General features: G+C 51.7%; 147 protein-coding genes and 5 non-coding genes across 152 annotated transcripts; 77 read left to right on the forward strand and 75 right to left on the reverse strand.

The window, feature by feature from the left end:
* Window positions 1–3,163: 3,163 nt before the first annotated feature.
* On the reverse strand, window positions 3,164–4,096 carry LY79DRAFT_164253 (uncharacterized protein). Its single transcript, XM_060551167.1, has one exon. It carries the CDS (start codon window positions 3,852–3,854, stop codon window positions 3,324–3,326), a length of 531 nt encoding a protein of 176 aa, XP_060415172.1. The 5' UTR covers window positions 3,855–4,096; the 3' UTR covers window positions 3,164–3,323.
* A 2,481-nt stretch (window positions 4,097–6,577) lies between these two features.
* LY79DRAFT_668871 (uncharacterized protein) lies at window positions 6,578–7,227 on the reverse strand (the record flags this gene model as incomplete). Its single annotated transcript, XM_060563573.1, has 2 exons — window positions 6,578–6,626; window positions 7,067–7,227. 2 exons carry the CDS (start codon window positions 7,225–7,227, stop codon window positions 6,578–6,580), a joined length of 210 nt encoding a protein of 69 aa, XP_060415173.1.
* On the forward strand, window positions 7,076–7,659 carry LY79DRAFT_550313 (uncharacterized protein). The gene has a single exon (XM_060557555.1). It carries the CDS (start codon window positions 7,242–7,244, stop codon window positions 7,548–7,550), a length of 309 nt encoding a protein of 102 aa, XP_060415174.1. The 5' UTR covers window positions 7,076–7,241; the 3' UTR covers window positions 7,551–7,659.
* A 2,634-nt stretch (window positions 7,660–10,293) lies between these two features.
* On the forward strand, window positions 10,294–10,690 carry LY79DRAFT_550317 (uncharacterized protein). The gene is made up of 2 exons (XM_060557556.1): window positions 10,294–10,548; window positions 10,616–10,690. Exons 1-2 carry the CDS (start codon window positions 10,378–10,380, stop codon window positions 10,643–10,645), a joined length of 201 nt encoding a protein of 66 aa, XP_060415175.1. The 5' UTR covers window positions 10,294–10,377; the 3' UTR covers window positions 10,646–10,690.
* A 1,994-nt stretch (window positions 10,691–12,684) lies between these two features.
* Window positions 12,685–13,613, reverse strand: LY79DRAFT_550323 (uncharacterized protein). Its single transcript, XM_060557557.1, has 2 exons — window positions 12,873–13,613; window positions 12,685–12,706 (listed from the first exon to the last, which is right to left on the reverse strand). Exon 1 carries the CDS (start codon window positions 13,472–13,474, stop codon window positions 12,926–12,928), a length of 549 nt encoding a protein of 182 aa, XP_060415176.1. The 5' UTR covers window positions 13,475–13,613; the 3' UTR covers window positions 12,685–12,706; window positions 12,873–12,925.
* Window positions 13,614–15,890: 2,277 nt separating this feature from the next.
* On the forward strand, window positions 15,891–16,560 carry LY79DRAFT_550328 (uncharacterized protein). The gene has a single exon (XM_060557558.1). It carries the CDS (start codon window positions 16,190–16,192, stop codon window positions 16,532–16,534), a length of 345 nt encoding a protein of 114 aa, XP_060415177.1. The 5' UTR covers window positions 15,891–16,189; the 3' UTR covers window positions 16,535–16,560.
* On the forward strand, window positions 16,553–17,390 carry LY79DRAFT_550329 (uncharacterized protein). Its single transcript, XM_060557559.1, has one exon. It carries the CDS (start codon window positions 17,026–17,028, stop codon window positions 17,188–17,190), a length of 165 nt encoding a protein of 54 aa, XP_060415178.1. The 5' UTR covers window positions 16,553–17,025; the 3' UTR covers window positions 17,191–17,390.
* A 992-nt stretch (window positions 17,391–18,382) lies between these two features.
* LY79DRAFT_164520 (uncharacterized protein) lies at window positions 18,383–19,156 on the forward strand. Its single transcript, XM_060551169.1, has one exon. The coding sequence runs from the start codon at window positions 18,516–18,518 to the stop codon at window positions 19,023–19,025; it is 510 nt and encodes a 169-aa protein (XP_060415179.1). The 5' UTR covers window positions 18,383–18,515; the 3' UTR covers window positions 19,026–19,156.
* An 803-nt stretch (window positions 19,157–19,959) lies between these two features.
* Window positions 19,960–20,634, reverse strand: LY79DRAFT_550334 (uncharacterized protein). Its single transcript, XM_060557560.1, has one exon. It carries the CDS (start codon window positions 20,592–20,594, stop codon window positions 20,052–20,054), a length of 543 nt encoding a protein of 180 aa, XP_060415180.1. The 5' UTR covers window positions 20,595–20,634; the 3' UTR covers window positions 19,960–20,051.
* Window positions 20,635–23,279: 2,645 nt separating this feature from the next.
* Window positions 23,280–23,837, forward strand: LY79DRAFT_164556 (uncharacterized protein). Its single transcript, XM_060551170.1, has one exon. The coding sequence runs from the start codon at window positions 23,461–23,463 to the stop codon at window positions 23,746–23,748; it is 288 nt and encodes a 95-aa protein (XP_060415181.1). The 5' UTR covers window positions 23,280–23,460; the 3' UTR covers window positions 23,749–23,837.
* A 382-nt stretch (window positions 23,838–24,219) lies between these two features.
* Window positions 24,220–24,881, forward strand: LY79DRAFT_164560 (uncharacterized protein). The gene has a single exon (XM_060551171.1). It carries the CDS (start codon window positions 24,300–24,302, stop codon window positions 24,774–24,776), a length of 477 nt encoding a protein of 158 aa, XP_060415182.1. The 5' UTR covers window positions 24,220–24,299; the 3' UTR covers window positions 24,777–24,881.
* Window positions 24,882–25,289: 408 nt separating this feature from the next.
* Window positions 25,290–25,785, reverse strand: LY79DRAFT_550339 (uncharacterized protein). The gene has a single exon (XM_060557561.1). The coding sequence runs from the start codon at window positions 25,645–25,647 to the stop codon at window positions 25,420–25,422; it is 228 nt and encodes a 75-aa protein (XP_060415183.1). The 5' UTR covers window positions 25,648–25,785; the 3' UTR covers window positions 25,290–25,419.
* Window positions 25,786–30,530: 4,745 nt separating this feature from the next.
* Window positions 30,531–32,304, reverse strand: LY79DRAFT_513423 (eukaryotic and archaeal DNA primase; the record flags this gene model as incomplete). Its single annotated transcript, XM_060554490.1, has 4 exons — window positions 30,531–30,693; window positions 30,804–31,411; window positions 31,492–32,039; window positions 32,115–32,304. 4 exons carry the CDS (start codon window positions 32,302–32,304, stop codon window positions 30,531–30,533), a joined length of 1,509 nt encoding a protein of 502 aa, XP_060415184.1.
* Window positions 32,305–33,136: 832 nt separating this feature from the next.
* LY79DRAFT_164608 (uncharacterized protein) lies at window positions 33,137–36,786 on the forward strand. The gene is made up of 5 exons (XM_060551172.1): window positions 33,137–33,567; window positions 33,796–35,322; window positions 35,415–35,932; window positions 35,987–36,254; window positions 36,348–36,786. The coding sequence occupies exons 1-5, from the start codon at window positions 33,389–33,391 to the stop codon at window positions 36,625–36,627; spliced, it is 2,772 nt and encodes a 923-aa protein (XP_060415185.1). The 5' UTR covers window positions 33,137–33,388; the 3' UTR covers window positions 36,628–36,786.
* A 1,388-nt stretch (window positions 36,787–38,174) lies between these two features.
* LY79DRAFT_668875 (uncharacterized protein) lies at window positions 38,175–38,571 on the forward strand (the record flags this gene model as incomplete). Its single annotated transcript, XM_060563574.1, has 2 exons — window positions 38,175–38,430; window positions 38,516–38,571. The coding sequence occupies 2 exons, from the start codon at window positions 38,175–38,177 to the stop codon at window positions 38,569–38,571; spliced, it is 312 nt and encodes a 103-aa protein (XP_060415186.1).
* Window positions 38,572–40,780: 2,209 nt separating this feature from the next.
* On the forward strand, window positions 40,781–43,452 carry LY79DRAFT_550360 (methyltransferase domain-containing protein). The gene is made up of 10 exons (XM_060557562.1): window positions 40,781–41,431; window positions 41,515–41,614; window positions 41,703–41,728; window positions 41,840–41,858; window positions 41,940–42,062; window positions 42,123–42,145; window positions 42,228–42,265; window positions 42,329–42,466; window positions 42,548–42,967; window positions 43,041–43,452. Exons 1-10 carry the CDS (start codon window positions 40,964–40,966, stop codon window positions 43,075–43,077), a joined length of 1,392 nt encoding a protein of 463 aa, XP_060415187.1. The 5' UTR covers window positions 40,781–40,963; the 3' UTR covers window positions 43,078–43,452.
* A 2,179-nt stretch (window positions 43,453–45,631) lies between these two features.
* Window positions 45,632–46,018, reverse strand: LY79DRAFT_668878 (uncharacterized protein; the record flags this gene model as incomplete). The annotated part of the gene is made up of 1 exon (XM_060563575.1): window positions 45,632–46,018. The coding sequence occupies one exon, from the start codon at window positions 46,016–46,018 to the stop codon at window positions 45,632–45,634; it is 387 nt and encodes a 128-aa protein (XP_060415188.1).
* A 2,478-nt stretch (window positions 46,019–48,496) lies between these two features.
* On the forward strand, window positions 48,497–50,025 carry LY79DRAFT_550373 (S-adenosyl-L-methionine-dependent methyltransferase). The gene is made up of 6 exons (XM_060557563.1): window positions 48,497–48,621; window positions 48,686–48,708; window positions 48,769–48,806; window positions 48,858–48,995; window positions 49,069–49,488; window positions 49,551–50,025. The coding sequence occupies exons 1-6, from the start codon at window positions 48,546–48,548 to the stop codon at window positions 49,594–49,596; spliced, it is 741 nt and encodes a 246-aa protein (XP_060415189.1). The 5' UTR covers window positions 48,497–48,545; the 3' UTR covers window positions 49,597–50,025.
* Window positions 50,026–50,621: 596 nt separating this feature from the next.
* On the forward strand, window positions 50,622–51,704 carry LY79DRAFT_513299 (dienelactone hydrolase; the record flags this gene model as incomplete). Its single annotated transcript, XM_060554478.1, has 3 exons — window positions 50,622–51,231; window positions 51,395–51,562; window positions 51,634–51,704. 3 exons carry the CDS (start codon window positions 50,622–50,624, stop codon window positions 51,702–51,704), a joined length of 849 nt encoding a protein of 282 aa, XP_060415190.1.
* Window positions 51,705–52,787: 1,083 nt separating this feature from the next.
* On the forward strand, window positions 52,788–54,683 carry LY79DRAFT_589411 (uncharacterized protein; the record flags this gene model as incomplete). The annotated part of the gene is made up of 5 exons (XM_060561027.1): window positions 52,788–52,919; window positions 53,000–53,510; window positions 53,599–54,107; window positions 54,248–54,357; window positions 54,428–54,683. 5 exons carry the CDS (start codon window positions 52,788–52,790, stop codon window positions 54,681–54,683), a joined length of 1,518 nt encoding a protein of 505 aa, XP_060415191.1.
* Window positions 54,684–55,690: 1,007 nt separating this feature from the next.
* Window positions 55,691–58,865, reverse strand: LY79DRAFT_668882 (uncharacterized protein; the record flags this gene model as incomplete). The annotated part of the gene is made up of 6 exons (XM_060563576.1): window positions 55,691–57,310; window positions 57,368–57,433; window positions 57,494–57,648; window positions 57,707–58,100; window positions 58,157–58,367; window positions 58,423–58,865. 6 exons carry the CDS (start codon window positions 58,863–58,865, stop codon window positions 55,691–55,693), a joined length of 2,889 nt encoding a protein of 962 aa, XP_060415192.1.
* A 400-nt stretch (window positions 58,866–59,265) lies between these two features.
* Window positions 59,266–61,818, forward strand: LY79DRAFT_550386 (major facilitator superfamily transporter). Its single transcript, XM_060557564.1, has 8 exons — window positions 59,266–59,443; window positions 59,498–59,998; window positions 60,046–60,099; window positions 60,181–60,404; window positions 60,462–60,760; window positions 60,823–60,902; window positions 60,963–61,520; window positions 61,581–61,818. Exons 2-8 carry the CDS (start codon window positions 59,714–59,716, stop codon window positions 61,608–61,610), a joined length of 1,530 nt encoding a protein of 509 aa, XP_060415193.1. The 5' UTR covers window positions 59,266–59,443; window positions 59,498–59,713; the 3' UTR covers window positions 61,611–61,818.
* Window positions 61,819–62,391: 573 nt separating this feature from the next.
* Window positions 62,392–66,423, forward strand: LY79DRAFT_605011 (glycosyl hydrolase family 38 domain-containing protein). The gene is made up of 7 exons (XM_060561874.1): window positions 62,392–62,797; window positions 62,855–63,740; window positions 63,803–64,131; window positions 64,189–64,327; window positions 64,391–64,813; window positions 64,873–65,612; window positions 65,680–66,423. Exons 1-7 carry the CDS (start codon window positions 62,634–62,636, stop codon window positions 66,287–66,289), a joined length of 3,291 nt encoding a protein of 1,096 aa, XP_060415194.1. The 5' UTR covers window positions 62,392–62,633; the 3' UTR covers window positions 66,290–66,423.
* Window positions 66,424–67,003: 580 nt separating this feature from the next.
* On the reverse strand, window positions 67,004–68,058 carry LY79DRAFT_658575 (haloacid dehalogenase-like hydrolase). Its single transcript, XM_060562725.1, has 2 exons — window positions 67,991–68,058; window positions 67,004–67,897 (listed from the first exon to the last, which is right to left on the reverse strand). Exons 1-2 carry the CDS (start codon window positions 67,997–67,999, stop codon window positions 67,157–67,159), a joined length of 750 nt encoding a protein of 249 aa, XP_060415195.1. The 5' UTR covers window positions 68,000–68,058; the 3' UTR covers window positions 67,004–67,156.
* A 2,430-nt stretch (window positions 68,059–70,488) lies between these two features.
* LY79DRAFT_550390 (epoxide hydrolase) lies at window positions 70,489–72,179 on the reverse strand. Its single transcript, XM_060557565.1, has 3 exons — window positions 71,037–72,179; window positions 70,871–70,972; window positions 70,489–70,799 (listed from the first exon to the last, which is right to left on the reverse strand). Exons 1-3 carry the CDS (start codon window positions 72,036–72,038, stop codon window positions 70,662–70,664), a joined length of 1,242 nt encoding a protein of 413 aa, XP_060415196.1. The 5' UTR covers window positions 72,039–72,179; the 3' UTR covers window positions 70,489–70,661.
* Window positions 72,180–73,265: 1,086 nt separating this feature from the next.
* Window positions 73,266–73,655, forward strand: LY79DRAFT_164906 (uncharacterized protein). The gene has a single exon (XM_060551173.1). It carries the CDS (start codon window positions 73,368–73,370, stop codon window positions 73,569–73,571), a length of 204 nt encoding a protein of 67 aa, XP_060415197.1. The 5' UTR covers window positions 73,266–73,367; the 3' UTR covers window positions 73,572–73,655.
* Window positions 73,656–75,087: 1,432 nt separating this feature from the next.
* On the forward strand, window positions 75,088–76,669 carry LY79DRAFT_550393 (lipase 2). Its single transcript, XM_060557566.1, has 4 exons — window positions 75,088–75,407; window positions 75,458–75,822; window positions 75,871–75,931; window positions 76,001–76,669. Exons 1-4 carry the CDS (start codon window positions 75,345–75,347, stop codon window positions 76,589–76,591), a joined length of 1,080 nt encoding a protein of 359 aa, XP_060415198.1. The 5' UTR covers window positions 75,088–75,344; the 3' UTR covers window positions 76,592–76,669.
* A 207-nt stretch (window positions 76,670–76,876) lies between these two features.
* Window positions 76,877–77,999, reverse strand: LY79DRAFT_513318 (uncharacterized protein; the record flags this gene model as incomplete). Its single annotated transcript, XM_060554481.1, has 2 exons — window positions 76,877–77,183; window positions 77,308–77,999. The coding sequence occupies 2 exons, from the start codon at window positions 77,997–77,999 to the stop codon at window positions 76,877–76,879; spliced, it is 999 nt and encodes a 332-aa protein (XP_060415199.1).
* A 691-nt stretch (window positions 78,000–78,690) lies between these two features.
* LY79DRAFT_630073 (general substrate transporter) lies at window positions 78,691–80,786 on the reverse strand (the record flags this gene model as incomplete). Its single annotated transcript, XM_060562158.1, has 8 exons — window positions 78,691–79,028; window positions 79,084–79,159; window positions 79,221–79,396; window positions 79,474–79,616; window positions 79,697–80,122; window positions 80,231–80,467; window positions 80,542–80,619; window positions 80,684–80,786. The coding sequence occupies 8 exons, from the start codon at window positions 80,784–80,786 to the stop codon at window positions 78,777–78,779; spliced, it is 1,491 nt and encodes a 496-aa protein (XP_060415200.1). The 3' UTR covers window positions 78,691–78,776.
* A 1,045-nt stretch (window positions 80,787–81,831) lies between these two features.
* LY79DRAFT_513198 (short chain dehydrogenase) lies at window positions 81,832–83,256 on the forward strand (the record flags this gene model as incomplete). The annotated part of the gene is made up of 7 exons (XM_060554458.1): window positions 81,832–81,902; window positions 82,012–82,090; window positions 82,189–82,583; window positions 82,700–82,757; window positions 82,864–82,916; window positions 82,986–83,108; window positions 83,196–83,256. The coding sequence occupies 7 exons, from the start codon at window positions 81,832–81,834 to the stop codon at window positions 83,254–83,256; spliced, it is 840 nt and encodes a 279-aa protein (XP_060415201.1).
* Window positions 83,257–83,950: 694 nt separating this feature from the next.
* LY79DRAFT_630078 (fungal-specific transcription factor domain-containing protein) lies at window positions 83,951–87,641 on the forward strand. The gene is made up of 7 exons (XM_060562159.1): window positions 83,951–84,264; window positions 84,439–85,113; window positions 85,179–85,624; window positions 85,755–86,014; window positions 86,105–86,159; window positions 86,236–86,666; window positions 86,853–87,641. Exons 1-7 carry the CDS (start codon window positions 84,113–84,115, stop codon window positions 87,549–87,551), a joined length of 2,718 nt encoding a protein of 905 aa, XP_060415202.1. The 5' UTR covers window positions 83,951–84,112; the 3' UTR covers window positions 87,552–87,641.
* LY79DRAFT_550408 (uncharacterized protein) lies at window positions 87,639–88,447 on the reverse strand. The gene has a single exon (XM_060557567.1). It carries the CDS (start codon window positions 88,399–88,401, stop codon window positions 88,105–88,107), a length of 297 nt encoding a protein of 98 aa, XP_060415203.1. The 5' UTR covers window positions 88,402–88,447; the 3' UTR covers window positions 87,639–88,104.
* Window positions 88,448–89,686: 1,239 nt separating this feature from the next.
* LY79DRAFT_513478 (kinase-like domain-containing protein) lies at window positions 89,687–91,867 on the reverse strand (the record flags this gene model as incomplete). Its single annotated transcript, XM_060554498.1, has 2 exons — window positions 89,687–90,246; window positions 90,334–91,867. 2 exons carry the CDS (start codon window positions 91,865–91,867, stop codon window positions 89,687–89,689), a joined length of 2,094 nt encoding a protein of 697 aa, XP_060415204.1.
* Window positions 91,868–92,001: 134 nt separating this feature from the next.
* LY79DRAFT_165009 (uncharacterized protein) lies at window positions 92,002–92,843 on the reverse strand. The gene has a single exon (XM_060551174.1). The coding sequence runs from the start codon at window positions 92,802–92,804 to the stop codon at window positions 92,136–92,138; it is 669 nt and encodes a 222-aa protein (XP_060415205.1). The 5' UTR covers window positions 92,805–92,843; the 3' UTR covers window positions 92,002–92,135.
* A 410-nt stretch (window positions 92,844–93,253) lies between these two features.
* Window positions 93,254–93,845, forward strand: LY79DRAFT_550412 (uncharacterized protein). Its single transcript, XM_060557568.1, has one exon. It carries the CDS (start codon window positions 93,533–93,535, stop codon window positions 93,776–93,778), a length of 246 nt encoding a protein of 81 aa, XP_060415206.1. The 5' UTR covers window positions 93,254–93,532; the 3' UTR covers window positions 93,779–93,845.
* Window positions 93,846–98,027: 4,182 nt separating this feature from the next.
* Window positions 98,028–99,954, reverse strand: LY79DRAFT_589423 (uncharacterized protein; the record flags this gene model as incomplete). The annotated part of the gene is made up of 2 exons (XM_060561028.1): window positions 98,028–99,705; window positions 99,761–99,954. 2 exons carry the CDS (start codon window positions 99,952–99,954, stop codon window positions 98,028–98,030), a joined length of 1,872 nt encoding a protein of 623 aa, XP_060415207.1.
* Window positions 99,955–102,273: 2,319 nt separating this feature from the next.
* LY79DRAFT_165103 (uncharacterized protein) lies at window positions 102,274–103,288 on the forward strand. The gene is made up of 2 exons (XM_060551176.1): window positions 102,274–102,814; window positions 102,876–103,288. The coding sequence occupies exons 1-2, from the start codon at window positions 102,683–102,685 to the stop codon at window positions 103,155–103,157; spliced, it is 414 nt and encodes a 137-aa protein (XP_060415208.1). The 5' UTR covers window positions 102,274–102,682; the 3' UTR covers window positions 103,158–103,288.
* On the forward strand, window positions 103,260–103,933 carry LY79DRAFT_165078 (uncharacterized protein). The gene has a single exon (XM_060551175.1). It carries the CDS (start codon window positions 103,419–103,421, stop codon window positions 103,776–103,778), a length of 360 nt encoding a protein of 119 aa, XP_060415209.1. The 5' UTR covers window positions 103,260–103,418; the 3' UTR covers window positions 103,779–103,933.
* Window positions 103,934–107,172: 3,239 nt separating this feature from the next.
* LY79DRAFT_165216 (uncharacterized protein) lies at window positions 107,173–107,984 on the reverse strand. Its single transcript, XM_060551177.1, has one exon. It carries the CDS (start codon window positions 107,836–107,838, stop codon window positions 107,293–107,295), a length of 546 nt encoding a protein of 181 aa, XP_060415210.1. The 5' UTR covers window positions 107,839–107,984; the 3' UTR covers window positions 107,173–107,292.
* Window positions 107,985–108,129: 145 nt separating this feature from the next.
* Window positions 108,130–108,956, reverse strand: LY79DRAFT_668894 (uncharacterized protein; the record flags this gene model as incomplete). Its single annotated transcript, XM_060563577.1, has 2 exons — window positions 108,130–108,752; window positions 108,824–108,956. The coding sequence occupies 2 exons, from the start codon at window positions 108,954–108,956 to the stop codon at window positions 108,130–108,132; spliced, it is 756 nt and encodes a 251-aa protein (XP_060415211.1).
* A 2,313-nt stretch (window positions 108,957–111,269) lies between these two features.
* Window positions 111,270–113,098, forward strand: LY79DRAFT_668895 (calcineurin-like phosphoesterase; the record flags this gene model as incomplete). The annotated part of the gene is made up of 4 exons (XM_060563578.1): window positions 111,270–111,284; window positions 111,348–112,190; window positions 112,246–112,772; window positions 112,840–113,098. 4 exons carry the CDS (start codon window positions 111,270–111,272, stop codon window positions 113,096–113,098), a joined length of 1,644 nt encoding a protein of 547 aa, XP_060415212.1.
* A 1,891-nt stretch (window positions 113,099–114,989) lies between these two features.
* On the forward strand, window positions 114,990–116,607 carry LY79DRAFT_550440 (glutathione S-transferase domain-containing protein). The gene is made up of 5 exons (XM_060557569.1): window positions 114,990–115,465; window positions 115,525–115,713; window positions 115,771–115,808; window positions 115,861–115,880; window positions 115,937–116,607. The coding sequence occupies exons 1-5, from the start codon at window positions 115,286–115,288 to the stop codon at window positions 116,317–116,319; spliced, it is 810 nt and encodes a 269-aa protein (XP_060415213.1). The 5' UTR covers window positions 114,990–115,285; the 3' UTR covers window positions 116,320–116,607.
* On the forward strand, window positions 116,571–116,665 carry LY79DRAFT_t97. The gene has a single exon. It is a non-coding gene; the product is annotated as a tRNA-Ile (tRNA).
* A 1,031-nt stretch (window positions 116,666–117,696) lies between these two features.
* On the forward strand, window positions 117,697–119,633 carry LY79DRAFT_165370 (uncharacterized protein). Its single transcript, XM_060551178.1, has 2 exons — window positions 117,697–118,543; window positions 118,598–119,633. Exons 1-2 carry the CDS (start codon window positions 117,830–117,832, stop codon window positions 119,264–119,266), a joined length of 1,383 nt encoding a protein of 460 aa, XP_060415214.1. The 5' UTR covers window positions 117,697–117,829; the 3' UTR covers window positions 119,267–119,633.
* A 906-nt stretch (window positions 119,634–120,539) lies between these two features.
* On the forward strand, window positions 120,540–123,818 carry LY79DRAFT_589426 (putative zinc metalloprotease; the record flags this gene model as incomplete). The annotated part of the gene is made up of 4 exons (XM_060561029.1): window positions 120,540–120,874; window positions 120,942–121,214; window positions 121,263–122,171; window positions 122,231–123,818. 4 exons carry the CDS (start codon window positions 120,540–120,542, stop codon window positions 123,816–123,818), a joined length of 3,105 nt encoding a protein of 1,034 aa, XP_060415215.1.
* A 195-nt stretch (window positions 123,819–124,013) lies between these two features.
* LY79DRAFT_550452 (mediator complex protein) lies at window positions 124,014–125,286 on the reverse strand. The gene has a single exon (XM_060557570.1). The coding sequence runs from the start codon at window positions 125,099–125,101 to the stop codon at window positions 124,508–124,510; it is 594 nt and encodes a 197-aa protein (XP_060415216.1). The 5' UTR covers window positions 125,102–125,286; the 3' UTR covers window positions 124,014–124,507.
* A 609-nt stretch (window positions 125,287–125,895) lies between these two features.
* LY79DRAFT_550453 (WD domain-containing protein) lies at window positions 125,896–129,025 on the forward strand. Its single transcript, XM_060557571.1, has 4 exons — window positions 125,896–126,119; window positions 126,556–126,741; window positions 126,797–127,602; window positions 127,654–129,025. Exons 1-4 carry the CDS (start codon window positions 126,093–126,095, stop codon window positions 128,777–128,779), a joined length of 2,145 nt encoding a protein of 714 aa, XP_060415217.1. The 5' UTR covers window positions 125,896–126,092; the 3' UTR covers window positions 128,780–129,025.
* Window positions 129,026–129,470: 445 nt separating this feature from the next.
* Window positions 129,471–131,390, forward strand: LY79DRAFT_668901 (Vps5 C terminal like-domain-containing protein; the record flags this gene model as incomplete). The annotated part of the gene is made up of 4 exons (XM_060563579.1): window positions 129,471–130,070; window positions 130,145–130,525; window positions 130,576–131,178; window positions 131,238–131,390. 4 exons carry the CDS (start codon window positions 129,471–129,473, stop codon window positions 131,388–131,390), a joined length of 1,737 nt encoding a protein of 578 aa, XP_060415218.1.
* Window positions 131,391–131,791: 401 nt separating this feature from the next.
* Window positions 131,792–132,367, reverse strand: LY79DRAFT_513248 (uncharacterized protein; the record flags this gene model as incomplete). Its single annotated transcript, XM_060554468.1, has 1 exon — window positions 131,792–132,367. One exon carries the CDS (start codon window positions 132,365–132,367, stop codon window positions 131,792–131,794), a length of 576 nt encoding a protein of 191 aa, XP_060415219.1.
* A 525-nt stretch (window positions 132,368–132,892) lies between these two features.
* On the forward strand, window positions 132,893–134,041 carry LY79DRAFT_165459 (flavin reductase like domain-containing protein). The gene is made up of 2 exons (XM_060551179.1): window positions 132,893–133,081; window positions 133,156–134,041. Exons 1-2 carry the CDS (start codon window positions 132,988–132,990, stop codon window positions 133,884–133,886), a joined length of 825 nt encoding a protein of 274 aa, XP_060415220.1. The 5' UTR covers window positions 132,893–132,987; the 3' UTR covers window positions 133,887–134,041.
* Window positions 134,042–137,191: 3,150 nt separating this feature from the next.
* Window positions 137,192–139,382, forward strand: LY79DRAFT_668904 (hsp90-like protein; the record flags this gene model as incomplete). Its single annotated transcript, XM_060563580.1, has 2 exons — window positions 137,192–137,455; window positions 137,532–139,382. 2 exons carry the CDS (start codon window positions 137,192–137,194, stop codon window positions 139,380–139,382), a joined length of 2,115 nt encoding a protein of 704 aa, XP_060415221.1.
* Window positions 139,383–140,548: 1,166 nt separating this feature from the next.
* On the forward strand, window positions 140,549–140,631 carry LY79DRAFT_t98. The gene has a single exon. It is a non-coding gene; the product is annotated as a tRNA-Thr (tRNA).
* Window positions 140,632–148,496: 7,865 nt separating this feature from the next.
* Window positions 148,497–149,775, forward strand: LY79DRAFT_550471 (uncharacterized protein). The gene is made up of 3 exons (XM_060557572.1): window positions 148,497–148,757; window positions 148,808–148,879; window positions 148,925–149,775. Exons 1-3 carry the CDS (start codon window positions 148,641–148,643, stop codon window positions 149,096–149,098), a joined length of 363 nt encoding a protein of 120 aa, XP_060415222.1. The 5' UTR covers window positions 148,497–148,640; the 3' UTR covers window positions 149,099–149,775.
* A 696-nt stretch (window positions 149,776–150,471) lies between these two features.
* Window positions 150,472–155,511, forward strand: LY79DRAFT_165626 (uncharacterized protein). The gene is made up of 2 exons (XM_060551181.1): window positions 150,472–150,690; window positions 150,748–155,511. Exon 2 carries the CDS (start codon window positions 150,840–150,842, stop codon window positions 155,355–155,357), a length of 4,518 nt encoding a protein of 1,505 aa, XP_060415223.1. The 5' UTR covers window positions 150,472–150,690; window positions 150,748–150,839; the 3' UTR covers window positions 155,358–155,511.
* A 1,659-nt stretch (window positions 155,512–157,170) lies between these two features.
* On the forward strand, window positions 157,171–158,930 carry LY79DRAFT_589434 (uncharacterized protein; the record flags this gene model as incomplete). Its single annotated transcript, XM_060561030.1, has 2 exons — window positions 157,171–158,128; window positions 158,689–158,930. The coding sequence occupies 2 exons, from the start codon at window positions 157,171–157,173 to the stop codon at window positions 158,928–158,930; spliced, it is 1,200 nt and encodes a 399-aa protein (XP_060415224.1).
* A 42-nt stretch (window positions 158,931–158,972) lies between these two features.
* On the forward strand, window positions 158,973–160,010 carry LY79DRAFT_513240 (S-adenosyl-L-methionine-dependent methyltransferase; the record flags this gene model as incomplete). The annotated part of the gene is made up of 1 exon (XM_060554466.1): window positions 158,973–160,010. The coding sequence occupies one exon, from the start codon at window positions 158,973–158,975 to the stop codon at window positions 160,008–160,010; it is 1,038 nt and encodes a 345-aa protein (XP_060415225.1).
* Window positions 160,011–160,908: 898 nt separating this feature from the next.
* Window positions 160,909–161,412, forward strand: LY79DRAFT_589436 (uncharacterized protein; the record flags this gene model as incomplete). Its single annotated transcript, XM_060561031.1, has 2 exons — window positions 160,909–161,088; window positions 161,161–161,412. The coding sequence occupies 2 exons, from the start codon at window positions 160,909–160,911 to the stop codon at window positions 161,410–161,412; spliced, it is 432 nt and encodes a 143-aa protein (XP_060415226.1).
* On the reverse strand, window positions 161,320–162,261 carry LY79DRAFT_165649 (uncharacterized protein). The gene has a single exon (XM_060551182.1). It carries the CDS (start codon window positions 162,037–162,039, stop codon window positions 161,491–161,493), a length of 549 nt encoding a protein of 182 aa, XP_060415227.1. The 5' UTR covers window positions 162,040–162,261; the 3' UTR covers window positions 161,320–161,490.
* Window positions 162,262–164,644: 2,383 nt separating this feature from the next.
* On the forward strand, window positions 164,645–167,587 carry LY79DRAFT_589437 (armadillo-type protein; the record flags this gene model as incomplete). Its single annotated transcript, XM_060561032.1, has 3 exons — window positions 164,645–164,746; window positions 164,813–167,431; window positions 167,486–167,587. The coding sequence occupies 3 exons, from the start codon at window positions 164,645–164,647 to the stop codon at window positions 167,585–167,587; spliced, it is 2,823 nt and encodes a 940-aa protein (XP_060415228.1).
* A 2,024-nt stretch (window positions 167,588–169,611) lies between these two features.
* On the reverse strand, window positions 169,612–169,902 carry LY79DRAFT_513247 (uncharacterized protein; the record flags this gene model as incomplete). Its single annotated transcript, XM_060554467.1, has 1 exon — window positions 169,612–169,902. One exon carries the CDS (start codon window positions 169,900–169,902, stop codon window positions 169,612–169,614), a length of 291 nt encoding a protein of 96 aa, XP_060415229.1.
* A 101-nt stretch (window positions 169,903–170,003) lies between these two features.
* LY79DRAFT_513196 (uncharacterized protein) lies at window positions 170,004–171,937 on the reverse strand (the record flags this gene model as incomplete). Its single annotated transcript, XM_060554457.1, has 5 exons — window positions 170,004–171,023; window positions 171,089–171,125; window positions 171,194–171,421; window positions 171,481–171,780; window positions 171,828–171,937. The coding sequence occupies 5 exons, from the start codon at window positions 171,935–171,937 to the stop codon at window positions 170,004–170,006; spliced, it is 1,695 nt and encodes a 564-aa protein (XP_060415230.1).
* A 3,901-nt stretch (window positions 171,938–175,838) lies between these two features.
* LY79DRAFT_658594 (uncharacterized protein) lies at window positions 175,839–176,730 on the forward strand (the record flags this gene model as incomplete). Its single annotated transcript, XM_060562726.1, has 2 exons — window positions 175,839–176,355; window positions 176,413–176,730. Exons 1-2 carry the CDS (start codon window positions 176,233–176,235, stop codon window positions 176,728–176,730), a joined length of 441 nt encoding a protein of 146 aa, XP_060415231.1. The 5' UTR covers window positions 175,839–176,232.
* A 611-nt stretch (window positions 176,731–177,341) lies between these two features.
* LY79DRAFT_165847 (uncharacterized protein) lies at window positions 177,342–178,382 on the reverse strand. Its single transcript, XM_060551183.1, has 2 exons — window positions 178,343–178,382; window positions 177,342–178,269 (listed from the first exon to the last, which is right to left on the reverse strand). The coding sequence occupies exon 2, from the start codon at window positions 177,920–177,922 to the stop codon at window positions 177,422–177,424; it is 501 nt and encodes a 166-aa protein (XP_060415232.1). The 5' UTR covers window positions 177,923–178,269; window positions 178,343–178,382; the 3' UTR covers window positions 177,342–177,421.
* A 2,811-nt stretch (window positions 178,383–181,193) lies between these two features.
* On the reverse strand, window positions 181,194–181,983 carry LY79DRAFT_165920 (uncharacterized protein). Its single transcript, XM_060551184.1, has one exon. It carries the CDS (start codon window positions 181,747–181,749, stop codon window positions 181,246–181,248), a length of 504 nt encoding a protein of 167 aa, XP_060415233.1. The 5' UTR covers window positions 181,750–181,983; the 3' UTR covers window positions 181,194–181,245.
* A 5,315-nt stretch (window positions 181,984–187,298) lies between these two features.
* LY79DRAFT_t99 lies at window positions 187,299–187,372 on the forward strand. The gene has a single exon. It is a non-coding gene; the product is annotated as a tRNA-Asn (tRNA).
* A 4,600-nt stretch (window positions 187,373–191,972) lies between these two features.
* On the reverse strand, window positions 191,973–193,546 carry LY79DRAFT_513384 (ssh-4; the record flags this gene model as incomplete). Its single annotated transcript, XM_060554483.1, has 3 exons — window positions 191,973–192,877; window positions 192,926–193,231; window positions 193,291–193,546. 3 exons carry the CDS (start codon window positions 193,544–193,546, stop codon window positions 191,973–191,975), a joined length of 1,467 nt encoding a protein of 488 aa, XP_060415234.1.
* Window positions 193,547–195,631: 2,085 nt separating this feature from the next.
* On the forward strand, window positions 195,632–196,869 carry LY79DRAFT_550503 (uncharacterized protein). The gene has a single exon (XM_060557573.1). It carries the CDS (start codon window positions 195,685–195,687, stop codon window positions 196,177–196,179), a length of 495 nt encoding a protein of 164 aa, XP_060415235.1. The 5' UTR covers window positions 195,632–195,684; the 3' UTR covers window positions 196,180–196,869.
* Window positions 196,870–197,528: 659 nt separating this feature from the next.
* On the forward strand, window positions 197,529–198,464 carry LY79DRAFT_578914 (uncharacterized protein; the record flags this gene model as incomplete). Its single annotated transcript, XM_060559983.1, has 1 exon — window positions 197,529–198,464. The coding sequence occupies one exon, from the start codon at window positions 197,529–197,531 to the stop codon at window positions 198,462–198,464; it is 936 nt and encodes a 311-aa protein (XP_060415236.1).
* Window positions 198,465–199,450: 986 nt separating this feature from the next.
* Window positions 199,451–202,130, reverse strand: LY79DRAFT_550505 (ubiquitin family protein). The gene is made up of 2 exons (XM_060557574.1): window positions 201,592–202,130; window positions 199,451–201,534 (listed from the first exon to the last, which is right to left on the reverse strand). Exons 1-2 carry the CDS (start codon window positions 201,874–201,876, stop codon window positions 199,633–199,635), a joined length of 2,187 nt encoding a protein of 728 aa, XP_060415237.1. The 5' UTR covers window positions 201,877–202,130; the 3' UTR covers window positions 199,451–199,632.
* Window positions 202,131–202,396: 266 nt separating this feature from the next.
* LY79DRAFT_578916 (phosphatidylserine decarboxylase) lies at window positions 202,397–204,971 on the forward strand (the record flags this gene model as incomplete). Its single annotated transcript, XM_060559984.1, has 4 exons — window positions 202,397–202,459; window positions 202,931–203,064; window positions 203,378–203,827; window positions 203,882–204,971. The coding sequence occupies 4 exons, from the start codon at window positions 202,397–202,399 to the stop codon at window positions 204,969–204,971; spliced, it is 1,737 nt and encodes a 578-aa protein (XP_060415238.1).
* Window positions 204,972–205,446: 475 nt separating this feature from the next.
* Window positions 205,447–206,061, reverse strand: LY79DRAFT_668917 (nitroreductase; the record flags this gene model as incomplete). The annotated part of the gene is made up of 1 exon (XM_060563581.1): window positions 205,447–206,061. The coding sequence occupies one exon, from the start codon at window positions 206,059–206,061 to the stop codon at window positions 205,447–205,449; it is 615 nt and encodes a 204-aa protein (XP_060415239.1).
* Window positions 206,062–208,848: 2,787 nt separating this feature from the next.
* On the reverse strand, window positions 208,849–210,702 carry LY79DRAFT_589444 (FAD binding domain-containing protein; the record flags this gene model as incomplete). Its single annotated transcript, XM_060561033.1, has 1 exon — window positions 208,849–210,702. The coding sequence occupies one exon, from the start codon at window positions 210,700–210,702 to the stop codon at window positions 208,849–208,851; it is 1,854 nt and encodes a 617-aa protein (XP_060415240.1).
* Window positions 210,703–215,806: 5,104 nt separating this feature from the next.
* Window positions 215,807–216,274, reverse strand: LY79DRAFT_166223 (uncharacterized protein). Its single transcript, XM_060551185.1, has one exon. It carries the CDS (start codon window positions 216,219–216,221, stop codon window positions 215,949–215,951), a length of 273 nt encoding a protein of 90 aa, XP_060415241.1. The 5' UTR covers window positions 216,222–216,274; the 3' UTR covers window positions 215,807–215,948.
* A 994-nt stretch (window positions 216,275–217,268) lies between these two features.
* LY79DRAFT_t100 lies at window positions 217,269–217,373 on the forward strand. The gene has a single exon. It is a non-coding gene; the product is annotated as a tRNA-Phe (tRNA).
* Window positions 217,374–220,792: 3,419 nt separating this feature from the next.
* LY79DRAFT_589445 (cytochrome P450) lies at window positions 220,793–222,514 on the forward strand (the record flags this gene model as incomplete). The annotated part of the gene is made up of 5 exons (XM_060561034.1): window positions 220,793–221,002; window positions 221,058–221,183; window positions 221,231–221,390; window positions 221,437–222,042; window positions 222,090–222,514. 5 exons carry the CDS (start codon window positions 220,793–220,795, stop codon window positions 222,512–222,514), a joined length of 1,527 nt encoding a protein of 508 aa, XP_060415242.1.
* Window positions 222,515–223,047: 533 nt separating this feature from the next.
* LY79DRAFT_t101 lies at window positions 223,048–223,129 on the forward strand. Its single transcript has one exon. It is a non-coding gene; the product is annotated as a tRNA-Thr (tRNA).
* A 1,995-nt stretch (window positions 223,130–225,124) lies between these two features.
* LY79DRAFT_513453 (uncharacterized protein) lies at window positions 225,125–226,723 on the reverse strand (the record flags this gene model as incomplete). The annotated part of the gene is made up of 1 exon (XM_060554492.1): window positions 225,125–226,723. One exon carries the CDS (start codon window positions 226,721–226,723, stop codon window positions 225,125–225,127), a length of 1,599 nt encoding a protein of 532 aa, XP_060415243.1.
* Window positions 226,724–228,684: 1,961 nt separating this feature from the next.
* Window positions 228,685–230,470, forward strand: LY79DRAFT_668922 (uncharacterized protein; the record flags this gene model as incomplete). The annotated part of the gene is made up of 9 exons (XM_060563582.1): window positions 228,685–228,823; window positions 228,871–229,047; window positions 229,096–229,308; window positions 229,356–229,448; window positions 229,494–229,610; window positions 229,662–229,796; window positions 229,846–229,886; window positions 229,934–230,094; window positions 230,143–230,470. The coding sequence occupies 9 exons, from the start codon at window positions 228,685–228,687 to the stop codon at window positions 230,468–230,470; spliced, it is 1,404 nt and encodes a 467-aa protein (XP_060415244.1).
* Window positions 230,471–231,601: 1,131 nt separating this feature from the next.
* Window positions 231,602–232,517, forward strand: LY79DRAFT_513411 (short chain dehydrogenase; the record flags this gene model as incomplete). The annotated part of the gene is made up of 2 exons (XM_060554488.1): window positions 231,602–231,708; window positions 231,767–232,517. The coding sequence occupies 2 exons, from the start codon at window positions 231,602–231,604 to the stop codon at window positions 232,515–232,517; spliced, it is 858 nt and encodes a 285-aa protein (XP_060415245.1).
* A 210-nt stretch (window positions 232,518–232,727) lies between these two features.
* On the reverse strand, window positions 232,728–234,155 carry LY79DRAFT_513250 (N2227-like protein-domain-containing protein; the record flags this gene model as incomplete). Its single annotated transcript, XM_060554469.1, has 2 exons — window positions 232,728–233,871; window positions 234,064–234,155. 2 exons carry the CDS (start codon window positions 234,153–234,155, stop codon window positions 232,728–232,730), a joined length of 1,236 nt encoding a protein of 411 aa, XP_060415246.1.
* Window positions 234,156–235,167: 1,012 nt separating this feature from the next.
* LY79DRAFT_513467 (uncharacterized protein) lies at window positions 235,168–236,376 on the reverse strand (the record flags this gene model as incomplete). The annotated part of the gene is made up of 1 exon (XM_060554496.1): window positions 235,168–236,376. The coding sequence occupies one exon, from the start codon at window positions 236,374–236,376 to the stop codon at window positions 235,168–235,170; it is 1,209 nt and encodes a 402-aa protein (XP_060415247.1).
* Window positions 236,377–238,371: 1,995 nt separating this feature from the next.
* On the reverse strand, window positions 238,372–240,213 carry LY79DRAFT_513294 (uncharacterized protein; the record flags this gene model as incomplete). The annotated part of the gene is made up of 1 exon (XM_060554477.1): window positions 238,372–240,213. One exon carries the CDS (start codon window positions 240,211–240,213, stop codon window positions 238,372–238,374), a length of 1,842 nt encoding a protein of 613 aa, XP_060415248.1.
* A 4,608-nt stretch (window positions 240,214–244,821) lies between these two features.
* On the reverse strand, window positions 244,822–245,724 carry LY79DRAFT_668927 (endonuclease/Exonuclease/phosphatase; the record flags this gene model as incomplete). Its single annotated transcript, XM_060563583.1, has 1 exon — window positions 244,822–245,724. One exon carries the CDS (start codon window positions 245,722–245,724, stop codon window positions 244,822–244,824), a length of 903 nt encoding a protein of 300 aa, XP_060415249.1.
* A 2,522-nt stretch (window positions 245,725–248,246) lies between these two features.
* Window positions 248,247–248,987, forward strand: LY79DRAFT_578926 (uncharacterized protein; the record flags this gene model as incomplete). The annotated part of the gene is made up of 1 exon (XM_060559985.1): window positions 248,247–248,987. One exon carries the CDS (start codon window positions 248,247–248,249, stop codon window positions 248,985–248,987), a length of 741 nt encoding a protein of 246 aa, XP_060415250.1.
* Window positions 248,988–251,343: 2,356 nt separating this feature from the next.
* Window positions 251,344–257,009, forward strand: LY79DRAFT_513400 (uncharacterized protein; the record flags this gene model as incomplete). The annotated part of the gene is made up of 2 exons (XM_060554485.1): window positions 251,344–254,493; window positions 254,538–257,009. The coding sequence occupies 2 exons, from the start codon at window positions 251,344–251,346 to the stop codon at window positions 257,007–257,009; spliced, it is 5,622 nt and encodes a 1,873-aa protein (XP_060415251.1).
* Window positions 257,010–258,255: 1,246 nt separating this feature from the next.
* Window positions 258,256–259,309, reverse strand: LY79DRAFT_513475 (ubiquitin carboxyl-terminal hydrolase, family 1; the record flags this gene model as incomplete). Its single annotated transcript, XM_060554497.1, has 3 exons — window positions 258,256–259,176; window positions 259,226–259,239; window positions 259,288–259,309. 3 exons carry the CDS (start codon window positions 259,307–259,309, stop codon window positions 258,256–258,258), a joined length of 957 nt encoding a protein of 318 aa, XP_060415252.1.
* Window positions 259,310–259,778: 469 nt separating this feature from the next.
* On the reverse strand, window positions 259,779–261,964 carry LY79DRAFT_513235 (permease; the record flags this gene model as incomplete). The annotated part of the gene is made up of 8 exons (XM_060554463.1): window positions 259,779–260,103; window positions 260,151–260,275; window positions 260,322–260,802; window positions 260,847–261,314; window positions 261,369–261,462; window positions 261,507–261,603; window positions 261,651–261,740; window positions 261,788–261,964. 8 exons carry the CDS (start codon window positions 261,962–261,964, stop codon window positions 259,779–259,781), a joined length of 1,857 nt encoding a protein of 618 aa, XP_060415253.1.
* A 1,255-nt stretch (window positions 261,965–263,219) lies between these two features.
* On the forward strand, window positions 263,220–264,400 carry LY79DRAFT_550565 (uncharacterized protein). The gene is made up of 2 exons (XM_060557575.1): window positions 263,220–263,898; window positions 263,965–264,400. The coding sequence occupies exons 1-2, from the start codon at window positions 263,661–263,663 to the stop codon at window positions 264,195–264,197; spliced, it is 471 nt and encodes a 156-aa protein (XP_060415254.1). The 5' UTR covers window positions 263,220–263,660; the 3' UTR covers window positions 264,198–264,400.
* A 3,047-nt stretch (window positions 264,401–267,447) lies between these two features.
* LY79DRAFT_589458 (uncharacterized protein) lies at window positions 267,448–269,445 on the forward strand (the record flags this gene model as incomplete). Its single annotated transcript, XM_060561035.1, has 4 exons — window positions 267,448–267,847; window positions 267,905–268,169; window positions 268,218–268,711; window positions 268,760–269,445. The coding sequence occupies 4 exons, from the start codon at window positions 267,448–267,450 to the stop codon at window positions 269,443–269,445; spliced, it is 1,845 nt and encodes a 614-aa protein (XP_060415255.1).
* A 3,058-nt stretch (window positions 269,446–272,503) lies between these two features.
* On the reverse strand, window positions 272,504–273,935 carry LY79DRAFT_513239 (G-protein coupled receptor; the record flags this gene model as incomplete). The annotated part of the gene is made up of 3 exons (XM_060554465.1): window positions 272,504–273,302; window positions 273,348–273,614; window positions 273,661–273,935. The coding sequence occupies 3 exons, from the start codon at window positions 273,933–273,935 to the stop codon at window positions 272,504–272,506; spliced, it is 1,341 nt and encodes a 446-aa protein (XP_060415256.1).
* Window positions 273,936–278,148: 4,213 nt separating this feature from the next.
* LY79DRAFT_550576 (uncharacterized protein) lies at window positions 278,149–279,468 on the forward strand. Its single transcript, XM_060557576.1, has one exon. The coding sequence runs from the start codon at window positions 278,610–278,612 to the stop codon at window positions 279,441–279,443; it is 834 nt and encodes a 277-aa protein (XP_060415257.1). The 5' UTR covers window positions 278,149–278,609; the 3' UTR covers window positions 279,444–279,468.
* Window positions 279,469–279,641: 173 nt separating this feature from the next.
* On the reverse strand, window positions 279,642–281,391 carry LY79DRAFT_166862 (Fibrillarin-domain-containing protein). Its single transcript, XM_060551186.1, has 4 exons — window positions 280,846–281,391; window positions 280,674–280,786; window positions 279,956–280,616; window positions 279,642–279,899 (listed from the first exon to the last, which is right to left on the reverse strand). Exons 1-4 carry the CDS (start codon window positions 281,006–281,008, stop codon window positions 279,841–279,843), a joined length of 996 nt encoding a protein of 331 aa, XP_060415258.1. The 5' UTR covers window positions 281,009–281,391; the 3' UTR covers window positions 279,642–279,840.
* A 405-nt stretch (window positions 281,392–281,796) lies between these two features.
* LY79DRAFT_578933 (ribosomal protein L22) lies at window positions 281,797–282,637 on the forward strand (the record flags this gene model as incomplete). The annotated part of the gene is made up of 3 exons (XM_060559986.1): window positions 281,797–281,799; window positions 282,024–282,425; window positions 282,479–282,637. The coding sequence occupies 3 exons, from the start codon at window positions 281,797–281,799 to the stop codon at window positions 282,635–282,637; spliced, it is 564 nt and encodes a 187-aa protein (XP_060415259.1).
* A 594-nt stretch (window positions 282,638–283,231) lies between these two features.
* On the reverse strand, window positions 283,232–285,781 carry LY79DRAFT_513257 (F-box domain-containing protein; the record flags this gene model as incomplete). Its single annotated transcript, XM_060554472.1, has 1 exon — window positions 283,232–285,781. The coding sequence occupies one exon, from the start codon at window positions 285,779–285,781 to the stop codon at window positions 283,232–283,234; it is 2,550 nt and encodes an 849-aa protein (XP_060415260.1).
* Window positions 285,782–287,210: 1,429 nt separating this feature from the next.
* Window positions 287,211–288,132, reverse strand: LY79DRAFT_513413 (malate dehydrogenase; the record flags this gene model as incomplete). Its single annotated transcript, XM_060554489.1, has 3 exons — window positions 287,211–287,265; window positions 287,317–287,872; window positions 287,925–288,132. The coding sequence occupies 3 exons, from the start codon at window positions 288,130–288,132 to the stop codon at window positions 287,211–287,213; spliced, it is 819 nt and encodes a 272-aa protein (XP_060415261.1).
* LY79DRAFT_167039 (uncharacterized protein) lies at window positions 288,014–288,904 on the forward strand. The gene has a single exon (XM_060551187.1). The coding sequence runs from the start codon at window positions 288,191–288,193 to the stop codon at window positions 288,683–288,685; it is 495 nt and encodes a 164-aa protein (XP_060415262.1). The 5' UTR covers window positions 288,014–288,190; the 3' UTR covers window positions 288,686–288,904.
* Window positions 288,905–289,681: 777 nt separating this feature from the next.
* LY79DRAFT_589464 (CASP C terminal-domain-containing protein) lies at window positions 289,682–292,008 on the reverse strand (the record flags this gene model as incomplete). The annotated part of the gene is made up of 3 exons (XM_060561036.1): window positions 289,682–291,612; window positions 291,664–291,831; window positions 291,885–292,008. The coding sequence occupies 3 exons, from the start codon at window positions 292,006–292,008 to the stop codon at window positions 289,682–289,684; spliced, it is 2,223 nt and encodes a 740-aa protein (XP_060415263.1).
* Window positions 292,009–292,550: 542 nt separating this feature from the next.
* LY79DRAFT_578937 (uncharacterized protein) lies at window positions 292,551–296,234 on the forward strand (the record flags this gene model as incomplete). The annotated part of the gene is made up of 3 exons (XM_060559987.1): window positions 292,551–292,713; window positions 292,772–293,181; window positions 293,232–296,234. The coding sequence occupies 3 exons, from the start codon at window positions 292,551–292,553 to the stop codon at window positions 296,232–296,234; spliced, it is 3,576 nt and encodes a 1,191-aa protein (XP_060415264.1).
* A 150-nt stretch (window positions 296,235–296,384) lies between these two features.
* On the forward strand, window positions 296,385–297,767 carry LY79DRAFT_167087 (uncharacterized protein). The gene is made up of 2 exons (XM_060551188.1): window positions 296,385–296,869; window positions 297,082–297,767. The coding sequence occupies exons 1-2, from the start codon at window positions 296,534–296,536 to the stop codon at window positions 297,568–297,570; spliced, it is 825 nt and encodes a 274-aa protein (XP_060415265.1). The 5' UTR covers window positions 296,385–296,533; the 3' UTR covers window positions 297,571–297,767.
* LY79DRAFT_167118 (nicotinamide N-methyltransferase) lies at window positions 297,654–298,999 on the reverse strand. Its single transcript, XM_060551189.1, has 2 exons — window positions 297,869–298,999; window positions 297,654–297,751 (listed from the first exon to the last, which is right to left on the reverse strand). Exon 1 carries the CDS (start codon window positions 298,903–298,905, stop codon window positions 297,964–297,966), a length of 942 nt encoding a protein of 313 aa, XP_060415266.1. The 5' UTR covers window positions 298,906–298,999; the 3' UTR covers window positions 297,654–297,751; window positions 297,869–297,963.
* A 1,708-nt stretch (window positions 299,000–300,707) lies between these two features.
* On the reverse strand, window positions 300,708–302,917 carry LY79DRAFT_513273 (uncharacterized protein; the record flags this gene model as incomplete). Its single annotated transcript, XM_060554474.1, has 2 exons — window positions 300,708–302,062; window positions 302,443–302,917. The coding sequence occupies 2 exons, from the start codon at window positions 302,915–302,917 to the stop codon at window positions 300,708–300,710; spliced, it is 1,830 nt and encodes a 609-aa protein (XP_060415267.1).
* A 466-nt stretch (window positions 302,918–303,383) lies between these two features.
* On the reverse strand, window positions 303,384–303,961 carry LY79DRAFT_658618 (uncharacterized protein; the record flags this gene model as incomplete). The annotated part of the gene is made up of 1 exon (XM_060562727.1): window positions 303,384–303,961. Exon 1 carries the CDS (start codon window positions 303,765–303,767, stop codon window positions 303,384–303,386), a length of 384 nt encoding a protein of 127 aa, XP_060415268.1. The 5' UTR covers window positions 303,768–303,961.
* A 76-nt stretch (window positions 303,962–304,037) lies between these two features.
* On the reverse strand, window positions 304,038–304,694 carry LY79DRAFT_167209 (uncharacterized protein). The gene has a single exon (XM_060551193.1). It carries the CDS (start codon window positions 304,585–304,587, stop codon window positions 304,135–304,137), a length of 453 nt encoding a protein of 150 aa, XP_060415269.1. The 5' UTR covers window positions 304,588–304,694; the 3' UTR covers window positions 304,038–304,134.
* Window positions 304,695–308,531: 3,837 nt separating this feature from the next.
* Window positions 308,532–309,483, reverse strand: LY79DRAFT_167216 (uncharacterized protein). Its single transcript, XM_060551194.1, has one exon. The coding sequence runs from the start codon at window positions 309,243–309,245 to the stop codon at window positions 308,721–308,723; it is 525 nt and encodes a 174-aa protein (XP_060415270.1). The 5' UTR covers window positions 309,246–309,483; the 3' UTR covers window positions 308,532–308,720.
* Window positions 309,484–311,119: 1,636 nt separating this feature from the next.
* LY79DRAFT_167254 (uncharacterized protein) lies at window positions 311,120–311,938 on the forward strand. Its single transcript, XM_060551196.1, has one exon. It carries the CDS (start codon window positions 311,219–311,221, stop codon window positions 311,810–311,812), a length of 594 nt encoding a protein of 197 aa, XP_060415271.1. The 5' UTR covers window positions 311,120–311,218; the 3' UTR covers window positions 311,813–311,938.
* A 2,269-nt stretch (window positions 311,939–314,207) lies between these two features.
* Window positions 314,208–314,729, forward strand: LY79DRAFT_167229 (uncharacterized protein). The gene has a single exon (XM_060551195.1). It carries the CDS (start codon window positions 314,332–314,334, stop codon window positions 314,695–314,697), a length of 366 nt encoding a protein of 121 aa, XP_060415272.1. The 5' UTR covers window positions 314,208–314,331; the 3' UTR covers window positions 314,698–314,729.
* A 2,704-nt stretch (window positions 314,730–317,433) lies between these two features.
* LY79DRAFT_167284 (uncharacterized protein) lies at window positions 317,434–318,367 on the reverse strand. Its single transcript, XM_060551197.1, has one exon. The coding sequence runs from the start codon at window positions 318,199–318,201 to the stop codon at window positions 317,641–317,643; it is 561 nt and encodes a 186-aa protein (XP_060415273.1). The 5' UTR covers window positions 318,202–318,367; the 3' UTR covers window positions 317,434–317,640.
* Window positions 318,368–319,253: 886 nt separating this feature from the next.
* On the reverse strand, window positions 319,254–320,108 carry LY79DRAFT_513461 (carboxymuconolactone decarboxylase; the record flags this gene model as incomplete). The annotated part of the gene is made up of 2 exons (XM_060554495.1): window positions 319,254–319,766; window positions 319,836–320,108. 2 exons carry the CDS (start codon window positions 320,106–320,108, stop codon window positions 319,254–319,256), a joined length of 786 nt encoding a protein of 261 aa, XP_060415274.1.
* Window positions 320,109–320,392: 284 nt separating this feature from the next.
* On the forward strand, window positions 320,393–323,481 carry LY79DRAFT_550639 (uncharacterized protein). Its single transcript, XM_060557577.1, has 4 exons — window positions 320,393–320,689; window positions 320,788–320,892; window positions 320,952–321,642; window positions 321,690–323,481. Exons 1-4 carry the CDS (start codon window positions 320,666–320,668, stop codon window positions 323,342–323,344), a joined length of 2,475 nt encoding a protein of 824 aa, XP_060415275.1. The 5' UTR covers window positions 320,393–320,665; the 3' UTR covers window positions 323,345–323,481.
* On the reverse strand, window positions 323,449–326,554 carry LY79DRAFT_684583 (family 8 glycosyl transferase; the record flags this gene model as incomplete). The annotated part of the gene is made up of 7 exons (XM_060564629.1): window positions 323,449–324,168; window positions 324,244–324,946; window positions 324,998–325,524; window positions 325,575–326,159; window positions 326,235–326,341; window positions 326,399–326,426; window positions 326,516–326,554. 7 exons carry the CDS (start codon window positions 326,552–326,554, stop codon window positions 323,782–323,784), a joined length of 2,376 nt encoding a protein of 791 aa, XP_060415276.1. The 3' UTR covers window positions 323,449–323,781.
* Window positions 326,555–328,580: 2,026 nt separating this feature from the next.
* Window positions 328,581–329,242, reverse strand: LY79DRAFT_550665 (uncharacterized protein). The gene has a single exon (XM_060557579.1). It carries the CDS (start codon window positions 329,208–329,210, stop codon window positions 328,863–328,865), a length of 348 nt encoding a protein of 115 aa, XP_060415277.1. The 5' UTR covers window positions 329,211–329,242; the 3' UTR covers window positions 328,581–328,862.
* Window positions 329,243–330,368: 1,126 nt separating this feature from the next.
* Window positions 330,369–330,992, forward strand: LY79DRAFT_513207 (uncharacterized protein; the record flags this gene model as incomplete). Its single annotated transcript, XM_060554459.1, has 1 exon — window positions 330,369–330,992. A coding segment is annotated over one exon (624 nt), but the record flags the coding sequence as incomplete, so codon positions are not given.
* A 436-nt stretch (window positions 330,993–331,428) lies between these two features.
* On the reverse strand, window positions 331,429–332,820 carry LY79DRAFT_513410 (cation efflux family protein; the record flags this gene model as incomplete). Its single annotated transcript, XM_060554487.1, has 1 exon — window positions 331,429–332,820. The coding sequence occupies one exon, from the start codon at window positions 332,818–332,820 to the stop codon at window positions 331,429–331,431; it is 1,392 nt and encodes a 463-aa protein (XP_060415279.1).
* A 1,334-nt stretch (window positions 332,821–334,154) lies between these two features.
* Window positions 334,155–335,840, reverse strand: LY79DRAFT_550671 (hydrolase). Its single transcript, XM_060557580.1, has 2 exons — window positions 335,552–335,840; window positions 334,155–335,472 (listed from the first exon to the last, which is right to left on the reverse strand). Exons 1-2 carry the CDS (start codon window positions 335,615–335,617, stop codon window positions 334,618–334,620), a joined length of 921 nt encoding a protein of 306 aa, XP_060415280.1. The 5' UTR covers window positions 335,618–335,840; the 3' UTR covers window positions 334,155–334,617.
* A 590-nt stretch (window positions 335,841–336,430) lies between these two features.
* On the reverse strand, window positions 336,431–338,830 carry LY79DRAFT_578948 (ABC transporter; the record flags this gene model as incomplete). The annotated part of the gene is made up of 1 exon (XM_060559988.1): window positions 336,431–338,830. One exon carries the CDS (start codon window positions 338,828–338,830, stop codon window positions 336,431–336,433), a length of 2,400 nt encoding a protein of 799 aa, XP_060415281.1.
* A 912-nt stretch (window positions 338,831–339,742) lies between these two features.
* LY79DRAFT_513454 (RNA polymerase II-binding domain-containing protein) lies at window positions 339,743–341,174 on the reverse strand (the record flags this gene model as incomplete). The annotated part of the gene is made up of 4 exons (XM_060554493.1): window positions 339,743–340,587; window positions 340,640–340,840; window positions 340,910–341,001; window positions 341,077–341,174. The coding sequence occupies 4 exons, from the start codon at window positions 341,172–341,174 to the stop codon at window positions 339,743–339,745; spliced, it is 1,236 nt and encodes a 411-aa protein (XP_060415282.1).
* A 4,046-nt stretch (window positions 341,175–345,220) lies between these two features.
* LY79DRAFT_668949 (clathrin light chain) lies at window positions 345,221–346,059 on the forward strand (the record flags this gene model as incomplete). The annotated part of the gene is made up of 3 exons (XM_060563584.1): window positions 345,221–345,263; window positions 345,318–345,544; window positions 345,598–346,059. The coding sequence occupies 3 exons, from the start codon at window positions 345,221–345,223 to the stop codon at window positions 346,057–346,059; spliced, it is 732 nt and encodes a 243-aa protein (XP_060415283.1).
* Window positions 346,060–346,415: 356 nt separating this feature from the next.
* On the reverse strand, window positions 346,416–346,882 carry LY79DRAFT_668950 (uncharacterized protein; the record flags this gene model as incomplete). Its single annotated transcript, XM_060563585.1, has 4 exons — window positions 346,416–346,477; window positions 346,534–346,594; window positions 346,668–346,752; window positions 346,878–346,882. 4 exons carry the CDS (start codon window positions 346,880–346,882, stop codon window positions 346,416–346,418), a joined length of 213 nt encoding a protein of 70 aa, XP_060415284.1.
* Window positions 346,883–347,033: 151 nt separating this feature from the next.
* LY79DRAFT_550683 (pentatricopeptide repeat domain-containing protein) lies at window positions 347,034–349,823 on the forward strand. Its single transcript, XM_060557581.1, has one exon. The coding sequence runs from the start codon at window positions 347,237–347,239 to the stop codon at window positions 349,697–349,699; it is 2,463 nt and encodes an 820-aa protein (XP_060415285.1). The 5' UTR covers window positions 347,034–347,236; the 3' UTR covers window positions 349,700–349,823.
* Window positions 349,806–351,350, reverse strand: LY79DRAFT_167792 (SNARE domain-containing protein). The gene is made up of 2 exons (XM_060551198.1): window positions 350,443–351,350; window positions 349,806–350,390 (listed from the first exon to the last, which is right to left on the reverse strand). Exons 1-2 carry the CDS (start codon window positions 351,089–351,091, stop codon window positions 349,912–349,914), a joined length of 1,128 nt encoding a protein of 375 aa, XP_060415286.1. The 5' UTR covers window positions 351,092–351,350; the 3' UTR covers window positions 349,806–349,911.
* An 857-nt stretch (window positions 351,351–352,207) lies between these two features.
* Window positions 352,208–353,589, forward strand: LY79DRAFT_167815 (calmodulin). The gene is made up of 7 exons (XM_060551199.1): window positions 352,208–352,370; window positions 352,502–352,558; window positions 352,641–352,656; window positions 352,810–352,935; window positions 353,000–353,070; window positions 353,122–353,263; window positions 353,327–353,589. Exons 1-7 carry the CDS (start codon window positions 352,368–352,370, stop codon window positions 353,359–353,361), a joined length of 450 nt encoding a protein of 149 aa, XP_060415287.1. The 5' UTR covers window positions 352,208–352,367; the 3' UTR covers window positions 353,362–353,589.
* A 659-nt stretch (window positions 353,590–354,248) lies between these two features.
* Window positions 354,249–357,541, forward strand: LY79DRAFT_550691 (adaptin N terminal region-domain-containing protein). The gene is made up of 6 exons (XM_060557582.1): window positions 354,249–354,515; window positions 354,584–354,707; window positions 354,775–354,963; window positions 355,017–357,120; window positions 357,178–357,279; window positions 357,336–357,541. The coding sequence occupies exons 1-5, from the start codon at window positions 354,506–354,508 to the stop codon at window positions 357,262–357,264; spliced, it is 2,514 nt and encodes an 837-aa protein (XP_060415288.1). The 5' UTR covers window positions 354,249–354,505; the 3' UTR covers window positions 357,265–357,279; window positions 357,336–357,541.
* Window positions 357,542–357,717: 176 nt separating this feature from the next.
* On the forward strand, window positions 357,718–358,799 carry LY79DRAFT_589480 (NADH-cytochrome b-5 reductase; the record flags this gene model as incomplete). The annotated part of the gene is made up of 3 exons (XM_060561037.1): window positions 357,718–357,780; window positions 357,836–357,928; window positions 358,041–358,799. The coding sequence occupies 3 exons, from the start codon at window positions 357,718–357,720 to the stop codon at window positions 358,797–358,799; spliced, it is 915 nt and encodes a 304-aa protein (XP_060415289.1).
* A 410-nt stretch (window positions 358,800–359,209) lies between these two features.
* LY79DRAFT_589481 (uncharacterized protein) lies at window positions 359,210–360,817 on the reverse strand (the record flags this gene model as incomplete). Its single annotated transcript, XM_060561038.1, has 3 exons — window positions 359,210–360,164; window positions 360,223–360,552; window positions 360,750–360,817. The coding sequence occupies 3 exons, from the start codon at window positions 360,815–360,817 to the stop codon at window positions 359,210–359,212; spliced, it is 1,353 nt and encodes a 450-aa protein (XP_060415290.1).
* Window positions 360,818–361,507: 690 nt separating this feature from the next.
* LY79DRAFT_513256 (NADH:ubiquinone oxidoreductase 11.5kD subunit) lies at window positions 361,508–361,954 on the reverse strand (the record flags this gene model as incomplete). Its single annotated transcript, XM_060554471.1, has 3 exons — window positions 361,508–361,654; window positions 361,731–361,870; window positions 361,927–361,954. 3 exons carry the CDS (start codon window positions 361,952–361,954, stop codon window positions 361,508–361,510), a joined length of 315 nt encoding a protein of 104 aa, XP_060415291.1.
* Window positions 361,955–362,434: 480 nt separating this feature from the next.
* LY79DRAFT_668956 (secretory pathway protein Sec39) lies at window positions 362,435–365,316 on the forward strand (the record flags this gene model as incomplete). Its single annotated transcript, XM_060563586.1, has 3 exons — window positions 362,435–363,920; window positions 363,973–364,129; window positions 364,179–365,316. 3 exons carry the CDS (start codon window positions 362,435–362,437, stop codon window positions 365,314–365,316), a joined length of 2,781 nt encoding a protein of 926 aa, XP_060415292.1.
* Window positions 365,317–366,791: 1,475 nt separating this feature from the next.
* LY79DRAFT_167904 (uncharacterized protein) lies at window positions 366,792–368,432 on the reverse strand. Its single transcript, XM_060551200.1, has 5 exons — window positions 368,243–368,432; window positions 368,050–368,173; window positions 367,618–367,967; window positions 367,024–367,560; window positions 366,792–366,967 (listed from the first exon to the last, which is right to left on the reverse strand). The coding sequence occupies exons 1-5, from the start codon at window positions 368,292–368,294 to the stop codon at window positions 366,957–366,959; spliced, it is 1,074 nt and encodes a 357-aa protein (XP_060415293.1). The 5' UTR covers window positions 368,295–368,432; the 3' UTR covers window positions 366,792–366,956.
* Window positions 368,433–369,557: 1,125 nt separating this feature from the next.
* On the reverse strand, window positions 369,558–373,009 carry LY79DRAFT_550708 (uncharacterized protein). The gene is made up of 4 exons (XM_060557583.1): window positions 372,550–373,009; window positions 372,391–372,482; window positions 370,356–372,331; window positions 369,558–370,299 (listed from the first exon to the last, which is right to left on the reverse strand). Exons 1-4 carry the CDS (start codon window positions 372,712–372,714, stop codon window positions 370,040–370,042), a joined length of 2,493 nt encoding a protein of 830 aa, XP_060415294.1. The 5' UTR covers window positions 372,715–373,009; the 3' UTR covers window positions 369,558–370,039.
* Window positions 373,010–374,058: 1,049 nt separating this feature from the next.
* LY79DRAFT_589486 (short chain dehydrogenase) lies at window positions 374,059–374,885 on the forward strand (the record flags this gene model as incomplete). Its single annotated transcript, XM_060561039.1, is given in 4 exon segments — window positions 374,059–374,265; window positions 374,299–374,506; window positions 374,575–374,717; window positions 374,727–374,885. Coding segments are annotated over 4 exon segments (717 nt in total).
* A 70-nt stretch (window positions 374,886–374,955) lies between these two features.
* Window positions 374,956–375,589, reverse strand: LY79DRAFT_513209 (acetyltransferase; the record flags this gene model as incomplete). Its single annotated transcript, XM_060554460.1, has 2 exons — window positions 374,956–375,359; window positions 375,421–375,589. The coding sequence occupies 2 exons, from the start codon at window positions 375,587–375,589 to the stop codon at window positions 374,956–374,958; spliced, it is 573 nt and encodes a 190-aa protein (XP_060415296.1).
* Window positions 375,590–376,771: 1,182 nt separating this feature from the next.
* On the forward strand, window positions 376,772–378,026 carry LY79DRAFT_513314 (uncharacterized protein; the record flags this gene model as incomplete). Its single annotated transcript, XM_060554480.1, has 2 exons — window positions 376,772–377,469; window positions 377,519–378,026. 2 exons carry the CDS (start codon window positions 376,772–376,774, stop codon window positions 378,024–378,026), a joined length of 1,206 nt encoding a protein of 401 aa, XP_060415297.1.
* Window positions 378,027–378,747: 721 nt separating this feature from the next.
* LY79DRAFT_589489 (uncharacterized protein) lies at window positions 378,748–381,048 on the reverse strand (the record flags this gene model as incomplete). Its single annotated transcript, XM_060561040.1, has 3 exons — window positions 378,748–379,976; window positions 380,164–380,801; window positions 380,885–381,048. 3 exons carry the CDS (start codon window positions 381,046–381,048, stop codon window positions 378,748–378,750), a joined length of 2,031 nt encoding a protein of 676 aa, XP_060415298.1.
* Window positions 381,049–381,318: 270 nt separating this feature from the next.
* On the reverse strand, window positions 381,319–382,367 carry LY79DRAFT_168281 (uncharacterized protein). The gene is made up of 2 exons (XM_060551201.1): window positions 381,654–382,367; window positions 381,319–381,541 (listed from the first exon to the last, which is right to left on the reverse strand). The coding sequence occupies exon 1, from the start codon at window positions 382,245–382,247 to the stop codon at window positions 381,702–381,704; it is 546 nt and encodes a 181-aa protein (XP_060415299.1). The 5' UTR covers window positions 382,248–382,367; the 3' UTR covers window positions 381,319–381,541; window positions 381,654–381,701.
* Window positions 382,368–386,315: 3,948 nt separating this feature from the next.
* LY79DRAFT_168531 (WD domain-containing protein) lies at window positions 386,316–388,563 on the forward strand. The gene is made up of 3 exons (XM_060551202.1): window positions 386,316–386,840; window positions 386,900–387,027; window positions 387,083–388,563. Exons 1-3 carry the CDS (start codon window positions 386,500–386,502, stop codon window positions 388,447–388,449), a joined length of 1,836 nt encoding a protein of 611 aa, XP_060415300.1. The 5' UTR covers window positions 386,316–386,499; the 3' UTR covers window positions 388,450–388,563.
* A 435-nt stretch (window positions 388,564–388,998) lies between these two features.
* Window positions 388,999–391,467, reverse strand: LY79DRAFT_630245 (F-box protein). Its single transcript, XM_060562160.1, has 2 exons — window positions 391,188–391,467; window positions 388,999–391,067 (listed from the first exon to the last, which is right to left on the reverse strand). Exon 2 carries the CDS (start codon window positions 390,998–391,000, stop codon window positions 389,324–389,326), a length of 1,677 nt encoding a protein of 558 aa, XP_060415301.1. The 5' UTR covers window positions 391,001–391,067; window positions 391,188–391,467; the 3' UTR covers window positions 388,999–389,323.
* Window positions 391,468–397,671: 6,204 nt separating this feature from the next.
* LY79DRAFT_550731 (TFIIE alpha subunit) lies at window positions 397,672–399,706 on the forward strand. Its single transcript, XM_060557584.1, has 3 exons — window positions 397,672–398,099; window positions 398,150–398,245; window positions 398,306–399,706. Exons 1-3 carry the CDS (start codon window positions 397,993–397,995, stop codon window positions 399,324–399,326), a joined length of 1,224 nt encoding a protein of 407 aa, XP_060415302.1. The 5' UTR covers window positions 397,672–397,992; the 3' UTR covers window positions 399,327–399,706.
* Window positions 399,707–400,025: 319 nt separating this feature from the next.
* LY79DRAFT_513302 (uncharacterized protein) lies at window positions 400,026–401,943 on the forward strand (the record flags this gene model as incomplete). The annotated part of the gene is made up of 3 exons (XM_060554479.1): window positions 400,026–400,884; window positions 400,943–401,122; window positions 401,174–401,943. The coding sequence occupies 3 exons, from the start codon at window positions 400,026–400,028 to the stop codon at window positions 401,941–401,943; spliced, it is 1,809 nt and encodes a 602-aa protein (XP_060415303.1).
* Window positions 401,944–402,847: 904 nt separating this feature from the next.
* LY79DRAFT_513391 (MAPEG family protein) lies at window positions 402,848–403,574 on the forward strand (the record flags this gene model as incomplete). Its single annotated transcript, XM_060554484.1, has 4 exons — window positions 402,848–402,882; window positions 402,964–403,121; window positions 403,231–403,405; window positions 403,490–403,574. The coding sequence occupies 4 exons, from the start codon at window positions 402,848–402,850 to the stop codon at window positions 403,572–403,574; spliced, it is 453 nt and encodes a 150-aa protein (XP_060415304.1).
* A 270-nt stretch (window positions 403,575–403,844) lies between these two features.
* Window positions 403,845–405,518, reverse strand: LY79DRAFT_513459 (zinc carboxypeptidase; the record flags this gene model as incomplete). The annotated part of the gene is made up of 2 exons (XM_060554494.1): window positions 403,845–404,876; window positions 404,928–405,518. The coding sequence occupies 2 exons, from the start codon at window positions 405,516–405,518 to the stop codon at window positions 403,845–403,847; spliced, it is 1,623 nt and encodes a 540-aa protein (XP_060415305.1).
* Window positions 405,519–407,510: 1,992 nt separating this feature from the next.
* On the forward strand, window positions 407,511–412,169 carry LY79DRAFT_513409 (Sec7 domain-containing protein; the record flags this gene model as incomplete). The annotated part of the gene is made up of 2 exons (XM_060554486.1): window positions 407,511–408,081; window positions 408,157–412,169. 2 exons carry the CDS (start codon window positions 407,511–407,513, stop codon window positions 412,167–412,169), a joined length of 4,584 nt encoding a protein of 1,527 aa, XP_060415306.1.
* A 638-nt stretch (window positions 412,170–412,807) lies between these two features.
* Window positions 412,808–414,788, reverse strand: LY79DRAFT_513286 (SRP72 RNA-binding domain-containing protein; the record flags this gene model as incomplete). Its single annotated transcript, XM_060554476.1, has 2 exons — window positions 412,808–413,990; window positions 414,046–414,788. The coding sequence occupies 2 exons, from the start codon at window positions 414,786–414,788 to the stop codon at window positions 412,808–412,810; spliced, it is 1,926 nt and encodes a 641-aa protein (XP_060415307.1).
* Window positions 414,789–415,695: 907 nt separating this feature from the next.
* LY79DRAFT_513272 (uncharacterized protein) lies at window positions 415,696–416,479 on the reverse strand (the record flags this gene model as incomplete). The annotated part of the gene is made up of 3 exons (XM_060554473.1): window positions 415,696–415,766; window positions 415,828–416,223; window positions 416,278–416,479. The coding sequence occupies 3 exons, from the start codon at window positions 416,477–416,479 to the stop codon at window positions 415,696–415,698; spliced, it is 669 nt and encodes a 222-aa protein (XP_060415308.1).
* Window positions 416,405–417,626, reverse strand: LY79DRAFT_168701 (uncharacterized protein). Its single transcript, XM_060551203.1, has 2 exons — window positions 417,170–417,626; window positions 416,405–417,114 (listed from the first exon to the last, which is right to left on the reverse strand). Exons 1-2 carry the CDS (start codon window positions 417,525–417,527, stop codon window positions 416,633–416,635), a joined length of 840 nt encoding a protein of 279 aa, XP_060415309.1. The 5' UTR covers window positions 417,528–417,626; the 3' UTR covers window positions 416,405–416,632.
* A 2,691-nt stretch (window positions 417,627–420,317) lies between these two features.
* On the forward strand, window positions 420,318–421,808 carry LY79DRAFT_513252 (uncharacterized protein; the record flags this gene model as incomplete). The annotated part of the gene is made up of 1 exon (XM_060554470.1): window positions 420,318–421,808. The coding sequence occupies one exon, from the start codon at window positions 420,318–420,320 to the stop codon at window positions 421,806–421,808; it is 1,491 nt and encodes a 496-aa protein (XP_060415310.1).
* An 881-nt stretch (window positions 421,809–422,689) lies between these two features.
* Window positions 422,690–424,010, forward strand: LY79DRAFT_513427 (uncharacterized protein; the record flags this gene model as incomplete). The annotated part of the gene is made up of 2 exons (XM_060554491.1): window positions 422,690–422,764; window positions 422,829–424,010. 2 exons carry the CDS (start codon window positions 422,690–422,692, stop codon window positions 424,008–424,010), a joined length of 1,257 nt encoding a protein of 418 aa, XP_060415311.1.
* Window positions 424,011–424,890: 880 nt separating this feature from the next.
* LY79DRAFT_513237 (uncharacterized protein) lies at window positions 424,891–426,506 on the forward strand (the record flags this gene model as incomplete). Its single annotated transcript, XM_060554464.1, has 3 exons — window positions 424,891–425,593; window positions 425,658–425,747; window positions 425,803–426,506. The coding sequence occupies 3 exons, from the start codon at window positions 424,891–424,893 to the stop codon at window positions 426,504–426,506; spliced, it is 1,497 nt and encodes a 498-aa protein (XP_060415312.1).
* Window positions 426,507–436,045: 9,539 nt separating this feature from the next.
* Window positions 436,046–436,942, reverse strand: LY79DRAFT_513369 (myb-like DNA-binding domain-containing protein; the record flags this gene model as incomplete). Its single annotated transcript, XM_060554482.1, has 1 exon — window positions 436,046–436,942. One exon carries the CDS (start codon window positions 436,940–436,942, stop codon window positions 436,046–436,048), a length of 897 nt encoding a protein of 298 aa, XP_060415313.1.
* Window positions 436,943–443,175: 6,233 nt separating this feature from the next.
* Window positions 443,176–444,154, reverse strand: LY79DRAFT_550777 (uncharacterized protein). Its single transcript, XM_060557585.1, has one exon. It carries the CDS (start codon window positions 443,981–443,983, stop codon window positions 443,300–443,302), a length of 684 nt encoding a protein of 227 aa, XP_060415314.1. The 5' UTR covers window positions 443,984–444,154; the 3' UTR covers window positions 443,176–443,299.
* Window positions 444,155–450,050: 5,896 nt separating this feature from the next.
* Window positions 450,051–450,267, reverse strand: LY79DRAFT_513285 (uncharacterized protein; the record flags this gene model as incomplete). Its single annotated transcript, XM_060554475.1, has 2 exons — window positions 450,051–450,115; window positions 450,156–450,267. Coding segments are annotated over 2 exons (177 nt in total), but the record flags the coding sequence as incomplete, so codon positions are not given.
* A 1,627-nt stretch (window positions 450,268–451,894) lies between these two features.
* LY79DRAFT_513233 (tetratricopeptide) lies at window positions 451,895–456,925 on the reverse strand (the record flags this gene model as incomplete). Its single annotated transcript, XM_060554462.1, has 4 exons — window positions 451,895–452,530; window positions 452,583–453,192; window positions 453,267–455,171; window positions 455,256–456,925. The coding sequence occupies 4 exons, from the start codon at window positions 456,923–456,925 to the stop codon at window positions 451,895–451,897; spliced, it is 4,821 nt and encodes a 1,606-aa protein (XP_060415316.1).
* Window positions 456,926–459,388: 2,463 nt separating this feature from the next.
* LY79DRAFT_578975 (ribosomal protein L12 variant 1) lies at window positions 459,389–460,152 on the reverse strand (the record flags this gene model as incomplete). Its single annotated transcript, XM_060559989.1, is given in 5 exon segments — window positions 459,389–459,402; window positions 459,460–459,796; window positions 459,853–459,973; window positions 459,988–460,075; window positions 460,149–460,152. The coding sequence occupies 5 exon segments, from the start codon at window positions 460,150–460,152 to the stop codon at window positions 459,389–459,391; spliced, it is 564 nt and encodes a 187-aa protein (XP_060415317.1).
* Window positions 460,153–461,163: 1,011 nt separating this feature from the next.
* On the reverse strand, window positions 461,164–463,760 carry LY79DRAFT_513210 (Sec23/Sec24 trunk domain-containing protein; the record flags this gene model as incomplete). Its single annotated transcript, XM_060554461.1, has 6 exons — window positions 461,164–461,385; window positions 461,442–462,539; window positions 462,594–463,073; window positions 463,129–463,423; window positions 463,478–463,608; window positions 463,668–463,760. 6 exons carry the CDS (start codon window positions 463,758–463,760, stop codon window positions 461,164–461,166), a joined length of 2,319 nt encoding a protein of 772 aa, XP_060415318.1.
* Between the last annotated feature and the right edge of the window lie 40,775 nt (window positions 463,761–504,535).

Raw genomic sequence — 504,535 nt, forward strand, 5'->3', positions numbered from 1 at the left:
TTTATTCTTAATTTTACTTTTATTAGTTTACTAGTTTATCTTTAGTATAGGCTTTAGCTAGTATTTTAGCTTATTATATAGTATTATTAAGGGCTTATTATATCTCTAGTATTCTCTAGGCTAATATATAGCTCTTTAGATTAAGTAGTAACTAGTTAAGTATATAGACTACTTATTATTTTTTAGCTTATAGGTTAAAGTATTTTACTTTAATAATCTTATACTTATTAATAAATTATTAATATAACTAGTTAACTTTTTACTTTATATTATTAAGCTTTATTATTATACTAAAGGCCTATATATTAGTATTAATAATATTATTCTTTAACTAGGTCTTTATTATCTTCTAGGTTACTTTCTTTATTTAGCTATTATAGTAGGCTTTAATATACTTTTATTACTTATATACTAAGTTACCCTTTAGTATAAAGCTAGTATACTATATTTTACTTTAGTTATTCTTAAATTTTTTCTTTATAACTTTAAATTATTTTTTTAGCTTAAATAAAAAGTCTTAAAGGTTATTTTATATATTTTTTTTATATTAGATTAAAAGTAACTACTTTAATAGTATATTAATATAATAGTACTTATACTTTAGCTAAAAAGTAATAGCTTAGCCTAGTATATTATATACCTTTTTAATAAAGGCCTTATTTATTAAAGCTAAAATCTAGTTAACTATCTTTTTTTTTTAGCTTTTTTTATTTACTTCTCTAGGAGGTACTTAAGCTTCTTTTTTATTATCTCTTTAAGGTTTAATATAGCCTTTCTACTAGCTGTTATAGATCTAATAGGAGAAGCAAGGCTATAATAGGCAATATAAAGTAATATAGTATAAAGGTAAAATATAATAGTAGAGCAGTAAAATAAGGCAAGTAATAATAAGGAGCTAAATAAATAACATAGGATAAGAGCTAGGTATAAGTGTAGGTTATTTATTAAGGTTACCCTTCCTTATAGGAGGAAATAGGCAATAGGATATATACCCCTAGGCATATACCTAGACATATACTAACAAGGTAATCCTATGTTCTACCTGTCTATCTACTATATAAGGCACTTGTCCTATAACAAGGTTACTCTAAAGCTAATATTATACTAGTAGGCCTTTATTTTTTACCTACGCCTAGGTATTATTACTATCTAGGGTTAGTTACCTAGAAGTAACACTTATACCTTACTAGGTAGTAGCTTAAGTATTAAGAGGTAATATTATAGCTTTAATAGTTAATATACCTAAAGATAAATAAAGATTAAAATATATTAAAAAAATTATAGTACTAAGTAAAAGAGTTTATAAATAGTATAGTTAAGGGTTAATTATAACTATTTTTTAATTTACCTTCTCTTAATTTTCCTGTTCCTATAAACTCTGCTTTTATATAACCCTTAGATAATAGTTTTCCTAGTTGTAGCCCTACAGCTGGTGGTCCCCTGGTGCCCCCCACCTCTGGCTCCTGACAATCTGGGACCCCTTGTCGGCCATGCCACGTCGTAGGACACGTGACTACTTCGCCCTGCACGCGAGGCCTGGCCCTCCGGCCCTTACAATACGGTAGTCTATCTCAGACTAGTTGTGCCGAACCTTAGTATTTAGTGTAGCTAGCCTCACTATCACACTCAGGCGACAAAGAACAGGGCAGTTTTCCCTTACTGCCATCGCTGCGTCAATAAGCTATTTAGCATCTGACACAGTAAAAAGACCTATTTATGAGACATTTACAAGCACGAAATAGAGGGTTTCCGCCTGTTTCTTACCGTCCTATGGAGGCTCTTGAGTCGATGGTATTCGTAGTGCTCTAGTGATGATATGGCAGTCGGCCCTGTTGTACTGTCACCCGACTGCACGCTTACCATCCTTAACAGCTCTACTAACGACGTCAATCTTGTCAACCTTAGCAACCATGACGGCCTCATATTCCCTTGGAATGCACAAACGGAGAGCCCAGCGATGCGCTCGCACCGACAACGACGCGGGTTTCATGTGTTGGGACGGCTGCCACGGCACAATCCAGCCCGTCTCGTGGCTGCATGGCTGAAAGGGCCAGCCCGTTTTGGCGACCTGATGAGTGCCCGTTCTTTCCCAACGTACACACCCATTGTTGTCATTGGGCTTCGAGAACATACAGCCAAAATCCAGATCTGTAGGGGGCATTCCGTGGTCGAGGATCGAAGACATCCCCTTGAATCTGTCCTCCCGACGGGCAGGTGTGAGTGGGCTGTCATCATCGTACGTTGGCGCCGCATGCCATCTGGGCGACGCCGCGTCTAGGCCCGAAGATCCCACCAGTGTGCGCACCCCTCCCCGGTCAACGACTTATAAGTTCGGGTAAGACTAGCGTCCCTCCCGTTTGGGACTGAAGGCCCGTGGCGCCAGCGGGAGTATGTAATATGGGGGGGAACGAAGTCTCGTTGCAATTATCGTGAGATGGAACCTCAATGCGAATGACGGGCTTGAGTGGAGGGGGGGTTGCACGGAAGGAAAAGTCGGTATTGCTCTAACGAGGGGAGGCATATCGCGCCGAGCACGCAGTACGAGCTGGCAAAGGAGATTGCATCAAGTTACTGCCACACCACAGGCAACCCCAGGCGAAAGGGGGACGTTTTGTCGCATGTTTACTCCGTAGAGAGTTTGTCTTTTCGGAGACGGCCAAAACTCCGACTAGGCATTCGATCCACCGTGCCTCCGTTGGCGACTATGGACGTCATCTAAGGTTCATAGGGCTGTCTCGGACCTGGAAGGGCTAGCCGGGGCGAGGAGATCGGACATCATTATACTGGCCATGGCCTTGAGCTTGATGGTCGAGTTATCAAGTCTTGGCAATCAACGCCCACGATGTCGTGAACACTTGTTGGTCCAAAGTGCCGCAGACATATTGGTAGCCAAGATGGAAGATGGCATCCATAAAAAGAGGTAGCGGTTTCCCAGTCCCGACCAAACAACATCTGCATGAAATAAGAATAATAAAAAAGCCCCAACAAAGAGATTGCCGGACATCGCCGGTTGGACTGCCAACAACGACGCCGACAAGACAGCCCTGAGATACAGGGTTCCACCGACGGGAGAACAGCTCGCTTGAGAGGGACCTGGAAGAAGATAAAAAAATAAAATAAAAAAAGACGACCGAGCCGCACCGGGGCCTGTCCGCCAAGAAGCAAGAAATGCGGAGAATCTTGGGGGATTGAGTGTTGAAGACCAAAAAGCTGGGAAAGCTGGCAGCCCAGCACGCCCCACAGCGGCAGTCCAGATGCTACCGAGGGGGAGGTCGGTGATGGTCTAGAACCCGCGACGTGGTATTAGAGAGAGGCCCTTGGTCTTAGTCTGCCAGTATGGCTGTCCAAGGCATTGATCCCCGCCGGTGTTCCAGTGTTGTTGACGCCCCGGTTGACGAATGTCTCCCCGGGACACGCCCCCTCGCCCCTGTAAGAGCTTGAGGGGATACCCTCGCGGGGGCGGACTTACGGAGAGGCGAGTCGAGGCCGGATTGGCGATGCACAAGCATGGCACTCGGGCATTTCTGACTGGAGCAAAGGTCAGGCTGTGGACCAAACTGGAGCGTAAGTTGGAGAAGTATTGGAGAACGCCCCGGGTACAGGACGCGAGATGCCCACACCACCTTGCCTGCTATCTCCGGATCGGCGCCGAGGCAGTGGACGGGGATGGCGAAGACGCGCAGACAAACGGAGAAGTGACTTGCAGCCAGCCCAATGGGACTTGCCACAGACTTGATTGGCAATCGATCGATCCATGGGATGACGAGGGGGATTGGTAATGGTCTCGACAATCGAGATATCGAACCCGCATAAGCTGAGTCGTAGAGAGAGAGGAAAAACCAAGAAGGGGGCATTAGCCGCAGATGGCGTCCACGTGCCGAGCTTCAACGGCCCAATAATAGGAACAAAATCAGACGATGGCGCCTTCACTGCGATCACAGACAAGAGTTGTGTATAATGGGTTTGGTTCAACCCAGAAAGGAATGCAGCGCATGGACCGAAACAACATGGCGTTCCAACGCGAGGGTGACCGAGTCAGCGAGCAGCATAGATATTGGCAGGGAAGGGAGTGGGGGAAAAGGGGGGGGGCAAGGGGAATAAAACTCGCAGATGGGTAAGAAGAATGGCATCAGGGAAAAGCCATCGATCGATTCAATGCTGAAGTAGGGCCCAGGACGAAGGAGTATTGGCCTGTCATCGACATCCAAGGGTTCCGATGGCGCGAGTAAGGCGTCCGGGCCTCCGTAGCGTACACAGGAGGCGCGCGAAGGGGGGTGAGAAACAGAGCCAGAGGAACAAACAGCAGTAGTAGGCATCGATTCGATCTTGTTTCGATTCGATGATCGATGTGGAATCACAGTTCCCTGGCACAGTTCCCTGGCTCAGGCAACCGGAGCCTTCCCTTCCGCTCGAGAGACGACGGCGGAGTCGAGTGCAAAGAAGGAAAAGTTTCAGACGCTATCGAGGAAGAAAGAAAAAAACCGGGCTAAACTCACGCGTCGAAGTGCACTTTCGCGCCGGGGCGGTACACCAAAGCCGAAGAGGCCTGGTCCGCGACGAGATCTCATCTCAGGGAAACAATGTCGTGCGTGCGATTTCGCATGCGCATGCCACACCCGCGCTCCCGTCAAGCGGCGGGCGCCAGAGGCTTGTGCCGGCATCTCGAGATCCCGTGCAGTCCGGACCTTGGACAGCGGACCCTTGACGGTGTCTTTTCTCCATCACGGCGCCGTCGAACCGCCGGACAAAGTTCCCGGAGTAGATGAGAATACACGAACGATACCGTACACGCCGAGGGCATTTTTGATATCGAGGCATGCACGACGGCCTGCGAGATGTGAGCGGCGGGGTCTCTTGACCTCGTGCGAGGTGACTTGCGTCGACGATTGGCAACATGTTCTCGTGATGCCCCCGGGCGCCCCCCCCCCCCCCCCCCCCTTTCCCCCGTCGCAAACGATGCACGGCAGAAGACCGAGCAGGAAACACAGTCGAGACTGTTGCTTGGCCGTCCGTTCCATGCGCATCATCGAATGTTGCTGTGCACTGGGCCGATCGTCGGCTGCCGATGCGCTCGCTGCTCGATGCGATGCGTCTGCTGGCGCTATCCCCTCTGCCGCGCGCTCTGCCGCCGATACTCGCAAAACACATACCTTGGTGCCCTTGAACGATCGGCCGTGTCCGTAGATCGTCCGTTCCCGCAGGTTGCATATCCGCACAGCTGATCATCGACAGAAGGAGGATGGACAAGACCGAACAAGCTCAAGAGGATGGCGGACAACAGTCTCCACATGGCCATCCATTTGCTGTGAGCGGAGGAGAGAGGTGGAAGGATACCGGTAGAGTACTCCGTACGGGTAGGTTAATAAACAGAAGGGGGACCACCCCACCGAACGGGTAAGGCTTGGTTGACAATGCCGATCACCTGTGCGCCATTGGCCAGAAGTTCCTGACGGGCCTGAATGGGATTGTTCGATCGGTAACAGGTTGTCGATGGTCGTGAGTGATCTACTTGGTGCCAAGAACGCACGTATGTTTTTGTTGGAAAATCGAACGCAGCGTCCGACGCTGTTCTCTTGTTCATGTTACGTGTGCATCGACGATACGGCTCCCCTTCCATCGACAGTGTCTCGTTTCGTCCTTGACGCGCCCCCCCCCCCGTGACGTGTGGAAAGTAGGCGAGAAGACGCGACCCGGCCGTTGGGTAGCCGCGGGTCTCTTCCTTAGCTGACAGTAGTAGGGCACGCCCCAGATCGAACACGCCCCCCCAAGACTTTTCAAGGGAGTCTCTGGCGAGCGGGACTATGGCCGAGCGAATGGTGGGTTTCCAGAGAGGCTGCTGCCATGTTGGCGTGGTTGCTGTGATATGGACTCGGGAAGAGTCCTGGTGGAGTAGGAGAACCAGTTCTGCGGATGGGGTTCTTCATCTGATCACGATGCACCGAGGGGGAAGTGTCGATACCTGCTAAGAACCCCGATGGAGGAATCGAGTCTACCCCTCCCGTCCTCCTCCATTGTTCTCAAGCGTCTCCCTTTCTCGCTACTAGCTCCTCCACGACGACTATGCAGTGGCGTGAAAGGGCACTACGGCAAGGGGCATTGGCGTTGTCGCCGCGTGGGCCACTTTGCCGAATGAGATGTAGAAAGGGAATAGTAATGCAGATAGACGTGTCCAGTATCCGTGGCATGGGCTCGCTCGGTTGCGCGCGCGCGCGATCGATCGTCTAGTGTAAGGAATTGGCTGAATCCCCTCGGCAGGGGTCTCACTTTTGGGTGGGCACGAAGAGTTCGTTCAGCGTGCCGCGGGCAAGATTCTCGATCAGCGCCGATGATTGGGTGGCCGCGGTGAGTTAAGTTGGAGCGCAGATGGGCGAAATGGGTTTATCATGAGACGACACCAAGAGAAGGTCCAAGCCTCCATGCTCCTTGACAGGCCGCGAGCCACGACGCGGGGTTATGCATTAAAAGCCAGTCCGGTGGACCCGAACTCAACGATGGCCAAGATACCGAACACTTGATATCTGGTGCCTAGCACAGAGAAAGGCGGGCGACGCTCGGGAGGGCTCGGAGTTGATGGAGTTTAGACAACGGCATCTCGCAACTGGCCAGGCACCCGGACGGGATAGATGCTGAGAAGAACAGGGCGGGTCGGTGATCAGGAGTCAGCGCCAGAGTCTTCCGATGCATGCATGCATGCGTGCATCCATCCATCCATACTGGGCCAACGCCGTGGAGGAACGGCCGGGGGGGGGAGAACGACGACAGGGTTGCTTGCTGCTGTACGTAGTCATCCAGTCGCAGCGGCCGGGTTTTGCGTGTTGCATAGCCCGTTTTCCAGCATCCTTTTTGGCCTTGGTACAAGAAAGGTTCGCTGACAAGACATGCCGTGCCTGTGTTTCCGAGTGTGACTGTTTCGAAAGCCTCGGTTTGTGACTTGTGGCTAGCGGCAAACGTCTTCCACGGCTTCTTCCTTTTCTAGGGCGGCTTACGAATGCCCTACCGTACTACTCCGGCGCCGCCCAGCTAGCTGGATAAGCAGACTAGTGATGGCGCATGGAGTACGACTCACCTGGACGCGCAACGGGACAAGGGGGGCGATGCAGGAGTAGTAGCAGCAGCAGCAGCAGCAACAGCAACAGCAACAGCAGCAGCAGCAGCAGCAACAGCCACAAACCGCGGGCGTTCGATGTTGAGATGCGGGAAGGAGAGGTTGAGGCAGTTGCGTGACATTGGGTTTGGCATACATGGAGCTTGCGTGGTCTTGCATGGCATTCTTTGTTTTCCCGGTATTCCAGTCCAGCATCGCAGCGGGATGTGGGGGGGAGGAGGGGGGTTTCAACATGAACCACCCAACCTCATCTTTGCCGAACGGTGTGGAGGGGGTTGGATGGATGGGTGGATGGATGGGTAGAATACGGAGCATCCGTACCGGGGTGAGAAACAGATTCGAATCCGTGGACAAGGCAATAGTGGATGGGACGGCGCTCAAAGTGTGCAACGGGTTGTCGACCATGATTCGCCCAGCAGCGTGTTCTCGATGGTTTGCAAGATGACCGATGAGGACGGGATTTTGGAAGCGTGCTAAGGGCTGCCGAATCAATTCCTTAGCGACACTGCCAGGACGCGTTACTGATAGCTGTGCAAGATAACGGATATCCCCAGGAATGCTCGGCGCCGAGGAAAAGCTCGCTCGGGTAGTGTGGCTACCTAGCTGTACGGTGCCCCCTTGTGTTACCCAGCTCGCTTTTGTGCAAGAAACCCCAGCTCCCTACCCGCATATAACGCTGCCGGGACGTTTGGCGTTCTGCCCTACGGGTCAGGAGAACTGGACACTAAGATGACATGCCGTGTGCGAGCAGCAGCAGCAGCAGCAGCAGCAGCAGCAGCAGCAGCAAGAGGGGTGGGCGAAGAAAAGTTTGGACGGTGGGAAGATCAGGCTTTACGGTGACTGACGCCCCGCGCCCAGCCGTACAAAACAGAACAGGAGCTTCCCAGAACGTCCAAGCTGAAGAAAACGGGACCCCTGGGCTGAGAATCGAACAAAGCGAGAGGAATCGGCAGGGCAGGGCAGTCTTGGCGCGCAGCCCGGGAGATCGAGAGTTTGCGGTAGTCATCAGAGTCTAGCCCCATTAGGGACACCATTTCGTCCTTCGGTCGACATATGACCGTGTGGTTGGCCCTTTTTGTGACAGTCGGTGCTGCCATCTCACTGAACGCGGGGGACCGTGGAACCGACCGTCTTAGCTTGTCTGATAGTTGCATACTCCTCCCGAGTGATCGGAGATGAGAGAGGCATTGGTAAGTGAATACGGATACAGCAGCACACACCCCCTCCCCTCTCTCTCTCGGGTTAACGCAAGTTGAACGACAAGGGATTCAGCTGAATTGGCCAATCACTCGCCCTCTACACTGTGTGACTCAAAGCCTTGCGGAAACCACCGTCTCAGAGACGTGTATACGCAGTGCTGTGTACGGAGTACGTGTGTGTGTATGCGTGGCATACGAATGCTGCTAGCCGGGCATACGCACAGACGGGCCTTCTGTAAAGCCACGGATAAGTCTCTCAAATTGAGAAGCCGACTGCAAACAACAAAGAGGACGGCGCACAGATGGAAGAGAAGGCCAACTACCTAGAAAAGGGGTGTAGAACAGAAGCTTTCGCTGCGCCTTCCGAGGACTAGGGTACCACTTCCTACACGAGTACAGAGTTGCTTTAACGGGCAACAGGTTATGAAGAGGGAGGAGGGGATGGATGATATTGGAGATCCGAGAATGCCACGGCGGGAAGTCAAACAGGAGAGAGAGCAGCGACTGACGCCGAAGGACGACGGCCTGCAAACACCCCGAGGCCGCGATCATGTGTCAACCCCGACAGGGCACTCCCGAGGTCGTGTCCGTCCCGTATTCCACATGTAGCCACCGGCAGTTGAGGAGAAAGGTCTGGCTCCAGACGAGCCTGTTTAACTTTTTTGTCTCTTTTTGTCTTTTTGTTTCTTCGTGTGCAAAGGTTCGCGGCCTCGAATAGGGTTGACACCTCTCCCCCCCCCTTCTCTTATTTCCCCGAGGCCTTTACAGTTTCGACAGCGGTGTAGGTCATAGGCTCTATCTGACACCGTGGCAAAGCAGCCCGGCGGGAGACCCGTCCAGCACGCCGATGCTTTTTTTACGTAAACTCGCGATAGTTTGCGCCGTTTGGTTGTTGGCTACAGTGCTTGGCATTGAGTGTAATATACGGATATACGTACGATGTATACTTTATCCGTGTTTCTGCACGTCGCCACAATAGCGTTTTCCTCTTTTTGACTCACGCTTTAACGGGCTCGAGGCTATACACTCTCTGGCCAGCCTGGTAACACCATAGTTTCAATAGCACGAATAAATGCTGTTGTTATTATGATTATTATTATTATTATCATCATTATTAATCCTTGAGGGGGGGGGGCTCCAGTTCTGGACCGGAATAGCAACAACAAACATAAACAAACAATCTCGCTGGGTCGAAAATAGCTTCCCTGGAGCACAGAGAGAGAGAGAGAGAGAGAGAGAAAATAAAACCGAAATTGGCTGAATCGCCATCCTACAGAGTCCACCCGTTTCACCGTCCACGCGCTATAGTAGCATTGCACTCTGTTGGATATCGCTCAGAATCCCCTTCAGGGGGGGCGTTGTGCATTCACGGCCCTCCCGTTGGGCGGACCCAGTTCTCAGTTCTCGCATTTACAAGAAACGGCACCAATCTGTAGGCCAAAAACAAACTCTCCAAAGATTCAGCCTCCCCCCCCCCCTTCCCGTTCCTTTCTCCCCAGGGACCCCGAACAGACAAACGCCGTGATGGTACGATGCCAGCTGTTCCGTGGTTCCCCCGGTTCTACGAATACGACGGGAACCTTCGCGCCCATTCGGGACACAGGGGGCGAACGAACACCCCGAAATGGACCCCGAAAAAGGAAGCGCGAAACTGACAGCTTCGTTTTTGAGCCATACACAGCCTCGAAGCAGAAAGGCGAAAAGGGGAGGGGGGGGGGCTTGCGTTTGTGGACAAGGATGGCGGCGAAATAGCAACATGTCAGACAAAATAGACTGCGAAAGAAAGGCCGCTCTGGGACCCCCCTCTTCCGTACAGAGTAGCCGGTATGGGATAGAGGACGAGGCATATGCACGCGTCCGCAACCGCAACTCTGCTCGATCGGGGCCGCTGCGGAACCTTGGCGAGGAAGGGAGCACTTGGTGGTCGAAACCCGTGTTCCCTCGAGGGATGCTCCCGGCTCCTGTCCACCGCCCACAGCTGAATCCCGCGGGGGGGGGGGGGGGGCGCCCTCCGTCTTCTCCCTTGAACGACGGTCTCGGTTTCTGCGGTGGGAACATCGGCAGGCGGCCGCGATGGTTCGGGCGCGGCGTCCGTCCAAAGGACCTCCTCCTTCTGCGAACCGGCTGGAGGTTTCGTGGTATGCAGACGTCGCCGTGAAGCGGCCATCGCTTTCGCCCGCTCCTCTAATTAAGCAGTATCCGTACACGCAGCCGCACACGCGCGCAGAGGCATCGCACCAATCCGTGCGTCCCTCCTCCTCCTCCTCCCCTCCCCCTCTTATCTCTCTGACAGGCCGCTCGCGCTGATCAGGGTCCCTTTTTCCCATCGGCGGCCCACTAGGGTTCGAGTAAACGGACAGGGCTGGAGGGGAGGGGGGGTGGGATTTCTGTAAATTAATTACCACGAGGAAAAATAAAATAATAGTAATAATAATAATAATGGCGTCCCGCGATGAGGATGCGACGACGTGATCAATCCCAAACAGCTCGGGGGTAGAGGGCCACAAGGGGGGGAAACACACGAGAGAGGGAGAAGGTCTATTCTGGTCAAAGGACAGCGGGAGAGAGGCTCCAGTCACGGAAAGAAAGGGACCTCGGATTGTTGGTCCTCCCACAACAACTCGGGGCTCCGTGGTCGATCCGGGGTGACGCCTCCCCGGCCCCCCCCCCCCCCCCCTCCGCGGCACTTGGCTTTGATAGTAATCTGCACCGCAGCCTGCGGGATAAACCTCGAGCTGCAGAGCTGCTGCAGGGCAGAGGTGCGTTTCTACGGGGACGGGGTGAGCATCCATCTTACGCTGGTTGGTTCGTGGTGGGTGTCAGCTGTGCCGTGCTGCTGCTGCTGCTGCTGCCTGGCCGGATTCAATGATTTCAACGTTACACAGACACGACTGTTGTGAAATTCTCGGTACGGCGGACGAGTGGCATGATGGATGGATGGATGGAGTGAGGTTGGCTGGCTGGCTGGCTGGCTGGCGGCTCGGGATTAATTTCACCCCACGATATTGCGATTTATCCATGGCTGGCTTCGGGGAAACATGAAACCTTAGCCCGCCATCAATCGAATCTTGACCGACACCTATCCCCTCCGATCCTCACTTCCCGTGGCCCCCGCTCCCCTGGCCCGAAAGTCCACCGAACCCCGATTTGTGCGTGGGCTGCCTCTGAGACGCGGGTCGGGTTTCCCACGCAGGAACGACGTGGCCGGCGCCGAGGTTCGTGAGATGGAAAGCGGCCCCCCTTTCAGGAGTAGACAGTGGACATGTTCAAGAAGGAAAGGGGGGGGGAGGGAGGATGAAGATGAGGAGAGTGGAGGAGGATGGACGGCACCAATATCATGATGCGCGCCACGGCTTTCATGGCTTTTTTTCTCCCCCCCTCACCCTCGTGCCTGTCACACACTCCACGGCCCGTCCTTTAATTGAGAACCTCAATCAGAAGCTACTCCGTACCGGCGCCTCGGACTGATGATCTTGTCTGTTGTCGTCCCTGGGAGGTCCCAGTGTTGGGACTTGATGTCCATGGCCGAGCATATATGATACTCATCCGGGAGGGCGCCACGAGAACGATGGAGCAGCTCGTTCGGCGGTCCGGGAGTTGTCTGATTGCCCACTCCCACCCCCCTCCCCCCTCTCATCTGTTTGGACCCTGAATATCATAGCTTCTCTTCCCCCTCGTCGCCCACGCGTGCAGGATAGGATGTATTAAACGTGCCGACGTCCCCCTTTCCAAACCATACCGGCCCGCGTTGGGAAACGAGATTTGTGTTGGTATTCTCTTTCGGCGCTCATCAACGACACAGGCGGGTAGACTCCCCTGTACGTGTAAACGAAAAGACGGTCTTTGATCAGACTCTGTTCCCGCCCTGCTCAATACGACTGGCTCGTTCGGCATCCCGTCAAACCCTCTGTTTTACTCCCTCCCTCCCTCCCTCTCTCTCCACCGGTTTGGAGGGAAAGTCACCGCCGCCCCTTGTCGCCTCACCAACAAGACGACAAGTCATCCGGCCCTCGCCGAATCCACACACGTCCAAGGACGCCGAACCCAACGAGCAGGCCTCAAAAACTCGACAGGCAGCAGAAAGGCAGGCCTTTCGAGCCCGATTACGGATACACAACACGCTACTGCACCGCCGCCCAAGGGAGAAACGAACACAAGCAAGCTGTTACGACTCAGACAGAGGGAATACCGAGCCAACGCGTTGATATCTCTGCCCAATCAACCGGGCCCCCTCTCCCCCCCTTCCCCCGTCCGGTCTTTGCACGCGCACACACACCACTGTCATCTCGGGTTGCTGCCGCCAAGCTGCTGCACACGCCCTCTCTCCCTCTCTCTCTCTCTCTCTCTCTCTCTGTGTGTGGTGAGCCGCCTTGCCTTGAGCCCCGTTTGAGTGAACAGAACCGTAAGCTATACCCCCCCCTCAATCCCTTGTCTTCGTGTTTCTTGCATATTGCTGCTATGCAGACTTATGCACGCCCCGTTTATGAGGAAAAGGAGGCACAAGACCGCCAACACCAACACCCCCCTCCGAACCAAAGCTGACAGACTCCACCTCCACCCCCTCGCAGGACGGAAACTCTGACGCAGGACTGATTCTGCTTTTACGGACTCGACACCTCCGTTACGCAGCCCACACGCCGTTCTCTGCGAAGCGGTGGGCATCGAGAATCGGAAACCGTCTGCGGATCGACGTGGCTGCCCACACACCCTTTCCGTCTCTGTTCCCTCTCCGTCTCTCTCTCTCTCTCTCTCTCTCTCTCTCTCTCTCTCTCCGTTCTGCCTCGCTTTCACAAGTCTTCCAGTCCACACACACACACCCCCCCCCCCCCTTCTGAGCCTGGCCGGGGGTTTGGCTTGCTATCTCTTGTGCCTGCCTGACGTTGCACCCCCCTCCCCTGTTCACGTTTTCCGAAGAATCGTGTTCCCTGTCTTCTGACTTGGAGAAGAAGACGAAGAAGAAGAAGAAGAAGCACAACGCATCATCCTGGCTGGGCTGGAGCTGCCGCACCGCATCCGCATCGCACACTGCCACCCCAAGTACACACACACACAGCCTGCATAATTCCCATCCACCCGGGGGGAGGGGTGACTGAGCGACCGCAGCATCTTCCCTTTTTTCTTTCTGCCTTGCCGACACTTCCAGAGTCCTCTTTGCACATCTCGACTGCATTACTACACGGGCCAGCCATCGCCATCTGGTCTTCCCTCGTCACCCGCACACCCAGCTCACACACCCCTTCTGGCCAGAGTAGCAAGCTACACACCCCTCCCCCCTTGGTGTGTCTTTCTCTCTCTCTCTCTCTCTCTCTCTCCACCCTACTTATTTCTTTTTTAAACCCTCACCCCTGTCAAGAACATACAAAGTATACACACCCACACACACCCCTGGCCGTCAAGAACACCCATTGCACACCCCCCCCTCTGCTGGATATACGGCTCGCTCTTCCCTTCTTCAGTCCCTCCCACGGGTTTGCTCTCTCTACTATATATCACCAGGCGCTCCCACACACCCATATCCAGACCTCACTTTCAACTCAACTCTAGCCTCTTGACACCAAGCCGGAAAACTACTACCAACACTTGACTGCACACCAACAAGGAGGATACCACCACCCAACGGGTCTGTCTGCCGTCAACCTCGTCACCCAAAAGACACAGCTACAGCTACAGCTACAACTACAACTACAACTACAACAACCCACAACCACCAAACCCACGCCACTATGCCTTCGAGCTCGCGCCCCTCCCAGATTCACTACAGCTCCTCGTCCTCGTCCGACTCCGACCTGTCGTCCGCCTCCTCGTCCTACCGCCACAGCATGGACTCTGCCCCGAGACCGATCGCCTCCGTCGAGGTCCTCCGCTGCCTGCGCTGCGCGAGGTCCGTCGAGGCCACCTCGACCGACGACTCCAGCTCGACCGGCATGGTCCGCATCGCCCACAACCTCTACTACTGCGAGCGGTGCGCCAAGATGGTCGGCTACAAATGAACAAGGGCCGGCGGAACGGTCTTCTTTTCACTCTTGTCTCTTTCGACCTTTTCCCCTCCCTTCCGTTGTCCAGGAAATACCCCAACCCACACCCCCCTTAACGGGGAGATGCATTGAGATTTGATCTTTTTGGGAACCGGGCAGCACACGAGAACCGGGAATCGCATTCATCCCCCCCCCCCGTCGTCTATTCACCACCCGGGCTGAGTAGCAGGTGGTAAGAGAGCGCACGCATACGGCAGCGCTCTACCAACACCCGCGGTGCACACGCAACCAACAACACGCAAACCCTCTCACACCGTCGGGTAACCGTCATCGTCACATCGGATCGTGGGCGGTGAGACGAATAGGTGCCGTTTCGACATTGGCATTTCCCCTCGTCCTCCCTACACCCCGCCATGGGTGTAGTGAGAGACCAGGCCTCGTCGGCGTGACGGGGATGGGACCGGAACGCAGAGCGCGGGGTTGATCAATCGCACGACTCTGCGAGGTTCACCATCAAAGGGACCGACGATAAGGTCACATTCGGCCATCAAACAACCTGGTCTTGGGGGGGGCGGGGGGGATTGAGACGTCGATGAACCCTCATCACAAGACGAATCTCCCCTTCCCTTCCCTTCCCTTCTCCAAGGGGGCGTCCCCGGGATTCCCGGCCATCGCAACGCCGTCCAGTCTGGGTGGAGTCGCGGCCAAACTTCCAGAACACGCCAACCCCCGCCTGGGCTGGTTCGTGCCCGCGCTCGCATCTCTGGATCCTTCTCGACGCTCGTTCCGCAGGCAAGGTCAGCCCGCCCAGGGTGAAACCAGCCCGCGGCCACGGGTTCCTGTTATGGATTGGGGGGGGGGGGGGGGGGAAGGGTTCCATACCTCCCAGCGGCACCAACGCAACCGCAGCAATGTGCAATGCTACGGTCAAGCGCCCTCTCCTTCTTCTTCTTCTCTCTGTCCCTTGGCCCTCCCCTACCAACCTCTTAGAAACAGATCACATGCTGTCGTCTCTAACAGGGGGAGGAGGTCATCACTCCGGCAAAAGGGTAGCATATATCCCCTTTCCCCCTCGAGGGGAGTCGTGAGATGGGCCATCAAAACAGAGCTTTGTCGTCGACGCCGACGCCTCGCCCTGCCGAAGCCGGGGCCGAGTCGGCAGCCGACGGCGAGAGCGGGCTTGGGGTCCGCGACCCTTTTTTTCTTTTTTCTTCCTTTTTTTTTCTTTGTTTCCTCCTCTCGCGTCCACTCCAAGCAGACCACAAGCGGTCTGCTGATGGGCTTATGGAGCTGGCTCGACCCGAGAGGAACTTGGCTGCGCTGGCGCGTGGGTTTTCCCGCGCCTCCCTCCCCACACTATAGATGATTCTCGCGCCCAATCTCGCATTCAGATGAGATCTTAGGGGTTGGCGAGTGGGGGAAAAAATGGGAGGGGGGAGAGAGAGAGGGGGGGATCCCAGTCGCCCGGAGCGATACGAGCAAGCGAGGGAGAGAAAAAAAAAAAAAGCATTGGTGCCTGAGGCTCAACCAGTATACTTTCTTGTACCATTTTATATACCATGTCAATCTGTACGATGTTCACGTTCTTCAATCTCATGATGATGCACATTTCTTCTCGTCAACCGCGGCCTGCATCCATCTCACATAAACACGCCCATGCTGCTCATGTGAGCTTGTGTGTGTTTGTGTGTGTGTGTGTGAGTGTGTGATTGTGTTTTCTTTGTCATCATCTAGACCCACACAGCGACTTTCCATTGGCCGAACCCTCGGAGACCTGACTCGACCCCATCCGAAAGTGGGTCCCGGTCACGGGGACTGGTCGGCCACGGGGCCCTTGGGCCTTTCTTTCTTTCCTTTGCTTCCTCCCCCTTCCGCTCCCGGTCTTTCCTTTTTGGTGTGGAGCCGGTCGCATGGAAGGGGAAGAAGCAGCGGAAGGAAGGAAAGGCAAAAGGGGAAATGTGGAGACACTATGGGGGGTTTCACGTCTTCTCATTCGTCGGGTTTCGGGGCAAGGGCTCGAGGTCGAGCGAAGCACGTGCCGCGTATTCGCAGTATACATATCCGTACTTGTGTATGTATCCTTGGCAGTACTGTACACATCGTATCGTATTGTATCGTATTGTATTGTATCGTATCGTATCGTACGTACACTCACTCCACGCTGCAGCTCGTGTCACTCACTGCGCCCCCCTTTTTTTTTTTCCGTTCTCGGCTTTCTTCTCTTCTGGTCCTCCCCTTGGCTGCTGCTAGTCTGATCCCGAGGCGTCGTATGGTTTTTTTTTTTTCTTTTTTTTCTTGTATCTGTTCCCCCTGCAGGCAGCCAGTGCCGGGGTGGATCTTGCTGTTTCCTTTGGTCCTTCTGTATTATTCTTTTTTGTTTTATTTTAATTCTTTTGCTTTGTCTCGGATATTCGATGCGGCATGGCCACAGTGCTCCTCAGCATTATAGAGCGAGAAGATTAGGAAGCAAGTTTTGATAAGGATAAATCTCTCTCTCTTCGTGTTGCCCCCCGCCATTTGGTCATCTATTCAAGGGGACAACCGAACTATCATGTTATTCGGCTTGCTGCGGCATTCGGCAACGAATACAAAAAGACGTTGACGCTGCGACGCTAGCGCTCTCTCCGTCGCTATCGAGAGTATCGAGACCATACATCATCGTGCATATCACCATCTCTGGTTTCCCCTTCTCCCCGGCCACATTGTCCCTGTAGCGTAGTTCGTTCGTTCTCACACGCCAACCGAGATGGCGGAGGACGATGAGGTGGAAGGGAGGGGACGCAAGGGACCCCGTGGACGGAATCTATTCCTGACCAATCACCACCGGCCTCGGCCGCCCGCCCGGCCCTCTCTCATTTGCCAGCCCGGCCGGCAGTGGATACCCCGCCCCGCACCGTCCTTATTTCCTTAGCGTGTCCCTCTTCCGCAGTCGGCCCGGGGGGGTTGTCATTGTTGTTGCTGCTGCCGCCTCTGACGTCGACGCGCATGAGCGCTTTTCGAATTCGGGGCGGAGGACGCGGTTTGTTTTCTCATTCACATATTTTCATATGCCGCTCTCTTTACTCCACGTCCGCTCACTTTCATTTCTTGGCAGGACCAAATGCCCTGGGGGGGGGGGGGGGGGTGGGGTGCGTGCGTGTCTGTGTGTTGAGGGCATTATGTTCAAACTCTTCAGCGCTCTCTCGCTTGGGCACGGCCAAATAGGGGAATATGGCATCGGCGGGGTTTTCTCGGGGTTTTGCTATAATAATAAAAAAAAGGGAAGAAAGCTTCTTGTTTGGGCCTGCCAAAGCTACGCCAGCCAACTTAGGTTGGGTTATGACCTTCGGACCGCATTACTTTGCCGCATCGGTACTGTATGACAATATCGCTTGGGGCACAACTGAATGGCCCAATACCAGACAAACACGGCTACGTGCGGGTGTCAGGTGTCAAACACACACACACACACACAGTAGTACTCACTTCGTGGCCCTCGGAGTCATCCTCGTGAACCCGGTGCTGACCAGCCGCCAAGCCTCGTGCGTCGCAAAAAGGGCCTCTCGAAACCCAACTCGCCGTGGCGTCTGAGTCCCCGGCCCGTGAGCGGCTTCCAACGCACGACGACGTCCCGAGGTATGCCGCGGAAATTGGCGAACCATGTTCAAACACATTTTGGTAAAGAGGATGAGGGGCCAAAAAGTCTTATTTTGTTGTAGTTTATCTTACATAAAAAAACAAATAAACCAGTAGCACGTTATGGACCCCTTCCCCAACGATCACGCCTGGTTGGCTATCCGTTACGAAGGGGGGCCTACTATCTCTTCCTCTCTCTCTGGGTCTCTACTGTTTTTTTTTTTTTTCTTTTTTTTCTTTCTTTTTTTTTTTCTTCATATTTTAACCGTTACTCACCGAAGCCCGGAGGCCTCGACGGAGTCCAGTCCGGCACCATCGACAAGATGGAGACGAGTCGTTGTGATGTGCCCTTCATGAAACACTGATCGCCGACCCAGTGATCCAGTAGTCAGCACGCCACGCACCGTCGTTTCCCCCCCCCCCGCCTTCGCTTTTCCTTTTTTTTCTTTCCTGTATCTGCCGAGTTGCATTCTTCAGCCGTCGTCTCAGGGTCCGAGACGTTCACAAGCTACGCCTACGCACATTGGTTGGCGGCCCATCACGCTACCAACACGACGCAGATCCCCCGAATCCCTTGTTTTCTGCTGGCGTGTCTTAGTCGGGCCGGGGGGGTTCAGACAGATGCAACCCAAGGTTCTTGCGTCATCTTTTCGTCGGTGGTCGTCGTCGCCCCGCGTTGTCACGTTACAGCGGCGCCCGGCACCGCCAAGGGGAAAGCCAGGTCTCTCTCTCTCTCTCTCTCTCTCTCTCTCTCTATCTCTCTATCTCTCTATCTCTCTCTGCCACCACCCCGTAGTGCTTCTAATTATCCACCGCGTCTTTTGCATTCTTGCCCACTTCCCCTCTGCACGTGGCCAAGTGCGTGCATCGTGTTGCGTGGCACCGTACTGTGCTGCATTGCTTGCATATTCAACCGAGTTGTTGTGCACGGAAAAAACAAGAACTTTGGGACATCAGCCGTTGTCCTGCAGGTCCCCCACCCGTCTCTGGGCCTCGTTGGGATGGCGGCGAGTAGGAGAGGACATGTATGCATCCCGCCTACGCCTACGCAACCGCCTACGTATGGCCGTTCTCGACACGGACTCGGCACGGGAAGCCAGCCGCTGCCCCCTTTCTCCCCATAGACCTTGACCAATTTACAAAACACCGCGGACCAAAAATATCGACGTGTAGTGCTGGTGGCTGTGAACAAATGGCGCCTAGTCCGTCAGAGAGTACCGCCGCCTGGGGAGAGATCGACAGCAAGGTGGGAATGCTGTTCGTTAAAGACAGATAAATAAACAAAAACAAATAAAAGACGGCTGCTAACCACCACCTTCCTACGCCCCCCCCCCCCCCGGAAAGACGGGATATGAAGCATAAGAAAGAAAGAAAAAACCACTCTCTTGTCGAGCTACGGACGAAAGGGTTCCCCTTCCTCGCGCATCTCCGTAACCGTCTGGGGGGGTCCGTCGTCTATGGGGCGCGTGTATGAGTGCAGCGCAGTGCCGGGTGCGTGCGTGGTTCGGAAACGACGAGAGCCGCGCTGCCGCGAACCGATGGAGCTGAGAGAGCCAAGATTTAGGGCCGCAGCCTTCTTATGATCACCTTCGGCTCCGACGTTGAGACACACACACACACACACACACATACATACACCGGACATCTTCCGTCGTCGTCCCCGCTGTTGCTACTCCCGGCTGGCACGGTTGGACGCTGTCAAAAAGGGGACAGGATCGTCGAGTGATGAAAGCCCAGTTCTTCGTCCGCGGTCAATGTGGGCATTGGGATAGGAAAAGAACGTCCAGTGCCGATCACCTCTTCCCGCCTTATGGCGAGCTCCGACGTTAGAGAGAGGTGGGCTCGCGGGAAGACTTCATCAGGCACATGCGGGCGGTATTTCCCTCGCTGGCCGTTTCATGCGCAGCACACGGTTTTTTTTTTTTCTTTTTTTTTTTCTTTTTTTTTTCTTTTTTTTTTCTCCGACCTCTTTGGCCGACAGAGAGCCGCAGTGTTATGATACCAGACGTATGCTATGCGCTGTGGAGTGCAAACCACACGCACGCAGCATGCATGCATGCATGCATGCTCGTCTATAGTACCGAGAGAAGGGGTCTTGGTTGCAGCCGCCGTGGGGAGCCACGCTGTCTGGATCGGTGGCCCGCCGTCTCACAAAGGTTACTCTGTTGCTTCGCAGGCAACCCCGGCGGGTTTTGGGTGGAAGGCTTCAGCTCGGCATGGAGTAGGGGTCGTGGACAGACGCGATGGAGGGCATTGAGAGATACGGTGGCGAAGAAAGCTAAAAAAGAGGAGGCTGAGATGGAGAGACGGTCGGGCAACGGGCGAGTTGGAGAGGCTGGATGGGGAGAGGTTACATGGCCGGTCGTGTTTCATCGCCCGAACTTGGACATATCGCCCGAACATGGTCACATATATACCTATATCTCGTCGAGATAAGCCCGGGTCACCGTCGTCGCGCATCGCCGCCGCCGACGAGTCGATCGACGACGACGACGAAGCCTTCTTCCCTCTCGCATGGCGTGAGAAGGGCTGAGCGAGGCGTGTCAGAGCAAAAAAAAGGCCACAATGCCATGGAAACACCGACTCATAGGTCAACCCAAGTATAAGCAACCCAATGAAGCCCATGTTGACACCCGAAACGCAAAAGGCCATACGCCCACAAGACGCCTTTTTTTTCCTTCTTTTTTTTTTCAAGGGCATACATGGCCTGGTTTGTGTATATGTGTGTGTGTGTATGTATGTATGTGTGTACATAGTATGCATGTGTGCGTGGTGCAGAAGCAAGAGGCCAACGACCTCTGACAGGGTAGGGTTCCCTCCGCCATGGCAACGACACGAACAGCTGAAATGACGGAAAACAGCTGAAATGGCAAAAGAGACTGCTTACTCCAGCTACCCAGTGTAAACCGTGGTACTCTGTAGGAGATTGGGCAGAGATCAGCGCGGAGCACATGCCCGCCTCGTCGAGCCGTGCCTGGATGTGCAACCTTGAGATGGGGGGGGGGCACCGCCTTGGCTGAGCTGCTCCATCTCAGCAGGAATGCGTGGATGTAACCATCCCTACCCTCTCCCCCCTGTTCCGGTAGGGTGCCCTCGCGGCGCAATCCTTAGTAGTAGGGTATTAGGGTATATGGAGCTCCTTGACTCGCACTTCTTAAATTCTGGAGAAAGAAGATGAAGAAAAAAAACACGCTATCTCCGGGTACCTGTTTGGGATTGATTAGGCGACAGATCGACGTTCCTAACGACTGGCTTCTGTCCGTTATGGTCGGGGGTCTTGTTTGCCGGGGCTCTCCGGGGGGACGACGCGCGCGCGTGCGGCCCAATGGGAATTCGACGAGAAAAGAAGCAGAAGGGGGCAGGCAGAGCTCGGGAAGGATTGTTGGAGAAGAAGAAGAAGGGCTGCATAGCACCATGTAGATGGTGTTGCTAAAATTGGTTGACGTTTTTCCGTCTTCGACGAGCTGCAATCGCGCTTTTTGCGTCACACTCCAGAGGAACGAACCGGAGACTCAACTCTCCTCTCCGTTGTCCCCCTTTCCGACTTCTGATACCGACTCTGACTCTGACTCTGACTCTGACTCTGACTCTGGCTCTGGCTCTGGCTCTGTCCTCCAATCCCATCCCGTCTTTGGATGATCCATCCGCCAAGCGCTTTAGCGGATTCACGACCTGCGTCGCCCTTGGCGTCCTCATAAGACTCCCAAGAAACAACGTTTGCAACAACCTCTGCGATAAGAGGGGGGAAGGAGAGAACAATCTCCAATGTCGCCGATACAGGGTGCGCGCGGGGGGCTTTGCACGCGGGATTTTGTGTGCGCGCGCTAGTACCTGTTATGTAGCGCATTCGTATAGTATACTACGGCGTTTATGACTGGCATACCTCACAAGAGACAGGCTATGTCGAGTTTGGTGATGGGCTCTCTCGCGGCAAAGTCGGGCGAATAGCCTACCGTGTCCATGTACCATGGAAGATGTTCTACTATGTAGGGTGCGCGCTCTCTTTGCCGAGCGTGCGCGAGTGGGCCTCCCATGTCTACCTCGTCCTCACTCTTCCCAAAAGGGTCAACTTTGTGCAAGAAGTGGCCAAAGTGGTGGTGATGGACAGATGGACAGGGCAGTCCGGTTCATCTCGCCCTCTCCACCTCGGGAGCACCGGCGACTCGTGCGACCGCGCTAGCCTGTCAGGGAGGGAAGGGGGGGAGAGACGCGACGACCCTTGCGGCTGTTCTACGGTGTTGTGTTTGTAATATTGGCACCACGAGGAGCAAATGGTGAGGCCGTCGACGGGGGGCAGCCTCGCACATCCCCAAGACACGCAGATGGACGCAGGGCCGCCGCCGCCGCCGCCGAGGGACGACTGGCTGGAGGAACGCGTGAGGCGTCGCTGGGCTGGCGGTGGGCGTTTTTGGCTTTTCCGATACCTCCCTCCCCTACGTAACTTTGCGAGACTTTGCGAAACCGTACGAGAGTGGGACGAGGGGGCTGTCCGGTGTGTGCGCCTCTTTCTCTCTCTCTCGTCAACGTCGCCGATGTGTCTGGCTGTTCACCGATGAATGATGAATCGAACCCCAGACTTGCTGGTATATCCGGGTCTTGCGGATGTCGTACTGCGTGGTGGCTTCTTCTGGGAGGGGGCGGGGATGGTCAGCTAAGAGGCTATCGAGACATGCTATTCCGGGGACGCGATGAGAACTGTCTAGCTGCTTCGCCCCAACTAGTTATTTTCGTTCCTGTGTTCCGCATGCGGCAGCAGGAGGAGCAGCAGCAGCGATCAAGGCACCAAGGCAGACGCGAGCCCCCGGTTGTCTTCCATACATGGTGAGGGATGCAGATGGCAGTCAGTCAGATCATGTTTCTCAGCGCGTCTGCCTGCCCAGTCCGTCAGTGTCAGTCGGTGTTCGTAACTTGCTCACCCGTTCACTCCGTCGCCGTCCCGGGCTCAACCCATCTCGTTCCTGACTCCAACTCCAACTACCCAAGCCAAGCCTGGCGACATGGCCAGCATCCCCCCCGCACGCGTTCCCGTGCCGTACTCCCCTCGCTTCTCCGGCGCTGCTCCCACACCCCCTCTGTAGCCCTGGCGGCGCCGTCACGGTACGGAGGGGCAGCTGGTGACGGAGCTTGGGCCACCGTACCGTTTCCGGCCCGGACGGCCACGAGCAGCACCACCGTACAAGACGAGAGGATGGGGTCGATATGAAGAGATGCAATTACCGAGAACACGGCGTGACGGGGGCGTTGATGGACACTCACTCACTCCATGCACCGTCGTCGAAACGGCCCTGTGACCGATTCCGTTCTCCGCAAAAGGCCGACGTCGAAAACACGGTCGTGCTCGGTACAGATGCTCTCAATAACGTCCCGTTTCCTTCGCCTTCGCGGTTTTATCCCCAACACGGTATCTTTTTTGGTAAGGGGACCCCCCCCCCCCCTTCCCTGGACAAGAGCAGCAAAAACCGTCAGTGCCGCGCTCATCTGATGTAACAACCCATCATCGCGTTTCAACGCTGCCGATAGATAGACGCTTCCCCAATGGCCTAGACCGGTTCAACGGCCAAAAGAGATGGTAGGAGAGTTCGCGAGGGTTTCCAACACCCGGCCGGAGCTGGATCGGAGCGGCGCGGCATCCACGGGGGCTCGACACCTGGCGTCTTCGACGTTGAGGGGTGTGTGTGTGTGTATGTGTGTGTACGCGTATGTCTGCGTGCCATACCCAGCCATCGCACACCATGTACCCGGTTCTGCGAGACTTGAACATCGCCATGTCGTCATTTCAACTGTGGGTTTTCTCTACTTTTTTTTCTTTTTCTTTTCTTATCTCCCGCTGAGATTACAGGTGGGTGCATCATAGTGTTTGACGTTGAAACTTTCCAGGACCCAAGGCAAGGGGACAAACTCAAGGGGTTCGACCAAGGAAGCGGGACGGGGCCCCGGGACGAAAGAGGAAATAAAAAAATTGGTGTTGGTGGCGAATCTGGCAATTCGTGGGGAGGTGGACACCAACGCAGGTCCTCTGCCTTGGCCGGTGATGGTGATGCTATTCGGAACCACGCCGGATACCCACTTGCCGCCTCCAACCATGGATTGGCACACACACACACACACACACACACACACTCACTCACACACACACGCAGCCGCATACGCACTTGTATATACAGATATACACGTCTGTATCCATCGCGGAACGCAAGTCCCGTTCCCACATGCCGCGCGAGCAACTCCCCTCGCAGAGTGGTATATCGCTCATGCGGTGGGGACTTAGACCCCGTCGCACGAGTCACGGCCGCCGAGTCGCGGCGCCGTGATGCACATCGCTGGCGGCAGTCGTCCCCGGCCAAGAGAACGCGGTCCCTCCATCTCTCAGCCCCCGGCCGACGGCTCCCGTCTTCCGCGAGGCTGATGCGCCGTGATGGGCAAAGCCAAGCTGTCATATCCCACACACACACCTCGACTCATGGCATTGCGGGCCATGCCACCCGGGTTCGTGGTTTTACCAAGATCCGCTGTGCATCTCGGACTCTGTCCCCCCCCCTCTCGGTCATGATTTCCACGCTGGGACGAAGGTGCCCACGGCTCCATCAGTCGACCAGGCTGGCCGTGACAGTGACAGCGGATGCGACGAGGTGTTGTAACCAAAAAGGTTTACGCCCTCCCCCCCCCAAAGGAGTTCCAGGTGCGGTCGGCGGAGACTTCTTCACGCAAGATGATGTCAGATTCGCGGTGGGCCAGATCTGTCCCGGGGCATTAACCTCGCTTTTTTCCCCCCTTCTTCTTTTTCCCGCCCTTCCTGCGTTAATCTCTTCCGCCAGTTGCAATCGTTCCCAGCCTTGGTTTCGTCTGCCTGCCCCTCCCCTCCCCCGGGGGGCCTTGGTCTAATGCTTCTAATTTAGAGTGTGGTTCTGCTGCCCACCTGTCAATGTCCATGTCCCCGTTCTGCCCAGCGTTTCGAGGACGAAGCCGGGATGGGGAGAGGGGTTCAAAGTGCCGTCGGTATCTGCATCCGTAAAACGAAACGCTACCGAAAGAAGCTCGAGAGCCTGACGGTCTAGACCGGTCTGGTCTGATCTTGGTGTCCCCTCCCCCAGCCTATGCAAGCTCGTGGGTTCGACGGACGCTGACTGGGTTGCCGAGTACGGTAACGTAACCGATCCGTGTTGCAAGAGACGGTTTCTGTGGGCGATGACAAACCTTGCGTAAGAGGCGTTGCTCGTCTTCGGCACCACACTCACTGCTTTCCAAGTTGGGCCTCATGTTGATGTTTGGGATCACCTACTTACCGGCACGGCAACCCAGGGGCCTCTGTCAACCGCGTCGAGAGTCCAGGCAGTGCCCTTTCTTTCTTTTTTTTTTTTTTTTTTTTTTTTTTTACCTTTTTTCTTTTTGCCACAAGGGAGACCGGACGGCGACGTCGTCACCACTGCTGGCTCGTCGCGACGACGGACGAAGTGGCAGTGGAAGGGTGTGCGGCGACGACCAGGTGCGCTTAGGACTGACTGCGCGAGTCGCGTTGCGAATAGCTTCACGTCTTGCGGTGCGCGCCTGCGACGATCCCGTGTGTGCGAGGCCGCGCGCGCCGCGCCGCGCCGGTCGAGGCCTGGACCGTCTCCTGTCGCCCCGGCCGAGGGAGAGGCATCGTCGCGCAAACATCGAGCCGGAGGGACCAACCAAACCTAACCGGTCGGGATCGTGACAAGCCCTGTTGTTCTCCGAGGAATGTCTTCCCATTCCCCTGCCTGCGCACTCGCATAGGAGAGAGTTTTGCAAATCAATCTTGGCGCCGCACCCCAAGCCTAGCCAAACAAACCTTGCTTGCTTGCTGGGAAGCCGCCCAACTAGTTGGGACTCAAAGACAGCTCTACGGTTCTCTCCGCCTTGCCCACTCGTTTGTGTGTATGTGTGTGTGTGTGTGTGTGTGTGTATGTGGCCCGGCACGTCTTAGACATGGTTTCAGTAAAGTGACGTGCGCTCGCTGTCATGAGCACAGCAGGATATGCCGCCATCCCCGACTGTTTCTCCCCATCCATCCCTGTCTCGTTGCGTTGCGCCTCGGCCTGTCAACCATGCCGTTTCGACAGGCGATCCAGGACACGAACCACCTAATAGGCTCTCGGCCTGCAGTGGGAAGAGTGTGGTTCGCTCCAAGACACACACCTCGCACTAGAGCGCAGCATTTCGTCACCCAGGGTCCGATCTGGCGTCATAGGGGCTACGACAGACGCGCAGACGACATCAATGGCGCTGGGCTGCCGCAGCGCCGCGGCTCTTCGCCGCCCTACCGTTCCTAAAACATCTCGTGCCTTGGTCTCCGAGGGCGTCCGTCAGCGGGCTGTCGCCGTTGATTGCGGGCGCCCGCAGAAAACAAGCATGCCTTGGCTCTCTGGGCCGTCGCAAGGGGGGGGGGGGGGGGAGGGGGGAGGGGTCTTGAGCTCAAGATATAGCTTAGCTTCTGGGGTGGGAGTGTGCATCTTGTCGAGACAGGTGTTTACTCGGAAAGGAACCGTCTCTCGCTACGTATTCGCACACTAGACTGGGCAGCAAGAAAATTAACACCAGAACCCCTATTGTCGCTCGGTGGCAGGGTCTCACGGAGGGGACGAAGGGGGGAGACCCTGATGTTCTCGTTAGATCCTTGGTTTTTCAGACATGTTGAGGATTGTAGGGCCTTCGTCCAAAACCACAGCTTAGCCGACTTGGCGTAAGTCGTCCCCTAGCGCAGTGCAAATCCTTCGCAAACCGGACAAGCTTGACTCGAGAGGCCATACTCCGTACTCTGATAGTACCGGTAGATCAGGCCAGACCCGAGGGACGGTAGAGGAGGGTGTGGTTGTTGACGGGCCACTGGGTGAGGTGAGTCTGCACCAAACCAAGCAGATGCAGGCGCGGATACTGACCTCATTGTGCATCAGCCCGAACCAACCGTTTCGCTCGTCCGTTTCCTGCCTCCCCCTCTTCCACTGCTGGCCAGGTTTCTTGTCCTTGTGCAGCACAAATGCGCACACTCACACACACACACACACACACCCCTCCCCCAATCTTGTTTTCCGCCAGCTGAAAAAAACAGGAGCTTGGGGTAAAACGGAGGACCACAAAAACGCCAAAATCAGCCGGCGGGTGGGGAGACGGGGGGGGGGGGGGATGGAGGCGTGTCGTGGGTTATTGCATACACCGCCATGCAGTAGACGGGATACACGAGCGCGCCCCGGGTTTGCAAAGTTTCGCAAATGCCCTCTAGGGGTACACCACCAGGTTCTAGACCCAGGTCCACGACGGGGGGGGGAGGGGGAGGGGAGTGCGGTGACAGTTGCAAGGAGGACAGGATCACAAACGCATGCTTGACCTCGGCCAGAGCCCTTTCCAATCCGGTTCAACTCTTCCGCTCCCCCATCGGTGTAGGGGACTCTGGATGGATGACTGCGGTAGCGACGGGGGCTCTAAGGATCGCGAGCTACTGGGTTTCGCCCGTCGACGCGTCGACACCCTTCCCGGCCTCCGGTCGATCCTACGGGATGAGAAACACTTTTGAGAGACCTACCCCTCCGGGACGGTGAGCAATGGACCTATTGCGTGCGCACCCGCCGGCGTCGCCCTCTGCAGGGCTTCCTCGCTTGACGACAGGCGCAGCCGGTGGCATAACTCAAGCGTGAATAGGCAGAAGGCCGGGAGGCCGGGAGGCGCCGGGGCAACTCATCCTCCTCCTCCTCCTCCTCCTCCTCCTCCTCCTCCTCCCGTGGCTGTTTCCAAATTCCAACCCTCGACTCTTGGCACGACACCGGGGGAAGCAGATGAGCAAGGCAAGGGAGAAGGGTCTAGACCTGTCCATCGATCACCGGGGGCTCAAAACCAGGGCACAAGGTTCCAGACCGGTCGACGCCAGCCAGCTGCGTTCGCAATAAGGTTGGTTGTTCTACAGCGTCTGTTCCCGGGGGGGTGCGGGAAACCAAGGGAACTTTGCACCCATGATCGACTTTGATCAACTTACATGTCCGAATCGCAGACACGCGCACAAACATGCCATATGTACGCACGCACGTCACATGCATGCTGGTGGACGTCGTCCTAGTGGACACACATACGCATTTCGAGCAGATTCCATCGACTTTTTTCTCTTTTTTTTCTTCTTTTTTTTCCCCCCTTCCTTCTCGATAGCCATGGGGAGTCTTGGTTGGGTCCCTGCCGCCTCGCCGAGAATGCGTGCGGCGCTGCTGGCGCGTTGTTCCTGACACGGAGGAGGAGGAGGAGGGCCTGGACCTGGTGGAACGTGACGATGGGCCGGATCATGACACGGCCAACGAGACGATCGACCGACGCCGCGTGGGGATCTCTTCTCTGTCTTCCCACCCCTCTCTGGTCCGGAACCTACGGCCGCATCGGTGAGTCAACGGCACGCGCAAGCCGGGCGATTATGGTCCCGCCGCCCATCACCCCCCTCCACCCTTCACCGCCGCATCTCATCTTCAAACGCTCATCGAAAGGCGTGCTTCTCTCGTGAGTGAGGGCATCGACGGGAGATGGGACGAAAGTGCGAGAAAAAGGGGTTCCAGCGTGTGCAGGGGAGCGCGAGCGGGAGGGGGGGGGTGCGAAAAGTCATCACACGTCTCTTATTCCAGGCATAAAAAAGAAAAGAAAAGAAAAGAAAAGAAAAGAAAACCACATCGTGGTCGCAGACGCCTTTCCTTTGGGCATCAGAAACGGCTGTGCCCGCCGCCCGCCTTGATGACACACGGAGGAGATTTAGGCAGAAGATGAACCACCTCGTCTCGGGCTCACCTCCCGCCCTCTCTCGTGATCCCTCCCCTCCCCTTGCTGTTTCTCGCACATCAACAAACAGTCAATCACACAAGACTCACACGCCCCCACCTCCTGATATCCTCTGCCCTTACCCAGCGAGAAAGCACCACGAACGGGATAAAGCCTATATCCCCATCAAACTCAGCCCTGGGCCATCTCTCAGAAGAACCCAACACCACACGGGCTGCCGAGGGGTCTGGGCTCTCTCTCCTTGCCTTGTTCCCCCTCCCCCCCCCACAAAGAAACCCATCAAGTAACACACCCTCCTCTCCGAGGTCCAGACCGGTCTCGTCTTGTTTTCCCCGTCTGAGGATTGGAAACGAGGCGCAGAGGGCAGTAACAGGGGTACCAGAAAGTAGTAAGTAGTAAGTAGTAAGTAGTAAGCCATAGAAACGACAGGCAACCGTTGCCCAAGCTCCCCCCCCCCTCCAGGGCGAGATGGCCAGATCTTCGTGAATAAGCATCGCGGCTGAGCCCGCGCCAAGTCCCCGATCGTGAAACCCCGAGCCCGTCGTGACACATCACATGCCGGACTCTGAGTCTTTTTTTTTTTTTTTTTTCCATCCCGAGTTACCCATCCCGAGCTATCCATCCCGAAGGGGAAAGAAAGCGAAGGGGCGAAAGAAAGAGGTCGTGAAGGAGGGGCGGAGAGCCGGGAGGCCGAATCGCATCACGGGATGACGAAATGAAAATAACAGACGCCGGGAAACCCGAGGAAGAAGGGACAAAACAACTCTCGCGGATGCCTCGGAGACCGGAGACCGGGTAGTTCCATTTCCTCCTCCTCTCAAAAGTTCTGACGATTTGTTTTCTATTTTTTTGTAATTTTTGTCAGCTCACACCCCATCCTTTTCGCATGTCGTACCGACGGTGCCGACGGAGCCTCGGCGGCTATTCCACATTTTCCCGGGCTTCCGTGCGAAGAGAGAGAGAGAGAGAGAGAGAGAGACATAGGGAGAGGCAAGACAAGTCAGACGGACATGGCGGACGGGCGGGATGCTTCGGCCTCGGTCTCGGTCTCGGCATCTTGACGCAAAAAGTTCCCTCTTTCCGAAACAAAAGACACACATACACACTCTCACACGCACTCTCACACATGCACTCTCACACACACATACACACATACACACGAGGTAGAGACAGGGGGGGGGCACACGTGGGAGTGCCGGTGATACTTTGACAGAAGAAGTGACCAGACGAAAGGGGATATCCTGTATTGGGATGCCTTTCGATGAGAAACGAACACTAAGCACACGCGCACATATGCGCACACACACAGCCACGCATAACACTACTTCGGAATTCTCTCCGCCTAGAGAGGGAAAACAATTCAACTATGTCCGTCGCATCCCGTCCAACCCGAAAAGGGACAGTAGAATGGAAAAAAAAAGCAAACTCACAACGCCGATATATCTCCAATCGTCCGTGTCATTAAACAGTTTTCGCTCCCAGAGGGTGATTGATGCCCCTGTGAGAGACATATGCTTCCCGTTATCCAACGCCTCTTCCCATCCATCCCTCTTGTCCTCGTCCGTCCGCCCCCCCTCCCCTTGGCAGCGGGTCCAAACCGCGGTGGAACACAGTGCCTTTCGCCAAGCCAAGCATCATTAGTCAGGCGGCCCTCTCTCTTGTCCGCCTTTCCCTCGGTCCCTCACCGAGCTTACTGATACAGCCTCCGGGCTGAAAAGCTTGGCTTCCGTGGCCGGTTGCCCTACATCTTGTGCCAGAGCCAAGTCTAACTCTTCACGTTTCAACCACTCTCACAACTGTGGCTGCGGCTGCGGCTGTCGCTGCTTTTCCTTCAACCGCTACTCTTGGATGGCGGCTAGGGTCCTACCCGGCTCACTCTTCCATTTTGACATCCGTCCCCTTACCAAGGTTCTTGAGGAGATAACTGCGCTTGAAGTATTCGTTGGGATGGACAATGGTCTCGAGCTGTGCTGACGTGAACACGCCCTCGTCCTTTGCCTTTTTAAGTTCCTGCTTGTGGAGGTGCTCGAACACGCTGGAGAAATGTCAGTCAGTCTGAGTACAAGCCCCCAGAAACGGCCGGCCGCGGAATAGAGCTGGCCGGCTGGCTGGCCGTCCTAGACGCGACGGAGCCTGGGGACATACCGATTACAGGCCATGTGGAACTTTTGGTTATCCTTGTCCTCCTTGACCCCATGCAGCGTGGCTCGATCGCTGACCCCCATGCTCTGGACCAGGGTCGTCAGGTTCTCGAGGTTGAAGTGGCGGTAGGGGCAGCCGTGGGCCTCGCCGGGGCCGGGCGGGTGCTCCGTCAGGATCTTCTGGCAGCTGAAGGGGCTGTAGCCGCCGCCGCGACGGTTCGAGTCGCCTCCGACGTCGCCGTAGGTGTGGCGCACGTTGTAGCGGTACTCCTTGTTGAAGGTGTCGTCGGTGATGTTGCGGAACGCTTGCCTCCAGAAGACGAGGCACTCCTCGAGGTTCAAGCCGATGCCCTTGAGGAAGAGCGTGTACTGCAGGCGGCCAAAGTGCTTCAGGTGGGCGTCGCGGCGCAGCGAGCGGTGGAGGTGCGACATGCAGGCGGGGAAGTGCTGGGCGAGGTTGTCGATGTTGCGGGCCGTGATCTCGGCGCCGGGCGGCGCGGCCGTGTTGGAGCTGTAGGAGCTGTCGGGGGTGATGAAGTTCTTGGAGAGGTGGTCGAGGATCGGAGTGAGACGGTCGTCCTCGTCGAGCCGGGGCAGGGCGCGCGCCGTGAGCTGGAGGCCGGTCTGTCAGTGGCTGTGCATTGCCTCTCGTCAACGACGACGGACGGGGGGTCCGGTCCGTCCGGTCCTACCTCTAGTTGCCTCTCGAGCCGCGAGACGAATTCGCCAATGACCATGCTGGTCTGTTCTCTCCCCGGGACAAAAGCCTTGCCCGCCTTCAAAAACACCCTGCGCTGCTCGACCAGTTCGGGGACGCGGTCCCAGTCGACCTTGAACCATGTGTCGTCCTCGGTCGAGGCTGTCTTGCCCCAGCCGCGCGACATGGCGGCCAGCTCGGGCGCATATTCGCGCTTCTCGTCATCGGTCACGGCTTCCCACCAGTCAAGGTCGAGGCTGCCGATAAAGGCGGATCGTTCGTTGTGGTCGTCGCTGTTGAGGCGCACGCGGAAGAGCATGGTCTCGACGCGGGTGAAGCGGCGGCGGAGGTCCTCGGTCCGGGCAAAGGCCAGGCGCAAGATGAAGTGGCTGTAGTGGTCTTTCTGGCGCTGGGCAAAGAGCTTGGGCGAATGGGAGCTGTTGGACTCGAGGGGGAGGTACTTGTCGAGGAGGGGCTTCATGTGATTTGCGACCTCTTGCGGGGACTTGTTGCGGAACGCGCAGGCTTCCAGCTCGGCGAGGACTGGCAGAACGCGTTAGTGACGAGTGGGAGGGCAAGACGGCAGACGGCGGAGGAGGTGAGGCTTCGTGGACTTACTCCGCAGCCGGTCAATGGCCCACTGCTCAAACTGCTCGAGGGTGATGTCGGCGGTGGGCGCGTCGGTGTAGAAGTTGAGGCGGTGGGGGTATTCGGCCTCCTTGTAGAGCGGGGAGGCAAACTGCTTCTTGCGGTGGTCGACGACATTGCGCCGTTTGGGGTCGATGCGGTTGTAGTCGTGCCGCAACATGTTACCGTTCTGTATGTGTGTGCGTGTGTCGTTGGCGATGTATGTGTCGGTGGGCCAGGAGTGCGTGTTGGACGTAGATGCAAAATGTATGTCTCTACGGAGTATAGACGGGGGGGTTGGCGGCGGGGAGACGCGTCCAGTCGCGTCGTGGGGGACTTTTCAATTAACGGGCGTTGACCAATGGCAGCGACCGGGGATCTGTGAGGTGGAGTCACAGTACATAAGCGACGATCAATCCCCGTCAACACTGTGCTTACATCATCAGGTAATCCTGTGCTTACCTCATCCACTTTGGCGATGCTATTGCCTGTCACTCATCTCACTAAATAGGTAGGTACACGTACGGAGTACGTACCTCAGGTAATATCGCCTTTTCGCGAACTCGCCATCACTTACACCTCCCTCTCTCTCTCTCTCCATCTTTCTTACCTACTTTTCACTCTCGTATTCCGGCCCGTTCAATGCTCTTCTATTCCTAACAAGCCCCGGATCTCCGTCCGTTTTCAGCGCAAGTCCCGTGACCGAGTCCTACCGCATACCACAGAGCGGCCGTTCTTAAATATGCGCTGGGGTTCCTAAAATCGGTATGAACCATGTCGAGATGCCCGAGACCCCCAAGTCGACGTCGACATCGTCGTCACCACCACCCGAATGGAAAACATCGCCTCCAGCTCCGCAAGTTGTCGGCTGCCCTTCGTAGCTGCAGCATTCCTGCACGCCATCACGTTGCCCGTCGCGCATACCGTTGCATATCGACTACCCCAACACTGCCCAACCACATCGATACCGGCGTCCCCCGCCTGACCTGCTGCCGATTCCTAAATCTGGGACCCACACCACACGTCCAAACACACCTCGGCCGTTGCCTGTCAGCCTCACTCATGCCCGCATGGCAGCCTCCAGCTATCGATATCCCTTCATCAACCTCAGTCTTCCCGGCTTCACAGTTCTCGGGTTCTCTTACGTCTCTCGCTGGTCTCAAATGTTTCGCTTCTCCCCCTCTCTCACCCATCGATTTGGCGTGAGACCCATCCCGGCCGTCGAATACCCCTGCTTTCCCGGGCAATGACCGTGAACCGCCGAGATGGCCTCCTTGTCCTCCCTCGGCCTCAATCTACGCCTCGCAGATATCGACGAGGACCTCAAGTCCCACTCGGCCGCCCTATCGTGGCCCAACTCGAGTTTTTGCGCAAGTGCCGCGTCCGCCAGCTACGACTTCCTCGACGATGCACCCTGCTTTGCCTACACTGAAGTGTTTGAGAGGTACGCTGACCGTTCCTTCAGTCATTCTTACCCGAACGCTCTACATGCGATGGCACATTGTCAGCCCTGTCATCACATATACTCGTCTCATTTTTCTGGGCTAGCGCACCGAGTATATCCATCCACTTTACAATGATGAAAATCCACCGAGTTTGTCTTTTTGACAGCAGAAGGCTCGTGTTGGGGCGCGCGCCTCAGCAACTTGGCTAATAAACTCCTCAACCACAGCGGCGATGTTTTCCAAGCCATGTCGCCTGGCTCGGGCGTCTATCTACCCCTTCACTCATCGCCTGGTCCTCTGCCGGCATTCGCCGTTTCCAAATGTCGCTGTTCCAAGACGATCGGGATCGAGATTCGGAGCTTGACCCTGTTACAGACGCTTGCCATTGCCATGCCCTCGCCTTTTGACTTTCCCTCCATCCTCTCCAACTACACGAAACTCAAGTCCCACCTACAGCACCTTGAGACCATCTCGCCGTCGCACTCCGCCACGGTCGAGCTGCGGCTGCTCGTCGGTGATCTCCTCCTCGATAGGGCCCTGTATGCAGGCATCGGCACCGAGACGTACCGGTCCAACGGCCACCTGTCCCTCACCCAGTTGCACGACATGCACCAACGGAGTGTCGATGCTGGCCTCGACGACCTGGACGCCTGCTTCTCCCTCGGTCTTCTCCCCGACGTGATGGACGACGCGTATCTCGAAGCCCTGGCTTCCAAGTTTACAGAGCTCGCTCTCGCCGGAGACATGACTGCCCTGTACAACCTCTGCGAGCCCATCGTTCGCTCCGGCGAGGTTGAGTGGGAGATGAACACTGACCTGCTCCTCGAACTCCTCGACCGGGGTCAGCTAGATATCTACCGCTACGTTCTCGACCTTGCTTCCCGAACGAGGGACAGGTCTTCGGTCCAGCCTGCGTCGTTCCTCCGTGACATCACGCATGATCCGCTCCACGTCGCCATCCGTCTCGGCCACGTCCAGCAAGTGGACAGTCTTCTCCAACAGGGAACGTCCTTCATTGGCGTTCACCACAGTGACTTGACGGAAGGCAGCGCAGAGCACGTTGTCCTCACGCCTCTTTCTGCTGCCGTCTATTGGCGGCAACCCCGTATTGTCCGGGTGATTCTCTCCAAAAACATCTTTGCAGACGGGATGAAGGAAGCAGTCGCCATGGCGGTCTCGGACGGAGACAATGACATGATGCAAATTCTGTTTTCTTTCGGAGTCATGGGCGTGTCTGGAACTCCAGTGCCAGACAACCCATTCGAGTCCTTCTCGGAACTCAGCCCCCTGGTGGGAGCCGAAGAAGTGTCTTTGGCACCCCCGGGCGCGGAGAGTGACGTTCGCTTCGCGGGCCATCAGCACCCGCTCGACAACGGCAGGCCAGCCCCGTCGGCTGGCATTCAAGGAACTAACCGTCAGGAACGAGACCGAGCAGCCGAGATGCCCAAGGAGCCTGTTCGGCGCAAACCTTGGCGGCATCGGCGTCGGGTTTTGGGACAAGCACTAGTCTTGCACATGCGTGCGTTGTGTTCCCAGCTTCGCGACGTCTGCATCTGCTCAGACCACATCGAGGTGCGAGACGTCGCCAGCAAATACGCCTTTGCAGACAGTGTTTGGGGCCGTGGCATAAAGGCATTCCGTGGTTTGATGCAAGACAGCCCGCCTTCGACCCTGCCGGAGGTTGTCGACTGTCTCGTTGTGGCCAACGCCATCTGCCTAGCCCTTTTTACACACGACGAGACAATATCTTCGCAGTAAGTCTAGACTGGTCCCCGAGCAGATGGGGATACCACAAGGAGAACACGTTCTTGGCCTGGCCACGTTCACGAGTCTGACATTGGCACAGGTTCATCAACGACCTTGACCGCTGGCGCTCGGTCCTGCCAGCCTCATCCCAGTGCCTCTTTGATGATGTAGCGCTCCGAATGTGGGCCTATACTCCATCAAGCGCGGCGGCTTCGGAGCCGGATCCCGTCAACGTCTCTCACTTCCGAGACTTGGTTCAGAGCTTGACAAGCCTTGAAAAACGCAAGGAAACCGCGCCATCGAGGATGCCCAGCCCCGGGAGTAGTCTTGCAGCCTGCCAGAGAGCGTTCGAGGACCAGGACACTAGCCCGGGGATCAGCCAGGGGCAGGCGATCCCCGGCCGCTCACAGTCTTGTCAAAGCTCCTATGGGAGTTCGTCGGCCCAGCGGGGCGACCTTGTATGGGCCGACTTTCTGCACATGGAGCAATTTGAGGACACGGCTTCGGGACAGACGGGGCCATCGCTGGCAGATGTCGGAGGCTGGGATGACGTGATGCCCACGACGATGCTGCTGCTCGTTTCAGTAGCGTTTTCCGTCGTGCTGGCGCTGATTTTGCGTATGTGCAAGTCTGCTCAGATCTTGACACAGTCCATAGCTGACCCTTGGCCAGATCTACACTCTACGCCGGGGAGACCCGCGTTCGATGCCTTTGCGTTGACACCTGCGGGATATGCCCGGTGCTGCGCCCTCCTCGTAGCCTACCTCGCGATGCACGGCGTCTCGCTCCGTACTCCTCACGATGACGCCAACGTCGCGATGCCGTCGTTCACTCCACAATCGCCGGCGTACGGGTCAGACTCATGCATGACCCCGTCGAGCAGCTTCTCGTCCCTCAACACGTTGGGCGTGCGCCGCAACGAGTCCTTCTCCAGCATCAGGTAAGCCGATCGATGGCCCGAAACCTTGCACGCACGTACAACGTGCCCGTCCCGCCGCCTCCGGGAGAGCATTGGCTGAACTCTCGCCTGTAGCAGCACAGAGAATACCGGCGCAGCATCGGCGTCCTCGCGCGATCAGCACCACCGGAAGCAACAGAGCGGAGAGAGGCTGTCGTGCCTCACGCCGCGATGCGCCAAGACGTTCTCGAGCGTCAGCAACCGCAACAAGCACCTCCGCGAAGGGTGCGCATTCACGAGGGAGAGGAGGCAAGGGCACCAGTGCAGGAACGGGCCCTGCGCAAAGGTGCTGACGACCAAGTGGTACCGCGATACCCACGAGAGGGAGCGGTGCCGTTTCAGGCGGGGGGGATAGGGGCGATGGACGGATGGGTGGCGGAACAGTCGCGGGGGCCCGGGCAGTGCACGTGCACCGGGATGGCCTGGAGCCCCCCTGGCATGCCACCCACCCACCACTCGTGTGCCATATAGTAATGTGTATAGATTTTGTTCACGGATAGGTATCATTGTGTCCGGGTACGCCATGTTGCGCCCGTCAAGGCTGCTGAACCCAGGACGTCACATCTCTTTGTGCGCCTATGGTTGTCCGGCGTTATATCTACTAGTCATGAGCTCCAGCGCAACGACGACGACGGTACAACTGGGCACAAGGTCGGCCGGAGAGGGGGAAAGATGGGTATGACAAACAAGGCGAAGGAAATAGACGCAGTATCACAAAAAAGGGAAAATAACGAAATAGAAAAAACCCCAGTAAAAGAGATGAAAACAGTGGGGGATTGCAACACAGCGCCGGATGTTGTGCATTTCCCCCTTCCCCTGCCGGTCCCGAGCGCCCGCGTACCAGGTGGGCGGTACCGCGAAGCTTCGAGTGGCTACGTAGGTAGCTTGGGTACCTTAAAGCAAGGTATCTTTGGTAGGTGGGCAAGTACCAAGAGTACCTATCAGCACGTACCCCACCTGCAGATGCAAGTGGTCGTTCCTTGATAGTCTCGTGATGGGGATATCTGTTTGTCACCACCACAAAAGTAAATCAATCATATAGACCCTTCGTCAGACTGTTCTACGGGGGGTTAAATCGATTCGTTTCAATATCCAAGGCGTACTGTGATGGGCCTGGTTGTGGCCGCTACGGGGTGTCGGTGGCGCAGCCATGATACACAGGTGCAGCACCTCCTGGATGTCATTTTCGTTCCACCCCAAAGAACCCCCCGGAAAAGAAACGAAGGAGAAGGGAAGAAGAACAGTAAGGAGAGGCTCGGGAACCCCAACCGATCTCTCATCTGTTATCTTATCTTAGCCGCGCTGGCAAGGTGGTCGGGCGCTGCTCGGCGCATCGCTGTGCATGGCTCAGTGGCGCCAACAACAGAAATGGCTTAGTACGGCGTCGCAGGATGCGGTGGTTGGTGTGGCTTCGACCGTTCCGATCTTGTCTACTCGCAAGAGCCAAGGGGAGAAAGTGAGAGTGAGAGAGAGAGAGAGAGAGGAGAGAGAAGGAGAGAAGGAGAGAGGCAGCAAGGGCGATTCTGGCCTGGGGAACGCTTTTTCTTTTCTTTTCTTTTTTTCTCTCTAAAACTGAGAAAACTTCTCTTCCACCCCATGGACGACGCACGACACAGAGCCCACCACCTTCAGGTGACAAACGGAGTTGGTTTTGCGACGCGAGGACAAAGCCAGGTGAAGACGCACGCGCAAAGCACGCATGGCAGTTGACGGGCCCTTGGGATAAAGGTGGTTTAACATCATGCCGTCCCTCCTTCCCTCACCCTGCCAGCCGGACCCTCCCTTCACCATACCGCATCCCTATAATCGGGGGGTTTGACAGCCAGAGAGTCCAGGGTGGTGGTAGTAGTAGTAGCCCAGGGGTTCTCCCCCCCCCTCCCCTCTCCTTCACGAACGACGACGATGCACCTCCTCGCCGCCGTCCTCCTCCTGGGCGGCCTTCTCCCCTACCTCCCGGTGGGCGCCCGCGCCGAGGACAGCTTCCGCCGCCCGCCGGGCCCCGGCCTGACGGGGGACTACCGAGACAACCCGGTCTACGCCGTCGGCGACAGCATCGACCTGCAGTGGGAGACGACCCTCGAGTCGGCGGACCTGGCGCTGTGTCAGGAACAGCCGAGTGGGGGTGATGACGCGCGGCCGGCCTGCGCGACGCTTGTTGGTAAGTTTTTTTTTTTTTTCCTTTTCTGCCATGGTTTCGCGAGGGCTGACGAGGGGGGAGAAAAAGCAAACGCAAAGGCTAAGAGCCTGCTGTGGACCGTGGGCTACGCCGGACTACCCGCGCACCAATACCCGGGCCTGAGCCCGGTGTACTACCTCAAGCTGTCCAAGGCCGGGGAGACGGCGGCACAAGGGGGCATGAGGTCGCATTACTTCAACATCACGGGGACTAGGCCGGCGCCGGCGGCGCGGACGACGGAGACGATGAACACGAAGACGAAAACGAAAACGAAAACGGCCGGTCCGAGCGGGACAATGTCAGCGGCGACAGCGAGGACGCAGAGGACGACGGCGATGACGGCAGGCACGAACTCGTCGGCAACAGCGATGCCCACGTCCCCGACGCCGACGGTGACGCCGGCCGCAGACGACCCCGACGCCGACGCGCAGCCTCCGCCGCAGTCGCAGCCTCCGCCGCAGTCGCAGCCGCAGCCGCGGTCGGGCGGCGGTCTGTCGGGCGGGGCGGTGGCGGGGATCGCGGTCGGGGCGATCCTCGGCGGGCTCGCGCTGCTGGGCGGGGCGGCGTGGGCGGTGCGCAGGTGGAGGCGGCGGGCCGGGGGCGTGGCGCACACGCAGGGCGACATCGTCTTGTACGCGGAGCGGCAGCTGCGGGAGAAGGGGGCGGTGGCGTGGCGGACGCCGCCGTCGCCGCTGGGGCGCAAGGTGTGGCTGCCGGTGGAGGAGAGCCGGGAGGCGCTGCCGTTCGAGCTGGCGGGGACGGCGGCGGCGGCGGGGGCGCAGTGGGACTGGGCGGCGTGGGGGGCGGCGGCGGCGGTCGACAGGGCGATGATGGCGGGGTGCGGCAGCGGGAGCACGCGGTCGGGGTCGTCGGGCTGGACGGGGTGGCGGTCGGTGGAGGCGCGGACGTGGACTTGAAGGGGGATGTATTAGTTCTACTACGGATGTACGAAAACGATGCTGATGTACAAAGAGTGATGCTGATGTACGAAGATTACTACGGATGTACGAAGACGATTGTTGATGTACGAATACTGCTTGGGTAGGTGGGTATCACGGGGCAATGAGAGGCCCCGGGCAAATGAGAGGCAGCGCTGAGATAGAGAGATATTAGAATATACCCTTCCGTTCGCGAACAACCCTCCGTCAGGCAGTCGCGGGCATCAACGCCCCCCCCCTCCTCTCCTCATCCCGTGGCGGCACTTTTTCATCCCTTTCTGACGGCTTTACCCTTCTCCGCATGGGCAGATGTATGATTTTGAAGGCGGACAAGACAGACGACGAGCTAGTCGTGAACCGGGGAGGGGGCAATTGCCGAAGTGGCCGAAAGGCCGCTCAGGTAATCGCCGAACCACCGGGCCATGGGGCAGAAAGCAACAATACCAGCATCTCGATCCCGTTGCGGGAAATTGGTCTTGGCCGCCCCTCCATTGCTACCACCGCTACGGGCTTACCAGCAACACCAGCAGGGGGGGGGGAGACCCCCCTTGCCATTGGGAGGAGAAGACCGGGGGCCAGATTGCCTCGCTACCGGGGCAGAAGTCTAACGATGATCTCCACGATGATCGCACCGGCGCTTGAGAGCGCTTTGACACCGGCTCGGCAGCAACGGAGACAGAGACGGAAGGGGAAAGAGAAAGGGGAGAGATATGGGGGGAGAGAGGGCGCGGGAGTAGGAGAGGAAGGGAGAGAGAGAGAGAGAGACAGGGAGAGGGAGAAGGAAAAAAAAAGAAAAAAAAAGGGAAAAAAAGGAGAGATAAGAAAGAGAGGAGGCTTACCGGTAGTACCGTCTCCATGGATACGATTCCAGGCCCCCTCGCCCCCGAAGGGAAACGTGCATACGGCCGGCAGTGGAAGAACCCATGTAATGCATGCAAACGGCGCCCAATCAATCACGCACCCGGAACCACAGGGCCCTCTTCTTCTTTTTTTGTTTTCTTTCTTTTTTTCCCTTTTTTTTCTTTTTTCTTTCTTGAACTTTTGTTGCCTCGTTCTTTTCTTTTCTTCTATTTCTACACTTTCTCTTTCTAATAAAGAATTTGTTCCGGTACTGCAAATAGCTCCAACTAACGGATCCCGTCAGACTTCGGTTCCATAAGGGTTCCAGGCCGACCCACAGACGCTGGAAAGGAACCTTGCTTAGGATGCAAGTACTTTGCATACGCAATTTGGTGTGCGAGTACCTTGAACCCTGCCTAGATACCTTGCTCACTTAGCACATGGCACCTACAGTATTACCGTGTGTAGGGGACAAATGGGAACAACCCCCCCGGGAGCGTCCCATGTGCCCGGGACCGCTTAGAGCCCAAGCTCCCCCCCACCCCACATAGAGAGCCACACACACACACACACACACCCCCACCACCCCCCAAATCGACGAGACTCACTTTTCGTCGCCAGATCTTCATCTCACCTCGCCATTTCAACATCCTCCATATCCTCGCTTGTATTCGACTGACCAAACTCTTCCACCCTCCCCTCTTCGGTTGACGGCGCGGGGAGCGCTCTTCTTCACCATGTCTAACGACGGACCCGAAGACGGAGACGCCGTCACCTTGCGTGCGAACCAAACCCACCACCATCACCAATACCAGCATTACCAACATTACCAACACCCATCCGATCCTCCCATCTTGCCCCCGAACCCCCCTGCTGTGCAGCTGCCTGCCGCCTCGCATCCCACGGACGACGCCCTCTTCCCCTTCCGCCTTTCAGACCTCCGATTGTTGGCCGAGCCGCGCCCGGGTGACGTCGAGGACGACGTCGAGGACCCCGGCAGGGAATTGTTGCACCGCGACAACCACGCCGCCGAGACCGACGCCGAGCCCGACGACGCAGCCGATGATGCCAATGCCATTGCCGCCGCCGATGCCCGATCCGACGCCCAATCCGACCGCCCCTCGCTCGATGCCACCGAGGCCGGCGTGACCCTCGACCGCGTCGCCGGAAACGACGCCGCATCCCTTGTTTCAATCGACGACGCTGTACGCCTCACCCTCCCATCCCTCTTCCCTGCCATCTTCTGTGCTCTAGTCTAATAGCAGGATTTTTTCTTGTCTCCTTTTAGTCCATTGCAGGAGGTCAAGCGCCTTCGTTGTGGTCGCTCGAGACCAGCGACTATGAAAATGGCTTCCAGGAGAGACACGGGAGGACATATCACCCGATAGGTGCGTCGATGATAAAAAACCTTGCACGCTTGTGCACTTCGCCGCGCCCCCCGTGCTGACTTTGGCCTGCGTTTTTCTTTCGCATTAGAAGAGTACATTCTCCCCAACGACACTGTACGTTTCTCCTCGTCGACCACCCACCCTCGTGGGGGTTTTTTTCTTGTTTTTTTTTTCCTGCTTACAGCGCGCTGACGGGCTTTCCTTTTTATTCTCCCGCGCCAACAGACTGAGCAGTTCCGCCTTGGTAGGTTCATTCCCCAGTGCGACGCCCCCCCCCCCCCCCCCCCGCAGAGATGTTGATTTTCTGACCGCTGCCGTCTTGCAGATATCCAACATCTTCTTTGGCTGGCCACCTGGGACGGTCGCCTCTGCATGTGTCCCAAGAAGGACGGCGCGTCGCGCGTTCTCGACGTCGGCACGGGGACCGGCGTTTGGGCCATGGCGTACGGTGAGAGAGCCCCTGCTGTCCTCCTGTCTCTTGTTCCCGCTGACTAAGCCTCCGTCGCAGCCGACGAACACCCAGAAGCAGTTGTATGAGAACGAGCCCTTCCGCGCACGCGCGCGCGCGCGTGTGTGTGTTCCCCACAATGCGGAAACTAACTTTGCAACCCAGGTCACCGGCGTCGATATCAGCCCCATCCAACCCCAGGTGTAAGTTGCCGAGATGCGCAAGGCGGTGCTTGGTGGAGGAGCTAACAATGCATCGTCGTCTAGGGTTGCGCCCAACTGCTTCTTTGAGATATATAACGTCGAGAGCGAGTGGCCGTGGAGGATCCCCCATGATTTCGTTTTCATACGGCACATGAACACGGCGTTTGCGAGCTGGCGCGACACCATCGAAAAGGTCTTTAGGTGAGCGGTGCCCTCGGATCACGAGCCCTCCGGATAAGGGGAGGGGCAGGAACACAAGACGTACTGACACCCTCCGCCAAGGAATCTCGCCCCCGGCGGCTACATCGAGCTGCAGGACAACACCTTCCCCATCATGAGCTACGAGGGCACCATGCCCCCAAACAGCGCCATCGCGAGGTGGTCGTCGATGCTGATGGAGAGCACCCGCCTCCTCGGGCGGCCCTGCGACGCGCCCTCGCAGTTCAAGCGCCTGCTCGAGGACGCCGGCTTCGAGGGCGTCGTCGAGATCAAGCGCGTCTGGCCCATCGGCGAGTGGGCCGCCGGCCGCCGCCACTTCATCACGGGCTCGCTGTGCCACGACACCTCCATCGCCGGCCTCGAGCCCTCCACCCTGCGCCTCTTCACCTCCGTCTTTGGCTGGAGCGTCGAGGAGACCAAGGACTTTTGCCGCGAGGTCGAGGCCGAGATCAGGAGCCAGCGGTACCACGCCTACTTTAACGTGTAAGTGCTCTTTCGCCCCCCTCCTGCACGCGTTGGTGATCAAGTTCTGAAACCTGACACCCTTTCTCTTCAGATACTGTGTCTATGGGAAGAAACCATACTGGGCTTGAGCTCGGTCCGGAAACGCAGGAGAAGGGAGAGGCCGGCGTTTTGGAAAAGCTTTTTTTTTTTTTTTTGGCATCGAAAAAAAAGGACATCATGATACCCCTGCAACTTGTTTGTTTCTTTCGCGATAATGGGCTGGTGGGAGGCTGCGTCTCGGCGTGGTTTTTGTCTTTTTTCTCTTCTTTTACACTAAAACACCCCCCCATTTGGTGAAAAGGTAGACGGCAAAACGGTGGTAAACGAAGGTGGAAGAAAAGGAAAACTCGAAAATCACAGAACCAAAACAACAAGGAGAAGAGGAGATTTTTTATTTATTTATGTATCATCTCCATCTCGTCTATAACTCTGATGCCGTCAGGCAAACGCGCAACCCCTCCCTCAATGACCTTGCCGATTGTTTTGCGACCCAGGTGACTCATATTGATTAGCGCGGTGGCCGTGAGTCCTACTTGGGAACCTGGTTCAGAATGCCCTTGGACCCGGTAGTAAATGGGCCGGTCACCTAAGTATCTCGAACTGAAGGGGGGGAAAATGAGACGACGCTTTCAAGTAGCGTGCCCGGGGACGCCGTGATCGAGCAAGAGCCGCGGGCACACTGGTTTCCTCTTGACGGCTTTCTGCAGAGCACACATTGTCAATTAGTCCTGGCGCCGGCCGATGTTCAGGACTCTGCACTACCTCAGTGTTCCCCTTTTGATGTTACTGCGAGGGTGACGATTCCTGTCCTGTAACACATCTAGGAGTCTGACTGGAGCCCCCCCTCCCCTGCGGACACTTCGACGCTGGTATTTTTTGGCCGCCGCGGAAAACCAGCTGACGAGGTTGCGATGTTCCTCAAGGGTAAGGTGTTCTAAAACCAGACCGAGTGCTATGTCCGCGCCGATGGACAGTTCTCTTCTTCCGGGCTATAAGGTGTCGATTTTCCTGTTTCGGCTCGCAATGTAGCCCAGAAGCGCGTTGGCGAGACCGTCTTGGCCGCTCAGGCACTATTTGACGATGTCTTCGTGGCCCGACGTAGTAGCGGCCATCAAGGGGCCGTCTCTGTGAGAGATACTTAAAGCCGGAGATGAAGCTGCTGTGTAGACATTGCCATCCTTAACGCCAAGAATTGCCTACATGTCCGCCAAGGGCCTCGGTATTTCGAGAGGTGTTATCATCCACGATATGGAAGCGTATGCTATCCAGCTCAGGCCTATATTGGCGACGGCCGCGAGATGCAGCCCTGAAAGACGGCAAGCGACAAGCCGGGCTTGGCAAGAGTCGCTCATCTTCCGGGAACAATGAAAATTCCTTCTCATAATCAGCGTGATGACGTCTCGATGCTCACTCGCAGCAGCGGCTTGGAGTGTACTGTTCAAATAGCCTCTTGCGTTGATACTAGCTTTCGAATCTAAGAGGAGTTCGACCATGTCGAGGTGGCCGTGGTAAGTAGGGGCATGTAACACTGCTCCATAGAATCCGGCTCGTTGATTGATGTTGGCTCCCTCCCGTAGGAGTCTTGCGACGAAAATGTGCCCATTTGAGGCTGCGGCTTGGAGGGCGTCTCCGTAGGGTCCGCAAACGTTTACATCCGCCCCCCTATCTGGGAGCAGTCGAACAATGGAGTGGAAGTTGAGGAGCGAGGCCGTTCTTAGGAGAGTACTGAGATCCCCGTTCGATTCCAGGTTCATGCCCTGGTTGAGGAGGAAGCTTACTATATCTTTGTAGTTATGTAGAGTCGCTAGCGACACAGCATCTGAGGGGGGGGGTTCCAAATCATATGCATTGCGGCTAAGAAACTAGCGGAGGACCCTGACTTGGCTGCCTTGGATCGCTTTTACTATCTTTCTTCTAACAATACGGGACTCGTCTTTCTTAGGCAACGGAAGGGTAAGAGATGGAGGGTCTGGATCTCTTTAACAAAGCCTATAAGAGAAGCATCCCCTAGCGCTTTATGGTAGGCCTCTTCACTCTCGAATGTAGGTTGGAGTTCAACGAGGAGGAGTACTACATCTTGCTGGCCGCCCCTGAAAGCAGCCTTTAAGATATTCTTGAGGACTGAGCCGCAATTGGCGTTGGCCCTGAATTGGAGGAGTCTCTCAACTACTTACCTCTAAGTGGCCCGAGAAAAAAGCAACCTGGAGCGGGCTACTGACAAAAACCGCCTTCAGGGGTTATTAATGCACGATTTTGCGCCTATATATAACATACCTCTACTACTATACATCTAGCTGTCAACGAACCAATGATAAGCATGTACTAATGATAGTATTTCAATTGTATTATTCGTTAGCATGCTATTCGAAACTATGTTTATAACATTCGCTTTGGAGCGTGTCGACCTATGTTATACCCAGCTTTGGTTTATGGTATAAACATTTTGGACCCTGAAGCAAAACCAGATGTTTCGATCTACAAGCTACATATAGCTGCTCGGATAGCTCTTCGCGGCAAGATGAAGAACCCCATGGCTTGTGATTATCTTCACCAGGATAAACCATCTGACAACGAGGTTTGGCGTCACTACCAAAACGAAATATGGTTCAAGCTCTCACGGGCAGTGCGCCGAGATCTCGGACGCTAAGTAGCGTTGACGAACCCACCGCCAACCTCCTTCAAGAACGGTTGGCGGTAAAAGGTGCTATCGTCAGTGCCGGCGAGAACATCTCGAAACACGTACTTGCGGCCTTCGCCGCGCTCAAAGATGTCTCGGAAGGCTTCGAGCAGGCAGTAGTATCCTGAATTGCGGCCGTCGCTCTCGTCCCCTCGAAGCACGGCTGCCCATTGAACATCCGTCATGGTTGATGTTCTCGAGTCTGAGAGAAAGTCACAGGTAAGAAATGCGGCCGGAAATGCGAATACGTTGTACTCAACAGATCGCGGGACCTCTTGTCTCTCTTGACAGGTGACGGGGATGTGGGGACGCACCACGAGAACGTTATGAGATGGTGGGATAAGTTGAGCCATGATGGGCTCTAAGACAATGGATACAACGTCCAAAGATATAATCTGCGGTAGAAGAAAAGTGTGTTGCTGGATTCAATGAAGGCAGCTTGCCGTGAGTGAAGAGAACGGGTGACAGACCTCTCATCAATACTGGGATTTAACACTAGGAGCATCATCAATCTGCACTCCATTTCAATATTTCGATGTAATTACGTCTCGAAACTGAACGGATAGTGTAGTCGCCAGGTATCTGGTTGTAGGTCAGGTTGTTGCCAAGAGCTAGGAATGAGGCGGGGACTTCTGTACGATTCGTGGATGACTATTAGCCCTGGATCGATACCAAAGTTTTGGCTCTTACCAACTTCCTTTTTAGTGCAGCTGGTGTAAATTTCAACTAAAGGCTACAGCGATAGGTTGAGCGAAAGGTGATCATCGTCGGCCTGCATAAACGACAGTAGCGCCGCTGGGTCTAATATGATATAGATGATGATAATGATGATGATATTATTTAACACCGTGGGATTGATTCTAGTGGCAAAAGACACCCGCACGGTATGTCTCGATAGTCTACACGGAATCCCTAGATTTTATGTTCTGAGGCATCTCATGATGCTTCTGAGCCCTTATTCTTTAACCCTAGTTACAGTGAGAATACAGGGGTCCAATCAGTAGTTTCCAGCCAAGGTACTTCAACTGACATGCTGTGTATACAGCATAGATGTACATGATAGTTGACGAGAGGTTATCAAGGTAGTAATGTCAGCATTAGCACAGCATCAGTGCTAGCTAATTTGCAGGAGGTGGTGTGGTGATGTCTATGCGTGACTGCGGTGGTGTGTGTATGTATGTGAAAGTGTGTAAGTGGTTAAGTGGTTGAAGGGGTAAAAGGCACCCTGCCAACCCTTGCTGGCACATCCAATGACCAGCCGGGGGAAATCGAATTCCCGCAAAATACGATGTAGATGCAATGTCAGCGATCGACTTTTCAGTAGGACATGTTTTCTGATACCATAAGAAATAACCCACCATTTCTATGGCTCCTAGTTGATGTGAACATTTTGTCTTTAGTCTAGATAACCTTAATCAGATGTCACAGTCTACTACCTCTACCTAATCAATTCATCAGACACCCCCAAGATAGGAAGATTAGACTAGACACAGCGTCGGAAGATTTCTATATGGCCCTCGAGCGGAGCCCTCTAGCGGAATTCTCAGACCGAGCGACGGCTGGCATCTCAGCTGCCCGTTGCGAGGGGCTTGGCCAGCTTAGCATCTCGGGTGACTGTTTAACCTAATAGGCAACAGGAATGAACATAGTCAGTGAAGGACTATGCTCGCATACTGATGCAGGTTATCCAAGTTCTCATTCTGGCGTGAAGCCATCATCCCATGACGGGATGTCTCGGCCCGTCCCATGCATCGACAGCAACAGCAAAGGCAAACTCCCCAAACTGGGTAGCCGGAGTCCCAGTTGACGGGAGTGGATGTAGGCGATCACGATTGACCGGGAAATGGCCCAATGGAATGCCGCCACCATCGTTCGTTTTGAAGAATTCAACAGGGGCTAGGGCGCCTATCGAATTGATCCGTCGAATCGGGTAGGCCGGATCAATCACCCAGAAACCTCGCCTCCTCGGCGCAGTAGCACAGCTGCGCACACCGTCGTATGTCTGCAGCCCGCGCCGGGCCCAATCACAGAGGTTGGGTTGGAACACTTCCGGAAACCAGTCCGAAAGAGGCGGGTGAGCCAGCGAGCGGGGTGAGAGATACCACCGTAGCATGTAGGTAGGGTGAGCATATTTGCCAGGGGTCTTAAGGACGCCTCTCCATCGTCCTCCTTCCCCTCTCTCTCCGTCACATTGTCGCACTGTCAGACCATCTCCTCAACCACACTTTCGAGTCCTCTCGAGACGAGATGGCGGACGTGCTGCAAGCCCAGCACCAGCAACAGCAGCCGGAGCCTGTGGAGGCGCCCGTGGGTCGACCCAGCTTTCTAGCGCTGCTTAGATCCTTACTCACTATCATGCCAGGAGCCCCAGGATATCGAGGATGAGAGCGATGCGGTTTCACTGAGTGGTACTGTAAGTCTAGCTAGGGCAGGCCTTGGCCCATTTGGTCATCATCTTCGTCGTAGCGTGACTGACGTCGCCTTCTTTGTCTTAGTCTGTCCAGACGGATACAGACTCCCTGAGGTCGAGCATTCGCGACTACCGCAGAGAAAACGGCCGGACGTACCACAGTGTCAGCGATGGAAGTGAGTAGTTCGAGGCGGCGGTCGGCAGTCTATGGGCCCAATGAACTAACTGCGCGTCTCCTCCATGTAGCTTACATCTTGCCAAATGACGTAGTATGTTGCCAGGCATTCGCGTGACGAGAGTGTGAGCCGCTGGCTAACCTATTCGCCGAAAAAAAAAAAGAGGGAACAGGAACGTTTAGGTGAGTCTTCGACCTCGTTTCTGATACGATCTCATCGGGACAAGCAACGGGCTAACATGGTCCAGACTTTCAGCATCACTGTTGGCAGTTGACCTGGGACGGCAAGCTCTGCATGTGCCCAAAGAAAGACGGTGCCAACCGCGTTCTGGACATCGGAACGGGGACTGGAATCTGGGCAATGGACTACGGTGAGCCCTAAATCACCTGAAAGGACGAAATCTTTGACGCAGTCTCTTTGCTGACGCCGTACAGCGGACGCCCACCCCGAAGCAGTGGTATGGCTTCCCCGCCTATCCGGGCTTTCTTGTGCGAATGTTTAACTTACCCCAGATCAGGTGGTCGGAGTCGACCTAAGCCCTATCCAACCGGAGTAGTCAGTGCCCCCGATAACTGATGCGTGAAGACCTGCTCACCAGTCCGACAGCGTCCCGCCCAACTGCCGGTTCGAGATCGACGACGTTGAGAAAGAGTGGACCTGGCAGGAGCCTTTCGACTTCATTTTCGCGAGGCACATGAACGCATGCTTCGCCAGCTGGGAAAAGTTTCTCAAGCAGGCCTACGAGTACGTCTTGAGCCGCCGGACCTGTTTACACACATACACACACATGCACACGCAAGGCTAATAAGAGACACAGCAACCTGGAACCCGGCGGCTACATCGAGCTGCAGGACAACGCATTCCCCATCCTCTGCGGCGATGGGACTCTGAAGCCGGACGACCCGATGGCCCGCTGGTCGACGCTGATGATGGAGGGCACGGAGCTCATCGGGCGCCCGATCACGGTTCCCGGAGCCTTCCGGCGCCTGCTCCAGGAAGCCGGCTTCGAGGACGTCGTCGAGCACAAGCGCGTCTGGCCCACGAGCCCGTGGCCAAAGGACGAGGCCCTCCGCGAGCTCGGCCTCTGGACCCAGGCCTGCAGCCTCGAAGGCGTCGAGCCCGGCGCCCTCGCCCTCTTCACGCGCGTGCTCGGCTGGACGAGGGAAGAGGTGCTCGTTTTCATCGCCAGCGTCCGCAAGGATTTCAAGAACAAGAACATCCACGCCTACTGGAACGCGTGAGTGACACCCTCCGCACACGTGTTGACGGGGTGTTCTCGGAAAACTGACTTCTCACCAGATACTCCGTCTACGGAAGGAAGCCTTTGAAGGATGCCACCTCCTAAGAAATAGGCTGGAAAGGATGGATGGGTAGCGTTTGATAGGGTTTGGCGGGCAGAACAACGGGGTTGCTCCTTCAGAACTCTCGTTGCATGAAACGCCTCCCAGCCTTGATGTACCTTACATGGAGAAGACACAATAATACACCTATTCTTACTTCCACAAAAAGACATTCAATCCTGGGGCCGATTTTCAAACCAGGTGGTCGTGTACGCGGGCAGCCATGGCAAAGTGCCAATGTCCATGTTGTAATGATTCATTACCAGGACAGTTGGACATGTGATAAACCAAAGCGTCTAGTTATTTAAGAGAGAAGTTGTTGTTCCTCCTAAGTCTACATACAAGAAGATTTCCAAGTAGAAATACCATTAGTTACATAGGTCTATCTTGTAGTAATCTACATGTGTAGCGCTTACTACTATACTAGTACAAGCTACATAAAGTTGTACTAGCTTTACAACACTACTCTACTAGTTTTAAGCGTATTCTTCATCAGACAGATTTGTTCTTCCCTAAAAGTCTCCTATTAATAGCTATTAAAGACAAAGGGCTTGACTCTGTAGTTGGGGCATCCACTCCCGAAGTAATTTATAAAATGGCTTATCTGACCACCTGGAAAGAAGATTACTTGCGTTTACGTATCTTATGTTGATACTGAGCAAGAAGCGGAAGTTCCACGCTTCGCTGCGTGATGATTGTGGTAGTATCAATAAGTTTTATAGAGAGAAAAGCGAACTAGGAAACCACATTCTGGCACACTGTCAACATTACCATCTTAGACTACACACATTTGTCGACCTGTGTGCCAAAATCAAAGCTTGTCGATCGAACCTCGAGTCTGTGCTTCTGCGACGGCGTGTGTCGAACGAATGAGACCCCGCACCGCCGCCGGTGCCGAAGCGGCATTTCACACTGATCGATCGTCATCCACCGGAACCCGCCATCTCTGAACATCGCTCACGCAGCTACGTGGTGGTTAATCATAACCACTCAACACGGGACACACGAGGCGTACATCTCACCCGACAGAATGACCGAGACCGCATCCGCCAAGCCAGAGTTCCTCGCCCAGCCCCCGGGGCCGTGCTGCTGGGCCGGCACCCTGCACGAGGGTAGCCCCCGCGGCGGCGTCGAGGATATCCTCGGCGCACCGACTTACGTAGTCCGTCCCTCGGACGTGAAGAATGCGCCGGCGGCCAACGGCCATGTCGTGCTTTATTTCCCCGACGTCTGGGGCCTCTCGGTCAACGCGCAGTGCCTCCTCGACGGCTTCGCCGCCGCCGGCTACACGGCGCTCGGCATGGACTACTTCCGCGGCGACCCCATCTCCCTGTACCGCGCCACCAAGGACGACCCGCTGCCGCCGGGTTTCGACTTCGCCGCCTGGCGTGCCAAGCACTCCGCCTTCGCCGCCGAGACCGTGCCGCGCTGGACCGCGGCCGTCCGCGCGCGCTTCGGCGCCGAGTTGCACGCCGCGACGGGGACCGAGACCCGCTTCGCCTGCGTTGGGTACTGCTTTGGCGCGCCGTACGTGTGCGATCTACTTGCCGGGGTCGGCGGCGACGGCGAGCCGGCGGTGTCGGCCGGGGCGTTCGCGCACCCGACCGCGCTGAAGGAGGAGCATTTCGCGGGGGTGAAAAGTGAGTTATATCAGCGGCGGCGAGAGGGCTCGTCTGCATCTCATCTTCCCCCTCCTCCCCTTATAATGCGGCGAGTTTTGCTCTCCGGGCGTCGATGTGGAATGAGCCCGGAGGAGCGACAAGACGTCAACCGTGGCGGGCGCGAGCTTACAGCGCACTCCAGGACCCCTGCTGCTCTCCTGTGCCGAGAACGATCACGCGTTTCCCACTGAGTCGCGGAGGAAGGCGATCGATGTCCTCCAGAAGGAGGGCAAGGTTTACCACCTGCAGCTCTTCCAAGGCGTAGGCCACGGCTTCGCGGTGAAGGGCGACCCGTCGGATCCGTACCAACGTGAGTGTCTTATTGAACCAGTCCGAGCTCAGCGGTGAGCATGGGATTTACTAACAGGCTGGTCTGTCTAGGCTGGTGCAAGGAGCAAAGCCTCAAGGCCACAATCGACTGGTTCGACATGTGGCTAATTCGCAGCTCCTGACGTTAAGGTGAGGATGGCAAGGTTGTCGAATTGATTTGTACCACATGGCTGCGGATCAACTCAGTGAAAACTAGGCCAAAACTACTAGCACTCCAACCTTTCGGTGTCAAATATTTAGTAATTCTACGCCATCCCCCACTACCATGTGACTTGGCCTACGCATCTGTCTTGGCTGGTTATCCGGACATGGCGGGATCCTAGACGGCGGTCCGAGGCCGGGGCGTAGATTGGGAAAACTTCGAACATCGTTTACCTTTATTCAGGTATGTTTCTTGGCAGGGGGAAGGAGTTCCTGCACATGTCATATATGTTCGCGTTGTACATAAGTACGTTAGTGGTTTGCATAGTCTCTGGATGACACTTGGTAAGGTGAGATGTAATACATCGGCTATGAAACTCTGATGTATGTGCGTAAGTTTCACAGAGCACGTAGGTCAAATCCCGTTGACGGTGGCCGCACCAGCTGCTAGTGTCCAGTGTTAGTGTACAAAACAAAACAGCATTCCCTGCGCAATGTCCTCTCAGTCCAAGATACGTCCGTGGAATTCAACTTCGTGTTTCCCAGTTGATGGGAGGGGGGAAAGAAAAAAAGAAAGAATAAAAGCAATGTGTCTTACGCTATGCGTGCCTTCGAAGGGGGGGGGCAGATCACTCCCCTCACTCCTCGGCTGACCCCATTCGTACGAGTACAGGGCGAGTACATGGACCAGTAGTATTGCAATTATTTTAACTTGTTGCAAACGTTTTCGTCTCACTAGGAATGAAGGAGTGAGTTATCGCTCCGGCCTCATTGGACTAAGAGGACGGAGAGACAGGACCCTGACGCCTCGCCCCGCGCTTAATGAGCATCTAATGACTAATAAGTACGATTACCACTCATAATTAGTACGCACGCACGCTCGCACGGCAACGGAACGCTGTAGGACCCCTGTGTTTAACCCTGGGCCGGGTGGTGCCGCTCCCTTTCACCCTAAGCTTGATACGCTGGCCCCTCCTCAATGCACATCCAGGCTTCCACCTGCGTCTAGCTGATCTTTCCCATCTATCCTCAAAACTCAACTCGGGAGACACGGAAAGGTCACCATGTCGACGGCCTTACGCTCCATCCGCCCCCTAGGACAGGTGCCCGATGACAAGTCGGCGTCGGAATCCGGCGCGGCAAAGGGCCCCAAGGGACGAGTGGCATGCGGACAGTGCAGAAAACTGCGTCAAAAGGTACAAGATAACGGGCCTTTTGCGTCGGTTGTTGTAGATGCAGATGAGAGCTAACACTGTTTTCTTCCCCACCAACCCAGTGTGACACACAACGGCCCTCTTGCAGCCGGTGCCTGTTGACGAAACATGACTGCCTCTACGAGGCGGACCTGGGCGAGACGCGTATGCAGGGCATCCGGAAGGCCAACCGCCAATTGAAGGGGGAGGTCGACACACTCAAGTCCCTGCTCGAGCGCCTCAAATCGGCGAGCGATGAGGCCAGGGCGAGCATCATGGCGCAACTGACCGCCGGTGAGTCGCCCGAAGCCATCCTCCAACGGCTGAGAACCGACCAAGGGGCGGCGCGGGAACGCACAGTTGAGCCCTCTCGTGAGGCCGCCTCTGAGACGGAGCAATCCCGGCAGACCACCACCACAGCCGGCATCGCCGCCTTCGTCAAGCCGGAGGAGGACGACGAGCCTCCGCTCCCGTCCGGGATAGTCCCCTGGAAAATCGACAAGATGCACTACCTCCTTAGCGGTGTCGACAGCATCGACATCAATACTAAATCATCCGATGCTCAAGTTTGTGTCTCCCCCACCACCCTCCAAAGTGATTCTCATCGTCGTAATACTCACATCAGCCGCCAAGTCGTCCGCACGTCCGGCAGACGCGCAAGCCCCCGAGTCAGAAGAAGAAGAAGAAGAAGAAGAAGAAGATCGTGAGCGGGAGAGCACGGAGCTCGTCCATGCTCTCCGCCGAGCCGACCAGGCGGCACGCCGCCGGTCGCAATCTTCGTCTTCCGCCGAGCCCCTGCCCCCCGGCGCCGTCGGGGCCTTCGGCAATCTCCCGCTGTCGTGCGCCGTGCGGGCAAACTACTACCCGCCGGCGGTTCAGGCGCGGCAGCTGCTGAACCTGCAGACCGAGGAGTACCGCCTGCCGTCTTTCATAAACTCCGACGGGAGCCCGCTCTCGAGCCTGTTCTACACCTACCGAGACGCCGCCCTGGAAATGCTCTCCGACGGCGTCCCGGCGTTCCAGGTCCTCGGGCCCTCGGACCGCATCGACATCGAGCTCTTCTTCCGGGACCGCGAGCCCCACGACGCCTACGATGTTCACTCGTGGGCCTGCGAGCTGATGAAGAACATCGAGGGCTATGACGTGTTCGTGCAGCTCGCGAGCATCGCCCTTTCCGCGACTTACATGCGGGTGAGTATCTCGAGGTGGGGGACTGACGATGCGTTTCTCTCTCTCTCTCTCCCTCCCTCTCTCCCCCCCCCCCCTCTCTCTCTCTTTCTCTCTCCGAGTCATCACGACTCTGGATACACGTTCGCTGACACGCGGCATAGTGGAACATACTGCCCACCGCCACAAACTACGCCCTCATGCCCGAGATGATCCGTCCGACCCACCGGCAACGATTCATACCCCATCGCATGACCATCGACCTCGTACCACAGTGAGCAAACCAACCCCCACCACCCACCCACAAACGCTGTTCCGGATTCACCTAACTGCGTGACCGCCAGCCCTGCCATCCGCGACGCGCTGATCAACAGGTTCCGCGACTGGCTCTCGCCGGGCACGACGGACACGGGGGGCACCAGCGTCGGCTGGCCCTACAGCCTCGAAGCCGCCGTCGACGTGTGCCCCATAACGGGACGCAGGATGCTGAGCCGTGCCTTCTTCGAGCACGCTACCAACAGGTCCAACTGGAGTCTGGACAAGTCTATCCGTGCCGTATTCCCGGAGATCGAAGCCATGGGGTTCACGATCAGAGACTGAAGTTTTTTCAGAAAAAACGAAAAGGTATGCTTTAGTGTTGTCGCTGGACGATTTTCGAAAGAAGAAAAAAAGTGAACGGATTACGGCGTCAGGAAGGCGTTTGCAGACGGCGGGGCAACTTGTCATGCTCCTTGCTTCGTAGTATAGAAAGGGTGAATCCGACGACAATCGTCCACAGGAAGCCGGATGTCCATGTCAGCTAACCAGAGCATCAGATGGCACCAGGCTTGCTTACAGATTGGTCGTCCAATGTAATATCAGCTGAATCACGTATTATTGGGCCTTATTCATGTGATTTCGACACTATTACCGATTGTGACTATGCTCAACCATGACATACCCCCATGGTCTCTACTAATCGTACATTTCGATGCTGTTGCGTTAAAGAGTTGAAGGATGTAACGTAGCTGACAATGACCAGAGGACACAGGGTAGGGCTTTTCTTTGAAGAGGAATTGACCGCCCTTGGAAATCACTGGACTGTTGCCCACCTTACATGGTCAGTAAATGCTGCGTATTATCTCGAACTAGATCCGCGCCAGCGTTCACGAAGATGTAATGTTTTGGGGCGGAAATCACTCTCTACTACTTGATCTAATAGCCCGACAAGGAAATGCCTTTTTCCGAACCATCTTCCACTCAGTTCTACGACATATCCACACAACCTGCTGTTAGACTTGGCTCAGCGGAAACCTTATAGCGAAAAGGTAGAACGTCGACGTTACACTTCGTTTTAGACTCGTATCCCAACTACTACGACCTGAACCTAGGGACAATGAACCTTGACCATCATCCTGCGAGGTAACCCTGCTCATTTCCGCGCAAGAGCTTGCGGCACCGTGCTTCATCATCTCTCTCAACGACGGCCTCAAGGAAGGCTTCTCTAGCCCTTGTGTTTTGGGAGTCCTATTGGCTTGTATGTAGTTACACATTCCTACAATGCAATTGCTGCAAACCAAATCACATTGACTTGATAGGAGACAGACCACTGGGCACAATGCCAAGGATCAAGGGATGTACGCGCTCGGCGGCGGCCCCAGGTAGCTCTCCTTCACTCCACCAAGGTCAACCACCAACTTCTCCAAAATCAAATTCGAATGTCTCAGCCTGACCCTGACGCTGTGCTCACCGGGTTCGAGTCCGGATCCGCCAAGGTCGTGGTCCCGCAGCCAAGTGCAGTCTTGCACGGCGTGGAACCATCCGTCAGGTAGATCAAGTGTCGTTGGGAGCAACCGATGCGTCTGGCCAGGCCCGTCGTCCACTTGGATCTCGTAGGTCATCGGGTCAGCCGGGTCGAGATCGAGAGTCATGTTGAAGTACAGCAACAAGACTGGTCTCGCGACTTGCGAAAATGTGTAAAACTTGTAAGCCAGCTGCGGTGAGGTTTCAATCTCGCTTGGTACAACGGCGATTGCGCCCGCCGGCGTCCTACCGCACTCAGGAAAGACTCTGAACCCTGGCTGAGGTTGATGGGCCGCAGAAATCGAGACACATGCGTCCGTCTCAACGAAACCTCCTCGGAACGATTCGGGAACGCGTCTTGCCGTGATTGGAAGGTGGACCTGTTCAAAATCACCCTCTTCAGAGCGGATGTCGACCAAAACTTCCTCGTCAAAAGTATCAGGGACCTGATCCCAGTCGACCGTGACCTCGATTCGGACGTCATCTCCATCGGGATCGAGGGTGCCAGCCGCGGTTGATAACCGGAGCCAAGCATGCGGAACAGATGCCTGCCATTGGATGGCTTGGGGTCCCCTGGTGTAAATATCAAGCCATCTTTTCGAAGGTCCGTAACGGCTCATCTGTCCCAACGTGACTCCCGGAACCAAGTCACGCCGGCTAGGATGCGTCCGATCCGACTCCTCGTTCGTTCTCCCAGGCCGAACACCTTCGTGGCCCTCCACCGCTATCCCCATCTGCCCCATGATGGGGTTGGAATACTGTCTGCGCTGAACATAGGACAAGCCACTGATCATGTCCCGATACGGAGCATGCCAGGTGTCCTCGTAGCCGTAGTGCGTCTGTCGCATTATCTGGTCCCATTTCCCGCCCAGAAGCCCGTGAAACTCCTCAGATAGGTCGTAGTCGGCATCAAAGAGATCAAGGACTTTCTGGGCGAGCCTGTTGGCTGTGTTTCTTCGCTGTCGGGCGTAGAGCCGATTCCGGCCCAGGGTGATCTGGAGCTTCGTGAAGATGGTGGAGGCTGCGACCGGGTGCAGGACGGTTTCGAATATCGCGGCCTTTTGCTCTTCCGGCGCCTCCCGGTGGATATCCTCGGCGAGCGCGAGCAGAGCATCCCAACGGCTGAGGACGTCGTCTGCCTCGTTGTAGTTGACAAGGGAGAAAGTTGTCGACTCGATGTGCTCGTGTCTCCGCAGAGCGGCTAGGCGGTCGTACTTTTGCCAAATTGTTGCAATCTCCTCTGATTTCTGTTTTCCAAAGTTGACTTCTGCCATTGTCCGATAGAATTTGGCGAAATCAGTCGCCTCGATGGAATCGATGTCCCAGGCCATCGTCATTGCGAATGTGAGCGGAACTTCCATTGGCTTGATGTCGCCTACATTGAAGACCCAGATTTGCTTTGCATTGCGTCTGTGTGCTTCTTGCAGCTGATGCCAGACTTTCCCCTGTGGAATATGTTAGTATCATGAGACTAGAGGAGCCGGGTGTAAATCAGGCCATACCTGAGAGTTGCTGTTGATCCATTTGTAGCTGCGAGGTACTCCCACGTACTCGAAATGATAGTATACCTTCCAGTCGGTCAGCCTGGAACGTCTTTGGCGAATGGAAATTCAACAATGATCACTTACTCCTGCTCCTCCTTTTCTGTCACTTTCTGCCCCGGACGGGAGGCGTCTGATGCTACCAAAGTTGTCGTCGGAAAAGAGCAGAGTAACATCGTCTGGGACATCGAGGTTGCCCCCTTCGTATTGCTCCTGCACTTCCTTATACAGCGCCAAGAGCTCTTTGCACAACATTAGTTACAAACTAACCTCGCTTTCACGACAGTAGCGGACACATACGTGGCACGGCGTCCTCGCTTCCGTGAACCTGCTTGATAAGGGCCCGTTGGGTTCTGATCACGTCGCGCACTACTGCAGCCGGATCATCCGTCTTCATCTTCCGGTCGTATTCTCCGCGCATGCCCAGTGTGAAGTAGGACTCGCGGCCCTTGGCTCTCTTCACGCCTTCCTCGAAGAACTTGGCAATGTTCTCCTTGTTCGTGAGCCAGTTCCAGCTGCCGTCCGGGTTGTTCATGAACCACTCGTTTGACAACCGCTGCATGGGCTCGTGGTGCGATGTGGACACGGCGATGCCATAGTCCTCGGCGGCTTGGGCGGTCTCGGGGTCGTCGGTGAAGAAGGACGCGCCCGGGTTTGGGTAGCCAGGCCACATGGCTGGCCACAGGAAGTTTGCCTGGAGAAAGACTGAGCATTCACGAGATGTGTGTTTACGTTGCAGAGATAGCAAACCTTGAGACGCAGCAACAATTCGAATACTTTCTTGTAGAATTCCGAATTGTAGCACCCAAAGGTTGCCCTGGCCCAGCCGGTCAGAGCGGGGGCTTCATCATTGATGAAGAGACCGCGGAAGCGAACGCTTGGTTCGCCATGATAAGTCGGTTCTCTCAATGCAAATATGTCCTTGTGAAGCTTTGGCGGAACGTCCGCCCAGTAATACCAACTGGTCCCAGTTCAGCTCATGAGCGCTTTACAGACGATCGAGAGTGAGTCCCTACGGTGAAACCCCAATCTGCTCAGACAACGTGTAAGCGCCGAATATCGCGCCCCTCTTGTCACTTCCGGCGATCACAAGCGCTATCTCAACGCCTGGTAGAGGTTGTTCGACCAGGGCAGTGGTAAATGATTCCCATTTCCCGCGGACCTTTCCAGAGTCGAGCTTACCCTCTTTCTCCAATTGCTGGATGAGTTGACTTGATCGAACGCATCCAATAATGATGGCCGTACTCGTATCCAAGGATACATTGCACTGGTTGCTGTTGATGACGGTGACTTCGCTAGCATCAGACTGGGTCACGCGGCCGAAGTCCTCTGCAAGATTCCGTGCCGCAATATGAATACCTACCGGATCCGACTCGTCGACCAGGATGGCTGCCCTGACCAAGTTGAAGGTCGCTACCCCCTCCCCCGGCGAGAATGTCACTATGGCTTTCTCGAACATGGCGTCCAAGATTTCGAAGCCTAGTATTACCTGATTTGTGACAGCTTCAGCTGGAGTTATGATGGGAGACAGCTGACATCTTTTTGAACCCCCCGCTGCCGTTCCCCCTCTCCAAGCATCCGAGGCCCGGACCAAAACAAGCCGACGTCGGCTTCCTGAAGGGCGAATATGACGACTACCAATCGAACCGAATCAAAATCGGGTCTTTGGCTTAGAGGGTCTTAAGGTGGAGCTCGTACAACGCGTCCAGTCCAGAGAGAGTGACAACCTCTCCGCACGAAGTGACCATGTTCGCTGGTTGGCCAAGTCGTCGTGAATCCTAGACCCGGCGACCGGGCCGGACTCGTCTCCCCCGCACGCCACCCCGGTCCTCGTCCCCGCCTCCACATCTCCAGGTTATTGATGGGCAGGGCTTACCCTAGGAGAAGGAGGATGGGTTTTGACCTGACAATGTGACGCCAGCAGCGGGCATCGTTCCCATCCTGGCTAGGCGTGGAAATTTGTCTGTGATCACACGTATCAGTGATTGGAAGAGTACCGCGTGTGGTTGGGCCGTTGCCATGGCCTCGGTTCGTAAGGTGGATGGTATCCAAGCAGTCATTTGGTTAGCCGACTCATGCTGGTCTTCGTAGGGAATTATTACGGCTGGTTCAACTCCCTCAATAAGAAAAGCCCGCTCCCCTCTCTGGCACAAGATTTCTATGCCATCCCAGTAGCCCTTCGCAAACACTTGTTTCGTGGAGTGTTCGTCGCTTCAGTCGCCTGGTCCAACTCTTTGAATCCCTGAAGCTGGTATCGTCGACATTCCGAACCACGCACTCGATAACAGCCGCGACAAACTGATCAACATGGATAAGAGTCAGGCCATCGAAGCACCCGAGCTCGTCGAGTACCTCACCGATGCGAAGGAGCGGACCAACTATGATAAGGTTGACAATGAGGTTGCCAAGTATGCTGGCGAAACCATCGTCGAGATCGACGAAACGACGAATAAGAGGCTGAAGAGGGCGATTGACAAGCGGATATTGAGTGTCATGGTCTTCACATACTTCATGCAGTCTCTTGACAAGGGAACGATGTCTTTTGCCTCCATCATGGGCATCGTCAAAGACACAGGCCTCAAGGGCCAAGAGGTACCAACATCGTCATGGCATTTCTGCGTCTCATGCTGATCAAACAGTACTCTTGGTTGACGACCGTCATTTACCTTGTCATTCTTTGTGTTGAGTACCCGGTAAGCTCGTGCTCCTCATCACAGACCTGGGCGCGTGGCGCGTTGGTGATGAACACCGAGCTGACCACACCTTCTGCTCAGGAAAACTACATTATTCAGAAGATCCCGATCGCGAAATGGCTTTCATTCAACATCATAATGTGGGGCATCACGCTGAGTCTCCACGCCGCGTGCAACAACTTTACTGGGCTGGTCATCGTCCGCGGCTTCCTGGGCGCTTTCGAGGCCGTCTGCCAACCGACCTTCGTCCTCTTGACCTCCATGTGGTATAAGCGAGACGAGCAAGCGTCGACGGCCATTTACTGGTGAGATGCTCTTTGAAAGGTTCGAAAGGACAAAATGAAGCTGATGTTGGGAACCAGGTACATGATGAACGGGCTCCAGCAGGTCTTAGGCGGGCTTCTGGCCTTCGCGTTCTCCTTCATCCCTGACTCGTCTCACATCAAGTCTTGGCAAGCCCTGTTTATGAGTTACGGAATCATCACAGTCTTTTGGGGTTTCTTCGTGCTCTGGTGGATGCCCGACTCGCCGATGAAGGCGCACTGCTTCAGCGAAGAGGACAAGAAACTCCTGGTGGAGCGTGTCCGATCCAACCGCACTGGTCTGCAGAACCGCAAGTTCCGCAAGGAGCAGGTCTGGGCAGCCTTCAGAGACCCTCAAGGCATGTCATGTATCTTTTCCGTCCCTATACGACACTCACTGACTGATTGATGCTGGTTGAAGTCTACGGGTTCGCCTTGATTCAACTACTGACTACACTGCCTTCTGGAGGTCTTGGCGCATTCGCGAATATTATCATCAAGGTACTTTCCGGTTTCTTCCATCTGTCGCCTTAAGGGGAAGGTTTAAGCTGATCGAGTTAGTCGTTTGGGTTCACTACATGGCAAACTCAGCTGCTACAAAGCGTGACAGGTGTTTTGCAAATTATCACCATGCTCACGGCCTCCTGGATCGACAGACGCTACAAGCAGACAATCCTAGCCATGATAGGGGCTGTCATCCCGACCATCGCGGGCACCATCGTTCTTCTCACCGTCCCGTTCGAGCCTAGCAAGAAGGTCGGCCTGCTATTCGCGTACTACATCATGATCTCCTTCTGGGCCTGCAGCGGTCTCGCTCTGTCTCTCGTCACACGCAACGTGGCTGGCCAGACCAAGAAGGGCGTGGTGATCACCAGCAACTTCGTCTTCTGGGCTGTGGGGAATTCCATCGGGCCCCAGGTCTTCCGCTCAAAGGATGCGCCGCGCTACTTCCTTGCGCTGGCCATCATCATTGGATGCTTCTCGTTGCTGGCGATTGTCCTTTTACTCCTGCGGACATACTACGTATGGCAGAATAAACTGCGTGACGACAAGATCGCGCGTGGTGAGGGCGTCGCCGACACGACGCACACTCATGCTTTCGAGGACATGACCGACAAGGTGGGTTCAACATTTGTTGCTGATTTTTTCTAAAAACAAAGCTTGCTAACTATTGATTAGGAGGATGTGAACTTCAGGTACGTCTACTAGTCGGGTGTTTAGGGATATATGCCAAACAGGAGCGGATACCTGATAGGATACGGCGTTCTGCTTGTTCTCCTGAGCGCAGGCGTGTGGCCCAAATGCCCAAGTTATATAATTGCACGTAGAATTAAGCATTGCCTCGTAATTCCATCAACGTCCTGAGACATTGAAGTAAGCATCGCCAAGGAACCAGCAATAATTTCGGAGAACTGGGCACGGGATCAAGAGATGTCACGCGAGATGGGAGAAAGCTTGTTGCGTCTTGGAACTTCTCCGTCAGACCTCTCTATCACAAGTGTGTGTATGTGGACCCCGATATTAGCCATACACACCTTTGCAATCCCTTTGTGGTTTGGGAGTGTCGAGTCGAGTCAAGTCTGATTTCTTCCGCCCCCGGATTCGACTTGCTTCTCTAGCCGCCCTTCCCCCCCCGCGCCATCCACTTTATTGGACGTAGAACAAATATCAAGACGAGCCCATGTCGTATTCTAAGCGGGGCAAAGCAATAGCAACATAGTATCCGTATGTGCTAGTAAGTAATCAGAGCGATTGTCGGCCCATTTTCGCTTATGCGCAGCGGCCGTAGGACCAACTTGAGATGGATGGATGGCCTCTAAACCCCACCCTCGCAGGTTGAAAACACCGCGAAACTCCGGCGAAGATTGCCGGTAGGACCCTGCTCGGAGGCGATGCCAAGGGCTCCCCAACTTGACACTAAATACGTGAGGGGGTCACCTCGGCACCAGTTCCCCCTGCCAGTCGTGGTACATAGACAAACAAACCAACATGGGGATGATGTTCGGCCGACCAGTGACAGTTGGCCATCCATGCGGAGAGATAGCCAAAGTGCGAACCTCGATGGACCTGTGGGAAGCCCACGCATCGCAAAACAGAGCGTAACTCTTCCGGTACAACCATTCAGAGTCGGTAGGTCGCGGTTCGTCGAATTCTAGCTATCGACCAGGCCCGCTTCATCGCCTCAGCCAACAGTGCCATATTCGAAAGAAGCCCGTCGAAGACTCCGTGAGGATGTGCGGACATGACGCCTCTTGTGCCAACAGCTCGTCCTCGGTGACGACGCCGTACCCGTTACGCGCACCAGTCCCCGTGGGGAAGAGAGCAAACAAGCTCTACAGAGATCGTACGGCCAACTTCTACTCGCCAGGGCAATGGGAGAAAGTCAACCTGCTTTCGTACGATGCCAAGTCTCACGCTCGTACTATGTAAGCATACTGACACGTCATATGTAGAATGATGCACCTTGCAGTGCGCTCCCAGCCTCCGGATCTCAGGCTTTCAGTCTGGAGTAGCCCCGGACTGAGCCGTCCTGCCTTCTCCGAGGCCACGATCGAGGCGAATGGGTACCGCCCGGCCCAGGTCGGCGAGTCCTTCGGCCCTTCTTGGTCGACTCACTGGTTCAAGGTGCAGATCAGGATCGCCGAGGAGATGCGCCAGATGGAGCATCTCGAGCTACACTGGGACTGCAGCAATGAAGCAACGGTCTGGAACGCCCGAGGCGAGCCCCTCCAGGGTCTGACGGGTCGTGGTGAACGGGTCGAGTGGATCATTCCAGCGTCTTTCAAAGACGGGGCCGAACACGCCATCTTCATCGAGATGGCCTGTAACGGCATGTTTGGAAACGCTGCGGGGGACCCCATCTTCAAGAACAACGCCAACGGGGACGCCATCCAGCCGCCGGACCCTGACAAGCACTTTGTCCTCGCAAAGGCCGAGATCGTCGCGGTGGACCTGCAGGCCCGGATGCTGCACACGGACATCCACGTCATCCACCAGGCGGCGCAGGAGTTCCCCGAGGACTCGTGGGAGCAGCACGAGGCGCTGAACATTGCGACCCGGATCATCAACACCTTCAGGGTCGGGGATAGGGAGTCGATTGTCCGCAGCCGGAAGATTGCCGAGGAGTACCTGGGCCCAGACGTCAACTCGGAAGAGGTGTTCCGCGTCAACGGCGAGAAGAATGCCAGCGTGTTCGCCATCGGCCATTGCCACATTGATACTTGCTGGCTATGGCCCTGGGAGGAGACGAAACGCAAGGTGGTGCGCTCGTGGTCGAACCAGTGTGACTTGATGGACAGATACCCAGAGCTCAACTTTGCCTGCTCGCAGGCTCAGCAGGTGCATTTTTCTTTTCAGGTATTCACAGCGGCTTGGGATAATACTGACACAATCTCGTGCAGTTCAAATGGCTCAAGGAGGGCTACCCCTTCGCTTGGGAAAGGATCAAGGCCAAGGTCAAGGCTGGCCAGTTCCATCCCATTGGCGGCTGCTGGATAGAGCACGACACCAACATGCCCAGCGGCGAGTCCCTCGTTCGCCAATTCCTCTTCGGCCAGCGGTTCTTCGAGAGTAACTTTGGGCGTCGTTCTACCACGTGCTGGCTGCCGGATACCTTTGGCCAGTCAAGCCAGATCCCGCAGCTCTGCCGCCAAGCCGGAATGAACAGGTTTCTCACTCAAAAGATTTGCTTTAACAACATGAACGAGTTTCCTCACACCACGTTCAACTGGTAAGTGAAAATGACATGTTGCGTTTCCTCACCAGCCTGGGTGCTCATCCATGGCAGGGTTGCTCTCGACGGAAGCCAAGTGATCTGTCACATGCCACCCGCAAAGACATATTGCGCAGATGCTACTTTCGGAGACGTGAAGCGCAGTATGACGCAGCACAGATCACTCGACCAAGACCATACATCCCTCCTCGTTGTAAGTGCTCGCCTTGTCCGAGGCCGCCATCATCGCGCAGCTCTGCTTACTTACACACACTAGTTCGGTAAGGGAGACGGCGGCGGCGGCCCTACCTGGCAACAGATCGAGAGACTGCGCCGACTCAGAGGCCTCTCGGACACCACGGGTTTGCTTCCCCGCGTCCACTCTGGCGGAACTCCTGACGATTTCTTTGACAAGCTTGAAAAGAAGGCACATACCTTTCCCACGTGGCACGGCGAGCTTTACTTCGAGCTCCATCGCGGGGTCTACACCACTCAAGCCCAGACCAAACTCAACAACAGGAAAGCAGAGATCCTCCTCAGAGACATCGAGCTTCTGGCAACCATCGCATCCGTTTCAGACGTTTCGTATCGCTATCCAAAGAAAGACCTAGATGAAATGTGGGAGGGCGTGCTCCTCTGTCAGTTCCACGACTGTCTTCCAGGCACCGCTATCGGGATGTGCTACGATGACTCTGACAAGGTGCGTTAATGTTTGCCAAGTCCCCAAAGCATAATCATTTCACTTATGCGAATGACTAGGTTTATGCGAACGTGTACCGTATTGGCAGCGACCTGCTCGAGGGCATCTACAAAGCACTCAGCATCAGCAAGATTGACGGCGAGATTTCAAGCACCGATAATTTGGCGGCATTGAATACGCTAGGGTGGCCCCGAAAAGAGTTCATAACCACAGAAGACGGCAAACGCGTGATTGCATGTGGCACCGGGAATGCGATCTCCATTGTGGAACCTTCTCCTGCCTCCGAGAAAGCGGTGTCCGTCAACGAGGCTTCCGAGGGCGTGTTCGAGCTACAGAACAGCCGTTTCACGGTGACAGTCGAGAGGGGCTGCATCACCTCCCTCTACGACCGTCGAGCCAGGCGTCAAGTCCTGTCGGGCAAGGCTAACAATTTTGTCATCTTTGACGACAAGCCCATCTACTGGCAGGCCTGGGACGTCGAGGTCTTCCACCTGGAGACGCGCGAGGAACTCCAGGGCTCAGCGACGTCCGTCGCCGAGGACACACCACTTCGGGTCAGCGTCGTGACGGAGACCAGGATCAGTGACGTGAGCTCTATCAAGACAACGATAAGCCTCTCGGCCGCATTCGACGACGACGATGATGCAAGCCATTCGTACGTGGAATGCACGGCAGAGGTTGACTGGCACGAGACGATGAGGTTTCTCAAGGTCGAGTTTCCTGTCGACGTTCGTCACCATGAAGCTTCCTATGACACCCAGTTTGGCGTTATCCGTCGGCCAACACACTACAACACTTCGTAAGTCGTCATGGTTCCATGTCAATTATGACGAACTCTTTGTCGTTTGCTAACTCTGACTCGACAGCTGGGATATGGCCAAGTTCGAAGTATGCTGTCACAAATACGCCGACCTGTCCGAGTACGGATATGGCGTGTCCATCTTGAACGATAGCAAATATGGGTTTGCTACGGTAGGCAACACAATGCGCTTGTCGCTGCTTCGGTCCCCCAAAGCCCCCGATGATATGGCGGACATGGGCAAGCACACCATCAGATGGGCCATACTGCCTCATCAAGGCTCTCTCGGCCCCGAGACTGTGCGGGCAGCGTTCAACTTCAACAACCCCCTCAAGTTGGTCTCGGTTTCCCCCAAATCTCCGCTCAGTACCTTTCCCATCGCTCTCACGGGCGATCGAAACCTGGTTCTGGACGCGGTCAAGCGTGGCGAGGACGACGAGGACGTAAGTCTAGGTGAGTTGCCTACTCGCCCTGGCAAGAGCGTTATTGTCCGGATATATGAGAGCCTTGGTGGGCGCGGTAGGGGAAGGTTGGAGACCAAGTGGAAACTCAGGAGCGTCCACAAGAGTAATATTCTCGAGGATGACGAAGAGGCAATTCCTATTGTAGACCATGGCTTTGACGTCGACCTTGGTCCGTTTCAGCTACAGAGCTATCGGCTCGTTCTCGATATATGAGTTTGATAGCGGCATTGGCATAGAATCAAAGACTAGAGCTTGCGCGGATTTGATCATTTTACTATTTGAGTATAGCTCTCAGTTTCCTGTCGACAACTCCAAACTCACCACTATAAACACAATTCTGTATTCTGTCTTGATGAATTGTGTTTATGCAATGTAGTCAATGTTGCATGGTCCAAAGGTTCTTTCTGGTTCTTTGCGTAAAAGCAGCCTTATTTCTTATTATTCCCTGCCAGTGACCTCCCAGCAGGCCTCTATAAACCACGCTTTCTATGATTAGATGTTGTGTGGATCCAATCGGAATTTGAAGGGACTAGGTCGTTGTGTAGGTATGAGTACAAGTAGAATTCAAAAAGGACGCTCATCGATATGCCTACCACTCACGCAGTATCCGCACTCTCAAGACTCTGTCGTCTGGGTTGGATAAATGTTGCGCATACATGTCAAAAGGCAGATTACTTTCATACTCTCTGGTTTTCTTCCATGTATCAAGCACATTTCTCTGGCCAAAACGGTACTGGAACTGGTGGCCATCATTTTAACTACACAGCTCGTCGTCAAGTCGTTTGAGCCACGATAGTGGCCGACTAAGACACAGTGATGAATAGATATAGTCGATTTTGGTTACTCTTCGACAAAGTATTCCGGGGTGGGCAACCCGTTCTTCAAACGCAACGAGCAATGCAGGCTCCCATAAGGGTTGAGGTTTTGATGGGCGCTCTCAATGGTGTGTTCATTTCATTCGTGTCTATTTTCACTTTTTCCCAAGGCTCTAATCTAAGGGTCTATGTGTAAATGCCATTTCCGCCAAAAAAGAAAAGGGAACATAGCTCATGTCGTCCGACAGGAGTGGTGGGGGGGTATCTATGAGCTCTCGTACTTGGCCAAGATGCTCTCAAAGTCCTTCCAGTTGTGCATCACGTCGAAAGCGCCGAGCTCCTCGCTGAAGAGCTTGACCATGGAGTCGAGCTTCTCTTGGCCCTCCTCGTAGTAGGGGCCGACATAGCCGAGGAGGGGGATGCCGGCATTCTTGGCGGCGGTGGCGCCGCTCCTGCTGTCCTCGATGGCGATGCACTCGCTGGGCTTGAAGCCGAGCTTCTCGCAGGCGTGGAGGTAGATGGCGGGGTTGGGCTTGGAGACGGGGGGGTTGATGCTGCTGGCGGCGGAGAAGATGCCCTCGTCGGGCTTGCCGAAGAACTGGTCCATCTTGGTCTTCTCGATGGAGGCGACGACGCGGGGCATGGCCGACGAGGAGACGATGGCCATGTGGTACTTGCCGTCCTTTTTGAGCTTCTCGAGGACCTCGATGACGTTCTCGCAGGGCTCGGCCTTGGCGCGCAGGTTGGCGATGGTGGTGTCGAGCTCCTTGGCCACCCACTCGTCGAACTCGTCAGCGGGGATGGTGAAGCCGTGGCGGGAGCAGAGGCCGGTCATCATGCTGCGGAAGTTCTGGCCGACGAACTGGTGCATGAGCTCGGTGCCGCCATAGCGCTTCTCGAAGCCGAACTTCTCGAGGATCTGGTTGGCGAGCTGGGCGCAGGCCTCAAAGGCCGCGTTCTCGGAGAGAACGAGCGTGTTGTCGCAGTCGAACAGGATGCACTTGATCTGTTGTTTTGGGGGAACTGTTAGACGGCCGGTCATATGGCTGGCCGCTGGGAAGCTTTGCGTGCCGTTCTCGGCGCTCGAGAACCGACTTACCTGAGGCATGTTTGCGGATTTGGGGACGTGATGTAACGGTGTTTGAGGAGACGGATGTGAAAGGTAGCAAGGCAGAACAGGGGAAAGTGAAGTGAAGAGAATAAAAGAGGAAACTTGTCCATGTTGGTGACAGATTTTCTACTTGATCGGCAAGGCATGAAAGCCTGCCAAGGGTGGTGTGGAGTGGTGGATATCTTCAGGAACACGACGGTAGGTCCCCTGGGCGGATCATGGGTGGAGGGACAAGTGGGCGGCGAGAAAAAGAGCGCAGGCAGGTTTCAAGAAGACGGCATGCCATGTACTTGGAACTTGTTATTCGTCAATTGACACTTGTCATGTCGTCTTATCTCGGGATTCCCATCTCGGACGATGTACGGCACAGTAGTTTATGTATGTACACTAGCCAAATGCCTTGGTGGACAAGTACGCCTCCAACAGCCTCGAAGAGTTGCCCTCAAACTATGAAGAGCATGGCGTAGTAGACCTATGACAACCAAACTCTCATAAACCTTTTTCCTCTTTTCCTGTGTATAGACCACACAACTTTGAGGTTTCGAAATGGCGTTCCGGTATGCGTTTCTTTCTGTCTTTCCGATGCCCGCATGGAGGGGTTGGAGGGGCAGATTTCATCAAGACAAGGGGACCCCCCTTCTCCCGCAGCCAACTATAGATAAAGAGAGGCCCTGGAACGGACCGAAACCTTTGGCCAACACCTTTCTGCGACGACATGATGTCATTCGGTGACGTATAGTGCTGCGAGTCCCCATCAAAGTGTGGATTCGGTGCAGAATGGACCCCCGTTCTGACTCGCGAGAACCGCCGCAGCCGTCCAGGACGCTGAAACCCCGCCAACCGTTGGTTCGTCCGACGCTGGATGCTGGATCCCGGATGCTGAGAGATATTAAGTAACAAAGTGCTGAAAGACGAGGCTTTTATTTCCGTTCTCCATGATTGACTGCCTGTCTTTTCGGTTGCGATGTGCAGTCGGAAGCTGGGAATTGAGAGCCTGTCTCGATAACTTCAAAGAGGATCCGTTTGGCCTTGGCTTTCTCGTCGACTTGTTTGATTGACTCCTCGTCCTCGTTGTCTTCTCTCGCGGGGCTCGGGGCCGGCGAACTGCGTTCTGCCCTGTTGCTTGACGAATCGTCGAACGAGGATTGGCAAGGACTTCTATCGTTTCCGTTAGCCAGTGCGACTGTTTTCTTAAACAAAAAATATACATATTCAAGACTTACAATGCTTGTTTTTTGCCCTTATCGTCGCTAACTGATGTGGAACCCATGGTCGATTGACGGAAGTGCAGCTGTTGATGAACACAAACAACCACCAGAGATTTTTGTAGATGGAATTTACCAAGAGAATTGATCTATTCACTTTCTTTGCGAATTATAGCTATGGAATTCTTTTTCCAGCTGTATCTCCGATATCCGAATCCCAACACGACCCGGAAAGGTTCATCCTGTCAAGCCTGTTGCCGATTAGTCGACCCGCCATTTCTAGAAGTTTAATCTGGATTACGATCTGTAAGAACCGCCAGAAGCCGCGAAAGATATCTTATCGCAAGGGGTCATAATACATATTTCGTGGGTCATACACCCAATCCCGCGCTTCAGAAGTAGAGGTCGCCGCAGTCGATGATACCTATCGATGTCGCCTCAGTATGCTGCCATATGGCTAAGCAAGTCTTCTTGACAGATGGCCAGGTCAACCAGAAACGGCTGGCAAAGGATATTGAGTGCGTATCCAGCGAATTTCGGGAATTTTGGGGTAAGTTGAAATGATGTACGGAATGACACCATCGCGTCAAGGTTGATGTTCATATCCTCGGTGATGTTGATGGTATTGGTGTAATCATCAAAAGACTTCGTGTCGACAGGGCGTCTCCATGATCAGATCGAAGATCACATCATTTCTATTCTCACGAGATTCCTTGACAATGAAGATCTCGGGCAATATTCGTACGGCAAACTCCGTATAGAGCTATGTATGTCTGGCGACAGAACAGGGGCGGCTGATATGGCAGTCCAAGGAGGGATAACGCCGGACAAGCTCTCCGGGTTTATCCATCGTTCAAGGGAAGTTAGGGAAACTAGATGCAGTAGGACACATCTTCAGGCCGATCAAGATTCATATACGGCACCCCATTGCTCATTATGGCTCAGAAGCGCAGGGTACTGGTGAAGAGAAACAGCAATCCATGAAGGCCGGCGGCTGAGGCAAAGATAAGTTCCGCACGGAACCTTATGTATCAGACGATGCAGAGGGTTGCAAGCTCTCGACTGAGGTCGTAAGGGACTGGCAGATAAGCCATCGTGGTTTGCATCTAGGGAAGAAAGGGCAAGAAAAAAAACATACAACACCAGGCATTCGCCGCTCGTTACCAACCAAACTATTCATCCGGCGGCTCTCAATGGCAGTATCTATATGGAGCGAAGAGGACCTCTTTGCAACGACTTTAATGGTTGAAGTATCTATATAGGTTATGATAACCTTTGTTTGATCGCCTCCTTATAGGGTTTTGAAGTAACTGTTCATCATTACTTTAATACTCTCTAAATGATTATCTCATATCCCTTTACGCCCTGCTTATACTACAAGGTTTATAAATTATAGAACAGACAGTATATATCCATACTATCCAACTCTACAACACTCTTTGAATTAGAGTAAGTTATGCGTTCAACTGGCCAAAGAACTGTTGCACATCCTTTACATAGAGCTCCGGATAGTGCTCAGCAGGGAAGTGACCGCCAAAGTCGCGAGTAACAATGAAAGTCAAGTTGCTAAGTCTTTCGATCCAGCTTGTGGGCTGCCCCAGGGTTTTTTTGTCAGCAAAAGAAGTTCAGAGATGCTGCAAACGGGAGCAGAATACAAACTCACCGCCAAGGGAACTTTGGCGAGTTCCGCAAACGGACCATTCACGTTGCCCCATTGAGCCACGCCTGTCGGCACATCTGATTGGGGAAAGTTCATACTCCCAGGCTTGTGTTCGGGATCGGATCGTTAGTTAATTGTTTTAGTTTTTGGAATTTCATCTGTTACATACCTTGAGCCATTCCAAGTAAGTCCTGACATTTCCATAGGCACCAGGTATCCATTCCAACAGCGTTCTTGTCACAACTTGCTTCAGGGTGAAAGGGTATCCGTCGCTCAAGGCATGAATCAGATGCCAGATCCATCCCGCATATCCGACGGGGCTGTCATTGAGAGCTTGGCTAAGCTTCAGAGGGCCCTGGCTTTGGATCGTCATGTACGCGTTAAATCCACTACTGAATGCCAGAACCCCCGCAATGTACTCTGACTCGGTTTGATCAGTCAGGTTGTTACTGAAGCGCTCAGTGTCGGCCGTGGTGGGCTGAGCGAAATAGAAGTCGGTAAAGTGCCCGACGAGGTTTTCCTTCTCGTCGTCTGCCATAAACATGGCAACCCACCAACCGGCATCGGTGGAGATGACTCCGTACTTTTCATATCCCAGCGTCTTCATTAGGTTGGCAAAGGCGGCGCCGGCTTGACGGGGACCGAATCCTCCGTGTGTTGGCGCCGGACTAAAGCCAAAGCCAGGCATGTCGGGAGCCACAACATGAAAAGCGGGCGCGTCTGCGTCCTCAGGCGACGTGAGGGGCTTCAGGATCTCATTCCACTCGGTGTGCGTAGATGGCCACCCATGGAGCATCAAGAGGGGAATCGCATCAGGTCTCTCAGACTGTTCGTGAACGAAGTGTAGAGGCAACGATTGGTTGTACCCGTGTCCTGCCGAGACGTTCACGATGTAGTGGTGGCCGTTGTCGTTAAGTTCTTTCTGAACTTCGAGCCAGTCGTATTCATTCGCCCAATATTGTGCAAGGGCCGTCATGTTGTCGGCTGGCGGACCTTCTCTCCAGGTGTCGCTGGTGCCATCTTCCAAGCCTAGAGACGGCCTATAAAATTCAGCTTTTGTAGCGGTCTGCTCGATCAGCTTTGGGTCGACGGAGATTTGGTATGGAATGGGCGTGTTGTCGGCTTTCGCCATGCTAAGGAGCACTACCGCAAATAGTGTTGCATAAAGCATCGTGTATTTGAGAACCTTGTTGAGTATTCAGTAAAGTGAAGAAGCTCAGTGATGCCGTGTGAATGAAATGATTCTACTAGCTGGTATATGATGATGTTTTTATATGCCCTGGCTTTTCTTAAAACGATCTTTATTCTCGCTCGATTGCTAATCACTACTTCTAGGCTGGCATCGTTGATACATCCTCAATAGACACCTGTTCCACTGGGTTACGGAGTTGACTTTACAAATTAGGAAGGCCAAAAGAGCCAATAATCCATCGACCATGAGTTATGATTGCTAAGCCACTGCTTATAATTCTTATTGATAAATAGGTTCTAGCGCTTACAGGGAGATACTTACTCTAATTATCTAGAATAAACGGAATACCCACTCTGTATGAATGCGTTAGCTTGTCTACCAAAATCTCCATTTATAAGCAGGGCCAGGCGTCAGCACCGATAAGTTTAGTTGATAACCTCAACGGCCGCGTCCTCAAGGGCAGGGATGCAAGATGTGGGTTACTTGGCTTATGTCCTGCGTTAGCCGCTGAGGTCCTGGCGGGTCATGACCCCTCAATAACGAGCGCCAGTGCCCTTGGCGACATTATGGATGACATTCGCTTCGATATAGAGTGCCCTATAGATCTCGAGCCTCTCATCAAATCTCCCTTCATCGGCCCTTCGAATCACGAGTCCGTCGAACAGCCATCGTCTTCTTCATCACTTACTCTACAACCATATATGGAACGTATCAGACAAAGATTTCCCCGCGCCAGACAGGATCTGGTCAACCGACTTGCCCGAGCCTGCTGGGACCGGTTCCGGAGACTTATGTCGGCTAAGCGCCAAAATGCGACACTTGGCGTGCGGGATGATTAGACTAAAGATGACGCACCCCATTTTGTTATATCAGAGGGAGCACCAACCTTCTTTGGCTCTGGGCTTAGAGCATCATTTGATACGACGACATATCACGCTACAATTTCTTACCTACCTACAAGACCCGGATAACTCCTTAATAACTAGCGTAGCTCCTCTATCTCGAAGAGTCGGGACAGGTGAACTAATTGAGTGTGATGTTTGCGGCAGAAATATTCCGTTTGAGTTGGAATTCTCATGGAAGTCAGTCTCCCAACTCGCCTAACAATTTCGAGAGTTGTTTCTGATAGAACACAGGGAGCATCTCTTAAACGATCTGCTGCCCTGGGTATGTCACGACGCTTCATGCCCATACGGAACCGTACCATTCTTCTCAAGTGAAGACTAGAGGAAGCATCTTGCTCTGCAGCATGATTTGAAAAGCTTCCGGCTATCGTCGAACTGCCCACTCTGCCTCAAGGCCGAGCCGATGCTAAATCACCTGGAAACCCATTTAGAAAACATATCTCTCTTATCCTTGCCATCAGGCGTAGACTTAGACGGCAAGGTCGAATACGATGTATCGCACGCTAAGGCTACGGTATCAGAAGAGCCTCCTCGACTTAGCCCGACCAAACCATCCAACTCGGCTGCTGCTGACACAACGCTGCCCTCACTAGAGAGCTTGACGTGAGCATAGCCTGATGCCTCGATAATGGCAGGGAAATACGTATCTGAACATCACTTGGGAGATCACACGAAAAGCGCTACCGTAGTGGCAGGCTCTCGATATAGCACTACGTCGTTCCCCAGGATCGGAAGCCTGTGCTCCGGCAACAAGCAATACTAGAGCATTATGGTTTCAAACCCAAACTGCCGTAAGCCTTGCTTTTTTTTTCTTTTTTTCTCTGTGCTTACCGAAGCAATCCAAACCAAATCTTCGCATTTGCAGACCAAAGCCAGCCACTATCGACCCGCTGCTTGAGGGAAACACTGGGAGCGATGAAGAAGTGGTGGCACAACCTCTCGACGAGCGAGGCGAGCCAGACATCTCTGAGTGAGGAGTGGGTTGAGGCTGCGGCAGGAAACGTTGACGACGGCAGGGAAGTGTGTCATTGATCTCTAGCGTGTATCCTCGGCGAGAGCCGCTCCCACCCTGTCGCTACAGGAACAGAGACATTTGAGATTATTCCAATTGCATAATCATTGGATTCATGTTCTGTCTCGTCGTCTCACAGTTGATACTTCCGTGGTCGTGAAGCACAAGTACTCCATCAGCTATTCAAACCGGGCTATGCATCGATTGTATGATGGTGACCCGGTGAGTCCAGCGTCACCCAACTTACCAAAGTAAAAGAAAGAAAAATAGAAATTTTCCAACACTCTATACTGGAGCCTAGTAGCTCCATCTTCTCAAACGACCAGACTCCGTTCGATGGCTTTATTGCTGGAGATAATGGTGGCAGCCCTACCAAACCGAACTCCGCGATGTTGAACAAGGCCAGACGAAGCAGCAACATGCACTTTCGTGAAGCCCTGAAACTTAAGGCGGGCAAACGGGGCCTGCCATAGACTCATTCATTGGTGCAAGACTTGCCACAATATGTACACTACCTAGTTTGACACAGAGGTACCCGCGCCAGCTTCTGATATCGCAACGAACAGAGGTGTCTGATGTCCACCGGTGGACTCTCGGATGGATACCAATTAACCACGCAGATGAGGGATAAAACCTCTGGATCCACGATAGTTAGATCCGGCCTGATTCGAATGTTGTTACAACACCGTACCTATCTTCAGCTAAGTGGCCCTATCGTTGACTTCTTCACTCTGATGCCAGCCCAATTTTGACCGTTCACAATGACCTGTCGCGTAACGCAAGCTATGTCAAGACGTACATCTCGGTCCCCGAGAAGTGGATGAGGGTGCATTGGGGAGCTACAAGCCAGAACATGTAATCAACATGGTATTAGACTACAAGAGGTGGCCTCCAGGTTTCTCAAGAAGACCTTCGGCGGGAGGTCGGTGATCGGACATATTGCTTGACGAAGACATCACTGCACCATCTCTCACGGATTTCTTTCGCGGCTTTTTCGGCTTCAATGAGGTCTCTCTTCGGGAATCTGGTCGCTAACGCGTGAGCCTACCCCTGGATTTACATAAATGATAGTCATCAAAGCATACATATGCAACCAAGTGTCGAGTAAGATGTGATCTGCACACTTCATCAAAAGTACCCGGCAGGATGCTAAGCCGCCCAGCTTACGTGCTGGAACCGTCTATCTGCCTTGTGATGACGGCAAAGATAACGACCAGATTCGACCGGAGACCGTCAGCTGCCTAGTCAGTAATCGGCAAGACAAACCCCGCACTCTGTCTCATCTTTTAGCCATCTTGACGACTTAACATAAGACGTTGAAACCACCCACTCCGCGTCGGTTGAAACAAACTCGACCACTTACCCAGAATGGCGCCGCGAACTCGTGAAGAGCTTCTGGCTTACGGGGTGCCCGATCCCCTTTTTGAGGCCGTACGTCGGACGCCTAGCCGCGGGTTGATGATACTGACCGAGCCTGACAGGAGCTTGCGGCCAACCCGTTGCGAGACCCCCAACCAAGCGACCCGTACTACGGCCGGAACGACCTCGCCGCGAAGCGGGAGCACCGGGCCACGCGTCTACGCGAGTTTCGCCACCTGCGCTACCTCCCGGGACCCATCCCGGACCAGGTCCGCGAGGAGGACCGCAAGATCCCCGCCAGAGATGGCCACGAGCTAACCATCCGGGTCTACACCCCTGTGGGCGCCCCTCCGCCAGAGGGAGGGCGCCCGCTCGTTGTCATGTACCACGAGGGCGGCTGGTGGTCGGGCGATCTCTCGGACGAGGAGGTGAACTGCCGGCTCTTCAGTCGCGACCTGGGGGCGGTCTGCGTCAACATCGACTATCGGTCAATCCACCTTCCTGCCTGCCAAGGCAAAAGCTAACGAGGAGACAGCCTTGCGCCCGAGTTCGCCTTCCCGACATTCATCAACGATTGTTGGGACGCTCTGCAATGGGTATGTACAGAGAACCCTCGCGGGGAGTGACTGATCCCACGGCTGACCCGGAGCCACCCCTTTTCTCAGGTCGCTGGGAACGCCTCGAGCCTGGGCGCGAACCCTTCCCGTGGCTTCATCATCGGCGGCGGCTCGGCGGGCGGCAACATCGCCGCCGTTCTTGCTCACCTCGCCCGCGACAACGAGCTCTCCCCACCCCTGACCGGGCAGTACCTCTGCGTGCCAGCCATCATGTGTCTGCTGCCCCCGGAGGCCATCCCGGAACAGTACCGTTTCGAGTACCTCAGCCATCCCTCAGTCATCCCCTCCAAGGACCCCGTCTCGGGCGCCCTTGCGAGCGACGGAGGCGCCGCCTTGCAGAGCATCGTGCAGCCGGACATGCAGAGCCCGCTCTTCGTACCCTTCCGGTTCGGGATGTTCGGGCAGGGGCACAAGGGCCTACCGCCCGCCTACATCCAGGTGGCAGGGCTAGATCCTTTACGGGACGAGGGCCTCATCTACGAGCGCTTGTTGAGAGAAGAGGCGGGCGTCGCGACCAAGCTGGACATCTACCCCGGCCTCCCGCATTACTTTTGGACAAACTTCCCGCGGCTCGAGAAGAGCAGGCAGTTCGTGGAAAACTCTGTGCAAGGTGTCCGTTGGCTGTTGGAGCAGAAGTAGGGCCGATGAGAACATCACGTGTTGAGACACTACAGACGTCAATTTCAGATATGATATGCATACGCACATCCACGATTCGAGGTGATTTATCAGGGCAACAGCCTTGATTCGTATTCTGTGAATGGTCAAATCTACAGCCCCTGGCGCGAAGAGCAGTATATATGATTATGACTAGCCGGGCAGCTAGTGGGAAAACTATAAGAACGCCCGCCCCCCTGGCAGCAGGTCAGCCGGAAAAGAAAAAAGAGAAAAAATTGCCGCCGAGAAACACAAACGGACATCGCCTCAGATGCACAGCAACGCCCCCTTCGTCTCGTCCGCAAGCTTGGCCCTCCAGATGCGGTTCTCGTTCAGGATGAAGATCTCGCCGTTGCGGCCGAAGCAGAAGTTGGCGGCGCCGCCCTCGACGAGGATCTTGCCCAGGAGGACGCCGCCGGGCGACCAGATGTTGACGCCGTCGCCGCAGCCGCTGTACACGTTGCCGTGCACATCGCACTTGATACCGTCCGGGATGCCCGTGTCCGCCATGCTGAAGAGCCGCCTGTTGGTCAGGAAAGGCTCTCCCGAGTACGATACCACGTCAAAGGCGTAGCTTTTGTTGCCCCCCCCCGATAGTCAGTCTTTGGTTCCGTCCACGTGCGAAAGCTGAAATCATAAAAAGCAGAGATGGCAAGAGGGTCTGGGAGGGGATAAAATACAAAACCGGAACAACTCACATGGTCGACGCGCGCGTGAGGTCGGTGGACCCGTCGCCGTGGATCCAGTCGGTGTCGGTGATGTAGACGATCTTCTCGTCCGGGCTGAAGCAGATGCCGTTGGGCCTCCCGAAGCCGTCCGCCATGGCCCTGATGGAGCCGTGGATCGGGTCGTAGCGGTAGACCTGGTTGGGCAGCTGAGGCGGCGGGCGGATGCCCTGCTCGTAGCCGTAGATCGGGTCGGTGAACCAGAGCGAGCCGTCGGTGTGGGTGACGACGTCGTTGACCGAGTTGAAGGCGCGGCCGTGGAACGAGCTGACCATCATGCGCGTCTGGTACGGCGGCTCCGCCTCCATGAAGACAAGACCGCCGGGCGCGTCCACGGTGCCCTGGGAGCAGAAGACGACGCCGTCGAGGTAGTTGACGCCGCCGTTGGCCATGGCCACGGTGGCCGGGTGGATCTCCTCGCAGGCCACCGCGGGGCCGTCGTCGTCCGGCAGAACGATGCGGCAGATCTGGATCTTGCGGCCGCCATTGCTGTCGGTGAACTGGTTGCTCGTGACGAAGAGCGTGCTGTTGCTCTCGATGAAGACGCCGGCCTCGTGGGCGAACGGGTAGTCCTGGTTCTCGTGCAGCACCTCGAGCTTCGGCGCGGGGCCGTAGAGCTTCTTCACGCGGTCGTCGTAGACGACGAAGGCGGGGTGGTCGGTCATGGCGAGCACAGAAACGAAACAGAAAGAAGACAAGAGCAGAATAGCATAGGATAAGCTAGAGGCGAGGGCGCGTGATAGGTGGTGAGAGACTGATAACCCCCCAGACAGAAGACGTTCAGTCGTGTTCCAGCGCAAGACAAGCTTGTCCTCGAACCCTTGGCGTCGTCGTAGTAGCTATTTCTAATCGCGATGGCAGCAGCCAGCTAGCTAGACCAGAGAGGATGGAGGGGTCACGGCGAATGGGCGTTTTGAGTCTTGGTGGTCGCACGGATGCGGGGCACGAAGCAGCTGTTCCCTGTCACGGAATCAGAGTTCAAGGGTCTGTGGGAATGTCGGCAACTGACTCGGAGGGCGTCATGCCGTCTCTCACGTGACCGGCCGCAGGTTTACATCGAGACGTGCATGAATGGGGTACGGTAGTATCGGGATTTCAAGGCGGCAAGAATCCATCTGTGAAGTCATGTCGTGATTCGAGGTTTCACAAGTCTCGCTGGGTCTGTGGCTGATGACGGAAACTATCAACATCGTCTTCCTCATCGTCTCCCTCGTTATTGGCCAGTAGAGCCACGCTTGCTATAAACACACAAAGATGGACGGGTTGAGAAGAACGGCCATGTTTCTGTCATTCAGTCTTCAATCTAACCAAGTTCAGTTCCATTCGAGGCCGGCTTTTATAGTCTTCGCAGAAAAAGGACATTCTTTTTGTTTTGCCATCCAACACGCTTGCACATATCAACTATGCTCTCACAAGCCGCAAGTCATGACCCACGCCGCCTATCATCTTCTGAACTCTTCAATGTCCCACACCTCGGCCTTCTCTTTGCTCCCAAACGGCCGGTCGGGGGTATCTGGCCGGTCGAGGATATCTTCCCCAGAGAAGAGACGGTCTACATCCTCCAGCTCCAGGCCCTTGGTCTCGGGGAAGAACAGGTAGATGATGGGCACCCAGGTCGCGTTCAGAACCGCAAAGATGATGTATGTCTTCCACCCGATGCTCGAGATCGAGATGGGCGTGATTTGCACAATCATCTACCGTTGGGTTAGCCGATGGAAGGGACCTTTGTGAGAAACCTGGTCTGCTTACATAGTTAAAGATCCAGTTGGTGGCGCTGGAAATGGAAGAGCCCACTTGTCGGATTCGAAGAGGCAGGATTTCGGATCTTTGTCGAGGTGTAAGCAACGCGATATATATGCATCCCCAAGCGGTCGGCCGGAACTTACGGATAGACCCAGACGGTCGCCTGGAAGCCGATGGTGAAGGCGCCTTGGAAAACGAATAGCATTGCCGCAGCGCCGATTCCGGCGGCTTTGGCGACTGCGGTGGCATTCTGAACCTGGTAGATGAGGGCTGCTTGGACTGCCATGACGGCCGCCATAAGGCTGATCATAGACAAGAGCTATAAAAAGGGGGGCTTGTTAGCTGCTTCTGCGGGAAACACGGAGATGAAGGATGCGCTCAGGGCCGGCAACGTACCAGAGGCCTTCGTCCTACGCGGTCAATCAGGAACCATGGGATGAACGAAGCGAGGAAGAACCACGTCTGCAGGAAGCCAGACATGAGACTCGACATGTGGTTGTCGAATCCGATGCTCTTTTCGAAAAGCGTGCTGCTGTAGTCTGTTCGTCGCAACGTCAGCGTTGTTCTCGTGGTCCTCCGACAGGGAGAGGAGTTTTCCCGGAGGCCGCCGTGTGCTTACAGATGATGGCGTTTATTCCGCCCAGCTGCTGGAACCCCTGAATGGCGCAGGCGATGAGGAACCGCTTCTGGCTCTTGATCTCGTCCTGAACAAAGATATCCTTCCACGAGTGCGCGCTCACGGCCGACTCGTAGGAGACCGTCTGCATGATGCTGCTGTGGAGGGCCTGGATGGACTCGTCGTCCTCCTCGTCACCCTTCAGGCGCCGCAGCACGGCAAGGCACTCGTCCGACCTGTCATGAGCAGCCAGCCATCTGGGGGTCTCGGGGATCATCTGCAGGAGAATGAACATCGGGACGAGGCATATGCACTGCATGATCACAGGCACTCTCCACGCGTAGCTCCCGAGGTGTGACGAGAAGGCGTAGTCGATCCAGTAAATCAAAAAGATGCCAAAGTTCAAGGTGGAAAGTTGCGCGCAGACGTCTGGTGATGATTGTTAGTCATGCCCCGTCCGGAACAGCCAAAAGCATGTTTGTGAATCGATGGGATCGGGGTACTTTGCCGTCATGTCCCGAGGGTCCGGCAACTTACAGATTCCACGGCTGGCCTTGGGACTAAACTCGGCCTGTAGCACCGGGACGGTCGAGTTAACGATACCCATGCCGACGCCCGAGACGATGCGTCCAACGATAAGCTGCGCCCGTCCGAACGCGGCGGCTTGTATGATAGCCCCGACCACCATGACGACGCATCCAGACCCGATGGTCTTCCGGCGGCCCAGCTTCTCGCCAAAGCCCGCCGTTGCGATGCAGCCGAGGAAGCAGCCAACTGGTAACGTTCCAAGGTCAGCGTCACGGAGGACTATGGAGGTCGAATTAGGCTGGGTTTCTTTGCAAACTCACTTTCGTAAATGGCAACGATGAGGCCCGTCATCGTCGGATCCGGCGAATCAAACGTCGCGTTGAACGCCGGTGCGTTGACTTTGGCGGAGAAGTCAGCATCATGACGGCAAACCCGGGCCCGTCGACATCGGCCATCACGTACCTAGTCCTCCCATAAGGCCATTGTCGTAGCCGATAAGCATGAAGCCTAACGACGTCAAGACGCTGACGGCTATGACGAGCCGCTGTCCGCGAAGTTCGCCCATTGTATACGTGATGTCTGCTCTCTCTCTTCTCTCTCTCCCAACAGGTTCCGTAGTTGCGCAACTCGAGCCACAGAGGAACACACACACACACACGATAGAGTATGCTGGTTCACAGATTGGGTCAAGGTGACGGATTTCCACCAGGAAACTTCCATCCGAATGCGTAGGCGGGCTGTATATAACGGCTTTCCCACTAAGATCTTGTGGTTCGTGATATCCACCATGATCGACATTGACAGTATCACTTCCCCCAGACATCCCCACGCGGGGTCAGGCCACCCCTGCGGGGTCTGGGGGGATTTCACCGAGCATACTACTTAGTACTATCAAGGTGAAATCAGAGAGCACGCGCGGCAATTGAAAAAAATTCCAGTCTACGGATGGATTGCCGACTCATCAGACGGCGGTGCCCGCGCGGGGGTGTTGCATTGTTGACTCGCGGCAAATGTAGGATCAATAGCCGACACCACGCAAACCCTTCCCTACCCTGGCAAGGGCCCTCCGTGAACGAGATTGAGATGCCGACCCGGGCATCGATCTCATGACTAAACCGAAATTTCATGGTGTCATGCGCCTGTTCGCCTCGAAACGACATGCGCCGCCAGCTCTGCGCTCGTCGAGGGGACGAAATGCACGGTTATGGACTCCGGAGGGGGGGGGGAAAGGTGATCAATAGCCGGCCAGAGATGCCTGGAATACAAGAGAGGCGCATTGCCCTCGGCCCTTGTGTGAGATTTCGGTTGGAGATGCACACATGCGATCCATCTTGAACGATAACCGCGGCGGCAATCGAACTATCGGCTATTCAAACTGGGCTCTCGATCACGCCGCGTAACTCCAAGCCTTCCTGATTCCAGCCTTGCAACCGACTGTTCATCGAGAAAAGAGAGAGAGAGAAGGAGAAAACAGGAAAAAGCGGGAAAGCCGAGTTTGCGGGATTTGCCCAGATACCCCAGTCCAAATCCAACTCAACTTCCTTTTAACCGGGAAAGCCGTGCCCCCAACCCAGACTAGGAGCGAATAAGTGGCACGCATAGCTTTCAAGATGGTCCAGCACAGCATTAGAAGCACAGACAACAACCCCCGGGGCCGCCTGGCTCTGGTGACGGGAGCAAGGTAAGTTAGTTGCGTGTGCGCCGGAGAGAGAGAGAACCGCCTTCCTCCCCCCCCCCCCCTCGCCTCCCAGTTGAATAACGGCTGATCGAGAGACGCTCTCATCACCCAGTGGTGGCATCGGTTCGTCGGTTGCACACGCTCTCGCCGCAGAAGGCTGCGATGTCGCCTTGCACTATTCATCAAGTCAGGTACGACGTTCCCGCCTGGCCCTGCCCACAAACAGTCGGAGGGGCGGATTGATGTCCGAGTTCGCGGAAACTAACGCTCGATTGCCGGCGGACTTTAGGGCAAGGCCGAGGCCCTGGCCGAAAAGCTGCGGTCCCAGTACCCCTCGCAGCTCTTCCTCCCCTTCCAGGCCGATCTAGCATCGAGGGAGTCCACCCGCGCCCTGGTCCCCGGAATCTTGGCCAACGGCGAGATCTCGCGGAAGCACAAGGCCATCTCGATCCTCGTGGCCAACGCTGGCCTCGGTCGTCGCATCCGCGACCCGGCGGACATTGGCGAGGAGGACTGGGACGAGATGATGGAGGTCAACTCGCGCAGCCAGTTCGTCGTCACCAAGGGCTGCCTCCCTGGCATGCGAGCGCAGGGATGGGGGCGGGTGGTCTTGGTTGGGAGCATCGCCAGCCGCGGCGGCGGAATCAATGGCTGTCATTACGCTGCTACCAAGGGCGCACTCTGGTGAGTCCAGCCGACCCGTGGTCCTGACTTGTCTTTCCTCTCAGCTCGGCTTTCGATGAGAGAAAGAGAGACCGAACATCCTGGTCTTCAACTACTTTAACTAACGCTAAACATAGTTCAATGGGTCTCAACCTGGCCACGCTCTTGGCGCCGGAGGGTGTCACCGTCAACATTGTAAGTCCCGGCCCACGCCCAAACACACACACACACACATACACACGCAGCATATAGCCGGGGAGATCAAGGACCGGTCTGGACTAACCAGTATCCAACGTTGTAGGTTCTGCCTGCCATGATCGGGGCGACCGGCATGATTGCAACCCCAAAATCAACGTAGGTTCTCCTCTTCTCGGACAGCCCGAACTCCCCCTTTGACTAATTTCATACTCGCGAAATATACAGCACATGGGACAGCAGAGACGACCTCGAGGCCCTCCGGGCCACGGATCCCGGTCTGGCCATCGCCGCAAGCGTCCCGGTTCACCGACTAGGGGCCCCCGAAGAAGTGTCCAACGTTGTGACAATGTGAGTCCCCCCCCCCTTCCCCCCCGGGGCGCGACATGCGGACCGTGAGAGATCGCGAGGTGTTGACGATGACGGGGCGATATCCAGGTTCGTCAAAACGGGCTACCTCACTGGCCAGGAGCTTGTCCTCGCAGGCGGCTTGAAGTGAATCATGAGTCGTTTTGGAATTAGCCTTTTTGTGAATTGCTACAACTATATACTCTGTCTGCCTCCCCCCCCCCCGCCCCCGGCTCCATTGGCATGGCTACCCCATGAAAGAATAAAAACATATTTCCCTTCTGCTCCCATAACGAAAAACGAACATGCAGCATTTTGTTGGTGACTGGCCAATGAGGCTGACCGCACAAACCTTACAGAGTTCGGACAGCCTGAGCCATGTATTTTCTTTTTTCCCTTTTTTTGCCCCCCCGCGTAGATTAGTATACACCAAGACCCCGATTAGGGGATGCGGGCAACTCGATTTGTGATCGGTGACACCTCCTTTGACTCCGTAAGAGATGTCTCCTTGAGGGGGTCGCCGTACAGGGAGTGCTTGAACCTTCACCTCCCACCATCATTGCGTCATGTGAGGACTGATACCAGCCGAAAGACTGACGGGCAGCAGGTTGGGCATTGAACTCAATTTACCACGGACATGACAGCATTGCCGCACATCTTGGGTCCAGGTGGTGGATTGCCGATGGTATCTTTGCCCTCGCGGTACTACTCTCCATGGGGTTTTCCCATCCTTTTGTGAAGTCCACATAATTCTCCACACGACTGAACATCAACAAAGAGCCGCTGTATAGGCCTGGACTCTTCATCCGCTCCCCGCTACCCGCGCCCCCCCCGGCGCGCGCGCACACACACACACACACACACACACACACACGCACGCGCGTACAAGAAGAAGAAGAGGAAGAAGAAGAAGAAGAAGAAGAAGAAAACTGGAGGCTCTCGGGCCGACTCCCCGATAACTAGGACCGTCGGTTTCCCCCCCTAGGTCGCCGACGTAGACCCAAGAAATGTCGGTGGATACCGCCGCCCGCCAGGTGTCCTCGACGATGTCCAGCTCCCCGCACAACCGGCTCTCGCACTCGGCGACGGCAACTGGAAAGGAGAGGCGGGTATCGCGGGCTTGCGTCTCCTGCCGGCTCAGGAAGACGAGATGTGACCTGTGAGCTCCTTGTCTACTATAACCCTTGCTTGAATAACCCACCCGCACCCGGCTGTTGGGAGGTTTTTGGAGGCAATCCAGAGCCGACTACTGCCGCTGCGGGTCCTCGGAATCATACAACGCCAAGTCGGGCTACTTTGACTGCGCATATGCTGAGTCCCGGTGTTCGTATAGTGACTACGGAGGGAACCCGGGTATACCTCCCTGCCGCCGATGTGTCCGGGAGCAAAAGGAATGCGTCTTGGCGACCTCGAAACGAGGCGGGAGACGGCCCCGGAAGTTTGTCCGCCTCCCCCAGACGGACAGTGACGCATTGCTCCCGCACCGCAGCGCCCCCGCTGCGCCGCCGTATGATTCGTTGCCCGCCGGCGTCGACGGCGCCAGCTCCTCGGCCATCAGCCACGCGGAAGAGCGGAACCAACGCTCCGCGAGCCCCGAGTCCCCTCGCCGCGACGAGCAGCCGCGGTCGTGCTCGCCGGGGGGGGACGACGACGACGACGCGTCCGGCCGCCGCCCAGCGAGCTGGCCCGGATCCGCGTCTCAGCCTGACAGCCCCGGCGGCCGGTCGACGCCGTCCCTCAACAGCTCCGGCGACATCGAGGGCCACATCACCTCCAGCGACCTCCTGAACCCCTCCGATGCCCTCAACCTCCTCGCCCAGGTCGCCGACCTCGACGGCGAGGAGTCCCGCGAGGGGATCCAGGACCTGCCCAGCATCAAGTCCGGGGCCAGCGACAAGCGCAGCCCCAAGAGAGGGTCGCGGAAGCCTTCCACGCCCGCCGTCACCTACTATCCACCCATCTCGGACGGCATACTGAGCACCTCGGTAGCATCACGCCTGCTTTCAACGTGAGGCGCCCTCACCCCGTGCCGTGCCGTGTGCCCCCTCCCCTCGGCTAACCCTCGTTGACTAGCTACATCGAACACTTCCATCCCTTCTTCCCTGTGGCGGATAAGTGCATCCTGAGCCATTCGCCCGCCACCATCTCTCGCCAGATAGAGTCGGAACCGCACCTCCTCACCGCCATCTTCACCGTGACGTCCAAGGACGAGCCCTCCCTGTCCCGCGTCCACGAGGCGTGCTCGCGGTACATGGAGACGCTCATCTCGAAGCTGATCTACAAGGGCTCGACCACCGTCGGCGCCGTCGAGGCCCTGCTGATACTCGCGCAGTGGGCGCCGCAGAGGCTGCAGGAGAAGCCCACGGTGGGGAGGGGCGAGGAAGACGAGGGCGCGTGGATGCAGATCGGCGTCGCCATCCGCTTGGCGTACCTGCAGGGCCTGGAACAGACGGGCCTGTTGGCGGACAAGACGAGCCCGTCGTCCGAGACCTTCAGGAGGAAACGGATCGTCTGGGCCGGTAAGATGGCATTCCCCCTTTGTACTCGCCTCGAGTGTTTATTTTCTCTTTTTTTTCTTTTTCTTTCTTTTTTCTTTCTTTCCCTTGTGAACAAGCTTGTGCTAACAAGGCGGCTCTTTTTCGTCATCAGCCTGTTACATGAGCGACCGCGAGGTATCGATTCGCGTCGGCAAGGGCTTCTGGTCGCGCGGGCCGGGACCATCCACCATTCCCCGCTCCGCCGACTTCCCGTCGTTGAGAACCCAGGAGGCGGGGTCCGACAACCTCGGGCAGCTGTTCCAGGCACAGCTCGAGCTGATTCAGCTCTTCAGCAACGCCCATGACATCCTGTACTCGTCGTCGAGCCACAGGGCCCAGCTCTACCTGGGTGGAGAGTACGTGAGGTACATCGTAAGTCGGGCCGTCCCCTCGGACGCGAGGGGTTGTGGAAACCTCTTCTACGTTCGGTCATGCCGCTAACGGTGTGGGGGGGGGGAATAGGACGACTCGTTCGCTGTTCTACGGAAATGGAAGATCGTTTGGGGAAGCCTAAACTGTAAGCCTTATCCAGTCATCCCGTAGGATATATAGCCCTCGACGGCGACTGACTTCTCGTTCCACCGCTTCTCCAGTCACGCCGCTAATCAAAGCCGCCCTGAACCTCTCATACGAGTTCCTCCGCCTCTACATCAACGCCTTTGCCTTCCAGGCAACCATCAACCGAGCCATCACCAAGGCGCGTCAGCAGCAACAGCTGCAGCAACAGCAGCAAAATCCACAGCAGCAGCAACAGCAGCAAAATCCGCAGCAGCAGCATCATCAACAGAACGGGAATGAGGCGCCAGGCTCCCGGGCACGCGCGAGGCAGGCCCCGGGCATCAGTAACCCCCTCTTCGCAGATCTGGCCAGCACGCCCGACGCCCGCTTCATCTACGAGTCCATGGACGCCGCCAACTCCCTGCTGAACATTCTGAACACGTCCGTGGACCCCTCGACCGGGCTGAGGTACATGCCGCTCAAGTACTACCTCTACGTCATTTACGCAGCCGTATTCCTATTCAAGGTGAGTGCACCGGTTCCTGTCCCTCTCTTTGTCCCTCTCTGCCTGTATCTCTCTCTATATACGGTCTTTTTCTCTCTCTACCCCTCTCCCTCTCTGTCTTTCCGTCTGTCTGTGGCAAAAGAAAAAGAAAAAGAAAAAAAGTGAAAAAAAAAAAAAAAGGCTCAACTGCTAATCGGCGAGACTCAGGCCCGCCTCGCCGGCGCACTCGGCAACGAAGCATCCGAAAGCGTGCGCCGCTCCATAAACGTCACCATCGAGTGCCTGCAGAAGTCGTCCTCGAGCGCCCACAGCCTGGGCCAGCGCTACGCCAGCCTGCTCTCCCTCCTCTGGCGCAGCAAGCCGCCGCAGGAGCTTTCCCGGCACCAGCAGCACCAGCACCAGTACCACCAACAACAACAACATCATCCTTCCCAGCTCCTCGCCGCCGCTGCCGTTGCCTCCGGGGGCCCGTGCGGCCACGACGCCGCCATGGTCGACGGCCTCCCGGGGACGTCGGGAGGACCGGGGTTCGGCCCGTCTTCGTCAGCCAACAGCGTGTCCCCCGCCACAGTCACCGGGCCGGCCGGGCCGAACGCGACGGACCCCGCCTCGGCGGCGGGCTTCGGTGTCGGCGGCGGGCACGCGCAGCATCATCACCATCAACACGGGTTCGGAGGCGCGGGGGCCGGGCAGGGACACCCGGGAGCCGGCGGCTTCCCGGCGCAGCCCGACCTGCTCTTCCGGGGCTTCTCGTGGCGGGACCTGGACGACCTGGGGCAGTTCATCGGCCCGGAGGACATGGGCTTCTCGGACCCGGGGAACCTGGCGGCCATGGGCGGGCTGGGCAATCTGGACGACGGGGCGGCGTACGATGTTCTTTGGCCGGGGAACGATGCAGTATTCTAGCTTAGCAGCCGTGAGTGGGAGGGGGATGGGGCGTCTCGAGGTTAAGCCTGTCTGTCTCCCGTCTGCATTGAAAAAATAAAAATGGTCAGGATAGGTTGGGGGGGGGGGGCTCACGGTTGGATATGATTTTGATCCGGTGTCGTCGATACTGGCTCTATCGGTATTAAAGAGCCCATAATGAAGCAGGGCCGCAGCGGTAGACAGACAGTGGCGGACGGTTCACACGGGTTGCCTTGTTGCTCGGAGATGGCACGATGCTATCCACTTGGCATGATATCACAATAACTCTTCTTGTATATTTAACGTTGGACTTGCAAAGACGTCAAACTTTCGGGGGCTATTCTCGGCCAACACCCATTGGCAAGCCGGAGCTAAACTGTACATGCCTTCTCCTCCAGGCCGCCATCCCTGGCCCGCACATTTATCTAATGTACGACGCTTAGCGCAGGTCCAAGGCCACGATTGTTGCTTCGGGAACGTCAAATGGAATCGATCCTGGGCCAGACGTGAAGACGCCAGGGCAGCGATACCCGAGCCAAGTCGTCCGTCTCGCTCAGGACTGAAGAAAAACGCGAAGATGCTTGGGAACCATCCCCTCTAGAAATTCTAGAAAGTTTCCATCACCACCCGGAAAACAACGTACCACAGAATCGCTCGAGCAGCGCGCAGCCAAGTCTGCCCCAACGGATCTATGCCGTATCCCGTCGGCAGAAAGTCTCCACAACGGCCCCACCCCGTCCCGATCCCCCGTCCCGTCCCGAATCGAACGCCCAGGTTCTCCGCGCCGAACCCCCAGCCAGCACAGCGCAAAAACAATAAACATCCGACCTCCCTCGGCCCGAAGTTCCATAACCACACCACATTCAACAACGGCACACACCCACACACCCACACACCCACACACACACCCCTTCCCCCGAATCTCGACTCGTCCAGACGCCACGCCGGACATCCCCGAACCCCCCGATAACCCCCCCTGCCGTTCAAGCCACGCCACCAAACGCCGCGACTCGTCCAAACCTAAGCCGCACCTCACCTTCTAGCTCCCTCCTCTCTTATCAATGAAAGAACAAAGATAAAGGAAAACGGCGGCGGTAAGACAGGGGACAGGGACGGGGGGAACGAACGACGTTCTAAGTACACCGTTCGTTCCTCGTGCCTCCGCTGTAGCCGTCACTTTATCCTATCCTCCCACCCCCATCCCCCCTTTCGCCTCTTGGTTCCGGCAGTTGGAAACTGGCCGTTCCCCTACAAACAGAACAAACCTGTCTTATCACCCGTCAAACAATCAAACATACCAGCCATTGCCTGCCACGCACTCCCCATCCACCCCCAGTGCAGCCACACCCAAGAGAGGGAGTCCCTTACCAGAACATCTCACACTTACACACACAGAGAATAAATGCACACAAACATGTGGCCTAGGCGCCAGCACCGCCCAGCCCCCAGAGGGCTCCTCGGGAGGGCTTCGTGTATCATGCACATCTCGATTGTCCGGTCCATCACATCCATATCTTGTGAGAAAGAAAAACTTCTTTTTGATCTCTGGCCAACAAGGCGGCCCATACAGTAGTCTCTCTTCCCCCTGACTCTCTGGTCCAAAACGAAAAACCGTAGAGGTCAACCGCCACCAACTACGTGCCTTGGTAAAAATGTTATGCTTGAAACAAGAATGAAGAAATACACTCGCCACTTGATATAGTATGTGTGTTAACACCGTCGCTAGCCCTCCCCCCAAACATAATCTTCTCCAGATCTAATAGTAATTCTTTTTTCTTTCTGGGGGGGTCGTGAACTCGAATCTAGAAGGGTAGTATAAGAAAAAAATCCCGAGGCACTGTTTGGGCATTTCCTAGAAGCACTTTGAAACGAAGGCTCCAGACCCTACTCGCGAGCATAGAAAGCATCGCCTTGAACGTGATGTAAAGAGACAGAAAGAATGAAGAGAAAAAGAAGTGGGAAAAAGGAGAGCAAGGCCCACGGACGTAGGGGGGCCCTGTGCTCCGAATGACGGCTTGTCGCCGCGTATGCCCGCCTACCGCCTTACTCGTACAATCCATCCGTTGCCGTACCAAAACCCTATCCCGTTCCCGCCATTGCCCAGGGGTATCAGGGAGTGAATGCCTCCAACGCCATCATACCTCTGCGCCTTCCACCTCTTCGCGGAAACGCAGACCACCTTCGACTTGGATCGCCTCCTTGACCCATTGGTGCTCGGCCACCTTCTCCAGAGTCCATCGACTCCTGGCACGCTGCAGGAGGCCCTCGGTAATCTCCATGGCGCCAAGCAGACCAAGTGCTTTGAACTTGGCCTCGTCGCCTTCGTGGTCGCCGTCTTCTCCGGCGAATTCGATCCAGCGCCATTCCGCCCGCGCGATACGGTGGCTGGTGCGGCTGCGCATGCGGTGGCCGTCCATCGTGTTGGGGTAAGGGTCAAACGGGAGACGAGCCTCGAGGAGTGCGTAGAGCAAGACGCCCAGAGACCAGGCGTCGGTTGCGCGGCCGTCATAGGGCAGGCCCATGATGACCTCGGGGGCGGCGTAATCCTCGGAGCCGCATCTGGTCTCGAGCTTTTCGTCGTCCGCAATACGGCGAGAGAGACCGAGGTCGGTCAGCGTGATGACCGAGTGTGGGTACGTCGTCCAGTCAGTCGCGGGATCCGCTAGCTCGGGTGCCGTCAAGTTGACGAGTACATCTAGAAGAATTGTCAGTAAAAGTCTCTTTTTTTTTTCCCCCCCCTTCTTTGTTTTCCCCTCCCCTCTTCTCGGCCAAGTTTACTCACTCTCGAGTTTGATGTCCCTGTGGACGATTCTGCGTTCGTGGAGGTACCTCACGGCACCCACTAGCTCAGCAAACATCCGTCTCAGAAGGGCGGGTTTGAGGAGCTGTCGATGGCCGGTGGCCACGTCGAAAAGGTCGCCACCCGGGCAGTGGCTAAGGACAAGGATGGCACGGCTTGGCTCGATGTTCCAGGCCTTTAGATGAACGAGCGAGGGGTGGCTGATGCTCTGCATGATTTCGAGTTCGCGCTTGAGCGACATCTCGATTCTCTCTTCGCTGGCTCCTCCTCGTGGACCATGCTCGCAAACCTTTACCGCAACGAGGGTCTTCCTGAATGGCTGCGACATTTGTGATATCGGCGCCGGGCCGCCGGCTTGTACCAAGCCGTCATCGTCGTCGAGCTGGCTGGTTGCCAGCATCACACGGCTGAAGGTGCCCTGGCCTAGCGTCTTGACCGCCCTCCATCTTCTCCTCTTCCGATCGCGGCGGTCGTAAGCTTCAAAGTATTCCGGGTCCTCCGACTTGGTCGGTCTGCTAACGGCCGTGTCGGCCGGGTCTCTGGAGGACTCGCTCGGCGGGGGTGTCGGAGGCTGGGCAATCGCAGGTGTTAATCCTCTGGACTCGGCAAGATTCAGTTCTCGGCGCATGTGGGGTTCGTTGTCGGGATCGGGACCGTTGGCGGGCTTGGTATGGGAGCCCGACACGGTGACGTGCCGCTTGGGAACGTAATTCGAGTCCGGGGTGTATTCGCTGATGCTCCGGTTTCGCGCGTGTTCTGCCTTGCCGGTGACGGGTCCGTTTGCGCCAACGCCGTCGGCGCCTTCGGCGACCAGACCGGCGTAGACTTTGCGTTTCGATGCGTTGGCCAGGGCGGCTGCTATTGATTCGCCGGTCGTTGAGACCAGGACGGAGTCCGGGGTAGGGTCGGGCATCTGATGCCTGGCTGGCGAACGCAAGCCCAGGCGCTTCCACGGGCCGGGCGAGTCTCCTGACAGCAAAGGCGAAGGCAGCGGGGTGACGTCGCTCATAGCCGACAAGACGGGGCTGGTCATGCACGAGCTCGTGGCCGAGGCGGGCCCCAGGCTGTTGGCGATGGCGGCCTTGAAACTGGGGGTTCGTGATACGGGCTTCAAGCTCGAGGAGGATGTCTGATGCTGGAGGACGGCGGCACCGGGGCGGCGCGGGGTAGAGAGGGTGGCGTTGGAGCGTTTGTCGGGTCGTGTGGGCAGGTCGATGTGGAAGTCTGTGGTCTGGATTCGAAGAGAGCTGGTGGGAGCAGATTGAGTCGAGGCGGGCCTTTGAGCCGGGGGAGGATCGAGGTGTTGAAAGGAGGATTCGGACAATGGCGGCGAGGGCGCTATCGTGTGTGCTTGGAACTGGATCTGGGGGTTTGAAACGTAGGAAAAGGAGATGTCGTTGAAGGGCGCTGCGGCATTGTGGGAGTTTGTGTCTGAGGCGACGGGGTCGGAGATGCCATCAACCTTGTTCTGGGGTTGAGTATGTAAAGACATGGACTGGGGTGGACGGTTTGACATGATTATATGCAACGTGTGGACGAGGTGGGTACGGTACGGACGGCCGTGGTGCTTGTCGTCGAAAGCGTCGCGGGCGCGCGGGGAACGGATTGAGCGCGAGGTTATCAATGGGAGGGTGGCGGCCGTCTGCGATTCGTAGGCGCGCAGGATGGGGGGTGAAGGGAGAAGATGACTACACACAGGCCGGACCGACGTCAGTTTCAAGGTGCTTTCTTTCCCCCTCCTTCGATGTGCATCTCTTTTTTTGTTGGTTTATCCTGGTTCGCCCTTACAGGAAGGGGAAGAGAGAGTGAGAGAAAGAGAGAAAGAGATACGGGCGCGTAAGTGGTAGAGAAGAAGTACCTAAGAATACGGCGCCGTGGGGGTTCAAGAAGTAAAGGTAGAATTTGGGGGGGCGAGACGAACTTACCCTTGGTGCAAACCTCGCTGATGCAGTGTGAGGCTTGGCAGTCGAATAACCTTGTCTTAGTGAGAGATTGACCCGACTCCCTCGCTGCGCAAGCAAGCAAATGGGCGAGGGAGAGAAGCAAAAGAAGGAAAGAGAAATAAAGCTTTTGGGGGATCGGCGGCGGACCTGGGCGGGTTGGGGAAAGAAGGAAATAAAGGAGCGGAAGGGAAAGATAGGGAGAGTGAGAGTGAGAGAGGAGGGGCTATGACGAGAACATGGGGAGTGAGTGAGAGAGAGAGAGTGAGGGCTCGGTTGGGCTATGCTATGTATGCTACCTATGGTGGCCAAGCGTAGTAGCAGCCGTGAGTGACAGTCGAGTGTCAAGCAGGTCAGAGGATGCGTAAAGCAAAGCAAAGCAAAGCAAGGCCTACGCCGACACGATACGCCACGACACAGATACCCCGTTATCAATGCTGCTGCTGCTGCTGCTGCTGCTGCTGCTTTACTCTCCTTTGTGTCATATGTATCGGGCGGGAAATTGTTGTACATAGGGGATGAGGGTCAAAGGGATCGGCGGTGCAGTGTAGGTTCCGTAGTGTAGACACACTTTAGGTTTAGGCATTCGTAGGGAGAATGAAAAGAGTTGGAGAGCGAGGGGGGGTGGGTAGAGAGAGAGGCAGGCGTAGGAAACGGAACGGAACGGAACGGACGCCCATGACATGCGACGGCACAGCTGCAAAGCACCAGACGGACAGTGCCGGACGTTCGAAACGGATCCATAAGTGGATTAGCTCCATGAGGGGTGCTCGAGGAACATCACATGATTGGTCGGTCTATCGCTGGCTGGCATCGATACGTACTGTACGGTGTACCTGTCTACCTACACATACGGTGCACATAGGTGGGGCGTCTCGTCTTAGTCAGCCGGTCGTCTGCCGCCTAGATGAATTGACCACTCTACCTACCTAACGTAGGTACCTGTTAGAACTTAGGCCTGGCCTTACCTGGCCTACATACACTACCTTTGATAGTTGCGTCGTCACGGTATCTGCATCTGTATCTGTACGCCTGGCTTCCCGTCCGTTGCCTTGCCTATCTATCGAGGAGCAATACGGATACCTAGGGATACAAACCAAAAAGAAAAGGGGGGAAGAGAGGCTGCGAGCGTTCCGTCCTCGCCTCGACACCGGGTACCAGACTCCCCCCCTCCCTGGAATACCTGTCTATCGGGTTTGCAGCGTGCGGGATATCACTTTCCGCTGCTGTCACGGGTCGGAATGGAAGGAATGAATGGCACTGCGGATCCCACACCAGCCCACTCTCTCCTCATTACCCTCGTACTTTTATTGATTTATGTCCAGAGCGAGAGAGAGAGAGCCGCCCGCTTGTTCCAATGTTTCTGCTCATTTCGCCTTGTTTGCTTTTTTCTCTCCTGCCCCCCTCCCTCCTCTTTCCCTGCAAGATTAGGCACTGATACCTCCTCCTCCAACGTCGAATGGGGCTTCAATATAATTCCACTTTAGATAACCATACATATACCTACCTACATGCCCTTGTCACGCTGCCGCTGCTGCTGCCTGCGAAAAGCGTGGGAAGGAGGGTTTAAATGAACGAACATGGTTCCACATTTACCCGGCAAACGATGAATTGGTTTTTTTTTGCATGCAACCAAGGTACGGACGAGAAGGGGGTGGTGGATGAACTAGACTCGCCTTTCAACAAACGGCATGCCATCCAACCATCCATCCACCCATCCATCCATCCCTTCTTCCAGTTCGCAACCCTTTATCTGGTTCTTTTGCCCCACGAAATGAGACGATACAACCCAATCCGGGGTTTCACGCGCTCCGCCGCTGCTCGCTTACTCTCGCTCATTTCCCGCTCACCACATCTTTCGGCCACCTCACCTCGTCTTCCGTTGTCCTTGCCCCGACGCCAGCCCCAAACCCAAAGTACCGGCGTCAGATCGCCCGCTGACGGCTGACAATGCGCGACACAGTCGTGTCTGCATAAGGGATCGAGCGCTTGCTTGTTCCAAGAGCTTAGATTTTCTGTTCTGGCCCCCCCCCCCCCCCCCCTGTAGCCACACGTCCAGAAGGCCGTCCGACGGCTATACGGCATTCTGCACCCCTTTGTCTGCCATTTATAGCGCATGCTGTCAGCCGCCATGCCTATGCCAAACGGTGCCGTTGCAACTACTGAAATGCTAAAACCGGTAGGTGGGTAGAACCCTAGCCGAGTTCAGGCTAGATGCCATGCGCTCGCTTTTGCTAAGCCCCCACATCGCGGTCCTCAAAACCTGACAAACAAAAGATTGCTCTCTCCAAAGTACCTACCTACAACGACCGGGGAAAGCCGTCTGGATCAGGCCCTTTCTCCATCCCGGTAAACATACCATCTAGGGCCGGCCCCAGTTCAAATCTTTCCCCGTTGAGCAGTGCCCGGTGCCTTTGAACTCAATAGACGAAAATGAAGTGAAATTTCAGCAACTCCGCAAAGAACCTAGAACCCAATTTGGCTCGTGGCTCGTCAAGGTTCCTAAATCTTATGTGTTGGTGCGGTACCTACCCATCGAATAATACGTTACAGTGGATTTCCCTCTCGCCAGATGGAAACCCTGCTGGCTGCAACCGGTGCGTCAGGCAGCGTGGACATCCATACGGACGGACAACAGGGGGGTTGAAAAAAATACAAAGACGAGGAGAAAGACGAGGAAAAAGAAGAGGAAAAAGGAAGAGAAAGAAAAAAGAGAAAACAAGACATAGGGGGGGGCGGTTCTGTTCCCTCGTGTAGGTAGGTAGTCCAGGTCATCATGTGGCTTATGGCGTCGAAACCCCCCCAAAGGCGCAAATGTAAAGGCTCGTAGGGCAACCGTCGGGATGGACGGGTTGAAGTTGGTCTCGACCAGAGCTGCTCGCTCCCCTTGGGCTGCTTTGGATACGGCATTTTTCCGCCATTGAGCTGTGTCCACTACCATGGATCCAGTGTCCACGGTTACACCGGCCGACTGGTTGAGCCTGGGTCGTTGTTCCCTGTCTTCGTCCCGTCTACACTAGCCCTGTGCGTGAGGAACCCGGTTCGTGTTGGTCCTGTTGTGCGTCCCGGGTGCCACTCGTAACGAGACCGAGCACTCGGAGATTTGGAGCCTCGTTTGATGCACGCTTGGGTTGCTTGTTGTATGTCATGCATCCAGTCATTGGCCTGTTTTTCTGAGATGCCAACCACAGTTGCCAACATTCTCGGCTCTTGTCTGCGCGCCCTTCTCTGTTCCTAATAAAAACACTAATGACCGCGGTGAGTTTTCGCAAGCGTATCGGATCCAGTCCTGCCAGCGAGTCAAGCAGCTTACCGGGCCGATTCCTGCTAAAGCGGCACCGTCGTCATCGCCGCTGTTGCCAGTATCGCACCAAGCATGCGCCCTCCAGTAGCTCCGTATGTCGTCCCGTGCTGGTATCGTTGTCGTGTAGTCTAGAAAACGAATTGGTTGCCGAGGACTAAAAAACTGTTGGTAAACTCATGTATATGTTATCCAGCTCAGAGGCTAATATTGCACGCCATTAGTGTATTGGTGTCAGACAGTCGACAATACCTGCGTCGCGTGGCAGCCTCTGGTGCGTATGACCTACAGCGTCCGTCGTCCCCGAGTCATTCGCTCGGCAGCCGACGTGATGTGCTGTCAATGCTTCCCTGCTGGTCTTCGCTTCAAACGACGCAACTGAGGGCCGTCTAGTCCGTATTTATTGGGTAGTCCTAGTGTATGTCAGTCAGCACCGTGCCTGCGGCTACGTTCTCTGCTTCGATGCCCGAGCCAAATGGTCATAAAAGTTTTGTATCCGTGCCTCTGTCGCGACGTCGTCGCCGCGCGCCGCTCTGATCTCCCCCCCTGCCTATTCCCTTTCCGCTCCACGTTCGCCAGGGATGGTGTCGATTGGCTACATGCGTGCACGATGGCCAGTGGGCGCAAGCTATTGGTGGGTTCCGTCTGAGTGACACCAGGGCCGTCCACCAATGCCGCAATCTAGTGTAATGCCAACGCTCTGGAAAGTATTGGTGAAGAAGGCGAAAGCCGATGATGCGTCACTCAGCACCTCCCAGTATGACCCAGACGCATGATGACGTCTGCAGGTATGGAACTAGCGCCCTTGACAGGAAGATCGGCAGGTGCTGGGAGCAGGTAATTGGACTGGTCGGCAGTGTTCGAGTCAGGGCAGGACACGAACCCCTTCCCCGGGGCGTCTGTCACCGGGGCGGGCCATGGTGCTGTTAAGGCGAGCACGGATGCGAAGGCGGAGGCGGAGGCGGATCGGGATGGATCGGAGTTCGGACGGAGTGAGAAAGCAGAAGCAGGGGGGGTTGGCTTCTTCTCTGGAGGCCGACACGGATGTTCCGGCGACCGTCTGTCTGCCTTGGTTGTGCCCGGCCGTGGGCAGGATGGACAGCGTGGTGATTCGGCTCAGCTCGGCTATTTTGTGTAGATGGCCTCGCAAGTGTATGAGTGAAGGTTGTATGAGATGAGGTGGTAGGTAGGCAGCAACGAGATGAGGTGATGCCTGCCAACCTACCTAGGTAGGTACCTAAGATATAAACCTACCAGGCAGGTACCTACTTATCTACCTACCTGCCTGCCTGCCTGCCTGCCTTAATTGAGGCAGCAACAGAGCGGGAAGGCGTCCTCGTCGAAGTGGGGCTTGCCTGACTGTTTGCGCCGTTTTTTTCTTTTCTTCTTTTTCTCCTTATTCTCTTCTCCATGCTATTTGCCTTTCCCCGCCAGAGGAAGAGAGAGGGAAAGAGAGAGGGAAAGAGAGAGAGAGAGAGCGGCGGGTGACAGGTGCGATGCAGGCAACATGCATAGTATGAATGACGAAAACAGATATGCCGCTGTGGAGAGAACAAGCCAGCAACATGGCTGTTGTCTCTTGCGGGTTCTGTTGACTTTCTGTTCTAATTGGTATCTTTGAATGTATTACATCGCCTCCAGCTCGTCTTGCTATTTATGCCCATCTGCGCGTGTTCCCGTGATCGACCAGGCAAGTGTGCCGCCTCTCCCTTCTTCGTCGTCGTTTGTAGCTATGTGTCATCGTACCCCACTCGTTCCTGCCCTTTCATCCGAGCTATTTCGCCCTCCTGCCTGCACATGTAGTAATATCTATGGTAAGTGAAAGAGGTGGGGGGCTCTTGCTTTCTTTCTCTCCTCCTTTACTTCTCCTTCCCAGACATCAAGCGCCTCTCTTCCCGTTTCGGGGCACCACATTTTGCAGAGAAATGCCTTCTCGGCGAGCTACTTGCCTCTCCATCTTCGAAGTCATGTGTACCTGACTAAGTGACCCATAGGTACCTAGGTTCATCGCTTTCCGGAGAGACACATACTTTGATGTATCCTGACGATGATATTCCCAGCACGATGGTAACTTCAAGACGCCCAGCGCGAGTCCTCAACTCGGCTCTACCCATACATTTGGCCAACTTCATCCAACGGTCGGTTTGCCTTTCGACGCAGGTCGTCTTTTGACTGATGGTAGGCAACCGTTGAAAGATGCAGTGAACCTTTCCTTCGCCTTGGGCATCGTGGACAAGAATCCGAAAGACTCGTTGTCTCTTGAGCTCCAGAAGATCCATCCGATAGACGCAGAACGGAGCATTTCGACAAATCCCACATCTGGAAGACGAATCCTCATCTGAGTCTTGTATGTTCAAGGCGGTAGACGGTCCTGGGGACTCAGACTGGCGTCAATGGAGAGGTTTGGGCATTGCACCACCTTGAACCGCTGCCCATCACACCCTGTCCGGCACACCGACGACGTCTACCGAGACCCCTCCGTCGTCTCTGTACAGGTACTCAACTCTAGGATCGGCATTCATGTCCTTCAAAAGAGGCGAGTGTTCTGTTGAGAGCGTGATGGCAGGCGACACTGGCTGAGACGTATTCGTCCATTCCGTCTCAAGAACGCTACCAGGAGCCCAAGTGTACGAGGCAATGGATGCCTTCTCGGCCCAGTCGTAAGGTGGCATTTCGAACCAGCCCGGGCTACTTTCTTCACTGTAGTCGCAGTCCCATAGCCAATCTGGCAGATTTTCTGTATCGCCAGTTCCATCGCTGTTTTCGTCGCCGTCCATGTCACACAAGCCCTGCGAGATCGAGACTGACTGTTCCGCAAACGCCGAAAGCCGCTGCAGTCGGTATTGATGGACTCGGTCTGCTTCGTTCATCTTGTTCGTCTGCCGCAGGAGTTTCTCCAGGTTCGCCAATGCCGTCATTGAGATCCGTTCGTCTGCATCCGAAGTCAGGGCAATACGAGCCGCCGACTTGAAAGATGCTATTGCCGCCGGTATGTTGCTCATCCGGTAATACTTAACCCCGAGTTCCAGGTTAACTGCCGCTTCCTGCTCCTCCGTCATGTTGTACGCATTCATGTGCATCGTCAGCACCACCACTGCCTCGTCTAGCCTCCCTTGGTTCTCCTTGCAAGCTGCAAGCAAGCCTGCGTGTGATAGAGCCATATCATCCAACCAGGGTTGCGTTTGCCCCGAGGCCTCGGCACGCGCGCGGTGGCTTCTAAGCATCGCCTCGCAATCTTCGGCGTCTTTGCGGGCAAACATACAGTCCAGGTAGTCGCTGTAAAGTAGGTGCGTCAGGTAGCTGGCCGACCCTGCGCGTTCCTCGATATCTGGAATCAGCAGTTCGTATAGCCGCATGGAAAGCTCGTAATAGTCCGAAAAGTCTGTTGAGCCCAATCTATGCCAAATCTGAGCAAGGCTGTGATGGGGCCCCAAGACGATTGGAACGAGCCCGGCGAGATAGTCAAGGACCAGCCTCAGGAGGTCATGCTTGTGGTGTCGTTCCAGGTACCAGAGCAAGCAAACCGTCCGAGCCACGAAACTCGGGCTCTCGGCCGCGACTATCTCCTTGAGCGATTCAAAGGCCGGGCCAAGAATATCATTGATGTCGATTCGGTCACCTGCTATCATGCAGCGGTTCACCAGAGCAAAGCTCGCAATGACCCTCTCGAACAAATCGTTGCTGCGGTCTCCCTGGTCGAGCTGACCATTCGAACAGTCTACGTCGAACTCGCACCACCAAGCACCGGAGGAGAAGGACCCATCAATATAATCCCGGAACAAGCACAGCACTTGCTCGGTACTCTGCATCTCTGTCGTCGGTGCCAAGACTCTTGACGGGCTCGGGGGCGGCGAAGGAGTCCGACAAGTCACCTCGAGGGCAGTCTGCGCACTGGGCATCTGTCCTGCCTTGAACTTTGCCATCACCGACGGGTTGCGCTTCAGATAGCGGCCGATGTTCTCCAAGTCCACAAGCTGACCTCGTATCCTGAATTCCGTCGGTTTCTTCAGTACGTCTCGATCCTGCTTGAGGAGCATAATGGCCAGAACCTCGTCACCCTTGAGCTTCTTATCAAGACCCCATTTCCATATCCTCGACTTGTACATCTTGACTCTGCGACGGCTGGTGAGGAAAATACGGAAAACGTGACGGGCTGTACTGTACGTACGTGGCGACAAAATGATGCTTGCGTTGCATGATTTCCATGACCTCCTTCAACGACTTGTTTTCTTCCTGGTACAGGCGAGTAATGATTGGGCGCTTGGTTTCCCATAGCTCAGCGGGAAGCCTCTTGCTGGGTTTTGCTGGCTTCCCGGGACTCGATCCGAAATCGAGCGGCGCCTTCTTGGCGAAGCCAGCCATGATGAAGGCTTTCACGACGTTCGTCCCGTTTGTTTGCCGAGTTCAAAGGAGCAACAAAGCTCAATATGGGGGTCGGCGGCACCCAAGTCCGGTCAGTCTGAAGTGGTCCTTTGTCGTAATCCCATCGAACCACGACAGACACTTTATTCAGTGGACGCGGGGAAAGCGGTGGATATGCTATTTGAAATGGAGGGAAAGGGGATTTGGCGGGTAAGCAGACGCGTCGCTAAGCCCAGCAAGGCTCCATCTTCCCGCCCCCAATTCGAGCCTGATGGGGGTTGCATTCGGCCCTATATCACTCTTCTCCGTCTTCTCCGCGACAATGAATAACCCTTGCTGCATGACAGAAGTGGCTCAGCACGGATAACTTGCATTTGTTACCAGGTATTGATCTTCCATGGGTGGTGGTAGCGCAACGCATTCGACGGTCAGACACGCCCGCTGAATCGCTGGCGTCTCCCAGGAACCCTTTTCTGTACTCCTCTCTTACTCCCCAACACCCGCTCTCTCTCCTTCGTGGGAGGGAAAGAGTGCTGGGCAGTGAGTGCATGGCAGGGGTTGTATTGCAAGGAGCAGCAGTCAGCGATCAGCAACGAGCTGTGGCTGGTCGAGGGCAGGGTTGCGCCACCTGTCTCGCAGGCAAATGGAAGACGAATAGCGTTTGGGTGAGGATGAAGACCCCTGGGCATTTGGAATTTCTTGCCGATTCTGTCGACAATCCTCCCGCCTACTTACACGAGTGCGGGTATTTAGCCCGTACACTAACACTTCCCTCTTGATGGACGGAGCTGTCAGTGCACTTTTAAGAGGCAAAAGCTTCGACTTTGTTTGTATAAGTGCAATTGATTACCCGAAGCACTTGGATACGGGCCAGGTACCTGCACTCTACTCGGTATAGCCCGTCCAAAGTCCTTGGTTCGAATGCCAAGGCAGAAGAAGAAGCACAATCTCCCATCTGACATGATCAGTATCCGTACACAGAGCTACATCTCAGATCACACAATCGTCGACTTGGAGCTGTAGCACCCCTGTGCTCTACATGTGTCTAATAAGAGAGTGTCTCTAGGTACTGAGGCTGGAATACATCATGGACTTTTGATCTTGGCATTCTGGCCAAGGACTTTTTGACGGGCTCTCCCCACTCAGTGGCCTGACGACCGGTCGCTTGACGAGATGGCATGTCGACAAGGTCACCTAGTCATTTAGACGCTGTGCCAGCTTGCAGTAGTAGCTAGGGGCCAATGGCACAATAGCTCACGCTAATTGGCGACGTTGGCGACGTTGGTGACGTCGTGACTTGCCCTGCGAAGGATGAGCAAGATTGCAGTAGTAGCAGCCCTGAGTAGCCCTGCAAACCGATTCAAGCAAAGACACTAAGACTGAATCGGAAAATCCAATGCTTGGCGGCTTATCCACCCCCGTTACTGATACGACTTGGACATGGCCAACTGGACCCCCCGGCCGTTTCGGTGGGCCTCATTCCGCCGGAAAGGATGGCCAATTCCCATTACCCTGGTTCACGGGCAAAGGAGATCCGGCCAAGGGTGGCCGTGCCATGGGAGAGGGGGAAAACACACAACACCGCCAGACAATCAGATTCCCCCGCCATGGCTGCCACAGAAGGGCGCGCTTAGTTGTTGCCTAGCCGACTTTGATGAGTCTTTGTTCGAAGGCTTTCAAGGTCGGTTGGGTTTCGGCGAGGTATGTTTTCTCCCCCTCCAGGCTGCCGTATCCTTCACAAGCGCAAGGAACCCCTCAAAGAAGCCCGCCTGAGGCTGCTTAGAGTCCCAAACCCCCCCATCACATATGCTTTTGGGCCGATACGAAGAAGGCTATGTAACTGACAGTGACGCTCCCCTAGGTAGTTGGATACTCGTACTGGGTACGAGACCGTATAACGTATTGCTGAGGCCAAGAACAACTCATGCCGGCGGGTGGCAAAGCTTCGGCTTGCAGATGGTGTCATTCGATGAACTCGGACACTAGTTCGATAAAGATAAGCGCGTGGATGCGTCTATGTTGACGGCAGTGGTCGCATTCTGTGCGAATGACGGCGTGGCCAAGTCGACCCGAGCCAACCTGGGACGGTATCTAGACGGCTGCCACGAGCACACGGAGAGACACAGACGATTCTGTTCCAATCAGCTGGGCCCGGATACGGGTCTCGATATTGGCCCAAGCGTCAGCCCTACGTCGATGCAAGGTCAGGTCGCTGCATTGGAGCACTCCCGCGATGGATGTGAGGTCGACAGCTTGGGGGCGGCCCGGACGCAGCCTGCCAGCCTCAGGCTTCCTAGACGTTATTGTTCATAACTTGACCGTTCTACACCTATAGCTGCCAAAGTTCTTTCCCGTGGGTAACACATTGCAGCCACAGAACCGGGGATCATGGTTAGGCAGGTTCCTGATTGACTGTGCCCAGCAAAACCTAGGTTGCCTGCCTTATACCTTGCGGCGGGGGTGTGGACTGGATGCGAGCCAACGATACCAACTTATGACCCTGTCTAGAATACGACCAAAACGTCATTAGGGATACCGCGAGGGTCAGGCCTTCCGCTTCTGGGCACCCCTTCTTACGAGCTTCGCCCCAGCAGGGTGAATATTCAACTATCCAAAGTGCCTTCGTCATCAACCTAACCGCGCGCCCTTGAAGACCGGCGACGGATACAACCTCGCTTCTGCCTGTACGTGAACGGAAATATAAAGCCAGCGCAGAATCTTCTTCAGAATGAGCAAGAACGAGCAACAGCGTCTTCAACACTCTACGAGTTCCACCTCATCTCCCCAAGCATCACCCATCCAGACAAGATACACCCCGCAAGAAGCTGACGACCTCCTTCGCAAGCTCCAAGAGACTACAGTACGTGTCAAAACCATCCAAGTATTCACTGAAACAACTGGTAACAATGGTCTCCATATAGATTGAAGCTCTGAGAACATCGAGCAACGACATGGACTCCAGCAACTCCTACGGCGGCGGCGGCAGCAGCTCCAAGGGCACCTCTCCTGATGACGGGAGCAAATCTTACGACCAACCTGTCATATTCGACGGCCTCCTTCCTCGGATAGAGACAAGAGGACAAAGCAAACATGCCTCCAAGAAGAAAAGCGGCAAGAAGAAGGAAGACAAGAGCTCAAGTCAACAGTATGTGCCCTCGACAGACGACAAGACGACAGGCGCTAACGCTTCCCACGCAAGATGAAGAGGCTTCTAGCGGCCATGTATGATTGTCATGTGCTGAAGCGTAAGCTGAGGCCAGTTCCCTGGCGCGGTTTGGCCGTCACGATGCGGTACGAGCTATACATGGCACCATACTTGGCTTGGATTTTGGCGTGGAACGGATGTCCTTTGTGAATGGATTGCAGAGCACTGGTGGGAGCGAATGGAAATAATTGGATGACGCTGTATTTCTGTATTGTCACTGGGCGTTTTGCTTATCAGGTTCTACGGTTGGCAGGCAATAATGGGGGATGAATCATGTGTACACGAATGGGGCATCTGCTATGACTCAACTCCTCTTCTCTTTTGCCGACATGCTATCCTTGTGCATCTCCTCATTCAAATCAAACCATTGCAAGCTAGGAGTGCAAGAGGCCTTCGGAGCGTCAGACTGAGGCCAATTTCGACGTCGGCGGGGGTGGTACGCGGCGAGGCAGCAAAGGCATCCTGGAAGTCACCCCGGACGAGGCCCGCATTGTATCTGGCAAACAAAGCCCCCGCCCGCCGGACTCGAATCCCGTCGGTACTAGCGCCAGAGACTCGGCCGCCGAGTGTGGGGGTGGGGGCCATGGATACGAGAGAGCGAGCGGTTGTCTGCCAATGACGACGAGTCTGGCTCTATTGACCTGGACTGCCGCGTACGGGTCCGCCTCAGGGCTCGGGGCAAGTGAGGTTGTTACGAGGTGTCCGGGGGGGGAGGGGAGGGACAACCACCTCGATGAAGGATCGTATCACGGGTTCGATGAAGCACCGGGTGGCCGGGGTGGAGGAATTGGGTGAATCGGATGCCGTATCTTTCCGTACCTTGTTGGCCCTGGTAGCCAAAGCTGGTAAAGGATACGCGACAGGCCAGGTCAGGTCAGGCCAGGCCAGGCCCAGCCAAGCGCGGATATATAATCCCGACCCCTGGCATTATGCGGGCGCTTGGGGATGGATTTGGAGCGCGGCCAACAAGGAGTCCAGCACAACTATCCCCTCAATCTCTGTCCATTTCACTGTTTCAACAGCGCGCTAGAAATATATGGTGGGGGAAGGGGGGCGGGGAGGGGATATATGACTCCTTCGGGAGAGGTACCCAAGGGGTCGGACCCCTCGTTCCCGCAGCATGTGCGTAGGCACGCAACTGGGGTGCCGGTGTAGGTATAAGTGTTCTACGGGTATTAGTTCGTTGTCTACATGCAGCCTTGCTGACGCAGTAACAGCCAATGACTTTCTGCGCCCACCATCCTCGCTGACGCGGTGGCAGCCAATGGCTTTCTTGCGTTCGCCATCGGTACATGCAGCCTTGCTGACCCAATGACGGCCAATGACATTCTGCCTTCACCATCAGCACACGCAAGACGATGTACGGATATACGGACCTAGTGGAGTCTCGAGGGGGGGAACAGACTGGGCTGGGCCATCTCGGCGGTTCTCGATGCATCATGATTCATGGTATTCGTGAAGCACGATGTAGAAAACGTGTCGCATGACTCGGGTCGGATGCCACCTACCTACCTCGGGTCTCGTCCAGTCAGTTGGCTTGTATACATGCATACAATGCATACATACATGCATGCATGCCTCTTGAGTACGATGTGTTACGGAAGGGGGTGGGGGGTAACACGTGTAAGGCGGCGTACGGACGGCGAGGATACGTGCACCGGGCTCGCTAAGCCCTGCCGTCTCCACACAAACGGTCGGCGTGCGTCTGCAAAAGTGCGAGGCCCCACATGCACCAAACCCCCCGCCGCTTGTTATCGGGGAGGGCTCGGCCGAACGGCGCCGAATAGACATCTAACACCTGGTCTGGGATACCGAACAAAGCTCCATTGGTGACTTAGACGCGCCGACCAACTTCGCCCGCCTCTTCGCCCGAGGGAGAAGGGGCTCGGGTCGCTCGCTCGCTCGCTCGGGCCATGAGGCTGATTCGGATATCCAGGATGACGACGGAGACGCTCGAGTTCTCACGGCCTTGGTGGAAGCCGCGGGGCCTGCGACGACCTTGATGTGGCACCGCCAGCCTCGTCGGTCCGGCTTTGTCATCTGGAAAAGTCCCTCTTCATAGTTGGGGATTGGGGGCACGATTCCTAATCACAACGTCCTGGTTGCGAAACAAGATACAAAAAAAAAAAAAAAAACCGAAAACACCACCGCGTCTTGGTTTAGGAAACGAGTTGCGAGGCAGCGCGGCCGGACCAGACGCCTCGCGGCACGCTCAATGTCCGGGCGACTTTTAACCGCCGCCGGCTGCAGTAAGACCCGCGGGACCACGATATCTGAAGGGTGAAGGGGGGGCAGATCAATTTGGGGGCAAGCAGACTAGTCCGCTACCACCTGAAGGACTTCAGCTTTGCTTGCCAAGGCATGCAAAGACGGTCCCGGCCGTGCCCACACGCATTCCGCCGAGGCATTCTCTCTCTCTCTCTTTCTCTATCTTTGACCCCAAGTTGATGCAAAACCCCACCTGGCAGAACCCCCCGCCCCCCCCTAAATTCCAAGCACAGACAAGAGGTTGTCGTCGTGATGGTATCGTCGTTCCGCATAAACGACGACAATGTGTGTGACCCGAGGGGGCGGGCTCGGGGTTGTGATGCTTTGGATCCGGCTTCGTCTTCCGCCAAAGACTCTCAACTCACTATGAGACCGTCCTCGAAATGGCCACTCTATTCTGCTACAAAAACCACCTTCTCACTCACATCTAATAGGTTATACGACAACCGCCACCCTCATACCCTCACATGTCCTCCTCCTCCTTCTTCTCAGTGCCTTTCAGATCACCATCAACGTAATCCAAGCACCCCGGCTCGTTCACCATGAAGACTTCCTGTCATCGCTCAAACCGGCGCCCGCCGTGACCACCACAGCCGTCCTCACAGTCGGCCGCTCCCCGTGCCCGTCAGCCCCCCGACTTGTTCCCTCACGCGCCTCCGGGGGGCTCTGCGAGCGACTTCACATTTTAGAACACGACCAACGGCAACTTAGCCTACGTGAGCGACGTTCTTGCAATGCTCAGTCTTCTGCTCTTACGCGACGAGCAGCGGGCCAGCCCCCATCATCCAGCGGACCATCACCTGGGTCGCTTCCTGCGCCTTCGGCGCGCAGGTATACAACCTCTGACCGCTCCAGGCGTGGATCGGCGACCTCGGCTTTGGCGGCACCATCTCGACTCCCGTCCGGGGTTTCGGGGAGGAACGACCGCCTGGGCGCCAAGGACGACATGTCGTGCCAGGACCGCGAGCCTCAGGTAGGCGACAAGATCGACGCCACCTGGGTGCATTTACGTCCCCTGCCTTGGTACAGGTCTGCCGGGAGACTGGCCAATGGAGGGGGCCGCCGGTCTCAGAGGGCGGCGAGGTGATGAAGGGTTGCACTCGATAGCCCCGTTAGGTTTTCCAAGCATAAAAGTGCCGGAAAGCTGTCAAATGTGATATACCAAGGCCTTCTTTCTTCATGTATGTGCAATAAGGCTTCAGCCTTGAATTACACTTGGCTCGTCTAATCACCCCGTCTTACCCGTGGCGGCTTCACGCGCGCAACTGGCGCTTGGCGCTAACAAGTTCCGTCATTGGTCGCAGCGATTGATTGATCACTTTCCTCATCCTCTTGAGTGGGGGTTCAGGGTCTTGAGTCGACATGGAGGTTAGATGGTTTGGGACTTTTGTTTCTGCTGTGCCGTTCGTACCCTCAATACTGCTCTCTCTCGCCGCCTCTTCGCGGCGAATTGAACGATCAGACTCGTAGGTTTCCTCCTCCATAGCTTGTTGATCGTCCTTTTTGGGAGGCCTTTTGGGTGGCTCTATAGGAGTGTGATAATATTGGGGGGGGGGGGGGGGGCAAGCGGCTGACAGCCCTTTGAGATTCAGAGGGCCTAGGATTTGGTTCATGTACGAGACCATCCGGGAGGTTTGTAGGTCTCTCGGGCTGGGTTTCCGAGGGAGTGGGGTCTCTCTCCCTCTCCGTGTTTGTATTGCACCGGCAGGTTGCTCATATCCAAATGAGAGGCGCTGTTGGACCGTCGAAATTTGGTGGGATGAGAACTACAGTGTTTTTTACGGGAGATCGTATATACAGGGATAAACAAGATACGAGGTCGGCAATAAGCAGGGAGTGGATGGGGGCGGTTTGTGTGGTCTGCGTTAGCAGACATTTCCCACGTTCTCTAGGTCGCTTGTTGGGAACCTTGATAGTGGCTTTGACCTAGCCCTCTGAGTACGAGTATGACTCACGAGTAGAAGAGTCTCTTGGAAAGGCGAACGGAAAAGGGATGAGGGGGAGCGGGTGACTCTTCGTGTATTCGTGGCGAGAGAGAGGTGTCTGTAGATGGAGACTGGAGCACGGTTGCGCTGCCGAATGGATGGTTTATCTTTTCTTTTCCTTCTTGCCGAGTATGGGATGTCATAGATCCTCCATCGTAGAGAGTCTCGTATACGCTGGTTCGACGCATAAGCTCTTTCAGAAGATTGGCATCCTCGGTCCAAGACAGAAATCGATAACCATTTAGCTCGCAAGACATCCAGCCGTACATAGCAGAACATGCCTGCGAGATGATGATGTGAGAGTATACACAATCCCCGGTCACTGGTGGCGAAATGTGACCTTTGATGGCATATGTTTCTCGTGCATGGGCACTCGGAAGCGTGCAGGCGGCTTCCCGCACACACGTCTCCATACCAATGATCCATGAGGTATCCGGAACATTGGGAATAAAAAAAAAAAAACTTTTGGTTCTATGACATTATTGCAAAGAAGTATCTCGTTGAGAAGACGCGCGTTGTCGATGTCGCCCCGACTTGTTTGTGCCCTCGTTGTCCCTGGACCGAGGACGTGTGCTGTGTTTTCGAATCTTGCGTCGGCGTCTGTCCAGCCATTCGTCGTGGGCCGAAACGCCTTCCACCTCTTCCCCGGCATAGTTATACAGACCCATCGTCGGGGCCTTCTTTACCCCACACCAGATAGCGTTGCGCACCTCACATCTAGGCGGCGAATCGCTTCGCTCTGGCCTCCATTTTCGCCTTCTCGGCAGGATCAACGGCGGCGCTGCGTCTAGGTTCGCGATCGCCGCCGCCTTGACGACCACCAGGACGCCCGTTCCTGTTGCCCCTGCCGCGTTGTCCGCGACCATCGGTGCTCTGTCGCTTGGAGTTGCGTCCGGGCTGCTCGTCGGCGCGTTCGGGACGGCCGCGCTTGGGGCGCCTCTCGGGTAGGGCGGAATCGAGACCAGCGACACTGCCGACCTCGACACCGAACTTCTTCGCGCGTTCGGCCTTCTTTTTGGCCTCCTCGTCCTCGTCGATGCCGAAGCGCTTGGCGCGGTCGGCGCGCTTCTTGGCTTCTGCTGCGGCGTCGGTCGAATCGAGATTCAGGGCGAAGTTCTCCTTTGGCGCCTCGACGGCAGTCTCTGCAGCCTTGTCGGGCTCGTCTCCTTCGGCGGTTGTCGCAGCCTCGGGGGCGGCCTCTGGCGCAGCTTCAGCGGCGGGAGCCGCGGGCTCAGCTGTAGTAGGGGCAGACGCGTCGGCGGCAGGCTTGGAGGCTTCAGGGGCCTTGGCGGGCGCGGGCTCGTCGTCACTGTAATCAATTTCGTCCTCCTCTGCGGTGGCTGGGCGGGGGGGGATCATGTTAGCTTGCGATGAAGGTGAGGGCGCAATTGGAATCAATCGGGTGACGTACCAGGCGCGGCCTGCTTATCGTTCTCCTTGAGACGGTTGACAAGGTCCAGCTTGTTGCCCGTTGCGGGAAGACCTCGCTCCTGGAGCAACTTCTTGAGCTCGGGAACCTTCAATGAACTGTAGTCGGTAGCCATGTTTGCTGCGAAGATGCGATGGAGCGGCTGCGGGTGATTGATTGTTGGATTTGATGGATGGTTTCGGATGCGACAATGACGAGAAGGGATGCGCAGGCGGTTGCAGAGAAGAAATTGATGATGACAGGGAGGCGGAACGGGGCAGGCGGAGAGAAGGGGAAGGGGGGCTGTGGTGGTTGATGGATCACGGTCGGGGGGTTATGACGATCTTTCAAGCGCGTCGTTGCTGCTTTGGTTCACAGGGCGACAGATAAGCAAGCTTGGGGGAATGGAATTGGGGCGGTAAGCAGGCAGGCAGGCAGGGCAGGTACATGTACACTACCTTCATGCCTTCCCCGTCTCGCCTCGCTGGAACAGGAGTGGGTACGTACCTACCAAGCTCGTGCAGCTAAGCGAATATACAGGTACATAGTACATAGTAGGTATGGAAGCACGGACCAGGGCCTCCACAATGCGTCCGAAAGGGATGGATGAGCCGGTCGAGTGGCGTCGCTGTCGTGCATTTAGCTACCTTGACACTACTATGTACATAAGTAGGTACAGTGACAGTATTCCATCAAGTTCATCGGGTCTGGGTGCGCACTTGCGAAATATATAGTGCTGCTTGATAGGTATGATGGAATCGGTCTGGGGCTAAGCAACAAGGAAATCTCAACGACACTTCTTTTCGGATGCTGTGTCTCCATTCGTCAGAAGAGAGATAGATGGCGTTTCTTCTCATGTCAAGGGACGGGGTGTCGTCGAACTACGAATGCGAGTGTGTATGTATGTGTTCTTCTGGATGACGAAGAACAACCGTCTTTGTGTGTGTTGTACCCGTTTAGGGAACTGGCTCCGTCGAGGGTACAGTCAACTCGACTCGACTCGACTCCCAAGTAGCAGAGGTTCGAGGTAAGAATAGCCGGGTTGGTATATAATCATGATTCGCGGCAACAATCCTCTTGCCATCGAGTAAACTTTATGTGACAGCAACACTGTGCTGCTTGATATCCATATCCAAACATGGACCAAACTTTCAGGGAGTCGTGTTGCGCCGATGAGATAGTTAGAGTCTTGTGCGTGTGCAGTCGAGCCAAGCTCATCGTGGCAGCTGCTCATGATGGCTGGGTGTCACTGGATTGTTGAGGGACTAGGTAGCAAAACCTCAAATGGTGTTCAACTTGATCGGCACATGTATACTTCTGTCATCCCGAAGCGAGTTGGCTTGGTCGTACCTTCGTCTCGTCCCTCTCGATTGCTACGAGTGACTGGGAGTATGGCTGCGTGCCAAACTCAATTCGTAAATGACGCGCGTTCGTCGCGTGCTGAGTGACACTGACTGAGCGAGGAGAGGACACGAGGATGGTTCTGGACCCATATGTGCCGATGTTGCCTGTACATTGCAGCAGGTATGTATGTATTCACAGGCTTCAGACCGAGCCGTCCCGGGCACTTCCGCAGGCAGCATGCATCGTACATTCGGCGGCGGGCCGGCGGCACACACACACACACACACACACAATCGACATGGAACAAAGAAGCCGACCGATAATGGCATGCGCATGACATTGACGTTGAGGCTACCGCTCAGACCGCTTTGCCGTCGCAACTCGGCCCGTGTCAACTCGACATGATGCAGCCTGCTCGGCAAACGGCAAACGGCAAAAGCGGCAGACGGCAGACCATAATCACCGGGGCACACACACCACGGCCATATGGCATATGGCACGTGCCAAATGGCTCTCCGCTTCCGCCCCCCTCTCCGTCTCCAGCGATCATCCCCCCTATCCTACTGTAGCTTTGCGATGCAAATGAAACCTTGACAACCTAATCGTAACTACGTACTGCGTACATACCCTTGCGGCCCACTGAGTGCGCAAGACAAGCACAGGCGAACAAACGTACCTTGGTACCTCTGTGAAAAGCGAAGGTGTTGGTTGCTACCCCGGATTCCGAGGGCGGCTCCACCCAAACGGGTCTCTAACGTCGAGGTATCGGCCGACACGATCCTCTCGCGCCTGTTTTTTTTGCTCACTTTCCCCAAAACCCTCCTCCCCCTGTCGCCCCTGTTGAGCTGTCTTTCGAGCTGACAACAAGGCTCTCTCTCCCACGCCGCGCCACCCGCAAATCAACCAACTATTCGCTTTTGTATACCCCATCTGCGGGCCATGGTATGGCCTAGACAGTAGCTTGTATCAGGCTCGTCCGAGCCGATTATTCGTGTTCGTCTGTCTTCCCTTAAAACCCATCCTCCGTCATCTACTCTCCCCTCCCGAGTCGCCACGAACACCCTCTTTCCCCTCCGCCTTGCGACAACCTCAAAAGTCGCCCAGCATGACGCGACGCATAGTAAGTCATGTGCTCCGACTCTATCCAAGCCTGGGAAGACCCACTGACAATGCCTTTTCCTAGGTACGGACGATAATCCAGCTCACCGCGGTAACGCTGCTGACCTTCCTCGTCGTCTTCTTCCTCGACCGCAACTTCCGAGTCCTCCCCAAGTCGATGCACCACTACATGCCTCAGCACCACCACGGCCTGATCATTACCGACATCACAGTGACCAGATGCTCCACCCTCAACGTCTTCTCCTCGTGCAACCTCGATACCGACAAGTGGCACCGGATCGAGAAGGACCTTTACCTGGGCAAGTCATGGACGACGAGCGCATACGTACACGTCGCACGCAAGAAGGAAGATGAGCTGCTGCCAGAAGACAAGGTCGTCATGGACGTCTCCGTCGGACGGCTCGACCCGACCACGACAAAGAAGGGCGAGGAGGACGAGCGGTGGGAGAGCCGGCCGTACGGCCTGTGGGTGAAGCGATCGTCCAACCAGAAGAACAGCGACTCCAAAAAGGCCGTCACCGGCATCGACGTGCTCTTCGGCGACGATGCGGTCGAGGCCCGCGACGGCTGGGAGATCACCGGCACCGCCCTGCTCCTCCCTCCCAATCAGGACGTCCCCGTCACCCACATCACCCTGCGAAGAGGAAGCCAGAAGGAACCCCACAAGCCGCGACCGCGGATCCCCGAAAACGGCCGCTTCAAGATTGTCCAGCTCGCCGATCTCCATCTCAGCACTGGCGTCGGAAAGTGCCGCGACGCCATGCCCGAGGGCCACAACGGCGGCGTGTGCGAGGCCGACACCAGAACGCTCGACTTCGTCAGCAAGATCCTCAACGAGGAGAAGCCTAACTTGGTCGTGCTCAGTGGAGACCAGGTCAACGGAGAGACCGCGCCCGATGCACAGTCGGTGAGTTTGGAGATGCTGGGACGGACGGGGTGGGGCGCGAGCTAACAAATGACAGGCCATCTTCAAAATTGCCCAGATCCTGATCAAATTGAAGATTCCCTATGTTTCAATCTTCGGTAACCACGACGATGAGGGATCGCTTCCTCGGTCCGCCCAGATGCAGATCTTGGAGTCCCTCCCGTATTCCCTGGCCAAAGCCGGGCCCGAAGACATTGACGGCGTCGGCAACTACTACGTCGAGGTCTTTGCTAGGGGCAAATCGGACCACTCGGCACTGACACTGTACATGCTGGATTCTCACTCATATTCGCCAGACGAGCGCAGGTACCACGGCTATGACTGGATCAAACAGAACCAAATCGACTGGTTCAAGACGACGTCCACCAGTCTTAAGAAGACGCACAAGGAGTACAGCAAGGTTCACATGGACCTGGCCTTTATACACATTCCACTGCCTGAATACAAAGATGCCGAACTCGCCCTCAAGGGCTCGTGGAAGGAGGGTGTCACGGCACCCAACTACAACTCGGGCTTCCGGGATGCCCTGGTTGAGCAGGGCGTCGTCATGGTCAGCTGCGGCCAGTAAGTTTTCTTCTCTTTGCATTCCTCTCGGCCAATCTTGAAGCTCTTTACTGATGCAGGAAAACAGCGACCACGTAAACGACTACTGCTCCCTTTCTCTAGACAGCGAGAAGAAGCCCGCGCTCTGGATGTGCTACGCCGGTGGCGCGGGATTCGGCGGGTACGCAGGCTACGGCGGGTACCACCGCCGGATACGCGTTTTCGAGGTCGACACCAACGAGGCTCGCATCACTACCTGGAAGCGGGTGGAATGGGGCGAGACCGATAAGAGGATCGACGAGCAGATGATTGTCGACGCAGGCAGCCCTATCGGCATCAGAGAATAGAAGGCATGACAGGACTCTCTATTATATCTCATCTCATTTCAGAGAAGAAGAAAAAAAGAAAACACCAAAATACGGAAAATATGGAGTTTTGGGCAGGCGCCGACCGGTGTTTGGGTTTTGGTTCAGCAGCAACAAGAGTCCCGGTGTCAGACTCGAGGTATTTTATTGCATGTATTTCTTGGCTCTGTGGAAGTGGGTTGACACGGCAGCAAGATGATGGCCGGGGCGTGGGCTGGTGCGGTGCTGGATCGTGTCTGTGTACATGTATCAACTGTTAGAAAGATGTAAACGGCCTCTTTGACTCACCCATGTCCTTGTCCTTTCGACGGCGGGCAGGATTCTTGGCATTCGACCGAGAGATCCGTATGGCATCGCACTCGAGATCAACTCATGCAGGCACAGGGATGACGAAATCGCTAGGGAACTACGGTTAACAATGATTGAGCACAATGTGCTCAGGTCGCTGCTCCCTGCTCTAGCCTCGCCGTGTGGGTTAGACCAACTTTGCGAAGATGGTTCTCGTGCAAGCATCGTTTTCTATGTGAGCCTGCCGACAGATGCCTGCCTACCTACCTGCCTACCTGCATGAGGTGATATACGACCAGGGTCAGGCATTTTCTTCAAACTGAGCCAATGACGAGTACGCCCCTCCGATTCATCCGCCAGCTCTCCAATCCCGTCCCCCGTCTTCGTCGCCGCCGTCCCGCGTGTATTCAACGACCGCGGCAAAGATTGAATGGTAGCAGTAGCGGACCGTGCGATAAGAAGGAATAGAACAAATGGTTCGAGAGCGACATAAGGAGCGGCAGCAGCAGAACCAGCAGATGCAGCAGTAACAGGAGTAGTAACAAGAGGAGATGCTGCAGCATAAGCACCACCACCGGCAGGAGCACTAAGGCCAGCAAGGGCCGGTGGAAGCAGCTCCAGAATAATATCTACTTTGGGATTGATCAGAACTTGCCTCCTTATGCAGACACAGTCGCTGCTGCTCTGTAATGGCTTTTGGCTTAACACCCGTCGCTTGATCCGGAGTCGGACAGCTCACAGCTGTTCGAGCAGCAGTTTTGCAACCTCAGAATCTACGAACCACCCCGTTGCAAACAGAGCCACAAGGGACTGAGATCAATGGCCAGGGTAGTTTGTCTCGGGGCCAGCCGGAGGATGCGGGATATGCGAGAGGATTCCGGCATCCCTGTACTCAATGTCGTGGCTGTTTTGTGTACATCCCTTTCTATTCGGTTACGAAATGCAATGGTGTTATTCTGGATGATGTTAAGACAGTTGACATGAGTGACCATGGAGATAATGCTATGGATTACTCTAGACCATGTGTGTTACTTGAGCCTACTTTATACAATACTCAGCGGGCGCCTAAGTGGCCTAATGCTTTACAAGTAGGAATATGTTTAGTCACGTCAATGTTCAACAGCCGGACGTCACGTAAAGCAAGAAGAAATGATGAGAGAAGCACAAATAGAACGCCGTACACATCATATGAAGGCGGCTTTAACATGGGGCGGGCATGGTTGCCGACGGGACGGGGCGCCACAAAGCTTGGCCACATACGGCGCCGGGCCGGCGGCATAGATGGTGTTGGAGCAAACAGTGCCGATCCAGCAGAGCGCTGTCAGAGGATGATGTAAAATCCATGTCTTTACGACAATTAACCGTAAGGAGCATCATGGCCACATGTGTTCGGAAACGCCATTGAGGCCATTGGGAGTCTTCTCACTCATATTGAATAGGTACCTAGGTAGACCTACCAAGTACAGGTACAGGGCGGGGCTCCACAGTCCGCAACCTGACCGTGGGGGAGGTGACGACACTTTTATGCCTTTTCGGATTTCTAAGCAAAAGCCCCGCGCGTCCTGTTCGTCGCAACACGCAGAGCCACGGCCGTGCGATGGAGGGGTCACGAGGGGTCACACTGACGGAACGGAAGCAACAACAGTTAGATGCAGCTTCCACGGGCATCCAGGCGGGTCCCCCCCTCCCTTCCGGATTAATAAGATAATGTCCACCTATCCTACCTAGTCGATATAATGGGGCAAGAAGCTCCAAGCTCAAGCTGCCTGATGAGTATTTAGAGAGAGGCAGGCCTTAGTCTCCATTTCCATTGCCATTGCCACTTCTGTGAAGCTGTCCAGAGTCTGTGACGACAACCTTCAACATCCACCATCCCCATTGATGACCTCTCGTCTCGCACAATTAGGCAAACAGATAATCAACATGGCTGCCAAGACCAAGACCGACATCCACCTGTACACCACCGGTACCCCCAACGGTATCAAGGTGTCCATCCTCCTAGAGGAACTCGGCCTTGACTACCAGGTCACCGCCATTGACATTTCCAAAAACACCCAGAAGGTTTGTCGGAAACATCCAGACCCTGGCTTGAACCCGCACACTGATGCACCGACCCACAGGAGCCGTGGTTCCTTGAGATCAACCCCAATGGACGTATTCCGGCCTTGACGGATACCTTCGAGGATGGCCAGCCCATCCGTCTCTTCGAGTCCGGCAGCATTCTGCAGTACTTGGTCGACCGCTACGACAAGGACCACAAGGTTTCTTACCCCTACGGCTCTCGCGAGTACTGGGAGGTGAACAATTGGGTATGGCCGGCCAACTTAGACGCACCGAGAGATTCGTGCCGCTAACGAGAACTGCAGCTGCACTGGCAGATGGGTGGCCTGGGCCCCATGCAGGGGTGAGTATCCTACCAGCCGAGATGCTTACGCAGGATGCTAACAGATTTGTAGACAAGCCAACCACTTCAAGCGTGAGAACACTGCCTGCCATGCCCATGAATAACGACATACTGACTGACACCTACAGGCTACGCCCCGGAGAAGATCCAGTACGGCATCGACCGCTACGTCAACGAGACGCGCCGCCTATACCGCACGATGGACACCCAGATCAAGGCCAACCCCCACGGCTACCTCGTCGGCGACCGTGTGACCATCGCCGACATTGCCTGCTGGGGCTGGGTCGCGGCCAGCAAGTGGGCGGGCGTCGACCTGGAAGAGTTCCCCGCGCTCAAGGCCTGGCTGTGGAAGCTCGCCGAGCGACCTGGCTTCGAACAGGGTCGTCACATTCCCACTCGCCATACCGCGCTTGACCATTACAGCATGAGTGATGAAGAGCTGGATGCGAAGGCTAAGGCTGCATCCGCGTGGATCCTCAAGGGCATGCAGGAGGATGCGGCGAAGAAATGAGAGGCCACACTGGGTAGCTCAGTATCAGAGACAAAGGTCCATCGCGAGATTAATAAACAAAGTTAAAGCATTGAAATTCGGGCTTGATTGTAATCTAATGAGTTTATCTGGCATCTTGCCGCGCCCATTGTGTTGAGATAATGGCAAGGAACAGGTTGGCAGAAACATGTCAGATTTGAATCGCGCAGTTGGGGTAAGGGGTCATGAGTGCAGAGGGCAATTCCACTTACAACTTCAAATAAGAAGGTCCAGGTCGGTTAGCTCAGTTGGTTAGAGCGTGGTACTAATATTTCACCTGAAATGTTGTGTAATGCCAAGGCCGGGAGTTCAAGCCTCCCACTGATCACATATTTTGCTTGTGGGGTCGCATTTTCCTTCCACTTGTTGACCAATCAACTCGCTTTTTCTCCTTTGAGTGGCAATTCTTTTTTTGGCGTATAAAAAGCCTGAAAGCCTAAATTGGCGGTGCTGACTTTGCGGTTTTACATCACGTGGTAGGCACTGCCTCGGACCTCGCCAGCTGGTGGCAGCTGGTCTCGAAAAAGCTTGAGGCCAATGTTCTGTGTTCAGTAGGTACTCTTCTCGGTACCTCTGCAGCTCTACCTAAACTTGCCAGTCCCATATAAAAGTCCATTTCCTCCTTCATCGCGAACCCGAAATCGCCATCACACTCCATCCTCTCCATACCGACATCTTGATAGCCATCGCGCAACAGTCAACATGTCGTGGAGAAGCCAGGGAATCACGGGCTCCAACAACATCCCGCTGGGCAAGCGCCGTTTTGGTGGCGATGATGAGGAGTACCCCCAAGATGCCCCCCCCGACAGCAACGGCAATGGCGAGTTGAAGCGTGGTCGTAGCCCTGAGCCTCGTAAGTCCACTCTCGCTTGTGCCACTCATCAGCGCCCATCAGATCCTGACTTTGCGTGTGTCTAGGTACCGATGCCGATGGCCCTCGTCGCAGAAAGAAGCGAAACCGTTGGGGCGACGCGTCGGAGAACAAGGCTGCGGGATTGATGGGGTTGACCACTGCCATCACGGCCAACATGACCGGCGAGCAGTTGGAGGCCTACACCCTCCATCTTCGCATCACGGAAATCAGCCAGAAGCTTCGCATTGACGACGTCGTCCCCGCGGATGGAGACAGGTGTGCTTGCTCCCCTTTCCAGCTTCGCGCAATGCCTTTACTGACCGTCCCCTCTTCCTCCAGATCCCCCTCTCCTCCTCCGCAATACGACAACCATGGTCGCCGTATCAACACCCGCGAATACCGCTACCGCAAGCGCCTCGAAGACGAGCGTCACAAGCTCATCGAGAAGGCCATGAAGACCATCCCTAACTACCACCCGCCACAGGACTACCGCAGGCCCACCAAGACCCAAGAGAAAGTCTACGTGCCTGTTAACGATTATCCAGAGATTAACTTCAGTATGATTGCTAACCCTCTAACCCTCCTAACCAAAATTCTTGTTTCCCTTGTTCCCCTGCCTGGACTCTGGCCAAGCTTGTCATGCATCCTCCAGGTGTCTTGTCAGACCTGGCCTTGTTTGGAGATCGGGACCGTCATAATTGCTTCACCATCTTGATACATGTACTAACGCTTAGCTCTCCTCGTAAAGTTGGCTTACTTATCGGACCCCGTGGCAACACCCTGAAGAAGATGGAGTCAGAGTCTGGTGCCAAGATTGCCATTCGTGGCAAGGGCTCCGTCAAGGAAGGAAAGGGGCGGTCGGACGCAGCTCACGCTAGCAACCAGGAGGAAGACCTCCACTGCCTTATCATGGCGGAGACGGAAGAAAAGGTCAACAAGGCCAAGAAGCTCATCCACAATATCATTGAGACGGTACGTATCCCCTCCCCCACAACGCCTGCACCTACAACTGCTAACTGTGGTCTTTACCAGGCTGCTTCCATACCCGAAGGCCAGAACGAGCTTAAGCGTAACCAGCTCCGTGAGCTCGCTGCCCTCAACGGTACCCTCCGCGACGATGAAAACCAGGCCTGCCAGAACTGCGGTCAGATCGGCCATCGCAAGTACGACTGTCCCGAGCGGCAAAACTACACTGCCAGCATCATCTGCCGTGTCTGTGGCAACGCTGGACACATGGCCAGAGATTGCCCCGACCGACAGAAGGGTGCTAGCTGGCGCAACGACGGTCCCGGCAGTGGTAGAGGTCCTGTCGGCCGCATTGGGAGCGGAGACGCCGTCGACCGCGAGTACGAGGTATGTACCTTGAGCACATTTTGTCGCCATGACACAACGCTAACCCAGCTACAGCAACTTATGCAAGAACTCGGTGGTGGTTCCTCCAGCGGTGCTGCCCCCGCACGCATCGAAGCCGGTCCTGGTTCCTACAACAACGGCCCTGGTGCTGGCGGCGGTGGCGGCGGCGGTGGCGGCGAAGCGAGGCCCTGGCAGCGCGGCCCTACCGGCGGTCCTGCTCCCTGGCGTAGTCGTAACAACGACTCGCGCGATGACCGCGACCGCGACAGTGGTGGTGGTGGCGGCGGCGGCGGCGGCGGCGGCGGTGGTGCCGCTCCATGGGCTCGCGACCGCAACCGCCGCGATGAGCAGGCCGGTGGTGACAGCTACTATGGTGGCGGCCAAGGAGGCTATGGTGGCCAGGCAGCCGCGCCCGCTGCTCCGGGTGCTGCCCCTTGGCACCAGCCCCCCGGAACCCAGAACGGCTATGCCGCCTACGGTGGCTACCCCGGGTACGGCGCGCCGCCCGGCATGGCGGCACCTCCGAGCATCCCTCCTCCTCCACCAGGTGGTCCTGGTCTCGGAGCTCCTCCGGGCCTGGCTGGTGGTCTCAACGCACTCATCCAGCAATACGCCGGTGGTGCGCCGCCGCCGCCTCCCTCGGACAACGCACCTCCTCCTCCTCCCAGCGACCTGCCCCCCCACCTCCCCCCCCTGGTGCCTGATCTGGATTCTAGGACTTGAGCGGACGGTCCTAGGACTAACGTGGATTCTGAAGACATGCTTTCGCTCGAACAGGTTGAAGACTAACGATCAACTAACAACCAAGGATTCATTTCATGACTTCCAGGGTTGGACAAGTGTTCGTACCTACCTACCTACCTATCTACCTACCTACGTGCGATGTAGCGTTTGCATTCCAGAACTGTTTGCAGGGCTGATGAGGGCGGGTCCGGGTGTCGCTTCACTTGGAAACAGAGACCCAGAAACAGCACACAAACTCAAACAAATTGTATGATAGACGGGGAACTGAGTGGTCACTAATCCATAGGCTTTCTTTGTGCATTATACGTAGCAAGAAGTTTATCCTATTTCATGTTCATTTCAGCGTGTACCACGTGAAGCCGATCGTGACCCCCCTCTCCTAGGTATGGAGCTCGGGACGGTGCACCTCTCGAAGTTGGATCCGAGTCCATAGGGGGCGGATTTGTGCCATGGTCAGCTGCCTAGTTCTGGGTGACGGCGTGAGTAGCAGCAGCAGCTGGCGAGTCGAGTGGTGAAGGTGAAACCAGTCGCAAGTTCCCGCTGCATGAGTTAGTTCCGCTATCGATGACATTCTTCGTGCAGGCTGTGTAGGCTGTGCAGGTTGTGTTGTGGGGTAAGTACAGTGGGTAGACGCATTACGGATAGTGTATCCGTAGACAAGAAGCTTGGGCCACCTTGTCGCGCGCGCATCATCCTCGGCCAGGAAGGAGCATTGATTCTGTCCCAGATCTGGTATGACGCCTTACGCCTTCTTCATCCCATCTCCTCTTCTTTCTCTTTCCCTCTCTCTTTCTCCGTCACCCGTCAGCACAACCTTGTTGCCCTTCACCTCTTCCCGACTCCGCCGCCGAGCTCGCTCGTTTCTTCTGCGAAACGGCTACCTTCATCTCCTGCCGTGGGAGTTTTAAACAGTCCCCGGGCCAAAGCTTGTACAGAGCACCTATCTTCCTACCTATCTCTTATCAGTCAGTATCAAGCATTCACTATCCGACCTTATCTGGGCTTTTGAGGGACGCCCCCCAATACACCCTCTGCGCACCCCTCCGCTGAGCTGAACCCCGGCCATTTCCGCCACCACACTCGGCGACTAAGCACTTAGACTCGTAGCTGTCTGTTTCTGCAGTCTTCCTCAGCGTCCAATCGACCTCAACGTCGCGATCCCTGAACAATAAACCAGTAACGGCAACCCAGTGACGGACGACACTCTGGGCCGCTACACTCACCCGACCGCCTACCGTAGCACTCGGCCGCAATGGCTGTCAAGAACCCTTTTGGGTTTACGACGGGCCCCGTTACTTTCTGGCTGATCGTCGTCTACGCGGCTTTTCTGATCCCCCTCGTATGGATACACGAGTCTGTCCCGGCTGTCCCTAGCAGCAGCAAGAATCCTTATCCACAGCTCAACGTAACCGAGGCCTGGCAGGACTTGACGCACATCACCAGGAAGTACCACCCTTACAACAGCCGTGCCAACGATGAGGTGGGCGCGTACTTGATGAAGCGGATCGAGGAGATCCTGGTTCGCAACAAGGTTGAGTACACCAAAGAGAAGGATGCTGGCGGCGTCATCTGGCCCCAGGAAGCTTAGTAGGTGTTTGCCGTGCATGGCTACCTCGTGGCATGGAGCATGACTGCTAACCAAGCATTCTCGCAGTGATGCACCCGCCCCCGCGAAACGAGACTTGCAACGCCGCGCTTCAAAGGGACCTGCAGTTACCATCTTTGACGACACAATATCCAACACCACCTATCTTGGCACATCGGGCTCTTTCAACCAAGCTGGCGCTTATGGTACCTACTTTGAGGGCACGAACAAGTTGGTCTACATTCGCGGCACGTTCGATGAAGACGGCGAATGGTGGAATGGCAAGCGCGATCCCCGCAAAATTGGTCAGGGCGGTGTTCTCGTCAATGCCCACTACGACTCGTATGTTTTTTTCAGCCCATAAGCTTTTGGCTATTAACGAACCGACAGTGTATCCTCTGGCTACGGGGCGACTGATGATGGCATGGGTTGCGTAAGTATCCTGCAGATCCTCAACCATTATACCACCCCTGGCTATCAGCCCATGCGTGGAATCGTACTGCTGCTCAACAACGGCGAAGAAGACGGTCTGTATGGAGCCAAAGTCTACCACTACAGCCCTCTTTACTACTTCACCACCTCGTTTGTGAATCTTGAGGGCGCTGGCGCCGGCGGACGTGCCATTCTTTTCCGAACGACGGACCTGGAGGTCACCAAGGGTTATGAAGGCGCGCCTCACCCCTTTGGCTCTGTCGTCGCGGCAGACGGATTCAAGCTCGGTGTCATCAGAAGTGAGACGGACTATAAGGTATGGACTGAATCCTATGGCCAGCGCGGCCTAGACATTGCATTTTATCGCCCCCGAGCACGATACCATACGAACCAGGACGATACCCGCCATGCGTCGCAGGAAAGCTTGTGGCACATGTTGTCCAACAGTTTGGCGGCCGTCGACAACCTCCAGCATACCACGGGCCATTTCAGCGGTAACAGAAATGACGGAGACAAGAAGAAGGTTGCGAGCGGTTCCGGCACGGACGGCGTGTGGTTCGATATGTTCGGAACTGGCTTCGCCATCCTAGAGCTCCGAGGCCTGTTTGCCTGGACGCTGACTCTTCTCATCGTCTCTCCGCTGGTTCTGGCTCTGGTCACCTATATTCTCTCTAGGAAAGACAAGTACTATTTCTTCTCGCGCAAGGTCAAGGCCGATGAGGACGATGAACCGGTGTCTATCGGAGGCTGGAAGGGCTTCTTCCGGTTCCCCCTGGCTTTGGTCCTTTCGGGCTCAATCACGGTTCTCTCGGCCCTTTTGATTAGAAGGGTCAATCCTCACATCATCTACAGCAGCCCCTACGCGGTGTAAGTCATGACATTTTCCTCACTCTGTGTGCTGACAATATACTGATTCGTGACAACAGATGGGCAATGACCCTGTCTCTGTTTTTCCTTATTTTCTGGACGATCGCAAAGGGCGCCAGCGTTGTCAGGCCGAGCGCCCTCCAGCGCGGGTACGCCCACATCTGGTTGTTCGTCATCAGCTGGGCCATCCTCGTTGTGGTCACTGCCGCTGCCGACAGATTTAAGATAGCTTCGGGCTATCCCTTCGCATTCTTCCATTCCGCCGTCTTCGTTTCGGCATTCATCAGTCTCTGCGATCTTTTCGCGCTTCCTAGCAAAAAGGAGTTTGCGCGGAACGCCCACAACGATCAGCAAACTAGGGATAACATATCCGAGGTCCCCAACTCGGATGCGCTGATATCCTCCCGTCACTCTCATGTGGAAGACGATGTCGCAGAGGAGCCGACAGAGACTACACCTCTTAGGAGTGGCGAGAACGGGAATGGAAATAATGGTACCATCCGCACGACATTTGCTACGACCTACAGACGCTCGCTCTCAGCTATCATGAGAACCCCTGACGAAGAAGAGAACAAGGAAACGGAGCAGCAGCCTTATGACCACGAGCAGCAGTGGTCAGCCAAGCTTCCTTCCTGGACCTGGTTTTTCCAACTCCTTCTGCTTGCCCCAATCATTATCACTGTTTTCCTTCAAATTGCCCTCTTCATCGTCTCAGCGATCCACTCGGCCGCCGCCGATGGCAACGACCCAATCCTAGTATACGCGGCAATCGCTGCGTTTAGCATCATCATTCTTCTGCCTGCCACGCCCTTCATCCACAGGGCTAGCTTCTATCTCCCCCTGTTCCTGCTTTTGGTCTTCTTCGTTACTCTCATCTACAACCTGGTCGCGTTCCCCTTCTCCGCAGAAAACCGTCTGAAAGTTAGGTTCCAACAGACTGTTGACTTGGACGAGAAGACATCGGTGATTTCCATCACCGGCCTAGAGAAGTACACTCGGAAGATGATTGCAGAGCTCCCCTCTGGAGCAGGCCAGCCCGTCAACTGTACACCTGGGTATGGGTTGACATCTGATTGTCGATACAACGGTGCGGCTGTGATGCCAAATCTGCCCCAATTCACCCACGCCCTATCTGCCGATGCGTCAAAGGACAGGTACGCCAATCTCGTGACTGTCAACATTAGCCGTTCGAACTCGAGCAGCAAATTGGAGTTCGGGATTGATGCGGCAGAGTCAAAGGTTTGCAATTTGGCCTTTGACACACCGGTGTCGTTCAATGTCCGCGGCAGCGCTGGAATAGACCCCATCTTCAGCCGGCCCACCGAACAAGGCGTGCGAATGCTTACCCTTTGGCGCAGAGACGCGTCAATCCCCTGGGTAGTCGACGTCGAACCAATTCAAGCCAAGGCCGTGTCAGCTGGCGTTCCAGCCAAATCCAGCGGTTCTGACGCCTGGGCCGTTCCCGAAGATCTGCGCGTTCGAAAGTCGGCTGAACTGAGTGGGACCATCGCATGCCAATGGAGCGATGCCAACGTCCTGGGGACCATCCCGGCGTTCGATGAGGCCCTGCAGTTTTCCCCTGACTGGATCGCCGTCACTAAGGCATCTGTGGGTCTAGTTGAGGGGCAGAAGAAGTTCCGGGGTTGAGCGTCCTCGGCGTCGTTGAACCATCGCCACGGTTTCACCGGGCACCCGCGACCCACGAAGTAGGTGTACAAGAGTCGGACTTTCGCAAGTACACGGGAAGCGGAGGTCGAGATAATGTTTATTTGTTCGGTACGATGCTTTGATACTTTATTGCGACATTGTTTTTGTTCATCGGCCGGCGTTCTTGGTAGTACGGCGGCATGCTTTCTGCATCTCGGTTCAGCGGCATGCTTTCTGCATCTCGGTTCAGCATCAGAATGCGCATCATGGGGCACGACATAATAACTGGTGGCTAGGCTATGGACGAGGCTCGAGAGCATAAGTAAGCAGTATGAATTAAATGTCATTCGTTATGGGGAAATAATCCCCGCGCATACACAAGCAGGAACTGGCCTGTAGAGTCTTTGGTTCCATTGGTTCTTGGTCCTCGCGACTCGGTGTGAGAATGATGAAAGAGGGAAGGGTGGTGGGTATCTATCTATCTATCGGGTGAATTGTTCTGTGATTAGTCAGTTGGTTGAAAGAAGAAGAAAAAGAAAGAGCACCTGCTCAAAACACTTACTCGGGCTATTTCGCCCATCGTCGTTTTGTCTTGTCGTCGTAGGACGGCGTCCGCCAGTATATCCGGCTGCTAGATCTTTCTTGTTTTACGTCTCTCAATGTACGCCTAGGTGTCACGATGGCGAGCCTCACTGCTGCATCCTATCACCCTCTCCGTCGGCTCCCAGCTCCTGCGCGTGATACCTCTCGAGGAAGTCCCGCATCTTGGCCCACAGCTCGGCCTCCATGTCGCGCTCGACCTTGTTGTTGCGGCTGTTGAGCCAGCCGACGTCGAGGTTGCCGATGGTGCCGACGCCGTTGGGCTCGAGGGAGGCCCTGGCGACGATCTTTGCGTCCTCGTTCATGACGACCTGGCGGCCCCCCGCGGTCTTGTCGCCGCCGGCGCCGGGCCCGCCGTCTCCAGGACCGCCACCGCCGCCGCCGCTCCGGAGCTTGATGATGCCGGCCTCTTCGAGACCCATGATCTGGCGCTTCATGTGGACGTCGACGGCGTGCAGGGTGGAGAGGAGGGCGTCCATGGAGGACTGGAATGTTTGCTTCTGCTGCTCCGGGGTCACGTCCGGGCCCTGCTGGGCGCCGAGGGCGGACATGGCGGACGAGGTGTGGCGCATGAGCTGGACTGTGTTGGCGTCGATGTCGCAGAGCTGCTTGATGCGCTCCTCGAGGGTGAAGGGCTCGTCTGCGGCGGCGGCGGAGCCCGTCATTGTTGAGTCGGCCATCATGGCCGGGGTTTGTATTTTTCGTAAAACAAAACTTTGTGTCCCGATTGAGAGCGAGAAGAAGCGCACGCAGGCTGCTGAGGAGACGATTTTGTTCTCGCACGATGAAGGAAGCCCCCCCAGCCGGATGATGCTTTCGATGAGTGAGGTTCTGAGTGATGAGAGTGAGTGAGTGAGCTTGGGCCAGGTGAGCCCGAAAAGGTACACGATGTGAGGTACCGCGTCTTTTGGAGGGGGGGGGGGGATGTGGATCCCAAATTGTCGACGGGTTGAAGCTTTCTCCCAATCACCGAGGCGGAAAGCACAAGAGCTAGTCCGTTGTGGGATTAGTGTGTGTCTCCTCTGGATATTTTCCGCCCGCGCTTTTCGGCCGCCTTTGCAGCCTTGCAGGGGGACGGACCATCAAGCCTCATTTCATCGGGTTCCGGACGCGACACATCAACGACTTTCCATCGATTTTCATCTCCATTTCAAACTCGGCTCGCGTCTTTCACTCGAGGAGACTCATTTCTCGCCAGTTTCACTCAAGACGACGCGACTTGGCTGGGCCCTCGAAACTTTTTTTTTTGTTTAGACCTCGACGACTCGAGGACGGCGGCGGCTCTCACCTTGTCTCTCATCCGACGGCTTTCACGATTATGGACCGTCAGTCATAAAGGGGCGCAAACAGTATAGTCGAATTCAAAAATCCGGGAACGAATCCGGCCCCCTACTTGTATAACACAGCTCGAAAAAGGGACCGTGTAGGGAGGGAACAGCGATGTCGGGAAACCCAGGCCAGCCTGGTGCGAGCAGCACCACCCCAGGCGCCCCTGGCGCCAGCGCAGGCGCGGGCGCGTCGGGCTCCTTTTCACAGCAGCAGCAGCAGCAGCAGCAGCAGCCTGCGACGACGACGCCCGGCGCTGGTGGTGCCGCTCCTGCCCCTCCTCCTGTTACCCAGACGCCCATCCCGCCTCCCACGACGGCGACGGCGCCGGCGCCGGCTACCGCGCCCATGTCGAACCAGAATCTTAACCAAATTGTAGGTGCCTCTTTTGTGCTTTCTTCCTTTCTTTTTGCTGTATGTATATGACGGTCGTGTGGCAGTCGTTTCCGGTGATGGCTCGTGGTGGAGATGTTGGTGTATCTGGGTTGAGAGTATGCCTGTCGGATCTCTTGGTGATGGGTGGCGATGGGCTGCTGCTCCCGCAAAAGGAAGCTTCATATTGTGCAGGAAGGGAGAATCTCCGTTTAGCGCCTTCCGAAACGATTGAAGCAGCCGAGTTCCCATTATCTACTGCCGCTCCAACTTCACCCTTTACCCTTCGCCAACAGCTCTTTCCTTTTGCGAGACGCCCGCCATCAAGGACGATGACAACGTTGAATCCTCGACTCGCGCTGAGAGAGCACGGCAATGGTGGAAACAAATATGTTGATTTCCGATTGTTTTGCTGCGCAAAATGGCTGACTCTTCTAAGGTTACGGACTATTTGTTGAAGCGCGGCTACACGCGTACCGAGACCATCTTCCGGCAAGAGTCGTCACACTTGGGCCCGGATGGTCGGCCCATCCACAACAAGGTGGACGACCTTGGCCCGCGCAAGTATCTCAAGGCTTTCAACTTGCTGCGCGAGTGGGTTGAGAACAATCTCGACATCTACAAGGTAATCTCCACTTGTCGTCCCCTCTCTGCTACGGCTTCGCTAACCTCTCTCTCAGTTCGAGTTGAACAAGCTCCTCTGGCCCGTTTTTGTCTACTCTTGGCTGGAGCTGGTTACGCAGAACTATTCTGAAGAGGCCAAGAGCCTGCTCAACAAGCTCAAGCCGTACTTTGAGAATGTCCACTCGGATGATCTGAAGACATTCTCCACGATTACTCTTGCCTTGCACGCCAAGGAGAATCCCACAACCAAGCTCTACAGAGAGAACAAATATCGCATCCCTCTCAATCAGCACATCACTGGTAATCTCTTTCACTTCCTCGAGCGCGAGCGGGACAACGGTGGTTCCGTCATTCTCTACATCCTTTCGACCTTCTGCCACTTGGACTCTACCGCCCGCGGGCCAATTGAGCCTTTCAGCTTCGAGGCCATCTACCGCCGTAGCCAGAACCTCGACATCGACGAGGTCGACCTGCAAGAGGGCATCCCTGGAGTCTTTACCGGCATCTCCAACAGAGACCTGCTGGACAAGACGGTGCCTCTCAAGCTAGGCCCCCTGCCCATGGAAGAGGATCTCCGCGACGATGTCAGAGCCGAGCTCCAGGATGAAGACGCGCTGAACCCGCCGCCTGAAGGCCGACCCACCCTGGTCGACGAATTCGATCGCAAGATCAAGCGCGAGGAGAGCGCCGACGGCCCAAACAGATCCGACCTCCCTCTCCCGCCGTCCCGTGCCCGAGACGTAGTCATGGAGATGCAGAAGGTGAGAGAAAACCGCGACCGTTTCAAGATCGAGGGGCGCACCGGCGGCGTCGGCGTCGCCGTCAGCGCGTGCATGTTCACATTCCACAACACCCTTGGAAGGTGAGTACAGATTGACCGGCTCCCGTACTGACCCCGGCTAAACAAAAGCAGCGTGTCATGCATGGACTTCTCCAAAGACCACGAGATGGTGGCCATTGGCACCACGGACTCATACATCCGCGTCTGGCACCTCGAGGGCAAGCCCCTGAAGTCGAAGCGACCCGACGAGAAGGACTTCAAGTTCAACAACCGCAAGTTGATCGGCCACTCGGCCCAGGTCTTTTCGGTCTCCTTCTCCGACTCGATTGCTAAGCTCGATCGTGCGCCGTTTGGCGAGGAGGGCAAGGGCGAGAGCCCCATCGAAACCAGCTCCAAGCTCCTGTTGTCTTGCTCCGCCGACGGCACTGTTCGCATCTGGTCCTTGGACATTTGGGCGTGCGTTTGCGTCTACAAGGGCCACGACGGACCCGTCATGAGAGCCGAGTGGGGGCCTCACGGTCACTACTTTCTGACCGGCGGCTGGGACAAGACGGCTCGCGTCTGGATGCAAGACCACGCGTCTGCGCAGCGCATCCTAGTCGGACACGACTCGAGTATTTCGGCAGTCGCATGGCACCCGAACGGAACCTACGTCTTCTCGGCCTCGGACGAGACAGACAAGTCGATCCGCATGTGGTCTGTCATCACGGGCCAGTGCGTGCGAGTCTTCACAGGTCATACCGACTACATCTCAGCCATTGAGTGTGCGCCCAACGGCAAGATCCTGGCCACCGCCGATAACAGCGGCAACATCTTCTTCTGGGACATCCAGAAGGGCGCACGCATCAAGCGCTCACGCGGCCACGGCAAGGGCGGTATCTGGTCTCTGAGCTTCAGCGTCGAGTCCAACGTCCTGGTTTCTGGTGGTCAAGACGGCACCGTCCGTGTCTGGGACGTCGATCTTCCCGCCGAAGGCCACAAGGTCGTGCAGCAACAACAGGGCACGGCACCCACACAGGAAGGAGGCGACACCATCGTCGCGGCCACGGGGCAGACGGACCGACCGAGCGCGAGCGGCCAGGGAGCTACTGGCAGCGGCTCCAACGCACCCAGCGGTAGTAAGAAGAAGGGCAAGGAGGTGATGATTACGCCCGACCAGATCAGCGCGTTCCCGACCAAGAAGACCCCCGTCATGAAGGTGCAGTTCACGCGTATGAACCTGATTGTGGCTGGTGGCTGCTACGATCCCGACCGCTAGTCAAGGGCACCCTGGATATATCGGCAAGACAGAAACGACATTGGTGGAGGGAGAAGTAGATTGCTTTCATCCAAAGTTTGGCGTTGGGGGGGGGAGGTCGCGGCAATCGACGAAACATAACATTTTGTAGGGTAATCAGGCCAAGCAGCAACAACCGTTGTGTTGTCGGCCTATGTAAATCAATCAGTGTAGTAGATACCTCGGGCTATTCTTCCTTGAATACCAAAAGTGCAAATTGTCACAGCGTATTAAAATGGTGTGTCTGTCAGTTAGCTGGTGTGGAAAAAAAGCAAGAATGATGCAGGATCAAAGTGAAGCTCGGTCATTAATACAACACGACACTCGCTGAAGTCGGGAGGAAGCTGAAGAACAGTGACGTCGGGTACTTGGGCTACAGCCTACAGGGGTGAGGGGGCTTGAGGGGTACCCAACCATTTGGGGCCGGGGCTGAAGCTTCCACAAGGCAGTAATAGCGAATCACAAGGTACCTTCGTACCTTCTCATTGAGACCGTCAGACACCAGGACCAGAACCGGCCGTGCTGCTACTGCTGTTGCTGCATAACCTCCACCACGAAACCACATCTCAGCTGGCCATTTCGCTGCATTCGTGGTGTTCCGCAGCTCCGCCTCTAGCTCCTCCAAATCTGTTCCCACGAGTAGCTCGGTAATTGCGCATCAATTCGCCACAACATGGATCCCCTCGAGGAATCGCCATGGGGCGATTCGCAATCGCAACCTACGTCCAAGCCCTCATCGCAACCACTCTCCCAGAATGATGAGCAGCAGTCGACGTCGCAGACCTCGGCCAAGTCAGACACAACCAGCGGCACCACGCCCTCCGCTCCCCGCCCGTCACGCTCAGGGCCTGTCCGCAGAGTCGTTTCCGCTCAGCCCACCCGCCTCGAAGCCGTCGACGACCCCCTCGGCCCCCTGGGTCCTCTCGGCGCTCCCGCCGCTGCCGACAACGGCGCCGACGCTGGCCACGATGCTCCGCCCGTTCCGCCGCAGAAGGAGCAGATGGTGATCCGCACCACGATGCCGCCCCAGCAGGGACGCCGCTCCGGCCCGGCCGACCCGCACAACATCGACGACGACGAGAACGACCGTCCCTCGGGCCCGAGGCAACCGCCGCCCGTCCAGGCTGCGCATCCCAGCCCCGTGCGGACCCATACCCAGCCCAGCGTCAGCGTCGAGCAGGCCAGCAAGCCAAGCTTCCACATCTCCGTGGGAGACCCGCACAAGGTCGGCGACCTGACCAGCTCGCACATCGTCTACTCCGTGCGGACCAAGGTATGCTCTCCGTGTTGTGTTCAGACTGTTGAGGCGGGGTGAGTTCGGCGTTGCTAACGATGCCCCCGCGACAGACGTCCTCCAAGGCCTACAAGCAGCCCGAGTTCGAGGTGAAGCGCAGATACCGCGACTTCCTCTGGCTGTACAACACGCTGCACGGAAATAACCCGGGTGTCGTCGTCCCCCCTCCGCCGGAGAAGCAGGCCGTCGGCCGTTTCGAGAGTAACTTTGTCGAAGGGCGCCGGGCCGCGCTGGAGAAGATGTTGAACAAGACGGCCGCCCACCCCACCCTGCAGCACGACGCGGACTTGAAGCTCTTCCTCGAGAGCGAGTCCTTCAACGTCGACGTCAAGCATAAGGAGCGGAGGGAACCCATCCCGGGCGAGAGCAAGGGTGTTCTCGGCAGTCTGGGTATCAATGTTGGCAGCAGCAACAAGTTTGTCGAGCAGGATGATGTGAGTATTTGTGTCTAGCACAGGTGGTGGTTAGGTCTAACAGATCGCAGTGGTTCCATGACCGCAAGGTCTACCTCGATGCGCTCGAGAACCAGCTCAAGGCTCTGCTCAAGGCTATGGAGACCATGGTCGGCCAGCGTAAGATGATGGCCGAGGCTGCCGGCGACTTTTCGGCGTCCCTCCACGCCCTGTCTACGGTCGAGCTCTCGCCTTCTCTGTCAGGACCTCTCGATGCGCTCTCGGAGCTGCAGCTCACCATCCGCGATGTCTACGACCGCCAGGCCCAGCAGGACGTCCTGACCTTTGGCATCATTATCGAGGAGTACATCCGTCTTATTGGCTCGGTCAAGCAAGCCTTCAGTCAAAGACAAAAGGCGTTCCATTCTTGGCACTCTGCCGAGTCGGAGCTTCAGAAGAAGAAGAGCACTCAGGACAAGCTCCTGCGGCAAGGAAAGAGTCAGCAGGACAGGCTGAACCAGGTTAGTGCCGAGGTCGGTGACGCGGAGCGCAAGGTGCACCAGGCCAGGCTTCTGTTCGAGGACATGGGCCGCCTGATGAGGGCGGAGCTGGACCGCTTCGAGCGGGAAAAGGTTGAGGACTTCAAGAGTGGAGTCGAGACTTTCCTGGAGAGCGCGGTCGAGGCACAAAAAGAGGTACGTAAACTCCCATGCTGCGACAGTCAAGTCGAGTCAGGGAACTAACACGGTGACAGTTGATTGAGAAGTGGGAGACGTTCCTGATGCAGCTGGACGCCGAGGACGACGAGACCGTCTTTTACCGGCCACCCGTCATCCAATCCTCAAAGCCGCCCGGCGACACGGCCATTGACCGCGCTCGTGCCACAATCAACGACGACTCTGACTAGAAGCCCGAGATCCGGCGCCCAATGCTTCACTACATCATCCCCACGCGTCACAGCAGCGGCTTCTTCTTTGACCCGTCGGCCGGTAGCTGGGACCATTGAATGGAGTTGGAACAAGCGCATCTTTGACAAAGCCTTTTCTCTTTGGTTGTTATTGTTGTTGTACATATATGACAGTAGAGGAAAACCCCCCTTGGGGGATAATTCTCCCGTAATCCGCCTGCCTCCCAACCACACTTGCTTCTCTTCTCTCTCTGACAAGGAAGCCGGCGGGCGCTATGAAGAAAACAAGAGTCCGATTGCATCTATCCCATCGTACAAGCCTTCTGTCCTCCGCTTCTTGCTCTGTGTGTGTGTGTGTGTGTGTGTGTGTTTTGATGTTGTTGTCTGTCGCGGTTCCTTGTTTAATTCTTCTTCTTCCTGCTCCCCTTCTTGGAATCACTGAGCACCTTCTGGGGCTCCAACGCCGCGTACCCGCTGATCAAGTCGCCCATGTCGAAGACGTCGTCCTTGGCCTCGGCGGCGGTGGCAGGGACGGCGTCATCTGCAGCCGCGGCAGTCTCCTGCTCGGCGGCGGGCCCCGCGGCGAGGTCGAAGCCGCGGCCGAAGCGCTCACGGAAGGCGGCGAGCTTGCCGGCCTCGTCAAGCTCGACGTTCTGGAGCGACTTTTCGGAGGGCTGCCACAGCGCGTGGTTGCGCGTGTCCTTTGCGGAGCGGACGAGGGCAGCCGGGGAGGTGGAGCGGACGGTGTAGGTGCTCCCGTCGGAGAGCTGGATGAGCTGGGTGAAGGTGTAGGGGCGGCGCGGGCGCGGGACGAAGGTGGCGGCGCGGGTCTGGATGAGGGTCGTCCTCTGGACGGGCGTCGAGGCGTTGTAGGGTAGGGGAGACGAGGAGGAAGAGGAGGCGATCGAGATGGACGTTCTGGGCCGGTGGCAGAGGAGGCTCGTCGGCCGCGGGAGGTGGGTTGGGAGCTTGCCCATTTTTATTTTTTTTGTACGATGGCTCTTCCCAAGGGGGGGAGGGACCGCTGTTTGTGGTTTTTGGACGCGCGAATTGAGCGACGGAGGGCGCGCGGCGGAAAGTGAGTAGGGCGAGAAGTTTCGGCGTGGGAAGGGGAGAATTGAAGCTTTTCGCGATGAGCACACACGCTCTTACACACGTCTGGGTCGTTGTCTATCTCGAACTCCTTGCACGAGCGAGACCAAAATTTCGGCTCGTCGGGGCCGGGGAGTTCCGTGCACGGTCCGGGGGGTCTGGTCAGGCTCAGCGAGGCGGTTATTTCTTATCGATAAGGGATTTTCTTCCACTCTTCCACTGGGGGGGGGCTTTTCTTTTACATCACCGGAGCTCAAGCTATTGCAAGGGTGGGTTTGAGTGAGGTTTCCTGGATCATTGGTTTTCCTTCCCATTCACTACGCGGCTGAGAAAACAAATAGTCGCACACCCCGAGACTACCTACACAAAGAAAATAGCTTCGACTCTTCCCCGGCCGCGTTCACTAAGAAGCGCATTCCCTCCCCCCTTTGCTCTACCGGGGCATTTCCTTCAACTTCTTCTTTTTCCCTGGGCCGTAGAGGCAGGAAATGGTACGGCGCATGCAATGAGCGGAGCTCGTGTGCTTGCGACGGCGGTGCGCTGCCCCGGCCGGGCGAGCATCGGAGGAGAGGCCGCGCGGAGGATCCTGGCCGGAGGCGGTAAGCTACTCCTCCATCCCCTCCCCCTTACTCTCTCTGTCAGCTTCTGGCGACGGTGACTGACACATTCGCAGCACACATACAGGCCCTCAACAGTCCTCAATGGCCCGTCGTCGGCCATGCCCTCCCCTCGACCGCCGAGTCCCGCCGAGCGATACACGCGACCCTACCGACCCCACGGCCGTCGTCGCCAGCATGGCGCGCCGAGCCCCCGCGGCCGCCGGCGTCGACGCACGACGCAGGAGACGAGCTCCCGGAGCAGCTCCGCGGGGTGATGCGGCGGCTGGCGCACTCGGTGGTGGTCTGCACGGCGACGGACCGGAGGGGCCGGCCGCGGGGGATGACCATGTCGAGCTTCGTGTCGCTGAGCATGGAGCCTGTGCCGTTGGTGACGTTCAACGTGCGGACGCCCAGCCGGACGCTGCAGGCGATCCAGGACGACGACGGCGGCGGTGGCGGGCTGTTCAACATTCACGTGCTGGCCGAGGGCGCCGAGGGCGCGCGCGTCGCCGAGTGGTTCACGCGGGGCAACGGCGCCGCCGGCGAGGGGCTCTTCCGCGAGCTGCCGGACGGCGTCGGGGTCTGTGAGGAGGACGGGGCGGCGCCTGTGCTGGAGGGCAAGGGGGTCCTGTACGTGTTGCGGTGTAGGGCACTCGGGGAGGGGATGGTGAGGGTGAGGGACCACGTCGTCGTCGTGGGAGAGGTCGAAGGGGTGCTGAGGGGTGAGGGGGAGGGGTTCGGTCTCGTCTACGCGGACCGGCGGTATCGGGTCTTGGGAGACGTCTTGGTCAAGGGAGAGGAGTGAGAGTTGGAGGGAGGGAGGGAGGTGCTTTGTTGGAACTTATCAAGCGAGAAAGACGGCAAGTTGAGTGGCATCGTGTACCATACCGTGTATAAAAGATGATTGAGATGTATACTATATTGAGGGAATGCCACGCCCAATCCAAAAACCAGTCGGTGTCCTTTTGTGTCATTGGGGGTTCATGAGCTTTGCTGACGGTCTACGGACGAATCTCAAGGGTTGCAATGACGTCCGCCTTACCTTGTTTACGATCCAACACGAGACACCCGGTTGGGAACGCGAGGCTGCCGAGCTCGAACCGGCGAAGCAGATATGCCATCGATCCAGGCCGCGAGCCTGATATCGCGATACCCGCTCGCGATCACCAACAGCAACGTGGTTCGGGGCTCTGAGGGCGGCCTCGCGATATCAAAATACACTGCTCCCCCCAACGTCTGTTCCTTGATGCAGCTTACTCTCGGCCAGCGGGGAAAAAAATTGAGCCGCCAATCTCTAGGGGCCAATTACGAGGGGCAGGTGTGCGGAATTGGCGCGGAGCGTTGTGCGTGGTGTGGTGTGATGGCATGGGAGGGGTTTGGAGGTCCATAAGGCTAAGTTGAGCTTGTGACTAGCTCGGCTGGTCGCCGTAGACCGTGCTAACACGGCGGGCCAGTGAGGGTGTCCCGGTTGCCACTAATCAGAGCGCGGCCAGCACGCCGGATGGAGGGGTGTAGTTCATCATCAAAGGAAGCACTTTGGGGCGCCAAGAGAAGGGCAAGAGGGGAACGAACTTGGATCGTCGCATAAGGTGGCGGACCCGCCGTCGCGATGAATCTAGGGGCAGAGGCCTCTTGGTGTTGAAGGAGTTACACCAGACCGGGGATGAGCGCTTGAATGGGAGTGTCAATTGCCCACGAGGTTTTGTGTGGTTACTGCGAGGACGTTGACCAGACCAAGCCCATCAACGACGGATACCAAGACGGCAAGCAGAATAAAGAAGAAGAAAATAAAACCATCATCACACTACCAGTCACAAACACAGATACATAGTTTGTCACCACAGCCAGAGAAGAGCCCAGCGACCGCGAGAGACTTACATGTTGGCGGCGGCGAACTGGACTGTGCCGGCGGTGATGCAGGAGAGGTTCGCCGGGGTTGTGGGGGCGGAGGCGGGGCAGGCGGTGGACGGGGTGCGGTATCCGATCGGCCACTGCCCGGAGGTGACCGGGGTGGAGGCGGTTGTCGATTGCGTTCGGAAAGCTGTGATTGCCGAGGGGGGGTAGGTTGTGTGTTTGTGTAGGAGACATTACCAAGCCGTTTTCTGTAGGGAATTTGAGTAGCAAGAGTATTTTTGGTCATATTTGCTGGCCCGTCTAGTCGTTTGGGTGGTGTGTCGTTCAGTTCCCCAAGGCAAGGGATCCTCTAGGTTTTGATATAGTAGGTTCTAGAAGCATCGATGGTAGGTACCTATGCGGATCCCACGAACCCGCCGCAGGCAGGCTGGAGCCTGGAAGTGTCCGCCGAAGGATGATTGCGACATTATTCCCACTCATCAGACATGCGGGATACCCCTCAGCTCATTTGACTTGAACTACGCATACTACGTACATGCTTCTTCGTACGTGTTGTTCCCGAGAGACCAGCTTCACTTTAGGAGTTCGATTGAGATGGGAAGTTGCAAAAAGATATGGGCCGTGCAACAGCACCCCGGACGCTGCCAGATGGGCGGGCGGTTCACAACATGGGGAGATGCGATGCGTTGGCCAACGGGCAGAGCAACCATGTCCCGCATCGGGGCAGATTAGATTCATTCAGTCTTCCCCATGCCGACTCGTCGTCGGTGGGTGTGGAGGGAGAAACCAACCTCAGTCAGGGTCAGGGTCCTTCAGCTCTCTGAACAGGCGCCAAAACAAACCAGGCACCAGGATGCGGATTGGGTGAAGGAGTGCATAGCCTCGTCTACTACCTACCTCTGTATGCATGCCATGCAGCCACGGTGCCGCCTTATTCTGCCCCATCATCCCTAGGCAGATTCCGATAGTAGGTACCTCGTGTATATGTACACCACGTATTACATAGTATGTTCTACTTGATATGGTGCTCGTAAACAGCCCCCCCCCCACCGGGACAATGGAGGAGGGAGAGAAGAGTCTAGCAGATGGTAGAAGAAGTGGAAACGAGTGAAGGTATTTGCAGAAAGAAAGGAGGAAGGAGGGGTAGGCACCCAGTTGCGAATGTCGTCCAGGAAAATGGATTCTAAAAATGGAAGAATAACAAAAAAGGGAAATAGAACAATCGATTGATTGCATTGCCCATCTCCTCCACCGGGAGGGGAGGCAAGGAGGCAAAGCAAGGACACGAACAGGCAGGAGGCAGGAGAGGAGCTCCTAGGAAGTCAGGAAGGCAGATGGGGGGAGGCGCTGTGCTGTCTCTGGCTTGCTTACCGGTGGTATGGCAGATGTGCCTTCCCATTCTCTTCTTTTCCATATGTTGAAAGGTGGAAGGCACCATAGAAAAAAGACACCCCCGCTGCCCCGTCTGTTCCAGAGTCCCCACAAGGTACCTACTGTAGCTGCCCCGCCAAACGGCCAATCAGAGTACACCGCACGGTTGCTGCGGTGGCAGGGCAAGCGAATCAGAGAAGGGTCTGGAAGGCCTGGAGGTGATGGAATCGTATAGAATTTCTGAGCTGGGGTGAGCGTCGCTGCTTTGGTCCCTCTCTCTGCGAGACGCTTTTTCTTTTTTAGCCTCCTCCTCTTCCACCGTCGCCTCGACTCTCTGACCTTCTTTTCCTTCCTCACATCACAAACTCTCTCCTCCCCTTTTCTCTTCAATTCCGCTCTTCTCTCCTACTCATCCAACAATCATAGCAGCGAAAGAACTGCCACATTTTGTTGAGAAGGTAAGCAAATCTCGTCCCGCCGCCATCCATCACCCCCCCTGCCCCGCCTGCTGCTCCCCGCGGTGCTGTGCGTGCTGTGTTGCGTCTCCAACCAACACTACACCTCGTTCCCCTCTCAATTCGCTCTTGGCTTTCTGCTGCAAAAAATCAGCGTCAGCCTCATCCGCGGGGGAGGGGAGTCTTGGTATTTACTGCTTTTGCACCAAATTCCCGAGAAAAAGACGGATATTCCTACCGTTTGCACTTCTCGGATGGGTGACAAGGCTCGCTTCCCTCCCGCCCATGTCCCTGCATCCTGCCCCTCCTTCCCAAGAGAGTCACCTTCAGCGGCAACCACACACGTCTAAGCCCCAAAACCACAGCACAGCTAACAACTCTTGCCAGAATTACGACCGTTACGCCATAGATACCCATATCCACCGTCACAATGTCTAACCCCGAGACCTTCGAGTTTCAGGCTGAGATCTCTCAGCTCCTGTCTCTCATCATCAACACTGTCTACTCAAACAAGGAGATCTTCCTGCGTGAACTTGTCTCCAACGCCTCCGATGCCTTGGACAAGATCCGCTATGAGTCCCTCTCCGACCCCAGCAAGCTCGACTCGGGCAAGGACCTGAGAATCGACATCATCCCTGACAAGGAGAACAAGACCCTCACCATCCGTGATACCGGTATCGGTTTCACCAAGGCTGTAAGTCGCCCTTGCTGCTTGCGCTCTTAGTGGTCCAGACCCCGATCCGAACAAGTTGGCTAACCCACTTTCACAGGACCTTGTCAACAACCTCGGTACCATTGCCCGTTCCGGCACCAAGCAGTTCATGGAGGCCCTCACCGCCGGTGCCGACATCTCCATGATCGGCCAGTTCGGTGTTGGTTTCTACTCTGCCTACCTTGTTGCCGACAAGGTCACCGTCGTCTCCAAGCACAACGACGACGAGCAGTACATCTGGGAGTCCTCTGCCGGTGGCACCTTCTCCATCACCCCCGACACCGAGGGTGAGCCCCTTGGCCGCGGCACCAAGATCATCCTTCACCTGAAGGATGAGCAGACCGACTACCTCAACGAGTCCAAGATCAAGGAGGTCATCAAGAAGCACTCCGAGTTCATCTCCTACCCCATCTACCTCCACGTCACCAAGGAGACCGAGAAGGAGGTCCCCGATGAGGAGGCTGAGACCACCGAGGCCGCCGAGGATGATGACAAGAAGCCCAAGATCGAGGAGGTCGACGACGAGGAGGAGAACAAGGAGAAGAAGCCCAAGACCAAGAAGGTCAAGGAGACCTCCATCGAGGAGGAGGAGCTCAACAAGCAGAAGCCCATCTGGACTCGCAACCCCCAGGACATCAGCCAGGAGGAGTACGCCTCCTTTTACAAGTCCCTCTCCAACGACTGGGAGGACCACCTCGCCGTCAAGCACTTCTCCGTCGAGGGTCAGCTCGAGTTCCGCGCCATCCTCTTCGTCCCCAAGCGCGCTCCCTTCGACCTGTTCGAGACCAAGAAGACCAAGAACAACATCAAGCTCTACGTCCGCCGCGTCTTCATCACCGACGACGCCACCGACCTCATCCCCGAGTGGCTCGGCTTCGTCAAGGGTGTTGTCGACTCTGAGGACCTTCCCCTCAACCTGTCTCGTGAGACCCTCCAGCAGAACAAGATCATGAAGGTCATCAAGAAGAACATTGTCAAGAAGGCTCTCGAGCTCTTCCAGGAGATCGCCGAGGACAAGGAGCAGTTCGACAAGTTCTACTCTGCCTTCTCCAAGAACCTCAAGCTCGGAATCCACGAGGACTCCCAGAACCGCAACCTCCTCGCCAAGCTCCTCCGCTTCCAGTCCACCAAGTCTGGCGACGAGCTCACCTCCCTCACCGACTACGTCACTCGCATGCCCGAGGTCCAGAAGAACATCTACTACATCACCGGCGAGTCCATCAAGGCCGTCACCAAGTCCCCCTTCCTTGACTCCCTCAAGGAGAAGAACTTTGAGGTTCTCTTCCTCGTCGACCCCATTGACGAGTACGCCATGACTCAGCTCAAGGAGTTCGAGGGCAAGAAGCTTGTCGACATCACCAAGGACTTCGAGCTCGAGGAGACCGAGGAGGAGAAGGCCCAGCGCGAGAAGGAGGAGGCCGAGTACGAGGGTCTGGCCAAGAGCCTGAAGAACGTCCTCGGCGACAAGGTCGAGAAGGTCGTCGTCTCCCACAAGCTCACCGGCGCCCCCTGCGCCATCCGCACTGGTCAGTTCGGTTGGTCTGCCAACATGGAGCGTATCATGAAGGCCCAGGCCCTCCGTGACACCTCCATGTCCTCGTACATGTCTTCCAAGAAGACGTTTGAGATCTCCCCCAAGAGCACCATCATCAAGGAGCTCAAGAAGAAGGTCGAGACCGACGGCGAGAACGACCGCACCGTCAAGTCCATCGTCCAGCTGCTGTTCGAGACCTCCCTGCTCGTCTCGGGCTTCACTATTGATGAGCCCGCCAGCTTCGCCGAGCGCATCCACAAGCTTGTCCAGCTCGGCCTGAACATTGACGAGGAGGAGGAGAAGACTGAGAGCGCGCCCACCGCCGACACGTCTGCCGTCGAGACCGGCGATAGCGCCATGGAGGAGGTTGACTAAATGATCTTTGGGATGAAAAACGGGATACCAGAGAAAAAGTTCATCGGAGTTGGACGGTTTTCGGTTTTAATTGCTTGTTATTCATAATTCCCTTCCCATATCAGATGTATGGGTGTATTCTAGCTAGCCCGTCATGGATCATGAGACAGATGAGGTAGACGCACAGAATTGGAACGTTATAAGACAGGTGCTTGTGTTCTCTTGCATGAATGATGATGTATGGGTCGATCTGAAATGTGTCGTCAAAGCCTTAGCTATGTCCGTGGCACTGAGGAACGAATCCCTAGGAGATATGCGGTTCTGCAACCTTGGCATATTCAAGTGCATGTTAGTCCTCTTTCGTCAAGCTCGGCCTCTGTCATGGCTAACTTGGCGCAGCTACGCTTGCTAAGACCCTACCCTACAACTCGGACCACCCCTAATGTCGGACCACCCCTAAATAGCAGAGTGATAAGGGATAAGTGCATTAAGTTAACTATTTCTTAAAAATCAGAGATAGGCTTAAAGCACATGAAACTTTGTAGATAGCTTTTGATAAGCATAATATATTATAAAATATATCTAGTATAATTCTCTATAGGCTATGAAGTACTATATCTATATAGGCCCTTATCTATAAGAGTAGATAAGGTAAAATAGGTATATTTAAGTATATAATATATATAGATTTTTTATATTATATATTAAGTATAAGAGAAAGTACACTAAAAATCTTATGTTCTTTAGACTTTTCTCTAATTTTTAAAAAATAGCTAAATCTGTAGATTTAGTGTAGTAAATCTGTGAATTTGGTGTGTATTGGCATGGTCCGACATTAGGGGTGGTCCGAGTTGTAGGGTGGGGTCTTATGCCGAGTTTTCGGCAGTAACCCCACTCGGGCGAACCAGGGCAGCAAACCTCATCTCCTGGCAAATGAAGATTGAGCGCTTCGCTTGATACTGTATCTATTAGTGGTATATACACCTCCTTGAGTGGGACTTAAACACTAGGCCCTAAGAAATTAATAGCAAGTAGAACTTAAGCCTACTAGCGCACATTAAACTGTTAATTATTGAAGTCCTTAAAAATGGGGGCACCCCTGCTTTGAGGTGACTCCAAGCACTGTTGAGCACTATGGCTACTTGAGCAAACTTTGTCACGCTGAATACCAACAAGCCCATTTGGCAGCCCCTTTGGCTCAGTGGTAGAGCGTCGCACTCGTACTCGGTTCGTCATGCGAAGGTCCACGGTTCAATCCCGTGAGGGGGCATTCCCTTTTGCACTCCTCTCCAAGAGACAAGCCATCTTTCATCTTCTTTTCCTTTCTTCTTCTTTTTTTCTTCTCCCCTGCCCCTGTGTGCTGGTCAATTGACTTTACGTTTTGCCCTCCCCCCCATTTTACTGATACGGCGGTCTCCCACGCTTCCAGGGAATCAATCGATTGGAAGATGGGGTCTGGATTGGTTCCAGCTCTTCTGCGTAGTGATGACATTGCGACACGTAAGCTGAGAGCTTGGCTTTCGAGTCTGCCCCCCTGAAGATATAGACAGGATGGGAACCCGTTGCCGTGAATTGATTGACATTTGCCAATACACACATGACGTGAAATAATGATAACTAAAACTTGATTAGTCCAGAAGTGCCATAACAATTTCTACTCAGACGCCTTTTGGGGGGGGGGGGAGGCTCGGCATCCCCTGATGCGAAAAGAAGCTGTGTGTAATTCACAACAGAAGGAAAGGCTTTGTCGCTGTTTGCTGAGTTTCCCAAGTGTACGTTTCATTCAGCTTTCTGTCGAATACCAGGTTTGAAGACGGATGGTCCTTTGTTGTTAAACATCTTGATGCCATGGCTCGCTCAGTCAGCAGCAGCATGGCCGTCAATAGGGGGTCTTTTTCCTAGCGACGGCAGACGACAGACTAGAAAGCCCACGTGTGAGAGTGGTTAAAATGACGAACCGGCTGAAAGAATAAGAGAAACCCCCCCTCGCCCCAAACCCATAGACAAACAGAAAGAAGACGAAAGCGTCCGGTAGCGTTGGCATCCATCCAGAAGACCAATCCTCCTCTTGTCTCCGGCATCACTACCGAGACACCAAGGAGTAGTAAGGGGACGAAAAAGAACCAGTAGGAGTTCCTTCCGGCAGTCTCTTGAGTGCAGGCTTGATTAAGGACAAGTCCTGAAAGCCCTCTTTACCCGTGCATGCCGCACAATCTCTGGGACCCAACGGTTCTTCGACCGCCAACACCCATCTTTCCTCGTGTAATGAAGCCCCCCCCCCCTCGCATGCTTACCAGACAGCTAGTGAGCATCGTGGACTGGACGAAGGCCGCCTTGGTCGGAGACTGCAGCGCCAGCACCTCGAACCCGGCCCGGCCCGGCCCGGGTCGAGAGTCTTACCATGTGTGATGACGGGTCAGGATATCGGGGCCCGTCGCGGCATCAAAGTTCCACGCTGCGCCAAGCGTGAATCTCGACGACTTGTACATGACGTTTTGCCCACCTTGTACACAGAACGTCGCCGTGGCCCGAGGGAAAACCCGCGCGCAGTGCCCTCCTCCGATTCGATGCCCTTCTCTCTATGCCGTATCGCATCCCGTCAATGGCCCCAAACAAGCCAGTTCTCCCTTTTTGTAACAGCACCTCCTTCGGTGGGCTGCCCAGGGACGAACGGGGATCTCGGGCTTCCGACTCGACGTATCTATCGTATCTCGACGACACCTCGGCGTCATGCGCGCAAACAACACGCTCCCGTCAGCGAGCTACCCAGCTCAACGGCGGCGGGCATTCTATGAATGTGGCGGCGGCCTGCTGCAAGTAAAACGACTCCATCGGCCGAGAATTGCCCCCTTGGAGGTCTTATGCCAGGAATGCATCTGCTTGCGTCGACGCCGCTGGGTCTTAAAAGACTCGGGCTTTCGGTGATATCGGAGGGGGTGCTCCGTTGAAAGTTTGTCATAAGTCATTGAAATTCCGGTCTGTCTTAGGGTCTGCCATGGATCAATGTTTCTATTGACGGAATACCTAAGGCCTGGGTGCAGGTGGCGGCGGTCTCAAGCAACGGCTGGCTCGCAAGCGAGGCTTCTGGAACCGGTGGTCGGGTTTTCATATATAAAATGCGTATGGTGTATACTTATCAACGCCCACATAAGCTTACCAGAGCTCTTTTGCATACTTGTTGTGTTCCTGGACGTGCGAGACGGTGCTTTGAGCCTGGGAGAAGGGGCCGGTCAAGTGTGTTAACCAGCAATATGTCGGAAGCTACATCGAATCACTTTTCGGCGTCTTCTCCCGCCTAACCATACATGAATAGCTAAAGGACGCGAACAAGACCTGTGGCCGAGTTAGACTGCCTGACGGTGTTCGCCAGTACCGTCCCATCGGCCCCCAACATCGCGCTGAGGAGGAGCACCCAAGCTTCGGTTGTGAAGCAACGGTTACCACTGCATTCACTTGAGCGGGAAGCAGAGGATACTTCGTCCAATGTTGAAGATCCTATGAGAACGGGTATATCGTGTGTCTGCCATGATAAACGGAGGGACCGGAGCGCGGTTGTGGGCGAGTCACTATCGCAAGCAGCCTCACCTCGATCCAAAGACCCCTCCAGAAGAACAGCCGACGAGCTGCACGAAACCGTCAAAAGCAGGCGAGGAACGGGCTCTGGCAAATGCTTGGGCTGGCCATTGTTTTGACTTCCGCGTCGCTGGTTTGATGCCGCTGACAAGGGAAAGGCCATGACGTCGCCGCGGGGATGCCGTCTTGTGCTCAACCATCCCCGCTGTCTTGCTCGAACACACGAGACCGGGAAGGGAGTCGTCTTGCCATGCCAGCGAAGGACTGCAAAGGCCGGCAGGCCAACCAACTCCTGCTGTTCTTGGTCGGATGCAGGCGAGCAAAGCGCTCGTCGAGTAGACCACAGCAATACCGGCTTGCTAAACTCATGTGACAATTCAGGCGTACTGTACCCACAACCCGTTTACCCAAAGAAGTTTACATCAGAACCCCCTCATGAGTTACTGGTCTAATCTAAAGACAGGTCGTCTCAGACACTCCACAACACCCAAACCACTTCGCCCGCCAGCCCCAAACCGCACTGCGGCATGGAGAAGCAGCTCTCTACTGGATGGACGAACTAGCCAGCTAGATAGGAGACGGCGCTCACGGCCCGCCGCTAGATAACGACGGGCTCTCAACTATGGTCGGCCAACGCCAAGGGGGCTGCCACTGTCACTTCCCTCGAGACTGTAGGCTCTTTCGGAGAGCCAAACGGAAGGCAAGATGCGGGTCACTCCCAAGGCAGCCGGCCTCGAATTCAGGAAGGAATCGAGGTCGAAGTCCGGAACAGGAGACCAACATGGCCAGGTTCGTCAAGCCTTCCTTCGTAAGTCACGCCGTAGAGCTGCAGGGCAAACAAAGCATGCCTCTTTCAGCCCGGTTTGCCTTTATCAGCTGACTAGGTCGAATAGTCCTGGACCAACGAGCAAAGATCTGAAGGGTTATTCGCCCCGACCATGAAGGATCGAGGTTCCACTTGGAGCCGTCGTTTGCACTTCAGCCAAGCCCTCCGAGGCATGCCCCCCCGTAGACCAGTTGCCAACTGAGCGGTTCGTTGGCGTTGGTTTCTCGGTCAAGCTGTGGTAGTGGCGATCCGTCGTCCACCATTGTAGACGAGCCTACGTGCAACGGGACAATTCAGAAAGAGTGGGCATTCCATCGAGGTGTAAAACGTCAAAGAGACAGAGCTGATCAAGTAGTCATGTTGCCAACGCATGAAGCTCAGGGGCCAGCTGGTTGCTGGCTCCCATGTCTCAGCCTCCCGCGAGGAGCCTTGAAACGTTGTGGCAGGAAAAGAAGGATTCCTGCCCGAAGTGTACTCTTGGGTCATTAGTTGCGGTTATGGCTTCCATCCAGCGCGCCAATCCCGTGTCGCTAAATATACGCCCTTTGCGGATGAGGGTGTGGGCGGAGAGTGTGTCCTTGCGCCTTGTCTTTGCGGACGCGTAGGAAGGACGATATCAGATTCGTATGATAAAAAATAGAGTACCTAGAGGGAAACGCTGACCCTCACTCCTTCCAACAGCTGCTGTGATGGGTGTGGAAGAGTGTGAAGGTTTGTGGCAGCTCGCACCTCGGGCTCATCACGTTACTTCACTAGACCCAACTAGACAGATTGTGCATCCCTGCGGTCTCATCGACCGGGCCAATGGAAGTGCCACAACCCCAGTTCACCTGGACTGATACCCTGGTTGCGGGATCTCTGGCGGTTACGATTGGAGAAGGGACAGGGGGTTGCGGGCTGGGTCCAGTGTGTGTGTGTGTTGGAAAAGCGAAAAAGATTCTCGATGATGACATTGTTGCTCGGGCTCACTGCTGCTTCTGCAGACCTAGACGAGCGACTCGCTCCTAGACCAGGCAGTCCGATATGGTGAACTTGGTCGTACGTTGGGAATGCTCAGCGCCCGAGGCCCAGATGTTGATTTGTTCCTCGGAGTCAGCGAGACGATCCTAGCTCCATCGCCGCAAGTACCGAGTACATGGAAACAGATGGGGATTTGTGGTAGGTAGCACCTGTGCCACGGAAAACCCTGAGATCTGCGAGCCCCAAGACGGGGGGAAAGCCACAGAGAGCAACGGTGCTGTTGGCAATGAGCCACTCGTGGCCCACTTTTCGGCGGACCTGGATGCCACGTCACCAGCCTCACAATCCAGTGAGTGCATGGGCCGCGGGTGAGGCGTGTGGCGGAGTGCAGCTTTTTGCCTGTTTGTGCGGCCCTGTGGCTTCCCGGTTGCCTCTTTACCGTGCCTTCGAGCGCCACCCCAAGGACGCTGTAGCGAGTTGTCTCTGCATCTCTGGCAGGGGGCCGCTTGTCTCGCTTCGGCCGCCAGCTTGACCTCGACCTCCATCTTGGGGCATGCCGTGGCAAGCCGGTCGAGTCCAATTTAGACGCGGCCAGCGCATAATAGTCGCCACAGTCGAGCTGCAGGTTTCAGCTGCTCCCGCCGAGTCGCCATTTGCGCTTTTCATCGCAGTGACGTTGACCGACGTACGTTTGCCTGGAGATCAAGGACCTGTGAGTTGGATTACATCGCCCACTTTGCCGGAAGGAGACCCTGTCACGGCCGGTACGTCTGGCCGATTGCGTTGCCCAGATATCATACCAGTCTGGTATGGATTCGTGGGTCGATCTAGGCCACGAAAGAGCAGGCCATGTTGCTATTCTCGTCCTGCCCTGCATGCCACAACTCATGCTAGACATCGACGGCCAAGTACCCCGGCTGAGCTGACGGATGGACGGCCTTTGCGGAGGCTGTTAGGCTTGTCGAATATCACTTTGTGCCTTTCTTTTTGACCGACCGCCGTGCTCATCGACCCTATCAAAAGTATCCCACGGCTTGCTAAGTGCGCGGCGTGTGTTTTGTTTCTTTCTGTTTACGGAACAAGCGCTCCCCGAGACACCAGGCAACCGCTAGGGGGGGGGCGTCGGAACCAGACGAAATCACCAGACGAGAGGTCGGCTCTAACTAAGGGGCACAGCACTGATTCACTTTCTCTTCGATGCAACAGTCCTGAAAGAGAATTGTCATCGTTAAGCGAAGTGGACGATTGGAGACGAGGTGGTTCCAAGAGATGCGGGTAAGGAGAGACATGCATGAGGGGAAATGGGTGCTCGGAGACGAATGTCAGATGGCAGGAAAATGTCTCGGATGTGCCAATTGATTGGACATAATTCCAGGTAGGCCAACCAATCAAAATCGAAGAATGGAGCCGTGCCCCTTCCTGCCGAAAAGTCCATTTCTGGCCAGCACCAATGGGAGTGGTAATATAGTGTCGAACCCTGGCCGGATCGATGATTTTCGCTTACCTGTGGTGGTTGGATGTTTTACGGCGTCAGGGGGATAATAGCTCTGGGCGGAACTGTATTAACAAGAGACAGACAGCCTCAGACTTCAGTTCCGTTTACACAAACCAGGGGGTCGGTAGCGTTGCACGCCGTGCGAATAGAAGCTTTCCAGATGTCTTCCTTCTCCGGGTTGATGCCCCGAGTACAGACAGCCCATCCCGACGCATCCAGTGAGGAAGCAGGCTGTGAGGCGAGCTATTGACAATGGTCTCAACCAGATGGTATCAGCCATGGTGGTAAGCCTGCAGAGATAGATGGCCATTTGTGAGCGTATAGTTGTTTGCCCAGCCGGAAAATTCATGTTGGTATGGTGGGCTGAGCCTTCAGAAGTGTGCCAACCATTCCCCGAGTAGGTCGAGGGTCCGGCCTACTTTGGTCAATCCCATATCCGAATGCGAGTAGTCGAGACCCGCGCATAATACCTGTTGGTGGCGCTTGTTGGCTGTTGGTTTGACGACGCGTCAATGAGGCTTTTCGCTGCAGTCATCTATCATGGCCAAGTTTGGCAGCCAGTAGCCACCTGCTGCTGCTGCTGCTGCTGCTGCTGCCTCGTGGTGGGGTTCTATGCCGATCCTCCTACGAGTCTCTCGATCGGGTACCCTCGGGGCTTGAGCCCGCCAACTGACACTTTCTTATTGGCTTCTTACGAGACGAGAGCAAGCCCAGAGATTCGAGAGCAAATCAAGTGGCTCCCATAGAGGCCGTCCAGCAGCAAGCATCTTTCGTAGTCAATTGCATAGTAGGCTTGTCGATAACTGATATCATGCAATGCGATGTTCAGCGTCTGTGTCTCGAAGCTTGAGTCCGGCCGAGCCGTCCACACCACTTGAAGGATGGCTCTCCGCAGTCTAGTCAGCCAGGAAGGACGGCCGAGGTGATATGGGCATGTCGCCAAACAAGCGCCGGGCATTGGAGGAATGGTGGGGCGTGTGTGACAAGCCTATCGGTAGCGCGGGCGATCAGCAGGGAAGATGGCATGAGAGTGAGACATACAGAAACCTGTCCTCTCGGATAGGCTAAAGTGAGACATGCAGTGGATCATTGATGGATGACATGTTGACGACAGTCGTCTCGCCTCAGCTGGTGAATCAAGGTGTCTCTGGGTCTAGCCATCTCGCACGGAGGTCGGCGGCTCGACGTTTGGCGGCTGTTAGCGTTGCGGGGAGCGAGAGAGAGTGAGTGACGCAGGGGAAAGGGCGCGGATGGAGCAAGAGAATCTAGCGTGTCGTCGTATATGTGAGGGCTCCCACTCGGCACTTGTCATGTGTGTATTTGATGTGGATATCACATCAGTCGGTAAAGTTTGAAAAGGACAAGGACCTAGGACTTGGGGGGGAGAGAGATATCGGCTTCCGAGGGATGGAATTGGGTCAAGGTTTGGGAACAACCAACCACGAAGGAAGGAACAAGGAAAGAAACCCGTGTGTGGAAAATGGTAGAAACAAAACCGAAAATTACTAAAATAAAAAAAGATAGCAGCCAGCCAGCCGGGGATCGCTGGCCCCACAGTGAAAACGCACGTTCCAATTGAGCCGTGCTGACCCGCAGGTACGTACCCTGTGCCGCTGGCGCTAGAGCCATTCTCAGGCAGGTGCATCTAGCCCCCTCCACTTTCTGGGCCGCCGTCCGTCCGCTCCCTCGCCTTCCTTTTCCTTTCCTGCTCTCCTCCCTCCAAAGTAGATAGTGTACTGCGGGTACGCGTCCCAAGTACCAGCAGCCTGAGGATGATATTGCTGTTGTTATTTCTTTTTGTCGCTCTCGACGGCATCGTTTTTCCGTCGTAAGTTTACTGACTGAGCTCAATACATGCAAGTAAATGGCGGAAAATCCACCGGGTCTCGTTTCCCCATCGACAAACACGTCTAATGTAGTTCAACTCATCCCGTCCGCCGCCACTCATTCGACCGTGACACCCAGCTGTACCCCTGCTACTCTCCATCCATAGCACACCACACGTATTACTTTTTGCCTTCTGACTGCGTCCTTTTCCCACACGACAATACTACGGTACGTAGTTTGACTTCCTTCCCGAACACTCCCCCCTCTCCTTTTACCTAGTGTGTACGTAGCTACTACAGATATACTGCGAACACTACCTATGGTACGGAAACTACACTACCTACACAAGTATCATCTCCAAGGACCCTCCCAGCCGCCAGCAGAGCATTGTGCGTTTGCCTCCCGCCGCCGTCCAGTGTTGCCGACAATCTACACTGGGTACACTATCCTGAGTCCCGTGCTCAACCCAAAAGAGACTACCTACCCGGCCGCGCACGCCGTCGGTGAAGCGTAGTAGCGCAGACGGACTGGCGGTATAGGGCTCAGCCACGCCCGCTGCTTTCGCCTCACACGTGTTGGCTACCATCTCGGGAAAGCGATGATGGCATGCCGCATCGCATCCCCCGTCTCTCCTCTGTCCATCGTCTTTGCCTCTGTCCAAAGCACAACATGGAAATCAACCTGCCGGCAAAAAGTCTGTTCTCCCCCTGTCCACGTTCGTCCCCTCCGTCCCCCCCCCGGAATCTCAAAGTCCCAGACGCGCAGACGGGTCCAAATGCGGACAAGGGCCGGACAAGGGTTCGCAGTCCAATGGCATCGTTGAGCCGCCATCCCAAGGTTCCTTTCCGCTCCTATAGGACACGCCGTGTATGCAGAGTCCAGGGCGAGAAAAGCTGCACGCATGGCGGCGCAGTTGCTGTTGCACGTCTCACGGCCATTGAAGCCGTCTCGACAATTCCGCCCCGCCGCCTACTCTCCGTACCCTGCATATTGCCGACCTACCATCGACTGAGGTGCCTCTTCCAGCGTCTCTTCCTCCATCCATCTTACACTTGAACCCCCCTCCCATGTCCGTGGCCCCCTCTCTGCTGCACCTCTGTTTTGCTTTCTTCTCTCCCACAGCCATGTTCCCCCGTCCCCAATGATGCGTCCGAATCTGCACACTGCCCCTCGTCCGCCTGGGTCGGTTCCCACCACGGCAGCAGTTCGCATTTCGATGCTCGTCCAGCTTGCACCTAGCATTGCCCTTTCCAGACGCCCCTCGCTTCTCTTCTGAGATGAGTCAACATGTTGACTGGCCCAAGCCGCCCTCCGATCTGCTCCCTCCTGCGTGCATTCCTTGACGCCTTGTACCCAATCCCAACCCGCCCGTCCTCGGCGGTTGCAGCAGCTCACCTGACCAGGACTCGTGATCTCTAATTCCTGACCGCTGCATTAGCCATGGCCCCGAGGGAAGAGAGAACTGTTGTCGTAGCCTGCCCGCTTGGGTACGGTACTGTATACATGAGCACTGCGTAGTGAAGAAGCCCCAGAGGCAAGGAGGGGGTGGGGGTGAGGGGGTGAAGTGATGTCCAGACGCCACGCGCAAAGAAATAGCAATCGACATGCACCCTCGTCTGCCGATACAGACAGACAGACAGAGGATACGTAGTGTGTGGCCCTGCAGAAGTACCCTATCTACTAGGTAGCCATACCCCTGCCCGCTGAAGCCGGCCGACATTTGCCTATTCACGCCGTTCCAGTTAACTGGCTCAAGAGCCAGAAGGTGTAAGATACCCAGATGTCCTGTCCGGCCTATATACAATCCCAATGTTGCCTTCTTTAGCCCAACTACCTACCTACATGCCTTCCTTGCCCTTAGCTTCTCTCTTTTCTTCTTTGCCCTCCCTGCCTGCCCTCTCTTTGCCACTCACTATTACGTTAGATCTCGTCCGCATTCATCTCCTCTCCGCACACACTTATCTCACCTACACCTCCCACCTTGCGAGCTAAACCCAACGGCCTCTGCTCTTCCCCAGACTCCAATCTCGTCGTACTTACAACTCTCATCGTCAGCTCTCGACTCAGCCTACCTTGCCATATTCGACGGGCGCCAAGAATTGCTCTTCTTTGTCTAGACACGGATTCGCTCTCTCTCTCTCTCTCCCCTTTCCCCCCACCATCTCAGATCCCCCCCCCCTCTGAACCCCTCCACCACCACTACGACCATCCCAGTCGAATCGGCTCTCCCACGGCAGCCGCGCGACCTCCCACCACACCACCATCTCGCACTTCACCATCACAGCCCGGAAGTCATCCCCCTCTTCCGCGCCAGAATTTGGTGTTGATAAATTTTTTCACTCTAGTCGTTCTGATCCTTCCTGGAGAATCCTCATCTTTCCATCTGCTGTGTCTCACCCAACTGCTTTTCTCATATAACACTATTTACTCTCCTTGGCTGGACCTGTCAACTCATCTTAGCCCCCTCCGGAACCCTTCTTGGGACTGCCACTTTTGTTTCTTCCTCGCCAGTCAGCCTTGCTAGGACCGAGGATCCCGTCCTTTGATTCTGTGACTTGCATCTGACCCTGTTACATCAGCCCGTGTCTTGAGCATTACGGCCCTGGACGAACATCTACTTGCCCAACCCGAGCTGGCCAAGCTGCTAGGTTGTTTTCCGTCGCCACTCGTTTCTGCTTAGAGCATCGCCGCTAACACATGTCTAGACCTACACGCATGATACTCGCAGAGATATGAGACATTAAGGTTGTCGGATTATGGTGGACAGGCCCAGTGTACTTTTCGAACCCGGAACATCATGGCAACCCTACGCATGGGGTCAGGCCTGCCAAGCCGTCCGGATGAGCAGATACGAGCAAGAAGACATGCTGCCGCTTCCGCAGAGCCGAGAGAAGACGCACAAAACATGCCGCGACGGATCCGGAGAGAAGGGGAAAACATTCGCATCGCCATTCAACAGCCGACACAGACCAAGCCGTCGGTTCAGGCACCACGAGTTGCTTCCACCCGCCGCCCATCTATTCCGATGGCTTCTAATCGCCCTCCGTTAACCCACCAGACGCAGTCATGGAGCACCAACAGCACAGCTCCCGGGAGGCCCAGCCATGCCGCAACGGTGTCAGGCTCCTCCTCGTCATCCGGCCTCTCTCAGCCGAGCACCTCCAACCCAAAACGTAACGTGCTACGAAGGAAGCAGTCATCCGTCGCTCAAAAGACCCCAAGTCTGCGCCATGATTCGAACACCGACTCAACTCACACGAGTTCCTCTTCGTCCGCTCCGCGATCTCGGTCCTCGCTGGACCCAGCTGCCGGGTTTCACCTCGACCGAGGCATCACCGAGAGTCCCACCGAGATTCGAATCGCACATGTTGTTGATCTCCCCAAAACCCAGGCACAGACTATCACCATCTATCCCGAACTCGATCGGTACAGAGACTATGGTGGACGGCCCTCCATGTCTTCAGAAGGCTCGGGGGCCGACTTCCTCCACAGGCTGGCTACACACGACCTCCCCCCGCCGACTCCCGTCTTCTCCGGCACCAGCAGTCAACTCAGCGCATTCAGTGCTAGCCCGTCGACCAGGTTCTCCGAGTCAACGAGTCCAGGCCCGTACAGTCGCGACACGACTCCAACGTCCATGTCGTCCCAGTCGCCAGGTCTGGTGGCCCCGATGAGACTGCCTGTGCCGAGAGGGAGGCAGGTGAGTCCTGCTGTAACACGACCGCCGGTCTCCCGAAGAAGAGCTGGAAGCGTGCCGAATGAGACGGAGGCGTTCACCGCCGACCCTCACGGGCTCGCCGCAGTACGCGAATCCTTGACGTCATCCTCGTCCAATTCGACAGTCCGCGAATATGATCGTAAGGATACCAAGAAACCGAAGGGGCTTTCTCCCTTGCCGCCGAGTCCTCCTCCACGCAAGTCCTCTCAAAAGTTTTCCAATAGCAAAGACGATGACGAGTCTCCATCAAAGGCCTCCCGGGAGCCTGTTGCGCCTGTCACGACTTCGTTGATACCAGTTCAGTCGCCCCCACGATTGGCACCAGCCGCATCGCCGAGGCCAACACCACCGACACGACCCAGCAGAGACAATACCCCAGACTTACAGTCTCAGTTGCTTGGCCCATGGCCTGTTATCCACAGCAACCTGTCATCCACATCCTTGCTGGGTGACAGGCGCGGACCAGACCCGCAAATCCTATCGGGATCGACAACTCCCTTGGCCTACCAAGACATGCCTCAACAACCTTCTCGACTACCAGTTGGGAGGGAAGCCACACCAGCCGTACCACAGGCCAACACCTCCGAGACCAAGAAGAAGAAGAAGGACGAAGGACGTGCAACCCGCACCCCCAGCCCCAACACCTCAACGTTTTCTCGATTCCCCTTCTTCGGCCGTCGTTCGAAGACAGTACCGGAGGTTCCCCTGGTCGACAAGAAGGACAAGCCCTCTCGCAAAGGCCCCGCTGCTGGTACTGGACATGAGGGATACGGACGCCTCGGAGGAATCCGGCGGAAGAGTGGTAGTTCGACAACCAACTTGGCCCGGACGAACCTGGGACCTGGATCGTCGCAAGACAGCTTGAACAGTGCTCGGCCCACTGACACTTTCCTCCTAGAACGGATGAATCCGGTTGTGATTTCCGGTGGAGAGGTCGTCGAGAACAGAAACCAGAGCTTAGATCTGTGTCGGTCAGAGAGTAACCAGAGTTTCGGCTATGCCTCGGAAGTGTCGACGACCTCCAGCGCGGGTAGAGGCCTTGCTCCCGAGGCCATCCCTCGAGGCCATCCCCATCCGTCTTTGAGCAGTCGTCGTCCATCGGGCAGCAGCGACTCCGAGGCCGTCCCCATGAAGTCCACCTTGGCCTTTAGGCGATCTGTCCAGCGATTGCGCTCATCCCCCGACCAAAGTCCCCTTAAGCTACCTCAGCCCATCAACACGAGCAGGATCACAGCGCCGTCTATCAACAGCCAAGACACGACTATTCTTTCGGATGACTCGCAATTCGAGATGCACCGCGAAGCCATTCGCGGCAGAATCGCGGCAGCCACCGCCACGACCCCCAAAAAGCTTACCAAGAGAGCTCGCTCACCAAGGAAGTGGAACCTCTTCAGCCGGTCTCAGAGTCAGCCGAACACCAAGAAGAAAGAGAAGGAAGCTGTGCCGGTAACCGCGACTGTCAAGGTCATACAGCACAAGCCCGCGGCTTTCTACACGTTGATGGATGGCTCTGAGCAAGAAGACGCCGCCACGCAAGACGTCGAGGAGATCCTTCGAGAGGCCGAGGTCTTTGATCTTCCCTCCCCACAGCCCGTGTTCAAGGAAAGACGAACTTCCTCCGCCAGCCAGAATCAGAGGAGGGAATCTTTGAGTAGACTCCTCCAGCCGACCAAGTCATCACAAGCTCGCAGAAACTCGGCTACTGGAGCCCCTAAATCAACATCAATCCCGGCAATTCGCTCCATGAAACCGACGCACACGCCGCAGGGCAGCTTATCGAAGCCAGCAGAAGCACGCCCGAGTCGCCTGCCCCAAGTGGGTCGCATTCCCAAGGTCGTCACCTCCCGACCGGAGCATACGTCGTCCAGGAGTTTCTCCCGTCCCTTCAACAGAATCAGCTTGCAGATGCAGCCCCAGGCTGCGGGCTTTAATCCTGACTTTGTTGCCTTCGGCCCAACTCCGTCGGATGTATCCACTCCTGAGCTCTCCAGGGGAGAATCTGCAGCGACCAGCGAGAACACCAACTCAAACCCTCGCTCCTCTCTTGTACCGGAGAAGACTCCTGAGATGATCCAGATTGGCAAGGAATTCCTAACATTCTCTCCTCGGAAGAACTCGGAGTGCACCACGAGCACTGATTCGAGCAGCTGCGGGATGTATACTCTCGCAGATGCCATGGCCTTCGTGCCGGACCCCAATGCTCCGCTGGTCGAAGATGAGATCTGGGACGAGTACAACGATCTCATAGGCGAGGTGCCGCCATCTGCAACCTCATCAAAGGGCGCCCCTTTCCATCTTGAGACATACGGTTCGCGGATATCCAAGAGGTCCCTCAAGCCTCTCGAGTCTCCCACCATTGCGCCTCCATCAAGAGCTCTGGAGAAGGCCATCGAGGTCGACACGAGCGGTCCCACATCCAGCGTATACAGTGCCGACATGACCGAACGGCTCAAGCTTGCATTTGCGCTGAAACCCGAAGACGACTCGACAACCCTTGTGCCCGTCGTCGACATTCCTACAAGTGCCATCGACCGCGAGAGCACAGAATTGGCGCGCAGGGCAACTGCTGCATCGCAGAGGAGCAGCGGCTCATCTCGAAAGTCAAGACGGTCCGATTGCAGCTATCGGTCTTCCGAGGATGAGTCACCTCTCTCTCAGGTCAACCTTCGCGTCGGCTCGATGACCGTCAGCAAATGGTTATCCTTTGGACACGTCCTCTTTAGCCCGGCCCGGGACCAGCTTCTGGATGTCGTCGGCTCTTTAAAGCGTCACTCGATCCTTGTTGTCGACGGTCTTGGGAACGACGACTGGTCTTTCTACGCAGCAGAGACGTACCCGGCGGCCACATTCTTCAACCTGTCACCTCGCGCACCGCTACCGGACGAGCACAAGAACTCGTCGAGCTTCCCACTGAGCCCACCCAACCACCATCAAATCCAGTACCTCTCACACATGGATAAGTTCCCCTTCGGCGCCGAGAGCTTCACCTCCGTGGTGTACCGCTTCCCTGGCGCGGCGCCTGAGTCGCACTATCGCAATATAGTCTCAGAGGCCCGCCGCGTATTGAAGCCTGGCGGGTATCTGGAGCTGTCCATCCTGGATGTAGACCTCAACAGCATGGGAAACCGCGGTCGCCGAACCATCCGCCGCCTCAAGGAGCGAATCCACGAACGGAACCCAGATATCAGCATTGGTTCTACTTCTGACCTCATCCTTCGTCTCCTCGGACGCAAAGGCTTCTCCGACGTCAAAACTTGCCGTGTTGGCGTCCCGGTCGCAAGCATCATCACTCGATCGGACAGCAGCAGCAAGAAGCCGCCTCTGGCAGGCTCTCGGAAGTCCAAGGAAGTCCGCAGCCTCGCCGAGATGATGAACGATGACGGCGAGTCGGCGGACGAGAACATCACCAAGATGGTGGCCAAGGTCGGCCGCTGGTGGTACACCCGCTGCTACGAGAGCTCCGCCGGCACGGTCAATAACAAGAGCATATGGGCCGACGGCGCTTTGCTCTCCGAATGCGAGGCACTGCGGACCAGCTTTAAGCTCATGGTCTGCTATGCGCGTGTCCCTGAGCGGACTCGAACCGCAAGCATTTGATTCTTTGGGAGTTTTCCACCACCTTTGTCTCTTGTCTAATTTCAGCACTATTCCTCCAATGCCCTCGGTTCCTACACCAACGCACATAACCCACCTCAACGCATCTTTGTCATCCGGCATCATTATCAGGGTACCCAAACGAGAGGAGAGAACACCAGCATCAAAGATCTAAGAGGGCGCGAGCCCATCTCCGGCTCCCACCGCCATCAAGGCGAATGTGGTTGAGCTTTATTTATTTTTATTCTTATCCACTTTCTTACAACGAGCAGAGCAGCCGGTACGCACAAGACGGCGTTTGCGGGCCGACATGTACCGACCCCTTGACTGGGTGACTTGGGCACGTCTTGCATTGTTCCCTTTACTGATATATCTCTTTTCACATTTACATGTCGAGCCACCGCTGGCGTCTGATGTATTTCATAGTATTGGATTCAGGAAAGCTCGTGGTCTTGTATCTTGCCGGCTGGCCGTGCCGAGGCAGAGAATATCTCCCCTCTCCCTCCCTCAACCCCCCCCCCCCCCCTTTTTTTTTCTTTTTTTTTCTTTCTTTTCAAACATACTACTACAAAAGCACAACTTTAATATTTTGTTTTCCTTTACCTTATCAGCGATACGACCACGTCGGAATGGGACTTGATTGCATCGGAAAGAAAAGCTGGACTGAACTGAGACAGGAAGAAAGTATATGGTGCGATTTAATGTGATGGCTGGGCCGTTGCGCTTCTCCTTGGATTCGTCTCTCACTTTGTTTCTTTGCGCTCAATCGGAGCGCTAGGTCGGTTATCTGGTTCATGAGAGGAAATTGAGACGTCTGGAAGAAGTGCGGTGGCTTGGGGCCCGGAGACGCAGAGCGGAGGAAGAAGGACGGGGAAGCGAACAAGTACGACACGATGATTATGTGCTGGATGTCTGGACTGTCTGTCCTTTGAAAGCGTTTTGCATGACACGAGATACCCCCAATCTTTTAGTAGCGGAAATGAATAATTTGCTTCTCTGTTGGAATATCAATACTGATGATCGTACGTCACCTAGTCAGTCAACCATGAATGGTTCATGATTCAAGTTCAAAGGGCACAGACTGGATACTCAGCCCTCGGTCAATGTCAGGAGGGGATCACACTTTGTAGTTAGCCGAATGACTTAAGTCATACGAAGGCAGTATGTAACTGCTTGTACGACAACACTAGAGTAGACTTGTTTAGTCACCTAATGAAAGTTGATTCACCCCTAAGTTCGAGAAGTACATGCATGTACGAGAGTCCATTCGACACTTCTCATAAAATACCTGTGTCTTCTTATCGAACGTGAGAACCACCTAAAGTATCTACTCGCCCTAGGTATATATGTAGGTATCCCGACAAATGGAGCATCCGGCAACCACGGGTCAGCAAAAGAGTGACCGCCAGCTGAGATGGAAAGAAGTTGAGATGAATTGGAAGGTGCGCTTCACATTCTCGGTGCATCTATGGAAGGAGGATGCGGCCAGGTGGACTGCATTGCCGTTCGCTGCTTGGGCTATTCTTGTCCGTTTGAATTTCAGGCTGCCACTCAGCTCCCCTAACCTTCTTCGCCCAGTATCGTCACCATCTCCCGTTTTTCCCGGTAACAACACGCATCTCCATTCTTCTACCATCGGCTTCTTTTGATTATCCATCGCAAGCATCGTCTGCCTCGTTTGTATTTTCTGTATTTGCTCCCTCGGGAACAAGCCCCCGCCGCACCCTTCATCACTTAGTCATTCGCAATTAGAACGACAAGTAAGTACCGTTGACATCCGACACCAGCGACGTCGACTGAACAGAGTGTAGCAGACATGGCTACGATTGAACACCTCCCCAATGAGCTGCTCGTGGCCATCGCCAAATCCGTCCAAGATATCCGCGGCCTCGCTTCCATGGCCAAGATGAACCGGCGTTTCAACATCATCGCCACGTCGCCCCTGTATCACGAAGCCGTTCGCCGCGAAAGGAACGATGCCCTGTTTCATTGCGCCGGTGAAGGTCTCCTGGGGGCCTTGGACCTTCTTGAAGCTGCAGGCCAGGACCTCAACGTGAGGGAGATTACTCAACCCGACAGTGAAAGAATAAACGGAGTGATTCAAACCATGTGCGAACGCGGAGAGTTTAACATTGGAAGAGTGTTCCTGGAAGCTGGTAGGACTGACGAGGGCGTGATCCATCGCGCCGTTCTAAAGGGCCAGGCTGAAGTGGTCCGTTGGTTGATTAGCCATGGCGTGCCCGTTGACTCCAGGTTCATGAATCTGTGCGAATGCGACAACGTCAAGGAATCGGGTATTGGGAGCCCCCTGCACTTGGCTCTTTGTCAAGGGCAGGAAGAAGTGGCTCATATTCTTCTGGCCAACGGAGCCAAAATCGATGAACTTGAACCTTTTTCTGGCACGACGACTTGGCAGAGCGCTATACAAGGTCGACATCCAGTCGCAGCCATGGAGTTTGCTCTGTCCCTTGCTTCTACACACTCTGAAATCTTTGCTCGCCACGCAGATGGCCCCAAGGAAGAGAAAGAGCAGATCAATTGTGACGTTGTCCAAAAGAAAGTCCTGGAAAGCAGCAATGGCTTCGGTGTTGACTCCGAGCCCGATGGACACTCTGTTACAGAGGAAGATATACTCGGCTCTGTCACTGCGTTGCTCGACCCGATCGCTTGCATCGAAGCCTACGCTGACAGCAACAAGAGCGATGCCATCTTAGGGCAGAAGAGAAAATCGGAGCGCATGAAGGCCCATGGGAAGCTCGCATCGAAGAAAGCCGGTAGAGAAATTACCGACGAAGAATTCAACCTCATAACGGGGCAACTACTGGAATTTCTCGATGAAATGCAGCGGTCCAAGGCACCCAGAGAGTCACTGAGCTTGGCTATGCAGTCACTCTGTCGCTCGGCGATGAAACGAGATGGGAAGGGGCAGAAATGTCGCCAGGGCAAAGGCTGTTATGCTTGCCATGCATGGGCAAAGAAGGATGACATCAATCTGTGATCTGAACCGTCGCCATGTAATGCAATGCGGCGACTCGTGCTACACATCCTAGCAGCAGTGGATAGCGAGAAGTCATGTCTGTTAGCTATGCATTAAACAGAGTTATTCGATTACCAGTAACTTATTTTCTCTGAGCTTCACGATTCCTTGCAAGCTTGTTTTGACGACAACAGTCCGAAAATCACATAGTTACACAATGGCGCCGAGACTCGGTCCATTGGGCTTTCCGAATCATACACGAAGGTCTCTATGTCGCTTGTACAGCTCCAGCCGGTCCATCAGAGGTCCGTACTCCAGCCAGACACCCCCAAGATGCATCGCCTAACCTTTGCGCAGAACACGATGTGATCATCCTCCGCCAGCGAGGCGCCAAAGAACCCAAGATCCACCTATCGCCCCCTCTACGACGCGACACACCGATAAAGCTTGCCTACGGTGCAAGCGTCAATGCGTCCGATATCATTGGCAAGACCTTCTCCGATACGATCATTGACAGCGTCGGCCGGGATGTGCAATTCCTCCGGGCATCGCTGGCCCAGTATATCGCCAACTCCCCGCGCGTAGCGACACCGGTATGAGCGAAAAGCCTTTCCCCCAAGGGCCCAAGTGCCACATTTCACATGGCTGAACGCGCGGGAAATGGACAGATCTACCCCCAGGACGCCAATCTGATCGTCTCTTTCCTCGACCTGAACCTGCCGGTTCCCGGCGAGGACCTGGAATTCGACGCCGGCCCGCCGGTGGAGATCTTCGAGGCCGGCACGGGCATGGGCGCGCTGACACTCTGTCTCGCGCGAGCGATCCACGGCGCGAACCCACCCGTGCCGCTCCAGCTCCGAGATGCGCTGTGCACGGCACCGTACGAGCGGAACAACCTGCCTCGGAAGGTCGCGACCGATGACGACAACGAGGCACCGGGGTACGACACCTCGCCGCACGCGCTCGACTTCTCCGAGCAACCGGAGCTGGCGGCGCTGCACGCCGGGCACGCCGCCAGCCGCCGCGCGATCCTGCACACGCTGGACGTCAACCCGACCTCGAGCCGCATGGCGCACAGCCTCGTCAGGCACTTCCGGAGGGGCATGTATCTGCCCGACGTCGACTTCCACGTGCGCACGATCCGTTCGTACCTCTCGTCCCGGCTGTCGCAGAACGGGGGACGGCCCTTCCTCGCCCACGTGATCCTGGACCTGCCGGAGTCGCAGGCACACGCCGACGTCGCCGTCGAGGCCCTCCAGCCCGGCGGCAAGCTCGTCGTCTTCTACCCGTCCATCACGCAGATCCTCGAGTTTGTCGTCTGGGCCAAGGACGCGGACCAGCCGCTGGCGCTGGACCGCGTCGTGGAGCTGCAGACGTCGACGTCGGGCGGCGACGGCGGGTTCCGGGACGGCACCGGGGGCCGCAACTGGGAGGTCAAAGTCGTGAACCTCCGCAAGGCGATCAGGGAGGGGCAGACGGGTGCCGCGGCGAGGGGGCACGTCTGCCGGCCCAAGGTCGGGACGCTGGTCGTCGGGGGCGGCTTCGTCGCGGTGTTCAGCAGGCTGCGGCGACAAGCGGCGTCCGCTGCGGAGGACAGCAGCGGGGCTGCGGCGGCAGAGCCCGCGTCTGAGACGGCGGTGTCTTGTGACGAGGACGAGGACGTTTCGGTGCGTCTATGATGGCGCTCTCTTGATCGGTTCTAGCAACAACGAGACAGAGGCTCACGCCCATGCCGACAGAGGGTTCCTGACTAGTTATGGCTCTCGCGTAACCTGCGCCGCCGCCTAGACTTGTACTTGATACGTGTATAATATTGTACATTCTCATGACATAGAATAGACATAGAGAATCCCATGCTGGGACGAAGTCGACTTCCAAAAGAAAGCACAACTCAGATGTAAATATACAACTAGACAGCGGGATCAAGGGGAGGCGGATTCCGATGGTATTTGAGTCTATGGACGGATGGATCAAGAACAAAAAAAAAAGCCACAACATCGGGTATTCGCTGGTTGTCGCTCATCCAACTACTGACACGTCCCTCGCTGCTATCGTCTAGATGGGACGTAGATAATCTTTTGCGGCAATGACCTAGATATTGTACTGCTTTCATTCACGCCTGTCCCACAACGCATCTATAGCAACCTAGCGTGCATTACATATCTAGTTGGGCAATAAATATCAGGCAATATCAGTACATGCAGGATGGATTGACTTTCTAGTCACACGATGAAAAAAATAAAGATAAAATTTAAAACTGATTCAACCATCTACACTGATATCCTGACTAAAGCTGAGTCAAAACATGGGTGAATAAATCGAGTTCACATGAAGTCTGGTTTTACAGATTATCTTGTTGAAAACAATCGTCAAGTAAAGCTCGGCGGTGCGGACCTTTAGCACTGAATGCCAGTTGGAGGTTCACAGTGTATACACAGTAGACCTGGAACAGACAGCACCGTGCCCTCCACTCACCTCATCAACTCATCGAGGCGTTTACATTGTCAACCTCACTCGATCAACGTCCCAGACCATCTCGGGATCAGCCAATCTAATATTCTCACACAACATTCCAAGATGTCGTCAGAAAGCGCCGTAGCGCAGCTCTCCCTCCCGCTGCCCCGCTCCTTGGACACGCGCATCCACATCCATCTCACCACCAAGGCCAAGGCGGTCACCCTCTTCCTCACCTCAGTGACGCAAGACGAGCAGTCGGGGCCCGCGGCGCTGGGATCCTTCGTATACGCCCTGCCAAACGTACTTTTTCGCACCAAACCCGCCCCCCAACCATTCTCCGGAAGAGAACGTCTATGCTGACCAGACGATCAGAGACTGGAGCCCGCGCAGCCGATCTCGACGGCCATCTACTCGGTAGAGTCGACGCTCGAGTTCACGACGAGGATGGCCAAGCTGCTTGCCAAGCGTACGGGCATGCCCGTCTACGTAGGCTGCTCCATCAACCTGGGCGGCTCGGCCATGGGCCTCTCCGTCGAAGAGGAGATGGAGGCGTTCCGGGCCATCGTCGACGTCGTCACGGGGAAGCTCAAGAGCGGCCAGGCCGTCATCAACGGTGTCTCCTGAAGGATTCGTGGCTCGGCTGAGGGGCATGGAGGTGGGAGGGGAAGGGGAGCAGGGTGTCTATGGTGATGTGAAATACGTCTACATGAGACCTGCGCCCATCTTTCGCAGCCTCCCGTCGCACTCTGGAGGGTCTCGAGAGAGGACGGCCCAGGAAAAGATGAGGGTCGCTGCGTGCGGTTTCCGAAGCCGCCGGGCGACGGTTACACTTGGGAGGGTCTGCAGGGCGTGCACGGCGCGTCGGGCATGTGCGTGCGAGGACGCATCACGCGGCGAACCTACCGGGCAATTTGAAGTGGACAAATAGCGTCGGGGCGGGCGGGCGTGCGTGTGCTCACGACAACTGCCCAGGTCCGAGGAGGCGAGAGGCATGATGTACGAGGCGACGTGGGATATAGCACAGCGGGTATCAACGAAACAACCAACCAACCAACCAATCCATCCAACGTCATATGTGGGCGACGACATCGTCACCCCCCCCCAGGGGATGCAGGCTGCAGTTGAGGTCGCTATGAAATGACAGGATATGCACAAACATTGCAAGTGATCCAAACGGGACGGCCGGCAAGCGGCGCCAGCAGCATCGCGTCCGGCACCCAGGAAGGTTTTTCTCATCTGATGCCACCACATCTTGTGCCGGACGTTTTGACGGCCTTCTAGAACGCCTGGATTCGCTGGCCTTGTCGCGCTGTGGCGGGTAGAAGCTGGCTTGGGCTAGTCCAAGCATCTTTTCAAAAAGGTAGTCTTGGTTATCCGTGTCCCCTAGCCAAATGATGTCCTTTGATCTTGTTTCGTGACAAGGCGTTCGGCCCATAATTGCGGGAGAAGGCCTTTTTGGGGGGGTGGAACTGTCGGTAGGCAGACGCTCTGACGGACTCCCAAGCACGCATTTTAATTGACCTATGAGAGGTTCGTCGTGATAAAAAGCTTCTCAGTTGAAAAAATAATTGAAAGAAAGAGGGGGGCGGGCGGAAGTATGTATTCTCAACAGTCCGGAAGTCAGATCTTGCAACTTTGAACAAGCAAGGGTTGTTAAGTTGAATTTGGATAGGGAGGACAGCGGACGGGAAACCCTCACGGGTCCAGGTATATGCAAATTTCGAGTTTGATCCTTACTCGTCGGGGTTTGAGGATTTGAAGCCGAGGAACATGGCCTTTTTGGGAGATGGAATAGTAGTCATTGAGATGGTGATTCCTTGTGGTACCTGGGGAAAACGTAAAGATGCAGAATTGTACATGGAAGTTTTTTTTTTTTTTTTTTTTTTTTCCAACGTCAAAAAAAAGTAGTTTAAATTGTATCAAAGCGGGGGTGGATTACACGTGTCTCGGGGTTTTTTTTCTCTTGCTTTTTTTTTCTTCTCTTTTTAGATCTGCCTCTCAGGATGTGCGTCTCTTTCTTTTTCTTTTCTTCAAACGCCGTCTGGGTTTATACTTTTAGACAATGGCAGATAGCAACCGGCAAACTGTCTCAATGTCATTGTGAGCGAGGAGGTCCGGGGTCTGGGAAATTTCCGTCGGATTCCAGGGCAAGCGAGCAAGCAAGCGACCCACGTGCTGTCTGAGATACACATAGAAGTAAACCCCTGGCCGTCCCGGCAAAGACGACTGTTTATCGATATGGCAGGCGAGACAGGAGGAGAGTAAGGAGCACGGACAAGGGCTTGGATGGAAGGGAAGGAACTACACTAATCGGTGGGGTAAATCTTTTCCTTTCTTTCTTTTCCTGTCAATGTGGTTGGTACGCAGTCGAGGGACAAGGAAGGTGTGGCAAGGATGGGCAACAGCGCAGCGCCAGGTGCAGCAGGCAGGTACAAGCCAACCAATGTTATCAAGAGTGGAAGGACTGACTGACTGAGTAACTGACACAAGACAAGGCAGGCAGGTACACTACGTGACTACTTGCAGGCAGGCAGGCAGGTAGGTACCGGAAGAAAGACAAGACCACCGGCAGGTTTTTCCTACGCACCGTGGTCCCCCCCACTCCCCCCTCTCTTCTGTTGCTCTGTCTTTATTGAGCTCGCGCTCTCTTGCCCATCCTCTGTTAGGGGAATTAATATTTTTATTTTATTTTATTTCTTTCCCTCTCTTGCCCTTCCCAGTCTCTTCTCAACCCTCAACGACATCGTATTTCTGCCGTTTCCATAGCTCTTCTATTCAGTTCCTGTTGCTAGTGCCTCCCCGGTCCGACCCCGGCTGGACATCCACTCTGGCCGACCTGCACACCCAGAACTGTATTGGCCTGTGAACGCGCACACACAAGCAGGACAAGACAACAAAGTTCTGATTGGAGAGACAGGGGCAAATTGTCAGGTATACAGGTTTCCATTACACAGCACAGCGCATTAGACTTCGTGTATATCCCGCTACGACTGTTGAGAGAGAGAGAGGGAGAGTGAGGAGGAGAGACAGAGAGAGAGAGAGAGAGAAAGAGAGAGAAGGAGGAAGGGAGGACGGGAAGGACTGTAGGGACTGGAGGAGGACGGCACGGCAACGCCAAAATTAGCATTTGCTTTCCACAGACATGTACATTTGCATCTGCGTCTGATCCCGTCCCTTCAGCTCGACTACCTCGCCGCCGCCATAGATCAGACTGGTCAGACAGACGGACCAGACCTCAACACACCTCAGGGCTGGTTGTTGGTAGAGCCGAGGTACACGTCCAGATACATGGCGTTGCGTCAGGGTAAGTAACTGTGTAGCGGTTGCAGCACAGCGAGCACCGCACCGCATCGCACCGTACAGTCGCTGCTGTGACTTGGCCTTGCGGGATCCAGATGCGCTACCGAGACCTAAACTACGACGTGCAACCGACCACCTCGCTCCCCCGATACCCCATCAGAGGTACCTCCCTGTACGCTGACCTACCTACCTAGGTAGGTACTTGTGCTCCGCCGCACCATAGTTATCGCGAAAAAAAAGCTGACAGGGTGACCCCACCATTTCGCTAGTCGTCCCGCCCGTCGCCAATGTCAACGCCCACTGCCCTCGCTCGCTACCTGCCCGCCCGCCTACTGAGTCTTGGGCCAACATCCTCACAAAGACCGCCCCTCTCTACACTACCTATTCTTACCTTACCTCCTCCGCCGTATTCGACATCAACCCCCCCAAACCGACCGAACCTCACTCCTCCCCCCCCCTCCCCCCCCCCTCGTGTTGCCGGGCCTCCCTCCGAATCCTAACCTCTTGAATCAGTCTTTTGACTTCCTCTCCTTCAACCTCCGAATAGGCGCCAGTCATGGCCTGGCAGCCGGCCCAGGAGTCTCTGAGCCAGCTGGCTACCTGCCTCAAGGACTCGCTCAGCGGCTTCGACAAGAATGCGCAGAAGCAGGCAGAGCTTGTGAGCCGCCTCCGAACCTCCCGTCTTGCCTCCCACCATGTCTGCTAACCTGACATCGATGCGCAGATGCTCACCCAGGCCAAGTCCTCTCCCGACATCAACAACTACCTCGCCTACCTCTTCTCCAGCCCCGAGCCGCCCCAGGGTGTGCAATGCTCCCCTCAAGACTACCACCTCGTGCGCTCCGCCGCCGCCATCATGCTCAAAAATAACGTGCGCACCGGCTACAAGCAAATTCCCGAGTCTAGCTTGTCCCTCGTCAAGATGGCCGTCCCCATGGGCATCCAGGACAAGAACTCCCAGATCCGCAACTACGCCGGCAACATTGCGACCGAGATCATTAGGAGAGGCGGCATCCTGAGCTGGCCCGAACTGCTGCCCCAGCTGCTCAGCCTCATCTCCAACGAGAACGGCCAGGTCTCCAGCGAGGGCCAGGAGGGCGCCATGTCCGCCATGGCCAAGATCTGCGAGGACAACGTCAAGGTTCTGGAGCGCGAGCACAACGGCTCGCGCCCCCTCAACTTCCTGCTCCCCAAGTTCATCGAGGCCACCAAGAGCGACCTGCCCAAGGTCCGCGCAAAGGCCCTGGCCGCCATCAATGTCTTCACCCCGCGCAAGTCCCAGGCCATGCTCAACAACATCGACAGCCTGCTGAACCACCTCTTCATCCTCGCCGGTGATCAGAACCCTGACGTGCGCCGCCAGGTGTGTCACGCCTTTGTCCAGCTCGTCGAGACCCGCCCCGATAAGCTGCAGCCGCACATTGCTGGTCTGGTTGACTACATCATCACCCAGCAGAAGAGCGACGACGAGGACCTGGCCTGCGAGGCGGCCGAGTTCTGGCTGGCCGTTGGCGAGCACGATGACCTGTGGCGCGCTCTGACGCCGTACCTCGACAAGATTATCCCCGTTTTGCTCGAGTGCATGGTGTACAGCGGAGAGGATATCGCCCTGCTCGGCGGTGCATCAGACGACGAGGAGGAGGATGATCGCGAGGAGGACATCAAGCCGCAGTTTGCCAAGAAGTCGGCGGCCAGGGGCAAGGGCGGCGAGGCCTCGGCCGACCCTGCGCAGAACGGAAACGCCTATGAGAAGCTGGCGAGCATGGACGACGACCTGGAGGAGGGCGAGATCGACGACATTGACGACGGCGACGAGAACCCCGACGAGCGCTGGACCATTCGCAAGTGTTCCGCCGCCGCCCTCGACGTCTTTGCGAGAGACTTCTCCGACCCTGTTTTCACCGCCATTCTGCCGTACCTGACGAGCAACCTCAAGCACGAGGAGTGGCAGTACAGGGAGGCCGCCGTCCTTGCCCTGGGAGCCGTCGCTGAGGGTACCATCAATGCCGTCACCCCCCACCTCCCGGAGCTCGTCCCCTACCTCCTCTCCCTTCTTGAGGACAACGAGCCCATCGTCAGGCAAATCACCTGCTGGACGCTCGGCCGCTACTCGCAGTGGGCCGCCAGCCTCCAGGACCCCAACCAGAAGGCCACCTACTTTGAGCCGATGATGGACGGCATCCTGCGCAAGATGCTCGACAAAAACAAAAAGGTCCAGGAGGCTGCCGCGTCTGCCTTCGCCAACCTGGAAGAAAAGTCAGGCAAGGTCCTCGAGCCCTACTGCATACCGATCCTGCAGCAGTTTGTCCAGTGCTTCGCTCGGTACAAGGACAGGAACATGTACATTCTCTACGACTGTGTGCAGACCCTGGCCGAGAACATCGGACCTGTCATCGCGCAGCCCAACGCTATGAGCCTTCTGATGCCTGCGCTGATTGACCGCTACCAGAAGGTCAACGACGACTCGCGCGAGCTGTTTCCCCTGCTGGAGTGCCTGTCTTACGTGGCCATGGCACTTGGATCTTCCTTCACGCCGTACGCACAGCCTATCTTCACACGATGCGTCCACATCATCCACACCAACCTCGAGCAGAGCCTGCAGGCCACCAACAACCCTACGCTGGACTCCCCTGACAAGGACTTTCTCGTTACGAGTCTCGACCTGCTGAGTGCCATCATCCAGTCTCTGGAAGAGGACAAGAAGCAGGAGCTGGTCAAGGGCTCTGAGGGAACTTTCTTCGAGCTTCTTGGCTTCTGCCTGGAAGACCCCCAGGACGACGTGCGTCAATCGGCGTACGCTCTGTTGGGAGACTGCGCTAGATACGTCTTCCCCCAGCTTGAGAAACACCTGCCTTCGGTCTTCCCCATCTTGCTGAAGCAGCTGGACCTGGACAACATACTCGATGAGGAGATTGACAGCGGTTTCAGCGTCGTCAACAACGCATGCTGGTCTGCTGGTGAGATCGTCATGGTGAACAGCAAGACCATTACTCCTTTTGTGCCCGAGCTTCTCCAGCGATTCGTCGAGATCATCTCGAACCCGGGCGTTCAGGCGGCTGTTAGCGAGAACGCGGCCATTGCCCTCGGCCGTCTTGGTCTCCACCACTCCGAGGTCCTCGCCCCTCTTCTGCCGACCTTTGCCGAGGATTTCCTGTCGGCCATGGAGCACGTCGAGTTCTTGGAGGAGAAGGCTACTGCGTTCAAGGGCTTCACCCTGGTTGTGGGACAGAACCCGCAGGCGATGGAGAAGGCGCTTCCCCAGCTCTTTGTTGCGATTGCAAGGTACCGGGATATTAACCTGAAGAACCCGATCAAGAACGAACTGCACGAGCACTTCCAGAAGGTCAGTAGTATACACATCATTGCCATTTCAATGGTCCCTAGCTAACCTGGTCAGGTCATCAACATGTACCGGGAGATGATTCCCCAGTTCAATGACTTTGTGAACCAGATGCAACCGCAGGATCAGCAGGCACTCCGCACATACTACTCCACATAACCGAAATATGCGGACGCGGTTTGAACGTGAGCGTACGAAGATGACGTTGAACGAAGAAATTGGACCTGGCTGAGCGAGCTTGCTTGATATGAAATGGGGAGGAAAATACCACCGAAGCGTCCTTTACGAATGAGTGATGACGACGCTTTCTGCAGAAGAGAGGAAGAAACATACGTATCACGGAAGTGAAGCCAAGAGAAGGAGAGAGAAAAAAAGAAAAAAAAGAACTACAGAAAAAAAAAACTACACCCCCAAAGGCTTGTTGTAATTGGGCTTCAAGAAGAAGAATCAACATCGAAAGAAAGAATCTGCTGGAGTTGCAACGTGAAACGGTTGGCTCTTTTCTGCGACAAGTGATGAGAGGGCGAGAGTCGAAACGAGGCCGTTTTTTTTCTTCTTTTCTTCTCTTTTTGCTTGTTTTGTTTCCCCCACACCCCTTCTCATCTTTGAATGCATTGCCGACGGAGCCAGCATCGTATGACGAAGACGTATCTTCTTCAAGGAAAGGGCAGGGCAGAGCAGCGCCGGGGCGGCGTTGTTCTTTGGGGTAGGGTAAGCTGGCCATGTTTTTCTTTTCTTCTGTGGCTCCTCGTGGTGGGAGGATCCGCAACTGGGGTCGAACTACTTCCAACATCATCACACATGGCTGGAGTTCGGACGACAACATATCGGCTGGAAAGATACAAAAAAGGGGAGAAGGCGGGCAGGTCAAACATACACGGCCGACAGGGAAGGCGGATTGGAGGTCAGCGAAGGCGTCATGATGCATGCAGGGAAAGGCTTACCGTCGTAGATAGGTAGATAGGGTAGATAGCTTAGCATAGGGTTACGCCAACACGCCCGCCCCACGGGGGTGATGGGAACTGGAGTTTTTCTTCTTTCAGGCTCTATTGAGATTCTTCCAGAGGTGCACGTTGCATGTGAAGTCGTCTTATCTCGCAACTTTTGGCCTACTGGAACGAGATATAATAGTCCAGACAAATATATATATACATACATATATACATGTAGGGCAGAACCAAACGCCCCTCCCGCGTTCCCTTCCTCAGTCACCAATGCAATAAGTCGAGCTGCCTCAACCTAGCTGGCGACATGTTACGATCCAATACTCAGAAGTAGAAAAGGGTCAGAGTGCTGTATGTCAAGCTACTAGTGTATTCTTCTTCACTCCCATGAGGGAGAATTCAAAAAAAGATGAAGATAAAAAAGCCCAAGCCAAAAAGCCTAGATCATTACAAACAATCCCGACGCTTGAGATTCTCCTAATCGCAGCTGGAAAAGCCCTCATTAAATCCAAAGCTATGTTCCATACGTATCAGATTACAAAAACATGTTATCCGGCGAGGCATGCCTTCGTCCCGGTACAGATAAACAAAAAAACATGTAAAACGCCGCCCAATGCAGTTGTTTTTGGAGAGATCAAAGCTCATCCTTCACCCCCTTCTGTGGTGTGCTTCCTTTAAAACGCCGTGTTGGTTGTGGGTGTGTTTTGCATCAAACACGAAAAACAAATCGCTATGCAAGTTTGGATTGTTGTTGGCCAATGTAAATCCATAAGGAGTGTGAGTCTCTTCTTCCCTTCCCTTTTTTCCTTTCTAAATCCGGAAAATGCTTTTTGGTTTGGAGGATCATTACGTCGTAATAAGGAGTGTGATGCAGTGGGGTATCATCCAATGCTGATGCCATAAGGAATGTCTATGTTTTGGTCTGTGTGTGCATGTGTGGTATCGAAGGTATCACCTTCGATAATTAGGAAGGAGTGTCGTCGTATATTAATTAGTTTGTTGAAGTCGCCGTTGAGGTCGTATATAGTTGGTACAAAAATGAGGGTCGTGGGTGCGTCGAGGCTAGCTCGGAGGTCCCGGGCTGGGCCGGCGTCTCTTTCAAAGGAACGTGTTGTACATTGGCGTTTTTGTGTCGATGCAGCATAATTAAAGTGTGTTTCGGAAAATCAAAAAAGGGCTCCCAAGCGATAGTGATGAAATGGAACTGGGTTCGAGATGGAGAGCAGAGTGGAAGACGGCCTACGTCTCCCACTCATTGCCCTTCTCGCTGTTGAACTGGAACGTCGGCGTCGAAGGCACCCAGACATGGCGCTGCGGAAACGGTGCGCTGACGGACCGCGGTGACTCGCCCGTGGCGGAGGACGATGGAGTTTGCCGTTGAAGCGGCGAGCGGTGGGGAACAGGCGACTCTGGGAGGGGCAGCATGCCGAACTGTTCAGGGTGGAGGAACGGAGAGGGGGGCAGCGTGTGCAGCGAAGAAGCCAGGACGCTCGGGTCCTCCGGGGGCGGGTACGTGGGTGTCGTTGGCATCCTGATCGGCGGTCAATCCGGCATTCTTTCCAAGTGGTGCATTTTGTGTTGGTAGCCGTAGTGGTTATCGAGGGTGCCATGGAGTGAGGGGCAGGGCCTTTCTAGATCCACACGGGCTGGGTGGGAGAGACGAACCCGACGCCAAAAGTGTTGTTTGAACCGCCGATCATGGGGGTAGGCAGGCCGCTCATGTCGTAGCCGCCGTAAGAGCCATACTCCTCGTTATCGCTATACGCGACGGAGCCCTCAAATGTCGACGAGGCCGGGCTATATCCGCCGTAGTTGGGACTGGGGATGTTGAGGTACTGCGAGTTGACAAAGGGCGACGATAGCACCAGAGGCGAGACGTTGTTGGGAGGGCCCGACTCAGCGTTGAGCAAGTGCAGGGACTCGGTGCTGTAGCTGAAGGCAGGGCTCTGGCCATACAGGTACGAGTCGCTGGCCGGAGGGAGGGGCACGGGCTCGCTCATGTAGAAGTTGGGTGGGTTGAATTGCGGGAACGAGGGCGTCCGCGCAGGCTGAATCCAGCCCATCCGCGAGCGGAACTCGTTGACCGTGTCAATGGGGAACTCCATGAGCGTCAAGGGGGTCTGCAGGTCACCGTCAAGGCTGCCCGAGATGTTGATGGACAGCAGGCGGCGGGCAATCTCCTCGACGGGGCCGATGGAAAGACTGCCGAAGTAGGCGGCGCCAATCTCGGGGAAGAGACGCTCCATCATCAGAGCCACCGTGTAGTAGTGGGCAATGATGATGAGGGCGCTCGGCGACCCGGCCGTCTGCTTGAGGTACATGACGGGCAGCCAGAAGAGCCAGGTGCGCAGGGGGCGTAGACGCTCAAACTGCTGGGAAACGCTGAGCGTCGGGCTGACCTTGCGGGCACCCTTAAGAAAGCTGGCCAGCTGCTGGATCGACTTTGTGTCCTCCTTGTTGTGCTTGAGGTGGGCCTCGACCTTTTGGAGCTGCTGCAGGGTACGGTTGAAGGCGTCCAGATCCTCCTTGCGCGGTTGGCTCGGCTTGTGGTCCGGGCTCGGCGACGCGGGAGCGGTTGGGAACGTGCAGCTTTCGGCAATGAAGTCGCCAAACTGGGACTCGTGCTTCCAGGAGTCCATGGCTTCGATGACCTGGAAAGAGAGGGGGTTAGCCGTGTTGCTCAAGGCTCACGGCATGAGATGGGGTCTTGGCTTACCGACGAGGTGCCTTGCATGAGCTGGGTCCAGCTTCGCCTGTGAAAAAGAAGAGGTGTGTAAGCGCAGGCGCCGTGGAGAACGGGCGGTTGCAGTTTGTTGCCTACCAATCCGTGGCTTGCCACGACAAGACGAGTGAAGCGGCCAAGACGGCATCCGACGTCTCGCGGTTGAAAGTGCCAATAGCTTCCTGCAGGCCCTTGAGTGCGACACCGCGGTGCTCATATGCCATGTTGCCGACCAAGGGGCAGTCGGTGAGAAACGCAATGTGCGTGGCCGAGAAGGCCAAGAGGGCATGCATGACATAGGTGTTTGTGGCACCAATCTTGATGATGCTATTCCAGGTCAGCACAGTGCTTGATGCCGGATGAAGGGAAAAAAAAAACCAACTCACGTCGGGATCTGACGAGTCCAGAGGGTGAAACCGTTGGCGTCAAAGGCGGCCAACTCATCGCAGATGGAAGCCACATGATAGACGAGTCTGAGGTCCTCGACGTTGAGGTACTGCGGGTTCGGCGCTGGGTAGATGTTGAGGTTGGGGAAGGGGAACTGTCCAGTCTGTTGCCACATCGAGATGGCCGCCTCAACCTCGGGAGTCCACATGAGGTCGGGCTTGTCAGGGGTCGTGGAACTATCTTCGGGGACGGGCATGTCATTGTAGGGGCAGCGGATCTTGTGCTTGGTGCAGTTACGGCTGGTCATGTCAGCGAAAGTTACCAAGCCAGAGGCGGACGAACATACCATTGGGGGAAGCTCTCGTCACATCTGATGTGGCGACGCTTGCAAGTATCACAGCCCTTGCGGGACTTGGTGTGACTGCGGCGGGGGGGGCCACCACCAGGACCGGCCATTATGGACAAGATGGAGGTGGTTTGTTTTTTGAACGAAAGAGCTGCACACTGTCAGTCCGGCGATGATGACACAGGGACGGAGTCCACAAACATGAGGATATACACGGACGGGGGGACCGTGTATGAGAAGCGAGTGTAGTTCCGTTGCCGGTGAGGAACGTAAGGCGGCAAGGTCCCTGAGACAGGCTTTATACTACGACGGTGAGTCGGTGACTCGGAGGAGGCGATGCGAAGGATCGCAAAGCGTATTTGGATGTGTAAGCGACCGGCAGCGCAATGGTCGGATGCTTGGTGGGAGGCGATCGACAGAAATGGTTGCTAAGAATTCCGCAATGCTCGATAATCGGCTTGGCAGGATTCCTCTCACGTATCTTTCTGTGATGCGTTGGTCTCTTTTTCTTCTTCTTCACTTCTTCGAAACAGCCTTTTCTGTTTTGTTCCCAGTTCCTAACACTAGTAGCGATCGTCGATGGGCGCGAGATTGTGCGTTTTCCCCCCTTAATTCCTTCTTTCCTCTCTGGTACCGAAAAGCGAGTGTGATTGATCCTAAGACCGATGTTCAAAGGTGAAGCATTTGTTGGCTTACGCCGGGTTGTGGGAGAAACGGGATTGGGGGAGGGGCTTTGTCGAGCTGGCGTATCCCGAGGATTGGATGAGGTTGAAGACCAGGGGTGTTGGCGATGGCTGCTTCGAGAGTAAGGTGCCGGAGTAGTCTAGAGCTCCTTGTGCCTTTATGGTTCTTCTTTGGGGTGTCTTGTTAGAAAAGAAGTGGCAGAGGACGAGAGATGGAGAGGTTGCTTGGCTTCGATGAGGGTATGAGTTGGCTTTCGGGAGGTGAGGGAAACGAAAGGGGGAAAAAAAACACAAGAACGCAAAAGCGAATGACAGGAGTCAACGAGGACTTCCTAGGAGTAGAGAGTTAGGAAATAGCGAAAGTGGTTGAGGGCAGCACGAGCAGCTCAACGAGGCTGATTATGTTTGATGTTTGGTGTTAAGGTGAGGGGAGGGGAGATGGGAATGGCGGCAGTAGATGGTTGGGGGGGCAGATACAATTAAATAATGGCACCTCGCGTACAAGAGAGACGGCAGCCGACACAAGCACACACAAACTCATACAGAAGCTTGGGCTAAAGCTCAGAGTGAGGGCGGCGCGGTTGGGAAAAAGGGTGCCACACCCGGTTCGGCCTAATCAGGCAAGACAGCGCGGCCGGGTGGGAATGACGGGGCACAGCCTGTGTGCCCGGGGGGTTAGGGGTGAGGGGGGTAAGAAAAGAAAAGCAAAGAAGAGGAAGGGGTAGGGGGGGGGGGGGGATGAGGACGGAAACCCTGTCTCTCTCTCTCTCTCTCTGTCGATGCTGGGGTGTGTATGGACGAGGTGGACGAGGTGGGCAACAGAGATGCTTCGTGGATGTCCGGGTGTGCACACCCCAGCAGGTCTAGGGAGGAGGAAGAATGGACAGGACTGGATGGGACAGGGGGGATGAGGGGGGCAGGAATGGTAGCTTGTGGAGGGAAGGGGGGGGGGGGGGGGGGGGGTGGGGGGAGGTGCCGCCCGTGCTGGGAGTGCTGCGCTGCTTTGCTGAGACTAAGGTACACTACCTACCTAGGTAGGTACGAGGCAGTTAGGTAGGTAGGTAAATAGGTAGGTTATGAAAATTCGTACGTACCGCTTCGCCCACTCGCACAGTGTGGTCTGCTTGTCTGTCTTTCTGTCCCTCTGTCTATCGGCTGTCTGGACTAGGCTGGATGCCCCCGTCTGTGCGCGTGTGGTGATGCCTGCTAGTTGAGAATAGGATGGATGCTTCGCTCTTTTTGTTTGAGAATGGCAAGAGCCCGAACGCCGCTGCGCGTGCGGATGCGGGTGCGGGTGCGGGAGCAGCAGTAGGTAGCTACGTAGCAACAGCACGAGCAACGATGACAGATCCGCCAGGGGGGGAGGGGACCCAGGGACTGAGGAGAGACAAGGGTCTCCTATGGAAAAGAAGAAGGGGAAGAGAGAAGAAAAAAAAATACTATGTATGACACACTGGGCCTTGCACACCGGGGTCGGGCCCTGTCGAAACAAGAGGAGAGACGGGTGTGTGTATCGGTGAATCGGTGAGTTTTGATTTTGCTGTTTTCCGCTTTCCGCCCGTACGGTCCACGCAACGCACTATTGCCGTCCTTCCTCCGTAAGGGGCGCAAGCGAATCGTAATGGTGAGGGGCTACCTAGTTTACCTAAACCTAGGTGCCCGTACGCAGCATTCGTCGTCTAGGTATAGTAGGCTAGGACGGGATGGGATGGGATAAGATGGGATGAGATGGGATAGGATACCTAGATGGGATAGATGGGCAGTAAGAGTGCTAAGACGCAGTGGGATTGGTGAGGGTGGTTGGCGCATACGTACACAAGGTAACTCAAAATGTCGGCGTCTGCATGAGCTGGAGCTTTACATTCAATGCATACGAGGAGGTGGTGACTGCGCGGGAATAGAACGACAAGGAGGGGGAAGAGTGAGAGAGGAAAGAAGGAATTGTTGTTTGATGGAAGATTCGACAGACAAAATAAAAGGAACTGGTGAGGCAATACGTACCGTACCTTACCGTACCGTACAATACCGTACAATACAGTACAATACAGACTGGCGAGACGTGGAAAGAGCGAGGCCCCTTGGTGATGGAGACTCGGATGTCATGGCCGATGAGCTTGATGTCAACGGCCACACTAGTGTAGTGACCCGATCCCTATGTATGTATGCCATCCAAGCTATGTCATGTAGTAGTATACGATTAGTCTACGGAGTACCTATGTTATGTACGATATGTCGTCGGGGCCGTAATGGCAAGACATGCCGAGGCTGCCCATGTCTATCAAATACCTAGGTAAGGTACTACTACTACTGCCCAAGTCCACACTTGCTGTCAGCCAAGGAAGGCGGCCGGAGAACTGCCGGGCGACGTGCAAAGAAAAGAACGCGCGCCACGGCATGCCACGCCACGCCACGCCCAAACAGAAAGAGCCGTCGTCGAGGAGAAGGAGAACAAGAGGGAGGTCAGTCCTGTATCGTCGGTGCCGCGCCGTACCGTGTAGTGTGCGTGTGCGTGTGCTATTGAACCGACCAACCACTCCGTTGCATGTGCTGTTATTGTTTGTCTCCGTCGTCGCACCGCCGCCGCCGCCGTCGACGACGAGGACGAGGTCTCCATCTTTTACTCGCCGACAAAGCCGATGCAGAAGGGCCCTAATTAAAAATAAACCTGGCCCCTCCCTCCCGTGGGTGAGCCGGCTTCTTGGGCCCAACCAAAGACGGCGGCGGCGGCGGCGGCGACTCACCCACGCGAAAGTCCCAAAGACGGCTGACAGGAGAAGACCGGGGTGGGTGGTCTGCCAGTGGGAGTGAGCGACCAGAGAACGAAAACAGAAAGCAGATGGTGGGGTGAAAAGAGAGAGAGAGAGAGAGAGAGAGAGAGAGAGAGAGGACGAATGATTGACCGCCGTATGACTACGAGTGGGGTATCGAGTGCGAACGTGACGTGACGTGAGGTGAGAGATAATATCTGCCTGTTATGGTTGGTCAAGGCTGAACAGTCCTCTCTCCCGCCCATGCCTACCCAGTAACTACCCAGGTACTCACACACCTAGGTTGCTAGGTAAGATACTTTTAATTGCCTGGTACGTGCCCAAGCTTTGGTCTGCGGTCGATGCCGCTAGTGCTAGAAGAGGCTAGTCTATGGTGAGAATAGTATAGCATTCAGCAAGTTCTCATCCTATCCTGGTGCCCTTTTTTTTTTTTTTTCCCTCCTCACCCGCACTTTTTCTCCATCACCCACTCACTCCCCTTCCAATCCAGTCCAACCACTAAGAGGCCGCCGCTATTCCGCTGGGCTTGGCTGCGCCTCAAGCTGTCTGTCTGTCTGTCTGTCTGTCTGGTCTGTCGCTTCACTCTTCCCATCTTTGCTTCACGTTCCCAAGCAAAGCACTAAAGCAACCGCACAAGCTCACCATCTGATGACTTTCTAGCGCGTTCCTCTGCCATGCCATGCCATGCCATGCCCTGCCATGCGGCGCGGCTGGCCAAGCCGGCTGGCTAAGCTAGCCTTGCCTGCTCGGGGTCGCAAGGGGAATGGTTTCTCCTCGTCTCACAGGGCACCGTTGCCTCTTACGAGCTGCCTTTCTCCCATTGCTTGCTTGCTTGTCTTGTCTTCTTCCGGCATAGCCTTGTTACCTTTGGGGTCTCCCCCTCGCTGCCGCTGCCGCCACCGCTACCTGTTCATCATCGCCTGCATCACTGCATCGCGCCGCCGGTAGCATGCCATGCTGTGCCGTGCAATGTCGTGCTATGCCGTACTGTTCCTCTTCTCTCTCTCTCTCTCTCTCTCTCTCTCTCTCTCTCCGTATGGCTTCTATAATAATGTGCACCTCGGATTGAGAGTCATGGTCCAGAGGAATGGTAGGGGGGGGGGGGGGTAACGGGCGTGCCTTGTCTCGACCCAGACCAGCAACACACGCTGGGTGCCAGGTGTCTGTCGGCAGGAGGCTAGTCAACACGATGGAGGCGAAGCAATCACCAGTAGTAAGCCATTATTGCACCTCTGCCCGTCTGTGCCAACGTCTGTGCTGGTGACTCTGGTTGTTTTCCTCTGTCCCCTTTACTACGCAGTGCCTGTGCGACTCGTCCACTCGGGCTCAGCCCATGACGGAGGCACCACACCCACACCGTCCAGTCCCGGACAACCACTTGGCTCAGCTTCATGCGGCCGGACTCTTGCGCTCTTGGGCTTTTCCGTCCGTCTCTTCTGCCTTTACCTGTGACACCTTTCAGCAGAAAGAAAAGCTACCCCGTCGGGCCGGCGTTCGGGCGACAAACAGTGTCGGTTGCCCTTTTTTTTTTTTTTTTTTTCCTTCTTTCGTCTGTCCTATTTTGTTGGCTCGCACAGATCAAAGTCCAAAGTCGAAAGGGCCAGAGAAAGACTCGGGAGCAACAGGCTCCAATCCACAGAGAACATACAGGTACATGTTCTGCCGACTGAAGCTTCATGTTTCCGCCCCGCGGGCGTTCGTCTGTCCACGGCCAATTGTTCCCTCTTGCTACCCCCTCCCCCCCTGCTAGCACTCTTGGGCAATAACGTCGACAGCAGGGTGTTGCGGGGACATCATGTGTACCATGAAATCGGTAGGCAGTGGTCGTAGATAATTTTGAGTTGAGCCACCGCCTAAAGTAACCATCCAACCGTCCCCCATCGGCACTCATTGGTCATGCACGGACTTATAGGCTGAAAGGATGCTCTGCCTACTGCTACCTAACCTACCTTACCTTACTCTACCTACCTACATCATACCTTAGAGGTATTGAGACAGAGTCTACGACAGGCTGAGGTGGCATTGCAGCAAGCACCGTCATCGATACCCCCATGCAGAAAGAGAGAGAGAGAGAGAGGTTTCGTGCCTTTGGGCTGTATCCCGGCAGCACCCGATTTTCTAGTCTCGCTACCTGCCGTGCTACCTACCCTACGATCCCCAATGAGTCAATCATCTCGACCCATTCGTAGGGCGCAAAAAAAGAGTTCGTCACATGGCCTCCTCCGTGGGCGTTGGATGCGTACTTGGCGGCCGTGCTTTGTGTCGGTATCGCCAACACCTCAACCTCCTTCGGCCATCTATCTGGCCGGCACCTCCAAGGTCCCGAAGCTGCACACGCAATCGTCCCATATTGCATGACGACTACAGCTCTGTCATCGTCGTCGTCTTCGTCGTCCGTGGAGAGTCTCTGGAACTTTGCGAGCTGCGGCGAGAACTGTCCAAACATCGACAAAGTTTTGACGACCCTCGTCATGCACACACACACACACACACACACACAACCTTGTGTGCCTTGGAGGAGGATCAAAAGCTCCAAAGTCCCAACTGGCGCCCGTCCCCTACCCTCCCCTCCCTCCCTGGTCCTTGTCCCTCCAAAAGTCGACCTTTCCCATCTCGACCGGATGGGGAAGGACCCTGTTCCCATTTGAACCCACTATACGTACACTAGAACGGCCGGCGAACGTTATGCGGTCATGGGTTTGACAACACCCCTGCCTCTCTCTCCCTTGGGCGTCTTTCCATCGCCCATGCTGACCTTGCCCCGTGGCAGGCTATGCCGAAAGAGGCGTGGGTGTGGTGCGGATGTGATGTTCGTACAGCGCTTTAGCGAGGACTGAGGCGCCTAGCGTGCCGGCACCTCACCGGTGGAGGTCTCAAGTCCGTCCTGAATGCAAAGCTCTACATAGTATCCGTAGTAGGTACCTAGCAGGTTCGCTCCGCTAGGCCAAGCCACAACGGCAGCATCGTCTCCGCGACACTAGAAACGACCGGCTGCTAACCGCGGTTACATCAGCCAGAGAGACCTGACGGCGGTTCAAGACATGGTTTCAAGCCTGTGCCGTACGTAGTGCACGGGGGTTTTCGAACCACCGCTTTCTCACTCCCATGGCAGGGGTTCAAGGACAATAACTTCGAGTAAGGAAAAAAAGAGAAGGGGAAAAAATAGAGAAAAAAGAAAGAAGGGAAAAAAAAAATCCACCACCGTTCACGGTATGGGCCTGCCGCTGCTGCCGACAAAACAGACTGCCAAGATGATTGCCTAGTTCGGTGATAAAGTTACGTTTGGTAAATGAAAGAAGGCGGCATCTAGATGCAAATCGTGGGACGTTTGGGGGTCTGGCGTCTCCTTTCTTATTTCTCCGACTCGCGTGCCCCTCGATCCCTTGAAAACATGCCCTGCAACTACCTACCTAGTGTACGGAGTACACTAAGCAAACTCTTCCTTTCCTCGGAAGAGAGAGCCAGGTATTCATTCATACGTACCAATTGACATGCCGGGGCTAAACCTGTTGTCCCTCATCTGTGTTCCGATACTTCAGTCGACACACACTCGGAGGCTACCGAACCGCCACCATGGCAGCGGCCGTTGGGGTCAGATCTTGGGGCAAAGGTTTGATGGCGCTGCTGGTGTTGTCATTGTCCTCGATATCGGACCACTTCGCGCCCGTGGCCCAGCAGGAGAGCCCTGGGAGGGAAAGGGGGGGGGGGGGGGGGGCAGGAGGATGAGGAATCCTCACGATGATGACCCTGCCCTTGCCCTGCGCCGGCGTTGAGGAGGAGATTGCGGCGAGTCAGTGATGGATCAGAACAATTCGGAGACAGCAAACGTTAAATCAGATCAGCACCAGCAGAACAAGATGTGGCGCTTTTGGAGCTCTGTCTCGAATAAAACGAAACTTTTTTTCTGGGGTGGAGAGTCCCATCTTCTGCCTTCAGCAAACCAGGGGCGCCGGGGTCGACCGCGCTGCTTCCCAGGGTCCCCGTCACTGGTCTTGGCTTTTTTTGTCTGAATGCATTCTGCAAGGGAGGCATGCTGGGAGATCGGAGTTGCGGGTTCCCTACCGCTCCTGGTTGGCTGAAACAACAGTTTCTCGTGTCCATTTTTGGCGTGTTCTGACAGGGCATCATACCATGCCCCCATGTTCTCTTCTTGTCCTGCAGCATAGGAAAAGCCAGACGCGGACTATAGCTCGACATACATGGTAAGCAACTCTTCCCGAATCGTCGACGGCATCTCAGATGGTCCATCATATCACAAACCACGAGGGAGCTGATGCCGCCGCCGCCGCCGCCGCCGCCGCCGCTGCTGCTGCTATCTAGCGCGGCCAATGACGAATACCTACTACACTAACTGGTTCGACATCCACACAGGCCAGCCGGGCGCGCGTGCCAAGGGTCACCTGTTGGTGGCCCGCGTGGTCCGCTTCTCCCTCCTGGCAACCGTGTCAGATTATTAAGGGTGGCCTACAAACACAGGGCACATTGGGGTAGGCACGTCAAACTGTCATGGAGCCTGTCATTTATCGACTAGAAGCGGTGTGAAGCAGCAGCAGCAGCAGCAGCGAAATAACCTTACGAAGAGAGACAGCAAGTGGGTTCGTTGCGCCCTGCTGGGCGAGTGATGGGCGATGTGGGCGTTCGATTCGTGCAAGAAGCCAGGGCAGGCAAACAATATCAGTACTCGGAGGGCGACCGCTGATCTCGCTCAGTCGTCCGTTTGTGCGTGCCCCCGAAGGGACCGTCGTCCGAAGTCTTGAGGCGAGAATGCAGGAACAGGCGGCGTGGGGAGCACCATAGGTCGGCGGTGCAGGTCAGTCGAGAGATAGTCGCAGCATTCTGACGTCCTCGGACGGACGCTTTTCAGCCCGTCTGCGTACTCTGGTCCATACAACCAGGCATTCTTGCCGACGAGTAAAGTTGTCAAGTCGATGTGTGTCTCGGTCGGTTGGCTAGCAATAGAGGGGACAGCTTGCAGCCCAAGCCTCTGACGGGGGCAGGCTGAAGCCGGACTTCATGCAGAGACCATGGCAGAGAGCATCACGACCTTGCCGGATACGGCAAGGCGGGTTTCTATTCTTAAATAACCTTCTTTCAGTTTGGTCGTCTGCGCATGCGAGGCCGCTTCGGCCGAACCATACGGATACATACATTTGTAGTAGCTGTACAGCGTGGGACTTTGTGTGCTGAAGGATCCTCTCGATCGCCGGATGAGCCCAACGGCTGGCTGACTCTCGGGGTACATTGGACAATGGCATTTGCTGATCTGGAGATGACCGATATTGGCTCGCCTCGTCGGTGTGTCGTCAGCGCTGTCATGCGCGTGTGCATTGATTGAAGCCGGTGGCTGAAAGAAACAAAGCAACGTTCCATGGCCCAATGTCGGTCGCGGCAGTACTTTTGGGCATGCCACACTCGCTTCGTCTCCGGGCGACTCTTTGGCGATCGGCGTCGTCGGCGCATCTCATTCGGGCGCGAAGGTGATGCTGCCGGCAGGACGCATCAAAGTCGTAATTGAGTAAACTCTTCGTAGCGTGGACTTTTTTTTTTTTTTTTTTTTTTTGCCGTGTCCCTGTCGATAACTGATCTGATATTATTTCCCCACTGTCGAAAGACGGATGGAGCTGATCAGAGGGAGGGCGGGCATGGCACATGCTGATCGCTGCGTGATGTGATGGTGAGAGCCAGCGGCCATTGGCTCCGTCAAGTATTGGGCAAAGAGGTAACCCTGTGCGCATCATCGACCCGCATATGTAGGCTGAAGGTTGTGCGAGCCGCGGTGGCCAGGCGCGGTGAGGAGAAGCCACAGCATGGGTGGGCGTTTTACCGCCCCAAACCAAATGGGCTACCTACCTACCTGCCTAGGTAGCCTGCCTGTAGGTACCTGGGCAGTAAGTTTAGAAGAAATCTGCTCTCGAAAACAAGTTGCTCCAACTCTACTACAAAACCCACACACACAAAGTCCGGCTGCTAGGAGAGACCGTGAGGCTCTCTCCCTCTCTCAGATGTGTGTGGGTTCTTCATTTTCGCTTGCCACATAGCTAGGGTGACGGAGTTTCGGAGACAAATGCTTTCCACGCTGACCCGCCATTGTTGTGCAGTGTGTACGCTAGGTACTGGCAACTGCAGTGCAGCATTGTGCAGATAGGCAGTGGCCACACACAGCATCAAGGTTGGCCTAGTGGATTGAGGGCGGTGAAATGGGTAGGCAGGGCGCCGAACTACTGTAAATGTGCGGCATGCAGAACTCAGCTGGGCAGCGGGTTGGTCAGTGGCCGTTCGCATCAGTCGTAGGACGCAGATGCAAAGGCAGACGATGCCAATCACCAAGGTGGATGGGCTCGATGGACGACATTTGGCTGATGTGACGCATGACCCCCCGCGGGTCTTCACTCTAGTGAACCAAGGGCTTGGCCAGGGTCTCCAATGTTTGCTCCACGTTGACGACTCTATGGTGCGGAGACGATGATACATACCTACCTGGGTAGACGGTACACTAACTAGGTGCTCTACGCGATGAACCTTTGGCAATAAGAGTAGTTTAGCCGCGGCGATTTTGGCCGAGAGAGGCCGTCACGGGTTCGTCACCACAGTCCCTTTATTGCTGGCCAGGGATGACCAAAACACTAGACAAGTGGCCTGACGGCGTGGTTGTTGTTGACGGAGCAGCTCATCAGCCGAGGAGGGGCGAACAGGCACCGCAGCGACTGCTGCCGACAATTATCGTTGATTGCTAGGTAGTGTGGATTGTCGGGAGTTCTGCTGGGCTTCTGGAAAATGCGCAGGGCCGTCGGTCCCCGCTGCGTCTTGTGGATTGCACGCACCGGGCCCGACGAGCCCCGTCGGGGTTCCACCACTTCAGCGGGGCAAGGGAATGGAGAAGGGGGGTAGAGAGAGAGAGAGAGAGCGTAAGGAGTGACCAGTCTCGCCAGGGAAGGGAGCTCATATGTGTGTGCGTGTGTGCGGTTGTGTTCCTTGGATCATGGAACGTGGTTGGCCGTTCGCAGCGTGGATGGGGCCATGGAATTGACTCCTTTCGAGACGTAGCAGCATAGCATGAGACCGCCCGTCACCCCAAAACCTTGTCGTGATGGCCGATGTTGTGCATGTTGGCGAGATGCGATCCCAAGACAGCGGCGCCAGGCGGGAAAGACATGGGATCGGAAGACGCTGACACATGTCATGATGCTGTCGGGAAAAGTTGAAACTCGACATGCGTCGATTGGTGCAGACTAGAGTGACAGGCGTACAAGCAAAAGTTCCTGGCCGAGGCATCTCGACAGTTGGAGTATGGCAATGTTGGGTGACCATAATGACGTCTGCTACGTGTACTTCGTACCTACGTCAGTATCGCAGATAGGTGGTAGGTAGTAGGTACCGTAAGGTTGCCTTATCCTCGGTAACGGGCACTTACATCGTGGGGGGTTAGCATATAACTCATACTCACTCGCTCAGGGCGCTAGCTCTCGGGGAAGGGCATCCTAGAGACAGAACAAGTGTGTCTTGAGTCACCGTTGCCCCGTCTCTTGACCCTTCCCCAGTCGAGGTAACGTATCTTAGCCTGGACATGCCTCCCTACATAAACTACCTCCGTGATTACATAGGAGGGCAGGCTAGGTAAGCAGGGGAAGCCGCCTCGTCTACTACTGTACACTGCGGTTCTACCTACCGTACCTTAGCTATCTAGGTACGTACCCAAGTAGCCAGTTCACGCTACTACCCACCTACATTGCATCGAGTAGTACACGGGCGAAAGAAAATTCGGTGTACCCAGCCTACATGCCTTGACCAGAAAGGGTTAGCGGCGACGGCCCTAGAGCAGTGAGCCGATTTGCCGCGAGCTCATTAAGCTGCGCGGGGCCTTCTTTCTGTCTTGGAATTAAAGCTGTGGGCTGAAGTGCTAAGCGAAGGAAAAAGCAGGAGGAAAAAGTGGCCGGTCATTGGCCGTTTCCCCCTTCGTCGGGTGGGGTGGGGCGGATGGCTGTCTGCATCTAAATTTAGAATCATCTAGACTACCTGATCGGGACGCACTAACCAGCAGTAGCCCGGTCGGCGATGGAGCCGGGGTAGGAGCAAGCGAGGGTTGCTAGGCACACGCTGCACGCCTGCCACCCGCCTCTCTTTTTCCCTTTTCTTCACCACCCCAGGTACCTACCTACCTAGGAACCTGGGTAGACAGGTACGTATCCACTCAGCTGCAGAGTGCTACCACACAATGCGTACCCACGGTACGGAGTACCTTACCATCTTACCCAACCTACTTCGGTCTAGCGCCGCAATGAAATCGGTGCCGTGTGCTATGTATGCATTCTCTTTCCAGCAGTTTGCAGTCCTTCTTTCTTTCTTTCTTTCCTGTTTACATATAAAATGTATCTTTCTCAGCGTTCACACACGCAGTCAGTCTCTTGCCTGCAGCAAGACCGCCCTCAACCTTGCTCGGGAAACAGTGCTTCGTTGATCCTCCGCTACTTTTGATGTGGGGCCCTAGTCCGAGGTCCAACTTCAGCTCTGCCGGTCCCACTATCTCCCATTCAACTCCTCCACTATCCCATATCCTTCCAGCCCATTCTTTCTCATGGTCCATCGCAGCCCCTTCACTCACGTCTTCAGTCCAAACCCCCCAGCGCCATTGCTAATCCCTGGTTTTTTACTTGTTGGGTTTGTTTAAGGAGGGGGGGGGGTTCTTTTCCCTCTGATAACTTTTGTCTTGGATTCCAGCCAATTCTTCAGAGGCCACCGCCCTCCCGTCCCGAGGTCCGTTCCTGGCCAGTCGATGCCGGTATCCCTGGTCCACTTGTCGCCGTGTGCCGTTTTTCCTTTCCAAGGACCATATCCCCGTCATGTGTGCTTCCCCTTGACCCCACTCCAGCCTCAGCGACGTCGCTCTGCCTTGGACGAACCGCTGGCTACTTGCATCCCGCAATGTTGCATATCGCGACCAACAGGCCAAGAGCGGCATCCATCAACCATTCGCAGATAATTGGTCAATACTCACCCGACACCAGGGTTTTGACACTTCACGACATGACAAGCGCTCCATGCTAACGGCAGCCGACTCTTGTTTCCGTTGAACGAACCACGACCGAAATGGCTTGACCACCTCTTGGCAGCAAAGCTGTCGTGGCCTTGTTTGTTTCCCTAGCCCTAACCTCGAGAGCTTCGCTTTCTCGTGGCTCTCCAAGACATGATCTGACCTGATCGACTCGGGGCCTTTTTCTTGACTCGCCCTGTACTACCACAATATCCTTCACTTACCGATATTATGCTCGGCACAATAGACTCTCTGTGATTGCATTGTCTTTGCTTTCCCTGTCCCGGTCTCTTAGCAGAACGCAAATCGTCCCTTGACTCGTCATAGTCAGATCCGCCATCTGCCCATATCCCCTCAACCCTCAACGAGAACTCTCCCTTTACCCCTCCCCCCCTGAGCAGCCACCCCTTTCAGCTTCTGCGTCCCAGCCGGGCGCTTAAACCGATCTCGCGACGGCTCCCTGCGCCCAAGACTATAGATCGTCGTGCAACGTTGTACAGCCTCTACCTTGCGGCGTCAGCCTCAGCAAATGGCCTGACCGGTTTTATTCTGCCTGGGTTCTTCAGCGCGCCCGGAGCTGCTGAGCGCAAGACGAGCACCCCTTGCTTGGTTCACCACTTTGGCGGTGTGCCGATGTGCGCTAAGAGTCCATGGCTGTACTTCTGCATGCTCCAAATCCGGCGGGATCATCGCTCGCCATAACTGCGTTGCGTGCCTTCCAGCTTCACGGTCGCTCATAGAGCTCAAGGTGAGTCGCGGGTGCTACCTCAACCCTTGGGTTGCAGTCCCGAGTCTGGGATAGAGTAAGGGTCACTTCCCTAGAGAGGCGAGAAAGCCGTGTGTGCCTTGGTGATGTGCCCCAGTGATGAGCACCCTGGATCGTTGTCCCTCGTCTTCCAAGATAGTTTTGCCGGCAGATTCGTAAGAATGCTGCCATTGGTCCGATAAACATTATATCACGTGGACGGTATTAGTGCGGAACTCCTTCGACGGTCGGCTGAAGTCGTTCTTCATTGGAAAACGCGGTCCCTCTGAGGGCACTCGATACAGACTCCCAGTGTCCGGGTCGTTAAAAAGCCCTGTGCTCTAGCCCGGGAATTCCTCACGACTCCCTCCGAAGCTTAGTGTAGTTGAACGCCCGTTAGCAGGGTCCAGTTGATTGTCACCACGGCCCTCTCCGGACGTTCTCCAGGTCGTAAACTAACTAGTGCGGGACAGACATACGAGCAACCCGGTGAGAATCTACAGTAGCATGGAAGTTTCCGCTGTGTATTCGACAGGCCTGTTCTGTAGGAGCTCTATGAGGGATAGGGCTTGGCTGAATCCAGATGAAGCTTCTTCACAATGCGTGTTCGCCACCTTGGCGTGGGACGTACGCCTTAAGGAAATAACACGGGCTGACGGCAACCTTGCAGGCGGTGGTCTCACGCGAGGCTTTAACTCAAAATATACTCTATTCCGGTCGTTGTATGGGAGAGACGGGGAGAATCGGGATGGTTTGGTCGGTCCATCGGAGGCTACATCGCACACGCATACGCCAACCACTGGTCTCTCCTCTTGGAGGCCAGAGCCAACGTCAATGGGGGTACGGCGTCACACCGATGTGGAACGTTACTAAGGCCCGCCTCCTGTCAACCGTACTCGCCGGTTTCATTGACACTCGTCATAAGGGTTGGGCAAAGTGCGAGTCCGTCTGTCACATTATTGGATCCCAGCAAAGTCTGTTTACGTCTCTCTCGCCTTTCTCTCGTCGCCGGGCCGTTCTAGAACTTGGGCACCAAATTGAAAGAGAACAATGACTCTCGCGAGCGGCTGCGGAGGCATGTTTACACTTTGTCTACGAGCCAGGGCAGTCCGTCCGGATTTTTGCCTTCTCAAGAGCCTCTGACCCATGACGGCTTGTTTGGATGTGTCAAGTGTATGCCGCTAATGAGCATCCGAGAGTATGGATCAGCTAAGAGACGGGGAATACCCGCTCCCCGGGTAACGTCAAAAAAAAATGAAAAGGAGTAGGGGGGTTGCTGGCCACATTTTGAACGTTGGTCGGGTCTCGACACCGGCGCACCCCGGCCGAGTTGAAGGATAGCGGCGGCGGTGAACCCAGCATGTTCGGCATCCTCGAGCCAGAGGGGAGGTGCCGTGAGGCGGCACAGCCCCTTTCTTGTTTTGAGGGTTTGAACTATCGGACCAAAGGGGGCCGAGCAGACACCAGCTTATTCACGAGTCGCGATCCCAGCTGCGCTGGAACTTCGGCACTCGAGAGGGCTGCGTTCGTTGAGGTCCTGGACCCGGAGACAGGGGCCTGCCTAATTTGCGAGCCTCCAAGGGGGGGTGGGTGAGGAATGTCTGAATCCACGCAAAACTCTGCTGTGAATTTTGCAACCCGGACAACTGGAACCCCGCGGTGGCGCCGGCGACGGAGCCGGCGGCAGAATGTTCAGATAGGATTTACCCGTGAACAGGGGGTACAAGGACCGGCCACGTACAGTTATTGTTACCTGCTGAGGGGCCGGGATTCTGCCTAGATTCCATACTAAATAAAGACATCGGACGGGCGGGCTAGGCTGGCGGTGTGCTATCTGGGCCGCCTGGGATCCATGATGAACTCTCCGGGAGGGTGAGCTTCAGAACGCCTCAAAGGATTCGGTTCGCGTAGTAAGCGCCCCGTCATCTGGCCCGCGGGAGACGGGTGCCAGTGACTGACAGCGTTTGACACGATTCAGATGAGACATGCGGAATGCACCGAGCCGCGGGCACGTAACTTTTTCGCCGAGCGGGATTGGAGCTGGGCTGGACTGGGCTTTGCGGATCAAAGGGCTGTCGATGAAATTGTGAGCTGCGTCTATACGTACAACGTTGGGTTTGTTGCAGCACGGCGTCTGGACGCTCGCCGCCGCGATTTGTGGGTTGTGTCGAGAATCTTAGACTACAAGGGACGCTAAACCAGGCAGTTACTCAACACAGCGTCCCCAAGCGGCTCGCTTCAAGCTCATCCCCGATGGCACAATTGGCTAGCGCGTCAGACTGTTAATCTGGAGGTTGGTGGTTCGAGCCCACCTCGGGGAGGATTCGGTGGTTAAATTCCACATAATACTGAGCACATTTGATTTTTGTTTTGGTATCATCTGGCGATCTCTGTCTCCTTAGGTGGTTTTGATTGCATTCTACTGTTTTACTCGAGGTGGCAAGCAATTAGAGAAGTGGCATGATTTGTTGCTAGCCTAGTTGGGCTTGGTGGAAATGCTGTTAATATGTTTTTGATAATCATTAATTAGTTAGCTCTTATATTCCTTCGAGTCAAGTTGTTTATATTCAATATACTGACTGACGTCTTTGTGCACCCCTTTCATTGGGTTGCAGTACATTTACCTATCTGTCTATCCGTCCGTCGTATTATATACAAAACAAGAAGAAAGAGACCCAGAAGTCAACTTCCTCCAACTCGCGAAAGTCCACATTGAGTTACAAGACTTGCGGACTGTGTGTGGCCTCGGATGGCTTGGAGACCCTCTAGAGGCCCGCGAGACGGAGGACAGTAATTTCGTGATGAATGCTGCCGTGGTGAGTGACCCAATCTATCCATTTTCCCTGTTGAAGTACTGCGGAGATAACACCATGCGCGCTTACAGACCGGCCGCAGGTAATGCCCTTGCCTCGTGGGATGCGGCGAGTGGGGACGGCGAGACGGTGTTGTGCAACTCCATGGTGAGAAGCTCAAGCCCGGCCAAGATGCAGACGTATGTTTGCGCTTGCTGACCTGCAAACCGCACCATGCCTGGTTGGTGAGCGAGCATTTAGGAACCATCGTGCTTTTCCGTCTGAGCCCTCCATACGCATAGAGGTAGGTCCAGAAGCAACCGACAAACGCTGGTTCATCCAAACGGTTCTCGAGAAACATGGCCATCTCTAGTACCATGTACTGGATCGTCTTTCTTTGTTCCGCACTGTCACGCCGACGGGTTCGCTGAAGCAGGCATCGACCGAAGCGCCGCATGTTGACGGAGGGACCAGCACCTCATGACCCTCCTAAGGACGGCTACGAACCGGGGTTACCAGACACTACAAAACTGCCAATGATAGTATACAACGAGAGAGGAAGCAAAGTGGTAACGATGTCGGCCCTCGGGCATAGTGAGGCGGGGAACCCGTCGTGAGCGAGTTCTTTATATGTCTTTCAAGTGTCGCCTCACCTCGCCTTCCAACCGTATAAGCAAGGCCGGCTCGAATGAAGTCTGCTGGCGGCAGTGATATGGACTCTCGCGGGTGACAAAAGCGAAAGCTTTGCCACATAATGAAGACTACTTGCGGGTGATCAACTACGGCCCAGTTCCTTTTGTACACTCCCACCTCCCAGTCTCTGAACTCCCGGAACTTGCTGGTTGACACCGTTCTGGTCATCTGACCCGTCATGGCGTTCTAATACCCTGGCCTTGAGTATGGTGGCTCCTCGGGGGCGTCCCCAGAACATGCCTAAGAAGGCACCCGTAGGGGATGAAGATAGGTACCGTGCGCGAAACACTCCTCGACAGTAGAGACGACCATCCTCAAGAACCGGTCCGCCCTGGCTTTACTCGAGAAGAGACCAGCCATAGGAGGCCAAAAGCCATGATACGTGTGCTTGATCGTTGTGGACTGTATATGCGTGTTCTGCGCGTCAACCGTCAGATACCTCTCCGTGACCCTGTGCCGGGGCTTTGTCGCGCAAAAAACCCGCATTGGACTGCCGAAACACCAGTAGGGACGAAAGACTGCAGCCCAGAGAACTACGAATGCTTCCATAATCCTCAGACACGGGCCCAGAGAAGTATAGGACTCGGTATAGCCACACTCCTTTCGAGGGAGGATGCAGGAGAACACGGCGGTGCCAGCCGTCAGCCACGCCTAGACTCAAGCAAAACCGAAACTAAAAGAACGTTTGTCGGGGTACTAGAGATAGAGTCTCTTAGCCAAGATAGAAGGAGGTTGTTCCTAAGGTCGAGTGGACAGTTCTTGCTTATTATACATGGGTCTGAGGAGAAAGCGTGCTGAATCTAGGCAGTCGTCTCGGCCGAGGTCTATCCCCTTTCTCACCACCACAACATCGTCTTGTTCGATTTCGGGCTGAAGGAAACCTTTCTGCAGGGCATATATCAAATCGATGCCGTCCCCCACCTTCGCCCCGCTTGTTGAAGGAAGACTCTACAAACCCCCTTCGGGTCCGTGACATAAGCTTCAGCCTCATAGCCAGCCATTCACATCCTCAAGATCAACTGTCGCATGCGGCCATGACCATACCCATTTGAAAACTCGGGGTCCTGTACGCTCTCCAACCAGCAACCAGTAAGCTAATAAGGGGGACTTTTCCTAGTGGAAGGCATGGACAAAATCAGGTAAAATCCCAACCGGTGGGAATACAGGCGGACCTCTTTCTGGCCCTTCACGGGCCCTGTTCCAGTATTCCTCTCCAGTCTCAGTTTAAACTACGCACCAGTCTTCCATGTTCATTCTCTCTTTACACACGATCCGTTATTCCGACAGCTCCACACCTACGCCTACCTATACGCCATGGAACCGGACAGCTTTGACTCGCGGACGGTCGGAGAGCTCCGCCGTCAAGACGTCTGCAAACACACTTGCTCCAACATGATCGGTACCGGCGTCTACGAATGGGGCTTTGCTGTTTACCTCAGTACATACGGCGATGACAAACTCTGAAACCGCTACCTTGCGTAGCTCTAAAGCTTCCGTCACGCCGACCTCCTTGAGAACCGGCGCACCGAGATAGAGCTCTACCTCGACTGGGTTTTTATCTGGGACTGCGCTGATTACGACGTTTTCCGCGTGATGCGTTGGTACGGACAGCTTCTCCAGGGGCCCTTTGGATGACGAGTCCCTTGAAACCCAATGTCGACGCATAGTTCAACAGGTTGGCGGTGGAGATTTTACTTCTTTGGTCTTAATGGCAGCTGCGTTGACCAGTGCCGGGCCGTTTCCGCCTCTCCCCGGGTCTCTCCAATGTGTTGTGTGATATTGAGTTCGTTACTCGGCTTGATCTCGGTGCCTTCCCGTCTGACCCTCATCTTACTGGCGATCTTGTCTCCGCAGCCCGGGGCGCCTCCCTTGACCGCCTCGGCGTTGGGGCGTCGTTCCGCAACCACGCGGCTTTGGCCGTCTTGTCCTGCTCTCAGGCGAGGCGTGACCTCGTTCTCCGCAGGAAGGGTAGAGGGCATTGCCCGTCACCTACCGTCACCTACCGCCGCCTACGTCCCGGAGCATCGTTCCTCGTGTGATCAATGCGCGCGTGGGATTGCGCCCGGGGGGGCCCAGTGCGTTCTCCAGCCGTCCCGCTGTGGAGATGGGAGCCCTGGACCACCCGCTGGACACGACGCCTGCGGGGGGGGCTGCTTCAGCCGGAGGTCAGCGTTCTCGGGAAAGCGCGCGCCATCGCCCGTTCCTCCACCTTTGGTCGGGTATCCGCCGCTGAGTTGCGTGCCAGGCATGAGCAATTGGCCAAGCAGTCGGAGTTCCTCCCCGCGCGTTTACTATGTATCGCCAACCTGTCGGAGGAAGATCGACTATTTGAGCCAAGAGATCTTGGGCTTGTAGATGCCCGAAAAGAACCATTCCGCTGAACTGGAGAACATGCACTCCTTTTTGGAAAGACAAAGAATTAGGAAGGCAGGGGCCTCAAGTGGTAGGGTACGGATATCTGAGCATTATTCGTTGTGCGGTGATGGATTCGAAACGGTGAAAACGGTAGGGGGGTTATCGTTTCAATAAGGACTTACTTCATGTTGTAGTAAGGGGGGCTATGAAGGAGGTTTTGCCTTCTAATGATAGAAGTGCAAGACCTCGAAAATACAAGTCAAAGCTCTCGCAGCTATCCTTCTGAGAGCCGGATTACTACCGTGTCCTGTTTATTTTATTTTGTGTTTCATGACCCTGGCTTATTACTCATGCACGACGTGCGTAAGTAACCTTATGCTCTGTCATGCCGCGACAATGTGAGACCTTGCTATAACTCTAGCATGACGGGTTGGGGAAATCGTCCTGGGTAGTTGGGAACCGTCTGGTTGACATGACCCACGCTACGCGAAGTTCAAATGTCGTGTCGACATATGTGGACTCCTAAACACCGGTATGATTGATGCATATGTCTGTGTACATGTATAGTTTGCGCTCTGGGGCGGGCAAACATCCCATCCCCCGTGACTCTTGCTCTTTTTTTTTTTTTTTTTTGCGACCTCTTTCGTATATTCGGAGCGGAACAGCAATGGCGTGAGAGTAGGGGAAAAGACCACACACGCACACCAATCCGAACAACAGAAGAGAGTAGATGCGTCAATTCGATGATTCGCGGTCAGGTCCAAAGGTATCATGAAGCTCGCGGCCGGACCAACCTGGTTAAAACAAAAAGCTCTTTCCTTTCCCCGGATTTCCTTTCGACGAAGACAGGCCAGCATCCCATCTATTCCAAAAAAACAAATTTGAAAAAAAAAAAAAAAAAAAGCCAAACTCCTAGATCGCCAGGTTTCGGGGTTTCCGCGTGCGCTGGCCCTAAACACCACATTATGGCGGCTTTGACCGCTTCATCATCCCCAACTCCTTGCCCCTCCCGATTGCGGACCCACCGGCTGGCTTCCGCCATGGTATCATGTCGTCCTGCCCAGCAGTTTCAGTTCAAATATCATTGTGCGCTCTGCGACCTCGACCGGTTGGCGTGTCGGTTAGGCCGTGGAGTGCTGTTCCCCTCCCGCCCCGCGCCGGCTCGCACCGCATCGGTATAGCTGGGTATCGGAGGGTGCGAAGATCCGCCACCGCCGGTCGTAGAAGCGCCCCGACTGCGGTTGAGAACCCGTATCAACGGCGTGTTCTCGCTGTCCGTGCTGTTCCGGCGACTGCCGGCCTCTGAGTTGTCGGGGCTCGTATATTCAGGTGGCGGGTTCAAAGCGTCTTGAAGCCCGAGCCCTACGACGCTTTGCCCCTCGTGCCCGCGATTGCTGCTGCTGCTTGGCTCGCCGCCCTCGTCGTCGGGCACGAAGTGTGTCAGAGAGATGTCAGTCGGGCTTCTTACGGGACCGGGGCTCCTCGGTGGTAGTACTCTGAAGTTTCCGCTTCTTGTCCGCCCATGCTGAGGTCCTAGGCTAGCTTGCGAGTAGGGCTGGGTCTGCGAGGGCGCTCGCTGGTGCCCGCCACCCGTGTACCCGTCCTTGCGACCGGCCTCCAGCAGGATGTCTCCCTGCTCGGAGCCGTAGGGCGGCGGCGGCGCGAGGCTGCCCGTCATCGGGGCAAGTCCCCACTTCTTGACGTTGGCCTCGATGAAGACGAAGCCGGCCTGGCCAAAGTTGACGTGCACAATGCAGGGACCGTTGGCCCCGACGGCGGGGAAGAAGTTTTGGGACTTGACCCCGTGGATGACATCTTCCAGTTTCTTGCCGTTCCGGGTGAAGAAGATGGTGCCGGTTCGGGGACGGTAACCGACACCGATTACGTCGCCCTGGACATACTGAGGGCCGTAGGGCGTCGCCGCGAAGGGCTGGTTGCAACGCCGCTGGCCCGCTGACAGATACGCTGCGGAATGTTTGTGGAAGCCTAGACGGTTAGCGTCGCGCGGTTGTGTCGGAGGCGGGAATGACATACCAGGCAGCCTGAACAAGGGGTAGGGCTTCGTGGCCATGCCGATACTGATCAAGGTATTTTCGGGCTTATCGTATATCTTTGCCTCCCAGTAGTAGACCTCGTTCTGCTTGGGCACGGGCAGGTTGCTCATGACGGTGCATTCGGAGTCGAAGAACTCAATCTCGGTGCGGCCTTCGACGAAGCAGTTGGCGATTTCCAATTCCGGCTCGAACTCCCACGCAGAGACACCCTTTTCTTGGATGGCAAGGTATTGCGACAGAGAGATGTCGGTCTGGAGGGACTCGGGCGGATTCGCTTGGATGAATGCTGCACTCGGGTCAGTGGCCTGTGAATATGGCGGCATCGAAATCGAAGTGTAGGCCTACCTTTTGCCCTGAGGTACTCGGTCCTCTGCATGTCATCCATGGACTCGAGGGCCTCGGCCTCCTCCTTGGCGAAGGCCTGCTCATCGTCGTACTCGCCGGGTCGTCCGATGCGATCGAGGAAGATACGGCCGCTGGCCGTGTACCTGAAGAAGTAGATGACGAGGAAAATGAGGGCGATAAGCACGGCGGAGCCAAAAGACGACAACAATCCGATGACGACTCCATTCAGCGCCGATGAGGGGGTTGTCGGTGCCATGACGGGCAGGCAGCGACGTTTGTCGATTCAATCCGGTCAGTCGATCGGTCGGTGGGAGGCGGGGAGGATGGAGGTTAGTAAGGTGGGATCGGTCGAACGAGGGGAGGGACGGCTGGCGTCACCGCCGCGAAAGCAGCATTCGCGGGCGAATCGACAGTGGTGAAAGCAGGCGAAGAGAAGGGCAGAACGATAGCCGCTGTGAAAGACGAAAAGGGCGTCAAAAGGAAAGTCGTCGTCGAATGACAGACAGACAGACAGACAGACTATGCAAAGGCGAAAGTCGAGTCGCTAGGGTGGGTGAATTGAAGCAGAAGGCAAGAGGGCGGTCGTCGATGGGGTTTGCAGTGGATTGGATCAGATCAGGATGAGGTGAGACGAGAGGGTTGTCGTCGTCGTCGAGGCCTTGGATCCTTCCCGTCTGTGGTCGGTCGATTGGGGCGGGCGGTTACAGTATGGCAGGTGCCGCGACGACGGTGGGCGAAAGTATAGGCAAGCTGGGGGGGAGCAGTGCGAGAGGTTTCGTTGCCACAGTTCTCCGACCGACCCAAGTCGCAGGTGGATGGGGCGTGGGCGGACTGGCCGGCCTGGTGCTTGCAGTGAGTGTGCTCTTGGATGTCGCTACGGGCGCTATCTTGCCTGCCTAGGCAGGGAGCGATGGGTACCAGGGTAGGTAGGTAGGTAGGTAGGTGTGCCTCAAGGGGGTTCAATGGACCGGGGTGAGGGATCTGGTATTGGTGCAGTGCAATGCAGGGCGTCGTAGAGTATTGAGACGAAGGGGAAGCGGGGAAGAGGATACGAGGGAGCAACAAAAGAATACGGTATGGAAAGAAAAAAACAAAGCAAAAAAAATAAATATGAGTAAGGACTAGCGGCACAAGTAAGCCGGTCGTTGGATAGGTGATTGCATGTACTGGGTTCGTTGTTCGTCGGGCGGGGGACGTACGTAGTTTAGAGATTGAGGAGGGAGCCAAGGTTCAAGACAGGATCATGGATTGGATGGACGGGCAGAGTCGAAAATAAAATAGAGAGAGAGAGAGAGAGAGAGAGAGAGAGAGAGAGAGAGAGAGAGAGAGAGAGAGAGAGAGAGAGAAAACTGAGAAGCAAAAAGAAAGTCAAGCAGGGACTCGGGCAACTGTACAGGACGTAGGTCAGTTGATATGTCTAGCTAGCGCTTGGTAAGGTTGGTTGTGCAGGTTAGGTGGTGTTAGGTACATAGGGGGGGGTGATGGTGGGGAGAAGGTGCCACAGACTGGAGAATGCAAAAGAGGGATAAGGAGGAAAACGGAGGGTGGCAGAAGGTCGTCGTCGTCGTCGTCGTCGTCTATAGCGTTGCCGTCAGGTTCCTGGATCTGCATTTTGCATCTGCATCTGCACCTGCATCAGCATCAGCATCGCGGCAGGTCACTTGCAACGTCAACGTTGTGACGGTGGCACTGGGCACACTACACTGTCTGTCCACTGTCCACTGTCCAATGTCCACACTGACGAACGAGACGGACGGGCGCGGCACGGCGTCCAAGGGTACCCGGAAGGCCAGGGGTTCCGATACATGTGAACTGGGTTGGACACGTTAGAGCTTCCTGGCTGTTTTCGGTGCCCCGTCCTAACAGGTGGCGGGGAATGTTGCGTACTGCCGGCCCTTCCCTTCTTCCTCCTGCCCTGTTCCCAGGCCTGGATGACGCTGATTGATGGGTCATCAGCTCCAGTTCCAGCTCCATTCTGCCACTTCTAACGCCAGTCTTTTCCTGTTTGCCGGACCCCGAGGCGTCATTCGCACCCTCCCTCTCGGTGCGCTACGTACTTGTAGTGTAGTTGTAGTCTTAGGTAGTCTAGTCTAGTGTAGTGTACTGTGCTGTATTTCCGTCCGTATCTAGGAATCCCATTAGGACAGACGAAAGGTACCCCCGCCCGCACCACGCCGAAAGGGCCCGGTGAACATGCTGCTGTTCGACCGCCGGATGCATTCGAGCCGCCGGCGAGAGACGGAGACTGGATGAAGACTGGACGGAGAGAGCAGTCTCTTGAGATCGGCCCCCCCTCTCCCTCTCCCTCTTCCTTCCTCTCTCCCTCTCTCTCTCTTTCTCTGTTTCCTCGCTCGCAGCGTGCGGGCCAATTGTCCAGCCCGGGTCAACCATCGCATGACTTTTAGTTTTTTAAGCAACCATTTGCCATTCCGGGTCCGTCGCAAGCCCCCTTTTCTCCTCCCCGTGCCAAAGCCATCTTCTGCTAGCAGGCAACCCCCAAAACATACCGTACCCACCCACGGAGACAGCTCACACGAGGTCCAACGGGAACGGGGACAACGGTGTAAGAAAGAAAGAAAGCCCACGCATGAACAACACCCGCCTGGACGGTTAAGCCTAAGCCATGCCGGGCCAAGGACACACACGCCCCACTGCCTGCTCTGGAATGGTAGGGTGGCTGGCAACCCTGGCGCAGCCCACTGGTTTCAATCCCTCCTGGGGTTTCATGCTCTGGCTCGATTCTTTGTCCAACGCCCCCCCTTTCCTCGACGACCGTGCTCAGCCGTAATCCCTTGTTCATCCTCGACATCCTACTATGTATTGTGTCGTCTGCCGCAACCAATAATGCCATTCTTTGTTTGCGTCCGGAACACTGCAGCTCGAAAATAATTCCTCGGAAGGGGGTTCAGTTCTGTCGGCCGCGGCCGTCCATTGAGACAATCCCCTCCCCCCCTGTTATCAAATAATAGCCAGCATCATGCCCCGAAATCCACACTTTCTGAGAGGGACGTTTGATGCTATCGGTAATTGACTCAGCTCTCTCTCTGTCTGTCGTTCCTCTCGACGCCTGGAAACATCTCCCACGCGCCGAATGACCAGGTCGTCTCCGTAATTTTTCGTCTTTTCAGATCCCGTCGTCAAAGTGCTACATTCCCAAACCCCCTCGCCGTGTCTATGTCCGTGTTCGGGTCCAAGAGGGTCCGTTCCTCCAGCCTACCTAGGTAGCCAGAGGGGAAGAAAAAGAAGACCGCGAGCGGCCCGTCAGTCCTCGTGGCCAAATCCGTCGACTAATCAGCTACGGGCGCTGTCAAAGTGTCAGTCCGTCGACGGCGCCCGACGGCGCCCTGCCGCACAGTCGCGAATCGGACGGGGAGGCAACGGACGGTAGCGCCCATCTGCGATGCGACTCAGCACGCCAACCTTGTCCCCGCCGCCTATCTAGGTATATCAGGGCCCTGCCTGCTCCACTTTGCTCCGATGCGGGAGATCGGCCGGACGCATGCTGCTCCACTCCGGAACCCGGGTCTCATTCCAGGCCCGCTCAGCCGGCGCCACGTGAGGGCGAGATGAGTGTGTGGGCCACGATCAACAGTCCGTCGTTGATTAGGTGCAGGATTGATTCACCGCCGCGCATCATGTTCTTCAACAGCACCCAGAACAGCCATCACTCATCCTGGCAATGTGTGGTTTAGCGTCAGTTGAAGATAAGTCGTAGATGGGTAGCGAGGTCTACCAGCCTGTTATGTTTTCTCCTCTGCCTCTGAGTCACCCACGATGAAAATCCAAACATGCTTCTATTACTCATGAATCACGGCGTCACGAAACCTCCGCTTGCCGGCAAGGAAACCAGCTTCACAGCATCAAACAAGTCACAAAAAGTGTCCAAGGATGCGTCAAGAATATAGGAAGGGCGACTGTTGAAATGGATACTGGAGTTGCCTCTAGTCCACACGACGATACAGTCAGTTTCAATCCTATCTCCGTAATCCATTCACTGCCACAACTCTCGCTACCCGTCTGTAAACAAAACCTTGACTGGATTCACCAAACCCATCTCCGATGTCATCCTTGACATATTAGAAGGCCGACTTTTCCTGGTGTTTCAACTGCAACAGTCCTCCAAAGACAATACATTTTCTCATCATCAACAGTGGCCTCCTAAATCTTTGACACATAACTGCCCTGCGAGAACCACAATCAGGCTTTCCAACGACAACACCCTCTACGCCGCTCCGAACATGCACTGGAAAAACAAGGAACGACGCAGTACCTGCCGTCACTTCAGACTGGGAAAGTGTGTATACTGGCAGACCCCAGAGAAATGTGATTTCCCTCATCGCCCCAAGCATGCGCCGCGTCTCCCGCCCCCCGTCGAGAACGCACCTCCCACTCCTCCACTGCACCGTCCTCCACATCTGTATCCCGAGGAGGCAACCGCCTTTGTGCCTGGCTATCAGCAGCACGCCCCCATCCCCGCAGCCCATTCATTTGTCCAGTGGCCAGTCATCGGTCCGAGCTCGGACAATGATTACTATGGATATCACGGATATGGCTCTCAGTACTTGGGTTATCACTTGAACAACATCAACCCTTACGGACAGGTCGATTTCCAGCCCTACGAGCATCCGGTGTCATCGTTGTTTGGGTACCCCTCTGCCGAACATCACCCAGTCCGTGCCGATTGCTATCCGGAGCATGGGATCTACTACTACAACCCAATGGCGCCCGTTTATCCGGAAAGCTACGTCATACCCATGGACATCCAGTTTAGCAACGATCCTCCCCAGGCCGATCAATACCAGTATCAGCAGCTCTACCAGCTCCCGGACACCCCTCCAGAGTCAAGGTCAATCTCACCCCCCACGCCCCGCTTCATCGCTTACTCTACACTGCCCGTGACAGACGGATACGCCGCCCCTCCTTTAGCAGAGGTGGAGCAAGATGCCCTCGTCGATCCGGAGAAGCTGAAGCGAGAGCGAAGCAAGGTCTGCTGGTACGGCGATGATTGCAAGAGACCCAACTGCTATTACCGCCACGGTGTTGTAGAGGACAAGGTCGAGGGGGAATGTTCTGGTCCCTCTTCCTCCTCCTCCTGTCCCTCTTCCACTCTAGTTTCTGCTGAATCTTTGGATCCCGATATCGATTCCTCCAACACTGTTTCGAGGAAGGGCTAGGACAAGTGGAATGCGAAGAGATACCAGGCCCCGGAGAACTCTTCCGACTAAGGGTCCTCAAACGAGGTGAAGAAGATGGCCGAAGACAAGCCTGCGGCCGAAGACGAGGCTTCTGAGGAGAAGTCCCCCAACGGTCAGGAGCCCGGCAACTCCACATGTGCCCCGCTTGTGGTAAAAGACACATCGTCGTCGACCCAAGGGACACTGCTGCCTGAGTCGGAATTGTACGCACGGAGAGGTGCTCTAATCTTTACATACACATTGTCTGGCGTTTGATAGACACGTACGGAGAGGCGGCGTGCTGTCTTCAAATGAAGTTCTGGGGTTTGGGGCTCACAAATCCCACCACGACTTAATAACGACTTAATGGTGCTAGGGATTGTGGTGTTACACTGGGTTATTTTGCATTTACAAGAATAATGACAAGGTTGATAGCTGAAAGATTTTTATTTTTATTTTTATCAAACCCCCGTCTTCCTGCCTGTCTACCTGTTAATCCTCCGTATAATTCAATGCTCTTGTTCTGCTAGCTGACCATATAGTGAGCGAGCTAGGAAAATCCGAAGGTGTAATAGTCAAGTCTTCACACATTGATCCCTCATCCAAAGGGATAAAAAGAAGAAAAAAGAAATAAAACTTTGTGATCTGGTGATAGATGATGCAGAGACGGGGGCTATTCAAGAAAAGAATATCCCTCTCCGAGAGGGGGGAGAGAGGAGAGACAAAGGAGGGGTGAAGGAGATGGGGAAGAAGATGAAGAAAAGTAAGGGAAAGGGTGTGATATTTGTAGAGGTTGGAATTAGTTCTGGCTGATTCTGTCGTTAGGGGTCCTTCATAGCGAAGGGTTGCAACTTACGAGAGGTTAAAGAGGGAAGCCATGACAGTCAAGGGTGAATGTACGATGCTGCCATGGCAAGTCGTCAGCCATCCAGTGGGATAATGAAACAAATTCTCACGCCTGGCTTTCCGTAAGGTACGGAGAAAGCGTTCAAAAAGCAGAAAGGCTGATGCTGAACTACAAGCAAGATGCATTGATACTGTGCTTCCGATGCCAACGCTCTACACCCGACTCCATGCGCCAAGGGACGTCCTCGAAGCATCCGCGGGGTAATCTGTACTGTACAACAATCCTCACCCCATTCCATGCGGATCCCATGCCACAACACCACTACACCAACAGGGGTTGCTGTTCTTCTGCTGGTCGCTGGCCTCCTTCATGAGGCTCGCTCTGAGCCTCGGTTCCGTTCCCCGTTTCGTTTTGTCCTGCATTCTCAGTCATATCGTCGTTGTTTTGAGTTTCGGTGTTCTCAGTGTTTGCCGCGGCCTCTGCGGCAGCTGTGGCAGCAGCGTCTGCCTCCTCCTGTCTCTGACGTTCCGCGCGTGCCTCAGCCTCAAGATGAGCGATGTGGCGTTCAGCAACGCCTGGGGCGATGCTAGCAAGAAATAGAAGACCTGCTCTCTCGAGCCGGCGTGCCTGATCCATCAGCCAGTTTGCATTGTTGCGTCTCTGCTGAGCCACAAGTCTGGCTGCAGCGCGTGTCGGATCTGGTTGACCGTTAGGGCCAACAACCGGTTGGTCGTTGGGAGGATGGACAGGTTCGTTGGCGTCATTCGGAGCAGCAAGGGGGATCAGATTCTCCATATGGCGTCTGACCGGTCCCACAGCCTGGTCGAAGTAGTTGTTGAGCAGTCCCGTATTCAGGATGAAGATGCTGGCGGCAATGACTACTACAGTGAACCATCTCGACCAGCTAGCATTGGGCGAAGTGAACCACCACACAAAAAGGGCAAGCCTAACGACAAGCCAGAAGTGCGGCCACACTTGCGCAATCAGTGGAGCGATGCCTGGGTTATTGGGATGGATGGGCACGGCGGCCACCGGTGGTTGCCCTTGTTGCTGAAGCAATGGCTGCGCTTCCGGCTGAGGCTGGGCCAGGCCTTGAGCCTCGGCCTGTTGGGCCGGCTGCGGCCCTTCTTGGTGAGCCGGCGGCGTCACGAAAGCTGACGGCCAGGTCATGTGCTGAGGGCGAGCTCTCATTCTAGCCAGGGCCGACGCCGTCTGCTGAAGAGCCGAGGTGGTGTGCGCCGGCCTCATCGCAGAAGGGGTATAGTAGGAGTCCGTCGCGTTGTTGATCAGGATGGCTCGAGGACCCTGAGGCGATGATAGGATATAGACCTCGGGACCAGACTGCGTCTGTCGCTGAGCATTCGTAGAGTGTCCGCTGCCGCCACTCACTGAGCGCGCGCTTGGATCAGGCGTGGGCCGTCTGCTGCTGGCTCTTGAACCGAGCGTCGGGTAGTATGGGGTTGTAACGCCCACAGAAGAGCTGCCGTTGGCGAGAGAAGTGCTCGAGGCACTCCTTTGCATGGCGTTTGTCAAGGCCAGAGTTGCCTGGGTGCTATCGGCAGCTCGGAGGATGTTTTGCACATCAAAAGTCGACAAAGCCGTAGTGGTACTTTGACCACCGGGTTGATGGACGTTCAACGATCCGCCAAGGAAATGCTCATTAACCGTCACACGGTACGGCTGGCCATTTGGCATCAGGCCTTCCCTTACGTACGTTTGTACGTCTGGGTTGTTGAGCGGGCTGGCCCTTCCACGCGTGGGATCGGCAGGGTTTGGAGCCGCACCGGGCGTATCGCCGGCACCATGCATGCCCATCGAGGCTCTCATGGCTTGGTTCTGGTTGATCTGCTGATTCACCATGGCCCTATTCATGGCCTCGCGTTGCAGTCCGTTCATCCACGCTGCCATACTCTGGTGCTGTTGCGCCTGTATCTGCTGGAGCTGCTGCGGCGTCAGGTTGGACGGTATCTGGGACGGCGTCACGAACGGGAGGGGATTGTTTGCTGCCGGGTGCAGCGGAGTTCGTCTTGTAAAGGCCGCCGCTGTGGGCTGGCTGCCATGGTGATGTGTGTGGTGAGGCTGACCAAACGCATGATGAAAATGAGCATTCGGTGGCGCCGGGCTCGTTCCTCTAGCGACTGCCGGTGTCGGGGTCGTGGAGGGTTGGGGTTCGGCGACATCTCGGAGCACAAGGTGAATCGTCTGCTGGTCGGTGGTGCGGATCTGTGATTAAGTCAATCAGTGACATGAATCTAATAGAAGGGGGGGGGGGGGACGCACGACTCCCTCGCCGATGACGCTAAGGAGAGTCTCTCCATCCAGCTGTAGTACACGCCCGCGGTAGATCAGTCGCTGCTGAGAATCGCTCGGTTTCAGCGGAAGAGCTTGGCGGATTTTTTCCTTGAGCTGCTTGACCGTCGTCGTGACGGCAAGGCCAGGAAATACCAAGGGCCGGCTAGAGTTCGCTGCGGTCGATGGCGACAGCACCTGCAGGTTTACGGACAGGTGGTCAGAAGCAGCCTCTGGCGCAGGGTGCGCAGTCGAAGACGAGCCTTCAGAGGCCATGGTGAGGCCTATCGGTCATGCCACGCGGAGGGCAGCGCGGCAGGTTCGTCGGAGAGTTTGCGAAAGACAGATGGTTGTAGTTGCGCAAGGACACGATGCTCATGTCACCGTGTCGTTTGTAACGTGGAAATTTAGGACATGTGTTGCTCCCCGACTGACTGCAGACTGTAGTGTAGCTCAGGTACGAGACCCCCTGGCCTCACCAAAAACGTGGGCACGTAACTTGTCCCCGGGGAGCTGGAAGGCCCGATCCATGCACGTCGTCCCGATTGGGCGGGTTGTGTCAGGCTGATTATATAAGCTCTGTGATGGGACGGACAGTACCTATCATAGATATCCTACCCTCTGATTGTTCGCCAAGACCAAGCACCTTGGGTTAAATCAGTATGAGCAACTTGGCAAGGTCCCCCATCCTGCACACAACGTCCAATTTAGGATACGGTGCAGGGTGCTGGAACATTCATTTGGGTGCATAAAAAAACAGGTTATCAGCACGACCGAATCTAGTGTGGAAATAAATATGGTAGCAAGCGCATTCATTCCAGGGAAGAGTCCGTCAAGCATGCAAAGCACCTACGGCAATGTAAGTCATACGCTCGGGTAATACTTACACGGAAACCGCCATGGGTCGAAAACAATACCGGGAGGGTAGTAAGAAGGTGGAGGAGTTAGATGTATAGGGTTTGCCTGTATATGGACCTGTCCTAGGAGATAAGACAGAAGCCATGTCAAGCTTGCTGAGCACAGTCTTGGCAACGCCCGCTGTGACCATGACCAAGGCAATGTTCCGGGTTAAGCATATGTGGCAAATTTATTTGAATGTCTTCTTTGAATATATATGAAAGCCCGAGGGACAATGAGTCTGCTGAACTCAAGATAGAAGTAGTTAATCAGTTCGATAGTAATCCCTGATTACCGAAGACAACTTACGCAACGGTAGCACCAACAGCCTGTTCGTATTTCGAGCAGCCCAAAACCCGGAGGATGAGAGGTGTGTTGACCGATTTGTATCACAGCAGGATTGGCTTGCAACACCTCGGTCAAACTTTTGGAGAAATCTACCAAGGCTGGAGCTGACCTTTCCGCCGCCTCCGACGGAGAAGCAGAACCCGTTGGAACCAACCACGCGGGCCAAAAGTTGGGCCAACCTAGATTAAGAGCTGAGCTATTGGCTGAGAACCGTGCCGAGTAAGTTTATCAAATATAATGCAAGAAAGGGAACAAGTTTTCAAAACAGATTCGGCTCAGTATTAGTAGGTATGTCAATATCTGTCTCTCGATCCGGCGAGGTGGTTCCGGACGAAGAACGTTACATTTGCGCCTAAAGTGGTCTAGCGCTCACATGGTTCGTGCTGCGTCATCCCACAGCTGTCGCTGACCTGCAAGCTCTCGGCGCAAGACGGTCGCTCGACCCATCTGTCATCGCCTGGCCATTGCCGTCCCTGCATACCCAGCAAAAGTTCGAGGCTCGAATCTTTCACCTCGACTGAGGTCTCTCAAGCATCATGGCCACGCTGTACGCTCGCCAGAGCCAGCTAAGGGCTGCCAAATTCTTCTCCACCCCGGGGCCCTACGCCTCGACCAGATTCTTCTCCCAGCAGCAGCAGCGCCCGCGCTTCTCCTCCCGCCTGCGCCACGCCCTTAAGAATTCAAAGGTCCAATGGTACCAGATCCCCGTTGGAGTCGGAATTGGCTTCCTCGGCTTGGTTCAATTCTACAAGGTCTCATCGCGCGAGCGTGAGAAGGAGGAGAGGGGCGAGGTTCAGGATGGCGCGCCACCACCCAAGAAGCGTGCGAAGATCAGGCCTGATGGACCCTGGCAGGTCCAGGTCATGTCAACGCTCCCCTTGAAGGCCATTTCGAGACTATGGGGTCGCTTCAACGAATTGACCATTCCATACTACCTACGGGTTCCCGGATTCAAGCTGTATTCATGGATTTTCGGCGTCAAGTAAGCCATCTTTGGGTTCTCAACACAAAAACCACATGCTAATCCGCCGAAAAGCTTGTCTGAAGTCGCCGAGCCCGACCTGCATACTTACCCGAACCTCGCCTCTTTCTTCTACCGTGAGCTGAAGCCCGGCGCTCGTCCGCTCGACCCGAATTCCAACGCCTTGCTTTCCCCGTCCGACGGTCGAGTCCTGCAGTACGGCCAGATTCAGGGCGGAGACATTGAGCAGGTCAAGGGCATGACGTATAGCATAGACGCCCTTCTCGGCAAGAACACCCCGACGCCCAGTATCGCAAGCGGCTGGTCTACGCCGCAGGAGGTCGAGGCCGAGAACTCGAGCAGCGTTTCCCCGAGCGAAGACCTCGTCAAGACGGACGAGGAGTTCGCCCGCGTCAATGGCATCTCTTACACGGTTCCTAGCCTTCTGTCGGGTGCGGCCATGTCCCAGCGGAGGGGCTCTCTCAAGGACGAGGCCGGCGAGCATCCGTCGGCGTCTGCCGTCTCCGAGGTCCGCGCCGATCTTGCCCTTGGCGAGAAGCCTTGGTACGACCTCATCTCGCCAGACAACAAGACCGCTCTCTACTACGCTGTCATCTACCTCGCACCTGGAGATTACCACCGCTTCCACTCACCCGCAAACTGGGTCGTCGAGCGCCGCCGTCACTTCGCCGGCGAGCTCTTCAGCGTTTCCCCTTACCTCCAGCGCACTCTGCCGGGCCTCTTCACCCTCAACGAGCGGGTCGTTCTGCTCGGCCGATGGCGTTATGGGTTCTTCAGCTACGTACCTGTTGGAGCCACCAACGTTGGCTCCATCAAGATCAACTTCGATCGAGAACTGCGCACCAACAGCTTGACCACCGACACTGCGGCTGACAGGGCTGCCGAGGAGGCCGCAAACCGTGGCGAGCCGTACGCGGGCTTTTCCGAAGCCACCTATGCTTCTGCCAGTCCTGTGCTTGGCGGGCATGCTCTACGCAGAGGCGAGGAAATGGGCGGTTTCCAGCTGGGCAGCACGATTGTGCTGGTCTTTGAGGCACCGACGGAGGGCAAGACTCCCGAGGACAAGAAGGGATGGAGATGGGCCGTTGAGAAGGGCCAGACGGTCAGGATGGGCCAGGCGTTGGGCTACGTCGAGGAGGAGTGAGAATCTCTTGTCTCTGCAGGACACGTGTCCCATATACACATATGTAATCGACCAGAAGCGTCGCGCAGCATACTGAAAAACACAGACCATTTGTAAAAAGATTTAGCGGCATGCAGCGTCAGCAGAGCCTCGCACAGAAATTCCGTAGCACTATTTTAGGTTCCAGCGGCATGGTGTCAGATTCTTATTTCAAGCCCGCCCGTTTCGATCGGCCGCTGCCATCCGACTGGCTGATCAGTCCCGCCTGCATGCACACTCTTGCCCAACTTGGCGACAATGGGACGATGTCAATCAATCATTCAATGCGTAAATTCATCAAGTCGATCGCTAAGATTTTTCTACGGTCAAAGCAGGATTGCCGCACCCTTATAAAACTCCAGCAGATGCAGCTTTTTGTAACGTGTTCCTCCACTGATCCGTTCCTTCACGTCCCCAATTTCTAAACCTCGCGTTGTTTTACACAAAAAAGGACATCTCAAGAGCTGAAGGACTTGAAGATCTCCTCGATGGGCTTGAAGTCCTTGGGGCCGGCCTCGCCGGTCTTGCCGCCGAAGACGAGCTGGGCGTTGAGCTTCCAGCTGGCGGGGATCTTCCACTCGGCAGCGACCTGCTGGTCGACGAGGGGGTTGTAGTGCTGGAGGTTGGCGCCGAGACCCTCGGCCTCGAGGGCGGTCCAGAGGGTGAACTGCAGCATGGCGTCGGACTGGGTGGCCCAGCCGGGGAAGCAGTCGGCGTAGGTGGCGAACTTCTCCTGGAAGGAGTTGACGACGTCCTGGTCCTCGAAGAAGAGAATGGAGCCGGCGGCGCCCTTGAACATGGCGAGCTTCTCGCCGGTGGATTCCCAAGACTCGGCGGGGACGATGGCCTTGAGGACGTTGACGGCAATGTCCCAGAACTTCTCGTGCTCGGCGCCGTGCAGGACGACGACGCGGTTGGACTGGGAGTTGAAGGACGAAGGGACGTGACGGATGGCCTCCTTGACGATCTCGTCGATGCGCTCACGGGAGAGGGGAGTCTCCTTGGCCAAGGGGTAGTAGGTGCGGCGGTTCTTCACGGCCTCGAGGACGGCGTTGGCGCTGAGAGCAGACATTTTGAAGGTTGTGGTGGTGGTGAAAGTGCGGGACAAAGGTTGTCTACGTGGGATGGTAACGATAGGGCCGAGTTGAGAAAGTCTACGGGTTGCTTGGATAGCTGTTCGAGTAATGGGAATCATACTGGCTTGGACATAGCTGGTGAGAGGAGGTGCCGATGGGTTATATAGTGGGGGAACACTCATCCCACCTTGTTTACCCCCTCATCCAAAGGGGCGTCTCAGACCTCATTGCAACCCGCCCCCCCTTCCCCCCCCCCACCATCGATAGCACAGCAACAGGAACTTCCCCCGCTCTGGAGCGTGTCGAGGGTCTTAGGGGGGAACATGTGGCTGTGTGGTGGGGGCCGGCCGCTGAGCGATTCGTGTGGTAATCAGAGAAAGCGATTACCAATGACGCACGCACCGACGAGACCTGCTGGCAAAGCAAATGAAACCGATAGCGTGCTCTGAAGGAAAGACGCCATCCTGAACGGAAAAGGCGGGATGATGGAGGCAGGCGTTCCAGCTTCCACGGTTGGCATCATCCCCTCTGGCTGGCTTGGTGCCAGGTGCTTCCCATTCGCCAGTCTCGCATCCGACTCCAACTGAAGGGGATTCCATTTCTATTTCGTCCTTGCCGACGACCAGTGTAGGTACGCTACTGCCTGGACATGCCAGGCAATTCTCCGGAACGAGGTGGTGACATTGGCAACTCGGGAAACGGCACGACCTCGCGCGGGATTGCGAAGAATCCAAACCGCTAACGAATATTCTAGAATATTATTCCTCTTTAGCCCCTTCCTCACTCCCTCGTCATCGGCGGTGAGAAGGTACCTAATACAGCTTTTCCCCGCTTGAACATGGGGATAAGCACCCTAAGTCTACCTAACCCTAAGCAGCCTGACTTCCTCTAAACTACCATTAGGGCGGCAGTCGTTGCTTTTGGGAAACTACCTACACTATTGACATGTTCCTCCCCCCTGAGGGATCCCGCGCGGCTCGGATGGCATCCGTGGCTTGAACCGCCTGTCTGCTTACATACCAAACGACTACGTGGTGGCTTCCTTGCCCCTCGACGGCTCGTTCCCGTGGCGGCTCTCCCCGCGCGCGAGATTCCTCAGCGTGACAGCAGGGCCGAATGACTAGTGGCTGAGTAAGCCTACTCGACCCATAACCGCGCGGGAGGAGCCACCCGTCCGTCTCCTACCCCCTCCCCACCGTGACTCAGCTCAGTGAGTGGTGCATGGGGAATTGTTCATATGCTGGACCCCGAGAAGCTCAATCACCGGCGCGCAGCTCGATCCCGGACTCGGACTGCTCCTAGAGGCGGGAGACAGATGCCCCCGGACGAGGACTCGACTCAGATGCTTCTTCACTACGCAGGCTCCTCCCATCGGCCCCCGATGTTGTGCTGAGGCATACAATCCGGGATCGGGGCGGTCGGGCCCCGGGCTGCGTTCTATGCCAAAAAGGGCTGGCTGGAGCACCGGTTGCGTCCTCGCCTGTCTCGGAATTACGGAGCTACGGGCACGGAGTTCCGGCCTTTCGCTTGTTGTGAACTTGTCGAAGCCGCCTTTTAGGGTCCTAAAACAAAAGTTCGAATGCTCTAGGCGACACGTCCATGCACGCCACACGACCATGACCACACCAGCCATCCCACAATCTCGCAAGACAGGTTGCAAGTGCCATGCATATATCCGCCGGGAGAGAGGGTTTCTGGCAGGCAACGCTCCGCTTGGCGATTCAACGTGCTCTGCCATAGCTCCCCCCTGCGGAGGGTACCCAGGACAAAAACATGCCGAGCGAGGCCAGTCATGTCTCCGTGACACTGCAGTTTCTTATCTGTCGACACATATTGGTGTTGTTGTTTTTGGTGCCACTCGCGGTACTCGACGTTTCGAATGTAAAACGTGGAGGGATGGATGACGCAGAGGTGGCACTCGGGTGACCAAAAAATAAACCAAAAAAACAGGGCCGGTTGCCATATCATCACCACCAAAGTACTACAAATAACATCAGTTCAGGAGCCCCCGTTAGATGGCAAGACGCAGGTGGAAACCCTATTGTTCTGGTATTTCGCACCTTGGCTTTGAGAAAACCGTAAACAGCTTGAAAATAGGCCGTTTTGCTGTATCAGATGCGGAGTAGCTTACCTATTGATGCGGCGATAGTGGCAAAGGAAAATGGCCCTGTTTTTTGTCACCCGAATGGGTAAGTTGTACCTTTGAATCTCCGTCGAAGGAAACCAGCCAACCACCATCCCTAAGCTTTATCATATCGAGCCCAAAGAAATCAGTGAGTTTAGTCCTCTTTTGTTGGTGCTACAATAAGGTCATCGCCTATACTACACATGTGCAACAGCCATTGCAAACTGTAACAACGCTACAAACAACCCAATGAATGCTTTCCCAATGAATGCTTTCTTCCTTGATGACCCATTAGCAGTCGATGGATTGCCATCTCAAAATGTGGACTCGTTTGCCCATTGAACCCCTTTCCACGTCAATCAAATAAATCGCCCTGTCTTGCAACAGTATATCAAAAGTCTTTTGTTTTGATCGGAAATCATTACAGTCGCCCCAAAACGCCGTCTAGGTGCAGATGGTATGCCTTCATCCATGCTCCTTTAAAAGTTTGTTGTTTTCGGCCGCCGCTTAGGTCCGACGACCGAGGCCGCACCGAAATCCCCGAAGCTGTGGCACAGCACAGCACCGATTCATAGCCCGCGTCAGCAGCGAGCCCGGCTTTTTACAAAAACCCCCCCACGGGTCTTTCAGATGCATATTAGAGCGGGGGATCTCCCGCTTACCACGTCTCGGCGATGTACTGGCCGGCCTCCTTCTTGAGCTCCCAGTATTTCTTGGCCTCCTCGCGCTCGAGATTGCCCTTCTCCATGGCGACATCGACGAGAGCCTCCTCAACACCCTCGCCCATGCCCTTGGTGCTCCCGCAAACGAAGACACGACCATCGACGGCGTTGGAAATGTACCATACGAGGTCGGCTTGGTTGCGCACCTCCTCTTGGACGTAGCGACTCTCCCCACGACGGCTTTGTACGACACGCTTGACCTCATCCTCGTGCACGCCCCACTCACCGCTGTAAATTTCGTCGACGAGCGAGTCGCGGATGCCCTGTAGAACCCAGACCTTGTTTGCGCAGTTGGCAGTCTTCAAGCGACGCTGGACGAAGCCTCTGAAAGGGGCAATACCAACGCCAGCACCAATGAGTAGCATGGGCCCGTCCGAGACAAATTGCTTGGCGAGAGGGTTGGCCATGAGGCCCTTGAACATGGGGATGTAGACCTCGGGGGTCTCTCCCCTGCCCTTGGCCGCGAGCCACTTCTGAGCCTGGCGCTCAAAGAAGCCAGAACCGATGCCGGTGCGGAGACCGCGACGCCAGTCTGCAGTCTCATGAACTGTGACGGCGATCTCGATCAGACGGTGCACCTTGCCATCGCGCGTCTTGTAGGCGTCGTGGGGGTCGTTCGAGAGAGAGTAGAAACGGGGCATCAGCGTCTGTAGCGCGGACAGCAACAGATCCAAGGGCGGGTGGGAGCTGGGGAACGCGTGCAACAGCTGGGACAAGGAAAGGTGGGGTCCGGTGCGGAAGTCACAGAAGACGCCCTGGCCTTCGGCGGAGCAAAGGAACGTCAGGAGCTTCTTCTCGTTGGGATCGTCGGCGTACTCGGCAAGGATCCGCAGAAGCTGCTTGGTCGGAGGATAGGACTGGATGTCGGAGCACCAGGTCAGCAGGTCCCGTCGTGTGGTGACCATCTCGCGGGCCTGGTCGTCGCCCCACACGGTCGGCCAACGGCCCTTTGTGGTCTTCAAGAGAACCGGCTTGTCCCGAAGAAAGCGTGGCACCATGAGCACGTCGAAAACGTCATCGACACAGGCAGCATCGTTAGGGGCCATGACTCCAATGGCACCACCAACTCTGAAGTCCATGTCTTCCCCGCCCGGATAGCCTGTGATGTCGAGATCGAAGTGGTAAGTGCGCTTCTCGGCGCCGGGCTTCGTCAACTCGCGCGTCGAGTCAATGCGGGCCGCGTACACATGGTACGGGGGGTGCGGCTGCACGTATCTGGGGGGCTCTTTGGTGGTGTCGGTGGTGTCGAGGGTGAAATTCCTGAGTTGGTTCTGGACGGTAGCGAGACCGGCGTCCTTGCTCTCACGAGCGTCGGCGCCGAGAGAAATAGCAGAATCTGTAGGGGAGGAAGCGGTGGCAGCGGAGCGAGGTACGGGCTCAAAGAAGACGGTTTGCTCGGGCAAGTCGACGATGTTGGTAAGGTTTGTGGGGATTTCGCCAATCTTGAGAGCGAGTGACTTGTACGCATCGTTGTCGGGGAAAGGGATGCTCTCGTACTCAAGACCTTCCTTCTTGGCCCCCAGCTTCATGCAGCAACCACCACCGCAGCATCTCTGGATCAATTGGGCTGTCGATTCGCCAGTGATGCGTTGGATATCGGCAGGGCTCTGTGCGATGAGCCGCGTAGAAGCGCGCCGTCGGCGTGGGGGCTCAGCCTGGGGCTCTTCGTCTTGGTCCTCTGACTCTTCCGAGTAGGTGAGAGAGGGGGCGACGGAAGAAATGCTAGGTTCCTCGGGGATGCAGTCGCCAGTTGACCTGATCAAAGAGGACGCCATGGCGGTGGTGGCCATTGTGCTGTGCATCGCTAGGTGTTCGCTCCCGCGTCTGTTGTCGGGGGCGTTGCTTGGGTGGCGATAATAATAATAATGTCACCCGTGTTGTTGGTGGGCGGCAGGGGGGCTCAGGATTCTTGGGTGGAAGATGGCGTAAAGCAGTAATTGTGAGTGGTAGGATCGGGGGGCGGATAGTCAGTAGGTATTGAGCATACTGCTGAGAAGGCAAGACGTGGGAAGGTGGCCTAGGTATGTATGTGTTGAGTGCTTGGTTGAGTCTTGGTTGGGCTAATCAATGGATGAAAGCAGCGGGTGTGGAATTCTTGATCAGATAACTCTGCGATCAGATAAGCAGCGGCGGTTGGTTATATCAGCAGCGAGTGAAAAGGAGGGAAAAGGAGTCAGGGAGATTGGACGGGGGAAAGTTAAAAAAGTAGTACAATGGAAAGTTTTCTAGGACTAAGGAGGTCGGTCGTTGAGGTACAAAAATAAAATAAAAAATGGAGGGGGAAACCTGGCCAGATCCGGGAAAAGGAAAGGCCTGCGTGCATACCGGCCGAGGGGTGGTTTTTTTTTTTTCCCTCTTCCTTTCTTTTCCGTCGATCTTGACCGAGGAAGCAGTGTTATTTTTCTCGAGTTATTATCCTCATTTTGACAGGATTGACTGAACTACCAGGTACAGGGCCACACAGAGGTGAGGACAGACAGAACGACATCAGTCTGCATGCAAACCAAGGTACTCCGAAGCCATGGCATGGACTCCCAATTCCATAGAGAAGTGATGAAAACTGAAAGAAAGGCCCAGATTCTCCGCTTTGGTGGGGAAGCAACAGGGGGGGGGGGGGGGGGGGCCTTGGATCGCCTTGGCGCCACCTTCGTACCGTCATACACTACAGAGTACATCGTACTTCTCGGTGGCCGCAGCCGGACAGTGAACTGGGTCAGGTCTGCACACTGTTTCAATGCTGGGATGGTGTGCTGGGCTGCAGGCACTGTCGGGGTCAGCCAGTTTACCGGGTTTGGTCACCCGTCAGGATGGCTGATGGCGTTTGGCATGAGCTGAGCATTTGTTGAATGTCCGTGATTACAGCAGGCATGATGATATGATGATGATGTACCAAGTATCCGTACAGCGATGGCCGCAGGAGGCAGGGGGGACAAAAAGAAGCATAGAACATATCAGAAGCACCTAGTGTCGAGTACACGGCCTCGTGCTCGTGCTCGTGCTTCGGCTTTGGGGAGGGGCGTGTGATTTCACAGTTATCAATCAGCATCAGAAATGCTCGTCCTCCACTTTCGCCATCGCGGTCTACGCCGATGTCGCCCATCCTTCCTGATGACGAGAAGACTTTGTATTTGTACCTAGGCACGTCGTAATCTTTTCTTTTCTCCTTCCACATCCGATACGCTCCATCCTTCCCCCCCTTTTACCCAACCCCCGACCCATTCGAAGCTACCCGCCCTTTGTTTCCTCCTTTCCCGGCTATTCTTACTCAGCGTTGCCTCTGCCATCGACCGAGGTGGAATGACCCGAACCGCCCCCCCCCCCCCTCTCTCTCTCTCTCTTCAAAGCACCTGATGTTTTTCGGCTTCCGAACCTCTTGCACTAAGGCGCGTGGCAGAACAAGAATGTGGGGTTCTGGCCTCGCCGACGCACTCACTCCATCTGTCGGCCATTGGGACGACGCCTATTTCACCATCCCCCCTCACCATTGCGCTCTCCCTTCGTGACTTGCCGCTGCGCTACACTCATGCAGGTGGCGCGGTGCATAGTGAGATGTATGGATGACCTCCACTATTGGACATGGGCGATAATGATCCGAGCAGCTCCATCAGTAACACACCCCGACGTCCTACTTCGCACTCAGCTCCTGACGAGGAGCTCCTGGCGAGGACTAAACCCAACGATTTAATGAAGCAATCTCTTCGCACACCACGCTCATTCGATGGAAACGGTACAATGAGTGGAACCCAGTCACAAGTCGCTACGGACTTCACCTCTCACCGAAAAGAGCAGGATCCGGCCAAGAAACTTGTCGGTTCAGCCCATCTCACAAAGCCATCCTTTCCGTTAGTTTCCGCTTTGCACACTGTGCGCTCATGCCACTGCTGTGTGCTCCAACTGTTGGACCCTCTAAGCGCACCTCATGCTGCACGACTGCCGCAGGCAGCCCTCCTCGGAATGAGACATTGTCGGCTGCGATAGGATTGGACATAACTCGCCGCGTCCTGCATCCGCTGAGGCACACTACGGGCTACGGAAGCCGTTTGCCCGAACCGAGCAATTCCGGTCTTCTTCCCATCTCCAGTCTCCGCTCCCAATAAAACCGCTCACGTGAGCGCACCCGTCTTGAACCGAGTGCTAACCGAGGAGGAAGGACGCTTCGTTGCCCGTTGCCCGACGGGCCAACGATTGATTGTCCGCATCTTGCATTACCTGACGGACCGTCGTATGCTTTGGCCCATATGGTGCTCGTTCGTAACCCTTCGTCCAATTAGGTATGCAGTACGGTCTGCTCAACCGGGGGGGGGCTGTTTGGCTTTTTCCAGCTTGAGTCAACAGACATGATCTTATCGTCATTTATCAATCTCATCAATCTCATCAAATCAATCACATCTAATCTGATTGCGCACAATCTCCGAGACCGGCTCCTCACCCCTTGGTGCCGATGCTGGTCTAGCAAGCCTTCCCAACACAAACCGAGACCATGGGGCTGCGCAGCCAAGACCCGCCTGCGTCTTCTTACACGCACGCCTCTGTCTCATCCTCATTTCGCACTCGCGACTGTTCGTACACTCAAGGCTTCAGCTTAACGGCTACCGTTGTGCTGCTCCACCACTGCCAGCGCCCCTTTACATGGATAGCATGGGTTCAATCTGATAACTTAACTCACTTCTCCCCTTCATCAATCCCGTTAGCCAATCGACACTCCCATATTTTTGGCTACTGACCTTGATCGGTAGGTCCGCTCGGTGACCCACGGTTCTATTTTCGCCCTGTTTCAAAAGCTCATAAATATCTCCTTACCCTGAGTCGCGTCCTGATCGCGTGGCTCACATGGTTTGCATCCCCTTCCGGCCATGCTGTTACTTCGAGCTTGGAGCTCGTGTATGTGCCATCTGAGAGCTCACCTGGCCCCTCAGACTATCGGGAAAATCCATGTTTTTGGGTTTCCGGTCGTGACTGACCCATGGGAAGCAGGACAAACTTCGTCCGCGCCGTTCTGGGTTCAGAAGCCAAATTTTAGCGATATTGCTGCATTACCATGTGTTTGCCTTAGTCTGAAGTATTCGCTTGCTGCCATGGGCCCGAGTATGTCAAAAGCCCACGTTAGACTAGCATCGTGGGGCCTCCAGCAAGACTCTTCCTTCTCGGCCTCCCATGTCCGCCCCAGCATTTTCGTGTTTGCACGTGAACTTTACATCACTCGGCCAATCGACATCGTCATGGTTCGTGGATCACTCATCACAGTGCGCATGTACACCGGCCCCTGGGTCTCTCCACAACGTAGGGCACGGCGCCAGTCCGAAGGCGCGTTCCTGCGTTTCCCCCATCCCAGCTGTCGGTTCATTAACCATCGCCCCGGGTTTAGTGTGGTCCAGTCCTGGCTCTACGTATAGGCATGTAGAGGCCGCTGCCATCTCATCTCGGCTGTCTCCTGGGTACTTTCTATCCAAGTTAGCCCAACACCAGCATATGAAGCGTACCGCCGGTTTGGTTGGAGGTGGCCTGCTACCGGACACCATAGCCCCCGTTTCGTTTCGATATGTTTGTTAATGGCGAACCTTAAGATGTTGTGGAAGCGAGATGGTGAGCAAACCGACTATCGGAGGGCTATTTGGCTTTCAGAACACCGACCGAGGGTCGGCTAAGTCATCTGCAGGTGGATGCTCACCCCTGATCAAGGTGTTCGGTCCGCGAGTGCTCGACGTCTATGGCACGGAACGTGTGGCGTGCTTATCGCATTTTGCTTTGCTTTCACTGTATAATTGTCCACTGGTATGTGTGCAGTAAGTTGTCACCTGGAGTGGCGGCTAGTTACTACCTATAATGAATCTTGGAAGGGCCCAAGACCGCGACAAGCAGCATCTGTCCTAGTCAAGACCTCCGCCTGTCCTTTCAAAGGGTCTCAAGACATTTATGATACGCACTATTCAAGACGGCTCTGATCTAACGTCAAATGGGTGCCAGTCGTCTCACTGTTCGGCATCATTGCTCATTGATGCAGCGAAACTCCGTTCGCAGTGAGACCCGTAGATGCTAGAAACGCCATGTAGAGATATCATTGTCCTCGGAAACAACTTTTGGGCGCTGCCGACGACCCACTCACGCAGACCGATGCCGCTTGGGACTCCAGACGGACTCTCTACAGCGGATCTTTACAACGTTGGTGGCTCTCCATCCTCATCGCCGTCGGCATGGGTAGTGCCGTGAAATAGAGGTACTCGGTGCGCCCTAAGGCATATAGAATGGCGTGGCGTGGATGTCCAGCACCGAAACAGAGCTGGTAGCAACAGCCTTAGTATTCCACATCGCCAGCCAGGCCACGTTCTTCTTTCATGTCATATATCATCAAATTTCAACGATCGACTATCTACGATCACATCAGGCTGCACCTTGTGGACAGACAGGAGAAATTCCGCCATTTCCCCCTTTCTCAGAGACATGAACTCGTCAGCCGGCTTAGGCTTTCCGAGGACTGGACCGCCGACAACGTCTCAGGAGCACGCAAAGATCCGAATATCCCCAGAACTGTACGCGTCGTCGACGGGATCAAACATGCAAACAAGACATCAGCCCGCCATGAAACAGGAAGCCGAGGAACCAGAGATAAAAGTCCTAGTCGTTTAAGTTTGTCCCACGACTCGTGAAGTGTTCTCCTAGCTGGTTCGTCCTCGAACTTGTCCCGGGAGACATTCAGCGTCACTTCTTGTGCATGGATGGGTCTAGCGTGCAAGAAACGCGCCAACGGATACATTATCAAGATGACCTACCAGTAACTTTGCCAGAGGCGACCTCATCGGATATCCAATTCATACATGGTGCGCACTGCGGACGCTTGGGATAAGTGCTCAGGGCGCTGCTGGTGAATCAGGTTTAACCGCATGGACGATTGCTCAACTCTAGGCGGCAAAGGTCGTTGATGATGACGAAATGCGGAGCGCAGCATGTTTCGGTTAGAGGGCCCTGTCTCTGTAGATCTTATTGTCTGTCTTCTTGCAATCCATTCCGTTTAAGACCTCAGCAGATCTTTAACAGGCCTTTAACAGGCTTTCAATAGGTCTTCAACAAGTCTTTCTGCCACACGAGATTGCTGAGTTCCCATGCTCGTTGTCTGTGAGGTTAAGCAAGAAGAGACCCGATATCCCCGGCCACGCCATAAACATGAGCAATTACAGCCCGAGGAGAACCAGATGCGTTTGGACAACCTCTGCACTCCGCAAGCGCAGTCAACAGACCGTGGTGCTTCCAGCCATTGTGAACTAAACGCAGAAGAGCAAGTCCAAAGGCCAAGATACGAGACCTTATCCCACATACTTCACGCAACTTGTTTTCGCACGTGCTGAGGAAGACAAACCGGCGCCAAATGATGTATTATGCGGATTCGAGGCCAGTGATGGATGGATGGGGGCTCTGGGCAACCAAAAGTCAGATGCCACTCCCGTGACGCGTTCCCACGTTCTGCGTTACACTCAGACCATAAAGAGGCACGCACACAGCAACCGTGATATGGATGAATGAGAGTTTGTTACCAAGCTACCGGGTGTTGTTGCCTCGAGCTTTTCCCGGCAATGTCAGTCACTCAGTGTGCCACGTCCGAGTCAAGGCTCAGTATGCGCCCGAAATGGTAGCAGTAAACGTAAATTCCGTCACAACTCTATGTATAAGTCGCCGAAGTGGCCAGAAAGACGGACGATAAGAGAATCAAACTCTGAACCTACCGCATTTCCATTTCCATGCTAAGCGCTCATTATACTACTAAACCAATCGCGCTTGGTGTGATCTAGCCCGGACATGAACCGGAGACCTTCGGTGAACGAGATGGGGTCATTCGAAGGTGACTCGGCTTGTGAGACTGACTTCATAACTAACTACACAACTAGGTCAATAATGTTGTTGGTGGCAGCTCAGAAGGATGATCATTTGGGCAATCAAAGGCTGTTGTTGGTGGGAAGCCATCGCGAAGCTGGCCAGAAGCTAACAGAATGAAGGTGGTCCTGGTGTCTTCGGGCTACTTTACCAATATTCCAAACGACCGGGTTGTCAAGATCCAATGGGGAGGGATGACGTGCACACAAGTTCCGAGGGGTTTGAACAAGGCGTACCGAAAAGATTGCGAGTGTGTGTGTGTGCGTGCGTGCTCTAGCTACAGGATGCTGCTGACTCGTTCTCATGAATAGGGAGTAAGTAGGTAAACCTTGGTGGTTGGCTTGAGTGCCAAAAGTCTGAAGGGCCTTCCCTTTGTCATTCATCGTGGTGAATATTTTGTGTTAAACCGGATGTGGGGTGGAGTCAAGTGACCAACCCTTGCTGGCCCTGGCGATATATCCCTCACAGCCGCTGAAGTACCTTGAAGATCGTGGCGGACATAGCTCAGTTGGGAGAGCGTCAGACTGAAGCGGAACTCAATCCGATAAACTTCATTCAATCAATCTGAAGGTCGTGTGTTCAATCCACACTGGCCGCATCTTCAACTTTTGCGCCTAGAAGGTTCATTCAGTCCGCTGGCTAATCTACCTACCAGGCATCACTTACTTACTCACCACCCACCACTTGGGGCAGGCAAGTAAGTGGATGGACGGGACGGATAGATAGATAGGAGGGAGAGATGGAACTCGTCGAGAATACTGTTTTTGTGCTGCCGCTCTGATCTGCGTGCTTGCTTGGCCTTCTCTCCTTTGGCAGTTGGTCAAATGCTCTCTCTCTCTCCTCCTGACCGATGATGTCTGTCTGACTCGCTGCTCTACGAATACCAGCCAGCAACCGGCCTTTGCCCGCGGCGTCATTCAACTGAAGTTGACTACATGCGAGAACAATGGAGCTCCAGTGCGTTGGTTGATACTTAACAGACAGAACACGGCATTTTCCTGTGGCTGAGTGGTTTCCGTTCATCTGTCCATTCATTCATTGGCACTGTTCCATTCTGATGATTGATGCCTGGCGGTCAACACCGAGCCGCGTCATCGGAAAACCAAATGTTATGGCGGGATCAGGTTCAGACGGGGGTCAGTCAGCCAGAAAGCTAGTCGGTCGTCTGGATTTCCCCTTGTGAAAGAGCACATTCGTGTTGGCACGTGTGCCGACAGAAGAGTAATTATTGGCCCTCAAGCCGTCCGGTCAGTGCGAGCCTTGTAAAGGTTAACGGGCAGATATCGCGGCAAAACTGCGTACATGGTCTGTATTCACGGGTTATCCGGTATCGCCATTGAACGAACCAACAGTGCCCGACCCGTGTTGGTTTTTCGACCCGGATTGGCGAGGTCTGCTCACTGGGTGACAACGTTGCGAGAGATGGTTAAAACACGGTAGGTGAAGCACACGCAGTCCTCTTCGGAGCCGATAACAGTACCGTGACAAGCTTTGCAACGTGGAAGCCGGCTGCCGTCTTGGCAAAGAGGGTAGGTAGTAGCATGCATGGTCATGGAATACTTCGGCACCAGTATTTTTACACTGGAGTTTCTCGACGTCCACCAAAAACGATGACTGCACCGCAAGGTTCCTCAATAATACGAACCCTTGTCAGGGGGCAACAACGACTAGGGGCGGGCTTGGCAGTGTGTTGTTGTTTGCTTCAAGGGATGATCGTGGACGAACCATGAGCAATTGTAAACTTGTGGCCATGTTCCTTCCCTACATGTCGCATACCCCTTCCAGTTGTGGGAAATCTTGTGTGGTAGATGCGTCGCGTACCTCAAGGTTCCGTGCACATGGTGAACGGCCGCTGCTAGGCTTGCTTGGATGGATGGAACCAGCCGGAGACGCTGACAGGGGAGAAACCGCTAAGCATTGGGGGACGTCGGTTAATACTGCCCTCGCGGAGGATTACCCATGCGCCTATTCTAGGACATCATCCTTGGCAGGCAGGGCATGCGTTTCCCAAAGTTGTAGCAACCCTTGTGTGTGCTGATAGCGAAAGACGCCATGGCGATTTCCAGCTGCGCGGACAAATCGACAAGTAAGTTTGGGTCGTTGCATGGAACGGAGCAGGACAAAAACGACAAACAGCCCAGACGGAGACGGAGATGGCGACGCCCACAACCACGTCGTCGGCGAGAGGTACCTAGCGGCAGGATCCGAGACAAGGCTTTGTAGTTGTCAAGGGATGCCTGGTTGTCGTCGGTTGGTCGCCACGTCATCAAGGCAGGCGGCTCTGGTGTGGTGTTGGAGCTGCTGTACCTAGCTGGAGGCGGGCGGCACGGGTGACTCCTCGTGCAGACAATCTCAAAGTTTACTCGTCGCAGGAAATCTATACAACTAGGTTGGGCGATATCGAATATCGGATTTCCCAAGACATGTTGCAATTGTGGGACGGATTAAGTGGGCTCGGGGCAGATCCCAGATTTGGACGCAACGGAGAATAGAAGTGCGAAATCGAACAAGTAGAAGAAGAAGAAGAAGCAGCAGCTTATTGCGAAAGTTGAGGCGGCGCTTCGAGAAGACAAGGGCTTGGGTGGGTTGAGGTTAGAAGATAGTCGGAGATGGGATGAATGTGGAGAAGTTGCGCAACACTAACAATTTCTGGCGCGTCTCGGCCGCTAAGCGAGCCGAAAGATGCCCCTGTATCCGTGCCAGAGAGGTAGGTACCTAGGCAAGTAGGTAGGGCACATCACGAAGACTGGGGACGATTCTTGGATGTCTCTTCCGGGGCGAAACAGGAGAAAGAGCACTTGAGAATACCTGTATGGGTCCCGGTTTCTTTTTCCCCCCACCCCCAAGGGGGAAAATACATCGTACGTAGGGGGGAAGATTACCTAAAACGTCAATGACCAAGGTACCTCGGTAGGCACATTGATTAATACAGCATCAACATCAACATTGGTAACAGCAACCACAAGACCAGCCGGGTCAAGGGATGCTGTGGACACAAGGACGCCGGGCGACGGATGGCAATTCAAACGGACGCCTCAACCACTAGTGAGCCGATGCTTGGGGCTCTTCTTTGAGGCACGGCTGGTGGCAGCAAGCTAAAATCCGGAGGTGGCAGCTCCCGAACGACTCCTGTTGACCTCCATGTTTCAGATGCGCCTGGCAAGTCCGCGAAACCGCTCTCGACGTCCAAGGAAGCAGAGGTCGATCACGTCCCAGTCGGTCCAAACTCCCAAACCCTTCGGATTTCACTCGTGCTCAGCCCAGGCGCAAGGACAAGCCTACCGGCCCCGAGAGAGCGAGGTGCCGTCGAGGTCGGGGTTGCTTGTGTTCCCTGTTGCCGCGAGGGGAGGGAGAGTGGGAAGCCCTGCTTTGCCTGTGTTGCATGTCGTCTGTGTTTCTGGTATGTGCGCTCGCGCGCCGCGCGCCGCGCGCCGTATCGATTTTCGATTTGATCTGTACTTTTTTCTTTCTTCTGATTTCTGTCTTCTTTCGCCTTATTCACGGCTTCCACTGCTTGAGAGACCCAAACCGCCATCTCGTCTGTTTCCTGCCTGTCCTCTTCGACCCTGAGGCTCGAGATAGTTGAAACTCGACGACACCAAGCACATACCAGATCACTGCTCGAAGAGACTGAGGAACGAACGGGACGCGGCCAAGCAATCGACTTTTGCCAACTTCTGGCGTTGCGTTTATTTGACTTTGTCTCTTGTCGACCACGAACAACCTTTATGCCATCATCAGGCCGTCGACTTTGCACAAGGCTTGGCTAGTAATTCGCTCCTTCTAATGGCCAATGTCTTCGAGACATACCTAAGTCGTCATACTTCCCCTCGTGCTGCGGGAAGGCAACTCTTATTCTTTCACGATAGCGAGGCGATTTGATTTCGACATAGCTCGTACCAACGTGGTGTCGTTCTAACACCCTTTCAATTGAGGACCGATCCTTGACGCATACATTGTTCTGGACACAACGCCTTCAAAACGTCAACCGCGCCCCCAATGAATCAGACATCGACCATGTCGTCCATGCCAATGGAACTCAACCTGCCTCGCGTGGTCCCCGGGGGCAGGCACATTAACTACTATGTCGCCATCAGCACGATACTCTTGGTAGTTTGGCTATTTCAGTCCAGGAAGAAGACGATCCCCAGTATGCCTTTCTACAAGGCCGCCAAGACAAAGTGGATGTTTGACGCAGAGACGTTGATTCGCGATAGCTATAGCAAGGTACGTTGACGCAATCAAAGTTTTGTTGTCGTCGAGTTACTTATAGCATTCTTAGTTTCGCGATACTGTATATCAAATCAAGGCCACGGAGGGCCTGCAAGTACTGGTACCTGTAAGCCTCATCGGGGAGCTTAGAGGCCTGCCTGAAGAGATCCTTAGTGCTACGAAGGCCGTAGATGAGGTATGCCTTCAGTTTTGTTTCACTCATCTATCATACTGACAGTATAGGCCATGTTGAGCAAATATACAAACTTCACCTTGGGTGACCATGCAGACATGCTGTCGACACTCGTAAGGTGCAAGCTTTCACAGAACCTTGCGCGTCTTGTGCCCCAGCTCAAGGGGGAGCTCGAATACGTCGTGGCCACAGAGTTTCCCGACTGCAATGGTAAGCCCTGGCCGGCATCTTAACCGCTCAATACTGACCATTCTAGATTGGACGCCGATAAAATTCCAGCCCTTCGCGCTTCGAGCTATCGCACGGATCAGTGGCCGAGCGTTCGTTGGCCCTGACATCAACCGACAGGAGCAGTGGATGGACATCAGCATTAACTTCGCCATCCACGTCTTCGTTGCCGTTGTGAAGATGCAGCTGTTTCCTGTATGGGCCCGGCCTATTGCACAGTATGGGGTGTCGGAACTGAGACAAATCCGGAAAGACATCGACAAGGCTAGCACGATGCTGAGGCCAATCATAGAAGAGAGGTTACGAGATCTGGACATGCCGAGCGGCGAAAAATCACCCGATGACTTGGTTCAATGGGTTGTCGAAGCCCTGCCGGAAGATGAAAAAATGGACATCAGGTCCCAGGCACACCTGCAGCTCATTCTGGCGGCAGCCTCAATACACACGACTAACAATCTGGTAACCGACTGCATTTACGATCTCGCAGCTCACCCAGAGGCACAGGACATGCTGCGGGAAGAGGCGCACCAAGTTCTCGAGGTTGAGGGCGGCTGGGCAAGGAAAGACAGCATGGCCAAGCTGAAGAAGCTGGATAGCTTCATGAAGGAAACCCAGCGCCTTGCCGGAAACATTAGTGAGTTGAACACGACAGATGCCAAAGCCCGGGCTAACACGTCTCAGCATCTTTCATCCGCAAAGTTGTCAAGCCAATTGACCTCTCTGATGGCACTCACTTGCCCCCAGGCACCAAGATCCTGGCGCCACAGGCTGGCATTTCGCACGATGAACGGTATTTCGAAGATCCCGATACGTTCGACGCGCTGCGGTTTTACAAGCTACGACAACAGTCGGACGAGGATGCCAACCGGTGGCAATTCACCAGCATTAGCGACACCAACATGAACTTTGGGGCCGGCAAGCACGCCTGCCCTGGCAGATTCTTTGCAGGGAACGAGATCAAGCTAGTCTTGGCGTATTTCCTGCTCAACTACGACATTAAGCTTAAGGACGGGGAGACGCGGCCAAAGCCAACTATCATGGTAATGAGCAAGTCGCCCGACCCCAACGCGGAAATCCTATTCCGAAGGCGGACGGCGGCGTTTTGAGCCAGGTAGTGTAAAAGAGATGGATCATTATAAACGAGGCGTAGACCAAACCTCGGTAATTGGGGGGGGGGGGGGGCTCCCACGAACCAAGTCACAGTGATGCCGTGTTTACAGACGCCGCGTTCTCGGATCTTTGGTGGCGGGCCTGGAGCTCGAGGGTCTCGAACAGGCAAATCAGAAAGGCTTCATGGAGGAAATACCATTGTACATATGACCACATATACAGATATGATCAATCTGTTCATCGCGGGAGTGCCGCGTATGGATATCATTAGAGGCAAGGACAGCGAGATTTTACATTAGAGTCGTTCGTTCGTTTTATGTTGTTGCTTGCTGCTTGTTGCATATGTATAGAATGCTATGCAATTAGAGAGAAATTAAAAACCATCGCCAAAGATCATATCCCGCCGCTTGGGTTGGTTTCATATCCTCATGAAAGGGGTGATCGGAGAATTATTGACAATATCGGCTGGCTGTGCTGACACTTCGCAATAGTATATGTATCAATCTACCAGATTTGGAACGCATTAACAGCCTTGTTGGCTAAGTGGTATAGCGTCTCACTAGTATTCTAGTGTTATGAGAAGATCGGCGGTTCGATTCCGCCACGAGGCATTGAAAACACTTCTTCAAGTTTTACTTTTGTCAATATCTGCCGGGTAGTCACCCATGAATGAACCAATCAATCAATCTATGGTAATCCTGTGAACAGTAAGAATACTTCCTTTTTTGCGGCTAAGATGGTGAATAACCAATAACAAACGCAAACTAGCATACGGAAAGCATTCTCCTTCACATTCATAAGGCCCCGCTAAGCCAATAAATCAAACACATTATAATAAATGGCCCCCGTCTTTTGCACTTTGACATATCCGTCCATCCATCCATTCGGTGGAAGAAGACACCCACCCCTTCATGCAAATGAAAACAACCGATGACCTTGTCTTGAGCTTCCTTGCATATCACAGCGGCTCGTCACCATGCTTTCACCGGGCTATGCCGAGCAAGGACAAGCCGCCCCGACCCGTGGTTTACAGCGATGCGGAAATCATAGATTTATCTGGCTGAGCTTGCCTCGTCTGCCCGTATTGTCAACAACCATCCACAACTGCCTGTATCACCTAGAGCAGACGGGTAGATAGGACATGAAGGGAGATCCTCGTCGGAGTTTGGCTTGTGGTAGAATAAGCCAAGCTGGAAAGGTCGTAAAACTGAGCAGAGGTATTCCCCCTAAGCCCGACAGGCTGACTGCATTAGGAGACCAGGAATGTGATCATCGCCAGAAGCAGGCTGCAAGCTTCTTCCTGTTGGCATTGCCGGGTTACGTATCAAACCGCCCATCACGTCCCCCCCCTTTCCCCACGGGAACCCGGGTGTCGAATAATATCTGAACAACAATGGCATGCTTCCCTCAATGCCCGTCGGGCTCTTCGTGACGCTCAATGGCTTGGTCGGAATGTGGCACCACCACCACCACCACCAAAACCGCCACCCACCAAAGACGTCGTCGCAGCCTTATGCGAAACAAGTCATTGGCATCTCCAAAGTCCTCCGCCACGTTTTGATGATTTGTCCTCAGCCCTGCGGATGCATGCCTGGCGCGTCACCGTTCACGGGAATGGAAAAGGCCGAGGGCAGCTTCGTAATTCTCGCAAGTACAGTTCCCAAACCACTTCATCCAGTCCAGTCGCCGCCGCTAGATGCTGGTTCCAATTTCAATAAATAGCCTACTTGTATATCCAGGCTGTTGTCACTGCTATTATGCCAAGAATCTCTGGTTGGTCATGCTGCTATCCAAGCTTCAAGAAAGAGTCCGAAAGGGCTGTCACACATGTCCGCCAAGCTTCTCGTGGACTCGGTTGCAGTCTCGCCGTCAGCTATCTCACTTGCTCGCGAAGGTGCCCTGCGTCCACGACAACCTACCGTAACCCCCCCCCCCCGTCCGTCCGATGAGTGCATTCTTCGTAGCGCCATCCCAAGCGGGACGGCGGGACTGATCACATGTGTGTCTTGCTTGGCCCCTCACTTCGCTCGGCTCCGCACTCTCTGACCCATTGTAGAATGCTGTGTAGGACTTGCATTAGTCTCTGGCGAGATAGTGCTTATGTACCGGTACATCAGCTGTTAGATTTACCATTCCATACTGGGCCTTCTCCATGGCTCGTCCCGCCATGTGTGGGGATATCGCTCCCGTGCGCTAGCCAAAGCGATGGTGACTAGATATCGGCTGAACGGGCTACGGTAGTTTATGCTGCAAACTCAATTGCTCCATAGTAATTACTAGTAATAAATGTGCACATACAATTTCTAACATGATTGCTACCATGCTGCGTGAATTACCCGCCCTCATGGAAGAGAACCATGAATTTTCAATATAATCTGACAGCATAGCCCATGACCCGATCCAGAAAGTAAAGAGCCCACACGATATCATATCTGTACACCAAAAACACTGGGTATCAAAAAGGCCGCCCAAGTAAAGCAAATCCGTCATCCGAATCCAGGTACGATCAGGTTAGCCTCGTGCCGTTTGTATCCAAGGCTCACAAGTCCGTATGGATCCCGACGCCACGTAAAAGATGAAATCAAAAGCGCACTTGCTGATCAAACTCATGAAGTTGCTGACGGCCAGCTCGTATCGTCATATGCTTGTCTATTGCCGCCCGCCCAATTTTCGGTCGATGCTCTCGGTGGCGTAGAAAATTGCATGCCGTGCTCTGGAGGTTCTGAGATGTGCTCAGGAATTGCCTCATGTCCAGGCCATACTCTACCGCTTCCCGTAAGTGGGCCGAAGAACTCATCCGGCGGTTTCACCGCACCGTCTCTCCACCAGTGAAAAAGGACGTCTTGCTGCCAACGGTGAAAATTCTTAATCTTTAGTCGAATTGTCTGAGTGAAGGTCGAGTAGAGAAGCTCAACTGCAAGTGGCGAAGTCCGCAGCTGGTGCAGGAGCCACCTGGTGATGAAATCAGACTTGTCCTCCCCTTTAAACTCAGTGATCAATTTGGAGATGCTATATTCCTTTTGAGCCGCGCACAGCTGCAGATTCCTCGCTGGGCTGTCAAGAGGGACTTTTGCAGCGCGTTTCAGCTCGTCCAGAGCCGTCAGCGGCTCTGGTCGGAGAACGTGGTCGGGGTGAGATAAAAGCTCCGGAAACTGCCAGTGAGCGAGGGTCCTCGATTCTGTAGGAGGGTTGTCGAGTGACAGATCATCTCCAATGTTGGGGTCGAGAGCATACGCGATTTTGAAGGATGGATGCTTCTTCATCGCCCCCTTTTGCTTGCAAATCTCCTTGAGCCTGTCAACCTCCTCCGTAAGGCGGTCAACACGTTGTCGCTTCTCACGTTCTTCTTCCGGAAACTCGTCCATGAACTCGATCTCTTCCTTGCTAGGCGGCTTTCCAGCAGACCTTTTTACACCCATGCTGTAGGTGTATTGGCCGTGGTAGAGGAGAAGATCATCGTACTCTTCTCTGGCGTTGCTCAAATCTCCGACTGCAGACACGAGATCCTCCCAGAGCGGATGGGCATCGTCAGTTGGTCCGTTACGAGAAATGCCGGTCAGCTCATAGGGTACGTCCATCAATTCCTCAGCTTCGCTGTCTTCAGAGTCGTCCGTGTGAGGGGCTGATCGAATATTCCTCCCGCTTCCCGCAGCCAGAAGGCTAAAAAATCGTGTCTCGATTTTGATAAGTTCGACCTCCTCCTCGTCTAGCGCGAATTCATGTCCCTCGTACCCGGACTCGAGCCAATGATACTCTGTGCGAAGTGACTGCATTTCTGCAAAGCGTTTGTCCAGCAATTCGTTAGACATGCCCGGTAGACCTTGCCGACCCCTAACAAGGATGGGGCGGAGCATATGCATGAAGGTGTTATCGGCTTCATCTTTCCTACGACGCAGCTCCTGGAGAGCTTTGCGCTTGGCAGCCATGTTCTCTTTGAGTAAGTTCAGCCGTTGACGACGCTCCTTCATCTGTACCCAAAGCTCCTGAACACCGTCGTCCTCTATAGAGGCCACTGATGCTGCCGAAGAGGCATCGGATGCAACCAAGCTGGGGACAGAGCTCTGAGAGATTTCAAGACGTGAGACCTTATTCGTGATAGAGTCGGTCAGTTGCTTTCTTTCTTGCTCAAACGTCCGGCCTTTAGCACTGGGCAAAAGGGGTGGAAACGTGGTTCTATTTTGATGGTCAAAGTAATCGGCATCCATGGAGCTGGTTTCGGACTCTGAACTGGTGTACTCTTGATGCCATGATCCTGAGGATAACGACATAGATGGAGATAGACTTCGTTGAACCGGGATGTTGATCGCTCCTCTACTCTCGAGTGCCGTATCCAGAGTCGACAGCGGTGGGGGAGGGGGCGGTGGTGGTGCGCGTAGTAAGGTGGTTGATACAGGTTGTTGGAGTCCGAGATGAAGCGGCGCGGGAGGCGGAGGAGGAGGGAAATGTTTAGACATATAATCTGTTCTTTGTCGATTATTTCGAGACGCAGGACATAGAGTGGTCGGGCCCAAAGCCTGAAAGGCAATGTGGTGGTGATGAGATATATCAGGCTCTGTTTGCATAGGCAAAGGGGCCATCGAGGAGTCATGGAAGATCGAGTTCGGTCGCATCGACGCTGGCAGAGGAGGAGGTGGTGGTCGTGGCAGCCGTGGAAGTCGACCATGATCATTATCGGTACCATCGGTAGACTTGACTTCGGATGTTATATCATGCTCGTGAGATGGTTCATCCAGTGGCGGGCTTGAGGCAAAGCCCCGTCGGCCAGGGTAGTCGATCGTGGCCATGAAGAGAAGCTATGGTGCGTGAAGGACGCGGTACTGTGCCATCGCTATGAGGTGTTCCGATGGGCCCAAGAAGGAAGAAGGCAGAAGTCGGCGTTGATTGCCCTGAAATCGAAAAACATTAGTGAAGCGAGCGAGACCTCAAAATTGTCGTTGTGGACGTAGTTGACGCGGCTCGTTCCAGTCGTCACCACCACCCACAGATGCTGCTAATTACGGTTGCATGCCAGCAGCAACAATAGCAAGCAACAGCAGCAGCGGTAACAGACGTGTGAGAGGAAGGACGGCCAGCCACAGGCCGAGTCGTGAAGCCGTTAGTGGAACCAACCACCTTACCCCTTGGCGGTAAGTTGACCCACCTTCTTCCCGGGGGTCCTTGGCCCCTGTTCTAAGCGGAGACGGACCAGGAGTTGCGCTGCTGCCAATACTGATACTAAGCCAGATGTGTCAGCTGGTCTGCTAATGAGCTTGAGCTCCCGTGGGGGGAAGCCGTCAACGGTCCACTGCCAGGTGGATACGGACTGCGCGGGGTCGTGGTGTCCTCGTCGCTACTGGCGGGACGACGTGCCACATCCAGACGCAACTCGACGAAAAGCGCAGCCTGATCCCGTCGTCCTTTTCCAATCGCTTGTACCGGTACGGCATTTCCATCAAACACGCGAGCCAACCGCCGCCAGCCAGCAAATCCCCTTCGGGCCTTCATACAGCAGGGATGGGGAGCTCCTTGGGTTGCACTCCAAACAGCGAAGAGAACGAGACGGGGGGGGGGGGGGTTCCATATGTGAGACTACCACCGAAGACCATCTTGCGGCTGTTGTTCTGTCACTTGCTCCACGCGGGAGTGGAATACCTGATGCGTAACGAGAGGAGGTTCTTATCGACCCTGAAGGGCTAGAGCCGGAAGAAAAGGCAACTGTACCGTGCCACACCCTCTTCTTGTCGTCTCCGTCCCGATTCTCGTCTTCCGTCCCCCGTTTCCCGACCTTCTTCCTCTCCCACTCCTTCAGCTTAGGTCCGACCTTCCAGCCTACCTAGGTATTACTCACCCAAGCTCAGGATTCAGGTGTCCTGCAAGACGATGCAGGCTCGCTGAAGCTCATCCCACCCCTTCTGTAGAGAACTGTTGCCTTGCGCCAGTAAGATCTCCCAAGATACGTCACGCGTCGCCGTACATCTGCTCCAGCCAATTGGGCGGGAATTCCCATTTACCCTGCCGCGACCCCGATGCCTGGAGGCCCGGCTGGTCTCTTGTCCCTTTCCTTTGCGGCTCAAGCTGACGCTGCTATCAAGACGCCGTCTCCGTCCCGAGCCCGGCCCTACTTGGTGGCCCACTCATGACCGACGCCGATATCCAGAAGTCTTGAGTGTCGACACATGATGCCATCATGAAGTCAAGCAAGTCTAGCAAAAGCAAGTCGAAGAATAGCGGTGGCGGTGGTGGTGGCGGTGGAGGAAGTAGTCCATGGAGCGATTGGATATGGTCTCCCGAACATGGAAAATACTATATGTATTGCATGAAGAATGGTAGGTCGCGAACCCAGGACAAGTCGAGATATCGCTGACCAAGACAGGTCAGCCGAAATATCACTGGCAAGAAACACAGGCCACTCTACAACAACCTGTCGAAACAATTCCACGCGAGCAGCCAAATGTTGAGGAGATAACAAACGGTTTTGACAACCTGTCAACATCCACTTCCACAACAGACGGCGATTATAGCTACGCACCGCAAGGCGATGACGGGACTAGTGAGTTGATAGATGATGCCCGAGTTTGCTTTGGCTTACACGATGCAGATACGTCTTATACGTATCCAACTTCGACAACACCATACGACAATTCGAGTCGATCAGGAAAGGGCAAGGAGACGGCGTACGAGTCACAGCCGCATGATGGGGAAGATAGTCCACCCGCGGATCCAGCCCCGCCTTTGGACCCTTTCTGGGGTGCCAAGCAGGAGGCTCCCCAGGGATATGTGCCGGACCCGGCTGCGCATCAGGATCAAGATTGTATAGGCCCTCACCCACGTAATGACAAGCGACTGACCATTTAGCAGTCTTGCCCCCTCAAAATAGTACAGAAAGCATGTACCATGAACATGAGGTGTACACGGCAGCCCGCGATTCAGGTGCAACCGCTCATAGTCAAGGTAAGCCTTCCGGGTTCGCGTTAGGGGCCGAACTGACATTACCAGACTCTGGATACGGTACGACAGACACAGATGACTACGACAACGCAATCCTACAAGAAGCTTTGGCGGAGACATATGGAAAAGAGAGTCAAGGCGGACCATCAACAGAGCCAGCGTACGGTGGGTTTGACCGCAATTGCCAAGTACCTAGCCGGTATCTGACTGCAACAGCAGCATACGCAGATAGTGAAGATGACGGCACGCGAACACCAACAGGCCCAACATCCCCTGCGCCTCATACTACATCTTTTGCTGAGCCCAGTCGCATCAGTGGGACATTCGGCACCAACGAGGATTTGGACCCACGTAAGTAGCCTTGTAAGTTCTGGTCTTGGTCTTGGCTAATCGCGCATAGGATACGTTGTCGAACCGTCACACAAGTTTCGTCCTGGATCGGTTAGTGGTGTGACTCAGCCTATGTCTCCGCTGGCTAATTGTACTAGATCTTCAAAGTTCTGTGGTGTGAACCGTCAGGCACAAGCCTCGGAGGGACACCGACCATATCAGATCGAAAACCAATTCAAGATCGTTATGGCGGCTCTCTCTTCGTCGGCTTCCGCCGCTTTGTCGTTGTTGCTAATGATGAAGGTCATTGTACCTGCGTGTGAGTGGTACCAGACCTCATATTAGTTTCTTGTACTAAACATTGTAGACCTATCCTCACGTACCAAGGCAAGGCCTGCAAAAAGAAGGGCGTAAAAGCTCATAAGCATGGTATGGTATATCATAACAAGCCCCACCGGCTGCTACAGAATGAGCCAGAGCTCGGATTCGCTCCCGTGAGAGCGAAACTCACCGTCGATGGAGAAAAACTCGATAAAGCTTCTCGCGTCAACTACTCGAAGCTTGTTACTATTGAACACAATGTCAAGGTCTTCTTCATTGGTCACATCAGCCCTGATGCTTTGGACGACTTTGCGGATGCTGTCGACACATGCTGGGAAAGGAAGACGCACTCGCATCGTAGGTCGAAGAGATAAGCAGACAATTTGTTTGCAAACGTTTTTGCGTCTTCGTCATGACAGCCGCACAGTTCAAGACTATATACGTTTTGATGAGCATACTTATATGCTCCTCTACCATGATTGGATGACAGTTTATTTCGCCAACAGTCCGGCCATCTCATGGTACTCTTTTTTTCTTATAAAACAGAAGGAAAAAAAAACCTTTGGTATTTAAAGCTTTGACACGCCGAATTCGAATCATGCTGGACAATGATCATTACGTCACATGGGTGGTTCATCGAGGAATTGGCAGCATCAACAGCATTGATGCAGACACTTAACAGCAGTGGAAGCCATGGGAGGGGGCATGGGCAGATTGCATTAACGGAATCTCTTACTATCTATATGATATTTACCTCATTAGCACGAAAACGACTTTGAGCTCAATGTCATTACACCTCCTATATCTCACTGTAGCGAAGAGCAAGAGGCATAACGATAAATGTCAGTATAGACATAGTAATAAAAAGTATGTTTGGGAAGTAAATTTTCATTTTACTTTTAGTAGGGCTTTAGTTAGTACTAGTGTCTCGGACTGGCCTCCGGGGGCGCCAGCGGTCGTTGCACTGCTGCCATGCCCTTCAATTACTGTGACATCTGCGCAAAACAATACAGGACTTTTAGAGACTTGCAGGTCCAGAAGTCAGCCAAGCGCCACGTGCACAGCCTGGCCATAGCATTATAGTATGTAAGTGTAAGTAACTAGGCAATTTGTTAACATACCTAGACGTCTATGTGTAGCCATACTTAAAGCAGACTTATCACGAGGTTGCCGTTTTACGAAGTGCTCGCAGGGAGCTCAAAGTTCAGATTACATAACTGCACATCTCGCGCTAGACATCCGAGAGTCAAAATGCTATGCGTTAACAATCGACCCACGCTTCGCCCCTGCTGTGAAACTGGAACTAGCGGACAACCGAGGCTCGGTATCTTCTCCCCCGCAAACGTCACCGACCGGGGGGGGGGGTTCTCTAACAGCCAGCCCTGAACGAACCCAGGGTAGGGAGCAGGCGGCGCATTCCTAATCTCCTTTATATGTTCAACCTGTGCCTGTCATATCGCAGTTTGACGTTGCCTTCTCTGCAATTGATCAACAGACCGAACAAAATGGCCGAAGCACAGCTCAACGACTTCCCCTCCCTCTTCTCTCTCAAGGGCAAGGTCGTCGTTGTGACCGGCGGTTCCCGTGGTCTCGGCCTGCACGCTGCCTCAGCGTATGTCCTTCCGTGCCAATCCACCGTGATCCATCTCTCTAACTAGCCTTATTTACAGCTTCCTCCAAGCCGGCGCCTCCAAGGTCTTCATCTCCTCCCGCAAGCGCGCCGCTTGCGAAGAGGCCTGCAAGGCACTTAATGCCCTCCCCAACCTGTCCCCCGGCGCCGTTGCCATCTCCGTCCCCTCCGACGCTGCTGACATCAAGGGCGTCGAGCACCTTGTCGCCGAGGTGAAGAAGCATACGGACCGCGTCGACGTGCTTTTCGCCAACGCCGGCGCCACTTGGGGCGAGGCCTTTGATACGCACCCCGACAGTGCTTTTGCCAAGGTCATGGATCTCAACGTCAAGGGCGTCTTCAACACCATCCGGCTCTTCACACCGCTGCTAGAGAAGGCGGCCAACACGGAGGACCCAGCGCGCGTCATCATCACAGCCTCGGTGGCGGGTCTGGGCGTCGGCACGCTGGGCAAGCAGGGCACGTACGGCTACAGCGCCAGCAAGGCGGCCGTGATCCACCTAGGCAGAAACCTGGCGTTGGAGCTGGCACCGAGGCACATCACGGTCAACTCCATCGCCCCTGGCTTCTTCCCGAGCAAGATGTCCAACGGCCTTCTCGAGATCGGGGGCGGCGCCGACAAGATCGGCAAGGGGAACCCCATGGGCAGGCTGGGACGGCCCGAGGACATTGCGGGCGCCGTGGTGTACCTCGCCAGCCGTGCGGGGTCGCATGTGAACGGAGAAGTGATCGCTATTGACGGCGGATCGCTGTGGCAGCGTGGGGAGCTCAATATTTCCCCCAAGTTGTAGCGGGCTGCTTTACTGCACATGGAGTCTGGGAATAGTGTGTTGTTGATGTCAACAAAATGTGTATTATCGTGTTGATTGCCAAACATGTCTGCGCACCCACCAGACCAAGGGTCGATCATGCCGTTCTAAGACATTATAACCGTATGAAACCATCTCTCTATTACATATAAATCCCACGTGTAAAAACATGGCTTTGACAGAAATCCAAGTCTAGAGAGGCTTCCTTGCCACCCAAAAGCTCGCGCGGTACGTCGTGTGCAGCATGCTCTCCGGGTCGTGGATGTACGGCGCCTCGATCCCCGTCTCGCGCCTCTCCACCTCGAACCCAACTCGCTCAACCAGTGCCATGACCTCGTCGTCACAGAGCTCGAAGCTGCCCGGGTCCGCGATGCCCGACGAGTTGTTGTAGTCGTGCTCGCCGTCGCCGTCTGTGTCGCGGCCGTGGTTCCCGGGGGCATTGTTCTCGAAATGCCACAGCAGCGGGCCGAAGTTGATGAGCACGCCCCCCGGGCGCAGGCAGTGCAGGATTGTCTCGAGGTACCGCACGAGATTGGGCGCCGTGTCGAGGAAGAAGACGGTGGCGACGGCGTCGTACGCAGCACGATGATCGTCGTCGGCGTACAGACAGAGGAAGTCGGCGGCACACATGGACATGCTACCGGCGGAGGGCCCTGCGGCGGCGAGTTGCGTCGCCGGGTGGATGTCCGGCACCGCGCAGCTGCGGAGGTGGTTCATCCGGGAGCGGTGATTGGAGAAGGAGTGCGCCCAGGGGTAGATCTTGTGCTGCCCCGCGGCCTTTGTGCAGTTGAGGATATACGATGAGGCAAGAAGCTGGTGGTAGGATATCTCGTTGCCCTCGGCGTCATGGCCCGCACGACATAGCTCAAAAACGAGACGGCCGAGACCCGCACCGGGGACGAGGACCTTGAGAGGCTCCGCTGGGGCCGATGGGGAAGACAGGCGTGCTTGACGCTCGCGGTCGACGGCGTCTAGCACGGGATCGTAGCATAGCCGCCGCTCCCCGGCACCCTCGGCGGACCAGTCGCGGTAGAATTGGCGGAGAGTGCTGCGGGCCTTGTCGGTGTCATTGTGCTTAGCGACCCCGACCCAGGCATCGGGCAAGCGCGGCTCTTCCGTCGAGCCTTCCGGAACGAGGTGGAAGGAGCGCAGACCGTTGTGCGCGATGGCGCGAGCGAGCTCGGCGTTGGACTCGATGGCCTCGTCGGTGCGCTCAAGGGTGTCTAGGAAGTTGAAGGGCGGTGCGGCGAGCATTTGCCAGTGCGCCTGGGGCAGGGCGTAGAATGACTGTCGGCGGAGGTGGGTTACATTGAAGTGTGCCACTTTGGCATATTGGCTGGCAGGATGTGTTAGTGAGATTCACACATGGGAGATGGTACAGGTCATGATGAGATCACGGGGGAATAATATCCATTGGCTTCAGGTAGCAGACCAAGATGAATGCAGTGTCGCTCAACTCCCACATCGCTTGCTAGCCCGGAAGAAACATGGACGAATTAAAAACTTGACACCGCCAGAGAAAACTCACAGAAACGAATCCAGCGCGCAGAATATCACCCTCGTCTCCTCCGGATCCTCAATCGTGTTCTCCATACCACTCCATTGCTCATCGTCCGCCATCGCTGCTGCCGTTGTCTGTCGTGGGCCCTGCCGCTGGCCTCCCACCGATGTGTCTAGTTTGGGCCAGTGACGGCGTAAGTGATGGCCGTATGGATTGAACCGTACCCGACACTTTGGCTGTTTCTGGATCTTTGGTGGCCGGTGGGAGCAGACAGAGACAGCTATGCTATGATGCTGATGGGTGAGGGGCAATGCAGCAACCCCCACCAAATGTGTCAGCCGGGCGAGGTCCGCCGTGAAAGGGGCGCGAACTGGGTATGGAAGCTCGCGCGGCGTCTCCTGCAGGCAACGGATGATGATCTCTATCTGCACCCGATAGATATGGGGCTGTGGGAGGAAAGTATGAGGAGCCAAAGTGAATCTGTCAGAAGTCCGCGATATGATTATTGCTACCAACCCCCTCCCCCTCCCCCTCCCCCACCGAAAAAAAAAAAAGGATCCTTTTTTGGTTTGTTGTGCGATTGCTCCCCTCACCTCCCCGAAAGCGGCCTCTGCCGTCCATCGCACTTGCATGGATGCTATTGTTGAACTACCTACCCATAAGTAAGTACCTAACCGTGGGGCTGTCCTGCTACAGCGTAGGCATGGCTGAATAATCAGACCATACCTATAGTGCAAGGGTCCACTGACGAAAGTGCACTACGACCACGCCGTATTGTATCCGTAGATGGAACTTATACCCACCAGGCCAGACTTTCATGCGGTTTTCTAACACGACCATGGTGTAATTAGAGGGCACGAACATGCTCTTGAAAGGACGCCTCGTTGATGAATACTCATTCATTGGTTTCCTCCCATCGTCAATCTACATGATCGCGTTGCTAATCTACATATCCCGTAAAGCCCTTCGAGTACCACCTCCAAACGACTTGCAATCCCAACGCCATAATCCGCAAAATGCTCGCCAATCACAGTTTGCTCTTCATTCGTATCCGTTTGCTTCATCTTAAACCCAAGTCACAAGGGCCTTGGTTTCATTTTTCTCTTCCTTTGACCATTGCTCATCTCTCGCTCAATGGTCGCGGTTCCGGCGGTACCCCTCCTTTCTTCTTTTCCGTCTCTCATCTGCGTACTCACTGCCAACAGCGCTTTGGCTGCTCAGGCCGGGGATGACGTGGTGGTACGACTTGTGACCCATGTCGCTTTCCACTGCGCTCGTGATATCGCTCTCTGTCCAGCTGCCGGGCATGCTCGGTTCCGGCTCTTCCTGCGGCGGGGGTAGGGCGTAGCCACGGGTGTTTTGGTCCTCGGCCACGGTGCTTGCGCGTTGGAAGCTGAAATCACGTCTCGAGCTGCCAGCGGCGCGACCCTTCTCCTGAAGCTTCTTTGCCTCGGCGCGGATGCGCTGGCGCTCGCGCTCCTCGTTGCGGTCTGCCGTGCTGTAAACCTTGCGAATGCCGCCCGTCCTACTTTTGGGCGGCGTCGACGTCGTCGCGGTTTCACGGGCGGAGAGCAGGTTGGTCGAGACGGACGACTCGGTAGGGTTAGTTGAGCCGTCCCACTCAGACGCTTCGGATTCTTTATTGAGGCCGCCGACGCGAGCAGGCTTCTCGTGGCGGTAAGATCGCAAGTGCTTCTTGGCCTCACGCTCCGCCTCCTCGTCAATCAGAACGCCGGTTTCGTCATAGTTCTTGCTGGCTGAGTGCTTCTCCTTATGACGTGCCTCTTTTTCCCTACGCCTCTTCTCGCGTTTCCTCTCGCGCTTCTCGCGGGCGGCGATATCGCTCGCACCAGCCGTGATGCCTGACAGTGTAGTTCCTGAGATGCTGGTTGTATTGTCATCGTAGTCCTTGTACACACTTCCGCCACCCAGCTGTGTCGTAGGCGTGGCCCCGGATAAGAGTGTTCCGTTGGGCCCTCTCCGGCGCAGAACCGTTGACTTGTACTCGTCCCAGTCGTTTTCCTTGAAGTAGAAGCCGCCATTTTTGGCCCAGAAGAAGAACCATATACCCCCGATGACGAAGGAGGCCCCGATCAGGCCAAAGATGACGAAGATGGCCGTGTTGTTGATGTTCTGGGGGTCGGTGACGCCGACGTGAGGGTCCTCCTTGTAGCCGGTGCTGTCGCGGGCAAGGAGGAGGGATCGAGCGGCGAGAGGTCCGACAGAGGCGTCAAAGGCCCGGGCTGTGATGTCTGCTGTGTCCGGGAGGCTTGAGAGTCGTCGGCTCGAGATGAATGAGCGGGCTTGGTGCGCCAGGCCGGTGACTACGGCCGGGGCCATGGTGGGCAGTGGACTTCAGGTGAAGTCTGAGTAGGTTACGGCGGTTTCCAATGAGAGGTTGAAGATGCTGGCAAGACCAGCGATAATCGGGAATGAAACAGTATGTGTAAATGCTGTAGATGGAATGCTCTTTGCAATCCACCTTAATCGAAAAAGATGGGGAGCGGCAATCTTCAGGCTCGATGCAGATGAAAGGTCGAAAAGTACGGAGTACAGAGCAGAAAAGAGTTGCCTAGCCAGCTGCGTGGTGGTGGACGTGTTGTTCCTATAGAAACCAGAAATTGCCGTGGCTGGGATGGCAAGTGAGGTGGTTGGTGGGGGAGTGTGCTGGGGGGGCGGCTTCCTTGCTCTTTGCATTCACTCGGGCTTCTTCTTATCCACTCGTATAGCGCCAACCTGGATTATCGTCCGGGATCCGGTCGTCCAAATTGATGCCTTACTAAGTGTTTTCTTGGGTTGGTTGGCTGATTGGTCTTTCCAAGCCTGTCATGTACTGTATCACTTGTGCCATTTTGTCTCTCTAGAGCTCGGTCTTCCCAGCCTCCCGACAAATGACGTCGTAAGTAAATAGACCTTTTCGTTGCCTAGCAACCATCGCTTACCTAATCGCGGCTACTCTCACCAGACTGTCCCGGTGCATCGAAACGGACGCAATGGACGGCAGCAGTAGCGCACGTCCTCCCGCACAAAACCAACGGTTCGAACGAAAGCCCGTTATCCGTATTCGTCCATCGCATTGATCAAGCTCATCGTGTGCTGGCCGATTCCTAAAGCCGGCCAATCGATACGAGCAGCGTTCCTCGAGCTTCCGACAACCAAACCGCCCGTTTCAACCATGTGTCAGAACGACAGGCACAATTATTGGAAGCCGACGGGTTTGGGGGGACTATGTGGGAAACATGCGTTTAACCGTTTTCATCTGAAAATTCCTATAGAACAACACGCGTGTAGCGTCTGCCATCCGAGACAGTTCTCTCGGGCAGCGATCAGACTGCCCTATATGGCAACTGATCGCTTACGGCCCTCCGTTTGGGGATGGGAGGGTGTGAATTTAACTTCGGCCGCCTTGAGCTAATCAACACAGATGTGCCAAACTGCCGGCACCCATCACGATGAGACGATTGGTTGATTCTGCGCGGCTGCTGTCCCAACACTTTTGTTCATTGCGGCCTATATGGCTCAGCCATCCTAGGGGTATCTGCCGTTGCCGTGAAGGGGCAAGTCGCCCGCTTCCTGGCATCGTGCCCATCCCATTCCTCCTTTTCCAAGCCCAAGCTGGTGATGACTGACAGCCATGGTAACCCCCCACCCCAAACGATGATAACTTAGGAGCAGCTGCCCCCATCCTAATGGTATCGTGCCAAATTTGATTCTAAGTAGAAATGAAGAAATGAAACCCAGTACATGCCCATGACAATTTCCCAAGTGCCGTCATTTCCTAAAAGCACAAGAAGTGCGAACTTCCCGATGCAGATTGTCTATCAAGTCGCCTTCCAACTCGTACGCCGTGCTGAAAATACGACACACGCTTCGCCAGGTCAGGTGGGATAGCCATACCCCTCCCTTACCAGGGCGAGAAACCAGTACTCGGTTTTCCTCCGCATATGCCCAGAAAACAAACGAATGCCAAAAGCATGTCCAGCCATCCAATCCCGAATTGTCATTTACCGCTGCAAAACCAAAATCCGGATGTACATGAAGCATTCTGCAAAAAAATGGTATAAAAATGTAGAGAAAAATTCAAAGAGCAGAGCTCGCGACAGCCTCCGCTTTGGGTATAAACTTTTCCGCTGCCAGAAAGTTGACCTGAAGCAGACGCAGAAGCAGAAAAGGGTAAAGAAATAGAGCGAGAAAAAAAGAGGAAAAACAAAGGCCAGCCATATCGATACAACTGTCGATCCGGGTACAGTGCAGAAACAACGCTCGCTCTAATAAGATTGTGTAAATGGTGAAAGGAAAACTGCGTCGTCTCGTCATCGTCGTTAAGCCATGTCGTCAGGTAAACGGGATTCTTGGGTAGTCGTAGCCGTCGTACTGGGCTCGACTGTAAGAGTCGGACTGGCTTGGGGATCGAGCGCGGATTGGCAGTCGCTCCATGCGGCTCCGACGGTCGTCAGAGTAGATGGTGCTGGCCCTGTCGCTGCCGCCGAGGCGTCCTAGCTGGCTGATGTTGATTTCACCACCGTCTTGACACTGGATCTCAGCGTTGCCTACCCTAAGGACAGCCTGTCCAGTGACTTTGATGGTAATGTCTTCGCCGTCGCCGGTGGACGACCGAGTGGTTCGTGTAGTAGCACTGCGTCGAAACTCGCTCTCATCGCGGCTTCCGCTGCTCCCACTGGACCTGCTGCTCTTGCTCTTCTTCTCGGCCTTGGACAAAGCCGCAGCAGTCAGAGGTTCCGCAGCGCCGCTCACGCCGTTCTGGTAGGCTAAAGCAGCGGCCGCAGCAGAGTCGTACTTGGATTGCGACATGCTACCGCTCTCACCAGCCATGTATGAATGACGGCGGCTACTGCGGGGGGCGGGAACGGGCTCGATCTGGTAGCCCTCACGGCTGTACGTGCTAGAGCCCCGGCGGTGCGAACGAGGCCTGGAAACCACACCATCGTCATATTCGTATCCTCGAGGGACGATCTCCTGGTACATGGATTCGTCGCCATCAAAATCATCCGACTCGTAGCCATGAGACGCAATTTGTCGCTGCGGAGGCGGAGGGCGAAGTGCCTGTCGTGACGGAACAGCCGTCCTCGAACGCGGCGGGGGTGGCGGCATCAGTTTGCGATCTTCAACGTCCCGAATCTTCAGCGACTGCCGCCTGACGATGTTCTCTTGTTCGTAGGTCGGCCCATAATCTTCATAGTCGAAAGAAGATACCGACATGGATCGATGTCCCATGGCGGACGAAGGCCTCTGCTGGAAGCGTCGAGCCAGGTTAGAATGCCGAGGACTGCTAGACATGAGGTCTGGGGGGAAGTAGTCGGTCGGCGTTTGCGGAGGCGGTGGCTGCATCGGGTACGGAACACTCCCTGGGCCCCAAGCTGGTGGGGGGTATGATGTGCCCGGGGCGAAGGGGGATTGCTCTTGCATAGGAACCGGTATCGGACCCGGGGAGAAAGGCGATGGAGCATGCTGAGAAGCAAGGGGAGGCGCGTGAGGAGATGGCGCAAAGGGCGAAGGATTCGGTGCCGGGGTAAAAGGCGAGGCAGCCTGAGCGGAATGCCATTGCTTGTTGGACGTCGGAGGTCGGGAACCTGGGCCATAGTAGCTGCTTGGGCGGGTTGACATGGCTCTGGGCCGCGAGCCCGATGCCGGTTGGATGCCGTACTGCGAGGCGTCGTCATCAAATCGTGGTCTTCTGTACTGGTCTGATTGCTGGGTATGGACGACGGGTGCTGTCTTGACGTGCTTTGCTGATGGGCGCACTGCGGACTTTTTGGCGGCAGCCCGCTCACGCTGCTCTCGCTCCCGTTCAGCGCGCTCGCGCTCAGCATGGCGGGCAGCCCTCTCCTGTTCCTTCCTGAGCTGACGCTTCTCCTCTCGGCGGGCATCTTTTTCAGCTGCTGCCGCCGCCGCTTCCCTCTCTTGAGCACGTCTCTCCCTTTCCCTCTCCCTCTTATCGGATACGACAGGGTGGACGGTGTCATCCGAGTCGGTCAGAGCGTGTTGCGGGGAGGTGACAGGTCTTCTCATCGACTTTTCCCTGCGGGACTTGCTATTGGCTTTTGTCTTGCCTGGGCTTCCTGGAGCGATCGACTGGGCGTACTGTCCGGTTCCCTGGATGACGGAGCCAGTTTCCTCGTCAACGTCTTCTACGTGGGCGATGTTTTCGCGAGGCATAGCGAAGCGGGTGTCGTGAATCGCTGGTGAGCTATTGTAAGATGTGGTGGCTCGGTAGTCAAGCGGCTGGTGAATGGAGGCGAATTTGCCTCGACGGAGGCGGGCAATCGAGAAGGCTCGCAGCAAGTAGTCGAAATTATGGTGAACAGGCGGGAACGTGGATGCGTGCGGTGGGAATCGGGAACTTTTTTGTATGAATAGCGGACAAGAAAGACAGTGGGGATGGGAATGCGACCACTATCTGATGGAGGGAGGGCCCGTATTTGTGGGTATGAGAACCCGACCGGGATGGGGGGCGGGGCGTGAAATTGGGTGTGGGAGGTGGTGATGAGACGCCACGGTACTCCGTACTGTTCAGTTGATGCTAGGTATAATGCCAGGCCGCTCGCTGCTCGTTGTATGGAGCATGTGCGGGTCGGAAGGGGATGAGAATCGTCGTGAGAAGAAGATGAGGGAGGCGAGTAAGACGATGTGGGCTATGGTATATTGTTGTTGTTAAAACGTGGAACGACCCAAACAGACGCACGAACTTGGCGGGTCGGGTCACGGACGAGCGCACTTTCTTATCAATTCTGCTTTCTGCGCTGCTTTGCTGTCCAGAGAGCGAGCGCAGTGTAATGTAATCACTGCGGCTTGCGCTGTGAGAGGACGAGTCCGGAGCGAGAGGGAGGGAGAGCGGGAAGGAAGATGGGGGGAGGTGTGTGCACAGCCTAACAAGAAAACCCCCCAAAGGACCAAGAGGGAAAGCGATTAATTTTTTTAGAAAATCAGAGCCAGACGTGCAGAAAGCCAATCATGGGTCAGCCAACGGATACATGTTTGGTGACAAGCCAAAGTGATGGAGGGGCGTGGCCGCAGCAGAAAAAGGACCTGGCAGCGGGTGATGTCTTCTCGTTGCCTAGGGTGCTCTGCCGCTTGTCCACTGCCAAACTCCAATGGCCGGCTAGTACTGTTCGATAGCGAAAAAGGTCAAGGAGGGGGCGTGTGGCTGTGACTGCAGCTGTGAGAGCTCCGGCCTTTGGTTCTGGGGCGAACGGGAGCGCTGGAACGGAGTGTGCTTCGTGAGAGGACGAGACCGAGACGGGAGAGCCAGGCTTGCAACGTGAAAGAGTGAGGGTGTGTTGCCAACTTGCTGGTGCCCAGCACAGCCCAGCACAGCTTGCAAGGCCTTAAAGCGAAACCCAATGCCGTGCAGTCTCGGGAGGATACGTCAAGAGTGTGGTTCTGGAGAAGCAAGGGTCCCGGAAGGACAGAGAGATACGTTGTGCTGTCGCTTCTCCCTGTCAAACAGTATCGAATTCGCCAAAATGGGTGGGGGAGGAAGCTTGCCGGCGAGTGGGATTGTTCATGCCTTCGCTGGCTGGGTCCTGGGAAAGTGACTGTGAGCTAAGAGAGTAGCTTCATCTCCACCGCGTGGCAGCAAGGAAACGCTCGGCTGGGCCGACCAAGAGGCGGTTCGTCTTGCTTCAGCAGCCCTCCCGTTGGCCCTCATTTTTCCGCATCACTCTGCGTCGACCAGGAAATCCGTTGGACCCAGCGATCGACCGTAAACTAGAGAGCTAGGCGGCCCCCCTGGTTTCGGCTGCTGGTGTTGGCACCGGTGCAAATCGTCGCCGCTTCGAGTCAGAACGTTAGAAGCACTCAGGCCCAACTGTGGAGAAGCTTGTCTTTCGTTTCTTCCCGTCCACGACCGTTGCAATGGCTTCCCTGCCAGGCTGTGGCAACTAGAGGTATTGTCCATAACACCAGCTGTCATATCAGCAAGCCCATCAGGTGCCGCTGGTGGGAACTGCAATAGCGCTGACGTCCTTGATGGCGTGTGGTACCGCTCGCTACCTAGCTCTGCCTTTCGCAACGCTCTGCTTGTGTGGTCTTCAAAGCACCTCTCAGGAATGAAATCTCGACGGTTACGAAACGCACGACGAGCGAATTGTTCTTTTGGGAAGACCCGGGGGTGGAAAGGCGGGAAGGGGAACGGCTGGTGGGTGTGGGAACAGTGATCGAGACAGGTTGACAGAAACACGCTTGCTGCCAGCTGTCTGTCCAAACGAACGAGACAGGCTTAGAAGATCCACCTCCAGGGCCGAACCAGATGGGGGCGCCGTTCGAAGATGACGGAACGTCATGGTGCCCGGTGCCTTGTGCCCTTTTTCGGCCGTGTTTGCGTGCTCCCTTTGGCTGATTTCCTGCCCGACGCTGCGCTGGGCTTGGGCTTTTGGGTATCAACGGGACTGACGAGCTGGCGAACGACTGCTCTGGTTCCAATCGATTTGTCGCGCCTCTTGTAGCGGGTTTATTTCCTTCTCGCTCGCCCAAAGCAGTAACCGGAGGTTCAACTTGGGAACTGGGAAGTTGGTAAGCGAGAAAGAAGAAAATCACTCAAAGGACTTGATTGATCAGGATTGAGCGAGAGAGTAGCTTGTCGCCGAAGCCAGGATCAGATGTCCAGCGCACTCGCGACTCAACCATTAGGAGACCATATTCGACCCCTCGAAGCCCTCCTAGACAACTGGCTGCTTTCATGACGCTGACAGGCAGAAACTGCGCACAATGCAGAGTACTGACTGCGTCGCCCTTCAAAGTTTAGCATCGCCAACACACTTGACTACCCCGGAAAGCCCAATCATGGGCCCGGCCCACCCGACCTGGAATGCAGACTCCTGCAACACAGGCCCGCTCGCTCTTCCCATAGGGCGGGCCCGGGACGGCAATGGGAGTCATTTCCCCATCTCGAGATCGAACGGTTACTGATTCCACCCACCGGTTCGGTCAGGGGACTGGTCTCCACGGCTTGATGAACGAGGCTATGTAAGATGGCATCACGTTGCTGAATTGCTGCTGCACTCCATACCTAGATCCGGCTCTCTGCGTCTCGTACTTCCGACGATCCTGTGTTTGAGAGGGTCGCGCTACTGAAAATACACTGCTCACGCGTGCGTATCAACTATCAAAGCCATAGAAGACTTCAGCGTTCACACGAAATGAAAACAGCCAAGAGCACATATGCGGGGTCAACGTTAGGTCCTTGTGTTGAGTCCTAAAGCTTGTCTCTGAGGTGACTCCAGAAGGCGTTGTCGCCACGGAAGTGTTGTTCCAATCTCATTGGTCCTTTGTTTGGTTCTCGAACGTGGCCACGAACGCCTCGATCATCGGCTCCTACGTACGGCGCTGGGCTCGTCGTCAAGTCGACACAAACTGGAAGCCTCCGAGGTGCTTCAAGTATTCCCTCCATCTACTCAGTTATCGCAATCGCTCCGTTAAAGCGTTGCTGGGCCGCCACCGTGGAATCGCTTCAAGTCTACAGTATCAAGGCGAGTAGAGACACAAAGAAACATGTGCGGTTGGCATCGGTTTCGTTGGTGCTGAGGCCATTTTCGGTTCGCATGGTTCGCAATAGCGCATTCCGGCTGCATGGCATGCATTCCTACAGAGGGTGTTACCAAGAACAAGCACCCACCGGGATCGAACTCCATCTAGCGCGAGGACATGCCGAAACGGGGTACGACTGAGGCCCTCCCGGAGCCTCTCATGGCTCCGTCCTGTCGAGGAAGCTAGTACTGGCTGATCCCCTCGGTGTCTAGATGTGGAACATTATTGCATCCAAGGCACGAACATGCTTGCTGCGCTGCTGGGGTGGGCTCTCCTCGCTCGTCCTTCCGAATCAATGTGTTTGTTAATGCCAGAAGCTGTTCGTCCATATTCGACGACCCTCAACAATCTCGCCGTGTCGCCATCAAGCAATGTTACAAACGAACAAGAGTGTTGTATCGATTGTTGTATCAGGTACAATGCCAACTTGTAGTTATAACCAGGAATACGCGATCCTTGCTGGCAAGTCCGGCCAACGTGTTAAACTGTTTGCGTGAAGGAAGTTCCCCAGGTTTTGATGCACGCCATGGTTGCATTGCTTAGCAATCTCTCACATAGTCAAGCGTGGTTGCGAGTTTATGATTTGCTTGAGGCCACAATCTGCTCGCTTGGACTGCATGGAGCCGAGAGAAGACAGTACTGTAGAGGCTAGATAGGGCGAAGTGCCATCATCTCGGGGCGGACGAAGGGACAGGTGGTTGTTGGCTGTGGAGTGCAGTGCGTGATTGACACCATCCTGGAACCACACCGCCTTTTCGCTTGAAGCATGATCCCTCGACGCCACTGTTCAATGTTTCCCGGGACGCCACATTGGCCAACCACAACACAGCCCGTAGACCAATAACGGTTTCGTCGAGTTGGGGGAACAAAGCCAGGGCAGCGCGCAGCAAGCCTCAGAACGGCAAGACCGTCTTGCCATGTCGTGCGCGAGCATGCCTGGCAGCCGAGATTGGTGATTCAAAATGCGACTTCCATGTCGGATGACACTGTCATCAAAGGTTGGTTGTCTTGCGGTTCTCGGCACAATCTGCCGCCCCGGGATGTTTCGTTCAATTCGAACAAATGCCTATGTACCTCGTGCTAGCCAGAACAACTTGACGATGGCACCTCAGCATACTAGTCATGCAGGGAGCTTGTCTCGGAGCATCGGACAGGTCTGGATCTGCCTCTGCGTAACCTAGGTTGCGTGGCGTTGCACACCAAAGCCAGATGCAAGCCAGGACTGACAGGCCGTTCTGGTCACGACATTTCTCCTGTCCGTAAGACAGGAATCTCAATGTCGGTGACGACTGGTCTGTGGTCAGACAGGTAGACGTCATCATCGAATTTGTTGGATAGCACTCCAAACGTCTTGACAGTGACGGGACTCGGGTCCTTGACGAACAGAAAGTCGATCCTTGATGGCTCTTCGTTCGGCTCATCAAACGAGGTGTACGTGAGCTTATTGCCATACCGCTTTTCTTCCGGAACCTGTGTTGAAACATCAACCATGCCTGACTCTGGTGCCACCATTGTCTTGTATGCCTTATCCTCGGGCGTGCTATTGAAGTCGCCCGCGAGCAAAACGGCAGTCGGTGGTTTGCCATTTGCACCCTTGCCCCACTCCCGAGCAATCCTGAGAAGCAATTTGGCGCTTTCCTCGCGCGCCACGACGCCTTGGTGATCGAAATGCGTGCTCATAACCACCACCCTCGTGTCGGTAGCTTTGTCGAGGAACTCCCCAACGGTGACAACGCGGTTCAGTGCTGCGTCCCAGCCTCTAGACGGCTTTTCTGGCGTTTTGCTCAGCCAAAGTGTTTCATTTCGCTCGCACTTCCAGCGGTCAACCTGATAAAACACGGGAGAAAACTCGCCACCACGCTTCCCATCGTCGCGGCCAAGCCCAATGTAACCCCAGGCGGAACCGAGATAGGACTGGACGTCCTCGATTTGCGAATAGAGGACTTCCTGGAGGCATATGAAAGCTGACTCGTGACCAGATGTGATGAAATCTAGTTGGTTGCAAAGTCTTGGGCCGCGAACGCTCCACAGCTTCTCCTTAGGAGTGGGATGCTTTGTGGCGTACCGAACGTTTTGGGTGACGATGCGGAGCAACATTGAAGGCGCAGCCTCCACCTTGGGAGCGTCGATCTTGACAAGCATTGCAACTCTCTGATAGAGAACAAGTCTAGCCCTAAGGACGCCGTCGAAATAATCTTATTGGGGGCTTGAAGGTAGACTGGATATGGCGGTGAGAACGGGTACGGCAAAACTTGAGGCCAATCGGTTGGAATGTAGAACTCTAGAGAAAGGGCAGCGCAATAGCGGACTTGAATTGATGTCTTCGCAAAGTGAAATAACGCCACTCAAAATTCTCGGACGTTAGAACAAAGCTGAAGCTCTGGAAAGTAGGTACCGGTATCTGCTCCAACCGTTGAGTGGGTCACGTGCCAGGCCTGTAACACGGAGTGAACGGTAACAAGAGGCCCAGGCTCCCACCCACATTCTTTGACGGGCAATCCCGGGTCCAATTAGGTACGTACCTAGGTGCAGGCAATAGGGCTGGCTGTCTGCCTCCTTTGCTTCTCCCTGGAATTCCAAACTTGACATCCCATCATGGCCGTTTCGTTTGTTATTCATGAGCAGGATCCAACCGCCGGGTTCTAGGCTTCATTTGGGTCCATGTCGATGGCGGCAACCGGTTGTTGCTAGTGTTACTTTCACCGCGAATCTATCTCGCCGCCTGCCAGTAGCACACGCCCTTGGGTACTGTCAACCAACCCATCCGCCATCAAAGCTGTGACTGGAACGTTCTCTTATCGTCCTTATCTCCACAGTTCTATGAATACGCGGCCATGATGCTCATGCCGCGGACCCAGCCCTCTACATCAACGTGTCGAGAAATCATGGTTGCCGTTTTGATGGGGGATGACAGGTAAGCAGGGGGGCCCAAGTCGCGCTTTTTTAGGGTTGATTGCTCACTATCGGAAGGCAACCAAGGAAATGGCATGTCACAGGATCCCTCCAGCCCTTCACAAACCTGGCTTCTCCTCAGCAAACGCATTGGTGCGGCAGGCTGATACCGGCACGGAGACCCACCGAAACCGGTCACGTTCTATTCACGGCCCGCTGCCCGACTTTAAATGTGGGCTGTGATTCAGGCCTCATGGGATGGCAGCGGTTATATGGTCTTGATGGAGTTCGTCCGCCCTCGTCAAATCTAAGTCATGACGCATTCTATACGTAGTCAGGAAACAGCTGACTGTGAAGGTCGAGACAAGATCCGCAAGTCAACTAGAGCTATCTACATTGTTAGTTGCCGCAGTGCCAGAACGATGACGAGCCTCCCTGGATTTGTTTTCCTATTCTACATTATCTCGGGCGCTTCCGAATGAGAATAGGGAAGCAGAGGCCTGAGAACTGCATTTGATGAGTGTGCTGCATGACAATCTCGCAGCGGTTCATGCACTGTGGCGATTCCATTTCCAAGGCTGAGGTATGGGATTCGAACGGATGACTCTGCCGAAGCGAATGGCAATAATCAAAGCCCCCCCCCACACCTCACCGAAAGATTGTCGGAATTTGACTGTCCATTATCCAACTCGCAGCACGATACGAGGCTGGTTTGGGCACTTGAGTCAAACACGCCACCTCAAGGCGTCATGTAAGGTACGCCAGTCGCTTCAGTAAGCGTGAGAGGGCAATCAAAAACTTGTTCCCCGCCCAGTCTAGCGAAGAACTGTCTTGCAAGTTCCTTGGTTACCATACATTAATGGCCTCGAGGCCGCGCACCGGTCAAGCGACGGTGGTCTTTTACTCTGGGGCGTCGGCACGTTCGGTTGGCACTATGGTGGGCGAGGTAGTCATCTGCCTAGCTCGACACCCAACCAATTCGCGTGGTGGTTGCCATTTTGTCTCAGCTTATTCATATGAGCCGCCGTAGTCGCGCACCAAACGACACCCACCCGGAGGAACGCGAAGCTTGCAAAATGGTGGTTTTCTTACAGCCCATGCGGAATAACGATGGGACCAATACGGACCCCAGCCCTGGCCTCAGCTTACCACCACTTCTGGGCACGCACCTCTTCTTCTGGCAACATACTGGCCATTTGGAAACCTGCATTGCTCTTCCAGTCGGTCTTGGGGGTTGAAGAGTCACGCTCTCATAGGCTTCCTCCACGTGGGGGGGTTGATGGTGGCTGGCTGCCCCGCGATTTTGAGACCTCAGCACCGGGCCATGGGCGCTGGTGACCACCTTCTTGCAACCATGCAAGGCAACCCTTGGGACGTCGACATGATTCAGCCGTGCCGCCAACCAGTCGTCTGAAATCCTTGTGTGTGTGTGTATGTGTGTGGTGGAGGGCAGTGTCGGATAACCTCCGCTTTCATACCATCTGCCTGCTGAGGCTGTGATACGGCTATATAAGTCCGACTCCACCACTTCACCTGCGATTTACTCTCCACCTCGGTCTGTTATGCCTTGCAGCATTTTACCAGTGCTGAATTCAAAAGAAACTCTCCCTATTCTTGCCTCTTTCGTTTGGTACTACTTTTGAGCCGGCCAGGCCGGCGGGGGCTTTACACGTCTTGTCAGTGATTGCTGTGCAGGCGCATTTCCAAAGCTACCAATATCAGAACGGTCTGTACTGTTTCTTCGACATAACGGCGAGATGCCTCAATCACCAATGTCTCCCTCATGGCGGGACTCTTGGCCACCCACTCTGGTGCGCCTCGCCCCAACGACCCCAAAGGAGTATCCCTCGCTCGACGATATCGATGAGGACCCGCTCACCTATTTCTTGACGCCCGCACCCGATCTCGAGGATGAGGACGAGGACGCCAATATGATGGACTTTGACGCCGGGATCGAAGACAACAGCCCGCGCGAGATCGTACGCAGCGTGAGCCCGTCGGCCTTGGATGGGCTGAACAAGGCCAAGGGCGGCCGCAAATCACCTCCGGTACCCGATCTCTCCGACCTTGCCACACCTGATACGGACGAGGAAGAGGAGGACTACATTCGCTTTGCACCGCAGGGCTTCATGGTTCCATTAAGTCTGCGCGACTTAGCCGTCGACGGCGTAAAGTCCAAAGTACGACCCAGGCCTTCGGGGGCGCTTCTGTCGCCTTCGTCATTCCCGGCAGGCCGGGGCAAGGCTCCTGTGCGGCCCGGGGGGCGAGGCCGCCAACGGAGCGTCTCGTTCCGGCATCAACGGCCGCAGCACGTTTGGCGTGAGCCCAGCCCAGACGTGTGGTCAATCGAGGAGGAGACGGAGGAGGAGCTCGTGAGCGAAATGGGCAGCAGCATCGGCGCCATGAGTGACGTTGGGGACGCAGAGGATGTGGCGGAGACGCGCATGAACAAAGACGTAGAGGCTGCGAAGCCAAAGAAGAAAGTCCGGTTCTTGTTGCCGGCGATGGAGTGAGCGACAAGCACCAACGTGGCATTATACGGCGTTTTGGGATTTGTTCCATTTGCATTGGGAGCTCCATTTGCTCTTCTAACGGTAGGCGCTGTTCCCTCGGGGAGGAAGGGCGTCTTGGTAGTGCATCTTGGCAGGGCACATGGACACACAGCCGCATGGGATGGAGTTTGCATAATACCTGTCCACTTTGGATGGTAATCTTGGGGGCAATCTTTTCCCTTCACTTGTTTTTTTTATCTGCTTTTCGCGCGCATACACACAGACAGAGAAGGATTTTAGGGGCATAATGGAGCAATCCAATTCGAGCAAGTTAAACCCTGATCTACTTGGCTTGTGGTGTGTTGCTGTGAGGTTAGTGAATAAATGATGAAAGCGACGAGCAATTACAGTCCAGTGAAGGGTAGGAGGAGGCAGGAAGAGGCGGGGCCAGTATAGTGGGTGCGCGAGAATGAAGGCTGCGATACTGCGAGATCTCGATCGCAGCTCACGCGATGCAGCCTTTGCCATCAAGCAGCCCTGCGGAGGAGGGGCAGTTCACTCACGTGCAGGGGACTCGTGAGGAAACCCGTGATGTGACAATATTGGCGCTGCGGCATCCGAGACATTTTTGTGTGCGGATTGGCCGGTGGCGATAATGGACGAAACAGCGCTGGGTGAAGACTTTGTTTTGGTTACCAAGATGTGTGTTATGAAGTCAACATCGGCGGAGAATTTCGTCCTTGCATCGTGCCATATATCGGCCCGTATTATATATGGCGAGTTGGCGAGTGAACAGCTCGTTGCAGGCCCATGCTGATAAGGCGGCCATCGATTCATCGAGCCGCTTCCATGCAAGGCGACAAGGTGGGTATGGGGCACATACTACGCATGCATACGGATACTGCGTATGGTAACAAAACTTGAATCAAGGATGGCCGCTGTTACGTTGCCAACAAAATCGACCGAGGAGATTGCGCCTGTGTAAGTGAGACATGCACGCAGCAGGATGAGCTGGCCTTCTTATGCCCGTCGTCTGCATTTCGCGGCGGCCGTCGCGAAGAAGTGCTCTCTGCATCCTGGGATGTCGATCATAGGCTCGCCGAAAGAGATCCGATCTATCCAAGATACTGGCAGAAGCGAGACTACCTACCGGTAGATACCTGGGCGAGGAGGATAAAGCCCGAAGCGACTACATATCACAAGTCCGTGGTGGGAAATGATGACCGGCTGGACTCCAATCCGCTACGGGTACTTGGAGATCAGAGAAGATCAGGGAACAACAAGAGCGAGTGACAGATTTCGCTAGCGTATTCATACGCTTCTTGGGAGAGATACACGACCGAGCAGGGAAGCTGTGGCGAGGATCCTTGTACTGATCCTACCCACCCACGTCCCCAAGCTTTTTTTTTTTTTTTTTTACCTTTCTCCCTTTCCTTCCTTCTCTCTGACTACCCTTCGTAACGTACCTACCATCTACCTAGGAACCTACCTAGTAGGTACCTACAGGTAAGAGCGTTAATCCATGGCACAGACATCCCAGTTCCTGACCAATCAGAATTATCAAACGTGCCTGATGGCAGGCATAGACGGGCTACTGCAGTATTACCGGGGAGCTAAGTATCTTTTTGATTTAGCGTACTTCACCCAGGATATAGGTACATAGGCAGGTATCTGGATAGGAAGATACTAGTGTACAAATAAACTAGGTAGCTACCTGATAATTAGCGTCCCCGTCCCCGCCAGCATGCATCGTCGTCCCAAGGTAAGGTACTGACGGCCCCACCACTTTCGGTTTGTTTACGTCTAAGCTTCTGGCGTCAACATCCGCTGGTTACTCCGGCAGTGCCAACTCAACGGCGCCCTACATTGGACAAATCCGCTTCAAGCCTGGGTTCGACGAGAAAGCCCGATGCCTTTCTGATACGAGACAAGACAAGACAATACACCACATCCGGGCACCTCACATTTTTTGCCGCTTCTGTCTCTGTCCACACAGCGGCATTGTCTACCGGCCTGCTCTTTTTGTACTCATGCCCATGCATCGAAGTTGGCTTCTTGATCCGACCCGATCTCACCGACAGCCTTGCCGTCGCTCTTTTGACGCTGAAACTTGCACTCACTTGTAGCTCCAATTGCCCCCTCTCGCTTACGTACGACTTGCCTCTCGACTTCGCCTTCATGAGCTGCTAGAAACACACCAAACAGTCTATCTAGCCTTGCGCGGCAGCATGCAGCTCACCTAAGTCAGTCATTCCTCGTCATCTTTACCCAGAGGAAGAAGAGGGGCATATACATACCTACCTGTACGACGACGAGACTCTTTCATGCCCCCGCTTTTACGCAGACCACGACTGTGACTGACAGCGGACTCTAGACCATGGCTTCCAAACCTCCCGACGAGAAAGAATCGCCAAACACTACGACAGCAGCAGGAACCAAACCCCCTATTAAACCCGTTTCCAAAGGAGTTAATGACCCGACAACGCCCAAAAAGGCTGGTACTCCTGCTGCGGATGCGCCGGCGGCGACAACACCCAAGAGCGCGCCTGCCCGTCCTCGAGCAGCAACCATGAAGAAGCCACCCGAACCCCCAACATTGCTCGCCGACTTCCTAAGGGGGCGCCCGTCTCCACAGCGCATCGCCGCCGAACGAAAACGAAGGATGAGTCTGGACGCAGTCAAGGCCGAGATGAGGGCCGAGATGCGTGAGGCCGCTGTATCAAAGGTACAACAGCCCGGTGGTGTCAGGGACCGCGTCCAGAAATGGCAAAAGGCCAACGCCGCACTCATGGTGACCGGTGATCCCCTTGCCACTCCAAGCGAGCCCACAGAGATTGCATTTCCGGGCGAGACGGAAAGTGTTACAGAGGAGGACCGCGTCCGGATCAAGCTGCGACAGAAGAGAAAGTCGGCGCCGAAGATTGAGGTGCATAATGAGGCCATGGCCGACGAAAAGGACGAGACGGTGGAGGAATTGCCCGGAGGCCAGACTAAACAGGCACCCAAAAAGCGTGTTGTTAGCGACGACCACTGGATGGCCCAGAAGAAAAAGAAGAGCCCTCCAAGGTCCAAATCACCAAGAGCAAAAGATGCGGCGAGCCCGGGCCCAAGTCCGTTACCCAAAGGCTTTGTACAAAAGACGCCAATCCAGGCGCCTATCGCCAAAAAGATCCAGGATTGGGTGGCCAAGGTCGAGCTGCCAGAACCGCCGCCGAGTATTAAGCATGCAGCGTCAAAATCGACCGACTCTCTTGATGGCAGTAGGATACAGGCGAGGCTCAAGGAGCTTCAGGAGAAGCAAGCAACCTTACCGAAAAAAAGACTCGACGACGACGGCATCAGAGTTACCCCTATACGAACGAAGAGACTCGACGACGATGGTATTCGCGTTAGACCTATCAAGACGCCAGCGTCGGAAGGGTCGAGTCTGAAGGCACCGAGGCCATATAACACAGGAGCCAGGTCTCGTGACCGTAGTCTCGGCGCTAGCTCAAGGCAAGATTCGTCTGACCATATTGTGGTGGTTGAAGAAGATGAGTCCGACCACATCGAGGTCATTGAAGACACCGCATCGAGTCTTCCCACAACGCCAACGCGAAAGCCATCAAAATCACACAAGGCGAGTCGCAAGAAGAACGTACCGCCCCGTACGGAAACGACGGACGAAAAGTCCTGGGTCAGCAGCTCAGAGTCTGCCGTCAAGACAGGGCTGGTTGACTCGGAGCTTGCCCCCAGCTCACTTACAAGCGCACCTGGGGCGAAGCCATTGGCAGACATTCCTGTTGGGTTCTCTGCCTTTAGTGAGCTAGATCTTCCTCTCGACCGAAGCAAAACGAGGAAGAAGACCCAGCATAACCCAAGCTTCAAGGCTGCCGATGTGTTCAAGAAGGTTGTCACCGAAGGCAAAAAGATATTGCACGATGCTGTCGAAACCCCCAAGCAACCCGTCGCTAATAATCCTCCGAGCATTGAGAAATGGCTCAACGGTACGGTCGATCCCTTTGTCGACGAGTCCACCAAAAAGAGGGAGGCACCGGCCCCGAGGAGAGAGCCGTCTGAGGGCAAGTCTCTTCAGAAGGCAAAATCGCAAGACACCCGTAGACAATCATCTGTTGAGCCTCGCCAGAGGAAGCCCTCTCCTCCAACCCAGACAGAGCTATCCGAGTCCACGGGGCTCACGGAGTCCACGCAAACAACCGACATGACGCAAACAACTGATACGACGCAAACCACACAGTCAACAGATTGGACAGAATCGACTTTCACTGAAACGGACTTGAGTGCATCTACCGGGAACGATGAGAACACGACACCAAGGCGTGTAGAAGAGAAGCCCAAAGAAAAGCCAAAGACGCCGACATCCGCTGGCTCCGGCTCTGCCGGCTTGCGCAGAAGAGCGGCGACGCGAAGTTCGCCTTCACCCTTGAAATCAGTCAAGAAGCCATTCCGCGAGATTCTAAAGGAGGCGTTTAGAGGAGAATCCAGCGGTCACCAGACTCCTCCGTCCAAGTATATCAGCGAAGAGGAGCGGCGCCTGGAGCAAGAATACGATAGCTATGAAGAGGACGATGAACCCAAACGCGCCATGCGTCGCCGCTCTTCTGGCTCCAGCCAGTCCTACTCCGATCGAACTTTCACTGACGACTGGACGTATTCTGACGAGTCCTCCATACGTGAGGATCGAACACCGCGTCGCAAGCCGCCTACAAATGGTGTCCATGAACTTTCTACCATTCTGGGGTCCGCCGACACCCAAAGCGTCTATTCCGACATGACCTCAGAAGTGTCCGAGACTACAATTACACAAACTACTGGCCTTACGAGGAGCAATGTTTCGCGTCGAAGCAGCAAAGCAGGTCTCAAAAGAAGACTGACCAAGCACTCCGATCTCGTTTCGGTTCTGTCTCTGCCCGACGACGATCAGGTACCCGGCACCCTAAGAAGTATCAAACCCCGGCCGAGTGTGAGGAAAGCGGCCAGTGTAAGGAAAGCTACCACCCGCCCAGACACGGTGACGACCAAGGATCTCCTAAGGGAGTTCGCAGATGACGAGAATCTATACCAGCGTGAGCTCAAGACGCTGGTTGACGGCGTCATCCCTGTACTTTTGTCCACTGTTCTTCAGGAGGGCTCGACGAGCGCTGTTGACCTCTTCGGTCCCGAGTCTCCCAGCCGTAAAGCAAACAGCATTTCGAAATCCGTTGTCAACATGGGTGTCGCCCTAGAGAAGCTGAAGACGGCACATAAGAGGGCATCTCACACGGATATTGACCGGCTGATTGCCTGGCTGCATACTGCGTCCCCCATTTACGATGCCTATATGGACGCATGGCGCCTCGGCTTCCAGGACCTCATCGTCAATCTGGCCCCCGCGGCCGACCGCCTCGACGACGAGGACTCGCTCATCAACGCCCTCCCACGCAACGCTGAAGGCGACGTCGTTAATGAAGACGGAGAACGAGTTGATGTCGCACACCTGTTGAAACGGCCGCTGCTTCGCCTTAGGACTCTTGCGAAGTTCACCAAAGTAAGTCCATCGCAAGTATTGAAGAATCAAGCTGACGGCCATAGGGTCTCCACGCCGCTATTGGGTCCTACGATACTCTTGCGTTGGTTGGTGACTACAATGCCCTGCAAGAGAAGGTCCGCCGTCGACACAGAGAAGAGTCTGCTAGGTTAGCTGACGAGGACGCCATTAACACGGACACGACTAGAATTCGTGATCTTCGAACCCTCGCGCCGATGGAATCTGTCAAGATCGATCCCAAGCGACAGGTCAGTGCGAAAGACCTCTTCTCGCTCAGCCTGACACACTCCAATGGGCAAAGACTCGAGTGCCAGGTCGAGCTTGTTCACCGCGATCTTCCCGGAGCAGACAATGATAAGGGTGATTTGCTCATTCGCGAGACTGGCAGCGGCCGCCGGACATGGCTATTATTCCCCCCTATGCCCATGTCTGTGATCTCAGGCCGTCGCGGTGAAGCAAGGTACGAGCTTGTCCTCATGGCACAGGGCACTCATAATGGCCGGCAGTGGTACGAGCTACTGAGCCTCGTCACGGACAACGATGATCAAGTGAACGACTGGCTCGACATTGTGGGGACCACGCCTGTTCCCCCCCAGGATCGTCTCCCTATTGTTACTGAGGAGAGCCTTCCCGAATCGCCGCAACACAGAATGGACATACCTGTCGGTGGCAAGCTTCATAGCTCTTCTTCAAGGGACATGTCCTCACCAGAGCCCATAACGCCAAGACGACCAACTCCCAGTCGCTACCACAACCGTGGTTCGAGCATGCCGACCACACCCGTCAACCGTAATCCCTCGCTCGAAAGAACACCAACTCAAGACTCATACAGCGATGGCGAGGGCAAACACAGGGCCGCGCCCAACACAACCCCCTTTCGTGAGGACGGTGCTCCGCCTCCCCCTATTCACCGCTCACTTGGTCCCAAACCTCCCAAGCTGCAGCCTCCTGTCGATATTCAGAGCCCTCGCGTGAAGCGGCGAGGGTCTTCCCCCTTGAAGCACGAGTATCTGCCGTCGGAAGAGTCATCTGACACATCTCGTTCCGTCACCGAGATTTCCGAAAGTGAGACAGAGACAGAGTCCGATTACACTTCATCTGAAGATGAGTTCGACGAAGACATACCTGAGACCGAGGTGGGCTTTAGCATTAGGGAGCCAGAGCCACAACCGGAACGGGAGCGTGAGCGCGAGCGCGAACGTAAACGCGAACATGAGCCCGAGCCGGAACCTCGGGATTTTGAAGACTCCTTTCAGCGAGAGTCGACGACCTCGCAGCCTTTTGTCCAGGATTCGATGGTCTCTGAGTCCGTGTGCAGCCTGACGCCATCCAATTCGGCGTCACAAGCCGGACTCCACGGCCGCAAGATGAGCGCGTCGGAGAGCTATACCAAATACATTGCTTCCGTTTCATACTGGAACGAGAAAAAGGGCCAGTGGAAGGATATTTCCCTTGAGCCTTGTTCCATTCAGGTTGCTGCCGGAGTAATTGAAGCATACTCTTTGGTCATGAGCCCTGGAGGGCAACCTGATGTTCCCCTCGTCTCCCTCGAGCTCACACCCCTCGTTCTCCTCCGACAGTCTACCGTCGTCGATCTTGAAATTCGCTCCGCCGTCAAGGACAACTGCAAGAACAGGGAGATTGGCGGCGGCAACTTCCGCTTTCGCTGTCCGTCGAGCACGGAATGCTTCAACCTCTACATGGCCGTCCACCACGCACGCCTCAATAACCAAAAGTTCATCCAGCTTGAGAACGAGGCGCGCTACAAGTCCTTCGGCGAGAGGCCCACTGAAGACCACGAAGATAACAGCAGCCAACGGCGTAGCTGGTTCGGCCGCAAGAACAGTTACCGCGCGTCTACGCGCGCCCCCTCTCAGTCTCATGACGGCAGCACTCCGTCGTCGAGCCTTTCCGCCACCAGCTTCCTCAAGCGACTTACGGGCGCCGGCACGTTCAATATTGCGCGCTCGTCTATCGATAAACAGGGACACTTCTCCAACACTAATAGTCTCTACACATCCGGTTCTTCGTCCGAAGGCTATCCCCGCTCGCCATCGATCAGCATCTATTCCAACTCCATTCGTAGTCCTCTGTCATCTGACAACATCAAAATCCGGCTGCATTTGCTCGTTACCTCGACTAAGTGGGAGGACTACGGCAACTGCCTGCTACAGATCCGCCGACCGCCGCCGGGCTGGCACCAAGAGCTGCGCGCGAATCATGGTCTGGAGAAGCGTGTCACCGTCACTACCATGCCCAAAAAATCAGACAAACCACGCATCGTGCTCGACGCCGTGTTGGGCAGCGGCTGCTTCACACCTATGGGCAGCAGAGGCATCGTTTGCGGTATTTGGGAGGAGATCCGCGACGAAAGGGGCGAGATCGGCGTGGCACCCAAGACTGGTGGTGCCTCGGGCTCGGTCAAAAAGTGGTGTTTCCAGTGTGCCAGCGTCTCCGAGGCCTCGTGGGTCTTGAGGCTCGTTCACCAGGAGGTGGGTGTCGAACTCCGGGAATGAAGACGGTTTTCTTTTCTGTCTATAGCATCATTGCCTCATTCTTTTCCTATTTTGTTTTTCCTTCTTTTGTTTTCATCATGATTCCCCCACGAGCGTCGGTTCGCTTTCGTGCATTGCTAGGCCTGGCTTGGGCGTCTGGCTTCAGGATGGTGGCACAGCGTGATTGTCCCGTCTTTTTGGTGTTCAGAGGAAGATGATCGGCTGGATTTCGCCGGAGGGTTATTTATATACACTTATGGTTAGGACCAAGGGGCTTAGAGGGGCAGGCTGGTTTTGTTTTTTCAGGGCATTCTTATATGATACCGAAGTTTTTCGCGGGTAGGCATGCTGGGATAGCGTGTACGTGTATGTAAGGGATACGTGTAAAGAATCAATGGTTACGACTCGCTTTCGTTGTGAAGGTTTTCGGTCCTCCAAACCATCCCGGTGCTCACATTCATATTGATATTGTTAATCTATGCACATCAAATCCCCAACCATTAGATTTGAGACTCAAGGGTAGGCAATGCAACCGTCAGCGAGCTCATGGCTACCTATCTTATGCCTTCTACTAATGATACCCCCCGGTTGAGTTGACGGCACCGGCGTCACTATATCTCAGCCATCCTAATGTCTCTGGGCCGCTCTTGATTCTGGTTTTCATCTACTCAGCTAAGTTATGAGAGTGTCGGATTGGTTGCACCATTGGCGTAATTACGATACTGCCTCGGTTAATCGGGTTTGGTACCAGCATTATCAGAATGTGCTTGGCCGATGACAGGATGCCCTGTTCGTGCTTTCGGTATAAGATGATGGTGTGTGTGGCATGTTCCCATTTTCGTGAGAATCAAGTGTCCCGGACCTTGCGCCCTGCCGCTTGCATGGTACCACTGTTGAAAGCCAAGAGGGTCAAGTTTAAACTTGCCCGTGTCTCCTCATCGCTGAAGATATAATTCTGTGCGAGCCTGCAAACCAGTAAAGGCGTTTGGGGGCGGCAGCGGGAGCCTGAAGCAAGACGATGAATCAGTATACTGACAATCGGGTCGAACCTCCCAAGCCGCACGAGCCTCATGCTCGGCATAGCCGACATTTGGGCCGGAGTTTCGACGGCTAACGACCTTCGCGGGCTCCTTTTAGCGTCCACGACACAAGGCAAGTCATCCCGGTGCGGCAATGTAATCGTGTTGCAAAAGCCTTGGGAGATTTGAATATGGTCTTAATTGGTCAAAGACCCTCGCCCGCGCATCCATGGTATCATTTAACCTGTTCAACCGATCATCTCCTCATCGTTGTCACCGCCGCCACCCATCTTCCGTCTCAGCCTCACTGCGTCCTCATCCCTCTTCCTCCGCTCAAGGCCCTCCTTGATCCACGCCTCGTACGCTTCATCTCCACTCTCGACCTTCTGCGCCACAACACCCTTGAGCACCTCGCCCGCAAAGCCGACAAAGTTGTGGCGGCGCAGGGCATTCTCGAACCGCCAGTTGCGGCGCTTCTCGTTCTCGCGCTCAAGTGTCTCGGCGTCACCAATTTCCTTGGCAGCAATTCTAGGGTCGCGCACCATGGCGAGCACGTTGAACCGAATTTCGGAGCTGGCGTACGTGAGCATACGGTCCTGTAGCACTTGCGTCACCTTGTTCGGGAACTCTTCGGTCGTGCAGACGCCGTGCGAGATGGGCGCAGGCTGCAGTCCGTCTAGTTCGTAGAGCTTGCCATCAATGGGCGTGTAGGCAATGAAGTGGAAAGCGTCCTCGGCCTCGCCCGTCTTCTGCGTCTCGTCGACGAAGGGGCTGCTTTTGGCAAAGCTGTTGTGCACTTCGCGGATCAGGTCCGAGTTGCTGAGAGCTTCGCCACGGAATTCGGGCGGCAGAACCATTGTGAACTCGCGGAACTCTGAGAGCTTTTCGCCAATATCCACCTCTTCGGGCTTATTGAGAACGACACTCAGGAGCGCTTGCGTACCGCACGCATTCTGGATCGTCTGTTGGGCGAAGAAAAGACGTTCGGCAGCATCACGGTCGTAGGATTCTTGCGATCGCGCAGGGAGGCCCTCGGAGGGATATCGAAAGAGGAAGATGATGCCGTATATGGGCTGCAGCGGGGCTAGCTCGTCGGGGGAGAGAGTCAGTAGCTCCTCAAACTGCACGCCCTTGACACCAAGATTCTCAAGCAGATATGTGAAGACGCCCTAAGCGCTTGATTAGCTTAGCAATCGCCGGGGTAGGGGAATAGCATACTGCATCGGACTCGACTATGAGAGTTAGCGGAGGTTAGCGATGGGGTGTCGGGGGATGCGTACTGGTATTCCATCCACCACTCATTATGGATGCGGGGGAGATGGCTTGTGATGAAGATACGGGCAATTAATTGGCCGTAGCAATGCCGTACTCACGCTCAGTGTAGCGACCACTCTAGTGGTCGAGGTCGCAGTCAAATCGGAGTTCGCAGTTCACAAAGGATTGGTAGTTAGCTGAGAGGTTGGAGCTTCAATGTCTGGAAGCGAAATGTCTGGCTGTTGACGCAAGGTCGAAGCTGTTGTGGGTCGTGGTCGGGCGGGACCAGGGTCAAAGATTCGCCGGGGCACAACTCACGCTAGACACCCTGCACCAACCATCACTTTAACCACCTACACATTAATGCGGGTTCAAGGTTCGTTGCGCATTACTATCTATGTACAACCATTGACAGCTAATTGAAGTCATATCGCCAGTATTTCTGGCACAAAAGTCCACGCAAAATTGTTCAATCCTCCTGGAATACAAATGAAGAGCCTGGCCTCATCGAGTATATTCACTGCACAGAGCGCGGCGTCGCCGCACGCTGTGGAATCGTCACCATGTGAACGCCCTCCTCCTTTTGGTGCGTTGAACCTATACGTGAACCCGGAGCATAAGTGCTCTCGTGGTCGTCATGGATATGAAATTGGCGCTTGCTATCCTCGTCGCCGTTGCTGAAGCAGCTGGTGCGAACGGCACGGACGAACCAGGGCTTTTTGCCGGTGCTCCTCCATGACCAATACTCCTTTGCATCATACTCACGGGGCTCGAGCCTGCCTCCGGAGAGCCAAACAGTTAGAGCGATGAGGCCGTTGAGAACAGAGTACACAAACACTCCCCTGTGTTCATTAGCTTCGATTCAGATGGCATGACGGAAGAGACTTACGCAATCAGGCCGTAAGCGACGCTGTAGGAGAATGGGATGAAAGTCATGACAACGAAAGAGGGAAGGACGTCGCCAATGTACCGCCAGTTGATCTGGGTGATCTGACGGATCATCATGCAGCCGACCTATGGAGGTTAGAAAATGACAACCGGCACGGCCTTGGAGACTCACCAGTACGAGCGTGCAGCCAGTTGCCCAAGGCGGGATGGACGCGAATATGGGAGCGAAGAAGATTGACATTAGAAAGCAAATGCCGGTTGTCATGGACGTCAACCCCGTACGACCGCCCTCAGCGATGCCGGCGCCACTCTCGATAAACGCTGTGACGGGAGAGCATCCGAACAGGGATCCAATGGAGATGCATGCCGCATCGCAGCAGTAAGCAATGGTAGAGCGAGGGAAATCGCCATCTTTGGGGTCAACGACACCACAGAAACGAACCATCGAGTACATGGTGGCAGTGGCGTCAATGATGTCGACATAAAGAAATGTGAAGAGAGCAAGAGCAAACTGCGATCCGTTTTTGGCGACGTCCCAGTCGAGAACGTTGAGGGTGCGCTCGATTGGATGGAAGGTGACGACGTTCTTGAAGAAGTTGAAGCGGTTCTCGCCCTCCTCGTTATAGGGGAAGTAGGTGATGGAAGTGTTTCGTCTGAGATGTCAGCGGGGTCGGGCCTATAGCTTCGACGCACTTACGGCCATGACAAGATTGACACCAGGGCAATACCCATGATGAGTGCATATTTGACTCGGAACGACATCAAGTAGGCCGTGACAACGCCGCCGGCGAAGATGGCGGTCCACATCTTCGGGCTTGACATTATGCCACCAGCGCACATCTGGCTCTCAGGGTCAATCATCTCAACGGGGCATCCGGCAATGGCGAGTGGGGAAGACTTCCAACCTCCGGTGATGGCACCAATACCGGCGGAGTAAGAAAGCCCAATCTCCGTCAGGAAGAACCCAATACCGACTCCTGTCGCCGTCTTAATGGTCGCTGGTATGAGCTTGACTAGCCACTGCCGCATTCCGGTGAGAGCGAGAACGATGAAAATGAGGCCCTCAACGAAGACTGCCGTGAGTGCTACCCGGTACGGGATGGCGCCTGAGCCGTTGGGACCGACCACCTGGAAGGCAAAGTACGCGTTGAGGCCCATTCCGGGACTGCGTTGTTGTTAGCGCATTTGTTGGCCGGGTTTCGCAAAACAGACGACTTACGCAAGTGCCACTGGCAGGTTGGTAAAGAAGCCAAAGACGAAGCTGGAAAGCCCGGCAAGGGCGGCGGTCGCGGTGATCAAGTCTAGTCGAACACCTGGAAAATCAGCCTGGCTCGGAGCGAGGAGTCAGGCAACTCACTCTCTTTACATGCCGCATAGCTGGGAATGTTGTCGCAATCGGTTCGGTTCTCTAGATCGCATTCACAAGTGCCACCGGTTTGCGAGAGGATGATTGCCTGTGCCGGTCAGTGGGTTGTTCACGTAGCCAGAGACGCATACTCACATTCACGGCGATAATGTAGGCCATTGTCGCAAAAGTCGTGACACCTGCTCGGACTTCTCTGAAAAAGGTCGAGTCGGGTATCTCCTCAGGCTGGATAGGGTCAGCGAGACCAACGTTTGAAAAGGAGGAGAACTCACATGACCGCTCCCCTCGAGTCTGAATATGCGGCCAAAAGTGGATGAGGAGACTGTCTTATCGAAGCGATAGACAGCTTTCCACATGTTGGAGAATTTGCGGCCGATAGTCGATCTTTGCGCGAGGGACTCGGCGGGTTCCAGGCGCTCCATGTTGGAGTGAGTCGACATGTTGCTCATGATGGTAAGCGATGGAGGAAGGAAAGTCGGCGGGCCACCGTCGAGGCGACTCGTCGAGGTAGTGGGTGAGGAGTTGGTGGCACAAGACTCAGCACCAGGGAAGAAGGTTGAGATGTCTTAGACTCTTGTGCTAGGTACGACGAAAGATGGTTGGCGCAATCGACGAAAGGCAGAAGAGGGAAAGGGAAAGAATAAGGCACCGGAAGGGCAGAGTAGGTGTGTAGTCAGATGGGTATCAACAGAAGGAAGGAGATGGTGAGTTAGCCGACAGGCCTGGACTTCGTTAGGAATGGCCGATGAAAGAGGTGTGTCTTGGGAAGGAGAAGAAAGAGAAGGCAGCCGCACCGTTGGAGAAGGAAGTGAGTGAGCGTTGATGGAATACCTAATGAAGGGAGGAATAACCTGGAATTGGAAGGGGGTGGCAGTGGCAGAAAACGATTATGGCCTCTCACTCCAGCCCCAGTCGGTTGTTTGCAAAGCCCGCAACGCACTTTTACATCACCAACTGGAACATCTCCTGAACGACATTACCAGTAGTCCTTCACTTGAAGCAAGGTACAGCGCCTTGCCTTCAATGCTTTACCGCACCGAGAACACCCTGCCTTAGCTCTGCCGTCACCAGCAAAACTCCAGTGAAAGAGGGTGTGCTGTTCTTTCTTTTTCTCTGCAACGCCAATTGCATGTGGAGGTGGGGACGTGGCAGGTAGGTAGTCCATATCGTGAGCCAGCCAGGGAGGGACTTTGGTCGATACCACCTTGAGACTGAATGTAAAACTGCAGCCTCTGTACGCCACTGCTAGCTGCTCAGCCGATGGACGCATTCCTAGGAGGTCGACCAATGCTGACTTATAAAGGCACACATATACCGTCTACACTCTGCAGATTCGTCTACCGCTAATTCTCAGGCTAACGGCAAGGGGGAAAGTGGCCACTCACAGCGCTAAACCTATCATAGAAAGCGGTCAACCTTTCCACCCATCCTTCCACTTGCCCACTTGCCCTTTATTTACTGTTCTTACGCCTTAACTTCCTGCTGACGTAGATAACTAACCCCTGCTTTTGCTATCACCAGATCCCTGTTTCTGCCAGCACGCCAGCCCCTATTTGGTGGCCGCGATACTCCTTGCCGTTAGCCTGAGAATTAGCGGTAGACGAATCTGCAGAGTGTAGACGGTACGTTGAGTTATCATGGAGAGGATTGCATTGCAAGAGAGGGGCCCGGGCTACGTCCGTTTCCCAATGCCACGTAGCTCAAGAGGAGCGCAGGCCACCAAGTTGATAAGGACTTTTCAACGATGAGTTTGTTAGTTCGATTCCGTCCGGCGGATGAACTCCATCTGTGCGCAACGCCCCATAAAACTTCAGCCTAGCTGCCAGGTCAGGCGCACCTTAGCCTTGACGGTGGGCCGCTCGGACCGCCGACGACCCCGCCATCTTACTCTCTTATCTGTCAGCCGGTAACTACATATTATGGTCTTCCATGTCGGATGTCGTCGCCATAGCTTCGGTATTGCAAAGCACACGTCGGTCTCTACGATGACCTTGGATTTCAGCGGCCATGTTATTTCTTTCTGCGCGCTCTATGACGCCTCCAATCTGCCCAAGCCATAGTCAATGGCATCATCCACCATCCCTTTCAATGTTGGTAGCTGGCCTCTCCCATTAATCCAATCGGAAACCATGAAGGCAACAGGAAATGCGGCAACAGTTCAATCTCGAGCGTGCAGGTCGCCGCTCTAGCGTCGTACTGAGCAAGCGAGACATGTCTCGAAGCTCCTTGATAGGACCGCCAAGGTCGGCCAACGGAACTTTGCATTGTATGCGGGATATTCGTCGTCTACCCGAGCTTGAGCTTGTGACACAGTCCTGCTCTCGCGTCGGCCCCTTCCTGACCATTGTCTTGATGTGTGTCATTGCAGGTGGCCTTGTCTGTCCTACAGCCGTCATCAGTCTCTTGACTGGCTAGCTTCCCAAGACTCAGGACTTAACGCACGTCGTACCTTGCTTGTGCATCATGCATTGCTTACAAAACGCCGCTATTTTCATTGCCCACTCCTTGTATCGCTCAAGACCCACGGTGACTTTAACATCGGCTCGTGGACTATCCGTAGTCCGTTCTGGTCAACCCGCGTGGCTCAAACCGTACCCATATATGGCGTCGTGCTCTAATAGAATGAAGATTGGTGCTCGCTCCACTAGACCGTTAGGGACGTTGGTCGACGCCTTGGCATGATTGTGGCCAAGCTCACGCGCATTTTCAAGCTGGTAACAGGAGTAGGAAGGTTGCTCCAGGACAGAATCAGGCCAGAATCAGAGGCATCCTGGTACAAGATGGGTTACAGCTACAACGACACGATGGCTAGAATAGAGGAGGGGGTCTTTGTAGACCTCGATGGCTTGGCATCTGTTAGAAAAAGAAACGAGCAGCATGCTCGTTCTATGTTGTAGTTGAGCGAAGGCGTCCAAACAGGCTAGGTCAGCCGCAACAAAGTACCTGCCAGGGAACCAAGGCGTTGGCGAAGGCTGGCATGGACTGCTCGGCGGCTTCTGTGGGCTTAGCCGAACGATACATCGCAGCGTTGTGACTGGCCCCTCCCCAATTAGTGCATGTACTTACGGCCGGGAGAACGTGCGTCCCCCCTGACACGGGCCCATTCGTGATGCCGTTACTGTGGGATACTGAGACCTGGCCACTCACAGCTCATGGACCGCCTACCCCTCCCAGTTAGGGCGGACTCCCAGGATGCCAGGGGTGGCCTGCTTCGGGTCGTCTCCCTGCAGATCCGCCACCAAGAATCCAATCCAGATCGCTGGCCGCGTCAACCACATCCCAGTGCCTTTACGACCCTGCCTTTGCACTCCGTTCCCTTCCTCAACATCAACAGCTCGCACAGGACCCCGATGCTGCCACTTCGCCTTTCCAGCTGGCTGAAGGGGTGCCCCTTGCTATCTACCGACATGACCGAAACCAAGGCTGCTACGATTTTCCAAGTCCGACGTCCAACAAGCGGTCTGCCGGTTCGAGTCTATGCAATCCGCCATGAAACGGGTGTTGCGCGGGTTCATTTTGCCCGGAGTGCCCTCTCACGCATGGGTATACCCAGACGCACCCGACGGCTTCCTCCCGCGAAACGGTCCGCTGGGACCTACAGGAAGGTCAAACTGCAAGGTTGACAGCTAAAGACACGACGGCGTCTGTGGGAGCGAGATTCGGTGTGACGGACTCCTCGCCGATATTACTGCGATATTATAAATCGATAGGGGATTCGCTTAAGAATGAGAAGGCAGGTTGCAGCTGTCCGCCGTAGTGCGAGGGGACTTTTAACGGGAAAGACTGGGCAAACATGATGTCTTCGCTCGGTCGTATGGCTAGCTCAGCTGCTTCCGACATGAAGGGCATGCAACAACCGTACCCGGTTTTAAAAGACACGGCTGACAACCAGCCAGGCACAGCGCGACGCGAACGTGTCGATAATGAGCCCCACAGTTCAATGGCATGACATGGGCTTGCTCTGCCATGTGGGCAGAAACGCAAGCCCCGCGCCGGCTCATTTGCCGAAAGCTTCCACTCGCCGTTGAGTAGCGTGTTTTGCCGGGAAACGCACGTCCGGCGCGCACATGGGTAACTAGAAGAATGGATTGTACGTGTAGGACGAGCAAGACCATGTAAGTGAGCCTAGCCGCATTCAAGTACCTTTCTCTGTGCGGCGCGGCGCGCACAGCCCATTCTACCTGCATTCCACACGCCAGCCACTCGGCCAAGGGTAGAGATCCTGGCTTCGAACGTCCCTGGTATCGAGGGAGGCGGGACAATGGAATCCTGTTGTTGGGCGGTCAGGAACGTAACCCGTCGACGACTGTGAGCAGTCAATGAAGAAATAGTCCCTTCACTTCCCCCATGCCAGTGTGGCACGGCGTTGCGTACCGTTGATATCGGCTTACACACGTCCACCGCTGCTGTGCTCAGTGCAACTAAGTGTCCGAACGTACATTTCGCTTGTTGACCTCATTCTGTGTGGACTGTGGTGGGTTCATGATGGCCACCCAGCTGGTCCTCGTCTAGCGATTGAGGAATAAGCAATGCGAAGCGGGCGGATCAAGGCAAGCAAAACCACTGGCTGATCAGTGCCCAATAATTCTAAACCAGATGGGTGGGTGACTAGTGGCCGGCAAGGCGCCACAAATCACAGATGACTGCAGCGTGGATGGGTTAATCGGTGGCGTAAAGTTAGGGATAAAGGGGGCGGGCAATGGGGGCTAGAAGCACAGTTGTGTATAGCACGATTCAATATGTGGACGTACTGGGGAGTGCAGATTGAGAATGATGGAGCTGGATCTATAGTTTAGAAATGTGCGTCCTACTGCTACTCATGCATACTCTGGTCATCATCTAATTTCCAATGTCACGGTGCATGACCGGACGAACGCGCACGATCACACACTTTCTGGGTGTGGTTCATATCGGGAAGACGGTGATTATTCGCACCAAGACAATCTCCCGGTACTGGAAGCACCTCTGACGCAACCTTTCAAACCCTGCCCTGTTCCTCTTGTTCCTGTCTCTTTACCAAATGCTGGCTTGACGGATGGGAGGGCAAGTTAGTTACCGTTGCTCTGTTCCCGTGCGCCGCCCCAGACCTTGATCTGGGTTTGCCATTCATCACGTTGCATCTGCATATGCGCCTGTGCCGCGCATCGAATCGACTGTAGCTGCGACATAAGCACACAACAAAGAGGAACCTTCACGCTTACACACGTCAACTGCCAGTCATCTTCGTCCCACACCCTCGTCCTCGTCCTTGCATGCTGGCGACTCCTTCCGTCAGTCTTTCTTCGCCTTACAACTAGGCACCTGCCTCGATTGGCCCGGGTCTGGAGTGTTTCTCCTGATACACACTAGTGGTTTCCTCACCCAATACATCTCCTTCCTCCTGGGTTGTCGTACCTGCCTTTTCCCACTCGACCCTTTATCTATCAACAATTCCTGATCGTACCCCACCCCATCCGCCGACTGCAAATTCCCTTCGACTTTGTCCATTATTCTCTCCCTCCCGACAGTTCTCACAATATCGGGTGGGCTTTTTTGTTTTTTGTGTGCATCGCTCTGCTCGCCATCCAAAGTCCTCCTCAATGTTCTCGGGCTCCCGGTCATCACGGCTGTTTTACCTTGAACACCTGCGACTTCCTATCTCCGACAACGACTGTATTTTAATTTCATCCTCATCAACCTCGACGACGCCAGATATCGGGCAGCCTACGATCTTGGTTCTCTACAAGACCTGAGCCTTCACCAAAACAACCGTTTTCCGATCTTCGGGCATACGTCTTAAGATCAAGACATACTTGCAATCTCGCATCTAGATTTGCGGAGAAGGCAATCGCTCGTGTATATATAACATCCCTAACCCTACCGCATCTTCTTGATACCAATCATCACTCTTTACGACAACTATCTTCTCGGGACCGACGAACCACAGCCCACCATGTGGGAAGTTGTATGGACGGATCCCGATAGGGAGTCCAGGAAAGAACACCGCGAGCGGAAGGCAGTAGAGCGAGAATACAAGGACAAGTCCCGAGCGACTAGGGCTTCTGTGTCCACTCGGAGCTCCTCTTCATCTGATAACAAGCCATTCAGCTTCTTCGGATCCAAGGGTCTTAAGAGGACACTTACACCGTCAAGCGTCAAACCACCCATGAAAGCCACATTGAAATCCCCGAGCATCGACAGCACCTATAGAGGCTCGCTCTTGTCGGCCATCTCGGAACCACCGCCACTCCCTGAAGTGCTGCCTGGCAGTCCGGTCACGGCCGTGGATCGCACCGACCTGCCGGAACACTTAGCTGACTCTTTGCAAAGTTCGCCAATATCATCCAACAGAGGTATAAATACCCAACCCTACAGCCTTGCTGCAACTCACTGATATCCAGGTTTCATAGACTCAGTTTTCTCCAAATGGACAGACAACTCGTTGGCTGTGCCTGCATCTCTATGCGACATGTCCGTAAGCGAGTCGACGGCAGGAAAGCGGGAGAACTACGTCCAGAACCTTGGCCCGACCTCCTTCATTACAAAGAGCACCGAGATCACTATCTTGCCCCGGACGACTGAGAACGAAATCTCAGGGATGGTTTCGCGCGTTACTATCACAGCGGAACCTGTCAAGGAGGAGTCGCCGACACCTACTCGTTCGCCGGCAACGCAGTAAGTGAATTCGCCGAAACTCCAGGTAACATAACTAATAGAACACAGACGTGCAATTCCGACCTTGATTGATACACCCGTCAATCTGTTCCCAGGGCAGGTGAGCCCGAAGCAATCACTACGGCAGGTAGCTTCGTGGATGGCAGCGTTCAAGCCCAACAACCCAGACGCCTGGAAGCCTCCAGATGAGTGGGACTGCGGTCCGGCACTAGAAGCGCGAAGCCCTATGATTGAGAATGACATCGAAGAGGCACTAGAGGTTGACGATGAACTCGCCATGTCCATGGACCTCAACAGCATGCAGCGCGAGATTAGACGCATGGCCGCTGCAAGTCACAGCATCCGTCTTCTGCGCCTAAAAGAGGTCTGGGGCGACACCACCGATGCCAATCTCTATAAGGAACTCGAGATGGAGAAAAAGAGGTGGATGCTTTCGTCGTTACACAACATGGACAAGCAGGAGAATCAGAACCAGGAGGCCCATACTGATAAGATTACTCCGGCCAAGGCAAACAAGGTTCTAGCACTCTACGAGGCTCAAGGTCAGTGAAGACGAACTCATGATCATGTGATTGAACTGACATTTTCAGCGACTACCTCATACTTGGCAGCCCTCCACTTCAATAAACAAGTCTATCACCTGTCCTCTGCTCCTTTGTCTCATAATCTCTTCCCCAACATACACCCAGTTCTTGTGCCCGCAGTCTCGCCATCAGCCTTCCCAGTGGCACCGTCGCTGTTTGGTGTAGCCTACTCGCTGGCACTTCCGGCACTGTTGCCATCTGCCGAAGTCCCTGGGCTTCTCAAAAACGTCCACAGGTGTCTCGCAGTTGGGGGAGCCCTGCATCTGACGCTGATCGATCCCCTTCCGATTACAAACACTCTCGGCCCCCTTATGCGTTCGTGGATTGAGGAGAACCTTATTTTCAACCTTGAAAAGAACTTCCGCTGCATGAACCCTAGCAAACTGTTTCCGCTCTGGCTCGCAGATGCTTCTCTTCGTGGCGATGGCAGTACCATCACCACGGTAAGATTCTGCGCCATGCCACCCATCGACAGGCCGGACACGGCCACGAACGACGCCGAACAGCCTGCGGATAGGGCCGTTAAACAGGAGCTACGCACTATGGTCGGTCGAATGCTCTGGAGAGAAGTCTGGGGTCAGTTCATTACTGCCGACCAGTGGTGGTGGGAGCAGCCCGACATTGTTGCAGAGTGCGAGCAGCTCAAGACAGCGTGGGAGTACAGTATTATTGAGGCAGTCAAGACTTCGTGAGGCGGTCGTAATGCTGGAATTACTTTTTAGGGGAGCAGAGATGCATTCCTTGATGGTGTTGGAGGTCAGGTTTCTTTCACAATACCCACTGGATCGCCTGAATGGCGGATGGAGCCGCTCGATTTACCTTGCTTGTGGAGAGTTTGGCGGATTCGATACGAAGTGGGGTGAGTTTCTATGTATAACGCAAAACTCCCATTTACCGGCGAAAAGATGAGCAGATTTCGTGTAGCGACGAGCTGCAATCTCGAGTGGAAATGGGCTTGGCGGGCTGAATATTGCTATGTACGAGACCACATGCCGTAATGATCAATACAATGGCTATGGCCCACGATAACGTCCGGGTCCTCGTGCCACGTATCTATCCCATGGACTGTTGTTGTTTAGGAGTGATGAAGAACGAGATCGCCAGCCAGCCCTTAATTCGAAGTGGGTGCCTGAAGAGAATTTTCATGCCACAGAATCTGATGGGAAAGGAAAGCTGGCCATTGAAATTTCGGCTGATCTACTAGTACGAAAACCCTCCTCGTGTTTGGATGGCTTCAGATGGAACATGATTTCCTCAATCAAATGCCATCCATGTATGGTCCCTTAGGTGCTTATTTTTACCTTATTTTTATTTTTACCCAAGGCATCCCAGCCTTGACAGCTTTCGGGGCATCCCCCGTCCTGGCAGCTCCACAACAATGGAACCCTTTCTTGGTGTTTCCGACGAACCATTGCTGATCCCTGTCCTTTCCCCCGCAACATCCACATACCTTTGTTTCTTTGTTGCTCTTTCGATTCGGAAATCGTGAAGAGAAGAGAGTGGGATCCTTCCTTTTTTAATCCTTCTTCTCCCCCCCCCTACTTTGCTCTCCCTTCTTAGGGCTAGAGTTGCTCACGGCCCTCCTTCGCGTTGCATTTCTTTTCGGTTGAATCCAGCTGAGTTTCGGCAATCGGTCGCGATCGGTGTTAAGAGGGGCAGGTAAGCAGACGGCTCGCCTTGCAGGATAAAGGAGCGCTGGTTTGCCTAGTTTGGAGGGGAAGTTACTTTGATTGTAGTGGAGAGTAGTGATTAAGGGGCCATTCCTCGGTTGAAATCGTGATGGTGGCCTATCTGCAATAGTCACTCCTAGTCCATTGGAAACTAGCCAGAAAGACACCCTTAGATATTCCCGCTGTAGCTTCCACAAGTTTGCCTAACACATGTACAGATTATAATGACAATCTGGATGCACGGCGGGTCGACCCTTTTGTGGTCTCGGCTTGGCCCTTGAGATGGGACGTCCCCCAACAACGTCCTCCAATTCCAGTTCGGGTAGCAAGTTGCCAACGGTCAGGAGGCAGCGGTTGATGCTGATGGAACTTGACGCATCATCGGCCACGGCTATCCGTGCTTTGTTCCCTAGTTAGGTGGTCTTTTCACAGACTAAAAAGCGTCGGACAAGTCTAGAACACCACCCTGGCCTCCCATGGTGCGGAACCGTGGCCCCGGTGGAAATGCGTTTCGGTTGTACCAGATGCAACCTGGGAATCTAAGGGGACTGCTTCTTCCACTGGCTGCGAGATCGCACGCGTATCTTGCTGCCATGGTTGGACAGATCCGGTTCGCTTCACAAGATTAACGACGGTTGCACGCTTTGTTGAGATGTCGCGTGGCAAATAAATCCAAGGGGAAGCAGGGGTTCAGAAGTTACGGACTAGGGGCTTCTGAAGTGAGAGTCGGAAAGTATTAAGAGTAAGGAAGGAGGTACTAATCCACTACGTATCGGAAACGACGGTGTTTGGTCCAGGGTTACGGATAGGAGCCTCCCGGATGGATTGACTGATTTTTGGCTGTTTCCTCGTCCGTCATGATGATGTACTTATATTCGCACAGGCAGAAAATCTACCCTTGTACCTGAGAGGCACGGCAGATGCAATCTGCAGGGCCATATCCGAGAGTCAAGGCTGAGGACACCCCCGGCCAACGTCAGGTTTGTAGCACCTTAGTATCTCAAATCGCGCTCTTGACCTCTATGGTTAAGATCAAAGGTTGATTGTCAGCTAGGAAACTAGTCGATACCTTATTGTGTTTCTTCTGCAGACCTTATATTGTGCTGAGTATGGGGCATGACATTTTGGGGGGGCTCCGATTGTGTTGAGAGCATTATTGTGTACCTGGATGCCTATGACCCGGTCGCCTTGGATCAGGATACGTACCTCAGCATCCGGGCAGAAAAGCTTGAGGTTCCCGCATGAAAGACAAGATGCGGGCGACAACCTGAGGCTCGCCTCTGCTACCTAGGTAGTACTGTTACAACGCTATCGGCATATCACTTCCAACAGTCGTCATGACCTTTTTCTCCAGGAAACCCACATACAGGACCGGAATATGGGCTCCTTGTGCGTGAGAGAAAAAGGGGTAATGGGGCCTGGCAATTTTGACCCGGCACGATTGCGCCCTAATATTGAGTACTCCGTAGAGATTGGCAGCATTGGTCCCAAAAAGGGCCAGCGGGGCGAATCCTGCGAGCTCCTGGTCGGACCCGACCCCCCGCCCGTCGCACACGGAATTGGCGCGGAAAATCGTCGAGGGACATGGCATGGACGGACGCGTCCTTGCAGGCATCATCTCCTGGCAGATCCGCTGGCGCCTGCTGGCGCTGCTGAGTGCCACCGGTTGAGCAATGACAAAACCGGGTAAGCGTGGAAGCCCCAAAGGAAAGAGACGCTGGGACAAAGCAACAACACGCCCTCCTCTCAAGACAAAACGAGAGAACGCTGGTGTGTCACGTTCTAGTATCGCTCTATCTCACCAACACTGGCGCCACCACTTGACGTGTGCTGCTTACATTTGAGTGGAGTTAGCAAAGCGGAGCATTTGAGGTAATGTACGATGCAGTAAATGGCCAATCCAGCCGATGGAACAATGAAACTGATTTTGTAGAGCCAAAAGGATATATACAGCAGGTGCCTCCTTGCAGTAGTGGGCATGAATCTATCAACGCGACCGGGCCCATCAAATACATTCGCATGCCACCGGGTATCATCCACCTGAAAATGTTATGCCACCGTGACACGTGTGCAATCTCCTCTATGCCCGCGAAGCTTGCCGGTTAGAGTTCGGTCGACTGTTCGTGAGCTCGGTTATGCTCTCACTCTCGTGGTTTTTTGTTCTTCGATTCTGGCGCGATATCTTGAATGAATTGCTGTGGCGAAAAGTGCCTATAATCTCTGTGACGTCTGGCCGTCGAGACGCATACTTGATCTCAGACCACACGATCTTGCAGGCCTTCCGTGAGGTCACGACGTAAATAAGTGCGTTCCAGAACCCTTGAAGTGGGAGGACAAAGGCGCTCATGTACTCAAGCGGCGTCGAGGACTGCTTGGTGTGAATGACCGAGTAAACGCGGTTGGCGCTCGATGGGACCCAAATGATGAGGATGACAGTGAAAAAGAGGATGGAGCACTTAGTGTACGACCAAGCAGCGTTGTTGAGCTCGCGGTTACGCCTGCGAGCCGAATTTACAGGACGCTGGGCAAATGCTTCGACAGCGCTGCTTTCGACAGGCAGAACGACGTCAATGTGCGATTCGTTGCGGTTGTGGTTGGCAGAGATGGTGACAGAGTAGGCTGCGCTGGGCATCCGTGGAGCTGTTCCGACTTCTGATCCACGTCTTCCCATCGGCCCCAAACCGATAGAGCCCTGAGGTTGGTCCACTGTCACCTCCGAGGTGATGTAAACCTCTGTCGTCTTCATCGAAGCGAGCACATCAAGGAACGAATGTCGTCGGTCGGGGTCTGAGGAGCTAAAGTTGTAAAGCTGTTTGCGTTTCTGGTATATCTCTCCGCCGGCGCGGATGTAGATGAAGAAGGTGATTAAGATTGCAATCCTGGGCAAGTCAGCGATGGCATCGTTGTTCTAGGAGAATTCATACCAGACGGGTCCGTAAAACGTTATAATGCGCCATATATCCCATTGGGGGGTGATCCAGCACCACAGCGTCGCATTGCCGTAAACCCTCTGTCCGTTATCGTTTTTGATGAAAATGTATACCAATGCGGGGACAAATGGGATGCCGTAACAGCAGACGAGGTAAGTTATCTCCATACTTCGTAGTCGTTCGGCATCGAATTTGTAGTAAAAGGTTAGGTATACATTGATGGCCATGGTAAGCGTCCAAAATGCATCCGCAGGCATGAACCTGCAATGTGTTAGCCATTGCTCGGACAGACGTCAAACATGCTCACATTTGTATAAGGAAAGCCTGAAGTTGGCAGCCCGGGGAATCAGGGGAGCCGATATATGACCGAGCCATGAGGGTCCCGACGTTTGACATCATGTTGCCAAAGGACGCAAAGAATACTAGCCGGTTGATGGGCTTGTGAAACGCTCTCGACGAGCAGAATGTGACGATGATGAAAACGCATCCTATCAAGGAAAGCACTGAACATGCCCGTTCGATGATACTAAACAAATCGAGGTCCCCCTTATCCAGGTTTGTATTTTCTTCGAGCGCGCCCATGGTGACTGGGTGTGTGATGATATATAGCCCAGTATAGGTGAAGGCCGTTGTGTAGCCGGCGGCCTTGTAGGATCCGAGACAGCAGGATCCGACAGTCGTATACCTCGACGCCCACCAGCGGTCAGTGGGACGGGAGAAAGTGATTGTCGATGACGGCGCCTAGAGGCCCTACTTCAAATATTTCGCTTGTGTCCGGATGTTCGACGATGTCGTTCTCCCTCGGCGAGGGTTACTAGTTCAATGTTGACAGCAAAAAGGTCCGATACTCAGCGGTATGAAGAGGTATTGCCAGCGCAGGCAGTGTCTGCGTGCCGCGTCAACTCTCCCCCAAGATCCTATGCTGACTCTTGGCCCAGATGGTCTACAAGAGAGCGCAAGCCGTTGTGCGTAACCGGAACCCAGGAACCGGATAGTCGAGCAATGAGACTCAACATGATTCAAAGAGGCAAAGACAAACAGAACCAAAAGCAACGGCGATAACAGCAAAATGTAGGAAAATCTTAGAGGGGAAAAGAGCGGAGCCAGTCATCAACTTCGTCGGGCCCTTGACTACCGCATGGCTCATACCAGGGGGAAGAGGGTGGTGTAGACCAGGATAGGTCAAGATGCTGTCCCCAAGTGCGTTCCATGTCGGAGTACCTGCACAGGGTTTGGCAGGTACCAATGGGCATGGAAGGCAGGGGAGAAGTTACGAAGATACCTGGAAAATGTTGGAAATTGACTGAGGCCGCCATGTCCGCCCAAAAGAGGGCAGAGCAACGAGGATCATCTACCGGTACCTTAGTTCGGTACGCTGGATCGGGCAAAGTGAAGGACTTGGCTCCAGCTTAGCGCGGGGTCAGATGAACCTGGGCACTCCGGGATGGGGGGTTTGCCCCATGCTCACCGGCGTGCGCCGTTGCAAGGGTAATCCTGAAAGAGTTGCTCGTACACTAAGATGGTAGCTGCACTTTGAGCAACGCCGTTTTTGGCACTAAAATTCAGGTCCAATTTTTGGAGTCCTTAGGGCATGCCGCTCAGCATCATCGGCTGGAGGCGCCTATTGCCCAAGGCAGATATCCTTGAGGAGCTCGGACGGGTAGGGCAAGGTCAAGGCGGCAGCGACGGGATGGTTGGCGGGAACGGACCAAACTGTATCTGTGAATTGGAACTTTTCTCAGCGCCACCGACAAATTCCAGAGAACCGTCGATTTCACTCCTCTTGGTGAAACCCTTGTCGAGTCACCACAGGGCAGAGATCGGGTGCCGTAGATTGCCATGTTCTGTCTTGTCAGCAGCTTCTTGCTCACTGGCTCAACCCATACTAGCAGGGTCGACTGGGGAGAAGAGCCGGTGCCCACTTGATGGGATTTTATCTCGGGCAACTGTCGAACAGAAGAGAAGCATCATGGTGACAATTTCAACTGCAGTCCTCTAATGGTGATGCCGAAAACGAGCCGTTGGTACGGCTGCCTCACTAGAGTACGTTGCACGGAGCTATCTGAAGCACACGCTACTCTATGGGCCGGGCGGCAGCTACCGGTAGTTAAGACAACCGTTTCTTCTCACCATCCCGGCTGATACGCCGGTTCCCTAGCGGTAGCCGAAGCGGTCAACATATGTGCTCTCTGATCTCGAATTATCAGACTGGACCCATTTCGAGAAGCGATCGATTGCTTTGCAGTATAGAGCCAACACCAAGCTGGCGATCGATTGAATGGCGTGGGAACGGCCATATAATCAGTGTCTCTTAACCAGGCCGGAAACCCGATGCCGTTGTCGGTCACGTGAAGAGCGCCATCATCAGCTGCCGTCTTCGAAGATGACAGGCGGGCGGATGCTGGAGAATTGGTTTTTCGACTTGGAAAGGCCTTAACGTTACGTTACGTCGCCATTGAATCTCAAACTACCTAGATTTTGATCAAGTGCAGGTACAGATAGCATCAGCGATACTGGACTGAAGCTGTGCTGCACCCAGACTGGATGGGAAGGCCGTGACAAGATACTTATTGGCGACCTTGGACAGGCTCTGATGAACAATAGCTGCAAAGTATTGCCCAGAGATGAGGGGCATGAAGCAGACAAAGTCCGGGGAGACAGACATATGAGATGAGTGGGTAGCCTAGGAGCGAAGCAGTCAGAGAAAAGCAGTTGGGATTGGTTCATGGCTGGAGTGTCATCACAAGTGGAGACAACCATTCCCTAAGCTTACCAAGCCGGGGAAAGTGGGGTAGCTATTACCTACTGGATGGTCGGCTCAAAGACATGTCTTCCCGGGAATACGGCTACCACACGCTTCCCAAGTCAAAACACTCCTTCTATGTATGGATACTTCCGGGACACACCCTTACTTACCTAGTTCATTTATCCCCTGCACCTGTGCGCTGTGCAAATACCCTTGTCGATTACTAACAACTCAGCTTGTCATTGGAAACCCAGGTTCATTTTTTGCTAATATTGTTGGCCGTTGCAAAATACCACGTTTCCAGAGACGCAACGGACCAGCGGCGAAACGGTGCCAGAAACAGGATCATGAAGATGTCAGTTCTGATATTCGCTAGGTAGGTGGATATCGACGGCGTCTGCGTCAAATATGTAATAAATCGGCTCTTGGCTTTCAGCTTAGCTCCACAGATCCCCCTTCCCAGTTCCATTAGCCTGCTTCCTTTGATAGGACAACACGCCTATTTCGGCAACCAATAGGTATGCGTATTGTTGCTACTCTAATCGAGCCTGGGAATTCTATCTCACCCATGGGACGCGTGCTTGTTCCTCGCCATGGGTTTGTGACTCTAACGGGATGTCTTATTGGGTTCGTACAATGCCAGCCAGCCGAAGTCAAATATACGACACCATACATGATAGTACACTGCATCTCGCTCTTGAGAGAACCAGTATGGTAACAGGGCAAGTCAGGCTAGACTGCAGAGGGGCGCCCGGGGTCTAGCGGCTTGGTCTAGATAGCAAGAAAGGTGTGGCGAACATGTTTCGGGAGCAGTTCCATCTCCTAAGCCACCAAGGTCCGGTGTCGTTCAAACTCTCGATTCGTCTTTGGGTGAGGCTATGTTGCCCGCTGGATGCCGTACGATATGGTACCTATGATGTCTTGGTACTGCTCAACTAACTTCCTCATCAAGCCTCCATAACTGAAGCGCTTCTGCACGATGATACTGATATATGGGATGACTACACTGAAGCGTCTTTTCGAGAAGAAGGAAGATTCACATATCGAAATGGACGAGAGCCACCAAGGCAACTTCGCAGAAAGGCGACGCCTCTGAAGGCCCTGATTAAACAGGGACTATCCGGCTCCCAAACCTAGGATCAGTGTACTCTCCATGTAGCCCAGCTGCGTGAAACGAACATGGCTTCTGTTCTGTGAGCCAACGAAGCCCTCCGTCAAGAGCTTATCCAGAGGCGCCAACAACGTTGTCATATTCTCCTAGTGTGAAGGACCTCATACCTGGAGGTGTTCTTGCCAGAAATCACATAAGCAACAAGGAGATATACACACCCCCTTCCCAAAGAACCCAGCTTTTATCCGACCGGCTGGGATGTCCTCCCCCACAACGCCACTTGCCAGCAAAGTGATTCACCTCTGCGTTTGGGCGATCATGTTTATATATACCGACATGGACTGCTCCAGGAGACGGCTCATACGATCTGCTCAGGCTGAGGGGTTAAATGACAGCCCGCCACCGACGTCGCTTTCATGGCTATGGTGAAAAAGGGTGCAAAGTCTGAAACCGAGTGTTTCAGACACAAGACCTTCCGCGTCAGACGTTCAGAAGATTGATGAAGCCTCTAGAGAATTTTGGTGTCACTGCAAACGAAGCACTAATATGGACAGTGGGTTCTTCATGGAATGGTCGATCTGCTAAGGCACTAATATTTTAAATGATGTTGGCAAGAAGGAAACATTTCTCTTAATAGTAGCATTGGCAAGAGCCTGCTCCCTACCGTTACTCTGATGGTGGATAGTGTTTGCAACGAGGTTATGATACAATCAATCTCCAGTAAGTTACGACAGCAATTTATATCCTGCCACTTCCAAATGCTTCAAGCTCTTTGTTCAGCCTATACCTGATCCATTATCAGTGGTTATCAGAAGGTTCGAGATGGAGGGTAGTTCACTCCTTTGAGGTATTGGTCGCGAGTGAGTAGATCGAAGTTTCTATATACATCTATACGCGCTGTGTGAAAAGAAAAGATAAGATATTTTTGTCGTGTTCGACAGTGTCCCGTTATCCCATTGTCTTGCGTCAATGTCGACCTTCACATTAGGGTTTTCAAGCTGAAGCAGACCAACAACCTCAAAACACAGCGACGCGTATGTTCTCGTCACATAGCAGCCTTTACTATCCCTTGAATATTGATAGACCGACTGAGGTACGAGCACTGGCTCCTTCTATCTTTGTCGGGGGTGCGATAGACGTTCGCAGCTAGAATACTCCTGACTGTGTGCGTCTCTTGGCATCCTCCACGAGATGAGGCCTAGACCATGATTCCGCCATGATTTACTCATTCTGCTCAAAATACAATAGTCTCCATTTCATCAGCACCAGAGAGTATTCACAAGCACCTTCTGCCCCATGAACCGAACCCAGATAGCCGTCGAAGCCTCAGCACCTTGGAACTCAAAGGTGACTTCCCATACAGTTGCTCCCTTCAAGCTTCATCTCGAAACACGCTACGATGCCGCGGAGAACCAGATCAAGCAAGAGACCGCATAAGCACCGCCAAGAAAACTTTGAGCCGACTCTCATCCCCGCCCAGAGCCACGCTGTCGACGAAACGCACCATCAACACCGGTCACGAAAAGACAGAAAACCAGCCAGGGGATGCCGGAGCTCGTCCGTACCGTACAAGCCCTCGAGAAAGCAACGCCACGACAGGCACACTCGCCGCACCGTCATTGAGATGGATACGGATGGCGACTTCACCATGCTGCCCACACCCCCAGCCTCACCAGAGACTCCATCCCTCACTTGCACAACCGCCCACAAAGACAGCATCATAAATACGGGCGTCGCCAGCAGCCGTGACAGATGCTCCAACCCAGAGAGTTGCGTCTCTCTAAGGTCTTCAAGAGTCTTTCCCGGAGGTTCCTCCACGGCAGCCCAGCAGTCTCCCGGCGACACGACTTTGAAGAATTTCCGATTTCGACATTATTTACTTTCTATGCTTGACCAGCAGCGTGCCGCCGTTGAGTTGTGGGCCGATAGCGTTGGTGCTGGAGGGCCCGCGGAGCCAATGGACTGGCAGCCAGAGCAGGAGCGGATCGTCTATATTGCGCGGGATCCCGTGGAGTACGGGTGTTATGAGGATCGGTGGAGAATGGATCGTATGTTGCTAGAGGGATGGCGGCAACAGCAGAGCATGTTGGCAGCGGCAGCAATGTCGACGCCGGTCATGGTGCAGCCTGAGCTGGGGTTATGGACCGGTGATACGCGTCTTGGTGGGCCGACAGTGCCGGTAGTGTGGGGGGATTCTGCACCTGAGTTATGCTTTCTCGACGAGATTGAGTGAAGTCGTGGGAGGTTGTGTAACTAGATCTGGGTATGTCAGAGTAAGTATGGGGTTGGGGGGGACCCAACATTTGCATCACCGACACATCCGATGCAGACCAATACACAAACAACTACTACTGTTTAAGTCTACAAGTCCGCATTAAACATGCCATTTTCACCGCAGAGGACTTTTTGACACCCATAAGGGTTAACATGCAAGTTCTGAACTAGACCAGTCCTAAATTCCTAACGCCTGTCCAGATGAAGTCCGACCGACCGTACCCATTGAAGCAAAAGTCAAATCTCGTGGGAATCTCGCAAATGTACAGATTCAACCGCTCACCCACCCCCACTCTATCACGCACAACGCATGCTTTTTCACACCAGTCTTTCATCGTCTCCTATGTCTTCGCACCTTATTTCGAGTAGCGCGAGTACTCGGCAGCGACCAGGCAGTGGTCACGCTCGAAGGGTTCTGCGGATTATTAGCCTTCATGTCCGCGTGAGGGGAATGTAATGGGGTTCACCAACCTAGCGTAAGCTGCTCCTTGGGCGTGATGCGCTCCGCTCTCAGCTTCTCAACCTCCATGGCGAAGACCTTGTGAGCCGGGGCAGTACTGTCGATACAGTTGGCCTTGATAGAGATGAGGATGCCGCCGCCGACCTTGAGGAACTGGTGAGCGTTCATAGCGACGATACGGGCCTGGTCGGGCTGGGCGACGTCGGCGAAGATAGCATCGACCATGGGCATGAGCATGCGGTACTTGAGAGGCTGACGGGCATCCTCGACGATGGGGACGACGTTGGTACGCTTGGCAGCCATGCCGATCAGATCACGGCCGGAGCGAGGCGAGAATTCGACGGCGTAGACGAAACCGGTGGGACCGACAATATCGGCAACGTGGGAGACGGAGGTACCAGACGCACCACCGAGGTAGAGGACCTTGGAGCCGGGTCCGAAGTAGAGCTTCTCCAGACCACCGATGACGGCAGCAGCCAGCTTACTGCGGAAAGGGTTCCATACGCGGTACTCGACCTTGGTGGTTGTGGTGGTGCCGTCCTCGTTTTGGACGCTGTCGTCGACCGAAACGCGCTTCTCGCCGTAGACGGACTCGCCAGGGACGATGTTGCGGGTTGCAATGGCATCCTCCTTACCGCGGACGACGAAGATACCCTCGTGACGGTGGGGTTCCTGGGGTTGTCAGTCAATGTTGTTCTTCCGAGGCAAAATGGAAACTGGTCAACATACCACAATGACCTTCTGGCCACCCTTCTGACCAGGCTTGCCGCCTCCACGACCGCCACCCCTGCCGCCGCGCTTGTCAATGCCTCCACGGCCACGAGCACCACCGCGACCACCACCTGAAGGTTCATCAGTACACAAGTTCGCACACCGCCAACGGTTTGTTCTCAAAGCTCACCGCGACCACCGCCACGTCCGCCGAAGCCTCCGCGACCGCGATCACCGCCGAAGCCGCCACGGCCACCACGGTCACCGCCGCCAAAGCCTCCGCGGCCACCACCGCGTCCACCAGCTCCGCGGGGAGCGCCGCGACCACCGCCACGAGGCACGAAGGGAGCCATGTCTGATTGTTTATTCGGAAGGTATTGTTGAGAGTTGTTGTAAATGGGGAAGGTGAATTGGGTCAAGACAGGCAGTTCCCACGTTGTGTAAAATCGAATTGGGGGGTGTCAGAGGCGCAAGTGGTATCCTCTTGGTGGCGGGTTGAGCACTGGATATACACTTTGGCTGGGTGATTGAAATTTTTCGTCGGACTTTTTTTCTGGGAGCTCCAAAAAGATGCACGGACCAGGAGGCATGCAGAGAGAATGTGGGGTCATTGGTTCGTGATTGGGCGCGGCGGAACGACAGAAGTGCCGTTTTCCGACAGGAATTTTTTCCAGAGATTAGATAACGCCGCTGCAAAAAGACTGGGACCCGATAGACGTGGGTGTCGGTGCACTAGGAATAGGCGGTGCGCCGAACTGTCGATTTGAAGGAGACGGGCTGTCGACAATTTTTCACTCCCCAAACAACCAGCAAACTTGATGCGATACTAACTCGAAAGAAGGAATTATCAAGAATTTCACACCACTCCCAGTCGTGAGTGCATCCGATTTCCCCTCGCCATTTTCCCCCTTCCTTCTCTGGCTTGTTTGGCCCAAGAACCGCTGTTTCTTACCCCATAGGGCTGCGGAGCCCTAAGGGCGACCCCCCTGCCGTTGCCCGATCCGCAAGCGAGAGCCAACCCGCGCGCAGGAGGGCTAGGGTCGCTGAAAGTTGTGAATTTCTTCTAACCTCACTCTGACAGCCAGCCCAGTCCACGACGACCACCGACGCCCCGAAACCATCACCGCACCCAACGATCAAGATGGTAAGTTGCGCGCCGCTCCCCGTTTGTGATGTTCGACGAGGGGAAGAATTTGTGAACCGACGAGAGATCCGCACGCAATTGCCGCCGAAGAAAGCCCCTCGTCGATGAAAGCAAAACCACCAAGTTTCGTAACATGGAAAATCGATCACCGCACGATATGCAGTCTGGGGTGCTGGGGGGGAAATACGGCCTTAAGACCTAGAGACTGACACATTCGTCCTCAGGTTCGTTACGCTGCTCAAGAGATCGCCCCCGCGAAGTCGGCCCGCGCCCGCGGCGCCTACCTCCGCGTGTCCTTCAAGAACACCCGCGAGACTGCCCAGGCCATCAACGGCTGGAAGCTCCAGCGCGCCGTTACCTTCCTCGAGAACGTCACCGAGAAGAAGGAGGCTGTCCCCTTCCGCCGCTACGCCGGTTCCATCGGCCGCACCGCCCAGGGCAAGGCCTTCGGCGTCTCCAAGGCCCGCTGGCCCGTCAAGTCCGCCGAGTTCCTCCTCGGCCTCCTCAAGAACGCCGAGTCCAACGCCGATGCCAAGGGCCTCGACACTGGCAACCTGGTTGTCAAGCACATCCAAGTCAACCAGGCTCCCAAGCAACGGAGACGCACATACCGTGCCCACGGTCGTGTACGTCCTCGATTCCTAGTCAACCCACCCCAGAGCGTCACTGACAGCCACAGATCAACCCCTACATGTCCAACCCCTGCCACATCGAGCTTATCCTTACCGAGGGCGAGGAGGTCGTCCAGAAGTCTGATGCCGTCGCCGGTCGCGAGGAGGTTCGCCTGAACTCCCGCCAGCGTGGTGCCCGCGTCCGCCAGGCCATCACCGCCGCATAAACGAACTCTTTCAGTAGATGGTCTTCGATTTTTGTGCGGTTCATGACGTGGGGGCGTTGCGAAGTGTGGAAACGCGGAACACCTGGGAGGTCTTGGGTTGATGGAAGCGTGGATCAACTAAAAATAAAACTTTGCGGCTTTTCATATGCTGGTGTACAGGAAGCCTATGGTCTCATGGCATTTAGGGATTGGCATGCGAACTCACACGCAACGGTCTGCATGGGCCACCAATAAACAAACATGCAAAAATGATTCTCCTAGGCGGCCCTAGCTACATCATGATTGGCGTCAATGGATATGAGGAAATTGCTTTCAATTCTGTTCAACAATTTTGGGAACCCCGAGTCATCCTTACCCGGTGATGAGGTGATGCTGCCTGTCTCCGTCTTTAATCCGGTATCAGCCCAGTAGTATATATCCGACAACATGCCCACTTCAATGTCTTGCCATATTCCCATTCGCAATAGTCCTCCCATGGTATCGTAGTCCAAACGCCGAAGGGGTAAGTAAGTTACCAGCAACCCATTGAAATGCAATTCCAAGCATCATTATACATACCAGTTTTCATAATACAGCCACGTCTATCACGCAGACTCAGCTCTGCTGCGCCGACTTGATAATTGTTCCACTAAAGCGTCCTCTGCCAGGATGCATGATGCCGTCCGTCTTGGCAGCTTCAATGACTGCTTCGTCATACACACTGGCCCACTCCGTATCCACGCCAAATGCAGTGGCCAGATTGAAGTGCTCCTGGCTCGTCAAGTGGTTGGTGATCTTGGCTGCGAGTCTATCGGTGCACACCTGCATGAAAGGCGCCAGCTCTCTGCGCCGCGCTATAACGTCCTGTGGCGCTTGCCTAGGAGAGTGTGCACCTAAGATGCCAGTGTTGTCGATAGAGGACACATCCACAAGCACGTAGCCGCACGACTTGAGCGATAGGTGGTTAAGCATCAAGGAGGTCTTCTCGCCGACGAGACCACGCGGACGCGGAATGAAAGAGAAACCATCGTCTCGTTGCACAACATCATCCACCCGATCGCCTCCGTCTGTTTCATCTCCTTGACTGGCAAGTAACTCTTGGATTGAAAGCGCCGGCGAAAGGCGATCAAGAATGCCGGCCCACGACAACAGTCTCGGCTGTCTAAGCCGCATCCTGCTCCAGTTAGGGATCGGATCCGGCAGTGGATGAGGGACTTGGTTCGCCGGTGGTAATGGAGGAGGGCCTTGAAGCAGTCCGGCGCCTGTGATGCCCATATGATGTTGGAGCGGCGGCAGCACCAAAGTACCCGCTTGATTGGAGACCAGAGCCGGGAGCAAATTGGCTTGCGGTTGAAGAGGGGCGGGTGGCAATGCGGGCGGTTGCTGCTGAGCTGCCTGTTGAGCCTGTACCTGGATTTGAACGGGTGCCCCAACGACATGGGCATGCGGATGGAACACAGCATTCACGTGGCCTTGGTCCCGTGTGGGCGAACCTGTGAGAGATACGCTTTCCAATTCGAGTTTCTGCAATGACTGCTGTGCCATCGTTCGGAGTGCCTGGAGGAAGACGTGGGGTGCAGCATAGCAGTTCTTCAGCGACAGGTGTTTGACGTGCGGCAGTGATAGCAATACGCCTGGCGATATTGCAGTTTCGGGGTGTACCATCTGCTCAGGCGAGCAAAGCGGAGCTGGAAGCACATATAGGTTGCGCTGAGTCATGCCGGGTGCAAACTCGCCGCCGCAGATCCACTCGAAATGGAGAAACTTGATATTCTCTTGCTTTGCGACGTGATCCCGGAGCAAGCGGTAAACTTTGGCAACAGAATCCACGGGAGATACGAAGGTATCCTCGACGCAGCCAGGCGCCACCTTGGCTACTTGGCGCCAATCGGCGACAACGGCCAGAGCGACGTTTGTTAGGTTGGGCAAGCTCCGCCAAAAGTCCGGTCTCTGGAACATGAAGATGTGACTGCTGGGTATCTTGGCAATCGTTAGCGTTGTCAGCGAGTTGAAACTGTTCAGCTGAGCGTTATCAATGAGCGCAATCACGTATGATTGAATGAGAGCTCGGTGTGCCCACTCTAATTCCAATAACATCTCCTTCTGCCCTCTTGTCAAGTTTCTGGGCTGCAGTGGGTGACCCACGGCCGTATCGTTAAGTGCCGCTACCATAGTCCGCGTGAAGTTTTCATCCTGCTCCTGATTAGGGGCAGCATTGACGTGGTGCAGGGCGACACGGTTGGTACTCTGGCTCTCAGGGTTGGCCAGAGCGGCGGCCGCAGCCGCGGTACGCTCATCGAAGTCGATACTTGTCAAGGAGACGTTCTCAGTGCTTAAGAGCATCGCGATAGCATCCCTGGATTGGTCCTGCGTGTATCCGGCATTCCTGACCATTGATTCAAGAACGGTGTACTTGAAATCTCGGGGACTTTCGAAGGCGAGTTTACGGGCGTTCATAGCGTCTGAATCAGCTCGGGCTAGGCGTCGCTGCAGCGTTCGGTACCGCAAGTTGCGGAGGCCAAAGACGGGATGCGGCAACGGTGGGCTCTCCAAATGCTGATCGGGGCCCAAGAGGTAGCCCAGTCCTGCGTCGCAACACAGTCCCAGTTCCTGAACATGAACCAGATAACTCAGAGCCTTCTTCATAGAAGGTGTCTCGTCGGCAGTCTGCTCCAGTCCCTCAAGTTCTGTGTATCGAAGGTAGGACTCGTGAGGCCATCGGTAGATGCCCCAGTACGAGGTAATGGCCTTCTGGGTAGGCTTAATGGGTGGGTACGCAAGGCTCTCCTCATCGATCTCGAGGGATAGGGCGAAACGCAGAATATGGTCGCCAAAAGACTGGAGAATGCGCGTGCCACTCGAAAAGAGTGTATCTTTGCCCGGCTGCGCCTGCTCATTGTCGTCGTCCTCCAGAGACGTCTTCTGTTTCATGGCCTGGTACATCTCCGAGCGGAAGGGGACCACGACATTACGAAAATACTTCGCCGAGACCATTCGATCGAACTCATGGTTAACCAGACGGAGATTCTTAACGTCTGAACGAGACAGATATGTGGTGATCTCGTCAAATATTTCGACTGGAACCTTGGTGGGCGGCCAAGTGGGCAGCATCGGATCTGAGGTCATGGAGCCCTGGGAGCGAAGCCTGCGTCGCTTTCTGGGCATATCGGGAGAGATAGAATCCCGGCTAGGCATGGCTATCGCGGAGGTATCCCGGCATTGATGGAATACGTAGGGAAGCGCTGATCGGATCGCAAGGCTTTGTTGAGGTTTGGGGAGGATTATGGCTCGGTAGTTCGGTAAGGCCTATATTTGGAGGTCCAGTCGGTGAGGTACACAGTCGATTTCTCAGAACGTTATATGCCTATTTAGCGGGCCGAAATTTGAACCAGAGTTAGGAGGAGTTGTGACAGGCGTTGAGAAGAGTCGTGGTCGCTATAAGAATAATCGGAAATGGTATCGTCAATCGTCAAATCGTTGAAATCAAGTCATAGCGAGTGGGGTGACTTTGGCTATAGCTATAGTGATGCTGGCTGGTGTACACGAAGTTGCGCAGTGCAATGGAGCATTCTCACTCGGGTTTATAGCGTGTTACGCTTGGCGATACGCTGATTCGAGGTCTGGTGTTGTTGAAAGGAAAGGCAAGGAGGGGGGAAATAAGAGTTGTGAGGCACGTTCGGAATCCTCAGTGCAGGTGTAGATAGGTAAGTAGGTTAAATGTACCAGGTCCACTGTGAAATGAAGTCACAGCAGCAGCCTGGCAGACCCATTTCAGTGGGATAAAAAGGTCCTATGATTGCCCAGCACCAAAACTTCAGTCCGGCATGTCGGTGCCTTTAAGCGGGAACGCATGGAATTTTTGGCAGGCGGCTGTGCTTGGCGGGGTACTTGCGGCGCTTGCTAACGTCAACTACATTAGTTATGTACCTACCTACCTAGGTAGATAGGTAGATAGATAGTGGGGTTTCAGGGTCCAGACCTATGGTCGTGAATTCAATTTCTCCTGCTCACTTTTGGTTGGATCCATCCGGCCTCTTTTTGTTTTACTCGCAGCACTTCTTGCTGTCCTACACATCAGTCATTGTCAGGTCTATTATTTTCTCTAGGCCCCTACAAAAAAAAAACAAGATACGACAACCAATGTGCTTTGTTCTCAGTCGTCTATTTATCTACCCCACCCACTCTGAAGCCAATTGACATACAGCTTTACTCGACCCCGTGGATACCAAGATCGATGTCCCGGGTTGGTGTAGATGGTTTCTGCTGCATGCCTTTCTAGTACATACGTTATACCGCGTCCTAGGGATTTATGGTTCACAGCAGTAGCCTATCTGAAATCTCGCCACGTTCGTGGATCATTACACCTCAAGACACGCAAGTACTCAGCAGACACGCCTATATTATCAATTTTATCTGATGGCCAAGCCGCTGGCCGTCTCACTCTTGAGCCTCAGGCTAGAATTACTAAAAGATGATCATTGCCATGGGTTACATGACGGTATATCGAATCGAATAGAACGGATACAAATATCTCGGAACACGAGCACCCTAACGCCATTAAGCACAACAATACTGCTTTCTGTAGCTGTTCCCATCAAGGTGTTGAAGATTTGACGATCTCTTGAGAGGTGCCAGAGTAGAACCAGTATCTGTGCAGTAGTCAGTATTGGAGCAGTTGCACAAAAGCCCGTTTTACTTACTGTGCAGCATATTGTATCTCGAACGCTGCAGGCTGGTCCTTGCATGAGGCCGGAGCGCTGCCGCCGACGGTGTGTATCCTGTAGACCTCTTGGATATTTCCGGTACTGGGCTTAACGGTCTTCAGTCTAAGCCACGCAACAGCCGCCTCGCCGTGCTGGCCTGTTTGCGCTGTGAGAGGTGCCGGCATGGACGCATTCTTGGAGCAATATGAATCACCTATAGGCGATCCATCTGTTTCGAGGATGAAGAGCGGCACGCCAGCGTCTGTGAAGAGGTGGTGACCCGAGATGGCGAGGTTGCTTGGGCCGAGGCGATGGTTCACCGCCTCCTGCTCAGTGAGGTTGAAGTCCATGGCAACTACAGGCAGCTTGTCGAGCAGGTCTGGGTACAAGGAGCCGACGCAGCTAGCGTTGAAGAGCGTGGCGATGGCGCCAGTAGCGACGGGCACCGCTGTTGCGTTGCTGGTGTCGCAGGTGTAGTTTTGTGTACCGCGGCCGATGGCGATGTGTGCCAGGGACATGCCCTTTCCGGGTCCCCCAAGAGACTCAATGGCGGCTGAGGGTGTATCAGTATAGGTCAACTCCCAGAGTTGGTTTGCACCGCTCACATTTGGGCAGATTAGCGACAGATAAATCGCAGACCGGTGTGGCAGAGAGATACCGGGTGGCCTGGACCTTGGTTGCGAGCATGTTAAAGTATTCAGAGATGTGCTCAATAGAGCCCGGCAGCGCGGCCTGCAAGTTCAACGTGGGATAGGCTGGCGCAGCAAGAGCAAGAGATGCCAGAGCCGGCAACAGGAATGTTTGGCAATGCATGTCGAATGCTTCTGCGTAGGTACTTCTGAGGCTGAGTTGATGGCGTAGGACGTTGACTATGAGTGGTTGTGGTCGTTATAGAGATGGTACAACGACTCGAAATCCAATGCAGAAAATCAGACGGGACCAAGGAAACCGAACGTTAAGAGAAAAACGAGAAAAAAGAGGACGGAAAAGAAAGGGAGAAAAAAACTTCGTCTTTCAAATGTATGGGATGAAGCGTAGAGAGGTAGAGCTGCCACAGGTCCGTTGCGTAAAGCGGGCAGCCGTTTCTAATATACCACAACATCATCAACAGCTTTCGTCGGCGGCAACGGCTGCCACTGGTCCACTCATGTCTGGACCAAAGGTAGGTATGGTGGCCTGCCCGTATTGGTATGGCACGGTATTCGTAGTTCAAAAGAGGATGGCGGGGGGGCATGGCCAGGGGTCTGTCGATGTGTGTGCGAGGCAACGCGTAGGTATTCGCAGCATTCAGAAAGCCAAGATCGGCAGCCGCCATACCAATGTAACCGTACAACGGGCGGGAAAGCAAAGAGGGGCAAGTCGTTGAACGAGGGCGAATGAGCGGATGGGCGGAATGCAAGTACTATCAGGGGGTGTGGGAGGCCAGGCGATCTCCGCCAGGGTCGGGGCAGATATGCAAGCGCCCGGCCCGCTTCGAGGGCCTCGTTGTGTGGTGACAGGTAGCGATGCAATCCGCGTCTGCTGCTGCAAAAGTCTCGAGGCAATGTACTCGTGGTAATGTCGCGTTGTGTTGGGCTTCCAGTATTTGCTGTCCAGCGGAGGCCAAGCAATCATCGTGAACAGCTGCACAAGCACTTGGCTGACGAGACCGTTCGCTATTCACCGGCGAGACTCAACTCATCGGGCTATCTGCCGTCCGTTGACATTGCGCCAAGGAAAAGCCCCACTCGAAAAGCCGAGGGATAACGAGCGCCTAAGAACCTGAAATAGCAACAACAATCGCGTCAATATTCCATCCTTATAGGATGGCTGAGATTACCAAGAGACGGTACCATCCCGTACGAATATCCGTTCGCTCCCCGGCGACGCGCCCATGTTGCATGTACCCGCTCTTGCGCGTTGCTTTTGCCGCGCTGAGCCAGGGCTACGACGATCTCCCATTGGCCCCTGCGAAACACTCCATCTGGGCCGCCTTAACGGGTCGGCGCCAACGGCCCAGGTCGAATTGCCTGGCAGCTAGGAGGACTTTCCAAGGAAAAACAAGAATAGAATCTTTGGCGGGGAGCCACGCGTGCGAAACTGTCTTGGATCCATGCCGCCCAGCGCATCTCGGATCTTTGTAGGCGTTCCCGCCCTTCCCCGGTAGCCGATATTCTCAAGTGATCTGGTTGGTATCTGTATTTTGACGAGAGCCTTCACCAATCCCGCAACCCATAGCACATGTCATGATGCTCAATTGTACAGTTCTCCGGAAAACAAGTCTTGCATACAAGCTGCACTCGCGAAACAGCTCGTCGCCGGTCCAGTTGATGCCCCGTTCGCTTCCCTTCTCTTTCGCCGACCAAGGTCTGTCACTGAATACCTAGTGCCCACTGAACCCTTCTTCGTGCCAGTCGCCGTGGGTTCCGCCGACCTTTCCATTCAAACCCCCCGCGCCAGCGGCTGCTGCTGCTGCTGCTGTCGACTTGCCTAAGTTGCTGGCGTGCTTCTCCACGTCCACTGTGCCAAGCCAGTATAGGGAGCAGAAGACGAGCAAATGCAATGCAACACAATACGCCGCGAAGAGATTTCTGCTCGTGCGTGAGGCAAGCACCATCCGCGTTACCGAGTATACCACCCGCTCTGGGAAGCTCATCCGCTTGTAGGCCCTGGCAGATTCCCGCCCGCGGAAGGCGGCAAATGGTGAGATGTTCGACTCGTACGCCTTTCGATATCTATCCATGGTGATACCCGGGTTCCCGCTGCCTCCGATCGAAACCGTCGACGGGTTGGGGTTGGATGAGTATGCTGCTGATGATGACGTAGCCGAGGGGCCTGCTCGGTTGTATGTCGAGACATACCTCGTCTTCTCGTACAGGTTAAGGTTGTCCTTCTGCAGAGCCGACACCTCTTGCCTCAGCTGCGACACCGTGCGGTGGGTATTGGACAGCTCAGTCTCCAACTCGGCGATCCTCTTCTTGAACCGATCGCGCTGTGCCGTGATCATTGGCAGAATTCCTGAGCCGCCGCCCATCGGTTCACCGCCAGACATACGGGGGTCGATCCCACTAATGATGGATGATGTCGGCGATATTCTTCCCCCCCTTCGTCCCGGCGCAACCGACGGCGCGTAGCGGGTGAACGTCCCTGCTACGGACGCGCCTGAAGGGAAGGCGTTTGAAGTCTCCGATTGCAACGTCGCGAGATCATTTTCGAGACGTTCGTTGAGTTGCTGCGACTTCTCGAGCTCCATGTTGGTCCTTGACATCTCTTCTTGGAGATCGGACAGCTTGGTCTGGAGGTCTTGGTGAGACACACGCAGAATGGTGAGCTCGTCGCTGAGCTTCTTGTTTCGCGCCAGCAGTAGTTTCTCAAGCGTGTCGCCTTGGCTCTTGGTCTCTGATGCACTTTCAGCAGCTTCCTTCACATCGTCGTCTTCGCCTGTCGAAAATTCGATGCTCTTAAGCACCTCGAGCTCCTGCTTCACGTCTTCGTAGTCACTCCATTTCTGCACTTTGGCCTTCAGGTTATCTCTTTCGTCTTTGAGGAGGCCGGCCTCCCTTTCCAGGCCGCGAAGACGAGAGTCTAAATCACGCTTGATGCCCTCCTTTTCGACCCGAGCAGCATCGAGTTTCCGGATGAGTGATGAGTTTTCTGATCGCATGCGCATGTAGCCCGGGTCATCCTCCAGCGACGTTGGCGCTTGAGAGGTGACAGAAGTTTTTGCCTGTGCCAATTCCAGTCTCAGCTGCTCGTTTCGTGCCTCAACCTCGGCCAGTCGTGCGCTTGTCCGATCGAGGTCAGAATGAAGCATCTCGATCTCGGCGCTGGTAACATGGCCGGCTTGAGCCTCGGTGTTCGCGTCATCCGTCTTGCCCAGACGCTGGTTGACCTCGTAGCTCGCCTTGATTTCGGTGAGGAGACGTTCCTGGTTTTCCACCTTTTCTTCCAATGTCCTCTCCTTCGCAGCCCAATTGTCCTTCTTTTCGTCGAGAACGGCGACCCAAGAAGCTTCTACCTCCTTGACCCTGCTGTCAAGGGTGCTTTCAAGCTCCTTCTTTGCGGCCGACTCTGTCTGCAGCTTCGACTCGGTGTCCTCCAACTGCGTCGTCAGCTTGGCGACAGATTGTTGCAAGTGCTGGTTCTCCTCGGTTAGCTTCGGCAGGGTGTCCTCGGACACAAGCATCGATTCAACAGACGCCTCGAGCAGTGGGTATGGATCGGGAGCATCGGAGAGGGACGTGTATGCTTGAAGGAAAGCCGAGTTGATAGACTTTGAGTGATTCGTGAGGAGGTCGATGAAGGTTTGGTACGCTGGTTGGTTAGCGGGGGGAGAGAGGCTCTGGCCATAGGCAAACGACATACCTTTCAACAAGCCCTTGATCTCAACCAGCTTTGTAGAGTCGTCAAGCTTTCGAAATTCCTTCGTCTTCTGGGCCAATTCTTTACGTTGGACAGTCGAGTCCCTCTGATAGGTGACGATTTCCGAGGCGGTGTTATCAAGGTTCGATATAAGGTTCGTGTAGTCAATGGCTGGATCGGTCAGACTGCACAGTAAACAGCTATGTTTGAAGTTGTCTACTCACTTCTCCAGGCCGAGATGGCATGCTGGAACTTGTTACCGCCTTCCGGAAGATTTGGAGCGTCCAAGGGCTGCTCTGACTGCCGGGCGTTGCCCTTGGCAGCTAGGACGGCCTCAACGTCTGCCATGTTGATTCGGGTTTCTCGATCGCAGCTTGGAAAATTACTTCATCACTGGGCGTATGTAGATGGTGGAAACAAAGAGAGCGGCGGCAGAGGTGGAGAGTCGTTTCAATGTGTCGAAGTCGTTGGGTGCAGCTGGCGTCGTAAGGTACAGAGCGAAGGTGTTTCGGCTGAGCTCGCCGTTCGGGGAACGTGTTCCCTATCCGGGCAGCAACTTGATTGGCTGTGCATATCTATGTCGCGCGCGGTGCACAGGTAGCAATAGCTGATCGATTCCGCCCCTATGGAGCCACCCCAGTACACATGCCTGTGCCGGTAGGACGGCAACACGGCAGGTACGTTAGGCCGCTGCAGGAAGGTAATGGAGCATTTTAGCGTGATGTTCCATGTAATCCACCAACTGCTTACCTAGCTCTGAAGCTTCTCAGCCGCATCGTGTTTACGGTACTCCAACTCCACGTCGCAGTCCAGTTCCGCGCAAACGAGACGACGCCACAATACGCCCTACAATGGCACTGCGGCACTCATGATACTGCGATTGACTCAAAATGGCATCAGAGGATCCAGACAACCAGACCTCGTCTGTGCCTGGGAGAAACAATGCGATGGCAAATGACGGGCCCTTTGTCTTGCGTACGTTGCTGAACGAGGTGCCCTTGTCGGCAGATGGCGCTGCAGAGGGGATCAAGATCAACTGTGTCGACTATTTAGGTAATAGAAGCCTGGTTTTGTATCGAGCCGGTTACTGTGCTGACCGTCTCGTGGCTAGACCACAACCTTTACGTAGGCACGAGCGCATCCGAACTGCTTCACTTTGTCCAGATCCCTCCCGACCCAAACGATCTAGCTGGACAACCGTCCTTCATACTCGCCTCCCGGTTGCGACCAGCTTTTGCCGAGACTAGCAACTCCCGCCCCGGCATCCAGCAGATCCTTCTCCTTCCCAAGGTTGGGAAAGCCTGTGTCCTCTGCAACTGGACCGTCACATTTTACTCGCTTCCTGAATTCAGCCCGGTATTCGGGACTACCCAAGTCAAGAATTGCAACTGGGTTGGTGGTGTCGACTTGAACGACCCTCAAGATGACGCGGGCGACCCCTCTGCGGGGGTCTTCATTTGCTTATCTTTGATACGGAGGATTCAGGTTGTGAGGATAGGGGAGGTCGCACGAGCAGTCAAGGTACCCAAGGCTTCTGATCCGAGAGCTGTCATGAACTAACGGCAAGCTAGAATATCGATGTACCCGGTACCACAATATCAATTCGCCGGGATTCTATTGCATGTGTGGCAGACTCCAGGAGCTACTCTTTGCTCGACGTTGACAGACAGTTGAGGATTCCTCTGATGACCATCTCCTCACTCGATGACTCGCAACCAGCTGGAGAAATTGGCCAGGCTCAGGATATTGCCGGAAGCGCCGACGGTGGGATATTGCGGAGCGTCTCGGCAGCGCAAAACCGGCCGCTCCTGTCTGCCGGTGACCACCACGGCCATGCTAGAAGCACGAGTCTCGGAGGTCTGCTCACCGGCGGACGGATAGACCCCGGTCCTCGAGCAGCAGACGACCGCGCGAGCCAAGAATTCTCGCCCCCAATACTCTCTACCAGCCCTAGGCCTTCGGGCGAAAGATCTCAGTCCTCACTGACAGATAAGCCTCTGCCTGCTGCTCCAGGAGGTGGGCGGGCAGAGACCTTGCCGACGAAACCAACTCCGGTCTTCCTCAAGCCGCACATTGTTTCGCCAACCGCCGAAGAGTTCCTCCTTGTCACTGGTACAGGCCCATTGGATCCCGGCATTGGAATGTTTGTGAATCTCGACGGTGATCCCACGAGGCCAACTATCGAATTCGACAGGTACCCTAGGGAAGTCGTGGTTGATGGTGGATCATCCGACCTCTCAACGTCGAAGATGTCGCCAGAGGTAGACGAGGAGGGGTACGTTATTGCGTCCATGACACAAGACTCTAACACGGGATTGCGCCACGGGCTAGAAATACAAAGATGGGACGCCGACGACGGAGCGGAGCCAGAGACTTCCAAGTGGTGGCTCGAAGCAGACCCGTCTGGAGGACACGAAACGACGCCGCTTGGTATTCGCTCGCTAATGGGCACCGATGAAACCCATTTTGAAGAGATCGTTGACAGACTTTGCCAGAGAAAGTTTTCACCCTTTTCTGGAGGACTCCCTGAAAACCCCATATTCTCGCCAAAGAGTGCCGACTCGCGTACAGCGTCGTCATTGGAGCAGGTGATTAAAGAACGAGAGCTTTTTGAGCGCGACGTTGATTCACAGGACGAAGAGGCTCTACCCGAAGACTGGGAACAGAGCAGAAACACCGAGGAGGAACAGTTTGCACGACGGCTGGCAAATGCCAAGTCCAGGATAGCCGTGTGGGCGAGTGACCATATCTGGTGGGCGATTCGAAATCCCATGCTACTGCGGTTGGAAGCAAGGCTGGAAGCGGCGTGCGAGCAGAATGGCACTTTCAACCCTGCGAATCTGGACCGAACTGCAATTTTTACGGTGCTCAATTCATTCAGGGGACAGGATGCCAGGTCTGAATTAGAGTTCGTCACCTTCAGTTACCTGCGACAGCGTGCTGGGGTCCTGCTCCTTACCAACTTGTTGCATGCGGAAGAGACACCCTTTACAGACGCAGAGCTAAAGGCGTTGGAGGAGGTCCTTGTGGACAGCAGCCTAGATCCCCGCGTCGTCTTGTCATTGCTACCTGGTCTGCGGAATGAGATTGTCGAGAGCCGTAAAGGGATTTGGATCTTTGGCGGTGTCAAGAGAACAACTGAAGACTACCTGGAGAGCGAGCATTACAAAAATGCCAGTCACACAATAGGGAGTCTTGACAACAAGGTCATGCAGTTCCTGAGACGGTTCCTAACTGCATGGAGGAAGAAGAAAGGATTCGGCAGTGTGGCGGACGAAAGCGAGGTGTTTCGGACGGTCGATGCTGCGTTGTTGCTGGTCCTTCTTGAACTCGACCAGGACTCGCCCGTAGGACTGGCCAAAAAGAGCTCGTCGGTCAGATCAGAGCTGTACGACGTCGTTGACAAGGGGGTTGACTGTTTCGAACGAGCCGCTTCCCTTTTGGAATCTTACCGCCGTCTCTTTGTACTCAGCCGGTTGTATCAGAGCCGCAAGATGGCGGGCGACGTTCTCGCGACCTGGAGACGCATCATTGAGGGTGAGCCCGATCACGGCGGCGAGCTACGAGACGGCGAGCAACGAGTTCGGGAGTATCTGACGAAAATTAGCAGCCAAGCCCTTGTGCGGGAGTACGGCGTTTGGCTCGCGAGTCGTAACCCGAAGCTGGGCGTGCAGGTTTTTGCAGAAGACAAGGGCAAAGCGCCCCGGTTCGACCCGGCAGAAGTTGTGGGAATTCTGCGTGAAGAGGCACCCGAAGCCGTTAAGTACTACCTCGAACATTTAGTCTTCGGCAAGGGTCACTCAGGTTATGTCAATGAACTCGTTGCATACTACTTGGACATTGTTATTAGCGATCTCGAGTCGTCCCAGGAGAGCCGAGACGCGTTTGCCGGCACATATACATCATACAGAGCATTGCAGGCCCCTAAACCAACATATAGACAGTTCCTTACGGACAACGCTCCTGAAGACGACGAGGTCTGGCAGAGCCGCCTACGTCTACTGCAACTCCTTGGAGGCGGCCACCAATACGACGCTGCAGCAATCAGGGAGCGCATCGCAACACTGCCGGATGAGCTTCTTGTACCAGAGACCATCATTCTTGATGGTCGAGAGCGGCGTCACGAGGATGCTATCCGACTACTCGTTCACAAGCTGGGAGACTACGACACAGCTGTCTCGTATTGCCTACGCGGCGGCTCCAGCATCTACACGCGGCCTGACGGCAGACGGGAGAGCACGCCGACGCACGACATGCAGGCCCGGCTATTCCGGGCGGTTCTTGGTGAATTCCTCGCCATCGAAGATGTCAGCGATCAGATTGAGCAGACAGGCGCCCTGCTGGAGCGCTTTGGTAGTTGGTTCGACGTAGAGGATGTTCTCGCCCTCGTCCCCGACGAGTGGTCCGTCGACGTCGTTGCCGGATTCCTTATGACGGCGCTGCGCCGCATCACGCAAGAGCGGCACGAAACCACAGTCACCAAGGCACTCAGCTCGGCGGAGAACCTGCGGGTGAACCATGATTTGATCGTCAAGGTAGACGAAAAGGGCCCGTCGATCGAAGCCCCTAACTAGCAGACCCTGTCTGGGCCAGGGAACAGTGTTGATGTAGATAGCCCCCGAAGTGGATATGATGGTAGTAAGAACAGCACAATAATGATTATGTCTCCAAGCAGAAGTTTGTTGTTGCATTCGTCGGTGAGCATGCGCACTGGGCATTCACCTAGGACGCAAGGTGGGCGACGATGGTCATCCGTTCCCAAGTCTTGGGGGTGACCCGCTCGGATGCGGCTGGACTGGATGGACTTTTACCCTGCCCGGGGTAGCGGGTGGAGACAACGCCGTGGTGCGGCTGTTACAATGCTCCGGAACAGATGCCGTCGACAATGCAACAGAAGGTCTCCGGCATAAGAGACGTGTATAGCGGGCCTCGCCAACCCGGTTCCTTTCGTGCCTGTATTCCAAAGCCAGAGGAAAACAAAGAGCTAACTTGGCAGGCCACCCAATATGATGTCATATCACATGCTCGTGACGCGCATTTGCCTTGGGTAGGCCGTTACCACTTGTGCCCAAAAATCCTGGACTGCGGGTGGAGGCAACGTCGTGAGAACGACACAGGGGACGAGCTCGTATTGAAGATTGGGACTCGACTCGAAGGGAGCGTTGTCACAACAGCCAGGCCCTCATCGCCTCCCCCTTCGACTGCGGCTGTGAGTCACATGCTCATATACCCCAACACTTTTGAGGCATCAACCGTGCTGCTATTTTTATTTTATCAGAGATATCGGCGTCGAGAACGACGGCACTCGGCAGTAGCTGGCCGTTACGGCTGGTCTGACTTGCCAAGGGCGAAGGCGAAGAATGGGAAGAACGTGGAACCACGACGCCCCTTCCTCTGGGGCTGACACTTTCATTTCTGCAGAGCCGATCGTTGAGCAAGATAACGATGCGTGTTACAGTTGGCGGACGCACAATGTGGGATGGACATCAAAACCCAGCTACGATCTTGGAACTGCATGCATCCGAGGACTCAAGGAAAGAATGCGTTGAGCCGGCCACACTAGATGACCGCTTCAGTGAGACAAGACGGGGAATCGCTCATGAGATGAAGAGATCGGCGTGGAAGGAAAGAGAACGAATCGATAGAGAATCGGACGCTGGTTTTTTGGAAACCAGACCATCTGTCCTGTTGGGCAGAGTATCAGAAGCAAGGCGGTTTTCTTCATCTACCATCGAAGCTCCCCGCGACTCGTTGCGGCCCAAACACCCTTTGAAGCATGAGTTTCGCCGTCGATTTCTCATCAACCTGCATCCTCTCCCATTCTCGCGTTTTGACTACAGGCCGGGCTTCGCCCGCAGCATACTGGAGAACTCAAATATCTCTAGTCCGCCTCAAGCTACCAGCTTATAGCTAGGCTCGCAAATGAACACGACGGTCGAGGTCGATCCATGTTTTTAATAGCCTATGGCACGCCACATTCTCCCAGTAAGCCAATTAGGATGCGTAGCCAAGCTGAGGACGGCTGAATGGGTGAGAAACCCAATGCCCAGCTCAGCCGCACCGGTGGGCACGGCATTGCGCGGGCGCATGCCTGGGGAAGTTAGCTGCTGTGCGGGCGCTTGACCTCCATCTCCGCTTCAAGAGCGAGCAAAAGTTCATCCGGATAAACAAGCGCGAAGGCGAGCTGAAAGGCGTGCCCTTGACGTACGTGTCTTGGAATAGGGCTGCGGCCCAACAAGCGACGCAATCCACATCAGCTTGTGCCTGTCGTTTATAAGTGGATGCACATCCGTCGTCTCACGCTCACGCAGCAGCAGCACCACCATCACCAACACCACTGGCGGCAGCAATCTTGCGCTTCAGCACGGCGCAGACGAGCCATCTCTTCCGGATGGTCGGGTCCTCGAAGCCTCTGTCCCAGGCCCATTCCCTTTCCTGACCGTCACAGTCTCGTTCCCAAATCGTCTCGATTTCAAGCCCGGCCTCAGCCAGTGCCGCCTCCCCAAAGAAGTCGCGCATCTTGGGCCGACCTGTATGGAACCCGGCGACGACCCAGCACCTAGCTTCGCTATCATTGCGGAGAAACCAGTCAATCGACTTGTGCAAGTTCGTGTGCTGCCATGGCATCCACAGGCAGTCGGCGACGAAGACGCGGTCAAAAGCGTGCTTATTGGAGACTGAGAACGAGTCTTCGAGCTCACCCCACGAGTGGCCCTCGACCAGCACCTCACGAGCCTCTATGGCGTTCTTAGGGGAGACAGCCGGGTCGATGTTGCGCACAACGTTGGCGCGGAGGGTCTTGAGCACGGCGGGGGCTGGGTAGTCCGTCACAGCGACGCGGTCGGCGCCGAGGAGGGCGGACATGATGCTCGGCAAGGCCGTACCCGCACCCAACTCGAGGGTGGTTTTGCCACGAACGTCGAAGTGGCTTATGGGCGGGCCCAGAGAGGACGTGATGGCGTCATTGAGCTCCAAGGTGGCGGCCTCGACGAACTCGCCGAGCTGTAGGCTGGCGTTCCAGAGGTAGTGACTGAAGAGTTTGCGGTCGTCCTCGGCGCTGGGCTCAGCAAGTTCGAAGAGCAGGGGCTTGCGGAGATGCGGAGAAGCGTACTCGATACCGTGGTCAGCGTCGCCGTGCTGGTTCGTCACGTCGTCGGGGAAGATGACGCCGAGGGAGGTCATGAGGAAGTCTTCGGGGGACTCGGCGGGCGGGCCGACAAGGGAGATACGCGACGTGAGCGCCATGGTGACGGGCCCGGGGAGTCACGGAGGGACTGGTGTATGTGGAAAGGATGGGGGGTGGGCTGGTCGACCGAGACACCAGGGGGGGAGGAACGATACGGGACCAAACCGAAACGAGCGAGAGTAATCCCGACGACGACGATGACGACGATAACGCAGCGTTGAGTTCGCAATGGGGATGAAGATGGCGCAATGGGGGGAAAAAATGTTCGCGTTGTGTGTGGGCGTGGGTGTGTGAGAGAGGGGTCAGTCGGCATGGCGGGGTTGTCGGCCATTGACTGCCCCGCCGTCAACCATCGTGCACGGCGAAGCGCGGAAAACAACAACACCTGCATACGATCCGCTGACAACCCAGCACGGCCTGTATACCAGCAAGGAACAAACCAGAACAAAACAGATCAGAGCACGCGCGACGGGATCTGCGGTGACGATGGGCTGCCGAAACTGGAATTGCGTCGTAGCGGAAACTCGCAGCCGGTTGGGACGCAAATAGGTACCTGTCTGATCTTCTTCATCTAGATGAGATTTTCAGCCTCAACACGGCATGAAGACGAAGTTGGGCATTACCCCCGCAGCGAAGAAACATGAGGTAAGCAGCTTACACTCAGGGAACACGTCGCCTGGGAAAGAAAGTCGGCAGCGGGTTGTCCGGTATCCCGGGGGAGGCGGTGCAAACAGTGATTCCCAACCATGGCCGCTGCTGTACTATTATCGTACAGTACAGTACATGCTACAGGCGGTGTGTGCTCTCGAGTAAGGTTATGCTAAGCTTTCCGCCACAGGGAGCCCGCTAGCCTACTACGTACCTGTAGTAGGCATGCGAACCCCGCTACACCTCACTCAACTGGGCTCCCTCTCCTCTCCGTCATCATTCACTACCACTGGAAACGACCAACCCACATCGCACCAAAGAAAGTCGGTCTCACCGGACGGCCCACGTCGGTTTCGTGGCTGTGGCTGGCTGTGCTGCTTGCTTCCCCTCATGAACCCACCCTCCAACCCCCCTCCCCCCAAGCGATGCTGGCTTTCTTTGCATGCACGCTTATGCGTGGCTATTTTCGATTTTTGACCATTGAGTTGGGTCATCTTTACAGGCCTCCCGGTCCATCACAGGTCCCTTCCCCCCTCAGAGTACCACACCCACACTCAAACCACCGCAGGCACATACATGCCTGTACCACACAGGTACAGCCAGCCCACTCCCGCCAAACAAACAAATCTTGCACAATTTGCTAGATGGAGTCATCTTGCCCTTGTCTGCCAATTCCCCCGGTTTCTCGTGGCCGTTCTTAGAAAGCCGGAGGGCCCGTGGCAGAGCGGGTCAGTTGTTTCAGGTCAAGTGGTTGCCTGGGACCGATGGGGTGCACATCGTGATATATTCCAAGAATCACAACTCGCCCAAATCCGGACGCGTTACTGCGCCATCGGCACGTTCCAACCAGTGGTGCTTGCTACTACTATCAATGGCTTGTGTCACGCGCAAGTACTCTCAATGTCTCACAAAAGCAGAAAACGCGAGGGAGAGAGAGAAGAAGCATTTCGTATTGAACCAGCAAGCCGTCGGCCGTGGTTTAAGGGTATCAATCAGCACACCGTCCCCTAGTGCAAACACACGCATACATGAAGCTGTCCCATCCAGTCGTGAATATCAAGCCCAGATTCCACCTCGTAAACCACACACTCGGTGTATAATCCCAGTTTCTGCGCCTGCCATGCTCTCTGACAGGGAAGCTTTTCCCCGCTTCTTTTTCCTTCCGTGTAGACCAAAGTGATGCAAACACACAAACACAAACGCCCGCCATCAATTACCGAGATGCCTGGCAGCTCTCGAGCATCTCGTGCATCTGCCGAATCTGCTCTTCGGTGGGATCATCCGAGATCCATGGGCCCTTCTCTTCTTCTGTCGCGCCGAGGAAGCCCTCGGCCCGCTTCAACGTCTGCACGTCCAAGTCCGTCACGTAGTTGTTGCCGTCCGACAACTTGATGCGTACTTCGTGGTCCGTCGACAGCATCATGTCGTCTTTGGCCAGTCGCCGGGGGCCCTCAAACACTGCCATGACACGCTTCTTCATCGTCATCTGGCACTTGTCGAAGCCCCACGAAGACGGGTAGTCGCGACGGTTCTTGCGGCCCTTGACCCTGAGGGGGATCGGGCCGCCGCCCCGGGAGTGAGTGAGGCCGCGTGACTTCTGTACTCCGTTGACGGGGTTGCCCTTCCTCTTGGTCGGCGAGTTAGTGCGGAGGTTGCAGTCCTCCTCATCATCGTCCTCGGCCATGTCATCGTCGTCGTCCTCCTCAATCGATGGCATCTGCGTCTGCTTGGGGAGGTGGTTTTTCTCGAGCGTTTGATGCACCTCCTTGTCATTCTCCACCTCAGCCAGGCGCTTCGCGTTGATGGCTTCGGAGGGATCCTCCTGCTGCACGATGCGCAGCACGCAGTCGTCCAAATGCTCGTAAAAGTCCTGAGCGTTCGAGAAGGTTTGCGAGCAGGTCGAGCACTTGCCTGTGGCATCCGGAGGGTAGCCAGCAAGTTTCTTGCCGCTGCTGGCGCCTGTGCTCTTCTTGCGGCTGTTGGGCGGCGTCTGCTCGACGCCGTGGACGGCTGTCAGGTGGCGCTTGAAGACGTCGGCGCGGTTGAACGACTTCTCGGCCGCAGAGCCAGAGCCGGGGCAAAAGCCGCAGACCATGGTGCCCTTGTAGTGCGTCAGGGTATGGCGGTTCTTGTCATACTTGCGCGCGAAGCCCTTGACGTGGTAGTCACACGTCACGATGGGGCACTTTTCGGGGCGCTCGTTCTGATGAGTGAGCATATGCGCCTTGAGGTCTTTGAAGGTTTTGCCGCACTCGGGGTGGGGGCATCTCTGCTTCTCCTTGCCCTCGTCGCCGCTGTAGTTGTTGCCATCCGAGTAGTTGGAGGGGAACGAGTGCAGGCTGGGGCGGCGAGCATCCGCGGGTGTGGCGTAGGGGCTGAAGTGCTGAGGCTGCTGCTGCTGCTGCGGCTGCTGCTGGAAGCCGCTGTGAAGGAATGGCGATTGGCTGCCGTTGCGGACCATGGACTGCGATGAGGCGGAGAGCGCTGGCGATGTGGGATACTGGCTGGGGTTGTGGAAGGCGCTCATGGCCATGGGACGGCTAATGTCAGGGTGAATAAGGGAAGGGTCTGCAATGGCGGGGGTGGTTAGCGCACAACTCTTTGCGGAGGACGGTCGTGCTTGACAGAGGAAAACCAACAGGAAGAGCCAAGAGGAGCGATGAAATGACCGCTGCTCTGAGAAAAGAAAGTAGAAACACGCGAATTCTTTGGCGAGTTGCTCCAGGCAGGCGCCGGAGGAGAAGAGAGAGAAGAACTCGGAGAGACAAAAGACAGGCTGGATTTGCGCGAGGCGGGCGTGACGGGCGACGAGGACAGTCGAGCGTTCGGCGCCAAGCCCGGCTCGCGGACAGTAGGAAAAGAGCCAACAGACTGGCGAGGGGAAGGAGGAGAAGGTGGCTCGTGAGACGAGGCCGCAAAGGCGGATCTAGAGACGTTTGGCAACTCACCCACGAAACCCGGGGGCTTGATGTTCGCAAAATCAAAAGCTGCGAAGTCTTCCATACCTGGGCCGGCGTAGGTCGAGTACTCGGTACCGGTGGTGTTGTAGTAGTCGTGGGGCACGATGCCGGGGGTGAGGGCGATAGCGGGATGCGCCCATTCGTGGATGAGGGCCGGCTGTTCGTTGTGAGATTGCGGTGAGCCCACGTTGGAGGAGGCCGCCGAGGGAACGGAAGTGGTGGAGAGGTTGGATGAGGGCAATTGGAACTCGGCGTCCTCGTAGAGGCCAGGCGACGTGCGGCTTTGGTACATGAAGTTGTTGTCGTAGAGGGAGGGCGCGTCCATTGCCACTGAGGCTGGATACGTGTAAGAGGCGCCGGCAGGGATGCTCATCTCCAGGGGTGCTGAGCTGAAGACTCCCTGTGGTGGCTCAGGGTAGAGGACGTAGTCGTCATGCTCGGAACCCAGGTGCTTGGGGAGCATGGCATATGATTGATCTATCGAAACCATCTTGTGCACGAGAGAGAGAGAGAGAGAGAGAGAGAGAGAGAGAGAGAGAGGGAATGAGGAAATGAAGTTTGCTGGTGAGCTACGTTGCTGCCGATCAAATGCGAGGAGGCGGTTGTGGGTGATGTTATATGGTTGGATGCTTGCTTGACTGATATCGCGCTGTCCGAGCAAAGCCACAATCGCTGTACCTTATGCCGTCACTGCTTGATGGCTCTCGGTTAGTTCGTCTGTACTCGGGGTATTTTCAGGGCCCTCTGCAAGCAAGTAGACTGCTGCGCTGCTATGCTGCGCCTGCTTTCTTGTGGGGCTGGTGAGCGCACCTGCAGCAATGTTCATGCCCGCGGCCTTTCCGCGTGCTGTGTAAGATGCCGTAGCAGCGTCTTGCTTCTTGGAGGTTCAAGTCTTCTCGAAGCTAGCAAGGAGAGAGTACTGGCCGCGTTTAGGAGGAGTAGGAGGAGGAGTAGGAGGAGGAGGAGGAGGAGGAGGAGGAGGAGAAGGCCGAAGCAAAGACGGTGGAGTGTACAATGTCTATGTCCAAGCGTGAGAGAGGCAAGATGGTCGTCGTTGTCGTCTTTGGTGTCGATGGGACCAAATATCCGGGACTGATGATGATTGTAAAGACTGACGGGGGCGAGAAACAACCATCAAGTGCCTTGGGGCCTTCACGACTGATATAGATCCGGCCACGAGCCGCGCTGCTGTTGACAGAGACACCACGACTTGTAGACCGGGGGAGGGGGCACACATGGGTTCGACGGCCATGCCTTGCTGTTGCTGGAACTTGGGGACCCAAGAGGGCGTGGATCAACTTTCCCCTCCACATGGTAATGCCCCCCCCAAAGGAGGAGGGAAAGGGACCAGCGCCCAGCGGCCAGGGACGGAATTTGGGGGGGGGGGAGGCGTGGTTTTCTGCACTAGACACCTCCCCGTAGGGCAGAGAGCAACAAGCGGCACCATGACAGAGAGAGGCGGTACAGCAGGCTTGCAACAAGGGTCAGGGGGTGGGTGGAAGAGCGGAAAGGGGGCGTGGTGGAATGGTGGGTGTGGTGGATGTGGACGTGGGTGTGCGGTACCTACACTAACCATGACATACACTACCTAAATAGGTGCGGGTAACAATACAGGTAGGTAGGAAATAAAAGGTAGGGTGTTCGTATGGCCATGAGGCTTGCAGGTAGGTAGCTAGGTAGCTAGGTGTTAGATAGGTAGCCACGGCCTTTCGTGCCTTTGCTTCCCGTTAGGCACTCTCCTCCGCCTCCTCCCCCTCCCACTCTCCACTTCGCTCCCCTCTGCTCATCCATGGAGACCTCAATTAGCGCAAGATACGCACCAAAGTGATCTAGTCTCGCTTGACTTGGCCGGGGCTTGGCTTTGGGACACCCGCCGGGTACTAGAGCCACGAAACAGCCCCATCCCAGACTCTGCTTTCTGGCCCAGGAGCCTTTTGCGAGCCAGAGCGGAAGGGAAGGGGAGGGGTGCGGTATGGTGCAGTACGGCGTGGTGTCATGCTTGTTGTTTGTTGTCTCTGCCAGCGATGTGGGATACCAAGATCTATCCATCTCTGCCCTGGTCTCTCTCATTTCTATCCGCTGGGCTCTCCGGGCCCTCTGTCGTGGTGGTGTGCGACAGAGACAGACATTCATTAGCTCTGGGAGGAAAAACGAAGCCTGGGATCACCGAAATCATCACTGGCATCGTGCTGGAGAAGGAAACCAGAACATGAAAACTTTGATGAAGGGGCAGAAACAAAAACAAAACCCCCCCGAGAGAAAGGAGGCCATGGTCACTGTACCCGACACTTGATCCCTTCCGTCTCGCCGGTGGCCTCCCACCACGAGCCCAGTAATAATAGTTTAGAATGGCTACCAGAGCGAAGCCCCCTTGGACGAGTGCTGGGCAATGCCGCCTGTTCCTGGCAGCTTGGACCTTTTTGGTCACTTTCGACACAAAGAAGTACGGTGCAATACACTTGTGGTGCTTCTGGACGGCTCGCGAGCAGAGTTACATCCAGCCCCTTGTATCTGACTGGCAGAACCTTCCCGGGATCCGGTAGACGCGAGAGGTGTGACAGGGATCCCCCGAACAAGATAGACAGCGAATGTACTGTGGCATAGTTCACTATGCTGCGGTTTACGGGGGCGGGCAGGCGTGCTTCAGTTGAAAGTCTCCGTCGTTCAGCGAGCTTGTCGGGCAAGTGAAGGAGAAAATCACCAGTCCGTCCCCCCGTCAGTCAGGCGAGGTATTGATTGGCATGGCATTCTCTCCGCCCCTGCATACCGGATCGAACCTGTTTGCGCATTTCTCGGTACGATCGCCCCCCTCCCCCCGAGAGCGAAGACCAGAGGCTAGAGAGAGATGGAGAGAGAGACAGATACAGAGGGAGAGAGCTTGGGTCTGTCTACCTGCTGAGAGCCGGTCGCCGCGGCAGACACCATGTTGCCGGAACCAGTCTGCAAAACAAAACACTATAGGGCTAAAGCGTCCGTTTTCGCCGGATCCTGGCCTTACGTGCTCGTGTGCGTCTCCGCGGCTTGCCCTTCGACCATTTCAAGTCTTATTGGATCGACCAGCGAGCGGTATGCGGGTGATATTAGTCGACCGGTTGGCTCCTGTCCAGAGCCTGCCAACTGGCTTATGCAAAACTTACTTTTTCCCACACTCGCATCGGATCGCCTCGTAACCCTCAATTGGAAATTTCAGAGTGTGTGCAGGCGGGAGATGCCACGTCCTGCATATGCCGATGGCGTTAAAGCAACATGAGGGTCTCAAAAAAAAAGAAACCCCAAGGACATTGGACGGGAGGCACGACAGCCGTGCCATGCCATGCCACAACCCCCCTTCCTCTCTCCGACGACAATAGCACCACGTAAGGATCACAACAACCACTGTTAGCGTCAATATCTTGTCGGCGTGCATCAGAAGCGCCGCCTGCTTTGCACCGCTCGATGGCCTCGAAAAGGCATGGGCTCTCCGCGATATGGCTTCATCATGTGCAAGGCGGGAATATTGTGGAGGCGCCGGTTGTGCGGGCTGCGTCGAGACAATACACTACGCTAAGAAGTACCTAGTACGTACAGGTAGTGTGCTGCATTATCGTGCCTTGGGATATTTTTATTCATTGCCCACACTACTGCGATGCGACGGCAGGCTTGTGCTGTGCAAGGCGGCGCCTAGCCTTCTCTCTCTGTCGCCTGTCTGTCTGCCTGTCACCTCCTCCTCTCTCTCTCTCTCTCTCTCTCTCATCGCGATGCTTGCAATGATTCAGTCCAATCAGTGGAGGGCCATCCTCTCTTCACACTTGCAGCAGCAGGTGTGTGGCAGCACCATGGTGTGTGTGTGTGTGTGTGAGTGTGCACTGCCCGGCCTTATCCGTCCCTCTAGTTCAGAGCCTAACTAAGGCGGCTTGTCACGTCCTGCAGTGGAGTGGTGGATCACGTCGAGTGGTAGGCAGGAGATGCCTGGTGTATGGGTTGTATGTACCGGTGACGAGAACCCCCCCCCCCCCCCCCCATGAGACGGCGCCTCTGTCTCCTCAAGAGGTGAATGGCATCGCATACGGGGCCGGCGAGATCCTGCACATGACACTCTTTGTCGCGACCACTCACATTGCTAGCAGTCCCTGCTGTCCTGGCTTAGATGATGCATGTCGGCATCATATCCGCAGCATCCTGTCCCGAAAAGACAGCATGCCAGCTCAATCTCGTCAAGCCCACACCTCTGATGAGCAAGCGGGTTTGTATCGCGCATCTCCGACTGGCAGAGACACGGGGAGCTTCGCTTCGAGAACTGTCCGCAACAAGGCGCGGCCAAACATCGTGACTTAGTACTAGTAAGAACCACGGCAGCCTAGATAGAGTTTCACCAGTCGACTGCGACTGGGTCTATCTTTTGTCTGTGATGCCATGCCAATCCGGGCTGGCGGGTTACTTGCTTGGCTAAACCTAAGGGACCGGACGTTGGAAAGGCTCCAAAGACAGTCGGTCACGGCCATTGCACGCTAAAGGGAGGGGGGGGGCGGTACCATGGCACAACACCACGCGTATATCGTCCAGTTGAAGGCCAGAGCTCCATTTGGCCCATTTGAACCATCGTCTTGGTGCAACCGGCCCCTCGGGAAATGTATAGCAGCCGGTGGAGGGGGCCGTGTTCAATCAGTCTTTGGTGCTTTCTTCACTCTCATGCCACCAACCAATCTGCCGCAATGAGACACGATACTAGTCTCATTCTCTCCAAATACTCACGTTGCTGTTGCTGTTCTTCTGCACCCCTCACCTAGGAGAGGGGTGACATACCGCCGCCAGGCTGCTTCTGCGCTGGTTTCCGTGGCTTGTTGTTTTTGGCGCATCCTCGCGACCGCCTGCCCGGCGAAAATGACAGGTCGAATTTATCGACAACAAGGTGCGTTACGTTGGGGCAGTGGTCATGGAGAGTCGCAAAGCCAGCCCGGAGGAGCCTTACCATCCGCCTTCGTACCGAGCAAGGTAGTCTTGTCAGCGCGCAAGGTCGCGATACAGACCAAATCCATTTCACTAGTTTGCCTTGAGGTTACGGCCGTTGCTGCATTGGCCTACCTGCTCGTAACTGTTCGATGTGCAATCTCTCACGGGGCGCCAAGGCATGACGATGTTGCTGGGCCGTGGAGAGCGGCATTGTTGAAGGCATACCTGCTCCGCTCGCAAACTCGGTCGAATTGAGACGTACACGCATAGTGCTGTTTCGTTTGGCGAGGATTGATACGCCACTGACCAAAGCATTCCGCTCTGCCGGCCGGGGACACCCATGGGGACCTCGCAGAGTGGTCTCTGTCCCCCATCGAGACATGGAGCCAAAAGAAGGATAGCGATGGCTCGTCTGTCTAAGACAGCCAACGGCAACAGACGATTGGTTCTTTTACGGTACCCGCTATCCTTACCTTGGGGATAGTCAAAATCTTAAAAAAGAAATCCAGGAGGCGGTGCAACCCTGACCTGAGTTCACCAGCCTCGATGATTGAACCTTGCCAAGGATCTGCCACCCACACAGGCGTGTGTATGGTGTTCAGTGACTCGAGCTCCCACCAACGTTTGGTGCCCGTGCCACGTAGCGGTACCTATCACCTGGACAAGCAAGCTTGACACCATCCCGTCTTCTTGGGAACACGGATGCGCCCTACCGACACGACTTTCTTGTCCCTCGGGAACCCTGCAGTCATCAAACATGGAAAGCATGTCGATAATTGGGACGCAATATTGCATGGCCCGTCTTCAGAGGACAGGACGTCCGTCTGCCCCCGGGCTGTATCCGTGGCAGAGGCTTCGGCTTATCGCTGCAACCCACTAACGGCTATTAACTTCGGCAAACTGCTTACCTCAAGACACTACCATGACGTGCTTGGGTTCGTCCCGAGTATCTCAAACTAGATACACTATTCATCCAACCAAGCCAAAGTGAGCCAAAGTGAGCCAAAGTGAGCCCAAGCGGTGCCCGCCGAAAGTCAGCATTCTCACCCGAACCCGTGGCCTCTGTCCGATGTCCCACTTCTGCCGGCCCCCTTGGACTCACGTGCAAGCAATCCGTGAGTGAGACGACCTGGCCCAGAGTCCTACCAACATGGCAAAGCTTCCGGGTTCCTGGCTGTAGACCCGTTGCATGCGTTCGTTTGGTGGCATGTTGGGCTCAGGGTACCCTACCCGTAAGGAACCATACCAAGTACGGGAGCGATCTCATAGATGGAGTGTAACCAACCGGCCGGCGTGGGACGGAGAGACATACAGCGTGTATGCTGCTCCAGTGGCATTTATCTGCCTTGGGGAGGGTTCACGCCGTCTTGCATGGTGTCAAGTGGGCGCGAGTCCGCATCCAGAGACGGTAAGCATTCAGGGCGCTCAGCCCTATCGATTCGACAAAAGTTCCTACCAACGTTGCCTGTGCAAGCCTCTTGGGGTCCTCCCGAGAATCTGCGGCCGGTCACAAGGTAGATGCTAACCTGATGTTTCCACCCCTCTTCGTCATAGCCAGGGGCTCCGATGTGCAAGTCTGAGCGTCTTGAAAAGTTTGATGTCAGATATCGCCAAATAAGATTTGCACCCAAACGCAGGGAGAATGACATGTTCGAGAACAAGCCCCCGGCCGTTGTCTTGGGCATCTGACTGGCCCCGACCAGTACCACGTCTCTCGTGTGCAATTTTAGTGTCAGTCGCACTGGCTCAGCGTGTTGGCTGATTGCGGCCTCGCACACCCGCCGCTGATGCTTGCCATTGGCTACGAAGAGATGACGGATCTGTACAGAATAGGGGCAATATCTCCACGGTTGGACGTCCATAGGAAGACAGACAGACAGGTGGAGGTACGTGCATGGTAAGCGGGGAAGGCTGCGACTACCGAAGATGATGAGTGTCAATTTTTTTATTATTATTTTCTTGCTTATTTGGTCAAAGCTGGCGGGATAACCAAGGACCAAGGATGTATGTAGGGCGAATGACAGGCCGAGGTGGCGGTGGTTGTCAAGCAATGTGAACGGCAGTGATATCGATGCCTAGGAGAGAGCGTTGGTTTGCTGACGTTCCCGCGGAGTGATCTGATGCCATGATGAGGAGTTGCTGATGCAGGAATAATGTCTCGACCGAGGCGGCCGGCGGTATCCTAGGCACTGAAATTCAGGTTCACAGGCGACGCCATGGCATAACGGTAAAGGCTCACAAAAGAATGGGACGATCTCGATGACGCGGGATGAAACCCGTCTTGGCATCTTCAAAAAAGCGGCCCGTGGGGTCAATAGTGCGGTCGCCCGTTCGTTCCAATGTCGAGGTTCAACGATGGAAATTTTTGCGTAGATATCCGAATCGTCGGGTCAGTTGGAAAGTATTACTGTCTTGGGATGATCGTTTTTTTTCCTCTTCTGGATGTGCGCAAGATGCGAAAGCCCGTGCGAGGCAGGAGTAACTACCTACCTAGGTTCCTTGCGCACATCGTAGAGCGTGCAGACATGGTAATAATGCATAGTAATATGCCGCTGATGGCGTGTGGCTGATGGCACTAATCTGAGCATTGGGACGGGCTTGGGAGCATAGGGCTGAGCCTGCACGCAGTTGACAGTCACTAACTACTCTGTACATTACCTACCAGCATACCTACCTACCTACCTACCTAGCTAGGTACGTATGGCTTGGCTTTCTTCATACCTACTTACCTAGAGGTAGACAGACAGGTACCTATGACAGTCCCCCCCCCCCCCTCCCCCGTTTGCCCACACGCGGGACCCCCCCCCCTGCTTCTAACAAGGCAGCAGCTTCGCAAGAATATCCGTTTTTGTGAAGTGAGTATACTTTGAGCACCTAAGATGGTACTCGATGTGGGTAGTATACACCAAAAGGAGAATGAGTATGAGACCCGCTCTCTCCGTTAGTAGCGTACAGGGGTACTTTGTATGTTGGCCGGCCCTCGCCATCGGGTGTGTGTGTCGTCAATCCTCGACGCAGTCTCCCCTGATGTATCTGCTGGAGTGACCAAATCCATCATCCGAATGCTTGGGACGAAACGGGGGAAGAGCACTGAACACCCCATAACAGTAGCACACCACCTTGATACCCAGGTAGGTGGGTAGGTACAGTAGTGAGTAGGTACCCACCTTGCCTGCTGCTGCTGCTACGTGTGTGCTTGGGGCGGGAGGCACGGACTCATGTTTTCCTATTCGGGCAACCTGTGCGACACCTTCACCAGCGACCCACGACCCGCGCACCACGGCTAGGCCTGGTGGGGCCTGCACGTGTCCGCGGGAGAAGCAACGCACCGCGTCCCCCCCCCCTTCGGCCGTCATCTCTAGCAAACATGACAACACCGTCTGATTGGGTCTCTTTTGGTCCTTGTTTCTTATTGGCTGTTCAACGGCGACAGATTATTAGCTATGGTTGCTGGGATCGGCGTGACCGACCAGAGAAACGGCAGGCGGAAAGTACGGGGCTTCACGCAAAGACACACGTACGATTACGTATAGTGAGCCAGTGAGAGCTTAGGTAGTTTACTTGCTTGGGCTTTTGGTCTCCTCATGTCCCCTACTACTACTACTACTACTACTACTACTACCTCAGTGCCTACTTAGCACCCGGGTGACGAAAGAGAAGGTCGGTGGCCATGTGGTAGTGGTAAGGAAAAGCGGCCTTCTTTTTTTCTTTTCTTTTTGATCACCGGGGTGCTAGGTACTGTAGGTAGGTAGATAGATACGTACATGGTAGATACCTACCCACCCAGTGTGGGTACCTATCCATACTAGTAGGTAGGTAGGCACGCTGTGGAACGATGAGACGGAGCACCTGTACTGTAGATCTGCTACTACCCATCATTCCGTGTCCTATGGATTCGGGTTCGCATTCCTCATCTCCACCTTGGACGGACGGACTGACTCTCGACGATGCGATGCGACGCTTGAATGTCGACCGACAACGGCAGGCTGGCTCAAGTGCAACATGCCTCTTCTCCTGCCTGCCCGTCTTCTGTGCATGCGGCATTGCCCATCCTGACTGGCATTTCCAAATAATTAAACAAATAAATAAAAGTGCACCTGCCAGTACGCAGTTTCGGCAAAACTCCGAGGCATTCCATTCCATACTCGTCCTGGTCGTTGCACGTATTCCAAAATCTTCACCATGCGTTGCATTCCGAGCCTCTGAAGCAAGACTCCAAGATCCCTCAGTGGCTCGCTCGCTTTCCGATGGCATGGCTTGCTCGCATTCTTCGAACAGGGGCCACTCCCAAGACTCGGTCGCTACCGGGCAGGGTTGGCCGCATCGCTCTGGATTGTCGTATCTCGCAGCCGACAACGATTGTAGCCATGTCTCGCGACATTACCTTACCGCCGTCATGATCCACGCGCGGGTCATGCGGATGTCATGAACACGAGCGGAGTCGGACCTCCGATCTCCGACCCCATTCCCCCCAGTCCCTCGGGGTGGGTTAGCCTCGATTTCACAAGGCAGCAGCATTTGCACCGTGGTTGCTTTTGTGCGCCCAATAGACGAGATGCATCTTGTTTCTTCTGCCAGTGGCATGACTGCGGATGGCCCCTGTCTGCCTCCCTGCCTCCCTGTCTCCCTACCTGTAGGTAGTCCACAGTTACCCCATGCTCGCCAAGCATTGGGAGCCACTTCATAGATGGACGGGACGGATGGCAGGGCAGGGCTTTGGGCAGCAAATCGAGCGACCACGGATCCGTTTCTTCGGATTCCGCAGATCCCACCTGGGCAGGACCCCTGCCTTGGCGAATCGATGTAAAAACTGCGCTTGTGACGGAAAGGGCAATAGTAAACGAGAATAGCCAGGGCGCCAGTCCCGACACGGCTTGTAAGGGGGCCACACTGTCTCGGTCGGTGGGGAACTTGGGAGGCCAAGCGGACTGGGCGGGACAGGAGGCATATTGGCGGAATTGAAGACTTGGACCCAAAGACCACATCCCGAAACGGAACAGGCCTGGGCCAGGGCGATATCGGCTACGTCTAGACTGGTCTCTGCGGAATTAGGGTACAGGCGGTGCGACGCCGGTTGGTGGATTGTCTTTCGACTCTGGGTGTAGTGCATGGGGCAGGGACAACGGTTTCGCCCGTGCCGCAATGGCTTTCGACGGACCGGCGGCACCTACTTAGTATACCCAAGCTGCCAGACGTTTATTGACATGGTGCGCGAGAACCAGACTCTTGGGACGCCGGTTTGAGATTTTGATGAGGGAGGGGGGGCGTCGAGGGGCGCGCTTCGTTGGAGAACGCTTGCCGGCCCCTCCCTCGGATGAGAGACAGCGAAGCTGCCATCTGGTCACGAACGGCTTTCTTGTGCGAGCCATTCGATTGTCGGGACCAAACCCTGCAACGGCGGCGTTCGCCTCAAAGCTTCGCTCGAGGCACCAGGTGTCTGGGAATTCCCATACCTACGTTTGTCGCTAGGGTTCTTGCATCTCTGTCTTGCCGGAACACTGCAATGGGACGGACGTCCCGTCGCTGTAAGTTCGCGAATACACCCCCTCGGTCTCTCTCATGTCTTGCGGTCCTTGCAGACCAAGTACCCTGGCGCCTTGCCTTGGGTGAGAGGACGGGGTAAAAGAAAGACATAAACTAAGGTGCTAGTACAAGGCCTCTCTGCCCTCCCACAGGTAGAAGGAGAAAATACCTACAGTTGAAAAGAGAGGAGATAATTACCTAGGTAGCTAGGTACCTAGACACCTTAGTAGTGGATAGTAGGTTAGTACCCAGGTACCTAGGGTAGATAGGTACCTAGGTAGGTAAGGAAACCGCTAGGGGTGTGTGCACCACCGGTATGGTACAAGCGCGATGTATACGCATACTAGTATCCGTAGTGCAAAATTAGGGGAGAGACAGATGAGCAGGCGGGGGCCATGGCCTGTCGTCTGACTGTATGAGGTACAGTGCCCCCCACCCCTGTGAAAGAAACGTCCCCACGCGGGTCAAATCAAGGTTTCCATCCTTAGTCCCAAATGAGATAAACTCCGAACACACGCAGCCTTGGTACGGTAGCAGGAAACGGAGCCCAAGGCGCACATCCTCTGGCCTCTTCTGTGCTAGCCTCGAGAACATGAAGGAGGCCAGAGAAGGAGAACGCCTAGCCTACCGACCTACTGTGCAACACCTACATGGGCAAGGGCCGGCCGCACTTGATCTCCATTTCCGTCTTCGCAAAGGAGAAGCGCAGGGGGCCATGACCCGAACCATTGCGTGCCAGCCATAGCAGACGAACACCATGCGATACCCTGAAAGTCAGGCACCTTATGAGTGGCCAAGTTTCACTGGTGTGCGTCCCCTTTCAACCTTCGCTATCGTGCGTGCAATCGCAACCGTTCCCCCATCGCTCCACTCGCCAGAGGACACCCGCTCCTACATCCCGATGAGCTTATCATATCATCGTTCCATCAGATTCAGGGCAACCGGAACGACATGCAGGGGAGACCACATTCGGACCACTCGGAGAGCAGGCAGGCATTATCAGCCAAGGGAGGAAAAGAAGGAAGTACACTATGGCTTTGGCTCATGCCTCTGCGTCCGCTTGCACTCCCCAGACACATTTGTACACTTGATAGGTAGGTCATGGGAGATTTGCCTGCCTACTATGTATATGCAAGCCTTCCAGAACGGGTTTGGCGCATTGGTTGTGGATAGCTGAGCTTCAACACGTGTACAAATACATGGTACAGGGCAGCAGCAGCAGCAGCAGCAGCAACAGCATGGTGTAATGGCCCTTCTCTGCTCCACCTTGCATGCCCTTCCCCTGTCGGATTTTCCATATCCCTCTCTCTCCTCTGATGCGCGAGTGTCTGCCTGTCACTGATGAGGAATCATGGCTTCCCGTCCTGTAGATCCGATGCAACGTAAAAGGCGAATGTGTTTGAATATTGATCGACATATGCATTCATGCCCCCCAATCCCAGTCCTGTCTCTCTCTCTCACTCTCTCTCTCTCACTCTCTCACTCTCTCTCACTCTCTCTCTCTCTCTCACTCTCTCTCTCTCTCACTCTCTCTTCCTGCGACGGAGGAGCTTCCATGGGGTATCAACCCATACCCCCACCCACGCATCATCATCATCATCATCATCATCATGGGCATGGACATGGACATGGAGCACCAAGATGACAGGTAGGAAATCCCTTGAGCGTCATAATCGACTAGGAAGGCAGATCATGCTATACGTAGTACCTCGCTCTCTCCCTCCGGTCGTGTCTACCTCCCTGCGATGTCGATCTTGCGACCTCTCAGGGCCACCGAGCGAAATTGAGTGATCTTGACGGAGACCAGCATGACAGCTCGACAAAGTTGCGCCTTACATCGGGGCCTTGTAGTTTTTAGAGTCCCGCGCCTTGTCCGGCTGGACGTCGTTGGTCTTTCCCGGGCCGGGGTCTCTCATACTTCCGAGGGAAAGACTCATCGGCGTGTAAGTGGCGCGCTGGGGCCTCGACGCTGGAACATGGGATTAAGAGACAGCCATGTAAACTGAGAGTCGACAAAGAGCGCGCTGAACTTCGCCTATAACCCTCGCCACGTATTGCGGAAGGGAGGCTTCGTACGACGGGCCAGTCAAGGCTCGCCGAGAAAAATCGCCCACCTTCTACCTCGGCGCCCTCCATCATGCATTATTGTCCGGTTTAGCCGGTCGAGATGGGTCTGGCTGGCAAGAAGGGGGTCTCTCGTACCCTCTTGCATCACCCCAAAGTGGAACGCCGTCGCCGTCCCACACCGCTCCGGGTTCCGCGATGCTGGTGCAAACAATAAAAAGCTAACCGCTACGAAATTACGCCCGCCTGGCCGCCCTGGCGGCGGGTGATCAACCCGCGCGGAACCCTCCCCTCCTCCCCACTCTTTCTTCCCACTCTCTGTTGCTTGAGAAAATCCCAATGTGTGCTTTGGGCTGGGGCTGTTTTAAGAGTATGTGGTCGTTGCCATAATGCTGCAAAAGGGGGTGGGCTTGCTCCTGCAGCGACGACAACCCCCTTCTGCGTGGTGATATGCTTTAGTCGTAAGACAGTAGATAGCCCATAGGAACATCGGTCTCGAGCCAGATCCTCTCCTATCAACCAGGTGATGCCCTAGACGGCGGCCAGAAAGATGTTCACCATAATCACCCCCCCACCCCCCAAAGCAACCGTTTGAGCACCAACACAGCCCCATGTTGGCCCTAGGATCCGTTAGCCACGACACCCCTAGCCACTACCGAACGGCGTAATGATGTGTCTTCCCACCCAGCTGGTGAAGAAGAGGCTGCCATCGTCTTTGATGAATGAGGTGGTTGGTCAATTAGCATCATTGTGTGGCTGCGCTGATGCCAGGAGCCCTTAACAACCAACATCCTTCTAACGAACATCTAACCCGAAAGGCTGTCGATGGCTCGCAAGACAGGGCTTGGTTCCAAGGAGCGGCGTCGGCGCATATAATAGGCGAGGTGGTGGCTCCCTCGACCCAGATTCAGATCGATACTCTGGGTTGGTTGAATCACGACAAAACAAACGAAGGAAGGGTAGGTCAGGTGTTTGAACGCTGAACAGAGTGTGATCCTGGCGCAGATTGGCCGCGGTGGGGGGGCAGTAGTCTGATTGGGACCCTCTAGAGCGGCGAACCACCTCTCGGCTCACTGTCGTGAGAATCCTAGCCAGGAACTGCGTGTCCCAGCCCAGCCGAGCAGGGCTCTCCTTCCACACGGCAACCACTGGTTCGTGATACCGGGTCCACGTCGGCGGCACCTCGATCTACAAGACAAGCCATAGCACCATGGCGAGTTAACTGATGCAATGTAAATCCTTTGGTAAGCTCGATTATTTAGGCAAGAGAAGACAGCACTCCAATTCTTGGTACGACGGTCTAGAAGGCACTATGAAGCGTGCGCGTATGTGTCGCTGAGATCTTTGCCTCGCTCCTTGGTCCTTCCACTCGGACTGTGGCTTGGCGGAAGGAGAAGGTCGACAATGTCTTTGATATGCCACTCTCGGCGGGCTTTCTTTGTGAGGGAACACCTCTCCAACGCATTGTCGGGCTGTGGCGTCCCTTGGCCGCCACTCATCTCACCCCAACGAGAGAGATATCGAGGGGTATATCCAGATATTCGCGACATTTCTCGAAGGCAAGGATTAAGCTTTGGTAGCCCATCGACGGCAGATACGCCGCGGATTGCTAAAACAATGCTGTTCTCACTAGTGCCTAGCAGAATATGCGTATCCGTCGCCGTGCCAGATGGGCAAGCAAAATGTCACAATAACAGTGCGGTAATTTTCGGGGGGGGGGGGGTTGGTGGGTAGAAGAAAGAGGAAAGATAAAAAGAAAGAAGAAAACAGAGCACCCTTCCGACGCTGATACCCATATGCCAAAACCATACTCCCGGGTCCCAGTCAGTGTCCAATCTGGCGGGACCAGACATCCCAGTAAATGGCGTCGCGGTGTTGAGCCGGGTTGCTGCAAAGGGAACAGAGGTCAATAGTTTCGTGGCAAATACGGATACACCTGCACACAACGACCCTGGACCAAGGTCCAGACCCTCGAGCAGATGCAAGTCTGACTAGCCACTGGGGTGGCGTGGGCGTGCGAAGGTGCGCGTAGGCTGTGACGGTAGAAATAGGACGTGGCCCAAGTCGATGTAGAAGCTGCTTTTCACACCCCTTTTGTTAAAGGGGCTTACATGGCGTGTTTCTTCGCTTGCTTTTTTTATTTTATTTTTTTTGTTTTTGTGGTGGCGGGGGAAGGTTGGTTTGATATCAAGATGCATCTGTGCAACAGGCGGAGCTTGTCTGTGGGCAATGGCTCAACTCAACTTGGGCAAATATCATTCTAAATGAGAACTGGCACCGCGCCCATTTGACTGGGCTAGGCTTGGGTTGAGTCAGCCACCCTTGTTGGTCCCTTGCGCCTCGATAAAACAGAGAAGTGAAGGCAACCCAGAAGAAGAGAAACAAAATAACAAACGGGTCTCACAGACCAAAAGCCCCATGGACCCGACACGGCGGGTTTCGATCAGCGCCACGCCCGCCCCTCCGGCGACGCGATGGCCTAGACGACAAGGGGAGAAATGCCACATCAGGTGGATCAAGGTTTGCCGCCTCAAAGGGGCCTCAGATGCGCCCCAAACCACGTGTGATGAATTGCGCAGGGGACGTCTTGCATACGACAAGGAGAAAAGGCCATAATAAGGAAAAGTCTCGACCACGAACGTGGGTCACTAGTGTATTCGTAGATTAGTTTTATCTCAAGTATAGTCTTTGGCACAAGTGACCAAGCATGGATTCGGTAGGCGAGCCCTGTAACGCCTTCACGCTGGCGAGGACGGGTTTGGGCGGCGTGGTATGTATGGTCTTGCCCATGAAGACATCTCGAGGTGTGATTGTTGTGACCAACCTTGCGAGGCTCCACAGGGGCTGGGCTACGCACGGCGTACAAAGTATGCAGTCGTCGGCGCGAGAGAAGCCAAGGATGACAGTTGACAGACCCGGTAGTGTACATCTCGTTGACCGTGACGGATCCATGTCAATAGTTTCGTTCCCACGAACGCTCCACTGCCAAGGAAGGAAAACCAGGCGGAACCCAAAGGGGCGGAATAGGCAGCCAACTTGGTGGATACAAGCAAGGCATGCACGCATGGTAATGATGATCCGTCGTGGTCGTGGTCGTGGGGAGGGTGTGCATGACGGCGACAGCTCGCTTCGCCCGTCGATAAGCCAATTCGGGTGATTGTCTCGTACGGCAATCTTGCCCCAATAATCGATGACCATTTCATCCATTGTCAAGCGGGGAAGCGCGTGCATATCATGACTACATGGGTGATTCGCAGCAAACAGGATGTCGAGAAGACCCAAGAAGCTTTAAAGACACGGTCAGAGGGCGGGGTGGGAGGGATTGGGGTGACAAGGGTTTACTCTCGGACCAAGAGCATTCCGAAATTAAGATGATTCCTGCTGCTTGTGTAAACTACATTCCATCATCCATGGTATATTTACTGCGCTGGGGGCTGGACAAGATCGTGGACCTGCCTTTGGCTTTTGGCAATTGTCAATTGCCACACAACATCTGAATCGTTAAATGGCTGCCTTGTCAAGTCTCGCCACTCGGGTGGCTGGCTGCCAAGGAGATGTCATGAATGGTGGGAAATACGGTGGTATTTGATGCGGAAGCACGAGTGATGCACTGTTGCTGTTGCATCCGGACATCATTTCGTTGTTCTGTGAGCAACGTTGTCTGTCAGTCACACTCGTTGACCTCAAGTTCGGCACACTCTGGTGAGTTTTTCAGTCCCTCATTAGCAGGGTTTGGTTGTTCGTGGCTGCCCGCCATCCTGATCGAGCCGTCATTCTGTACAAAGTATTCCGTACGGACGGAGTGCTGCATGTAAACTATACATCTCCACGACGCGAAACCTCCTCGTGTGGCTCGGGAACCCGGCGCCAATCTCTGCGAGGTTGCACTTTATTGGACCGTGGCAGACCCGACTTGTCTTTTCCCCATGTTCGTATCGGTCATTTGGGCAAGCGTTTCGACACCAACTTTCGGGATCCGCCCTTCGAGGTTCTTGCGTACGCCCGAATGGCCCCATGCCTGCAGTTCACTTCCCTGTTCCATCGTACTACCGTCAATCATCCCGGGAACAAAGTATGGTTTCGACTCAGCGGCTTGGGTGCCATCGGATGTGGGCCAGTAAGCTTCGCCCTGCTTACTATGCTGGGCAGTCCGCTTTCCGCCCTCGTCTATTGCGGAAAGAATTCCTGTGAGGCGGAAACCCTTTCGCATGCGCGTTGAGCCTCATCTCCAGTATCGCGAGATATGCAAGCGACTTGACAAGGCATTCCTCGGCCATGTTTGTCTACGGACAAGAGACTTCGCTGCGCCAACCCCATCCAGCAGGCATGTCGTCCCCGAGCTGCCTCATCCCCGCAGCCTTGCAGATTTCAATGACAATGGCCCTGACGGCTCGTACCTCCTCGAGAGATGCCCCGCCATTGAGGGCGCCTCGGAGGTGTCCCTTCAATTGAGGGTTCACATCCTGCGGTATCAAGCCGGCGATGAGGACATACGACGTCTCCACGGGGGACAGAACTTTGGTGTTACTCAGAATGTAGCCATATATCAGACGGGCAGTCAAACCCAAGTCTTCCGTGCCACATCTGTCCATCTGACCCATTATGCGTCTTGATATCTTGCCGTATATTTTGTCCCAGAAGTCCTGGCCTCGCTGTAGCACATTATCTGAAGCTGTGTCATGTATGTCCGCGTATCGCGCAGTTGGTGAGGATGTCATGCAACTGTCCGATCCATGCGGCTCATCCAGGAGATGCTCAGGCGTGACCTTTTTGAGCTCCATCAAAGAGTTGATTGTCTATCCCGTGTCAGTCAGTATTCGCCAATAATGATGCATACTTAGGGGAGGAGGGGAGGAGGAGGGTACCTTCGGCAGTCCTCCAACCGCCGACGCTTTGATGAGCGCCTCCCGTAGCTTCCTCGATATAGTAAGTTGTTCATCTGAGCTTGGCTTGACATCTTCAGAACCAACTCCATGTCTCATAACATGCTGGTAGATCTGCGGTATCTCATCCGGTCGATTGATTATGGTCAACGTAGTAGCAGCAATAAAGTACCAAACATGCCTTGGCAAATGTGGCTGGCTCCGTATTGACGTTAGAAGCGCTGGAGTGATGATTGGTGGCAAGACTGATGCCATCATGGTCAGCAACGAAACGTTCTGTAATGTCAATGTACAGTTCACAAATATATGGCCAAGTTCAAATGTTTCCGTCTGCAGTACTGGAAAATTATCTCTCTGTTTCACCTAGAAAACAACTAGAAGGACCGTTCAAAATGCCTTCCCGCTTGGTTGTTTGTGTTCAACAGCGGTCGACGGACAAAAGGTTGTCACGGATCGGAGCTTCGGCAAAAGTCCGGCCAACAATAGATAAGGGTGCTAGGTACCAGAACCATCTCAGGGTTGGAGTCGGCCAGTAAAGTTCCGAGGTTCCGCCGTAATGAACCATCACGTGCTCTTTCTCTAACCTTGCCGCTCTGGGTCGTTGTAAACCGTGGCGTCACTGCTCAGGTAATCCACACACCACTGTTGACTAGATGCTTGTCATTAACGTGGCATCAACTACAAGCTCCGACGTGCCACGCCAACACTACGCATCCGGACTTTCTTTGGCCTGCATCAACAACATGGGCACTTGAGGGCATCCCTCACTCCACATCACCGTATCCCGTGTTATTAGCCCATCTAAACTCACGATGAGGCTCGCGTGGTACGCAGGGGTAGGTCTCGCTTCGGGAGCTATCGAGCAAGCTCCCATTCGCTCAGTTCCATGTCTGCCCGCTATGCCTCCTCCCCAGATTGCTGACTCTTAACGCAGGTTTCCACGGCCCTGGCGGCTTCGGTCGTCGTTTCGGCATTCCACCAACGAGCGAACTTTTATTCGGCCATGGTTTACCTCGCGCAGAGCAATTTCTGCTTACTGGTACGCTGCTCCGGCTCTGCTCCCGGTCCTGCCGGGAAATCAACTGACATGGAGTGTAGGTCTTGGTCAACTTCATTTATCTCATCTATGGCACCTTGATCTATGGCCTGCAACGGCTTCTGTATGGCCCGCTGCGACAAGTAGAGGTCGAGCAGCTCTCCGAAAAGGCGTGGTTCGCCATTACCGAAACATGCCTCGCGATGACGATATTCCGGGAGGAGATTGGCGCATGGTTCCTTGTCATGTTTACCGCTTTGGTGACAGGCAAGGTCTGGGGTTGGATTGGTGACGGTCGTGTCGAAGTACTAGAGCAACAACCTCCTGCGAATCCCGGTCTCTTCCACACTCGACTCAGTCTCTCGCTCCTCTTGAGCCTGGTCTACGATGTCTGGCTTCTTCGATACACGGTGACTACAGTCATCCAGCAAGCACGACCCAACATGATGGTCATGTTTCTCTTCGAGTTTGCTGTTTTGGCAACGTGCTCCGCGCGCACCGGAATCCGCTACATGGTGTCGGTCATGGAGCAGAACATTGTGAAGACGCAAACGAGACACCGATTGGAAGAGCGAAGAAGACAGGTTCGGGAGGAGCGTGAAGAGATCATCCGTCAGAGGGAACATGATGGTGGTGCAACGAGCGAGGACCAGCCTGACCTGCCCCGTGAGGAGGATATCGACGAGATGGACATCGAGGTTCCTGGCTGGGAGGCAAAGGGACAGTGGATCTTGATCCTTGACCTCATTGCTGGTAAGTGCAGCCCGCCATGTCCATATGCATTCTCTGACAGCATCTAGATTGCGTCAAGCTAGCCATATACTTGGTATTCTTTGGAATACTACTTACGTTCTATGGCCTGCCGATCCACATTATGCGGGACCTTTTCATGACAGCCAGATCTGTTATAAAGAGAGGGTCTGCGCTCTGGCGCTACCGTAAGGCCGTCGAAGACATGAACAAGTATCCCGATGCTACACAGGAAGAGCTGGCACGAGAGGATACTTGCATCATTTGCCGAGAGGAGATGAGGCCTTGGGACCCCAGCAATGGGGCGGTCGAGCGTATACGACCCAAAAAGCTGCCCTGTGGGCACATCTTGCACTTTGGCTGCCTCAAGAGCTGGCTCGAGCGCCAACAAGTCTGCCCTACCTGCCGCAGCCCTGTTGTTGTCAGCAACAATACCAATAACCAAAATAACAATGCTGCAGCGCCGCAAAACCGAGAAGCAATGTTCGCCCGGATCGGTCTCGGCGGGCCGGGAGGCGCTCCCCCAGCCCCGGGTGTCCAGCAACAGCCGGCTGATAACGCCGCTGGTGTTGCGCCTATGGTTCAACCGGCTCAGCAACCACCCCGCAACGGAGCGGCTCGTGTCTTTCAGCTGGGTCCCATCCGTCTCGGGTTTGCTCAGGGGGAGAATATGCAGCAACTGGCTCAGCAAATGGGCGTTCCTCCAGAGGCAATCCCTACGCCTCTTGCACAAGGAGCCCCTGCTGGCCCCTTTACGCCAGCTGTACAGACACCGGGCGGCAACAGCATGTCGGCAATTCGCCAGCAAATACTCCAGCTCGAGCACATGATTCAAAGGGAGGTTGTGTCGCTCCAGAGTATGCACCAAGAACTACAGACACTTCAGCTCCTTACGGCAGAGCTCGGCCGCATTCGTCAGTTGCAACAACAATCAGACCAAGCCCAAAACGTTCTAAATGGGGGACTGGCTCCAAATGCTGTCAACATGGGGCACAGTCAGCAAATCCCGCTTCCTGCGATGTCCTTGCCACAACTTCCAATTCACCCGGGATTACGGGTGAATGGTCCCGTTGTGACTAGACACGGAGCTGCAAACCACTCGAATGCGATTCCTGCCGGCAGCTCGGAGCTTCCCGAAGGCGTAGTCATTCCTCCCGGGTGGTCCCTCCTGCCCCTCCAGCGCATAGAGGGCGCCCCAGGATCCCAGCCATTTCCCGAGCCGACACCCTCTGTAACGGGCGAGAGCATACAGCTGGCAGAACCAACGGCTTCAGTTCCAAATGCGCCAGTCGTCAGTGCTACTCAGCATCAAGACAACAACTCGGCGCCTACAATTGACTTTCCGACTGATTCGACTGAGTCTAACCAACATCGGGGCAACGTTGATCTAGGTTCCGGCGTCACAACAGGTCAGGCCGAGGCCCCCCCTGTCCTCTCCCCGAATCCCGTATTGCCCAATTGGGGCGGAGCGAACCAGCTCTTTGGCAACGGACCGGGATTGTCTAGCTTGGGCAACACAGTGCCTTCGGAGGCGTCCGTTGACGAGACTCCCGGACAGGACGAAAGCGCCCATCGGAGTGCGGGGGATAAGTCACCAGCTGCTTCGGCTATCGTGGAGAGCACCGAGGAGGACAGTGGCAGTGGCAGTAGTAATAAGGGCAAGGCCAGAGCCGTCACTATCGAGGAAGCCGAGGACGATGAGTAAACGAGCACGGAGAGAAGGCATTACGCGGCGTTTAGGGCGGTCTTTTTTCCTTCCTTTTCATTCTCTTTGCTCGCAAGGTGTAAAAAAGCATACCACTTTCTTGTAGGATTATTAGCGATTAACTTTTGGACGCGCAAGACATGCCACATTGTCCGGATACCCATCTCCGCAGTGATAGATCGTGAACATGACCAACGAACCGAGCGCCAATGTCACCCGCTCAGCGAATTCCAGAGTCCCCAAAACAGTGGGCGGCAACTCGTGATAATTTGCCGTGCATTACCACACTCCTTATCTTTACACTCTGGTCGCCAATAATGTACAGTGAAAGTGCGTTGTCCCATCCCCATATGCCATTACTTTTCATCCCTCATATGCTTGAATATCGCTGCTGGGTAAATTAAATGTTAGGAATGCTCACGCTTCATGACCTCCTGTTACGTGTCCAACGCATCGCGCTGCTCGTTTGACAGCAATGCCGGCGTCTCTCTAAGCGATACCCCTTCGCCGCTCTCCCAAGAGGTGACAGAGCCTTGGTAGGCCGGCGGCGGGACGGCCGTGGTTGCTGACGATGTCCGGTCACCACTCAGACTACGCAGAGCACTTGTAGTCGCGCTGCCTTTTACCGGCTGCGGACTGAGCACCACCCCTCCAGATGACTGCGCGACATAAGTAGGTGAAATGACACCCTCCGAACCAAACGGCAGGGAACGTGTTGGGATCTCGCGACTCACACCCTCATGACCACCTTCGCCACCACCAAGCTTCTTCAGCAAAGCTTCTGACTGCTGTTTAGCCAGTTTTTGAAGCTGTGCTGAAGGGTCCTTGGAACGCCAAAGCACGTTAGTCAATTCGCAAAGACAATCTGCAGGAGTCCACCGAATTCCATGCACACATACCCAGTCCGACTGCGGCGGCACGCCATAGGCGACCGGCAGCTCCTCCTCGTTATCACCGTCGCCAGTCCCGGGGCCACCACCCCAGAACTTTGGTCGACGAATTGGTGCAGGAGTGACTGGAAGACTAGGTCGTTCGACAACACTTGGGAAGTCGGTGAGCTTGAGGCCGTGCTCCTTCGCCGCCTTCTCATCAGAAAGACCCACCGAACCTTGGCTCTTTCCCCGGCGATGCTTTTGAAGACCCTCGACGTAGCGCTCGATCTCGGGCACTTCGTCCCAGGCATTTGTGCGCGTGAAAGTGGTCCAAGGATCCGATGGGCTGACTTTGATGGTCGGGGTGGACGGGGTGCTGGGCTCGGCCTTTTGACCAGTCGTCGATGATCCTATGAGAGATGGCTCAGCAGGAGCCTGGGATATGGGCGATGCCGCTTGCTCACCAGTCGGCGTGCTCAAAGACTCCCCTGCTTCCGGCTCGGCCAGATCTGCGGTAAATATTCTGGTCGGTTTGGGTTGATTGACTTCCCAGGGGAAGAGAGGTCGAGGCTTCTGCGTTGGCTTTTGCTTCGGAACTTCATACCACATATTTCTTGGGGGGCTAGGATATCGTTCGGGGGGCACAAACGGAGCGGGGTCTTGAGACATCTCGTAGGTCTGCGAGGGGAAATTGAGCGCCTCGGGCCGCGAGTCTACTGGTGGTGGTTGTCTACGCCAAGTCAGAATCAAATCCAGATGAAAAAGAGGGCAGCACACAAACCTCTGAGCATCCCATGCTGGAGGAGGAGGAGGGCTTGGCTCTCGCGTCTGTTCCACGGGTGGCGGTGTTGGACCCCGCCCCTGAGGTGCTGAAATCTGCTCTGATCGAGCCTCAGCCTGCGTTCCAGCAAAACTACTAAACGACTCGCTGGGAGGGGGAAACGATTGGCCAGCCTGATACGCAATCTCAGGCTGGGATTTCTGATCACGGTCGCGGTATGGCAGTTCATTATGGTGATGCGGCTGGGAAGAATCGGGTCCATGGGCATTGTGGTGGGGAGAGCCATAATCCTCATGGGCCGAAGAGGGAGGTGGTGTCTGGTAGTGTGGGCTACCGCGATTGCGGGGGGTTTGCGTCCCGTAATGGTGCTCACCCGTTAATGCTGCTTGAGTAGCCTGCGACTGCGGCTGGAATTCTCCTTTAGTGAAGTACTGTACAATCTCAGGGATCTGCTGTTCCCGCTGCTGATGCTGCGAAGTCTCATCCTGATACTTCTGCTGTTGAATTGCAGGAGCAGAAGCTGTTTCCTGAACAAATGTAAGCATCCATTCTGCCATGGTAGCCTTGCAAAACTCACGGCAACTCTGTAGTGTCGGTCATAGACTGCCCACCATCTCCCAATCATGTCTTCAAACGGCGAGTCTCCTTTGCTTGCCTGTCGACCTTGAAACCAGGGTTTGTCAGGGCCAATGAAATGTACCATGTTGATACTCGACTGAAAGTGTCGATAGGCGGGTACGTATTGATAATGCGCCGAGGGTGTCACGTTGTATGTGAAGCTGATGCGGTTGTACGTGTTCTTGAAGTGCATATTAAGGAGACCCTGATCGGCGCCATCGAATGAGATACCTCTCTCGGCCATTGCTATGAGAGCATAGTAATCTCCCATGTTGGGAGTTAAAACCATGACACCCGTATTGAAAAGGTCCGGCCATCCGATATCAGGCGCGGCGGAAAAGGGAGCGGCGATGTCGAACAGCTCGTCAGGAGCTCTGTAGGCGACTACATCGGCGTCAATATAGACAATTTTGGAGAATTGAGTCTGCCTCCAAAGATTAACTTTGGTGAATGCCGAATGCAAGTCGGGCCGGTTCATCAGGTATAGGTTCGCGGGTCGAGCGTTGCGTATGCGCGGGACGGGGATGACATGATCGTAGACAGCCTAGGGCAGAAGAGAATGAGTTTGCAGTTCGGAAGACCACACAGGTCGCGTAGAGAAAAATCGTTGGGGGCATACCTTGAGTTCAGTGATGACCTCAGCCGAAACGGTATCGAGCGTGACCAGGACTACGAGCTGTTTGGAAGTGCCGGCATCGCGAAGAGAGTGAGCAAGAACCAATGCACCTGACCGCAAATGTGTTAATTAAGGGCTCGAAAGGGAATTGGAGACGCCGGACTAACCTGGTAGGTATGTGTCGTTCAACAAAAGCTGGGTGAAAGTGGCGGTTAGCTCTTTGTTTACTTTTCCCTGTCTCCCTCGCTATTCAAGTTTGCGATGTCAGTTTGGGAAGGACAAACCGTTGCATAGACTTGATCCTCTCCAGGAAGCGACGCCATCGTATATGTTAGGCGTTTCAAGATACAGAGCTCAAGAGCAGAATCGATGAGACAATGACAATGGGAAAATGTCAGCGAATGGCCATGGACGATATTATACAGGTTTGTTCAGTTGCGGTGCAGAACAAGAGCGGCACGACAAAAGTTGTTTGTATGTAGGGTGACGGACAGCGGATAGGTGTGGCGGGGATGGCGAGCCGTGCGTCCCAGGTCTAGGTCCCGTCCAGGTGACAGTCTGGTGCGGAGAGAGAGTGTGTGTGTGTAGGTGGGAGGAGTGCGAGAGGGAGGTGTGGAGTGGGCACACAACAAGGGTGGGCCAGGGTACCTTGTCGTACACAGGCAGCTGGCAAAAGGTAGCTGTGAATTGATGTGGTATCCTCCCGTACGTAGTATTCAGTCAACGCAGGTCCGACTTGAGGATGACTGCCGGGGAGCACAGGAAAAAGTTGGGAAATTGGAAAAGAACGTCACCAGGAATAGCCCAAGATCTCAGACGTGGGTGGATAGGAAGACACCGACGCAAATGTGTCTGTGGCTCGTAATCATACCATTAGCGGGAAACCGGTGTTGGTCGTGATGCCAGGGTTGTCATTTTAGTTTATTTTAGAGCTGGCGAAGTTGGAGGACGTACAGCTAGCTGCAAGGCGTTGGCAGACTACGGGTAGCCTAAGCAAGGTCATGCAAGCAAGCACCTTGCCCTCCTCGCGAAAACTACAAGTTGTTGGCAAGGAAGCCGATGATGCGCGACCAGGGACCCAGGTAGAGCGATACGGGCTCGGATAGGACAGAACGGATGGCGTAGTCGTTGGAAAGCAACACTAGCGAAGCTGTTGCAGCAAAGGAAATTGCGACTTGCAAGCGGGCGGCGATAGCTGGGCGATATGTTAGCGGTTGACGATGAAATGAGGTTATGGATCTTTGGAGAAATAGTAAAACAAAACCTCTTTTCTCTCATCCGTCAAACCCCGAAGGTGCTAGGTCAGGGAGCAGATCAGGACTTTTCCTTTCTTCTTCCGATGACGAAAAGAAGAAAAAGAAAGATGGATGGAAACGAAAGCTAGGATGACGTTTCGCGGTCTGACGTTGCGAGGGAGGTGAACTTTGAGTGCGCTCTTCCCAGTGGGGGCCCTTGCGCCTTCGTGTTTGGAAGCCCTACCTGGCAGGTTTGTACTCGGAGCCGGAGCTCTAGACAGAGGCACAATAAGGTACCTTTCGAGTGGGTAGGTGCCTACCTAGGTGAGGTACTTAGGTACGTTATCAAGGCGGTCCCTCCTAGGGTAGGTAGGACCCTTTAAACTGTGAACCGGCTCACCGTCATTGCCTAGCGAGTACGGGTACTTGCAATGTAATGTCAAGATTCTATAATATACAAAATCATCTCTTGGTTCTGATCCACCTCGCAACGACACACAATGAGCTTCAGCAACCCCTTCTTAGTTATTTGTTGAGCCTCGACTGCGATGACTGAGGTTAATCGCCTCCCCCCTACTTCATTCCCTAGCTTGATGGGATTCCAGACACTCAGGCGATGGCAGGCGTGCTGAACGGCCACACGCGACTCAGATGTATTAGGAGCCATTCTTCTCGCTGTGTGGAACGCTTTCCACACCCACTCCTGGCATGTCCCACAATGTGCTACCTTTGACTGCCTCCGTGCCTCGCGCCCTCTATTTCTGTGATGTAAAGCACATAATCTTAACTTCGTCATATCTCTTGCTGGTTTGTCACGGCCAAAGGATGGAAGATGGGCAATGGCACCATAGAAATCCTCGGGCTCATTGAGAACAATGGCTATTCTTCAACACAGTTCGTGATGTATCCGGATATTAGCGTTATAGGTACCTCCTAGTAATGCAAGCAAGGTATGGCGTTCAAGCACGGGCGTGTCCTCCCTTGTTAAAGTACCTAGATGAGAAATACATCCTTAAAATTAGGCCAGATTCACGACCGCGTGGGCGGCACGCGTTGTCATCGTAGTCGAAGAAGAAAAGAAAATTGGCAACTAGGAAACCTCGACTTTAATGATGCGTCTCACTTGCAGTCCTGCACTTGCTTTTTCGGGGTTTGTTCTATTTTCCAAGCTCAAATTGACCCTGCACACTATAGCAATTTGTTGGCTTCTCCAAGGGCATCGAACGATATGTTCTGACACCCAATTTCCTTCCATGACTGCCGTGCCCTCAACATGCTGTGTTACCTTGAAACTCACCATGCAGTACCGTACACTTTCACGTCTCCTCACCACCTTACCTACAGGTAGGTAATCATCCCGCCATGCATGATCGTCCAATGTATATACTGCTTATCCCTACCACGACACCCTCAAAGGGTAACTGCGGTCCAGTTGTACAAATACATAGCCATCTCTAGCCGCCGGAGCCATCCTTGATTGAAACATGGACAGGTAGGAAGGCGGGCGGAGCGGGGCCACCACCTTTCCCTTGGCCGTTTCCTTCCTACAATCGACACTGCGGATTTCCGATGCGCTTGAAGGAAGCAACGGCCAACTCAAACCCCACCTTCTTTTGCCCTCACCCCTCTTCTTTGGAGCCCTCGAAACTTTGTCCATTGAGAGAGAGAGAGAGAGAGAGAGAGAGAGAGAGAAAGCGACGACACATTTTGCCGGAGCTCCCCCGCATCTGCTGCACCTTTGCATTGGAAATCGTCATTCAAAGGCAAAGAGAAAGAATAACGTGAAGCCAAACAACACCCTCCCCTGCCATGGTAATGATCATCATCGTTTGTATCTGGCTAGCCGTGGCGCCTGGGCCATTGCTTGCCCTTGGTGGTAAACTCTCCCTTCCATGACCGAGGCGTGTACAGAAAGGATATCCTTCTCTTACTCAATATACTGTACTAGGAGAACAGGATGAGGGTGCCCCGGTCCCTTCCAGAGACCCTGAGCCGAGCTGGACGCGGGCACTGGGGTTTTCTCTCGGCGTTCAACCCTCTCTTCCTCCATCTCTCACCAATCCCATGGTCCCCGACCGCATACGCCCGTCCAGACCTTTTCGCTTTTCGTGTCACCTTCCTGCAGCATTGCGAGTAACGCAATTGAACTGGCGTGTCTAAACTGCAAGCAGTCAGCTGCATTACGTCAGCCTGCAATGGATATCCATGCGTTGGGCCGCCGCTCTGCTCCAAAGGAGGTTGTCTACCCCGCTAATCAAGGCCGATCAGCTTACCAACCAGAACTACAGACACTGCTCACGACTGTAAGTCATGAGGCCTTTCCATCCCTCAAACCAATCTGCTCCCATGGCCGTCTTCCATCATATGCCTCGGTTCCTCAATTCTCGTCCTCGCCGCTTGCGCCCCCCAATGTATGTTCCGTTTTTGGATGCGGCCCTCAACCGCCGTCACCTGTTGGATGGAACCCTGCGATATCATGAGTAGCAGTATGCTTCAAACTGGGTCACGAGTGTGGATCGTCCGGGGAAAGTGCACTCTATAACGATGCATCTTACGTCATCTAGACTGATGGAGCATCGAAAAAGAACGACGCAAGCCAAGCGGGTGCCCAGAAGCGCAGAGACATCTTACAGACCAGCTCTTGATCGTATCGTACGGAACCCAGCAACGCGAGTGGATGGATTTTCTGCCATCGTATTAAGGGTCCACCCAGTACGACAGGCACATCGGCAGACCAGTCTGCCAGTAACCTATCGTCTCTACTGCAGCTTACTTGACCGTAGAGCAGCGTGCTAAAGTCCGACATCTACTTTCTGCACAGCCTTCTCTTGTCCCCGGAAAAGCCAAGTCTGGACCTTTATTTCAAAAGACGGGCGCTGACTGCGTTCTCTTTCCATAGTCGTCGCGGCTGCCCGCATCGGAACTAGACTCGCATCACGTAAATTTTCTCAGTCTTCCTTATGAGCTTCGTCTAGACATATACGAGCTACTGCTCCTGGCCCCGGACCCTATCGTCGTGTCCAACCGCAGACGTCAACTTTACGTGAGGGTCGAGCCACCCGAACACCAGATCGCCTATCTGCGTGCCCCTCGACCGAGGCCCCGTGTAGTGACGCTCGCGTGCAGAAACCCCCACGTCGAAATCTTGCGGACATGCAAGCAGATAAACCATGAAGCTACTCCCGTCCTTTACCGCAAAAATAGGTTCATCGCCGGCCTGCAACTGAGGAGAAAGACGGAGGCTAGGGCCGAACTCACAGACCTGGCTGGCTTCTTTCTTTACTCGTTGCGCCCTTCAACATTGCTCCAGCTTTCCGCCATCAACTTCCGAGGTGCCTGCCATTGCAACCAATGGCTTGCCTTGTCAGCCGGAGCTGGGTATGCTACTACCGGCTACGAGCTGAGTAGCACGTGTCCTGGTGGTTGGGACTACCTCTCAAAGGCGTGCTTGGTGATCAGCAATGCCCTGTCGAGTTTTAACAAAGGTAGGACACCTATTCCCTTGCCCTCCAAGTCCTTGTGCTAAGACCTGTTGGACTTAGATTCCGGGAGGCTCAGGTTTTGTGCCTTTTGCAACGCCAGCCACGGCCAGCACTTTATTATCTGATAGTAACAGTGGACCAGAGCCCGCTGAAACTGTTTTTCATGCCTTGCTGGCGGTCACTCGTAAAAGAAAGTGGCAGCGTAAGGACGGACTCAATATCAGTGCAGACATCGTCGGCCAGCTCTTACCCTGATCCATGAAGGGAATATAATTATGTACTTGTAATTCATAATCGTTACTACAACTAACACGGTCCTCTTTCGGCTATCCAAGCTTCCTTGCACGATCATTCGTGTGTTCTTTGTGCCGTCCATTCGATAAGACCTAGTTTATTCTGTTCGCGTCTAAAGTGCTTTATGATCGACGGTAGCATTTCTCGCTCAAGCTTTTATCACGGTCCACGCCCAAGAGCTGTCTCCTACAAATCTTTCTTGAAAGCGTGCTCCGGCTTGTGGGTAGTCTCGTAGTCGATATGTACGTAGGCCCGTTCCACGTCCGGAAGACTCTCCAGTTTAATCTGCAACGCCTCGGCCACGTCGTGCGTCTCGGTAAGAGTGTTCTCAGGGTTCATGACTATGTCCACCTCGGCGATGAGCCGGGGCCCGGAATGGTAGACGCGCACCGTGTCAATGCCATGAATGGCGGGGGAATGCGTCAGGCAGACATAGGTGATGAGCTGCTGCGTTTCAACCGAGGCAGTGACGCCGACGAGCAGCATAAACTCTGCAATGGCAGTTCGCAACCAGATTCCTGATACGACGAGCGATAGGACAACGGCGCCCGTTGGGTCGATATACCATTTGAGCTTGGAACCCCCGACGGACGTGAGGATGCCGAAACCGTTGACCATCAGGTCGTTACGGTGGTCAGACCAGAGGATGCGGACCTGAGAGTAGCGGTTTCTCAAGGAAAAGCAGTAGAGAAACAGGATAAATTTGGTCGCGAAAGCGACGCAAACAGCGACAATGGGCTCAATGCGGAACGGCTTCGTCTCTTCTGTCGTGGGTCGGCCCGCCAGCTCGCGCGCGGCGAAGGCGATAATGATGAGTGAGACCGAGATCATGAGGAAGCAGAAGACGATGTTGCCAACGGTCTCGAGGCGTGCCTTGCCCGCGGGAAATTGGCGCGGGTTGACACGCCTAATGGCGCGGCTGGCGAGAATGAGCGTCAGGTTGCTCAGGGGGTCGAAGATGGCGTCGGCCATAGTGGTGATGAGAGAGAGTGATCCCGTGCTGATGGCGGCGTAGAGCTGCAGAGCGGTGAGAGCGACATTGGCGGCGAAAGAGCCCCACACGGCGATGCGGAATTGGAGTTGGTCCTCGCCGGCCTCCTGGCGGGCCTCGGCGACGTGCTCGTCGACAGATTTGAGCATGCGCTGGATGGCGGCGTTTTGGGTTTCGTAAAATTGCCGGACCTTGTGGCTCTGGCGCCAAGGGCTGGCGCGGCCGCGGCCGCTACTGCCAGTCGGGTCCCTCTTGCGCGAAGTATTAGCTTTGATCTGGGCGAGATCCTCGGGGGTCTTGAAGGCAGAGGAGAGGCCATAAGGGTCCGAATCAGAGCGCAGGCCGGGCTGTCCCTCGACGTCGGTAATGGCGGTGGAATGTCGAGAGGCAGCTTCATACTTCTCAGGCTGGGAGGAGACGGGAGGAGGCGATGCAGTCTCGAGGGCCGTACTAGAAGCAATGACGGCAGCGTCATCGCTAGCGAGGGACATGGAGCCTCGGCGAGACGAGTTGGCGAGGTGAGACGGTGTGTGCAGGCGGAAGGGGTGCGGGTGCATCGTAATGCTCTTGGAAAGGTCGGGTTCCATGCCAGGCGGGATACCAGAAGGCTATGAAGAGAGATACAAGTGAAGGATGTCGTTGGCCAACTTGGATAGGTGTTGCCCACGTCGGCCTGACGAGTTGAGAAGTACCGTACTAGGAAGACAGGCTACGGGATGGAAGAAAAAACGCGAGGTTCGCGGGCATCGGAGGGAGTTATGTCGGGCGGACATGTCGGTTTGGCGCTTATTCTCCAAGGAAGAGCTATGGAACCTCATCCTGCAGGGTTGCTATGGCCAGCAAGCAAATAACGCGCGCAACTGCCACTCTCAGTCCAGTTTGGCCGGTTGGAGCAAAGATGAACGGACGGCAATCGGCAAGAAAGGCTTCTTTTCTCGGGGCAGGATCGGTTTGAATGTGAGGTGCGTAGGATTGTCTCCTCCGTCTGCTTCTCTGTTGACGCGTCTGACTTATCTTCGTCAAGTCCTGATTAGTTCAGCCTAAATGCCCACAAACTGGAGGTTAGCAGCATGAAGCGCAGGTCGCAAATCGCGCAGAGAGTGTGAGCCAATCACTTGCCCACGGGGGAGGGTTGCATGGACGGCGGATTGCGGCTAGATGTGAGAACAGAGTCAAGCAGCTCATCGTTCGCCTCACAAAGCTTGTGTCTTTGTGTGCGAAAGATCGGCCATGTGTACGGCGTTATGCTCCTGGGTTGAGAGTCGTTGAGCTTCTGGGCGGAACATGCGGAAGGACTCTTTCACAACGGCAACTCCACGATAGACGTGAGGCGGGCGGGCAATATGATATTCGAAAGCAATATCGGTCAAGGTTGAGAGAGTTCATACACTAGCTCGAGCATCTGGAGTGCCTAGACTGAGAAGAGGTCAAGCCCAATTGTCAAGTCTTGCGACTCATATGAGTGCAACGACGGCATGTGCGAGCAGGTATGCTACTGGGCAGCTCAAACCGTTGGTGACTGACATTGCGAGCCGGCACCTCCATGTCCTCTGAGAGCTGACAGTGCAGTGCCAGCGAGACGGCGGTTCTTGACGGCTTCGTCAGGATGCACAGGTGACGGTAGTGAAGAAAACACTCGGGGGGTTATGCTGATGCTGGTGTCATCTGGGGCAGTCGAGGTCGTTCATCATCCCAAATAGCAGGTCGAAGATGCTCCACAGCGGTGGAGATTGAGTACCTACCTGCCTACCTCTGGTACCTGAAAGGTTGGTAGGTAGGTAGGTAGGTAGGTAGGTACCTTGGCAGGTTAGTAGATGGTTAGGTAGGTACGTATACCTAGGTAGCTGTGCCAATTCCTGCACTTCTGGGATGCGGTGAGGATGAGGGCCGATCCGCGCGGGCAACAGCAACGAAGGTGTGTAGGTAGTTGGGAAAAAATGCCGCGGGTTGCGGTTGTACTTTATATTATGAGACGAAACGTCGTCTAGTTAGGGCAGCGACTAAGACTGGCGGGAAGGCAAACCCGTTCTCGTCCATGCTTCCCCGTCGCGCTTCGGGCATGACCGGAACCCTACAACCCCCACCCGTCTAGGGAAGGCATTAACCGGTTGGTCTCCTCCATCGTCCGCCTGGGTCCTCGGCCGAAAGCACGCCATCCACGATGGCTGGACTGCTTGTTTATCCTGCTAAGGCTTTCTCTGTCGGGCTTGAAGGGCGCTTGCGGTCATCTTTGGGAAGAATCGGGAGTGTAGAATCGATAGGAGACAATCAATAAGCATGGACCCCGTGACATCAATCACCATAGGCATGCGACAAAACAGATCGTCATCACAAGTCAAAGTACAAGACCCTAGATCAAAGACAATCCAGCCTCGTCCAGCCTCCTACAACTTGGCCTCCGGCCTTGCCGCAGTCTCTCCCTCAGCCCTCTCCAAGATCCAGTCCCCGACATCTTTGAAGAACTCATCCTTACAAAAGTCCGCGTGCAGTTGATGGTACGCCCCCTCGTAGGGCTTGTGCGTGCTGTCCTCGATGCTCTGTGCGCCGAGCCATTTCTTGCTGGCGTGAAAGCATGTCGTCTTGTCCTCGGTGCCGTGGCCGAGCCACAGGCTCCTGACCTCCGGGCTGAGCCGCAGCTTACCGTTGGCCAGCGAGTCCGTCCTCTCTAGCATTCCCGCGAGCCCTTCTAGCGTACCCGTGTTGTGCATCATGTCGTCGTCGCGGATGCTCTGCTGCACCGCCGGATCGCGCGTGAGTTTATCGGCAGGAATTTCGTTGACGAGCTGCTGGTGTGGCAACACGCGGCTCGCCAATTTGCCAAAGAATACCTTCAGAAAGCTCGGCTCCTCGCCAGGTGTAAAGGCGATGAAGGGGCTCTCCAGAAGCCACCCGCGCACTTGAGCGACAAGGTCGTTGTACTGCGGGTCGCTTGCCAGCGCAAGAACCTCGCCGCCACCCATAGAGTGGCCCATGACGAACAAGGGCACTTTCGCGGCCGCCAAGGACGAAGATGAGAGCTTGTCACGGATGAAGGCAGCCACGTCAGCGAGCACACGCGACGTCGGGCCCGTAAGGCCCCTATCGGCAGGCTTCGCGGCGCTGCGGCCCCATCCACGTTGGTCCCAGCTAAAGACCTGGATGCCGCGACCTGCGAGGTAAGGGAAAAGCTCGTAGTAACGGCCGACGTGATCGCTGAAGCCATGGACAAAGATGAGTTTAGCCCTGATGGTGCCTTGGGGCTGCGATGCAGGGTTAGCGAATGTAAACTGGTTTCAAGAGCGGACGAGCTGGGAGTGTATGTGCGTGTGTGCATCTTACCGTCCAGGTCGTGCTGTGCAGCTTGTGACCGTCCACCTCAAATACGCTCTGAACTTCAGTCGCCATGAAGATAATGATAATGATGATGAGTAATGAGGAGCGCTGTGGCAAGGAAGACAAATTCGAGATTTTCTGGCGTTACGGAGCAGACTCGACAACCAAGCCTGACAAGGTGTAAAAGCTGATGTAGTAAGATATATCTTGTTGTTTTCCTTTCACGTGTTACTGCAGCTGTCTGATTCAAGACATTTGGTTAATGGTGGCGCTTATGTAGCAGTGTGGCACTGACAAAGAACTCCGCTTGCAGACAGGGGAAGCTTGGACCTTGAGAGCAGAGCCAGCCGGGCGCTCCAACTTTCTCCAAGTCTTTCATCCGCTTTGGGCTTGGCAAGGAAATCGAGAAGCGTAAGACGGCCCAGCGCTTTGCTCATCCGTGGTTTGCGCTGACGCAGAATTGCTACAACCTGCTAGGCCAGTCTTTTCGGGCGCGTATTTGTGTTCGTGCTTGCCGGAAGGGGGAGGAATGACACTGGGATGCCCACAGATTACCAAGTCACGCCAACAATCCGCATCAAATCTTGTGCCTCGCGGGCGGCCGTACCTCTCGTAACTTTAAATCTCGATTTTTTATCTGAAGACCCTAAAGTGTCCATCCAGACCGAGCGGAGTTGATTCTATCAGATGAGTCGCGCGTAAATGCTATGAAAGTACACAAGATGCCAGCGCTCAGTTGCACCGCAGTTACACGGGACTTGCCGCGGCTGCTCAACCGCATGTGGGCGGCATCTAACATTAGAACATAAGGAAAGAAATACATCGAGGGGCCGCGCTTGGTGTGTGTACCTCTTCGTCTGCAAGATCCAAAGGAACACGGATCGATCACCGCCGCGGTGCCTGCTCCTTGGCTTCCTCGTGTGACTGAATCCCAGCATCCTCCTCAGGATCCTCTCGCTCAAGGTCGGACTCGATCTCTTCCGACTCTGTAATATGACCTCTGTCGCCGGGCCGAGAATCGGGAACCTCACCACCGCTCATCTGCCACTCCATGAGCTTGCTGAACGCACTATTCGGATCAGCCGACAGATCTATATACTTGCCAATCTCGGCAACGCCGCCGTTGTTGGAAAGCACAATTATCAGGTCGGAACGCTTGATGGTCGATAGTCGGTGCGCAATCGAAATGGTCGTATTCTTGCCTTTGAGCAACGAGGCGAGAGCAGCGTTGACAAGCGTCTCAGACTCAGCGTCCAACGCCGAGGTAGCTTCATCGAGGATGAGGATGTCGGGGTCCTTAATCAGGGCTCGTGCAATGGCAATCCGCTGCTTTTGGCCACCAGACAACTGCGAGCCTCGGGCACCAACTTGTGTATCCAAACCGGCGGGAAGATCGCTAATGAAGTTGCAGTTTGCCTGACGAGCTGCTGCGATGATTTCGGCTCGTGTGGCGTTAGGTTTACCGTACGAGATATTTTCGGCAATGCTGCCGGAGAACAGGACGGGCTCTTGCGCGACCATGCCGATGCGACGGCGCAAAGACTTGACGTTCATCTTTGAAATGTCGACGCCATTGATAGTGATAGAGCCGGAGGTAGGATTGTAGAAACGCAGCAACAGGCTGGCAACAGTCGACTTACCGCCACCAGACGGCCCTACTACACAAACGTTGCTACCCCAAGGGATCTCAAAGTTTAGGTCGTTGAATATCTTGACAGCCGGGCGTGTGGGATATGCAAATGAAACATTTGAGAATTTGATAGGACCTTGTGCCGACTTGACCTTGAGTCCAACCGTCTGAGAGATGCCGGGCTTTCTATCCTGAAGCTCGAACAAACGACTGGCAGCGCCGACTCCCTTCATGAGCTCAGAATAGAAAGATGATAGACCGAACAAGCTGGATCCTGCGAAAGCCGTGTACATCATGAAAGAGGTCAGGTCCCCAAGACTCATAGCCCCGTCACGAACGAAGTTGCCGCCTACGATGAGCATGGCGAGAATGGTCATGTTGCCGGCCCAGCCCGTCGAGGCAAAAAATGTTGCTGCAATCGTAGACTCCTTCTTTCCCAAAGCAAATATCTTCTTGACCTGGTTGTTGTAGCGAGCGACCTCTTGGACCTCACCGACGAACGCCTGACTTGTTTTCACGTTCCCGAGGCGCTCTTCGGCAATTTTGGTCAATGTGCCCAAGTTCTTCTGAATGCCCTTGCTCACGTTCCTGATAGCGCGTCCGTAGAAGAAAGCGCCGACAGCAACGGGCGGCAGCATGATCAGGAGTAGTCCAGTCAGCTTTGGGCTAAGCCAAACCATGACACAAAAGCCGGCCCCTCCGCTGAACAGAGCTCTCAGACCATCGCTAATGTTCTGGGTGATGGACTTGCCAACAATAACAGTATCTGAGCTGAGGCGTGAGATGAGATCTCCAACTCGGTTCGCATCAAAGAACTCGGCGTCTTGAACATATGTTCTTCTGTACAGGGACGATCGCAGGCGGGCGACGACTCTCTCGCCGACAATGCGCAGGAGGATGACTCGTCCAAAGTTGGCCATGGCTCCAACTGTCAAAATGACGCCCAGGGCAGTAAAGAATTGCGGCATAGTCAGTCCGAATAAGCGCGCATCCTCAGAAGGGTCTTTGGTAGCCATGTCGAGGATTCTGCCGATAGAGAACGGAATGGACATGGTGACACTGGACGAGATGACGAGGAAAACCATGGCGATTCCGAGCCACCGCAGCTCCGGTCGCGCAATCTTGATCAACCGCCATATCTCCGAGAAACCGGCCTTCCCGCCTTGTGATTTGCCCTCCTTCGATAGCTTCGCGCTCAGGTTAACCTGAGCGGCTTTGGCGGCCCTCTCGGTCTTTTGGAAGTCGTCAAGTTGTTCATCATTATGGATAGCTGGCTCGACCTGCTTCAAATGCTTCTGCTTCTCATGAGCCGTCTGTGATCGTGCAATGGGTTTTGAATCTTGTTGTCTGGGTAATCCGGTCGAGAAATAGCGCAGGACCGCAATCGGCCCGGGCAGTTGAGGCTTTTGAAGGAAAGGTGTTGGATGCCGTCGCTCAAAACAAGGAGTAGCAGCAGATCGCGTCGCAGATAATGACTGAACCGAATTGGAGTTCAAGTACCTGATCTGTGACAGGAGGGGATGTTGTAGGGTCGTTGATGTCGTCGAGGCTTTGCGCATGCCGGGGAGAGTCGCCAACAGTGAGCTTGAAGTCGTGGAGCAGCTCCCGACGCGGTGCGGGAGCAACACCGCCGATCGCGCTACTCCCGTGGCCATTGTAGAATGGGTTCTGAATGATATTATCTCATGGGAAGCGCATAGTCGAAGAGCGTGGAATAATGAGGCGTCATCATACGAAGAAAATGGGCGAGTTGCGCATGGATTCAACAATCAAGGCCCGGCTGATGAAAGGACGGGAAGGATTCCGTCATCGGTCTGCGCTTAAAATTCACAGGCTCAAATGCACCCTGACCGGTGACACGCGCTGCAACCGGGCCCTCTCGGTCATAGTCGGGCCGACAGTATCTTTGCGCCAAAATTTCACAGCGTATCGGCCAAGGAAGGCAGGAGCATCATCATCGATCGACCCAAGCCTTGCCCTGGAAAGCATGCAGATGATGGCGCTTCCTGCCTCTTTTGTACCATTTATCTCCTTCCATCAGTCTTTGCCATTGCTTTGAATACCTTCGCATAGACACGTACTCCGGGAAGAATATAACGCAGACGGAAAGGGGCATAAATCGAATATCTCAACCCACGACTGCTTTTCATTTTATTTTCTTGTCCGCATGGTTTTAATTGGTATTTCAATTATTTCGTACCTAACTGCCCATCCTGCATCTTAATGGCCCCCAGCTTCTCAATTCTTTTAGATACACGGTATCTGCACACTAGTGAGAATGCAGCGGAACCTGACGCTGCAATTGTCAAGTATGGTCTAGCACAAGGGAAGACAACCTTGCTCCGATCTTGCCACAGTTATCAACCAGCACTTGTGAGAGAGATCGAATACTGATGACAGTCCATGCCTCATGACTGAGCGTCCGAATAGTTCGGACTGCGTGATTACCGTTCAAGTCAAGAACGCGCCCTTTGCGTGCTTTCTAGTATAGTATTACAAGGTCCCTCCCAATGCCTTCAAACCGTCTTAGTTGCGTTGATGTCGGAGAGTCCGTGACAAAGACTTCCTCAAGCGCTGCCGTTGCTCTCCTTGCGCAGCATTTCGGCCACGTCAGCATCAATCTCATCATCGCCTCCAAGGTCCGGAAAGTCCTCTCCGTCAAGCCGGCGCCTCTTGTTCGCACCGTTGGCAGAGACAGGGATTGACTGGTACTGGGAGGCAAGAGCGGACAGCATTTCAATGCCGGATGCGGCGGGCGGCTGGAAGTCCGAGTTTGAAGCTGAGCGCCCGCGGTCTGTATTTGCATGGCGAGGGGCGGCCGGCTCATCAAGGACAGGTGGGGGGGTCAATGCCTCCACAGAAGGAGGCGTGAAAGCCTCAACAGGCGGGGGAGTGAGTGCCTCCACCTCTGGTCTCTCCGGCTCTGGTGTCTTGGATGCTCCGTTGCCAGGGGATTGTGAGGCCTCATGGACGGGCAGACCGCGCATGATGGCTTGCTCGATCTCGCGTCTCTTCTCCTCGGTCTCCGCTTTGCGCGAGGTCAATTCGCTGTACTGTCTCTCGTCATTCGCCAGCGCCTCCTGGGTTATACCGAGAAGTTTCTCAAGTTCGCCAATGAGACCTTTTCGGGCCTTAACACATTCTGCAACAGCCCCCTCGGCACTGGCCAAGCTTTTCAGTAGCCCATTGAGGCGTGCAGCGTAGACAGGGGCGGACGGCACAGGTACCGAGGGGTCTGTGATCTTATCGAAATCCTGATTGGCTGTGCTGATGGCCGTCTTGGTGGGCAGGTTGAGCTTTGAGACGTCCTGGTACGAGGCGACGAGCGGAGTGAGCTCAGAGGGTATAGACAAACCGCCTAAACCGGGGCTGTTGAAGGTTGCCTTTGCAGTTCCACGGGCCTTGTCAAGTTCTATTGCAGCGTCAGTACATCACAATGATACTCTTTGCAAGGGTACGCCTACCATCAACGCGCGCTTCGATAGCCTGTTGTACAGACGGCTCGAAGATGAAGCGGTCTTTCCATACATCGATGACTCTTCGAAGCTTGTTTTGAATCTCAGCCGGTGCTCCCTTGTAGGCCAATGACGTCGCTTCGGCGATGACTGGAGAGAAGGCGATGAGAAAATCCTCCTTGTGCCGAGCCTTTGACTGTTGGGTGACCTCTACGGGTGTGTTAGTCATACCTTGGTTCTTAGAAAATGGACAGCAACTTCATTCCCAGAGGCACTTACCGTTTGCAAGGTAAATCAGACTCAGCCTCTTGGTACTTGATGAATCGCGAAGGCGTTGCAACCAGAGCTGCACTGTGCGATCTGCATGTCGCCTACAGAAAGAAAGTCAGCTTGTCCGTTGATAGAAAGAGTGTGAGTCTGAAGTCTGAGTCGGTGGGTAGGCTCACTTGTGGAACATGATCCATTGTGCCGCAGTCGCAATGCTGTCATGGCTCTCATTTAAGGCTGATAGCTTCGCCAGCACAGCATCGTCGTTGTACGCCATGTTGGTCTGCTTGGGCGGGCCTAGAAGTGGTGTGTCTTTGGCGATTGCAACTGAGAGGGGAAGGGAGAGGTAAAGGAATGTGAATGAAGTTGGAGTCGCGAACACGATCCGGGTTATCCAAAGATTTTTTCCCCCGGGGCGAGAAAAGCCTCATGCTCCGAGGTTGGGTATAGGATGTGTGTGAGTTGGCGACAATGACTTATAGCACGTATTCTTTTCTTTTGGGGGGGTTGCACAAGAGGAAAAAAGGTTGATGTGCAAAGTTGGGAACTTCCAGGTGAAGTACGTCGCCCAATGGGAAAGGTGGGCGAGGGGAGAAAAAGGTCTACGATCAATCAATCACTGGCCCTGAAACTCCAGTAACAAACAAACACCCAACCTCCCCAACTTGCTTGCGCGTGTGTCCGGGTCAGTGCATAAGGCGGCTCTTCTTATAGAGAGCCAAACAGTCTGATGGGCTGTAGACCCTGGGCAATGAAAAATGCGCTTCTTCTGATGAATTGGTGGGTTGGCCGGGAGGAAGAATTCGTTATTGATGTCAGCTTAATGGAGGTCGGACGGGATCAAAACAACGCTGAGGAATTAGACGTGGTTGCTCCTGTTCTCCCTAGCCACCTAGGACAGAAATTTGATTTGCAATACCAGCGATATGCAACTAAGCAGCTATCTATCTCCCCGTAACGTAACCTTCCATGTTTGCATGGGGGTAGGTCGCTCGGACCAGAAAGGTGACACTGCTCAGAGAGAGCGCATTCAACTAACCGACAAGGACAGCTTCGCTGTACCCGGGGGTGTTAGTCAGCCTTCGTCAAAGCTAAACACCCCCTCCTCACGGAGGGGGCGAAAAAAGGGGGGTTGCAGTGAGAAAAGGGGGGTTGCACCTAGTCCCCGCCCTGTCCTACTTTTTATTACATTCTCACTAAAAACAAGTAATTATTTAGACATGTTATTAATAGATATTAACAGTAACTAAACTGCCTACCCTATTTTAACCCTTTAATATACCCTGCTAATATAATAAGAATATAACTACTACTAAAAAGGCTACTAAAGTAATATTTGCTGCCTAGTAATAGGCTAACTAATTTAACTAGCCTAGCAAGGAGCTGTCTACTGTACCCTTTATCTACTAACTTGCCTAGCAGTATAATATATCTAATACTTTTATTTACTAGTATCTCTAGGCTTTTTAGGCTAGCTATAACCTTTGCGCTAGCCTAGATAAGGGTAGCTAGCCCTAGTTACTTATAGAGGCTAAAGATATAGCTCTTAGTGTATTTATTATATAGCTCTATAAGTCTAGCTTTCTGGCCCTACTGTTATAGGTTAAAGAAATAGCTAATTACCTCTACAGTATCTAGGGCTAGCCGCCTATCTTTAAGCACTTTATTTAAAGCTAGCTTACTAACTATCTAGAGCTCTAGAAAAAGGGCACTATTAAGCTAGTTAAGTTATACTAGAAGGGGGCTAAGTTAGACCTGGCTCTAGTAGAGGACTTCTTTGCCTAGTACTAGGCTACCCTCTGTAACTATAATATTAGCCTATCTAAGATATAGAACGCTAATAAATCTAACTACTAGATTAGTTACCTTAGTAGCTAGCTTTATATAATTATCCTTAAGTAGCTACTAAAATATAACTGCCTACCTAAAGTTATAGATCTAGCTAATTAAGAGTTATATATATTAGTTAGGTATAGTAATATAACTAGTAATACTATCTTAGTATATATAATCTTTAAAATATAGCTAGTTACTACTTAAGTAGATTATTAGGTCTAAGAAGGTATTTACTTTATATATTTACTAACTAGCTTCTCTAACTAAGAGATTATAATAGATTATATATAGCACTTTAATATAGAGTTATATATAAAGTTAATAAAGTATTACTAGATAAGCTACTTCTTTAGGGACTATTTTAGTGTTAATATATATAGTTATAATACTTATAATTTATATCTACTTAATAATTAACTAAGTAAACAAAAGGTAAAGTATTATAACTATTAAGATACTATAAAAAAGTTAAAGTAGCTATATTACCTTTTTCTCCTTAATAGATTTATAGGCTATATAAGTCTAAAGCTTATAGAATATTATATTAACTTTAATATTATTATTACCTTTTTTTTACCTTATATAATGTACTTCTTTTAGCTAATAGATATAGAAGTTTTTTAATACTTTAAGAAGGCTTATTAATAAGTGCTTTATAACTATATATAGGAAGGCAACCTTATATTTATAAGGGGTAACTTTATTGCTACCTTAAATACTATAGTTAAAGAGGCCTTTATAGCTGCCTATATTATAAAGGGCTTTAAGAAGGCAAGTATATAGCCTATATATAATAATATTATACTAGCCTAGCTAGTAAAAAGGATATAATAAAGTAATAAGGATATACTATTATACCTTATATATTTTTTACTATATAATAACTACTTTAATAAGGCTATCTTTACTACTAACTATATAAAGGAGAAATATAGTAGTATATAGAGTAATTCTTTAAGAAAAAGATTTAAAGTAGTAAAGTAAGTAATTTATAAAGGATCTTTTACCTATAAGTACTAGTAGTAATATATTAAGGACTAAAATACTAGACTAGTAATATAGTAATAGAAGAGCTAGTGCTAGTAAGCTATTAAACTATAATACTCCTTTATAACTAGTGTTACTATTATAAATATAAAAAAAGTATATAATAAGTAAGTTATAAAGGCTATATAAGTAGATATATAGCGCTAATAGGCAGTAGTAAAAAAGATAGCCTATAAGTAAAAAAAAGAGGTCTAGTAGTAATATAGTGCTTTAAAGTATTAATAAGTAGATAAATAAATAAAGTAACTAACCTTTAAATAGTAGCTTATCTATACTAAAGAAGATTAACTATATATCTTATTTAACCCTTTAGATCTATAGTAGTATAACTTAAATAATACTATATATAAAGAAAAATTTATAATAGATCTTAATTTAACCTCTCTACTATAGTATATACTTAACTACTTTAAGTATATAGTAAGACCTCTTAGTTAAGGTAATATTAACTAAGCATTAGCTAATATAGCTGCAGAGGTAGTAGGGCTATACTTTAACCCTAAGATCTTTATAGACATTAATAACCCTATTAACAAGGACATTAATTTAGTTATATTAAGTAAAAAATTAGTTAGTATACCTAGGAGTAATAATAATAATAATAATTATATATTATTACTATTACTACTAATAACACTAATAGCTAGCCTTTTAATATTATAAGGTCCTTTATAATATAAGTTATAATATTATACTCTAAAGGATAAGATAGATAGTTAAAAGGTAACAGGGGTTATACTACAAAATATCCTATATATACCCCTATTAATATAAAAAAAGGAGTAGTAATATATAGTAAATAATAATAAAAGTAATACCTATATTATAGTAGTAATATAAATTTATAGTTATTATAGAAAAAGGGAAAAAAAGGTACTACTATAAAGCCCTTAATTAGGGCTATTAATTAGTACTACTTTTGTTATTATATAATGTTGTAGTAGTTGTTGCTTTAAGAAATGAAAAGTTGACTATACTATATAACGTATATAAAAGTGAGGGTATTCGTGATGTGGGTGCAACCCCCCTTTTCTCACTGCAACCCCCCTTTTTTCGCCCCCTCCGTGAGGAGGGGGTATTTAGCTCACAGCGCTGACTAAGTTGCCCCCGGGTACACGGCAATCACCGATCCTGGTCAAGGTAGCCTCACATGCTGTGCTGTACGTACCTATCTATCGAAAGTGCCCTCTCTCCGTCACCTCGACTTGCTCCTTCCGCCTACACCCACACCCACGATTGAACCAGAATCCCACTAACCCATTCGACACTCTTGCTTTGCGAAACTTGCGCCAAGATCTTGAGAAATCTCAGCTTTACTTGCCCGTCAACACCCATCAACTGCGATTGGTATCTGGGCGTCTGATCCTCAGTACTGAGCCACTTCGACCAGTTGTCCTCCTTTCCTTTTCGTTACCACAACAACACACAACTGTTATCAAAATGGCCGATAGATTCCCTTCCCTAGAAGATTTTGATTCGGGCGGTATGTACATAATGAAGCTATGAATACATGGCCAAGCTGACAAGTGGCATGTAGCCCAAACCGACATCAAAGACTCAGGCGCCTCCCCCTCTGCCGACGACTTCCTTGCTCGTGAGAAGGCCCTTCTCGGCGATGATGCCGACCAATTCGCCACCGTTGACGACTCTGCTGCCTTCGATACTGGTGATGACGACCTGCTGGGTGGTGGGGGTAGCGGCAACGTCATCAGCGAAGAGTCCACCTTCGAATCTCAGTTCCCCGATCTTGCCAACCAGAATGAGGTTCGTTTCCCACGCCGTTCTGTCACACGTCCTGTCTAAAACCACATGAATAGGCTCTTGCTCCGGGTGCGATCCCCGGTGCCGGTATCACAGCGCCCAGCGTCAACTACAACTCCGGTTACAGCGCCTACGTCGAGGAAGAGGAGGAGCCTCCGGTGATCCGCGAATGGCGCGAGAAGAGAGATGCCCAGAACGAGAAGCGTGCGCAGCAGTTTGCCGCTCAGCGTGAAGAGACAATCAAAGAGGCCCGAGAGAATATTGACGATTTCTACAACAACTATAATGCCAAGAAGGAGAAGGGTATTTCCCAGACCCGCAAGGACGCCGAGCTGTTCCTGGCCAGCCGTGAGGACACAGTCTCCGGTGGTACGAGCTGGGAGCGGATTGCGAAGCTGGTTGACGTTAGCGGAAAAGGCGCCAAGGGCGGCGCCTCTGGCTCTGGCAAAGAGCGCTTCCGTGAACTCCTGGTCAGCCTGAAGAAAGATGAGAAGGCACCGGGGGCCAGCGGCTACTAGGTGCAACGGATGAAGGTTTGAATGATGTTAGCGGCGACCGCCGCACGAGAGCGCCGGCTATCGCGCAAGCACCGATATTTTGGCGTTGTTGGCGGTGCTAGTGCGCATATGTATTCTAGATGACCTTTTCCGCCACAAAAGGCGCGAGAAAGGGTTGCCATTTGGTAATTCTGGCGGGCATAGTCAAGAAACTTCCATGATCGAGACGTTACCACTTTCCTCACCTCGCCAACACAGCAACGTATGCAACAAAAGAAACTCAGTGTAGTGCCAATTCGGTCTATTGATCACCCTAAGAATCATGCAGTCCGACCCCGAGTCTCTCCCTCTACCGAGCAGAATACGCCGCGAAACAGCTACTCCTTACCGAAGTAAGTGTTGTAGCCGAGAACCTTGCGGCCGGCGCCGTAGAAAGAGGCTATTTGATTGTAAGTACCCAGCTCAACGAAGCCTTGCTCATGGTCTGTAACGTACCACCGAGTGTTCCCCACAGAAGAATAACGTAAGGGGTCATGTAGAGACGGCTGCGAGGGTTCTGCGATAACTAAGTCAGCCCCTATCGGTCGATGGGTATACGGGTTGCATGGTATCGGGGCAATTCGACATACGATCTTCCAGAGACGGGTGTGCTCCTTGTAGGCCGTCTGATAGAACTTCTGGAGCTCTGGGACCTTGTTCTTCGCGTCGACGAGACTGTGCGGACGTTAGAAATACCCTCGTTCGATGATTGTTTCTAGCATCTAGACTGGAAGCCATTGGCGGTGAACCGCGCTCAGACATCCGCGACGGAATTACTCGTCTCGAAGGGAGTCACGTACCCCATTGTGATCGATCAATTGCGATATGCTCGGGGGTTGTGGTGGTTTGTAGCGTCGTAAGCTTCTCGAATGTCAACTTTGAAGGACGGACGGATCAATCAGGAAGATGGGATCTTGCCTTGGATTGGTGGGCCGACATGACCAAGTGACTAAGCAGGCCCGCTTTCCAGCCAACTGCCAGCGAATGGCACTGATCTTTGGTCTGAGGCCAAATTTCTTCTCATTTGACAGCTCTCACTTGCAGCTCCAGCCTCGCGATGCAGCCTACCCCCAAACCTGTGCCTTGGTAACGTATCGGCTGCTATGCTTGAAGCCTTGCGTTCATACAATTTTGCCTCGGTGGTTCTTTACGCGGGGCAATGCAACTGGCCTCGCAATGCCTCTGTCACTTGAATAGAGCACGCCTTGGCCGGCGGCAACCATATCAAGGACTCGATGCGATTCGACGAACGGCCTCAACCCTACCGAGGAACGCTTGTAAAAGCTTATACGAGTCTAGCACGGAAGTTGGCTGTTACAGCACCGAATCCCTCGAATCCAACATTTCGTCATCGAGCCCGAGGCCCTCTTCCCCACGTTTTGTCGTCGGTCCCAACTCATCGAGAAAGAGAAGATCAAGATTAGACACTGTTTCCACATTTTCGGACGACATAAAGCCACGGAAATGGCTTGCACCCAATTCAAAGCCGAACATGCAGGGTCTGAGGAAGCGGCCAAGATCTAGTCATGACAGACAAACTGTCTCCTCAAGAGCCGTTTGTTTTCCAAACGAGTTCAACCTTCGGCTGGTGGACATGCCCAAGAATCAGAACAACGCCTCCTTCTGGCTCAGTGTTCTTGAAGCAGCACAGCGAGAGCATGGACAGGGCGGCGTCTTGGCTGTTTGGAATGTCGTGCAGCATCGCAAAACATTATACGACGTGAGAAGCGAAGGAGTGGAGTCGTTTTGGAGAACCATCTTGGAAGCTATCCTCCCCAACGAGGACGAGCTTAAGGATGTGTTTCTCTACTCAGAATGGTTACTTCGTGCCCACGCTGTGCAGTGGCCGTCGTTATACTCGACAACAATATCATACTGTCTGCGCAACGGACAGTACCGCAGAGCGATGCAGTGGCATTTGCGCCTGATGCCGAACTTTGATCCTGGGCGAGAAGAATTCGGTGCCTTGCTGCAGGAGTTTGCCGTCATTCCTGAGGCCGATTTGCAACAGACGTTGCAAGCTATCTATGTCACATCCCTACACCGCAACCTATACGATGACCTTATACCCCTTCTTTATCGTAGCGGCCGTTCCCAACATTGCAACGAATGGCGCAGTCTATTTGTACGTCAACGCGACCTGCCTCGCCCAACTCCCGACTCACAGCCTTACCTAAGGTACCTCGCTCGATACTTCCCATCCGTCACTCTCGAACTGGAGGAACAGATGGTCTTGGGCCTGAACTCATCAGCCTATTGGAACGAACAGGATGACGCTCTCTGGGATGCTATGAAAGACGCGCAGGGCGATGAAGACGACGCCCCAGAGAGGCGACACAGCGACACATTGGGCGCAAGGTGGTTCGCAAGTTCTTGGATACCGCTCGACTTCGCAATCCATGCTGCTCATGCCCTGGGCGTGCGCCAAATCGGCCCTTTATCGTTGCAGTCGATTGCGTTGCGCGAATCCACGGCGCATGGACTCGTGGCCCGCATTGAGCAATTGCGAAAGGTCAACATTGGCATCGGATGTTCAGTGTATTCGCTGGTTCTCAAACGATTTGCCGAGAACGAGGATAACGAACTGCTGTATGAGCTGCTGCATACAGACATCCACCCAGACGTCTTCGATGATCCACTGATATTGGCGAGCATTCGTGACAAAGCCTTGAAAGAGGGGGCCTGGAAAACGCATCGGCTACTGCTTGCAGTTCAACCCGCCATGGTCGAAGAGTCGGTTACCTCGACGTCAAATATCTTACTGCAAGAATGTGTCAAGCGTGGCCAATGCAGACAGGCCTTGGCTTTGCTAGACGACATGAGGTCGATGAACATCGACGTGTCAACAGCAACAGTACGACACATTTGCTCGAGCATCCTTGACCTACTGCCATGGAATCCAAGGACCACTGCCACGAACTGGGATGCTTGGAACATGGCTATTGCTTGTCTTACGCGCCTGGTATTGCTCAAAAAGCCCGTTCATTCGCATTACTGGCAAAAGGTTATATTTGGCCTTGGCAAGTTTGGCCGCATTGGCGAGTTGGAGGACCTATGCCTTGGCATCATCGACACTTACGGGAAGCTCTGCGCTTCGGAGGGTGGTCTACTGCCCGTCCATTACCTGGATATGCCGCCTTCGGACCTAGATGGCCACTCCACCGACGTTCTTGTGCCGGCTGATTTGTCTATCACCCATGAACACCACCCGATGCGCCGGGTCTTCGATAATCGCGCTTTGCACACTGCAATTGTCCGCTGGGGGTTTAAGGCAGGCTTCTCGAAATGCAGCAGCAACTGGAGCATGGTTTCTATCAACTCAACAGCCACTTCAGAGTACTCCGTCGCTCGGGGTGTGCGGTTTCTGGCTATACTTAACGAGCGGGGTATCCCGTTCAGAGCCGCTGTCGTTCGAGAGGAGGTCATCAGGTGCCTGGCTAGGGCATATTTACTACAAGCTAAGAGAGCATCTCGTAACAAGGCTGGCCTGCCACCTCTTGCAGCCATACGCGAACTGTTCAACAAAGCAGCTGGACGGGATTTGCTTCCGACTGTTCCTAAGCTACAAGATATGATGGGAGAATATCAAGGAAAGGGCGCATGGCCACATGACAGGCCTTGAGCACAGTGTCACATCATCTATAACAACGCATATGCCGTAGGTGTTGATGCGTGGAATGATCCCAAGATCACTACCGGTGAATGTCGGGCCCCAAATTCGCTCATTATTCTAGTCAAATTCATACATTTAATGTTTACACTTCTCGTCTCTCATTTGAGGCGTCTTGCACAGATAGGCTGGGCGCCCCGCACTTCACGTACGGCCAGCCCACCTTACTCGTCGCCCCCGTGCTTGGGCTTGATCACCAGCAGAATGATCATTCCTGCGATGACGATAAGCAGGAGGAGGATAATCTTCCGCTTGGTCGTCTTTTTCTGGTAGCCCGCGGCGACAACGAGCTCCTTCTCGGCGCCCTTAACGTCAGTAGCCATACGCTCAACGTTATAGTCTATCCTATCCAACATAGTGCCCTGGTCGATGACCATGTTTTGCAGGTCGCGGAATATGTCGGCAAGTTCAATAATACCCTGCGCGATATCCTCGATCTCTCGCTCGCGCTGGATAATGGCCGCGTCGTTGGACTGCAGGAGCTTCTGCTGTGTCGCCTGAAGCGTCGACTGCGAGAAAGATCTGTCGGCGTCGGACTCGAGCATCGAGGGGTCCATGTAGGAACTCGAGGGTTGCGGCGTCGACCCCCTATCACCTGGTCCAACTCCACTGCCGCCGCCAAGGCCGCTCATCCCACGCAGCTCTGTCTTCTGTTAGCCTAACCTTCGGGTTCCGGAATGGCACTGAACACTTGCTTTTCAAATATGCACTCTGCTTTTTCCTAAAGAGCGCACTGGAGTCTTGTACCCTCGAGGCCAGTGATATCTGTATGTTCTTGGCCATGGTCTCCTCTGCACTGGTTATCGTCCCTGCATGCTGGGATTCCCTAACCATCTGCTCGACCCGCTGGATGCAGCGGTGACAGTCGTGGAAGCCCTTAGTGATCTGCTGGGTAAGGGTCTCGATCTCACGCTCCTCGGCCTTCTTCGTGTCCTCATCGTTGAAGCCGGGAAGCACATGCTTCTGGTGCAAGCGCTCAAGGGCTTGGCTCTTGGTGGCTATGTCGGTGAGCAGCTCAGTGATCTTGTCGGATATGTCGACCCATCGTGGGGGTAAGAGGTCCATCTCTATGACCGCATCGCCGTCGTCTTCGAAGGCGCCAGCCGACAGAAGGCCGCGCGTATCCTCGTTGCCGCTGGCATAACTGCTGTTTCCCGGGAAGGCATCGCCAAAGCTGTTCCCACCGGCGGCACCGCTGTACTTTGTCCGCTTCGTCGGATGGTGCGCGTACGACTGCCGATAGGAAATGTAGCTGTGCACAAATTGGTTAGCAGGAAAGTGGTTTTCGCAGGATGAAGGGCGAGAGAGTGCAGCAACGTACAGGTTCGTGCGGTCTCGCCACATGGCGGACGCCAGAGTCGGCTGCGATGGCGCTCCTCAGCCTGGGGTTCTTTGTCGCTCGCTGCGCGGGCTGCTCAGGTCCGTCGTCATGAACGAAAGGTGGCGAATACAGAACAGGACACCATTGACATGGGACTGCAGAGAAGCAGAAGCAGCAACGTGGGTATGGAGAACAACTTCGGGATGACCGTCCAAAAAGGTACGTCAGATACCGGATGGATTGGTTGGTGGGTGTCAAGCGCGGGCTGGTTTAGCTGTCCAAAAAGGCAAGGTTCAGTTCTAAGCCCCCGAATAGCATCTACTAGTATCGGCGAAGTAGGGTAATGAGGGAGGGAGTCGCAAACAGATGGGTTTTCGATTTGCAGTCGGTTTGTGAGCTAGTCGAGTGCAAGGGAGCAGCGACAATCACAGGCAGCTCTAGGATGACTGAATTCCTCGAGTCAAGGAAAAGTGCGCAGTAATGCAGTCGGGAGATGCGCCAACAGGGAGTGCATTAAAGCGTTGATGAATTGAACAGGTATCTCATGCCAGCAATCCTTGGGGACGGATTGCGTCAGGGCCTTTTCGTCTTGGACGGATTGAGCCGCGTGTGGACCGTTCCATACTGTCGAGGTGTGAGCTTGGGCCTGGAAAGACGGTAGAGCACCATACGTCCCACTGTGCAGAGGTGTACACAGGTGTCTGGCAACAGTGCAGAGGGCTCTCCCACGTGTTATGTCAGCATCTTGCGATGGAAGGTGCAGTGTACACGACCTTAGGTAGCCAGTAGCCAGGAGGACTATAAACTCTAGGGGATAGACTGATTTGGCAGGTCCGCGCTCCAAATCATCCTTTATTCAGCAGGAGGAAGGATCCGTCCCAACGTCGGGGCGGCCCCTGGTACGCTGAAAGGCGAAGGTGGGTTACTACACTTTCGTCGAGTACCTACGCTACCTACCTAAAGGCTGGCACTTGCTAGTCACTGGCTGGACGGTTGCTGTTCGCCGTGCTGCAATTCCCATCCGCATGCCAGCCCAGCCTGTCAGCTTCCAGGCCCGCGGCCCCCCTATCGTCCGACATTTCCCCCTCGCCTGCCCCATTCCTCCCCACGAGTTGCACACTAAAGAAAAGCTCGACCCCCAAAGACATCCAGGCGATCCAACTTAGCCAAGACGTACGAACAGAACACACCTGCGAATATACTCCGGCCTCAACCAACCTGTCTCAAATCATCGCAGACTCTTTCTGAACACAAGACAAACCAAAAACACCATCCCACTCTCTATCGCGGACACTCGTCATGGTCAGTTGTCCTTCCCCTGAGTTCTAGCCTTCTCATTCCGCTTTCATGCTGCCGTCAGGAGGTGACCCCGCGGCTGAGGGGTTGACTCTTAACTTTGGCAAGCTAAACTGACGCGGCTGCGGCCCAACTAGGCTGACTCCCTCACCGAAGAGCAAGTCTCCGAATTCAAGGAGGCCTTCTCCCTCTTTGTAAGTTGAATTGTTTCACTCGTCGCCTTTTCCTGAATACTCCCTTTGGCGACCGGCGTGGCCTTTTGCTAACCTACTGTAGGACAAGGACGGCGATGGTTAGTATCCTACCCCCTTTCCCCTCGTTCTCGACGCCGCACACCTGCTCTAGCAGAAGCCCCTGCGAACGCTCCGATAGGAATCCAACATCAATATGGCTTGGATGCGAGGAGATAAGATTATCGTTATGGAGGGCTAAAGAAGGTGGACAGGTCAAATTACGACCAAGGAGCTCGGTACCGTCATGCGCTCTCTGGGGCAAAATCCCTCCGAGTCGGAGCTTCAGGACATGATCAACGAGGTCGACGCCGACAACAATGGAACCATTGACTTCCCTGGTACGTCAAAAGTCCTGTTCCAACGTCCACAGGATACAGATTCGCTGACTTGTAGCTTATCCAGAATTCCTTACCATGATGGCTCGTAAGATGAAAGATACCGACTCTGAAGAGGAGATCCGGGAGGCCTTCAAGGTGAGGAGGGCTAGCGTAACTGTCGATGTGAATAGCACTGACTAGACATAGGTCTTCGACCGCGACAACAACGGCTTCATCTCCGCCGCTGAGCTGCGCCATGTCATGACTTCGATCGGCGAGAAGCTTACAGACGATGAGGTTGATGAGATGATCCGCGAGGCTGACCAGGACGGCGATGGACGCATTGACTGTAAGAACCCTGGCTCGCGGTTATGCCTTCTCTATTGCTCCTGGTGCTAATAGGTTACGTCAGACAACGAATTCGTCCAGCTCATGATGCAGAAGTAAGGCGTCAGGTTGGTAGAGCAGCTGTCGATCAACCCCACCTAGTTTTGGCCGCGCAGCATGATCTTCTATGTGAGGAAAGACGAGGGTAGGTTCTCACCGAGTCTGGGCTGGTTAGAGGATATACTTTTTGGGACCATCGGAGCTCCCACGCAAGGATATCCAGTGAAGGCATAAGTACGACAGCCGAATGGATGGAGGACTTGATGCCTACATCTCACTGCCAGGACACTTGCCTCTTCTATTCCCGATCCACCACAATGCTTTTTAACAAACACACAATCCCTCCCCCCTGCATCGACACAGAGACAAGATGTACTTGAACAAGACAGGAGTTATACTTAGAAGGGCGATGCTGTCTCCAGGGCGACGAATGCCAAAATCCAATCAGCACTCATTGCGACTAATTTTCATGTTGTGAAGGTATTATCTGTGGTTTGTTACTTGTCATAGTGGGAATGTTTGTGGATGAGAGTTATATTGCTGTGGCCTATCACAAGCAGGTACGGGAAGGCATCATGCACAAGCATTTACGTTGGCCACGCCTGAGTTGTCCACTATTGTTAGGTTGGAGAGGCAAAAGAAGAGCTTTAGTACAGGCCCTTCTGTTGGTGAAAGACAAGCTTAGCTTGTTGTTTGTTATTCATATAGACCTGAGGCTTCTTATCAGGAGCTGCAGATAGTGGTTAAAGTGTATTGTGGTAACCTAACACACAGTGAAAGAGCGCACAGAACACTGCAGCTTACCTAAGAGATTCCTGATGTGTTGAATGAGCCCCTAAAGTCTCCCCCTCCTGACCTATAGAGTCTCAGGGACAACCGCAATAGTTTACGCCTGAGATTTTGGGCTGCAGCCTACTTCGACCCCACCGACGTGACGGCGCTGTAACCTACCACCTGCCAGCTGGACGTGGACCTTTGACCAGCTAGCATAGCCAGCCTGGACTGGACATCCCTGGCCCGTCTATCTGGTCTATTCGTCGACCATTGGGGGAAGTCTGCCGCAACACGACCCTCGACCATCTTCGACATTCGGCGACTTGCAACTTCGAGCGCTCCTGACGAGTCTGCGACCTCCGTGTGAATCTCCAATTTAGGTTCCAGCAGCCTGTTCAAGGCCCTACGCGGGCCGCCTCTGTTGCCCAATATGAGTTCCTGTGCGAGAGAGCCCCTGCCCCTCTCTGTGCTATGTCGCTGGCCTGGAGCTAACCAGGTGACACTCTAGTGAAGCAATTCATTCGCAACGTTCGTGCCGCCAAGACCATCGCCGACGAGCGTGCCGTCATCCAGAAGGAGAGCGCATCCATCCGAGCAAGCTTCAGAGAAGAGAGTGGAGATCACAGCGTGAGGTGCGCAGATGAATTGAGATTTAGGAGCACCCTTTGCAGACACAATGGCTGATGGTTAACCCAACAGACGGAACAATGTCGCCAAGCTCCTTTACCTTTTCACCCTAGGCGAGAGAACACATTTTGGTCAGATCGAGTGTTTGAAGCTGCTGGCCTCGCCCAGGTTTGCCGACAAACGCCTGGGGCATCTGGCCACGAGTTTGTTGCTGGACGAGAACCAGGAAGTTCTAACGCTCGTGACAAACTCCCTTCAAAAGTAAGAGACGGCAACAAGTTCTATCTTGCGCCGGCAACGCTAACATACGGTAGCGACCTCGCCCACTCGAACCAGTATGTCGTCGGCTTGGCCCTCTGCACCCTTGGTAACATTGCCTCCATCGAAATGTCTCGAGATCTGTTTCAGCAAGTCGAGTCCTGCATCAACACGTCAAACCCCTATATCCGGAGAAAGGCAGCACTTTGCGCCATGCGGATATGCCGCAAGGTCCCGGATCTGCAGGAACACTTTGTGGACAAAGTCAGCAACCTCCTGGCCGATCGTAACCACGGGGTTCAATTGTGCGGCCTCACGTTAGCCACAAGCTTGTGTGAAGCCGACGAGGAAGAAGGCGGGGAGGAAGGTGTTGTTGAGAAGTTCAAGATATTTGTGCCGAATCTGGTCAAGACTCTGAAAGCGCTCGCGACCTCTGGTTATACCCCTGAACACGACGTCACAGGCATCAGCGATCCTTTTGTGCAAGTCAAGATCCTCCGCCTGCTGAGGGTCTTGGCGGTTGGCGACGCGCGGGTCAGCGAGCAGATCAACGACATTTTGGCACAGGTCGCGACGAACACAGACTCGTCCAAGAACGTCGGAAATTCGATTCTGTATGAGGCCGTGCTTACGATTCTCGACATCGAGGCGGATTCCGGTCTCCGCGTGCTCGGTGTCAACATTCTGGGCAAGTTCCTATCCAACCGGGACAACAACATCCGCTACGTCGCTCTCAATACACTCATCAAGGTGGTCGCCATCGAGCCAAATGCTGTTCAGAGACATCGCAACACGATCTTGGAGTGCCTGAGAGATCCGGATATCAGCATCAGGAGACGTGCGCTTGAACTCAGTTTTACACTCATCAACGAGAGCAACGTGCGGGTTCTCATCCGGGAACTGCTCGCGTTTCTGGAAGTGGCCGACAACGAGTTCAAGCCGACAATGACTAGTCAAATTGGTATTGCCGCAGACAAGTTTGCACCGAACAAGCGTTGGCATGTCGACACTATGCTCCGGGTTCTCACACTCGCTGGGAATTACGTCAAGGAGCCTATCATGTCTTCTTTCATTCGACTAGTCGCCACTACTCCTGAACTGCAGACATATGCTGTTCAGAAGCTTTACATTAGTTTAAAGAAGGATATCACGCAAGAGAGTCTTACACAAGCCGGAGCCTGGTGCATCGGCGAGTATGGAGACGCTTTGCTGAGAGGCGGTCAGTACGAAGAAGAGGAACTCGTACGGGAGATCAAGGAGCACGAGCTCATTGACCTGTTCACGACTATCCTCAACAGCAACCACGCAACTCAGGTTTCCACCGAGTATATTGTCACGGCGCTTGTCAAGTTGACGACGAGACTGGCGGATCCTGCGCAAATTGACCGGATCCGTCAACTTCTAAAGGTTCACCAGACGAGTTTGGACGTCGAGGTTCAGCAAAGAGCCGTCGAGTACAGCAATTTATTTTCTTATGACCAGATTCGCGCAGGTGTTCTCGAAAAGATGCCGCCTCCTCAAATCAAGGAGGAATCCCGTGTATTGGGTGCAGCGACTACGACCAAGAAGGCCAAGGCTGCGAACAGGAAGTCCAGGGTTATCAAACCCACTGAGCAGGACCTGCTTTTCGATCTTATGGACACTCCGCCGACGATAACACCGGCTACCAGCGGAGCCTCCAACACCGATCTTTTGGCGGATATTCTTGGCGGCACCTCCTCGCCGCCCCCTACCTCAGCCTCTCCTGCACCTCAACAGTCCAATACCGCTTCGATCATGGACCTTTTCTCTCAGGATTCTGCCCAGTCAGTGGCCTCTCCGGTTTCGGGCGTGGGTGGTTCGAACTTGGATTTGATGTCTTCCATGTCCGCCGTAGCAAGTCCTCCACCCCAAACGCAGCCTGCTCCGCAGGTCCCAGCAGGTCTCCCTGTCTACGACAACAACGGCTTGAGTCTCGGATTCCAGATTCAACGCAACGCTGAGGGTCTGGTCCAGGTCATTGGTCGATTCAAGAACGCCGGGTCTGGGCCCCTTTCGAATGTAGGGATGCAGGCCGCTGTGCCCAAGACGCAGAAGCTCCAGCTCATGGCCATTTCAAGCACGGATGTTGGACCTGGCGCCGAAGCTACCCAGAGAATGATTGTTTCTGGGGCCAAGGGAGTGAGTCAATGTCCAACCCTCTAATCGAGCATGAGCCGATAGCTAACATGAGTACAGCCGCTGCGGTTACGCTTGAGGATCGGATACACTCATCCGGCTGCTGGTGAAGTCATGGACCAAGTTAACTGGACCGAGCCATCTTAGGATGGCAGAAGACTAGTGAGGATAGCCCGCATGGGCATAAAATGTGCTTGTATAGTTAATGCGACAGGCAGGCGTGGTCAAAATAGACAAATCTGCAAGAATGAAATTTTGGGTGCATTAAGCGAGGAACCGTAGTTGAGGATCCGACCGTATGTTATGCAATTTACTTGAAATGAGGCTGCATCATCGCCATGCACAAGCTTGTGCAAGATGACATTGTGGCTTTGATGCATCCATCTCCACTCAGTTGATGCGGGACACTATATGCTCGTCTCCAATATTTCCCACTTTGGGTTTTGCACATCATCCGTCACCCTACACCCATCTAAGGACTGGATATCTCTTCATCAGATACATACCGAATGTATATTACGATGTAGAACAATCTTTCTAGTCAACTCCCCGATTGCCGTTTCTTGTCAGGTCCGCGGGTTCTGCTCGCTGCTGGTGAACATGAAACCCACGTCAAGTAAAGATTCACATATCGAGCGCACAGCCGCCGAGCCAAGAGATCCTGTGTGCAAAACAATCGTGTTCAAATTCCAATAAACACAGCTGACATCTCAAATAGTCATTACATACCGTTGTGTTGAACCGGGTTGAGGAAGTAAACGAGAGCATTCGACTATTCCGCCTTGGAATGTTTGAAGGATCGAGTATCAAGGTAAGCTCATCTCTACTTCATCGGCATCCGACGTGAAATGTCCAGTTCAGTTCCGCTCTATCAATTACAAATTCAACGGTGTGTTGAATGTACAAACGGCTCACCTGAGTAGTTTCTCCCGGGTCAATGGCTTGACACCTTCGTCCCAGGCGTCCTGAACCCAGGCGGCTTCACCATCACCAGCCAGCCTTCCATGGCCATGCTCCCATCCTCAGCGTACCTTGAGCTCGCAGTGCAATATTCGCCGTCAAATCCATCCGCCATTTGGCTTTGGGGCAATCCCGTCGACGGCAACGATGCCAGCCACAGCCACAACTCCGAGAATGAACCGGTGCAGCTCCGTGTACGAGTTGGCGGATCCTTTGTGTGGCCACCACAAAGTATTGACCTTACCACTCTACGGCGGATGGTTTTCGTTGCAGGTGGCGTGGGTATCAACCCGCTGATGAGCATTCTCAGCCATCTTGCCGAGACAGGTGGAAGCCGGTATAACGTGCAGTTTTTATACTCGACAAAGACGCCGGCTGAGGGTCTGAAGCCGGAAAAGATCCTGTTTTTGGAACGGTTGGCAACTATCTACGGGCGGAAAAAGGTTCGAGGTCAGCTGAAACTATTCCTCACCCACATACGGGGGACATCTGGGCCCAGCGAAACAGTACTGCCATGCGATGAGGTAGAAGTTCCTTTTCAGAGGCGCCGTATGACGCTAGAAGATATCGCAGAGGCATTGGGACCGAAAGAGGAGCACAAATCGGCAGTGGTGTATGTTTGCGGTGTGCCGACCATGACGGACGAGTTCGTAGGAAAGATCACATCCCCACATGGGTTGGGTCTGGGGCGCGAGCAAGTCCTTTACGAGAAGTGGTGGTGAACCATTGTAAGGAAACGCCATGGCTGCGAATACGACATCGACACGTGTAAGGTTAGGCAATGACACCCCTTGAGGATGGGGGTTTGACCAAGGCATGTGTGTAAGACAATATCGAACCGAAAATGGTTCTCATACGTATACTCTGAACATGAGCTTCCACAAGAACTCAGGAGCCGTCCCTACCAAAGCACGATAGCCGTAGAGTCTAACACAGTTTTACCGACATATTGTTGATCATAGCGCACCAGTTCTTGGGTCCGGCAGAGATTTTGATAATAGGCACACATAAACATCACGAGAATGAATAGCAAAGGCGTAAAGGTCTGCCTGGGACCGGAGAAGCCTGGTCCGTTAGTAATTATCCTTAGCAAATACATGTTCATCGTCCCCGATTCTCGTGAATAGCCCTCTCATATTAAATCCAGGGTATTAGGGCTCTCCAATGCATATCTTCGTAGTTGCTTGCCCGTCATTTGGCCACCTCTCTCGTTGAGATTCAAACTACCCTGCTTCCGACGTAGCGGTGACGGACTACGCCTAAGCCATTCTCCTTCTGATACGTTCCTGTTTTCATAGTTGAATGCCGCCATCTCTGCTGTCGCGATATAATCGTATCTTCCGACGCGTTTGAGTATATCCATACCGCCAGTGGAGGGGGGTGACATGTCGTAGTCAGACGATGGCGAGTGTGCTTGAGATGGCGAGGGCAAGGGGCGCGAAGAGGTCTTGCCAAGCTCCCGAGAAGGTGACGGCAGGATGATTTTCCTAGCAACTCCAATTTCAAATGCATCACTTCCGCTCGGCTCATCTACGTATGGTAATAATGAAGAGGTGACAGAGGGAGTTCGCATCGATTCCAGGGAAGTTTTCCGCAGTGAAGTTTCGGTGCTCGGCAGCAGAGGTACAGGTCGTAGAGGTTCCGAAGCTTGCCAAGTGTTGTGCATCAGTTTGCTACGCTGTGGTATACTGGCACGGGCAGAAGGAGGTGGAGTAAGCCTGGGCGGAGTTGCGAAGAAGAATGATCTCTGGGCCAACTGAACACGCTGGTTTCCCATGTTCTCGCCGCGGGTCATATTGCACTCCTGAAAACCCGACCCGTCAAGCGAGTCAAAGCTGAACAGCCTATTATTGGCTTGAAGGTCCTTGGCGCCGTTGGGTCGAGCTGGCAGATGTTCACCCCCCCTGTTTGAAATTGCCACGAGTGCCTCACAATAAGATTCCGATACGAGATTCAAGGTCTTGAGGTTTGTCCAAGTGCGGTAAAAGAAGCGGAATGTGGCGAACGGCGAGTCGACGGAGTCTACGAGGACCCAGTCGTAAAACGTAAGCTCATGGGGTGACTCAACGAGGCCACCAGTGGGAGATCTAAATGTGTCGTTTAACAGTAAGCCTGGAGTATGAAACACGTTGAGCGGCAACTTACGTGATGCCATACATATCTTGTTTGCGGAAGCTTTTGAGTTCAGGGGCTCTTCTTCTCCTGCCTTTGGACCGGAAGACTCGTAGTTCAATTAGGCCGCCGTCTAGAGCGGCGGAGGCCTCGAAGCGTGGCGTGAAGTGGAAGAACCGTTTCTCGACGCCGTCACGCTTGTAGACAACCCCACCGTCCCGATACTGCCATTTACTGTCTGGCTCGTAAAGGGCGTGACTGACGAGCTGATTTTGAATGACTTGAGATTTAATACCCCAGGACACTATTTGGCGTCCGTTAATTGTCATTCGAAAGTACAGGTACTTGGCCTTGGGAGGAGATCTGTTGATGGAGTATCGAAGGTGAAATTGGGCGCCTGTGTATTGAACACTCAGTTTTTGCCAGCACGGGTTGTAAGCTAGAGTGAGGGCAAAAAAGGTTTACGGACCTGGGGATGATGGGATGTAGACCGAAGTGGTTGGATTGCATTTCTCGGGTGTTGAGATAAAACTGGAGGGTGGGGGCGACGTCGGACTGACTGGATGAGGACACCGTAGATGAATAGAAGAAGATTCGGGATGAGGCAGTTCAACGAAACATTCGGCATCATGGCGAGGCACCACCGAGACATCCATACCTCTGAAGTTGGGCATCCTCGCCCTCTTGTGGCTGCGTCGCGTGATACTGAAGTCGAAGTTGGCGTTGATGGAGAGAGACTATGTGGGAAATGGTTGTGCTGATGGGTGAGGTTGATGCAGGATCGTTAACTGTGAGGTGGCTGCGGAAGGTATAAGTAGTCAAGAGGGAAAATGGGATGGCCTACTTGGCTTCACTAAGAACGGGCAGTAGCAGGAAGGTCAGCTGGACCACGCTTTCCCGCGAAAGTGCCTTCCTTCTGTAAGAACCGCGGGAACGACGCGGCATGCCAGCGCTTTGTTTAAAACCAGTGCTCAAATCTCACATTCCCTCACAAGGTCAAAATTACCCCATCAGGAGGAATCGAGACGACGTATGTTACGACGCTCGGTCTTCAACCTCGCCATTTCAGCCCTGAGTAAGCACCAAACATCCATGGAAAAAGCATTCGCCAGAATGGCCAGCATTCGCAGGGCCGTACCACCACTACCACCTACTACGAGTTATATCAACCTAATACCAGCATCTCCACAGCAAATATCAGTTCCAGCGCATGAGAAAGAAATTGACCATTGGCCATTCGCTTCTGGTAACAGCTTCCTATCTGGCCCGCGCCATGTACATGTATATCGACCCCGTCATAAGCTCGCTTTCATCTTATTCAACTCGACCCCATCACGGCCTTCGTGTCATCCTCCTTGCCGAGAAGTCCCAGGTTGCGTATTTGGCCGGCACTCGGCGCGTTATCTCGTGCGCTGGCCGATTCGGCCTTTCGGTAAGCGGCCTGAAGTGCCCTTGTTCTCGCAGCCTGCAGGCAAGTTGGTGAGCTACCATTCTTTCGCCTCGTTGCCCATCGTCCTCGGGGTTCGATTGATTCAACAAACCTCCTTCTTGTGGTGCAAGCACTCGTAGTAATCCTCCAGAGCCAAGCCACACTTCTTCTTTCCCGAGTGGTCCTCTCCAGCGGTGTTGACAACATAGCAGCCAAGGACCTCTTGCCAGAAGGGGAAGCACCGCGACGGGCCTACCCGGCGTCAGCGGGTTAATGCAGTATCAATGGCAACGCAATTGTCAACATACCTCCGTGAAGACCGTATCCAGAGGCCATTGTGAATGTGCAGGCGTCGAGTGGTGGATGGGTGAAGCTCAGAGGTCGTCGTTAAGGGTCGTTGAGACAGACGCAATCGCGAAGTCCAAAGCCTAGGAAAGTTGTAGGTGGTTGTGACCAACGGAAGAGCCCGCGGCTATCAAGAAACCTCGTCCTATCAGGAGGTACTTAATTTTAATAGTGATTACTGCTGTGACGATGGGTTCTCGCTGCTAGCGCGCGCCTAAGCCTCCCCAGAACCCATGTAGCCCCACATAATTATGACGAAGCTAAGGTGCCTTGCCTGGTATTACCTACCTAGTTACCTGTCGCATACACGCATTTTGGGGACTTGGAGCTTGGTGCCTGCTGAGAAACTAGCGAAACTCGCGATACTACACTTGACCAACTCACTACTCCACGGTCAGCGAACAAAAAAGAGAAAGAAAAAGAAAACTCTACACAGGGTTACAAACCCGATATGTCTCCGAACCACACGAAATGAGCCTTATCATATCTCCGCCAAAGCTGGTGCTTTTGGCCGTTCACCTAGCCATCCATGCCGACCTGGACAGCTTGGCCTCTCTCTCCTCGCGACACGCCACGGTCTTGCGTAAAGATCTCGTACTACGCATACTCTTGACGTACCTCCCCGAGACGGTTCCATCTAGCGACTATGTGTCCTTCCTAGAAGAACTCGCGAATGGCGAGTTCGCTGACCGTGAAGCCGGCAACATCGACTATGCCGTCGCAGAGAACATTTCAGACGAGGATGCTGCAAAGAAGGCTCGCAAGCTCCACTTGTTGCCTCTGGCATGGAAGGATGCGCCGATTGAGATAGGCGACGATCCGATGTCTCTATTCCTGCTCAAGCGTGCACATCGTGTCGACGAAGAAGCTGGACTGCTCACCCAACTGCCCGAGCTGCTCGGCCCTTTTCTACAATATGCTCCTGGGATCCGCACTTGGATGGTCTCAACTCTACTGCCACTGTTGCGGAGAAACTGCGAGTACTACCCGGCAAACAGCATGCCATACACCTTGGCCGAGTTCCAGAGTCTCTCTGATGGCGCTGCCGTCGGTGCTCTTCTTTCCCAGACAGGTGTACGGCAGGAGGACCATGTATTTATCGGGAGAGATCTGAGAGGAATGCTCGTTCCTTGGCTGCATGACGATTCCCGGTGGAAACGGGTTGAGGAAGGTGATTCTTCCGGGGGGACTGTGTCCAGTCCGGGATGGGAGCGTTTCCTTGAATGGCTATTGGCGCAAAGCTCCAATTCCTGGCGAGTTGCTGTTGCCGCCGTCGAGCAATGGGGAGGTGCCGTTGATGTTGACCTCGGAGATTATGATGTCGTTTGGATCAGTGAGGAACAGCAGCAATACCTGGACCGGCGATATGCTCGTGCCATTATGGCCGGTGCATATTTGGTTCCTGAGGCCACAATCGAAGCGCTTGAAGGTGCTCACCAGATGCTGAGAAAGGTCATGGACCTGTTGGGCCAGGATGATACGCTTTCCTTACGTGAAGGAGCGGATACGGATGCTCTACCCCCTGTCGCTTACTTGGAGGGAGGGAGTGTTCTATCTCACAAGAACACGGCATTCATGCGAGAAGATTTGCTCAAGCAATCAAACCCTCTCACAACTCCTTCAAAGAGGTCGACCCATCTACTCCATGCGTTAATCCTAAGCGCGTTCATCCTGACTAGGGCAGGACTGCCCTGCACGATCAAGATGGCCGGCGATCTGGCGTTCATCCAGGACGAACGAGACCAGAAAGCTGAAGTTGTCAAGCTGGTTCACGCTATCGCTGAACGGGCTCCAAAGAACGGCGATAATTTCTGGGCCAAGGCACGAAACGAGATTCTTTGGCTCCGGAATTGGGGCATTGCCTCCCCACCGAATGGTCAAGTGATGGGTGTGTTTGCTAAGGTTGAGCCGGGGGTAATTGAAACCGAGATATTGAAGGCACTCCTGTCTAGTGCCCGTAAGTTGCCAGTTACCAAAATCCCACCGTCACTATTGCTGATGGTGCACAGGGTATTCGCTCGCAAAATCGTTCTACGAGGATGCTGTCGTGAAGCCGCTGCCGGCACAAACCGTTCAAGAAACTGTCATTGCCGCTGCTCTCAACGCCTACGACAACGCGTCCAATCCGAATCGCACCAGGGGGGGGCTCAAGAAGTGCGATGAAATGTATGTCTCCACTCACATCAGTGTCTGTTGACTAAACTGACCAGTGTAGTATCAACACCTTCCCTGGAACTATTACCAGCTCTCTTCCCGAACGGCGCCGCATTGACTCCCTTCTCAAAGCAACACACGCCTTGAGCAACTACCGACTAGTTTTGAGGCAAGGCGAGCCCTTTAGTCCAGTAGTTCTGCGTGTCCACTCAGATCCTGTCTCCATCATCGGCAAGGTTCTAGAGCAGAACCCCAAGAGTTACACACGCATCCATGACCTCTTGGATGTAGGTTCCGACATGGTTCGCGCTGGGCTTGTTGACCGAAGCAAAAGGGGGATTGCCGTCCAGGTCGTAGAAGACGAGGAGGCCTGCGTAGACACCAGCACGAGGCGCATCACGGCCATGTGCATCGAGGCGGCTCTAAAGGAGGACGACTTCGAGACGGCGTTTTCATATGTCGTCAACCGACTCAGCAGTCAAGTCAACCATTCAAAGACAGCTTCTCGGGTCAAAATAGACGATGACTGGTCATGGAGGGCCGCGCTGCAGGCGGGACAGTACATGAGAACTGTACGAACTGTTCGCCCGACACATCTGGGAAACGCCAGCGGGAACCCTGATATCCGGCACCTGGAACAGCGCATCGACTGCCTCGCCACGGCCCTGCGCATTGCTCCGCCGTCGCAATTACAGGAGATACTGAAGACGTTCCGGCGCTGCGAGGAACAGCTCGACTCAGCACTCAAGGAAGAGGCCGCTCGGGAAGCTGACCTCGACGCCGTCGCTGCCAACCTTCACTCCAGCATGCCCGGTGGCTTCGAGGGGGCCCCAACGGCAGCCCGACTTCACGTGCCATCGGGTCCCCCACAGCCCCGTTTGTCAGCAGGTACGAGCAAGCTCAACGACGACGCGCCGATGTCGCTGTTTGACTTGTCACGCGCCACGGCTCGTGCGGCCTCGCGTAACTTTGCGGCTCTTTCCACGCTGCAGCAGTCTGCCGGTGGTAAGGCTCCGGTCCCCGCTCCCGCTTCGTCGGCATCGGTGGCTAGTAGCGATGAGGATCCTCATGATGACCAACCCAGAACGAGGAAGCGTGACCAGCTTCGTGAGGCTGCAATGGGAACATTGACGTCAGGAGTGGGCTGGCTCATTGGCGCGCCTGCGCCCAATCCACAGCAAGCGCCAAGGACTGATTAAAGGCGTGGGGAGAGGGTACGTATTAACCACAGAACATGAGCAAATTAATGGAAAATGAATGAACGCCTTGCCTTGCAAGCATAAGGGGTATCCAACGTGGCACGATTGACCAGTATCATGATAAATGCGAAGATATTGGATTCACAAACTTAAGTTCTTACGCGGAATATAGTTACGTGCTTTTGGTGTCAAACCTACTGGGGCTTTTTATTTTATTTCATACTTTTATTATTTACCTTATTGAGTTCGGAACAATAGGGGTTGTGCTGCAGCAATTTGACAGCTCGATAGGACATCAAAGCCCCGGTTGGCTTGGCTAAACAATCCATCCGGGCTGTTTAACGTCGGCCTGCAATATGCCCACTTGAACAGGACGGACTGAAAGCAAAACCCCTCAAATCATCATTTTGATCTTTGTAGGATCGATGCCAATGGTAGGTAGATCGAAGGTTCATGCCTCGATGTACTGTGACAAACCCTCGCAAAAGTGAAATGCTGGACCACATCGCATTTGGGCGATATCTTTGAGGTGGAAGGGACAGCCCTGTCATGACAATATCAGATGAGCCGCTTCCACAAACGTAAAGCCCCTTATCGGGGCTGAGACAACCAGGGCGATATCGAACGAGTGGCAGGGGACAGAAACATGTCTGCCAGAATCAACGGGGCTCCGTAAGAGTTTGTCTTCAACATTGTCAATTGAGGGCGATTCAAATAGTAGCAAAAGATGCCAAGCACAACTGGTATCTGCTTTCCCCAGTCGGTAATGACCCGTTTTACTGCTCATTGCTAAATCATCAGTCTTGCTCATAACCGCTGGGGGGAATACCTTTTGTCTTTTCTTCTTCGTTGTTTATTACACGAGCCTACCGTCTCGGAAGATGCGATACAAGGACCATCTATTAGTTTATCTTGCGTCGCTGACCTGTGCAAAGGCGGCAACAAGATGAAGAGCAATGGGCGTGGATGGCGAGAAGGCGTTTCATTTACGACGGAAAGGTTGAAACTTGGCGTTCAGGCGGCACAGTTACGGTTTAGTTGTATTTATGGACGCGGTTGTCATTCATGTTGCATTGCTGATCAACATTTTATCATGCTGAGATTTGCGAAAGAGCCATGCCGAATTTGCGAAGCCGTCTCAAACTCGGCTGGACCCGAAGCGGGACGCGATAGATAATGGTACAAGGTGAAATTGGTTTGCGTGGGGGAAACAATCGTGGACCACCGCCGGCCCACGGAATGGTGTAGTAACGAAAGTGCTGATCCACGAGGGAAAGTGACTGTCACTCCGGCCAAAGCCTGTCGACGCCTGCTGTTTTGCCGTGTTGATTGTTTGCCAAAGCTACCATAAAGACCGCCAGACATTCGTCGAACTGCAGAAGACCGGGCTCATAGACAGTTGCCAGCTGAAAACAGCTGATTGTTGCCTACAGCCGTCGTCAAAGAAAGGCCGGGGCCAAAAAGCCGTGGACCACGCAGGCTAAAAAACCCCATTTTTTGTTCCATTCCAGACTAGTTGTAGTGCACAAGGACTCCATGAGACGCAATTTTTGGGATATCCGCCGTAATCGATCGCACTAAGAAAGATGAAAGGGGTGAACCGTCAGTCGCCATTACCAGGCGCATCAACAGCGTATAAATCAGCGAGAGCCTAGGCAAGTCAGCATTAGCGACAGACTGGGGGGGAAGGACATTAGGAGTTCCAACCTCCGTAGGCCTCGCGGCCCTCAGAGCGGGCAGGAGGGTCAGCGTAGGCTGCGCCACTAGCAGGAGCGTCGCGGGAGCGAGGCCCATCACGGCCGCCACTGCCACTGTATGTGTCGTCCCCGCCACGCTCACGTCTCTCGTAGCCGGCAGCACCGCCGCCGCGACGGTCATCACCACCGCGAGCATAGCGGTCGCCACGGTCGTCACGTCCGCCGCCGTAACGGTCGACACGACCACCACTGCTGTAGGTGTCATCGCCTCCGCGCTCGCGTCTCTCGTAACCGCCAGCGCTGCCGCCGCCGCGATCTTCACGGTAGCTGCGATCATAGCCACGATCCTCGCGGTAACCGCGCTCGTAGCCGCCGCCACGGTCTTCGTAGCCGCCACGGCGGTCGTAGCCACGGTAGCGGTAGGGGTCATCACGACCGCCGCCGTAGCCACCGCCTCCGTAGCCACCGCCGCCGCCGCCGTAGCCACCTCTGCGACGATCATCATAACGGTCGTTGAATCGGCCACCACTGCTGCCACCACGTCCCTCTGTTCATTGACGCGTGAGTGATATTTTTCCAATAAGAGTTTTTAGGGGATGCTTACCACGCTTAGGAGGACCGAAGTACTTGCCGGGAGTGGGAGTTCGAGGACGAGCACGGCGAGCCTTCTCGATGCTCAGGGTGCGACCCTCGATCTGCTCTCCCTGGAGACCCTCCTTGGCGGCATCGGCCTGGTCGGACGTGACCATCTTGACAAAGCCAAAACCACGGGACTCCTTGGTGTGAGGATCGCGCATGATTTGGCACTTCTCGACGTCACCATACTTCTCGAACATGCGAGTGACCTCCTGCTCGGTCAGACGAGGATGGATACCAGTGACGAAGAGGTTGGAGCCAGGGTTGATGGCGCCGTCGTCATCGCCACCCCTGGAGCCGGTCTCATCCTTGGTGCCACTAAAATTGGAACGAGAACGCGTCAGCGATTGAAGAGGAAAACAAATTGGGTAGATATTTCAGAGGATGGAGGTTTGCCTACCGGTCGCGGTCGCGGTCGCCGTTGCCAGAAGGGGAGGCAGAGCGACGGCGGCCCGAGTCGCCGTCATCACGCGCAGGGCGAGGAGAGGCGCTGCGGTTGTCGCGCTCATAACGAGGAGCCTCGTCTGTATCGCGTATATCTGTCAGTGCCTCGTCGTGCTGAGAGCGGCGATCCGTATCGAGAAAAAACGAACCATCGTAGCGGTCGCCGTTGGCGGCCTCGTAATCCATAGAAGTGGTAGCCATGATGATGGGATTGATTGAGGTGGCAAGTGGTGTATTTTGTCGTTGGGGGTTTTTTGAGGGGCGTTGATACTTTGTAGAATTGGCCAACGACGCGAATTGCCGGTGACGCAGGCTCTTCTGCTACGGGGATTGGTCAGAAGGGAGGACGGAAAGCGGATCGGGGGCTTTTTGATGGAAAATAAGAAAAAGGGTCTGTAGAAGAGAGAAAGAGATGAGAGAGGCAAGTGCAAGAAATGTTATTACAATCGTCAGCAATCAATTAGATGACGAAGGGCATCAATTGAGAAGTGGCGTGGCTTGGAGATGCCAGGTGTGGGAGTGAAAGGGAGAGTGAGGAAGGTGAAGAAAAGGCGAGGTGAAGGAAGGGATGTTGGTGAGTCGGGGGGGGAGGGCGAGGAAGGGGAGAAAGAAGGCGATCTGCCTTGCGCGTGTCTCTGTTGGTGCTGCAGGAGAGGAGGTGTGGTATGGGAGGTGTTGCGGGAGTGCTTTCAGAGGTACTGCAGGCCTGGTGGCCCTGCTGACGTGACGGGTGAGGCAAGGTATGGAGCAGGGTAGGCACAAGTAGGGGGAAGGAGACAGGGCACCTGAATGGCCAGCCTGGCGCAAATGCAGGCAGATAGATACCTACGTTGCCTGGGTTGATAGAGTACAGTGCAAGGCGAACAAACAGGTGACTGGATGTAGGCAGCAGAGGGCGTTGGTGCTGTGTGGCTGGCTTGTTGGTCGAGCGAAACAGGGCAGCGAACGAGGCGGGAGGGAAAAAGTGAAGGGAAAAAAAAAAAGTGATGGGTAAATCGATGGAATGATTGCCCTGGGGGAGGGAGGGGGGTTCCGGTGAATGGACTGGACTACGACAAGGGGGGCATGAGCAAAGGCCAAGGCTAAAAGGCAGAAAAGGGAAAGATGCAGTTGTCCGTGAATGAGCTTGGCGTTCCTGTCTTCTCCCTGTCCACCACTGACCAATGAGGTGCTCTCTCCATTACCTTGCTAAGTGACAACTGAATCCACATCCAAATCCAAGTCGTCACTGTGATAGGGACCTTGGTACCTGAGGTTTAGGTCTATTTCTTTCCGGTTGCTACGGTGCATGCAAGATGATCTATCCCGCTTGCCAGGTTTCTTTGAAAACTTTGATTAGGAAGGGTTTGGTTGTATCTTATGCCATTGAAGGCATCAAGTGTGCTTCAGGTGGGCTATTTCGTAGGCAATTGCAATTTCAATTAGCTGCTTCAATTGGAATACTGCCCTCTTCAAAGCACACTTGTCACATTCATTCGAGGCATCCCCTGCTGATTTGACAACATTTCGATCTTTAGCGTACACATAAAGTGAGTCCAGAACGATGGCTCGCGACTCCCCACAGCGATTGATATCTGCACAGACCACCATCTGACAGATCTCGAACTGAGATGCATACCAGCAATTATATTCTTCGGTCGGACTCGAAGTGTTTCATCAGAACACGCTTGCAAACGACGACCAACAAAGCTGTTTCAATCGACAGCTTACAGACCACCTAAGTATATTAGAGCCACGCTTTAACCATACCAGCCTAAATGCCAGCCGAACTGCCACGTAAGGTGCGGCCAATCAAAGCTCGGCCTGTCAGTTTTTACGGAACCAAAACTGCTTGTATATTAGTGCCTTGTTTTCACCACCGGACTGGGCTCGCATGCCACAGCAGCCGCAGATTCCTAGTCAAAGGGCAGTTGACCTTGCCATGTCCAAACTGGAACTATAATCCCCTATAGGTCATCCATTATCGGTTGCATCGACTCCGGAGAACTCGCGACAAAAAGCTCATCCTCGAGGGCCTTGCGAACATCCACATCTGCAAACGATCCCGGCTCGTCCAAAAAGCTGAGGCCCTCGACCGCCTTACCGCCGCAAGCCCTCTCCAGCGCCAGGAAGGCAAAGTGGCCTCCGACTACAGGCCTGGCCATAAAGTGAGGGCCAGGCCATCCGCCAGTCCCTTCTGTCTCGTAGAGATCTGTGAAGGGCCGGTCTGTGACGTTGAGTTAGCAGCCGTTTTACACTTGGCGGTTTATTTAGCCCACTTACCAGTCGTCGTCTCATTAACCCAGATCGCAATGCTTTGAAGAATCTCCATCCGGGTCTTCTTGCTGGTAACGGCCGCAGCAAAGAACTGCCAATCACTTTTCGTGTACAGGTGACGGCTATCGAGCGGGAGTCCATAGTGCTGCAGCACCGCATGATACCAATTGCTCTGCATGCTATACACCTTGTCCGGGACGAATGTTGATCGGGCCTCGATGCCCATGGACTTCTGGAACCATCCTATGACCCGTCCACTGAGTGTAGACGTTTCCTTCTCTGGCAGATGGAAGCAGAGCAGCGAGTCTGCGTAAAGGTTGTAGATGGTAGTCCAGGACCCATACCACGTGTAAGCTAACTTGGCGTGGGTACCGTCCCTAGAGATACCGAAGTCTTGCCACTTGTCAATATATTCGCTCGCAATGTCCGTGTAGTACTTGAAATCGTCCGTCTTGCCCAGGACATTGGCAATCTCAGCCATAGCCTTAACACCGATGATGCCCTTGAGAGCCAAGTTCGTCTGGTTCGCGAGCCACCCGGCGAAATCATCTGTGCAGAGCTGGTTCGCCGGGATGAGCGATTCGCGAACCAAATATCCTGTCCACTTAGTCCAGAGTTCGTAGGATCGTGATACCCACTTCTCGGCCTCCTTGGAGCCTCTCATCGTAACTTCGGCCGAGGAGCGGTCCATACCGTATGAGTCCATGGAAAGAGGCCACGGCTGGACACTGCTAGTCTCTGTTTCGAAATGACCGTACGCACGCGCATGACCCTCAACAGACTGAAGGAATGCCGGCTGGGTGTCGTACTTGAAAGCATTTACAAGCGCCAGGCCCATAATGAGCATGTTACCGCACTCTTCCACGGGCATATACTCGTCTCTGCCATCGGGATGACCAGTAGCATTCGGGAAATGGGCGCCTAGATCATGCATGCTATAGTCGTTGGGATATTGTCCGCTGAGCTGGTGCTCGAGCAAGGGCTCTAACAAGTACGCGAGCCAGCGGGGGTTCGTGTACAAAAAGAACGGAAAGGCGGGAAAGATCACATCAACCGTCTGGAAGTTTCCATTGGAGGAGATTTCCTTGAGAAACAGGATAGGATTGTCAGGAGTACCCGAGAACTGGGTTGCGCCCAGCACCTGCCGAGCGGAGAGCGCAGCAATGTCCTGATAATCTTGCGAGCCGGAGGCAAACGCGTCAACACCCAGTTGGTCCGAATAATTCCTGGCCAGTAAGCTGGCCACGGAGAAGTCATCGTAGTGGTACTGTACAAGCTCAATGGGCGTGGCACAGTAGAAAGACCATAGGGGGCGCATCTGCGTCAGTCCTCTGGCGGCCGCAAACTGAACAACAGGATCCTGAATAAGAGCGAAGGTGAAGAGAACACTGTCTTCCGATGTTGCCTCAGGACCGGTCTTGTTGCTCAGGTGAAAAGCCTTGGAGAAGGCAAAGACTGGCTCCTCGTCCATGATCCCCCTGAAAGAACGATCGACCTCGTTCTTCAGCGAGCCCTTTGCCGCAAAATTCTGGCGTAAGATGGCAGATGTGCCAGCTTGATGAGAAATGTCGGCCGGCCCGGTGAAGTGAAGTGTACCCCATTCCGCATGGTCTGCAAATTCGGTCAGCAGCTGCTGTGATTGCCTGCTGACCTTCCAAGTCTTAAGAGCGGCCTCGTGTCCCTGCGAGGCTTCTATCCTGCTAAGCTCCCAGATTATACCATTGCCTCGGTTGCCACTGACCCATTCACCATTCACGTCAGTATATATGTTGATGTCGAAGGAGCCCTCGACGTAAACAGTCAGATACGCAGCAGGAATCGACTGGCGGAAGGTAGACGTGGGCGTAATTGGCGAGAGAAATGAGAGTACAACTTTGACAGGCCCAAAGAATCCCGAAGGCGGGGGGATTGAGTAGGATAGGTTCGTCGTCGAAGCGTCAAAAACGGCGCCCAGATATGTTGGGAATGACAGATTGTAGTGCCAATTAGGGATGTCAGTGTATGATCACCGTCAGCTAGGGTCGGGACGCCTATAACACACTTGGAAGACGGGGGCAAGGAGTCCTGAGGTCGTCCGAGCAGAGGATATACAGTATTGGAGTCCGGTACAGAGGCCATGACGGAAAAGCCAACCTGATAAGCAGGTCCGAGTCAGTTTGCAGGAAAGCAAGCAGCTAGCGATGGACCATAAGACGCTTACGCTGGAGCCCGTCCAGAAGTAGGGCCAGTGTTCCCACGGCGCATCGCGAGCATTACCCAGCCAGGTGCTGAGGTACGGGTTGCGGACGATTAAAGGAAGGACGGGGGGCGTCAAACTCGAGGCGCCGGCCGTTACGGCCGTGACCAGCAGTGAAGAGGGGCGCATGGTGAAGAGAACGTTCCGAGAACCAGCTCCAAGACCGTACAGGAACTGCGGGTTGAGTAGGCCACCGAAGGAGCAGAACTGGTCACAGGGGGAAAAGCAAAGGGACAAGTGTAATGTAGGATATGTTCGCGTGGCTTTCTGCCATGCAAGATGAACAATCGTGCAACGATAGGGTCAACGGCAGTTTGGCACGGAGTAGTAATAGAGAAAGAAGATCAAGACCTGGTGGGGTGAAGAAATGCAAGAAGAAGAGGGCTCGGACAAGACCCTTCCTCGGCCCTGTTTTACACAAGCTCCAAGAGCGTAAGCATCAGGAGCTCTACAAAGTACCTACACACCACCGACAGTAATCACTCCAGGGAACGGTACCTACTTCAAGGCGGCACGGGAACAGTTGGAGAAATCTGGGGTCGAAGCTTCCGTGCTAGTCACAGGTTGATTAAGCGGCAGCTTAGGCGGGAAGCAGGCACATGTACCTGTACGTCAGAAACTGCGGGTACGGCGGGTCAGGTGGAGGACACTGCGAGAATCACGGCTGGGTCTTCCGTCCTGCCGAGGGACTGGGGGCGAAGTGTACGTGACTCGGCGCGTACCAATCAAACACAAAGTGCCGCGCCACAAGCCCCTGTTTTGCGGGGACAGCGGCACTGCTTCGTGCGGGGACAGGTAGGGAGCTGCCCCGAATCGAAAGTTCAAGACGCGGCCCTGTCAACTGGTCTTTGTAAACCTTCGAGACAAACAATCAAGTATTGACTTTTGTCAACTTGGTATTAGAGTCTCAACCAGTCGGTGTAGATATTAGATGGAATTTGTGCGAGATTTTCGGTCCCTGAATGTTATGCCGTACTCGTGCATACGTGTACACACACATACGAGCGATGCGGACTTGAACCATCATCTATACTCGTCGTAATCATCATTCTATATAAGCTACGGTTGGCGAGTCACAGATACTACATTAAAACAATACTCCATGAAATACTCCGTACTGAGTCGAGGAAACTTGGTTCCTACAAAACTTGCTTTGAGCCCCCTCATTCTGCCTATTTTGGAGACTTGTAGGGATTCAGATACAACCGCTGTCCCAAAAGTCGCCTACCTCGGGTCGGGTCAAATACATGCGAACGCAGATATTCAGCTGCATATACCTCATGATTGGACAGCGATTTTGCCTCGGAAACGCGCGACACTATCCTACTCTCTACCCTCCCCAATGCAGTTGGGATTGTTTCTCCTAACGAGCTCTGGTCCTTGGGACTTTCCTGATACATCGCGGGCGGACAGCATATACGCGAAATCCCACACAAGTTCCTCCTCCGAGACAGGACCACAATCATACCATGGATGGAATCACTTGAAGGGAAGGTCTACGCCTTCACCGGTGGTGCTGGCGGCATCGGCCTTGCAACGGCAAAGATCATCGCCACGCGTGGCGCCACGGAGCGCCTTGCAGACATCGAGACTGATGCCATGAGAGACGCCGAGGCCTACTTTAGGGAACAGGAGACGCCCTTCTCCGTCACAAAGGTCGACGTCTCCAACAAGGACGAGGTTGAGGGCTGAATTGCCGGCATTGCGAACCAGTTTGGCCGCCTGGACGGTGCAGCCAACGTGGCCGGTGCTATAGGCAAGCACCACGGCATCCGGGCAGTCGCAGACCTCGAGGATGAAGAGTGGCATAAGATCATTGCTGTCAACTTGACAGGTTGCATGTACTGTCTCAGGGCGGAACTCAGAAACATAGCGGACGGTGGCTCCATTGTCAACGCAGCGTCGATTCACGGCATCAGGGGTACGCCACCTCTCCTTCCTCCTGCCTGATGTACCAAGCCCTCTTCACTCTGACCAGCTTATAAAAAGGGTTTGCCAAGCATGACGCGTATGATGCCAGCAAGCACGGCGTAATTGGGCTGACACGAGCGGCAGCCAACGATAACGACTCCCGCGAGGTCCGCGTCAACGACGTGGCCCCCGGCGCTATTTACACGCCGCTGATGGAGAAGGTGTGAAAGTTTCACAACCACCCGTTAGATGCCGCCTTCGACGAGCCAACGGCATTCCAGCGTCAAGGCACCGCCGAGGAGTGCGGAAATGTCATCGCATTCCTACTCAGCCCAGAGAGTTCTTTCATGAGCGGCAGCATCTATCAAGTCGATGGAGCGTGGCTCTAAACCACAAGCGGCCCTTAGGACTGGAAGGGCAGGTTGGATTGCCCTGTGATAATTGACGATAGGGGCGTTTTCACCAAACATCCGAGGGGTCAACCTCGTGTTTCTCGCCGTCATCTCTAATGTGTTGGAGTTTCGTATCCCTCTTCATCGGCTTTCTCATGTCGTAGGCGTCCTCGCTGTCGCGCGTAGGGTCTGTAGCATGGTCACCATAGTAGTCCTTGACCACGCGGAAGACACTATAGCCCATGCTCTTATAGAATGTGATTGCTTTGTGGTTGCTCGTGCGGACGAAGAGGTCGACGAACCAGGCATCGTTGGCGTCGGCGGCGGCTTCCAGCTGCTCGGATAGGATCTTGCCAATTCCCAATCTCCGCGCTTCTGGAGCAACGGTCAGGGCCGTGATGTGAGCGTGCCATGGGAGGTAATGCTCGGAAAATTTGTAAACATCAGGTGATGATTCCAGTTTGCCCATGACTAGAGCCTTAAGTTAGACAAGCCAAGCGAACCGTGCATTTGGGTTGACCGTTAGACGTACTGTAGCCAATGATGTTCCCACTCATGTCCTCGCAGACCTGGAACATGGAGGGCCACTTGGCATGGTACTGAAGGTAGAAGGCCAACTCGTAGGTCTCGGTGAGTGGGTCGAGATTACACTTGGAGAACTTGTTGACATCCTCGGGACGGAACCGGCGAAATGTGGCCATTGTCGAGGGTGTAGGCGCGGAGGGGTTTCTCAGCGGTAAGGGAGGGGTCGGTACTGAGTGCTTCTTCGATGGAAGCAGGGCGGTTCAGGATAACCGCCGACAAAAGAAGCGCCGGGTGCAGCTAATGCCCGGGGTTTTGCTCAGCGATAGAGGCACCAGAGAAATATTTATTCCCGGGCTGTTGGGCGTCGTGTCCGATAAAGTACGATAAGAGACGAAATTCAATTAGGCTGAGCAGAGATGGGTACTACGAGTAGGTTTTTCGCGTTGGTTTATTCTTGCTGACGTAATTAAAACACAGGCAGACGGAACATCGGATTGCCCAGGGTCAGGCACTTTCAACCACCACTGGATGCAGGGACCGTAGGAGGTAAGTACCTACCTAGGTATCCGGGTAGGTAGGTAAGGAGTGACAGTCCATGCCCCTAACCCTCCCTCCAAAAATGCCCTGGAGAGACGTAGGCGGTCAGAGGTTCCTGAGACAAAGACAAGTGGAGGGCAGCGACGATTGTTCTTCCCTCTTTTCTTCCACAATACCCAGCACTCAGACCCATGCGCCGTCAGTTTCACTGTTCAGTCTGCTATATCATCCCCGATGCCAACGAAGGGGTTACGCACAGGCACTGCTTTGAAAATTGAAATAGATTGCTCATACAACACATCCACCGGCCGGTATCTAGATAAATCAAACAACAAAGCAGACCCCGCTAAGTTGCATTAATTGGATCGCTGGCCGTCAGTCAAACCAACCCGCTACCGAGATTAATAACATAGGCATTAATCACAGGCTCGCCTACGAAAACCAGACCCATCACTCTACGACCTGGGGACACCCAGTGTTGACTGACCTCTGCTACCTTTTGCGCAACCGCTGCTCTTCGCTTCAAGCGCCAGTCCGTTTTGACACCCTTTTCCAGCGTCCTCCACTTGGATGTTCCTTGTCGTCTGTTCGATGCGGCAGCCTCCGTTGTTTGTTTGTTACTAACAAACCGAAACAAGCAAGCAACAACATTGCATACACACTCGACTGCTTGGATAGCCAACACACGTACGCCGTGAAGCGACTTCGACTAGACTTTTTTCTCTTTCTTATTTATTGGTTTTCTTCGGACGGCATCATCGGACTTGCACTATACCCAAACTGCCGACCGATCGACCAACAGTTCGATCCCACCTGTCACGATGCCGCAGACTCCGGGGCACTCGCGTAACCCTTCGAGCGTTGATGCCTCATACCAATACAACAGCGTCAGCTCCTCGCCGCGGCGCAGACGAACATCGAGATCCTCCGCGAACGACCCAGCAACACCTTTACGAAGTAGCTTCAATACCCAAGACCCCCTAGATATCTCGTATGCCAGCGGGGGTATGAACGACGGGAATGGCTTAGGCAACCTTGCCGACGAGCTGGCCGACGCCTTTTCCGATTCCGGAGATGAGGACGAATACTACGAAGATGACAATGACCACGGGATTGGCAACGGCGACAGCAACGGCAAAGGGACACCAAACATCAACATCCAAGAGGCCGAGAGACGTGCCAGCGCAGCCGAGGGAATACGGGACAGCGGGGTCGACGTCGCCTGCCTTGGCGACGACAACAGCAAAGCGAAGAATCTTAGTCTGGGGCCACCACCACTCGTTCAACGCGGCCATCGTCGGAGTGGAAGCGAATACGATGGCAGCGAATATGGATCTGAGTCGGATCTCGAATCTCCCGGCATGCTGCCTAGTCTGGTGGCCAAAATGGACGCTGTGGAGTCTCTGGCGAGGAGAGGAACGGAGAGCAACGGAGGGCCTACCGACGGTGTTTTCCGCCGTGTCACGGAGGGTTTGCGGGATCTGGGCTCTCAGGCCGGCGTCGAGGGCAGCGCGACGAGGTATGTATTGCCTGGCTTCCTCCGTACGGTGTATTATTAACATATATAGGCTTATCACCGCGCACTCGGCCCTCACGACCCACCTCACGCACCAAACCCGTCAACTGCATAATCTGACTTTTCCTCTTCTCTCGCCTCTCGTCCCGCCCCCAGATTCTGAGACGATTGACGAACTACTGCCGCTTTTGATTGAGCTATCCGAGTCCATGCCCCGCCCGACAACCAAGGCCTACGACTCTTTGACAGCCCTCCATACGTTGACCTCGGACCTCGTGCAAAGCCTCAACTATCTCTCAGACACACTCCACATGTCCAGACAAACCACGACAACGGCCACACGCCGCTTGAAGAGCGCCAAAGAGCTGGTTGCTGAGATTAAGAGGGAGGAAGAGCTCCGTGAAGAGGGCGAACAGTGGCTGAACAGAGGGAACTGGAGCGAAAGGCTAGCCAAGCGTGAGTGCGCTGGGGTATGCGGCGATGTTGTAAGCGGCTTCGAGGAGGTCTGTAACGGCTGGCGTGCCCGGCTGTTGGAGCAAGCCAGCTCTGCCCAAGCTTGAGAAGTTCGAGCACAACTACCTATTTATGGACAACATCTGAAAGGCGGACTATTGAAGTGACACCAAAGCTTGTCAAGGGACTTGTCAGGCGCATCTTTCATGCTTGCAAGGTTGGCTATGCGGGGCTTTGGGTCAGTATAGAACCACGGGCGTGCTTTTGTGTAAACCTCGGACTTTGGCGGCTTGCAGGACCCGCAAAACTTGCTAGACTATATGAATTTTCACGAGTTGATGAACACGACACGCAATTCAAGCAAAGGAAGCCTCGCAGAGGACAGCAAAGACTCAAGAGAAAGCAGCGTCTCGGCGCAGTACTGAATTCCATGGCGTCCATGAGTCCAACCAATCAGCTGTGGCACATAGCACGGGACTCAAGTCATCAAAACCAAACATAGTACGGGCCTCGATACACTGCATCGTGGCCAGTTGATCAAGCGTGGGCAGGGTCAGTGCCTCTGTTTGGTTCAAGGACCCGAGAAAACCCGGCCTTGATATCACGATTACCATGAGCTTTCGCGCTTTGTAGCTAGATGCGGCACCATATCTATCATGGGGTACTATATCACCCTGCAATATTAAAGTGTGTGCATTGCAAATGGTGCAATGCGTGCTCACGTTTTCGGCATCCACAGGATTTTGACATTGCATCTTGCGTTTCCGATCGTGAATTAAAGTAAAGTACTGTTGCGCTTGGAGAGAGATATAACAAAGAGGATTTGGCTCAATCCTCCCCCAACCTTACCGTATACGGAGGTCGAGCCGGGCCCCCGTCGGGGTCGTCGACACCATGAGGGGTCACGGGACGAAGTGATGGACTGACAAGCGCCCGGCTCAATCGACTCGACAAGCTTCCATGGCTCGCGCGGCTCAAGGGGCGGTCGAGCCCGTCCAGGCCATGGTCGGCGACGGACCCGTTGGCGTCGTTGAGTGGCCTATTCATGGCGGCAAAGCCCGATAGGCTCATGTTATCGTCGAAGGATGGGCGTGGTTGTTGCTGACCCAAAGCCCCCGCCCTGAGCAAACGTCCATTAACTGGGGGCGCTTCTTTACGGTATTTGACCCCTGCCTCAGTCTCGTCATCGACGAGGACGACCATCCATACGCCCACGGCACCGTTGCTGCCGAGGAGGGGCGTACAGTGTATCCAGCGCATTCGTCCCTCGCTGCTGGACCTGCTAACCCAGCGAACTTTGGCTGTGACGCCGTGACCGTCGGCGAAAGCATGCGAAAGCCCCTCGCGAACCCGATTGGAGCCGCCTATGCGGTCCATGAAGTTGGACTGGAGGATACCCGGTAGCCGTAGGGACGGCGAAGCGAAGAGAATGCGGAGGCTGGGGAAGGGTCGAACGAGGAGGTAGTGTTCATAGACGCCCGAAAGTTTGCCGCTGGCGAGTGGTGTCGCTGGTTGGTGGACGGGTGAGTATTCGTCTTGTATCAGGATGCGGGGCTTGTGCCAGTTTGTCGATGTAGCGGTTTGGTTCTCGTCTTGAGGTACACGGTGCATATTTCCACCTTGTCTCCGAACGGTCTCGAGTTCGGCCATGTTGAACATCTCACTGAGTTCCCGGAACTCATCCCTTTCTTCATCCTCATCTTCGTAGTTATTATGCCCACTAAAAGGGGTGATATCGGCGGCCTCTCTCTCAGCGACGAGACTCTGCAGGGCTTCGAGGCCGGAATTTTCCTTGGCGAGACCTGAGACATCCACCTGTGCGCCAATAAAGTAGCGTACTGTTCCGCGGCTATCGTAGAGCGGCGCCACCATAAGCAGGTTCATGAAGGGCGAGCCATCTCGGCGATAATTGAGGAACGTTTCGTAGTGCTCTTTTCCGGCTAGGCATTTATCACGTAGCCGCTTCACGCTGTAAGGATTTGTCTTTGGGCCTTGAAGAAAACGACAATTGCGACCAATGGCGTAATTCATCCCATACTGAGTTGTTCGGTGGAATTCTGGAATCATGTCAGCCGATGCTTGTCCACCACTCCTAGGGACTAGCACACTTGCCCTCTGACGCCATGACTATGGGATTATCATGCCTTGACGGGTCCGTCAGGCAGAAAACTTCCGCTAGACCCTCAGACATTTCTCTCAGCTGGACAGGAAGTGTTCCCGTAATACGCCGCTTGATCGACATACTAACTGTCTGTATCCACGTGTAGGTGATGTAAGCAGGGAGATCCTCTTGCACGAGAATGTCGAAAGCAGCCTCTGCTTTCTTCTCCAGTGAGCTGTTACATGTCATGTTGGTATTGCCTGACGAAAACTCATATCCAGGCAAGGTATCCAAGCCATTTGCAATAGCGTTCGCATAAGCGATAGCGCGGAGTGCCTTTAGACAGTCAAGGTAGTATGTCAAAAGGGGCAGTGAGGCGGGGCGAACGGAGTTGATGAAGTCGGTGAATCGCCTGAGGAGATTATAGTCTCTGAAAATAGCCTTCAGGTGGTCTTTTGAGAAAAGGAGTTCGGACCGAGCTTCCAACGAGTACTGTCCATTATCACCGTGCGACGGTACTACGAGGTCGAAGGAGCCCGGTTCAATTTCCTCCTCAGCCAACGGCTCGGGGATCTCATCATCGCCCGCGCCTTTGGTCTGGAGAGGCGGGAGTGAGGTGTTATTTGTTTGGTATGAAGAGGTTGTTGAATTGGCCCTTGACCTAGAAGATCGTGTTCGAGGGGTTCTCGTGGGGCTAGGCGAGGTATGCCTCTGCGGGACATGGGTGGGCTCGATGGACCCGATTTTTCTGCTCAGAGGATTCTCAGGAGACTGTACAGAACTGCGTAGGTTTGTCAGGGGAGGTCTGTTATCAAGTTTTGTTGCTGCCCTTGTGTTGTCCGACTCAGGGTATGGTGTGCTTACCTCTTTTCGTGTCTGTGGGCTATGACAATGGGTCTTTGATGTGTGGTCCAGTCATTGTCCTCATCTTCCCAAACCTCTTGAAAGTGCGACGGCATGGATGACTGGTTTACAGGACGCCTAAAGGGGATGTCAGGGATATCTGCTCCGCCTTCGCTTTCACCCATGGCCCGTTGCTGTTGTTGTTGTTGTTGTTATTTAAGAAGGTAACCCTGAGAGTGTTGAAGTTGTCCACCTGGGGCTGTATAAGTTCACCGTGCCTGTGTCGGCAATGGCAGGTTCTCACTTTTTGCGCCGGGACAGTGTTAGCAAAGAACGTGGCAAAGATTAGGGTTAGTGATGGAATCTGCTCTTTAGACATGGCTATAAGTGGGAACGGGGAATGCTTTATATTAGACTTCAGCGAAGACGTTCGTGGGGTGTGAAGGAAGGCGGAGCATCAAAGGATAACAGACATGGGGCGTCCAAACCATAGGCTTCCACAATATCATCCAGCCCTAGATAATGCAGCGCTATCTAGGTAGACAGTGGGGAGGGTGATCACAGAGGAGGGGCGCGGCAGAGACAAAGAAGGTATAGCCAAGGGGGTATATGAGCAATGATTGCCAACCAGCTACACCATTAACAGATGGGCGCACATGCATGGAGTGCGTGAACAGGCTAGCTTACTACGTCAGGTACCCGTCTAATTGTGCCTAATCATGTTCTGTCATCAACCCAGAGCAGGCACTCGCCAACTTTGGTAGCAAGCATGAAAAGGGCATATACGTACCCAATGTTGTGTTATGGAAGAAAGTTGGTCGCGATGAGCGGGACAGGACTATTGTGATTTGAGTTTCTGTTGGGTCCTAACACTGCCAACTAGCCGGGCTAAGTGTAGCTCCAAGCAGTATGAGACATTTTCAATGGCCAAAATGGGGATGATGCAGACGTCAAGGAGCCTTTGCCAGCTTGCTCGCAGACTCAGGCAACGGTGGCCGGTCGGGATTAATCCTACTAGGATGTCTGGTAAATATACGAGAACTGCAAGGTCCGAGGGTGTTTGGACTGAGTGCTTAGACAAACCCGTCATCCGTTGGACAACGGTCCGTGGGTCCGTGGACAGACCAGGGTCCCCTAACATGGTCCTTTTGAGTAGAAGGGGAAGACTTATGTGCGTCTCCCAGGGTCTAGGTAAACGAGATACATTGAAGGATGCGCGGCTCGAAGGAGGAATGATGTTTGAGACGATGCTGTAGAAGCAGAGGGAATGATAATCAGCCCATGGAATATACAGCTGGGAGGGACAGGCTTGACGGAGAAGCAAGAGGCGGTTTTCTGGCTTTGAATTAGCCTCAAAGATAGATGTGGTCTTTGGGTGGCCCATGATCTATCTTCTTTAGCGCAGTGCTGGTACACGACTTTGCTGTCATCCTGACTGACGAAATGGGAATGAAGCGCATTGGGTATACCCTGCGGGATGGGACCAAAAGGATGCCACATTGTTCGCAGCCGTAGCAATGGTCATGACAAAGTCGAACGACTGCGCTTCAGCTAGTCAGGCCTTGTTCTAGTGTGGCCAGACTTGCAGCGGATCTGCCGGGCAATCCTTGGGGTGTGAGCGTTATTATAGAGGAGTCGGCGGATTCCAAGCAACCCAATGTCCACACTCCGACTGATTCGATGACAGCCGATACACGGACCTTGTCCCATGTCCCGAACGGGACAAAGAATGATTAGCGGTTGTAACCTGGCGGGTAGCATTTGACAGATGAGCTAGGCCTGGGGCTAATAACCCATGCATCCCGCTTGCTCTAAAGGCTGGGACTAGTATCATCGGCCTAATCTAGCCAAAAGAGTCAGGTCCTCGGTTTCGATGCTCATGCTGCTTCGATCTGCGGAGCTGCGACGAAAGGCTCGGATCGGCGATCAGACGACATCATCATCAGAAGATATTAGTTCTATCCTCACGGTGGATCTGCAGGCGGCTATATCATTCCCGGATGGGCCGGGTGGGGGGCGGGAACCTTTAAACATCTCTGCCCGTGTCGTATCGCTGCTTCTGATGCGACCGATACATTATTGCTCTCTGGCAGTAGACATACTCGGCACAAGGTATTGGTAGTACTTTACCTACGGCCGCCACCATGAACTTTTGTTGACCATGGCCAAGATGCTCGAGTAGCTTGTCCTTTGACCCGGCGCGCAGTCTGTAAAAGGTAGGACTATCATATTCGCGTATCGGCAAGTGTCTTGCCTCTATCATATCGTGCATGTCTGACCCAGGATCTGCGCAAGACTGGGGCCTTTTGCTGAAGAAACACGCGGCAAATACGGCCAGTAATCAGCGAGGGTTCCACGCGGCAATTTGGAGCTTAGGTCTTTGTTACCAGTGGCCCGGGGCAAGTGGGGTTAGTCATGTGAACAGATCCAAGTGCTTGCTAGAGAAAAGCGCTTCTTCGCAGGCGTTGCGTTGGGAAGGACATTCAGTCGGGGCCACCGCCAATATCCCATCGCTGATTAGGAGTCAGGATCAGCGATAACGTTCTCGGTGACCGAGGGTGTACGCATGCTAGTGGCGACGGTGCCAACGGCAAAAGGTGCAAGGCCGAATCCATGACGATGATCAATGCCGCCGCACCGCAGGTTGCATTTGCTTGGAGAGGCGTGCAAAACCATTTGTAGGGATGAACCCGCTCCCAGGAGTGTGGTTTCTAGTTTCCACATACGAACGGACAGGCTGTCATGGCTTATGCTGGACAGCCGGAATGACAAAAGCTGTGCCCAAGACGATGGGCCAAAGAACGTTGAGACTCGACTGACCCAACTCTATCTGTACTCATCTTCGATAAGGTTCGGGTCGCCGAATCCACTCCGGAGTGAAGACGACAGAGAGAGGTTGCAGATGTGTAAGGCAAGGACTCGTCTCTTTCTGGGTGTAATTGCGAAAGACTCCATTCGGCGATGTCCAATCGTCCCGCGTGGCCTGGCAGTCAATGGCTCACAATTACACAGTAAGCAGTCGGCGCGCTTTTGAAGATGGCGATAGCGAAGGTGCCCAACCCCTTCTTGCGGCGGTGTTTAGTCAACAGTCTCTGTTCAAGATTCTCGGGGGTGGGTTCCTCGGGTTTCAGGCAACTCGCGCGCGAGTTATCGACTCTACGCGAGGTACCTAAGTACGGATAGGTAAGTGCAAATGCCGATGTAAGCGTGTTTCCACTTTACGCGAAACGCGACACACGCGAAAATCACGCGCTATTATCACATGCAGCCCTTGCTTCTCTCTCCTTCATGACGTACACGCGTGGACCGTTGTTGTTACCTGTAAGCGCCCAAAGTCACCTCTTAGCCCAGTAACGCTAGGAATGCCGTCTTCTGACCTTTGAAGCCCATACTCTTGTATACTAGGTAGAACCGGAACCAACAGTCAAACGCGTAACGGTCGAGTGTCACAGAACAGAATTGGGACTCAACGACAAACTAGCAAGTGCGCATTCCAGTATGAGCTTCGCTGTCTGGACGGTATGAATAGGTTCCATCGGTTGACCCGTGCAACAGACACCGAGGCTGGGCAGGTCGATTGTTTGTGGCAGACGCGAAATGGAGCGCCACCCCCCAATCAAAAACATCGACTGCCAGCACGTCCCGACTGTTGACCTATTGGCTACAGCGCGTCTGGCGCGCCCCCTCGCTGGGCATCTATATACGTAGCTAGAGGTAAGTGGGGCCGACTATCTCTTGTCCGAATCGGGGTTCTTCCCTGAGACGCCATGAACAAAAACAAACAAACATCCTTCACGGTCTTGTCCCAGCCCCCCTTTGCCCCGCCAGGGAGGCAGAAAACACGCCAGCTGAATTCCAACGCGGCGGCGACGACGACAAGAAAAGACGCGAACTCGCATCGCTTGGGGAAGCGCAAAACACGCACATGCACACACACTGGTTTGACTAACCATTGAGGCACTTATCCACGGCGGTCCTGTCCTGCTGTTCCATCCGTACCTTGCATCGACTGGGAAGCGTCTCCTAGGTTGGGTTGTTGTCTCGGGTAGCAGACTGTGTATGCGCTTCGTCGGCAACCCTTGTTCGCTTATCATCTCAAATCTGGCATTTCTAGGCTCGGAAGGGCCCTCGGCAAAAGCTGGAACGATTCTTTCAACAATTACAGCACTGCAACAGCTACGGAACCCAGCAATGCAGACGAACGGCAATGTCCAGGGAAACACACAAAGTGAAAATGGCCCATGTCCTGCCTACTGGGTAATGGAGAAACAAGTCCAACGTGGCCAGTCAAGCGCCAGGGCAAGTGGAGGCTATTCCTGATGAGCCATGCGGTTCTGAAAGGCAGGGAATGGACTTGTGTGGTAAATACTATGATAATCGCCAGCAAATTCTGACCCGTGCATGCGTTCTTCTCGAGATAGTAACATAGAGAGCGAGTCGGCATTCCGCAATTTGGAGACTGATCTCTTTTGTCTGTTGGTCTTGCCTTGTGGTGTGCTCAACCAATCAGTTGCAACTCAAAAGGTAGCACACCGAGGGGAGGAGATATGGGGGAAAAGCAAATATACGACAATTGCCTCGCGTTGAGTCTGAACGCCCTCATCGACAGGCCTCCCCCCTTGTCTTTCACGGGTTGTTTGTTGTTATTCGCTGGTAATTGCCAATGTTGTTGTTCCCCTCCCCCTCACCCCCTCCACTTCCATCGTTGCGGTGCTGCGCCAAACGCCCTCCCTCTAACCTTGCCCGTCGCGTCCAAATCGACGAAAGACCCTGGAAGGCGACCCAGACAGCGGCCCCAAGGGGGGGCTACCACCATTGTGTTGTTGCTCTGCCGTCGACGCTAAGGGCCTAATAAGGCTAGTGTCCTGCCTTAACCGCGACTCTTCCGGTTCAGCCTCCCATCAGCGCCTACTTCTAAGGGTTACAGGTCCTCTGACAACAAGTATTACCCTGAGAGTCGGGTGGCTATTGGACGGCCACTGGGAAGTACCGCGCCGCACCGCACCGCACCTATCTCTCACTTCACCTTCCATCACTCGCCATCGACCGTACCCATCGCCTACCTCTGCTCTGCACCACGGTGGTCGCAGACTATCTTTTGACTCTATACACACTCGACGTCCGACGGTCGTCCTGCACCGTCCTCACGAAGACGACAACGACGACGACATCGTGCTCGTGCTCGTGCCATTTGTATATTCTTCTTCTTTCTCCTCAACAGATCATTCTTTCGACAAGATTGTGCCTTGCCTCCCAGCACCTTATTGATTACGCCCGAGCTCTTGCGACCAGTGGGAAAAGCATGCGAACGACAACAGCCTCAACACCACCGTCAGGGATAAGGTGGTGATTCTCTGACCGCGCCGACCAACGGAAACGAACTGACGACCATTCCGGCAATCTATCATTGCTACAGAAAGTCACTGGAATATCATTTTTACTACAATAATCATCGTCACCCATAACCCGACGGCGCCAACGGCTTCGACCCGTGCAGTTGTAGTGTGCTGGTGTGCTGCTAGATCGGTCTCCCCCCGCCAACCCCCGACGCTCATCCCAGCCGCCTTTGCTGAACCTCAACCTTTTCACGCAACTGTCATTACTCCTGCCGCCGACTCGAAACAAACGACGCAACAATGACGATTCCCGTCGATTCTTCGGTTGCTATTGCGGCCCACACTTCCACCAAGAGGCCAGTAGCAGAGACAAGTGATTCTGCAGCTGCGACTCCACCTCGCTTCGCAACACCTCCTCCGCCCTCTGATCGGGGTCACCTCGAAGACCGCCAAAATCTGGAGAATACGAACCAGCGCAAGATCCAACGTAGCAGGAGACCGAGTGAATTGGCTCGAGTCAATGGGTTTGACGCCGACGCGGTCGACAGTGCTTTGCTTCGAGAAATGCACCACCGGTCACAACAGGAAAGCACACCAGGCGCTAGTCCACACCGGAAGCGCCAGAGGATAAATGGCGATAGGTGCGTGTGCAACGACGCGACACCCCTCCCCAAATTCGTTTCTAATTCGGAACTGCCAGATTCATTCCCACACGGACAGGTCAAGACCTCCAAGCCAGTTTTAGCTTGCTTCACGAAGATGGCTCCCCAGCGACACCATCCAAGCAAAAGAAGCGTACCCCTCATGGAGAGCTTCATTTCCAAAAGAGTGAGCCACATTTGTCCTCTTAGGTGCAGGCATCGATCTGACCAACATCATCTAGCTGAGGAAGCAAACCGTACATTCTCGACGCTGCTTCGCGCTGAACTCTTCGAAGGCTCAATACCGCAAGCAACGCCATCGGTTATGTCTCCGGAGCATTCTTTATCTACCACGTCCCACTCGGCACACATACGAGATAGCACGAGGTCTCGCACGCCGCCCAACAATTCTTCCACCACTTCTTTACCGTCATCTTTGACGCCCTCTACGCCCCACAAGAACTTGTTCTCTTACATGTCACCTCGACAGCTGAGCAACGCGGGCCACTTAACACCGTCCAGGACACCCCAAAGCCGACACGGCCCCAACTTGGACACTCGCTCCGAGATATACAGTCTCTCTCCAGTTCGCTTCAATAGCCAGCAAATGTTGCTCAGCCCGCGGCGACAACCTCGGGCGGTCAGCAAGGTACCTTACAAGGTGCTCGATGCTCCAGATCTAGCAGATGACTTCTATCTGAACTTGGTCGATTGGGGCAGCGCCAATGTACTGGGGGTAGGCCTTGGATCCAGCGTTTACATGTGGAATGCTCAGACAAGTCGTGTTAACAAGCTTTGTACGCTCGAGGATGATACGGTAACGAGCGTGTCGTGGATCCAGAAGGGAACGCACATTGCCATTGGTACTGGAAAGGGCCTGGTTCAGATCTGGGATGCCGAAAAGACGAGACGACTAAGGACGATGACGGGTCACACGGCGAGAGTAGGATCTCTGGCCTGGAACACCCACATCTTAACCTCGGGTTCCCGCGACCGACTCATCTACCACCGCGATGTTCGCGCTCCTGATCAGTGGCTCAGGAAACTCGTTGGCCACAAGCAAGAGGTTTGTGGCCTCAAATGGAACTGCGAAGACGGCCAGCTGGCTAGCGGTGGTAATGATAACAAGCTTATGGTCTGGGATAAGCTCTCGGAAACGCCGCTTTGGAAATTTTCTGACCACACTGCTGCTGTCAAGGCCATTGCCTGGTCGCCCCATCAACGTGGATTACTGGCGTCAGGAGGCGGAACGGCAGACCGCAGAATCATTTTTCACGACACAGTCAGAGGGTCTGTCATCAACGAGGTTGACACGGGCAGCCAGGTTTGCAACATTGCCTGGTCCAAGAACTCCAATGAGATTGTCTCGACACACGGGTACAGCCAGAACCAAATTGTCGTCTGGAAGTATCCTTCGATGACGCAGGTGGTTAGCCTCACAGGCCACACGTATCGTGTGCTGTACTTGGCGATGAGCCCAGATGGCAGAACTGTCGTGACCGGTGCCGGTGACGAGACTTTACGGTTCTGGAACGTGTTTGGACGACGGCCTGGAGCTAGGGAAGACAGCGATGGCGGCAGACTTTCCGACTGGGGCGTCATCCGATAAAGACCAGATCGGAGCACTCATAGGACATGATACCACTATCTCCCTTTTTTTTTTCCATCCGTTTCGGGGTGTTTAATACGGTTATAGGTGGTGGAAAGGGTGGAAGGGATGGGACCAGCACTCGAATTATGTTTCATGCGAGTGTTGATGGGAAGAGGAAACGTAAATACCCCGCTACCGGCTGCATCATGTGCATGAAAATGGCGTCACGACAGGTTGGAAGGATACATGGCATTCTTGTTGTTTCCGGGAGTTGTCTTTTCCAGGCGTCATTTACAGGGTTGCCTAATATTGTGGCTTCAGCGGGTCGGTTATGAAGAGAACACAACCTTTGGGAAAGGGTCTCAAAGGCTATCGGGGGGACAAAAGCCGGACGGGAGCGGCTTACCTACGGAAAAGGAGAGAAGGCCCTCGTCATCTTCTGCATCAAACTTAAGCGTACATGGTGTTCATCGCAGTGTTGGTTGGGGAGTGTGGCATATATTAAACCAAACACCTACTACTAACTTAGCGTAAACGGACAAGACCAAATACAACTCAGTCCAGCTTTCTTGCATTCATGTAATGATGCGTCAGACAGAAAACAGCAGTGCTAATCTATCGGCCCTCAAGCAAAGGCGCTCATAAATCATTCCCATTGCATCTGAACGTCATTGTGAATAGGCCCACGGGTATGCAGTATACAGTAAACAAACGTGCATCGTCAATGAGCAAATAAGACATTCCAAGCACTCCAAAGCCCTTGGCAATTAATTGTTTCGCAGATGATTGAAAAGAAAACGAACCCCTCGTGGCGTTGCAGACACCCAACCTCATAGCCGCTTCCGAACTCACACTTCCTGATGGAGGCCAGACTTGGCCTTCAGGCTCCACTTCAACTCGCTTTCCTCTCTCTGGCAACATCTCTGGCACCTCCATCCACGCCGCTGGCCTCAGCCTGAGCCGAAAGCTCCGCACCCGGCAGCGGAATTCGATCCGAGGGGCCGCTTGCCTTGACGCTCTCCCCAATCACGTTATTTTCATGCTTGGAGACATTTTCGAGGTTCTCATCGCTCATCGGATCGTTGGTATTTGCCAGATGCAGCTCACTTGGTGGGGGCCCCTCAGGGTTAGGCATCATCGGGGGGGAATGGCCGCTCATCACGGGGGTGTTTTGCCAATGCTTGACCTCGGCCCTGAGAGCCTCAAGCTCCTTCTGGAAGCGCGTCCCAAAAACATCGATGTAGTAGGTTGCTCCGTTGTAAACACTCCATGTGAAGACGATCGTCAGAAAGGCCGCTGAGGCGTATCTGCTCATGAACCAGATGGGACAAGGAAGCATGGTAAGTACCGCATACGAGTACTGAATCAGCATAAATGCCGATTCTTGTAGAGCGTCCGGCAACGAAAGTACAACTTTGCCGATCCAGGTCTTGGAGTATGACTTTCGTAGCCAGGTGAAGGATGTAGGCCGCCCCGCAGCAATCTTGTCGCGTCTGCGAACTGTAATAAAGAAGTAATAGGACAACTGCCATATAGCATATGGGATGGAACTCCAAGCCAGCATGGAGACGATGTTTCCGTAGGCTGTGGGCGAACCAGCAGGTGAGTGTTTTATAGTCCAAATGGAAGGGAGACGGCTAGCCTGAAGCTCTTCAGGCCATAGGTGGACGATACAATGAAGTGTTGCGCAGGGCATGATGTGAATGAAGAGAGAGGTAACCTTGTCGAAACTGTGGAAAACGAGCGAGTTTCTCCACATGATAATGGCCACGGCGTTGTTGCCAAACGCGAGGCAGTAGGTGGCTAGGAAGAGTCGCTTTGAGCCAGGGAAAACCCAGATGCTAAGAACCAAGAGCAAGTTGACGAAATAGCATAGATCTGCAAGGAAGTAGTGGTAACCGCGACGGTGGTAGGTGAAGTAGCGGATGGGCATGAAGTACATGACCTGAACTGTGTACCACAGGTGGAAGTACTCGGGCCAGCCGCCCATGAGAAGACCGCTCACGAAAATGTTCATGACGCCAAAGATGAAGGACACCTTTTCGCGCAACGTTACCACTCTGGTGTCGTTCCACTGCTTCCCAAGCTTATCAACACTACTGCGCATCCGTTTTCTGTATCTCTCGAGCTGTTCCTCTGCAGTAGGAACTCGGCGCCGCCATTCCTCTACCACTCGTTTTTGGGCATGCTGACTCTTGTTCTTGAAGACGTCTCTTGATTTGCGAACCTTCTGCGTTTGAGCGGAAATGCCTTTCTGTAGCTTTTCGAGCTGTTGGGGCAAGGCAAAGTTGTCAAGAAGGTCTAGCACGGAGATGCGGTCCAGCGGCGGGAACACATCCCAGTCCTCTTGATATGAACTGCTGCCAGAGAATGACGGATTTCTCGAAAGCTCTGGGCTTCCGTAGTTGACAGGCCCTAGTGTCGGTGTATGAAGACCATCTTGGTCTGGTGGGGAGGAGCTAAGGGTGGACTGAGTCTCGACCGGATCGAGAGAGAAGGCGGTTTCACTGTCGGTATGGGCATCGTCGCCTTTCGCGTTGGGTATATCAAGTGGGCTTGATTCGGCCATCTTCGGCTGGAACCAATGTTAAGAAAAAGGCAGATCTTGTCGGCGGTCGTAGCTTCCTATTGGGAACCTACATAATTGACGGGCAAAGTCAGCCTGAATTTTACAATACGATCATCGGGTCGTCACAGTAAAAGGACTATGCGATGTGGGAGAGGAGGTTGGCCGCAAAGTTAATGATACGGCGTACCTTTCTGAGAAGCCACCCTTGGCCAAGACATAGAAGTCGGTCGATCCCTCGAGGATAAAACTTTCGAGCTGTGGTGTTTGGAAAAGAAAGCCTGGGTTCCGTTGCAAGGGCGCGCAGGACAGAGATATGCGGCGCCGCCTATTCCTCTCAAATGCTGGGATAGACGATTTTGCGTTTGGCAGTTGGTGGGGGAGGAATGATTCGGGTGCAGAGCGCCACGCGGGACGTAGCTTGGACCGCGGCGTGACTAGGAGGATGGTTGGGTTGGGTTGGGGGGGCGGGTCGGCAAATGACCACCGCTTGTGATGGGTGTGGTGAGGAGAGAGAAACCAGGAGATCTGGAACACATTGAGCTTTGGTGATGATTTACACGTGTTGATGATTGACCGCCACAGTTCCTTGTCATGTAGCGAGCCTGGCAGGTGGCACCTCACAGCTACCTACCTACTACACTGGTACTTGGTCTTACCTGGGAGCTGGAACAGCATTTTGAACAGGTGTCGTCGCTCCGAATACGTCACAGGGCATGGCTGCTCCGCCAGCCGAAGCTTATCGGGGAGATGAATGCAGCCAGGCACTGAAGGCCTAACATGGACAATAGCATTTGATGCTAATAATGACAGAGTCAGAGCCAATATTCGTCCAACTTGCACCAATGACGCCTGAGCGAGCTTGGTTCCTGACCAGGGCATGAGACGCAGTGTCCGGACTCGGCAAGCATAGGTACCACAAGATGCAAACACAGCTGGCCAGTAATCTGTACAGGTGTTGTTGGTCGAGACGGTGAGAAGTACCTACAGTATTATGTCAAAAGTCCGGTTACACCAATAAGGATAACCTAACGAATTGTTATAGAGGGGACCCATTACAGAGTAATAGCTCGAGGTCACTTCACAGTACGCCATCAAAGCCTCTGTGTCTCAACCACACACTATAGCTTTTGATTGGCCATCCTTATTACTATAGCTGCAGTACTGGGTCAAAAGTTTGGGCATGGCAAAAAGGATAACCTAGTACAGAGGATCCGATTAGCATGAAGTTACTTCACAGTGCACGACCAGAAGTCACGTTTCTCATTACTCCACTACAGCTGCTGATAAGGTCGTTCTTTTCTGTGCCCAACTTTTGACCTGGTATTGTACAGTCTGCCGGGGTTCTAAATGTTAGCTTGTTACAAGCCCCACTTACACGTATAGTATGAGCAAGCACACTCTATTCCTATGAAGCGTCTGAATCAAGTCGATCTAGAGATATACCTAAGAGATCATGGAACTCTGTAGAGGTATCGTTCCTATAAGATCTAGAGGAAAGCGAGTTTTCTGTGGGTTTCTGGGTCATTTCACCATGCTAACATTTAGAACCTCGGCGGACTGTATCTACCTGAATATGTGCAGACTGTACATACTTTGTGATGTTCCGCATCACGTGATACTATTGGAGCGCCGCATCGATGTGGCTCGAGCTTCCACACACGCGACGGGGTCAGCCTTGATGTGTCCGGCCAGTCAGCGTCCCGTCGCGTCCAGGTGCAGCGGGAGCACTCAAGACGCGCGCGTAGGGAAATTCGAACTCTATGCCCCCAAACCGTTACCAACCTCGCTGTCGCCAAACGATTCCTTACGAGTGCCTGTCCGTCATGCGCCAGGCTATTTTGAGCCCCTCAACACCTGAATCAATTGTTATCTCATCCTCAACGTTTGCAACGTAAAACTGCTGCTTGTTTATCGCGTCGCCTTCCTGTCGATCCGTTTTCTCGTGCGCTCACCACTTCGCGTTTGCGACGATCTTTAACTGAAGCACACCAACTGACTACAGCCATAGTCAAGTATCGTTGCGTGTCCTGCGACACCCCGCCGATAGAATGGGGAAACTCATTCGTTTGGAGCTTTTCAGTATGTTCATGTCTTCTCCCTAGTCGTCCATGTTATCCTGGCGCTGACTCGTCCTTAAAGACTTCAAGTCCTACAAGGGCCATCATATCTTGCTATTCGGCGACTCCTACTTCACTTCCATTATTGGCCCTAATGGATCCGGCAAGTCGAATTCGTAAGTCTACTAACCTTCCCGCGCTGCATCTGTCTGCCAACTAACGTACCACACTGGGCAGCATGGACGCGATATCCTTCGTACTTGGCATCAAATCATCGCACCTCCGATCAGCCCACCTCAAAGACCTCGTGTACCGCGGTCGCGTACTCAAAACCTCCAGGATCCAGGATGACGGTTCAGCCCAATCGAATGGTCAAAGTAACGGTGACGGAGATGATCTGTCGCAAAAGGCTTCCCGGAGCGATCCCAAGACCGCATGGGTCATGGCCGTCTACGAAGACGATGCGGGTGACGAGCAAAAGTGGAAACGTTCCATCACGAATCAGGGTTCCAGCGAGTACCGCATCAACGATCGCGTTGTCACCGCTCAGCAGTACAACGAAGCGCTCGAGTCTGAAAACATTCTGATCAAAGCGAGGAACTTCCTCGTCTTCCAAGGAGATGTCGAAGCTATCGCTGCACAATCGCCCCAGGATCTTACACGGTTGATCGAGCAGATCTCCGGCAGTTTGGAATACAAGGGCGAATACGAAAGGTTACAGACTGAAGCTGAGCAAGCTGCCGAAAACCAGAGCTTTCAACTCCACCGTAGGCGCGGCATCAACTCTGAAATCAAACAGTACCAGGAACAGAAAAAGGAGGCAGACAATTTCCAAAAGAAAACGGAGGAGAGGGATGAAGCTATTGTCAAGCATGCTCTTTGGAAGCTGTATCACTTCCAGCGCGGCATTGATGAGTCTACTGAAAAGATTCAGGATCACCAGCAAAATCTGCAGGAGTTCCAGCGCAATGTCGAGACATTTCGGAAAAAACTTGAAGCCGCCCAAAAGGAGCAGCAGGCAGCAGCAAAGCAGGTTCATGGGGTGGAAAAGGCCATCAACGCCAAGAAGCGGGAATTCGACGAGCTGGAGCACAAACTCATCCCGATTGACGCCAAAATCGAAGAAAAGACGCGCAATATTGAGCAGTGCCGCTCGCGTATGGAGCCGGTCCGTAAAGAGCGTGATAAGCAGGCTGAGCTCATCAAGGAGGACGAAGGCCGGCTCAAAACCACTGAGAAAGCACAGAAGCATTTCGAGTCGCAGCTAAAGGAGCGAATGAAGAAGTTGGGGAAGGAGCTCAGTGAGGACGATCGTAAGGAGTACAATACCCTCCGTTCTCAGGTTGTACAAAGGTGCGCCGGCAACCAGGCAAGACTCGACAATTTGATCCGTCAGCAAAAGACCGACGAGGTCACTGTGAATACGCTCAAGGGAAAGGTCGACACCCTCTCGGCCGCCCTGGAGAAGTACGAGGGGGAGTTGGAGACTCTGGGCGAACGCAAAGCATCAACTGAAGGCAACATCAAGGCACTATCCCAGGAGATCGACACCAAGAAAAAGCAATACCACCAAATCCAGTCGGAGCGTGTGAGAACTAGTCAAAGACGCACGGAGCTAGAAGAGAAGCTGGAGACCGTTGCCAAGCAGCTGCGTGAAGCAGACGATGGCCGCCGACAGAATGACCGAGAAGCCAGGATGAAGGAAATGGTCAATAACCTGAAGCGACTCTACCCCGGCGTTAAGGGACGAGTGGGCGATCTTTGCAAGCCCAAGCAGAAGAAATACGATGAGGCTGTCAGCATTGCTTTGGGCCGAGACTACGAATCAGTCATTGTCGATACCGAGAAGACGGGCCACGAATGTGTTCAATACCTCAAGGATCAACGCTTCCCACCAATGACCTTCATCCCTTTGGACAACATCAAGGTCAACGCCGTAAACGGGGCTATCAAAGGCATTTCGGGGGCCCGTCTCACCATTGACACAATCGATTTTGATGCTGCCTACGAACGCGCTATGGCCTACGCCTGCGGAAGCTCAGTTGTGTGCGATAACGAGCAAGTTGCGAAGCTCATCTCATACGAAAGGCGTATTCCTGTCAAGACAGTCACTCTAGATGGTTTAGTCATCCATAAGACCGGCATGATGACGGGTGGTCGTGGCCCAGAGCCAAAGGGCGGAAAACGCCGTTTCGAGAGCTCGGACTTGGATTCGCTAAAGAAGATGGCGGCCAAGTACAAGGAGGAAATTGAGAAGCTTCCCAAGTCTGGTCGCCGCAGCACCGCTGAAGAGTCTCTTCAGACTGAGATCCACGGACTCGAGCCACGTCTGGCGAGTGCGAAGGCCGAACTGGCACACCTGGAGAAGAACTATGACAGCAAGAAGAGAGAGCGAGACAATGAGGAGAGACAGCTCAACGAGCTCCAGCCCAAGTACGAAGAAAAGACGGCGGAGCTTGAAGCAACCAAGCGAACTGTGAAGGAATTTTCGGACGCCATCGCAAAGGTTGAAGACGAAGTATTTTCCGGTTTCTGCAGGAGGCTCGGCTTCAGCGACATTCGTGCCTACGAGACAGAGCATAGAGATATGCAGCGAGAGGCCGACGAGGAGCGTGCCAAGTTCGAGGTGCAGAAATCTAGGTTCCAGAGCCAACTTACACTGGCACGGGACATGCACAGCAACCTGGAGAAACGACTTAGGAAGTTGCAGGAAGCTCTCAAAGCTGCAGAGCGTGACTTACAGACCTACCAACAGGAGAAATCAGATATCGAGGATGCCACACACGAAGTGTCTGATGAACTCGATGCGCTCAGCGAGACACTAGAGGAGTACCGCGGCAAACTAGAGGAAAAGAACCAAAGGGTTTCCCAGGCTAAGGCTGAGGTTCATAAGCGAAGCAAGGAGATTGACGCTAGACAGAAGGAGATCAATGCCCTGGAGACAGTGGTGCAGAAGAATAGCGCGGGCAAGTTTGCGTTACTCAGGCGATGCAAGCTTGAACAGATCCAGATCCCCTTACTCGAGGGCTCCCTTGACAACCTGCCGAATGAAGACAACATGCTGCGACAAGACGCTGACGCCATGGATGTCGACGAGGAGGTGGATGACGAGGATATGATGACCGCTGCTCTTGAGAACTACGGTATTGAAGTCGACTACGATAGTCTGGATGAAGAGATGAAAAACGTATGTGTGCTCTCAACGATGTGTCTTAACAAACAGCCACTGACCAGCCATGCAGTCCGACGATGCCAGTGTTGAGGAGAAGCTACTGGACAAAATCGCATCGTTGACCTCAGAGCTTGAGAAGCTCAACCCCAATATGAGGGCAATTGAGAGGTTAGAGAGCGTTGAGTCGAGATTGAAGAATACGGAAAAGGAGTTCGAGGAATCCAGGGCAGCTCTCAAGGCGGCCCGGGATGCATTCAACCACGTCAAGGCCCAGCGGTACGAGCTATTCAACAAGGCCTTTACGCATATCCAGGAACAAATTTCGCATGTCTATAAGGACCTCACTCGATCAGAAGCGTACCCTTTGGGCGGTCAAGCCTATCTCGATATCGAGGAGGACACAGACACACCCTACCTGTCGGGCATCAAGTACCATGCCATGCCGCCGCTGAAGCGATTCAGAGACATGGAGCACCTCTCCGGAGGTGAGAAGACAATGGCTGCGCTGGCTCTGCTGTTCGCCATCCACAGTTACCAGCCCAGTCCCTTTTTTGTGCTTGACGAGGTCGATGCTGCATTAGACAATGCCAATGTCGACAAGATCAAGAAGTATATCCGGGAGCACGCTGGACCTGGCATGCAGTTTATCGTTATCAGTCTCAAGACTGGCTTGTTTCAAGACAGCGAGAGTCTGGTTGGCGTATACCGCGACCAGGAAGTCAACAGCTCCAGGACACTCACACTTGATGTAAGCTAATGCAACCGTGTATGCTATGACCCGGATACTGACAATAGCACAGCTTCGAAAGTATGCGTAGTACTGAAGACAAGATAACGAGACGTCTTATGTGGGAAAGAGAGAGAGAAGGGGGGACTTGCCTTTGCGGGATGGAGGGGCGGGGAGGGAAAGAGACGAGTCACGATACCAGCCCTGCGTTCTTGGCTTTTGAGCGGTCATGGGTTGTGTGGAGGAGTGAGAGTGTGCTCTCAACGTTTACTTCACATCATGTATCTCTCCTTTCCCTTACACGGTTCAAGGTTAGCGCGTTGTGGCCACGCCGTGGTCTGGCAGGGTTGCAATCGGAGTTTGGACTGTGATACGGCCGACCGGTGGAATATTGACTTTATTTCATGAATGGTCTTTTTCTTCTGTTATTTGAGCCATCATAATGAATTGTTTTCCTCAGTTGTCCTTGACTCCTCAACCCGCGCTAATGCCGAGCTCACAGTACAGGTACTCGGCATTCAGGCAGATGTAGTGAAATGAATTGACAGCCAAGATTGGACCAGAGGAGGACGCCGCGGTGGGAAGGGAGGGCGGATGTCGGTACGTATCTTTCAAGGGACCCTAGCGACCCATCGCGGTGCATGGATGCCTGTAGAAGAGCTACCTATCTGCAGCTCTGTTCCGTCGGCCGCTAAGTACTACTAGGGCCTTTTCCCCGATCCAAAGACTCAATGCGACTGCGATTTCGTGAAGACCAGCATCAGCTTCATTCATCTCTCTTCTTTCTCAAGGCAATGCCCCTAGCCTCTATCACATAAACCAAACCTTTCCCTTTCTTTTGTTTTCCCGTGCCGGGGAGAGAACCTTATAGTTTCGCAGGTGGCGTGCGCAGTCGCAAGTCGCCGCTTCCTCATCACACCTGTCATGGACATCGCTTTTTGAAATAGCCAAAAATATCGTCCGCCTCCGTCTTGTCCAATCTTTGCATATTACCCCCCAGCTCATACCTGGCAGTATTGAGTAGCAAGATTATAAGATGGCTCAGCCGCTGGATCTCGCAAAGACTCTCGTCAAGTCTGTTATGCGTGCTTTCTACGAAACCCGCCACATTCTGATCATTGACGCCTTGATCATTCACTCTGCGTGCGTTTCGCACTTCCGAGCTGCTGCGCAATATTCCTGACCTGCGACAGGCTTCGAGACGATGACTTGGCTTACCTGATGGCGACGAACACAAAGGATCTTCATAAGGCATGCGGAAAGCTCAGAGAGGACCGCTTTCTTGCTGTGTAAGCCTTGCGCCTACCTTTTGCAATCTCCGTTCGGTGCTGACATCGGGCCCCGTTTAGTTACACGAGACTGGAATATCGCGAAGACCCCAAGAACCCCGAGGCGAAACCCCGACCCGTCAACCGAACATACTACTACATAGACTACCGCCAGACCATCGATGCCATCAAGTGGCGTGTGTACACCGTCGACAAGCAGATTCAAGGCACCACCGTGCCAGCGAGCGAACGCAAAGAGTACTTTTGCGGGCGTTGCAAATCGGAATGGACCCAAATGGAGGTACTCGACAACGTTGGCCCCGAGGGTTTTGTCTGTCACCGCTGCGGCGCTCCCCTCACCCACGATCTCGAGCGCAACTCAGCCGGTCACGAGCAATCAACCCGGTTGAACAATCAATTCAAGTTTATCACCGAACTGCTGCCACGTATTGACGAGATGGTTGTACCGGACAACACATTCGATATTGCGATTAGCAAAGCCCTACCCGTCGTGCGCGACGCAAGCTACCAATCCGTCACTACCATACCCGTCTCTTCCCTGCAACCGACATCAGTCAAGGGTCTTGATAACGTCGGTCCCAAGTCGATGTCCGTCAGTATATCTACATCGGATGGGCCATCGGAGGCAGAGAAGGCCGCAGAGAAGGCGCGCAAAGAGAAGGTCGCACAGCAGAACGCACTCCCCTCGTGGATGTCGAATAGTACTGTCACCGGCGAGTCGTTCTCAGCCCAAGCCGGCCCGACACCTGCCACCAAGATCGAGGAAACGGACGACAAGGACGCTGTGGTTAGGTCAGCAGACAACCCAGAACATGCAGAACTGGACGACTACTTTGCTCGGCTCAAGGCTGAGCAAGAGGCTGAAGCGGCAAGGGCAATGGAGGAGGAAGAGGACGATGATGACGATGACGAGGATACTTTTGAGGATGTGACGCCAAGCGTCGCGACTTCAGCTCCAGCTATCAAGACGGAGCCATCACCGGACTCTGAAGAAAGAGTAGTCAAGAAGGTGAAGGTGGAAGCGCCGGTGGATGGGGAGGATGGGGAGAGTGATGAAGACATGGAATTTGAAGACGTCTAGAAGCAATGCTTTTTTTAAGAGGTATGCATCCTCCCCTTGCCTTGGGGTGTTGGTGATCGGGAAGGCAGAATGCAACGATGTACATCTGTTATGGGTTAAGACCTTTTGGTTTCCCCTGTTGCAAGACTTCATTAAACAAGTTTCGCGATTCCACCGCAAAATCCACCACGAATGATCCTTTCACCCCATCTTGACGATTCGAGAGTAGAAAATACGCAGATTCGTTCAGATGTTGGCAAGCCGGCCGCTTCGACAGTGGTACATTGCGTGTGGAGTGTTTGAAGATTGAATGATGTCACCGCCCAAGCAAAAGGGATGATTTGCTCACAAAACGACATACTCGATCGACCAGTAGTCGTGGGTCCCGCCACCTTGATCCCACAACAAGCTTCACCCCTCAGAGGCGACCCGAAATCGCCAGCGGTGGCAGGAGAAGTTTCACTCAAGATACTAACAAAGTTCTCAGCTCTTTATTGTTAAGTAACGCGAATTCGTTTAGGACCTACACCGCTGGCTTGCACTTCAAACCTATATTGGCAACGATTCAGGTGTTCTGCTCACTTCAGTATCAAACGAAAAACAAACATCAAGCCGGCTGACTGTAAGCCTAGGCCAACAACGTTGAGCGAACTACTTTCTGGATCGACATTTTCATCGCCCGTGACGGCAAACGCGCCACTGCGGATTACTACGATCAAGATGGGGTTTGACCTTCCACCCGTCTACCTTCTTGCCACTCACTTGAAGCCGGAAGAGTTGCGCGACCTCAAAGGGAAGGTTTCAAGCCTGACATACAACATCAAGGAGGCCGAGATCATCGTTGGCAATATTTTCAAGCGGGAACGGGCTCTTTTCGAATTAAGGCGCGGACAGGTGTATACCGATCCTGTAGGTGTGGATGATGTCGCCAAGTCACTAGTCAGGATGCCTCGAAAGCGCAAGAGGACATCATCTGAGAACGACGGCGACTCAACTTTGAACACTGGAAATGAAAGTAGATGCGGATCAATTCCGATGCATTCCATAGAGGCTTCATCTATGGCGCATCGGCCCGGTAACACCAATATCGTCAAAGTCGTGAAGCTAGCGTGGCTCACAGACTCTCTGGAACAGAATAAGGCTGTCCCATTTCGTGGCTATCTTCTTTATGAAGGCTACAAGAAGAACTCACCCGAGACGCCTGTCGCAGTGAAGGACGGTGGCATAATATCACGCGCTGCAGCCGGCGATACTTCGCAGACGCGAAGCACTATCCGCTTCGGGGGGAAAGAAGGCAAATCACCGACGGATGTACATCGAAAACCGCTTTCGCTGATCAGGCAAACGACATTAGAGCACGATTTGGTTCTTCAGCTGCCACCTATACCGTCGTTTCTTGGAACGACTTTCGCCTGTCAACGGGCGACGCCTGTTAGACCCCCAAATGTCGCTTTCATCGATGAGTTGAAGAAGATACGGACTGCACGGAACCTAGCGGGCGATCACATAGGTGTCAGGGCCTACTCGACGTCTATAGCTACCATATCGGCATATCCTTATCTGATTACCATTCCACAAGGTGAGCATGTGTCTCCCGTCTCAAGTGCAACAGGATAGGTAATGCTGATACCATACAGAAGTTGCAAGACTCCCTGGCTGTGGAGTTAAGATCGCTGAGCTGTGGCATGAGTGGAAAAAGGCCGGTAGGCTTCGTGAAGCAGATGAAGCTCAGGCAGATTCAAAACTGTCAGTCATACAAACGTTTTACGATATCTGGGGAGTCGGTGACACTACGGCTCGAGATTTTTATAGCAGGGGTATGTTGCAGTTTGGAACGGCAGCGTCCATTTGCTGACAAGCATCTACAGGATGGCGAGACCTGGATGATGTCGTCGAGCACGGCTGGGACAGCCTGAGCCGCGTCCAGCAGATTGGCGTCAAATACTACGACGAGTTCAAGCTCAAAATACCGCGAACCGAAGTCAGGTATATTGCTGACACCATCTTGGCACATGTCCGGAAGATTAAGTTGGGATTTCAACTGGTCATCGTGGGGGGTTATCGGCGTGGCAAACAGGGCAGCGGTGATGTAGACGTGGTGATCAGTCATCCGGACGAGTCTGCTACAATGCACATTATCGAGAAGTTGGTTGTGAGCTTGGAGAAGAGTCAACACATCACACACTCGCTCATGTTGAGTAACCACAACAGCGAGCGTGGGCAGCGGCCCGTCAGTTGGAAGGATAACGAGTCAAGAGGAAGCGGCTTTGACACCCTTGACAAGGCCCTCGTGGTCTGGCAGAAGCCTGAGACCAAGAGTAAGGCATGCTCCAGCGAAGCCGAGGAGAGGACGCATCGGCGGGTAGATATAGTTATCAGCCCATGGAAAACGGCTGGATGTGCAGTCTTGGGCTGGAGCGGAGACATGACGTTTCAGCGAGACCTGCGTCGTTACTGCAGAAAGCAGAAGGGCTTCAAGTTCGACAGCAGCGGCATCCGAAACCGACAAGATGGTAGCTGGATCGACCTGGAGGGTGGGAAGCTTGGGGAAACCCCCGATATGTTGACTGCCGAAAGAAGAGTGTTTAAGGGGCTTGGTCTCGACTATGTCCCACCGGAGGATAGGTGCACCGGATGAGGATGGGTACTGCTTGCGAGCACAACCCTCAGTCAATCCGGACCTCTCAGAACGATGACGAGCTGCCGGGACCTAAGAACCCCGTCATTGTACAACAGTTGGCTGAACAGATAACGTCGTTAACTTGGCGCAAGGCCCTGGTGGTAAACGGCATGTGAAGCGGGAGTTAAAATGGCGTGCTGGATTCCGCCGCCATCTTATTGGGAGAGAAGCGCTCCAGACGCTCTGAAGCGCGGTCAACTAAACTTCGCGGCCTGGCATATATCACCGCCTTCAAGGTCAATCTGGCTCCGTGAGTAACCTCACCCACGGTCTCGTCATTGTAAGCTGGTTCTCATGTTCCCGGCAGGCAAGCGTTGACGCCAAATTTACAGGGGTAAAAGGGGCTTGGAGGCCACAGTCTCCGTTCAATTAGTGAAATGAGCCAAAGTCCGCCGCAAAGTCCGCCGATTCTGGAGAGCAATCATCGGCGGTCGGAGTTTGGTTTTGACCGCCTCACGATCAACAAGCTGCCGTCGGCGAATTTCCATACCGTCGGCACAAGGTTCGGTTCCGTAGTAGTGTATGTGTTTAAGCCTGGACATTTTGGTGCCAGGCTGCGCACCCCACCCCCAAACAGAGAAGAGCATTGGACCAAAACACCTCGCGTCTCGAGCGCAAATAGCTTGGGAAGCAAAATATAAGAGCTAGTGTCTGCTTCCATTTTTGTTTTGGTTTCTTGTTTTGTCCTGCAAACCAAACTTCCCCCCACTTCCAATATCAGTTCGCATCTCTGTAACCGTATTCGCCCCTTCGAACCACATAGAACCCTCCTCACAAGTTCGGTCAATTCGAGTTCTCGGCCCTAGAAGCTTTCCAAACCGGAACCCACATCAAAACCCAAATCGACATACACCTCGTCACTATGTCTCTCACACTCCAAGTCCCTAACGAGTACGGGTATGTGACGGCAGTTTCTGCACTTCCAAGGCCATTGTCCCCTTCTGAACCTGCCAATGGCTGACTAACCGCACGCGCCAGCTACGTCCTCCTCGTCGCCACCTCGACCTTCTTCATCAACACCACCCACGTCCTCCTGACGAGCAAGTACCGCAAGGCCAGCGGCCTCGTCTACCCGGCCCCCTACGCCTCCAATGAGCAGGCCGCCAAGGACCCCAAGGCCTACCAGTTTAACTGCGGTTCGTCTCCTCTCCTAGATGGCCAGATCCCCTGCCGTGCCTTCATACACGGGTGGAAATATATCCTTCAGCCATATCCGAGTCCAGAGACTAACATACGAACACACAGCCCAACGCGCTCACGCCAACTTCACCGAGAACCAGCCCTCGTTCTTAGGAGCCCTCCTCATATCAGGCCTCCGTTTCCCCGTCGCCAGCGCCATTCTCGGCGCCGGCTGGGCCATCTCGCGCATGATTTATGCCTTTGGCTACACGAGCGGCGCCGGCCCCAAGGGTCGCACCCGGTAAGTGCAGGCCCCTTGCTCCTCTGACGTTGTTCTCTGTAGGCATCTTGCCCAAGTAGCGTACTAACAATTTCATCAACCCAGTGGCTCCATTGGGTCTTTCCTCTTTGACACGATTCTCAAGTTCACTGCCGTTTACACTTCCATGTCCATGATCTTGAAATGGTAAAGCCGCTTACCTTGAGAGGGTGCCTCAACTCGGCACATATATTTACTCTCATATTCTCATAGCTGTCGTTTCAGAGCCTATAACAAAGAAACATCAAGTGCAAACGCGTGCCTTGACAGTCACCCGATCAACCACTTCCCGAGTGAATGAACGTATATACAAGTTGCCTACCGATCGCTGCGTACCAACATGAATAATCGTGCCTAATGGCATTAAGCCACCGTCGCTGTAACGCCTTTGAATTCCATACTAACCGACAAAAGAACTGCCTCACTTCCTCTTCAGACGCCGAAGCTCTAAGCTGCGATCAGGCTCTCCCGATGTCGGAATTGCAGTTCCAATCGACTTTTCTATCCCGTTGTTGCCGAGCAAGTAATCTCCAAAGTACTTCATGGCACTGAATATCTCTTCACCGACGGGAATGATGTTGTCCTTGGGGAGTAAAAAGCCATAGCTTCCTGTGTCCCTCAGCTTGATCTGATAGCTGTAATGCGCATGCAACTCATGATAGAACCAGTCAATGGCTGAACCACCACCTGTCTCGATACGACTAGCGCCTGTTTTGGAGCCGCGGCCTGCTACTGCACCCTCGCACGCTGATGTTACCGAGTACAACTCACCGTTGGACAGGCGGATCGCCTTAGCGAGTCCAGCGGCGAGCTCTTCGAGGTTTTCGACGTTCGGCGGGTCCACATTGCAGGAGTAGGCAAATGGGAAAAGAACCTGTTGCGAATACGAATGCAGGTCGATGAGACCAATGAACTCGGCTGTCTCCCGGGACGCATTCTTTGCCCATGTAGCCAACGCGGCGGCTTCAGTAGCCTGCCATGGTTCCTTACCACCGTAGCTTTCGGAACACGGGTCGTTCTCCGAAAAATCACCCCATTCGTAGCCAAAGGCGTGGTCCAGGTCGAAACCACGGCACCATGACATGCCCGTTTGCTGCCTAGATTTGCGCCACAGTCGATCTGTTGTCCAAGTATACTCGATACCATCGGGGTTGACCGCCGGGATGAATACGAAATCAAACTGCTCCAGCAATTTAGTGATCATGGGCTCCCGGCCAAAGGCCGTGATAAACGACCACGCGACGTAGTTTGCAGTGGTCGTAGATATCCACTCGCGCGCATGCATCCCGCCCGTCACGACAACGGTCTTTCTTCTATCAGTTCCCGGCACGCGTGTTTTCGTTCCCACTTTGAGCCCTAAGATGTCTCTGCCTTCGTACGATTGTCCGATGGTGATTGCTTCGGTAATGGCCGGGAACATGGCCTCAGTTAAACGCATCCATTGGGCGATTGTCTGGTCAAAATTAGTCCAATACTTGCCAAAGAGGCGCCACGAGTCGCTTACGTCAAGCTTCTGATAGTCTTGGAAGAAGTAGTTATCCTTCCCACTGCGCGTCGGTTTCAGATTCGCCCGACGGTCATCAATACGATGTATCTGGGCGGGGGTGTCGATGGCCGGATAAGTATCGTATACGGCAGCGGCCAGGTCTGTAATCAAAGTTGTATAGGTTGTCTTCAAGGACACGGGCAAGAGGCTTAGCAAGGATCGAATGTCGCTCTTGTGAATCCTAATGTCAACGTAATCGCGATTGAAGGCCCAGACGTCGAGAAACGTCCGAGCTGCGGCGGCAGCAAAAGCAGTCTCTTCTTCGGCAGTAGTGAGATTGAAGCGCAGAACAACTTCGTTGACATGATCATCACGAAGACTCGCTTTAGCATGAGAACTGCTGGTAGTTGCTTTGGCGGGATGGGGGCCAAAGACGAACTCTACAACGCCGTTGCGCAGCTTCTTCAAGAGAGGGAATAGATCGACCTTGTTTGGACCTGGCCCCGACGTCTCGTGTTGGCGGCCCGAATATATGTCGAAGCGAGTGGAAGAGACGATGGGGGCGAGTAGGACAACGCCGGCGAGCGATATGACGGATTGGGGACGCATGTCGAAGGCTATGACGATGGAAGTGGGTTGATGGACGTAGGCAGTCAAGATATAGCAAGCGCCGACTACCCCGGCGGGTCGAGGACTTGATGAATGGCGCGGTCGCAGTGATGACGGAAGGCGAATCGCAGCAGCAAATCGATTTCGAGTGATGTTGCGCTGATGGGCTACAATGATGTGCTGGGGAGTGTGAATACAGCAGATTCAGAAGATGGGGCAGCAGATAAGGATTTGGGTGGGAGGCCGGCTTGGAGTTAACGTCCCAAAGAGTCGGCATGCAAGGATGGACAGCGTAGGCTCCTGCGCTACCTGACGGACGGTAAGCACTTTTACCTTTCACCGGTCCTCCACCTCTCCGTCTCTTCATTTCAACCGCTTCCGGTCGTCTCTACTTTGCAACGCTTCATACTCGGAATGTGGTTACGGGCAGGGACAATGAGGATGATGATGAATTAAGGAAAAAAGAAGAGAAAACTCGAAGCGATATAGGTTTCTCGGGCTGTCATTTTTTCTTCTTCTTCTTCTTTTTTTTTACAGTTCTTGAGCTGCAAGCTTGCCTGCTGAGTGCCAACTTTGGTAGCGGAAACGATATCGTATCCCGCTTGCTTTATTTCGTAGTCAAGCAAGATGCTGTCTCTCTTGCTCGTTCCAGTTCTCCTATTCCATTTCTATATAGTTCAATTTCTGCTTCCACCGGCAAATTACCTTGTAAGATGACGGACGGGTGAGGGTGCAACGGGCTAGGCTTTATCCTACTGATTATCGCCCACTCCCCAAACCGTCATCCCAGGTCTAAGTATCGCCAGGCCTGACTGTGACACATTTTTCGACGAATACATCACATCGTACTCAACTTAACCCAGTCGATGACCGCTACTGCAGTGCAGGTTGGGACTGGCGCCATCTTTAGGAAGACAGAGGGCGAATGTTGCTACTTGTTCCCCATCTTTCCGCCGCATGTCTATGTCTGTGGTTTCTGTATCTTGCGTTTTGATGACCTGAATGTTCATGTTTTCGTGCTGTTCTGGGGCAGAAAGAGGGAATAAAGCCCCACGAACCAGGAGCAAGGCACCTTGGCCTAAAGCCTGTTGCAACGCGTGCCTCCCTCTTTAATTACTATTGTTTTTATTCTCCCTCAATACTGAGACGCCGCGACGCCAAACACAACGCCAGCAATTGGTCTGTGTGTGTGTGTGTGTGTGTGTGTCTCTCTCTCTCTCTCTCTCTCTCTCTATGTATGTTTCCCCCCCTTCCCCAGTCTTCCCTGTCTGTACTGTTGATCCAACTTAATCCGGACATTTCCCATAATTTCCTTCCTCACTTACCCTGTACTTCAGTATACCTTCGTTACCTTCTCTTGCCCCGTACTCTTTTTTCTTCTCTTCACTTTGTTATTACATTATTCGTCTCCCTCTCAGTGTCATTCGGAAAACCTTTTCCAAGTCCCGTCTCCTCTCGTTCCTATTTGTCCCACATCTTTTGATCCTCGGCCACCAGGCAGCTGATCTCCCTTCAAGTCCGCGCTCTCCCTAAAGTCCAGGTACGCGCACCCTGCGTTCGCCTAGCCCGGCCTTATTACGCACCCAATACGGTTGCTGGAACCCCTACCTCCCTTCGTCAGAGTACCGGTAGATAGGTAGGATGCCTGGTCGTCCTGTCTTTTGCGTTGCACTGCGCTGAGCCTAACACCCTTACCTCACCTTACCTTACAAGGTACCTTACCTTAACTGTCTTCGCCTACCAAATCCGATCTCAACTCAACCCTGCTTACCTTCCTTTGCCTTCCCTCCCATCAACCCTCCTCTTTGTGTCGACCTTTCTCCTCCTATTCTCTTCGCCAATGTGTCCTGTCGCCCTGCTCAACGACCTTACGCTGTGCTGATGGCCTAGTGTACGGATCCGACGGCATTCCACAGCATCCGGACTTTGACCGTCGTCGTCACCCTACTACCTCGACGTTGCATCCCTGGCAAACCATGACCCATCGCCGCCATGCCTTTTCTTCGCCGTCGCGGCAACGTCGTCAGCGAGACCGACATGAGGCGCCATTCCATTCTTGACATGGAATCTGTGCCCCAGCTACCGCCGCTTCCCCAGCACTTTCCTCCTCAACACCCTGAACCCCAACAGCAGCAGCAGCAGCCACACCGTCCTCAATCACAGCAGCTCCAGAAGCAGCCAGTCGACCCCCAGCCACAAGAAGTCTCTCAATCGCAGCCGTTGTTACCATTGTCGCAGGAACAGCGGCAGGAGGGGCAACAGGAGCTCCTAGAGAAGGAGCAGGTGCAGCATGATGATGAGCGGCGCCGCTCTGTATCTGCCTCGATTCAGGAACTCCAGTCTACCCTTCTTGCTGTGCCCGCGCAATCCGATGGCAAAGCCAACAACTCTGCTGAGCAAATCCCCGACGATCTAGATACTCGACCAGATACCCCTCCAATCCAAGACGAGACAACGAAGCACCGCCGGTTCTCTATATTGAGGTTTCGCAACGCCTCGGACTCGCAGTTGTCCCTCAGGGTCAAGCAACAGGCTGAGAAGCCCCCCCTGTGCCTCGCCGTAAGTTGTCTTCAGACTACCTTTACCAGTCAACGCTTGTGTCCCTTGGCATGATCATCTTGCTAATCAGTAGCCCTAGCACCCGAAATCATAACAACCGCCCCTACCCTCGAACTACAGATCCCTCAAAAGAAGCAATCTCGCATGCGCCTTGCCGACCGATTTCGACGCTCTGGTGAAATACCAAGGAATAGCGAAGATGGAGGCGCCCGGGCCATGACGTGGAAATCGTCATCAAAAAGAAAGACGGTGTTGGAAGATCTGACTTCAAGAAACCGGTCGACTCTTGTGACTTTCGAAGAGCCTGGTCGCCCGTCATCGTCGAGGGCGCCGACTAACGGAGAACGCCACGATATTCCCAACCTATCTCTCCCCGCAAACCGAGCCTCGGAATCATCGCGGTCTGATGCAAGCTCGGGAGAGCACCTGTACACCCCAAACACGACGGGCAACTCACCCCCGACAGTTCCAGGCTCCAGCTTCTTCCGTCTGCCGCGGAGGAAGAACAAGGTTGTAGCCCCCTTGTTCGACTTGTCACATCTGCCACAGAAAGGCAAGTTTACGCATGGGAATGACGGCGCTATGACAACACCCTCATCGCTTGATGCATCTCAACCAAATGCCGCATCTACATCTCGAGAGAACACCCCGCGTCCCCAACAGGGATCGCGCCCTCAGTCGAGTTACAGCGGGTGTGCCGACTCAGTAGCATCGTCAGCCCAAGACCAGTCAACCAAACCAAATGCCTCAGCCGCTACCGCTTTCTTCAGGCCAGGGTCAATTCATTCAGGGCAGTCTTCGCCGACCCGTACCCGCTTACAGCGCCGAGGTAGGTCATCGACGATGAGCTCCCTCGGAAGGGAATCGACAGATGGTCATCTTGATCCGGGAACTGGACGAACATCGACATCAGTTGGTCGAAAGAGCTTCGGCGACCTTTTCGGACTGAACCGTTTGCGCCAAAACTCTGATCTTGGCCAGGGTCGGCAGGGCAGCTTAACACCAGCGACACCTGGCTCCAACACATCGAAAAACAACTCTTTGCAAATTGCGCGCGAACCAATTGCTCTACCCGAGAAGTTGGAAGACGAAACACCAGTTAAATACCTTGGTCGGATCGAGGAGATCCTCAGTCGTGGAGTGATTGCTAGTGCGCTATCTAAAGGAAGCGATCCGTTCTCAATAGCAGTTCTCCGCAGCTACATGCGTCGCTTCAGTTTCTTCGAATACCCGATGGATATGGCCATCCGAAAGCTCCTCATGGAGGCCGAGTTGCCAAAGGAAACACAGCAAATAGACAGATGCCTTCAGGCTTTTGCGAATCGTTACCACGAATGCAATCCTGGTATCTATGCCTCTCCAGATCAGGCGTACTTCGTCGCCTTTTCTCTCCTCATCTTACACACCGATGTCTTCAACAAGAACAACAAGCACAAGATGCAGCAGCCCGACTATCTAAAAAACACCCAAGGAGAGGGTGTCTCGGATTCAATTCTGAAGTGTTTTTATGACAACATTACGTATACCCCTTTCATTCACGTTGAGGACGATTTAGACCTCAGCAGCGATCGGCTTTTGGCAAACAGGGCCAAGCGGAAGACGCTTTTCCCGGGAGGCACACCGGAGACTGTCGCCAGGCGGTCAACCCGCGAGCTTCTTGATCCCTATACTCTTATAATAGACGGCAAGCTGGATATCTTGCGGCCGAGCCTCAAAGATGTGATGGAACTCGAAGATCATTACAACTACTTGGGAACGGCCAATGATCTCAACGTGAAAGAGCTGCAGAGAACGTTCTTCAGAACTGGTGTCTTGCAAATAGTGTCGGCTAGGTCACGGCCAGATGCGTTCCGCGATGACAAGGGCTCCACCAATCCGGCCGAGGCGGCTCAAGGCGTTGTTGATATTAAGATCACCAAAGTCGGCCTTTTGTGGCGTAAAGATACCAAGAAGAAGAAGACGAGGTCCCCGTGGCAAGAATGGGGGGCTATTTTAACTGGCGCTCAACTCTATTTCTTCCGCAACACCACCTGGATCAAGAACTTAATGCACCAGTACGAGACCCATGTCAAACAAGGATTCGATGGCGAGCCGATCACGTTCAAACCACCACTTCCGGAGTTCAAGCCGGACGGGTACCTGCCGACAAAGGAGGCAGTTGCTCTAGTCGATGCTACCTACAAGAAGCATAAGAATGCCTTCAAATACTCTCAACCTAGCGGCTACGTCGAGGAAGTACTTCTCGCTGACAACGAGGAGGAAATGAATGATTGGCTTGCCAAGCTCAATTATGCAGCTGCGTTTACAACATCAGGCGTGCGCATGCGAGGCGTTGTAGGCGGCAACTATGAAGGTCAGAGCCGGCGCGGCATCAGAAGACTTGGCAGCTCGGCCTCTGCGCAAGTAATCCAGACTCCCACAGGCGATGTCAGTATCGTACGCGGGAAGATTGATCATAAAGAGGCCGAATCCATCCAGGCGCAACGGCGGCAGACTATGATGGATGCAGTTGCCAAAGCTGACGAGGAGATCGGCCTGAAAGAGCAAGAGCTCGAGGTTCACCTGAGAAACGCCCGACACTTGCAAATACTGTCCCCCATCCAAGCCAAAACGAGAGACCAGATCCTCTCAGCTGCGGCCCATATGGATGTCAAGATCAAATGGATCCGCATGGATATATGGAAGTCGCGGTGTCATCGAGATGTTCTGTTGAAAGATTTGGCCGAGGAACAGAGTATGCAGGGCCTAGCGCTCTCCAAGACACATAATGGGCACGACCCGCGCGAAGTGTCTCCATCTCGAGAGAGGCTGTCCCTTTTCGGGGCAGAAACGACAAACAGCGTTGCGCGAAGACGTCGGCGGTCATCGGCTGCTGTCTCCACGATTCAGGGATCATCCAAAACGCCCCAGGCAGAGCCTGAATCGCCGGCCACTGAGGCTTATCAAACGCCGCCAACGAGCGCGACTTTTAGTCCGCATAAGCACCAGAATTCTTGGGATTCCAAGATATCTAAAACATTGGAGCACCTGCAGCACGAAAGACCTGGCTCTAGCCACAGTCATTCGTCTGTCGAGCCGACTTTCTACAGCCCGAAACAGCACTCGACACCAAAGAAGGATAAGGGCGTTGAGCAATCTGCAACGGATGATCGCCACGATGACGTCGACGCCAATGAGCGGGTCCTTCTGGAGCAGGCTGGTCTCCTCGATTCGGGTTCACGCGGTAGGGTTCTGCTGGAGAGAAACCGGACCAGGTCGCTGTCCGAGGCTGGAGATGCATCCGAATGGCGAGACGCACCAGGCTCAATCGACAAACAGGACAAGACAAAGATCAGAAGGAGCTTGCAACGCACACTCAGGGAAAGCGCCGGTCATCTCTCACATCATCGCAGCAGAAAGGGTAAAGAAATACCCTTAAGCGGCGGTTCGGACGACACTGGTCGCGAAGACGTGCTCACCAGAGGCACTGGAAGTTTTGTGGTCCATGGGAAAAAGGCATCAGTCATCAACTTCGGTTCTGAATTACAGCAACTTACTCCGGAAGAACGTATGAGGCACCGAAAGCAAGATCAGCGCGACGAGCCTCCATCCCCAACAAGCCTTGACGAAGACTTTCGCGATGCTCTGGATAGTTCATCAGTCCCCAATGAGCGACGAGAATCGGCCGCTAGCGCCAGCACCGCCACAGCAAGAAGCTTCCGCGAGCTTCATCGCAAATACTCTTCGGCACATGCACCAAAACCGCCTATGTTTGGCGGTCGGCTATCGGTACCTTCTGATGGCGAGAGCGAAGCGGCAGTCAGCTTCTCAGAGGGAAGACGTACGCCACTGCCTCCCATCGAGAACGAATCCGGAGACGAAGAAGAGACTCAGGTTCCCGTAGACGGTCCGCAACCCATTGCAAGCACGCAGTCTTTCCCGAGCCCGCAGCTCATTGTTAGCCCGCAGCCCATACCTGTGGCACTGGCGAGTCCCTTGATGACCTCCGAGTCATCGAGCCCGCCGGAGCATCAAAAAAAGGAGGGCAGAGGTGGTGAGGGGGCGGAGATGCAGCGGATACCCAGTCCGCCCGTACAAGCAGTCAAGGCCTAGATGACCAAGATATGCCGCAGTCTTGGCAATAAAGACGTGTCTAAAAGTGACAGTGGCGGCAGTAGGCGATGAGAGATCGATCATAGATGGGGGCTTAACAGCGGTTGAGGTTTGGACGCCACAGTGTCCGTTTCCTGTGCTGAACGAATTTGAAGTGAGAAATGGGACGAGGCACAAAACATATCACTACAACAGCGTGGGCAGACAGGGCACCTTGTCTGTCTTCCTTTACTACCTTCTTTAAGTGTCAAAATCGCAACAAAACGGAGGTGTGGTCGATTTACAATATCGCAGATGCGTACAAATGCATGGATTCATGGCTAAGCGGGGAAAGGACATTGGACTTTTGGGCATTGCATCGTGAAGGCGACTAGGATCAAAGAGGAGTCGGAGGGGAAGCCCTGGCGGGCCAGTATGCGGCCAACGGTGTAACATAGAGCAACCGCACAGCGGTCTATACCTCTTTTATTCAATGTGACCTTTTGTACTCAGTAAGGAGCGTGGCATGAGTGGCGTGGTGGATCAGAATTTTTGTATTTTGGTAACTTGTGAACCGCCAAGCCTGGTGAAATGGTCGGGATCTATCAACGAAAGGGGGGAGGGTGGTCAAGAAGCTGGTGAGAGGTCATTGCGTCTCCTCATTTCTTGCCTTTCTTCTTCTTCTTGGACGACGAGGTTGGTGCTTTTTCAACCTTGACAGATCCCGCGCCGCCCGCCAGCTCCAGCGTCTCCTCCTTAACAAAGCCGCCCTGAGTGGCCTCGTTGGCCTTCTTCTTACCCTTCTTGCCCTTGGGTCGGTACGAGGATCTGTCGCGCAGGGGCAGCCACCGCTCTGGGTCCATTTTCTTGCCTTCGACGTAGTCTTTGGGAAGCTTTCTTCTCCGCTTCTTCTTGTTGGCCGTCTCAATCGTCTGGACGTCAAGATGGCGCTTCTTAGCCTGGCTGGCCGGCGTCGCGAAAGAGACAACGCCGTTGCCAACAAGCTGATCGACGTCAATTCCATCGAGGAGTTCATCGATAGGAGGCAGGTCTCTAAGGTATGGAGTAACCTTGGCTTTGTTCGAGGTGGCGAAGGACGCCACAAGGCCGGCGGTGGCTACGTGATCCACGCTGGGCCTCTGGCAGAGTTTCTCAAAGGCTGCACCAGCTGCCATGAGATCGTTTGCGTCTGATGACTTGAGGAGCTCTGAGCCGGCACCGCGCAAGAGGGAGTCGACATGACGGCCGTCTCGCTTTTCCCAGAAAGAAGAAGCCTTTGCTAATTCCGACCGTATACTGCTCTGGCGGCCTTCTTGTCTATAGAGAGAAACGGCTAAAGCGACTAGCCCGGGAGAGAAGCGTACTTCTGCTGTGTCCTGCTTCTCCAACTTCTGGAGAAAGGACTCAAGGACAGACAGCGCGGCGCCAGAATTGTTTGCTGCAAGGTAGAGCTGTACTATCGTGAGCAGCAGGCCGATATCCGTAGGCCGCTTTTCTAGCAGGGGGAGAACATTCTTGACTTCGACCGTCTTGGAATGACGCAGTGCACGAGCTGTGGCATTGATGGCTGACAGGCTGTTGGTGTCCACGGATACGGTCGGTGCAGCGTCGGCGAGTGCGCGGGATGTCTTCTCATAGACACCGTCAAACTTTTGAGAATGAAGACCAAGGATGTACTTGTTCCGCTTCAGCTCGCTCTCTTGGTATTGAAACAACTTGGCTTGCTTGCTCAGGGCTGCTGCTGCGTCGACTTCACGTTGGGCCAGGTAGGGGTTGTTGACTTCTCTCGCAAGAGCCGACTTGTTGTTCAGAGCAATCAACCTCGACTCGGCATCCCAGTCACTGCGCAATCAGTTAGCATTACTCCATCCTTGGCATATGTAAGAGGGTGACTTACTCGGAAATAAGCAGACGCTTCTGGATTTCAAGGGCCTGGTCAGCCTTGCCTAACCTTGAGTATACATGAACTTGCTGAGCCATAATGGGGATCATTTCGGCCTTCTTGTCATCCTCTGACAGCTCTTCGGATTCTTCGCAGAGGAGCAGAGCCTTCTGAAGGAGCGTTGAGGCCTTTGACAGCTCGCCACGTGCAATGGAACGGCAGGCAATGTTGTAAGCGAGCTCGAAAGTTTCAGCATCTTCGGCGGTAGAGATGTGCGTGTCATCGCCATCAAGGTTGTTGGAGGACTTCCACTCCAACTGGGCGGCAGAAGCCAACTGATTGATCTTTAGGTCGCTGTCCTCGCCCTGGGGTTCCTCCAACAGACTAGTGTAGACGTTGAGCGCATCCTTGAAATCTTCAGCCCGGTAGGCGACCTGGGCAACGAGGTGACGGTAACTCCTTTGGTGCTTGGAGATGGCAATCTCGCGGGCCTCTTGAAGCTTTCCCGTCTTGTACAGAGCGTATGCTTTCTCCAACAGGGTAGCGTCCTCGAGCTTGCTGCCGCCGTCGGCAATAGCTCGTAGGGCGTCGTCGAAGCGGTCGAGTTTAAGGAGGGCGACAACCCGAGTTTGTTGAGCGATAATGTCCGATTTGGAGACCTTCAGAGTGGCGTTGGCAACTTTGAGGACTTCTTCGTGGTCTTCGATGGAGGCTGCCCGCAGCAGGGCGCTGAGGTTGGCTGCGGGATCTGAGGGCATCGTGAGGGGGGGAGGAGGAGCGGCGGGGAGAGGGCTGTGTATATCTATGATCTCAGTAGAACCAATGCTGCATGCTATGTCGGTTGATCACAGCTCTGGTCGGAAATTTTCGTAATGCTTAAGATGAGCGACAGCCGACGAAAGGGTTTGAGGCGATCGGCTGGTGTCGCGGGTGTCGCTGGCCTCTGCTGAGCTTGATCAGAGCGATCAATGAAGAGAAAGTTGCGAAGACACACCGCAGCTGGTTAGAGCACTGAATGGGGTATAGATGGTGGGGCAAGACAAGTGACGCGCTGGCCGGTTCAGGTGCCCCTCCTGTAGCTCTCCAGCCAGATCGGGTGTCGCGATACTTTGGAGCTACTTCAGTCTCAGGGTGCCCTGACAGGAGCCAAAGTTATCGCATTTTAGCGGTAACGACAAACCCACATTCCAATTTTTGGGGCCTTTGGCTTGACGAGGCTCTGGGATGAGATCGATGACTAGATCCAAAGACTTGAGCCACACCAAATCACTCATCAACATCCTTATCGATTCACCAATATTGTTGGTAGTTGATCTCAACTCTGTTGTGAAGGCTGCATCCTTTCTCTTGCTCTACCTATCATACAGGGTGTATACCCGTTTCTAGGCATACAAGTACTTCCAATGACAACCCGATAGTTTCCTACCTGTACTATCCATCACGGTTATAGATCGTGATTCCTATTTCGTCATAGGGATCAGGCCGTCTGCAAAGCATCCGCGTAACTCTAGTTTCCCGGGTCATTGCTGCTGTATCTGATGAAAGTGCAGCCACTCAAGCGGTCAAATTTTTAAGGTGGCGGAACACTCCCAGTACAGCCGGCTCATCCTCGCCCAAATATTTCCCAGAACCTCTTCCGTTTCACTTCAGGTCGGTGGTATGGTCTCAAGGGATACGTCGGGCGTACGGTAAGCTCATCGGGCTCTTCTGGGCCCTCCAATTGCCGCCGGTGGAGCCTGTTCGACGTGATCTCTCCTAGCTTGGTACTTCCCGACGAAATCGTTGCTACCGACATACGCTCTTTCACATACACTTGCTGGGTATGGCTGGGAGCGTCCATGACGATGAGAGTCTCTTTTTCTGATTCTTCGTCTCCATCTTGTCCTCGGAGGAGTTTAGCGCCAGGAGGTTCCCTGACCTTGTGCTTGGACGCTCTGCGTAGGGGGTTGTTTCTCTTCTGCCGCTTGCTCTTCTCACCTAATCCGGACGAGATCGAATTCGAAGATGTGGCATTGAGCCGGCGAGAGAGATCTTTGATGGTTTTGACAGCATCAATCCGTGATGAGTTGGACAATGTCCTAAGTGAGTGGTAGTCGATAACAGGTTTTTGCCCTCTCGTTATGAGATGGAGTAGCCGTGTCATAGCAGACGTCAAGCGCTTGATGACTTTTCTCAGCGAGGACCGCGCTGCAGCTGTAGTCTCGTGTTAGAAGAATGCTACGCTACTAAGCGAGTGGAAATACACACCATCACCCTTCTCGAAATCACTACCAGACATGGAGAGTCGCGAGGAATACACACTTCGAACTTTAGACCGATCGGAACGGATGCTCTTCCGAAGTTGACGGGGCCGTTTGCTGCTGTTTGTCCCTTTTAAGCCCTTCAGGAGCGACAAACACTTGGAATATGTTTCCAGGAGCGACTCGACTGTTTCGCCAAACCCAGCCATCGCGAGTAGCGGACTCTGTGGAATCAGCCTAGCCAGTGATTGGGATTCAGCCAAGAGTAACACTACAACGCAGCTTGGTGGAAGAGTCACGGTATGAGTTGGCCCATCTCGATCTTCTTTCCCCGCCCATTTCGACAAGGAGGGTTGGAAATTTTAGGAGCGATGACAAGAGAAGACGTGCTGTGGTTGGTTCTGCAACCGCCGCATTCTCTTATCCTGGCTTCTCTTCGGCGCACTCGCCTGGCCAACCATTTGATCGCAATCTGTTTCTCTCGTGGGCCGTTCAGAACGGAGATCAGAATAGACATGTGAGTGAAGCTGTAAAACAACATAGCGAAAAAACCAACGGGCGCAAGGAGATGACGGGGACGAACACATGGAACCTTCCGTAGATCTAGAAACTTCCGGCCGTCCACAGTTACTGGCAATCGTGCGTGCATACTCTTTTGATAAAATGGGAACCAAGAGTTCGCTATTAAGCCAAACCAGAGCATCGCACCTTTGCAGCCGGAATTTGAATATACAAGGCGTGCCCTCGTTGATTAAAAAGCAGAGTATCGTCATGGCTGCTGTCATGGCTCTGTTGATTGAGTCGAGAGACACAGAACGGCTTTTTTTTTTCCTTCTTTTTTTTCCTTTTTTCCTCTCTTCCTTTCTTAGCGGGTGGGTTGATGGGCAGTTAGATACGACGTACAATACTGCATCCTGATAGCGGCGAAACAAGAACCCGCCAGGCCGCCGCGAGACGACGCGCCCCTAGGCGAGATGCAGCTTTGTTGTACCGGTATCGCCATGTGTCTGAAAATTGAGCTCTGGAGTCGGCACTAGTAGTAATAGCATCTGACTTCAGCCTCCTTCGTCCCTCATGGGCGGCCTCGACCAGCGGTGAGTCAATCGAGCATATCGGATTGGTATCCGCTGAGCGTTGTTGATAAGGCAGGTGTGGCAGGACAGGGCAAAGAGATATGCAGGGTTTGGATGTCAAGTGTTGACAGGGGTTTGTCGGGGACCCTGTGAATGGTGATCCCGCAAAGGAAACAGTCGCCATTCTACTGGCCAATGAAATGCTCGAGAACCCTCACCTAGTCTTGCGAGGCACCAGTGGAATACATAATACATTGTGCCTGAACGGGACTGACATTGATGAATCTTCTTATCCTTTTTGTCAACCGTGAAGATAACAAGGTTGCAGACAGCCTTGCCTGGCCTGGCCCGGGTCTGGCTGGCGGTGTCAGCGCCTGTATCGCACACATGCGCATAGATAGTGCCTAAGGTGAGAGGTATGCAGAAATGATTGGACGGTGCAGATTTGCAACAAATATGTCTCATTGTCCCATTATCTAGACATCCTTGGATTGGCCTGACCGAACGGAGTATCCCGCAGGCTGCCGATGGGGTCTGTCTGGGCGGCGACAGCGGGTGCGGGCGTCTCGACGTCTGTGGTGCATATGTGAAGTTGTCATGTCTAGTCCTTGGGCGGCCGTCTGCATTTTCGTAGCACGACGGTGTACCCGTCGATCGCGGCACAAGGAGCAAGGTCCCAAAAAGTAAGTAGAGTGGGTGGTGTACGGTACACTGTTGAAATAAGCCGTATTTGCAAAGATCCGCAGCGATCTCTCGAGCAATGCATGTAAAATGACAAATGAACTTGTGGCGGTTGACGGTCTACAGGAACAACCCAAGCGGCTCTATCGTCCCTGGGTACTGAAAAGAAGCCAAGGCGCATGTCTATTAGAAGTAGAATAGACAAACAGATTGACCAATTTGGTGCGAAGGCGAGGGTGGAAAATAAAAGGGCACCCATGTCATGGCTCGAGATGTCTAGATGGACCAAAGGTACTACGAACACGTATGTTTGGACGGCACCTTGGTTCGGACCCCTGCTCGCTAACGCCCACCACAGCAGGAGAATTAGGTGATGAAGGGATGTGGAGACAAGGCGATGACACGTGGAATTCAGGCAATCATATCGTGTGTTCTACCATGTAAGGAGATACCACATGATTGGTATTCATGATGCAACAGGCACGGGATGGGCTGCATTCATATTAGCGGGTGCGTCGGCGTTCATGAGCGCACAAGGTACCTACATAATAGCGCTATCCAATGAGACGGCCTCGACAAGCTGAGAGTTGCGAAAAAGGTTGCGTCTTATCGGGTCTGTCCCCCCACATCCACCACACTCACGGACGGCCCATGGACCATCAAACGGGCGCAAAAGGTGGGCTGCGACAGCAAAGTGTGGGAGTTATCGTGTCGGATGCTATCTCTAGCTCACGAGAGTATCTACCCAGTCAATACCAGCCCGCCCGACATTTGAACAGAGAGCCAGAGCTGATCACGACATCTTCCTGCGGGCGGCATCGTTTGAGGGCAAAAGCTACAGAGCACTGGCTGATTGATAACTGACATGTACCTACCCGTACACTAATGGTGGTATCCTGCCGGGGGCGGGGACACTGCGAGATGGGCAAGCTCCCATTTTTTATACCTTTTGTCCTTGTACCTAGGTAAATGAAGGCGCCCCTCCTTCACTCCCCCCAATCCCGCGCAAATACCCACTTTCCCGCCTGCCCGCTTCCCGCTTCCCCGTATGATGTCGTTCTGGGTCTCTCCCCTAAACAGGAATACAACCAACTCGAGGCCGTTCCGGCGCCAGGTGCTCGCCCTCATCTCCACTAAGCGTCAGGCACGGAAAACCGGTCCCAAGTGCTTAGTTACTTTCCTGAGTGTGCATTGATGGGTTTTGGTTGACTTACGCGCCAAGTGCGCTTGCTCACTGAACCGAAGGCATCTTATCTGTATCTAATTCCCTCATCCCCCCTGGTCCTTACGAATCCGGCCCCTTGAACGGCATCTACCTCCCCTCTCCCTCCCATTTGTCTGTCTTCAGGCTTCCCTTGTCCCATATCCTTTGCCTACGCCTCATCGGGACCCTACCCCCCTGGTCCCAGAACAGCAAAACTTGACAACCCGCTCCCCTTCCCGATCTGCTCCAAGAATAAACCCCACCAATCCTCCCACCCCCTTGTCGTTCCGACGCAACACCAGACGCCCTCCCCCTCCCCCTCCATCTCCATCTCCATCCACTCCTACTTCTTTCCCGCATGGCCAACCTTTTTTTGTCTTCATCCACGACCATCTCTTGGGTCCGCTACTCTCACCACCATTACACTCGCCCTTACCTTCGAATTCAACCTCGCTCGCAAGCAGCTTGCCTCGTCGCCTTCCATGTCTCTCACAACCGCTGCCTTGTCAACGACACGAGGACTCTTGACACTCTATCTCATCTACAGTTCCATTGAATAAGTCCCTGCAATTCCTTATACCCTCGCCACTCGGTACTCTTGTAATAGCGATACCTACCCGCAGACACGTCCATCAACAATATACAGACATCGATCCCCGGGCCCACTTGGCCCAGACCGCTACCTCCCGCTTCTTGTCTCCTATCACTCACTGCATGGTATCTAAAGGAACCGTTGCCCCCGCCTTCTTTGCACCAAACCACCCTCTCTTCTCGCTTTCTGACCATCTCCAAACTCACCAGCTTTGTGCTGTCCTGGCCCCTGTTCCCACCGACTAAATCACATCTCAACCAGTTACTGTCGCCCGCCCCTCGGCAACCACACACCACGCGTTCCATGGACCGACTACTCATCTGTACTGCGCTCAGCTCTCAGTCTCGCGCTCGACCCTTTTAGAGTTGTGCTGAAGCTCAACGTTGTCGACGATAACTCGCACACTTGAAGCCCATTTACCGTCTTGCTCCCGCTGTTTTAGCAGTCCCCGCTTTCGCCCCAAAGGCTTCCTGCTTCAAGCAATCCTGGTCATCTTGATGTCGGCGACTTCCTCTCCCTCAACGTCGCAGGGCCCCATTGGCCGCATCGACGAGGAGAATCTACCTCAAGGCCAGTGCCGCTATATTTTGTTGACCCCCGGTATCAAGGGCCAGCGATGTGCATGTGTGCACTTTTCTCTAAACCGCTCAATGCCTGGGGCAAGCTGTGACTGCGGACACATGGCCTGCTATCACGTCAAGAGCCCGGAACCATCCGCTACCCGACAAGAAGTTGAGCTACTGAAGCGGCGTCTCCAGGTTCTCGAAGAACAACTGGACCAACATAGGCAGGGCGGTCTTGGAACCGTCGTCACTAGGGTGAGCGACTTGGAGGAACTGGTCGACAAGAGTCGGGAGGAGATCAGACAGGAAATCAAAGGGTCATATCGTAATATCAACAGAGTCTGGCAGTCTGTTGAACAGCTGGAGCGGCAAACCTCTCAATTGCAAGAAAACATGCGGTCTCAGTCGAGTCATTTAGACAATGTCGACAACGAGCTGAGAACCGTCAGCAATCGACAGATGGAGCTATTCGATGCCGATGAGAGCATGGAAGAAAGGCTGGAACAGTTGGAGTCTGACCATGATTTATTGGCCAGTCGAGGCAGTCAGCACATAGATCCTGACGCTGCGATGACTTCGATGCGTATCGATATCCAAAGGCCCGTTTGCCCACGGCAACCTCCATCTACACCACCTATTCAGACCGGAGCTCAGAGTCGTTTGAGGGATATGCATTCAGCGCCTCATGCTTCCCCAAATGCCAGCACCACTGATCCTAACGGCAGTTCTCGGACTTGCGACGCCTGGACGGTACATATCTCACTGCTTCCGACAGCCTCTCAGCCCTTTCCATTCGAAAGGGATACCAACGCTTATAAGCGCTGTCTCTCTCGTGGTCTTCATCGGACGGTGGTTGTTGGCGGTTCCGACTGTGGCTCCTTTATCGAGGCCGTCGCTAGGTCGTTTGGTGGTCTCATAGAAGGGAGGCCATGGATGCCTTTAAAGGCAAAGCTCTGCGACGCTGAAAGACTTCAGGGGCTTCCAATGCTACGGCCGCTTGAGCCTAGACTTGTCGACAGTGACTACGACCTCGCGTTCCTACGAAAGCATTGTGGCGTTTGCGAACCCAGTGGCAAAATCGAGTCGCTGTACATCGCAATGCGCCAGGACAAGCTCTCGTGGCACTTCTTAAGAAATTCTCCCAAATTCATAGATGGACTTGAGGACTGCTGGGCTTACGATCCTTTCTTAGACCCAGTCAACCTAACTGGGGACGACCTTATGGATGAAAGCGACCGGCCCTCAGCTGGTGACATTGTTCCGAGTTTTCCGAGTCTCAAACGCACTGCGTCCGAGATGTCCCGAACAACCGCGTTGACACCCTCGGCGACAGCCGATGAAACAGACAATCCCCGGAGGAAAAATCCAAGGACTACTTGTCTACCTACACTGATTGAGTCGCACCGACAACTGGAGACGGTGTAAGACGTCGGCGATATCCTTTCCTTTCACGGCGAGTATAGGAATGACTACGTTGTAGACGCTTGATCGGGGCTAAATAATAACTCTCCCCTGCAGGCCGGGACGGAGGTGGGTGATGTACAGATGGTACGGTCTTGATTTAACCCCATGCAATACGCAATACGTCGTCCGAGGTGCGATACGATAGAAAAGAGGTCGGATGGCCTAATGTGTTAGAGGACTCTTATACCCATTTGAATTAGTTTGGTCTGAAGATGGATTGCTTATCTGTCATATTATTGGGTAGGCAGGTTTGTAAGCAGATAAAATAATACCAACAGCAGAAATACACAGTATCTCCAACTTATGTTTTTATGTTTAGATTGGGTCTTGTTAATGTGCTTGGAGTGAGTGAATACGTTGGCTGTATAACTTGCATTTTCGGCGGACTGCAGTTCCTATCTTTCAGAACTGTGCCAGAGGGGGTGCTGTCCGGGCGGCCGATAACTTCTTACTTTCATTTTCTAAAATGTAGTTAGTGAAGTCCGGAGCCGGTCCGGCTCTAAGAACTCAAGCTTGTCCCAAAACAGCAAGGGCGCCGTCGACCAGCCGCCAGCCTCATTCTCCACAGTGGCTGAGCGGCCGAGGCTCCGACGACTATTCAGCGCCAATCATTCATATTTCCCCGTCGCAGCTCACGACAAACACGAGCTCAACGCGCCCGGATACCGAGTGTCTTCTAGGGAAACCCCCTAGGAAGCATATCCTTCGAGCGCTCTTTCTTTTTATAGGAAGTTTGTATCGCTCCCCCTTGCCCTATACTCTTCTCGGCCTTCTGCCCTCCACTTCCCCAATTCCAACACATCACTTTCACCATCACTGCTCACAGCCATACCGGAGCGATCATGGACTGGGATATTGACATGGACGATATCGCTGAGGGCTTTGCCCCTCCAAACGTCACAATCTCCGACAGCACGGTACGCAATGACTCCCTTCGTATCCCACATCGGTCCTCTTTCTTGCTGACCTTGGGCATAACAGAACATCAGAGAATCTGGTACGGCACCTACTACGACCGAACGCGACCCAGAAAGCCCAACCCTAGTATCAAACAAGGTCCACATCCGAGGGCTGGAGACACTGACGACGGACGATATCAAGACATACGTGAAAGACCATTACGGCCCCATGAACAGGGTGGAATGGATCGACGATGAGTCTGCGAACCTGGTCTTTGGGTCCGAGTCTTCGGCACAGGACGCTTTGAAAGCCTTGAGCGCCATAGAGATCGCCGATGTGACACAACTGCCCATCAACGAGACCATTCCAGCCAAGGCTGTGGCATTCAAGCCAGACGTCAACCTGCAAGTCCGGTTTGCTATGATCTCGGACAAGAAGGCACCCGGTGCTGCTCAGAGAAGCAGATTCTATCTTTTCCACCCCGAATTTGACCCCGAGGAGAGAATGCGAGGCGATGGAAGCAGAAATAGGTACCGCGACCGTAGTGGGGACGATCACTACCGCCGTAATGGCCGCGGAAGAGGTCGGCGAGACCGAGAATCAAGCGTCGAGGTATTCCATGCAAGCATGTACGATGACGAGGATACATTGGCAGACCACGATTCTAGAGCTGCACGGCAGCGAAGACGATCCCACTCCAGAGGCTCGAGCTCGCGTGGAGATCGTTCTTACACGTCTCGTAATCAGGAGAAGGAACTCTTCCCGGGTCGAGGACCAGCAGGAGGAAGGGGTCAACGAAACCGTTCAGCGTCGCCCAAGAGGGATATCGACGGTGATGCAGCAATGGATATGGAGGCAGCACGTATTTCGAGGCCCAGCAACAGAGAGAGAGCATCCGGTATCAAAGAGCGTCTGGCCAGGGACAACAAAGCCAAAGAGCTGTTCCCTACCAAGGGCTCATCGGCTGGCCAGACACACATGGACAGAGTCATGGATGGTACGGACGAGACTACACGATTGATGCAGCGAAACTTGTCAGTAAGCAACGAGGGAGGTTCCACAAAGGACCTGTTTGACATACGAGGCAGAGCCCTGAAACAGGGCGTCGACACTGGCTTCACAATCAAGGGCGCAGCGGGGGCAAGCGTCAAGGAGCTGTTTCCTGATCGCTTTGGGAGCGGCAACACAGAAAAGGAGCTCTTTGCCGACAAGTTGGAGGGCCGGGGCCGCAGGCGACAGAAGGCTGAGGATTTATTCTCCTAGCACTTCAAAACCTGTTACGCTCCAGCCAAATTTCTGCTGGCAGAAGGATGGTAGGGAGTGATCGTTCACAACGGTTGTGGAAAAATAGTGTATTTGAATGGCTCGTAGAGGTGCCATAGACATCCTAAATCTGGCGCAGGGTGCCATGGTGAAACATCAGAACACATCTCATCAGACACCAGAGTATCAGATTGTGGTGGGCTTTACGGTGGAATGAGAGCATCGTTCATCATCTTCTCATTCAATCTGCCTGTGGAAGAGAGGCGAGGCATTGTAGACCCTGGTGAAATGGCCACCGATAGAGTTCGTAAGTGGGGGAACTGGCGGTGCTTGGTCGATGGGATTGCGGTTATCATCTCTTCGTCTGCTTGGCTGTTTGGATTCGGATCTCTCTGTATTCTCGCCCCCAAGATAAGAAGAGAAACCAACACTTAACGGGGATATTTCACGGACAACTACAGCATGGACAACACGGAAAATCTACAACGGGTGGAAGGATTGGAACGCATGGTTGAGCGCGAGGGAAGGAGCAGGTGCACACAGACGTGGAATCAATCCATACCTGCCAAGTTCGATGCTAAAAGTCCCGGCTGAGATACCCATCTTCCTCCCTTCCTTCCTCCACCACATCATGGAAGTGCCATATCAACATTGTTTTCGCGGCCGTATTATATCATCCCATCAGTACGTCGTGGCTTTCATGGATAAAGGGTTTTCTATACCCTGACGCTTTGTTACCCTCCCTTCAGCAGTCAACTCGTGGAAGCCTTCACCCATATTCAGTAAGAGGCTCTGTGCCCCGGACTCACGGGGTCCCTATCAACTGATCCAGGAACCAATTCGACAACACTAACGGAACAACCATCACTAGTGGAGAAACATGGCTGAGCTTTTCTTCAAACCGTTACAAGCTCAGCGAAGGGGCCCGGAGATGACTTCCGTACAACCTGACGAGGATTCTCTGGCACATCTAGATGTTCTACCATTCAGACCGCGGCAGCGGAGAGCAATCCCGCGCATTGCAAGCCTTGATGCTCTCAGTGCTTCCAGAATAAGCGGAAGCGCCTGCCCCAGCATCAGATCCGATATTTCACAGTCATCTTCGCACCGGCTGTCGCCCTCACCAGTCGAACCGAACGAGACTATCTGGTACCGGGATCAAACTCAAACAGAGGCCCCAATGTCCTTGGACCAAATGGTGGATGCTTTGCACTACATCATGATGACCAAGCCAGTCCTTGACCCAGTGCCGAGAGAGTACAACTCATACATTCTGCACTTGCTGGAAGGGTATTGGGGTGTCCAAGAGCAGCTCAAAAAGACGAAGCAGGCTCTTGCAGAGGAGCTGGAAACCAAGCAGCGCAGCCTCGAGGAGTTTACCAAGATGTCTGACGAATGGCAGGAGAAGGAGGCAGACTTCCGTTCCGAGATCAAGCGCATGGAATTGGTGCTCGCCAAAATAGCCCCTGAAGGCGTCGGTGCTGTTGTCATGGCCAGGTCCCAGAGCATCGTGGACAGGAGCGCCAAGTCCTCCAAGATTTTCAAGGCCAAGATTGACAAAGCCAGGAGCAGTCCCGACAGAGGTCAGTGTTACTTACAAGCAGTCCAATCACCAGTGCATTTCTTTAGCCGCTAACTGACGGTTAGATATGTACGGCGCCTTCAATCCTGACAGCATGGAAACTACGCGCGTTCCGAAAGTCCTTGAGAACCCACACCAGACCCATCGGACTCTCTGTAAGCTACTTCTAATGGCTCTTTTCTTCTATATGCACGCAAGCTAAAAATTCAGTATCGATGCAGCCGAAACTGGATGACAACGCAGATGTCGAATTAAGTCAGGAGCTGGTGAAGGCTCAGCGAAAGCGCCAACGGGTCATCAAGCATGCCAGACAGAACATGTCCCTGAATCCTGTAGACATAGTTCGGAATCTTGACACAAGCTCGTCGGATGAGGACACCACATTGAAACCGCTGCAGAGGACACCCGAGTCTTCTGCCAGGCCTTGGACGAACCAAATGTCTCGCCAATCGTCATGCATACGACGAAGCGAAGCCTCGTACGTCTCGAAATTCGCGATCAGCACGCCGCAGGAGCATGATACCTTGAGTCAGCTACCTGACAACGCCCTTGGGGAAACCCCCAGCCTCAGTCCAACGGAACACGGAGAAGCTGTTACGAACATAATGGCTGGTGGGCGGTCGGGTCGTGCTCACCCACATGTCATAACGACAGTATCTGACAACCAAACGGAACCTTCTAACCGGGGGTCCTCTAGGATTCACCGGCACAAAAGAGTTTTTTCGTTCGACCCTGGAGATGACGACATTCCACGGCAAATTCGGGCTGGAGTTGGGTCCGCAAACGGTCAGAGATCTTACATGCACATGACAAAGTCAGCAACCATCGATCAGGATCACGTTCTGGGTAGAACGGTCCCTTCATCGTCGAACAACCCAGACACGCAGGGTCTGACTGGACGGGGTGGATCATAGGCTCAGCATCGCGGCTCCTAGCCTACGCCTCTTTGCAACAACCTGCCAATCCCACGAATTCCTTAGGTTTCATTAAAATCATCCCAGGCAAGGAGTCTAGCAGACGCGGACGGGTGAGGCCTACCGAACATCGAGATACAGAGGCGGCCATTCAAGCGGCATTCGAGGCGCCAAAGCAAGCAGTTACTTGGGGGCTGGAATCAAGCAGGTCCGGAGGCTGATCATCCTTTATTTTCTACCTGTGATAATGCTGCAGAACGTCTGTTAAGGCAGGCCAGCATGAGCAGGCATGTATACGAGCCGATGGAGCAAGAGGCCGGCAGAATCGATGTCCCATTGTCAATTCTTACATTTTTTTACTTCAAGCCTTTGGTAGGCATCCTCCTTCCCGTATTTGGCTCTACTTATGTAGATAGGTAATCAACCGAGATACCTCCCTTGCAATATTTATGATGTGGCGTGCCTATAGGATGTGAGCGGGCTTGCATCCCCTCGTGGCTACCTCTCTCGCCTGTATGTGCATTATGCCGTCTCTTCGGTGTTGTATTAAACCAGGCTACTAAGCGGTCGGTCTTAACAATAAGCTGCAGGTAATGTGAAATGGGGCTTTAATCTTGAATCTGCGTCATCTATCTATCCGTCGAAGGGCTGGCCCTTATGTGAAGTCATATCTGGTCTTCAAGTGAATGCCGCCGCGATGACAGAGCCATCCGGAGGCTGGTGGCCGTGAAAATGGCTAGGGGCGGGAGCGATTCCGTTGCCAGATTATGCGATCCGTTCAGGAACCCTTTCTTGTGCATTCATGGGAAGTTCAGGAATGTCTATGACCAACCTCGTAACGATGGTTGTGTAGTTGCTGGGTAAAGAGCATGACTGCTTGCACATCTCCCATTCCCGCACCTCGACGGGTCTCGCGAAACCTTCATCACTGTGACATTTTATTCCCATTCCTATCTCCGATTCCGTTATATTGGAGGCAGGGTCGACAATAGGAGTCGTGTTGGTATTTTGAACTATGAGAACTAGATCATATTTTTAGCAACGCAATTGGGATCACCCCACGATGCCCTTACCCAGTATGGTAGGTCCCCAGCACTTTTTTTGCCGTGAATCGTAGCTGATGTCAATTCAAATCATTCCGACCCGAATGGCAGGAGAACTACTCCGTTATTGATTCTACCTGGCCCGTTTTGAATAGATTCTGGAATCTACTTCCCGGGAGGTGTAAAGACGGTGATATTTTTCGTGCTGTTGCCGGGCTTATGACCTAGTATTTTAGACCTAAGATACCCATGTGTAGAACGATACGAACCAGGAGCGGGTAGAGGGGGGCTGGAATAAGGAGAGAAGCTGCCGGAGGAAAGTAACACGAGCAAACCGATCCAGGCCTGGAATATGGTACAGGCATGGGCAGCTACTAGGACTTCGAGTTCCCTTTAGCCTCTCTCTTTTGGATTCGACCTAGAGCTCGTCTACTGGGCAGAAAGCTTACTATTCTGCTGGTTCACTGTGAGGTTGTTGAAGATGTATTGAGTCAATTCCTCGACACGTATGTTCTGAATCTTATCTAAAGCGACGAACATTGTCCCAGAGGAGGCGAAGAACAGGTCTTGATTCACTCTCTAATTCACCGTCTCGACCCTTCGCTATACGATTGACCAACCGTCGAAACCGAGAGCCACATATACGTAGAAGACTGGAGACGACCGCCACTAAATACGCCAACAGAGACGAAATGAGAGGGAAAAGTTTGATTCCCTCTTCCTGTTAAAAAGGGAAAGTCTCTCTACTTAATTACAGAGCAAACAAAGAAACAGCCTCTCGTAGGTTATGACACACACTTGCCGCCTACCCGAAGGCTACAGAACACTCCTGCAGGCGCACGATGTTGCCTGTAGACAACAAGAGTGGTGAAAGGCCTGGGAAAGCAACTAACTGACGGCCATATTTGTCTACACGGACTACTCGACGATGTGTCAGCCAGTACTCTTGGGAAACCCCTCTTGTGTCAATTTGATATTGGTGTTGGTATTGTTGTCGCAGTTTGCCGCGTGCCAAGAAGTGGCGTCCTTGCCAAAAGGCTATATAGCCCGACTTGAGGCTTCGATCACGAATTCAGCTACCGCAGAGGAGGCGGAAGACGCATAGAACAATGGAGCTGAAAGGTAGCACGCCGTGAGCCTTTGTAGTGCTGTGGCTGAGTGATCGTTCGAAAATCGTATCGCCATGCTCGAGTCAGTAGTGAACGTATGCACTTCTTGGAGAGGGATATTGCCGTTGAGCACATATACTACTTCGTCCACTAAACACACATGACTCGAATCGAGGCAACTGGCTCTGTGGGTTGTGCCATAAGTTTATGGTGGCGTTTGTGATGGATCTTGTTACCGTCTTTCTGTGCTGACGTATCTTTGCTCTTTCCCGTAGAAGAAGAGACAATGGTCAGAAAATCTTAAACAGATACCTCTTCATCACTATTTGTATAACATCTTTCTGGATAACGTTGTAGATACGCGAACCCAAAAACCAGGAAGTCCGTCTTGGACCGTGGGGAGGGCGGTTTATCCCTCCAAAGTCTACGCATACAACCCGGCCCCTCGAGTTCATTCGCCGTGACAAGAAAACGCCAGGCGTGTGGTAAGTGCGAGGGTAAGATGATAGTGAAGAATAGATTACAATGCACCGGGGCGATGGTACGGTGTACTTGTCCAACGCGGGAGGTCGTACCGGATCTCGCTGACGTTGGCCACGGTTGACGATGTTGAAGGATTAACCAATAAATGCCGGTGTACCAGAGACATACGACGCAGCATTGTTAAATAAGCTATATAGGAAGTCTGCTGGCAGTATTATCGCATGGTCTCACTGCGGTTATGCGGCAACATAGCCACTCCTCTCGTGGGCACGCACTCTGTATTGTCTTATTCACCAGGACACCCTCTGACACTGCGGCCGTCCTGGAGCCTGTCGATCTTCAATTCGACAGCATGGAGACCAGTGCAGGGAGGCAATCTCACGAGATATAGGTTACATTGGAGCGGGAAGCCCCGGTAATGGTACGGCTAAATACTAATAAAAGCCGTGATGTGAGAAATGAGGGGCAGTCGCCGTTTCTGACCCATAGTTTGAAAGGTCGATGCTTATGTGCATGATACACAGTACATCCATACGTATCCCGGCTTAGCTTATTCGGACGGGAGGCGCTTGTCTGACCTGACAAGATTGCGTGTTTTGAGGGGGAGGGCGTTGAAAGGGAATTTGTCATGCTGGATTTCCCGTCCTAGACATATCGAAACTGTCTCGCTCTGTCTGCGCCGTTCCGCGTCGGCGTTGCCGGTAGTGCGCGTGCGTGCGGCTTCGACCGAAGACGAAATAGCGACAAACGCAGCCTCTTATGGCCAGCAAGGGTCTCCAAATAGCAGAAACGTGAGAGTGCCGTATAGCACTATTTTGAACTCTGACCAGGTGTTATATACGCCTATACTCGGGACGAGAGTGAGAGCGGGTGTACGTGGGACGAATACTCTGCAAAGAGGGCGAAGGATGGAGATGCCCGAGGTATCTCCATCTGGATGGGTCATCAGGTACAGATACAGAGCACTAGGCAAGAAGCAGGCTGATGACGAGAAGGGATATGGGTAGCTGAGAGCTGCGGCTGAGATGGCGGGGCTTCATTGGGAAATCGGGGGTTGCTGATGAGGTATGTACCTTTGCTGTGGTACTTGTGACCTGTCTACCGGTACGCATGCCCAAATTACACCCGAAGGATAGGGGTAGGAAGTGAAGCACATCTGTGCTCCACGGGCGAACGAATGCTTCGCTCCCAATACTTGGTTGCGACCGTTATTGTTGCTTTTCCATGATCGTCTGTCGCACGCCCACATCGAAATCGTGATGGACCACAGCCGCGGATGTGAGTAGTGATTTCCGTCACCCAAGTTTACATAACACCGGACAGTGCATGATGACTGTCTTGTAACCCCTGCCGTAGAATCATCGGGGGGCGAGGATTACCAGTCGTATCCGTGACTATACACTACACAATAAACCTGGTGGTTTGGGACGACGGGACAAGGACCCAATACTTTCAAGCCGGTGCAAGTTCGCCAGTCTCAGCATCATAACAACAATGGGATACCTACCTATGCGTGTCTGGGACAAGGGTGGTGCGCACCATCGGGACTTCTCCAGCATCGCACCCCATGTCCCAATCGCGGCTGGGCTACAGTGTATACATTACCTACGTTTTCAGGGCAATGTGAGGGGGTTGGCTACGCACAAGAACCAAGCAGGACATTCTGTCTAACCGCATAACTGCATAATCATGTCCTGTCGTATTCCGTGGCGAGATTGTGCAACGCACTATTAGCGTGCGGACGCAAGGGTTCGAGTCGATGGATGTTAGCTAGTCCAGAGAAGGCGACAACGGCGCGCACAGCAGTAACAGTAAATTTCGCTTCATGTCTTGATGCCTGGTGCCGCATGTACCCTCACTTTACCTTACGTACGGATACCCAATTGCAAATACCCTACCCTACCCGCCTGGCCTTGGCCTGCGTTCATGTCTTAGACAGTCAACTGACCCAGTTCAGGGGCGCCGAACGGCAGGCACCTACCTACCGGTACTGTAGTGTATAACGGCTGAGTGGCGGGCCAGTTGGTTGGCACGTTGTAATTTCGATACAATGCCATGGTTGCGGAGCACCCGAACGATGCGTCCAGACGGTTTACTCCCCCTTGTTCTTGGGCTGAAATTGAGATTGAGACCAAGGCCAAGTAGGTACAATGGGCCTGCTTGATTGGTCGATTTTCTCTGCTGCCTCCTACGAGTTGAAGCAGCTCGCTCCCTCCCCCGTCTTGCGTATCGAAGCCACTTCGTGGGCCAGAGAGGAGGGATGTAATGCTGCGTCGGAAAACCTATACCCAGATGTCGACCCAATCTCAACGTGACGTACATGGGTAGTAGGCAGCTAAGCCAGGCACTTACTTACCTTTACCTACAACAATAGGTAGGTAGGAGGTACCTATGTAATGCATCAAACGGCAGCTCCAACACCCCGGGACACCGGAGAAGAGGTACATGGAATGCATACACTGTACACTAGGTACCTACACATATGCACTCTGCTTATGTTCAGCGAATTGCGTGCCGGGCCTTGACTCACCCCCTTCCTCACCTTGGCGCGTGAGGCTTCCCGCTGGTTCACTGGGAAAGCTGGGGCCATCCTTGTCGCGTTCCGCCTCCCACCTTTCGCTGCCGGCCGACCGTTGATCGATTGGCCCGGGGCCCCTTGGGACGGGGCGAACATGTAAACTATGTTCCATGTCCATGTCGTCGATTCTCGGCGCAGCCTGCACTAAGAACCGACAACATCACCAAGGAGAAATGGGATCTGAGATCAACCCCCACATCCTTTCTCTGGGAACCCCCATTTCTGTCGGTCGGTCTGGTAGACCGTAACGGCCAACCATGCATGCTTTTTGTTTGTCGGCCTTACTACCACCCCTTTTCCTGTGTGCGCCTTTCCACATCGACCACCGAAGCTCCATCTAACCCTCCTGGGGACGATCGTCAACACACCAGTAATTAGCATCCGTATTTCACAGCGTCGCAGCTGCAGCCGGGAATCGCTTAGATCCCCTCCTCTACGAAGTACCGACCGACCAATACCTATACAATACAATACTAATACCGTTGCTGGGGGCCCACAACCCAGGTGATCGTCGGACACCCGATGATGGAATCATTTTCGCCAAGATTGTCTTTCGGATGCCAACCCCTGGCCTGGGGGGTTTCCTTTGCATGGGGTGGTGCGACGCTCTTGTTTTCAAGCTTGATGTTTCAATATTCGTCCGTACTCTACCGGTACTCATTTCGCTGTCGTCTTATAGAGCCTTCGGCAACTCGTTTCCGCCCGTACAATCAATACGCACGTGCAAAAACAGCGCCCTTGCTTTTGTGTTCGGTATGAAGTGCAAAGTAGGTAGGCAGGTAGATGCCTGACGATTGAGTTTTGCCGCTTCCCCTTTCTCTTTCCCCTTGTGCGTATCGCTGACGCGCAAACGGAGACTCCCGCCAAGATGCAAGCCGACAGAGCACGCCGGCCCAAATGGCAATCAATGATGATGATGACAACAAGGGGCCGACGGAATGAACATTAATCAGTAGGGGGTGTGAGTACGGGAGGAGCGGCAGCCGATCTGCGGTGCACCGTTTGTCTTGGAACAAATGCATCACTGGGCGACTGATGATTGACATCAAGGGGCACGCTGTGGTGCTGGCTGCACGAACGGCCAGGCGTCTTTTCTCTAGTGGTCGGGAATAACCAGGGAGGTGGCATCTACCTATGTAGTTTAGCCTGATGAACCCCCAGTCCCCGACAGGCTTGAGCCCATCGACAACCATGAGATGGTCTCTAGCTGCTAAGTCTAGGCCCTGGCCACCACGGTCCACAGGTGCCGTCGTTGTTTTGAAACGGTCGACGGTGACTAAGTAGCTGCTCCGGCGCTTGGGGCGATGAAGCCTCTCGCCATCTTTGGCGTCTTGATTGGCCAACTCAAACACAAATGATCTGGCATCATCCATGAATCATGCGGTGGGACGGTAAACTGGACAAGACAGTAGTGTATTGCGCACCTATGAACGATGGCATTGTTTGCTTCGTTAGGGTCTATGCGGATGGGCCTGGTTGGCTGATTAAATGTCTGCTTGCTTGCCATCATGCTTTCCCCTGTTGGTCATTCGAGTCCTCGGCCGCCTTGATAGTACGCATAATGGCAGAGCTTGGGAAACGCAAGCGCAGGTTGACCGGCGACGATGCAACATGGGCTTGTCTGGCTGCCTGGGACGCCCCCGCCGGGATGTGTCTCTTGCGACCAAGGGGTCGGCAGATCCTGTCCGATCCCATCAGCACGGCTCGGTGCCAATTCGCTACCATCCGTTTAATCCACCAGGGAGGAGATCGGCCGCGGGACACAAGCATGCCGAAGGTGGGAGACCAGGGTCTGGCAGGGATCACGGCATCGGCACCTTGTGTGGTTTTGCACGATACTTGGTGTTTGCGTCGTTGGGCCCTTGAATTAACTCTTCTTGGGGAATTTAGGGCACTTGGATATCCGGTTCATCCGTACGAGGGCACGCATGGACGCTTGCGTGTTTGTGCGGTGCGAATGCGGCTGAAGAACAACAATGATGATAATGGCCCTGAGCATTGGAGATCAGATGATGATGATGACGGTGCAAGGTACCTATCGTTCCTCGGCAGCAGGTGCAACAACAAGAGCAGCAAGAGCGTTGAGAGATGTCAATGTCAGTGTCATCGGCTCAACTGACTGATTTGATTGATGGATGTCGTTTGTCATGCTGTTACGGCCGAGGCCGTGTCCGTGTCCGTGCCCAATTTCCCGGCCATCGCATGGCTATTGCGTAGTTTGAGGAATTGTCACAACCTTCACTCTTCGGACTGATCGTGTCGCGGTTAGGAAGGCTCGTCGAAGCGACTGTCGCGCGCGGATTAGATGTTGAGGAGATGACGGACAGGGACAGGAGTCGGTCAGACAGACAGACAGACAGACAGACAGAGAGAGGCATCCGGAAAGGATGGGAAAGATACATTAGCCAAACGTCACTCCGTCCCTCCTGCGCGCCCCTTTCCTCACTACGATGTGCCTCTCCACGTTCCATGGGTAGGTACCTACCTAGTTTATGTGTATGTGACTTCAAGTGGGCTGAAATACAGGGCATGAACTGATCGCAACGCAGAGCTGGAGACAATTCCCGGTGCAGCGGCGCGCCAGGTGGTTGTGCCTCAGCTTTTAGTGTGCAAGAGGCGGCCGTGCCACGCGGGATTTTTACCTTGCCTCTCTCTATGTTTACGTACCTCGCAATGTTCAAATCGTGTACCTTGGTTAATAGTTATACTATAGTCCAACTGCATTCGGGGCCCCTTTGGATTGCCTCTGGTTGATTGATAAAATCAATCGCCTTGAGCTCAGGTCCCTGAAAAGAAAGAGTCCTTGTACGTCGGCAGCATCTGTATGGTATTTCGTGCTCCGTTTTCGGTTTGTGGCAAATAGGGACCATGGTATATTCTTACCGCTCCTCACCTAAATCTCTCGCAGGCGCACCCCCAAGACATCCCAATCATGTCTTGTAGTATTTTGTGTTAGACATGGATGAGCCACCCGCTTCTCGATCGGTGGCCCCTATAGTGTCGTACGTACCGCCGCCGAGAGCATCGTTGTCGAGTACATAACTGGGAACCCCTGGTCGCTTCTTTGTTCTCGCACATTGCGTTCCCCATCTGCCCCCCCATCCGTGTCCATGATCCTATCCTCGCCATGATCGACAGCGGCACACCACCCGCCCATCTGCAGCCACACTCCCCACCTCGTGTTTGGTTACCATTGCCCTGAGCGCTCTGTCCTCCGCCTCATCTTCACCTCTTGTCCCTGTCTAGCGCATTCAGGAGCAACACCTGAGCCATACTCACCACGGCCGCAAAACCCACCAAGGCTCAGTGCGCATCTCAGCCGTTCGACCCAAAAATAAGACGAGGAGAGAAGGGGGAGCGGGAAGGGTCGGGAAAAAATAAACGGAGAAAAAAAAAAAAAACTCGCCCTCCTTTGCCTGGGTCTCCCGTCACGATACCTTATTGTATCTCACTCACTCGGCGCAAATTACGGCACAGACGTGACTTCACTTAGTAATGCCAAACTCTATGTTGCGTATCTTGAGCAGCCCTGATTACTGCTGCCTCCCTCCATACCCTTGGCTTTCCTCATTTCACCGGGTACATTGTCATCTCTGCGATCACATTGAAATTTTCAATTCGACCAACTCCCATCGAAATCTGAGAGTACTTAGTTGAAAACAAAATAGACGCAAAGCATAGTCCCCGGCGGTTGGATTCTGCTCCTCTTGGTCGGAAACGGGGGCAAGAACACCCTTGTTTCTAATTTTGCCGCGTGCCCACTCGATCACTCACCCGTCACATCATGGCTGACGTGGCTGCGAACGTGGGAGTAACAGCCATGGCTATCCCAGTCCGGTTATCTGGCTGTGGCGCCGCCGCGGCTCTGGGGGAGAACGCGTTGTAAAAGACACGCCCGAGCGAGACCTTGCTGATTGACGTGCTTCAAGATGTGATGGAGGAAATGTTGATGCATTGAGAAACGGGTTTGATTACTGGTAGTTTCCGCAATTTGTGCGGTGATAAAGAGCTAAACCAACAGGAATAATGGAGAGATTTCCCCTAAACCTCTGCCATCCTTCCACCATCCTATGCCAGACCTCATTCATATATATCAGGTCTCCCAATGCGCCGTCCCCTCGCTGGGGTATTTTTGTTGAAGACCAACCAGATGCAAAATACAAGAAGTACAAGTCGCCCTTTTTGACACGCTTTAATCACGTATTCCCTTCCCATTGTGGAACTGCACGCGTTTGCAGTCGCGCATCCCTTTTTCTTGTTGATACAGCAGAGCATCATACACGGATGTGGTGCTTCTCCGTAATTAGTTTTTGTAAAGACAAATGCTTAGCCCAGCAATGCCGAGACATCCATCCTTGAGTCCTTATCCGTGACCGAGGGCGAGATAGGTGGAGGCACTTGTTGAGCGATGCTCCCCACAGGTGAGTTGGGTGCGGTTAAGAGGTGCGATGTGATGGAGGGCAACCGCATGTGTCCGGCTTCCTTGCCATCGCCTGGTGCGTGGAGGAGACTGCCAAAGGAGGGCAGAGAGCGCGGGGCTGAGTTGTCGTCCATGCGGAGGGGTGCCAGCTGGATGGTTGGCGAGTTGCCCCGCGACAAACACTGGGGGGATGTAGTGTAGCTGGAGGCGGCATCTGAGACTGTAGATGCTTCACCGTCGAGCCCGTCACTTCCATGAGATGAAGTGGAGTTTGGAGATGGAAGAGGAGACTCGAGTTGGTAGTAGCTGTGGCCATGAGTGTAGAAGGCAGGGGACACGGGCGAAGACATGCCGTGCCTAGCATATGAGAGGGAGGAAGCGTGGGAGTTGATGGTGAGAGCCGGGCGTTGATAGGCAGATGGGCCGTATCGTCGGTCGTCGAAGCTGGAGCTGCTCTGGGTGGCTCTGCGGCGATCATGACGCTTCCGGCGGTTCTGGCTTCCGTTCCACCAGTTCTTGACAGCATTGTCACTGCGGCCATGCAGACGTCTTGCAATCTCTGCCCACCTCTTGCCAATCTCGTTAACGAGGATTTCTATCTGGGCACCTTCTTCAGGCGTGATGGGCTCGTGGTTTAATGTAGGCTTGAGGTTTTGGTGGAATCGTTCCCTGCACTGCTTTGGCGTCCGCGTTCCCAGAGCTTGAGCAATCCGAACCCAGTTCAAGGGGCCCTGGTCGTTGACAAGCTGCATCAGGTAGGCATCCTCCTGTTGCGACCACGGCCCTCTCCTTTGGGAAGCCATTATGGTGATGGTTTTGCGTTGGGAAGCTACGGATGGAAGCCGTGGGAGGAGGTCACTTGTTGGCGACGTTGTCGAAGAGACGAATGAGTGAGATATGTGGGGTTATATTATGGGTGCGTGATGTATGTGAGATCCAAAGGGATAGAATGATAGATTGCTCGACAGGCTAGTGGATAGATGATGAAGAGAGGGGAGGGGCTGAGTGAGGTCTTGGATGAGCGTGGGATGTCTGCCGTATATATGTTGTTGAGCAGGTGGAAGCAGCGTGGTGGAGAGACAATGTGCAAAAGCAGAAGTGTGAAGGTTGAAGAGGCTGTGCGCTCAGAACGAAGTCAGGTGTGTGCGAATTCAAAATAAAATTGGAGGGCATGGGGGGACGAAAGAATAAGAAAGGTTAAGGTTTGAAGTGAGCCTAGAGGAGGGTGGGAAAAGACGAAGAGGAAGAAGGGTGAAAGGAATTTGACACTCACCCCCTCCCCAGCACGGATACGTAGATCAGAAAGATCATAGAGCAGGAGCAGGGCAGAGCAGAGAAAGAGATAAGGCAAAGAGAGACCAGCAAAGGGCAATCAATGATGGCCGGTGGAGCGACGGTTCTTGAAAATCCCCCAGCACACACACCTACCTAACCCGATCAAGGGCAAGCCAAGGCACTTGCCGGCAACATCAGCGACAGCGGTTGCGTACGTTGTAGCGCACATAGGTAGTTCAGTACTCAAAAAAGCACGATCCGATGGAAGCTGGAATAGGACAAGACACCTTTCCAGCTGGGAGGAACGAGGGAGGGGGAGTGACCGTCCACCGCACGTAGTTCACCCAAGGGTAGGTAGCTCAACACCGAGGAGCAAGGGGAACAGTACCTCGGGCCAGGAACCAGGGGGGTGTAAGACATGCAGCCAAGGGGGTGAGGCTAGCGACTTGCACCTGTTCGAGTTGAAATGTTGCTGTCATCTTGGACAAGACTCGAGAGAGAAAAAGAGAGCAACGATACTGGAGAGAGGCAGGCCTAGGCCTCTCCCGGCTCACAGCTCCCTTCCAGCTCCAGCTCCAGCTCCAGCTCCAGCTCCACTCCAGCTTCGACATCTCCCTGAGGAGCCCGCAGGGGTACATACCCGACCGATAGGGTGATGTGCGTTTGTACTATGGTATCCGCCCTCACGTTTCCAATCCCTCACGCTTCTCATCGTCATTCTCGCCCTGTCTCTCTCACTCTATTGTCTACTATATACTCCTCATGAGTGACCGGCACCAATAGATGAGCGAGCGGCCACCGTCCCTTTGCAACACACGCAGTAGAACCATCGCAGCAAGCAACAGGATGCAGTGGTTCAAGGTGGGTGAGCGGGGGAGGGGGCCTCGTCCTGTTCATGGAACCACAGCCAGAACCAGGCGATGAGAAACACTCTTTCGACTGACCCGGCTTACTCTTACGGCCATCTGCTCTCGAAACACTCCCCAACTCTTGTAAGCCCGCACTTCGTACCATGGTACAGGTATTTGTCTCTCTTCGTTCACCCCGGTCCCTGTCGCCTGTCCCTATCCCGGTCCCGTTTGCGCTGCCGATGAAGATGATCCTTGCAAGGTCTTTTTCTGCTACTGGCCCTGTCCCTGGTCCTTGTAGCGGCCCCGGCTCAAGCCACAACCCAAGCCAAGCAACGCCATGGACCCAGCGGGGCAGGATTCTCTGATCTGATGCTAGGATGATGCCAGGGTATGTGCCGCTGCTGGAATCGGGCGCTGCTGGAGAGACGGATAAGGCATGGTGAGAACGAGGGCCTCGATCGCGCAGAGGTCCAACTGTTTTCCGCGGTAGAAAGGTATAAGATACAACTACTTGAGACACCACACCAGGCGCATTCGGCGGGGTTCAAGTACACTTGGTCGTCTCCTCCAAGTCTCTCTTGGCTGTTGGCTGCAGCAGGATGTGACTTGATGTGTTCGCCGGTGCTGTCCGTACCTGAACACCTATGGAGCATGTAGTTGAACCAACCGAGTTAAGATGAGCGGCCCATACCAAACCACTCCGGCGAACCAAGGGCAGCATCATGCAGGTCCACGTCAAGGGACGTCTAACCGACGAACATAGATAAGCGCATTCGGATAATGTCGAGCGCTCGGGCATTGTCGTTGACGGCTCGTCCTGCTGTTCCAGCATCTCGTCTGACGACATGCTTCTCGTCGATCTGACCGGGTCAGGGAGCATTTGTATTTTTGGAATTCACAAATGACCAAAGGTTAAAACCTTGTCTACTTCTTCTCTGTCGTCGCTGTCCTTGCGCCTTGTTACTCTTGGACACAGATCAAGGAACGGTTGATACGCCCAGGAGGTGACATATATTCTCGTCCTGCAGTGAAGGCACCCGAACCCGAGTCCATCAACCTTTCGAAAGATTGACAGGTCGAGGCTCGTGTGCCTGGCCAAGCTGCATATCCCAGATCGAAGAGGGTCCGCATGGCGAATGCGAGTCGCACAAGGCACAGACAACATGGACACACGGAAAGACGGCGGGGTGCACCGGTGCAGAATCTACGAGCCTATGGTGCGCGGCCCTCAGGATGCAGTGTACCCTGCGCCATGTGTAAACGCGGTGAGATGCGGATGCGATGCAAAATCGACAAGGGGGGGCGCGCATCGACTTGCTGCCTCTCTGTATCTGTTCTTGGTGCGGACGTGTCCTAGGGGCATTGACGGGGCAAGCCAGCCCAAGGTAGATGGGTAGATCTTCAATTGTCTCTGTCTTCGGGTACTTGGCAGAGAGAAAGGAAAGATTGCTTAGGGGTGGGTTCGGCGTGCATCGGGACCTGGCCTGCTGGAAACGGCAGCAGCATCAGAGTCTGGTTGAGCGACGGAAGCAGGCGCGGCAGCTGGGGGGCAGCGTGACGCTGAGACGAATTACTAGGTAGGTATCCCAATCCCCATCCATTCATCGTCCCGGGAGGGCCGCGTTCAGCTGGCTGGGGTGAGCGACCAGTGGAACGTGGCCGGTTGGGGAGGGGCGGCGGACCGGCGATCATCATGCCGGGGGCGTCGAAGCTGGTCGAGGCTGGCAAGATGTGGAAAAGGTGCCCGAGTGTGGAGCTCGAAAGGAACGGGCGTGGAGGGCGATTGGGTGTCGGCATTGCGCAACTACGATGTGTCCGTAACGCGGCACGAGGACCGGTAGTAACGCCCATTCGCTCTGCTCGGCGTATGCTACACTGCGTAACGATCCAATCCCTCTTCTGTCGGTCTGGGTATGTTCCAACTTGTTCGTGAGCGCATTCGCGGGGGCGCGCGGCAAGATGATGGTAAACAAACGAGGTTCGAACGTCAGGGTCAAAGGGTCTGGTTGGGGACGTGGACATGGATGTAAACGCCGTTTCTGGTGGAATTGATTGGCCCGAACAGCCCAGTCCCTCCCTCCTTCTTGTTTGTCCTGGCTTTCTTTCTCCCATGTCCTCCAGCCCACGTCCCTTTTTCAGTCAGTCAATAGCCAAGGGAATTCACTCCCCACCCCTTTCCTTGCCTGAACCGTCCCGGTCCAATCCAGCCTTGTCAGCCGAACAATTGAGGAGAGCACCGAGCCTCAGCGCAGAGAGAGAAGAGGGGACGGGAGAGTCGGGTGCTGGTTTAAGGGGAAGAATGCAATATCGTGTCGTGTGTCAGCGAGCGTCCGTGTTACCTACTGCGTCCGTCCGTCCGTCCAGGGAGGAGCGAGAGGTACCAAAGGTAGGCATGGTGTGGTGTTGGTGCACGATGGGTAATGTTACCGGTACTTGGTGGCCGGGGCGGCATCTGAAGGCCGGCTGCCAGGCCATCTACTTGACGGCTGGCTGGTTCCAATCAGTTTTTGTCATCAAGCACGAATAAGGATGGTGTGCTGCTAAAACGGGGATGGCGCGGCAGAGTAATTGCAAATCCAAAAAGATTGCTTTTTTTTCTTCTCCATCGGACGGTGCCGCCAAATCATGATAAGCCAATCGGATCGGCCATGGTCTTGGGTTCTGGGTTCGAGAAAGGAACGGACCAAAGAGCCGGCCGACCTTTCTTCCTTACCTTACCTACTTAGGTAACTTACCTACACTCCCTAGATGCCTGACCAAGGGAAGGAAAATCAAAGCGTCGACAAACGTCAACGTCAACGTCAACGGTCACTGGACACAAAGTGGGCCAAGCTTCTTGGTCGGAAATGGTCATTGTCAGTGCCTCATCCGTACCTAAGGGTGTGCTCGGCCGCTGGTCATGATTAGTGATTAGTGGCCAGGAGAGGTTTCCGGCGTGCATAACTGCTTCCGAGGGGTATCCGGGGCCGGATGCTTGCTGCAACTAGAAAGTCAGATTTGTGCAATGTATCTTTCTGAATCCATCGCAACCCACCACCAAAAGAAGGAAAGTGTTATTCAAATTAAGCTTTTCTGCCGTTAATCCTGGCATTGAGAAATCGGTGGCCAGTGTGATTAGTGGCCAGCCTGAATGCGTGAAGTTAGGTAATACCGGTACTTCAACATCACGAACCTTTGACTATTTGAGCAAGCGGTGAGCTGGCCATGGGCTAACCCACTTCGGCGGTACAACGAGCATAAAGTTGGGGTAGCACAAGTAACGAAAAGTCCCTCCTGGCCACTAATCACTAATCATGACCAGCGGCCGAGCACACCCTAAGCCGTGTGCTCCATGGTACGTAGCCGTTCCGCTCCGCCTACTGGGTCCACTCCTCAGCTGCCCACGCGTGTTCCTGGCCCTGACATAACCCGAGCCCGCCCCGATGTGCTTGTTCATGGATTGCCGGATGGAGCATGGCGTGGAGGCGAGAGATCCCTCACAGACCGTACACATACTGCGTAGAAGAGACGACGAGGAAAAGACATCGAGATTGGAATGCGCACGGCAATTGCCATGCTAGCGTCCCGTGGCGGTAATGGACATGGCAAGGCGTCGTCTTCTCGGACATGCCTTGGGGAGAGCCAGCACCAACCCTAAAGCAGATAGACTGTGCATCAGGCGTTTGGGCAAGCTTGAAGCACCAGGTTGTAATACCGGCATCAGGCAAAATGATTCGATCTTCGGTGCCGGGTACGGAGGCAGGTATCCTCGTGCTTTATCCTAAACATAACACGCAAAGAGAGGGGCGGGGAGAGCGCCCACAACCTGTGGGGGATAGACTAACGCAAGCTGACACTCAAAAACGGCCCAGAACGATGCCTCAAAGCCGCCATTGCGACGTCCTTGATGTGCAGTTAGGGGCTGTGTCTCGTCCAAGATGTCTCCCACTTTGTACGAATTAGGACCCACAAATCTCACAGGCATTCGTCATACATGTCTCGAGAGTACTTATCACCAGGCACCCATCCAGCACTGTGCCAGTATCGACGTGAGCGCAGGTATAGAGCCAGATCTCTAGAGCCTCGTCCCCGCCAGCTCGAGGCTTGTTCTCGGGGCAGTACCAATACCGGCGAGGAGGCTTCAGATAAGCCGGGCGAGATGGACTCGTACAAAGCCACAACGGGAAGCTAAGCTCGGCCAAGGTAGACAACGCCGACGAAGGGAGGTACACTTATCGTTGGTCGCGGGCGAGAGTCGAGGTTGGCCCAGGTACTAGAGAGCCTAGGTACTAGAGAGAGAGAGAGAGAGAGAGAGAGAGAGAGCTATAAGGCCTCGCCCTTGCCGGACAAATGCAGCGCGATGTAGGCAGGGCACGAAGAGGGAGCACCCAAGGACAGGAGGAGACACGAAGGCTGAGCACGCAACGGGTGCTAGCCATAGTCTATTAACCACAGGCCAAGGCGGGGAAACTGAACAAGGAGCAGTTCCCAGGGCTGTGGGGCAAGGCGGCAAGAGCGGTGGTGGCCGGCCATTTCCGGACGCAAGATTTGAAATTCCCCTCGCCTCGACAAATGTGACTTGGCAAATCACTCTCGCCGAGAGCCAGGGCCAAAACCATGTAACGACGGTGATTTTGCGCTGTTGTTGATGGGACGAGCAATGTCAAATTGCGGCAGCATTCCGACGAGAGAGCAGGTGAGGAACACGACATTGAGACGCGTCTGCCGTCTGTACCCTGATCTCGTGTGGTGAAGCTGTTAGGGTGTTAGGGGGGGGGGGGGGCAGGGGCTTGTCTAGGTACCTTTCCTCATGACGTGGTATGGCCAGGTACTCGTGCTTAGACGGAGAGCGGTTTCAGGCATAGACACGTCCAGCCCAGTTGGGTTGGTAAAGGTAGGCTGAAAAGACGGAATAAAATAATCAAACCTACCTACCCACATACCACACCTACCTTCTTACCTATCTACAGCACGGTCCCGTAGGGTACAAGAGCGGGGAAACGTCAGCGGCCGAGCGTCGCGCACTCGCACTCGCCGCACCTTCCAGCAACTGTCCTAGCTCCTTCTCTTACAGGACGGGAGACTGCATAATGCAATTCGGGCCAAGGTATCAACGTTTGCCTCCCCAGGGTCCAAAGTTAAATGAATGGCGACAGTGATTCCGGACGATACACAGATGGGACGCAATGCCGATTGCGGAAGCAGGGGAGGATCAAATGCAATCAAGCAGGCTTTGCAGGAAGGGAAGGAAAGGCGAAGAAAAGAGGCAAACCTGAAAACACAAATACCGGTACAGTTTGAAACTCGGATGCATATGCAATTGGAAGTGCAGACACGGACGCTCATCATTGCCTCTTCCGCAGAGCTCCCATGCCTCTGGTAAGACGCAGCGGTGCTGCAGAGTCGGTCGTTTCTTTTGTTGCGACTTGGGTATCTAGAGACAGGCACAGGCTCACCATGACATCTGCGTGAGCCGCATGCATTCTTTCTGCTGCTTGACCGAGTAGGTAGGTATCTGGCCACGTCGGGGGAACAACGGCAGAAAGAGGGAAAGTTACTCTCGACCTCCATCTTTGTCGTTCTCTGTTCCGTCCATGTTTGGGCGAGAATCCTACCTCGGGTTCCCCTGGCAGGGTGACGGATGCTGGGAACGGGTGATCTGCAAGGCATCTCGTTGCAGCTCGGCTTGCGGGTTGCCTGCATGCCTGCCCGCCGCCGAGCCGCTATCCGTACATCCATACCTAGGCAGGTACACTACTGTGTACATGGGGTTGATGGTGAAAGATGAAGTGATATTGGGCATATAGATATAGGTACCCTGTCCTACCTACCTAGGAACACGGTCAGGCGAGAGCCGTGCTATTGGGCTCCCTCACCCTCCTTGCTTCTGTGTTTTTGCTTTTCTTTCACCCTTATCTGCCTTACCTATAACGCACAGTTGGCGTGGGGTATTCATAAGCATATATATATATATATGCACAAGACGAGGCGAGACACTGACGAGACGGGTTATTTTCTTCTTTTTCGACTTCAAAATTCAATCTATCCCCCCCCCCCCCCCCCCCCTTTTCCCATTAGGTATCCTTGCTATTCGGCCTACGGCGACAGGGCGTTATCCCTATCTTTTCACACCGTTTCAGCTGCGACTTGCCCCCAGATCCCGTGCAGCTTTACCAACGACCTGGTCCTTCCTTACCCATTGGTGTTGCAGTAGCGTCTTGATGCATTGTAAATTAACCTGATGCCTGTCTACGAAGGTGCACCCCACAAGGCATCTAAGAAACCCTGCTCCATACCTACCTAGTATCTGGATACCTTTGTGCACGTGTACACCCTCCGTTCGTGGTCATTAATGGAGGAGCGGGTCAAGCGGTCAGAACCACCTGCCTAATGTGGCTGACAATGCGAGATCCAGCGTAGAGGATGTCAAGGAGATGCAAAGAACTACGAGCGTAGGCGATCACGGCCGCACTTGGCCCGTCAGGCTCCGATGAGAAGATTGCCCAGGTGCAATCAGATGCGGGATAGGAGACGGAGCCTCCGGGGGTGAGATGCCCTACCTAGGTCTACCTACCTAACGTTGAGATAGCTGGGCACCCGGGAAAGGAACCATGTGTGGGGAGGAGGCTCACACTCGTACTTTCCTGGCAGCTGGGACCAACCAAAACTCGAAGCTGGACTGTAGGGGCCGCAAGACAGGAACCAACGGCGGAAGGCACCTGTGACCCGGGTAAGGTAGGTACAGTCACATGCAGAAAGTCTGGGCCCACCCCGCATTTATACTATCAACCGTCTTATAGAGTCAATACCGCGGCGCTTACGAGCTGTACATCAGGCCCGGATATGGTATATATAATACTAATAGACAAACAATTAGCTTTTAATTGACTATACTCTTGCCATATATATTATCAATTTTATGGTCCTATTCTTAGTAAAAGTGATGGGGTAGATGTGTGGGCTGGAGGGAAATAAGAGGGCGGGCCCAGACTTTTTGCACGTCACTGTAGGTAGGTACTACCTAGGTGTTTTACGCACAGGGAAAGGAACACGGCCAGAGTCTCCCCCGTCCCCACCCATAGAGCGTTGAACCACAACTTGGGGACCTGAGCTGATGGCGTCCCTGACACCAGCAACACGGGCACACTCGCATTTATTTCCCACACCTTGAAGCGTCGTAACCTGCCGCCGTCGGTTTTCTACGGTGCCTTGTACAGCCGGCTACGGCTAGGCCTCCCAATCCGTCCTCTGCCGCAGTCATTAAGTCGTTAATCTAAAATCGCGTCGCCATCGAGCCATCTATTTCTCATCGCCAATACAGCAAGACAGACCGTCTCCGCCATAGTCAGCACGAGGGGCTGTGCCTTCTGCCCTTGTTGTCCTTCGTTGTCCTTCTCGACGACTCTGCCGCCCCCCGCTCGCCTCCTGCCGCTTCACTACATCTCAGCCTCGGTCCAGTGAGACAAGGTACCCATGAACGGCGCGACATGCCCCGATTGAAACGATCCCAACGACCCCAGCTCATCGTCGTCGTATGCACGTATAGCCGACTGAAATGCATACATGCTGAATCTGGCTTCGCTCCTGCCCGTCTGCATTGGTTGAGCCGCTACTAGACCACATGCATCTAATACTTGATGCCTGAAAAACGCAGCGATGATCTATCGGTATCCCGCTGTTGCAATCCGTCATGCATGCAGGCTTTCAGAGGTGCCTCGCCGTGCGCGGTTACTAGACTTCATCGAGACCTCGACGCATGCGGATGCTGACGCTTTCAATTCACCTCTCACTCACCCTCCAATCGCCCGGCTCAGCCTAGTCCCTCACGATTAATCAAATTACAAAGGCTTTTCCTCAGCACAAAGCACCCAAGCCTCCAATCTTTGGTACATATCGCGCCCAACGCTGTGCCTTCCTCGATGCACCCCGTCCTTTCTGTCTGGCTTGCTGACCGATCGGTTTAGCAAGACTCGAGCTCAAGCTCAAGCCTGGTAACCCCAGGTTCGGATAGTACCCAACCGACTGGGAGCATGGGTGGAATGGGCCCTAGGCCGTCAAACGGGATTATCCATGCCTATGGATCGCAGATCACGAAACATAGATATCTCTTTGCATTCTCCCTACGGATACGGATATTCGCGAAGAAACACGCCCGTTCCATGGGCTCCTCACCAGGAACCTTGCATCAGGGGCTGCTGGTGCGTCGTCCACTACTGGATTTTCTTGGATGTTCTGGATTAAAGAAAGCCCTGCATCTCCCGTCGATACGGACATGACCTGTTGACAGTGAAGGGACCTGATCGTAGATGGCGGGGCGCAAAAAGCAAAGACGAGCATGAGACAAGTTGTACCAATCACTGGGAGAAGTGATTAGTCCTGACTGGGTCGGAGGCTTGACGAACCACTGTTACATAGTCTGGGTTCCACGACACCCCCATGACATTGCCATGCATGTCCACCTTAGTTCCGTCAAGGAGTCGAGCGCTCCGTAGTGGGACCACAAGGGGTGTGATGGCTTTCGTACGTAACTATGGAACCCCCCTAGTCACTCAATAGTTGCCATGTCTATGGTGACGGATCGCGCGCTCCCTGCTGCTAATGTTGTTGCAATAGATGCTTGCTGGCTTGAGTAGTTTTTTCTCGTTTTTTTGGGGGGGCTGGAAGCCATGGCTACCTGCTCGGTCGCGCATTTCCATTCCTTTGGGACCAAGATCTGGCTTCTGATGTTTGCCGTTGAGGGTGTCCAGCATATATGTTCATCGCTCATCCTAATTATCATCAGCAGTAGCGCATATATTGTCGGTGTCGGCATGTTCTGCGACAAACTCCCGCCGGGCTAACTCGATTCTGGATTCTTTCAAGCTCTCCGGTGCCGAACGCAGTGTCTCGTTTGTTGTAAAAAACTGAACGGCCTTCTGTTCCGTCCAGGCTATTTGTCAACATCCCGCTGGGTAGTACAGTCAGTGTCCGGGGTTCATGATTCTCGTCAGCCAACCAATGAGTGAGATGAATCGAAGGATGGTGATTCACCTCGGAAGGGAGAAAACTCTTGTAGCTTTTCAACACCAACTATTGCCTTCTTCCACCATCCCCAGACTAGCCCCTGGGAAGCCGTAAAGCGTCATGGGGATGAATGTGCTTATGCCATTTGTGAAACGATCAACTAGGGTTGAACACAAATGGAGAAGCCGGCCACAAAGCGTATCCGGATAGTCAGCTAGGCGAATGGCTGGCTATACTTTCTAGACCGCCATGCCCCAAAAGGTATGTCCCTCCGCCTTCATATCCGGCGGCGTTGCGGTTTTCTTTTTTCAAGGTTAGTTGTGCATGCATGCTGATGTGGCTTGCCTGCTACCTCCGGTCTAGCTTAGCCCGAGGGTTTGGTATACCGGCGAATAGATACTCAGTACGGTGACAGCCGGTGAACTAATGACCAAGCTACGTCAAAGTTGCGCCCCGAAAGCCGTTGGCGTCCCACCCAGCAGGATGGTTATGGACGTTGAATCAACTACTTGCCGACGGCGGACGACCAACGCTACAAAGTAGCAAGACGCCGCTGCCATAACAAGCGCTCTCCCTTCCCATTCTTCCCTCCAGTGTGCCGATGTAAATGTAGGTTCTAGCGCTTCCCATCCGCATCGCTCGGCTTTGCTACGAAAGGGAGGTCTTCTGCTCAAGTTGCTTCCGGCAAGTGCTTGAAGCGTCGAACTAAGTCGATTAACTGTGTCCCGATGTCCGCCATCTACCTGGTAAAGATGGTGGCATTCAAGGAATATGAATATGGGGACCTTTTTCTTCATAGAATAGGACGCAAGCACCACACTTTGGCCGGCGTTGGGCATGTGTGTGATTATTTGAAGACGCTTACGTGCTCAACCTCGATTTCCAGCTTGGATTGTGTTTCCTTCATCTATGCCGGCGTGTGGGATTTTGCTACTCCATTCAATCCATTCTGTGTGGCACTTAGCCAGTATTTTTAAATAAAAAAAAGATTATTTCATTTTTTGGGAAAGAAAAAAAAAAAGAAGAAAAGAGAAAAGTCTACCCATACTGTGCTCCTCGCCACTCACGCACCCTGGTTGAAGAGGCTAGGCTATGAAGGGATATGACAAGCGAGCTTTGCTCATTTTTGCCTGCCCCCTTTTCGATACTTAATCTTTTCTCTTCTACCTCCTTGGCTGACGCTTCATTGGGGAAGCATCCTGCAGGCATTACTCTCTCTTTTTACCAATGATCTCCGTCCAGGGAGGGTCTCGGCAGAGAGGGCTACCGACTTTTTGGGTCCATGGAACAAGACGAGATGTTCCACTACGGATACTATATGCACCGATTTCCGTCTCCCGCCTCCTCGGCCACCAACCTGCATCTGCATCTGCACCTGGGTCTCTCGTACGGATACAAACGTTCCATTGAACCCCCCATCGGGCAAGTTCTATTGTCCCACATTTCGCGAAACTTACCGCGGCTTTCTTTTCCCACTCTAGGTAATTGTCGACTCCGTCTTCGACCATTAACTGTCCTTGCCCCGTCCTGGTTGTGATTGGTCTTGCCCTCGCTGGGCCTCTCTCCCCCCTTGGATTGTGCCCGGGCACTGGTCGGTCCGTCTGCCGGCGTCAGCGTTAGTATTACGAATGACCTGGAGATCGGGTATCATGCCATGCAGGTGACTGTAGCAGCCTCGGCTTATGAATACCTACTACGGTCACAAGCTGCTTGGGGGAAAAGCTGGTTTGGTTCTATGACGACCCTCTCTCAGCAGCGCAGGTGAGCTTATATCTTATCACTCTCGTGGCATAGGAGCACCTCTCCACCGATCTCCCGTCTCGCCAGCGGCCGCTCTGGCCCTCCCTGTCCTATTTGTTTCCATGATGTATGATTGCTCCCTTGTCTACCTCTATTGCTTATATATATTGACTCTGTCGAAGCAACTACCGCCATTCGTCTACCCTTTTTGGCCGACTATTCCTTCCGTCAACTGACGTCTTTTGCATGCTTGCGTTCGTGCGTTCACAACAACGAAATTTAACTCACATCCAGTTTTGTGGAGCACTGGACATTGATGGACTAACATCGACATGTCGGAAGAGAGTGAAGGAGGTGGTCAAGCAATTTAACGCAAGCTGCAAACTGGCGTTGGTGCCAGCACAACGGCCCTCTACCAACGGTCCGTTGCGTCTCTGGATAACTAGTCTGCCAGCCACCTTCGTTTTTCCCTACGATGACACATGGCTTGCCTGATGGGGGTGATCCTAATGGATTCGAATCTTGGACTGCCCCAAACAGCCGGCCGGCGGGTCGACGAGCACCCCTCAGATAGAAACATTTATACTCTTACACGACATATGCTGTTGGGCGGCAAGTGACGTGCAACGGGCGTACTGGTTTATACACCAGTGGCCATGTGTCTCTCACGCCCCTCTTTCTTCTGACGCAGCCATAGGTGGTGACTAAAGGCACCCCAGTGACACCCCCAAACTGTTATAATGATAAGAAGACCACCTCATTTCCCACATTCTTAAAACGTCACCATGACACGCCCAATGGTTTCTCGGATGTGATCTTACCTTTCCTGTGGCGCTCTTACTCCTTGTCCCTATTCCTTCCCTCAAAAAAGGATCCAACTTTGTGGGCGCTACAGGGCGATGTCCACTCTGCCAGGCTGTGTGGGATAGGCGTTTGTTCCCGAGTATCGGTCACTGTTGGATGAGAACATGGATCTTAGCCCTGTAACGGCCGAAAGCGCTATGGCGTGGAGTAAGAGATAAAAACCATATATCCACAATACGATAATGACAAGACTTGTGCTTCATGTCTCGCACTTGTCTGCTGCCATGCCACCATAATTCCAGTACACAACGGCATCGCTTCCTACTGGACGACTGCTGGTTGCTTCTTTGGCTTTGCAAGCCACCGTTCCAGCTGCTTGAGAAGCCAGTGGCAGGGACGTTGGATTTTCCATGTTGTATGCCGTCGTCGTTCATGATAACTTCTCTAGTTGGTGTTGTTTCTGTCTTATTAGCAGCTCATGGCATGCTGATGGTCAGTTTATCGGTCAGCATGGGCAACCAGAATTTTGTATCCTCCTAGCATGGCTCTGTGCCCTGATTTACCCAAGGAACATCTACGGAGCCGTTTTCATCGCTCCGCCTGGATACAATTGTGGTGTTATTGCTTTCATCGTCCTGTCTCCCTCTTTTGTCTGACTCCGGAAGAACGTAAGGTGCTTCTGCCCGTCTCCCTATTTCTTCTTCGTCAACCCACCTATCTCATGGTGTCTCCCTTGCCATTATCCCAAGTCGACGTTTGTATCTTTTCGCAGGGGGGGTTCCCGGTGCTGGCAGTCAGATTTCCAATACGGAGCGCCGCGGTCTTGGGATAGAGTCGTTCCTTGGAACCGACCATATGTACTGTTAATTCACGCCAGGGAACCCCCCTCTTTTTTCTTTTTTCTTATCTTATTTGTCTCTGCTTCCTTTCTTATAGTAGATGGGAACGAGTCAACGAATCCCAGACTGGCACGGTCAATATTTGGCTGGAGCCTGCTGGGACACTTTTTGGTGGGCAGGGTAGAGATGTGAGGGTGTGAGGAAGGGGGTGGGGTCGTTGACAGAACGCCAATGAGCCATGCCGAGGGAGAAATCAAGGCCGTTGTGCGTTTGTTATTGGCGTACTTGCGAGAACATTCAATCCCGAACTGATTATCCGTGGTTCATGTCAGTCGGCAATGGTGGATGGTCTTTCTTCCACTACCTGGCTGCTGCTATTTATCCGCGGCCGGCCGTCACGACAAGTGCATGTTTGCCCTCGCTCATGGCCCCGGCTCAAACAGGCTGTTATTGTCTTCATTTTCCATCTAGCGGGGATTGACATTTGTAACAATAGTCCATCCTAAAGCGCTGTGATCACCACCACCACCAACGGTCATTTTCCCAGGCGCCCATGCTTTCGCGATCTGTTCTTTTCTGTGTACATATAGTGCACCATTGATGGACTAGTTGCTTGTTTGGATACCACCGTCAGTGTTACAAGATCGCATGAAGATTTTTCCAAAGTGAAGGAATGGCCAGTCGGTGCCAAAAATACCAGAAATAAAACAGGGGCAGGCCTGTCCATGCTTACTTAGCCGTAGCAAGTAGAATCAAATCAAACAAATGGATCGCAAGGGCCTCACGTCTCGCATCAGCGAGGAAAGAGGCACCGGGTATTGTTTATATACATCATAGCCCGCTCTGGGCTTCCCTTCAAACGCCAAGTCCCCGACTGAAATGAATGGGGACTGCCCGTAGGTTTTCTTTGAATAAAGACAAAAAAGCGGTATCAACCGAACAATTGTAACCCTCCGTAACTAGACGTCTATGCCAACTGTGACTTGCTTCATTTAAACTCTCATCGCCAATGTCTGGAGACTAGCCAGTATTCAAGTCAACTGAGAAGACAAAACTCCACCGTCTGCCGCCATAATGACTCCGCGTTGATCGGAATCCTGAGCCAGAGCCGAAGGGGACATAATGATACGCACAGCGACTCCTCCTCAAACGAGTCCATACCCCTATGATAAATAGAATCGCTGGGCGCGAACTCTTCGTTACATTATTGAGAAAATTTCGTCAGCATCGCCATGTCCATGGTCGTGGTAAAGTTTTGGGGCTTCTACAGGTAGATGTCTCCATCTTCACCTGTCACCCAGCGTCGCCATGCCTCATCATAAGCACGCTCAAGGTCAGCCACCCACCGTCTTGTGTTGAAGAGAGCGCATGACCACTTGCTGTCCCAAAGCAATTTGCGCAAAGTTGCCAGGCGGCCCTGGCCCTCACCGTAGCCGCCGTGACTGATGCGATACGAGAGGCCCTTTGCCAGTCGGACAGCGAACTCTTCATACTCATCTTCACTGCCAGCGATGAGGTCTTCTGCTGCCTCAACACCTTTGGGGCCATATGGCAATGCGCCCCGCAATATTGAAGCTGCCATACGCGAACACATCTTGTACGGGTACCGCGGTAATGTCAGAAGTGGCGTGCTGGACCACAGAACATCTGCAGCCGTAGTATGCGCGTTACACTCGGGAGTGTCGAGAAACAGGTCGCAGACGCGCGCTCGGGATATATGCTGGTTCTTGGGCGCTACGTCGGTGAAGACGATTCGTTTGGCAACCTCTAGTCCTGCCCAGGCTTCCGCGGTCCTCCTAAGATTTGTCTCTCCAAGTTCGGGGAACCGCAGAAGCCATAGAATAGCATTGTCCACCTTCGAGAGGATGCGCAGCCATGTACGGAATGTTGTAGGGTCAATCTTTCTTTTACGTCAGGCATGCCACTGGCGGGGAAACAGAGATAAGACAAACCTTGTATAGCTGGTTAAAGTTTCCCATGATGATACTATCATCGGGCAAGTCGGGAAACAATTCCTTGCGCATCTTCCAACGCCGCCGCTGCTCGTCTTCCCACGACACCTTGTGTTCGTCAGGGTCGCTAGACTGCGCGTGGTCGCAGCAGAAGAACGTGTCTCGACAGTAAATGATGTTCTCCGAATACATCCAATCGCCATCGCCTTCTTCAGTCTTGTCCTCAAAGACATCGCCGACGGTGAGGTTGCCACGCCAAGGCCGTAAGGTTTCGGGCGGGATGGCAGTGGTGTCCGCAAGTAGATAGTCACACCATTCGGCGCCCAGCGTTCCGGCAAAGCCCATGAACGACATCTGAATTGGAGCCGGCCTTGCAGCAAAGATTTCGTTGCGAGCGCCTCTGGTATAGCCGTTGAGATTGACAAGGATATGAATGTTGTCTTCCACAATCTGTTCAACCAACTTATCGGAAGTCCAATTACTTGCATCTCGGAACACCGGTGCCTCCCGCTCGATCTGCAAGCGGTGGATTGACTTGTCACTCGCTGTTGTAGCGTAACAAAATGCCTTGACTCGAGTTGTGTCATGAAACCCGAAAACAGATTGCATTCTGCACAGATTTAATATATCAGTATATGGAGCTTCGCGCAGGTGTCAACACATGAGCAGAGAAATATATCTTACAGGTGGGCTAAGGGGTGGTTGTTAAAATCCGAGGATACGTAGCCAATGTTTAGATGAGGCGATGGTGGAGGCGGAGGCGGATAGACCGTGCTGGGTAGCCATGGGGAGCGGAGTGTTGAACAAGAGATCCTAAAGGCGTTGCGCTGAGATATCATACGGATGTCCCTGGCCGTCAGAGGACAAGTGAAGGTGTGAAAAGGCAGAACCGTCGGGGCGGATGGCAACGTGAGATTGGCTGGTAGCTGAGGTCGTTTGTATTCAGATGCCGTCTCCAGTCCTTGAACATACTTATCACAGTACCACTGCCGCATTAGTGCGCGCGTAGCCCGCTCCATCAGCCTTACCAGCCGCGAGCCTTCCCAGGGTCTCTTAGACCAGCTTCGCAACTTGAGGTCAAAGTCTATGCCTGTGCTTGCCGGCTGACCTGAGGCTCTAGAAAGCAGCGGGACCAAAGCCGCAAGGTCACTCTCTTGCAGAACTCCTAGTCCCCAGGCCGAAGCATCAGCAAGTTGGCGAGACACAATGTCAATAACCTTCTTCGTGAGACCGGACCCTTGATCCTGCTTCGTGGCATCAAAGATCATGCCATCATCATCGACATGCCAACGATCGTACAGACCACCCTGCAACAAGGCGCCGCCACGGCCCCTCCAGTCGCACACTGAATTTAGAGCTGTGGAAAGCCCACAAACCGCCTCGGCGAAGTCCGGATTGGAGCGAACAGCCCGTTTGTAGTATGCAATGGCATCGCTGATGCGTCCGCGATCCTTTACAGCATTGGCGAGATTCGTCAAAGCAATGTCGAAGTTGCCGTCGCACTGAACGGCCTGTTCGTACATTTGAATCGCGAGGTCGAGTTGTCCAATATCCTTGAGAAGACTGCCAAGATTAGTGTGCAGGTGAACATGCTTGGGATCCAGGGTGAGGCCATAGTTGTAGTATGCGAGAGCCAGAGCAAGTCCACTGCCGGGCGGGATACCGGGGATGTTGGGCAGAGACGACAGTGTCCCGGGAGAGGTGGCCGTTGCGGTTTGTTGGACGCTTGCGAGCAGGATGCCCACATTGTTGGCAGTAGAGGGGCTCTCTTGCAAGGACAATGATAGATAGTAAAGAGCCAGGATATCGCCAACTCCGGTTGACTTCCTAGCAAGGCCCGTTGCTGGGGACCCCGACGACATGGCATCCTGAAATATCTTGGCAAGCGACAGTAACGAATTGCTCGTGGTTTGAATGGCCGCTCGTTTAGGGCCACCCTCGGGGACAAATTTCAGGCCCGGGAGGTCGCCGTTGTTGGAGAAGACCAATTTTGCGGTGCGCCTCGCTTTTTCAGGAGGCAACAGCAAAGGACGAGATGAGCTTACCGTGTCAGTAATACCCTGAATACCGCTATTTGGAGCAAGGACCTGTTGAATCTGCCGCACAAGTCTGTGGACTGAGGTCATTCGCCTGCCGGTGCTTATCAACACTGCTTCTTCAAAAGCCTCGCACGCTCCCGCAATGTCCTTCTGGCTGTATAGCATTGTTCCTTTGGCATGAACAAGGGCGAGGATGCGGCCATTCTCAGTGCCAGGAATGGCATAACCACTCGAGCCAAATCCAGGTTGAGACTGGTTTTCGTGCAAAGAGATCAATGCCGGCTTGCCTAATACATCTGCTGGAGTATTAGAGGACCTGGATGCAGTATGCTCCATTGAATCCACCGGCAGTCTCAAGGCTTTTTGTACGAAGCCAATGACATCCACGGCGTCGAGGCTCTTCTTCTTGTAAAGGAGACCGACTAAATGCTCCACAGCCTCGAGATATTGCGGTCGAGTCTTGATTGCCTTGAGCCAGCACCTTTCGGCCTCATCTTGTCTGTTGAGACAGTAAAGAGTAGCCGCCATGTTAGAAATAGCTTCTACGTGGCTATGCAACAAGTCAGCAAACAAGGCTCATTTAGTGGCATAACTTCATGATCGAGCCGTAGTTACCGGACCGGGGGTGACATACCTGGGCTCTAGTGAAGTAATACGGCCAAACCATTCTAAAGCCTCCTCAAAATGCTCTAAGCCATAGTGCAAACAGCCTCCGAGTAGTACGCCGTCAATCCACTTCCAGTCACTCTGCTCACAGAGATGGCTTAGAATTTCCAAAGAGCTCTTGGCATTTGCGAGAGGTGAGCCCCTCGAAAGCTGATTTGGAAATAGTGAGCCACCTGAGCTCGCGACAGGAAAGGACCCACTCCTGAACTCCGCCATACCGCCGTCCCAGCCGAATGATTGAGACGTGAGTGGAGGTTTGCTCCCTGAAGATCCAACCAGCATGTTGCCCTGGTTACTTGTCAGGTTGGCGTTGGCTATCATAGTGGCATCTCCAGGGAAGAACAGGTTTGGGGCTAAAGTAACGATTGGCTGTTTAGGTGGTTTGGGATATACCACCATTCTCGACGTAGTGCTCAAGGCTGAACCAGGCCTGAGTTGCTGAGTTTTCCGCCCGTGATGAAGATATGCAAGCAGATCGACATAGCTCCGATGTGCTTGAGCGAGCACCTTTTCTCTAAACCCTCCCAATGGGTTTGGCTGGTTCATTGTACCATTTGCACTGATAGCTTGGGGCGTTTCTAGGGTTAGAGCCTCCAAATTGAACTGGGCCGGCTGCAGGAAGCCCGAACCGTAGTTCGAAAAGTGGGTGTGAGGATGCGGCAGGGTGAGGTTAGCCAATGGTCCTAGCATTTGATTATGCATATTAGAGAAGCGGCAGTCGTACATCGACGGTGATGGCGACGGCGTATGATGCACCGGGGGACCCACAAAGCTCTGCCCCTGCGGGTGCTGGTACGTCGAGAACCAAGGGTTTGCTGACTGCAGAAGTCCAGGAGTGATGGCACCGGCATCATCCGCAGGAAGGGCCCCCGGGAAGTAGGATCCGGCAGTGAACATCCCAGGCCTTGGGCGAAGCTGAGAAGCAGAGCCGAGGAACGCGGACATTTCTGGTGTACTGAAGTCATGCAATGAAGAGCCCGGGATGAGGCGAGGTTCGGAAAGCTTGCCGGTAGGCAATGACTGGTGTGCCATATCCTGTCCAAGTGACCATTGTTGTTGGGCTGGAGGCGGCACGTTGAAGCCATCGCCCACCCGATCGCGCAAGGCATTCTTAGCACTGCGGATCTGAGTTACATGTGTCAATCTAGGAAGGCGGTTCGGGTCTGTGGTGGGGTAAAGGCGGTTCGCGCTGTAGGCTGTTGGCGCGGCGGGCAGTATCATTTGCTTTAGGGGTGGTGGCCCCGAGGCGAAGTGTGTGAGAGAGCCATCATAGCCCGCGTCGACGGTACCGTTCGGTGTCTTGCGTCGTAATTGATGCTCGGGACCATCGGAGAAATGAGACTGCCCAGCGACGGTGGCAGCTCGACGCTGGAAAGATTGGTTTGGGTGTGAAGTATGGATCGGGATGGATCTTGGAGTTTTGCCGTTGCAGTACTGGGGGTTTGTAGGGTCGGCCGGCAAGCGGCGTAGATGCTGATCATAAGAATAGGCGTTGGGTTGAGAGAGGTGGTACTGGTTCTGCTGGTGTTGTAGATGGCTCTGCGGCTGCTGCTGCTGCCGCTGCTGTTGCTGAGTTGGAAGAGCATCGAAGTTTGGCGGTTGTTGCACCATATGGTGCATATGTACTTGCGGCAACATGAGTTATACTGTAAAGAGAAAGAGAAAGCGCTCCGAGATGGCATGCGGCGGTTAGACAGATGAAGGAGTAGAGTCCACGAAGTGGGAGCAAGGCGAAGAATAGACTGGATACAGTGATCCGAGAACCGGTTGTCATTGCTTGCTGGCTAAAGCATGGCTTACTGGCCCGCTGACGGGCATGGCATCTGGGCTGCCTTGTGGTGAGGGCAATTGATGCCAATGCCCGACACCAGTGCCACCGGCCAATATGGCCTTGTTGTGCTTGAAGTTGCACCTCCCCTTTAGCTTCGAGGCGCAAAACGCGAGGTAGGGAATAGGGCGAAGGATGTAATGGAGGTTCGTCCTCGATTCGGCGCAATTACGACGGGGACGTCTTCGGTCGGGTCTTCGGTCGGAACGGGAAGTGGCAAGAGTAAGTCCGTACCTAGGATGAGGGTAGACAACGGCGGCGGTAGTGGCGCGACTGGAGGTTACGAGAATAGCGTGAGGTCCTCTGTCAACGGATGGACGTTTGCAAAAGAAAGGTGAAGTGCGAAACGATGAAACTATGCGACTAGTGTCACTGCCAAAGTACTGTAGCGGCAGTCGTACGATGGCGGTAAAGATGGAGGAGGTAGCTGTGGGCGTGGGCATGGGGGTGGCTGTCACTTTAGGCAAGGAGGGAAGTGATCCAGTCCGGTTTGCTATGGCCTGAGGTAGCCCGAGGTAGTGATTTTTGGCAGCGCAACTTCTTAGGGTGGCCTTGGCTAAGGAGAGCACACTCTTGTGCCAGGCCAAATGCCCATTAACTTGTTCGATTCATCTCGATCTGCGCTCGAGAACCTGCCAAGGGCGCTCTCCCTGTCTTTTCCACTTGTCTGTCTGCCTGCCGTTGTAGTGTACCTATCAGCTTGCCTGCGTTTGGTCTCCGACCTGAAGTGACGTGGATGTGTACCACCTACGGTACGTACCCCAGCGTCCTGGATTTGTCAGGGATGGTTGTCCTTAAATTGCATGCCTGTACGGCGTACGCAAAGGTCAGCACACAAGCCTGCATCTGCAGCGCTAGGTCTGGTATGGTAGCCGCGGGTTGAATGCCGTTATCAGTATGGATGAGGTCTGTCTCTTCGGTGGACAGTGTGGTAGTCTAAGGAAAGTCTATGAGAGCGAAACATGCATGCCTACCTACCTACCTAGTAAGTAGGTAGTACACGGTACCGAAGCAGGGCCGAATGTACTTAGTGGATATGGTATCCACTACCTAGGTAAGTAGTATACCTACGATGTACTACATCGTACCTACTCTGTATGCGCACAGGGGTGGGCCTCCCAGTTTGGTTGTCTATAAGTACGCATAAGGTACAGTAAGCGACCGTCTTGGCTTCGTTTCTTCGCCGATTTACTCTGCTCAGCACCATTTGAAGCCTTTCCTCTCTGCCTCGCTGCCTAGATAGTAATGAAATGGTAGGGATGCATGCCCCCTGGATCACTTTTTAATACCAATCCGATGTCTAGTTCTTCTGCTTAACGCCTAGCCCCGACTCCTCTGTGTACTTTGGATATCGAACATTGATTGCTCTTCAAGATATACACTTGCCTGGTGCTGGATGACAGGACGAAATGTATGGAATCATTGAGGCAGTCGTTCCAGGCGTGGGTTTGGCTATGCTGCCTCGACTTGCGTGTACTACCCTGTCTTTTTCTACATATATCACCGCTTCCGTGTTGTCTGTTCTAGTCTGGGTCTAGAGGCGTCTGTTCTCCAGCAGTTCCATACCTCTTGGTTTGCTTTATCTATGAACACATGGCAGGATAGATCAGGTATAGTGTAGATATGCATTCATGTGGACGTACGGAGTACGTTGGCTATGTCTCAGATTTATGGCCGCGTCCATTGTTTCCTAGAAGGTGGATGGATTACAACCCATGGCCAACCAAGTCCATGTGCCTCCGAAATAAACCAAAATTCGTTTTGTACTATCCTTGAGGCCATCGCAGGTGGACGGTATTATCTACTCTTAGCATGACTTGCTAGTGTCATCGACATTACAGTACAAAAGCAAAACATCAAAGGACGGCAAATTTCAAGAAGTTGGTTTCGGGCCCTAGCAAACAATTGAAAGTTGTTGAGACAAGGGTTCCTTCGATGGTAGTAAATACACTTGTGAGCCCAAGCCCAAGTTCGTGGGCGAAAAGCCACGATTAATGCTGGGCAGCATGTATAATCACGCTCAATACTCTATAATCAAATGGAAAGGTACCCACGGAAGAGTAGGGCCTATTCGTCACGGCCATCGCATCACTCATTTTGAGGGTCGCCAAAGACGGAGGCGGCAAGTATCTGTTGGTCATTTGATTTGGTCATTTGGCAAGTCTTATTTTTTCTTTGCCCAAGGTTATCCCTTTTCGGTAGTCCCCTTAATGCAGAACCATTCCTAAACTCCAGAAGTCATGCGAGAGTGTCCATCTAGCCATTGACCTTCTTTACTCCTCGGGGACTGTGCAACTCATGTCAGTTGGATAATTCAGCACTGCCATGGATACAGGGGACTTACTGTCAATCTCACCGGCCTCGATGGCCTCGGTAATTGCCTTAGGGGTCTTGCCATCGACTTGGCATCCAACACTGTAGGCTGTTCCCAAAATCTCCTTGACAGTACCCTCCAGCGACTTGGAGAAGGACTTGTGGCGCATGGTTCTCGCAATCTCAATGATCTCGTCAAGAGGCACAGACTTGTTGTGCTTAATGTTCTTCTCCTTCTTCCGGTCACGAGGAGGCTCCTTCAAGGCACGAATGATAAGGGAAGAGGCGGTAGGGACGACGGAGACAGCGGCTTGGCGGTTCTGAATGGTGAGCTTGACCGTCACACGGAGGCCCTTCTGTGAAACGATCTCTGTTAGTGTTGTTCTTGCCGAAAGGTGCTCACACTGAAAGGTTCGCATCCTACCCAGTCACCAGTGGCTTTGGCGATATCTTCACCAACTTTCTTGGGAGACAGACCGAGAGGACCGATCTTAGGGGCCAGAGCGGAAGAGGCACCGACCTCACCTCCAGTGGCGAGGAGGTGACTGCATTCATATACTAGGTTAGCAACTTTTCTTCCTTGACTGGACGGCAGAGTGCGGGTTGGACGAACATGACCTTGACCTCATTGGGATCGAATTTAGGAGCTACAAGCAGAATCCAACGTTAGCATCTTGCAAACAAAGTAACAGGCTGACCGGCGACAAAGGAGGCACATACGCATTGTGGCTGCTCTCGAATCTGGGGTCTGGTAAGAAAGTTGGTGATCGAAGGAAGAATTGGACTCTAGAAGAGGACGGGGGAAAAATCGAGATAATCCAGATTGTGCGCCGTAGGGCAGGTGCAAATTGGGAATAAAAGACCTGAGCCACACCTCCAGTGGCTTTGACGGGTTTAACGAGAGTTTGACCAATCACTGAGCTTTCTGCAGGGAAGGGAGAGTGGTCCAAGTGTCCCCCAAGTCACGTGTACCTTCATTATTTTCTTTTGATCTTGGGTTTTTCCAATTTTTGTTCTGACAAGCCACTGACACAAGCACAAGCCACATGGCCAACCGGGTATATATAGCATTGACCCGCACTGTCCCGCAAGCAGCATGAAGTTCAGCCACCTATTGAGAGGCACGTCTGTGTTTTATGAGCAGTTGCGTTGGTGGGGGCGGGGTAGATACATAAGTACCGACAGGGCATATCCAGTAGAATTTATTAAATTGCAATTCCACCCTTCCGTGCTTCTTCTATCAACAAAATGTCACGCCATCGTGGATGGTCATAGATGACGCTAATACTCACCTAGTGGTCAAATCGGTTGTGTTCAATGACAACTACTCACACGTCATTATAGTTTTGCTGCTCCCATACCAACACAAAGACCCTTTCTTATTGCATCGAGTAGTGTATATAGAAACCGCCATCACAGAAGAGACCGCAAAGGTCGACAGGCAACGGTCTGGCTCGATGCAGAGTCCCCCCTCTCCACCCCCAGCAGTATGTAACAACAAGACTTTGGAGTTAATACGCCTGGGCTAAGTCGAATGAACTACAGCTAGACAACGCCAGGCAGGTCTCTACTGCACCTTTGATAAGCGATATATAGACGTGACAAAAACCTTCTGTCTCGTGCCCTACTCGTTCTCGACTCGCCTCAGGCTCGGCGTGATTACAAGTCATCTGCTTAGTTAGTGCCACTGACGGCAAGTCTGGACGTCACTGTTAGCCAATCAATCTTAGCAAAGTTAGGAAGCGAACTGGTCATACTTCATGAGATGGTCCATGAAGGTCTGCAGAGAGACATCGTCAGTGAAGATAGTCTGCGCATTCTGCGCGCCCACGCCGCCATATGCACCAGTAGTGTGCGTTGTCGAGGGGTTGAGTTTTGAAAGTAAGAATCGGGCTTGTGATCCTCCCGCATCACACACAATGAACCGCGGAAGCGGGAATCTGTCAGTGATAAGATCCTACGTAATGTTAGTCAACTAGGCATCTTCAAAAATATCCCACTCCGGGTACGTACTCTGGCATCCTCTTTGGGTTGCTCAAGCAATGAGGCAAAATTCTCATAGCCCTCCTGATCCTGGTAACCTGCCTTTCTCCAATCCGCCACGGTCTCTCCGTGGAAAATAAGTATGTGAAAGAATGTGTCAAGAAGAAGGATGTGAGTAGGCTGAATCGAGGTTGAGTCCAGAAGAACGGGCTGGCCACCCTCCTGGTCGAAGGTGTATGAATCTAGCGTGGGCTGGATCATGATGAGCGAATTGCTCACATCCTCGTGGTTGAGAACATGGCGGTAGAAGGCCGTCTCGTCGGGGGAGTTGTTGAAGACCTGAAGGAACTGACTTCGCCTCAGGTGGAACATGAACTGCGGATATAGGGTGAAATTCTTCTCCAATCTGAATGATGACGGGTCATCCTTGCGGTAGTCCGCAAAACGGGAGCAAAGTCTGATGAGCATTCTGTCAACCCACCGCAGAACATCAGGTCCGTCGTCTACCTCAGCCTTGAAAACAGCGATGCGGGACATGAGAACTGCGGCAGCCTCCTGGTCGAAGGACTGTGCGATCGCCGGGTCGCCAGCTGGTCCACTAAGATTTCTGGCAATTGTTGTTACTCTCAAATGGAACTGGCCAGAAGAGTGCTGGTAGTATGTGAGAAACTGGATCATGCCCTTCTGAGGTGTCTGCTGATGCTGCGAAGGACCACCCTGGCTTGCAATCTCAAAGTATACACCGTAGCTGGCGTTTGGGTCGATACCGCACATTTTCCAAGAACACGTATTGCCTATTCCACACTCCGTTTCTCCTACCGATGTGGACTTCTTGTTGAGCGAAATGGCATGACCAATCAAGCCCGTGACCTTGAGTTCTTTGGTCGTCAGCACCTCGAGCGTGGCGTTAAATCCCATGAGCAGGTTGTCGTCGCCGTCTTTTTCGAACACGCGGATGAAGGATTGTCTGAACATAGACGAGGTGAAGCTATCCGTCAGGATCATATGACCGCCAGTTGAATTGCAGAGCCCCTTCATCTCAAGGAGACCAACTTGGTCGAGACAGCCAGCAAAAATGTCGATGATGTGCCCATTGTGTGCAGTTCTCTTGGCTAGGTTGTCATAGAACTGGAAGGTTGCGTTAGTTTGACATTTTGGAGAGATCTATGCTGATTTACACACCTTAAGGGCCTTCTTGTAGTACTTGATGTTGTCACGATCAATATCGTGATGTGATCGAATGGGCTCTCGTAGCTCAGGACCAACGACCATGCCCGGTCCTTCAGTCGCCGGGCCGCCAGCAAACAGCATGATGCGGCCACCAGCATGCTGGTAAGAGGACTCGAGTAGTCCCACGGCCACACTGAGAGCTACGCCAGAGCATCGCAGGCTCCTGCGGTCGCTGGCAACGGGCCAGGGATCCTTTTGAAGTTGTTCAAGCGCCTTTGTCAGTTGAAATTCGGCCTGCTGAACGGGCAGCAAGAATCGTGACGCAGGACCAGCTGGCATTGGTCTTCCGGCTTGTTGCTGAGGCACGCCAGGGCGCATGGCTGGAGATAGTAAGCCTAGCATTTCCTGGACCTGCTTCGCAGAGTAGTCCTTGTTACCACGGAAAACGTATGACTTGGCACACTCGGTATAACCAATCTCGTGGACTTGGGCCTGCCCAGGTCAGCAGTTGTCATCACAGCTTAACGACTTGCACAATTTCAAATACCATTGTCCCATATGTGATCAACCCGACAAGCGCATTTTCGGGGAGAAGACTTAGGCTCATGACTAGCGACTCCTTGAGCGCAGCCAAGCTATCCTGCTCCTGGCAGGTATCCACTACATAGAGAAAAATGGGAGGACTTGGTGCCGGGCGTGATAAACGATATTCTATTGTGGTGTTGGAGGGATGCAGCTCAGGGGGGATGGCATTGGCCGTAATGTCTTTGTAATGAGGCGGGAGGGGGTTCCTCGAGAGGCAGAATGGGCAAATCCATAGACGAGCGCGTACGTCTACTGAGCTATAAAACTAGGGGTTAGTATGACTCAACATGGTGGGAGGTGTACTTCCTCACCAGAAAGGATTGAGAACCGAGCGGCAGGGTTGCTTGCAAGTGACGGGCTCGAACTGGAGAAGAGGCGTGTCGGGTTTTTCTTTGAGAGGAGTATAGAGAGCACCGATAGGAACGACAAGGCGTGACGCTTCCTACAGACGCAACTGTCAGTGATTGGGGCCGAGTCGAAGATGTGACAAGTGCAACATACCATGCGAGAGCTGGGGAAAACGTTCCAACTGAGACGAACACCATCACGGTCCTCGACCTCGCTCCACTGCTCTTTGAGAGCTTCGTAGTCCATTATTACTTGGGCGGGATGCAATAGCCGACCGCGGAGGGTTGGGTGTTTGACGGATTAGTGACTGGTTTAATTGTGTATTGAGAGCGAAAGCCACAAGGAAGTCGTCTGTTTAATCCTCTGGCTGGCTACGCGTGAGAGTGGTTGGGCGTTGAGAATCGGTCAGCTATGTGCAGGACACGATACAATAGCTTCGAGTTGCTACGTTCGACAAGAGGGATAGGGTTAGACCAAAACTAGTGGCTTGAGAGCAATGTGGCAGGAATCAGCTAAAGTGGAGACCTGTCAGAATAGGAAGGATTAGAATGGCAGGCTAGGGAAGGATACTTGTACTGACGTACACTTACAAGGCGGTCCCTCTTGAGGTTGTAGACGTACCCGAGCGTTAGAGTAGGGCCACACAACACACTCAACTCCGTAATAGTGTATACCTAAATCTTAAATCTACCACTGCTATTGAATATAACCTAACTAATGAAGAATAACAATAACTATGACTATTATTAGAGTTTAAAAATTTTTTAAACTGATTAATTTATCTAATTAATAGCTATTTGAAATTCTAATTTTAACACTAGGACTTATTAAAAGGCTAAGTAGACTACACTATATTATCTAGGCTTATTAACCTAGAAAGACTAAGGCTAAAGTAAGGTTTAAATACTTTACTTTACTATAGACTGTTATAGTATTTATTATAATATTAATAATTATAGATAAATATTAAAGTTATTAAATTAACTTTAATAACTTATTACTAGTAAGTTCTTAAATAATTAGCTATAGATATACTAAAGAGTTATAGTAAAAAGTAAGTTATTTAACTAAGTAATCTATAATAGTTATTTTTCTTTTCTTTATATATAATAAATACTATAGTTACTTTAATAATTTATTAATTACTACTCTTATATATATTTAACTATATTAAGTTATCTTTTAGTATAACTAATACTATTATAATACTAACTATTAATATATATATATAGTAAGATATATATATACAGTAAGTTATATATTATAGTAAGTAATATATATTTACTTACCTTTTTATTATTTTAATAAGTTAATTTAACTAGATTATATAAAATTAATTAAAAAAGCATATTACCTTATTTATTATTATTATCTTAAACTACCTTATAGGTTTATGTATTATATTTAGTCTTTTTATAACTACTATATTATTATATAAGTAATTTATTACTCTCTATATAACCTTCTTTTTAGGATATTTCTTTACTTTTAGCTTTAATAACTTTTTTTTTATAATACCTTTACTTTAGCTATATTAAGTAATCTTTTAAGATATAGTTAGGTCTTTTTAGGCTTTTAGTACTTACTAAGTATCTTTATCTCTATATAAAGTTAATAATTCTTTACCTTAATAATAGTAAGTTTATTATAATATTAACTATTATAGATAAATATTAAAGTTATTAGGTTAACCTATTAAATAATAGTAAGTAACTAAGGTAATAAGTAAATATACTATAAGTGTAAAGATAAGTATATAGTATTACTAAAGCTAAAAGCTACTCTTTTTTTTCTTTTCTTTTTTTTTCCCTAAGTATTCCTAGTGTATATACACTTACTTTACTTTTATACGCCCTTTAAGTATATAACCCCCTTATATACCTTATATACTTATATTATATACCTTACTTATTTAGTGTTATATAATACTTAACCTACGCTTAGCCTATCCTTAATATAGTGCTCTCTTCCTCTAGGCTTCTGTCCTAGAAGCCTCTTTAGACTAGGCTAGCCTTAGTACTATTCTCTTTACTACCTTACTACACTATAAGCTCCTATAGCCTCTTATATACTATTATATTACTATATATTCTCTTTATATAATTTCTTTTTTTATAGTGTTACTATAACTTCTTTACTTAGTCTTATATACTATTACTATTATATAAAACTAGGTAGGCATAAAAGGCTTTTTCTTTTTCTTCTAGTTTCCTATTTAAACCTAGGTAAATATAAAAAGGTTTTTCTTTTTCTTTTAATTTTCTATATTAGATATACTTTCCTTTTAAATTAGGCCTCCTTAGGCCTATATAAATAACTTTTTATAACTATTTTCTTTTTATTTTTTTTATTTTTTTTTAACTTAAATTAACTATATAGATTTTTTTATTATAATTTTATTATTTTCTTTATACTTTTACTATACTTACTAGCCTTACTAACTTATTATTATTATATTTAAGTAAACGTGTATTTTATAATTTTTTTTATAAGTGTTATATATTTATAGTACTTTTTATACTTATTTTATAATCTTATACTAATATTTATATAGAAATTTTAAATACTTACTTACTTTTACTTTTACTTAACTATTACTATATACTTATTTTACTTACTTATTTACTAGTTAGGCACTAATATTTTATTTTATAGATAATGCCTCCTAAGGGTCCTCTTAAGCCTTCTAAGGGCCCTCTTAAAGGTCTCTTAAAAAATAGCCTTACTACTTTTAAGGGTAGTATAAAAGTATACTTTATACTACTTACTTATTACTTTTATTTATTATAAAATTTATATAAAAGCTTACTAAGAAAAAAAGCTATATATACTATAAGTATAGTAAGGTATATAATATACTTTATATACTTTATATATACTACTTTTATACTAATAAGGCTACTAAATACTACTTTAACTAAGGTAGTATATTTTATTATTATTATTACTTATTTTTTACTTACTTTTTTTTTAAGCTAAAGTATATAATATACTTATTATACTAATAGTAAGTACTTATACTTAGGCCTTATATAACTTTTCTTTATATATTCTTAGTACTATTTATTTTTTACTTACTTATTACTTAGATTTTTACTTTACTTCTAGGTTATTACTAGGTGCTTAACTAGGCTATATATACCTAAGATATATTTACTAAAGACATCTTTAATACTACTACTATAAGTAATTTTTTTATTACTTATTTAGGTTATATATACTAATTTTTTTTAGCTTAAAACTATATTGTTATAATGTTAACTATTATAGATAAATATTAGAGTTATTAGGTTAACCCTAATAACTTATTGTTAGTAAATCCTTAGATATTTAGCTATAGATTCTCTAAGGATTTATAGGTAATTAGTTAGTTATTTAACTAGCTAACTTATAATAATCATCCTTTTTTTCTTTATATATAATAAAGAACTATAGTTACCTTTATTATTTATTAATTACTACTAATATATATAGTTAACTATATTAACTTATCCTTTAGTATTATTAATACTAATTAGTAGTTAACTTTATTATTAACTATATAGGTTAACTTTACTATTTAAACTATAGATTAGTAAGGACTATAAGAAGAGGTAATTATTACTAGTTAATTATTTATATACCTAGAGTAAGTAAGTACTAAAAAACACCTTTATAAATACCTTTACTATAATAGTTTATACTAATTACCTATTATAATAAGTTAATTAATAGATCTATAACTAGTCTCTTTAACTAGTAAAAACCTTATTAATTTATATCTATTATATAAGCTTTATTACCTTTAGAGAAGTATTCTTAACTATAAAAAACCTTTTACTTTATATACCTATAGCTAACTAGTAATTATTTACTATATCTTATTTATTATAAGCTTCTTAGCTTACTAACTTCTTTTTCTTATATATATACTTCTTTTACTAACTAATAGTATTAATAAGTAGCTAATATAATAGCCTATTATTTTTCTTTAAGTTATTTACTTATAAAAGTGTAATTTTTTTAACTATCTATACTACTAGTAGTAATCTCTCTAATAAATATATATACTTTTTAGTCTACTAAAAGAAACGCCTATATTTAAAAGGTTATTAGGCTAATAGAAGGTAATAGTAAATAATACTATACCTATAAGTAAAAGACCTAAGCTAAGATAAGTAAGTATAATAAGTTTATAAGTAAGTAAAAGTTATAAGCTATTACCTTATTACTTATAAGGTAATAAGAAAAGGTTTATAGTAAGTATAATATACTACTTAATATAAAGTAATAAGTAGTAGTAATTAATAATATCTTTACTATACTTATTAACCTTATATAGTATATTCTTCTATAGTAATAAGGAAAAGACTATATTAAGAAGTTACTAATTAACTTTATAAAGAAGTAATAAGCTTTTATACTTAACACTATTACTATATTTTATATTAGTAGTTATAAGTATTATAACTATATTAGTAGTAAATTACTTTACTATACTTATAAGGATTTTAGTAAATAGTCTATAAATAACTTTAAAGTAATTAACTAAAAGGTCTTAATAAGCCTATATAACTTCTTTATTAATTATAGTATATAGGTTAACTATAGTAAATACTTATTAATTACCTAATATATATTTAATACCCTTTAATAAAAGAAAGACACTTACTAGACTAATAAGATAATTACTATTATTAAAAAATTATTATATAACTTTAAACTATACTTTAAAGACCTTAACTTTATTAAGAATATTTAAGGTTATAATATAATCCTATATAGTAAAAAACTAGCTAAAGTATACTTATTACTAGTAATTAGCTATTAGACCTCTTATAATAACTTAACTTTTACTTTACTACTGCCTTTATTAACACTAAAACCTTATATAATAGCTAAAATCTATAGCCTATATATAATAACTACTATACTACTACAAGAGCTTTTATTAACTATAGTAATATTAATAGTAATATTAAGGCTAACACTAAAGTAAATAAGTAGCTTTATAAAGATATCCTCTAATAACTAGGCTATAAAGTATACTAGTAGCTAGTATAAGACTATTAAGTTAAAATTACTATTATTTTATAACTTTTATATCTAGGTAAATATAATATAAAACTACTATACAGTAGTAATTTAAGTAATACTTTAAGGTAAACTATAAAAGTATTATACTTTTACTTTTTACTAATAAGTAAGTAATATTAATACTCTAATAGTAAAGCTTAAAGAATAATTTAAAGGTAATAAGGTATACTTAGCCTATATTACTAAGCTTTACTATATATTATTTAACTTAATTACCTATAAAAACTATAGTAAGAATAAGCTTAAGATCCTTAAGTTACTTATTAAAAAGGTTACTAAGCTAGTTAAGGTAACTACTTATAATAGCCTACCTAAGAATAAAGATTATTATAAGTACCTTTGTTAGTAACACTAAGGGATAGGTTAATATAGTTAACTATATATATTAGTAGTAATTAATAAATAATAGAGGTAACTATAGTTCTCTATTATATATAAAGAAAAGAAAGATAATTAACGTAGGTTAGTTAGTTAAATAGCTAACTTATTACCTATAAATCCTTAGAGAATCTATAGCTAAATATCTAAGGATTTATTAGTAATAAGTTATTAGGGTTAACCTAATAACTCTAATATTTATCTATAATAGTTAATATTATAACACTAGTAACTTTCTATAGTACTAGAAATCCTCTATTATTTATATCTAAAAGAATAGCTAAAAAATATAATAAAAACAAGAAGCTAAAAAGTATTTAATATTTTTACTTATATAGTCTATTATATATAAAAAACCTATTTATTTATTTATATCTTTAACTACCTATTACTAACTAGCTTCTTTAATATATTATTTAGTAATAACTTTATAAATCTATTTACTAAGTTATTACTACTATAAATTACTATATCTTATAAATCTTATAGCGTTTATATAACTAGTAAAAGGCTATAATATTTATTATAAGTTACTTCTCTTTATAGTGCTAAGCTTTATAAGGCACTTATAAAGTAAATATAAGTTAGTGTAAAGTATTATAAGTATTTATAGTAGCTTAAGGTAGTTAGTAATTATTATAAGAGTAGTACTAATTATATAGGTAACGTTAGCACTAGTAACTATCCTATAGACCTTAGAGGTAAGTATACTATATATAACTCTCTTGTACTTTATTAAGCTAAAGTAGATAATATTACTAGTTAATTTAAAGCTTTTACTATTAGTAGTAAGTTACTTAATAATTTATTTATTAATAAGAACTATAATAAAGCTAAATTAAGAGGTAGAGTTATAGTTATTTATAAATAAGCTATTAATAAATATAAAAAGCTTAGTAGTTATAAGGTTAATTAGTAAGAATTATAGGCTATAGTTAAAGTTATTAATTTATTATTTAATTTAGTAGTTTAAAGCTTTAATCTTTTTACTATAGGTAATTAGTATTAGGTAGTAATTAAATAGTTAAAGTAGGCTTTAGGTTAATAAATAGAAGTAATATATATACTATAGGTGTATTACTAGATATAATCTTGCTAAGTAGTAGGTAATTTTTATTAATAAGTTAAAGCTTTTTACCTTAGCCTTTCTAGTAAAAAGTAAGCTTACTATTAGTAGTAATAGATAATATACTATATTAAAGGTAATAAAGTTATTAACTATAAGTAACTACTTAGGTTTTACTATAAAAGTAGCCTCCTTAAGCTTTTCTCTTTATAAGTAAAGAATTTACTATCTATAAGGCTAATTATATTATCTATTTATATACTAATTAATCTAAAGTTACTATTATTAAGTAATAATATTAATAAGTAAAAGTTAAAGGTTAATAAATTTATCTAAAGATTTTCTTTATAATAGTAGTTATAAGTTACCTACTAGTAGGTTTTTATTTTATAATACTATATAATAGCTTAGTTACTATTATTATTATATTTACTAGGTAAAAATAGTAGATTTATATAGGTAGATAAGTAAAAATAATATAATTTAGTAGTATTACTAATTAGGTATATACCTAAGTAATATTATATAACTAGAGAAGAAATCTATATTAAAGTAGTAAAAAGGCAAAGGTAAAGATTAATTACTAGGCTATTTACTAGATAGTAGGTAACTATATAAGAATTATTTCTTTACTATTATCTATATAGCCTTAGATAATAAGCTATAATTTCTTATAAGGCTACTTATTTTTACCTTTTACTTTATAGACTATATATAATTTAAATATATAAGTATTACTATAAGATTTCTTATTATAAGTAATAATATAAAATACACTATAGTTAATAAAGGCTTTTACTTTTGCCTTATTAGATTCTTTAAAGGGTTTACTAGGTATAGTAATAATCCTTTTTTATATAGCTTAATAGTAAGTATATAGTTTACCTCCTCTTTTATAATTAAGAACACTATAGTTATAGTAAAGTATATCTCTATAAAGAACATAGGTATTAGGTTCTTTTATAGGTAACTATAGTGTTATTATAGTAGTTTATTATTAATAATAATAGTATTATATACTTCTTTTTTAGTATTAAGTATCTCTATAAGGTCTTCTTATGCTTATATAGTATATATAGGACTATCTTCTGCTTATATAGAGTAGCTAGTAGGTTTATTTAGCATAAGGAGGTCTAGTTAACCTTCCTCTATATAATAAGGTTTTACTATAGTAATCCTAAAGTTATATAGGCTATAAAGTAAATTAATAGTATAAGTAGTACTATTATTAGTAATAAGGTAAAATAGGCCTTACTAGCTATATTTTTTATACTATATATAGATAAAAATTAAAGAGGTAAAGTAATAGTATTAGTTAAATTTAGGCTATTATATATAGTTAGTACTTTATATAGCTATTATTTTATATAGATCTAGTGTACTATATTTATTACTTTCTTAATAGCTTTAGTATATTATATAGTAGTTATAATAAGTAATAACTTATTAGTTATTTAGGAGTATATACTAAATATAAAGAAAGTTAAGATAAGGCTATCTAGGCTAATAGTATTATTAATTATTTTAATAGTAAGTTAAAAGGTAACTTTAGGTTTAGTACTAGTTTCTTTATAAATAATCTTATAAGTGTAGTAAAAGAGGGTATAATAGTACTTAACTTTACTAATACTATAATAGGCTTTAATAGGTACTTCTTTTACTTTAATAAATAACCTATAGGTAGTATATTTAAACTTACTAAAGTAAAAATTTAAGCTAATATTAGTTATTATCTAATTAGGTAGGCTAAGATATATATTAATCTAGTATATCTATAGTACTTCCTATATATACTCTATAGTAATAGATTATAAGAATTTTACTATATTAAACACTATTACTATATTAACTATATAAATTACTAGTTTATTACTATTAAATATATTATATTAATAAGGATCTTATAGTTAAACTTATTATTATTATATAATATAAACTTAAATAACTAAAGGCTTTAGAGTATAATTAGTAGTAGTAGTAGTACTTATTAATAGCTTTAATTAACAAGAGGAGGTATTTTCTTTAGTATATTTAAGTAACTTATAAAGTTACTAAATAAATAGGTAGCTAAATTACTAGTAGATTTAGTATAATTTACTATTTATTAAGTATTACCTAGTAATACTCTTCTCTAGTAGTTATAAAAGTATCTATAGATAGCTAAATTAGTAAATAATAAGTATAATATTATTACCTTAGATTAGCTAGTTAGTAAAGTTATTAAATTTTATACTATAATAGTCTATATTCTTTAAGTAAAAAAAATAAAGTATTAGTAGTTATTATATAAAAAAAGTTACTAAGTAGTATAAGTATATTAATTACCCCTAAGGATTTAAAGTAATTACTACTACTAAAGTAAATACTTACTTTACTTACTTAAGTAATATTTATAAGTATCTTTTTATTAAGTAGTACTAGAGGGTAAAGTATTACTTATAGCTAGTAGTTAATTTCTTAGCTACACTAGTGTTAAGTATAATATTATAAAAAGTTACTACTAAATAGTGCTTATTAAGTATAAATATCTTATTAGTTTTTATAGTTTACTAGGTAATAGCTCCTTTAGTAGGTTTTATAAGTAAGTATATAGGTAGTTACTTAGTTATATAACTTAGAAATATAGTTAGGCTATTAATTAATAGTTATATAAAGAAGTAGTAAATATAAAGAATACTATATTTATATAGTTATTATTATTATTAATAAGTTATTTTTATATTATTACTTCTTAAAGATAACTTATATTATAACCTTTATAGTTAAAAAGAAAGTAGTTAAAGTAGCTAGTAAAGCTTATATAAAGTAAGTGCTTTTATACTAGTTAAATAAGATTACTACTCTTCTTTAGTATATTAGTTAACTAATAACTAGGCTTACTATAAATAAAGTACTTCTTAGTTAATTTATTACTATACTAGTTTTTATTATAGTAGTTACTTTATAAAGAACCTTATATTTACTATAGATTAGTATAATTATTATAGCTACTATTATACTTATAGTTAACCTAAAATTACTTATTTCTATAGTAGATTTATTTATAAGGTATTATATAGGTAGCTTATAGTAAAGTAAAGTATTTACTACTTTATTATATAGTTATATATAAAGGCTATAGAATATAGCTAGTAGGTTAAAGAAGGCTATAGTATACTTAGGTATACTATAGTAATAAGTAATAAGGTATTATAATAATCTTTATCTTAGGTAACTATTATAAGTAGTTACCTTAACTAGCTTAGTAACCTTTTTAATAAGTACTTAAGATCTTAAGCTTATTCTTACTATAGTTTTTATAGTAATTAAGTTAAATAATATATAGTAAAGCTTAGTAATATAGGCTAAGTGTACCTTATTACTTTTAAATTATTTTTAAGCTTTACTATTAGAGTATTAAAATTACTTACTATTAGTAAAAAGTAAAAGTATAATACTTTTATAGTTTACCTTAGAGTATTACTTAAATTACTACTCTATAGTAGTCTTATATTATACTTACCTAGATATAAAGGTTATAGAATAATAGTAATTTTAAGTTAATAGTCTTATACTAGCTACTAGTATACTTTATAGCTAGTTATTAGGTATATTTTATAAGTTACTTATTTACTTTAGTATTAGCCTTAATATTACTATTAATATTACTATAGTTAATAAAGCTTCTATAGTAGTATATAGTTATTATATATAGGCTATTAATTTTAGCTATTATATAAGGTTTTAGTGTTAATATAGGCAGTAGTAAGGTAAAGTTAGGTTATTATAAGAGGTTTAGTACTAGTTACTAGTAATAAGTAACTTTAACTATTTTTACTTTATATATAATTATCTTATAGCCCTTAATATCTTTAATAAAGTTAAGGTCTTTAAGATATTCTTTAAAGTTATATAATAATCTCTTAATAATAGTAATTATCTTATTAGTCTAGTAGGTGCCTTCCTCTTATTAAAGGGTATTAAATATATATTAAGTAATTAATAAGTATTTACTATAGTTAACTTATACTCTATAGTTAATAAGAAGTTATATAGACCTATAAAGACCTTTAGGTTAATAGCCTTAAAGTTACTAATAAGCTAGTTAGTAAGGTCTTCTTGTGTATAGTAGAGTAATTTATTACTAAGGTACTTATTATACTTAGATTTACTAAGGTAAAATATAATAATAGTTTAAATATAAAGGACTATTACTTTTTATAAGGTTAATTAGTAACCTTATAATATAATCTTTTTTTATTAGTATAAAAAATATACTATATAAAAGTAAAAGTATAGTAATAATATTATTTATTACTACTATTTCTTTTACTATATTAGGTAGTATATTATATTTACTATAAATCTCTTTTTCTTATTACTTTATAAGCAAAGGTATAGTAACCTATAAGCCTTACTTATTTATAAGCTTATCTTATTTACTTATCTTAGCTTAGGTCTTTTACTTATAGGTATAGTATTATTTACTATTATCCTCTGTTAGCCTAATAACCTCTTAAATATAGGTATTTCTTTTAGTAGACTAGAAGGTATATATATTTATTAAAAGATTACTACTAGTAGTATAAATAGCTAAGGAAAAATATACTTTTATAAGTAAATAACTTAAAGAAAAATAATAGACTATTATATTAGCTACTTATTAACGCTATTAGTTAGTAAAAAAGAAAAAATAATAAGCTATTATATTAGTAACTTATTAATACTATTAGTTAATAAAAGGAAGTATATATAAAAAAAGAAGTTAGTAAGCTAAAGAGCTTATAATAAATAAGATATAGTAATAATTACTAGTTAGCTATAGGTATATAAAGTAAAGGTTTTTTATAGTTAAGAGTACTTCTCTAAAGGTAATAAAGCTTATATAATAGACGTAAATTAATAGGGTTTCTATAAGTTAAGGGGACTAGTTATAAATCTATTTATTAACCTATTATAATAAGTAATTAGTACAATATTATAGTAAAGGTATTTATAAAGGCGTTTTTTAGTCCTTACCTACTCTAGGTATATAAATAATTAACTAGTAATAATTACCTCTTCTTATAGTCCTTGCTAATCTATAGTTTAAATAGTAAAGTTAACCTATATAGTTAACAGTAAAGTTAACTACTAATTAGTATTAGTAACACTAAGGGATAAGTTAATATAGTTAACTATATATATTAGTAGTAATTAATAAATAATAAGGGTAACTATAGTTCTCTATTATATATAAAGAAAAGAAGGATAATTATTATAGGTTAGTTAGTTAAATAACTAACTTATTGCCTATAAATCCTTAGAGAATCTATAGCTAAATATCTAAGGATTTGCTAGTAATAAGTTATTAGGGTTAACCTAATAACTCTAATATTTATCTATAATAGTTAATATTATAATAATATAGTTATAAGTAATATAAAGTATATTATAATATATAAATATTTAGAATATTATATTATAAGATATTTAAAGTAAATATAGAATATAAGTCTTAATATAAAGAAGTACTATACTTTACTAGAATATAATTATTATTCTAGTATTACTATATATATTAACTTTAACTTTATATTATATATATTATTTTTTAAAAAAAAAGATAAAAAACTTAAAATCTTATAATTATTATAAAACTTATATATTTCCTAATGTTAGTAGAGGAGCTTATAGGTTATATAACCTACCTCTACCTCCTTCTTGGCTAGCCTCTGCCTACTGTAGGCAGCCTACTCCTAGTTAGCTTTATATTATAGTTATTACTAATACAATAGTATTACCTTACTTTACTGCTCCTATAGGTTATAAGGCCTAGGTTAATACTAATTAATTTTCTTTATAATTAATTAATTAGCTACCTTTGCTTCTTCTTTTTTAATAGTCTATAGTAATATCTATAAAACGTTATAGTTACTGCCTATATTACTGTTAACTACCTATCTACTATAGTTATATTACCTTATAATAATAATAAGTAATAAAACTTAAAATATTACTCTTACTTTACTTTTACCTTTACCTATATCCTCTTTTACTTAGACATTAAATAAACAGTAGTAATTTATATAATAATTTAGATATACCCCTTATCTTATAAAGAAAATATATAAAGTTTAATATATTATTAGGCTACCTATAGTCTAGGGGAGACTTTTATCTATATTATATATATTATCCTTCTTTACATTAGTAATTAACTACTATTATAGCTAATAAGGTTAACTACTAAATAGTTATATAGTCTTTCCTTAAGCTAAAGGGGGAGTTAAACTAGTTATAATAGTAAGTCCTTGTTAATATATTACTTTATACTACTAAAGTTAAGAAATATATTAATTATAAAGTCTTTTAACTAGTAATTAACACTAACAAGTATAAGAATTAAGAAAATAAATATAATACTACCTATAGTATTATTATTAGCACTTATAACCTTATAATTATTAAGCTCTTTAATATAGGATAAGTTAATAATAGTAACTTATATACTCTTATAAAAACACTTAAGAAGTTTATCCCTAAGGTATCTAAAGATACTATTACTGCCTTTATTAATAAGTTTAGTAAAGGTAATACCTAAGACTATAAAACCCTTTATAATACCTTTATAAGGGTTTAATACCTCTAAAGCTATATTACTAGCCTTTATAGTAAAAACTTTAACTACTATTAGGCTATTCTTATACTTAACTACTTTAAGGTATAACTACTAGATACTTATAAATACTATACTAATAATAATAAAATATTTACCTAGGCAAAGGTTATTAAGACTATTTATACTTTTACCTAAGATAAAGAATAAAAAATAAGACTTATTATATACTATAAGAATACTACTAATTTAATAGTAACCTCTTCTAGTGCTAACTAGGGTACTACTTTTACTAAGAATATTACCTATAGTAGTTTTTACTTTTATTATAAAAAGAACTACCTTACTATAAAGTATTAAACTATTTACCTAGAGCTAGTTCTTATTAATTACTTTTATTATAATACCTTTTTTATCTATATAACTAAGTATATTTATAATAAGGATTATAAAAAAGGATTATTTAACTTATTATTAACCTTTATTTTTATTAAAGAAGCCTTAGGTACTCTTAGTAGCTTCTTTATTACTAGCCTAGCTATAAAGCCTAGCTATATAGTATATATAGTTATTAATAATAAAGTTATTACTACCTTTAATATTATACTAGATTTAGGCTATTTTAACCTAGTGTTTAACTTATTAACTTACTTTATATCCTATATAGTCTATAGTAACCTTTAACCTTTTACTACTATAAATAGTAATTAAGTGTATCTAGAGGGCAGTAGCACTATTTTCTTCTAGACAAAGGATCTAGCTAACTTAACTTAGACTATTAACTAGACTATTAAAGATATTAAGTATAGCCCTCTTAGCCTAGCTAATCTTCTTAGCCTAGGTAAGTTATATAAGGTAAGCATTAAATATAATTATACTACTACTTATATTATTAACACTAAATCTAAGGCCTATTTAGCTATTATTAAATAGATTTTAGATATCTATATCTTTTATATAACTAATAGCTTAACTATACCTATAGTAATTACCCTTAGATTAGCTATAGTTAAAGGCAAGTACTAATTAACCCTTAAGATAATATATTACTAACTTATTTATACTTATCTATTATAGGTTATTAAGGCCTACTATTAAGTAAGTATATAATTTATATAAGTAAAAATTAATAACTTTTACTATAAGGCCTACTACTTAGCTAAATCTATAGAGCTTATTAGCTATAATACTTTATTACCTTTTACTTTTATAGGTAAAAAAATCTATTTTAACCTTATTAAGGTTAAACCTCTTTTTAAACTTAGTATATAATATACCTTTTACTTTCTTAACTATTATAGTAGTTATTACTAGCTTACTTTATTAAAAACCTATTACTATAAGGTTATTCTTAATACTATTAAGAAGTTTAGTACTATATTTACTAATATAATAGGTCTCTTAATTAAAGGTTAAATATATAATAATATACCTAAGCTTAAGAAAGTACTTTATAACCTTTTCTTTAAAGGCACTTAACTTTACTTAACTACTACTTATACTTTATTAATAAATAGTATAATTAAATATACTAGCTATACTCTTATAAAAGCTACCTATACTTTACTTATTAATAATAGCCTACTAAAGGATCTCTAGGACTATACACTTAATACTATAGTCTAGATCCTTAACCTACTACTATAGTTAACTAAGGGTAAAATAAGCCCTTATAAGATTATTACCTATAAGCTTAACCTTACTACTAACTAAGAACCTCCTTAAATTAAATACCTTTATACCTTTAGTTATATTATATATATATATAAAAAGGGTAGTAAGTGCCCCCTTTGTTCTATAAAAATAGAACTTTATATAATAAAAGGTTACCTTATTAACTATAGCTCTTTATATAGTTATATTTACTATATCTATATCCTTAATTAGAAGTAAGTTATCTATTACTATAATATTTATTTTTATAAAGAAAAAAAGAAGACTATTCTTTACCTTATTACTAATATAAATATCTTAGTAAATACTAACTATAATATACTTTTTAATAAGCTTAACCTCTAGATTTAGTTTCTTAGCTAAGTTCTTAATTTTTACCTACTAGTTACTAAGGCCTTATAAAACTAGTAGGCTAACTAAACTAATAGTAGTACTATTAATAGTAAGTATATTAATAATACTACCTATATAACTTTACTTCTAGAGGATACTACTATATCTACTTTATTATTTACTAATAAATAGCTTATAAATAAATAACTAGATAAATAAGATAATACTTTTACTAATAATAAGTTTTATAAGGTTATTTAATAAGAGGCTAACTATCTTCCTCTAGTTATAGAAGAGAATAAGCTAGACCTTATTATTAAGGCCTTTACTACTATATCTACTACTAAGTATATTACTACTAGTTACCTATACTATACTAGTGTAGTAAAGCTACCTAGCTACTATTATAAGATAGTAAGTATTTAAAACTACAAGAAAAAAGTATATCTTTTAGCTAATATTTAAGTATACTAAGATAGTTAAGGTTACTTTATTAGTACTTTTATAGTAGCTATATTATTAAAGGTACTACTTACTAGTTATAATATACCTACTACCTTTAAGAAAGCAAAGAAAGGCCTATACTAGCACTATTAGAAATAGGCCTATAATACTAAGATTTAGTAGTTTAATAATAAGAAGGTGTATACCTTTATTAACCCCTTAACTAAAGCTAAAGTGCTACTAGGTAAATAAGTATTTAATATTAAAACTAATATAAGTAATAAAATTATATACTTTAAGGCCTAATAAGTAGTCTATAGTAACTTTAAGTAAAGTAATTAGTTATTATAAGAAGTATATATAGCTATAGCTACTACTACTACTATTTACCTCTTTTTTACTATTATTACTCTTTATAGATTAAAGTATAAGATATATAACTTTAATACTACCTTTTTTACTACCCTTATTTCTACTAGTACTAACGTCTATATTAAATAACCTACTATTTATACTACTACTAACAACAAGGTCTAGTTACTCTAAAAGGCCCTCTATAGTCTATATAAGTTACTACTATAGTAGTTTATACTTATTAAGGGCCAGAGTTCTAAAAAAAAATACAAGGTTTCTATACAAGTGTTAAGACCTTTATAGTGTAGTAAAAAAGTATTAGTAATTATATAGGCTTATATAAGCTATATAAAAATAAAGTAAAATAAGGTTTAGATAAAACTTTTTTGTCTTAATTTATTAATATTTTTATTTCCTTTTTAGGAAATAGCCCCACTTTTCTATTCTAGTTTTAAGAAATCTATTTTTAGTATAGGCACTAACATGTATTATATAGTGCTAGGCAAAAAATACAATACAAATACAAGTTATATTTACTAGTATATCTTAGTATATAGTTACTAAAAATAGACACTATATTAGATAACCCTTATAATAATCTTAAGATCTATAATATATATTAATTATATAATTTAATATTTATAACTTAGTCTAAAAAGCCTTGTATTTTAAAAAAAATACAAATTCTATATAAAATACACTTTTAAATCTCTGTTAAAGGCAAAATAGAGAAAATTAGCTTTTAGCTAGTTAAAGAGAAAATCTACCTCTTCTATAACAAGGACCTTAATGCCTACGCCTTAATATATATTAATAATAATATAGTAGCTACACCTACTACTAAGACAACTAGGAAGGTATATAATATACTTACTAAGGTCTACTTACTAAAAGACCTTAGTAAGGCCTCTTAGTTTCTTAGCTTTTAGATTTAGTGTTCTACTACTAATAAGATTTATATTAATTAATATAAGTATACTAAGGGTATACTTTATTACTTTAGTTATATTAACCTCTAGCTAGTTAAAACCTTATTACTTACTAACTAGGACCTCCTTGTTACTTAGAACAAGGATAACTACACTAAAGCTAACTAATAACTCTATATTAAATAGACTCACTACTTTAACTAGTTAGCTACTAGTATACGCCTAGATATTACTTTTGTAGTTAGTAAGCTCTCTTAGGCTAATACTAGCCTATTACTTACCTATTAGGCAGCTATTAAGTACCTTTTTTACTACCTTAAAAGTAGTTATATTATCTACTTTACTAGCTTACTAGTAGCCTAGAAGTCTAAGTAATAGACCTTTATTACTTTAAGCTTTACTAAGGTAGAGTTTATTAACCTTATACTAGTAGTAATTACTATAAAGTAGATTTATTACTATACTAAATAGCTCCTTAGCTAACTACTAAATACTTTAACTATTTTCTTTACTAATAGTGCTAATATAATAGTTAATATTATAAATCCTCTTAATAAAGTATAAACTTAAAGTATTAATATTTAATATAAATAAATAATCTAAGAGGTTTATACTTATAAGAATATTACCTTTTAACTTATTTATAGCACTAAGATAGCTACTAATAGCCTTATAAAGGCGCTAGCCTTAAATAAATATAAGGATTTTATTAGACTACTAGGTATAGTAAATAAATTAGATTAATAGGTTATATAAGAATATAGGTAAATTATATAGATAATAAATTATATAGTTTATAGTTTATATAGGCTTATTAGTATATAGATAAATTATTACTAGACTAATAAGTAAATTACTAGCCTTTTACTAAAGTTATTATATACTTTAAAAACTCCTTAGATTTAGAGGATTTAAGGTTAAGTAGTTATTTACTACTATTGTTATAATATACAGGAGTAGGCTAGCAAAGCCTAAGGGGGAGTATTAGTAGAGGAGCCTATAGGTTATATAACCTACCTCTACCTCCTTCTTAGCTAGCCTTTGCCTACTATAGGTAGCCTACTCCTAGTTAGTAATATATTATAGTTATTACTAATATTAATAGATATTACTTTACCTTACTACTTCTATAATTATTAATATTACTTATATAATTAGTACTACTTTTATAATAATTACTAACTACTTTAAGCTACTATAAATACCTATAATACTTTATACTAACTTATACTTACTTTATAAGTGCCTTATAAAACTTAGTACTATAAAAGAGAAGTAACTTATAATAAATATTATAGCCTTTTACTAGTTATATAAACGCTATAAAATTTATAAGATATAGTAGATTTATAGTAGTAATAACTTAGTAAATAGATTTCTAAAGTTATTACTAAATAATATATTAAAGAAGCTAGTTAGTAATAAGTAGTTAGAGATATAAATAAATAAATAGGTTTCTTATATATAATAGACTATATAAGTAAAAAGTATTAAATACTTTTTAGCTTCTTGTTTTTATTATATTTTTTAGCTATTCTTTTAGATATAAATAATAGGGGATTTTTAGTATTATAGAAAGTTACTAGTGTTATAATATTAACTATTATAAATAAATATTAGAGTTATTAAGTTAACCCTAATAACTTATTACTAGTAAATCCTTAGATATTTAGCTATAGATTCTCTAAGGATTTATAGGTAATTAGTTAGTTATTTAACTAGTTAACCTATAATAATTATCCTTTTTTTCTTTATATATAATAGAGAACTATAGTTACTTTTATTATTTATTAATTACTACTAATATATATAGTTAACTATATTTACCTATCCCTTAGTGTTACTAATATTATTAACTTAAAAAGTATAACTATATATTTAAAATAACTATATTTAGTCTAGAATACTATTTTTAATAGTCTTTTTTTTAATATTAATATAGTAGTATATATTATAAATATCTACCTTTAAGATTTATTTTACTTTCTAAAGCCTATCTAATAGCTTATTAATTATAAAAGTAGTAAAGTAAGGTAATATTTATTAATATTAGTAATATATAGCTAACTAGAAGTAGGCTACCTATAGTAGGCAAAGGCTACCTAAGAAGAAGGTAGAGGTAGGTTATATAATCTATAGGCTCCTTTACTAACACTTCCCCTTAGGCTCTACTAGCCTACTCCTATATACTATAATAATAGGGGTAAATAACTACTTAACCTTAAATCCTCTAAATCTTAGGAGTTTTTAAAGTATATAATAACTTTAGTAAAAGGCTAGTAATTTACTTATTAGTCTAGTAATAATTTATTTATATACTAATAAGCCTATATAATCTATATAACTTATTATTTATATAATTTATCTATATACCTATATAACTTATTAATCTAAACTATTTACTATACTTAGTAGTCTAATAAAATCCTTATGTTTATATAAGGCTAGTGCCTTTATAAGGCTATTAGTAGCTATTTTAGTACTATAAATAAGTTAAAGAGTAATATTCTTATAAGTATAAACCTCTTAGATTATTTATTTATAGTAGACATTAATACTTTAAGTTTATACTTTATTAAGGGGATTTATAACGTTAACTATTATATTAGCACTATTAGTAAAAAAGATAATTAGAGTATATAATAGTTAGCTAAAAAGCTATTTAGTATAGTAATAAATCTACTTTATAGTAATTACTATTAGTATAAGGTTAATAAACTTTACTTTAGTAAAGCTTAAAGTAATAAAGGTTTATTACTTAGACTTCTAGGCTACTAATAAGCTAGTAAAGTAAATAATATAACTACTTATAACTACTTATAATAGGTAATTATTAATAAAAGAAGTATTTACTATAGTATAAAGGCTAACGTTAGTAAAAAGGTTAAGTCTACTAAATAAGATACTATAATAAGTAGTGCCTTTAAGGTAGTAAAAAAGGTACTTAATAGCTACTTAATAAGTAGATAATAGGCTAGTATTAGCCTAAGAGAGCTTACTAACTATAAAAGTAATATCTAGGTGTATACTAGTAGTTAACTAGTTAAGGTAGCTAGTCTATTTAATATAGAGTTATTAGTTAGCTTTAGTATAGTTATCCTAATTCTAAGTAATAAGAAGGTCTTAGTTAGTAAGTAATAAGGTCTTAACTAGCTAAAGGTTAATATAACTAAAGTAATAAAGTATACCTTTAGTATACTTATATTAATTAATATAAATCTTATTAGTAATAGAATACTATATCTAAAAGCTAAAAAACTAAGAGGCCTTACTAAGGTCCTTTAGTAAGTAGACTATAGTAAGTATATTATATATCTTCTTAGTTATTTTAGTAGTAGGTGTAGCTACTATATTATTATTAATATATATTAAGGCGTAGGTATTAAGGTCCTTATTATAGAAGAAGTAAATCTTTTCTTTAACTAGCTAAAAGCTAATTTTCTTTATTTTACCTTTAATAAGTATAAACTACTATAGTAGTAACTTATATAGACTATAGAAAGCCTTTTAGAGTAACTAGACCTTATTATTAGTAGTAGTATAACTAGTAGGTTATTTAATATAAACATTAATACTAACTAGAATAAAGGCAGTAAAAAGGTAGTTATTAGAATAATTAGGATCCTTAATATCTAGGTAAATCTAGGTAGATATCCTACTAAGATATCTAGAACTAGAATAACTAGGACACTAGTTATAGCCCCTATATATATTGCCTATCTAGCTAGACCCCCTCTTCTAGATTCCTTCTACTCTTTAGGCAATAGTACATAATTAATTAAAGATCTATTACTCTAACTAGCTAGAAGGCTTTACTGTTATTAGTAGACTACCTGTTATACTAACACTAATTAGTGTTTAGTTTTACTATAATAGTCTAGCTAGCTATTATAGTAGAATTTACTATAGATTAGTAAAGTTACTTATAGAAGAGGTAACTATTACTAATTAACTATTTATATACCTAGAGTAAGTAAAGACTAAAAAACGCCTCTATAAATACCCTTACTATAATATTACACTAATTACTTATTAATAAGTTAATTAATAGATCTATAACTAGTCCTTTTACCTAGTAAAAACCTTATTAATTTATATTCTTAACTATATAAGCTTTATTACCTTTAGAGAAGCACTTTTTACTATAAAAAACCTCTTAATTTATACACTAAGAAAACTAGTAAGAAAATTATATATTTACCTTTATTTCTGCGTAGCTAACCTAGCCTTACTTATTAATATACTATTAGACTATTAAGTAGTTAAATAAAAGGTAATTAAATATTTAAATAAAAGGCTATTAAATAGTTAAATTATTAAATAGTTAAATAAATAGTTAAATAGATATATAGGTAAAGGTTTAGTTTATAAAACAAAGTTACTAGTATTAAAATAATTAGTATCTTTAATATCTAGGTAGATCTAGGTAGATATCTTACTAGGATATCTAGAACTAGAACAACTAGGACACTAGTTATAGCCCCTATATATATTGCCTATTTAGCTAGACCTCCTCTTCTAGATTCCTTTTACTCTTTAGGTAATAGTAGATAATTAATTAAAGATCTATTACTTTAACTAGCTAGAAGGCTTTACTGTTATTAGTAGACTACCTATTATACTAACACTAATTAGTGTTTAGTTTTACTATAATAGTCTAGCTAGCTATTATAGTAGAATTTACTATAGATTAGTAAAGTTACTTATAGAAAAGGTAACTATTACTAATTAACTATTTATATACCTAGAGTAAGTAAAGACTAAAAAACGCCTCTATAAATACCCTTACTATAATATTACACTAATTACTTATTAATAAGTTAATTAATAGATCTATAACTAGTCCTTTTACCTAGTAAAACCTTATTAATTTATATTCTTAACTATATAAGCTTTATTACCTTTAGAGAAGCACTTTTTACTATAAAAAACCTCTTAATTTATACACTAAGAAAACTAGTAAGAAAATTATATATTTACCTTTATTTCTGTGTAGCTAACCTAGCCTTACTTATTAATATACTATTAGACTATTAAGTAGTTAAATAAAAGGTAATTAAATATTTAAATAAAAGGCTATTAAATAGTTAAATTATTAAATAGTTAAATAAATAGTTAAATAGATATATAGGTAAAGGTTTAGTTTATAAAACAAAGTTACTAGTATTAAAATAATTAGTATCTTTAATATCTAGGTAGATCTAGGTAGATATCTTACTAGGATATCTAGAACTAGAACAACTAGGACACTAGTTATAGCCCCTATATATATTGCCTATCTAGCTAGACCTCCTCTTCTAGATTCCTTTTACTCTTTAGGTAATAGTAGATAATTAATTAAAGATCTATTACTTTAACTAGCTAGAAGGCTTTACTGTTATTAGTAGACTACCTACTATACTAATAGTAGTATTAAAGTTATATATCTTATACTTTAATCTATAAAGAGTAATAATAGTAAAAAAGAAGTAAATAGTAGTAGTAGTAGTTATAGCTATATATACCTCTTATAATAACTAATTACCTTACTTAAAGTTACTATAGACTACTTATTAGGCCTTAAAGTATATAATTTTATTATTTATATTAGTTTTAATATTAAATACCTATTTACTTAGTAGTACTTTAGCTTTAGTTAAGAAGTTAATAAAGGTATATACTTCTTTATTATTAAACTACTAAATCTTAGTATTATAGGCCTATTTCTAATAGTACTAGTATAAGCCTTTCTTTACCTTCTTAAAGGTAGTAAGTATATTATAACTAGTAGGTAGTACCTTTAATAATATAGCTACTATAAGGGTACTAATAAAGTAACCTTAACTATCTTAGTATACTTAAATATTAGCTAAAAGATATACTTTTTTCTTATAGTTTTAGATACTTACTATCTTATAATAGTAGCTAGGTAGCTTTACTACACTAGTATAATATAGGTAACTAGTAGTAATATACTTAGTAGTAAATATAGTAGTAGAGGCCTTAATAATAAGGTCTAGCTTATTTTCTTTTATAACTAGAGAAAGGTAGTTAGCTTTTTATTAAATAACCTTATAAAACTTATTATTAGTAAAAGTATAGTCTTATTTACTTAGTTATTTATTTATAAGCTATTTATTAGTAAGTAATAAAGTAAGTATAATAGTGTCCTCTAGGGGTAAAGTTATATAAGTAGTATTATTAATATACTTACTATTAATAGTACTACTATTTATTTAGTTAGCCTACTAGTTTTATAAGGTCTTAGTAACTAGTAAGTAAAAATTAAGGACTTAGCTAAAAAACTAAATCTAGAGGTTAAGCTTATTAAAAAGTATATTATAATTAGTATTTACTAGAATATTTATATTAGTAATAAGGTAAAAAATAGTCTTTTTTTTCTTTTTATAAAAATAAATATTATAGTAATAAATAACTTACTTTTAATTAAAGATATAGATATAGTAAATATAACTATATAAAGAGCTATAACTAATAAAGTAACCCTTTATTATATAGGGCTTTATTTTTATAGAATAAAGAGGACACTTACTACCCTTTTTATATATATATATAATATAACTAAAGATATAAAGGTATTTAATTTAAGAAGGTTCTTAGTTAGTAGTAAGGTTAAGCTCTTAGGTAATAATCTTATAAGGGCTTATTTTACTTTTAGTTAACTATAGTAAAAGGTTAAGGATCTATACTATAGTATTAAGCGTATAGTCCTAGAGATTCTTAAGTAGGCTATTATTAATAAGTAAAGTATAAGTAGCCTTTATAAGGGTGTAACTAGTATATTTAATTATACTATTTATTAATAAAGTATAAGTAATAGTTAAGTAAAGTTAAGTACTCTTAAAAAAAAGATTTTAAAGTACTTTCTTAAGCTTAGGTATATTATTATATATTTAACCTTTAATTAAGAGACCTATTATATTAGTAAATATAGTACTAAACTTCTTAATATTATTAAAAATAACCTTATAGTAATAGGCTTTTAATAAAGTAACCTAGTAATAACTACTATAATAGTTAAAAAAGTAAAAAGTATAGTATATACTAAGTTTAAAAAAGGTTTAACTTTAATAAGGTTAAAATAAATTTTTTACTTATAAAATAAAAAGTAATAAAGTATTATAGCTAATAAGCTTTATAGATTTAGCTAAGTAGTAGGCCTTATAGTAAAAGTTATTAATCTTTACCTATATAAACTATATACTTACTTAATAATAGGCCTTAATAACCTATAATAAATAAGTATAAATAAGTTAGTAATATATTATCTTAAGGGTTAGTTAGTACTTATTTTTAACTATAGTTAAGCTAAAGGTAGTTACTATAGGTATAGTTAAGCTATTAGTTATATAAAGAATATAAATATTAAAGATCTATTTAATAATAGCTAAATAGGACTTAGATTTAGTATTAATAATATAAGTAAAAGTATAGTTATATTTAATATCTACTTTATATAACTTACCTAGGCTAAAGAGATTAGCTAGGCTAAGAGGACTATACTTAATATCTTTAATAGTCTAGTTAATAGTCTAAGTTAGGTTAACTAGATCCTTTGTCTAAAAGAAAACAGTACTACTGCCCTCTAGATATACCTAATTACTATTTACTATAGTAAAAGGTTAAAGGTTACTATAGACTATATAAAATATAAAGTAAGTTAATAAGTTAAATATAAGGTTAAAGTAGCCTAAGTCTAGTATAGTATTAAAGTAGTAATAACCTTATTATTAATAGCTATATATACTATATAGCTAGGCTTTATAGCTAGGCTAGTAATAAAAAGCTACTAAGAGTACCTAAGGCTTCTTTAATAAAAACAGAGGTTAATAATAAGTTAAATAATACTTCTTTATAATCTTTATTATAAATATACTTAGTTATATAAGTAAAAAAGTATTATAATAAGAATAATTAGTAAAAACTAGCTTTAGGTAAGTAGTCTAGTACTTTATAGTAAAGTAGTTTTTTTATAATAAAGGTAAAAACTACTATAGGTAATATTCTTAGTAAAAGTAGTACCTTAGTTAGTACTAAAAAAGTTACTATTAGATTAGTAGTATTTTATAATATATAATAAGTCTTATTTTTACTCTTTATCTTAGGTAAAGTATAAATAGTCTTAATAACCTTTACTTAAGTAAATATCTTATTATTATTAGTATAGTGCTTATAGGTATCTAGTAGTTATACCTTAAAGTATTAAGTATAAGAATAGCCTAATATAGTTAAAGTTTTTACTATAGAGACTAGTAATATAGCTTTAGAGGTACTATACTCTTATAAAGGTATTATAAAGGGTTTTATAGTCTTAGGTATTACCTTTACTAAACTTATTAATAAAGGTAGTAATAGTATCTTTAGATACCTTAGGAATAAACTTTTAAGTTTTTTATAAGAGTATATAAGTTACTATTATTAACTTAGCCTATATTAAGAAGCTTAATAATTATAAGGTTATAATACTAATAATAATACTATAAGTAGTATTATATTTATTTTCTTAATTCTTATACTTATTAGTATTAATTACTAGTTAAAGAACTTTATAGTTAATATATTTTTTAACTTTAGTAGTATAAAGTAATATATTAACTAAGACTTACTATTATAACTAGTTTAACTCTCCTTTAAGCTTAGGGATAAACTATATAACTGTTTAGTAGTTAACCTTATTAGCTATAATAGTAGTTAATTACTTATATAAAGAAAGATAATATAATATAGAGAAGAGTCTCCCCTAGACTATAGGTAGCCTAATAATATATTAAACTTTATATATTTCCTTTATAGAATAAAGGGTATATCTAAATTATTATATAAATTACTGCTTATTGTTAGACGTCTAAGTAAGAGGGGATATAGGTAGAGGTAAGAGTAGAGTAGAAGTAATGTTTTAAGTTTTATTACTTATTATTATTATTAAGAGGTAATATAACTAAATAGTTAGAACAGTAATATAGGCAGTAACTATAATATTTTATAGATATTACTGTAGACTATTTAAAAAAGCAAAAAAGAAGGGGCAAAGGCAGCTAATTAATTAATTATAAAGAAAATTAATTAGTATTAACCTAGGCCTTATAACCTATAGGAGTAGCAAAGTAAGGTAATATCTGTTAATATTAGTAATATATAGCTAACTAGAAGTAGGCTGCCTACAGTAGGTAAAGGCTGCCTGAGAAGGAGGTAGAGGTAGGTCACGTGACCCATAGGCTCCTCTACTAACATTAATTAAGAATAATAAATACTAATTCTTTATAGTAACCTTATTAAGGCCTTAATAACTTATATAAAAGTATATAGTACTATCTTTCTTTAGTATAAATAATATAGGTATTTTAGCTTTACTAGTAAATATAGTAATATATTTATTTATTAAGTTCTTAGTAAAGTATTAGTAAAGCTTCTTAAGCTACTTTTTATTTAATAAATAAATTAGCCTAAATAATAGCTTTTTTCTTAGCTTTAGGTTAATTATATATCCTATTTTATTATAGACCTATAGTCTTATTACTAAATCTTTATTAAAGGTTACTACTTTATTTTTAAGCTTCTTTAGGAAAGTATTTACTAGTTTTATTTTTACTAGTTTACTAACTTTATAAAAAATATAAATTATATATACTTACTTCTTATTTTTAACTATATTATAAGTAATTACTTTAGGCTTAGTAATAAAGATTACCTTATAGTACTACTTATTAGTAGCTATATTAATCTAGATACTTTTTTTAGCTTATAGACTATTTAAATATAAAAATATTAAGTAAGTGTTTTTTTATTTTATTTTAATAACTAGTTAGTAAATCTTCTATAGTTAACTTTAATTATTAATTAAGAAAAAGTTAACTAATAAGCTTTTTTTAACCTATTAGCTTTTTTATAAATACCCTAAGGGTTAGTATCTTTACCTTAGCTAGCTTAAGACCTAAATACTTTACTAGTTTACTACTAATAAAGTTTACTTTAGAGTATATATTTATTAATACTTTTATAACCTTTTTAGTATTCTTTTATAAAATAATTACTATACTAGTTATAGTTATCTTAATAAGTACTTTTATTATCTAAGGTATAAGTAAGTTAAGTATATTACTTATACTTACTTATTTTCTAAGGGGTAAAACTTTTAAATTCTTAGGCCTATTATAATATACTATACTATAGTAGATCTTTAGTCTAGTTGGTAATTAAATAGCCTACTATAACCTATACTATTAAACTTTTTCTTTAGGTATATAGTTATAAAATACTTCTTTTAGTTATAAATAAAATAGTACTTAAACTTTAGTTAACTCTTTAGTAACTAACTACTATATAACTAACTATTATACTAGTCTTTTTTTAACTAGTAGTATATTAAGTTTACTAGCCTAAAGTCTTTTAAGGTCTCTTTTTTTTAGTCTTTATACTAAGGTATAAGCCTTTATAGATACTTATTAGTAGTTATAAGGTACTTCTTATTATTTTTTATAACCTTTTACTAAACTTTTAGTCCTTTAGTAACTATAATTAATTAGCTTTATAGGCTATAATTCTTATATAAACAATAAGTACTTTTTATTAGATTATTTTATTTTATAATAAGTAAAATAACCTAAAGAAGTACTAGTAAGCCTTAGCCTTTAAGTCCTTTATATTTTTATACTAAGGTTATAGTATATTACTAACTACTTAGTAAAGTACTATAATAAAGTCTAGCTATTATATATTTCTATTTTTAAAGCTTTTACTAGTAGTTTTACTTCTAGGCCTCTAAGTTAATATACTTTTAGTAAATAAACACTAAGAAGTTATCTTAGACTAAAGGTTTAGTAAGCCTCTTTTTATAGTTATACTATTATATTTATATAATAAAGATACTTTAATAAGGCCTATTTAACTTATTACTTTATAGTACTCCTAGATAAAGCCTATTAGCTACCTTTATAGTATTAATCTAATTTATTACTTAGGTACTTATAGATTTTTTCTTAGAAGTCTATAGTTATAAAATAAAGGTTTCTTATATTCTTTTTTACTAAATTACTATACTAGTTAGTTAGTAAGCTTTTATAAAAGTACTTATAATACTTTTATTCTTTTAGTATTTTTAACTATAGTGTTTATAGTTTCTTAGAAGTATAATATTATTACCTATATAAGGTTAAAACCTCTTAACTTTATATAATTATACTAACGCTTTAACTACTCTATAACTATTTATTAATAAAGGCTTTATTACTAACTATTAGTAAGTCTAGTGTATTTAGGCCTTATAATAGTAACCTTTCTTATACTTCTTCTTTATTAGGTCCTTATATAAACCTTTCTAATAATAATAGTTAGTCTTTACCTTTAATTAAGTATATTAGGTACTTAGCTATAGATAGCTATAGCTTGTTTACACTAGTAGTATATTAACAATAGGTTAGTAAGTAATTAGTATATCTACTATTATTCTAATCTATTTTACCTATACTAGTTACTTAAGAGAGATAAAAGCTTAAGAATTATAAGATAATAGCTATAGGCACTTAACTAGGTAAGGCTTAATAGTAAGTATTAGTGTATTATAAGACTTAAGCTTATAAAGCCTAGATAATAAAGGCTTTACTACTAGAAAACTAGATAGTAAGGTAAAGCACTAGAGGCTTAGTAATCTATAGCTAAGACCTATAGCTATTATATAATAGCACTAGTAAAGAGAAGTAATAATTAAAACATAGGTCTTATATTATTTAAAAGCTAATTCTTAACCTAGCTATTACTAGTCTTTTACTAAGGGGTTAGCACCTTTTTAATATTATATTTATTTAGCCTTACTAAGTAAAACGCTTACTAAACTATATTAAGAATAATATTCCTTTAACCTACTAGGTCTACCTAGGACTTTAGGGTAATTACCTATTGTCTTATAATAATTATATCCCCCTCTTATGTAACTATCCTAGTTATACTATACTAGCCTTAATCTAGTATATCCTTAAAAAGGTTTAGTTAGCCTATTAGCTGTCTATAGGGCCCTTTATGCCCCTCCTTAGAGCTACCTCTCTAAGCTTTACCCCTTTATTATTTATTTACTTTTATAAACTTTATCTTTTTTTTTTTATTATAGCCTTTTATTAAGTTCTTATACTATTATTACTGCTTTTTTTTTTCTTTTGCTAGTGTTTTATTAGATTATTAATTTATTTTTCTTTTTCTTTTTAGATTTTTAATAACTAATTCTTAATAAATAATAACTAATATAATAGTAAAACTTAGCTAATTCTTTAAATTATAAAAAAGGAATTTATAGTACGCTAGCACTAATCCTTTAATAACTTATCTTAATTAAGCTATTTATAATTAGGCTATATATTAGGAGTAATTAGCTAGACTTTACTATACTTAAGCTAATATTACTATAACTTACTTCTTTTTATTAGTAATTAACTAGCTATTTTAATATATTTATATTCTAATAGGTCTACTAAACTACTTATAAGGTAAGCCCTCTTATTTAAAATAGTAAATATAAAGATACTAGTAATAAATATAACTTTTTATCTTTTAATAGTTTTAGATTAACTTATTACTTATTAAAATATAATAATAATATAAATAGTAACTAAAGTAAAAGTAACTCCTGTTGTCCTTCTCCCTTTAGTCTTAACTAGTGTTCTCTTAGCCTTTTACTATCTATTATACCCTAGGACTATAACCTTGCCCTACTAGGTTCCTAAGGCTCTAATAAACGCTAAGGATAAAATTAGTGTAAATAATCCTAATAATAAGGTTACCTAACTCCCTAATCTCCTAGTAATAACCTACTAAATAAGATCTAAATCCTAATCCCCTTCTAGAGGACTAGTTTTATTATATTAGCCCTATATATATTATATTTATACTACTATTAAGGAGTAAAGGCTAGGTGTACTCTTACTAATACTCCCTAATCCTAGACTATTAATTACTTTTAATAATAGTACTAAATATATATAATATACTACTTATACTAATAGCTATATACTAGTACCTAGGTTTCCCTCTTTATTTAGTAGGCTTTTACTAATATTTATTTATTTAGTATACTACTATAATCCTAGGTAATTACTAGGACACTATAAATATTTTTATAGTACTAGGCAGTTTAATTTAGGCTAATAAGTTTATAGCTATTTATAAGCCTATCTTTACTATTTAGTAACTTTCCTAGATAACTTAGCTACTTTAGATATTTAGTACTAAAAGGCTTAGTACTAGCTAGTATTAAAGAATCTTTTTATATTTATTTTTTTTATATTTACTAGGCTTTACCTAACTTATTACTATAGAATAACTTTTTTAAGGTTAAAATACCTCTATTACCTACTATAAACTAGTGTTTAAACGCTATAATTAGATCTACTATAGGCACTTTAATTTACTTCTACTTTATATAGTAAGTATTACTTTTTACTTATAAAACCCTATAAATATTTACTAATTATTAACAAAGACTACTAAAATAACCTTTACTTCTTTAAGTAATTAAGGCTATATTATATAGTAAATATATAAGTATAAAGTATATAATAATATAGTTTATATTATCTATAATAAGGCTAAAGAACTTATTACTTACTGTTCTTTTACTAGGACCTTAGCTATAATTTACTCCTAAATTAAGGGTTTTAATTATAGTTTATAGTAGCACTAGATATACCTTAAGTATACTGCTCCTTAGGTTTCTTATTTTATTTTTTAAGGTAGGTTTCTAGGCTAGTTTAGGTTTAGTTATTTTTATTTAAGTATACCCTTAGGTACTATATTATTAGGCCTATTAGTTCTTCTAGATTTACTTAAGATTTAGCTTTATTATTACCTAGTAGTAATTAATCTTTATACTTTTAGTTCTTTTTTACTTAGCTTTCCTTATATTCTTTTATTACTTCTTATACTAATTCTATATTATTACTACTAACCTATAAGTTATACTTAGATAGCTAGCCTATTTACTTAACTAGGTAAAATATTTTTCCTTTATAATATAGTAGTTAATAATATAGTCTAGTTCTTACTCTAGATTATCTTCCTCTAGGTTAAAGAACAGTAGGCTTTAGTTACTTTATAGCTTTCCCTCTAAGGCTTTAATAAGCTAATATAGAAAACGTTATATATCTATAAGTACTTCTTAAGTAACACTAATAATAAGCTTATTTACCTATAGCCTATAATACCTAAAATAGTCTAATAAACTTAAGTACTAATTTACACTATATAGCTTTAAACTATAAGTTCTTTATAGATAATAGAACTAAATCTCCTTATTTAAATACTATAGGTTTATAACGTTTATTATAGCTTTTTACTTACCTTTTAATAGCTTATTACTATACTTATACTAAATCTAGTTATAACTTATATAACTTCTCTAGGTAATCTTAGACGCCTTATACTTTTCTCTCTTAAATCTTGTCCTTAAGATTTAGGTAAAACTCTAGTAAGTACCTTAATAAGGCCTAGAAAAGGCTATATTTTATTATTATATTTTTAGTATTATTTACTATAAATTTTACTAATAGTAATAGATTAGGCTAATAAGACTTATTACTTATAATAAAACAGTATAAGTAATATTCTATAACTTATTTATAGCCTCTGTTTACTTATCTATTTATAAATAAAAAGCTATTAAAAGCCTCTTTTTAATCTTAGACTAGTAGTATAAGTTTAAGTAGTATTTACTTATAAACACTAATCCTTTATCTAATATAACCCTTATAGTACACTAAACCTAAGCTTTACCTTCTTATATAGTATTTTAGTAAGCTCTTCTATAGTAATTAATATACTTACTACTATATATATATATAGTACTTAGTAAAATAGTTAATAATTACTAGGATTATGTCTACCTTTTACCTCTTAGTCTATACTAAAGGTAAACCTATAATAAGGTCTATTAAGATCTCTTTAAAAGGCCTCTAAGGTAATAATAATAACTATAAAGTACTATATAGCTTATAGGTCTTAGCCTTTATACCTAGGTATATACTATAAGTATTAATATACTCCCTTATGTCTTACTTTAGCCTTTTCTACTAGAACTTTTACTAGATTAGCTCTATAGTCTTATCTTTACTAAAGTGTCCTACTAGTAAATTATTATAATAAAAAGAGATTATCTTCTCTCTTAAACTAGCCTCCTATAGAACTACTAACTAATCTATATAGAGAAGTAGACTATTCTTAATAGTCTAGTCTCCCTTTTTAGCTTTAGCTACTTTTTACTACTATTATATCTCCTTATTATCCTACTATAAATAGCTAATAGTTTTAACTAATAGCTCTAATATATCTTCTTAATAGGTATTTTCTTTTACTAATGCTTTTCTTACTTTACTTTAAGTTAAGACTTAGACTTTATAAACCCCTTAAACCTTAGTCTAATTTACTATATTCCACTATATTAGTGCTTTAAAGTAAAGATTATCTAATAGGTTAGTATTTACTACCCTTTTAGTATAATAATCTAGCCTTCTTAATAGTCTATCTATAAGGTTATACTTCCTCTTTTAATAATAAATAGTAAAGTTATATAAAGCTAGTATTATATACTATTTTACTTACTTACTATTTAGTTACTACTTACTTATAAAGTACTATAGATTATTATAATCTATTAAGACTTCTAGGGGTTTTACTACCCCTTTAATATAGTGTTACTATATTTTAAATAACTCTATAATTATAAGTATCTCTTAATCTAGGGTACTATAATTTAATTTAACCCCCTTAAACTTCCTTAACTAGAATATAACTAGGTGCTATAGTCTATCTTTATATAGCTATAATAGTATTCCTACTACTATATAACATAATATATTTATCTTAATTCTAGTTAGTAACTTAGGGTTAAAATAATAAAGAAGTAGTACTATTTTAAAGGCTAATAAAAGGTATCTAAATACTACCTATTCTCTAAGATTAAACTATACTTCTCTTAGCTTTTTACTACCCTTTATTCCCTTTAATAGGTCTAATAATAGGCTTATTATTCTTATAAAATCCTATATAAACCTATAGTAGAAATTATAAAACCTAAGAAAAACTTAGACTTCTTAATATATAGTAGGTTCTAGCTAAAAATATACTACTTCTACCCTCTTTAAGTCTATTAAAACCCTATTAATAGATAGAATAAACCTTAAGAACTCTACTTACTATTTATAAAATTTATACTTCTTTAGGTTAGTATATAATATATTATCCTTTAAGTGCTATAAGATTTTTAGTAAGTGTTCTATATAGGATTCTTTGTCTTTTAAAAAGATTAGAATATTATCTAGGTATATAATATAGAATATATCTATTAACCTTTCTAAAATAATATTAATAAGGTTCTAAAAGGTTACTAGAGTATTAGTTAAGCTAAATAGTATTACTATATACTTATATAACCTATAATAAGTCCTAAATATAGTCTTCTATTTGTCTTCCTTAGTAATCTAGACTCTATAGTAAGCATCTTTTAAGTTAATCTTAGAGAAGTACTTTATATCTATAATCCTATTAAGGATCTCTAAAATTAGAGGTAAAGAATAATAATTCTTTACTAAAACCTTATTTAGTCCTTAGTAGTCTATATATAAGTAAAAAGTACTATCTTTTTTTAGGATAAAGATTACTAATGCCTCTACTAAACTTTAAGACCTTTAAATATAACCTAATTATAGATTTTCTTTAATATACTTATAGAAAGTCTCTAATTCCTTTAGTAAAAGGGAGTAGATTAGCTTAAATAGTGCTTTTTTCTTTTCTATAATATTAATCTTATAATCTATAGGTCTCTTTAGTAGAATAGCTAATACACTATTTATACTAAAGATATCTTTTACCTTCTCTAACTTTTAAGGAATTATTAGAATTTTTATTATTATATTATTAAAATCCTTATCTAGTAGTAGTAATAACTTAGGTAAAGTTACTATAGTAAAAATATAGCTTTCTAATTATAATTACTTAGTAAACTTATATACCTTTAGTACTATTTAATCTTTCTAAGATATAACTTTAAACTACTATATTCTATTATAACCTTTTAAATAAATATTTATATCTTTAATTATAGCTATTAATAATAATATAGGGCTACCTTTTAGCCTTAGGTCTTAATTAATAGTAATATAGTCTTAAGTAAATTACTTAGTTATCCCCTAGGAATTAGTTACTATTAAAAAGACTTTATAGGCGCTATAGGTAGGCACTATTATACCCCCTAGCGCCTTTAAGACTAGAACACTTTATTTACTTTATTCTAATCCTATTTTCTTTATAAATTTATATAAGATAATATTATATTTTGCCCCTAAATCTAAATTAAGGAATAAATCTAGGGGTCCTTAATAGGTTTTAACCTATATTATAATATAAAAACACTATACTATTAAGAACATTAGATAAGATAAAGTAGTTAGGTCTACTTTATTTTTACCTTGTTTCCCTAAGGATTAAAAACAGGTTAAGATATAGTAGTAGGCCTATCTTACTTCTATCTAAGGCAAGTGTAGTCTTATAAAAAGTACTTTAGCTTATTATAATTATAGTATACCTTAGTAGGTTTTTATTATTTATAACTTTAGTTAGTAGTTATTATTAATGCCTTAAATTTAATAAGGCGTTTTTTCCTCTGTTTTTACTACCTTTTTAAATATACTTTAATAGTCTTTTAACCTATTATATTAACCCTTATACTCTCTAAGCTAGCTTTACTATTTCTATATACATTTTTAGTAGCTCTACTACTAATTTTTATACTTTATCTTAAAGTTTATTAGTTAATTAATAGTAAAACTCTAGGGCTTATTTTTTTCTAGTCTTTTATTAAATTCTTTTTTAAGAAAGTTAAGATATATATAAAATTACTTAGATCTTAGCCTTCCTTTTACCTTACTATAACTATAGAGTATATAATATTTAGCTCTTAATAGATAGTGTCCTTAAGAAAGTTTTAGTCTATTCTAAGAAATAATTAAAGTCCTTAGCTTTTTCTTTATTTTTCCCCTTTAGAAAGTTAATATATTAGTTCTATTTTACCTAGTATTTATTATCTATATTATCTTTTACTAAAATAATTCTTTTTTCTAGTTTTTTAAACTTTTAAAGTACACTAGTAATAAATATATATAAATTATTAATCTATGCCTTTTACTATTATAGGCTAGACCTTAACTTTAATTTACTTATTTCCTTAAGAGTATATTCTTTCTTACTACTTAACCCTAAAGTGTTAAAGTATTACTAGCCTTTTATTACTTAGGTAATTAATTTCTCTAGTTATAAAACTTCTAAATTTTTTATAGTTACTACTTTAATCTAACTCTTAAGCACCTAAATACACTTAAGGATAACTTAAAGGATTAAGCCTAATATAGCGCTTAGGCTACTCTACGCCTAGCTATTACTACTATTTCTAGGTATATATAGTATTAACTTAATAGCTTTTATTATATAAAATAAAAGATAAATAAGAAGAATTAGAATTATAATAGCACTAGTAAAAAAAAGTAATAATCTAAACATAGGTCCTATATTATTTAGAAGCTAATTCTTAACCTAGCTATTACTAGCCTTTTACTAGGGGGTTAGCACCTTTTTAATATTACGTTTATCTAGCCCTACTAGGTAAAACGCTTACTAAACTATATTAAGAATAATATTCCTTTAACCTGCTAGGTCTACCTAGGACTTTAAGGTAATTACCTATTATCCTATAATATTCTTATATAACTTTTTAACCTACTATAGTAGTAGCCTAGGCTATAGTAGTTATATTAACTATTTACTATACTAATTATTATATAGCTTTTTTATATAAATCTATTACTTTAGGTATATCTTCTTTAATTATAATAAGGTTAATATAGTACTTATACTTTAAAAAGAAGAGGCTTATACTAGTAGCTATAGTAATATAATTATTAATTAATAGTTATATTACTAGTAAGTACTATACCTAGTCTTCTTAGAAGTAACTTATATAGGTATATAGTATTACTTAGACTTCTTAATTAAACCTCTTAGTAGTACTATTACTTTATAGATAGTAAAAGGTACTAAGTTATTATATTATCTTAGTAAATATATAAAAGTAGTACTAAAAGTAGCTTATCTAGTTACTTTCTTAGGTACTTATTATACTCTTAGGTATACTATAAAAGTAAAAATAGTAATTTAGAAAGTATTCTATATAACTTTTTACCTCTATAGTTACTATAGCTTTAAGAGTTACTAATTTACCTAGTTAGTTAATAATAACCTATATATATTTAGCCTAGTCTAGCCTTAATATAAAGAGGTTAATAATAAAGTCTATTAATAAGTTACTTTAGAGGCACTCTAGTATACTAAATAGTTATAAAAGGCCCTTTTTTACTTCTTATTATACTTTACTACTATTATATATATTATAGTTATAAATAAAGTAGTATACTACTTATATTTACTCTAGCTAATAAAGCTAATATAATAGTATCTCTAGTGTACTATTATACCTTAAGTAGCTAGTTATAGTTAAGTTATAGCTTTATTAAATTAACTAGGTGTATAGGCTATTATTAAAAGATTTAAGGTCCTAGCTACCTAGTACCTATAGCCTTCTTCTCTAGGTAAGTTAAGACTTATTATTAAGTGTATAGTCTATAACCTAAATATATAGTTATAAAGTAAAAAGGAGTTTATAGGCGCTACTAAAGATAGCTTAGTAAACTTCTTAAAATAAGGTATTACTATCTTATATTAAGTTCTATAGTTACTATAGATTAATATTATTAAAGTTAGTTATATATAGTATAAGTAGTATACTTATACTATATAGTATAAGTATTATAGTATTAAGGATTATTTAAATAATTTACCTTTACTTTTATTTATTATCTTAACCCTTTAAGGTATCTTATTTATACTATAAAAGTATATCTAAGACTACTGCCTTTTTTCTTAGTTAGTATATTATTTTAAAGTTATACTTTAAGAAGACTTTTACTTACTAGCTTCAATATTTTATTAGTTTTTACTTCTTTATAAAGTATTCTAAGGACTTATAGTCTATAACTACTATAAATATACTTTTAGTGCTCTTAAGCTTTACTCTCTATATATATAAGTAGTTAATAATAGCTAGTATTTCCTTATTATAAATTAGGTAATTATACTTAGTAAAAGTAAGCTTATATAAGTAAAAGGTAATAGGTTAATACTAACTAGTACTATTTTTTATATTAGTATACTACTAGTAGTATAACTAAAGTAGTTAGTCTTTATAAATATTAGTACTTATAAATTAAAGTTATATAATAGTAAAGTATATTAGAAGTACTTCTTAATATTATAAAACACTTTTTATAATTCTTATTTTAGTAAAAAGTTATATTTTTCTTAGTTAGCTTTATAAAAAAGGCTACTATTATAAAGTAATTATTAATAAATATCTAGTAATAGTTAGTAAACCCTAGGAATCTTTAGACTTCTTTAACTAATTTAGGTATTAACTATTTACTTATAGTATATACTTTATTCTTATTTATAGATATACTTTAGCTTACTTTAAGTATAAACCTAATATACTTAACCTTTTTAATACTAAATTTACTTTTAGCTATATTAGGCTAAGCCCTTATATATATAACTTAGTAAGAATATTATATACTTTCTCTTTATAGTCCTCCTTAGTACTACTTAAGTAAATAAAGATATTATTAAAGTATATAGTAATATAGTTATTAAGAAATTTATTTAAAGTGTTATTAATAAAGTACTACTAGCTTATAAGTATATTAGTTAACCTAAAAAGTAAATAAGCTATTTAAAAAGCCTATAATATATATAGAATATAGTCTTATACTTGTCTTTTTTACTATTTTATTTATAGAATACTACTATAATATTTATCTTAGTATACTACTTTACTACTTTTACTTATTAAAAGGTCTTAGTAATTAAAGAAGTAAGTAGTAGTCCTTCTTTATAATAGTATTTAGTGTATAGTAGTTATAATAAAAGTATAGCTACTACTAGGTTTATATATAAATAGTACTAGTGTACTATAGCTAAGCTACTATATATATAAATCCTTATTAAGAAGGTCTTCTAGTATTCTCTTAAGTATAAGTAGCTCTTTATATAATATACTATAAAGTAGTCCTTAAGGTAATATAGTATTAAATTTAAGGTTAATATAATAGTCTTAGCCTAGTTAGTACTAAGGAACTATTATTAAGGTACTTAAGTTAAATAGGTTACTATATTTATTATAAACTTATTATAGTAAAGCTATAATTACTATAGCCTATTAGGCTACCTTATTTACCTTTAGTATTAGTGCCTTTTATATATTAGCTAAGCTAATAACTATTACTTATAAGAAGGCCTAGTTATCTTATTAAGAAGAAAGTAGTACTTTTATTATATATACTTTTATAGGTAGCTTATTAATAAAGTATAGTAAAGAAGGTACACTTACTATATATACTACTTAGATTTCTTAAACTTAGCTAACTTTTTTAGCCTACTAGTTATAATATAAGGTTAATATAGCTATAGTAGATAGTATATTTAGCTATATTAAATATAACTTTATTATCCTTTATCTAAGGCTTCTTAAGAAGATATCTTAGCCTAGGTTAAGTATAATATATATATAATATACTAGTAATAACTACTTAACTTTAACTTAAATACTACTATACCTTTAGTTATTATAGGCTAAGTATTATTTATAAATCCCCTTAAAAGGTCTTATACTATAAATATATAGAAAGTGCTCTTAGTATATAAAGTAGCTACTTACTATTATATAAGTATTATAGCTAGTATTAGTAAAGGCTTAAATATAAGAACCTTTATTAATATAGGTATCTAGTAGTACTAATAGTCTAATTATTTTCTATTATATAAAAACTTCTTTTAACCTTTATATTCTTTACTTATTAGCTCTAGGCCTAATTTTACCTTAGAGTTACTTTTTTCCTAAGTCTTTACTATTAATATCCTTCTCTTATTATTATTTAATAAAAGCTTTTAATATATATAAGGGCTACTATTTTAGCTATATATACTACTAGTTATATAGTAGTATATTATTTAGTAATATATCTTTTTTAGTAGTAAAAGTATACTTAGGTATCTTTATATATACTACTATACCTTATTAGTGTCTTACTATTATTTTATAAAGATAGTTTTTATTACTTAGTTTTTAAATAGACCTTACTATTATAGTATACTATTAGTGTCCTTATATAAGAAAAGTACTACTTTTAAAGAGAGTATAAAAGGTCTTTAACCTTCTAGAATACTTTAGTAATTTACCTAACTTACTTATTATAGTTATCTAAAAAAAAACACTTACTAATATAGTATAAATATATAGTAAAAGTATATTTATAAGAAGTATAATATATATATTATAGTCCTAGGACTACTACTAGCCTTTACTAGGTTTTTTAAACTTAGGTAAAAGATAAAAAGGTTTTATTATCTTTATATAGATAAAGACTAGTCACTAGCTATATACTACTTTATATTAAGGTTACTATAGGTATACTCTAGGTACTATAAGAATTATTTAAGGTTATAGTTATATTATTTATACTTTACTAGTAGAATATAAAGATAATATATTATAGTCTAATCTTTAGGTATATATTAATAAAGTACTATACTTTATAATTATTTATAAAGAAGGTATAATTAAGCTTTATTTTATTATATATTTAGTATAACTATAGAGAAAATTATAGTATAGGCCTAAGAACTTCTTAGGTAAAGGTAGTAGCTTCTAGGCCTATAATTAAAGCTAGCTTTCTATATAGTATAGTAAGTGCCTATATAAATTTAATAGGTGTTTATATAGGCCTAGTGCCTATAGATATAGGTTTAGTGCTCTCTTATATAGTTACTATACTTTTCTTTACTAGTGTTATAGTACTTTATTTAATAGCTATTATATTAGCTTAAAGGCTTAGGATAGTATTATATATTTTAAGTAAGGCCTTATATATAAAAGCTACCTCTTCTTATACTAGAGTAGGTGTATTATTAAGCTTACTTATTAGTTAGTTAAAAAGTCTAAATATATAAGGGGTTAGTACTACTTTTTAAAAGGTATATAGTAACTTAATATAATTAATCTAGACTAAGGAAGAAAGACTATTTATAGTAGTATATATCTTATGTGTATAAGGTTAAATAAGGGCACTAAGTAAGCGTTAACTAAATACGCCTACTTTACTAGCCTTATGTGTTATAGTAGGTAAAGCCTTACTATACTTACTATAGCTTTAGCCTATAATAATAACCCCTCTTTTAGAATATTTCCTTATCTTTAGCTTTAACTACTTTCTTTTCTCTTTATAGTGCCTTTACTTTAGCTATATTAAGTAAGACTCTAAGATATAGTTAGGTCTTTTTAGCCCTTTAGTACTTACTAAGTATCTTTATCTTTATATAAAGTTAATAATTCTTTACTTTAATAATAGTAAGTTAATATACTAACTTACTAATACTTTTTAACTATAAGTTAATTACCTTATATATTAGTATTAGTAAACTTCCTTAATAGTCCTTAATCCTTTTTTTTAATAAAGTAAAGCTTTATATATCTTTAAGTACTATTATTAGTATCTTTAGGTCTTATAAGCCTAAGCTCTCTAGACATAAGTTAATAAGTGTTAGTGTCTTTAGCTTAAAATCTAGGTAAATAATAATAACTTTAGGATTAAAAGGTATAAGACTAGCCTATTAAAAACCTACTTATATATTTATTTTACTTATTAAAGTAAAAAATACTACTTTAAAGATAAAAAAAAAGTTATCTTTAGTAATATATATAATTTATATTTATATTATTTTCTTAATTCTTTTATTATATAAGTGCTTTAAAAGGCTAAAATAGGTAATGTTAAAAGGCTAAAGCTTATATAATAAGTAAAGAGATATATATAAAGTAATAATTCTTTCTTTCTTATAGTAGTTATTAAATTTAGTTAATTTATAGCTATTATAGCTATCTAGGATTAGAAGGTAATAAGTACCCTTTATATAAGACTTTATATACTAATTAAAGTACTTTAGTTAATCTAGGCTAATTGTATTTATTATTTACTTATTTTTACTTAGGTAAATATACTATATAGCTAGAAACTTACTATTAAGGTACTATAATAAAAGGTAATATTTACTT

This window comes from Colletotrichum navitas (genome assembly GCF_030913465.1).
Source record: "Colletotrichum navitas strain CBS 125086 chromosome Unknown LY79scaffold_22, whole genome shotgun sequence".
Classification (NCBI taxonomy): domain Eukaryota; kingdom Fungi; phylum Ascomycota; class Sordariomycetes; order Glomerellales; family Glomerellaceae; genus Colletotrichum; species Colletotrichum navitas.

What these genes read in the sequence shown, in the direction of transcription:
- LY79DRAFT_167118 (XM_060551189.1), bottom strand. Translation starts at nt 298,905, where the DNA reads ATGGCGCTCACGTCGCGTATCTCCCTTGTCGGCCCGCCCGCCGAGTCC.
- LY79DRAFT_605011 (XM_060561874.1), top strand. Translation starts at nt 62,634, where the DNA reads ATGTGCGGACATGACGCCTCTTGTGCCAACAGCTCGTCCTCGGTGACG. An exon ending in CCTCACACCACGTTCAACTG is followed by an intron (nt 64,132 to 64,188) that starts GTAAGTGAAAAT and finishes CATCCATGGCAG; the next exon opens with GGTTGCTCTCGACGGAAGCC. An exon ending in GCTACGATGACTCTGACAAG is followed by an intron (nt 64,814 to 64,872) that starts GTGCGTTAATGT and finishes GCGAATGACTAG; the next exon opens with GTTTATGCGAACGTGTACCG.
- LY79DRAFT_550665 (XM_060557579.1), bottom strand. Translation starts at nt 329,210, where the DNA reads ATGCAAAGGTGCAGCAGATGCGGGGGAGCTCCGGCAAAATGTGTCGTC.
- LY79DRAFT_550334 (XM_060557560.1), bottom strand. Translation starts at nt 20,594, where the DNA reads ATGCCCTTGAAAAAAAAAAGAAGGAAAAAAAAGGCGTCTTGTGGGCGT.
- LY79DRAFT_550576 (XM_060557576.1), top strand. Translation starts at nt 278,610, where the DNA reads ATGCCGCGGAGAACCAGATCAAGCAAGAGACCGCATAAGCACCGCCAA.
- LY79DRAFT_550328 (XM_060557558.1), top strand. Translation starts at nt 16,190, where the DNA reads ATGGAAGGGGAAGAAGCAGCGGAAGGAAGGAAAGGCAAAAGGGGAAAT.
- LY79DRAFT_167039 (XM_060551187.1), top strand. Translation starts at nt 288,191, where the DNA reads ATGAGTGGTTGTGGTCGTTATAGAGATGGTACAACGACTCGAAATCCA.
- LY79DRAFT_550683 (XM_060557581.1), top strand. Translation starts at nt 347,237, where the DNA reads ATGCAACTGGCCTCGCAATGCCTCTGTCACTTGAATAGAGCACGCCTT.
- LY79DRAFT_165920 (XM_060551184.1), bottom strand. Translation starts at nt 181,749, where the DNA reads ATGTATCATCGTCTCCGCACCATAGAGTCGTCAACGTGGAGCAAACAT.
- LY79DRAFT_550505 (XM_060557574.1), bottom strand. Translation starts at nt 201,876, where the DNA reads ATGGCCTCTGAAGGCTCGTCTTCGACTGCGCACCCTGCGCCAGAGGCT. An exon ending in GCGTCATCGGCGAGGGAGTC is followed by an intron (nt 201,535 to 201,591) that starts GTGCGTCCCCCC and finishes ACTTAATCACAG; the next exon opens with ATCCGCACCACCGACCAGCA.
- LY79DRAFT_165626 (XM_060551181.1), top strand. Translation starts at nt 150,840, where the DNA reads ATGGCAACCCTACGCATGGGGTCAGGCCTGCCAAGCCGTCCGGATGAG.
- LY79DRAFT_167792 (XM_060551198.1), bottom strand. Translation starts at nt 351,091, where the DNA reads ATGTGGCGAGACCGCACGAACCTGTACGTTGCTGCACTCTCTCGCCCT. An exon ending in GCAGAGTGCATATTTGAAAA is followed by an intron (nt 350,391 to 350,442) that starts GCAAGTGTTCAG and finishes AACAGAAGACAG; the next exon opens with AGCTGCGTGGGATGAGCGGC.
- LY79DRAFT_630245 (XM_060562160.1), bottom strand. Translation starts at nt 391,000, where the DNA reads ATGGCCGAATCAAGCCCACTTGATATACCCAACGCGAAAGGCGACGAT.
- LY79DRAFT_165370 (XM_060551178.1), top strand. Translation starts at nt 117,830, where the DNA reads ATGCATCCTCCAGGTGTCTTGTCAGACCTGGCCTTGTTTGGAGATCGG. An exon ending in CCGTCGACCGCGAGTACGAG is followed by an intron (nt 118,544 to 118,597) that starts GTATGTACCTTG and finishes ACCCAGCTACAG; the next exon opens with CAACTTATGCAAGAACTCGG.
- LY79DRAFT_550317 (XM_060557556.1), top strand. Translation starts at nt 10,378, where the DNA reads ATGGTTCGGGCGCGGCGTCCGTCCAAAGGACCTCCTCCTTCTGCGAAC. An exon ending in CAGAGGCATCGCACCAATCC is followed by an intron (nt 10,549 to 10,615) that starts GTGCGTCCCTCC and finishes CGCGCTGATCAG; the next exon opens with GGTCCCTTTTTCCCATCGGC.
- LY79DRAFT_165847 (XM_060551183.1), bottom strand. Translation starts at nt 177,922, where the DNA reads ATGGGAACAGGGTCCTTCCCCATCCGGTCGAGATGGGAAAGGTCGACT.
- LY79DRAFT_164556 (XM_060551170.1), top strand. Translation starts at nt 23,461, where the DNA reads ATGGTAGGAGAGTTCGCGAGGGTTTCCAACACCCGGCCGGAGCTGGAT.
- LY79DRAFT_550323 (XM_060557557.1), bottom strand. Translation starts at nt 13,474, where the DNA reads ATGCAGTCGAGATGTGCAAAGAGGACTCTGGAAGTGTCGGCAAGGCAG.
- LY79DRAFT_166223 (XM_060551185.1), bottom strand. Translation starts at nt 216,221, where the DNA reads ATGTGGGATAAGGTCTCGTATCTTGGCCTTTGGACTTGCTCTTCTGCG.
- LY79DRAFT_167904 (XM_060551200.1), bottom strand. Translation starts at nt 368,294, where the DNA reads ATGGCTACCACTTCTATGGATTACGAGGCCGCCAACGGCGACCGCTAC. An exon ending in CAACGGCGACCGCTACGATG is followed by an intron (nt 368,174 to 368,242) that starts GTTCGTTTTTTC and finishes TACGCGATACAG; the next exon opens with ACGAGGCTCCTCGTTATGAG. An exon ending in CTTCGGTCCTCCTAAGCGTG is followed by an intron (nt 367,561 to 367,617) that starts GTAAGCATCCCC and finishes GTCAATGAACAG; the next exon opens with AGGGACGTGGTGGCAGCAGT.
- LY79DRAFT_165103 (XM_060551176.1), top strand. Translation starts at nt 102,683, where the DNA reads ATGAGCAAGAACGAGCAACAGCGTCTTCAACACTCTACGAGTTCCACC. An exon ending in GCAAGCTCCAAGAGACTACA is followed by an intron (nt 102,815 to 102,875) that starts GTACGTGTCAAA and finishes GTCTCCATATAG; the next exon opens with ATTGAAGCTCTGAGAACATC.
- LY79DRAFT_168531 (XM_060551202.1), top strand. Translation starts at nt 386,500, where the DNA reads ATGACGATTCCCGTCGATTCTTCGGTTGCTATTGCGGCCCACACTTCC. An exon ending in CAGAGGATAAATGGCGATAG is followed by an intron (nt 386,841 to 386,899) that starts GTGCGTGTGCAA and finishes CGGAACTGCCAG; the next exon opens with ATTCATTCCCACACGGACAG. An exon ending in AGAGCTTCATTTCCAAAAGA is followed by an intron (nt 387,028 to 387,082) that starts GTGAGCCACATT and finishes AACATCATCTAG; the next exon opens with CTGAGGAAGCAAACCGTACA.
- LY79DRAFT_165216 (XM_060551177.1), bottom strand. Translation starts at nt 107,838, where the DNA reads ATGGATCATTGGTATGGAGACGTGTGTGCGGGAAGCCGCCTGCACGCT.
- LY79DRAFT_167216 (XM_060551194.1), bottom strand. Translation starts at nt 309,245, where the DNA reads ATGGACGTCCAACCGTGGAGATATTGCCCCTATTCTGTACAGATCCGT.
- LY79DRAFT_550386 (XM_060557564.1), top strand. Translation starts at nt 59,714, where the DNA reads ATGGATAAGAGTCAGGCCATCGAAGCACCCGAGCTCGTCGAGTACCTC. An exon ending in TTCTTTGTGTTGAGTACCCG is followed by an intron (nt 60,100 to 60,180) that starts GTAAGCTCGTGC and finishes CCTTCTGCTCAG; the next exon opens with GAAAACTACATTATTCAGAA. An exon ending in TCGCGAATATTATCATCAAG is followed by an intron (nt 60,903 to 60,962) that starts GTACTTTCCGGT and finishes TGATCGAGTTAG; the next exon opens with TCGTTTGGGTTCACTACATG.
- LY79DRAFT_168701 (XM_060551203.1), bottom strand. Translation starts at nt 417,527, where the DNA reads ATGGCGACTGTTTCCTTTGCGGGATCACCATTCACAGGGTCCCCGACA. An exon ending in ATCAGGATGCAGTATTGTAC is followed by an intron (nt 417,115 to 417,169) that starts GTCGTATCTAAC and finishes AGAGGAAAAAAG; the next exon opens with GAAAAAAAAGAAGGAAAAAA.
- LY79DRAFT_550339 (XM_060557561.1), bottom strand. Translation starts at nt 25,647, where the DNA reads ATGCGAGTGCGCAGGCAGGGGAATGGGAAGACATTCCTCGGAGAACAA.
- LY79DRAFT_165078 (XM_060551175.1), top strand. Translation starts at nt 103,419, where the DNA reads ATGGGGGATGAATCATGTGTACACGAATGGGGCATCTGCTATGACTCA.
- LY79DRAFT_167229 (XM_060551195.1), top strand. Translation starts at nt 314,332, where the DNA reads ATGCCCCCCAATCCCAGTCCTGTCTCTCTCTCTCACTCTCTCTCTCTC.
- LY79DRAFT_550452 (XM_060557570.1), bottom strand. Translation starts at nt 125,101, where the DNA reads ATGATGGCCGACTCAACAATGACGGGCTCCGCCGCCGCCGCAGACGAG.
- LY79DRAFT_550313 (XM_060557555.1), top strand. Translation starts at nt 7,242, where the DNA reads ATGGAGCTTGCGTGGTCTTGCATGGCATTCTTTGTTTTCCCGGTATTC.
- LY79DRAFT_165009 (XM_060551174.1), bottom strand. Translation starts at nt 92,804, where the DNA reads ATGTACAACAATTTCCCGCCCGATACATATGACACAAAGGAGAGTAAA.
- LY79DRAFT_167815 (XM_060551199.1), top strand. An exon ending in TGGAACCATTGACTTCCCTG is followed by an intron (nt 352,936 to 352,999) that starts GTACGTCAAAAG and finishes TAGCTTATCCAG; the next exon opens with AATTCCTTACCATGATGGCT. An exon ending in CGGCGATGGACGCATTGACT is followed by an intron (nt 353,264 to 353,326) that starts GTAAGAACCCTG and finishes AGGTTACGTCAG; the next exon opens with ACAACGAATTCGTCCAGCTC.
- LY79DRAFT_550691 (XM_060557582.1), top strand. An exon ending in GTGACAAACTCCCTTCAAAA is followed by an intron (nt 354,964 to 355,016) that starts GTAAGAGACGGC and finishes AACATACGGTAG; the next exon opens with CGACCTCGCCCACTCGAACC. An exon ending in TTGTTTCTGGGGCCAAGGGA is followed by an intron (nt 357,121 to 357,177) that starts GTGAGTCAATGT and finishes ACATGAGTACAG; the next exon opens with CCGCTGCGGTTACGCTTGAG.
- LY79DRAFT_550708 (XM_060557583.1), bottom strand. Translation starts at nt 372,714, where the DNA reads ATGCGCCCCTCTTCACTGCTGGTCACGGCCGTAACGGCCGGCGCCTCG. An exon ending in ACTTCTGGACGGGCTCCAGC is followed by an intron (nt 372,483 to 372,549) that starts GTAAGCGTCTTA and finishes CCTGCTTATCAG; the next exon opens with GTTGGCTTTTCCGTCATGGC. An exon ending in GGTTAATGAGACGACGACTG is followed by an intron (nt 370,300 to 370,355) that starts GTAAGTGGGCTA and finishes TCAACGTCACAG; the next exon opens with ACCGGCCCTTCACAGATCTC.
- LY79DRAFT_550503 (XM_060557573.1), top strand. Translation starts at nt 195,685, where the DNA reads ATGACTTTTAGTTTTTTAAGCAACCATTTGCCATTCCGGGTCCGTCGC.
- LY79DRAFT_168281 (XM_060551201.1), bottom strand. Translation starts at nt 382,247, where the DNA reads ATGGGCCACCCAAAGACCACATCTATCTTTGAGGCTAATTCAAAGCCA.
- LY79DRAFT_550471 (XM_060557572.1), top strand. Translation starts at nt 148,641, where the DNA reads ATGATGGCATGCCGCATCGCATCCCCCGTCTCTCCTCTGTCCATCGTC. An exon ending in TCTGTTCTCCCCCTGTCCAC is followed by an intron (nt 148,758 to 148,807) that starts GTTCGTCCCCTC and finishes CCAGACGCGCAG; the next exon opens with ACGGGTCCAAATGCGGACAA. An exon ending in CGTTGAGCCGCCATCCCAAG is followed by an intron (nt 148,880 to 148,924) that starts GTTCCTTTCCGC and finishes TGCAGAGTCCAG; the next exon opens with GGCGAGAAAAGCTGCACGCA.
- LY79DRAFT_550412 (XM_060557568.1), top strand. Translation starts at nt 93,533, where the DNA reads ATGGAAGGAATGAATGGCACTGCGGATCCCACACCAGCCCACTCTCTC.
- LY79DRAFT_166862 (XM_060551186.1), bottom strand. Translation starts at nt 281,008, where the DNA reads ATGGCTCCCTTCGTGCCTCGTGGCGGTGGTCGCGGCGCTCCCCGCGGA. An exon ending in GTGGCCAGAAGGTCATTGTG is followed by an intron (nt 280,617 to 280,673) that starts GTATGTTGACCA and finishes TGACAACCCCAG; the next exon opens with GAACCCCACCGTCACGAGGG. An exon ending in CAAGGAGCAGCTTACGCTAG is followed by an intron (nt 279,900 to 279,955) that starts GTTGGTGAACCC and finishes AATAATCCGCAG; the next exon opens with AACCCTTCGAGCGTGACCAC.
- LY79DRAFT_550329 (XM_060557559.1), top strand. Translation starts at nt 17,026, where the DNA reads ATGGCGGAGGACGATGAGGTGGAAGGGAGGGGACGCAAGGGACCCCGT.
- LY79DRAFT_550731 (XM_060557584.1), top strand. Translation starts at nt 397,993, where the DNA reads ATGGCTCAGCCGCTGGATCTCGCAAAGACTCTCGTCAAGTCTGTTATG. An exon ending in GCCTTGATCATTCACTCTGC is followed by an intron (nt 398,100 to 398,149) that starts GTGCGTTTCGCA and finishes GACCTGCGACAG; the next exon opens with GCTTCGAGACGATGACTTGG. An exon ending in GAGGACCGCTTTCTTGCTGT is followed by an intron (nt 398,246 to 398,305) that starts GTAAGCCTTGCG and finishes GGCCCCGTTTAG; the next exon opens with TTACACGAGACTGGAATATC.
- LY79DRAFT_630078 (XM_060562159.1), top strand. Translation starts at nt 84,113, where the DNA reads ATGTCGGTGGATACCGCCGCCCGCCAGGTGTCCTCGACGATGTCCAGC. An exon ending in GAAACGGATCGTCTGGGCCG is followed by an intron (nt 85,625 to 85,754) that starts GTAAGATGGCAT and finishes TTTCGTCATCAG; the next exon opens with CCTGTTACATGAGCGACCGC. An exon ending in GAGAGTACGTGAGGTACATC is followed by an intron (nt 86,015 to 86,104) that starts GTAAGTCGGGCC and finishes GGGGGGGAATAG; the next exon opens with GACGACTCGTTCGCTGTTCT.
- LY79DRAFT_164906 (XM_060551173.1), top strand. Translation starts at nt 73,368, where the DNA reads ATGCTAAATCACCTGGAAACCCATTTAGAAAACATATCTCTCTTATCC.
- LY79DRAFT_550777 (XM_060557585.1), bottom strand. Translation starts at nt 443,983, where the DNA reads ATGGATGTACGGATAGCGGCTCGGCGGCGGGCAGGCATGCAGGCAACC.
- LY79DRAFT_164560 (XM_060551171.1), top strand. Translation starts at nt 24,300, where the DNA reads ATGCGCCGTGATGGGCAAAGCCAAGCTGTCATATCCCACACACACACC.
- LY79DRAFT_550408 (XM_060557567.1), bottom strand. Translation starts at nt 88,401, where the DNA reads ATGGAACTTCGGGCCGAGGGAGGTCGGATGTTTATTGTTTTTGCGCTG.
- LY79DRAFT_165459 (XM_060551179.1), top strand. Translation starts at nt 132,988, where the DNA reads ATGAGCGGAGCTCGTGTGCTTGCGACGGCGGTGCGCTGCCCCGGCCGG. An exon ending in GAGGATCCTGGCCGGAGGCG is followed by an intron (nt 133,082 to 133,155) that starts GTAAGCTACTCC and finishes ACACATTCGCAG; the next exon opens with CACACATACAGGCCCTCAAC.
- LY79DRAFT_550373 (XM_060557563.1), top strand. Translation starts at nt 48,546, where the DNA reads ATGTGCCCAAAGAAAGACGGTGCCAACCGCGTTCTGGACATCGGAACG. An exon ending in ACGCCCACCCCGAAGCAGTG is followed by an intron (nt 48,709 to 48,768) that starts GTATGGCTTCCC and finishes ACCCCAGATCAG; the next exon opens with GTGGTCGGAGTCGACCTAAG. An exon ending in TTTCTCAAGCAGGCCTACGA is followed by an intron (nt 48,996 to 49,068) that starts GTACGTCTTGAG and finishes TAAGAGACACAG; the next exon opens with CAACCTGGAACCCGGCGGCT.
- LY79DRAFT_164253 (XM_060551167.1), bottom strand. Translation starts at nt 3,854, where the DNA reads ATGCCCCCTTCTTGGTTTTTCCTCTCTCTCTACGACTCAGCTTATGCG.
- LY79DRAFT_550671 (XM_060557580.1), bottom strand. Translation starts at nt 335,617, where the DNA reads ATGGCGACTGAAGTTCAGAGCGTATTTGAGGTGGACGGTCACAAGCTG. An exon ending in TGCACAGCACGACCTGGACG is followed by an intron (nt 335,473 to 335,551) that starts GTAAGATGCACA and finishes CCTGCATCGCAG; the next exon opens with CCCCAAGGCACCATCAGGGC.
- LY79DRAFT_550440 (XM_060557569.1), top strand. Translation starts at nt 115,286, where the DNA reads ATGACCTCTCGTCTCGCACAATTAGGCAAACAGATAATCAACATGGCT. An exon ending in TTTCCAAAAACACCCAGAAG is followed by an intron (nt 115,466 to 115,524) that starts GTTTGTCGGAAA and finishes ACCGACCCACAG; the next exon opens with GAGCCGTGGTTCCTTGAGAT. An exon ending in ACAAGCCAACCACTTCAAGC is followed by an intron (nt 115,881 to 115,936) that starts GTGAGAACACTG and finishes TGACACCTACAG; the next exon opens with GCTACGCCCCGGAGAAGATC.
- LY79DRAFT_167087 (XM_060551188.1), top strand. Translation starts at nt 296,534, where the DNA reads ATGCCGTCGACAATGCAACAGAAGGTCTCCGGCATAAGAGACGTGTAT. An exon ending in CTCCCCCTTCGACTGCGGCT is followed by an intron (nt 296,870 to 297,081) that starts GTGAGTCACATG and finishes TCATTTCTGCAG; the next exon opens with AGCCGATCGTTGAGCAAGAT.
- LY79DRAFT_550393 (XM_060557566.1), top strand. Translation starts at nt 75,345, where the DNA reads ATGGCGCCGCGAACTCGTGAAGAGCTTCTGGCTTACGGGGTGCCCGAT. An exon ending in CCGATCCCCTTTTTGAGGCC is followed by an intron (nt 75,408 to 75,457) that starts GTACGTCGGACG and finishes CGAGCCTGACAG; the next exon opens with GAGCTTGCGGCCAACCCGTT. An exon ending in GTTGGGACGCTCTGCAATGG is followed by an intron (nt 75,932 to 76,000) that starts GTATGTACAGAG and finishes CCCTTTTCTCAG; the next exon opens with GTCGCTGGGAACGCCTCGAG.
- LY79DRAFT_167284 (XM_060551197.1), bottom strand. Translation starts at nt 318,201, where the DNA reads ATGCACGCGCTTCCCCGCTTGACAATGGATGAAATGGTCATCGATTAT.
- LY79DRAFT_167254 (XM_060551196.1), top strand. Translation starts at nt 311,219, where the DNA reads ATGAGACGGAGCACCTGTACTGTAGATCTGCTACTACCCATCATTCCG.
- LY79DRAFT_550390 (XM_060557565.1), bottom strand. Translation starts at nt 72,038, where the DNA reads ATGCTTTATGCAACACTATTTGCGGTAGTGCTCCTTAGCATGGCGAAA. An exon ending in CTTACTTGGAATGGCTCAAG is followed by an intron (nt 70,973 to 71,036) that starts GTATGTAACAGA and finishes CCCGAACACAAG; the next exon opens with CCTGGGAGTATGAACTTTCC. An exon ending in TCGCCAAAGTTCCCTTGGCG is followed by an intron (nt 70,800 to 70,870) that starts GTGAGTTTGTAT and finishes ACCCTGGGGCAG; the next exon opens with CCCACAAGCTGGATCGAAAG.
- LY79DRAFT_550453 (XM_060557571.1), top strand. Translation starts at nt 126,093, where the DNA reads ATGTCGAACCAGAATCTTAACCAAATT. An exon ending in ACCAGAATCTTAACCAAATT is followed by an intron (nt 126,120 to 126,555) that starts GTAGGTGCCTCT and finishes GACTCTTCTAAG; the next exon opens with GTTACGGACTATTTGTTGAA. An exon ending in ACAATCTCGACATCTACAAG is followed by an intron (nt 126,742 to 126,796) that starts GTAATCTCCACT and finishes CCTCTCTCTCAG; the next exon opens with TTCGAGTTGAACAAGCTCCT.
- LY79DRAFT_167209 (XM_060551193.1), bottom strand. Translation starts at nt 304,587, where the DNA reads ATGAATGTCTGTCTCTGTCGCACACCACCACGACAGAGGGCCCGGAGA.
- LY79DRAFT_550565 (XM_060557575.1), top strand. Translation starts at nt 263,661, where the DNA reads ATGCGGCAACAGTTCAATCTCGAGCGTGCAGGTCGCCGCTCTAGCGTC. An exon ending in TGCAGGTGGCCTTGTCTGTC is followed by an intron (nt 263,899 to 263,964) that starts CTACAGCCGTCA and finishes CGCACGTCGTAC; the next exon opens with CTTGCTTGTGCATCATGCAT.
- LY79DRAFT_550360 (XM_060557562.1), top strand. Translation starts at nt 40,964, where the DNA reads ATGTCTAACGACGGACCCGAAGACGGAGACGCCGTCACCTTGCGTGCG. An exon ending in GAGGACATATCACCCGATAG is followed by an intron (nt 41,615 to 41,702) that starts GTGCGTCGATGA and finishes CTTTCGCATTAG; the next exon opens with AAGAGTACATTCTCCCCAAC. An exon ending in ACGAACACCCAGAAGCAGTT is followed by an intron (nt 42,146 to 42,227) that starts GTATGAGAACGA and finishes TTTGCAACCCAG; the next exon opens with GTCACCGGCGTCGATATCAG.
- LY79DRAFT_550639 (XM_060557577.1), top strand. Translation starts at nt 320,666, where the DNA reads ATGAGGCTCGCGTGGTACGCAGGG. An exon ending in AGAGCAATTTCTGCTTACTG is followed by an intron (nt 320,893 to 320,951) that starts GTACGCTGCTCC and finishes CATGGAGTGTAG; the next exon opens with GTCTTGGTCAACTTCATTTA. An exon ending in GATCCTTGACCTCATTGCTG is followed by an intron (nt 321,643 to 321,689) that starts GTAAGTGCAGCC and finishes GACAGCATCTAG; the next exon opens with ATTGCGTCAAGCTAGCCATA.
- LY79DRAFT_164520 (XM_060551169.1), top strand. Translation starts at nt 18,516, where the DNA reads ATGCAACCCAAGGTTCTTGCGTCATCTTTTCGTCGGTGGTCGTCGTCG.
- LY79DRAFT_164608 (XM_060551172.1), top strand. Translation starts at nt 33,389, where the DNA reads ATGGCCTCCTTGTCCTCCCTCGGCCTCAATCTACGCCTCGCAGATATC. An exon ending in TACACTGAAGTGTTTGAGAG is followed by an intron (nt 33,568 to 33,795) that starts GTACGCTGACCG and finishes CCTCAACCACAG; the next exon opens with CGGCGATGTTTTCCAAGCCA. An exon ending in GAGTCCTTCTCCAGCATCAG is followed by an intron (nt 36,255 to 36,347) that starts GTAAGCCGATCG and finishes TCTCGCCTGTAG; the next exon opens with CAGCACAGAGAATACCGGCG.
- LY79DRAFT_165649 (XM_060551182.1), bottom strand. Translation starts at nt 162,039, where the DNA reads ATGTGGTGGCATCAGATGAGAAAAACCTTCCTGGGTGCCGGACGCGAT.